Below are 533,215 nucleotides of genomic sequence, written 5' to 3'. Positions count from 1 at the left end.
CGTCGCTTGGATTGACGGCTCCCTCCTCCAACCGGCTGGCGGGGCGGGGCGTTGGAGGCGGGGCTTGGCCGAGCCCGCGCTCTTGACTCGAGGGCGCGGCGGGAACAGCGCCCCCTGGCGGCGTAGTGTCCTCTAAGGGCAGGTGAGGGCGTGGAGCCCCCTCGGAGATGCCCCGGGACCGCCCCGGGCTTGGGATCAGCCCTGCGGGAGCAGAGAACCCCGGCCATCCCTCCGGATCAGCCCTGCGGGAGCGCAGAGCCCCGGCCATCCCTTGGGATCAGCCCTGCGGGAGCGCAGAGCACGGCCATCCCTTGGGATCAGTCCTGCGGGAGCGCAGAGCCCCGGCCATCCCTTGGGATCAGCCCTGCGGGAGCGCAGAGCCCCGGCCATCCCTCGGGATCAGCCCTGCGGGAGTAGAGAGCCCGGCCATCCCTCGGGATCAGTCCTGCGGGAGTAGAGAACCCCGACCATTCCTTGGGATCAGTCCTGCGGGAGCGCAGAGCCCCGGCCATCCCTTGGGATCACCCTGCAGGAGCGCAGAGCCCCGGCCATCCCTTGGGATCACCCTGCAGGAGCGCAGAGCCCCGGCCATCCCTTGGGATCACCCTGCAGGAGCGCAGAGCCCCGGCCATCCCTTGGGATCACCCTGCAGGAGCGCAGAGCCCCGGCCATTCCTTGGGATCAGCCCTGTGGGAGCTCACAGCCCGGCCATCCCTTGGGATCACCCTACGGCAGCAGAGAACCCCGGCCATCCCTTGGGATCACCCTGCGGGAACACAGAGCCCGGCCATCCCTTGGGATGAACGCGGCCTATTCCCGCTGAGTCCCAGGTTAGGCACTGGGATGGGCGCACCACCCTCCCTCTGCAGACCGAGCGCTTCCAAGGCTGGAGGTGACCTTGTTCAATTATTGATACCAGCAGTATTTAGAAATAAAGATTATTCTGGTTTAGGTCTGTGATTCTGCTGAACTTTGAGTACATGAAAATGAGGTGTCAGCTCTAAGCAGCATAAATGGAAGTGCTAATCCTGAGGAATTAGGGGCTCTGTGCAGTGAGGAAGCAGGGAAATACCGTGTGACTAACAAACTAGATTTCCGTTTTCCAAATAATTTAACAAAAAGGCTAATTATGTCAAGATTATATCATGATTTTGAGAGCACAGATCGTCCAAAGAAATGTACAATGAGTGCACCCCTGGGAATACATGAAAGGAAAGTTTTGTGTTCAAAGTAGTATTTGGAACATGGTGTCCAGGAAGACAAAACATAAACCTAAATCCCCTCTGTCCCTCTGAATTTTTTCTACCAGGGGGATATACTTGAATCAAACTACTCTTAACCAAGTGTGTGTCTAACCCCAGTCTGCTATCCTCTGTCTGGTTGAAGGACTAATTGTGCTACCAAATGACCTATATTTTTTGAAATGTTCTAATTAGTTTTCCTTCCAAAGGAAATATTTTACTTGAATAATAAAATTGAATGCAATCTTCTCTTTCATTGCTTTAGTAAATTATTACTAATTCATTATGCTGTTTATAATTAATAACTTTTTAAAAGTAGTCCCAGAATATTGTTTGTCTGTCTGTGGATTTCATGGATAGGAGGCAAGATGTGATCCCTTCCCTTTAAAATTAGTGATATGTTATATGCAATATATAATACGTATGGCATAATTTTTTTCATGTACAAACAGCCACCATGTCCATTTAAATAGCTCTTTGTTGTTGTAATACTGAGGCTGGTGATGACAAAGCTGGGTCTTTTTCTGTATGTACTATAAATATCCAGTGGAAACATCAAGGTTAGTCCTTTATCCTTCACTCTATCCCATCTCCCTCCCATGAGCCGAGGCCCCTGGACATGAGTGTGGCTGCTGGAGTGTGGCTGAGGTTAGAGCCACGCTTTGTGAGGAAGGTTATTCAAACATCACCGTGCTCCTGTGGTGTAACACAGGCAGATCCAGTGTCCTGATCCCTGCAGTGCCTTGGGCCTGAGGCACTTCTGAGCTGTGTCACTGACCTCACGCAAATTCCACACAGAAAAAATGTTGGGATTGATAGCAGCTGCAGACATGAAGTTTCAACCTTCCTTTGTAGCCTTCCAGCAGGTCTACAATGCAATGGTGTCCTCATTTCACTACTCAAAACAATTCATTGCCTCTCAGCACAGCAGGCTGCTTGATTTCCCAACCCACCCTATCATAATTGAATGCTAGGCCTTTGATGTAATTTCCTGATAAAACATCGTGTTGTAATATCATCTGGGACACAATGGCAGCATATCATTACAAGGACTTGTTAGAGCACTATTCTATAATCATGGGACACTTAAGGTTTGCTGTGAATTAGTCACTGGTAGAAGCTAAATAACCAAATCTTCCAATCCTTTGTTCTACACATTAGTCACAGTTTACTCCCTATCTTCAAATACACCACAAACATTAAAAAAAAACCCAAAGATGCAAAGCCTCATCTCCTATCTCCATCTCAGGAATGTTAGATTCACCCATTTACAATTCCTGCAATTAAACATCTGTGGTAACTACAGAAGACTAATGGGATGAGCAACATAATAGTGAGTAATCCGAAAGGTACTTAAAGGGAAAATATATTTACTTAAACAAAACTCTTCCTATACACAAAATGGGATGTGTTACCACGTATCACAGCCTCATGTTTCTTGATTATGCACTGTTATCATGGCCAAATTACTGAAGCTGCTGTTCTGCGTGGGAGGTGTTAAAATCTTTTTATAGAGACAGATAATTGGATCAACTAAAGGACGCTGATAGATTTATTTTCAGTTGGTTTTCTTCAATATTTTTGATAACATTATTGGTGTGGAAGGTATTTTTGTCTAGCAGGCTGAGCAAGTGGCCAGAGGGGTATTAAAGGTCCTCAAGGTAACTGTGAATAAAACCCCCAAATATTCACAATTTATTTACTACAAAACAGCATCACTGAGCATCAGGAACCGAGCTGATCACAGGACCCAGCTCTTTATTCCACATCACTGTTTTAAGATTGGCTTCTCCATTTATACATGTTGAGACACACACTCTGCTCTCCCTCCCCCCAAGAGAATCACATCTCATGCTTTCAAATATAACCTTTCTTACTCTGTCAGTGCTGTCTTTCTGTATTTAACAAAGTGATTTGCTCCTCCACCTGACAGAGACGAAATAAATGTCACTGGTTTTAACCTCCACCTTCAGTCATCAGTGACCTAATAGTGTTTTTCTATAGCTGGAGGCTTCTTTCTCCATTCCAAAGTCCAGTATCCAGAATTTCACATTTCAAGGAAAACTGGCTGAAGAAAACTGCATTTAAAACAATCAGTAAAAGAAAATTTCTCATTTGTGTCAATTGTTTTCTCTTAGTATCTATCTGTAGCTCTAAAATGGGTTTAGGTCAGAACTCTCTTTTTTTTTCCCACAAATGATTAAGCTTGCACAGGAAGAAACAAACCTCTGGAATATATAGTGCTACTTATTTTCAGTTTCTGCTAGAAAATTCAGTTTGCATTAATTTTAAAATATGTTAAATAGAAATTAAACAGCTTTTCACCCAGTTATTGTAAATCATTAAGTAATTATATTATTCTTGGAAATATTTAATATTTGGTTTTGCATCTGCCAGTAACATCCTGCAAAATTTAGTGCAGGTTACATTTCTGTTGACTCAGGAATGCCTAGTGGATTTTGATGAGCCTGATTGGGAAGGTTCTGCTTACTTCAGCTTCAAACAGGTAGACTTTCAGTAAGTTTTACCATTAAGATAGGAAGATGGAATATAATTGTAAATGTATCTTATCCAATGAATTTAAATTTACTTTATTTACTTTATTAAATTAAATTCATTTCACTTTAGTCCACTGAACCATTCTATGGAATCAATGTAGTTTGTCAGAAGAATTAATTTTTGTGAAAGAGAACTTCAATACTCCCTCACAGAAGTATAAGTGCCAACATCAGTACAAATTTATTCTCAGCAGGATTCCATCCTGGTTTACAAAAAATAGAGTCACAAGTGGGTAAATTTCTTTCCCCACATGTTACTCTGATGATGTTGCCATCCAAATTGCCATTTCATGCCAATTTTGAAGCTGGATTTTGTACCACTGGCAACTATTTAATGCTGAAATAAAAGACACATCTGTGGTGATAAATCTGTACTTTAAAGCTTCCTATAGAACCTCCCACCAAAGTCATAAGAGAGAAAAGATATGTGACTATTCCCTCCACAGGTATAGGAGATTTAGTTGATTTCCATTAACACAAAAAGGAAATGCAAATTTATGATTTTTGTGTACAGAAGCTGTTGTAAAACTTTCTCAGCTACATTAGAAATTCCTTCCAGCCTCTCCTATTTATTTTTAGGAAACATTAAACTCTGTGGACTATTAAATTTTCCTCCAGATGCAGCAAAGCAGGACTGAATAGAGTGAGAAACCATTTAACCAAACGAATGTCTAATGCAGTCCTGATCTAAATATACATTGTATGTGTGTCAAGGGGAAAAAAAAAGCGAACCAGGAAGAATCTTCTCACAAACAGACCAAGTAAGAAGCAGGAGATCAAACAACGAGGTTGCAGTTCAGCATCTCCTCGTGCAGTGCTTTCATTGAGGCAGGAGTTGTGGAAGGTGCTCAGCAAGTCTCAAGAACTTGTCCTATCTGAGGCTGCCCAAAAAAGCAAATGTCACCACGTGAGGCTCCGGGGTTCTCACACTGGAGGTGTAGGTGACAACAGCAGCACTTCTGCAAAGGAACAGTTCAGCACCACTTCTGCCTCAGTGCAAGGGTGCAGTAAAACCACCTACGGGGCACAGAGCCAGGCAGTGCCTCTGAGAAAAAAACCATCTCCGGAGTGCAGGATGCTCCTGTAATTAGCCGTGTTTAACTACGGATTTGCTGATGTAAACTCTGCTTACACAATGCCAAAAAAACATCATCTGCTTCTAGACCACTTGAACAGCAGGAATCTCTTCATCACAAATCCTTTCAATAAAGGAAGGCAAACTTCTGAGCACAAAATAAAATATGATTTGCATGTCTCTCTAAATAGGAATTCTAATATTAAATTTTGATAAGAGTCATATGTCACCATTTGAATGTGTCACCTGTTGAAAGATAAAAATTGTTTGGAGTCCTACCAAACAGGAAAATCTTGATCAACCTGTCTATTAAGTCAGTCCTTTCCATTTCCATACCACTTTATACCTAACTTTATAGAAAACAATCAAGAAAATGTCTCATTCAAGCACTAGTTCTCATTAACATTGAGCAAGCTGAAACTCACAGATTAAAGGACCATTTTTATTCACCTTTCATTTTAAATATCCTTAATGACCCAGTACTATGCAACTACTCTAAACCATAAATTATTTTGACCACTTGCATTCCCTTTAAACAGTCTCCCACTGGCTTCCACACTAAGTTTCTGTGAAAGCATAAGCAAAGGCTTCAGGCTAAGGACCCCTCTGTGTGTGGGGGGAAGCTCATCCCGATTTGGAAATAATTTGTAATACTGACAAAAGGAATTTTTAAAAGAAGCAGTTGGATCTGGAGGGCAGATCCAGAACAGGATAAAAGAAAAGAGACAATTGGTGCCTTGATGCTTTCAGCTGAAGTGCACACTTGGAAGAAGAGCACAAAGATCTTAGATTTAGAGGAAGGTGCAGTTCATTGCAGGACTGCAAGGGAAGGATGTACCTTGAACTGAAAAGTTTATGCATTCTTATGTATTTTTCCTACATTAATGAATGTTGTCTTCCAGAGCACTGACATTTCAACATGAACAATTACACAGAGAATTGGGTGAATCAAGACAACTTAAGCACAATCAGGGAAAATCTTGTCAATTGAGGAAGGAGCACAAACCAATATATCCTGCACATGTAAACTGGAAAACAAAATTTTTGATATTTTCATTATTTTTAGTAATTATTGGTTCAAAAGATCACATTCAGAACAAGGACCATTTACAGAAGGTAACAATTGGTTATAAATTTCTGTACTAATTGGTAATCAGAAGAGAAAGAGGTATAAAATAATGTGAAAATTTATTACAGACAAAGCAATAAAAACTAATAAGCTCATGCCACAGACAAGGAACGACTCACTAAAAACAAATATCAGATGCATTTTAAAAAAACTTGGCCCTCTTAAGGGCAGCACCTCACTTTAAAAGTTTACTTATTAACTGGTTACTTACAAAAACAGATCTGAAATATGTAGCTTATTTTCCTTATCCTTGCAGTCTGAGAGTCCAAAGACCATCCAAGAATCAAAGCCCTTCTATCTTCCACAATTCCTTTATCTTTTTAATAAAGCTAATTCAACAGAAACAACTTTACAAAATTATTTACACTTTGTAGTCTTACATGTGAAGGTGTTTTGCTTGTAGGATTATAAAATACAGACATAAAAAGATAGTGAGAATTTAAGCAAGGCTCATACTCCCTGTAACTGGTTTTCCAATCCCAACATTAACCATTTACTGAGCTTAACTTGCCATGTGGGTTATTTTTTTCTGCCCTGTGTTACAAGTTTATAGGAGCAATGTATGTGCTTCATTCTGCACTATATTGTTTTGGCCCTTTCCTGCAAGTAGAGCTGCTTTTGTAATTGACATTGTTCATATGTGCCAGGATATGGAGAAATAAGTCTCATATTTTTACTGATGAACTTCAGGAAAATCCAGGGACTGAGCCCACCTTATGTAAGTATGAACTACCTGAGAATAAAAGACATTTTTCAAAATGCTCACCTCCTTGCTGCTTTTCAAAACTTTGGCCAAAGTAAAAAGGTCTAATCTCATTCATTAAAAGTCAATAGTTACAATTTTGCTCTCCAGTCCCAGAAAAGAAAAATTGGTCCAGATTAAAAGAAGTCTTTATCTTCATGGGGAACTGGTGTTTTCTTTTTCTTTTGATAAAAAAGCAATGTAGAAAACGACAAATATACATTAGTGAGATGTTTATAGTCTATCAGACAATACAGAACCTAAATGACTTCTGAAGAGTAGAAAGGGGGTTGATGACAATTTGCTGACTGTATATGAATCTCATGAATCAACCTCTACATACACTAAGTCATCAGGAATCAATGGTAGCTGGACAATGCATTTCATTCTTCACATTTTCAAATGTAAATTATTTGACCATGAAGGAAATTCAGTCTGAAGCTCCAAAGCTAATCAAAAGCCATGGGCTGTAGTATGTTCAGCAAGAGGATCTCTTTCATATCTGCACACAATACAAAAGGGATGTGGTGTTTCAGTGCTGTGAACTCCAGTGGGTACAGTGACTACCACTGCAAACTGAGAAAAAACATCCTAAGAGATTAAACTAGATGTAAAAACAGTTATCAGCACCTTTGCCAAAAGTTTAATTCCTCTGCAAGTGTGTGCTACCAGGGCTAAGTAATTTTGACCATCCAAATGTTTTTAGAACGTGGCAGGTGACATACCTGCTCCAAGACATTAGAAAATGCTAATGTCACATCTGCCTGGAACTTCCTTTAATGCCAAAGCAGACTAGGAATTTTAAAGATAACAAAACCCCCACAACTTTCTGTCATAATGTACTATATAAATATGAAGAATTATTTCCTCTTGGGTTATGGGCATGTGCCATCAGCACGCTGCTGGAAAACTGCCTAACAAGCTGACAGCTTCTGAATTACCCTTGTGTGAGCACAGCTCGGGTTGTCTATTTATAAAGTCATACCACAGGTGTTGCCTACACTGGGATATTACAATAAGCAGCAGTTAAAGAGCTTTTCTCATTTTGATGCGACCCAGGTGCTCAGTTTTGCCTTCTCATTCTTTCTAGTCAGTGCTCTCAATGAGAAATTTGGAGAGTTTGGCATCTGGCACAGGAAGACAACAGAAATGAGCATTACCATTTCCCAGAGGTCATGGATTAAACATGGCTTGCACCTGCTCTGCTTACTGCTGAGCTGGTAAAAGCAAGATTATCACTTTTACCCTTTCATTGGTTAAATTTTACAGTTTAACTATCCACCAAAGTATAGACCACTTTTTAATTTGACCCAAATATAATCATTCCAGACAAACCATTAGATATATTTATTTTTCTTAAAGACATGTCTCAAAATGCTGATTCTCTGAACGTAGGTACAGAAAATGTTATTTTTGTCAAGCAAACTAACACAAGTCACATTACATTTCTACACATTAAATACTCCTGTCATACAAGAAAATATTGCAATGCTGTTTGTGCATAAGAAATAACATCAGTGTGTGATATCTGATTTTTCCTCTGCCTAGATTTGCTTATAATTTTTGGAGATCAGGACAGTTGCAAGAGCTTTCCTCATCACTGGCTGGTCCCACCACTGGCAAAGGGCTTGGTCACACATCCCTGCTGCATTGTGCTTTTCTCCAGCTGGCAAACACGAGCCTGGCAGCCATCTGTTAACATTCTCCATGCTGATGTACATTCTCTGCCTGGGCACACCCACTGCAGAGGAAATACCCACTCTGAGGATTCCTGGCCTCATGTACCTGAGCCTTATCCTGTAGATGAGGTGCTAATGGGAGAGGAAGTGGAGAAGTGTGCTGGTTCGGCTGGGACAGAGTTAATTTTCCTCACAGTAGCTGGTATGGGGCTGTGTTTTGTATTTGTACTGGAAACAGTGTTGGTAACACGAGATGTTTTTGTTACTGCAGAGCAGAGCTTGGCAGGGCTGCTCCTCACCCCACACAGCAGCCAGGAGGATGGGGGTGCCCAAGGAGCTGGGACGGGACATGGCCAGGACGGCTGAGCCCCACTGACCCGAGGGATATCCCACACCACAGGGCTTCATCTCCATGTTTAAAGCTGGTGGAAGAAAAGAGGAGGGGGGACCTTCAGAGTGGTGTCATTTGCTTTCCTAAGTCACTGTTACATGTGATGGAGTTCTGCTTTCCTGGGATGGCTGAACCTGACTGCCCATAGGAAGTGGTGAATGAATTTCTTGTTTTGCTTTGCTTGTGTGTGTGGATTTTCTCAACTCATGAGTTTTCTCATTTTTACCCTTTCAGTTCTCTCCCCATCCCACCAGGCAGGCATGAGTGAGTGGCTGCATGGGGCTGAGTTTCCATCTTGGGTTAAACCACAAAAACAAAAAGGAAGGTCTCTAGAACATCAAGCTGACCACTGCAAGGCAGCAGATCCTGTATTTGCCCCACCATCACCTGCCAATGACTCCCACAGAGGTCTGGACAGCAGCAGTTCCAGCCTGAGCCCAGGCTCACCTCCGTGTGCTCTGGTGCTGTGACACTGATGCAGGTGGCTCAATTAAATCACACAGTTCTCCTCATGGAGCAAACTCTGAGTGAGACACACCAGCAGCTCTGCTGCAGATCGGTTTAATGTCCAAAGAGCTCACCAAGGGATATTGTTTCCCATATGTGCTCCAACTTTTCTTCTGCTCTGTCTTTCCTGTCCTTGCCTGGACTATATTTTGTCCACTACTGAGAAATTCAGTGCCTCTCCAGATGGCCCTGGCTATTTTCCTCCCTTAAGCAGAGTTTTGTGCTGCTGTATAGAACTGCGTGACATTACAGAATATGAGAGAACGTATGTTTAGTGCTGTACAATGAACACACAATGCTCAGCCCACTGTTAGAGGCAAAAATCTAAATCAGACAGACATGAAGGTCACCATTTGGAACACACCTTGTACATAATAACTTATGGACTTGCTGATCCTGTGATGAAGGAATCTTGCATTTAATGCTTTCTAGGTATGTATAGATCATTCACTCAGAGAAAGAATATTCATGGGTTCAGAGGACCAATAAATCAGTTGTACACTGAAAACAAATTGACAGCAAATACCAAATGGGTTGTTTTATTTTATTGCAACTGCACAACAAGCAATTAACATAAGCACTTGTGATAATTACAAATTAAAATATGCAATTGGTCATGCATTTTGTGTATGTAATTTTGAGTCTAATTCATCATCTGGCCTGGGAACAGCTATCATATATAGCCACATTTATCTACAGAAAGAGACTCTTACACTGCAACTGATTGTTTGTGCAGTGATTTCAGCATAAAGGAGACACAGTCAAAGAGATTTGAAGTAGAACAGTGATTCCCGTGTTCTCTGTCTACTGCATTATTATTGATATGGTTTTGCTTCATGGAATTATATTTGACAGAAGAGCTCAGGCTCCTGCCTGATCTTAAAAGAAATCAAAACTACTGAGGAAGGATGGAACAGAATTGCACAGATAGATTTGCATGATAGACATAACATGTGTAAGAATGCATACAAAATCCCAATGAAACAATGTCTACATTAGTGCTACAAATTCCGTAAGCCTTTAAGCTGCCAGAAGAATCCCTCATTGATTCTGCCCTTTGTTTAAATGCTGCAGACCTCAGCAGCAGTTCCGGCCATTCACAGGGGGAAGGGTCAGCCCCTGAGAGACTGATAAGATATTGCAGAGATTACTAGAAAGGAAGAAATACACCCACTTAAAAAGAACATGGAAGAAAAAAGTGGCTTTCCAATGGAACTACAAGAAGCAGAAATCAGAATCTCTGGCTATGTTTAGAAGCACAATATGATCCTATTTACGCAAGGGCCTCAACCCAAATAAGTTAAGGAAACTCCCATTCCTAAAATTAGGAAAAGAAAATGTAACTTGCATTCCCTTAAGACTCCTTTCAGACTTACTCATCTTTCATTATACAGTTTTGTAGATAATTTGTTCCTAACTGAGAAATTAAAGATGAAGCACACTAAGAGTGAAATAAACACAGTATGGGAATGAGATGAGAACCTAAGGAAAATTTCATATCACATTTCCTGAAAGTGAGCTTCTGTCAGAAAGATGATCATGACTGCATGAACAAGCCCCCTAGTTATTCCCAGCAACATGACTTTCAACAGCCTTTGATACACATAATGACAGCTTCACAGTATTGAAACTTAATTTGGGGTGAATAGAATTATTCCTTTATTTTTCTCTCTATAGACTCTGATGCAATTAATTCCCCTGACACTGGTGCTTATAAAACCAGGTAGGCCAAGTTAAAGCAGTTAAGAACAAATATGTGTGGACCACAAGGTTTCCCCCTCTGCCTGCAGTATCATGTGCATAATTTTACATAGAATCAATTGACTCTTGTTAAAAATACTACATGGTTCATGTAATAAGAGGTTGGAATTCTTGATTTCACATAAATATACATTAATAGCCTTAAGAAGAAAATTGCTGCAAGTCAGAACTTTATGTAGCTTTCAGAAATGGATCTAGGTCAAAACTGAAGCTTTAAATAAATACCATAAATAAATTGAAGTCTAGACTGTCTAGTTCTGTAAACAGGAAAGATTATTCTGTATTGTCAGTGACATATAGTTCACATTACAATACAGTTTGGAACAAAGAATTGTGTGATCACTCATAAAGCATTTTTCCTGAATGCTAATGAATCTATGGTGAACTAAAAAACAGGCAAAGATGCTGGGACCTTCCTTTCTGCTCAGCCCTCAAGCAATCATCTGCTGGAAACTCACATTGTGCATCTCCAGGTTACAGGATGAGATGTGAGGTACTGAATAAGGCTTCTCTACCCCACAAGCCAAATAAGTCTTTGCACTTTGATTCTGAAGTCAGAACTTCAACCCAGTGCTGACTCGTGCATCTTACAGGGTCACAGCCCTGATTTGGTAATACTGCCTGGCAGTCAGAAAAAGAGTTTCCATTGCAAAGTTCATTTTAGCAAAAAGCTAATGTGAATATAATGATTTGAAGAGAGCAGGACTGATGCTGCAGACTACAAAAAGCTGAACTAGTAATTGCCTTGACTGTAGAGGCAGCAAAACAACATGCTTTTCTAAACCAGTCAGTCACCCTGAGCTGGACCTGGGACATATATTGGCAGTTAGGTACTATTAAAATACTGCTGGTATTAATTACAGTATCATTAATACTGTTGTATCCTTGCCATCTCTATTAAGCTGTCACACATACTGCTGCATATGCAAAACTCCTCCTGAGCTAGAGCTGAAAGATGATGTTCAGAAACAGAGCACACATTTGCCCAATTTTCTTTATCAGTGTTTAATTATGGTACTATTTGCAGTGACACTCTGTCAAAGAGCAGAAATTGTGGACAAAATCCTATCTACCCAATGGGGCTTCCAGCCCCAGTAGCATTATACAGACTGCACGGAATTCCTGCATGGAATTACTGCTATGAATCACACAAGCTGCACTGTTTCAGCAGTTTTAGGTAAGACTCCTGTTCATTCTGCATCCTAAAACTGTAGACACAAGTTCAAGTGTTTATTTCAGCAGCCACTTCCCACATGTAATTCTTACCCAAGGTGAAACAACCTCCTCTCTCAGCCACCTTTCAGCACAGGCATGCAAAAAGAACTCTTAGAAATGCAGGTGCCTCGCCAAGATTACAAGAAATTTCAGAGTTTCCTGACGTTCTTCTGGTGGGAAGAAGGCCTGTACACTTTGTTACCAGTAGAACAAAAATTCTTTGCCAACCATTCTGTCTTTTTAGAAAGTAATGCACTGGTGGTATGACTTTAAACCATATTTTCCTTTCGCAGTAATCAATCTCCAAACTCCTCTAAGGATGTGCCTCTGACCAAATATCTCTTACAAAAATATTCTGAGCATCAAACAGCCCACAAAAATAGCAGTGGGGCATTTCAATACTGAAATTGCTGATCCTATCCTCTCTATTGAGAAATTACCTATTTCCCTCTGAGAAATACTAATTAAGACCTACTAAAGCATTTTGCAGATACAATATGCCAATCCTTTCTGTAACATGTTACAATGGAGAGGCATGAGAACAGCAATAAGGAAACATAGTCAAAAAATGTTACCAGATAACAGGAGAGCTATTGTATCTGAATTAATAATGTTGCAGTTAAAGAACTGTTTTTGCTACATGGAGAAATGCAGAGAAGTTCTGCCCAGAGCTGCTAAACTGTAAACATTGTGGAACTGCTGGCATTTTGACGAGAACTGGGCTACTTTTCATCTGATAGAATGGTTTGAAAATGAATCAGATACAGACTTATTACCCTTTCTCCAATTCACTGAACCTTTTGCTGCTGTCCTCCTGTCTAATTTTATCTCTGAAAAATTAAGCATGATGCATTGCAGCCAGTGGTAATGGGTGAAAGGGAGAGCATTCTTTGAGCTGCACAGCCTAAGTCTCACCCTCGTGTAGGAGACAAGAACTGCTCTTCAGACTTGCTGCTGTGCTTTGCCTTCAGGCTCCAGCCACAGAGCGTGCTGCCCTCAGCTATTATCTAATCTAGAAATGCACAATATTTACTTTCTGAAAACAGTTGCTCTTGAGCCTATCATGGCAATTCTTCATTGTGCAAACATTTGGAAAATGCTTTGCATCATCCAGCTCTGTGTTCCAGACACTCCCAGCCACAGCAGCTGGGTGTGTGCAGACACCAGTGACTGGGGCCAAAAGAACTCCAGTAATGTAGTTTCTCAACAAGTCCTTTATTTTTTGTTTGCTGTTGCAGCCAGTGCCAAGAAGCAAATCTCTGGTGGATTCAGAGGATCAGGTATGTAGGAGCAAATTTCTCCCTTGGCTCTGCTGAAATTTATAACCTCAGTGAATGGCTTTGCAATGTGTCTAAAATAATTTCCCTGAAGAAGTAAGACATGCAGATTAGCTCCAATAGATCTCTCCATAGGAAGTGCTCTGACTATTCTCATTGACTGTGAATGTCAGAAAAATACTGGAAATATGACATCCACAGAGGAACAAATCAATAAGCACAAAAATCAGTGTTTCTGTACTCTTTCTTCATATTAATACTTCTCTACAACAATCCTGAGAGGGTAGGCAGGGCCTGAGGACCTGTGGAGTCAGGGTGTTCACACAGGCAGGTAAGATATCAAATGTCTTTTTTCAGGCCATCTTTGATTGTGAAAAGTGTTTGGTTACCATCTGGGCATGGCAGGGCACTGCCTACCCCCAGGCCTCACACAGGACATGTCCTGTCTCCCTTGAAAGTTGTCTTGCACAGACAGAATGGCAATGTCAAAGGCAAGGTGAGATAGCAGAAGCTCATCAGCAACTCTGCTGGAGCATGGAGAGGTCCTCTGCACTTCTGCTGAGAACAGAATATTCCCACTAATGCAGTTTGTAGGGAGTTTGTTAGGGAATATAGAAAAGAGAGGAGAGAGAAGGTTTCACTGAATGTTGAGGAAATGGCTGAGTGCAAAGAAATCTGTGATCACACTGACCAAACAACTCCTGTTTGGGTGGAAACTGCTCAGACTAGAGGTGACAAAAACTGCTCCAGCAGGATAGTGCTAAAGGATCTTTTCCAGCCTCCTTCCTCTATTCAAACTTGAATATAAATGATAAGAGAAGTAAAGTAATAACTGCAATTCCTTGTTTAAGGAAGACTTTAACTTCCCAGACCTAAAGCAGAAAATTAATGCCACCAGTGATAGCAGAGTTCCATCAAAGACACTGGGATGGTATACAGTGGTTTTCTTTAATAATAAATCAGCTAACAAAGATGGTATTGCTTGAGAATAAGCAATGATCCTTCGCTTTGACATTAGGCTAATAACAGATGGGAATGACATATGAAGGAAGCAGTAGTATAACAGAAATTACAAGTCTTAGGAGAAACAGAGTATATTTCCTCATGCAAAAAGCTATTGAGGAATATATACAGTCTCCTCCCTAGCATACTGAAATAACTGGTACATGAATTTACAAGTAAAAGCAGCCAGTGTTTAATGAATTTCAATGAAAGCTTGCCTAGTACTTCAGCATAGCAAATACAATGTTTATATTCTGAAATGTATTTTTAGAAAGTATACATATTCTAAAATGTATTTTAAATATTCAATACAATGCCAAGTCTTAGAGAAAATTAACCGTGGGGAGGCAAACAGGATGTGAGAAAACATACATGGTTTACCAGAGCAGAGGATATTGAGAGGATATTACCAGAGCACAAAGCCATTGACTGAGCTGGTGTATCTTGAGTAAGATAATTGTCTCTCTGGAATGAAATAATGCAGTGAACTCAGTCTATTGAAGTTCAAACACATCATTTGATACAGTGCTCTGCAGAAAATCGTTACTGAAAGTGGAGGCAATAAGGATTAATATAAAAACAATGTGAAGAAGGAGCAACAGGTTATAATAAAAAAGGAGTTACAAGAATGGAGCAAATTACCCAACAGCGTTCCTCAGGGATCGCTCTTTGGAGCAATACCACATAATCCATTTCTCCATGAACTAGGAACAAAATCAGGCCCAGCCTCAGAAATTCTGCATATGATAAAAAGCTGGAGGGTATTGCCAGTCCTGAGGAGGACCAGATCACCACACTGGAATTAGATGACCTTCTTGCCTGCAGTGATAGAAATTTAATAATGTGAACTGCAAAGTCATGCTCTTGGGATTCATCAGCTGGAAGCAACAGAGAAGGAAAAAGATCTGAGTGTTCTGATAGACTGACAGTGTGCCAAATCTGCCAGTACAACACAGCTGTGGAAACAGATAATGTAGTGTTCAGATGGGTTAGGTGAGATTTTTAGCAGAGAAGGAAATATTGGCGCTTTTAGACAAGGCACTGCTAAGATTTTGTGTGAAATATTTATACAGTTCCTGTCAACAGTGTTGATAAAGATTAGCTTAAACTGGAATCAGTGCAGACTGGCTATTAGAGCAATTACAGAATTAGCAGTCTTAGGGAGAGATAAAAAGAACATGACTTCTTCAGTGTGACAGTGGAGGAACAATATGCAAGTCCTTTATAAATAGATCTATGCAAGTCCGTTATGAATAGATCTTATGCTAAATAGAGTGGGAAAAGAACTAAGTTAAAGGTTAATATAACTGTGAGATAAAATTTTTATAATCTCATCAACAGCATGTTTAGACTGAAAACTCTAGAAAACCCTTCTAGCTCTTGAAGGAGATGTCGTGCTTGCATGGTCTTTCAAAGGGAGCAGTAAGGGCAAAGAACCTAAACAGTCTCAATATGGAACTTGATATTCCCACAGAGGAGTTGCATAATGAAGAAAATGAGTCTGTGGGCAATCAGTGTTTGGGATATACCAACAGGGGCTTGAAACAAGACCAGATGTCTCTTGTTCTGTATTTCTTGTGTGTGGATCCCATGCTTCACAGAGTTTTCTGATTGCCAAAGTATTCCACCAGCAAGGGACCAGCAGGCTCCTCCCGCACATCCTCACTGCTGCAGAAGTTAGTTTCTGAGGTTCTTTCACATTTCTCTGAAACACTGAGCCTTTGCCAGTTATTCAATTTCACCTCCAGAAAAATTAAATCTGCCTGGGAAGAGCAGAGGATATTGGATGAGACATAGTCAAATGATGCATTTCTCCTCCCAGGAGCTGGGATTTGCACCTGGGTGCACTGATTGTAGAAGGATTTGTGTAGGTGTGGACCAGCTCCTGCTCTCCAGGCCCTTCTGCAGCACTGGAGCACCCAATAGTGCAGGGTGGCTCTCCCTTTTAGAACATAATGCACTCTGTTCCATTGCCCAAACTAATCATTGGATGACATTTTATTTTCTAAAATCTTATGGCTGAATTTTCATTTCTCAAGTGCTTCTTTTTTCCATTCTTGCTTATATTGGTATAAATCTGGAGGAACTGTCCTGTAGGCTGGCCCTTGCTAACTGAAATTAAACATGGGTTACAGATGACTGGAGAAACTTGTATTGCTTGTTATGTTCTTCTCAAATACCCTTTATCTCCTAAGACTTCTGTTCAGCATCAGCTGCTCAGTCCCCATTCTCTGAGTTATTGATTCTGCTCTTTTATCACGGTATGGAATGTGATAAGAACGCCTGCTGTGGTACTGTGGAAGTTCAAGGACTCCTTTTCTGCACCTGCCAAAGGTGATTCTCTGAAATACTGCAGGGTGGCTGAATGTCTGTATTATTCCTTTCTCTACAGTTACCATCTTCCCCACCCTATGTTATAAGGAAAGAAAGCCAGAGTAGTTACATAACATGTTCTCAACAGGAAGCCAAATAATTGCTAATGTTGTGTTTGTTTTATTTGTTTCCATGTCAAACTGGGGAAAAAAAGGCTCATATCCCACTGTGAACTACCTGGCCAAATGTAATTATCTCTTTTATGTCTGAGAAATACCTAAACAACTCAAACCTTTGTGGAAACAGTAACAGTAGCAACAACACATGTGCCATGGTTTGATCTCACTCTGTTATGTTGCTTTTCAGCCCTTTCCCAATGAAATCATCATCTGGGCTCTCACACAGCCTACTTGGGTTTTCCACCACATGAAATATTATCTTATTTTTCTGAAGTTTTGAACATGAAATTGGTCTGAATAATTCTGATTTAATCACAAAATCCCATGTAACTTGTAGCCTGTCAGGAAAACGTGATTTTTTTTTTTTGTCTTAGAATAAGCATAATTCCAATAGACTGTGCACTTAGACACTCCAGTGTCCCAGTGGATATGGCACTGCAGGATATTTCAAATCCCAAAGAAGTGCTTAGTTTGAAATTAGGCTCTTCATTCATTTGAGGATCCAGTGTTTGTCTACATAATAGAAGGCATAAGGTTTAGCACGGGTGATATGATTCAGGTAGTGATCCCAATGGGAGCTTTTCACAGATGAGAACCAAGACTATGGGGGAAATCTTTCTGGAGACGTGAACCTCCACTGCAGAGAAATGCACTAGGAAAGGTGGCAGTGGGATGAAGGATCACGTACAAAGCACCGTGGGGCAGGACGGAAGGGCTCTGGGTTATGTCAGAGCAGCTCTGTGCTCACCTGAGGGAGCCAGAGGAGTCACAGACAGAGGTGACACAAAGCAGCAGAGCAGCTGGAAGGGCAGCCCTGGAAGCTTCCTTGACCTTGCTGCTGATATTTTGAACCTCGATTTTTGCACTGCAGAGCAGAATTTAGTGTCCTATCAACAAATCCTCATATCCATTCTCCTGGCTAACTCAGCAGTGTAAGAGGGGCAGCTTTTTCCATAAAATACGATTTACAAACGGTTTTAGAGGCTCGATTTTTTTTCTTTTTACCTGCTTACGACCTCTGCTTGTCTGTGCCTCTCGCACGCAGAGCCCGGCGGCTGCCGAAGGCAGAGCTCCGCACCTGATCCCGCCGCCTGATCCTGCTGCTTCCCGGCCCCGAGGGACGCCCCAGCCACCCTCCCTTCCCGAAAACCCCGCGGCCGCGGCCCCGGCACGGCAGACACGAGGTGGCGCTCGGCAGCCTCCTGCGGGGGAGCGCGGCACCCCAACCGCGCCCTCCCGGGGCGGCACGGGGCTGCCATGTGGGGCTGGCATTGTGGGCATGGGGATGTGGGGCTGGCATTGCCGGCATGGGGATGTGGGGTTAGCATTGCCGGCTGGGGGATGTGGGGTTGGCACTGCCGGCACGGGGATGTGGGGCTGGCATTGCCGGCATCGGGATGTGGGGCTGGCATTGCCAGGATGAGGATGTGGGGCTGGCATTGTGGGCATGGGGATGTGGGGTTAGCATTGCCGGCTGGGGGATGTGGGGTTGGCACTGCCGGCACGGGGGTGTGGGGCTGGCATTGCCAGGATGAGGATGAGGGGCTGGGCATTCCCATCTGTGAGAACTGTGCGTTCCCAACGGCGAGATGCGGGGCTGGGCACTCCTAATGGCAGGATGCAGGCTGGGCATTCCCAGATCGGGATGTGGAACTGTACATTCCCAACGGCGGGATGTGGGGCTGGGCATTCCCAGATCGGGATGTGGAACTGTGCATTCCCAATGGCGGGATGTGGGGCTGGGCATTCCCAGATCGGGATGTGGAACAGAGGCCAGGAGCCGAGCTGGGCAAGGACTGCACACTCAGTCCTTGAACGTTTCCTACATCAATTCAAATCCTCCACGTCTAGAGGCTTTAGATTTTAAGAAGTATTATGAAGAGTAACAAACGTACTAAGGAAACATAGTCAGAGAAAGAAAATTGGGGAGCCAAGGGACATTTTAACACACTGATGTCAATCCTGCCAGTGATTGTGAGTCAGTGTTTGCAGGTTACCAGCCTTGTCCTGTTCTCCCTGGCAGGCTCAACAACAGCAGCTGAGAGGAGAAAGGTGAGATCACCTCCGACATGCAGCACAGAACAAGATCTTGTTCGCCTTTTCACTCTCATTATTTTTCTGTATTTTGGTTGTTCCCTGCTCCCTGCCTATTTATTTCTCTTCAGTCTCTATTCTCTGCTTTGGCTGTATTGTCTCTCAGCAAGCACAAAGGACGAGGACTCAACAAGCCAAGCCCTGACTGACAAGTCCAATACTTTCATCTCCCCATCTTTGCCACCATGACTGCAGCAGAGCCCCACTGCAGAGTACAATTCATAGACCACCCGTCCTTCCCTGCAGCCTGAAAACCAGCCTTTTTTTGAAGAAGAGCACTGATCATAGTGAAACGTTCTCCCAAAACAGTTCTTATGATCACTCTCTCTGTTACTTCTCTTTGTCTGTGTAGGTCAGGCCGTGTGTGCTTCAGTCACACAATCACGTCCACATGCATCACATGCAACGCGTGCTACCTGTGCTGGTACCAGCTGGGTGAGATGGGGGATCTGTATTTATTTATATTGTAATTCTTCTTGGAACAGGTGGTCTCCCTCATTTCTTGGCATCACCAGCATGCGTGAGGCCCATTCTTTCATGCACTGACGTTTATGGCTGCTAAAGATGTATGACTTATCCCTGGGTAATGCCAACTAAATCAAAATTATGTTTATGCATAAGAACTGCTTTATTTTTCAGGCATCCAGCTTTAGTGCAGGCAGTTCAAAAATGCTTTCCCATCTTTTCTCCTTAATACTTTGTCAAAATTTGATTAGTGCATTATCCTTTCTATTCTAGCAGGAACAGCCTTTAAGCAACAGAATTCACTCTTCCATCCTATTCTTATGACATTTCCTCTTAGGCAAATCCTGCCTGCTCCATGAAAAATAATCTAATCTGCAAGGACTGGCTGTCAAGTAGGTGCAGAATTCAGTGAGTTTGCACACAGTTAGCACAGATGACTTCCATGGTTGTTGACTCCTGCATACCAAGAATGTGTCAGGAGTGTAAGGTGCATATTTGGGATTAATAAAAATCCACTGCCACAGCTCTGCATCCCCCTCCAGGAGCATCACAGCAGCACCACAGTCTCAGATGGCACTGTGCCCTTCAGCCTTGGTCACAACTTTTAGCCACCACAGAATAGCTCAGCTGAGCTGGAGGAGGTGTTTATCCTTCTGCTTTGGTTTTAGAGCAATTTGCCCAGTTTGATCCCTCTACTGCTCCATCAATGACTCCCGACATACAGCACTCCTTGGACCATTGTAAGAGCAGAATATTCCACAGCTGCCTGCTCCAAGAACACAGTTTAAGAGTTTAAGTTACACCTCATCCAAAAGTGAAATACTGTATATCAAAAAAAAAAAAAAAAAAAAAAAAAAAAAGAAAAAAAAAGAAAAAAGAAAAAAGAAAAAAAAAAAAAGCAGGAAGACCTCTGTTCCCACCCTGCTGCTTCAGTCACTTGGGAACAAATCATGAACCTTATAACCATTCAGAGATCAGAGATGAACTCCCACATTCATGATGACTTACCATCTTTTGAGTTGTCCTTTTGTCAATCTAAACAATCCAAGTGATTAATAAATCCCAGCAGTTTCCCAAAGACCTGCTGAACACTCAGAGGTCAGTGCTGTCTCTCACAGTGGGGGAAGATGTGCTCGCTTTGCCATTGCTAGTTCAGCTTTGGGAGGTCTGTAAGCCAGCCATAAACACCTACTACTAATTACAGTTAGGCTCCAGATCTTCACCTACCAAAGAGAAATCTGCAATGTGTTTGTATGTTTGTGTCTTATTTAGAAGAGTCACAATGTGAAAAACCAAAATGCAGAGTTGCTGACTGGCTGATTAGCAACAGCCCAAATCTACATGATCTTTACCCACATTTTTACACTGGCTTAGTCTATAACATTAATTAAAACATTCCCCACTCGTGACACTAATCTGACTTATTTACATACTTATTCTTGCAATGTTTCAAATCCTACCACAAGATCTACCTCCCATAGATTGGATGTGGATTTGGAAAAAAACAATATAAAACCAGAATCAAATAGGAGATTCATTCTAGAATTGAACCTCCCCCTCCTTCTTTCACACCAGTACTATTATTCTATGCCATATAAAAGTAGCTTTCGGGGAGCTGTGTGAAAAACAGAAAGCTTTATATTTCTTACTTTTCTAAAACCAGGCAAAACAGAGAAATTATTCTTTGATTACACTCTATCTGATGCTTGAGGGTTGTTTTAAAGGTAATTTGTTTATTAAAAATATAATTTCCTTTAACCACCAAAGGCCTTTTTTTCATGAATCTTTCCTGGTACATAGTTCACCGAAAGTCACATATCAGGTTTTCCTGGTGAAATATTCTTAAAGAACAAAATCATTACCATAGGTGGGGATTTTTAAAATAATCCCCACCTATGTTGAGTCTGTAACAACTAATATATTTGATTGGCAGCAGAAATGAAATGACTGGTCTTTTCCTTAAAAAGGCAGAGCCTTGTCCCATCTCCTGGACAGAAGGTGGCTGACCAGGTTGGGTTTTGCAGCCAGGCCACCCCAGGCAGCCACACACTGAAGTTCCAGCAGTGAGCATCTGGCGTGCAGGGTGGTGACAAGAAGGTAGCAGAGTTCAGCCCTCACCCTGGCTCTAATCCTGGCTCCAGTATTTTGGATTTGTGAGGTGGAAGATTGGGCTTTAACCCCACCCAGTGAGCACCTTCCCCCCAGCCTTGCCCACAGTTCCTCTGTCGCCCTGCTGGGGTCACAGCAGTGCACAGGAGGGAGGATGGAGGGTTAATGAAGCCCAGTGTCAGCATGTCACTGCTGGGCCTCAGCGCCGGGATCTGGTGTCTGCGCTGAAGAATGAGTCATTTTAAAAGAATGTAGGTATCAAAATGCAGGCAGTTCTCCAGCTACATACAAGTTAGACTATCTGTTTCTTGCTGATACAAATTTTCACACACTAGGGGGGAAAAGTGCTGGTTTCATGCATCACTTTGCACTGGATTGTGTCCAGTTGCTTTACTTATCATTATGCAACTGAACCCAGGGCAATTCAACACCCAAGACAAAATTAGAAATACACAAATATATTTGCACTGTTTCTTTGCTCTCCATAACAATATTTGTTTCTCTCCCCAGGCCAAGATGAACTGCACAGAACAAAATGAAGGACAGAAAAAATCCCCATAATTTTATTTTTCTGAATTGAGTACTTTGCCATTTATTATTGGCTTGCATAGCAGATCAGATGGGACTATTTCAGTCTAAAATAAAATTACCATCTTGATAGCTGGGAAAATTCATACATGGACCAAATCTACCATAAGGCAGCCCTTAATCAGGCAAAAGCTGAAACTTTGTCAATGTAGGGATGAGCAAAAACTCATGACCAGTTAACTCATTCTGTTTTTACCAAACTGAGGAACTTACAGAAAAGCTTAAAGCTAAACCAAACCAAACCAAAACCACCCTGACAATAAAACTAACTGGCCTGTATTCCAGTACAATTTTTCATCTCCAGAAATCATTAATAGTGACTGTGGAGTTCATACAAACCTTTCAGCCATTAAAGAGATTAGCCAAGTTTTTTTTATGGGGAAACAGCATCTTAAGTGATATATAGGAGCCCTTTGTGATACATTTACACAGAGTAGGATCCAATTCCTAGAATCATCTGTCTTGCAATGAAGCAGTTTGTAGCACAAGAATCTGTTCAACATACACTGAGACAATAGCAACAATTTTCCCTTTTGGCTTTGACCTCTTTCTTTCACCCTTTTTTAAGGACAAAGCCTATCACTTAAATGCCCGTGGCAAACTGCACAGGGAGGTACTGGCACAGAGCACACAATAAATATCAACTGTCCAGGGCCACAGGGAGGCTCAACATCAACATAAGAATTACAATTCAGAGAGCCCATCTGGGGTTTTGCATTTCTCTCTCTGATAAGCATAAAGGATTTATATCCAAGGACAAGTGTTCCCTGGAGGCAGAACTACAGAGGTACAGGAGTGGGGTCCAGTCCTGGGCTTTCTCTTCATCCCCATCAGGGTAGGGCCTTACTCCTAAACTCTCTATTCAGCCAAATACCCGCTGCCATTCCTGGGCATCCTGCAACCATTGCTGCCTGAAGAGTGTCTGTGTCTGTTTCCTTCTTCTACTGACAATTGCCATCTTTCTCTGACCATGTGTTGAAATGTTTCTCTCTTGACTGGTAAGTAAATTTAAGAATAAGGCTGATAATAACCACATCACCTTAAGAGAAACTTCCATGTGTTTTGACAATGGTCACAAATTATACCAAGATGGCTTTAACCACAATGAGGTACAGGATGAAAAATTTACAGATCTTGGTAAAAACAAGGACACTACTTTATTTTCTATTAAAGTAATAGAGAAACAAAGAAATATTCAATTCATTCTAATGACTCACAGCTTCTGTAGCTATCAGATCCACCTTCTTAAGCAATTTCCAAATGTTAAATATAATATAATTTTAATGGGAAATGTGTCTTATTGTGGTCCAGACCATGTTGGCACTCAAGTCAATGGGAATTTTGCCATTGACTTCAATGAAACAGGAAGTAGGCATTTATAAGTTTCAGATATTTGTCCCTATAATTTATAAATGATGGTGCTGCTTGCAAGACTAGATCTTACTCCAGTCCCAGTAGAAATCCATGGATTTTCTTTCTTTTGGACCCAGGAACACTGTGTTGTCTTGTATTGTATTTATTTGTGTCAGGGAAAGCTAATTTCGTTCTGCAATCTGTTCTCCAAACAACAGAGGAATGACAGCAGCCTCTGAAGGAAATGTCCAGCCCCCATCAGCCACAGGGACTGTTACTGTGCTGTGTGGGGAGAAGGACACAGGGACATGGCTGGGCCCAGACAGACTATGGGGGTACCCAGGGTGAGATGTGCTGAGATTTCAACTTGATTCATTTGCCCAGAAAATCTCCTTCTGGTCAGAGGCACTCCTCAATGCAGAATCAAACCACCAGGGATATTCTCTGAGCATCCTCATCTTATAAAGCTATAAATACAAAAACTATAAAGTAAAGTCTGACATGCCACACACATACAGAGCCTGTCTTTCCATGCACAGGGAAAAATATTTTTCTTTGATTTTCATTCTTATGAAACCTTTGAGTCTCTCAGCGCTGGGATTGTGGCCTCTTAACTTTTCATTTGCATTTAAATCCTCCCAGCTGAAGAACTTACAGAGAAACAATCTTTTGTATTTGAAAGGTTCTATAAGAATGAAAAGCAAAGGAAAATAATATAAATAGGAGCACATAATAAATTTCAGTGTTATCATATTTAGTGGTGCAATAAAACCCCCTATTATATAGGCACTTTGCCCTAATCAAAACACATTGAGAGATTGAGTCCACAATCTGTATTCATTAAATTCCCACTCACTCTTTACCAGAGCTTTATTTAGAAATTTGCCAAGACTCCTGTTTCCTACAACTTCACAGCTGTAAAATTTACAATCCAATTCACCACTAAGCAAATGTTGCCCGCAGAAATGTCAGATAATACAAACTGTCTCAGAAAGATCTGGAAAGTGCTCCATGCTTCCCAGAACAGAAATAGCCATTACCACAAGGGAAAGATTCCTGTCACATATGATTCAAAGAAATGGACTTTATAATATTAATTGCAAATATTTAGAAGTTGATAAATACAGGCAGCACATTTGTTTGGGAAGGGAACCTCATTTTCAGTGTTAAGAAGAGTCACTTTGCCCAGGTTTTTCACTGTACCAGGAATTATACTATGATATTTACAGACAGATTTGTAAAATCCAGCATTTGGTGTGCTGCTCCTTCAAAAACCTAACTCTTGAAGTCTAATGTTATCAGCTGTGAGATAAAGGCAGAAATAGCTCTGTGCACAGATGTGCTCTAGGCAACATCAGAAAATATGTCCCTTCTACCGAGCTTGTCAAGACTGCACGTTTTTCCTTGCATGAAAAGGAAATCCGAGGCTGCATTTTTAGCAGTGCTATGGAGAAAAGACACTACGTCCTTGAGAGTTAAAAATTGGATGAATTTTAAAAACCTATCTTCCATGTATTTACCTCAAAAACATACCTCTTTCCCTAAACAGGCACAATCTGATAAAATTTGAAACCAGTGCATGGGATGTGATCAACAGGAGAAGCTAGAGAGAATTTGGATTCTGGTGACTCTTTTGGGAATGGAGGCTGAGTGTATTCCCCAAACACAGAACTCAGTGGTTTTTTTAAATATAGCCCTAAACTCTCACTGTGCTGAAAATATGTGTCAGCTTTATCTGCATTGACCAGTCTGTAATTTTACACCCTGTCAGGGATCTGGAAAAAACTGTCTTAACACAACTAGGCTGAGAGCCTGTGCTTTTAGAAAACCCTGGGGCTGGAGTAAAATTCGTGGTCCTTTTCAATTTTGTACTGTTGCTTTTGCACCAAGATCACATCACGAGGCTTGTGAGCAGCAGCACAAGCACAAGTTCTTGTTGCAGGATTATTCAGCTTAGCTCAGTTATGAGCACAGTGGGAGGAACATACATGAACTTTAGAGACTAGAATTTAGAAAAAAAGCATTTAAGGGTCATAGAAAGATATTTACTTCAAGATTTTGGTGGAGAGACTTTCCCACCAACAAGAAGGAACAATTAAGCTTCTTTTGTTTTCTACTGAATTGTTATTAATGAATTGTGCTACTAGCAGCAAAAATAAAGAATATTCGATACATCATCCTTTAATTCTGAGTTTTCTAGTACTGATGCCAATATCCTTTAAACTAAAAGCTCTGCCATATTCAGGTAAACAAGTCTGTTATTCACTAAGTCTGCATGGTTCTCTTAAGAATGGTGCTAAAACCATCATGGGGATTTTGGGTCAGCTGAGACACAGGATATCTGATCTAGCAGTTCCTTAGTTGGAATTTCCTTAGTAGCTGAAACAGTAGAGGACAAGCTGAATTATCAGATTCATCAGACAACTTAAAATGTTCTAAATTAAGTGGTGGTGTTAAACATTGATTTTCCTTTACTAGGCTGGAGTGAATGGAAACAAAGATCATTTTGAAAAGTATTTTTTGAGTCGAATTAATTTGATTGTAAATGGAGTTAACATTAGTTTTTGTATGTCAAGCCTTTTTCACCTAAACACCCTTCAAAATAATCAGGAATGAAACTACAGAGAAATCTCATGTTTGTTGCTTTAATCATAAACATTTCTCATCTATAATTCTATGGTTTTTTAATCTCTTCCATCTGCTCCGCATGTGTTCAGCATTCCCTGGACACAAACAGACAGTTTAGTAACTACGTTAGCTCAGTTCTCTGTTTCCTACATCAGACCCATGTCATGCCAAGCAGGCAGGTTGGGATACTCAGCCTGACTCCTGATGCTCATGGCAGGGTTGTAAACCTGTTGTAGGAACTGGCCCACAGGCACTGCTCGCACTCGGGGCAACATCAGCTCTCCTCAGGGGAGCAAATGGCTGCTCTGTTTCAGTGGGGCTTACCCAGATTATTTTAAATAAGCCAGAAAAATCTCAAGCTCTGCCCAGTCATGAGACAATGTCTCCAGACAGGTTTTGCTCTTTTGGGAAAGCTGAATTTCAGGCTGTTTTCCTCCCCAGAGGCACAGCTGGGCAGGCTGTGCAGCCCTGGCTCTGCACTGCCCAGGGACAGCTGAGACCTTCCTGAGCCATGGGCTTCAACTGGGCTTAATGGAGAACCCGAGATAACGAGCCAAAGCACCATGGCCTCATTCCCAAGTGTGCACTCCCAAATCCCACCTCTCTGGCAATATCCTTACACAGGTGATACCCCACAGACTGCAGCCTGCAGGAGGTTTATGGATGTTCCTTTTGTGGGAAGGTTGTTACAGCATTTACACCTCTAAAGATTGCACCTTTATTTTCCATTTTACTAATTATGTTTGTTTCTCTAAGAGCAGCCTTGCTATTTTTGCCATTGTTGTTGTTTATGCAGCTTTCCTTGGAAATCTCTAGGGGGCTGCTAAAGAACTGGCAGAATTAGGACACCAAGATGCAAGTGCTGCCTGATTATCAGATCGTGTTTTTCATACTTCTAGTTTGAAAACTGGGTGAAATCCAATTCCACTCACTCAAAGGAAATCCTCCTCTTGAAGATGACCTGGTGGCCATATCAGTAGAAGATAAGTTTCCATGTGTTCCTTTTATTAATAACACTGAGCTGTCCATATACTCAGGATCTAAATAGAAATGTATTCTGCAAAAAAAGGTGATTATAGAAGATGTCCAAGGAAATGTCCCAGAGCAGTGGCTCACACTGTGTAGTGAGCCCCTGTCCCTCAGACCCAGCAGTGACTGCCCTGAAACCTCCCACAACTGCCTCCATCAAAAGGGAACAAATTGATAAAGACCAGGCTGATGGTTTCAGTTGCTTGCATCCATAAAGGCACTGACATAACTGCTCAGAGATATTTTATTTTAAGAATGGTGGCCTTATGCATCAGTTTTCAAACCTTATTCAATTGATACTTCTCTATCTGTTTTGTAATACCTACACATTTAATAGAAAATTCTGTTTGTTAGCCAAATATTCATGAACGTTAAACCATGCCTAACTTTGTACTTTTCTCCAAAGCATGACTTGAATTCTTCGACTAGTTCTAATAATGCATACTCTTTAATTCCTATGCCAAAAAAATCCATCATTCACAACCAGAAGCATTCATAATTTAAGTGACTGTCTCTGCTGTTGATGGCACCATCAATTACAGGGTTAGGTGATGGGGAAGATCTGCCCTGATTAACATGCATTTTTCAACATCACTGTTCAGTAAGGTTTTATATAGCTGCAACTTTCAGAAAGTAACTGGGATCTGGTATTCTGAAATTACCTTGCCACGGTATTCTGAGATAACAGCTTTGGAGCATTTCTTAGTAAAGGCTTCACATTTCACTTAATAATCAAATTTCAGTAACATCATATTGGCCACAGAAGTAAATAACTTTCCAGCAAAAAATTCTACATGACAAATTTTGCCAGAACTACAGCTTGTACAGCCCAGCTCAGCATAGTGTAGGACATAGAATACACTTGCAAAGTGTTCTTACTTCTCAAAGTCAGCAAAGTACTTATGCATTCATTCTCCTTATCACCTGCTTTCATCTACCTCTACTCAGAAAGGGACAAGCCAATATGGAGAGCTGGGAATCAGCAAGACACCTTCTGCTCTCACCATCTGGATTTTCAAATCTGGATGTTGCTCTATGGTAGATCCAAATGCAGAAGTCAAATAAAATAATAAGTCAAATACTTCAAAAATTGTGAGATTGATGCAAGAATCTGAATTTTTTTGCACCTACTTGTTGTCTCTGTATTATAAAGTTACTCTGTGAGTTGTGTCAGAGAATCAAAAGTGCATCAAGCACCTTCCCATTTACTCCTGTGTGAGCAGGAGTTTGAGCTCAGTTCCTTTGCAGTTCAAGGGCATTTTCTGCTCTAACAATGAACCAGACACAGCCAGGTTGGAATTCCTGTTCCAAGGGAGACAGGCCTCCTGGAGATTCACCTAGCCTTTTTCTCCTTAAGCTTCCTGTTTAGTAAAATTCCTTTTTAAATGTATCCTTTTTAGCAAGGTGCAGTCACTGCTATAATTCAGCTCAGATGGAGGCCATTATAATTCAAGGAAAGACTGTTGAGTGAATTTATGACTTGAATACAATAAATTTAATTTTTCATCCAGAGCAACTGATTTGAAGTAAATGCCTGACTGCAGTAATTTGCCAATAAAATCCATAGTGAATATAATGTGGTTTGTCCATAAATGGAAAAGAAGAACTTGCATTTGCTGTCGGGGTTGTTCTATGTTATACAATAAAGCTTGAGATCACTGGACTATCTGGATACTGATATCACTCAGGAGCTACAGCACAAATGCAGCACTGTATAGGAAGAACAATGCCTGCTTCTGTCTTTTCATCCCACTGATCCTTCAAATATTTGAACAGTGGAATCACTTCATTGATGCACCGTTTGATTAAACCAGGCTTAGCTCTCAAATGCTCAATGGAGTCTTGTTTGTAAAGACTTCATGCTTTCATATCCAATGCTGTTATGTCTCTAGCACCAATTTCCATATTCATTCAGCTTACTTTTCTATAGTCCTCATTCTAATTATTGTCAGTGTTGTTGGCAACATCTAATGAGGGACGAAGGAATGCTTCTGAGTTCCTGGGTCCGGCTGCCGTGCCCTGGAGATGTGAACTCCACATTTGGACAATACCCAAACACACATCAGCCCCTTATTATGCCCTAGTTTGCATAGAAAAGAAGCTCTGCACACCAGGCTGGAAGGAGCTTGCACAAGTCCTGACCATTTCCCAATCTCAGCAATGGAGGAGAAGGGAATTGTCACACCTCATCGGGCACCTGTAAATCAGATTGGATCCAGGCTTTGTGCACAGAGCAAACGTCTCTCAGAGTCAGCACCTGGGATTTTCAAAATCTGTATATCCTTGGAACATATACACATATACCTCCTTGAAAAGCAACTCTGCCAGGAGAAGCAAAGGCCCTGCTTTATTCAGCACTATCAGTACTAGATCAGCATAAGCACAGATAATGACCCAGTTCTTACTTCGTGCTCCTGCAATTATACAACCCAAGGAGCTGCTTCTGTTTATAGTGGGACCCGCTGTTTACACTGGGATAAGGACTACACAAGAACACACAGACAGGCTGAAGAACATCTGAGTTCATTTCAAACACATCTATATGTGAAAGCTTGCTGCAACCGAGGATTATTTATAGTGTTTATAAACCACAGTCATGGAGCAGGACTGCACCAGGCTACGTAGTGTAAACACACAGACTAAAGTTACAATTCCTGTAACAAGGATCCCCTTGAGGGATTTTACACATGGGATTTGAAGAACAGAGTTCAAGAACAGGATATGGTAGATCAAATATTGAATAGAAGTTCTGTTTTCAGCGTGTGTCTTTGCTTCCAACTCAGCTAAGAAGATTGCCTTCAGAACTGATATTATTTTCTACTCAAAAACCATGATAATCCTACACATACCTTGTTATTGCCATTTTTATTGCCATTTTTATTTGGACTCTTTCAAAAACAGTAAGCTTTTTGTTTCAGAATTAAGGCAAGAAAATTGATTCTATAGGTTTTCTGATGCTTACTGCAAGTAATTTTAGACCTATGGAAGGAGTCATCTGGAGGTTCAAGTAACTTGTCTGTTTTTGAATGATTGTATCAGATCTAATAGACCCAAGAATCTACCATTTCAGAAATTAGTCTATGATAATTTCTTTCTTTTAAAAAAATCCTTTTTCTTTCTGCATCACTGGATGAACATTTTTAGAAAGAAACATAAATGTAAGTGAACTGGAAGGGTTAAATTCAGGAATAAAAGTTTTGAGCTACAGCTTCAGAAATCATATAGAATTTATGTTTGGCCCATATTCCTTTCAAATTTTGGAATCAGGATTGAAATTCCCATTTCAGATATGCAGGACCAGAAATTGTCTGATTTATGTAAACAATCTACTTGGCTTAAAAATTATGTTTTGGTCATGTAAAAAAAATATGACTGAAAAATTTTGTACATTAACATTTTACAGGGCACTAAGAACTGTAAAGCTGCATTGTAAATTTTTAGAATATCTGGAAACCTACCTCAGAGGTTGAACCCGTGTGACATTACAATGATAGTTGGTGAAAAATAAATTACTTTTGTGATTCATTCAAGTTTGCAAAAATAAACCAGATGTTATTTGGTGCGTTTTTCATGTACAGCCTCCTCCCCGCATAGCAACCATTCCAGCATTTTTCTTTATTCAGCATTTTACTGGGGGGTAGTTATGAGGTGTCTACAGATAGTAGATTAAGTAACATAAACCTAAAACCACTCACAAATATTCCCAGATCTCTCCAGGAGTTATATTCCTCAAATGACTGGAGCATGATGCATTAATACAATTACACTAAATTACATCTATACAATTTCTTTCATCCCATATATCCCCAAGGCAAATTACAAGTTGAATGAATATTCCACTCTCACTACTTACATGTCATTTAACAATAGATTAAACACATTTTGTCAGGTGATTCCTGTTCCCTGACTCATGACCATGGATACCCCTACCAGGACCATTCATCTCATTCATCTGAAAATGCTCTCAGGCATGTACGAGGCACTAAATCACACTTATTTAAATTAAAGCAGCCACTCACACAACTCTTCATTGCACTTTTGTTACTCTCTTGCACATGATTCACATCAGCACTCAAAGAAGAATGACAAGAATATATTATAGAACAACCACAGAACTTACGATGACCTGAAATACAGCTTTTCAACCTGGGGAGGTAGCTTCAGATGTTAAATGAATTAAGGCTAAAATGGGAAGAAAAAAACAACTCAATGCCTCCAGAAGGCAAACAGCCTTGACCACAGAGAAATACTCAAGCCCAAGGCTTTATAACTGCTTTTAGTGAGAACCTGACAGGCTGAAAGGGATATATTTTCCTTACTTTTTTCATACTTCCCCAGTTCTTCCCCTGCCAAGTTGGATGGCAGCTGCAAAGTTCCTAACAGTATTTGATTTAAGAAAGTAAAAGTGGGCAGACAGATGTTTATGCAATCTCTAACGTAGGGCTTGAAAAGAAAAGGGTTGTTGGAGGCTGGTTGTAAATAGTTACATGATCCCCGTGCATTTCATCAGTGTACATGTTCTGGATCTCTAATACCTCCAATCTTACTGCAAAAGTGACTCCAAAATTTGCTGGAGTCTGAATACAGCTGACCAGACCAGAGCCATAAATCATTTGACTGCGTGCTTTACCCTTAAAATCATGGGGCACAAAAGGAATTACCTTGTCAAAGCCTCTTAGAAAACAGAGTACACTTTTAAAGACTGCATCCTTATGTGCTTCACATAAAGTTCAAACTAATGGCAACAGCCCACAGGCATTAAGGGAAATAACAGCAATCAATGCTATTTTTAAAGGGAAGAGTGGGGGCGAGGGGTTAACATATGTGGAATTAGCTCTGGGCAAAATGAGAAGCCATTGCATCTAAAATCAAATGCATTCTCTGAAATAGACACCAGGGACCAAATTCCCATGCAGACTCCTGCAGTCCAAGAGTTTCAGCAGAATTTGGCCTTCCTCTTAACTTAGCTTCATTAGGTCATATCATGCCATCAGTTTTTATGTTGGACACCCTACGTCCTGCACATCAGTTGTTGGCACTATGTAGACAATTTTCCAAATTGGAGGGGGAGAATAGGGTGGTGTGTGTAAAAGAGAGAGGAATTTTTTCCCATTTAGAATAAAAGTCATTTCTCAGAAGAGTTTGAAGGGGGAAAGTGGCATTTGTACCCCTTCTACCAGATGTCACCAGTGACAACAAGAGCCGGTATTAAATATCTCTCCATCAAATTCTTCTTGAATTTTTTCAGCGTCAGCTGGTCACAAACTCATTCAGAAAATAGGGAAAGCTGAAATGTTCCAAAGCAATTCTTGATCGTCGGTTCTTCTCTGCAAAAGAATTATCTGTGTCTGAAACTGTTTCATGGAGGACAGACTTGCAGAATTTTTAATAAGAAAGAACTCGTAGAAATAATTTTTCTTATGTTTATATATTGCAAATGAAATAGCACCTCCTCCACAGAGAGAATCTTTTGCAATGGTCTTTTGTTTCCTTTCGATCAGCTGCTGTCAGTGCTGGATGCACAAAGGTCTCGTAGGTACCCTCCATTTGTCACTTTTCTGGCTGGCACCCTGATTTATTAGTGCCTGGCTTCAGTGACTGGCTAGGGCTGTCTTCCATCTTTGAGGGAAATGCTTTGGAAAAAAGATGTCTTGATACTCCCTCTGACATTAAAGCGGTCTCTGCACCGTCACCTCTTCCTGTGCCACCACCTCAAGCTGTGATGCCAATGCACTGTCATCCCTTGCCATCCCTTAATCCTGGCCATAATGATACCTTGTGCTGTCGTCCATATGACTTGTCTTTCACTGTTCTGCTACCCCAAGGCACAAGTGAGATCCAAGCTGACAGGCTCCTCACCCAGTTAGGCTACAACATTCGTGAAAGAAAATTGAGATGATCACATTATATCCATGAAAAAAGTGACTAGCACAAAGGAGCACAGGGAAACAGCACTGACCAAACATTCTAGAAAATAATCACTTCTCTGAAAGAGACTGAAGACAAGCTGAAAACTGAAAAGACTCTCTTCAGATATTGTTACGGTGATGATGTTGCTAATGAAATTGTTCTCTATTTTGAAAACAAAGATCCTTCATGTAGGGCTCAGGGACTTTAGTCTCAGAGACAGCTGGGCAGATCACAATCCCTTTGCTTCATACATACCCTACTAAACAGGTTGTCAGAATCTTGCAGAATTGTAAGATTTTCTCTGGATACAGAGCAGATGAAATGCCCTCCCCCAACCAACTGTTCTGATGGATCAACATAATATTATTTTACATCCTATAGCAACAAATTCCCTGTGTGGTATTTTTTTTCAAACAATAACAGATCAGGCATTCTGGAGATGACATGGCTATTATTTCTCCTGATTGGTTTGCTATGAAAACAATACCTGAACAGGATACTTTTAATTTTTTCTTTTTGTTTAGTGCTCCAATGATGAAATTCTATCACACAGAGTATCTGCAGATAAGTTATCACATTTAAACAGTCATTTAAGACACCTCTTCAGAAGTTATTGTGCTTCATTTCATCTGACTCTTCAGATCAAGCATATCAGATAGTGGGGGGTTTTGCCTTGCCCTACATCACACGGAGAAGCTGGTGTTTTCTGCTTAAATCAGAGGAAATTTGACATGACTCTGTTCTTGTTGCCTATCTGGCCACTTATCTTGTTTCGTTTGCAAATATCATATGTATTCTCTTGAGATAAAAATAGTGCAAGATGATTAGTTAGGCAAGTTCATCTGACACCATTCCCCCTTCGTGACGCTGAAATCTAAAATCTGTATATGGTATACAACTTAAAGTATATATATGCAAGTGCAGCTCTGCTGGAGACACACAGCAAGTACCTTCCTCCCAACCTGACTGCTTCTTTATCCAGTCAAGAAGACCACAAAGGTAAGCTGATTAGATCTTCTGCTTTCAAAGAAACACAAAAGCAAAATGCTCCCTAAACGGAAAGCAATTAAAGGATCTATTCTTATCTCAGCTTCCAGTATTTTACATCTTTACAAGTTAACATAGAACAGCATCAGCATTTGGATCATAGGATGGAACAAGACAGGGATGATACCCCTTGTAAAAAAATGCTGTAATTTGTAGGTTTTCCTGCAATTCTTTCCCTTTTTAATCCTGTCAGCAGTAAGAATTAGGTGAACGGCTAAGCTCAAAGTTATCTTGCCTAATGCTGAGAGGGAAAGTATTTTGCACAAGAACCCACTGGGACAAAGTATTTTCTAGTAAAAGAGAAGTAACCCAGCTGCCTGAGCCAAGGAAGGATCCATTGCCATCGGTGGGAATGTGTGCCATCACTTTCTTAACCATTTCTGAGACATTCAGAAAGGGACTAAAATGATTGACAATTTCTTCTGCTGCAAACCAACAGGTACAGAAGCAGCCATTTCATATTTTAGAGGAAATTTTAAACCTGTGTTTAGATCTCAAACCAGTGCATAGACTATAAATGGGTACCACCAGTTGATTCTTTCTCACTCTATGCTTAGACAGGAAGAATGATGTTGTTGAAGACCAGTTAGGGATTAATGAAAAGATATTTCTATTTTCTTGTGGCTTTCAAGAATAACTTTTCTATGCCTTTGTCCCCTTCTTTCACTAACATGAACTAAGAGTGATGTTTCAAGTTTTAAACTATATCCTCTCTGCCCTGGTGTGTGCAGTTGACCGAACTGTAAGTGCACCAAATGCACTAAAAATGAATTAGAAATTCAGGCATTATAGCATTTTGTTAAGTGATACACCTTGTACTGGCAAACTATTGCAGCTGTTGGAGGCTGAATGGGACAGAGTATTTTTCTCTGTGAAATGAAATGCTGCTGTGTCAGAAGAAAACACCTCCTCCACTCTGCTAAGAATGAATATTAAGTCATGATACTTCTGTTCTAAAGACAACAATCCACTGAAATGCCAAAATCTGGGCAAGAATATGGTTTATGATAACCTAGATGGAAGGCAAAAAGAAAATAACCTCAGAAAATACTGACAAAACCTTTTTTACAAAGCTCTCATGAAATGTAGTCTTTCAGTGATGCAGTAGCCCAGCAAGACACATTTATTGTTGCAACTAAACGGAGGAGGAACTTACCCTTCAAATTTACATGAGTAAAACTACTATTACTAATTCTACACTAATATTTTCATTCTTTGTTAAGTTCATTACATCTATTGATAATAATACTAGATTTTTCACATTCCAATTACACTTCAGATATAGTTCTAGGGGACATACCAGCCTCATCTCTTATGTGTGCTGTAAATACACCCTGGGTTTTACTGAGTAATAATCCACCTCCAGGAAAACCCACACAGCCTGTGGTGCTGGACACCTTGGATTCACTCTCCCAGCACAGCAGAGGCATCAGATCTTCCTGAAGCCCCACGCTCCCGCGTGCAGAATTCCTCCCTCATTCCCAGCTTTCAGTGGAAGCACCTGCTGCAGACATCTGTTACAGCGTGCTCCACTTGCCATCAGATGAATAATGTCTCCCCTATCACACACTGTCACTGCAGCAACTTCAAATAGAGCCATGAAAGTAGGAGAGAAGTCATTTTAATGACTAAGTAGCTCACATTTAATTTATTTTACAGTTCAACAATGGCCATCACTGACATCCTCTCTGCTAAAGATATTGAATCTGCTCTCTCCAGCTGCCAGGGTAAGGAATGGTCGCTCTGCAGACAGAAGATGCATATCATTTTTATGTCTTAAGATGACATGCCTATCATTTTCCCCTTAGATTCCTTCCCTGTGAGATCTCTTTCTAAGCTACATTACATTATAGCCCCTTAAATTCAGAAGGTCTCACAAGTGGTGAGCAGCAATTAAAGGCCCACAGTTTCAGTTAGGGCTGGCTTAACACTAAGCTGTCAGTGTCTAAATGTGTTAAAGACTTAAATTTAACTTTGTCCTTCAGAATTTCAGAAAAAACATCAGCTTGCAGAATGAGAGTGTTATTTGTGAAGTAATTATCAGTCTCAGTTCTCTTAAGAGCAGCTCAGTAAGATCAAGCCAATTTCCAAATACTCAAAGATCTAGTTTGTCTGTGAATTATTCTTCTATCAAATTCTTCACCTAAGTAAGGACTCCATGAAAATTAATTAATAATTACAAGAGTTGTTTGTAAATCACAGTAGCACCCTCTCAATATTTGTTATTAATTGCATGTGACACATTGCATAAATCCTGATTTAGCAGAATGTGCATTGTAGCAGAAAACTTCAAACTGGCTGAAAGGAAATATGACCACAGGCATAGAGTGTTTAAACAGGGAAATTATTATCCACTGTATCTGCTCCTTTGCTACACCAGGGAACAACACAAAGAGAAGCAGGCTGATGCTCAAGAAAAGACATACATATTCCCAAGGAATACACACAGTAGTAAAGACTTCAAGGGAGAATATTTAACAACTTCTGTTTCTTCCAGCTGATGATTCCTTCAACTACAAGTCTTTCTTCTCCATTGTTGGTTTATCCAGCAAAACTCCTGATCAGATAAAGAAAGTTTTTGGAATCCTTGATCAGGACAAGAGTGGTTTCATTGAAGAAGAGGAGCTGCAGTAAGTACTGTTCAGCTGCTCTATTGCTTTAAACAACAAAAACCTTTGAACTTGCTTCACAGCCTTGAAGAAACCCTTGATGTTATTTTAAAAATAAAACACAAATCCTTGTCTTCCCTTGAATCTGTGCGGATTCCCTCAGATAATAGGAGCAGACGTTACCTTACGGGACATTTCAGAGAGCAAAACTCAAGCACAGCACCCTGTTCTATTTCAGACTGTTCCTGAAGAATTTCTCTTCAAATGCCAGAGCCCTCACCTCGGCAGAGACCAAGGCTTTTCTGGCTGCAGGAGACACTGATGGTGATGGCAAAATCGGAGTGGAAGGTAAGACTTTGGAAAATTGATAACATTTGTGGTTTAAAGTGCACACATTTTGGGCTGCATTTAAACTGGGGCATGAAGGATACATACGAGCACTTTGGCCTGATACTTTCTGCCACAATTTTTATATGAGCAAACACTCCTTTATTTTCATAGCTTTATTCCCATTTGGTCTCTGTTGCAGCAACAGAAAATTTAGGCCCAGTGTAGAGTCTGGTCTTCCAATCAATGACAACAGCTTCAGTGTTAATTCTGCTGTGTGTCTCATTTATAGACTCAATGTGACAGATTCTTAAAACATTCAGAACACCTGAATTTCTCTGAATTTCCATTTTGGCAGCGGATGCTCTGCACTTCTAGCCATACAACACTTCAACTTTTCAACACATCTCTACCTAAAGAAACTTATTTCTTCATCTTCCACTATCAAACATTGACCATTATTACTGGGTGCCTTATTCACTAAAGTAAAATACAATAGTATTGTTTTTCAAGGCTAAAACTGCAGCAGTGCAGCACAGGATTTTGTGCTGGAAAATTATCTGATATGTGCGCATTTCACCATGCAGTCCTTTGAGAAACTCAATCAAATTCCTGAAGAAAACCTCCCAGGGATGATGTGAACTAGCCAGGAATTTCTTTTAGAAACTGCAGCACAGAAAAATAGGACATTATGCATCATGTATTAGAGATGAAGTCACTGAAAACAGGGCTGTCTCAGCTGAACTAGGACAGGTGGCAATAACTCCAACAGACACACGTGCTAATCTTAGCCAGATTTGGGAGCACAGAGAGATACACTGTTGGAGGAATTTGCTTTAGCAGCAGCTTTTGCAGCTTCTGTTTATGAGCCCCAAATAGGACATTATATTATGCAGATCTTGGCCCTTAACCATTGAATCTCCCACACTGGGATTACTTCACTACAGATATTTTTTATTTGGAATAACAAAAGTAAAAAAAAAATTCCTCTCACTGCGAGCTACAGGCTCTTCTTCCTTGGCTATTATCAGAGTCTGTAATGGGGTAAAGATAGTTTACCTTTAAGTCAGGATTTCCCACAAATACGAATTTACAGACACACTCCTCCTCTCTGCACTTACTCTTTTTAAGGAGTGAAAAATCTGTTACGCCCCCAGAATCTCAGTTTAGCAGTAGCTTGTGCAGTGTTATAATAACTTTGGGAGCCCTCCATGCATAGGAGTTTGAGTAATTTTTATCTGTCTTTTAAAAGATGTCAAAAAACTACTTTCAACAAGTTTTATTCCCTGCTTTTCTCACTTTCTTCCTTGACAGAATTCCAGTCTCTGGTGAAGGCTTAAACAGCATTAGACCAAAGACAACCTTGGACTGACTCTGCCAATTACCTCGTCCAGCAAGCACTTCGCACTCAGCATGTGTTTGTACATTTTTATATTGTTTCAGGCATTAACAGTTCCCTACACATAAAGTTCACACACCTGATTGCTGAGAAATCTTGCAATGTTTTGGTCACATGGCATTGTTACATTTCCACTGTAAAGAAGGCACTTTGTGACTTTCCACCACTGATAATGTTGAAATTGTGGCTGGGAGAGGGGAGAAAACAATTTAAAAATCAACCAAACAAAAAGACCCTTGGGGGAAAAAAGCTGCTTTTAAAAAATTCATTTTGGTTCTCCATCCTCATACTTGAGCATGCTGACTCACCAGACAGTTTTGATGATCTTAAACCATATGATACTTTCTCAGGCTTAATAGTACTGATTTAATTGAGGTTTATTTCTGATTAACTCTCTGATACTTGAGGAAAAGCAATGCTGAAAAGATAGCTAAAAATAATTCATATGAAGTCCCAACCCAGTGAATACGAGAAAAAGATTAAGACATTTAAGAGGAGTTCACACATAGCTCAAAGAACAGAATAAGTTTGTGGGTAATTTTACAAAATAAAGTAGTAGATTACAGAGTAATCGTATTGTCAGAAAGTGTTTATGGCTTAAAATGTGACTCTCCCTTAAGAAGATTTATCTTTCATGAAATCTAAGGCAGCTGTGAGATAGAGGAGAAGGGTCTAATCCTACTCTGACACTGTCACAAGTCATGGTCCCCCTGACAACCTGGGCCACAGGCCTGGAGGTTTTTCCATGAATCATGAGCCTGTTGCTTACTGTCTCATAACATGTATAAAACAATAATATTTGCCACATCTCTGAATTTCTTTGCCTTCTACAGATGAAACTACAGCCAGTCTTGCTGTTTGATTGCCCTAAAGCTCTTATATTGCTAAATAACGGCCATTACTCAATTCCTTCATTTATTATATGAATTATCTATATCTTCCATAGTATCAGCAGCTTTCTTCAGTCTGAAAACTAAGAACTAGTCTTTCCTTTGATAAGTGTCTTACAGGATTTAGAATTGGTTATAGAACTGTCTCCATTAATGGAAAAATAAATAATGTTCATGGCTAAATGCAGACATCAGCAGGCTGAGATGTTGTGCACCTCTGAGTGAGCGTGTCACAAATTTCCCCACCTGATTTAGATGTTTCCTTCCCTATGTCCCATGCTGTGGCTCCAGCTCACAAGCAGACTGTCACTTTAATACCCTTTGCTGAAACCAAATGATAATTCTGATTTGGCAGATGTTTTGAAGAAGAGCAGAAACAAAACCCTCTGGAACTTTTATGTAACCTCCAGTGTTGGCATCTCCATGAACTACAAGATGATTATGTGAGGCTAGCACAGCTCCCTCATTCCCAGGCAGGTAAGAGAGCCAGTCGACAGGTTTAGGATGGCTGAGGCAAAAGAGGAATTCTAGCAATCAGAATCACTGAAGCCTTGGCAAAATTATAAGGGATATAAATCCTAATTCTATCCGCACTGCCTTTGATGTTAAATCTGGGTTTAAATTATAACTTCTGTTAATTGCAGCATTGAACTATTTTGCATAATGATGAGACTCTCTTGGTTCCTTTTACCTTAATTATTTCCCTGCTGGAGAAAAAAACCTGGGGCAATCTGGATCTGCTGCAATATCCAGATGTAATATATACATTAGCACTTCACACTGCTGATCACTAAACTATCCTGTCACTGGCTCACAAGCAGATGGCACATACAGTCCCAGAAGTGACAGACCTGACACCGCATTCCTTGCACCTCCGAGAGTCTCATGTGGAATGCAAGAAATGCAAGACTGCACAGTGGCCCATCCTGTATTTCAGAGATGCTGAACAACTGCACATCACTGCCTTGTGCTGCCACAGGAGGAATAAGCACTCCCAAGAATCAGGAAATCCTTGTGTGTGCTGCAACTTCACCTATGCTTATAAGAAAATCCATTCTTCTTAAATAGTGGTAAGAAGATATGTTTTAAATCCTATTAAAATCATTCAGCCATTTTGTTCAAAAGAATTATAATAAAACTCCAAGAAGTCCCCAATTAAAAAAAGACGCCCATAGTCTTCAGCAAAAATACCACCTACTTCTGATAAGGTTTCTTTTGGCATTACAATCCACATTTCAGATCCACATTTTAACCAAACCGGAAAAGAGTATTTTTCAACTAAAGGAAAGAAATTCAAAAAATGTGACATTTTCTGGCAAGGTTTTTTTTTAAATTAACTTAAGCCAGTGGCAGCTTTCAGTTTTTTCAGTAATATCATGGAGGCTTCTCTGAACTTGACAATGCCATCATGCTAGAGAAAAACTTCAATTGCAGGATGTCTATGTGAATGCCAACTGCAATACCAAAGAGATACATGCTTGGTATCACAATTTTGCCATAATGAAAGTACAGAACCAGAGAGTAATTCCTGATGGAAAGGACCTCCTCTGGATGTCTCTGGTCCAATCACACCCTCAGAAGGGCACACTGCTCTAAAATGAGTTTGAGTATCTTCAAGGACAGAGATTCTATAATCTCCCTGGGCAGTCTGATAAGTAAGGATTAAATCATCTGCATCAAGCCGTTATGAATGAATTAAACAAATAAAACACTGCTGAGTACACAGTTAAAAACTAAAATTCTGTTAGAAATTGTTTATGCTACATCAAATAAGAAAGAATCTAACAACCCCTGGTATCTTCACACTGATCACCTACTCTCAGATTTAGAGTAAGCCATCCTACTCACTATCATACTCAGTGTAAGACTGCTTCATAATTCCCAGCATAAAGGAGATGTGGTTTGTGTGGTTTACCTTCACTTAAGATAATTAAAGAGCAACTCAAATTGTGAGTGGTAGGTCTCAGTTCCACTAGGCCTGAAGACTGTGAGTTCTCAGACACCTCAGTCCCTTCATCACCCTGTGTGAGGTGTTTAATTTCCAATCCTCCCTATATTTATGAAATAAAGACATTCTATGATACTTTTAAGCAGGAACAAAACACAAAGAAATCTATTATCCTACACAAGCTCCTAGAGAAAGGATACAGAGGGGCAGAGTCACAATCCCAAACACACCCTAGTGCTCTAGCCACTGAATTCACCATCTCTCTTAAACCAAAATTTTGTGTTGCCCCAAAACAGGAGCAGAACCATGCATGAGATAAAACCTCCTGGTATTTATTAGAAGCTGGCTGCCCCCTAACTTCATGTTCCTTTGGAAATCCCAATCCAAAAGCCATTTGTAAACCTGAGATTCAATTTCAGCTCTCCAACTGTTTGAAATCTCAGTCATCTTCTAACAAGTAGAGAGCACAGAAAGGGCAAGGGGATGTCAGAACATTCATTGCACACATAGACTGGTACAGTTTCTTCTTTGAGTTAGCAGCCAGCCCATGTGGAAAATCTTTGATGCAGCATCATCAGAGACGCCTGGAGCTCTTCACACAAACAGAGTGGGCAGAGGGGGCCAAGGCTGGATTAATTTCCTGGAATGGGTTACTGAAATAGATACATCTTGATTAAATCCCTGGACAGACATGTACCTAACATTTTCATGCTCAATTTTTCATGTATTTTAAAACATTTTAATAAGAGGATATGTGGAGCATGAACCAAAGTGTTCAGGTTTTACAAAACTTTTTAATGTGGAAATTTTCAATTTCCACATTAGTTTTGATTGTAAGCACAGAAAGATACCATTATATTGGTCTGGACTTTCTGGTACACCTTCTGCACCAAGGATTGTACAGCACAGCAGCAGCAGAGATATGGCTGTTCCAGAACTTTTGTTTCATTTGTCAGCATGTCCTACACTCTCGAGAACAAGAAAATCAGTTTTGTACATCAAGCTTCAGAAGAGAAAAACAGATCACCCCTCCAGTTACAATAGAAAAAGAAGGCACCCTTAGACAATGCCTTTTCCTGAAGTTACAAAGGTATTATTGACCCTAAATTCGAAGTGAAACTTCTGTCCAAGTACAATATGCAAATATTTGATTCAAAGGGAATCACATCAGTTCCATCACAATGACATATTGATCAGCTGTATTTTCTAGACTCTGAGTTCCTGCTTTAAGTCCCAGGCTCCCAGAAGAAATTGATTTTATATTTGCAATGATCTCTATAATAGACAGTAAAATGTAGCCAACATAAAAATAAACACAGTAAACCCTGTGTTTGTTAGGTAGATGAAGTAACCTGTTCTAAATCATTATGAAAGTCTAAGGAATTATCTCAGATTTTTAAGTTTACTCTGTTTATGTTCCTGTTCTTTCAAGTGCTAGATTTGCTAGGGTAGACTTTTTTCTTTTAAATACCTGTTCCTTCCTCTCTCCCTCTCTGACGAATGCCCTCCTGTTACCCTGTTCGCATCCTGGCCCTCAGTTTTCCCTCGCCCGTAGTCCCGCAGAGCTGTCACGGCTGGACTTGCCTGTCTTTGGTGCCACCTTCGGGTAAGTGGTGGTTTGCCACAGAAATACTCTAAAACTCCCCGCTAGAAATGCTTTGTAATTCCCGTGTGGGCTCCTCACAAGGATTACTTCTTGAATGCTCAGTAATTCTCATACAATTATCAGATTGTCTCTGATCCCAGGCCATACTCTTTGATTATTTCCTAGGTACCCTAGCCAAAGGCACAGCTAGATTCCCAATGGAAAAACTGCATAACTTAATTTAGATTTCCACCTGTTTGGGATAAAATGCCTTTAAAACTTGTTCATTTGATCTTATATTATCCAGAAAAGTTAGTTTTCACAATTTTCAATTTACCACACAGCATGGGTTTAGAATAACACGGTCAGTGCTTCTCTTCAAAATTCTTATCTGGAAGAAATCAAGGGGAACTGAAATAGATGAGGATTTGTCTGTATTTTCATATATGTAATTTTTAAAAGACAGCAGCTTTATGCTATAATGATTAGAGGATAGACTTTATTTTAAATGTTCTCATAATTCAAATGTTCTTTAAACCTAAGCAATACCCCATCCATGTTTACACATGTGTCAGTGTGACATATTCTCCCAATGGCTTTTTACACCACTGGCCAATTTCAACTATTCTCAAGTGCATTAAGTTCCAATTAAATTTCCTGAGATAAGTGACTGGGGGTTCCTACCAATAATCCAGTAAGAGAAAGCTGAAGTTTGATCTTAGCTGCTGTTTGAGACCTTACAGAAGTTTATTTTTTTCACAGCACAGCCAGGAAGAACCAAATATCACTGATTTCACTGCTCTGTTTCCCTCCTGGCCATAACTGATCCACTCTCCCGTGTCCTGCTGAGCAACTGCCAACCTTCATTCTGTAAATGGACACAATTACTAGGATGATTTTAAAATGTGCACCATGCAATTAATTACTGCTGAGCAAATGCTGTCAAGATTAGTTTTTATAGCTACCCAAAGCTTATATAACAACTTATTAAAAGTAATTTGGGCTGAAGAAGTTTTGTCTTTGAGCTTGTATAACAGATACATATATTACAAATGTATCAGTATGTTTGGAAGACTACTAGGGCAACTGCAGGAATAGCATTTCATGGGTAATTCATATCAGAATTGGGCTCTTAAAAGTCAAAGTCTACTATGAAGATGTCCATTTTTGTTATCATTAAGCAATTTAAAAAATATATATCTTTTCATTTATATATTTAAAAAATTCATTTCACTAAAACAGGTGCAAGCTGAGAGGATTTACTTCATATGGCACTAAACCTTACATATTGTCTAAAACACCATGCACATTCCTTTGGGATATAAATATCTATCTGATTAGCTAGCAGGTCTTGTCAGCCACAGTATCTTATCCCCTGGGGTATCTGAGCCATCACGTGCCTCCAGGACTTCTGTAAAAGGTCAAGAGGACTTAACTAAGGTCTATATAAGTCCTTCTCTATGTCATTTGAAAAAGAATTAGGTCAAGAGGACTCTGCAGATCTTTTACCTTACAATATTTTCTGGTTTTGTCTTGGGGAAAACTAAGTGGCCAGGTGAGTTCAGTATTTCCTCTGGAGCTTTAGAAGACATCACAATAATTCACAAAAAATGCATGGGAATAACCAAAGATGCCCAAATGCCGGGCAGTTCTATAAATACCTTTGGCTTTGTCCTCAGCTTGTACATCTGAAGACTTAACTGGAAATACCAGTGACTCAGATGCACGATGTGCATCTGAACTAAAGGATGGAGCACTTGGCTCCTGCAGGGCAGCTCTGTCCTGGGACCTGGGCTCACCTCGGGGCCACCTCCACAGCTGAGAGAGCAACAGCAGTGGCAAATCTACCCAGGAGTGTTTTTCATTTTGCAGTATTCTTGACATGGCTCTTTCCAGTATCCTGACAGAAGCTGAAATTGCTGCTGGTCTGCAGAGTTGTCAAGGTAATATTTACGTTTTAAATTTGGTTTTGCAGTTTATCTATCAAATTTCTTTGTCCTTGCTACCCCAAAGTCCTAATTCCAATGGAAACAGAAAATGCTCCCTTACTAAAAACAGAAGAAGGATACAAGGTAATGAAACAGATGCAAATTTTAATCTTGGCCAACCAAGCTACAGGTACCCACCATCATTTGTGCACTGAAGCAATTTTAAGGATGAAAAAATACAAAGGCTGAATCCTGCATCAGAAATCCCATTTTCTCAGAGAATAATAATAATAAAAGTATTTCAATACAAGCATAATATTTATCATCAAGTTCTACAAATATGTCTATTTAGTGTCTATTTACAAGGGTATATTCTTGCATGCTGAAGACCACAGTCATTATATTGTCACCTTCCTAGTTGTGAGACATCATTGATGGAAAAATCCCAATTATCTGATATAAACTCAGGAAAATCAAAAACTGTTACTTGGGATTTGTAATTACCCTCACTGTACTGTAGCATAGTGTGCTGCTTTTTGATCAAAAAGCTTTTTCTTGTGGGTGTTTTTTTTGTGGTTTGTTTTTGTTTTTGTTTTTGGTTTTTTTGTTTGTTTTTTTTTTTTTTTTTGTTTTTTGTTTTTTGTTTTTGTTTTTTGTTTTTTTTTGTTCCAGATTTTTGACTGCTTTTCTTCATCTCTCCTTGTTTCCATCTGCTTATTTCAGCTGCTGATTCATTTGATTACAAAACCTTTTTTGTCAAAGTGGGTCTCAACTCCAAGTCCAAAGACCAAGTTGCCAAAGTCTTTGGAATTCTTGACCAGGACAGGAGTGGCTTTATTGAGGAAGAGGAACTGAAGTAAGTAAATAAAAAAATACCAACAGGATTGTATTTTATCATCTAAAAATGCATGATAAGATTAAAAATATTCCCTTTCCTCCTGTCCCTCTGGATGAGATACAATCATGTATTTGTGCACCTGAGTGTGAGTGCTGGTGGTGGAGAAGCTGCAAGTCATATAACAAAGGCAAGGCTGGATCACAATGGGGAAATTCTCTGACAGCACTGAAAATACTCATTTCATGTAGCAATAACTGACAGACTGTGAAGATAAAAATAGCAGTTCTGCTATAGCTGCTTTTTATTATTGTAAGATTTTTTACCAGACTGAACTCAAAGGGCCATTTTTCTCTCATCTTTCTTTCTGTCACATGAATTCTACCTTCTAGAACACATTCATCTGGCTTTGAAGTTAAAAGAAAGGTTAGAGAAATTCTTGCTACTGAGACTCTGCACCTTAGGAGAAAGAAGGGAGATAACAAGGGAGGGAATATGAATCCTACCACTACAGAGTCAGCATTAACTTTGTCTTTTTAATCCAATTAAACCAAGATGTCATACAGAATTTTTGTAGGCTGTGAAGCAGCATCCTTTTACATCCTTACCCTCACTCTCAATGAAGTTAGAGGAAGCTTCACCATTGAAATAGTTCTCAAGAACTGAATCATGGTTGAAACTTTGCAGCTGTCACCAATCCAAACCCTGAACAGATTCAGTAACTATGTCTTGCTCATTTGTTCTCTCACCTTTACCAGACTTTTCCTGAAGAATTTCTCAGCCAGTGCCAGAGCTTTGACTGATGCCGAGACCAAGGCATTCCTGGCAGCAGGGGACAGCGATGGAGATGGTAAAATTGGAGTGGATGGTAAGACTGGGCTTTTTAAAATGATGATACCTGCCTTTGAGCCTTCCTAAAGGCAGCTCTAGGCAGCTGCCCTGCCCCGTGGATTGGAGGTTATGGACCTGATGATGAGGTGCTCAGATCTGCTGTATTATAGAGGGGCTCTAACATAGGAACAGGTCCCTATTCTGCCCCTGACTAAAGTGGTCAGACCCTTTCCTCATCTGTGGAGATTTTTTCAGGATTGGAACCTAAATTCAGTCGATAATTTTGCTGCTTTTTGCTAGTGAACTGTGATACAATGTGACACTTAAATGCGACACTTCCTTTGCCTTAAGTACCTATTGTTATGAATACACAATGTGCTGCCTTTAAGGAATGATTACCAGAGGAAGTAGCATTAGTTTCCCATTTTAACTCTTCAAATTAGGAGAGAAATTTTTGACTGTATGATTACAAACATTTTAATATTCTTCTTTTCTTCAGAGTTTCAGGCACTGGTCAAATCGTAACCAGCAGTCAAGATAAAGACCAAGATACATGTGCCATAAACAATCTTTCCTGTTGCAAACCTACCATTTATTTACACATTTTGTATCCTGAAAGGTCATGAACAATTGTTGACAAGTGGGTTCGTATTGCTGGAAAACATCTGAAATGGTACAAGCACTGCTTAAGCCACGCTTCCAGGTGTTTTAAGCAGAAGATCTGTGCCACTGAGGAACTGAAATGGAATCCACTCTTCACATCTGAATTTAGGGCATTAAAGACACAAACATAAACATTAAAAGGAGAAATTAAAGGCATCTCTGTGGGCCATTGATTTTTCAATATTTACATAAATAGCTAGCATATGTTGTAAAAAGAACAGAATTAATAAAATGTCCAGTTGTAAAACCTGTTTATGGTAACTGGTAGCAGTGGTATTTAATCAAGAGGTATTTTAATATTCCATATGTTTTCTGTCATTCTTCAGTGATTGTGTTTCAGCGACAAAGTATATTGCAGGGCCTTGCACTAATTAAGTCATCAATTTACGACAAACTGGATCCAGGATGAATTTAGATTACCAAAACAGCAATACATTCAGAATTCCCCAAGGAATCCCTCACCATCATGCCCACCCGATGGCACTATTGTTCCACTGCCAGGAAGCTGAAACAGTGTTCTGTGTGCCTGAATGAACTCCAGAACACTCCTCCTGTCCCACCTGCCACTTCTGCAAAAAGCACTTCAAACAAACAAGTCTCCAGTGCTCCATAAAAGCAAATGGGGGAATGTTTCCCAAATAATCAACATTCTGCTGCTTTTCTCCTCAGCACTTAGAATAACATAATGCCCACATCTCACAGGGTTGTAAAATGCATCAATGTTTGTGAGGAAAGAATAAAATGAAGAGAGCCATAAAAAATTGCTAAGAAATTAATCTTTTTTCTTTACAGACAGATTAAAATAGCAAGACAGACATAAGGAATGGGGAGAATGCAAAATTCTGAGTACTTGCACATTAATTCAAGTTCACTTTGTGCACTAGGTTAGAGTTCTGGTTGAAAAGCATGACTGTGATGATGACATCACAATTTTGTCATAGTATAAACACACAGAGCAATCAAACCGAGCTACATTTGCTAATAGTACCTAAAGAAATCACTGCAATGTATCAGGGTTTTGTCTTAGATATGTGACCAAAATAAACACCCAGCAAAACAGCCTTTTAAAAAATCTAGATGGCTTTAACCATCCCAAACATTATACTTCCAAAACTACAGTTGCTCCTATGCACTCTTTTTAAAAAAATCAAGCTCTTGAGAAGTGTGTTTTTGGACAATAATCTTGCAAAAACTGGTATGACTGGGTCATACTGCATTTTTTGGACCTATTTAAGAAGACATTTAAATATTTGCAAATCAAAAATCTTCATTTCAAAATTGCCTGCTGAGGTTGCCGTGTGCTGATGCACAACATATTTATGATGAGACATTATGGAGAAGGAAGGAAATATCAAAACAATGTTGTGGAATTCATCACATCACACAAAGTTATAGCAATCTACAAGACTTTAATGAATACTCAATAATGTGTTCATGCTCTATACATTAGCCAAAAATACATTTCCATTAACTCTAATGAATGAATCAGGTCCTAATATTGTAGAATTTTCTATAAGAGTGAAAAAAGAATTAACCATCAAGCAAATTGACATTCATTATTTCAATGTCATCTCAGGAGAGCAATTAAAAAGGAAATTTTGCAGAATTAATGACTGCAGCCTAACTGCAGGGCTAAAAGCTCTCATTATTATCAGAAAATGCTTTGTCTCTCAGCTGATATCATGTTTTATGTTTTCATCATGCAATATGGGTCACCCAGCCATTTCCAAGCATTGTAGCAACATTAATGGCTAAATAAGAGAGAAAGGCCCAGACAGCTCAGATAACTTGTGAGATAGCAGGCAGCTCCTTTATTTAACCACACTTACTTCCACCCTGATTAGCCTGCTAGGCCTACAAATCTAAGACAATTTCACCACTTACCATTCCATTAAGAACAGTAAAAAATTCATGACAAGGTAAGTCTGGTATCAGCTTCAGTGATCACTCCAGAAAGTTAAGAAGAGCTCGTGACTAGAGAGGTTTTCAGACCCTTCCTTCTTCCAGCATTACCACTGAGCAGATCAGAGGAGAAAATGCTGTTTTCCTTGCACAGGGATACACTCACTCACTTTCTTTTCTCTCTGCTTCTCACTCACACAGGATGTCAGGTACTGCAAAATTTCTGTAACTACTTACCATGTGATATAAGAAAGGTCTTCAAATATTGCCTCAGCTGGAAATATTGCTGCCTGATCACAAACATACATTCCCAAACAGCTCCCTCAGAGTGAACAACATTCTGCTGGAGTCAGACATTTGGAGGTCTGAGACCCTAAATATGGGATTGCCTCTTGTCAATGGAATTTTGTCACATGCTTGGTTCATGTGTTTTAACAGTTTGTCTGAATCTCCTTCCTTTAGGCCACTTCTATTAAACAAGAGACTTTTGATGATTATTTGTGATAAAGTTGACTCTAATTACAGAGTAATTTTACTTCAAACCTCACTAAGGGTTACACATCCTCCTACTGCTGAATTTAATGGCCAAAATCCCACTGAAATCAATGAGGACAGGCAGTGAATACAGAAGTAGTTGCCCTTCGGAGGTATTTGGTTTATTTTGCCATGGTTCCCTACACCATGGGGCACAGTGAAATGCAGCCATGTGCAAAGAGCCTTTGATAACAGTACAGTAGGACTGCACTTATCTTTTACATAGCACAATAGGCAGCATCCAGATTATTTCACAGCCTCCAACATCAGAGCACAGTTATTCCTAAAATAGACAGAAACCTTGAACAATGTAGATTTTTAAAGATTACTCCATCTGACACTCTCTGTAATGCTGACAGCAGACAGAAACATGTTAGACAATTACATTTAGGGTCAGAGACAGAAAATTGCATTACTGAGTCTCAGAAGAACTTGCAAGTGCTTTTAAGGACAAACACATATCAAATGCTATCAGAGATCTTCCAGGACAGCTTTTTAAGTGAAAAAATACCAGACTCTAAGAATTAGTGACACTATTACCCAGCTATGTTAGTCTATTCTGCTGTCATTTTCAAACAGAAATCAAATTCATTTCCACAGAATGGTAAGAACATAATTTGAACCGAGGAAAGTTCACACGGTATTACCCCTAACGTGAGAGAAGTACCTGTTTTCCTTTAGCTCCAGACCCACTGCTGCAGAATCTATCTTGTATCTTGGCTTCTCTAGTCCAGATCTCTGCTCAGTGCTCTGGGTAATATCCTCTAGGTGCTGCAGGGAAAGAAAGCTTTGTCACTGGGGCCTGGTTCTCCTCCTTCATCATAGCAAAAATGTCAAATACTACAGCATGTGCTCAGACTTCTCTGTTAAATATGCAAAATACTATGGCCCAAGTAACAATTCAAATTAAATGCTGTAATTATTTCTTTATTTCTATATGATTAAAGCATTTGCTGCAAGAGACAACTTGAAGTGTCAGGATATAATTCATTTCATTGTAAAGGTCCTTTTCAATGGTTATAGCTGCAAACACACTAAGATTCTCTGCTGTCAGCACTGAGACATCAACACTACTATCAGCCACAGAGGTTACTAAGTATCTATTTTAGTTACTTCCAAACTCATTACAAAGGCAGAATCTGTTATCCAGGATCATGATACAGTTGGCCCTGACACAAGCAGGGCTGAAAGATGGAGCTGTGTGGGTTTGAGAACAGCTGCTGCAGCATCTCTTTACACTGTTGTAGTTGGTCTCAGGTTAACACCTCTCCTCTGATCTCACCTGAGACAACTGCTGATGTTTCTTTTGCATCTGCTTGAAGTCATGGCTTTGGTTGATTGCCACTGCTAATTAACTCTGTACTTTATGCCAAACAGAACACAAAGGGTAAAAGACTAATCCACAACCTGTTGATGTTTCACCAAAACACAACTTTCTTCTGATACTTAACAAAGTAAATAGCACTTGATTTGAAGACAATTGTTTCATATATTTAGATTCCTAGCAAGAACTTATCAATATGAATATTCTGTATTTCTCAAAATCACACCTTCATGTTTAGTTCTAGAAGTCTGAACAAAAAACCCCCAAACTTTAATATTATTTAATAAAGACACCTCAGGTGAAAATGACACTAGCTACGTAAGTACATAAATATTCAGATGATCAACCCAATAGAACTTTCAGATCTCTCTCATAGAGCCAAAAATCCCAAAACCGAACAAACAAAAAACTAAATTTTTCTTGAATTTCATAGGAACGAGTGCTAAACATTCCTGGAAACTGTGCAATATTAAGATCCTGTGTCAGATTTTACACTGGTGTTATCTGCCCATTATTTAGCAGCCGTTGTTCTGGTTGAATTATTAGGGGGTTTCTCTATAGTGTTACATTGTTTGCACAGCATCTTTTAAAAACCCACTTTCAAAGATCTCAGTTTTTGAATGCATAAATTAATTACAACCACCTAAATTAACACATAACCAAGAAAGAAGGAAAACAGGCAGGTAATTCAGATGTAAAATAGATTATTTCATTAATATATCCCTTAATATACTAACCCCTGATTATTGCATTCTAATTGTAGTGGAGGGAAACCTGTACTTCAGATGAAGTGTCATTAATAAATAAATAAAACCCAGTAACCCTAGATTCCCACCTGTATCAATGTACAGTGACATCAACTTGATTCTGAAATTCAGCTCTTTTAGGCTTTTGTAAACCATCTTTCAGCCAGGATTAGCATCACTTTTGTTGTCAGCATTGAATTTCAAACACTAAAAGATCTCTTCAAAAGCAATCGTAACAACAATCTCACTTTTATTTGAGATTATATTCTAATATAATACTAGTTCTGGCTATTTTACAACTGCTGAATACACATAAAACTAGCTCAGCACTCTGTGCCATGGCAGAGTGCATGAGGTAACCAGATGTCATTCTTTGGTGCTTATATTTCAATGCCCAAATTAGTTGCAGACATATTTTGAACTTGGGCATTACATGCTTGCCTTGATCTTGTCTTTTCCTTCGTTTCAATTCCCTTGTTGTCATTAGCTGTCAATAACCAGTGTTGTATGGCAAGTCAAACACTTAAACAAAGACAGCAGTTCCACGAGTACCATGTAGGAGCCAGCAGAAACAAAGGAATTCTACAAAGGAACTTCTATGGCACTGTCACAGAGGACTGAAAAAAACCCTTTTCTCTGGAAACATCTTGTTCAAACTCGTATCAACTTGAGATGATCATAAAGGAGAAAATACAACAGAGTGTAAAAAGGTACCTAAGAGAATGAAAGTTATTTCAGGATGATGCTGGAGAAAGCTCAGAATGAACTTCATCCCCATGGCCTGACATCATAATACCATGGAAATCTCAGGCAGAAGGAACATGAATATATAGCACTGAATGAAGAAGATAAATGGAAAGAACACCGAAAGATCTGTGATCAGACCTTCAGCTTGTACAAATCAGCACTGTTTCGTTTGCTTTAATCACACAATACTAATTCACAACAGGTTTACAGTAAAGTGTTCTTCCAGGTCCCTATAACCAGCTTTCCTACTGGAAGCAATAGAAGGAGCATTTGCTTGTTCCTGGACAGCTGGTGTTTGGGACCAAAGGGAAGTTTGAATATTTGTGATTCATGACATGCTCCTTCACATACAAAATAGGTAGCAAGAAAGATAAAAGTACCATTAAATTTTATATCTGCTTTTTGTGTTATCTTGCATTTCTCTATCCAAATTCAAGTAGTCCTATGGAACATTTCCTATCACTGACACTTTTCTCACTGTTATTAAGCCAAGCAGGAGTAAATTCACTGTAGTCCATTAACTTACATCAAGGCTTAGATATATTAATTACTCTGCTCCACAGTATAATTTGTAACCATTGCTACAATAAAAAATTACCTCTTTCACATACCATGCTATTTCCATTTGTTTAAAAATAAAACAATGTTCATGGATCAAGAAAAAATCAGTTTAGATATCTTAATTGACTACTACACAATAAATACTAACCAAAATACATGTGAGTTTTATTCGTCTCCATCCTAGAATTTTGCCCATATAAACCCCCTTAAAAATGGAAACAGATTTTTGTCTGAGAAGTAAAACTTCTCATCTGCTGTTAAGAATTTTCTTAAGGTTTTTTGTTCCCAAAGTAATACTCCTGAAATATATAATAAACTCTTATTTATTTATACCTATAATTAAAATTTAGTTCTTAGTGAAATAAATTATAAAATGTATATAAAGCTATTTCCACCCTAACAAAGTCTGATTCCTACCGCTTATGGAACTTGCTACATCTAGCAAGCCTATTATTGATTTCCTGTAATTCAAAATATTCAAAATGGATTATTAAGTAGGCCAACTGATTATACATAATCTTCCATGGAATACTGATGACAAGATCAGTTTATACAGCTTTACTTGGTTTTCATAATTTTCTGCCACTGAGGTCACTGGTTTCTCTTTCTGTAATTCAGAAAATGGTCAGGAAATACAAAATATGCTTACTGCAGAAAGATCATCCAAATTAGAAAATGCTTTCCTCTAGCCTAGTGACAAGTTATCTTTGTCAGGACGACACATTGCCACCTCTGATCTGTCATCTCCAACATCCTTCATGCATTCCAAAGGATCAGCAGACCCAGGGAAAACAAATTCATTTCACAAGGATTTGACTGCTGGAGTTGTCTTCCAAGGAGTGACTTTCAGGTGCAGAGGTTACCTGTTAGCAGACTTGGAGGCTGAAAGGCTGTTCTGAAGGCAGAGTTGTACGTAATTAAGCATTAGTGGAGTTATTAAAAAAAAACCTGTTCTTTTTGTCCATATTATCTTAAGATATAAATAGAAAGAAAAGTTTAATTAGTTAAGGAAGAAATTTGAGCCAGGTCTCAATTCAAACATTCGATCCATGGAGGTGTAACCTAAGTAGTGGTTATTGTCACCTTTTGAATCCTTTATAAGACAGAGTGGCAAGCCAGAGCCAACATTACTATTTTGCCTGGTATCTCCTCAGCTATTTTTCCTTTACCTAGCTGAGAAAACTCTAAAGGTGAGCAGCTAACTTGGGATTAATTAAATAAAATTACTGTGCAGAGCTGCACCAGCAGTAAGTACAACAGCCATTGTTCTAAGGTTTTTAGTTTAATTGCTGGAATTACATATGGATGGACTTTACATATATAAGTATCAGTTTTCTTTTTATTCTTCAGAGCTGTTGGGGAAGATAATAGAAGTAAACTTTCTTACTTTTCCTCTTCCAACTGCATGTATTGTTACTTGTATTGCCAGATTCTATGCATTCCAGTAAGACTATTTATTAGATTAACAGTTACACAGAGTTTAAAAATGTGCTGTATTTGTATAGTTAGCAGGTAAATGATAGAATATTGATCATCAACTCACAATATGGTTAATGTAATCCATCTCATTAATAAGTATTATTTCTGCACTGCTACTTTTAAGGAAGTAATGTGCTATACCTTGTAATTTGTTAAGGAATAGCAGAGATGTTGCTTTGATCAATGAGATTCTTCTGCTTTTGTTGACCTTATAGTAATCTTCAAAACACAGAAAAGTCCAATTTGTTGTAAGATGTGCTTGCATTTCAAAACTCTGTTTGCAATATTCTATTTTGCACAGGTTTAAAATGAGCCTTACAGACATTCTAAGCCCTTCTGACATCGCTGCTGCTCTGCGGGACTGCCAAGGTGAGAAAACAACTAAAACTCTCCAAATCTCTTATTTTGTGTAACCTATGCCAAGTTTAACTCAGTCCCAAAGGGACACTGGACAAGTGCATACTTTTTAAACAGATTTCTGTAATCTCTTTACTCAGCGGTCACAGTTTGTTTGTTCATAACTGGTTTATATTGTCAATTTGGAGCTTATCCCCACATGATTTTGTTGGATGTTTAGGAGGGTATGGGGCAGTATTGTAAATTCATTCATTCCTTGACAGGCTTCACCTACTGATTATGTTTAGAACAATTAAATGTAACAAAGTATTATCCTCAGACCGTTTAGGAACACTGAACGCAGTGGTCTGGGGTTAATTTCTCTATTAATTTATTTTCAGCTCCAGATTCCTTTAGTCCCAAAAAATTCTTTCAGATCAGTGGGATGTCTAAAAAGAGTAGCAGCCAGCTCAAGGAGATCTTCCGGATTCTCGACAATGATCAAAGTGGCTTTATTGAGGAAGATGAACTCAAGTAAGGATTTTGTTAACTACTTGAAGAATATCAAAAAAATAAGCACATTTTTTCATTCCAGAACTTTCAGTAAATGTGATCACAGTTTATGCTAAATGTTGATAAAACCTGTAGCAGATTGTGAAAGATATATTTAAATAGATCGTCCTTACAGAGAAAAGCAAATTAGTAATACCTGCCTTTTATGATCAGTATGGAAAAAAAGAGCACCCTGGGGCTGGATTTTCGTTGTGGACAGAATCAATCAATCACTTATAAAGCGGAAATACATACAAATAAGATTTAGCTTGTGAAACAAAGCAGTGTTTTAAGGACTTGGCTTTTGTGGTAAATTATTTAGAGATACTTATCTCTAGTTTATAGAGATAACTAAACAGTTTACCACAATATGTTCTCGTTTATATCTAGTTTGATTATACAACAACCGTAAAGAGTACTATGGTGTGAAAATCTAAATCCAAGTTGTTTCCTCCCAAGGTATTTCCTTCAGAGGTTTGAGTGTGGAGCCAGAGTGTTAACCTCCTCAGAAACCAAGACCTTCTTGGCAGCTGCAGATCATGATGGGGATGGTAAAATCGGGGCTGAAGGTATTGACAATTTAAGTACAGAATGAGGCACCTCAGGGTGTTTGTAGCAATGTGGGATTCTCTGTTGTATTGATGGTACATTAATGTATCCCCAATGATTTTACTGAAACCCTTCAGTAGCAACCTGTTTAAGGCTGGAAATTGTCCCTGATCTTACAGGTTCATCTCTGCAACTCTTTTTGCATGAGCAAGTAAAAAACCCTAAGGAACTTTCCTGTTGCCACTCACTCCTGTATTTCAAGTTGTTCTGAAAGGAACTGCCGCTTATTTCTCCTCCCACTTACTCTAATGTAAGGCAGCACTGGCCTCAGCTGGAATATACAAATGTAAAATCGAGGACAAAAGAACCAGCTGTACACAGGACAACAAACAGCTCATACATCAGCTTGTTTCCAGCAGCTACAGCCCGACAGAAATTCCACTGGGCACTGAAACCTTTCTCAATATGCAGCATGCAGTTCTGTGCTTGTTTTGCATGGTAACAGAATGATCAAGAGTCACTACCCCAGTATGAGCTCCCACAACAGGATCTGTGCAGGGATGGCTGCTTTTTACCTTTAGGGGCAGGTTAAGGACCAGGTAGGAAGGGGCAGCTGTTTTAGGAAGCACATACTGCACTCACCACGTGGAAACACTGGTGTGATTTAATGGCTTCACGGTGCAGAAACCTCCTGATCTCCTAATTCCATATTTCTGTGCCCTGTTTTGGAGACAAAGCACACACACAAAAGGCCTGCAGCTACTGGCAACTCACCCCATGAGAGCAGTGAGCTGCCCAGACGAGCATGAAAGGGGCTTAGGGAATAGCATGCAGGGAATGTGCTGGCGTGCAGATTCCCCAGCTCGCTGCACTAGCAGGACAGAACTCCTCTGTTTCTTTCTTTGGAAGGAATTAAATCCAGTTCCTTAGGAACTGTGCCAGAATAAACACACATGATTTATGAAGCAATCTGTATATTAATACAGTCACTCGGGGATGGGACTGATCAGATACTCTAATTCATGGAAGCCAAACAATTTAAAGATCTTTAAAATAACAGGATCTTATTGCACAACTCAGCACCCCAGGATCATACCACATGGAACTGCACAGTGTTTTTAGCTTTAGACTGTGCTCTAAATCAACACTTCTCAATGTCTGAAGCATTACAAACAGTTAATAAAACACATGGACTCACTTTCATTTTTTTTTACTTGAGCTCTTAACTACTTCTTACTTCAATGCCATCTAAACCATTCCATTATTTTTGCCTAAGATCAGTATTATGCAGAGAGAAGGCCAAAAACTACCCTGAATATTTAATTATTCCCTGTAAGTCAGCAAAACACACTGCCTTTCCACGTGTTGTTTAGAAGAGGTTTAGATAAGGTTAGATGTTTAGGTGATGCCTCTCATCCACACGCTTCTTTGGTCATCTATCAGATGTTCATTCTGTTCATTCCTGTTCTAAATCTCTTGAAAAGCCACTAATCCTTTACTACTAATCCTTTCACGTTAATATTTCTTTCATGTAAATATTCTCTTATCTTTCACAGAATTCCAGGAAATGGTGCAGGCTTAGAGGTTCGAAAGGACTGAACAAGACAGAACTGGGATGAATCTGCACAAGACACTCCCAAACCTTGAAAATCAGGAGTCCCTTATTTATCTTGACAGTGTCTGTTACTTTTTCACTGCCTTAGCTACATAATGAAACACTGATTACTGATTTTTTCATTGTGTGGACTATTTACCATGTTTTAACCTCTACTTTAGCAGACACTACACTTAAAATATCCAATAAAAATTAATCATATACTGTAGCCTGTGTCTTTTTTTTTTGACTCCTATATTGAAACATGAGAATTCTTAAACTAAAAGCTTTAATCCATCCAAGATCTTGAACTTATCAGATCTTCATATATGGAACATGTTTTTAAATTAGTGAGGGTTCTGCTTACAATAGCCCTTCTGGATTAAGCTTAGGTTCACAGAACACTCAGATCTTCATCAAAGATTTAGGAGCTCAGTTGTGAGACAGGTGAGGGTAAAATCTCTCACTGAATTCCAAGTGAAAAGCAGTCATATATTTTTGCTTAAGAAGGGATTCTGCAGGAGGCTGCTGCAGTTTTAAACCACGCTTTTACATCAGTCAATTAATAGATGAGGAAAGAAAAAACCACATGCTTTCCTGCAGAGAGAATTTAAAGGAAAGCCTAGGAGGACTTGAAGTTTCAGATAATTGTGAGGTTTTAAGAAGCAGAGGAGAAGCAAGATATCTTCTTGGTGGTATTTTCTTGTTTTCTCAATAGGGAGGACTGGAAGTGTGCAGGAAGAATTTGTGCAAAGGCATGTTGAGAAAGCTCCAACTCTCCCTGGTGGGCTGGACAGATGCATTAAAAATGTCCCTCATAAATGCATCCATCTCTAGGAATGCTGAAGAAATCTCTTTTTATGAGCAAACATTTCATTGATTCGTTAGAAAAGGAGACATTCAGATGCTCTGATGGAACATTTATACCTTCACTTGCTTTCTAAACATTAGCATGTTGCAGGTAACACACATGCAGCTTGCAGAGGCACCACAACACAACAGAAGCCTTTGAGCAAAGTGAACAGTTCAGTCACTGCAGTTTCAGGGCATTTCTTCCTTTGCTGCAAACGACTACATTCAAAATAAACTGCATTTCTTCCTTATCAAAAGTCTCTATGAATACTGGTAATTGTGCACAAACCCCCCAAACCCAGAATGGAGCTGTTTATGAGATAACTAGCTGTTCCTGGGCAAGAGACTGAATCTAAATGGACTTGTGAACAGGACCGTGTATCTTCCAGAGCACCAGAGTCACAGAGTCCATCCAGTTAATGCTTTCTTCCATGAGCTGAGCCTGTGCTCTCTCCCAGCCTGCGTGTTGCAAACCTAACAAAAATTTCTGTTGGTTAAAACATCATCATCATCAAAGCAAAAGCAGTTCAATAAATTAAAATTCTCCTATTCTCATTGTGAAGAAAAGTTCATGCAGTGCTATCCTCCGAGACAGCTGAGACACTTTAACCCAAAACAAATTCCATAATGATTCCTCCCTGGTTCTTCCTCTGTGCTCTCTGCAGCTACCTACTCTTTTGGGAGCCAAGCAATGGCAAACCAGACAAGAAACGTCCATCGCCTTTAAAAAAAAATGTACATATTGAACCACAATTCTTAACACTTAACAATTGAAAACAGAATTTTTGTATCATTTTAAGATGTTTTCAAGCAGATTAATTTGACATACAAGTTGTTTATAAGCTGATAGACTCAATACATTTAATATGGTCATTATAATTTTTTTTATTGAACAAAAATAAGATAAATGATAAAAAATGAACATTGGATTCTGTTACACTACTTCTTAACATTATGAAATATGCTCTAGAATATAAATCTCTAGAGTATCAGTGACTTAAACAGAGCTGTTCAGATTTACACAAGCCGAGGAACTGACCCATGGCCATTCTCAGAACATTAGATGGATGTCACAGGGCAGTCACAAGAAATAAAGTGTGTTCCTGGCAAGGAAATCACTCTGATGACAGAAGGGTCTTGGAGTAGTTCACATGTAAGTAACAAACAAACTGCTCTCCATTTCACTGATAATTAAGTGTTCTGACCTTGACTAATCATGTTACATCAGGCAGGCAAATGCCTGTAAAATAAAGAATTTTCCAGGTGCTGCTGCACTCTGAACTCGAGTTCCTTCCAATGTCTCAGCCTTTGCACTGTGGACCTCGACAAAGAAACCCAGGGGCAAAGAATGAATTCTGCTATTCTCCACTGAGAGGCAACAGGATGCTAGAGAAGGTCACCAAACAGAAAAATACACTTGCACTACTCAAGATATTCTGAGATCTCTCAAATAGCCGAAGTATTGCAGTTAAGGAATCTTTCCATGCTTTCCATCAGGAAAAAAGTACCTTAAAAACCCCAGTACTGCAGCACCTACCCCAGCAGATTCAAGTAAGGGAAAACTTGTTGACTTGTAAGAAGAAATATTTAAAATTAAAACATCTTATCACTTCCCTGGGATCCTTGAAATATTAAATCATACTTTGAATGCTCTTGTAAAACATGTGATAGTGATAACTCAATCTGAATTTATTCACTGACAAAGATATTTGTCTGCTACCTAGCCTACAATAAAACACCACTGGTAAATCTCCTGGAGACATTGTATGTAGGATTCCCACTGCTTCAGGCAGGCCCCTGCAATTGGGAAAGCTCCTGGGCAGGGTTTTATTGACTGACAAGGAAGGAAAAACTAAGTATACTGACCATGTTTAACCCCCATTAAACATATTGATATGGGTGCTGACTCTAAGTATATATTTAATGAATAGGATGGAAATAATAAGTAATCTACTGCATTCAGCACAATTTGACATGAAAGGCAGCAGTCAGAAATCAGCCATCACTGGCAATTGTGTTTACAGATTGCAATAGGAGTTGCAGCTGGTTATCAGAATTGCCAATTGTACATTGCATACAATTATTCACTAGACACAACTATGAAAAACCTACATTTTTAGCAAACACCAGAATACTTATGAGTCCCTTAAAATACAGGTCTCAAGAGTGCTATTCCATGTTCACATAACGTACCCTGTAAAACCTTGTGCCAGTCTACTCTGTGAACAGTTAAAATAAGGATATAAAAAAACCCAGAGCTTTATTCAGCCTCTAAGCAGTCAAATGCCATTCCTTGAATGTGTCAAACTGTGACATAATTCTTAATGTAATTCTCACTTTTTGCTGTGCTCAGATTGGAAATAATTAACATATTAATTTAATCCATCTTCAGAGCTGAAATTCTTTTAACTGCCTAGCCCCTTCCTCATCTCTCTTCACAGCTTTTCTTCAGATGCAAGCTAGTAATATTAAACAAAAACATTTCAATATCTCAAGTTTTGCATGAAAGCAGTTTTTCAATTGCTACTCATTAACTTTGTAAGCTTAATCATAGCCCAAGCTAGTGTGAAGTTACTGCCTTCCTTTATGAAATCTCTGGTCCTGCAAAGGAAATGCATCCATTATTAAACCATTACTCACCACGACACCCCCAGTGCTGCTCACATTCCCTGACATCACACTCAGAAGGAGCCTGGGGGATGTGCAGGCTGTCTCACAGAGCCAGCTGCAGCTGCACTGTTGTGTTTTCCCACACAGCTCCACAGGCCTGCTGCACTGTTAACAAAGCATGCAGACCCGGGATACACAGGCATTGTCCTTTTTGCTGGATCACAGCATTATTTTGTAATTTATTGGCTAAACGAATCCCAGACTGCTGAGTCCACACATTTGTTAACACATTTAGACTGCATACTGTCAATGGAACAGCTATTTGAGCTGTCAGCTGTATTTATTTAAAGCTGTCAGCTCTAACACCCAGAGTGATTTATAGTACACCTTTTTGTGAAGTCTGCTACTACACAGCTGATGGAAGTGCTCAAAATAGTATCCAGAAATAGGTTCAACAAACCAAAACATATGTCTACACAATGCTATTTCTTACTTCTATGTATTTTTAAAAACAAATTGGAAAGCACTCATAAAGTTGTTAATTGGTTGTCCCTGGATGCAGGGGTTGTCCTGCAAATTCCCAATGTACTTATGCAGCAGTTTAATTTTACATAATCATGGGCTGGGAATCACATTTCAAACTCGGGGTGATCTGATGCCACTTTGCAAATGTCAAGGTGTGGTGTTACTGCACATACAATTAAGAAGATGGGATGAAATTGGAACCACAATCGAAGTTTCTTCATGCCCTGATAATGTGTACATTAGAAATGTAATAATTTAATTGAATCTGTTATCACTCTCATTGCAGATTCTCACAAATACTTGCACCAAAAGCAAAGTCAAGTTGCAGATGAGGTTACACAGAGCAGAATTATATGTTAGCAATCACCACACATACATTAATTCCCTTCCTAAGGAAAGCTGGACATGGAAACACCTTCCTCAGGAATCCCCCTTCACAGTGAGTACCCTGTGTCCCACTCTGTGTATCTCCACAATATATCCCTTGCACCAGAGTTTGTACTGCAGCAGTGAACAGGCACCCCAGTCACAGCCCAGATCTCCATATTGCAAGATCCTGAACAAACACACATCTAAACATTTCAACCAGCACAAGCAAAAATCTACAGTCACTGCTGGTTTTTAACTTCTTCTGGTAAGAAATTATTTGACTGTCAATACTACCAATATTAAGATTTTCCTTGTTTTGCTTTGAGTATTATAAGCAAGTTAACTTCCCCTCTGGCCCAAGAGCACAAGCAAGGAGGGGAATTTGCCTCCTTTTGTTTGATATATTCAATCCTGACTGGATGTTCCTAGAAACTGTCTCAAGTGTGCTGCACCCTTCAAATGGACAGACCACAATGAATGGGCCGTTCTGCACACACTGCTGAATTTTACTCAGAGCTGTAGGGTAGGAAACAAGAATTACTCTGTGTGGATATCTCATCCTGACACATTTGGCCTTGATCCTCCCTCAGAACCTGCTCAGGGAAACACTGGGGAGCCCAGCACAGCAAGGCCTTCCCTCATCCTGCCTTGCTGGCAAGGAAAAGGAGTCACCTTCTGCTGAGACCTCTCTGAAAACACCATGAAACGATAATGCAGATTCTCTCTGCAGCTTTGGAAACATTTCCTACAGCTGTCCAAGACCTGGCTGGACTATCTGGAAATGCTCTGTGTGTGGTGTGCCTCAGCCTGTCATGTCACTCCTGCCTGTCCAGGAGGAGCTGCTCACTCGAGTGGTTTGGGTTAAACGCCACCTGTGCTGGCAGGAAAGGTGACACCCAGCGTGGAGGTGATCTCTGCACCCACGGCAAGGAGCCTGCACACACCCACATGAACTCACATCTCCAAACTCCAAGCTGAGCCATGGCACAAAGAAGCAGGGATGGGATGGAGCTGACTCCAGCAGCCCAGGGGGAAGCAGTGGTCATCCCTCTCTGGCTTACACCTCTCATGTTTTGAGTGCACATATTAAATATTAAATTGCTGCAGTGTTAGAGCATCTCTATTCCACACAGTGCTCCTACTGCACTGGGCTGGATTCTCAAGGAATACACCAGCTGCTGAGGCTGGGAAGGACTACACAAATGATGCTACTGGTGATGAAAGTAAATATAAACTAAGAGTGATGATAGGAACTGAAATAATAACAAAAGGAAAAAAGTTAAAAACTCAAGAAATACTGTGTTTTTTCAGATTCAGTTTGGCACAGCTTTAAGAGAGTTTACCAGTACAGTCTTCTAAATAATTTGGTGGAATAAGATATTCAGTTATAACTTCTATACGCTACCCAGCTGTTTATTTAAACAATTATGTAACCTTAGTTTATTCAAATTCCTAAACTTCACACTCCTATGGAGAAGAAAATTATATATCTCATCATGTAGCCATTTTTACTTCTGGTTTAGCTCACACTGAATTTTATTATAAGGGCAATCGAAAAGTAATAGAAAAGCTTATTTTATTAGTTAAATGCCACTGTCTTAAATGTGCCAGACAGAAAATGGAAAAAGAATTGGAATAGGCTTATCTATTTATGGTGAAAGGATTACCTACATAAGTGATGCTGCATGCCAGTTCCTTCAATTTACTCAAACTTGATTTCATCTTTCAAATCTCGGGTTCTACCTGTAAAAATGAAGCGTTTCTTTTTACAGCTGCCAGGAAGCTCCGAACGAGCCTGGGGTGAGTGAACCGCTCGTGGTTTTGCGTTTCTAACAGGGATGCGATGGCCGGGGCACGGCGGTACCCCCGGGCCCACCGGCCGGAGCTCCCCGCCCGCGAGCGGCTGCGGGCAGGACCCGGCAGGAATCGCGGTCCTGACCTGGCACGGCCCCGGCTGAGGGAAAAATGGGCACAGGCTCCAGCTGAGGGAAAAATGGGCACAGGCTCCGGCCGAGGGAACGCCGGGCACAGGCTCCGGCTGAGGGAAAAATGGGCACAGTCTCCAGCTGAGGGAAAAATGGGCACAGGCTCCGGTTGAGGGAACGCCGGGCACAGGCTCCGGCCGAGGGAACACCGGGCACAGTCCCTGGCTGAGGGAACACCGGGCACAGTCCCTGGCTGAGGGGACGCCGGGCAGAGGCTCCGGCTGGGGGAACGCCAAGCATGGTCCCGGCTGAGGGAACGCCGGGCACAGGCTCCGGTTGAGGGAACTTCGGGCACAGGCTCCGGCTGAGGGAACGCCGGGCACAGGCTCGGGCCGAGGGAACGCCGGGCACAGGCTCCGGTTGAGGGAACGCCGGGCACAGTCCCTGGCTGAGGGCACGCCGGGCACAGTCCCTGCCTGAGGGCACGCCGGGCACAGTCCCTGCCTGAGGGAACGCCGGGCACAGTCCCTGGCTGAGGGCACGCCGGGCACAGTCCCTGGCTGAGGGCACGCCGGGCACAGTCCCTGCCTGAGGGAACGCCGGGCACAGTCCCTGGCTGAGGGGACGCCGGGCACAGTCCCTGGCTGAGGGCACGCCGGGCACAGGCTCCCCCTCCCGCCGTTCCCGCGCCCGCCGCTGGGGGCGCTGCGGGCGCCCGGGCCGGGAGCGCTTCCCGGCCGCTGCTGCGCTTCCGGGGCGCGGAGGCGGAACCGCGGCCGGGCCGGGGCCGCTGGAAACGCGGCGGGGCCGGTGCCGGTGCCGCGGCGGCCTCGGGCCGATCCCCGATGGTGTCTGGCGGCTGCCGGCCCCAGGCTCAGGATGGCGGCGGCGGGCGCGGCCGGCCAGGAGAAGCAGCTCGCTCCGACCCTCCTCAGTTTCTTCATATACAACCCGAAGCTGGGGCCCAAAGAGGGAGAGGTACCGGGGGTTGTCGCGCCCGGGGATGCGGGGAAGGAGACGCGGTTCCTCCGTGGCCGAGGCCGGCCCGCAGCGTGTGCGGCTCGGCGCTGTCCCTGCGGAGCGGCCCCGCACAAAGGCGGTGGCAGCTGCGGCTCTCCCGGCCCGCCGCATCCCCAGCTGGCATTTGGGTACCCGCGGGGCCGGGGGCGACTGCCGCCCCCACTGGGGTCTGTCACTGCTCACACGAAAAGAAACACTATCCGAGATGGTGTCAGCAGCGGGGCGTGTGGTGTAGATGGGGAGCTGGGCAGCCAGCAACTGTTTTACTGATGCTCTAACTTTGTCTTAAAATAACTTTCTCGACGTGGATACAATATGGTAGAAAGGTTACTGTTTAGCTTTGTTACAGTCAAGCTACTGCTAGTGTTTATTCGCCGTTGTGTCTCTTCGTAAGAAAAGTCAAGAAGCTCTGGTCACTAGCTTTAGGTAGCAGCGTGTTGTGTGGTTCATGCTCAGCTTTAATAGCTTTTGAACAGAGCAGTGTACTCACATATTTAGCGGCGACAGGATGAGGAGGTGGGTGACCCCAGGGCGGGGGAAGCTGTTGTTCTGCTGGTGCTGTTCGGAGGGACCCTCAGCGAGCTGGGGACTGAGCAGAAACCTCGGCAAAGCCCCGTGTGAGGGGTGGAATAATCCGGCTCACCCCGGCGGGTCGGGGGGACTGGTTGGGAGCAGCTCTGCAAAACAGGACCAGGGAGTCTGTGAACAACAGGTCCTACGTGAATCAGCAGCGAGCGCTTGTGGCTGCGGGAGGGAGGGAGGGCGGCTCAGCAGGTCCAGCCAAGCCAATGCTTCCCCTCTGCCCAGCGCATGTGAGGTGGTGGCAGGTGCTGTGTTCCTCCAGGGATCTCCAGAGTAGGAAAAATACTGGCAAACTGAAATAGCCTAGTGGAGAACCCCTGAGTCAGTCAGGGGGTGCAGTCCGTGGCGTACCAGAGGAGCTGCATTTTTGCAGCCTGGAGGAGAGACGATGTGGAAAAGGGGCAGAGGGCAGTCTCACCTGCCTGGAGGATGGTGGTGGATGATGCAGTCAGGTTCTTGAAGTGAAAGAATGAGGAGGGATGAAGGGCAATTCTGATGAGATAGAAAAAAAAATAATTCTTCACGGTGAAGTGATCTAACATCAGAGCAGGGCTGGAAGGTTGTGGGATTCCCATCTGTGGAGGTATTGAACACATGACTGGACAAGGCCTGGAGCAATCTGAGCTGCTTTTGAAGCTTGCCATGCTTTGAGCTGGCTTTGAAGCTCGCCTTGCTTCGAACAGGCTGAGGAGTGACTGTGATTTCAATAGCCTTCAATTTACAAACTACTTTGATATATCATGGGATGATTGACTGCTTAAGTGTGCTTAATATGCCTTTCATCTGTTATTACAGAAGCCCATTTTGATACAAAATAAAATTCTGACTAGGTTATTAAGGGATTAAAAAACAAGCAAACCATGAACTCAGTATTTGTTTGTTTTGTTAAAATGCATTTGTTTGGATTCTTTTTTCAAATTTTAGGAAGAAAAGAAGATTCTCTTCTATCACCCCAATGAAGTAGAAAAGAATGAAAAAATTAGAAATGTGGGGCTATGTGAAGCTATAGTGCAGTTCACGAGGTAGGAAGTCTGCATGGGTAACTGTTTTCGTACAAGCACTGTATTTTAAATATCTCAGTTATATGTCTTCTTGTTGTGAGTATGTATAAATATCTATATCTACATATATGTTTTCTTTCCAGGACATTTAGCCCAACAAAACCTGCAAAATCATTACATACACAGAAGAATAGACAGTTTTTCCATGAACCTGAAGAAAACTTCTGGATGGTCATGGTACTTATGCACGTGATATGCATATTCCTAAAACACCATCCTGCAGTGTTCTCAATGCATTCTGCATTGTCTAATACCAGCCTGTTCCACTTCCTAGGTTGTACGGAATCCCATAATAGAAAAACACAAAGATGGAAAGCCAGTCTATGAATACCAGGAAGAAGAATTGCTGGTAATAATAAACTTTCCTTTTTTTTTTTTTTTTTTAAATGAGTTATGTTGTACTTTTAAGAGTACTTCCAGAAATATCTTAGTTTAATTCTTCTTGAACTGCTGTTAAATTGGTTTTGTATATATCTATACCTATCTCCATAAATGGAGAAAGGGCAAAGTACTTTTCAGAAAAATTTAAAGAAGAGCACAAGATAGAGAATTATCCAAAGAACAGTTCAAGATCATTCAATGAACACTGGTGAAATATACAGCTGTGAGACTTTTAGCTTGGAGTAGGTGAATATTTCTTAGAATCTGTTTGTTTAATTAAGTTCTTGAATCTCTATATTTTTATTAGGTGCCAGTATACATGTTACTACTTTCTTAAGACTGATAGTAATATTTACTAATAATCTGGAAAACTAAAAAAGCTCATAACTATGACGGGATTTCTTGTCCAAGCTGCAGTATCGTTAGGTCTGTTCAATTGCATACAGGAAGATTATTTGGCAGCATGGAATTATAATTAAAAAGCTGGTTGGTTATCCTGCCTCTCTTCATTACAGTGTGCATTACTTTTGTTCCTCTTTGTGTCCTAAGAAAAGGGTTGGAGTCATGGGGACTCTATTTTGCCAGATAAAATAGCCTTTTTTTGCTCTGGGCTAAGATCTCAGCCCCATAAACCCTGTGGTAGTGTCCCACATTCTTCAGCCTTTGGTTTGGATGAGGAGAGAGCTGTCAGAAAGGTTCCACTGCCTCAGGGAAGGGCCCTGTTTGTAACTGGAATCCTTGGCATGAGTTCTTAAGGTGCTTTTGGTACTAAATGTGAGGGGGGAAGGGACTCCCTCTGTAGAAATCTTACTTTGTACGTATAGAGACATTTATAGATGCTGACTGAGAATGCCATTTAACTTTTCAGAGATTGATTTCTCTGATTTGTGTCTTTGCAAGCTCTTTAAAAACATGTTCTGTGTAGCTCAGCCAAAACACTTGTCATTCTGCCTCTGCTCCTACTGATGTGCTGCTCTCTTTCCTGCAGGACAAGGTTTATAGTTCAGTCCTCCAGCAGTGCTACAGCATGTACAAGGTAGGGTTAACTCTGGAGGCTCAAGGCCTTTTACAAAACCAGAGCATGAGATACTTCAGTGACACATAAATACTTGCTTCTACGGTCATATAAACCTGGACTCTGCAAATCTAAGTGTTTTTTCAATAAAGAAGGGATACATTTGGATTTTTGTGTGTTGATGAATGGGAGCTGTGTTGTAATCTAAATTCATAGCCAAGTTACAAGAAATTACTGTAAATGATTGCCCAACTGACTTTTTTCCCTTCAAACTGTTAGCTTTTCAATGGCACGTTCCTGAAAGCCATGGAAGATGGGGGTGTGAAAGTGCTGAAGGAGAGACTAGAGAAGTTCTTCCATCGGGTAAGATCTAACTTTTCAGGCATATAGATAAATGCACTGGAAATAAAACACAAAAAAAAAGAAAAAGTGTCAGCAATGTGACTCTAAAACACAGGCTGTGGAAAAGATGTAGAGTCAACACAAAGTGTGTGGTTACGCATTTTGTTAAATACTTCCTGCTTTTTCTGACAGAGTAGGTTCTTTAAATGGAGTTGAACCACAAGTGTGGTTATGGCTTGATGGAACATCTTAACTGTTGGATCTTTTTTCTGATGGAATTGTGTTCCTTCTTTCAAAGTTCTGCTTTAATGTTTGAATTGGTTACAGTGATAACAGTTTGTACAGACCTGTTTGAGTGACTCTTGAAGATTCATTGAGGCTAGAAGGAATCTGGGGAGGTCATCCAGTTCAGCCTCCTACTCAAAGCAGAGGAACACTGAATTTGAACTATCCTGCCCAGTGCTTTGGGTGATTGAGACTTTAAAACCTCCAGGGGTGAAGATTCCACAACCAGCTTAGTCCTGTAGTACTGTGAAGTAGTGAACAGATGAATTTTTTTAACTTCTCCCCCCTATTCCACCCCCATGTGGAATTAGTAGCCAGTCCTGAGAAGGCTTCAGGAAATATTCCATGCATTATGGTCTTCAGAATGTCATTTCATAGCTGGTGTTTTAGTGAAAGGATGAAAAGCAAAACCTGTTTTTCACATAAAGTAACTGAGTAGTCTCATCTGGCAGAATTTTGAGTTCCTACATGAAAAGTTGGATCACACTTGAAAAGTGCCTGCCTGGCCCCATTTTTCTTGTTTGCAAGCAAGGAAACAGGACTGCTGTCAGCAGTTTGTGCTTTTGTGGTCTTGAGATCTCTGATAATGATGGAGTGTAGACACTGTGTAATGGTGTTTAAAATTCTGCTCTTTTAACAGACTTTTAGAATGGTTGTGACTGTAAACAGAAGTACGAGCTTTGCTTGTGGATTTGGGGAGGGTCTGCTTGTTTTTTGTAAGACTTGTGGTAGACTCCAGAATAAACACAAGGAGTACCATGAGGAGCTGATGTGTGCTACTGTCCAGACTAAACTAAAAGTATACCTTTGCAAAAAAGAAAGTAATATTTTTTTATTGCTAAAACAGAGAGACTTACAAGCTGTGACAGATCTGTCACGCTGTTGGTCTGTGTTACTTGTGAGTATTCGGTAATGTGGAGTGACTGTAGAGGGAGCCATTGGGTAAAGCATCTTCCACAGACCACAGTGCGTTTGAAATCTCTTGCTAAAGGTTACAGCCTATCAAGAAAGTGAATAATGGAAATTACTTATTCCATTGCACATTGAAAGCAACTGTTCCTATTTCTGCATCTGAATGTCAAATTTAATATCAGTAAGATAGGCTTTGCTTGCTTATACTCTCAAAAGATCTTGAACTTTACTGAAAAGCTGTTTTCATAATGATTAAATAAAAGCAAAGTGACACCTGGAATCACATTTATGCACTCACACGTGGAATCACAGAATGGTTTGAGTAAGAAGGTACCTTTAAAGGTCATTTAGGCCAACCCCCTGCTATGAACAGAGACATTTTCAACTAGATCAGATTACTCAGAGTTTTGTCCAATCTGGCTGTGAATGTTTCCAGGATGGGGCATTCACCACCTCTCTGAAGAAGCTGTGCCATTGTGTGAGCACCCTCATTGGAAAAATCTTCTTTGTCATATCTAACCTAAATTGAGCATCCTTCAGTCTGAAACCCTTGTCCTGTCACTACAAACCTTTATAAAAAGTCTGTCCCCACATGAAGGAGTGTGTCAGACAAGCAGCACTGGAAGGACTTTTTTTCTTTGATTTTTAGTCCAGATTGTTTGGGATTAGACTCAAATTTGTCATTTACATCTACACCTGAATTCTAAAAGCCAGCTGTTGTTGTTCTCTCAGTACTTGCAGACACTGCACTTACAGTCTTGTGATCTGCTGGATGTGTTTTGTGGAATCAGCTTCTTTCCACTGGATAAAATGACTTACTTGAAAATTCAGTCATTTATCAATAGAATGGAAGAAAGCCTGAACATAGTCAAGTACACTGCATTTCTCTACAATGACCAGCTTATCTGGTAGGTACTTCAGTAATTCCTTTGTGTATCTTCAATTTTTAATCCTATGAGTAAGTGTCATGATAGAGAAGCTTTTAAATTAGTGACATAGTTGGATGAAAATGAGAAAACATGGCTCAGGCTACCATACAGTAAGAAAGGCATTGGTCTGAGCTAGATAGAGAGGAAAATGTGTGATCTGAACTGCAGCACAAACATAATTTATTTCTTTTTTATGACAATGTTCTAGGAGTGGACTGGAGCAAGATGACATGAGAATTTTGTACAAATATCTCACAACATCTCTGTTTCCAAGGCACATGGAGCCTGAGGTAGTTGGGCTGGGGGTTTGGAGGGAGAAGGTGCTTGGGTGTTTTTGGGTTTTTCTTCCTGCTTATTTAGTACTAAAAGCCAAAATGCCAAAGAGAAATCTCTCTGCACTCTGCCTCTAAGGTGGTTTTTCCTGTATGTTCTTTTTCCCCTCAGTTAGCAGGAAGAGATTCTCCAATACGTGCTGAAATGCCAGGAAATCTCCAGCACTATGGAAGGTAGGTCTGGTTTTCCTGTCACCATCTACTGCTTCTTCGCCCAGGGCAAAACTTTTGGGAGGAGTGTGTGTGTGTTTTGAGTACATATTCCACACAGTTCATTCCAGGGGGTCACACAATTGTTGGTGCAATGTAAAACTTGACCCTTGGAAAAAAGAGAAAATGCTTCATTAACATCACTGCATATTTATTTTTCTTCCCATTGTTCTTGATGGACTGTGTGACAAATTTGGGAATTGTTCCAGTCATTTCTTTTCAGTCAAGCATTCCAGACAAAGGTGTAGATTTTATCTAGGAGTTTTCTATTTGTTCTTCCTCTGTACTCAGCACATCAGTGAGGAATTCTGTACTTAAGCAAATGGGCAACATTATTTTGCATATTGGTGGGTTTGGACATCATTAATCACAAGAACTCCTAATTGCAAGTTTGGAGAGCATCTGTTAAATTCAAGAAACTGAAATACAAGGATTCATCACATCTGACCTGTTGAATTATTTTCTAGGTTTCTTACTGGACCTTTAAATCTTAATGATCCAGAAACAAAATGCCGTTTCCCCAAAATATTTGTTAACACTGATGACACTTACGAAGAGCTTCACTTAATAGTTTATAAGGTATTACAGTTTCCTCTGCAATTCCTGCACAGAATTAGGAATCTCTATGCAATGAGGGTGACAATGATGTGAAGTACTTAGGAATTGTATAGAAAGGTGCATGAATAAGGTTAAAGCAAAGAGACAGAAAACTGGCATTTCTAGCAACCAGCTTTAAAGCCCGAATTCTCTTTTCCCCTCTCCTGTATCCTGTCCAAAACAAACAATTGTTTTTATTGAAACAAAATGCCAGCCTTCAGTTGCTTTAAGTAATTTCATGCCTAGCTTTATATGGGGTTAATCAGTAAAACAAAAAATATTTTGTTCTTACATTAAATGGGAGTTTCTTGCAGATATCTTTATATAAAGTGCATTTTTACCAAGTTTTATCTTTGTCCTACAACTTAAACTTTTAACTGGGCTGAATTTTAAAATCATAGCTAACCTGTGTTGTACAGCACTGCAAAAAGATTATCCTATTGAAGTTTTACCTTGAAAAAATATTTTTACACCTCTTCTCACCTGTTTGTGACCTCACTGAAGCACTGTCATTTATTTGAGTTAGTTAAAGTAATCTGTTGTAAATGGTTTTTTTCTTTTGTTTTGTTCCAGGCCATGAGTGCAGCTGTCTGTTTTATGATTGATGGTAAGTACCTATTAGCATCAATTATTTGCCAAGACTTTTATATGTAAAATACTTTGAAATGCAGCTTGTTTTACTCTTGAAAAATACTCACCTTAATTTGTTGAGTCTCTTTTTTATGGGTGCTTTTTTCAGTCTTTTATATTTGTTCAGTGGCACAAGAAACTCATTTTACACAATAAAATGACTAAATACTGCTTCAGCTAGCCACATTCAAAATCACCCATGAGGTTTTAATTATGGGAGAAATTTGTCCTTGGACTCTTGCTGATGTTTAAAGAAAACAACTACAGAAACTGCACCTTCAGCTGTGGGGAGAATCTCACCTCTCCCTTTTCTCTGCCTGACACAGCTTCAATCCCACCCACGCTGGAGTTCTGCAGAAAACTGGACAGCATTGTTGGGCCGCAGCTCACAGTGTTGGCATCAGACATATGTGAACAATACAACATCAACAAGAGAATATCAGGGTTTGTACCACACTTCTTTTCCTGCTGAATTCCCTCATTAGTTGGTGAAAAGTTAGGTTAAATGAACTGCTTAAATAATGGTAACATAAGCCCAAATTTTAAAAGCGTTAATGGTGTACTTAAAACAATGCTTGTCTACTTTTCTGCATCTTAAGTGTTTATAAAGTGCATGTTATTGCATATTTGGGTTTCCCCGAAGTAACAATAAATGCTGCTAATTTAGGAACAAATCTTTGTCTGGCTGAAATGGGAATTTTAGTGAGTAAGTTGTGTGGTTACAATGAAAGCTTTACAGTTGAGAACTTTTCCAGAATTACTGCTTCTTGAAATGTTGCCGTGTATAGTAGGTGAGGAAAAAAAGATCTTTTATTTTTCTGTTTTGCAGGACTAAGGTAATTACTTAAGGGGCAAAAAACAGTCAAAAGAAAAAGGATGCTAATGCTTTGGAAAATACACTTCACTTAGAACTGCAGCTGACTTGCAATAAAATTGCATTTAGTTTTTGATAGATTTATTAGTTGGGGAAGCAGAACAGTATTCCATATGGCAAAGATATGGGCAATAAAAGGAATTCAACCCAAGATAGGTGTGTGAGTGAACTCAGTCAGTGGTACCATCCCAAATCAGCAAAATCGCACAGGATAGAATAGGATGTGCTTGAAATTGTGCCAATCTACTAAATCATTAAACTTGGGGTTTTTAAATGTCATCTGGGACTGGCTTTGGCAGCTTTAACTCTTTAAAAGTTTAATGCCACGGTGTCCTGAAAACATGATCCAGTTCCTTGACACTAATGCATGACAGAGAGCAGGGGTATCTGGTTGTGTGCTGAGGTGAGTGGTGTCATCACAGTATCTCTGCTTGTAAATAATGCATTGCCTCAAGTACCAGTTGCTGCAGCCAGGTTTTGGTCAGTCTCAATTTGTTGTGACTTCTACAAAAAATTACAGCTCTAGGTTTATATATTAACTTCACAAAAGAGGAAATAGAGGCAGGAGTTTGAAAATAGTCTCTTGTTTGGCCCATTCAAATGACTGGGGGGAAATCTAATTGCCTGGATCAAGGAAGAGTTTGTTCTCTTGGTTGTAACAAATAACAAAGACATGAATAGAAGATGACTTATTGCTCAAATTAAAGACCAAGGATCCATTCAAATCAGCTTTGACTGGCATAGGGGAGAGCAGCAGGAACAAAATGAGGCAGAGAAAAAGCAGCTCATTAGCAAAATGCAAATGAATTACTACTGTGGAGTGGGACAAGGCCTTCAGACTGCTCTGTGTGTGTTTACTGGCAGCCTGAGTGGCAGAAGGGGAAAACACTGCCTGGTTCTGCAGGCTCAGTTGTCTTTTGGTTTTTTTAAAGTGTGTTAAAATGAATTTCAATCCCACAAGTCTCTTCAACATGAAGGTAAGTCCAGGCTAAATTAGCTTTGCATTGGCTCACTACCCAGTCTCTGTGCTTACAGAGCATGTTGGTATTCACAGATCACTTTTTTTTTTCTTTTTAAATCTTCCTAGGGCTGAGAAGGAACCCCAGTTTAAGTTTATATATTTCAATCACATGAACCTGGCAGAGAAAAGTACCATTCACATGAGGAAAACACCCAGTGTATCACTTGCATCTGTTCACCCTGACCTCATGAAGATTCTCGGTGACATCAACAGTGACTTTTCCAGGTAATGGTTTACTATTAAATAGTCTGTAACTCTTACTGGCAAGCAGGTTTATTTTTGCAAAGGAGTGGCGCTTTCCAGTCTTTTTGTTGATGGCTGGCTGTTTATGTTTGGTATTTTGTGTTGGTCTAGAAGTAGCCCATTTAAAAAAAACACTTCCAGTGTTCTTTTAAACAAAAATTAAAAGAGGACCAGGGCCTCTATAAAGAAAATATCTCATCTGTTGGAGGCTCAGAGTAGTCTCAGCAAATGGGATGGGAACACGAGAGTCTGTCTAAGCTGGGAAAGTGTAAAGGACAGGGACACCAGTTCTGCCTGTGTCACACCTGTCCAACACAGCTGGTGGCTTCTAGGGGTGAGAGAATGGAGGAAATGCAAACCTTGCACTCACTGCAGTCCTGCTGATGGAGAAGATAAGTGGCTTCTTGCCAGTGGGTATCTTGCTGCAAGGTGGGAGAGACCCTCTGTCACTGGAAGAGCTAAAAAAGAACATGACAATGCTGATTAACTCTAATTAGCAACAAGCTGTTTTCCCACTCTGCCTAACGTCAAAAGGTTTCCCTTATTCTATAAATTAAAAAAGTGTGTTTCATCATACTATGGAAGTCCTGGGCTAGTGACAGCTTGATAGAATATGTCCAATTGTTGAGCATAGTTTAGGTCTAGGTTTAACAGATCTGTGAAAGCTCAGGATCACCAACCCCTCTCCAGCTTTCAGTATTTGGTCAATGTGTGCAAATCATCATTCTGTGAAGTGTGTCCCAACCAGAATGGAGCAGAGGTGTTTTCTTCAGTCTGGCTAATTAAAAAGTGACTGATTGAGACGTTTGGATATGTCCTAAGCAGCCCTTATGAATCCTTTGACCTGCACTGAATGATGGCCAAGTCAGAACTTGTATTTTCTTTGATTCTGCACAACCACAATTTATTGTGAAGAGGAACTTGCTGCCACCTTCTTTACTTTTTAAAACTTCTTTCAGAGTTGATGAAGATGAGGAAATTATTGTGAAGGCAATGAGTGATTACTGGGTAGTTGGGAAAAAGTCTGACCAGCGAGAACTGTATGTTATTTTGAATCAAAAAAATGTAAATCTGATTGAAGTTAATGGTAAGGATTGTTTCTTATTACCTTTAAATACAGTTACTCCTAAAATGTGTGTCCCTAGAGAAGTAATCAAACCCATCTCATGAGAAATCTAGAGAGGGACTGATCTTTGATAGAGCAGGTGAGTTTGCCTAAGGTTTTAGTCTGCCTACTACCAGCTGTGAAAGGACAGCATAAATATTCAGCAGGCATTTTTAATTATTAATCTGTCATTCTTCCTCCTTCAAATAATAGAGGAGAGCATTGTGAGCTTAGTTTAGGAGTCATTTAAAAGGTGTATTACAGGTGAGAGATGAATATATTTACATCTGAGGTTTTATTTATCAGTGATCCAGGGTTAGTTACTCACACATTGTGGCCTGTCTGATCCTCAGCCATTGCTGTCTTGTTTTTAATGTGGTTTTGACAATGACTTACTAAGAGTGAGAATTAACATTAAGATGCAATAAGTTTTTATATTGCTATTTCTCTAAAAATCTATTTGAATCCTGCAGCAGTTCTTAGGCTCTCCATTTTAACAGCAGGCAATGTGCTCGCTTACACAATGGGGAAGAATTAATACTTTGGCAGGACCAAAGCTTAGCAACCTGCATTTTAAAAAAAGAGGAATGAGTTGTGAATCTTGGCAATCTTTCTGTAACTGTCTTTCAGCATCAAACCTACCATACAGAAACAGTAAATGGGTGTTCCTGTGCCTGATAAACTTAGGCAAATAACACAAAGCAAAAGATTGCAGGCTTGATTTACTGTAACAAAACATCCTAATTCCTCCTTTCTCTGAAAAAGGAGTTATAATATACTTCCCTTAACTATATGTTAAGCCAAGTGACAATCCCCAGGGTTTTTCTTGAGGAAGTTTCTGTAAAATAAAATACTGATGTATCTTTCTTTTTCTTTTTTTAACAGAAGAAGTGAAGAAACTTTGTGCAACACAGTTTAATAATATTTTCTTCTTAGATTGATCTGCAAAGGGCTGATTAATTGAAGATGTCAATGTCAGGCACTTGTTCAACATGAGACTTTATTAGTCATATTATTGACTGGAATAATGACAATAGTAAAGCAATACTTGCTTTGTAAGAATGAAAATTTCTACTAAAATCTGTAAACTCTGACCATAAAATTTTTAAATTTTAAAAATGTTTATGTGCAAACTAACTAAACACCAGTCTGAATTCATCTGTACCATTACATTCTGATATGTATGTGAATATTTTGCTGAAAAATAAAACTAATAATTGTTACACTTTAGAAGCATCTGTGTTTATTAGCATCATGTAACTTCCTGCTAGTTTACCCCAAACCCTGGTGTAAAATTCTGTTCCCTCTGAAACCAGCAATTCTTGTGCATACAGGTGAACCATTCTTACAGCTTTCTACAAGGGTGGGGTGTTAGGAGTTGTTTTGCTTTGTTTTTGGTTTTTTTTTTTTCTTTATTTGAAGAGTACTTGCTTGAATCTTCAGCAGTTGCCAGCAGAGGATTTCTTTCTTTTTCTGTCAGCAGGTGCCTTGGTACCCGTGGGTGCTGCCTTCTCTGCCTCTTCCTCCTCAGGCTCTGCTGCCTTCTGGGCCTCTTTTCTTTGGTGAGGGTTCTCTGGGGGCCTCTTTCTTCAGCTAGAGGTTGAGCCGGGAGAGGAGCCTCGCCCAGGTTGGGTATTTCTTTGAGATCAGTCTCCTGGGCTTGGCTTTCCCCTCTAACGCTGCTGCTTCTCGCCTTTTTGCTGCTTCTACTTCTTTTTCAGCAATAAGTCTGCGTGAACAAAATGTGAATGTAAGGTACTGTAAAGAGGAGGGAGACAGATTTCTACTGGCTAAGCAGCTCCAGCTCTAGTCACAGTCTGAGCAGTATGAACTGGCACAGCGTAGAGAAGCAGAAAGTCTCTAATGACCCCCTCAAGTCCAAATATGTCTTAACTGCCTTTACACAGAGCAGCACCAAGCGCCAGGAAATACCAGAGCCAAGGGTTTGTAACCTGAAAGCAGCCTGCATTTGTTACTCCAGCCAGAGCAGAATGCAAATGAGTTACTTTCTGTGTGTTACTAGTGAAACCTGTATCAGTTTGTTTTCCAGGTACAGTATGCTATGCTACTTTCTTAAGCAGTCTTTTCATTTTCAGTAATTTTGTTAGCAGAAGATAAGGGATAACAGTACTGCCAGATGAGATTCAACACTCACCTTTGCAGCTCCTCAGCCTGGATCTTTCTCAGCCCAGCTAATTCAGCATCCTGCTTTTTGTTTTCTTTTATTTTATCTCTCAGCACTCTTTCATGCTCAAAAGCAGGGAAGAGCTTAGTTGTGAAAAAAATTTCCACCTTACACATCCAGAGGCTAAATAGCTTCTTTAGTTCATCTTCTTCACTTTCATCTGCAACATGTAAAATAACATGTTTATTTGTCAGAGTACTTCTATTTCAAATGTGGTTTGGACCACAGTATTTCAGCTCTGATACTCTGCAAAGGGAAAGCCTGGCTTCTGCATGGTACAGAGGATGAAAGGTGTGAGACTCTGAACTGAGAGGGAGTGAGGCTGCTGTGACTTGGCCCTGGAAGGGCACAGAAAGACACCAAACCCTTCCCTGAATCCTGTGCTAGGAGTCCTCTGCAGTAACCTGATGACAGCTCAGCACCTGTGACTCCTGTGCGCAGGGGAGGGACAAACAAACATGACCACTGAAAGGACAGAGCCGTGTGCCAGTGTCCCCTGTCACGTTGGGACACAGGCCAGGCCCAGGGGATGGGCCCTGAACAAGAGTTTTTCAGATGTGTCACTCTTCAGCCATCAGATTTCAGCAAAAGAGCTGATGCCTACATCAAGATCCTTGTCTACCTCTGTCCTTGGATTTGAGTCTGTAGCAGCAGAAAACATTTAACAAACACAAGAACCAATCCAGCTGAGATCTGCTAATCAGCTGGAAGGAAGATGGTACAAAGAACTACAACTCCAACCTACCAAAGTGCCCTTACTGACATCTCTTCTGCCTGAATGCTGGCCTGTCCTAACATAAGGCATCTATCCCAGCTAGTGGTGGCACACCACTAATAACAATTCTTATTTTAAGTAGAAGAAGCAGGACATGGCACTAAGATATTTTATCTGTCCAAGACACTCCACAGACAGGCTTGTAGCTTGAGCTTCTCATGAAGTAAATACAAATTACAGCTTACAGATGCCCTACAAATAAAACATAGCATTTTAAAATTGGGGAAACTATGTAAGTTGGTACTCAAATGTCTCATTTAATTATGAAATTTTATTTTCTTTTAAAAAATATTTTAAGTTTTAAAAATATCTTCATCCACAATTAATGCTCATTTACTGCCCTCTTGTGACAAGCTGAAATCCGCCTATACAAATAAAACTTCACAATTCAAGAGCTACAAGAGATTTGTGTGTGTGTGTTAAGTCCTAAAACAGTAGGACTGTTTTACCTGATAATTCCGTTTCTAGACAGGACTCTTGGTCTTCTTCTACATCCTTGTCGGACAATGACACATCATCTTTGTTTTCTCCACGAGTTACAGGAAATGAGAGAAGAGTTTCTGATATTGCAAAGAAAGAAAATTAAAATTACTCAGACTTTAACCCTCTGCATGAAATTCCAAGTTTGATCTTCAGCACAAACAAATATAGGTTGTCATCTGACCTGAAAGCCAGACCTTTGGTTAAAATACTTCTAAAATGGTGAAAAATTTGTTTCTAGTGAAGGCACAATGCAGAGTTCAAGCTCCTGCTTCCATGCCCACATGACTGGGACAGGAAGAATTAAGGTTAAAAAGCCTTTGAAGTTATTTTTAAGGAAAAAGTGATAACTTCAAATAAAAAAGCACAGAAAATTCAGAGATTCCAACTTGCCCAGCTATCTGTGTACAGCAGGTATGAAAAGCTGAACATAAACTTTGTCATATTGCCAAACTGAATGAAGTTGCCCTCTGTAACTGCAATACAGCACCTGTTTCCATGATCAGCTCCTGTTTAATTGTTCTGAAAGTTGCAGAAAAAGTGAATCTCCTCTAGCCACTTCATAGTTTTACAGCCACTTTATACAGTACTCACCCAGCAGAGAAGGCTGTCGAGCAAGCTTTGTGTCTTCACAGGGTCTCAGGAGCTGGCAAGAAGTTTTAAATTCAGTTACTAAATGTCTGGGCTTGTGTTCAAATCATAAAGTGCAATCCCAAGTCCCTTTGAGTCATGCAAATTCCCATCTCCAAAGCATTCTGTCAGCCAAATTCATCCTGCAATCTCAAAACATTTAAATTGCAGGAGTGTTTCACCTTTTTGACTATTACCAGCTAACGCTTTACCTTCAATACCAGCCAGGCAAGTAGGATTATCCTGTTTCAGAGCTAAGGAAAGACAGCACCACAGAAAATGAAAGCTCCTGTTCTTTGATCTTTTCATCTGTTCTTACATATTGCTCTACATTTGTTCATCTATTGTTCTTCTGCTCCTGAATGTACAGCTCAGTTGCCTTGGAAATGTCATCACTTATGTCTGTACCCATTATACTTCTGCTGTAGGTGCACTAATGAAATGTAACACAAAAAAAGTTTTACCCTCAGTACACTTAAACCAAGATTTTATTTTACTCTTTTTTTTTTTTTTTGACTATTTTAACAGGACCACTTCACTGTGCACTGTCACTGCTTGCAGTGATGCAAGGGAATGGGTGCATAGGGTGGGAATAACAGGCCAAAGGATGGGAAGTGGTGGTGGCAGTACTGGCTCTCAGAGGCTCTGAAATTGTGTTTGTGAATACTCTTTGCATTAATAAAATACTTTCATATTGTGCATAATTCCAAATAATAACAATTCTAATTCATGTCTCCAACTACTCTGTATACACAAATTGCACCAGTGTCACAGGCAGCGTCTCATACCCTACAAAATCCTTATTCAGAAGTTTAGCAAAAAGAAAAAGAGGACAGCTCAACTGCTGGCAAACAGCAAGGCTTGCTACATACAACTGCTGCTATGCCATTTTTACAGAACAATTTCAGACATTCAGTTTAATGCAGAATATCTTTCACTAGCCAACCAATCTGTCAGTTCCCCTTCAGAAGTACTCTATGTGTATTTATAGTTATCTAAGAAAATGTGCAAATGTGTTAAAACTGTCTATGCTGATGTTCTAATTTAAAGTACCAACAAACAGAAAAAGCAGAAGGACCCAATGAAATATTTGTTTATGCAAAAAGAGGAAATTGGTTTCCATGGTCAGGAAACAGAACATTTGCAGGGCCTGACTTTGCTCTCTAAGTGCACACATAATAATACTGGACAACAACAACAACAACAACAACAACAACATAATAATGGACAGGTCTGCACTGACTTTACCTGGGACAGAAAATATTCTGTGTGGGACACAGCCGAGGTTTCCTTGATTTCAAAGCTACTGATTTTCTGATCATCCCGAGCTTCTTTCTGCTGGATCATATCCTCAGTTACATACACCAAGGCACATTCAAGAAGAGCTTCAAAAAATTCCAGAAAAACCATCTAGAGTAAAACAAATGCAGTGGTAATTCAGTTCACTTTTACAAAATCTCTTCATTAACTGGCCTGCATACTGGAGCAAACAAAGAACTCAGAAGTGATAGTGAAGTCTCTGGCCTCATTTATCTAGTCCAACATCCGTTCTTCTGAAGAAAAATTGAAAACAGCCAAAGCTCAAAAAATTCAGGAGAGGATATAAGTGTTAAACTTCATACAAGTCATACTGAGCTAAAACACTGCACTGATTTTTGTTGTTTCTGGAGCTATGAGAAATTTCTTTACCAAGTAACTCACAACTACAGCTGTTACCTAAAACATTGTATTTTAATTGCATGGGATGCTGCTAGAAACCCCAAGAGTGGGTTTGTAATGGATTCCTTAGTAAGACTTCCACAGTGTGTTCAGTTTATCAGATCCTGTTTAAAACAAATTCAGTCACATCATTTACAAGAGACTGTTGCTAAGTAAGAGTTTCAAGAAGGGTGAAAATTCTCTGTACTAGGCCAGTTCTCAGGTAGCACAGGTTTTCTGCAGTCACTGCTTGACCTCACTGAGGTGGCAGCACCTCACATGTCACTAACCAGGTTTTTGGATTGCCAGATTTTCAGGATCAGTGGATTCACATCTTCATTACTGATGCACCTCCCCAGCCTCAGCAGCTGCGAGTGCAGTGATTGATCCCTGTGTGATCACTGCACATCCCCACTGCCAGGCAGTCCCCAGGGACAGAACCATCACCAGCAGCCCTCCACTGGAAATGGGACTTCCCTGCGTGGATTGTGACACTCCTAAGGACCTTTCTGAATGGCCAAGTGTGCTGAGGTAATTAAGAAAAACATAGAAGCACATGAGCTAAACTAAAAGATATAAGTGGAACAAAGGATAACAACAATAGAGGTTCGAGTTTGTACACTTTTTTTTTTAATAAATTCCTTTTCCTCCTGTTCCAGCAGGTAGGGCAGTGTTTGCAGCAGTTTTTAAAAGCAATTTTAACTGTTCCTGTAGCAATGGACTATGTTGTTTTTCCATACACACCTGCAGCTCCAGGTTGACACCATGGACGCCAGGTACAGAAGCACCAACTTTGACAAAAATTCCCACAACTCTTGGAGCAGTTAATTCTTCACTGAGAAGTTTAAAATCCTGGGTAAGAATAAAGGTTACATGTTAACAGCACTTAAGGTATTCCCCACTTGGACCTAATCTACCTCCCTTTCAAGCCTTTGCCAAAATTTCTAGTGGTTTCAAATGACACTTCCATGTATGTAATTAACAGCAGAGTGAAATTCCAGTCCTATTGAAGCCAATGGGAATTTTCCCCAGACTGCAAAAGCAGTGTTACAAAGGAACTTGTGAAAGCTCATAAACAAAAATATTAAAAAATCACAATTTTGCCATCTGACTTTTTCATCATGAAAAGATTGCTCAGATTTATAAAGTGAAGTACCCAAACCCCAGACATATCAGTGGGAATTGTTCTTTACAGTAATCTTGATCTGTCCTTGAATGACTGAATTTCAGTAAAGAATCTCATGCTTTTCTTGTAGTAAATACATTATTGGAATGATTTACGGTGTTATTTCAGTAGCTGTCAGTCTGAGTTCTAACAATAGGGTATGTTCATATATACATTTTATTACATTTACATTTTTATATACATTATAGATGGGGCAGAGGGAGGCACCATGGGGACCAGCAAAAATATTTATATTCCCTTAAACACATTTGTCTAAAATTTGATAAACATAAAAAATTAGAATTGAAATCCTGAAAAAGTGCCTAAATAACAGTAGATAACAGTAGATAACAGTAGATAATGTTCCTTTACTGCTCCTTGGACAGTTTGCACAAATAACCCCACTCCCACCTTTTCAACTGTGCAGAAGCCACGGGGACTATTTTAAAAGGCCCATATAAACTGAACAAAGAAAGCCCACCTAATCACACAAAACAAAACAAAACAAAACTAGATTATTACACTCAACATCCAGAGGAATTGCCTCAGCTTCACTGTCCATTCAAATGGAGGTCCAGGACTTGGTCTACAAAAATCTTCATATATTTCCCAGCATTTGTTAAAGTAGCTCATGGCAAAAGATGTGAATTCTACACCAGAATATAAGATACCTTTCAAAATGAATTGGGAAAAAATAACAGTTACAATAAAACTACAATGCATGTGATCCTAATTGATGAATTCTGCACAGAAGAAATAGCATTGCTTACCTTGGACACGACAGGCAAAGGGCAGAACATTCTTGGTCATCATTTCTAAGAAACAATTCCACAGACGAGGAACTTTGTCTCTACAGTTAAAAAAATACTCTTGTCTGGGAAGATTCAAACTGATTACACTGAAATAAAAGTCACTAAAAACTGAAACTTACTTGTACTTTTCATGATAGATATGAAATGCCAGCTGAACAAGGTTGGATACAAATGTGTTGAACAGTATTATGTCACATGGCAAATGGATTTTCTCAAGTGGATTATCACCTAAAAAATTTTTAAAAACCCAAATTTCTACTGTTCTTATGTACATTAAAAGCTTATAGGCATAGTGATTTGTCAGTCTTTGTTATCCTCTCCATCTGCACCTATCACAGTGTAACAACACTCCTGGAAGACTCAGATCAGACAATGCAGCACTTCCAAACAAAGGTCCAGGGAGAACTGTCCACCTGTAGCTGCATCTTGGAAAATTCTCTTTCTAGAAATGTATCCACTCAGCATATATAGAAATAAAAGGGAATTCAAAGTTGGAGTTAAACCCTTCCCACACTAAGGACACTGCAGGTCTAAAGGGAATTGATTGATTAATTTGCTCTATGGAAGAAAAAAAATACTACCTGCAAACCAAAGTTAAGAACACTGAAAAAAAATATTTATTTCTCCTACTCTCTCAAAACTCTCTCTCTTAAAAGGTAATGGCAAGACCAGGGGTGAATACATATTTTGAACCGATGGCTCTTCAGTGCAATTTTTTATGTTGTATTTTAATTTTGTATTTTCTCACCTAAGGACCAGAAGTGCCCAGAGAAGTGTAAATTGATCCACTGAGAACTCCCAGGCCCAGAGGTCCTGACTCAGGACCACTTAACTCCCAAGAGCTGAGCTGCCAGCAGAACCTGCCACTCCACCTCTCCATAGCTTACGATTAAAATTCCCCATCCTAGCCCCTGCCCACAGGAACACAAACCTCTCAGGAGCCGATCCATTTCAGCCAGAGTTCTGGAGGGGAAATGAAACCTGCAGTCCTTCAGAAACCTCCAAAACTGCAGCCTAGTCAGGGTGTAAGTGTTGTCAGGAGAAGGACTGCAGCCTAAGGTACTGTAGAAGTAGTAGGCTTTTCTCAGGCTTGAAATATGCTCCGCCACAGCCAATTCTATCTAAATAAAGCAGGATGTGTTTTCAGCATCATCTCAAAGCAAGCAGAGGTCAGTTTGTATTGATCCTGTAACTGGGCAGATAATTATTTGACCTTGTGACTTATAAAGGCATATCCCTGGCTAAGTGTTCACAAAAGCATTACTCAAAAGTAGTTTTAATACATGGGTTTTGGAGACTGATAAAAATAAATCAGCCTCTGCCTGAGGAAAACCTCAGAGTAGCTGAAGCTGGTTGCTCAATGCCCTTCCAGATATGTTAACCTGTTTTTAATTGGCCTTTTCTAGTGGAAGCTCAGAAGGGGCAATATTGTCTATTCATACTTTTTGCTTTTCTGTTTTCATGGCCTTCAGATTTTTGAATAATTGTTTGATAGAAAGAGTTACTTTAACACAAATAAACCAGAGACAAAATAGTATGAAACACAATACAGGGGAAAACTGAAAGTATCAAAGAGTAGACGCTTACTTTTTCAAGTTCTTTCTTTCTGTCTTGCCTTGGAAACGAGTCAAGCAGTGAAGATATCTTCAAATCAATATCTGATCCCAGATTAGAACGCTTTGGCAAGGCATTAATGTGTGTGGTCTTTTCTAACAGGCAAATAAAATAAGTTAGAACAAACTAAAACAAAGTTTAAGATATACCACACAGAAAAACAAAATGTGTATTATTCCTTCTTATATTACTGACTTGGAACAAGAGGTTCCTTCACACTAAGAAGTAGAGATTTCACAACCAACAGCATAACAACTGAAGAGCAATTTTGTCAAATCAGCCCCTAACCAAAAGGAAATGCAGACATTACAAAAGCTGTGGAACTTTCAGACAACAGTTCCATCCATTACAAACTGTGGTATGGATGTGCCTCTCCACTCCAAGTGTCACTCACAGGAAACAGCATGGAAGCAAAAGCCATGACTCCCATTTCTATCTAAGTTCTTTGAAGAAATATGTCTGCTCCTTGAGCATGTACAAATGGTTTCACATTACAGTAAGATGGAACAAAATGTGAACTGAGTAAAATTTGTTTTGTTAAGCTGCTCACTGGTACCAGAATGCCTGCTTCCTTTTTCGCTAGTGGCTTTCCGTTTTTTGGCTCTCACAGCAGCCTCCTGAAGAAAAGGACATTGCACTGGGCGGTCATTGACAAACTCTCCTTGAAAAAGGCGACCATTCGCAAAGACAAAAGTGCCCTGCAGACAGAGTAATTATAATATAAATAGAAAACAAAGACTAAAGAACCCCAAACCACTAATTCTCTCAGTCAAATTTCCTTTTCAGAATCTTGGTTAAAATGCAATATATGAAATAAAATACTACAAAATAATTTTTCCTACTCTCTTCTATAATGCATTTTGTTACCTATTAAACAGGTATATTGTTGGGATGAAGGACTGACTATATTTCTGTTTGATTTTGAAAAGTATTTTCCCCTCAGATAGAAAGACTTGTTTGCACTCCTTAGGTTGCATATGTGGCACTCTGAGTTTTTTCAAAAGTCTGTTTGATGAGAGGTTTTAAGAATCTCTCTGTGCAAGGACAGCTTGAATCCATCAGCTCGCAGTGGAAGTGTGAAATTCTGACCAGCCACTGCAAAACTCGAGATGCACGCACTGCACTGAAAATCTCCACAGTGAAATATATCTTCAGATACCCAAAACATATCTAACCACAGAGTCAGGCTGTGTACTTGGAAGGGCTCCTACTGCTTTCAGTGGACTCTCTGCCCTTTGTGTGGGCATCCACACTGCAAATTGAATGTAGTTTGCTGTACAGAAATCTAGAGCTCCACTATACAGAGCAGAACAGTTTGCTCTGCTGTTGTCTGTAGTTCTGGCAACACTCACCCTGCCATGCTTCTTATTATGCACCCATTCTCCACTGTAGATTTCTCCACTGGCATAAAAAAACAGCCCATGGCCATGGCGCTCCCCTTGTACAAAGTTACCCATATATTCATTCCGTAGACAATACTGAGACATTTCCATTCTCTGCAGAAACCATGTGTGGATGCCAAAACCTTGCTGAAAACAAAATGGTCTGTTTAAAAAATAGGTCCAGACTTTGGCGATTCTCTGAAATAAAAGCCCCAAGCCGATGGCTGCAGCACTTGAAAGCAGGGACAGACCTGCATTCTACAAAGGTGCGTGGGAGAAGCACCCAGAGGATGCACTGCATCAACAAATACTTGAGCAAGCTCTACCACAGGACTCCTAAAGATCCCCACCCTTCCTCCCTGAATCCTTCTCCTGTAGTGCTGAACAGCCAGGTGAGGAACACCATGCCCCAGAGCCACAAGCTGGACTCCTTGACAATTTTAAGCAGAGTGAAAAGACAGAGCAAGTAACTCACCTTCTTTTTGAAACAGAATAATAAATGGAAGGAACTGAAAATGGCACCAAATTGTCTTCCATCATAAAACTTCCAAGAGGGAACAGTGTGGTCTAGTACTTTACAGGTGACACAGAAATAAACTGCCACTTATACCTGCTGCTGAAGTCATAGCTCAAGCTAAGTCAAAAACGCTTCTTTTTTTTTGATTGAAAAATGTTTATATTTTCTACTAGAGAATGAAATTTTCATTTTATAAGACTAAAGCAAAATCCTTTAATAATTTGAATATTGCTAACATAAGATTTAATTTACAATAAAAAACTTGTTTCTGTTATCTCAACCAGCAAACTCAACTGGCAAAAATCGTACAAAGCTCCTTTGGTACTGCACAAAACTCCCTATTTAGCTTTCCTAGAGTACTGGACAGTGCTGAACTAAAGAAGGGTTTCTGGAGAAGAAATTAATACCTGCACACCACACTCCCACTGTCCTCTATACTCTTGATTATCTGTCAGCCATTTCATTTGTCCATATCCATGTCGTAGATTTTTCTTCCACTGACCTTCATAGGTATTTCCAGATCTGTAGCTGCAAAAAACCAATAGAAGTTAATTTATACTAAATTTTATGCTGATCTTATGATAGGTTTATGGGAAACCTCATTGCTAATGAATTTATAATTTATTAAGGCTAAATATAAGCATTAAATTGAAAATTGACTCACTATGACATGGACATGGAGGCTTTATTGTAGCCACTGTTTACCTCCTGTTTTTTAATTTAGAAATCACTAAAAATATTAACCAGCTCTTTTTCCCAGAAAGTCTTTGCCATAGCTATTAACAATATTTGTTTATATATAATTCTATAGATAAGTCATTTATTCATAAGGCAGCTTCATCTGCTCAAATCAGTCGAGTGTGTTTGTTTTTCAATACTGAATTGTGGTTTACCAAAGCTGATTTGGGATTTTATCGTTAGCTGTTCTTTTGTGTGAATGGTCAGTAGAAATACTGCACCTAAAAAGAAACTTCTAAAGGCCTGTTTTGTTATCATAAAGCACTTTGTACATTTTTTTATTCCACTGCAGAAGGTACTCACTACTATGGAATGACAGCATTTCTACCCACTTTAAACAACACAAGAAACTGCAACATAATACACAAAAATAAAAAATGGTGAGGGTAAGAATTAGTGTTATCATATTTACCGTCTTGATCCCCATCCTTCTCTGACATTATTTACCCAGTCACCTGAATACCAGGAGGTGCATTTTTGATCATAACAGATCATACCCTGAAACAAAGAGCACAGCCAGTTTAAATACCTAAATATTCATCTACATGAATAAAACACCACATACAAATGATATGATGTTTGCAAGCACATTTAATACTTAGGGTCACTTTGATTCACTGTACTGAAAGCAACTGAAGGGATACAATTAAATAAAGAAAGCAAGCTCTTGTGATTAATATGAAGTAAGACCTTAGAAAACATCAAGTGCTCAAAAGAAAAATCCTATTACATTACATCGAAGCCTACCAAGTTTTTCAACCCCCTTGAAAATACTTTAAGAGAGCTAACCTTGGCACGTTAATTACAGTACTCAGTCTGAGGTAGATCAGTTTTCTGACCCACTCAGACTTTTACTTCCAACAGGAAGTCTACAGTATTAACTGTATTCACAACCTCAGAAAAACTCCCTAGGAAAAACAAATCTCTACACAGCATAAGACCATGCAACAGAACAAAACACTTCTGCAAATCCTTTGCACAGTAACACTCGCTGTCCCTGAAAGCATCACCCAAGCCCATGCTGTCATTTAGCTCTTACTGACCTTGCCATGCCTTTTGCCATTGCACCAACAACCAGCGTAGGAAATGGGATGAGCACCACTCCTGAAAACTCCATATCCGTGCCTAAGCCCATCTTGGATTGACCCCTCATAAACACTGCCATCCTTCCAGGTGTAACGGCCACTGTGCGTCAGCACATTCTTGGTAAATCTTCCCTGAAAGATTAAATCATAACATTAAAATCTAAGACTCTTTGTTTCCCAGCCTTCTGGGACAAGTCAGGCTTGTAATTGAAATCACTGCCACAGCTCTGCACTGTCACCTGTACTGTACCAATCACTGCAACTTACAAACTTTCCTTCAATTTGCACATCTAGCTAGATGCAACTGTGTTCAGTTATAACTTAAATTGTTCAGAACTTTACCTCATACTTCACTCCATCAGCCCATGTGTAAGTTCCTTCTCCATGCATATATCCTTTAGAAAACAGACCCTTCAAAATGAAGAGAACAGCATCATATGCAGAGTTATTCTTACCTCAGCTGAAGCCTACAGTGTCTGTAAGATTTTTTTAAAATGACATGTTAATTCCCCTCCAACTACTAGTTTCAAATCAAAAGTTTTAATGCCAGAAACTAGAGAGAACTTTCAATGCTTCTCAGTGCTCTTGCAAGACAATTTAGTCCGCTACATTTTTTAATTTATACACTCACCTTGTATGTATTTCCTCCCTCAAAAATGATAAATCCTTCACCCTCATAGAATTCATCCACTTGTTCACCTTCATAGCTACAAAGAAAACAAACTAAAGATGAAGATTTCAAGTCGCTGCCAATAGATCTAAATCACATAAACGACCATATAATCACATAAACAATTATAAATGACCTTTGATCTACCATGGTCTACACACAGGTCAGCTGACGCATCTTGTGTAGAATAAAGAACAGAAAGAAAATTTCCAATTTTTTGAATCTTCCTTGTAATATTCCACATAACTGTTGTGTTGCCTCAGATCCATATTTCCTTCAGTTAAGGAAAATACCCACATTGGTAGCATTTTCTTACAGTCAGGCATGCTGTTATATGTAACATTATTTATAAACATCATATTGAAATACAAAAGGATTTTGTTAATATTGCCATTTACCTGCTTCCTCAGTTTAGGATATTTTGAGGACATATGAGTAGCCTTAAGCATTAAAAGGCAGCAACAACTAAAGATTACATGATGTTTTCTTCACCAGTTATCTGTATACTTTAACCAAACTTCACTGAAGGTGAACAAGCTACAAGAATGAGGGTTTTGGCAGAGAGCACCAGCAGCACTCTAGGATGCAAGAAGGCAGCAGAATTCCACATGTACATCTCCTAAGGTGCCACTGCTACTAGGTCTGAATAACCTGATTCTGTGCTTCAAAGCAAGAGTCAAATCTGTGTTTGTACAACACTGGCTACAGCAGAGATACTCAAATGAGAGTTCTTGACTCCCCTGCTGTATTTGTAACAAGTGTACCTTTTTATAATCACTTGAGCAAGAAGAGGCTCCTCGTGGATGGGGCGAAAAGGCTGGACTGGTGGTTTCTTCACCCCTGGCTCTTTATCTGCTGCCTCTGGAACTGACTGAGTGTCTTCACTCACTGGCTCACTCTGCAGATCTGACACTGCTGTTAAGCTACTCTCAGCTGGAGTACTTGGAGATTCTTTTGACTTCTTATCATCCTTCTTACCATCCTTCTTGGCATCTTTCTTCTTGCCATCTTTCTTCTTGCCTTTTATCATAGCTACTGAATTGTCTCAATGTGTACTTCCCTTCTGAAAAATGAAAATTTATTTCTGCCTTATGTATATATTTTTAACCTATAATCTAGTTAAAAAACCCAAAACACAGACAACTACCAAAAAAACCTAAAACACCAAACCAGTATCTCTGTGATTATTACATATGCATGTATTAAAGTAATCTCTGTAACTGCAATTCCTCAAGCCAGTGATGTCAGCTTGTGGCAGGCGGGCCACAAGATTAACAGGGAGCAGTGTCTGTGAATCACCTCCAAGTCTACCATCAAAACCGTGATGAAAAAAAACACTTCCAATGTTATGGAAGTGTTGTCAGTAGACTTACTTTTGCCATACAGAGATGTCCATCTTTACCCAATTTTTAGCTGTCTATTAGATTTAATTACGTGGAAAAGTTGAAAGCTATTTCTCAAAGATATGCATTCAGCAAATTCTGGGAAGTTACACCTGCACTACTACTATTGGTTTAACTTGCCTGCCAAGTTGAGTTGCAGACGGAACACAGCACAGTATAACCACCAAACTTTGTAGTTATTTTGCACTTGAGAGCTACCTGAAGTTTGCAGAACTGCCTGCACAGCTGCAATCCTCTCACAGCCGGGTATCACCGCTTGGCAGTGCAAGAACCCAACCCTCGAGTGCCGCAGCGGTGGAGGCTGGTAGGGACAGCCTCAACTGCCACCGGCACCGAGCGGGGGCGATGGGGAAGGGCCGGCGCTGAGCCCGGCCCGGGGAACGGCGGGGCCGAGCCGGTGCCCGGCCCGGGCTGAGGGGCGGCGGCACCGGGGCGGTGCCGAGCCCTTACAGAGCCCTTACCGAGCCTCGGCTGAGGGGCGACGGGGCCGTGCCGGTGCCGAACCGCGGCTGAGGGGCAGCGGGGCAAGGCCGGTGCCGAACCCTCACCGAGCTCTTAGTGAGCCCTGCGTGAGGGGCGGCGGGGCCAGGCCGGGCCGGTGCCAAACCCTCACCGAGCCCCGGCTGAGGCGCGGCGGGTCCGGGCCGGTGCCAAACCCTCACCGAGGCCCGGCTGAGGGGCAGCAGGGCCGGGCCTGTGCCAAACCCTCACCGAGGCCCGGCTGAGGGGCAGCAGGGCCGGGCCGGTGCCAAACCCTCACCGAGCCCCGGCTGAGGCGCGGCGGGGCCGGGCCCCTCTCCCCGCGCAGGCGCAGTGCGGCGGCGCTGCCGTAGCCAGGACAACACTGCCGCGGGCCGGGCCCGGCCGGGCCGGTGCCCACACCCGGGCCGGTGCCCACACCCGGGCCGGTGCCCACGCCCGCGCCGGTGCCCACGCCCGCGCCGGTGCCCACGCCCGGGCCGGTGCCCACGCCCGCAGAGCAGCGCTCGGAAATCGCGGCTCCGCACCAACACGGACAATGTGCTGAAGGTTCCTGGCCGCAGCCGTGCCGGGTGCCACGGGCACGCTCTGCCGCGCTGCTCGGAGAAGCGGCGCGGGCGGATTGGAGCACTGCAGGAGCAGCAGCAGCAGCACGGCCACAGCTCCATCAGCGGCAAATGGAGTGTGAAGGGAACATAACCCACAAAAACAGATTTCTTGGGTCAAATCTTGGTTCTACAGAACCAGAAGAGCATAGCTGTTTTAATGGTTTCTGATTCAAAAAGACCATTTTCTACCTCTTTTGATTGTACTGAGAAAGAATTTGGGCTGACTTGACTGGCAGTGCCTGGTGAGACAGCTTTTTTCCCCATCCATTAACAGAAAAAGAATCCCTGTTCTCAAAAAACAAGTTTGAAATTTGGAAGGGAGCAATGCTAATTAAAAGTAATGATGCCGGACTAATTATTCTATTCAAGCCTTAAACACAGATAACAGGAAACTTATCATTAAATGCAATATTAAAGCTCTAATGAAATCCAGCTTTGGTATAAGAAAAAAACATTTTAACTTGTGTATCATTTTCTTTAAAATTATTATATACATGATGTATAAACATTGAAAAGTAATACTTGTTTTATGGCATTGCCAGGGACTTTAATTCACATTCCACTTCATTTTAAGAATCAGTGTATTTACTATAAATGAGGTTCACCTACTCCTGATCTTCATATATAAACATATTTATTTTATAAAAGTTTTGCTGCTCAAGGAAGTACAACACACAGTAAAATGGAATTAGAGAGAAGTTATTTACAGGATGTTGACACTGATGACTCAATAGGAGTAACAAGGAAACCCTGCTGAATGCCTTCAAGTGCTCTTGTCTCCAACTTGAAGAACGCCTAAAATTTTTTTACTCGAAATAAGAGAGTCACAATAAAAGCTCAAAAATTGCCAGGAATTAAAATCAAAAATGTTAATAAACAGAGACTGACTTATTCTGGTGAAATCAAGTCTAAACTGACTAGGTGTCTCATAGTGGGCCTTCCATGGGGGCAGTTCCAGGGATGCTCAATCTCGCCCATATGGGTGATCAGTTTTCTCATTTCCTGCACATTCAGTGCAGTTCCAATCATTACCTGCAAGCAAAGGAAAAAAAAATCAATTCTTTCCTTTTTCCATTTGCCAGCTGACACAGATCAGAGCAGTACTTGAGCTACTACAGCAAATAAATGCTGTGCAAAGCATTAAAAGCAAAAAACACCCACCAGACAACCAGAAAACAAAACACAGCTAACATGGTGTTCATGAGCACATTAGTTTGGAACAAAATAAAAAACTAGCAGAAATATTTCCCAAGTTACACTAGACAAAAACACGAGGAACAGAAGGAAGTTGACACTCAGCAGAAATAAACTTGCCCTGCAATACACATACAGATATAGCCACCCGTACTACATCAGGAAATGTGGTAATTATTTATTTGAACACAACCATCAAGTGCAGTACTCACAGACTTCCTGCAAGCTCGAGAAGCAAACATCTGCCTGACCCTGGAGGGCCTGCACATCACTCCAGGGCAGTCACTCAGCATGAAGATCAGCTCATCTATGTCTTGTGGCCCAAAAGTCCAGTTTTTGCTCGTTGGCAGTGATACCAATTTAACTCTTTGAGTTACAGGAGCTGGAAGGTTTGCAATAATAATAAAGAAACAGAGAAATACAGGAAATTACTTTTTCTTGAGAGAAAAACTGAGAAACTACTTTAAAACTTTAATGTGATGTGATGTATGCATATACTAATGTTTAAATTTCATCTTTGGATGGATGTAATTAACTAACCAAAGTCGTAACTATGAGAGATGTCCTTTTAACATCAACCAAAAAGTTGTTTGCAAACTTAAAAGCAGGAAGATCTACTTTCTAACAAACTCTTGAATTCCAAAGAACAAATGGTTTATGAAACTTTTTTTAGTTTATGTGACTACAAAATCACTTAGGATTTACAATGCTAAGAGACTGATAATTAATAGCATTTTAATTAATATCCTGGAATATTCTGGAACAAAGAATATGGAAAAAACGTGGAGTGACTTCCCAAATAGCAAAGTGGTACCACACTGCATTTTCATTATCCACACTGTATAAGGGAAACAATAAGGAGCTTGCAGGTTACAGAATTTGCTCAAAAGAACAAAGCAAGTAATTTCTAAAGCCATAAGGAAAACCAAAGAAAATCAGTTACGAATGCTATTTATTTAAAATTACTAGATTTACCACTTGCCCACATTTATCCCTGCATGTGTGCTAATAAAATAAAAGGATTTTAATGTAACATATCCAGAAAATGCACATCCAGTCATGTAGCCAAAGAGTAACTCCAAACAGTCTTCAAAAACTACTTTAAAAAGCTGGTGAGATAAATAATTTACAATGCTCTGTTAAATCACACAGAGACCACAGAATCCTAAGTCTTAAAAAAAACATCCCATTTATAGTAATGCATCTTATTTCAAAGCTTCTGATAACACCCAAGGGAATTTTTGTATAATAAATAAGATTAAACCTCTGAACTCTTTTACTTCCAGCAATTCTGGTCCAAACTCACCATTTTCATTTATGACAAAATCAAAGCCATTTTTTCTGAATATTTCCAAGTTTTCAATCAATACAGCTTCATTTACTGCTGTTAAATTGAGATTTTGAGGCCTGAAAGAGAGAGAAAAAGATGGTATTGCACATGTACACAGTGTAGAGCACTTAAGACAGGTTTCAGAAACAACCTAGAAACACTTAACACAGGGCTCTGTAGTAAAACTTTTCACTCTGCTGTGTTAAAAAAAAAATCTCACAGCTGAACAGTTAGCTCCAAGTGTTACTCAGCAGAATGAAGTCAGTTGAGCAGCATTCCTTGTTGCAGGAACTGTCTCCAATATTTGACCAAACTGTGGGTTGTGTGAAAGCCCCCTGGGAAATCTGACCCCTGACTTGCTGCACAGCTACAGCTGCATCCATGGAATTTATGTTTTATGTGAGGATTGACTCTTTGAAACACAGAATATAAAAATCACTTTAGTCTCAAGTGTTCTGAATGTGTGAAATGTGACATAAATGTAAAACACAGACATCCTTCTAAACACTGAATTCAACTTTAAACAAGTTATTGTTAAAACACTGCAAATACTTACACTATCAGCTTCTGACCTTGGAGAACAGTGTGTTGTTGCAACATCTCAAAGTTGTATTTCTCATCAGTAGCATGCTGGTCAATTATGAAAAGATCAGAATTCAACTTTGCTATTATAAACCCTAAATTGAACTGGCCAATGATTTCCATTTTTGCAAACATTTCTTTACTGTATACAAAAAATATAAAGAGATTATAAATTACACCCTTATCAGTTATCATGTAAAACTTAAAACCTTCTTTTTCTTCCCTGCAGAACACACCTTGTGTTAAAAACAACAAAAAAAATCTCATTTAAGCAGGATATAAATGCTGAAAATCTGCCACTGACCAATGAGGCCATTTCTGGCACAACAAAATCCATCATTAAGACAGGATTCCCCCATTTATGATAATAAAATTAGAAGCAGGCAATATGGCAATAGCCCAAGTAAGTAACACTGAAGAAGGCATCATGATTTTGAAGGCAGCTGACATTTACCTTCTTTCCACAATTAGAAGACTTTCTTAACACATCTTTAAACCCAAATATTAACAAATCAGACTTTTACTGTCCACTGACCACCTTAATAAAACTTATTTTTCCAGGTATGTCTCACCAAATTTCATTCACACAAGGGAGGAATATGAGCTATGCAATCTTTTCAGGATCTTGTTTTCTGTCATGAAATTTGATGTTTGTCTGACTGAACTGCAATTTACAAGGCTGATCTAAGCCAAATCTATGATATTTGTGGCCTTTTTAGTGTCGTTTTCCACATTTTGTTTGCATTTAGTTCAAGTAGCTGCTCTGTCAGTAAAATAACTCATCAAATAGACTTTTGTGTGACATTAAAGAAAAAATAGACCCAAACCTAGCAGGTACATGTAAGACTTTTGCCCACCCTCAAGACAAATCTTATTTTTCCTTAACTAATTTTATCAACTGATGAACAAAATATATCAAGCAAGCGAAAGCAGAAATACCTGATCTCTTTTCTTAATTCATCTTCTGCTACTTTATTGTCCCCAGGACTAATTTTTGCTTTAAATCTTCTGTAATTTTCAGTTTCTGTATTTTTCTGTTGTTGCTGTATTAGCTTTTTTACCTTTTCTGCCAAAACCTTCATAGAGAATTCAAGAGGCACAATTTTCTTTTTAACTTCCACCAGGACATCAACACTTGTGTTCTTCACTTCAGGATATTTCCTTGCCTTGGAATCATCTGCTTCACTTTTAAAGTTTCTGCTTTTAAAACGTTTTACTTTTAGGGAACAACTATCAGCTTTCTGAGAGAACTTGTTTTGATCACTCCAGTCATTCACTTGATCTAGCTTGGGTTCAGTGCCCAAGACCTGAACATCACAGTCCAGTGACTTCTTACTACATCCAGCAGTTTTAAGACATTCCTTCTGCATCTGTTCTTCTGTACTACAAAATTCTTCTTCAGAATTAATTGCACTTTCACTATTGATGCAGCTTCCAGCTTCTGGTGTGCTACACCCAGCATCTGAGTCAGAAATGCTGCAGAATCCAGAATCTGCAGCATCTTCTAATTTTCTCAAGTCTCTCCTTGGAACTGACACCTTTGAGTCCAACTTAAGACAACTCTCAGCCTCCTTAGTCAAGACAGCCTTTTGAACTTTTACAGTACCCCCAGTGGTATGGAGTAACCTTTGTATAGGGGAACTGTGCTGCTGTTTTACCTTTTTAGAGCTTTGAAAATTACTTTCTGTTGCTTGATGGAGAGAGAATGACTCCCTTAATCTGGCAAGAGTCATTGTTCTTTTGCCTTCACCACTTGGATTTTCAGTCTCAGAGTCAGACAGCATTTCTGCCTGAGGCTTTTCTGTCTCTTCAGGATGTGTCTTCTTCAAGTTACCTAATGAAATCAGAATACAGAGTATTTCAAGATTCTAAGTTAGCTGGAAACGTGAATTAAATGATGTGCTTTAAGAAAGGGAATTAAAAGAGGTAGAAAAATAGCAAACTGCTCAAAGGAGCCCTGAAGCTTCAGACAATGAGTATGGGGCTAAAATGCATTAATATCAAACACAGAAACAGTTACATCTTGAAGACATTTAATGGCACTACTAAGAATGAATTTTTAGTCTCTTTATAAACTGGAACAGTAATCAGTCTAATCGGCACATTTATTTAGATTATCAAAAGAGTTTAATGACAGAGTGACAATGAAAAGTGAATTGCTCTTACACTTTAATGGTCACTATAAAATTCCACTGGCAAAGTGTTAAGGAGCTGACACAATGGGCACTTAGAGTATATGGGATTTGCAGGTCATTAGAGCATTTCAGCCTCATCAACTGCCAGTCCAACAAGGATTTGACTAAAGGTTAATTTAAAATAACAGTGAGAATCAGGCTACAACTGATTTTATAGGTCAGCAAAAAGGAAAATTAGAAGGGGCTCTGCTGAATGAAAGGAAGAGGATGAGATGATCTTAACTCAGGAAAGCGATCTTGAGAAACTACACAGTCACAAGAGAATCAATTTCTGTACATAACACAAAAGAATCAAAGTTTAAAATCCAATAAACTCATACTTAATTTTCATATTTTATTTATGATCCCCTAACCATTCTTTCTCAAAAACATATTCATTAAAAAAACCATAGATCCCTTTTAGTACCTTGGGAGAAATCTTTTACAAGTATTATCAATTAATTCTGTGTTAGATTTTTCCTCAAAAAGTTGCCTGTAAATTCTGTTGTGCTGGCTGTGTCATTTCCATAACAATCACTTAATAACTTAAGGTCCTTCTTTATTTTTGTCCTTTTTTTTTTTTTCATTTCTTCTTTGGGTTTTTAAAAGTGTTTATCCATCTTTAATTCTCTGCCGTATATCATACTCAAAACTTCCACCTTTTGTGTCCTACCTGCAATGTCCAGAAGTTTCTGATTGACATTCAGTTTGTTAACATCACTACCAAACATCTCCATCAGAGAAGTCTTTAGAATTGCTAATAAAAACTTTTCCTCCTGAAGTAAAATTTGCCTTTTGTCAGGAGTTACATTGATGTCAATGCACTCTGGAAAAAAAAAGGAAAAAATAACTCCTTTAGAAATAAAATGCAATGTTATTGCACAGAATTATTTCTAGTTTGTTTGCCATTTTGTCTGCAAATAGATCTGTCTCAACGTTCTAGCAAACAAAAACATGATACAAGTTTTCTTGTATTTAAGATGACCTCTTCCTCATCACTTAAGAAGTTATTTTTGAGTATAGAAAAGGTGGAAAGGAACGATAGTGAAACCATAGCTAGACTCTATTTCTCCCTCACCAACTGAGCATTAAAAAATCCTCAGAGTGCAGGAGGTTGTAAAGATGAAAATAGCAATATTCTCTAAATACAAACATCACTGAAGAACAAATTGTAATAGCCTTTACTGAAGTTACTAAAAATTATTCAGAACGTACCAGAATCTACCCCAATGTTAAGGACAACAAATGGATACTGGTGTTTATTGTGTAAGTGATAAACTTCGTTCACAATCTTTACAACCTGCAAAAAACGTGAAAAAACAAATTTAAAAAATATTATCTTCTATTTTGCACCAGTGTATATTAATTAATGTACTAAAACATATTGTATGATTGAGATCTTGTTCACCCAAATAGACACAACGAAAACAGAAACTTGAGACAGAGGAACTTCTACTACCAAAACCAAACATACACATGAGCTACTAACCCTGAGGTTTTCAGAGAATATTGGGTTCTTGGGCTGCTGATAGAAAAACAAACCCTCACCTTTGCTGGGTCACAGGGACGCTGGTTGATAAAGAAGAACTGCCTGTCTGTTGCACCCCTTCCAACTCCATGATCACAACGAGAAATGAAGCCTGTAATACTGTCGGATAAATAATGTAAGAGTCAGATGAAATGGATGAGAAAAGCATGTTTAAGGGAAAGTATTTATAAGGAGCTTAAGGAAATACTATTATAGAGCATCAGTGAATATGGTAATACACATTTCCTCTCCCAATTCCTTGTCTGACAAAGGCTACTACAAAACTGCATCCCAGTATCTGCTATGCTGTTCTTGGCTCTTTTCAATACTATAATCACACCTTTTTATTTCTTTTATTTTATAATTTTAAGTTTTGGTTTATGGTAAAGTGCCACAGGACACAGCAGTGGTTTGTACTTTCCTAATTACCTATAAAGATTGTGTGGCATGTCAGCAGGGTTGAGTCCATATTCTTCACAGACAGCCTCACTAGGAGGAAGCTGAACAAAAGGAATAAGGCTCTGCAACTGGAAAAAAAAAAGGAAGGAAGTGAAACATCAAACCTATATAGATTTTTCCCTTCTATTTTATTGTCATTTATTTGAGAAAATGGTAGGTTTTGGCTGACCAAGACAAACACTTAAAATATCCAAACCTACTAGAAGATAATAGCACTGTTCACTAAGCAACAGAAAAATGCCTTTAAGAAATGCCTGTTCTCACCCTTTCATATCACAACGTGTGCCTTATTTATTTCACAGACCCTTACATTAAATGCACACAGCCACAAGCCATAACCCCATCTCCTAAATCATTACTCTTCCATAAAACATCTCAGAGCAGATCCAGGACTCAGAGGAAGCCGTGGGGGCTGCGGTGTCTCTCCTCTGTCAGCCTGTAGGGTGTGCTGCAGGCCAACACTCCATCCTCTCACACCTTATTAAATATTAAAAATCCCTCTATATCGCTACATTCTCTCTCTTTCTAATAATAAAAGCAATACCTGTTTTTGCCCAAATATTGCTCCGATGTTCTCCTTCAAACTGGGACTTCCAGCAGTGGATATCACACAGCTTTTTTTCCCTTGGCCAACCTGATTAGTGCAGTTAATCCGCACTCCTTTGGAAACAATGCAGTAGGCCTGTAACAGCTGGACCATTTTTGCATATTCCTGTTAAAGGAAAAAGAAAGTTCATATTTATGTGAAATGTTCCTTATTAAAACACAAATATATAAACAAAGCATTCGATAGCTGCAGGTAACAAAGGGAGGTGTGTTTTATTCTTAAAATCTTTACAAACTAAATAAAAAAGAAAGAAAAATAATACTTTAAAAATAAACAGGATGTTCACAAGACTGATATTTAGCCACAATGCAGCAGTCCCTGGTTTTAAAATACAGATAAGTGATCACGATACGGGCTCTTTTCAAAATCTGAAAATCTGAGAATATACCTTTAAACCCAAATATTGCAAAGCAGAAGAGAAAAGCATACAAGAGAAGCTTTGTTATATAGGAATGAATGAGTCTGTAATCAATGTATTCTACAGAGAACTGAATTTCATTTAGCAGCGAATAAATTCTGGGGCACAACACTCCTTTGAACTGAGAATTTCTGACCTTACCTTTTTGATGTTTCTTTGGAACTCTTTATGCCTCACTGGTAAGGTGTAAAACAACTGCTGGATGCTGACAGTCGTTCCCTGCTGCCGTGGGAAAGGAGCCTTCTGAGTAATTTTGCCATGGTGATCAAACACCAGACGAGTCCCAACCTTTGCTGACTTGTGACAGGTGAAAATGGTAACATCACTAACAGGAAGAAAGAGGCAACAGAATTATTCACTGAGCACCATATTATCTTATCTATTCCTTATGACAAGCAGCATAGAAAGTACAGCAATACCATTAATTTAATTAAAACAGCTCTTCCCCATAAACAACTAAGAACATGCTCTTCAGAGCACTGTAACATTTTCCTAGTTACATGTTCTTATTTGTATCCCTTTCATTCCTCTCTTATAAAACTCAATGTTAAAATCTAGTTTTAGACATTCCTCATTTTAATAGCTACCAGCAGCACTGTGTACAAAAGCTGATTTAAAATGTATAGTTGGTCTGAAAGAAATTTAAGTACAGTCTTTATGAGTTACAGCCTAACAACCAGCACTTAAATATTACAGTGCTTTACATCAGAGGATCACATACTCATGCAAATACACCCTGTAAATATCTGCAAACTTAAGTAACACTAAATTTTGTACATAAAATGACCAATTAGGTGCTTAGAATCATAGAATAATTTTGGTTGGAAACAACTCAGGATGTCATGCAGCTTATTGCTCAAAACTGACCTAACAGTAAGGAACTGGAAGTTTCCAAAGCCTCATTTTATTAATAATGGTAAACTGAAAGGGTATAGTGTTTTTGTGAATATAGTAACTTTCTACTACTAATAAATAATATTAATTACCTTAATGCACACAGTGAACTCAAAGCTTCACCTCGAAACCCAAATGTTTCAACATGTATTAGATCAGAAAAATCTTGTATCTTTGATGTGTAATGTTTCAGAGCTGGAAAAAGATATTTCAAATACATACTTCACTTCAAAGTGACACTGGTCTATGCAAGTAGATTTTGTATGCACATCAAAAAGCAAAAACCCTTCTGTTTTCTATTATTCATTGCATTTTACATAACGATTAAAGACAAAATACTGCTTGCCTTCCCTTTGTCCTATAAACAAGATCTCTTTAAAATCCTTGGATGCACCTGTTGTTTCACACTTACATCACAGATTTCCTCAGCATTGTTGGTATGAGCACTGCCAGATGCCTCAGAGCAGGACACAGTCCCTGCCTCTGTCACAGATTTTGCCCTGCCAGCAAAGAGCTGCAGCCTGTGCTGTGCATGGGGGACAGAGGACAGGCAGAGGCTCAGTCCACCACAACAGCTGAGGAGGACTCAATCCACAGCACCAGGTAACAAACTGACCCAGCAGCAGCACCCCTGAACTTGCACTGTGCTGGCACAGCAGCAGATTGAGTTTCTGATGGACCAAAAACGTACAGTGAACACCAAAGTTACTGAGCAATAACTATGGGGAAAAGATTCCTAGTCGTTTTATCAAAAAAAAAGAAGAAATGCCAGTATTCCTGATGCAGTGGCTTGTTAGATTCATCAGTTTTGTTTCTGCTCCCATTTTTTGTGCAATTCAAATGAGAAAGTTTGACAGTCAGTGCAATGTCAGCTCCTTTCAGCAAATCCTCGAGTTTATAATTCACCTTCCCAAAGCAGCCACTTCCACACAGCTCAACTCCTTCAACAATGACCACTGATTAAACATTAATTAATTCACATGAACATTTATAAGATTTTTCTCCTCTGTGATTATTTGTATTGCTCGTGCCACTTAAATAAGCAAAGAAACCAATTGAGTTACAATAACTATAACCACAAGAGCACTACAGAAGATCAGTCTAGCGTTGCTCAAGTCTTGCAGGTAACACACACATTAAGTAAAAGCCAAGTGTCCATTAAATATGATTAAACTAAATGCCCACATCTAAATTATGAAAAAAATTCAACTTACTCAAGCCTTCAAAGTTTTCCTCTTCCACTCCATCTCCATTATCTGAAACTTCTATCAGTTCTGCCCCATGATCTTTAAGTTTTATATCTACAAAATTGAGTCATAAAGTATTTCAATTCTTTATGTTCACACATGGTGTTTGGTACCAATTTTACACTTGAAGTCAATTTTTCAAATAACAGCTTTCCATGTCAAAATTGAATAATAAAAGAAAAAAAAATCCTGATAGCTGTCAAAAGTTAGGTCAATCTAATGCAAACCAGTCTGTAGTTCCAAGTCATTCAGCTTCAGTGAACTTCACCACTCCTGCATAGGCCACACACGTTTTTATGGCCAAACGGGCCAGAAATAAAATAACACAATCTCACATGCTGCTAGGAATGCAACTGGAGCCTGGGAATCAGAATGTTTTATTAACCTGAGGTGTAAAATCACTGTAAACATGCTTGGCCCAAACAGAAAGTGTTTGCCCAGATTTGTTAACATGCACTCAGTTTTGAGGAAAAAGACGTGCTTTAGAAGCCTATGAGAAGTTATGAAATCCGCGGAAGAGTTACCGATGTTGGTAGCTCCGGCATCCAGGCTGTTTTCCACCAGCTCTTTCACGGCAGTGCCGAGGTTCAGCACGACCTGCCCCGAGCAGATGCGATGGACAGAGCCGCGCTCGATGGGCCGGATGGCCCCGGCGGGCTGCGAGCTGCGGAGAGAGGGGCAGCAAACCACGGCGGTGAGAGCGGGCAGCAAACCCCACTCGGGCTTCCCCACGCGAGCCGGGAGGGGAGGCGGGAACCGAGGGGAAGCCGGAACCGCGCTGGCGTCCGGGGTACGGCCCGTGCGAGGAGCGCTGAGGGGAGCGTGAGGGGAGCAAAGCGGCCTGGGCCGGGGCTGCGAAGGCAGGGACCAGGGCCGGTGCCGGGTGGGTCACACACTCACCAGGGCGCAGCCGCCTCCATCGGGGCCCCGGCGGGGCGGGGCGGGGCGGGACGCGCCGTGCCCTCCTCAGGCTCCCGCCCCGCTCGGTCAGCGCCGGGAGCGGCGGAGCGCGCCTGCCCCGCACCGCCGGCGCTCCCCGCCCTGTGGGGGATGCACTCAGCCAATGGCAGGAGGGCGGGCGGGCGAGCCCGTAGCCCATTGGGTGCCGCCCGTGTCAGTAACGCGCCGCTCCGCCAATGGGAGGGGGAGCGGGCGGGCCGGCGGCGGCGGAGCGGCGCGCGGCGCGGCGCGGCGGGGCCGCCATGCCCGCGATGTACAAGGTGCGGCCGCTGCACGGCGCGGGGGTGCTGGCGGAGCACCTGCCCACCTGCATGTACCCCCTGCCCAACCTGCACCGCGCCCCCGGCGCCGCCGCGCCGCAGGTAGGAGCGAGGGGTGTGCGGAAGGACGTGCTCAGGCTGCGGCCCGCGGTGCGCGCCCTGGCGAGGTCAGGCATGCGGCCGCTGGGCCGGTGTTCCCTCCGGTGAGAGCCCCAGCCCCTGGTAGGGACCGGGAGGAGCCTCCGCTGCCGGAGAGCTCCCGGGGCCGAGCCCCACCGCCTCAGCCCGCAGGAGGGGCCCTGGCTCCGCCTCACCGTACGCGGCGCGTCCGAGGGTTAAATAAAATCAACGTTTTCAGGAATTTCTCTGTAATGTTTTTAGAGCCTTCAGTAGTTCTCACTTTGACTTTTCTGGGCTGTCGCGTGTGTCCCTGTCGCGGTTTTTATGTTTGAATGGCCTTGCCGAGCTCCGTGGCAGCCCCGTGAGGGTGCCCAGCAGGCCTCGTGTCCTGCTGCATCATCGCTCTGCTGGCTCAGCTCGGGTTTGAGCCAGCTACGCACCCTCTGTTTCTAGTCTCAGTTTCTTTGCCTTAAATAAGACAAAAATGCCAAATACTGTGTTACATAGGTCTAGTTGAACAGCCTCTCTTCAGTGCCAGGAATGGCTGGAATTCTCACAGGCCGCTCATGGCCAATTTTAGCTCGATGCCATCGCGGATTTGCTGTGCCCTCACTCATACGATGGTGGAGATACTGAGTAGGAGTGACTTTGGGGCAGAACTTAACAGGAACGAAATGCCTTCCCATTGCGAAGTATAGAATTGTGTGCTAACTAAATAACTATCACTTAAGAGGTCTTCCCTTGTCTTTGAGAGTATTATTTTAAGTGGGTATAAAGATTTTACTTGGATACCTTGTTTATATCTTCATGCATGATAGTTTGGATTTTGTTAATCCTTATTAAGGATGCTTAGAAACAGGCTATTTTAAGATATTTCTTTAACCTTAATTTAAGCTTTTAGACTTACAACCTGCCACAGGAATATATTTTTCATCTTCTAAAAGAGATTGTAAGATGTGATACTTGTGAGGTAATTTGAGATAAAAAGCTGCATTGGTATTAACATGTAACAAAGCCCACAGTCTTTTTTTCCCACTATAATTTATATTCTCCGAAACAAAGACCGAATCCACACTATACCATCCATCTAAACCTGCAGGGCTTTTTACTTTTATTAGATACCTGATTTGTCAAAGTTTCCTTGTTTGGCTGCTGTACCACAAACCCATCTGCTCTTCTGGGCTGAAAAGAACTGACAAGCTTTGGTTTTTAGTCATCCTTCAGCACTTCACTGCCAGCTCTTGCCTGATTTTGACTGTGTTAAAGAGTTTCCTGTAACTAATGGTTAAAAAAAACTGTTAAGTGGGAATATTTCAGGAATTGATTAAATACACCATCTCACCACACTCATACAGACAAGAGACAACTGATAGGCATAAGCCCATGATATTCACAATGGCCTGACTATCTGAAGGGGTTTAGTCTTTAAAAAGTTAATATTCAGTGAGCTGTGGACTATTTTGACACTGAGCTGAGTGAATGTTTGCATGGCCTTGTTTTTTCCTCTCCTGTAGGAAGAGGTTGACCCATCACTTCAAGCACTTGAATCCCGCCAGGAGGAGATTCTGAGGCGCCTGTATGAATTGAAGAGTGCTGTGGATGGGCTCTCCAAGATGATCCAAACCCCGGATGCTGACTTTGATGTAACAAATATCATTCAAACTGATGAATTTTCTCCTTTGACAGCAAATGGAGCAGATTTAGATCTGATGCTTGGAAAGGTGAGTTTAGTTGTGCAGTTACATTAGTAGGCACTTTCTCAAGATTCAATTTTCAGCATTGGAAGGGGGGCATTAAAACCTGGGACACTCAGAACTCCATATATAACCTACAATTACCATTTCATTTTGGCCATCCAGATTATAGATACAAACATTTATAAATACTAGTTGTATATATGCTCATTTGGATATAATTTCAAGTGAGAATAGGTAATTTTGAAATTTCAACAGTTGGTTTCTTGTTTGTTACTAAACTGGAAACTTTAACATTGGCTTCATCTTGGAGTAGAATTTACCTCAGTCATGTCCTTGAATTACATGACGAGGAAGAAAGATGTTTAAAGGTCTACACAAGTTTTAAATGTCCAAGCTTGACTTTATTTACTTCAATATTGTTGGAATTTCAGATACACACATGCATGAATGTGTACAGTTTGGTGTCAAATGAAAGCAATAGTTATGAGTATGATCTGGAATGTGTCTTACCTGCTGAATGTTTTATTTTCCATTCAGGATTATGGTGCCCTGAAAGATGTTGTCATCAATGCAAATCCTTCTCTACCTCCACTGTCACTGTTAGTGATACACAGTCTGCTTTGTGAACGGTACAAAATATTGTCAGCTGTTCACACACATTCATCAGTGAAAAGTGTGCCAGAAAACCTCCTGAAATGCTTTGGAGAGCACACTAAGAAGAAGCCACGTCATGAGTATCAGTTGGGCTTTACTCTGATTTGGAAGGATGGTAAGAATGAAATTTGTACATCAATATTTTACAATAGGTGAGAAAATGAAACTTGTGCTACAAACCCTTGCACACAGATGCCTCAATGTCCCTGTGCTGACATATGGAGATGAAGAAGCAGGAAATATTTTTGTTCTCTTTTCACAGCTGTGAACCATGCTGGGCCAGAAGAGTTACTACTGTTAAAATACACATGGCATGGACAGGGTTGTTTGTACCCTCAGGATTTTTTAAAATAAAAATGTTTTTCAGTTTCTACAAATAAGATAGCTAGATGAGAAATTATGGGGGAGATTTGGCTGAATTTTTGAAAAAATTATTTCTTTATCCCACAAGACTGAAAACTTCATCAGGTTAATGATATTAACAGTGGTGCTGGAATCAAAAACATGGAATTACCATTCTAGGTAATTTCTTTACTATGTCGTATTTACTTTTGTTTTCTTCTGTTAATTTCAGTCCCCAAACCCCAGATGAAGTTCAGCATTCAGACCATGTGCCCTATAGAAGGAGAGGGCAACATCGCTCGATTCCTCTTTTCCCTGTTTGGGCAGAAGTACAATGCAGTTACCTCAACTCTGATCGACAGCTGGGTGGACACAGCCCTGTTCCAGCTGAAGGAGGGCAGCAGCAAGGAGAGAGGAGCAGTGCTGCGCTCCATGAACGCTGCCCTGGGCAGGAGCTCGTGGCTGGTGGGCAATGAACTGACGGTGGCAGACGTGGTGGCGTGGTGCGCGCTGCAGCAGACGGGCACCGCCAGCGCCGCCCCGGCCAACGTGCAGAAGTGGATGAAGTCCTGTGAGAATCTGGCACCTTTCAGCTCTGTGATGAAGCTGCTCAAGTGAGCCTGTGCCCTTCATCGTGCTGTTGTTTTAATCTTGCTCCACCTCATGCCTGCTGTAATGTTTGAGTCCTTTCTGAGATGTATTTTAGGAGTTACAGTTGGACAGAGTCCTAAAATAATAAAAGCATTACAGCTGCCTTTTGGGTGTGACCTTCCTTTTTTGTAACCCTTGCGTAACACGTTTGTTCAATGGCTAAGGTATGTAAATTAATCCTATGTAAATATAAGCTGTGCTCTTAATTTTCCACTGCAACAAGATTCCTTTCTCAGTAGCCCTTGGTCAAAGGAAAAGGATAAATGCCTTTTAAGAACAGACAGCCAAATAAAAATGCATTGAAATATTTTATGTAAAAAAAGGAACATTTTATATAACTTAGCACACAATTGAGGTTAGTTCTCCCTGTACTTAAACAGGAGAGCCTAGTCTTGTTTCTTCATCTTGCTCTTCAGAAAGCAGTCTTATTGTCTCCCTCAGCTTCTCTATTTCCTCTTCTTGCTGTCTCACCTTCTGTTGGAGGTTAGAAATAACCTGAAAATAAGAGTCAGTTTACTTCATTTACAGCTAAGCAAGGTAAAAGCCTCACTGACCTACTCGAATTGTGTTTGCAATCCACTACAGCCACAATGCAGCAGCACTCAGCTATTTTACATTCTTGATACTACAACTTAATCCACAAAGCAGTGGGGCGTGGAAAGGAAAAATGATTAGAAGAATCTGCAGATGTGATGAAAAGATTTGAAAGTTTTTCTGACTTATAAAAATACCTCTCAACTGTCAGTCTTCAGAGAAAAGTTGCCTAGAGTTAATGACCATTGCAAAGACACCAGAAATAATACAGTGGCCTAAATACTGTAATCAGAAGAAGAGTCTTAAGAAGAACATGCGATTAAATTCAAAGCCAAACAGATGTAATGCAGGCAGGGATACAAAGGACACTTTCTTTCTTTGTTCCTTCAGGCTGTCGGGGTTGGGGTTACCTGGTCTGTGGTGTGGAAGAGTTCACTGTCGCGCAGCTGCACCGCTGTCGGGCGCTCTGCGGCCCTGGGGCTGCTGAGGAGCTTCACGTACTTGGCCTGAGTGGGCCATTTCTTGTAGAAAGCCTGAGGAATCTGGCCAGTCCTTAAACGTGTAAGAACTTCTGTTCTTTCCATTTCTGTTCCAAATGGCTGGAAGAGTTCTAGCAGGATAACACCCAGGCTGTACATGTCTGACTGTTAATAGGATGAAGAGAAAGAACTGCTATTTTAACTTCTTTTTCTCATAAAGTCATTATAAAGTTTCATAACAATGAAGTTTCATGATGACATGAAGAGTATCACGACACAACTAAAAGAACACAAATTCAAACCTATATACATTCTCATATTAAAAAAATAAGTTTTGCTTTAATAGCAAACGAGAAGGCAAAGTTGAAATCTGTGTTTCAACAAAAACACTAGGAGTCACAGTAGGAGGAATATTTATGTATTTATCAAATATGTATTTGCCTGTTGAAAGGCTTGATTTATTTCTATTATCCATCACATTAATAGAGAAAAGAAGAAACAAAACAAAAGTTCTGTACCTTGAAATCATAGTGAGATCCCTGCAGTTGTTCTGGTGAGGCATAGAGGCAGGTCCCCACTCCTGAAGTATGTGCCAGTCCTTTGAAGGGCAATTGAGACTTATTAAATGATGTTACCCTTGCAAGTAACAGTTTAATGATTTTAATACCATAGAAACTTAAACACTGAAACCCATTACACTTTCTTTTCTTACCATTTATCCTTTCTGTCTGAAACCACTGGTCTGCATCATCCCAAAGAAGGTCTTTGCAGGCTAATCCAAAGTCACCTATTTTTACCTGGTGATCTGATCCATGTAGAAAGATATTTCTAGGCTGCAAATGAAGACAGAATATAATTTTAAAATATGTCTATATAAAGAATTACAGAATTTCAGCTATTTTGAAGTCCATAAAATCCAGTGTTTCACAGGTATAAGACAATTATTTAACATTTATTAGTAGTGGGACAGAAAAAACAGTCATTGGTGATACAAATCATGCGTTAGCAACACCATTTGGATCAAAAGACCACATACCTAGAAGGATCTAGGAAAAAAAGTAAGAAAAGCAGAACAGAAAAAAACCCTAGCTTTACTGAAAAGATGAAGGGTTTTTTCCCCAGCAAAAACCAGGAAATGTGCAGAACAGTAAACAGGAAAAGGCAAGAGTGAACAGTAAATTCGACCAACCGATGCAGCAGGAAGGATGACTACATATCATTGGGCCAGACATAATACAAACCAAAATCCATTTTTCTGTTTGATAAGCAGCTGCAATATGCTACTTGGTTCTGGGAAAAAAAGCCATATTATGACAGACTTTAGATCTCTGACTCAGAAAACTGGAACAGTTTTTATCCATATATTTTGGTTTTAAGACCACTAAGGACGAGAAATTCCAAGCATTATGTATCTAGAAACATCCCCCAACTTGCTCAGGTGGCACAAAGGAAATAGTTGGTCTTTTATTAGTGTATAAAGGAGATGTGAATAGTTTAACAAGAGATGAGCAATCTCCATTATTTTCCTTCATTCAAGACAGATCATATTTTAAAGATGCAGCAGTTGAACAAGTTGCTAGGCTTCTCATATCCACTGAAGTAAAAACATATCCAGGAGACCCACCCACTGGGCTTCTGTTCTCAGAAATTCATACACAGAAAGACTTCCTTAGAATATTATCCCAGAAATTACAGTCTCTGCTAGATATCTGCAAAATCACCATTAGAAGAATACATGGTGAAAACCGTAAAAACTGGCTCAAAACTAGCTTTGCAGTAACTGTATGGAATTCTAGAATTCTTTATATAATTACCAGACATTGGAAAATAAGGCCATGATGATTCTAAATGGGAAGGCAAACTGAAAAACTGTTCACCCTGAAACATTTGACAGAAAAATGAACATTGATCCACAGTGAAAACTGTGATTTCAAGTAGTTCCAAGCTTCCACATGTGAACTTTTAATAATCATGATTTCTTCATAGAGCTGCTGTATCAGATGCAGAAAACCTGAGCAGGAAGCAAAGTAGGAAAACACACTTTCACTTCCTTGCTATTCAGGTCTGTCAGTAAGCAAGCAACTAGAATATATTTTCAAAAGCTAACTGTATGCAGTTAGCAAACTGAAGCATAGTCAAGGGGCTTTGCTTATTTTTGTGATTACCTAAAATATATTTTTTTAGGTAGTTAAGTTTCTACCCTGGTTAAGGAAAGACTGAGACAAAAGAAGACCAATCTGACTATGCCTCTTTCTGACAGGAAAATGGCTTTAAAGGAGAAAAAACCTCCAGAGCTTAAAATCCATTTATAAGTCACTGAGTACTATGCTGATAGTAAAAAAAGTATGGCAATGCTATAGAGGAGATCATGTATTTTTTCATATGTAACAACTAAATTCTTAAGAGCCCAGGCCATCTCTATGAAGGCAATTATTCTCTCTATCCATTCTCCCACAATGTCAACTGTCTCTGTTTTCTTCAAGCTCAAGTACCAATGTGATGGACTCACTTTGATGTCTCGATGCATCACTCCCATGCTGTGGATGTAGCAAACTCCTTCTACAATCTCCTGGAAAATCTTCATTGTCCAGCGAGCATCCACGAGGTGGTATGGACCTTAAAACAATTTAAATTATTTCAGTTAGTTTCATTGAGTTATGTAAGATTATGGCGGTGTGTCTTGTTGAATTCTGTTTATTTATGTTGTGGAATAAATTTTTAACAGAATGAGCGTATTTTAAATATGGATTTTGCCATGCTTCTCTCAAAATACTATTTCTGAATCAGCAAAAAGTCACTAACATCAAAATTCCAAAAAGGAAAGTTCAGGAAACATGAACATGTGTCCTCCTGAAAAGGAGCTATCAGATAGCTATTTGATTATGAACTTAACAAACTCTTTACTTTCATGTAATTCTTGACCTAGGATGCAAAATACAGTTCCAGATAAAATCATACCAATTTATGTAGTGACAGGCTGTCTGTATTGCTTTACACTCTTCTTGTTTTGTTCCTAATCCTGCTGCTGCTATGCTACCCTCTGAAATTATTCAGTCTCCTCTGGCTGTATCTGTCCTCAATAAACTTAGCACCTCCTTGTTTTGACCATTTTTCATATTACTGTTTTATTAAACTACATTATCTCTGTGCTCTAATGACCCATATTTAATGTGCCTTTTTGAACACTCATCATTTACTCACATTTGGATTTCTATTTCTTCATGTCTAACCTATGATAACATTCACCTTTTACATGAAAATGTGTGAAAACAGCATTTTACAAGCTCAAATGCCATCTTAATTCTGTCATTTCCTGCCCAGGAACATCATCTTTTAGCTCATGAAAGCTGAAAGATTATGATTACAGGAGAAATTAGTGGAAGTCAGCTGAGTTTGCTGATAAACCTGTATCTATGAATGAAAAGAACAGATTTGCCTTAATAGTGATTAAAACCAAGATAAAACATTAATCACACATTTTGTTTTACAACCTGATGTGCATATGCTGCTTTTATACACCACCCCAGAGAATGGAACCTGCCTCTAGTGCTTTAAGAGCACTGGATTTGTTTTTCCATCTGTCAACAGTTACTGATGACTGCTTGGTAGGAGGGCATGAGAACCCCCTGGTCACTCAGAAAAAGTCAATGTTACATTCTTTAACCTATTACAAATTAACCTGTCTGGATCAAATGATATAATTGTATTTTCTCAGCACATAAATTAGCCTTTAACCAGCTCTCTGAGAAGCAGCAGATTCTGTCAATAAAAAACTCTGTTTCGAAGAAGGAGTATTGCCCAGACACTGATCTCCCCTGGTAACAACTATGCCTCAGGCATTCAGTCTTTCCTTTTTGAAGAGCTGTCTAAAACTCAGATTTTCAATTCTTTTACCACCATCTATCATGCAGAAATTCAATACAGGCTGCTATTTGATTAAGTGAATAAGGAATTTAATGAAGATCTGTATTATAAGCTGCTGAAGTAAAATAAAATTAGATAACTGCACTTCAAATTATCAAAAAAAAATTAGATTTAAAATGAATAAGACAGTGATGAATCTTACTAGGAGTGTCCTCTGATCTCTTGCTGTATCTTTTATTACGGTCAGCAATCCAATCCCACAAGGATATTTCACACAACTGCATTTGTATATGAAGCATCAAATGATACTCCACCTAACAAAAAAATAATGGATCATAATTTTGCCACTGTAACATGAACAGTATTTCCTTATTTTCTTGAAAGCAAATACACCCAAAATTTATTAAACAAAAAAGCTCTCCAAAAACAGGTTCCAAAAGGACATCAAGTATAATATCAGTAATCTATTGCACTAAAGTAGCAGATGCAACAATGCTATCTAGTTTGGGGGAGTTTTTTACTTGTTTCTCAAATTTTAGCAATTGTTATATGATAAATGCTAACAAAACTGCCAGATACATCTTTAATATTCAAATTAGAGTCTGAAACCTTCTAGAATTACTAAACAGAGGTTTATTCCAGCTTAATCGATATCAAATAGCAGGAAAAAAAATCAACTTCTTGATAAGGAATTTTATGGAACCACGGTACTGTTTAGGTTGGAAAAGACGTTTGAGTCCAACTGTTTGATTTATTACCATGAATATGTAACTCAGTTTCTAGTAATGTATCAGTTCATCTGATAACCTGGACAACTCAAGCAGACACCTTTAAAACTGGGTTCTTGCAAGAGGGAACTGCAAGTGAAAGCAAAAGCATGAAGCATTCCAGAGCTGGCAGTGTTATACAAAACAGATCAGTGGTATGGTAGAAATGACAACAAGGTTTTAGAAGCACAAATGCTTCCCTGCCCAAATCTGCTTTTATCTCTTTCCCACATACTCCTAACACTGCATGGGCACCCCGTGACATACCAGGACACTTTCATCAGTGACAGCTGCTTTAGCTTTCATTAGCGAAAGCTAAAGATTTTCCATTTTGATGGGGACGTTTAATGCACTTTTTCTTCATGCAAGTACTTTGAAAGGACACAAGATGCCTAACACATGGAAAGTTCCTCAGAGATGCTGAGCTTTGCCAGCTTCTCTGGTCAGCTTCCTTGTATAGATGTTATCTGCTTAAATAAAAATTGTCTGAACTTTTGGCTCTACTTGCAGTCATTCCATTCTTTTAAATTTATTGTTATAAATCATTCACTTCCACTGTCTACTGAACTACTTTAAAAACATCACAAAATGAGAGAGCAGATAAGTATTTACCTCAAACTCTCCACAGAGTGCTACCTCATTTTTGGAGCACCCTTCAGAGCAGGACTTGCTTTCAGAGCAGGACTCGCCTTCAGTGCTAGCATCTGGATCCAGACTGGAATGAGGTCCCCGTGTTGAATGATTGTCCACATCAGTTGATAAACTGTAAACATTATTTTCTTGTAGTTCTACGGATAATTCACATTTATTTGGTTTCACAGACTCTTTGCTATCACTGTTTGAGAAGTCATTCCTTACATCCATGTTCTGCACTGATTCTCTACGCACATTTTTAAGACTGGTGCTGTCACAGGAGTTCTTTTCTTGTGAGGTAAGGTCAGCAAAGATAATTGAACTATCACTTTCCACACTCTGGATTTGGCAGTGATCACTGAAAATAACCAAGGGAGAGAAATCCAAATAAGTACACATTTTCATACCATCTATTTGTGAATCACCATACTGAATTTTTTCCCCAGTTGCAAACAGCAATCCCAAGTAAGAGTTCAGCTGCTTCCCCACATAAAACTCCAGGATTACATAACTCAGTGCAGGCTCCAGCTGATTTAATACCTTCTAGCAGCAGGGATTTTGGACAGCTGTCCCAGACAGCAATGTCTCAGACACACAGCTGAAGTTTAAGTTTAGTATATTTTACCTCTGAGATTAGTAATACTCACTTGCTACTCTCTTGCTTCAAAAATAATGGTTGCAACTCCATTGTTGTTTTACCTGTTGGATATAAAGATAAATATGGTATTTCACAAAACAAAGAATGTATCCGTGATTTTACTAAAAATTACCACTTAAGCTAGAGCATCTCATTGAATTTAACTTTATTATGTGGGGATAGCTTTGGATTACCTCTATTTCTGCTGCTGCAAAAGGGGCTTGTTAAGTCTACTAAGAAGCTACCCTAGTATGCATTTCATTTATCTTTAAATAGAAAATATATGTTGTACAAAGTTATTAAAAGGGTTGTATTGGACTTTCTTGGATATTTACTTAGACTTCATCTTTCAGAAGTCAGCCTGTTCAAAGTCAGGGTTTACAACGTACAGAATAACACACAGTTAAAGAAGCAGCTCCACAAGGCATCACCCTTCACATCACACTGCTGCTGTTTGCTGTTTGAAGACATGTGATTTCTTAGAAATAATTGTCATTAAAATTGCATTTTTATATGAAAAAGCTGTTTTAGCACACAGAAGCAAATATAAAACATCAGTCTTGTAAGACAACGGAAACAATTAAGTACCACAGAAGCTACCTACAGATTTCATTATGCACTTCCATTACCACCATTAAATACTTATGAAGCACCCCTAGCATTAAACAGTTGCTTCCCTTGAGATTCTCTGGATCATTGGTTAAAAAGTTTTGCCTGTTTTACTCTACTGTCAACTTCCTATGCATTTCTGCATTTTCTTTTGTGCTTATGGCTGGCTGGGCATCAAGTCAGTGATTTGGAAAGCAATAAAGTTATACAGAGCATAACCAAACTTCCCACTAAGAGAGGATCAAAAGATTTAATTGCTAAAGGCATTCCAGGAAAGGACTAGAAAGGGACCAGTGGATTAGGGTTACAAAGGGACCAAAGGAGAGAGTGTGCAAAGAGCTGAGAACAAAGAACCTGAAGAGAAAAACAGAGAAGAAGGTGTAAAATGAACACAAAAGTAGATAAATTCTCAATAGTTACAGACTGTAGCTGCTACACAAAAAAATCCAATCGCTCTGTCAGTGCAGGACTACGAAACACAATTTAAAAAGTCTAACTTGGAGAGGTTTTGGTGGGGGGATTTTATCATTCAAAGCATATATTTCCAGGTTCTTCCAGTTTTTCTTAAATCTTTTCCAGATCCAAAGAGAAGCACACTAGGAGGCTTATTCTAGTGTTGCTACATCTCTGAGACTTCAAAACATGGTTGCAAATTTGTGGGGGTTTTGTCCTATTCATCACTTCCCCCCCAATATCTGAGGTGGCTCACTCCCCAGCATTCTCTCTTCTCCCCATCAACTCACTATTTCTTGCATTTAAAGGTTTTTCAATACATTTCACTGATCATCACACAACTTTAAAATCCTCCTCATTCCTTACCACAAGTAAAGCTAATATTTCCACAGTTCCAAATTAATCATTAAGTAACAGATAAATTATTTGGTACAGAGTATTTGGTACAGACAAATAATTTGGTACTATTGAGTGCATAGAAGGACCTGGTGATCACCTGTAATCTCCTTTTCTTTTAGTTCTTTAAGGAAGGGAAAAAATAGTCATTTTATCAGAGAAGTAATACTCTCCTGAAAATAACAGTGCAGAGGTTGTAAGATACAAGCAAGAATTACACAAGGAGCTGTACTTTCCTTTTGGATGTACTGTTTGAACTTGTTCCATCCAAGCAGTGTGATAGCCAACAATATTGGCATGCTGCAGCCCAGCCAGCACTTTGACTTCTCGGAGCACCTAAAAAGACCAAAAACCACAGTGTGACACTCCTTTATTCTGAGTGCTTAGTAAACGTGAAAGGTAACAAAAAGTAAGTTTCTTAGAGAAAAAAAAAAAAAAAAGAGATGAAATTGTTACAGTAACAGAAAAAAATTGAAAGCTTTAAAACAAATTGATTTTCACCATTGCAGAGATGATAAATTCAAATAATTAATATAGTTCTTTTAATGGACTTTAATGCATCTCATTTACTTATTTCCTACTACGTTTTGATAGGCTAAAACTCTTAGAAATTCAGAATGCATAAAAAATTATATTAGCTACCTTAATAAATTAGAACAGAATGAACTACAGAGGAGTTAAAACAGGACAAAATACAGGAAGAAAAATACCTTCACGCAATCTCTTCTTGTAGCCTTCTTAATTTTAATTTTTTTAATAGCATAGAACTGACCATCTAACTTGTTTCTGACCTGAAAACAATTACAATAAGAGAAAATTAGATGTTAATGTGCTTGGATTAATTAAATCTTTTTGAACTCACTATTTTCTAGAATTTTATTTTTGCACCCCATTCTTAGGGAGTATCACCTGAATCAGGGAATGAAACTGGGATTAGGCCCCTGCTGTAGGGATAGGAGAGGTCCTCATAACTGCTTAACAGGTCCTCAATAAATATGTGAGACCACTTTTGTCACTTCCATATGGCAAATACCTCATGGGGAACCTTAGGCTGGCCATGCACTACAAGTGCTGAACGTTGGCTTGGACAGTTTATGTTCACACTGAGGCTCATTTTTTAAAAGCAGCCACAACTAAAGCATTGGGGCGTGCAGAGCAATCAGTTCCAAAGCTGCTTAGAGTCAATGTATCGTGTTACTTCACATGTCAAATAAGGAGTTTTCATTCCCTTAAAATGGTCAAAATACACAAAGCAAAATTTCTGATGTATCCTGTTTCTGACAAACAAAACTAATTACAACTGAGCAGCTTTTGAAATGAAACACCAACTTTCTTCTAAGGTACAGATTTGCACCTCTTCTATTCAAAAACATTTGGCAGTACAGCTGAAACAGTAACTCCAGTTCAATTAACACCTAGATATAAACAGAGTCATTTTATATGAGAGGTAAAGAATACCTTGTATACTTTGCCATATCCTCCTCTTCCTAGCCTTGCAACCTCTTCAAATTCATTCAAGTATCGTGAAGTCTGTGCTTCAAAGAGAACTTCTTTTTCCCTAATGGAGAAAAGTTAGGCTGCATTAAACTAAATGACAACTTACAAGTAAGATACAGCTGTACACATTCTAAAAATATTATTCATGTTATGAAAAGAAGGAAGTACTTTGACATCACCATACTTTACCAGCCTGAGGTTCAGTGAGTACTGAAAACCAGCAGACTGCAAGAGCATGCATATGTGCTACAAATCCATACTCTGTTTTAACAGAGGTGTCCAGATCATTTATTTTACATTGATGCCTGATAAATCTTGTTCTCCTGAAAAGTGGCCCTGACTGCGAGAGTTGTACTGAAGAACAAATTATCACATCATTTTGAGGATTTGGAGAAACCTTTACATTGTTTTCTATGTTTCAGAGCCAAAATATGAAATGCAGTATTAATTAAATTGAGAGTGGAGCACAGAACTTTAGGGAAGGAGTTAATTTAGTATTTCTACATGCTTTGAATACATACCCAATTGCAAGAGATTCTCCATTATCAAGTTCCTATGAAACAAGAAAATCCAATATAAAAACGTGACATATAAAAGGAACAACATGTCTGCTGTGCCAGTGACACAGACAGCTTCATCAAAACAGAAACTGCAACCTCCTTCTTGGAAGAAAATGAGGTTCACATGCTGCAGAGAGCTTCAGCAAATTAAAGTATTATTATCCCACTGGTAATCTGTTAACATCTCTCTGCTGGAGAGATTACTGCCCTTTTAGAGTTCCAGTTCTGGCAAACAGGATAAAATGAGGGCTCTAAAATGTGTTTAAAACAAAATTAATTAGCTTAGTTCAAGCAACAAGATAAGGAAACAGGTCTGATTCAGCCTGAAATACAAGTACACAAACCACACCCTCCACTAATATAAATATGAGAGTGTTAACATAACCAACAACTTAAAGCTGAAAATGGATGGCTGTCAAAAAAAAGATGTAGCCATACTTAAACCTTGCAATAAACATCTTGCCTTTGTTTATTAACATTTAACTTGTTTTATTATTACTACTTAATAAGGTACAAAATATTGATGGCTTCAAAAACAGGTTTGCACCTATAGAACCAGAGCATGCCATCTCAAACAGCTGAGGAGTTATTGTGTATAATTATTAGAAAGACCCAATCCAATATTAAAATAACCCCTAAACAAAAGCTCCTTACTGCAGAGGTTGCCAAAGACCTGTAATAAAGCTTACCCCGTTAAGTATTTGTTGATTAGCAGCTTTCATCAGTTCAGTAACAGCTCTGTTGTGCTGCAGTCTTACAGTACTGAATTCATCACAAAAGACAAAAGGGGAGAGCAGCCCTGTTCTTGTGAAAGTCTGCTGAAGAACTGCACAAAGGAACAGAGAAAGGTCAGAAAAATATTAAATAAACCCAGCCAATAAGACCACATAAAGGTCAGAAAAACTGAACACTCCGTCCTACTCTAATGCTGTTCTCATACTCTTAGCAATTAAAATAATTCAATCCAAACTAGAGCTGCTCTATAGGAATCCCTTCACATAACACAATTAATTTCCATGCCTTCCAGCATTACAACTGCATCTCCTCTTCTTCCTCACCTCAGCAGATGAGTTACACAAACATCCACCCATTCACTTACGTTTGACTTTTGGACTAATTTTGGTCAGTGGAAAGAAAAATTCAAAGCAAGTTCACAATTATGAGGATGGATTTATAATGAAAAGTGGTAGTGTCAAGATTTTCTAATTCCCATCCAAACCCACACACTTGTGCACATACTCAGAGAATGAAGTCTCTCCCTTCCACCATCCCATTTTTCTCATTTGGAGTAAAACAACTATGGCAAACAAAAGCTCATAAATGCTGGCAATGGGTGCAACTGTGATGTTACAAATAGCATAAATTTTAGCTATGAAAAACACGTTAGATTTTATTGTCTACAGTCATGTAAAATAAGGACAAAATCCATGGATATGCTTTCTTAAATGCACAAAGTACATGCCTAAATGAACAAAATACTCATGATAAGTCATACACTAAGATTACTTTTAAAGTAACGCTTCACACTTAAAACTGCAAATTCCCTAAATGATATCAAGGGACTTTATGGCAAAATAAAGAACTTGTAAAGGTATTTTCACATATTTTCACAGAATATAATTCTGAAATATTTAGTGAAGACTCGACTGCAACTATTTCTTGATAAATATTTTATTAAATTCCTCTTCTACCAGCATTTTTAGATCACATTTAACAGTAATATAATTTACCCTGCTGCCCTTCTCACGATGCAACTCACATAATCTAGCTGGAACAGAGCTGTCTGATCCTTACATCTACAGCAATATTCTGTTACTGTTTTCAAAAATAAGACAAGTTGTCATCGCCAATTTAGTTGATTCAAGGCATTCATCCTCTTCACAGAATCATTCCTGTCCCAGCGGGATGAAACCTACAGCTTTGTATTGATATTAAACTGTAACTCTGCACAGAAGGGTCTGGTACATATTGCAGCAAGACAGTTTGAGAGACAGGAATGAACTCCTCTTACTAACTTCGGAACAAACCCCTGGAGTGAACCGGGTTGTGTGTGTACATATGGCAGAGATGTTCCAGCAGCGACACAAGCAGAAGCTGGTTCTGGATGGTCGAAGTGAACTTCACAAATTTTTGCGACCCATTTGCAACTCGCAGCTCCGCCGGCACATCGGACTCTGGAAGAGGACAGATGAATGAACTTAGGTCTCAGTACACACCTATGTACCAAAACACCAAAACAACGTACAGCCAGCCACACAGCTTCAACACCACCCCGCCTCACACGGGCAGCACCCGAGCTGCCACTGAGCCAGTAGCTTAAGAGGCTAATTAGGAACCTAATTAATTTTTTTAAGTGCACACGGAAAGCAGCTACCCGGGGAGGCCGAGGCGCCCCGTGCCCGAGGCAGGGGGAGCTGGCACGGCGGCCCCGGGGAAGGGCGCTGCTGAGGGCCTGCCCGCGCTTGCATCAGCCCCGCCGCTGCCTCGGAGCGCTGGGGAAGGACGGGAAGAGGAAGGCGGCGGTTCTGCCCTGCTGCCCTCGCTGCCAGCAGCGGCAAAGGGGCGATTTCCCCGCTCGCCCGCAGGGCTGTCCCCGGCCCCGCTTACCGTCAAAGCGCGGCTCCGGGCTCTCCTCGGGGAACTCGATGGCGGGCAGCGGCGCCCGGAGGGCCGTGGCCCTCCCGCCCCTCACATGCCGGCTGCCGGGGTCCCCTCCGCTGCGGCCGGCGGGGCCCACCCAGCCCCCCGCGGGCGGCTCCGGGGACCGGGCCAGCGTTTATGGCCGCTCTGTGGGCGCGGAGCGATAAAACATGAACTGGATGGATGAACCCGAGAGGAGAACCTTCGGCCCGGGAGGCGGGGACAGGCGGGCAGGAGCTCGCACCGAAGATCTGCGGCGGAGAGCGGAGCGTCCCCTCCCCTCCGCACGGGGACCGGCGCCGCCCGCAGCCCGCGTGAGCCCCGCGCCCGGACCGGGGGTCGCCGAGCCCCCTCTAGCGGCTCCCGGCCGCGGCACAGGGGCGGTGCCGGTCCCCGTGTGACCCGGAGGCGCTCGCTGTTCCCCCCGCCGCCGCCGCCGCCTCCTCTCCTCCCCCCGCCCGCCCGCCTGCCCGGCCGGCGCCGGGCCCCGGATGCAAGAGGCCGGCGGAGGGACGTCATTGTTCCCCGACGGACTGTAACAGTAGGCGGAGCGGGCCGGGCTGAGGCGGGGGCTGCGGCGAGGGGGACCCGGCAGCGCCGAGTCAAGCGGGGCCGAGCCAGGTAATGGGGCTGGGGGGCAGCGCCGGGCCCGCGGCGGCCCCGGCACAGCCCGGCGGCACCGCGTGCGCCTCCCGCCTGGAAATCAATGGGCCGGGGGGAGGGGCCGGCCCGGGAAAGGGAAGGGAAAGCGACCGGCGGGAGCAGCCGGCTCAGCCCAGCCCACCGCGCCGGGGCGCGGGCCGGGTGCTCGGCCGCTGCCCTCCTGGCTGGCGGGCAGCCGGAGGGGGTGGGACCCCCGGGCGGGGCGGGGCGCCGTCCCCAGCACGCGGCGGAGGGACCCAGCCCCGCCGCCGCCGCCGCCACCCCCTGGGCCGGCGGGACCGGCCCCCTCCCGGCGCGGCGGTGCCTCCGCGCCCGCCCTCTCCGCTACGCGCCGAGGTCCCGCCGGCGCCCGCATCTCCTTCCTCCTACTCCTGCTGCCGTCGGCGTGGGGGACTCGGCGAGGCTCCCCCGCGTCCCGGCGCAGGCAGGAGGGCGGCCGGGACGCCTCGGTCCCGCGGCGGGAGCGGCGCCGTGCCCCGCCTGGCCCCGCGTTGTTCCCGCCCGGCGCGGCGGTGGCGGCTCCCGCGGCCCCTCCGCCCCGTGCCCGGGGGGCTCCGCGCTCGCTTCGCCGCCCGCCCCCCCGCGTTGCCATGGGCACGGAGCCGCCGTTGGGCGCCGCCGCCGCGGTCCTGCCCCCGGGCCGAGATGGGACGCGGGCCCCGACAGGTCAGCACGGGGCCGGGCGGCGGAGGCGGCATGGCACCGGCGGGGAGCCGCGGGGCTGGGGGGCCGGGCGGTGTGCGGGTTAAAGGAAGAAGGGCGAGGCGGGAGCTCCTTCAGGGCCGGTTCCCGGCCCCCTCCTCGCCTTCGTGTCGGGGTGGGTTTTGTTTTGTGTGTGTTTGGGTTCTTGCCGCGCCGAGCGCGGACATGTTGCGTGCGATGCCCGTCCCTGCTCCTGCCAGCGGCCTTTCCCTGCCGGCATCAGAACATTTTCGGGACGCGGGACCCTTCGGAAAGGCAGAGCGAGGGAAAGCGGGTGGGTGCTGCGGGCTTGGCGCTGGCGGTACCGGGGCGGGCGGTTTGGTTGTGAGCGGGGTCCCGGCTCGGGGCCGCCCGGAGCGAGGCGCTCGCGGCCGGGGCTCGGTCCCGCCACAAGCAACGGCCCCGGCACACGGAGCTCGGAGCCGCCCCGCACCGAGCGCTGCCCGCCGCCTGCTCAGCCAGGGTAAGCTCCCGAATTGCTTTCACCTCTGCCGCCTTTCATTTTGTACCGAAAGTAAAAGCAGCGCGGGGTGTGTGTCTGTGCTCCGCGCTGCCCCGGGTTGTGTTCGCTCCCGGCGTGTGCGGTGCGGTCGGTGATGCAGCGAGGTGACTCTGCCGGGGCTTCCCCTCCAGTAGTTTCCTCCTGCTCCTTGTTTCTGGCTCGTGTGCTGCTCTTGTTTTTACACTCACTGCTGGAAATGTTTGGTTTGTAGTGAGATAAAGGCGCGTACTCCCTGGCTGAACGCGGTGCTGTGAACGGGATCTTGTATAAAACCCTCCTGAGTTGTGATTTATTGTATGCAAAGCGGAGACCAAACATAAATATTTAGATCCAAGTATTAACTGAGGCGTGTTGTGATGAGACGGAGAAAAAGGAATCTAAACAACGCTGATGCAACTCTCCAAATGGGAGGAAAGCAAGTGTTTGTTCTGTTTTGCCCGTCAGTATCAGACTGGGAGAAGTCTCTTATGGGAAAAGCACTCAGTACACATGGCAATGTGAATTTATGTTCAGCAGTGGTACAGAAACAGAACCTCTGTTCACAGTGAACAGTGGGAGAGCAAAAATACCTGTGTGATGTTGGTGCTACTTCGTCAAAGAAATTTTATATCCCAATTAATTATATTGATAGATTTTGAAAAAGTGGTGGATCTGAGTTATTCTTGACATCTGTTGATATTCGCAGGTGTTTAGCGTTTGATATCTGGTAATTAGTTATCAAAACTAAATTAGCAGCACTAATCAGTGCTACTCAGCTGTCAAAAATAAATTTAAAAGTACGTGGGGCTCCCTTCATTGGTCAGTATAAGGCCAAAGCTTTTTTGTGATAATATTCATGTGTTTGCGTTTCACTGCAGTCTTGATTCTGGTTTTTGTCCTGCAAATAAGTTCTAAGTATGTTGTTGAAACCCCTTCCCTTTCCATCAGGAAAGGCAGACGTCACTGGTATCTGCAATTTGGAGTCTGAATCTTACTTGAAAATCACTAAGGCCAAGAACTGTCATCTTAGTCTGAAATGGACAAGGATATCCTCATTTTTCAGTAAAATGAGTGAATTGTCAATTTTTTGTGTATTACCATCTCTACAATGGAAAATGTGTACAGAGTAGATTTTAAATTGAAGATTTGGAGGAGAAAAAAATCTAATTAAAGGTTCCACACATAATTTGTCCTTTGTGGGACTAGAAGTTCTGCAATTTACTGTGCTTTGTTTAATCTACCTGAAGTTTTATCATTAGCAATCAAGTTGTGCCATGAATCTGAAACTGCTTCATGCTTTGTTCTCTCAGTTATTTTAGTATTACAAAGCAGGTTATACTTTAAACCCTCAGTTAAGTTTATGGTTTCCCTAAACTTAAAAAGGCCCTGCATGATATAGTACGAACGACAGTAGTAAAAATTTACATATAGGGGTTGATAATTGATCATGTAATTGTTCAGCAGCTTGCTGTGCACACAAAATTACACATATTTAAGGAGGCACCATCTTGAAACATAATCAGTATTTTAGGACTTAGTATCATTTATTGCCTTTACTCTTGAGGGCTGAAGATTTTTTTTGCTTTCTTTTGCAGTCATTGTTTCTTTTTATAGTTTACATTCCTCTTTTGTTTTTCCCTGGCAAAACAACTTTACATAAGTAGAACTGAAAAAGATGCTTTTCAATTCAACTTCTTGGTTTATAAGTAAGCATTGTAAATGATGGGTGCAAAATACCACAAGGAGTGCTGCCAAAATTGTACCCAAACAAATACTTCTTGGAAAGGCAGTAGAAACCCAGGTGGAAATAAAATTGCAAGTGTTTTCTTGCTCTTCTTTCCCAAGATTTCTCAGAGCTGTATCCCATCCTCTGTGTCTTCAGGGGTGTGTGGTTCCCAGGAGTGGGAAGATGTTGGCCAGGCAATTCCTCCTGGATCTCAACAGGCCAGCACCTGATTGTAGCTTCTTTTAAGAAAAAGATCTTGGTGACTATAGTGGTTTAAAATCCCACGAAAGTGTAAGAAATGCCATCAGCCATTAGCTCAGCAGACGTTAAAAACAATATTGATACCGTATTTTTTTTTGATGGAAAAAATCTACTTAATATACTTTGTGTATTTAGTTGTGCATTGGGCGGGTTGTTTTTTTTTTTATAATTTTTTTGTTTTGTTTTGAGTTTTGGAGGTTTTTCTCCTTGTTTGTAATCCTTCTTAGCTGTTTAGTTCTTCAAGTTCTTTGAGGCTAAGTGACAGGATTTCTCTTAGTCTTTCCTTTCTGGAATGCTTTGGACGTTCTTATGCCAAACAGATTTTTTGCCTTGTTACAGATATGAACAATGACCATAGTTAACAAGCCAAAATCTTCAAAGTCTAAAAAATCTTCCTCAAGACGCTCTGACAAATCTATGAAACCCCGTACTAAAAAAATGACTTCACGCACTGCAAGTTTGGGCCGGGTACCTCCTACCGAAGATCCCAACAAAGTCTCTGTGGACAAGGGTCCTGGGGGGCATATTTATTGTAGATCATCTCAAAAATCAAAGCCTTTTGCCCAAAGAGATCTAGGTAAGTGTCTTCTGTCCTCTCTCCTTTTTGTTAAAAACAAAACCAATGTAGAAGCAGATTTTAGTTGTTGCATTGCTAATAAATGGGACTACGGCAAATCAGGAGTTCAGCCACAGACTTCAATTTTGTGCATCCCCTAAGGCAGCTGCAGGGATAAGTGTTGCAGAACTTGGGTTTATCTATTTAAGATTGATTTGTAAAGTATTTTTTATTTATGTAAAATCAAATAAGGGGAGCTTTTCATAATGCTGAGATGTACCTAGGTCTCTTCTGTTCTGGAGGGAAAAGTACATTTTACCATGTCTGTTCATGGTTTCCATTATTCACAAGTCTTTGAATAATAACACTGCCCAGGAAGAGATCTGATATCTGTGGGGTTCCTTTCTGTGCTGTTTACTTGTTTGTCTGAGTTCTTCTTACTGCATAACCACAAGTGTAAGTTTGTGGTTTAAGTTACAGTAAAGAAAAAATAATTTAATTAAAGGATTAAAGGATATAGAGATAAAGAAATCGGGTACTAAAATCAGAGTGGTAGTTTGTGTCTTCTATTTGAAGAATTAAAAAAGATGAATAAACTATTGTCCAAAAGAGAGTGTTGACCAGCAAATTCACATGGCATTGTTAAAGCTGTGCATCGTGTGTTGCTGTTTTTTGGAGCAGAGCTAGTTCTTCAGGCTGCTCCTGCAGAATCCTACTTTTTAAATACCCTCTTTAAAACAAAACCAGTACAACTCTATTTAAAACACCAATTTCTTGCAGTTGTTAATGATGGGATTGCTCCGCCACAAAGAATTCTTTTTCCGCCTGAGAAAATCTGTATGGATTGGCAACAAACACAAAGTGTTGGAGTTGGGCTGCAGAACCTCGGCAACACATGTTTCCTTAATTCTACTCTCCAGTGTTTGACCTACACGCCTCCTCTTGCCAATTACATGCTTTCACTCGAGCACACCAAGTCGTGTGAGTATTTTCTAAGACTATAAATCTGTTGGACAGCTCCAAAGGTAGAAGGAAAAACAGGGATTCTGTGAAGAAAATTCTTAGTTGTCCTATTTTGCCTGTAGAAGCAGGTTTTGAATGAGATCTTAAAGGTCTTTTCCAGCCTAAATGGTTCTATGATTCTGCTAACAGGAGGCTCAGAATTATAGGAGACAATATAAAGTGAATTTGTTAATTTAATGTGCCGCGGTAAAACTTAAAGAAAAGATCATCTCTTGCTTCATGTGAGTAATGAAGTACATTGTAAAGTTAGGCATTTGATGAACATTTGGCATTTGGGTTTCCTGCTGGTAGAAAGGTAATAAAATTTAGGATGTTGGCATTGAAGATTCTTAGTCTTCACAGCTGAGATACTGCAGTGCACTAATACTGTGATAAATTATATGTTCAGTGTTGACCCATTAAAACCCCCAAACATTCTAGAAAGCACTACAGACTAATCTCTTATGAACTCAAATAGAAATCTGGGGAGGGACTGTATTAAAATTTAGGCTGATTTTATTCTGAATAAGTAAGTTTGTATTTTTTAAATCCTGGAATTCGTCTTCTTTGAGTTTTGTTTTTATACTTGACTTTATTCAAGCCTAGGGGAGCTTCTTTTTATATCAATAAATGTGGGTTTTTTTCCTAAGGCAGCTGTATGCTTTCTAGTCTGGTATCCTAATATGTATTCCTAGAAGTCTGACTGTGTTTTATTCGCACATATAAAAATTATTTCAGTTAAGAATCATGGAATCATTGGAAGGAACCTTCAAAATTATGTAGTTCCAATCCTCTGGCATGGGTAAGGACACCTTCCAGTGGGAGCAGCCTGGTCTGTGATTTAATGAGATTAATTCTGTAGTTCTGCCCAATAAATGCTACAAAACTGTTGGGCTATGGACACCTTATGAGAAGAGAATGTACTACAGGGAGTGGACGTTGCACCCACAACTTAGATTATTATTATTTTGGGGTTTTGTTTTTATTTTTTTAGCAGTGTGTTTTTAACTAGAATGGGATGCTTTCTTCTTTCACTAGGTCATGTAGAAGGATTCTGTATGATGTGCACAATGGAAAGTCACATCAACCAGGTCCTGTGTTGTTCTAATAATGCCATCAAACCTACGTCTGTTATCAATGGCCTTAAAAGTAAGTAGTTTGATATGGGTTTATTATATTTTTTTTAATTTTACAGTGAGTTATTTGATGCATATCAATAATTTTGATACTTTAACGAAGAAGTATTTTAGAAATGTATGTTTTCTTTCATTCTATAAGAAATAAATATATTATAACCTTCTTATTTATTAGGAATAGGAAAACATTTCCATTTTGGCAGTCAAGAGGATGCACATGAATTCTTATGCTTCACTGTTGATGCTTTACAGAAAGCTTGCTTGAATGGAAGCACCAAGTAAGCATAAAATAATTAAATTTAAAATTTTCCCAGCCCCTCTTACTACTTTATTTACTATCATGAATTAAAATCTATGTCCTTGGTTTTCATAAAACCAAAAATTGATTGAGAAATTAACTCTGTGCTTTCAGTCTCCTGAGGTCTACCTCTAATTTATTTCCAGATTAGACAGATCTTCTCAAGCCACCACACTTATTTACCAAATATTTGGAGGATATCTACGATCTCGAGGTACTTTTTCAAAAAGTTTACTGTCTTTTGAACTGATCTGTGTCTTTTTGTCTGTCTGTAGGAAAGGAGTTTGTAGTTTGACTAAAGTGATGTGTATTAATAATTTAAGTGAGTGCAGTTAGTCTCATTCCCATGGTGTTAAGCATTTGTGTTCTGATTCCAGTAAAGTGCTTGAACTGCAAAGCCGTGTCGGATACGTACGAGCCATTTCTCGATGTCACTTTGGATATAAAGGTGAGATGAGCATGGGCTGAGGTGTGCAAGGGCTTGTAGAGCTTTGTAAAATAAAGTCATTTTGCTTAGGAACTTACCTTGTTGAAGGAAAACAGCTTGGTGGTTGTTGGTAGTGGATTGGACTTTGTTGTTCTGTGGAAGCCATGGAAATGGTCTGCGTGTTTGGATTGGATTTACGCTGGAAAAATAATAATTATGGCTACACAAACAATGATAGAATCATACTTCTCAATTATTCTACTTCAATATACATCTATTGTTAGACTGATGGGTTTGATTGTTCTCATTATTGATGCCAAGGCATACCACAGATACGGTCTGGCACTGCAAAATTTATTTATTTTGAAGTGGGATCATTTTAAGTGACGTAAATACTCAATGAACTCCGTTTCTGTCTCCTCTTTCATGGTGTTTGCTGGTTCATAGGAGGCCACTTAAGTATAAACTAGCAAGGGATTCTTGTAAAGTGCTTGTAAGTGCTTGAAATTTTGCATTTCTTGTGACTTAGTGTTCTACTTTCTCACTCATCCAGGCAGTTACATCCGTCACCAGAGCTCTAGAACAATTTGTGAAACCAGAACAGCTGGATGGTGAAAACAGCTATAAGTGTAGCAAGTAAGATTATTATTAATTACACCTTAATGCAAGATACATGTTCAATGCAGTGCATGACTTGGAGGATAAATTATCTCTTGACCTTGTTTAGCAGTAAGGCAGACATGGCTTGCTGTTTCATTTAGTTTTGTGTACATAACTAATATCCTGAAATCATTCAAAGCTTGGAAAATAATCCACTTGTTTTTAAATGAGTAATTTTTATATTTCTGTTGACTATTTAGAAATACATTATAAGAATTGTATTGCTCACATTAGATTTTTATTCCTAATACTGTCTGTGCTGGAGCTTGTCAACCTTCCTGTGCACACTAAAAAATACTCATGGCCAGAAGTTAAAGGCATGTTTGATAAGAAGTGGTGAGCTGGACCACAGGGACATGGACAAGGATTTTGGGGTGGGAGGCAGCACCAGCTTAGTCACACACAAACCCTGAAGTTTAGTCTTTTTTCCTGTTCTGAGTGGCTCTCTTATTTTGTTCATTGGCTTTCTCAATCAGTTTGAATTCTATGCCTTGTATTTTGACATCAGTTTGAAAAGAGGCTATTGAATTCTTTCTGTTTGTTAGCTCTCAGCAGTATTTTTCTTGACAATGTAAAGTGACATGTTTCAGTCTTTGTGCTGATGGTTGCATTTCAGGACTTAGTCTGGACTTCCTTTGAGTGTGCAGTGAAACAAACAAAATTAACTATTTTGTTTCGAAGGACTGCAGAGGGTTTCTGTCTTTCCAGGCAACCTCAGTACAAGAAAACTCAATCTTGTCCAATGTCTGCCTCTTGCAGAATGGCTCTTTCCTTCCAGTGACTTTTTTACATTTTTTACTGCCTTACCTTTTTGACATAAGAAAGATACATGTTCAGGCATTTATTTGGCTATCAAGAGATAATGTCCTAAATCCTTTATTCTTTGTTCTGTAGAGCTGTCTCTAATAGCCTGCTATTCTCTCTATTACCAAACTGAAATGCATTTTATGGATTTAAGAAAAGATCTAACATATTATACCAGCAAAATATCATTCAAACAGTATAAGCATGTATGAGAGATGAAAACTTGTTTGACTTCTGGGTGAGAAAAGAATATACAGTTAAAAATATGTCTGTGTTTGTTTTTAAGGTGTAAAAAGATGGTTCCAGCATCAAAGAGATACACGATACATCGCTCTTCCAATGTTCTCACAATATCACTGAAAAGATTTGCAAATTTTACAGGTGGAAAGATCAACAAGGTACGTTTGCAGCTGCAATGCTGCTTTATCTTCTCAGAATGGACATTTCCCAAAGATGAATACTCATTTTAAAGTTGTTCATATTTCAGGCAGTAACTACTGGGTAAGAGAATTTGATATAACAACTTAGCAGCTGTGGCTGTTACTTTCTTTTTTAATACTGAAAAAGTTCCTGTGTGACCATAAGAACATACCTTACCCTTAAAGAGCTAATTCTCTAGAAAACAGCTCCCTGCAGCTTAAGTTATTAAATGTTGTTTCTGAGGATAGGCATTTTTAATTGAATTGAAAAATATGTTTATATAGTCCTAGTCTTTGTCTTTTTCAGGCTGTTCCATGAAGTATTTCAGGATAACTTTTGAATCTTCTTTGTCTTTGTTTAGGATGTAAAATACCCTGAATATTTGGATCTTCGAGCATATATGTCCCAATCTATTGGAGAACCCCTCATCTATGCTTTATATGCAGTTCTTGTACATAGTGGCTTCAACTGTAATGCTGGACACTATCTCTGCTTCATAAAGGTAGAGATCAGCTCAACCTCTAACGGGATAAATTCTGTGCTGGCAAAGAAATGAAAATGTTACTGGTAACCACTGGTTTTAGGGGAAAACATTGCATCATAGGGGGAAACGTGTGCTTTGTTTGCTTTGTTTTGGTATGCTTTGTTCTGCAGTGCTCTATCTGTGATGTCCTTTGGAACACAGGCAATTCATCTGAAGATATTCTGTCTTTGTTTGCAGGCTGGTAATGGACTTTGGTACCGAATGAATGATGCCTCAGTAGAGCTTTCTGATATCAAAACAGTTCTCAATCAGCAAGCTTATGTACTTTTTTATATCAGGTAATAACACCAGATGTGCTCAGAACATTTTTTACTATCAAGTTGCTGATACTTTTCTTCTGTTCAAGTCTTTCTCTTTTCACCCTAGGAAAAGATTACTATTTGTATGTTTCTGTCTAGTGGAAATTCCTTCCCTATGTCATTTATTACCTTTCATTGCTTGACCTTAAACTTCTGCACTTGGGTACGCTGCTTTCTATCTGCTCTCTGTAGCTGGCCAGCTCAGAAAAGAGGAGAAAGCGTGGCCATAGATGGTGTGAGGCTGAATCATTGCTCTGGCAAGGACGTTGTAGGGAGACCATTATCTAATCCTCAGTTCCTAGTCTTGCCTGAACCTTCCGGACGCATCTTTGGTGTCTTGGACACTGTTGCTCTGAGATCATGGGATGGGTTTAACCCAGGACTAGGCTGAAGGAGCCCTGTGAGCTGAGTGTCCCCTCTCTCCCCAGGCGCTACGACCTGACGCTGGGGGAGCGCGCCTTCTACCTGCCCGCGCCCTCCTACCCGCGGCCCTTCCTGGGCCAGCGCGGCGCCGGCGGCAAGCAGCCCGCCTTCATGGGCCCACGCCTGCCCCCACACATGATCAAGGTAACTCCAGGCGGGCAGGGGATGGCACCGCGTGATGGTGGGGGTTTGCTGGGGTTTTCTGAGATTTATTTTCCCGTCCACGCTGCAGGTTTCTTCACAGCCCTCATGGTAGAGCCAGAGTTATTCAAAGAGTGGCTAATCCTGTGCAGCCATGCCACTTTGTTGCTTTATCCTTCCAGCTCGGCTTTCTAAAGCCTGAGAGCTGTGTACTCAGTTTAAGTAGTCTATTAATGTCTAAATAATTCAAATTTAAAAAGTAGTCTATTAATGTCAAAGTAATTTAAATTTAAGTAGTAAATATCCGACCTGTCCCTATCAGTGTCACTTTATTTGAAACAGTGATAGAATACAAATTGTCTTTTTCCTGAGTACTAGCAGAATTATTCCAGTGTTTTCAGGAAGTATTTAAAAAGGAAAATAAATACTTTTTTGAATAGCTTTAGTCAATCTTAAGTTGTTCGGGTGGGTGTCAAACTGATTTTGATTTGATATCAAAGGATTTATACACACGTGTTGGACATGGATTTATATTGGAAGGGTTTTCGAAGGGTTTTTTATCTTCTTAGGTGTTGAGGCAATCTCTAGAACTATTTAGTGTGAGAATTTAATGTTGTAAAACTTCCAATGCTGTATCTTTGACCATATCCATCTTACAATCTCTTCAAATCCAGAGTTCAAGTCGTTTGAATGGAAATGGACCCTTAAAAGAGGATCCCAGTGCTGTCGGCGTTGCTGTAAAAAGGCCATCCTCAGCTCCACCAACAGCTTGTGTTCAAAACTGGGCCATTTCCAGGCCTTCCATGGCAGACCCTTCCAAAACGCAGAAGATCACGATCAGTATTCACAACAAGCTGCCCCCGCGGCCGGCGGTGCCGCAGGCCGAGTGTCCGAGCGGCGCTGCGGAGGACGAGGAGCTGAAGCCGCTTCCTTCAGCCACCATTACCAACTCCTCCCCAGCAGAGCCTACCTCAAACCTCTCCACAGTGTCAGTCGCTACTAATGCCCCCAAGCAGGAGGTTCCTGACGAGAGCTTTGTGGAGCCAGCAGTGAATGGAAACCCCAAGCTCTGTCCTGATCCCGCGGTCCCTTATGGGGCAGAACCTTCCGGACGGTCCGAGGAGTCCAAGGGCTTGTTCAAAAGGAATTGCAACGTCGTGTCCTCCAATGGGATTCTGATTGGGAAGGTGGTCCGCACGTTGCATAATTCCCACTCATCCTGTCAGAATGCTGAAGAAAGATCCCAGCATGAGCTGCCAAAAATTGATTCCCTAAATGGTGCTATTAGTTTAGATAATGAATATAAAGAAAATGGACTGAAACTTGACGATTCCGCTTGCCAAGTCCAACCCGTTAAACCTTCTGAGATTTTCTTCTCTAAAGCAAATGGAGTGCTTGAAACGGTGAGTTACATTTTCTCACCTGTGATATATTCAGTATTCATGAGCACTACAATGTGGAATACCAAGAGAACAGCAGAGATTTCATTCTAACCCTTTGTGCCATTATCCCACTGAATTTGCAGAGCTAAGCTGACATATGCCAATGGAAGAGAAGTTCAGGGAGATAATACTTTTAAATTTTTTATACGTTTCATAAAATACATTTTTGGGAGGAGGGGGATGATGTGTAAAGTGGGAATAGTGCCGGTAACTCAGTGTGATCTTGTTTAACATCTAGTGTTGGAAGTTTGTTAGCAGTAGTTTTCTACAAAAATAGCTTTTTCTTTCTGTTTGTTAACTTGTGTGTTTTAATTGTAGATGCCTAAAGCTTTGTCACCAGATCCTCAAGGTATCTTAGAGTCTCTTACGTACAGCCAGTTGAACAGCTTGTCAGAGGAAAAAAGGTAAAATGACTACACTCTGATTAAAACAAGATTTCATACAAGATTGTTACTATTTTACCCATCTACTAATACTGCTTAAGAGATTTACATCAATACAGAGAATTCCACACTGTACATCTGGTATTGCAAACATCAGCACTGGGCACGCATTATTCTGATACTAAGTACAGGCAGATGCCTCCTGTAAAACTTTCACAGGATGTTTTTATGTTGTTCTTTCACTGTCTGGAATACTTTTTCTATTCTTCTTTCCCTTTTTTGCATCCTAGGATGAGTGAATGTAAATTCCCACTATCTGCTGTCCCACTTGGGAGAGTGGGAAATCTGTGTGTTTACCTTTTTTCTAATTGGGGGAAAGCAAATCTAGTTGTTCTGGCTGTTGATGAAATTCAGAGCTGCAAGTGGAAGGAGCTGGATGTGTTGGGAATGGGTTTTTTAAGGCAAGACCTGCAGAACTGAGAGAAGAAAAACTTTCCATGGGAGCTGGGGGAGGTGTAAGAATGGTTTTCCAAAGACAATGTCTTTCAAAGTTTAGCATTTGCCACTTTTTTACTTTTGGAGATTTTACTCCTAACATCTTTTAGATGGACTTTTTCAAGTTAAAAATGTTTTTATTTTTGTGCAGTGTCTCTGGACCTCAGAAATCTTCTGACAATGATGGAGTTATGGAAACTGTAGTGATGGAAGCACTGTTTGCCTATGAAGAATCCAGGAAGGTTCCTTCCAACTTTAGCTGTGAGGTTGAGAAACTTTTTACTCAATCAGATTCTGAAACCATTTTTACCAAAGAAGAAGTTGCTGAAAGTATTATAACAAAAGCTGATAATGCACATCTCAATATCAATGGTCAGCACAAGGTTAGGAAAAAATCCTTGGATACTGAAGGTGAATTCCTTGGGCAGTGCGAGTCTGAAGACATCAGAGATAAAGACAAACTAAGAAGATCAAAAGAACCTGAACTCATTTCAAAAGAAAATCCTTTGTACATCAAAGGGTCTCCTGAGAGCAAAGAGAAATTAGGGCAAACTTCCTCTATAAAGCCTGACATTGAATGTAGTTCTAAAAAACTTGCATCTCTAGACATTACAGATAAATGCCAAGATACAAAGGACATTTCTAATAACTATGTAGAAGTACCACCCGTTAATGACTCTTCTATCACAAAGCTGGATAAAGTATTGGAAAGTCAATTTTCTAGAGCAGATGATGGACTGAGTAATAAAATATGTGAAGATGATGATAAACATATGAAAAAAAATAAGAAAAAAATCCATGACTCCAAAAGAACTGACAAAGAGCACTACAGGAGGAAGAGAGAAAACTCAGACACTGAGGAGAAGGAGAGGCAAACCAGAAACAAAGCAGATGATCATTCCCACAGGAGGAGGAGCTCTCACAGCGTGGAAACAAACAAGCAAAGCCGTCACAAGCAGGAGTACTGCAGTGAGAGCAAGTACAGATCCTCCCACAACGAAAGAAACAGTCCCAGCAATGGCAGGAGCTCAGGAAAATATTCCCGTTACAGATCCCGAAGCAGAGAAAGGACAGATCCAGACAGGAGTAGGTATTATTATTCCAAAGGAGACAGACCTTGGATTAGAGAAAGATACTATCAAGATGAACCACGGAGATGGGAAAAATGCAGATACTACAATGATTATTATTCCTCCCATGGAACAAGGGATGGCAGGGAGAGGAAGTCCTCTCACTGTGATAAAGACTATGACAAATTGAGCCAAGCTTACAGCAGGTCACACAAGGATTATCATTGCAAAAGCAGATGGGCTCACAGCACACTCTCCCGAGAGGAGGATGTGCATCACTTCAGCAGCCACAGAGCAAACTTCCACCACTGTTCAGTACCTCAGCAGCACTCGGAAAAATACTCCCGGGAGAGGCATGCACCTCCACCAGTGCCAGCTCACTCAAATTTTGAGGACTTTTCCCGGGAAAACGAAAAAGAAAAACTAAGAAATGGCAAAAGAAAATACTCCCACCAAGAAGAAAGTGGAAGTGATGTGGAAAAGAAATGCCGAAAGACAGATGACCAAAGAATCAAAAAGTATAAGAAGGTCAAGAAGAAAAAGAAGTCCAAAGATAAACATCGAGAGAAGGATTACAAGTAAGCAAGGATTCCAGCATAATCAGCAATTTTTTCCTAATTATTTTCTGGGTATTTCTCATGTCTGCCTTTTTTTCATTGTTTCTAAGTAACTTATCTATCATAATGTGACGGGATCGTGTTATTAGGTTGGCCAAGAGAAGATAGGGAAGATGTTGCTGAATTGTGTTAGAACACTAGAGCTGGACAATGTAGTCAGAATAACATCTGCACACCGGTCTTGATTAGGTTATAATTTTTTTTTTTTAATTCCCCATATGCCTGTTAAGGATTTGTGTACAAACCAGGACCTCTTGTCCTTCATTCTGAGGCCTTAAGGTTGCTGCATCTAAATTAAGTTAGATGTGCAGAAAGTACCACAAAGTAGCAGGCACTCTGCAAGTCATCACCTGTGGTAAATAAATAACATTTCATATATGCTTCAAGTGCCACATCTGTTTTTCTATTTTTAACTTGCATGTTTCCTTCAGACTTAATGATTTGGATTGCTCTGTGCTCCACTTTGACAATGACAATCGCAAACATAAGAAAAAGAAGAAAAAGAAGAAGCATGACAGGAAAGACTTGTTGGAATATTTAGATCCTCGTTTCCAGAAGAAAACATGGGAGAAGAAGGAAGAATCCCGTCCTCCAGATGACCATTTATGTGAGCAATACAGAAACCAGGGCAGTAAACAACCCTACAAGGAAGAGAAGCCTTCTGGTGCAGGTGACAGCAAGAAATACAGCTCCATGGCATCCACTGAGTATGTCAGAGGTAAGGGGCCCTGGGATGCTGGCAGGACTCCTGGTTATTCCTAACAATCTTTAAATGCTTGTGTGGTGAAATCCCTGGGTTTTATCACAGCTTCCAAACACTACCGTGGCAGGGGGTTGGAAATAGATGATCTTTAAGATCCCTTCCAACCCAAACCATTCTGTAATTTAAATAAAATACTGCATTCTGTTCATAGCATAGAAACAGTGCTGGTTGTTCACTCAGAGCACCAGGAGTTGATGGTAACACTGAAATATTGTTGGTCCAGGTGTAGCTCTGCCTTCTCCTAAGCACAGCTGTCAAACCTCCAGGGGACACTTCACAATTTAACACCTGGAGAGTGTTAAATTCCTGCTATTGTTTTGTTCAGTTGTGGGGGTTTTCTGTTTGTATAGACTTAAAAATACATAGAAGTGGGCTGAGGAAACAGCTCCTTCCCCAGGTTTTAGTATTTGAGAAAGTCTGTTTGGTGCTTCTTACAAAAAACCCAAATATGAATTTGTGTGCCTGACTAAATTTACACTGAGCTCTCAGCTGTTGTTTGTCATAATCTCAACTTGGGCTCACAGTAGATAAATTAATTAGTTTAAATTAATTAGCTGTAGAATTATGCAATCAAGATGATTGCACACTGCAACAAATCCAACATCTAAAATCAAACTTGACAACATTTCCCAAGAAATTTTTGCTGAACAGAAGTGTTTATTATAGAAATAAAACCTTATTAAATGCCTATTATCTGATATAAACCAGTTCCAGTTACTCATCTATTTTAATAGAAAACCAAAACAATCCCCTAACTATTTTATTCCAAGATAAGTGAAGTAATCCCTGAAGAAGACAGCTCACTATCCAAAAGCAAGTTTCATTGTTAAATTTTCTACATTTTATACCTACCCATGGTTTAAGAATTGGGTTAATGGTCAGTGACAGTCATGTTCATTTCTAGTCGTGTTGAAAATGACATTATAGCACAGAAAACAAAATAATTGGAGAAGTTTAACGTCGAAATTCTGGAAAATTAAAATCTCTTTCGTGGGGTTTCCACACTTAGGCAAATTGCCAGAGTCAGTGCATCGAATTCTTGCACTGAAAAGTTTGCTCAAAGGCAAAGGGGAAGTGCATTTTTGGAAAACTGATTGTATTTTAATACAGAGATTACCAGAAGTTCTATTCTAAAAATACAGAGTGGAGGGAAAGCTGATTGTTCACCCATTATTCTTTAATGAGAAAAATGTAAGAACTGAATTGAGGTCTTTCAAATCCTAATGTTGTAAAAGGACACTTCTTTTATGATACTCATCCAAAATAACCCTTATTGCACTAAAAGGGTCTGTTCTGACAAATCAGGAACTAAACAGAATTAAATGCTTGTGCTCAATTAGTGGTTTGGCCTTAGTGATTCTCTGGCCAGCAGATGGCAAACTCGGGTTTTCCCAAAGCAGTCAGGTGTAGTGAGGTATTTATGAAATGTTCTGCATCTCCTTGCTCAGGGCAGGGCACTGCTGGGCTGGGCAAGGAGAGGGAGCTGTTTGTTCACTGCTGAACAGGCTGCCCACAGCACAAAGGCTGGCAAAAACAGTTTAAGTTGTGAGAATTTTATTATTTGCTCAAGTCCATGAATGTTAATGAGCTGCATCTTCTGGAAAATCAGTCTTTTTTGTTTTTTAATGGGTCTCAAGTAGGATTCGGTGAAGGATGGAAGCTGCTTTCACAAGAGGCCACTTTGGCTGTGTTCTTAGAGTACTGTAACATCTCAAGGGACAGGCAAAGGACCACTGAGGAATTGGGAGGTTGTGCCTTTTCACCCAACTCCTGTTATTTTGAATAAACAAGGATGAAAACAGCTAATGATAAGCCGTGGTTTTAGAAAAATTTATACAGGAGTGGGGAAGGAGCAGCTTTGAAATAGTTCTTTCCTGCATTCCTACATGCTCTCTCCAGCAAGTTTCTGAAGGCTCTGCCTTTGTGGTTACAATTTGGTCAGCCTGACCACAAGATTGTTACTTGAACAGCAATGCTTTCCAGGCAAAACTTCAATTAAATGTCATTCAGCCAAGGGCCAGCAGTTGCTGTTAAAGCAGGTGGCTCTGTCCTGAGGCTCTGTGGTGTGGGCAGGCTGGATCCTGGCCTGAGGAGCTGGGGCAGCTTTGAGCCTTGTCTTTCAGAAATGTGAGCCAGTGCAATGTTTAATGTCACAGCACGACTGACCTTGGTTCCTTTTGCCTTTCAGATGTGGAGCTGACTGATGAAAGCCTTCAATACTCAGACTGAACCCACCACCAACCCCAAGGACTTCTGACCACCAACCTCAACAACCCTTCACCTTCAAAACCAACAACTTCCCATCATCAAAACCAACAACTTCGTACCGTCAGCGACTCACCTTCAAACCTGACATTACCAATAGTGACCATCAAAACTTAAAATTTATTATCAATTACCATCAAGACAAAATCCAGTCATAAGTGGTGCTTAACATTTCTGTACAGAATTTTACCATATAAGAACTTTTTTTTAGTTTTTAACTTGAGACTTTCTTTTTTAAAATATACTTCTAATCCAAAAGGGTGAAAACTTTTTACAACTGCTGAACATTGTAAATTACCACATAAATATCTCACTGAGCTGAGATAATGCCCTGGAATAGACCATCTCAAATGCTGCTTAATTACAGACTCAGGTTGACTTTATGTTATTCATGTAATGTTACTCCAAGTTAAGACATCTGGTGCAAGAGCGACCAGGAATTATGAAAGTTGCAACTGACAGTCTGTATATTTAATTTAAAGACTTATTTAAAACTTCACAAGTTTTGCAAGAGCTTCATTGTTTTTTTTTTTCTGTGGTCTGACACTAGAAACTAATTTACTTCACATTTGAGTTATATTCAAGATCTGAAGAAAATCTTCTGGTTTTCAACATTGTGAAACAACGAATATGCAGTTCTGAATGTATCTCTCAAGACTATTTGTATATTGTTCCATATGTTTTTATTACATTTTCTTAATATACTGTCATTTGTCTTAAGTCTCAGTTGTCTGTTTTGTCTCTCTAAAGTGTCTAGTTACAGACAAATTCATACTGTGATTTTTATTTTTATTATTAAATGCTATCAAACTGTGATGCACTTATTATTCACTGGTCCTGCATCAGGAGATGAGTGGGGAACCTGTATTAAATACAGTTCATCTGAATAATCTGTCTGGTTTATACAAGCTGTGTTGTTCAGAGATGTCTAAAGTTTGATCTTTGTTTTTTTAAAGATAAAAAGCACTTGCCCCACTGTAAATATATAGCATGTAAAATTTATATAGTATATAAATACAGCAAAGTTAAAATGGATTTTCACTTGAGTTTTACTTGAGTTATTTAACGTGCACTGTGTCATGGGAGCTGACAGCTGTCAGAGTGTGCTTGACACTCAAGAAGTCACATCTTCCTCTCCGTGTGGGGGAGAGGATGCTGTTGGTGTGAGCCAGAGAAGATCACTAACCTGGGACTGCAGCTGCCTGACAAGGATGCAGAAGGCTTCTCCTTGGAACTTAAAGCTTCCACAGCCAGGCACCAGGCTGGGAGCTCAGCAGGAGCTGGGTATTGTGTGTGCCAAAAAAAAAAAGGAAAATTAACAAAAAAAAGAAAAAAAAATAGCAAGGTTAATGTTTCACTAAATACTAAAAGTACTATTTTGGTACATGGAGAACACCATAAAGCCAAACCATAATGTACCTGCATAATGTTCCTATGGCAACAGTGATGTGACTTTACATAAAGTAACACGGCAACGTAACCAACATTCCTGTCCTGTATCTGGCTTCTTTTTTCCTCTTTTGTCCTCTGGCTCCAAGATTTGCTGTCTTGTCCTTTGTCTGATGGGGAACTCCAGCACAGCTTCCTGAAAGGAGTTTGTGTTGTGCTGTGCCTCCCTCAGAGCCCCACAGGAGGAGATGCCCCCAGGCTCTGGAGCAGGGAGGGCACTGGGGGTCACTGCCCCAGAGCTGTGGAGCAGCAGCACCTGCTCCTAATTGCTAATTGAGGAAACTAATTAATTACTCCAGGAGCACAGATCCGCTTCCCCCCTCACATCTGACTGAAACTCCTGGCAGGGAACTGACAAAATACCTCAATTTAGGGTGGCTCTCAAGGGAAACCAGCTTTTACTGCAGTCACACTCAGGTGGTAACACACTTTACTGAAACATTTTGCAGCTGAAGTTGAAATTAAACCTGATAATTTAAATTACTGTGCCTAAGGGTAGAGAAAAGAGGCCTTTTACTTACAAAAGTAGTTGTAAAATTAAACCTTTGACTCTTAAGAGCCAGCAATTGCCTCCCATGTATTCATGATAAATGAGACAGTACAGTTTCACACTTTATTTTTGAGAAAATTGACAGATTTAAGCAACAGGTCTTAATGATAAATGAAAACATGAATATTGCAGTGGCTTTACATAAGAACATCACCGTTATAACAATGATTGATACAGAATATTTGTCATGCAAATCACTTGTATACACCAAGTAATACTCAATACATACCTGTACAGTATTTACATTTTATATTTAAACTCTAGCTAGAAACATTTTCCAAGAAAATATAGAAATGAAACTGGTAAGCCACAAGTCTTAATTTGTAGTATCTGGTCTACAACAGACCCAGCTTTTCCAGCAAGCATATCTACATAGATATGTAATAAATCTTAAAAATATGCAGTTCTTTTCTATATGAAGCATTATAAATGCTGCTCACTTTATAAAGGTTTCGTTTTGTACCAGTTTAAAATGGTTCAAAATGCTAAGTGACGCAGAGCTTATTTTGTCAGAATATTGTAAAATTTAAGTCAGTCCAGCTGAGCTTAAGTTTTGTGTACAGTTCCCTCCCAGCTGCACTGGCCCTGCAGCTCTCACTGCCCCTGCAGCTGTAGAGGGCAGGGTCCAAAGCAAAGAGCTCGAGAATTTCTCAGGTTTCAGTGCCACAGGAAGGGAGAATCTGTTGTCCCCAGAGGACTTTTCCTCAGCATGGCCAAACTGTAACAGATCCTGCTTTAGGCCACCAAGCAGCCACTTTCAGTAGCCACCCCTGGACTTGAAGCCCAATAAAAAAGGGAAAGGTTGAGAGATTTTTCTTCACCCTCGTGGATAGTACCTGATACGGCCAAAATTTTCACAGGCCACTTTGTTTTACTGGCCTCGTGGCCAGTGGAAATTTTGGGCCAGTTTCACTCCCTGTTAATACTGTTACAAAGAACATTTGAAATCAAATATTAACACACACAAAAACGCTATTCCATTAGCTTTGGTAAATTAAATAGATACATTGAGCACCACAAGTAGCTGTTTAAGATGTTGCATTTCAATGCTAAGAAATAATATATTTCCTGCTATAATATCCTCAGTTACATGTTACTCTAAATAATTATTTCTGCTGGATATAAGAACTTCAAACTAAATACAGCAAATGAATTCTCAAGGCATCTCCTTCATGCTTACAGGCACACATCCTCACCTGATTAAATAGATTTCCTCAAAGGTGGTATTTCAGAAGGTAAGAATTGATACAAAAGTGCTTCATGGCTTATTAATGCTTCTGTAATCTCACATTTCTCCAGAAATACTGTATTTGCTGCCTTTCACCTTTATGCTCACTAGTACCACTGATTTGGCTTGTCACTTATTTGCATTACAAATCTGCTTGTCCAAAGCTAAGACTGATGTAGGCAGTGCTTGGAAACAAAATGTCACTGCAGAACAGAAGACTCAAAACAAGTGCTGGCAGCAGCTCCCTCATTGTGCTGCTTTGCAAACACAGGACATGAACTTAATTCATTTCTATAAAGAGTTTAAATGTGTTCCATTAGGAAAAGATATCCCCACGCTGACATTTATTCAAGGATTCTACCTCCTCTGGCTGAGTTTTACTCATTTGGAAGCACTAAGATTTAAACATTCACCCAAGCAATTCCACACATCCTGGAGAAAATCTAAAATGTAGGAGAGGTTTCTTTGTTCTTTTCCTCTCAGCTTCTTTTGCAAACATGCAATAAAGCAAAACACTCACAAGGCTGACACCCCATGCAAAACAAGGCAAATCAGTAAGACAGAACAGTGAAAGAGAATCTCCCTTACAGTTCAAAGGAGATTTCAAACAGATCAACTTGCTAAGTCTGTGGGTTTGCCAGTGCAGCACATCTCCTTACAACCGACTCAGAGATGCTCCTGTAGCCAACAAGCAAAGCTGCTTTAACATTTTGGGTCTCCAACTGGCACAGCAGGCACGACTCAGGTGCAACAAGTTTGGGAAAAAGTGAGTAGTAACAGAAGCAGTAGAGTTAAAACCTCCCACTTTTTGCCCTCATTGTGGAACTGGGGCTTTACCTTAAGAACAAGATGTGTTCTATCAACAGAAAAGCACTGGAGTAAAATCTGCTGCAGCAGTTGTGTGTTCCTGAAAGATCCAGCAGTAGGACCACAGAGATCTTCACAGGTTTCAAAAACAGACACATGCCTGTGGGGAAGTCTAGCTGCACCAGATAATCAATACTTTGTTTTTTTAGTAAAAATGCCTATTGTTTTCAATTTCAACTGCTGTATAACAAATCTGAAAATTGCCCTTAAGAATGCAATAAAAATACTGAACTTGTATGAACTCTGTATGTCCAAAGTTTATTATCAAGCAAAGGAATGACTCCTGCTTGCTTAACTCTCTAGGGCTGCACCTTACAGAGATAGTTCACCTTCTTGGCTTTTCCCTTCAAAAACATTGCATTTATGTGAAATTACTTGGGGGTGTTTTCACATGCCAGGCCTAAAATCACACAAGCCCTGTCATCTCTCTCCTTCAGTAGTAACTTAGTGTTAATCAAACTACAGCATCTCAAACGTAAGAAGGACATTACTATATAAAAAGCAGATTAAACCAGTCATTAAAGCTTGACGTGTTTGTCATGAGCAGACAGGAATGAGTTTTAGCCCGCTGGCAAACACCAGACCACATCTGGTACTTCATGTCATGGCCACTGTCTCAAACCTCTGCTGCTGGGCCCTGCCTGTATTTCAGTGCACACCTACAAACCCCCTGGCACCACGAGGTGCCCACTGAGCTGCCAGTCACTGTGTTTCTGAAGAAAATCTATTTCCATAAAGGTAGGAGAGGAATCCTGAATGAAAGCTGCCCTCAGCTGTCACTGTGAAACACACTCAGCTGAAAACTGATATTGGGATTGTGAGGTTTCTGCTCACAGGAAAATGCAGTGCCAGATCATGCCGTGCTCCACTGTTGCTGCTGCACTTTAGTGAGAACTCAGAGTCTTATAATCACTCTTTCTTTTATGGGAAATGTGCTCAGGTAACAGGTAGAGGACATTTTAGTGTTAGCCCTGCACTCCTTCTCTCCCAACCCAAGTAAACTGGAGCTGTCACTAATGTAAGTGAAAACAAGGCTTCCATGTGTTCAGCTGAATAAAGTTCCAATATAATCATTCTCTGGGATTCAAAGCTTACTTCAAATTATATACCAGTAACTATTTACCCTGAAAAGTTTTGCCAAGTTTTTATGTCATAGTAAAATGTGTATATATATATATGTATATATATATAAAATTTACAGTTGTCTTCATTTAGTTTGTCCAATTCCTTCTATCACTGCACAGTATGCTCAGTTATAGGCTGATGCAAGTCTACAAGTTGCTGATCATGTTCTATTTCTTATTTGCAATTCTTCTTTTCCTTGTTGCCAGCATATCATAAAAGGGATCCCTGCTGATACTTGCTCTGGAAGAGAAAAAAGGAATCATAAGTTTGGTTAACAAATACCTGGTTTTGAAAATTAAAACTTTTGTTCTCTCATCCTCCTGGATGACTCCACACTCTTGAGATGGATGGCTGACTTCTCAGCACCACAAATACTTCTTCAGCACAAGGTGCTATTGCACTGTGATTTGTTTAAAGTTCACACCTTCACATCTTGTCTATTATTTATTTCTTTAAGTGTGAGTCTGCTTAGAACTAACCTTCCAACATAAAGTCAAGCTGTGGAAGTTTAAAGCTGCTTGTGAATATGCTTAAGATACACATCACTAAAGTTAATTATTGTGTGAAGTAAGAATCCAATAGAATTAGGTTTAAAGACAATTCACACAAGGTTTTACATGTGCATAGAACAATAAATCCACAGTCTCCTGAGTTAGCAGCAGTATTTCCTTAGGACCACACAGTGACAGATTTGTATCTTGATCCACCAACCCCACAGAGCTCACTGTTAGTCCTCCCCAACATTGCCACATCACAGTTCTTCAAACAAGTTAAAACAAATTCTAAGTACCATACTCTGAGAAGAGCTTACACTTCATTTCTGAAAGACATTTAAGACTTCAAACTCACTTGATAGATTTAATCCACTCTTCCTTTTCTTCTGGGGTGGGAGCAGATATCCTGTACACGACATGGTTGCCTTCCACCACTCTACCGTCAGCTTCAGTTTTACACGCTTTAATTACTTGACCTTTATGGCTGGGGTTGTAGAGCTCAAAGCAGTTCTGGAGGGTAGAAATGAAGTAATAAATTTAAAAGAACAAAACAAAAGTGACAAATAAATTCGTTTAACAGCACAATTAAGTTCCATATGGTTTGCTCATCTTCATTTAACAAATGAATGTGAAACTGCCTTACTGGTTTTCTAGGGTCTTCGACTTCTCTTATGCTAAGATTTTCTAATGGAATAATTCCTCTAGGTTCTTTGTCCTAAAAAAATAGAAAAACATCACATTAACAGCTACTTATAAATCTTGATTACAAAGAAAATTCACCATGATATATACTCACTGTTGTGTATTCAAAGTAATACAGGCAATTATCAGTCAGAATAAACCATCTCCGTTTCCATGTTTTTACTCTTCCCCCTACAAACAAAAGGTATTCCAGAATTAAACATGTACTGCTGTCAGGGCTTCAGCAACAGGCAAGGAAATAATTAAGTTCTGCTTATTTTCCAAAGTATGGTTTAATTGCTTAATGGTAAATGGATCAGGCACAGATGAGTGAGGTTAAAGGAACATGTTACTGCAGCTTGTCCTGAGGCAGTATCAACTATGGAGGTGCCACCAGCCAAGAGAGCCACGGGCAACAGTGAGTGGCCAGACCTGCTCCCTCTGTCCAGGCCCTCACATGTGTTCACTGCACCAAAAATACCAAAAATATCCCCCTGCACAGAGCTGGGCACAGCCAGTGCTGCCAGGGGGAGAGAGGCCAGCCCTGGGCTGTTCTGACCCACAGCTGCTCACACCAGCACCGCCTGCAGAACAGCAACTGGAGGAGCCTCCTCCACAGCTTGTCTTGGGCAAGGAAAGGGTCCCAGCAATAAAATTAAAGGTGTTTTATCACCTTCCTGTCACTCCACTCATGAGCAAACATGTGATTAAGAACCTGTTTTTATTTTCAGATTTAATGTCAAGTGTGTAAGGTGCTCATAAACATTAACAGAACAAATACGATGTGTTATTAATGAGGAGCTAATCTTATGCAAAAATATACCGTATTTACTAATCTGTCATCTTTCAGTATTTTAAAAACAACTTCTCTTCATGGGTTAATATATCATTGAGTACACATGACAGAAGAAAGAGCTACTGCTCCAAAAATGCCAATTTTCCTTCATTAACAGTTTATACAACAGCAACCACAGAGCTCCTCTTCCTTCCAGCTGCTAATGTCAGCCTCTAAGGAGCAGCTCCTTTTTAGAAACAGCAGTATTGTTTTGGCCCTTTCAGTTCTTTTTCTGCCATTGGCTGCTTCAGAACACACCTGGCTTCCCCATTACATTATTTCAAAACTCATTTCCAAGAAAGATAATTGTAGATCAAGCATGCAGATGTTATTAGTTTACAGGTTTAGATCCACCATAGTTATCTGACTTCAGGATTATGTCACCACCTGTGCATCATCCATTCAGCAGTGATTTAATTTCATTAAGCCAACATTTCAAAAGAGTTGATCTCACTATTGAACACCTGTGCATAAAAGAGCACCATTAATACACACAAGACACCCAGTTTAATCCAAGTCATATAATCAAATTTAACACAAGCGTAATTTTTTCATTTTTTGTTCTGCTCAAGATAGCTGGGTTTTTATCTAATACAGAAATCCAAATCATATTAAACTAAAGAACAATTCTAGGGATATCAATGACATTTCTTGATACCAATCTACTGCATATTTGCTTTGCAGACCAAGTAATGTTGCATGTTGTACCTTCCTTTTGCTGGGTTTCACAACCTGCACAATAACCCAGTGCTAACACATTGCAACATTCAATGTACTCAAACTTTGTTTTCACCAGATGCACTCGTATCTTAAGAAAAATTTAATCTGCAAGCAGGAGTGGTGAAATAAGTGAAGGCAAAATAGTGCAAGATGCAGAAGCCGTGACACAATGAATGGTTGAGTGAACTGGAGACAGTGAGGGAAAAACCGGTGGCATTTTAGTACAACCACTGTGACAGATCCTTAAATAAAACATTGCAGAGATGTTCAAACTGGCACGTAAGTCACTAGAAAAACTCCCCATCACCCTGACCGAGAGCTGGCTCAAGTATCAGGAAGTATCTGGGCTTGGAATGATGAACTCAAGCTTGACTCACTTCCAGACCAATGGAGAAGCAGCCGCCGAGTCACGGTGACTGCCAGGGCACTCCCTGCCATCACCACAACGTGACTTGTGCTCACACAACCCACGATCAACTGCTCCAAGGTTAGCAGATTAACATCAATTAACATTTTTATGGCCCTAAAACAACACCATGTTTTCCTGGCTAACAAGTAACATCAGCTATCAGAGGTCATGGCTTGCCCAGTTCTAGTAGAAAATCATTCAGGAGGAGAGAGAATGAATCGAACAGGGAAGAGGTTATTATCACAGAGCAGATTAAACTGAACAAAGGTGTTTCTCATTAACTATGATATCACGTCAAACACAATAAAAAATCAGTAATAACCATATATTTAAAAGAAGACCTGCTTATAATTTAAGAAAGAAACGACAGACCTACAACACACTCCCAGAACAATCTGAATTCCAAAGAAGTAAACAGCAGTTGAGTTTGCTGAATGTTTTCCTGACAACACCCGCTCTCTCTGGAAAAGCCAGATTTCTCAAACCTGAAACCTTTTGTCATCATGCTGCAGTTTTGAGGAAGTTCTTGTCATGAAACATATCCCAGCTCCAGGAAAACCACAAAGAAGATTAAGTATTTCCAACAACATCCCCCTTACTGCTCCCTTCTCCCTAAAACAGCCAGTAGCTCACCGGCTTACAGCACTCATGGGAGTCATAGAAATAGACCTTAAATCCCTGCTCCACCAAGCTATCAGTTACTCTTCCAAAGGAAAAAAAAGTAAAGAGAAAAAGAAAGCAGTTAGGCAGGATTTTTTGGTGGGATAAGGAACTACTCTCACAGAAGTCTCTGTCTCCCCATCCCATAACTGAGTTTCAGCTGTCAACAGCACAGAAACTCTAATAAAGCTCAAAATCCAATCTGCACTAATCACATTTGCAGGGGTCACCACATCACACGTGTTTAATATGCCTTTACAATGGGCTGCAGCCTGAGCAGTTGGCTGATAAGGCACCGTGGTCTGTAAACTGCACATGAGATTAATAGGTAAAAACACGTAATAACAAAACATTCTTGTCCTTGGCTGAGATTGCTGTAGGCTCACAAAACAACAGAGGGTTTAGTACCATACTTCATCTCTTATTCCAGCTCCCAGCCTTTTAAAGATTAAGACTGGAAGGAATTAAGTTAGCAGAAGAACAAGAAAACCAGAGTATGAATCCATAAACATTTACAGAAATAGAGAGATAAGTGGCATACTTCTGAAAGATCAAGCTGATTACAAAAATGCACAGACAGCACAAACAATGAAATATAGAAGCACTGTATCTTCCACAGTAGGTGGAAATGTAAGTAAACAGCAAGAAAAGGCTACAAGGCAAAATGTACAGAAATAGGAACAGAAACCCTCTTCACCTTTGTAATGCAACATAGGATTATTTTTTTTTTAAACTCTGGGCAAAGTACAAACTAGGCAACAAGGTAAAAGAAATCATAAAGGGAAGAACAACGGGCAATGACTTAGGAAACATAAATCTCCAAAGTAAAAAGGCCTTAAAGCTAAAGGCAGCAAGGTATCTAAAGCTAGAACGTTTTACTCAAATCTTCAGCTCATTATATACAAGTTTTAGAGCTGAAGGAGAGGGATGCAAAACCAAGAATATTTTTTTTTCTCCTGAGTTCATTTAGATAGCACCAGGCAGAGCAGACTCAACTACACAGCTGATCAAAGTCTGGCTTTCTTTTAGAAAGCATTTGACAACACTGAGTGCCTCAAGCTGGAGGAGCCTCAGTCCCTGCAGGAGCCAAGCAGGTACGGAAGGCTCTGGTTTCCTGACCAGCCACACTTCCCTCACCCCAGCTTGGGAAGAGGAACAGCATCCTCCCAAGGACAGATGTGCTGGAAGGAGCACCGCTGGCGGATGTGAAGCTCTTGGACCATCTCCAAGCACTCTGCAACTGCCCGACGGGCAGAAAAAATTAACACACTCATGTGGCTGCCTGGAATAATTTCCTCCCCAGCTTAGGGGAGTAATGTCATAGTTTCCCTCTAAGGAGAAGAAAATATTACACAAACCAAGCAATTTTCCAAGAGAAGCTGTTTAGGGCAAGGAAACACGTTCCTGGCAAAACAGTTCTAACTTGGGCATTAGCAAAGAGATCACAGGCAACAATTTCAAAATACCTTAGAGTGGATGGCAGAAAATTTCATGGTGTCAATGCCACTCATTATGCAGAAAAATCTGAAGGCTTATAATGTGTCAAGCTCCAAGGAGGACTCACTAGCACTCAGCAGCTCTCAGTTTTTAACTTGCTGCATTCATTTTCATTACACCATGCTTCAAACGATGCAGAACTGAATGATAATTTAGGCCCACCAAGATAAAGATGTCTATTTAAAGGCACTGGCTATGTCTAGATAGATAAAACCAGAATTGCTGTCTGGCTGCCAAGTTTGGCACTGGGACTTAACACAGTCACCTCTGAACAATTCAGAGCAGCAAACTCTCCAAAAACCTTCTGCAACCTTCCAGCCTTCTAAAACCCAGACTCGTCTTCTGGACAGATGGATTTTACAATATATGAAAGTTTCATAATATCCATCTTCTGTCCAGAGAAAAATCAATATAGTGAGGAATGGAATACTAAAAAAGGGGCACAACTACATAAATGGGAAGAGCTGACTATGAGAAACACCAGATACAAAATACTGTCTTGATATACTCAGAGTCTGCAAGTAGTCTTAGTCATATTTATAGTTTTATATAAAAACTTTCTATTCCAACTTCTATGTTTTATCAAAAATGTGCAGTTAAACCCTCATGCAGGAGTTTGTCTCCTCAGCATTTCAACAATACACAAATTTTTAATGTTAGAACCTTCTAGAACAGAAGGAAACCCTATCCATTTCAGAAGAAGTTCTTCCCAAGAGAAAGGACTGCAAAAATGCCAACGATGTGGATTGAGACAGCACTCTCAACATACACTTTAAGACTCCTAGCAAACAGAAAACTTGAAGGAGAGGAAAGAAATAAAAGGGGGAAAAAAAAAGAAAAGAAAAAAAAAAAAAAAAAAAAAAACAAAAAACAAAAAAACACAACTCTCAGGTTTATTTCTGGTCATTGCATCTAAACTAGCAGTGCATTACTCAGTACCAGTCTGTGTCTGTGGAAAAAATGCAGTCTTCCACAGAAGCACAGCTTCAGGCATTCCCAGGCTGATTCACCAGAGGCTTCTGGACACGTTTCATGTCTTTATTCAAATAACCCTCATACCGTGGGAGTGTTACGTGTAACACCCTTCTGCTTCACACACCCTTTTACTACTGGGTTTTCTCTGCACTGTGCCTCATCTGCATCCTACACACTGAAGACTCAGAGTTTTCAGTTCTGCCTGTGGTTTATTGACTTTGCACCACAGCCAGAGACAGACTGTGCAGAAGTTCCTGGCAGCTCTCACTTACTTTCAGTCCTCTCTTCCTCAATTTCTTTGTTCCTGTATTTTTTATTAGATCTCTTTTATGAGCAGTTTCTTCCACAGAGGATGTTGTCACTCCTCTACACACTCACATTGCCTGCCCTCTCATTATTTGTGTGAGTCCATGAGGGAGCACTGGCAACAGCAACAGGCACAGCGTGGTCTTACCCTCAACCTCTCCTCCAAGAAGCACATTCCACATTCCACCTACACCAACTTGCAAGGCTTTTCTGTTAGCCATCATCTCATGCTACCAAATGGAGAAAAGCTGCCAAGTCATGTTTGAAATTGTGCCAGCTGAGCCAACACAGGACAAAAAGCAAGAGCTTTGCTTCTTTGTCGTTAGGAAAGGAGCTCCACAGCTTCTGGAGCACAGAGGTCAGAATTTGACACTGGGAGCACATGAATGAATTCCAAATGCTTCCTTTTCACATCCATTTCCTTCCAGCACAAGCATGACCACCAAATTCCAGGTGCAATCAGCAGGTTGGGCCCATGGCTCCATCCAGGCTCTGCTTTCACCACCCTCCCCACGTGCACCCCAGCACAAACCCCTTTCCACACTCCAGTCACCATTCTCCAAGTGCCAAGTTCCTACCACTTTAATATATTAAAGTGGCCAACAACTGGCTCTAGTGAAGTGTGTGCTGGTGCTTAAACTTAAAAAAATTTATTGGTTTGAAAACAGCTCTTAAAACAAAGTGTCAGTCTCCTTTATATAGAAGAAAGCCAAGCAAAAAAGTGAATCCCATCAACTTTACAAGAGTCTGTAAAAACAAAGGCATCTTGCAGTGCCAGGAGACTGAACTACCTGAGGTTTCTGCAACCCTAAATTTGAAGCTCTCTCAAGACTCTGTTAAATAAGCTAAATGTATTATTTAAAAAGGAAAACAAGCAGAAAAAAGAACAGCTTTTACATATATGTAATTCAAATGTAATCAATCTTTCAATATTATCATTGATTAACAAGTAATAAAACCACTCAAACTTCAGACAGAGTAAGACATGTTGCTTGCTCTCAGCAGAGATTATTCTTTCCTTGTTATGTTCTTCCACGAATGAGAAAAGTGTGCTGAAGTCATCCTCATTTTTCTGCTTTGCATGTAAACGCTTTCTTATTTTGCAGAACACACCTGCATGTGAGTTAGACACTGACATGCCAGTCCCTCAGAGCACCACTGATGACACTGTTAGTGACACTGAGTGAGAAAGCAAAATGCTACAAAGAATCTGATTCAAAAAAGAAAAAAAAAAAAGAAAAAGGAAAAAAACAGGAGGAAGGAGGTAGAAAATAAAAGAATGAGCAACTGAAGAAGAGGGGTCTGGAGAGCAATCAGATACGTACCTCCTAATGCAGAATAAGCAGAGACAGCCAGTCACAGAACAGAAAGGTGATAGGTCATAGGCCATAAGGAAAACAAGAAGGCACATTTAAACCACTCATTAAAAAATCATAGCCAAACCAAACCAAGAGAAACTCACAAATAATATGGAAAAATAAAGACATACAAAAATAACAATTTGAAGAGAAATCCTTTTTTTGTACACAGAAAACTGTGTTGAAATATCACACAGTTTTCTGAAATGACCTTATGGAGACTTAGTTGTTATTTATCAGTCACAGCATGTGGTAAATACCATGTGGTGTTTCCTTTTTGTCGCCGAGTTTTTATTTCTCAGATCTCAGAAATAAAACTCCGAAGTTTGAAACAAGATTGCTAATTTGGGTATGCAAAATAAGAAGCAACAGCCTTCAGACGTAAAGGAGCTACTTATTTTGGTTCATACATTTTTAAGTACAAAGTTAAACCTGTTACCTTCACAAAAAAGCAAGAAGACAGGGAGCAGCAAACATGCTAACAATGAACAAACACAGCAGCAGAACTGCCCTTGGGACTAACCTAATTTCAGCAGCCAGCCTTCTCTATCTGGATTAAAAAATGTATGCGTTAGATCATTCCCATCATCCTCTGGAATTTTAAATGGCTCATTCTTAATACTTTCATATAAATTCTAGAAGAATAAAAAAAAAAAGAGGAAAAAGACTTCATTAATAAATGTCTTAACAGAAAATGCAACCATGATATCTTACTGCTTCTCAGTAAGAAGAGTATAAAAAGCACAGGAAATATTGTCCATAAAAATCTGGACCACCCTCTGTCAATCTTCATTTCTGACTTTGATCAAGTTTGATTTTAAACTACTTAATATGTAAGCAAGTCTCTCTTCCGTACAAATTTCTTAGGCACTCCTAGCAATGACAATTCTATTTTAACTTCAGCATTTACTATTTCAAAGGTTTCAAGATCAGTTTCATTTAGTACAAGTTTTGCCAAATGAATCTGAGTTTTCAGAAAATGGTGTAGCCTATAACACTGTCTTACAGCAGTTATTTTTACCTATTTCTCAAAGAGGGAGCTCCACAAGACACATGGGAAAAACGAGAGGCAATTAAAAAAAAATTTTTTTTACTATTTTTTCTGATAGAATACTACTTTTTTTCACAGGAAGCCAATTCCACAAGAATTTTGCCATAAGAAAACTACTGACAGAGAGTGTTTTCTCTGAAACAGCCTGTTCTCAACAAAAAGTTGGATATAGGGAGAACTATCTCAAAGTAGCTGTGAATAACAAAAAAAGTTTCCTTCAGCTACTCAAACACACGCTAGAAAATGTTCTTTTGCCTTCCCTTGACAAATCTGCCTGAGAAGTGTTGTACATATTTTTAAGTCTGCTATTAAAAAGACAAAGCCAGGCTTTGTCTTACCTAGCCCAACTTACCCTTAGCAACTCCTCTGGAAGGTCTCCACCTTCATTAATTCCACGATTCATGGAGATAAACCTCTCCACCGTGGGTTTATCTCGCACATTGTGGTTGTGCAGGCTGGTATTCAACATGATGATGGCAAATGAGAGCACGTAACATGTATCTGAAATCAGATTTGGAAAAGGGTTTTATCTTCCCATATGTTGTGTGTACAAACCTGTAAAATTAGTACAGAGCTCATCCTAACTGATAAAGAAAAGGAACAGTCAAAAAATCCCAAACATTACACATAAGTCTAAAATCCTTAAGCTGTTTAAGTAAGCCCAAGAAGAAAAAAATGTTACAATTCAAATAAAAAACAAGAAAAACTGTATGAGAATCCAAAAAAAATTTAAACTCTTATGAAATCATTGCTATCACCCTAAATTAACATTTCACTTGAAACGCTGAAGTGTTGGGCAAAATGTTCTCTGCACAGATTTTGCCTAAATCATAGTGGTGGATGCTATAATAAACCTGGTCCATCAGCCTCCTCCTACTCAAAGTACTTCCAAAGCTCTCTCCAAAGAGAAAGAATGGTCTCTTCAAAATAATATTTTGACTGCATTTAAAAAGACTGAAAATGACATTGACTCAATTCCTTGGCATACAGGAGGTAGCTAGCACTACTGGACAATATCAGAAGATGACAAAGAAATCTTATCATGCCTCTTGACATGGTTAAGATTATAGCAAATTCTTCCAGAATTCAAGTACAAGATTCTGTGTAAGAAAAAGCAGGATGAAAACCTGCTACAGAGAGGAAAAAAATGTGCCTGCAGTTTGTTTTCAGTAGCTATTTTCCTCTCTAGCTGTTACAGACCTGCTTTACACCAACCTTTTTCCATCCTATCTGCTCCTTCAATTAAGTGATCAAGAGCAATCTATTGGGGTATACAACCAAACAGAACAACAATGCCAGGGCACTCTGTGCAGCTCTGTGATGTTTGATAAATGAAAATGCATTCTGACTGTCAGCTTGCACCTCCTGGATTAGACAGTCCTGTTTTCTCACTTCTCAGGTATTTCTCATTTCACACATTATTTTATCCCTGACTTCCAACTGGCCATTATCTCCTTGCAGCAGATGCAGAAGAACATACACAGACACACACACACATATAAAAAATGATGTTTGGATCATGTAAGTACTTCAGAACTCCTGTGGTTTCCTGTGACTGACCTGTAGACTGGAAGACTCCTGGGTTACAAAGGCAATAGCGTGAAGCAAAAGCTTCCATCATACGGTCAATTTTTTGAGCCTCTCCTGGGAGTCTGAAGCTCCACAGAAACTGCCTACAGAAGGGAAGAACAGTTGTTAGACTCCTTCCAGTATTTATATATTAAGTATTTATTACGAACAATCCGAAACAAATGGAAAAAGAAAAGAATCAGCTATATAGAATGTCCTAGAAATATGTTCTCAATCTCTCAACACACAAGTCAGGAGCTATTATAAAGCAACATGCACAGATGGCTAGCCCAGTAACTCAGCCAGCAACACTGCATGCTATCAGGCAAGATAATACGGCAGTTCATATTCTGAGGCTCTCTCTTTTTTCCAGACTAGTAAACAATTTTCTGTATGCATCCCACTTTTGCCATGAGAATGCTATGGGGGGAAAAAATGAGTTCAATCCTCCCTGGGTTTCCTGGCTACAAAAAGCAATGAACAGTCAGCTAGACTTTATTCACAATGTAAAAAGACATTATACAAAATATTTCTGGAGTAAGGACAGAGAAACAAGGAATGCAGGAAGACTTAATGTATTTATTTAAATTCATACAAAACCTTTTAAAAATGGTAACAACAAGAAGAAAACTCCACTCCTTAGAGAGATGATGCCTGTTTACTGTAAACTCACCCTACAAAAATCAGACCTAGGCCTTAAAAAGAACAACTCATGTCATCATTTCAGAAATTTTGTAATATATGCAGCAGATCTTGCTGCTGCTTAGCAGCATAAACTGAAATACAGAATTCACTTTTGTAACTCATTATTTCTACACAGATGTACACTGGAATGCATACAGGACAGAAGTCTTTACAGATTTATTTTGGCACACTGTGGCATTATAATATTCCAATGAATTTCATCATTTATTCTTTTATCTCTTAGCAAAAGAATTATCAGAATTAAACCAGGATCTAAACCAGCAAAGTTACATGCTCTGCCATGCAAAACAAGTTCTCACTATTCCCTGTACATTGGATGCCAATATAACAACCATTTATTCCTGTCTTCATCAGTTTTCATTTTAGGACACTATATTCAAGAGTCACAGGCCATCTTTAGTTTGTCAGCTCTATGTACTGTCTTTTACTCACCTCGTGCAAGGTTCCAACCCAGATCACGAATTTTGTAAGCTACCAAAATACAAACATTTAATAGTAGCAGCTGCTAAGGAAGAATAAAGTCAAACCTAACATTAAATTGGGTAAAAGAGACAGGAATATGAAGCTTTCCAGACAAGCTTCAGCAGCCACAGAAAAGGCTTCTTTGGCCCAAGCCTCAGGCAGCTCAAGTTATCATCACCACATCACTCAACCATAGCAAAGCTGTTCTGACTCCACATCACAAGGCACTGCACCAGAAACAAAAGATCACAGGGACATTTCCATTTATCTGGTGTCAGGAGGGAGTCACTTGAGGCAAAAAAACAGGCAGAACTGTCTAAGTCAACTTAATTTGATCAATCTGTTACAGATTTTCACCAAGATGAGAGGGGATCTCACAAGGTCACTGTATGCAAGCATCCCAGATAAACCAAGGGAACTGTTCATGTAGCAAGGGAAAAAAATAAACGAAGATATCACACTTTCTTTCACATGACAAGCAGGAAACTGAGGCGAGCAGAAGGAAATCACTTGTTTCAAAGTTTACCTCTCTGTGACTGAACACACTCAGTGACTATGGTCAGTGATTTCTCCCCCTCCCTGCCCAGAAGGACAAGTTGTGGTGGAATAAAAGGAGGAAGAATATTGCTTATTTAAATAAAGAGTTTATTTCTTTTTTAACCGATCTCTGTGCTAAGATAGAAAAAAGGTCTTCAAATGTCCACATATGGCAGGCACACCAAGGAGTGACAGATGTTTTAGTTGTTTGCATTTGTCTGAACTAACCAGGAATTATCACCCTTAAAGGCAGCACATACACAAACCATCAGAAGGGTTAACCAGAGCTGTCTCTGCTCACTTGCACAGTAATTTGTACAGTTATGCTGAGCTGTAGAGCAGCTTTCTGACAAATAAATCAACACAGTGACTCATATAAGCATGCAATTTGATAGAGGAAGCTCAGGTCAAAAACCAGAAAGAATTTACTCACCTTAAGGCTTGTACAAGATTGAGATCAGCGAACTCATGGAGTTCAACAAAAGCCTGAAGAACTTTAATATTAAATTCATCTCTGTGAAAGACAAAAATGGAAATAGACAATTACAATTCTGACCTTTAAGGACTTGTTAGTTATCTCGATTTGCTTCTGAAAATAAGAAAATAAACAATTATACTGATCAAATAAAGCCATCAGAAATAATCTACACATTTATTTGAGAGGAATTTTCATATTTAACCCTAGTACTTTGCCCATTTTTGCTGGTAGATTAGCAGGAGCCAGTACATTTGAACTTATTTTAGAACTGTTTAGATGAGCTAAAAATAGCCATGCCTTCTTTGTTCACATTTATTATTACTGTACTTGCCTTGACATAGGAGGATACCTGAGAAATTTATTCAGTAAAAAGCCTTTTGCAGAAACTAATCATGAATTCTTAAAACAATGGTTAGTGTAAGGTTAATTTTAGCCATACAACAAACTATCTTTTTTCCACTCTAAGAACAGAAAATATTAAAGCAGTATCTGAATTTATGTACAAAGACAAGAAACAAAAATGTTTCTATTGTTTGTATCCAAGAAAAAGATCAGCTTTTGCAAAGAGCTACTTAGCATGTACAGAACTCTTACTCCATTCTCAAGAATTGGTACAACAAAGTTAACTAAAATCAGAAGAGGTTTTGAATGGGCTTCCTCTCACCCATCTCTTATATTGGGATGCAAACCATAAGCCAAATATTATGCTTTGTTTGATATAAGGGTGTTTAAATTCAGAAGTAGCATTTAAATATTAATGAACACAAAACTAAGTGGATGGACAGAACTCAGCCTCCACCATCACCGAGTTCCTGTGCCAGAAGAATCAAGGTTTGTAATCCTCAGGGTGTGCTTTAAATACCTCACCAGGACAGAATGTTGCGTATCAGCCTCCACCCGAAAATAGAAAGGTGTGCACCCCCCAGGAATTCTCTGCTGCTTTGCTGACTAACTGCAGAGTCAGACTAACCTGCAACACTCAGGAGTGAATACCTTTAAACCAACTGCTCATTCATTATTAGCATGTTCCCTTATTGTTTTCAGGAAAACACACCAGTTCTGTCAGCAAATCCAAGCAATTCTCATCAAATTTAGCAATGCACAATTCAACTGGGCAACTGCTTTCCAATGAAGTGGCATGAGTGTAATAAAAGAGAGCATTCCAGAGGGGTATGTTTCTACTTCAAACAAATTATTTATTTTGTTTATAGGCGTGCAGTGCTTGTGCTGAGTACACCTCCAAAGACGTAAGACAAGTAACACAAATGCTCCAGGAAGCCACTTAAAGGAAGTAAAGACTTACCCACATAGAAAGAAACCATAACTTTTTTTTTAGAATGTAATTCATTCCTTATTTATTATAATTTTTGCTATACTTTTAAGTATTTTCTTATTCCATTTCACCATTCACTTTCTCCAGTTTGCTGAATGCTGTTAAGACTATAAAAGTCACTAATATAGAACCTCTCTCTTTATGGTAGAATGTTATATAAATATTTCAGTCTGTTGACTAACATGGTCTTCAGCTATATTTAGCTAGAATACAGAAGGAATTTATGATGGGCCCCTGAGAGGGGGTGGCAAAGCACAAGAGAATGTCCTCAGACATAATTCTGTTGTATAAAAACTGTTGACATGTCTACATATTCTGCATAGAGACTTCATACCAAAGATTTATTTTCAAAATGCTCATATTACAGTGAAAACTTTCACTGAACCTATGAAAGCCAAGAGGAAACTGCTGAGCAAAAGCCACAGTGCTGCTGCTGGAATCAGACTGAAGAGTGTCTCCAAAGGGACCTACCACAACCCATCACCACAGGAGCACATCCTCAATGAGCCACCTTTGAGAGCTCCCGTGGTGGCACTGGAACGTGTGCCAGACATCCATATATACACTCCAACCCCCTGCTGCCTTGCTCAGATGCCTTTTTAAAATCAATTCTTGGGTTCCACAGCAATGGAAGTCATTTGCATTCTGTGTTTTGCAACAGGGTGCATAAATATGCACACTGCATGTTTATTGTACCAGGGCTGATAAGGACAGGGTGCAGCTGCCCTTGGAGACACCTGCTCAGCAATGGGACCTGTGTGTGTGTGCAGGGAGGTGACAACACCAAAACCTGCTTGAAACTACTGTCCCAGGAAGCACCTGCTTTATTAAGTCATTTCTTTACTGTCCAATTATTACTGGCTGTAAATCACTCCTACTGTGGACTACTAGGAGTTACCAGTAGTGTTGCAACACAACTCTCAGACATTCCAAAAGCTCATGGTACAGAATTCTGTACTACAGATAAATATTCTGGATTAGTCAAAACACTAAATTAGAGTTAATTAAATATCATTCCACAATGTATCCATTTAAAAATAACAACCTAACAGGAAGAAAACCTATCACGTTACTGTAGCAGTTTTACATCCCCACTGTAGCTTTTATGGATCTCAGAGTACTCAAGCAGCTCTCTCCTGCAGCCTGTGAAGGGAAAAGGAATTACCCAAAACCTCTAAAAGTGCTTTGTAAGCTCAAGAGCAAAGTTCCAATGGTTTTACTTTACCTTTCACCGAGGTAATCTCCAATTACCGTTTTATTTAATCCTTCTCCTTTATAAAGGAACTGTGCAATGTCTTCTGCTGTGTTATGCAGGAGGTCATTTTCTATCAGAAACTGTATTCCCTAGGAAGAGCAATTCCAGAGGAAAAGGAATGTTATGTCTTCTTCTACAAGCATTTAAGTAAATATCACTCATAACATTTGGTATTAATATACTGACACAGACATATACACAGCATATTAAGAGTTACATTACCTACTGATTTTTATTTCTTTTAATAAAATGGTAAACAAATGTTTTTCAGTTAGATGAGCAATATTTAGTACCGGTTTTAAGATGAAAATGAGAACACATTTTAAAGGCAAGAAGTACTAGGTGGCAGTTTGAATCCCTCAGCCTCAATATTTGATTTGAAAGATCAAATATTAATTGAATAACGATTGCATGTTGCTCTTTGGAGCTAATGTGTGAGCTGGCCTGTTCCCAACATTGCATCAATGTTTGCAGAGCCGTAATCTGCAAAATCACATAATGAAGAGATACATAGAAACAACTTAATTACCACCATGACACAAAATAAAGCATCTGCTATAATCTACAAACTGCAACCCAATACATCAAGCCACTACTTGCAGTAGGAAGTCACAGCTGAAGATACTGAAACTGGTTTAGAAGAGTTTATGCTGACACTGGGATTATCAGTGAATTCTGGTTGTGCTGGAACTAAACTACTCACAAAGGTCTGGAGCTACACTACTCACAGAGGGCTGCTCAGTCACTGCCACCAAAGGCAGGGGGAGACTCTTACCCTGTCCCTCAGAAGGAATTTGATCAAGCCCCAGGTCTGCTATTCCTCCATAAATTACTGCCCTACAACTGGCACACGCTAGGGAAGCCCAGAGACTTCTCTGGAAAGCGGCAAAGAAAGGAGACAGAGTTATACAGAGATTATGGGAGGATGGGAGGGATGTTGTTCTGACACTGAGCAGGTCATGCAGAGAGAACCATCCTCTGTACAGCCCACAGACCCCAACAGATGCTGCCACTCCTGCTGAGTTCTTCAAATCCTAACAACATGCTGGTGAAAAGTGGAAATGGAAACTTTAAGCAGCCTTAATGTCTTGGATTCCAAATATTCCAAAAGAGGTTAATAAAGCATTACTGATATCCTCTACTAGACTGTTCTAGAATTTCAAGAATACTAGGTTTTCAATTTCTGCTAGTGGAGTATGATTTATTTCATTACAATTGAAAAAATCCCATTTTTTCATAGCATAGATAGTCCTCTAGTAACATTCAAAAAAGTTATTATCCTTCTGTTTGATTAATTCTAGTTTTTAATAATGAAATGGTTACCTGCTTGACAAAAAAAGGTCAGTTCTCTGACCTGATTTAACAGGGAAAGTAAACTGTGATGTTATAAAGCTTGAAGCTTTCTTTAGAAAGTCTGGAATGCAATTCTCTCAGAACAATTCCATCATCATCTGAAAACTTTCAATGCCAGGATGGTGCTCTGATAACTTAATATTTTGATAAGTCATTTCACAACAGACATGATTTCTTTGCAAAGAATATAACCATTATATCCTGAATCAGAAATTGCTCAGCTTTCCTCAAAACTGATCCCTTCAAAGCTTATTTGTACAATATTTGACAACAAAACACAGCACTTTTTTGCATCCCAAGTGATTCAAAAAGCTCTCATCTCTGACAATCAAAAGAGAATCTTTCCTCTGATATCAGAAATAGCAGATTCCTTTGGTTCAACACCTGGACCGTATTATTCATGCTTAGCATAAACAGACTGATCTGAATAGGTTTTTTGAAGTTGTACAAGTTACTGATATGGAACATGATTTAAAGTATGGAAAACAAATTTCTCTGCACAGAAGCAAACACTTTAGCATACTGCAAAAAAATCAATTTAGTTTTCCTTTTCCTGGATTTTTTAAAATTATTCCTAAGATGGTAAGGAACCAGAAGTCAAACAGACAGGAAAAGTAATTTGTCTGGGACAACAACTTCAGCGTCTGGAATAAATGACAAAATAGGCCAAGCAAACCCCCATCACTTCCTACACTATCTTTTGTCTTGATGCAAATTTTCTTTTTGTAGACTGACAGGAGACAGATGACAGCTGTACTAGTTTAACTTACCCACACAAAACTCATGGCTGCAGACATTTTCAATATTCACTACAAATACTGCATGGATTTATTTTTTTTTTACGTCATTGCAACAAAATCTGCTTTGAATTTCATTGCTTTTACAGTAACTCAATTATAAATTCTGCAGTTGTTTAAACCCTGCCTTTGCAGAGAGAATTCATTTTCTGGGCCCAACACAGGCAGTACCAACTTCGGCATGGCAAATTTCCAGCACAACTTTGTACCTGCACAGGGATTCTTCAAGTGTTTTACAAATTTTACCATTACAGCCCTTCCCACACGAGCTCACCAAACCCAAACTCCCAGGTACATCATCATGGAAGTACATAAAATACACCTATTTTCAGAGAGGGCAAGGGAGAATTGCTCTACACAGACATGAATGTGTAATGGTCCTCAAATAAAAGTGATAAAAGAAAATTACCTCCCTGTGTTCCTGCTAATATGAAAACATGAGACCTCTGTTACCTGGTTTTAAAGGACGGAACTTGGTGGGTTCTACCCAAGTATTATTATCCCAGTTCTCTGGCATTCCTAAATCCAGAGACCATCTTCCCTCGTGTTTCTGAATGAAAAACATCCATTTCCAATGAACCCCAGGTAGCTTTTCCCAGCACCAGGGGGATGCACAATTCAGCTGTCTGTAACTTAACACAGCAGCTGCAAACAACCCCATGACCCAGCTTCAGAGCAGACAGCTACTGCAGCCACCACTGATCACAGGCATTACTAAGAAATTACTACTCTAAGCCTGTTCACCACATTTAAATTATGTTACAGTAGCAATGTGGCCACAGCATCTATTTATAGAAATAATTTCATCCAGCAAGAACCATAACAAAAAATAGTTAATGCTGGAATGAAAACAGCTGACATCATCCTGTGACTCTGCCACTTCTAGGACTTGAAAGAGCTGGAGGACCACAGGAAACTACCAGGGTATTTGGAGGTATTCTGCCCTCAACAGAACAGAAGTTAAGCAGTTACCAAAATGGAAAATAAAAATAAAAGACATGGCCAGCAGTTTAGAAAGGGTTATTGTACTTGAGACTTTCTGGCAAACTGGAAACAGTCTGAAGAACAGAAGCCGACACTGTATTTGGAACATTTCAGAAAAGCCACAAAAAAGTAACTGAATTCAATACAATTGGAAGGAAAACATGTCAAGAACATAGAAAAACAAATGCTAAATGACTTCCAAGAAAACCTTAAAGAATACTCTCCACAAATTCAAAATGGAATCTCAATTGCAAACACTAGAAGACAATAAAACAAAGCAAGGAAGATGAAATATGAAAAGCAAAGGCTAAAGGTTGAATATGTCAAAGAAACTTTTAAATATTGTAGGAGAGGTCTGTAAGAGAATGTGCAGATCCCCAAATTTTCCAGCAAATTAAAAACTATTTAAGAAACAGAGAGGCACTCCAGGAAGAACTGCATTACTTCTTGGCTACACGCAGAGCAGATCTCTTGAAACTGGTAACCAAGCTTGAGCAAGTCAGAGAGGTACACATCTATATGTATATACAGAAATACAGATGGTCACACATGCCTTTTTCAGAAACAAGTTTAGATATCCAAATAAAAAAGTCTGCATGAGAACAAATTAAAAAATATGGCAAAGGTATTTTGAAAGATAAAAATAGGAGAGCAATAAAGAAAAAGGAGTATGGGATCACTAACAACCACACATCAAAAAAACTTTTTAATTTTATTTGACATATCAACATAGAACACCTCTATCAGGTACAAAGCAAGCCAGGTCAATCAATACCTAGCATATTTGGTTGTTGATAAGTAACCTTCATTATCAAGGGTTTGTTTAAGTGAAAGAAGCACACAGCTGGCACCTGATCTGATGGCTGCTTCCAGTTTAACCCTCTGCTCAGTGTGTTACAGGACAGGCAAGTAAGGCCTATGAACTTACATTGTCAGAAATATTTCTTGAAAAAAAAAAATTGAAGTATTTGTCGTAGATTGTACTACAAGCAGAAACTTGATTTCTGATAAACCAACAAAAAAAAGTTCTCTACCTTCTTAGGGTCCATGTTGAATTTCTTCCTTCCCATTGCTATTTGCTTATTCCTTTGTGTAGTTTTGCTACATAAAGAGACAAAAAAGAAACAACAAGCACTTACCAGTCACTCTTTTACAAAAAGACTTCTAGACCAAGTTTTAATTTGTGTTTGGCTACTCTGTATTTTCTACTACAAAATCAAGACATACATGTTTTACAATGGAGAAAATTATGACACTATTTTCAACTCCTTCAAGCAACTGCAGCTTCAGAGACCCGTATCCTTACCAACCGTGCAGTAAAGCATTACACTCTATACAACATATTCTCTATCCAAACAAGTGACACACCTGCATGGGATAAAGTCAGGCTTTATAACAGACTAAATAAAGGTAATCTATCGTTTGTTTAGCATGGGAAAGGTATTTTTACTTGCTGTTCCTGGAAGACCTGTTCCAAGCTCTTACTGAATCATGTCCATATGTTGGCATTACTTACCTTTCTTCTACGCTAGTCAGATTATCAATTTCAGTCATAACCTCAGCAATTTCAAATTTTAATCTCTGTCAAAAGAAGGAAGGACAACACATTAACCTACATTAGACCATTTTTTGAAATCATCTATCATATAATAATGTGATCGATTAGGTTTTATTTTCTTATACTTATTATTCACCTAAAGAAAAGTGAACAATCATAGAGCTTCCTTAGATATATAAGGATTTTATCACAACTGAATGACTGTTAAACACATGAATCTGCACTCTCAGTGTTTGCTCATGCCAGAGCACCAAGACCAAGCTGCCATTATCAATTAATAAGATTTCTTTACCCACATTTCTCACTCACTCCTATATCCAGGATCCAAATCTGCTGTTTAATGAGTTTCTGATTACACAAATCAAATGTGGAAATCTGCACATATTGCATTACATAAATTCAGAAGTTAATATTTTTAAAAGCACACATATGATGCATAAATCCTGTTCACTATTTAAATACCAGGAGTATTTCGTTTAAGTTGTTCATATGCTTTTAAAACTATTAGCTGAAATTCATATTTAGGTCTGCAGCTTAGGTCTGTAACTTAATCTACTGAAGGAATCTTCTAAGGATCTTTACAGTAAATCAATTACCTCAATATCATCAATCAGTTCTTTTTTCCTGCGACGAATATTTAAAAGCTCTTCTCTTTCTTCCATAGACAGGTCATCAGGCACTGGAATGGAGCAAAATGTACAATTTTTTAGCATTTGCAAATATACCCCAGCATCATAGAAAACTTAATAAACTTATTAGGAAAAATAAGCTTATAGGAAACATCAGGACATTTTTTCAGGAAAAAACCCAAAACAAATCAAAACAACACAAATGAAACCTAAATCTAATATATTTGTAATCTGCTTTATAAAAATCACAAGTAAGGTAATTGAATGAACGTCTATGGACAGAATCTATCTTTCAAAAGAAAAACAGACAATCAAAGGAATCTTGTTATCATATGATGTGGCAAGATTTGGTTCTACAGCTTAATTGCCAAATTCAAGTTGGATATAATTCTATTGTATCAGTAACATACCAAAATTCTTCATGTAAATTAATTATTAATTATGATTCAGAAGATATTACTACCTTGCAGAGAAAAAAAGCCAAAGAATAGCCACTGCTATACATAATATGTGTATCCTGGTGCTGGCTTCAGACATCCCCTAATGCCAGCAGTGCCCCTTCATTTGGCTGCTTTGGAGAGAGAGATGCAGGCAGGAACAACCCAACACCACTAACACCAAATACAGCAGCAGAATCAGTTCTCTAAAACAACCATGGACTTTGCATAACATCATTTAGGTGAGTCTGTAGGATTTAAGTCAATTTTAGGTCTCTCCTTAGCCATGCTCAATCAAATATATGACCCTGCTGATAAAAATCAGTTGCTACTGAGGATGTAAATGTGTGTCTGTCACTCATCCTACCCTCACCCTGTGTCTCAGCCTGAGAACCAGCAAACACCAAACATCATCAGCATAAAACCACTGCTTTTCTTGAACAATCAGATGTTCCCCAGCAAGAAACTTCTTTGGACAGAGATTACTTCTGCTCATTTGTACAGCACTAGACACCAAATACAAATATTCACTTCCTGTGTAACGATCCTATAGTAACAGTTCTAATACTACCCACTTTCTTGGAAACAGCTCCTTAATTATAAAACAGCTTTTCCTTCCAGTAAAATGGAACAACAAAAATAATTAATAAGGTATGCAAGAGCAACACACAACAAATGTAGTTATTTGGGATGGTCAGGGCCACTGCTTTATGTCCCAAGCACACATTACAGACTGTAGCAACAGGATTACAAAAATAAGTTCAGTTTGAGAGGACAGAGCTTCTGTTAGAATCCTAATAATGAAATATTGATTATTTCAACATCCAATGGCTAAGCTCCTTTCCTTTTAGGATCTGAATCATAACAAAATCCAAATGGCGACAGACCTTGTTAGACATGAAGTAATTATGGCAAATGATTTCATTTAACTACTCCAGATACAAACATGATTAAATTACTTTCAGTTTAGGAAATGACAGTCTTCTGTTGAACAAATACCAGACTTCAATATGTTTACCTGCTTATTCTCTTCATCTTATCAGAAAGCCACCACCCCTAAAAATTTCTTGCATGCAAATAGTGGTAGGGTTCTTTTCACATCAAACCTTATAAATACATGTCCCTACATCACATCTTTGTCTTACATGTTTAATCCAAGATCCTAAACCACAGGGAATTAATGACTATACACACACTGTGTACATAAACACACCACAAATATTCCAACTACTTAACTGAGCACTGACAAAAAAATTAATACTGCTACCCAATGTTGATTAGAAAAAAGGGAAACCATATATAATAACTCTCTTAGTTAGGAAGCACATTCTGATAGCCTTAAAGCATTTCTGCAGTATTGTAGATGAATTTACACTGCAGCTTTACAGTAGAAGTATTAGTAAGAGATGCTAAATTTTTAACTCTGCTGCAGCAAGACATTTTGGTAATTCTCACCTTCACTGGCAACTGGAAATACTAATAAAACCTCAAACAGAAAATCATCTTGATGCAATAAATATTCAGAATTCATAGATGGTGTTGCTTTTTCTTCATGGTGAGTTACAAAACCTCTGGATTAGCCACTACCACAAACCCTTCCCAGTTCTGCACACCAGTGAGTGGTACTGCAGTTTCTTCCCCCTTACTCTGCTGTGCAGTGAAGGCTCCTTGGGACAGGTTTGGAGTATCTGGAACGAGTGAAATTGCTTTTTTGGAATCAACACAAATTGTAACAGTTTTCTATGCTCAAGCAAGCCACAAAAAAAGAGAAATCAAACACCTCAGTGTTTTCCTACAGCACCCAAATACTGTCTGCTGTGTTTTCCCCTCCTCTGATCACAGCCAGAGTAGAGACAAGGCTCACAGTATAATTAATGATGCTGTTAGACAGAAAGGAAAAAAGCTAAATGGAGTCAGACTACATTTTGCATTAGGAAATAAAATCAAGTATTTATCTGCCAGATACACGACAAGCTGTCTGCTGGAAAAGAAGATTCTGCATTTGGAGAGCACTTAGATAAACCGGACATTAATGCATCTTTAAATAACGATATTTAAATATCAAAGCCAAAATATTTCAGTTATCTTTTGACAAGAATAGAATATATTCAGGATGTTACTGAGTGGGAGTTACAGTACTGCTCAACCTCTAGAAACTCTTGTATAGACAGTATTTTCCTTCCCCTCACACTCCCAGCACAGGGGAGGGATGACTGACTCGCCAGGATCACTCCCAAGGGTGCTGTCCTGTAGTCACATGAATTGGCCTCTGTGTGATATTGAACATGTTTGCCTCATTATCATCCTTCTACTGATTGTCTATCACTGCTTCCCTTCTCCAGTGCTGCTTTTTATGCTGTAGAAAATGTATCAGTGGGAGAATCAATGCACCAAAAAAAGGCTTCTGAAGAGACTTCATGAGGAATTACAGCCTGGAAGGTGTCTGCTCCAGGAGGCTGCGTGACTTTAAGGCTACTTTCCCTGCTGTTTCAACTCTGTGTCTTAAAGGCTAACAGTAGTTCTCTATTTCAATTAAGGCTTTTGAAATATTAACATAGGAGGGCAACACACAATGGTGGATTAAAACATCTTTACAGTCCTAAGCAAACATTGCAGGTCCATGGTCAGAGATCATCTGCTCTGCAAGACCCCTCCCAAGGCCATCATCCTTTTGCCTCCAGCAAACATTTCTTTTTCAACCATGTGTTCACATAATCCTCCACACAGAACAACTCATGGAGCACATATCATGCATGTATTTGTTCTGTAAAACAAATTTTCTAGCTGTCCTCTCTGAGTCACTTGTGGGGAGCGTTTTTCTTTCACCAATCTAAACACAAAGTAGACAGGACGGGAGGAGTTAGCATAAACATTTAAATACTAAAAAAGAACAAAAGCATTTCAGTACAGTGAACAAGCTACAGCATTCTTTCATGCTATCTTCTAATCTCTAAATAAAGCCAATGTTCTAATGTAAGTCATTTTTGTGAAATCTTTTAGCTTACAGGGAGAGCATTTCCTTTTTCTATAAATTCAGAGCTTCAGTTACTACCAAACAGAAAGTCAATATACTACTGATATTTTATTTATGAGGAACACGGTTGTTGAAAATACAAATTATATTCTTGGCCAAACAGAACGAAACACACAACACCATATATGTTGCAATACTACTATTACCAACAGAAAAAAGAAAAATATTTAGTATATTCCAACTTGGCCTATAGAATTCAATTCCTATAACCGAACTATATGTATTTAAATGAATATCTTGTAATGCAACACTTAATGGAACACACTTTTAATACAGTTCTGTTTACTATACCGAGTTAGGGAAAACAAACTGCATCTGACCACAGAAATCAGTGTATTGTGCATCAGTTGTGACGTCGCTTGGTTAAATAATTCTCCACTATGGACAGCCCAAGTACAATACCCAAAGAACAGCATTATCCCACAGCTCTCAATATGAAGCTCTCATTTTTGAGCTAGCAAGTACCAAAAAACCCAAAAACTAAATTTAGAGACTTGGAAAGAACTGCAACAGATCAACTTGCAAAGGAAGTTCCCACAGGTTAGAGAAAAGTAGGAGCAAATCCCATAATAGAAAACAGAAGCCTAGCACTTTCCAAGTCCATAATCATGATACCTTCACCTTTTTCGGTAGTAAAACCTAAATATTTTCCAGCTCTCCAATGGTACTATAAGAAGCAAAATTCCTGTGTTTAACTTCACTCGTTAGCCTTTGGTTGCCAGTCACCAGTCAAAGTCTAAAGCAATCTCACTTGACCCCTTCAACTGACTTCAGAGTTCAATCTCTCAAGAGGGCACAGTAAGATATCCACAACCAGCAAAAAGCAAACATTTAACAATACCCAACAACACCTAACACAGACAAATCACTAATTCTGTAACCCCACTTACGAAGCAATACAACACCCTGACTCTGATTGCTCAGCTAACTTCTTGGTTTCATAAAGACAAACATTTTCCTTCTTCTGTGTCAGTCCCAAATTAGTGGTCTTCAGTATTTGCATTCCAAGCAAAGAACAATTAGATGGAATGTAATTTTGCTGCAGCTGAAACATCTTGCAAGTGTAAAGATATTTACACAACTTAAGGCTTAAAACTAAACAAACCCTTCCTCATTCATACACAAAATGGATAGACATGTTTCTTCTGGCCTTTAAAATAATATACATTCATCTCTGAGAACAAATCTGACTCTCTCAGAACATTTGCCTCAACGGATATTCTCAGGCTTTTCGCTCTTCCTTTCCCCCTACATGTTCCCTTTTTTTAAAACTTGATTACAGGAACATTTTCCAGCTTTCAGCCAAGATGTATAAACAATGCTCCAACCACTTGTGGCTATTAAAAATTCCATAGAAGTTTTTGTAGGAGGACATTCTTCTGAATAGATTCACTTCACAGTGCAGAAACAAACTGTATCTGCATTAAATTCCACCAGTAAAACCAGCTGGATTTGGCTCCTTCCTGAACTACCTTACTATGAGAATCTGCTATTTAGTCACTGCTGAGCACGTTCCAGCATAGGAGCATCAACACTTCCATTAAGGGGGGAAATAATCCTGTACACAATATCCTTTCACACACAAAAAAATCACCAGTTGATGGTATGAGGAATCTAGGACAGAATCCATGGGTTGCAGAGTTATTTTGAGTTTTCAATCACAAGGGACTCTGTGGCCAGAAATCACATTAGTGGCCAAACCCAGAAGAGAACCTCCAACGCACATCCATCATTCCCATTGTTTAACTGCTGGAAATCACACCATTACAAGATGTTCCTGAAAACATTTTTTTTCTCTAGGATAATGACATACTTTGCAGGAAAATTACAGTAAAGATATTATCATTTTATGCTTCTAATAATAGAAGGGGGGAACCCTAAAAATATTAATACTATTGCAACATGAAAAATACACTTTCAGGAATTTAGAGGAAATAGTTTCCTTCTGACCTGCTACATCTTCGAGATTTTTCCCTTTTACTTCTGCTACAAAGCAGGTTTATTATATCAGTGGTATACATTCGTGTAGGTTTCTTAAAAACAGACAAAAGTATAAAAAATTGGAAATTATTAAATATATTTTTGTTCTATACAGAAAGGGTCCAGCAGGGTGACAGTACCATCAAGTGTGAAATCATGTCTTGTAAAAAACAAAGTCTTTCTTATAATCCATAAGAATTACTTCAAATATGGCAAGATAATGTTTTTGTTCTGCCCAGAAACAGCCCTACATAACTTGTTAATGTGTTAGTCTCTCCAGCCAAGCAGAAAGCAGGCAGTTGCAAAATTGTGCAAAATCAGGCTCCAGATAACACTGATTTGGAGAGAAGGGAAATTTTACCTGCCTCCCAAAACTCATCTTATTTCAGATATCACAACGGACATGCCCTGCCGTGTCACCTGCAAATGTTTCTGCCTATGGAGTACAAAAGGAAGAGGAGCCAGCAGCAACAGCAGCTGTGTCTGTACAAACTGCACAGAGCCCAACAGCTGTGCAGGGAGCAGGGAGTGCAGAGCTCTCGCATGAGCTGCTAATCCTGCCTGCGAGCCATGAGCTGCCCTTCTTAACGGCACCAAACACAAAGAGGTGCTTCAGAGCAGCTTCCACATCCTCACCTTCCTATACAGAGACACCCACAGAAACTGGAGAGGCACCTCCCTTGCTTTTCAGCTTCTAATTAGGCCTCTGACACAGATACTGGCCATTAGAAATCAGGGTGTGTTTAAGTTAATGAGTGTTTCTTTTTTTTACTGTCCGTGCTCTTTATTTTCATTAGCAAGCATTACTGAAGGTTATGATTATATTATAATTACCTCCTTAAATTCAATAGTGTCTTATTCCAACGTTTTTATGTATTTCCATTAGGAAACCAAGTGTTTTGCAGCAACGAAATAAAAGAACCACTTTCAATCACATAAAGGAGCATCACTCGGGGAGCAAAGAAGAAAAAACACAAGGGAGGGACAAGGTCTGAGCAAGATTTCACAGGTAATAAGTTGCTCCTCTATGTTCCTGCACTACTTTGCCATTTGATGCCCAGAGCCTGTTTTTTTCTGAGTTGCTTTTTTCCCCCCAATTTAGCAAGACAAATGGTTTCACCAAGGGACCACAGAATTGCCCCAAAAAACAGGCACAGCAGAAACCCCTGGCAGCACAAAGGTACAGAGGACAGCAACCCCCGTGAGGTCAGCCAGCCCTAAAACCAGCTTAGTTCAGCCCCAAAACCCCACCCTCACAGGCTGTATTCTCTAAATACTGAAAGTAGTTCAACCTGATATTAATAATAGATAAGCATGGATTTCCTTTCAGAGGCATTTTTCTTTTGAAGTCACTCTACTCTTGCTTCAAGATCAGAAGATGCTTCTAGGCCAACTTTTCTTTCTAAAATATGTAAATACAAATTACTGAATATGAAAAGAAAGCTGAGTTTAACTTAGCATTCTAAGTCTCTTACCCAAATACATTAATACTTGCATTAATAATATAAAGTGTTAAAATATGCATATCCATGCATATTTTAAAAGTGCAGAAAAATTTTATGCCAGCTAATGTGGAAATTAAAAAGGGAGATGTTGGCCACACTGTAGTAGTGTGTGTTTCAGACAGGGCTATGAACAGATTAGCACAGATACAGGAAATACTATCCAACATAACACGTGCCTTCACCACCATCAGTTACCAACTACTATTCAGGAATTCTGGTGAATCACCACTCTGATTTCAGTGCTACAGCTACACATTGTCACACTATCACTCCTTAACATCACAGTCCTCTTCCAACACGAAAACAGGAACACCGAAGTAATGTGGGACAAATGTAATGCTGCACAGTGCCAAGCCCCGGGAGTAAAAATGCACAGTCCTGTACTGTCCTGCTGGCCCAGGGACAGTGGGGCATTTATACTGCCTTAAAAACTTCTTACTCTGCTTTCAGCTTTTTCACAAAATGATTGCATCTGATTTCTTTTCTGCACAGCAAATAATGAGGAAGGGTGATCAGAATTAGCTTGGTGTAGTAATATCACCATTATAAATACAGATATTACTCTTCTAAAAGGAAGTAGCCTCAAGCCTTTTCTTTACACTGCATCAAACCAACAAAATACCGTCAAACAGAAACAAATTATTTTTCCCCTCCTTCTCATGTATGCTGCAAGGCAGAATCTCACAGATAAATAATTTTGGGAAAGCTCAGTAACAATTTTCTCTCTGTGAAGCATTTGTATGTGCAAAACTGGAGAAACAAATGGGGAACTTATGTAGTGCCACAGCTGAAATCAAACAAGTTTTCTCTGATGTTTGCATTTGAAAGCCTTTGCTTAGAGTACATTATATTTATAGTATGCATTAACACAAATTTAGTCTTTACACAATGGAAGTGTGCAAATTATGAATTTCTCTTGTACGCTTTCATGGCAAGAATCAGGTCACAAAAAACTTTAGCACCCCCTGAGGAAGAGAATGATGCGGCAATAACACATGGGGAGACCACAGCTGATAGCACATTATGTATCCACTTGCAATGCAGAACAACAGCCACTTCTCAAGTGGGAGTCTTGGGAAGGAAATCAGGGCTCCCCCTCAACACTGTCTAGGAGGTGAAAGGAGCAGATCACCATGCCAACTATGCACAGCATTGCTAAGTGGCACATTAGAGATATGTCTTTAGCTGAAACCCTTCATTCAGTATAGCGCAAAGAAAGGGCAGCAAAAGAGCAGTGGATTTTGCTTGCCTGCAGCAAAAAGAGAAAATTCTGAAATTAAAATGTGTAGATGCAATTGCTTCCCACAAGTAAGATCTTTAAAGCCACACAATAGAAGCAGGATGTACCTTTTAACTTGGGGCATTTATGGTTTTGCCCAATACAACTGCAGCATATCACTAGACAGAATTATACAAAGAATTGTATGGGAAAGGACTGGATGGGCCCATGACTGATTTCTATGACAGCACAGCTCACTTCCGATTGAGCCAAGCATAAAAACAACACTGACAGAAATTAAAAAACATTTTATCTTTCAGCAACTCTTCAAATGACCAGCATGGGAGAGAGACCTGCTCAGACTGCTGATGGAAAATGGGTGGAACAAGTAGGAGCCCAGTTTGGGAAGTGGATTTCCTGAAGTACTGCAGCCACTGCTCGGGGTTTGGTTCTGTGGTCACTTTGGTGTGTTTGAGATGACTCCCAGCAGCTCTGTAGAGTGTGAGGCAAAGCTTAAACTACTGACAGGAGAACAGCAAATAGTCCTCTGTCAACTTCTTTTCCTTGTCAATCAGGACAGGACTTTTTCTCGCAACCATCCCAAAGAGTATGTGTGGATGAAAAGGAAAGCTGGGACGCTTCATCTCCCACTGGTACACAGCTCCCAGCAGTCCCTGTGAACAACTGGATTAATCACACACGTCCTGCTGCCAGTCCAGACTTCATTCAGCTCCAGGATCCAAGCAACTCAAACCAAGGATGGGGAAACTCCTCCTGAAAACAGAGATCATTTCACCGCACTCTGCATGAGGAAGAGGCAAACAAAAACACTGATTCCTTCAGCTTTTGAAACAGTATGAGAAGGAAAAAAGAGTAAGACAGCAGCATTGTTTCAGCTTTACCCTTATAGAAGGGCTGTGTTTCTCCAGTCACCTCGAGTTACTGGGAAGAGGAAGTGGCTGGCTGGCAGGTATCTACATTTTTTCCTAGGATAGATCTTGGAAAATAGACGTGAAACGCAAACACAGCAGAGTAGCAGCAGACACTCCTGTCAGATCCATTTCGAGTAGCAGCACTGAAAATTGACAGGAATGTCACTGAGCAGCTGCAGGGGGGTCCTGGAGCACAGACCCTGTGGTCAGCCGCCAGCAATGCCCCCAAATCCTGCTCAATACTCAGGCACAGCTCATCAGACCTCCCGTGTTCCCAGCAAAACAGCTGGGGTTCAGACAGGCTTTCTGTCACAAATTTCCAGTAACATCCACTCTTGGCAATGAGGATCTACTCACAGCACTGCACTCATTAGTGAGGAGCATTAGCTGTTACTTAGGATTGCCGGCTGTTTCTAAAGCACACAATGCAATTTTCAGAAAAAGAGAGGCAAAGTTGATTTTTCACCTTCCCCCATTCTGACACAGTTCTGGAGTTAGATTTCAGAACAGTATTTATTGCAGAAGTATTTACTGCCTTCTATTTATTCATTTTCCAAGATCAGTTGCACACTGAGGAGGTGGAGCAACTTCAGATTTGAAAGCAATCTTCCTTCCCTGAGGAATATTTCCAAAGGCAGCTATGGAGTGCCACACAGGACTGCTCATCTATCCAGTAACTGCTTGTGCAGCATTTATATTCACCCAGAACAAGACAGATTCCAGCATGCACAACTCTGTGCACAATGTGATGTCTGACGTTGTGTAAGTCTTGGAAATTCCTGCAGTCTCCTCCAAAAAAGGTAACTGTGGTACCTGCTACAGAAAACACTGAGCTGCATTACTTGGAGAGAAATGCACTACAGCCAATACAGTATTTTGCTGCTTGGCTATCTTAGACTTGAATTGCTCCAGTTTCTGACTATTACATCAACAGGCCTATTGGTCACATTGCCTGAAGCCTGAGAAGGCAGGGAGAGTTAGGAATTTGCACATAAATTTGTTGGTGAAGGAATAGCAAAGCTCCATTTAAGACTGTGAAGCATTTTCAGATTCCTCAGAAAAGATTATACACAGCTTTTGTGAATTGTTGGTTGCCATCACACCATGAAACAATTAGCTTGACAGGTCCCTAATTCAGATATAAAAGAGCTTTTTATCTGGCCCACTGATAACAAGTCTGTTGGAGGGATCCACTTACTGTAAGGTCAAACCCCTGGTCTCTCATTCTTTGCTTGGCAAAAGACCATCAGCAGTCATACCAAATCTGCTTCACCATACTTCCAAAATAGAGCACATTCAATATCTGCTGAAATTCTTCTAAGTACAGACGTAAGTCATATGTTACAAAAAGAAAGATCTTTCATACTCCAGGCAGACCTCCTGGCACTCTGATCAAAAACTCATTTGAATAAATACATTCTTGCTATTTAAACTTTCCCCAACTGTTTCAACTAAATCTGCTGAAATATTACATTGCCCTTTCTAAGCTGTTTTCTCTGCCCCTTACTGGCAAAATCACTGCATTCCTTCCAGAGATCAGTGAAAAATAATCTGAACACATAATCTTTTGTACTTTATTTTCAAATAACTTACTCATTTTTCTCAGCTAAGTACCTAACAAGAAAAATCATATCCACACAACTTCAAAGATCTAAGCAATTTAGTTTTATTACTCTCAATGTCTCTGAGATTCTGCATTTTCTCTGACAATGTAAGCAAATAACTGTGATTCAACCCTTAAATCTCATTTTTAAGTCCACTAACTGCCACTGCTCCTATCAACATTTTTTAAAGATTTCCACTTCATCCTGTCATGCTCAAATAGAAAACATTTTTGTTGACTAGGAAACAATTAAGTAGGACTACATGCTTTAGTTCTGCTACCCCTCAACATGGCACGAAAGGTAACAATAAAAGATATCACTTCCTAAATGCATAAAACCTATAGCAAATCCTGATTTTTTTCATCTGCACACAACAGTTCCATTGACAGTATGGTCAGATGTAGCTTCTGCTAAACACCTTTCCAAAGAGGCAGTGCCTTCACAGCAGTGCTGTACCTGGCACAAGCTTTCATTACACAAAGACAAACTTTGTGTAAGACTGAAAAAAGCTGACTTGTGTTAACATACTTGCAATTATCCTAGAATTGCCTTAGGGCAGCCAGAAATACCAAGTTATAACTTCTGTTAAGCAGTCTGTAGCAACAGTGACTGCAGCTCCACCAACACAGCTCACATAGTGAACAGTGAGAAAACTTATTAGTGCAGTTCAGAAATTCTGTGTATCACAGACATGGACAGCAGCAGTGAGTACAAAACACAGAGAAAACCATTCACAGGTAAACTCTTCATTGTTTTAATGATTTCTTGAACACTAAAAGAAGTGGCTGGTAATAAAAAAGCCGTGGCACTATTAAGCCTAGACTTCTGTCCCCAATAATTCTGACATATATCTGTACAGGCAGCAGTCTACAGTCCACTTGAAAATCATACAAAAGCCATTTCTACAAGATTCTTCAACCACAGGATCTATTCTACCTTTTAAAAATGTCTTAATAAGGTAGACCTTGAAACTTTGTAGAAGCATTTGAAGCTCAACCAGAACACCCAAGTGCCATACTCAACTGACTGCAGATGTTTAACCAGGATCTCCAAACATCCAGAAGCTGTTTCTGAAAGATTACATTGTGCTCCTTTAAAGAAAAAAGGTCAATAAAACTAAATAATAACAGTTTTTAATCAGGCTATTAGAGTCCACGAGATCTGACTTCAAGTATTCTGTCATGAAGTTCACAACTGATAAGACAATTGAAAGCATCTATTTTTTTAATTCTTCCACATTCTTTGTGCCTCAAAGCAATGTCTTAACATACACTAAAGAACCCCACAGCATAATTAATTACAAACTAACAATGAATGTCTAGCCATTCTGTATTATCCTAGTTAAGAACTCATGAAAATAAAACCTTATCATAAATTTTCCATTTTAAATGCCAAATTGGTTGCTAATGAAATACAGAAATATTTTATACTGATTTAATGATGATGTACATGCTTTCACTAAACCCTGGAGCACGCAACTTTGCACGGCACACATAATACGCTCCTACTAAATAGATGACATATTTTCCATTAGAAATAGCAGCAATGGAAAATGACAGCTTATACAGACCCACAGAATATAATCACAACATTGTTCACTAATGCCTGCCACCACTGTTAACTCTATCCCAGAAAGTCTCCAGAGGAAGCTAGATATAGTAGCAGAAGCCGATGAACTTCCAGCTGTAAGGGGGTGGGAGCGAAAGGAAGCAGACTGATTAGTTGAATAGATTTATTGTATGCACATATTCTATGCTAAAACCCTGTATCTACTTCAACATACATTTTTTGAGTCATTTGACTGTTCACAATTCAAATACAGGAAAATGCTATCAGACTAACATGTGTTTGTTCAGCAGGAAACCCTTTCTTCAAAATGCAAAATGAGGTAGTGAAAAGCCAAAACTTCACTAGAATTGTACTGTTATTTCTCCAATGTGAGAAGGACCCTTTGATGTTAACTCCCATCACATTAGAAAATCATCTCCTAAGCTCATATGAGCTCCAGAGAAAAACAATATAGTAATAGTTGCAGTGCAGTGTTCTCTCCCTCTCCAAGATGCAAGACATTATCATACTACTTTTTTCAACTTAGCTGGCAGATTTTATTCTCAAGCCACAAATATTTTCTTAATTTTCCTTAGAAAGTGTCATGAATACAGCCAAAACATCCTAAAGCAAATCTGTAAGCCAAGTTTCTCATTCTAGTTGCTGTATTTTAATGGTCTTTGACACTGGCAGAGTCTACATAAAACCAATTTTGCAAAATGCACTGGAAGTTGACCTGCACTTCAAGAAAACAACTGAAAGAAATTCCTTTAGGCTCTTCACAATTCACATAAAGATCATAGCCTTTAAAAATTGGAAGAAAAGAACTCTGGCTACCACTCTTACTAAACAAGAATAAAATGTAGTACTGGTTATTTAATCCCTGCAAATGTTCAAAAAAAGTAAAGCACATTATTTGCATGGTATTCATTTAAAATACTGTATGTAAAAGAAGGACATCACAGATGTATCTGCATTGCAATTGGTGAGTGTTAGAAGTGTTCTGCCTTCAAAGCACAGTGTTTGTCCACATTTCACTTCTACTCTGAAGTGAGATATCAGCTCCTGCTTGCTCAGGAAGGAAAATACGCTGCTGCTGTTCTGTTCTAGTACTGAGGGGCAAAGAGCCAGGCTATTCCACAGCCAACAGACCCACCATAAATCTTCATCCTTTCTTATTTCTTTTTCTTCCAAACAAATTAATATCAACAGCCAACTAAGGCACATGGAAAGAAATGCAGAATCCAGGTTATGTTTGAGACCGTAATGATGTTTTAAATTCATGTCACTGTCAGTATTGATGGATATAACTTACGGTATTTGAAGTACATTTCAGTCAATTGTATAATTTGTATACTATTGTTATTAAACTTCTTAAATTAGACTAGTGTAATTACAAACTGATTGAGTAATGACATTCAAAATTAAAGGCTTGGAGTAACAGTAAAAGAACTCTAAAATTCAGGCAGCTATTTGATGGACTCCCTTGTCAAGTTAAGTTCAGAATGAAGATTTGGAAAGGAAGTAGATATCTGAAAGACAGAGTTGGAAGCACCAACTATACCACAGATAAAGCAAATTCTATAGAAAAATATTAGGCTTCTCCCCTTCTTACATCCTTAGGCTGAGTTATACAAAGAGTAGCAAAACACAGTATAGGTGAAATTAGTAAAGCCAAATCTGTTGATCTACTCCATGCTGTAGGACTACCAATACTGCTAAGAGAGTAAAGAGACCAAAACCTTGTATTGTGAATGAAAAAAACAGCATCTTCTTCCATTAAGTAATCTGAAAGAACAGGCACCTTCCCATTCCAGCCAGTTAACTTCATTTCTGTTTAAAAAATTAACCAAAAACTCTTAGATGACTTAAAGTCTACAGCAAAATCTGAAGGCGTTTAAGTATTTCAGGATGGGATTTATGGCAGAGTTCTGAAATGGATACTCCTAGTTCCTGTTGCTTTTACTGGAATACTTTCATGGAGAGTCACTTTTTTCCCACCCTACCCTTTTCCTTTACTGAATTTCCACACAATAACTTAGATCTGACCATCACCGGACATCTGAACAACAATAAAAAAGTTACAGCTGGATCCTGTATTAGTTCCAGCTGCGCAGGATCTTTGGCTGCCCTCAGAAAACAAGACAGCCAATATGAAAACAGTAGGAGAATTTATTTTAGCAGCTTACCTTCAAATAATTTGTTTTTTCATATGCTACTACAACAAACTATTTTACTACTCAATGCGAAAGGTGTTATTCTTCCTATTTTTCACCTCATTTCTAAAAAAAAAATTGAAAAAATTAAAACTTCCTTACTCAAAAACTTTTACTACAAAATGCCAGAAAATAATCATCTCCATATGCTCTTTCAAGTCTAACATACCACAACCAATTGATCTGCCAAGTCCACCCACCCACAGGCTCTATAAACTTGAGAGTATTATTTGTATTTAATTTGGATTACCAATTTCACCCAACCTTTCCCCTTCATAACACATGTTACTTTTCTAGGCTTACTACTCAGGTAGAAGATAGAAAAGGAAAATAAGTAAGTTTTCAGCAGACTAAGAACAATAACATAATGCATACATTCTTTACTTTGAATATCACTGAATTCACAGTGGAAGGACTTAAACCAGTCTTTTTTTTATGTTTGCTCCTATAAAATATCACCTAATCTTTTAAAACATTCATGTGATACTATGTCATTTATTGGTACAAGACCAAGACTAAATATTGCAGTCTTTCCAGCTTACATTGCACAAAATGAGAGTGAAGAAAGTTACATGTATTCTTATTAAAAAAAATCTCTGGGAGTGGGGAAGCTTCCGCTCAGATATTTAAAAAAAGAAAGTTACTATATTTAATGCACAAAAATCCACTTCCTATAGCCAAAAAAATAATCACCTCCATATGCTCCATTCATCTATCCTGGCTAAAACATGTACAGCAAACTGAAATGTCAGCTGCCTAGAAAGGCTGATCACACATAATACAAGCTTAAGACTCAGCCTGAGATTCCCAGAATTCTGAGATTACAGAATTAATCAGCAACATCTACACAAAGAATAAACTACTCACACATACCTGAAACTTCTTAATCTTTCCCTTCCATGACTGCAAATGTTTTCCTAGACACAATTCCCTAAACTTTGACTAGACTTGGCTATCAGTTTCAACTTCCACTTACAAAATGGTTAATTTGCCAACTGCAAATCAGGGATAGCAGCACAACTGAGAAGAGATGGCAACACAAGCACAGATACTCTCTCTGTCCCCAGATGAATGTTGGATGCTGCTTTAAAATGCTGCTACTACATTATATGATAATTTTAATGACTAAAAGCGTATGGTAGGTCAAAACTGAATAGCAGAAGAGGAAGTTAAATGAAAGGTCTATAAAGTAACACAATTACTTTTGAGGTTATGAATATATATTTCCATAATAAGGACAACTCATTTATGCATTTACATGACAGATACCAAATGTAAAGTGAGTTCTCCCTAGTTAGTATACACCAGGTTTACAAAATACAAGACTATAGCAAGGATTATTTCAGCCTGATAAAAACTCTTGAAGGCAAACATTAAGCACTTTTTTTGGGGTGGGTACCAAGCAGAACCCTCTCAGTTAAAAGAAAAAACCATTTTAAAAAATTGAACCAAAAATACAAAAAATGTAAAGGGAGAACCACAAAGCAGTAGAGAGAGGCCCATTCACCTACCCCACGCCGTGAAGTCCAGAGATCTATCCACAAATCTGCTACAGTGGATCATCAGCAGGCAGGGTTTGCACACAGCAGCTCCTGCCTGGCTCAGAGCCAGAGGAGCCCTGCACATGTACAAGAGAGGGGTCAGGTCCTTCTGGTCTCCCAGTAAAGGCTGAGAATGCTCCTGTGCGGGACCCAGCCCCTGTCCTGTACACATCAGGAGTTTCACAGTCAGAGAACATGTTTAACTTACAAAAGTTCTTCCCTGGGAATGGAGTTTCTCCCGAACAGAGCCACCATCTCTTCTGACGGCCACTGTGGTTTAACCTCAACTTCCTAGAAAAAAAACTTTCCTCCACATCCCCTGGCTGGGCAGCTACAACAGAGGAACAAAAATATGCAGCAGCTTTACAAATTCAAGAATTTCATTTGCAAGTGGTCAAAGTTGTATTCAGAGTACATGGTCTGGTGGGAAAATTCCTTCTCGGTGCAACAGAATGACTGGGCAGGAAGTTCATTAGGACAAACTTACGTGAGTAAGAAAGACAAAAAAGAAAAAAAACTTACTTGGAATCCAGCTGCTGAATGTAAGAAACACTGCCTCAAGCAACCATAATGCCTTATTTTATAGCAACCAATGCAACTACAAATACCCCTTTTGAGAATTCCCCCTCTCTTGTAAGTAAGGCAATGGGATCTGTTTATGTCAGAATTTGACTCCACAGACAACACTGATTGTGAACTAAACAAGGACCTTATTAAGGAACATGATATCTACAGTACATGAAAGCAAAAATGTAACAGCAAACAGACTCTTGAATATTTGGAATTCAACAAGAAAACATCAGTGGTATTCTGCAATATGAATCTGATATTAAAACAAAACAAATTTAAATCTGCATTCTAGAAGTTACACTAATGAGGCAGTTGTGTAAAAACCTTAGAGGTGACTCATGAACAGATTACATCTCACAGTTCCTCTCAGAGAAAACAGTATGAGGCAGTTCCCTTACTTGCATATGCTAATTTTTTCAGCCTTTTTTTGTACATGCATGTGTGTGAGAACAAGGGTGAGCACAGGAGACATTGGCCACATTTTTCTTCCTGCCCATCAGCTCCTTCTGCCAAAGTACACCTTGCCCAGCATTCAATTTCCATCTCATTTGACTGTGCAGAAGATGTTCCTACAAGCTGTGTGAGAACTAGCAGCTGGATAGAAGAGCCACCAAAATGAATTCCCACAGTTACTGTCAGCCTCTTCCATATCCTGAGATCAGCAGACTCACAGTTCCTCATTTTCACACACTCAACATTTTTCATCTAAAAAAATCAACACTAGTTTATCCTTTTTAAATTAAGAACTTACATCAAAAAATCCAACCAACCAACCCCTTGGGCACGACAGCAAAAACTAGATCTGAATTCGGATTCAATTTTCACAAATTGAAATTTTGTTGAAAAATTTTCTTATGGAATTCAGAAGAATTGTTAGTACAATCAATAAAATCTACTCTTATTGGGACAATTTCCATTATGGTGCTAAATAACAGAATCAGCTTCAATTCTTCCATATACCTGGGATGAGATACTTATTTCTTTTTATAATAAACACCTGAAAATGATGCTAATCATTAAAACTACACTAAAAAGGCCAAGCTGTTGAAAAATTAGATCAAAACATCTTCAAATCCTAGCTGAGATTCTGATTTAGATTTCCCAAGGTTCCAGCATGCAACATTTCCTGTTAACTCCATGAGATTCTACTGAATTTGTCAAACACATTTTTTTCTAGGAAATAGCAGATAACACTCGTGTTTGCCTTTCAACATGTCAACTTTGACTGGAAAACCTATCCACTTAGATCATTCCTATTTAAAAGCAGACATCAGAAATTCAATGAAATTGTGGAAGCAGCTATGTATCACTTTACTTTCCTCAAATAAAACTTCATATTAGCAAATAATGTGCTTAAAGAACCTCGGAAAGTAATGAAATAAATGTGACACAGATGTTCACCAAAAAAAAAAGAAAGAGAGAACAAGAATGTTTTTACTTCATAGCAACCAAATAGGTCAAGCCATTTCCTTCTTCAGGCAAATCTCAGAGGACCACAAAACACATGGCTTTCTAGCAGATTTTGTATGTCTACCCCACTAAGAGGAAACACTGCTGTCCAAAAAAATTTGCAATACTAAGTTTTCCCATGAAATCGTTGAAATTAAAAGGAAGTCATATGCAATTAAAAACCATTTGCTAGATGGTAAAATTATACAAATGACATGAATAAATAGACTTTTACTACCTCGTTCATACACCTTTCCTGTACCATATATTGCCCTAAAAGAATATACAGTGAAGAAGTCAGAAATGCCAACAGCAGATCTGTTCACACAACTTCTCTTTTGCTTTTATAAAACAAAGTAAAACACCACGTGTTCCTCACTTCCCTGGGATCCCTGCCTCACAGTTCTATACATTGACAGGTTTTCTTAACAATCCAGCTGCTAAGGATTTATTTTTATCCTGTGTGAATAAAGCATACAGTCATCAGGTCCAAGCTCCTCACTAAAATTAGTGCTATCCTTTCCTACATGCTTAAGTACTTGTGAACTGCAGGGAGACAAAGTGAAGAAACCATTAACTATTACATTACTTTAAAAAGAAGGAAAAAATCCAATCACTTTCACTCAATCGGCACAAAACACTAACTTGTGTGCTGGCTGGTCCCATGCAGAAGTCTACAGAAAATGTGATCCCATAAACAGATTAAATCTATTTGTGCACTCAAACAGGAAAATGAACATTGCATAGGAGAACATAACTAATTTCATAAGTATGTCAATACTCTTGCATTGCCCTTTCACTGCCATTTTTATTACAACTTCTCTACAGACTATTTTTTAAGAAGCAATAAATTACAACATCTCACTATTTACTTGTCAATAACCACTCGGGATGCCAGCGTGTATCCAAAGACATCAAAGAGAGGAAGTGGGTGGAAACAACATTAAGAGCTCTGTTTCAGACTCATTAAGCTTAAGATGACAATTACGCAATCTTAAGATGTCAAACAAGCCAACATTTTAGCTGGGACAGATGGATCCAGAGCACATAGAGTAGATGCTGTGAGTCATCAGTTTAAATACGATAGTTCCACTCTTATTCGTAAATTTGGTTATCCAGAAACAAGATGCAGAGAACAAGAGCAAGCACAGGATCCTGCAAATCTTCACCGAAAAAGCTGGAAGCAGAAAGATCATCTTTCAAATGAAAAAGCAAGACAGGAGGAGAGAACCATCAAAGAGAGAAAAAAAAAAAAAAGGCAAGATTTCAAAAAGAAAAATATAGTAAACAGTACTAGAGACAGCTGGCAGTACAAAGATGAGGAAGAGAATGTACTGAGTACAAGGGGTCAGGACAAGTGTAGAAAGGACCTAGGATAAACCTCGAGGAGGTACTCTGAATTCAGTGAGTGACTGCAAACAGCTTGTTCAATGACTTCCAACAGGGAAAAGAGTGGTAATTCAAATGTTGGCCTTGGAGTCAAAGATGGGGTGCATAAAGAACCAGACTAAATCATTTTTGCATTGGGAGGGAAAAGCATGGGGCAAAAGATAGCAGCAGGTAGGATGGAGCTACAGTTTAAGTGAAACATTTTAAAGCTTTCAAACTTTTATTGGCCTAGGAAAAGAGAGACTTATAGGACAAAAAGATGGCAAGAAGAATCATGGAATGGTTTGGGTTGCAAGGGACCTCAAAGCTCTTTCCATTCTACTCCCCTTCCACCATGCCAGGCTGCTCCAAGCCCTGTCCAGCCTGGCCTTGGACACCGCCAGGGATGGGACAGCCACAGCTTCTCCAGGAAATCTGTGCCAGGGTCTCACCTCACTCCTAACGAAGAATCTCTGTCTAAAATCTAACCTCTTTCAGTTTAAAGCCATTATCCCTTGCCCTATCATCACACACCCTTGTAAAAGGAATAAAATGGAGGAAAGCAATTTTTTTCATGTTCCCTTGAAAACGCATTCAAAATCCTAAAAACAAAGAAGAAGCAACAAATACGATGGGATTGAAAAATCTGATGTGAACTGCAAAATATATCTTGAAAATCACTGTGTTGTCTCACCTTCTGCAGCCCTTCAGTTGGTGAAAGCTCTTAGAACTCCAGTGATATCAAAAGATTACAATATCCATTTGGTAACAGTGGCCCATGGGGAGCCAACTTTCATGTAGCTATGACGGTGATTCCCAGTTGTTGTTCTGCAAAATACACTCTGTTCCTGCCTGTAAATCCTACAGCTTTCTTTCCCATGTGCAACAGTACAGACAGATGCTGTTACAGGCACACGGCTCCCCTAAATCCATGGTGTGCTTACATTGCTGAGCACGTCACCAAATACCATTATATAATGATACATCAAGTTTGGCAACCAACCACCCCTGGAAACTATCAGCAAAAATTTCATGTTTTCTTCCAAGTCACAGCTAAAAATATCAAACATTAGTCTAAGAAAAACTTAACAAGTTACTGCAATTAACAAGCACATCTTCTGGTACCACCAAAAATAACTAATACTTACAACATTATTGATAATACTTTATTATTACATTTTTTACTGCAGTGATAACAGATTAAATGGCTTTGGCTAAAAATTAAGATCCTACTGAGCTGACAGGTAATCCAAAGAAATATGAGATTAGTTTAGCCTGAAGAAATATCTATTTAGCAAAAAAAAAGAGACTTGCAGCTCTGCTGGCTGGCAAAAGAACACAAAAAACTAAATTACATATATGGACTATCTCTGCATCTACTCACTTTCACTCCCTAGAACCAACCTGAGTGGTCAGTCCAACACTCAGGTGCATTTTTATATTCGTGGGATTTCCCCAAAGTGGTATTTAAAACTAGAAGCCCTCCTCTGAAGGACTTTTGGGACAACTTTTATTTAAAACTACTGGTACAAGTTATTCACTTTGATGAGTAGGGAGTGAAGCATATTTAAAGTTCTTCTGCACTAAAACACATTTGTTTATAATAAAAGAAACTCATAAAATAAGAAAACATGGAGAATGAGTCTTAAATGCAAAGCAAATGTCTATAACCATGAAGAGGCCTCATGGCCTCTGATATCTTCAAGGTTTACCTTTTAAAGATATTACAACATGGAAAGAAGAGATGAGGCTGCTCATGTCTAAAATACGAATATTTATTTTTAATAAATTTTAAGACTTTTTTCTAAGAAAAATCTGGGTCCTTTGTTACATTTAACAGCTTTTACCTATAAGTAGGTAACTGTTTTGCCCTGCAGAAGAACAGAAGTCATCCTGCTAAGCCTCATTTGGCAGCAAATCCACTCTCCTGAGTCCTCTGTGCGACGATCTGGTGTCTTGGTGTCTCTCCTGATGAAGGGCTGCCTACATTCTGTCCCCATCACAGACCCATCGTGCTGCCTGGCACCATCGCTGGCAGGTACAGCCAGCAGCTAACAGAGCTTGGCAACACAACCCTCCATCCCAGAAGAGTTTCAACATCCAGAAACAAAGCAAAGAGTTTGGGGAACAGCAGGGAAACCTCAATGCCATAATTAGTGCTATAATTTGGTCTATTTGTCGAGTAGAAGCAGGACTTTAACCTTCTGGCATGCCTGTTTAGAGCCCTTTGTAGAGACAGCGTAAAATAAACATACAGAAGCTCTAAGTACCCAATCTCACAGTCATTTCTAGAGGAATGGCACAGAATTGAACTGGGGGGACTGAAAAGCTGCTTGATGACTAGAGTCAAACTCAGAAAACAAACAGGAGCTCTATCCTGTGCCTGAGCACTGACTGTTTATACATTTTGACCTTTCACAGAGGATCACTCACTCACTGTGTGACCACACCACGAGCACTATTGAACACAAGGGTCCTGGCCACTGGCACCACCACCACCCAACTGTGAGTCAGTGACAAAAGCCACTCAAATCACACAAGATGCAGTTTTAAACCAAGTGGGGAGAGGGAGGAGGAGAAATGTTTTGGACTAAGCAAACCACAGAGATATTTTAATCACGACACAAAAGGAAGTTGAGCCAAACACCAACTGACTCGGATCATATCGCATCAATAATCCATGCACAGAGCCTCTGCTGAAATCAATGGGAGGCTTGTGTGGAAGTGGATTGTATAACATAAATGCACGGCCCTGTTTAGGGCTTCACACACAAAGGAAAAGGAGGTACTGAGAACAATTCCCTTAATTAGCATTTCCCTTCCATCAACTGCTTCTAAGATAATAAATTCTGACTTTACACAGCTCTGTTTTCATTCACAGTTTTTATCAGAGGTGGTAAAACAACTGACCCCATTTGACAAGTAAGAGAACTGAAGCATAGGATGCAAATCAAACTGAAGAACAGCGCAGCAGGCAGAGCTGAACTGGGAATAGCAGCTTACCTTCTGAATCACACTTTAATGTCCTAGATATTTACATGCTTATCTAGTTCAAGTCTCTAATTAGGGTGACTCTGTGCAGCCCTTAAATAATTTTGCATACTTCCTCAAGTACCTGTGCACAGTGATAAACTTAGTTGTAAGAGATTCCCACTCAATAATGGCAATTCTGTGAGGATTTACAATGTCCTGCAGAAGTTCAAAACACTGGCCTGCCCTAGTCAGGCTCCAAAGGGAGTCTCATTGCTCAGGTATCACAACTCTCATAACTCAACAGCAATAAAACAGGCTGTCAAATCCACGCGTTTCCTATCATTAAAGAAAAAAAGGGGGAAAAAAACCCCAAACAAAATAACAACTTGCCAATTCATTAGCTAGAAATGACCTAACTAATCCTGGTGTTCCAAATTGACAGCATCCCTAAGAAAAAGCGAAACTGGGTCTCTATCCAAGAATAAAGTGCAATACTTACAAGAAGTCAGAGTAAAATGTCATATACACCAATTGCCAAACAAAATTCCACTCTTGTCTGCGACTGTTTTACAATTAAGCCAAACATACACCACACTATAGTTTGCCCCAAAAACGCAATGTGTTTATCAAAGTGATATTAGTTTCACTTGCATACTAGAGGTACAAATCTGGCTTCACATATAGAATCAGCATTCTGCTAAATACAGACTGTGCTGTCCCCAGGTCCTGAGTACTTGTCCTCCCATGAATATCCAACTTTGAAGTTCTTAACACCTTATGAAAGATTAATTCAGCAGTATGTCCACTTTATAGTTTACATTTTGCACGTTATTAAGCACTATATTACAGGGGGTTAGTACAAGTAACAAGCATGTTCATTTCCCTTAACTACAGATGCAAGCCCATAATACCGTGAAAATAACATATTTTGAGTTAAATGAGCTTTCTGCTCTTTACAATTACAGTGTTCAACTGCTTTGAATAATAACTTTTCAGGACTGGCTTGCTTTGTCTTTCACTTTCCTTTTTCAGATTTTTTTTTTTTTTAAGAGTTAAGTCTATCACTGTCAAAACAAGCAGAAATGCCCGCTGAGAAATGGTCACATTTCCAACCCACTGCTTGAAGAATTGCTTTTCTGATTCATCACAGCATTATTTTTTCAAGTTGTCAAAACAAAAACCACACCCTCTCGATTTCCGAGTTCTGGGTAATTATATTTGGAATTAGCAAGTACCGCGCAACTATTAATCATACAATGCTTAGCCCTTACTTTACCTATTTAGAGATCAGCCAATGCATTCACAGGCCGCCTGTTTAGCATCTGGTTTAAGATAAACCCTCATCGCTCCATGCCGCACCACCACGGCACAGACGCTCACAGACACACTGAATACAGGGCAGGCCATGCAGGCGATCCCTCTGCCTCAGGGCAGGATCAGCTCCTGCTCAGCCACCATTATTGCTGATGATACACAAGAACTGGTTATTTCAGGCAGCAGCTTTACACACGCACTCACAAAACACATTGTAAATTAAAGGAGGGAAGCGTGTGGCACATCTGCAGTGCCTCAAACTGGGGCAGCGCGCAAGCCGGTCTCCGAAAGACACAAAAATACAAATAAAAGCTTCCCCAACATGCGAGTCCGGATTTTCTAAAAGTAGTATCTGGCAAGGTTAACGCCGCTGCCTTTGGAAACAGTTCACCTTGTTTAAACTGGCTGAACCACCCCGTGATTATCACCGAGCCTCCATTAAGATGACACACACAAAAAGAGCCCTCGCAGAGCTTAATTACTCTTTTCTCCGCTCCTACACCGCCAGACGCGTACTTTTTTATGTGCTGCCCCTTCCCCTCTCGCAGCGGAGGAGCAGCTGCAGCAGCCAGCGCGGGGCTGTCACGGCGGCGGGGCCGGGACCCGCCTGTCCTGCCCTGCCGCCCCCGGGAGCGCCCGGACCCGCCGCGCCCCCGCCAGACCCTGCCCGAGCGCGGGACAGAGCCCCCATTGTGGCCCGCCCGCCCGGGCACTGCTCGGTAGCGCCGACACAGCGGCTCGGCTCGGCCCGGGGCAGGACAGGGCAGCACCGGCGGCAGGGGCCGCGGCCGCAGCTGCTCTCAGGGGCTCCTGCCGTCCGCAGCGCCGGCTGAGGGGCCGCGCTCCTCCCGCACGAGCCCCGCACTCACCGCCGCCACCTCCACCACCCTCTTCGTCCATGTTGGGACCGCGGGCAGAGCGCTCCGCAGCGGCCGCGGCTCTGGGAGGCCCGGGGCTCGTTCCACTCGCTCGGCGCCTCGCGGCCACTCCTGCTCCTTCTCCTGCCTTCTCTTCTTCTTCCTTCTCCTTCTCCGCTACTACCGCCGCGGCTCTCTGCTGCTGCACTCCGGCGCCCCGTCGCTCCCCGCCCAACCCAGCCTCAGCCCGGCAGCCGCCACCGCCTCGGCCCAGCCGCCCGCCCCTCTCATGTGACCTGCGGGGGGCGGAGGGGAGGCGGCCCCGCCCGACCCCTCCGCCGCCACCCCCGCGCCGCGGGGTCGCGGCCAGCGCCGTCCGTCCCCTCAGCGCCCCGGCCAGCCCTGCTGCGAGTGCAGTGTCTGTTCCTCCCGCCTGCCCTTTGCGGTGTTCCCTCCCCGGCACGTCCCGCGCCGAGCCCCTAAAGCGACTTGCCCGGGGACTGTCGGGGGTCGGCCGGGGGGTCGGGAGCGAGAGGAGCCCGGGCCGAGTCACCTGCACTCGTGCCTGCTCGGGTCATGTTTTGTAGTCTGAAAGAGCCAGAAAATGTCTGCAGAGCCCCTGATTCTTCTGTGGAGGTCTAAAGACTCCTTGGGGGGTTATGCAGGGAAGCGGGGCAGAGCGGGAGGAGGCTGGAAGGTGAGGCCTGAGCTGGCCTGAAGCAGCCTAGTGGAGGGGGACGAGGTGAGTTGAAGTCTCTGGAAAAGAGCCCGACACATCGATGTTTCCGCATGTTTTCTGCTGATTCTTGCTTGCTCCTTGTTCTTGGGTCCGGTGCTGGGTGCTCCCCTTGCCACAGGGGCCATGGAGAGCCTGGTGTAGAAATGGTTCTGTGCCGCACGGGCGGTGCAGGGGTTTGTGTTGGTGAGCATGGTCTGTGTGGAGAACAGCAAGGACTCTTACTGCCCTAGGAGCCAGAAATCTGTGGGATTTCTTTAGTCTTCAGTAAAGATCTTCAGTGAGTTACCTACTGTAGGAGTCGGGATATCAGCAGCCTCCAAAGTCTGGAAAGGTAAGCAAAAACCTACTGGCGCACATCACTCTTCCTTCCTTCCTTCCTTCCTTGGCACCACCTCTTATTATTTTTTTAAAAACCGTTCGTGTCAAAATTCTATTCAGAAAGGAAGCTGTGGGAGGAAAGGGTCAGCCAACAGGAAAATATCGGGTTTTTCATTTTCTTTTTGTAGGCTGGCATGGGACGGAGCACTGTCTGGGAAGCTGTGTCAGGAGCACTCACCTCTTGACTCTGCTGCTCATAGGTGGTTATTACATCCCGTTTTGCTGAGAGCTGAGATTTGGCTCTGACAGCTGCTCTGGTGATAAAGTGTTTTACCTCATCAAAAAATCATAAACCTTTAAAATACTCCTCTTTGTCATTCGTATTTTAAATTAAATATTGTTACAAGTTTAGCAAGTTAGTTATAAAAAGAATGTGATTACATAAAACAGAAGCATCACCTTGGTAAGAGATTTATTTTGAAATTGTGTCTATAAAGTGCCATTACAGGATGTTTTAAAATAAGTCTTAATGCAGATGAACTGACAGTGGGCTCTGAATATTTTTGCACTGAGCAAACTGTTCATTTACATTAGTGGGGAATCTGCTTCATGAGAAGAATTCTAATTTTATAATCAATCACAGATTGTTTGCTTTCATGTCATTTATGTTGTTTTACACCTTTATATAAAGTATATGCTTTTATGTTCTTGTTTCTGTTCTTCCTTCCTTCCTTCCTTCCTTCCCTCCCTCCTTCCCTCCTTCCCTCCTTCCCTCCTTCCCTCCTTCCCTCCTTCCCTCCTTCCCTCCTTCCCTCCTTCCTTCCCTCCTTCCTTCCCTCCTTCCTTCCCTCCTTCCTTCCCTCCTTCCTTCCCTGCTTCCTTCCTTCCTTCCCACCCACCCATGCAGTGTAAAATTCCTGTTGACTTCATGGAAGCAATACTGGTTTTAAAACTCTCCAAATTAATAGCAAAGAGAAAAATAATTTTGTGATGCAAGGAAGATACGAGAAATGTCTGTCCTAGTTACAAGTGACCGGTTGCAATATTTTATAGAAACTTCTTGGTGAAATCCAATTCCAAACTCATGAAATATGGAAAATATTCTTTATTATACCTTCATTATTAACTAGAACAGGGAAATTTTCAGTATTTTGCTGAATATATATCTTACTGTGTTGGAACTCTGAAATACATGTCATTTAATACCATCTGAAGAAGAATTAGTTATTTCCAGTCCTGCTTTAGTAGGATGACTTATTAATGATACATAGCACAAAAAAGTACTGAAATTATAGTGTTCTCTCTAAGGCCATGTGTCTTTGAAAGGATGGCAGATATTCCTTAAAACATTTTCATTCATGCTGTCTGTATCATAAACAGCCTTACTTTTGCACAGGCCTGATCCTACAAGTGTTCTAAGCATAAAACTGTTAATTCTGTGTACAAGGTGCTTTAGTGGACAAAGCTGTTCAATCTGTAGCTGAGAGGTGTCATAGAAACTTCTAAGATCAAATCTTTCACTCTGTTGCCTCATTTTCCTGGGTATAAAGTAAAGCTCATGTCTGGCTGTAAACCTAACTAGGTCAGGAGTAGATTTGTTGAAAATGTGTAAAATCAAGTAAAGAATTACAGTCACAGTTCTACATCGTAGCTGTAGCAGTTCTACCATAGCAGAACTCCTCCCTGGTTTTTGGCAATTTAACAGTGACAGCACTGCTGTCATTAAATACAGAGTAATTCCTTACCAACAAAGTTGCCAGAAGCAATACATGTTATAATCATAGCAAATTCCAAGACAACTCCAATAAATGATTTCTCGCTGATGTGAATAATTTTGTAGCATCTACTTCATTTTCTGGAATTTTGGTCATTCTTCTGTTTTGAAGTACATATGAATTTTAATTTTTTCTTCATATTATTGAGACTTTCAATCAACAGTTTTCTCAGGACTGTTTGATTTTTTTTTTTCCTTCTTGCAGTGTCTTCCATAGTCTTAGGTCTATTTTTACCAGCAGTGTGTTTTGCCAGTTTCATATCCACAAGTCTAACCTTCTGTGTTGGAAGAACTTTCTAGTCTGTCATTCATGTAAATAATAGTCTAATACTAGGTCTGTTGAAATTATTTTTAGTAGAAAATTGGGCTTTCTCCAGTCTGCTGTTGGCAGGGTTGATTCCTCAATGATAAATGTGGTTACTTGCTGAATTTTCAGGTAATATACGTTGTCTTTTTTTTTTTTTTTTTGTCCCTCTTTGAATAGTTCACTAACTGTTCTGATTCAGTTTCCACTAAGATGTAATTTATCATGTCATTTTTCATTTTAAGTGTTGAGCACATCTGTTATGGCATTTGTCCCTATACAGAGAGTCAGTGAAGACAGCTGAAACCCTTACATCACATTTTTGTGGTCTATAAAGCTCATGAAATATTAAGCCATTTCTGTGGGTTTCAGTTTGAACCAGATTCCAAGAGCAGTGAATGAAAATAAAAATTTTACTATTACAGATTTCATAAAGTTTTTATTTCCAATCAAAAGCATGAGCTCTGAGGATGTTCATGCATGGATAATAGCATTGTATTCAAGTATAAGAAATAAAATTCTGGATTTTCTCAATGCAGAAAGAAATAAACTAACTGTTGAGGCATCAGTACCAGCCACAGGGAGATGGAATAATGCTCCTTACTTTTGGAAGGAAGACTCTTGGAAATCTTACTTAAGGAGGAAGTCACCTCCATGCACATATTCCCATTTCTTGTGTAAGCAAGACATCACTAATTTGCAAGTGTGGCTTAGTGTGATTTCTGTTAGATTTGGTAAGATGGATAGTTACCCTGAAGGAAAACAGTTAATCTTAGAGACATGAACATTTATACAGTCTTAATAATACAGTCTTAGAGAATAGAGGTCTATCCCAAAAATATAGTTACATCTTAAACAATACAGATGTTGTGCAGTATTTTATAATCTAGAATTGATTGGTTGATTTTACAACTTGCTCACATAGATGCTCTCCCATTTTTAGAAAAATGCTGCAAGCATTGCATTTCCTAAAACAATCTTATTGATAGAATCACTGTCACTGATACCCAGCCATTGTATTAAAGAACACTTTAGTTTCAAATCTCAACGATCAAACAGGTTTTATTTTTTAAGAAGCCCTGCTTAATAGTCTCCATGCAGGAAAGTCTTAGTCCATCAGCTTTTTTTTTTAATTTATCAGTACTTGAATAATCTGATATTCCTAAACCCCTCGGGCAAACTCTTTCGACTTCCTCTGCCTGGCAGATGGGTTTTAGCCATGTATTGTTTCTTAAAATGTTTATGTTGTCAGACTTATCATATTTTTCTCAGCTGGAATAACATTTTTGTAGAAAATCCTGTTTGCTGGTTGTCTCAAAGGTTTCAATAGTGCTTGTACCTTTCATTTAGGCAAAAAAAAATTCACATGCAGGTATTTTATATTGCTTTGGGGAACATCAAAGCTAAAACTTAGCAAGTCAAACATCTTTCATGAATGGTGCTTTTTGTATGGATAGGAAGCTAGTTCCATTAAACTAGTCAAAATCCCCAAGAATAAATATACCTCTCTTCTAAGAATTTTGCAGGGGTTTCTCTCAGATTAACTTTGAAATCATATCCTGAATTCTATTTGCAGCTTCTTTTAAATTCCTATTCTTGACACATTTGAGGGTTTGTGGTTTTTTAAATTTCTAAATGAGCTTTATCTACTCCTTGCATCAAATATTACTCAAATTACATCAAATATTTGGAAGGCAGTGCTTGTTTCCATTGTGTAACACTGATAGGGCCACTTGTGAGTCACTGAGGAAAAAACACCAGAATGTCCCAGTTTTGAGGAAAACAAAATGCATCAAAAATCGCTAAGATCCACCACCTCTGTAATGCTTCTAATCTGAAATACATTTTGCATTAGAACTTGTTATACCTGTATTAATTATGCACAGCACTAGACACAAGCAGGATGCTTTCTAGCATGAAAGCTGGGCCTGAAATAACAGAAAAAGAAGACCTGGATTCAAAGGAGATGGGCTGAAACAGATCATGAATGGAATTTTGCATGAAGCTTGAGAGGTTTTTCTATCTCAGGAAAGGGAAAGAACTTGATTTAAATTAACTCTCAAAGGAGAGTGTGCTGATTAAGGCCAGACTGTTCCCACCCTGAGAAGTAGCCACAGTCTGAATTTCCCTCTGCTGGCCAACTCAGCTTGGCACGGTTAGCTGTGTTCTCACATACCACGCTCCAGTCTCACCAAGCACTGGGAATTTCAAATCCCTGATCCATCCTGCAGTGAGAGCTGCAGCTGGGCTGCAAACCATGCATGAGTCCTGCTCTGGCTGCATGCACGTGGCTGCAGCTGATGGATGGGAGCCCCCACGAGTCCTCTCCCTGCCTGAAGGAGCCTCCTGGCATCCCCTGGCACAGGTGGCAGCCAAGTGACAAGCTGAACTTGCTCGTGACACACGGTGTTAGAAGGGTCACACCAGGTGCTCCTGTTGGTTCACCAGTGAGTGAAATGCAATGGCATATCTCCACATGAGCTGGCTTAAACCTTGCTGCTGGCTAGTCAGCAGTGCACAAATCTGGGTTTAATAAATATGGAACCATAAATTCAGACAGGAGCAGGAACTGGCAACTAATGACTTCGACTTATTGTGGCCTCTGAGCTGTTTGTGCAGTTGTTCGTGAAGCCATGTTGTAAATCAAGTCACTCAATCCAGATTTTTTAAAGTTCTGTCTAATCTAATCATTTTTAACCAGAATTGCTCCATTAATTAAATTCATGCTCTGGACCCACAAACAGTTGCATTGGCACAATTGCAGCAGTGGTAAACTGTGACACACAGATGGTGTGGAAAGAAGGAAGGGAAGCTGCTGGATTGTAAGTTTGTCTGTGGGGACAATATCCCTGCATAATTATAACCTTATTCTGAACCACAGACTCTCCATCAATTTCCCTTTCTGATCCCTCATGCTCAGCCCTTCTCAAGCTGAGCCTATACTCAGGCTTACATGCTTGTTACGCTGCATCTGTGCAATCCTAGATCATCTAATGGTAATAAATTGATCAAGATTAAATATGAACATGTAATTTCATTTCTCTCAATGTTAGCAAGCTATGAATTACAGCGTTTATACCAAACTTTATCCTGGCTTTTTACTGGCAGCAGAAGGACAGATGATATCAACTCTAATGTAAAACCATCAGCAGGAAAACCATTCACCACTCCTTGTTTTTGAGGATTTGGGGTTTTAAATAACTTTAAATAACTGCCAGGTTGAATTTGTACAAAGAATTTCATGCCATATTGCCATCCAAAAATTGAATTTATTGCATCATGAAATTGCAGTTATGTACTGCTGAGAGTAGGCTTTCAGCTTCTGTCATAGGCTATTTTTTAATATACCTGTTGAGTCTAGAGGAAAGGGGATGATTCTTCGTTAAAAGGTGATGTGTAATATTTTAAATTCTTATGGTCTCTAGCCAAGAAGGGTCCCTGTTTATTACAGCTGTTGCAGCTAAAATAAACACATGAGTCTTAGGCAGAAAAACATTACTTAAATCCTTACCCTCTCATGGTTATTATGTACCATTTTATACCTTTCATATCCTCACAGATGTAAGAATAATCCCATACCCATCTATACCAAATAAAAAGGTTTGGGCATTTCCTTACCATAATTAAAGTGTACTTTCAATTTAAAAAGCAGATCCTCACCTTAATTGTCTTTCCCCTGCTGTATTTCTCTTGATAGTCTTAAAGAAAGAAAAACTCTCTAGGTACAAGAAGATGTTAAACAAGGGAGAGTTGAAGTTAAAACTTGGCAAGAGCTAAAACAAAGAATTTTTCCAAGGAAATGGAGGAGACAGGTCAAATTAATTCCTTATGTAACTCCATTTACCTCAGTACAGTTACAGGAAGGATGAATTTGGTACCTTATACCTCTGTGGTCAGAAAAAGATTTCTGTGATCTCAATCAGCACAGTAAAAAATAATAATTCCTAAGAAACAGAATAGTAATTTAAGTCTGGTAGAACTGCCCTTGTTATTTTTAGTCTATTAATATGATTGTAAAAGAACAGTAGGTCTGCAGAACAACAAAAAAAGGTCTTCATAAAAATATTAGTACATGATGATTTGTAGCTTACATCCTTGGTAACATTTTTTTGTGGGAAGGAGGAATTCAGAACAGACTGCAAGAACAGGCAGGGACAGCTTCTCTTTCTTGTAAGTTCCAGAAGCTTTTCTCCAGTTTGCTGCATTGCAACTTCAACTTTTTCCCTCTGGTCTCATCCTTCTCCTGTGACCACCCCTAATTCAAATTCTCCTTTCCCTGAAGATTGTTTGGGTTCCACTGTGTGTGCAGGGGTCTGTTTGGCTTCTCTTTACTGATGAGTTTTTTTAGATTTTTTCTCCTCAGACAGAAATATTCAGCCCTTTGGGACAAATAAAGGAGAGATATTTGGCCTCTACCCTAATTTCTTTTTAGATTTCAAATTTCAGTATGTTTAAATTTGAGGTGCTTTAAAATAATGCAAATTCACTGTGAGAGCCTAGCCTTCATGTGCCAATCTGTAGTACTAAAGTGTACCCAGAGATTATTTCCATTTTAAAACCTTATTATGAAACATCATCCTTGCCTCTCCACCCCACTGCCAAATTCAGGAAATACTTTTAATATCAGTGTTAAGATCTTTTAATACTGTAACATTAAAGCATTCATATAGTGTACTAGTGCAATGAAATTTAAGTCAACAGTCTGTCTTTTTTATCCTTACCAACTTGCAACTATCAGTTTTAATACAGAGGAAAGTGTCTGTGTATACAAGCATATAAAAGATGTGAAAATACAAAGGCATTTATTGAAAACAGACAAAACCAGGAAGATGATAAAATAGCAGAAGGAAGTGGCCTCACATATAAAAACTTTTGCTTTGTATAGCAGAATTTATCACTAAAAGCTCTGGCTGGCAGATTGCCATGATTTGGATGAAACAAGGAATGAAACATTAAAAAAAAATTACTTAGTGTACAAAACACAATAGAAACAACGTCTTACAAAGTAATTAAATTAAACATTTTTTGTTTCCTTTTAATGCAGATCTTTAAAAGTTTAATTATATTTTCAAATAGCAGAAATCTCATTTGCACAGCTCTTCTCTTAAGGATGACTGCATCTATCAGGTGTGCCATGCAGCTGGATATGTGAAATTCCCAAATATCCAAAATTAAACAATGATGGTGGAGCTATATTTTGAAAGCAATTCATTTTATTTCAAAATAGTGGAACCATTAAAGCATATTTTATAAAAATTTATTCACTTTACTGCAGTTTTAATGCACAAAACTGCTGAAGTAAATGTGGACTGCTCAGTGTTTCCACACTGGATAAAGAATACATTTTTTAAATAGACTGTGTGCTCCATTTCTTTTTATGTTTGTGGGGAAAAAATTGAAAGCATTAGGGAATAACAGTACAGTTAAGCCTGAATGACTTCCACATAGCAGTCTTTGAAATCTGCTGTTGATGGAGAACACTTCAAAAGCATAAAAATCTGGGATATTTAGTTCAGTTATTGCACCAGCTGAGAACAAATGAATTATTTTCTGCAAGGATGTTCTTCCCCTGGCATTCTGGTATTCCTGCTGGAAGTGGTAGCCAGTAGAACATGGATAATGAGCACAGCCAAATTCTCATGACTAACAAGATCCTGCCCTTGCTCTCTACTCTGAAAGGCTTTTCCAGAGCTCGGCAGTTAAGAAAGACTCCAAACCTGAAAAACAAGATGGCAGATAACTACAATTAAAACAAACAGATCATTTTTTCAACATCTTAATCACATTTGCAAGATAAATACACTGCCAAGTACTAGTTATGTTCTTAAATATTGTCTCATTCACAGTTAAAACCTTTTCATCTTGTTGACAAGAGTGGTTATCTCCTCCATACATTAAACCATTCCATGAAGTATTTTTATGTGTTTCTTATATTTGAATCTCCAGTGTCCTGATTGCTTCTGAGAGATTTCCATATTTACTCTCTAGAAAGTACAGTTGCCTGGGAGTTCTTTTTCTAGCTGCTGCTTTCTCCTGAAATGGTTTGGACTTCCTGCATAATTTGTACAAAGCTTTCCCTTCTATAAATGTCATTTTAATTTTGTTTTAGTAAAGCTGGGATATTCTGATATGAGTTAAGAAGAGATAAATTCTTCACATTCTTCAGCTAAAATAATGAAATGCTGTCTTGAACCTATTAGAAATGAGATAATAATATTTTTATTAGGTTATGAAACTGCAAGTAATGAGAGATAACTGCAGATAAATCAGTATTCTTAGAAATCTAAACTGCTAATCAATAAAAGATGTTACTCCAGAATGCTGACCATAGCCATGAGTAAAGCAATATCTTTATCACAGTGGGATTTTGGAAGGTCTGTATTAATTCCAGAATAACACAACAGCAAAGAAAGGTGTGCTTTTACCATGCTTAATGCAGCACCTATGGCTACACACTTGAGGTGTGTTTCCGTTCTTTCTACTGCACTTTTAATCATTTATGGAAAGCACTCAAGCAGAAATTTATCCTTGACAAGCAGATATTAATGCATGTGTATGTTTATGTATGTGTTTATTAATTTATAACTTTTTATTAATTAATTTTGGTGTGACTTTATTAAGTCACCATTTCAAGAATATACTCCAGTATATTTTCTTGATCAATAGTAGTAGATAAAAATATTAAAATTATGTTTAACTGCAGCACCAACATCAAGCAAAGTAACACAAGACCCAGAATATAAGAAATGAACAATGTGTAGCGGAGAAAGGAAAAAATTAGAATTTAGTACTCCAGGAAATAAAAAAGTTACACTTCCTTTTCATAAAAAGCTTTAATAACCTTGTTAACAATTACTTTGAGCAGTTCATGTGAGAATGTCTAAGATTAAAAAGCAGAAGTGAGCTTAAAGCTATGTAAAAAGTCTTACCCAAAGCTGTTATCAATTTAATCATTCAAACAAAGTAGGAAATTTTACCATTTTATAAACTGGAATTCCGAGGAGATTTCTCTTAGAAAACCATCCATATGCTCTAATTTTAGACATGATGTATTTTTGATGGTAAACTCTGTCTCTTTTTTTCAAGATAATATACTTAAAGATGGCTGTTCTTTAAAGAGTACAATATTTGGAATGTATGCAGTGAATTTCAAGGCCCTTCAGGAACATGATATTGTCTGAATTTGAATGGCTGGGAAGATTCACATTGACTCTGCTGTGCATAGGGCTGCACTTTTAACCCTAAATTTAATGTTATTCCCATAAATCACCAAGTCCAGGCATTGTGGCTCAGCTCACACAGGCAGATCCTCACTCCAGAGCTCTGATTAAGTCAACAGGGCTAGACATCAGCACTGATCTTGTGTGATTGGATTACAGGATTGGAGCTGTGATTTGTCTGACTGAACCACTCTAAGGTACTTAAACAGATAAATCCTACTATCAGATTTCTTTTCTTATTGATTACACTTTCTGAAATGCAAAAAAACCAAAACAACAACAAAATAAACCCCAACCTTGCGTTCTCCAGGTAGCATTGTAAGGTGCATGTAGGGCTGGAAGGACAACAGAAATACCTCAGGGGGAATAATAGTAACAGTGTGATTTTCCTTTTCCACAACAAGGTTGTAAAATATTTGTGCTTTTTTGTTTCCTCTGAGCCCATTTCCAGTCCTTAGTTAACCCCACCTTCCCCTTGTGATCTGAACTACTTGACAGTTTCTGTTATAAAGGAAAATCATATCTAGGTTGATTCCTGTCTCAAGTTTTAATTCATAGCTTCTAATCCATGCTTCTGGCAAAATAACCTATCAAATTAAACCAAGAATATGTTTAAAACACTTTGTTTTAATTGTTTGGTCTTTGTGTTTTTTCTCCATGAGTTTATTCTTTGCCTCTTAGGTTTGTATGTTGGGTTGAGAGGAGTCATCTTGTGTATCACATTATCTTACCACAGCTGGAATATCTGCTAGGAGGCAGAAGAGCCCTCCCAGGCAGATCACCTGCTGAATTTAATAAGCACATGTGAATAACAAAGATTGACCAGAAATATTTTCACTCATATAAGCATTCTTTCATACTAACTATAGTAACAATAGCCGTGTACAAAGTGGAATCAAACCTTTGGACAGTGCTGTTTCAATAGGGGCCTTCAGAAAAACCACTTCCAATGTGATGAAAGAGAAACTGCTCAAAAATGCATTCAGGAATACCTACAACTCCGTATGGATACCTAATGAAAATATATTAGAATTAACTGCAAATTGAGCAAGTAGCAAAAAAAAGCTTGATGAACTGACTGTAACAAAATATCCAGTGATGAAAAGCTCTGCAGACTTCTGCTTGCCAGCACTGGCAAGAAAGTAGTTTAGCTAAATAGAAGGAAAGCAGAAGATACAGCTATCAACTGCAAACGAATGATTATAAACCAGCAAGAAAATGTGAGGAAGAGCTCTGAAAATGATGATTGACAGTGACAACACAGACCAGACAGCTTTTATTTTAAGCAACAGATTGTTGGGAACATACACCATATATCAAAGTGAAGGACTTGAAACCTGCTGTAGTCTGTACAGATGTTCTCACTCAGAAAGCAGCTAGAGGGAACAGAAGATAAAAGAAAGCTGTCCAACTTCAAAAAGGTTTGAATTTTCATTCTGTTTTGACAAGTTTTTGTGCTAGTCTCTGATTTTCAGCGTGATAGAAAATTCAGCATCTACAAACCTGACCTAAAGTGAGAAACACCTGAAGGGGTACAAGCAAACCCTTAGGAAGGTGCTCTAAAACATCATGAAATATTTTTTGTTGTTTTAATCTTAAATGCTTTTATATTGAAGGAGGCAGAAATTGGAAATGGTGTAACTGTTGTAGCTCTGGAGCAGGTCATACGTGCGTGCAGTACCTGGAATGGAAGGCTGAGATCTGAGAGGCAATTTAGGAATCCCTGCTGCAGGAGAGAGTTTTTTATGATACAAAGCAAGACAGGATTACTGAGCTCAGAAGGGTTATTTGTGAATAACTTCCAGCTAAAGTGATTAAGGGCTTCAGCCACTAGCCCCAGAAAAACAATAAAGAGCATCAAAAACATCCTGCTTGTCATTGCTGCTGGCTTTTTGTTCAGTGAGCAAGAGGTCTGTGTTGGTTTTGGTCCTTTGCCCATGGGGACACTTTTAACAAAACATAGTACTTGAAAGAATTCCAGAATGTGTTTGTTGTTTTTTTCTTTTCTTTGAACTTCGAGGTTAAAGATAAATAAAGGAGTATTTTGATATATCTAAAAAATACTTGTGGTACCAAATAGACAAAGCACTTCCTAACCTTCAAGACTTACAGGCGCACTTTACAAACATGCCACAGTTCTTGGTAATAAAAACTCCATCCAATACTTTTTTTAAAATGTAAGGTAAAGAATTCCATCCTCTTTTAAAAAATTATCTAAGAAATGTGAATATCTTCAGCAGACTCTTTGGTACTTGTGTTTGGTTTAAGGTTTTCGGGTTTTTAAATTTTAAGTTGCTATAATATCTGCCAGAAAAAATCAAGGGCCAAGAAACGTACTGAACAGATAAAGTGTTGTGATGAGGGTAAATTGGTAAGAGGTTCCTCTGGCTATCTCAGATTTGCACAGAGGAAATTTGGGCTCTGTACAGATGAGTTGCTCTTACGGAATTTTACAGTATGAGATAAACAAAGAGACTACCACAAAGTTATAGGCCACCAACTTAAATCTGACTTCAAAGCATTTCATGTCCGAATAGGAAGGGATTTGGATATGCACAGTAGCATGTCTGTTTCTGAGTTTATTTGCAAAATATTCAGAGTTCCTTAACATTCCCCATTGCAGGTATCATGCCCAATTATATAAATGTATGTAAAACTACTGATAAACCATCTGAAAGTGATGACAACATGAGAAATTAAGGTTGTATCACAACACTGTCACAGTGGGTGGCTGGAACATCATGGACAGACAAACATTACAATTTACTACTCCAGGATCTGCCATACAAAGTCCAAAAGCCATGAGGAACCTACAGTGATGTGCAGGAAGCACTGATAGCACTCAGCCATGGAGGTCTAACCACATGCCAAAATTTATGGAACTTTATTAGATTTATTATATTCGGTTTTTTCCTCTCTCCTTTTTTCTGTTTAAATGCTTGTTTTGAGGGACAGTATGATCTCAGTCACTCAGTGTCTGACTCTTCAAGTACATCTGTACAACTTATACAGTGAAAAATTGGATTGAGAAGCACCAAAACTAACCCATCCTTTAAAAAAGATTTTTATTTGTTTTTAAATAGCTTGACAAAACCCATCCATTGGTACTCTGAGTTCAGTTGTAAACAGTTACAATACATTACGGCTGTGTATTGATTTTGTACATTAACCTATTTGCAGTGACAATCCATAAGACAAGGCAAACTGAAATGCACTGTACTAAGATGTACTAACAATGCCATAACTGAAAATACTCCAAAGGCTGATATGTAACTCCCTCCTGTGGTGTGAGTGAGCAGCTTTGCAGTCAACAGCTTCTGGCAGCTTGGGGAGCACTGCTGATATTCCAAAGTCTCTAGTCAGGTTTCAAGTCTACTATGGAAACTTCTCTCCCAAGTTAAAAGTGTCACAATACATTTTTAAAATACATACAAAGCTGTAAACATATTTCTCTGGAACAAAATAAAAAAAAATGGTTTGTGCCAGCCTCCACCTCCCACATTACAATAAAAAATAGTAAGAATAAAAAAAAAAATAGGACCAAAGGCCATAGACTAATTTTTTTCTGCAGGGATGATATCACAGTTTACAGGAAGTATTGAGTATCAGCATTGAAAATTAGTCACCATCAGGTAGCAGAACCCATTTTCAAGAAATGGTTTCACTCAACTTCAAGTGATGAATCAGGCACTAAATATTCAATTTCCCTAATTTAAGAATAAAAGCTTAAATTACATTTAGGTATTATGTTTGATAATAGCTAAAATTGACTACAAAGAGAAAATTAAACACTGATACTTGTGCAAGTTTGGGGTTTGACCACTTTTGCTATCAGGTTTATACTGATCTTCCACAAAGAAGGAAAGAATTTGCAAAACAGACTATACATATATAGAGATCACACAAATAAAATGAATCTTTTCAAAGCAGATTTTCTTTGTGGAATTACCTCTGGTCATTTTCAAAAATGTTTTAGCTTTAAAATCTATTTCATCATTAACAATGAAATAACCATCTTATATCACTAATTCCAAAAAGACTAAGATAATTCAGATTTTGGGATGCAGTAGAGGATTAATTTCAAAATAGGATTTGCTTTTACCAGTGCAGGCTGATAAAGGACAGCATTATTCTAGGACTTCTGTATTTATTACTCTTGTTTTCACACTGTCATGAGATTGATACCTGTGACCTTGTAATTAAAGTATGACAGTTGATCATAAAAATCAGTATTCTCATAGACAGCATTTGGTTTATTTTAAAATTCTATCAAGTGCAGCTCTTCCTTGAAGATTAGAGGCTCTGCAGTCAAAAAAGAGTTCTCCCCCTGCCCCAGTTACTGCCTCTGCATCACAGAAACAAGTGGCAGAACACATTTTATTCTGTGCACTCTTAGGGCAAAAAAAAAAAGGTTTCAAAATATTCATGTGAATATCTTTAATTTTTTGAAAAGTTCCACTAAGTTGTAATCTTAATGTATTTTGTAAACTCCAAATTCTAGCTCCAACTCTCAGCTGTCAGAGGTATCACATACTCAAATTAAATATTGGATTTCAATTCAAGCAGCTGTTTTGAAGAGAAAAAAAGCAGAAATGTGTCACATTGACTACATACTGCTCTGTCAGTTATACCACCTGTCATTCACCCTAATGAGAGACTATGGACTCTTACATCTCTACATGCTTTCTGTCAGTTTGTTGTGCATAATTAATTACAGGACAATGTTTCTGAGGTGGAACAAAATATCAGCATATGCTTATGCTGAGAAATTATAGGGAGAGAAATATATGCTTGACCAGGCCATAAAACCAAAAGGAGCAACCTGACAATAAGATTATATATTAGGAGAGTACATGCAGGCTTGCTTCTTCCAAAATTGAAATGTGTATACCTGTAAGGGGCAAAAGTGGAGAGAAGGAGAAAGGAAGCAAACTTTGGCAAAGTTTAAGAAAGTGCTGTCTTTACAGTCCTAATAATAACTTGAACAAAAGAGGGAAATAAACCACAAACAAACAAACAACCACCAAGCCTCAAACAACAGCAAAACCAAACCCAACACTGAAAAAGCAAAAGGCTAAAAGGTGTTTACAGCTACAACTGTTTTTCCCCTGTGCAGGATGATGCAGACACACGATTGCTGAGATTGCACTGGCTAAAACCACAAGGAGAAGTAACACCACCATCTCTACTGCATTTTGCACTGCAACATCAGAAAGTAAATAAGCATTGGCATAAGCATCTCCCAACATCATACTGTGGTAAAACACTTTTTATCTACATGCAGAGCTCTGCGCACACACATTTTAAAGTATATTTTCTTTTCAAAGCAGTACACCAATTTACCATATAGTAAATTTTCACTCAAGTGTAACTACTAGGAAATTCTCTAAATATTGAGTATTTTTATATTTTTTTTCTAATGGCAGAAATAAAACTTTGCTATGTAGTGCAGGAAGGATCTGGACACTGAACAATGAAATTTCAGATAGCACAAGTTGTTTAGTAGAACCCTGACATTTTGCTTAGAAATAACCTCTTCCTAGAGAAGGATGAGAGACAAAAATACAGAAATATGAAGGCAACTCCTGGTTGAGTATAAACGTCCCTTACCCCTTCTAAGAATGCTGTTTTTCTGTACTATAATCATCATCTGAGACAGCCCTAACAGCACATTAACTCAGGCAAGTTTTCCACATTGGAAACTCCACACAAACTGGTTCTTGGCCAAGACACCTTCCATCTTTTGAGATGAGTTAATATCAAAACATCTGTAGGAAGAGAACAGTGGCCTTAAACCATATAGTGTTAGATTTATGTATAATTGCAAAGGATGGATGCCATCCTTCAGGTTCCCTATTCTCCCTCCAAACAGGAAAAGCCATTTAAACATTGTCTCAGTCAGGGCAGGCAGTTCTATCAGTGCAAGAACAGCGCTTTCAATCCATGGCCTCCCCAGGCTTAAAGTGCAGTATATTACATGAGATTTTAACATATCAAACTATGCTTTATTTGAATTTCAGAAGGAATGTTCAAGTTAAAATTACCTTTTAGGTTGTAAGCAATAAAATTCAAGGCAAGGTACATAAACTATCTTAAAATGGATTAAATCCACTTATTTAAGTATTCTTTGTATCTTATGTTCAATATACATATAATACACAACAAACATCCATCATTTCACTTAGCTGTATTGTATTTAAGGTGATTCTGTAATAAGTGATGAAAGGCCACGCACTCAAACAAGACTTTGCTTAAAACAGGACTGTATTAGCTGGACTGTGATACGTAACACAATTCAATATTCCAAAATCTCCTCCTCCAGAGGCTTGTCATCAATAAGGAGAAAACCCTTGGCACTCTGCTGTACACACATTTAAGTTCTAGTTTATTGGTGGTGTCTCTCATATTTCATTTCCCCCCTCTTTGAAATCAGCATGAAAAAAAGGTGCATTAAAAACCCGATTGATGTTTTTATGCTTTTACTCTTGCCTATTAACCTGCCAATCTCACCTACAAGTTCTTGTATAGAACTGTGGTTCCCTAAACATGCAGTCCCCAAATGACATACAGAGAGAATGTTCCAGGCCAAACCAGTCAGCTGCATGAACAGGGTCTCAAGTAACAACTGCAGGCACGGCTGTGCCAGTTGATCCTTTGTACAGGAAGTCCAAGCACCCAAGTTTTGGGTGCAGGACTGTGTTCATGCACATCTGAAGGTAAGGCTGACCATGCAGGGAGGATATGGCTGTACCTGTGGAGCTGCTTAGAGATTAATATGGACTTGCATAACATTGTCTTTAGCAATCAGGCCAGCTCAAACAGGCTCCAGCCCCTCCCTGCCTTCATTCCTCTGCCCTCAGCTCTGCTAAGTGTTTTTTTGGGTCAAGATACAGGCAGACAGCAGCTTAACACCACAACTCCAAGCCACACACATCAGGAGAAGTGTCTTTGCTTCTGGTGTTCTGGGATGTCAGACCCACATCACTTCAGGAATCTCAAATGGCCACTCACTACACAGCTGATAATTTCCAGCAGTGGAGATGAGAATGAATGGCTTGACTAAGAGGGACCTGTGAGAATTACTTACAATACATAATCCAGAATTATTCTGGGGCTTTCGGTCACTTCGTGACAGGTAATTGCATGGTCAAAAGTCTACAAGTTAATCATTTAAATGCACACCAGGGAAAAGTTATTTTCTAAATTAAAGTAAGTGACCTTTTGTCTCTTAGCATCCAAAAGAAACAATCAGGCAACGGGGATCATGAAAACACAACATAAAATTTAACATAAAAAGTAATGTATCTTATTTTCAGCACTCAAACAAGATTTAAAAATTTCAACACTTCTCTCCCTAAGACTGATAACCAGCATCTCATCTTCATGATCAAGGATTTCTCTACACATGTGTGCCAACAGTCCAGTACCTACCACACTGGAAACTCTACTGGCTTTCCAGGTAAGTTTAGTATATGCAACTAAATGCAACATCACTTCCTCTCCTTCCAAGATGAAGCAAGACCAGCTGGCAAAAAGGATACCAAGTGTGTGAAACCTGCCATGGCTTTGCTTCACATTACATCCTTACTTTTAAGTCACAGTCAAGGGGAAGCTGAAAATGCATCCTAACCCACACACCAATACCTCCCTCTTTATGTGAACCCTCAGAGCACATCTACAGCAATGCCCCTGCTGAGAATTTTGGACACTGAGTTCAAAGTCTGACCTACTGCACAGTGAGTTCCTCCACTGAAGTGCCAACAGGAGCCTATTCTTCAAAATTCTATTCACCAGCAGCTTTATGGGTTCCAGCATTCCTGCCCTGTTCTTGGGCAAACCTCATTGTCAGAAGCCTGTCCCAAAGCCAAAGTCAACAGGCCCAGAAGTTATTACTGTACTTCAGCAGTAACAATCACTTTTTCAAGGAAAAAAAAAGTTTTAGAAAATTGTTTACAGTGTCTATTGTAGCAGAATAAAGCTCACAAGACCTTGTTAAATTAGAGCAGTACCTTCCTTGGAAAGGAACACTGCTGAGAATTATGCTGTATTGAAGACCACCCTCCCAACAGCTTTCCAGTTCAAAGTGTTCTAAGGACTGATACATTAGCTGCTGTTGGATTCAGAGCAGGAATTCAATTCTACAAGAAACAAGTTTCATTGGAAATGGGTATAAATAGTAGTAGGCAGAACACTCCACTAATACAAACTCTATAGAAAACAAAGGATCTGTGCTAATCAAATTGGGTTCTAGTTTAGTGTTAACAGCAGACCTGCAGAAGTCCCAGAGTCTGAAGATTCTGAAGTTCTTTACACTCAGATGCAGTGGTTCCTTACAAAAAAAAAAGTCCCTATTCTTCCAACAGCCAGTTTAACTAGCAATTATACACCTATAGTTTTTACTTCAGCTAATTCTCACTAAAACCTGAACTGTAACCTTGTCTCTTTTGTTTTCCGCTAATATTAAAAATAGTAATTAAAATCTCAGTACTTTTTTACCTTCACTACTGAATACCAGAGACTTGCTAGTGCAAAAGCTACCACAGAGATTACTAGCTGTATGATGTGAGAATTACTAGTCACATATTGTATATTCAAAAGCATTTGCTCGTATCCAAGTGTTTGCTCTGATGATACAAGGTTTAAATGACAAAGAAAAAAACGTGGTTTCTGCTTGTTTGAGAGTCCCATAGCAGAGTTGTTCACAGAGGCAATTGGATTAGAACAGGGATCAGGAAGTCCACCAAGCTGCAATGCTTTAAAAAATACAAACTGCAAATCATTCTCTTTGCTACTGCTCATTTCTAATTCCAGAAAGCACAGGTTTTTATTGTACTGCAAATTTCCCAGCCAGAATTGTGCAAAATATACAAAGTTGTCTCCTGGGCAGCATGAGCTGAAGTCTCCAGAAATGCTACAAGCTTCTTCCAGCCAGCCTGTTACTGAAATGCCACCAGTGCAGTGAGAAACCCTATCGAGACTGTCTTTCCCAGAAGGAAAATGCAGATGAAATGAATCCTTCCAAGGAGCAGCTGCACTTGAGTTCATCCCTGCTGATTCACTGAAACTCAGAGGCATTTCCTTGCCAACAGAAGACGGAGGTATAGTATTAAAAACAGAACAATTCCTGGTGTTATATAATTCTTGTAAACTGCTGCTGTGATTTTGAGAACTGTCCAACATGGAATGCACATGTGTCAGGTGAGCTGCTGGCTTGTGATGATCTGGGCCATTGTCACATACTCGTTTCTGGATAAAATCTTCTTTCCTCATAGTCCTAGAGCACACGAGCACAGCTTTGCTGCTTCACAACAGGCTGGACTTGAAGAAGAGTGTGACTTGCAGCATACAGCAGAAGCAGCACACCAAGTCACAAGTCAATGGATCTCAATATGGACCTAAAGAGAAAGAATGCAGGAAGTTATTACATTGATAACCCAGTTTCCTGGTTCCCAGTGTATTGAACCAAAAATAATTAAAAATATTCCACAAAAAGAATAACCCAGCTGCAGAAAAGAACAGTTGTCCCAACAAGTCTCCCTGCAGGCTGCTTGAGCACATCCAGAGGGGCAGGAAGCATGCCCAAATACCAGCTGCCCTTCTGTAGTTTCAGTTTAATCTGCTACAAGCTCTCTTTTGGTGACAGGCATGAAAGTGAGTCAGCAAACGAGCAGCCAGAGAGATTTCGCTGTGTAACAGCAGCATTTCCCTTAACCAATAGAAACACAGGCTGGGACTGATTAGAGGCTTACCATGAAAGGTTAATATTAAAGTAATCCTCCTGTAAACACAAGTGCAAGCTGAAATCAGACGCACAGGAAATCAGCAATGTACCAAGAACAGCTTCCCAGAGGGAACTGGTCAGACTGGCTGCCCCAGCACAGTTGGTGGGTATCAGCTGTAGCTCAAAGGACAAGCTGGGGGTGTTCCAGGAGAACCATTCTGTACCAACACTGATAACAAGGCTTTTTCAGCTACCAAGGTTACTAAGCCACGTGGACAACTCCTGGCCATCTGGCTTATTTTCAAGCTTCAGAATTGTGGGGCAAATTCCAAAAACAAAAATTGAGACACCTATTTCAAATTATCTTTTGCAAGTAACAAACTCCAACCAAACTTGTTTTTCAATCCTTGGCCACTGGCCAAATGTCAAAACTTTCATTACAGCTATGTTTACGAGGAGAAAGAATGTCCAATCCTTGGCTAGAAGAGATGTTTGTAGTGACAGTGCGCAGACTGTTTCTGTTGCCAGTTAAGTTAAAAGTAAATCTTTCATTTCGTCACAAAAACAATGAAACATCAACCCTATAACAGGTCAAAGCTGTGTTAGAGTTCCACGTTTTGTAGAAACAGGCTCAAAACAGGAGAGATACAAATTCAATCTGAACCATCGTTTTCATGCAATAACATTGGTATTGAAAACTGTCTGCATTTTCCATGCCTCAACTGTTCTTGATTTCAAAAAATCCCAATAAACTGAAGGAAACTGTTCACTCTTTAGAATGTGTCAGGACCGTGCTATCAAAGTGCACATATTCACAATTTATTCCCAGTATTTAAGTCAACTACGGCTTAGGGAAGCGTACAGGGAGGCGGAACGCTTGCTGCCAACAGGCAGAGCGAGCAGCACAGGGGGCACTCGCAGCCGGCCACGGGCAAGGGCAAAGCTCCGGGGCCGCACCCGTGCACACGGCAAGCGACACTACCCTGGCGACACGGGGCAGGGCACGGCCCCCACCCGCGCAGGGACGGGCACTGCTCCGGGCACGCTCCGCCGTTATTCGGGGAGCGGCCGCGAACCGCGCCGGGCCCGGCCGGTGCCTCCGGGACACGAGCCCGCCCCGGCCCCGCCGCCCCCGCCCACCTGCAGCCGCACGTTGAGCATCATAGAGGCGACGATGTAGAGGTAGGGGAAGTTGATGCGGAGCTTCCAGGCCAGGTCGAAGAAGATGAGGAGAGTCCTGGTGAGCCCCTTGCAGAAGACGCCGTAGGACCTGGCCGCGGCCGACTGGGAGAGCCTGGCAGCCAGCGCGGACAGGGCCGCCGCCATAAACCCGCCCCCGCTCCCGCGGCCGCGCCGCGCCCGGGCGCCGCCGCCGCCTCCCCGCGCTGCGCGTGCCCGCCGGGCGGGGCGCGCGGCCGCGCGTCTGCACCGCGCGTGCGCCGGGCGGGCCGGGCCGGGCTGCCGCAGCGCGCGGCTCTGCTCGCTGCGCATGCGCAAGAGGCGGGCGGGGCCCGGGGCCGTTGGCCTGAGAGCGGCCACGCCCCCTCAGGCCCCGCCCTCAGGCGCCGCCGCCCCGCCCCTCGGCAGGGCCCGGCCCTCGCGTGTGGGTGTGGAGCTGGGAGCGCACGGAGAGATCACGGCGCTCCCACGGGATCATCCAGTGCAGCTGCTGGCCCTGCACAGGACACTCCCCAGGAATCCCGCTGGGTGCCTGAGAGCGGTGTCCGGACACTTCTTGAACTCTTGTCAGGTTTGGTGCTGTGACCGCTTCCCTGGGGAGTCCGTTCCAGCCACACCACCCTCTTGGGGAAGAGCCTTCTACTGATACCCAACTTTAATCGCCCCTGGGTTATCGTGATTCAACCCATTTTCTGAGGGCCTGACCCAGGTGTGCTCTCCGGCCTGCTCAGTGATACTGCCCGGGCCATGGATGTCACAGAATCATGGAATGGTTTGGATTGGAAGGACATTTTAGCCCACCCAGATCCACCCCTGTCACAGGCAGGGGCACCTTCCACCATCCCAGGCTGCTGCAAGCCCCGTCCAGCCTGGCCTTGGGCACTTCCAGGGATCCAGGGGCAGCCACAGCTTCTCTGCGCACCTGTACCAGGGCCTCGCCTCCCTCACATGGGGGAAATCTTCTCCTAACATCTAAACCCAGTCTTGTTCAATGTGAAATGTCAGTAATGATCTCTGGGTTTGGGTGCGGTTCTTTGTCATTTTGTTATTTACACAGCCATGTGATGAATTCAGTGAGCCAGCTACTGTCGCAAGGAAATCCTTGTTTTGCCTTTCAAACCAATACTTGAGTTACATAATGAATTAAAAATACACTGTTCATGTCTGGGTTACACACAAGATTTTAAAAACATTTGGCAAATATTTCCTAGGAAGGTCTTCGAGATCAATTACCATCATGACACTTTTCAAGAAGGCAAAAATGTCCCAAAAGATGAACAGTTGGCCAATATAATTTTTGGACATGGCCCCATTTTTTTCCCCTAGAACTCTTCTTTACAGCTTCCATTCAATCAACTTTCAATAACTGAAATGAAACAGAAAAATCAATACATTGATCTAAACTTCTTATAAAAGACTATTTTATTGACACAGAATCAAGCTGATGTATAGAGGAAGAGGAATTCCAGAACAGGACATTTAGCAGCTTTCCATTATTAATTGGAAAACAATGTGGGATACACAAAGGTTAAATCAGGAAGCTGATTAACTTTATATTTACCAGTAGATGTCTGCCAGTCTCATTAGTTCTGGATCATGTTGCACATTGCAACAGACATGACACAGTATCAATTTTTAAATCTTGATTAAGAATAAATTACTTTCTACTCTAAAATAGGCCATACAATTACTAAATTAGGTCATAATAACAAGTTAGCATCAGTATTTATTTGGATCTAATTATTTCATTAAATAGTGAGATTGATAAAACAGTCTTTAGCTTTTCAGCAAAGAAATTAGCAGATAATACAATTGAATAACAATTGAAGAGATTACCAGATTTTGTCACATGAAGATTTAGAAATTAGCTAATTATTCTGATAGTGAAACTAAACCTCAAAGGCAGCCCGCACTTCCTCTTTTGATTTCAGCTCTGTCATGGTGGTAAAATCATTTTCAGTTTAGCTAAAACACTGATTGCTTTAGTATGCAGAAGTCCAGAACTGTTGACATGCAATTTGCAGCTGATGCCTGCAGAGATCATTTTTCATCACTTTAATGCCATCATCTCACTTTTTTTACTCAACCCTGACTTGTGTTTTTCTGTTGCGTCAGAGAATATCTTTATCTTTTCTAAACTGTTCGTGTTTTATTTCATTTTACCTAAAATTTCTTCTCAGGTATTCTGATATTCCTCTATTCAAAGAAAAAATGTTGTGAGTCAACGTTACTGAGTTGTTACATTTTCAAAATGCCCCCTTAAGCTTTCTCAATGTATATCCATAATGTTTAGTAGTTCCTCAAGGGTTTATGAAAAAATTCCTTTTCTTGGCTCTGCAGTGTGACACAGAACAATCCCTGATCAGGTCTCCAGGCCTCTATCCAGGAACGAATAATGACACAGATAAACCGTGAACAGTGAGTGTGCAAATGAGACAGTTTAGGGTTATTTATGCCTACCAGAAAGTTCTTTCGTTGTGGTGCCTTTTATACCCACTGCTATGTAGAAAAAAATCACATTAACTGATTGCAAAAGACCGAGTCCAAACAGGCACTTGGAAGAGGGGAAAAGTCAAATATTTTAGATTGAATAGGATGAAAGTTCAGTTAAAAAAAAAAAAACAACAGATAGTTCCAACAAACCCTCTCTTGTGAGTGGGGTTTGGGGTTTTTAGGAGTGAAGGGAAGCTTGTCATCGGCTGTGGTGGCCTGTCTGCTGCCACCGTGCCTTCCTTCCCCAGCAGTGACCTGCCAGGACACTCCAGAATCCCGGGCACCCCTCGGAGAGTTTACTGTCCCTGGTGACAGCAGCTCTGAGTTTGTGATGACATCGAGCTGAGAGCCCTCCCTCTCCAAAACCTCCTAGAAAATGACCAGCACAACCCTGGATTCACAAACTCGTGTGCAAGTTACAGTCACACACACGGGGGCCACTAAGGATAGGGGCTGCTGGGTTATAACAGTGTTGCACACAAACAGAGAGACATTAAAAAGGCACAACATGGGGATTTTAAATCAGTTTATTAAAGGCTGAGTCTCATAATAATTCAAAATACCCAAGTGCCAGCAATAAGCAGGAATACACAAAAATACCCAGCTGCATCTCTTCGTAAAATAGAAAGAAGGTGGCTGATATACATCACTGTTAGCCAGGAGTGTTTTACAAACAGAACAATTTGGTACTTTTTATCTTTAGGAAGTGGGGAATAAATCAAAAATCTTATCTTGAGAATTTTTCCCCTTCACCAAAATTAGCAGCTTATTAGTACAAAATAAGTACAAAATAACTTAGCAGCTTATTAGTACAAAATCACTGGGGAAAAAAAGCACTGTAAGTTTGCATACAATTTGTATGTTCCATTTATGATAAAATAAGCTATTTTATATTTATTTATTATATCTATTACTCTTAAAAGGTCTTCATAATTTCCACAAATGGTCCCAGTGAGTAATAGATTCCAGAATATATAATCACTTTTTGACAATTGTCTTATTTCTGTAATAAATGGGCATTTCTGTTTCAAATGTTGACATGCTGAACCCCTGATTTTAATTTCTGGCTTTGATCTAATGTGTTATTTGAAGCTGTCTGGTTTTTTTCTTGCTTTGCACTCCAAGAGAAGCTGTTCAGTTGGGATGTGAGTCACAGCTGTGCAGCATTACAGGGGAAGTAGGCTCCTTCCCATTCCATCTGTTCTCAGACAAACCCACCACAGAAGGTTTGGTCCTTTTTTAGGTCCTAGCTCTGCTGAAGTCCATAAGTTTGTCTGCAAGTCTGGAGCAAAACAAACACTAAATCTTTCTAAGGAAATCAGGGGCCAGATCACAGCTTGTAGCTTTTGGTTTTATTCATGTGAAAAATGACTGGACAATGGAAGGCAGCAAAACTAGTAATACCAAAGGGGCTAATGTCGTGGTTAAACCTTTATATCCTTTTTCTTGACATTTGAAGGCTCATTTCTGTGAAATGCTTGATGTCAAGACAGGTGGAAGTTGAGGAGCACTTGCAGCTTACACGTCTGTGGGTTTCAGCAATGCCTCACCACAGGGCATGATGTGATGCCTATGAAAGGCTTATTCCAATATTTCTACTGAGGGAGTTCCAGTGATAAAGAACTGAAGAGACACAGAGAGAAGTCTCAGGTCCTTGTTTATAAATATATAATGATGCCTCTATTCCAAAAAGCTCACAGCCATGTACAGGGATTACTGTGTGTAGTCCCATGGCCTTCAAGAACAGTTGAAGCACTGTCTGTTACTGCTTGCTAAACCTGAGGGCAGACATCAGTGAATGCAAAGCCTTATGTGGTTTTTGTAACTGAAATGCCTGACAGAAGAGAGATTTATCAGAAACTACCTAAAGAAAATACAGGACTTGTTTCTGTTTTATACATATACCAGAGAAATCATCTATGCTAGAATCACATGAACAGGATGCATTTATTTTACAATGCTTTATTAATAATGTAAAGATTTACAGAGTAACATTTTATTTTCATGCTCTTTAATCTGTTCTCTCTGATGCAGCAAATGCTGACATTTAAAAGATGTGATTCCTTTTTTTTGCTGGCTTTGGTTCCTCTAGAGCAGACTGACTGCTATATTTGAACAGTGTACATATCACATGCAAGTACAGGGTTTTTTCAACACTCAGGAAACTAATCATGCCAAAACTGTTTGCCTGGAATATCTATCCGTTACTTGTGGATTAGAATATTTTCTAACATTAATTTTATGTCATAGTACCTGCCCAAGTTCAGTGAAGATACTCTGAATTTCCTCCACAGCAATAGTGTCACTTTCCCCAGTTAAAAATCTGTGGTCCATTAGCTTGAAAAAGATCTATCAACTAAAAAATTCAAACATCATTAAGCAAAAAACTTGGGATTTCAGGCAACTGTTATGTAAGAAGCTTTAAGTGGTAGCTACTGTTCAAACAGCTGGATTAAGTACTACTGTGTGGATTTCAAAACAGGAATATAAAGGGGCTCAGAGAGTGACAGGCCAGAAAAGTGGATAACACCACAGGTGGAACTGGAGTCCAGGAGGGAATTTTGGATGCCTACAGCTGTCTGACATTGACTTCTTTCTTCTACCAGTTACTGTGTACCTAATAATACATCATTAATTACCTGACTTTTGCCAACAACTCAAATTAGGGTCAAGCCTTAATTACAATTCTTAAAGACAATTATGTCAGCTATTTTAAGATGAAAAAGCATCTGGGAACCCTGTTTTCTCCTGTAAGTAAGTCCCTCTGTTTTGTATGAGGTTTTTTGCTTCTGATTTTAATAGAAATTATATGAAGAGAGACGAGTACAATGTGCTGAAAGCCTTATTCCACCTCTGACTCTTCAATCCATTGCTTCACGTAAAATTGGCTTTTACACTTCAGTCCAAGCCCTGGTTTCCAGTGATTGTGAATTCCAATTACAGCTCTTCACCTTAAACCAGTTTTCCATTGCTGTTGAGGACAGAAGGTTACTTTTGACTCAGTATTGTACACGCTGTGTCCCGGAGGCAGCTGAGCAGAGCCGCCGTCAGCAGGAGGCGTCATCTCGAGTAAGGGAGCGCGGCTATGAATCACTGCCAGGTGTTGTGCTTGTTTCCCTGTACAAAGTGTGTTCTGCTCCTTCTCTGCTCCTCTGCGGCTCCATTAATGAGCTGTCAGTTACCGAACACAGTAATAGTTGGGGATGAGAGATACTACAAAAGTGCAAATAATTGTTGTCTCTGTGGTGTTGATAGTGTGTGTCATGGGGAGTAGAACTTCCTAGTATTGCATCAGCGTGATTACCCTGCCACTCCCCATCCACAAAGGAGAATAATCCTCCCCCAGTGCCAGCACACACACAATACACACATTCAGGCAGTAGCCCAAACAATCTTAAACAACAATTTCTTCTTGATGTCTAAAAAAAGGCTTTCAACAGCAATTGTAATGGTGAGAGAAGACAAGATGATAAGAGCACTGAATAATATTAAGACTGATCTAGGCCTCAGCTGTATGATTCATGATTTTATCAGAGGGATGGAAAGATTTATAATAGGTTGTTGTCACTGCCATTCGTTATTTTCTTCTGTCCTATTCCTCTGCAAGGTGCATTTGTAACTATTCTGTATACAACTCAGCACTGCAGTCATATGTGTCAAACTGAGAATTCTTCTAATAAGTTATCTGTTATTAACATCTCACTTCTTTTCCCTATGTTTCATCCTATAAGTTTCTTTTGTTAAACTAATGTTTAAAAATATTCCATGTTGCTCTCTCTTCTAATTCTCAGGGGAAAATTCATACCTGCAAAGTGCTGGTGCAAATCTTTTTCTCTTTAAAAATAAACACACTGCATACTAGGTAAACCAAAAAAGAATAAAACAAAATGTACCTGAAATATAGTAATGCTTCACAATAGAATAATTATCACATCATGTGATATTAAAATACACGTCATGTATTTTAAGGAGCATACACACAATTGTCTGCCAGGGCAAATAAAGCTACTGTAAGAGAAATATCAGATACAATTTCAAATGCAAAATCTTTCAAAATTCCAAATGACCTTTTTATAACATTTGAGGAAATAAATATTTACAAATGTGTGGAGGAAAATTGTCTAAATATGTTACCATTATCGTCATCTACCCAAACTGTAATACTGTTTTTAACTACTAACAGTAAGTATTTCTCCAGGTATTTTCTAATATTATCAATTAAATACCAAATTCATTATGAAATTGTCCATTTAAAACCTATTCAAACCATGCCCTGTGTTTTAACTTAAGAATTTTTTGACAGTGCAAAACAATTGATCCCAAATCAATAAGGGTGGATGAGCACTGAAAAGAACAGACGTAAAAAGATAATGTTTGTTTCATGACAGGATCATAAAACAATTTGTGCTAAACTGTTTTGTCTGTTACAGCTTTCATCCTTGTCTTCTTGTGCTATTTGGTAATTATATTGTAAATGCTGTTGTACCTCTTTTTTATAGAAAAAGTTCTAATCATCCTCTGTTATACACTGGATAAAAGAAGATCCAGTGAAGGAAGAGCTAGGTGGTGGAAAATCAGCAGCAGTTTTCCATGTCCCTCGAATCCTGCCATATCCTGGGTGTGACATGAGTGAGGCGCTGGTGGTGCTGCCCTGTTCCTGTGCGGGATCTCCGAGGCCCCGGAGGCTGCAGGAGCAGCCGGAGCGCGGTGAGCCTGCCCACACCTCCCCTCCGCAGCTCCCTCCTGCGGGGCACACACCCAGTGCCAGGGCAGAGGCAGCGGCAGAGGCCTGGCTTTAAAGACATCTAGCGTAAGTGACAACTCATTTCATGTTCCATCTGTGTGAGGGAACACAGATATACAAAAATAGCCTTTTGGTTCACAGTGTGATAGGATTTCCTCTCTGATGCGAAATATCTGAGAATTATCTCTGCTCAGCAAAAGAAAAATGAGAGTAACTGTCTTGGAATTCTCTGTCCTCTGATGAAGTTGCATTGTGTGGTATCAAAATAATTTAGAAATGTTCTGAAATTAAGGGGAAATCAAATCACTGGAAACCACCCCCGCTGGTGGTTTCATTCATCCTCACTTAGCAGGAGCAGTGTGTGCATGGGTCCTCACCCCACACTTCCTTCCAGGAGCAGATGGCAGTGCAAACAAAGGCAGCAGTGCTGCTGTGCATCAGCCCAACCAGGACAGGCTCCAGCAAGGACAACTGTGGCAACAACTAATTGTAGAAATTAAGACTTGGGATCATCAGACCTGCTCTGCTCGACTTGTGCTTCACTATTTCGTGGAAATGACTGGTTTGGTCGAGGGGAAAAAGAAACCCAAAGCTCTGTGAGGCCTGACGATCCCTGGGTTGTCCCATCTTGAGAAACTGGACATGCACTGATCTGATCTAAAACTTGCCAACCCAATTAACATCGCACACAGCATATCAAGAGGAGGGAGGATGGTGTGAAGATGCATGGATGAAGGGAAACAATCTGGCTCTGCAGTGGTGGCTCAGTGAGAGAGATGGTCCCATGGAAGCTGCCTGGCTGGGGAAAGTGGGCACCTGCCCACAGCAGCAGAGGGAGAACCTCGTGGTGACCTGAGTTACACCTGTTCAGTACGTCTGTGGGATAAACACAACATTAACGAGCTTCAAGAGATGCCAAGAATGAGGTTGCTGCATGATGGACGTGATAGACGGGATACACGGTGGTGTCAAAGGCAGCTCTGTGTTCGAGAGCGACTTGTTAGACACGACCGGGCTACAGTGGGACGATGCCCAGCCTTCTGTCCCTGACCGGACTGCGGGCTTGTGCCAGCAGTGCCAGCGCTGACATCCGCGCTCAGAACAGCTCCCCCTGAATACACCACAGCCGGATCAAGGGCCGGGCCCCGCTCCGGGACTGGGTCAGTAGCACAGCCCCGGTCCTCCCCCCGGCCCGCTCCCGCCCCGAGTGGAGGCGCCGCCCGCGAGGCGGCCCCGGCGCGCCCGGCCGGATGTGAGCGCGGCGCCGCTTCCTGCGCCCGCAGTCCGCCCTCTCCTCCCCGCCTTGGGTGGTGCCGCTGCCTCGTCCCCGCTCCAGGCTCAGGGCGGAGGCGGCTGCCGCTCCCTGCTCTGCTCAGCAGCAGCCCCGATGCAGGCCATCAAGTGTGTGGTGGTGGGCGACGGGTAAGTCCGAGGGAGCCCCGGCGGGGCCCGGCCCTGAGCCGCTGGGCCGGCCCGGGGGTTGTCGGGCCGCGGGGCGGGAGCGGCCCCGGGGCGGGAGCGGCCCCGGGCCCCGGCGCGGGGTGTGGGCGATCGCGGTGCGGGGCGCGGGCGCGGCCCGGCCGTCCTGAGGGAGTGGGGCTGGCCGGGGTCGGGGCCGGGCCGTGGCGGGCGCCGGGGGTGGGTGGGTGGCGTCCGCGGCTTCCTGCTGCTGCTGCCGGGCGGGGAGGGAAGCGCGGGCACGGCGGGGCCGGGAGCGGGGCGTGCAGGGGTCGCAGGCCGTGCGCGTCCGCGGGCCCCGGCGTGCGCCGGGCCGGGGCCGTGGTGGGGACCGAGGGCTCGCCCTGTGCGGGCAGAAGCGGCCGCTGTGAATGAACAGGCTGTGCTGGGCTGTCCGGGCAGGCCGGGCCGCGGCTCTGGACTGCCACTGCTTGCTGGTGTTCTTTCGTCACCGAACTAGTCCAACTGTATTAAAATATTTGCTCTGTTTTTAATTATATGAGAAACTTAATCTGGTTTGAAGTACTTTCTGTGAAAGTAACAAACTTATTACCTTTTAAGATCTTGATTTTTGACACCTGACTTTTGCAGTAAAACTGAGTGAAATGGGCTGAACTCTGTGCAGATCGTAAATGCGTTTGGACAGAAATCGTTTCTTTGCCTGCAGACATCTGGGCTTATAAGGCTCCTGTCTGAAGGAGACTGATAGGCCCTTGAAATACAAATAGTTAATAATATACTTGTCTGTAAAGAGCTGTTACACCTACAGGATCTTAATATGGTGCTACTTGCATGTGAAACAAGTTGGGGATGCTTTTTAGAATTAACTCGTAAGTTTAGCAGCTGGATTTCAGTGTGAGGAGTGCTGGAATTGAGAAAAGAGTACATGTGCTGGGTATTTTTGAATATTCTCCGCGATACTGTTCCCCTCAGCTCAGAGGGATTCTCTCTCTTGCTGGATGTCAGAGCTCAGGGGAACATCACAGGGCAGCTGGAAAACAAGACTTGTCTTATGCAGTTTGAGTTGGTTTTTTTTCCCTTTAGGAGAAACAAAAATCCCAGTGTAGACTAAGCATAATTGGTATCACAGCAAACTTCTGTAGATGACAGAGGAGTGAAGTGTAGCTAAATGGACTCACTACAGTGGTTTGTAATTTCATGGTGCCTTAATTTTCAAGTTATTGGGGGGGGGGGGGGGTGTTGTTGGTTTGTTTTTAACGATGTAGAATCCCTAAAAAGACAGCTAAGTATGGCTGAAAGATAAACTTTACAGTGTGCCAAATTTGTTTTGACTTGCTATGTAAGATTTGGAGCCATATGAACATGAAAGTGGTATTTCAATAAATCATTGTCACAGTAGTGTAATTCTTTGATGCCAGATAGGATAACTGTGGACTGCTCTTATATTGAATTTAAACCTGACAAAGGTGCTTTCTTACTATATATACACATATATATATATTTAATTCATCCAACCTCTGTATTTACAATGTTGTGAATAAATGTGATGCATCATGTTTGGGTGGGGAAAAGGTTCAGTCTACTTCCTCCTCTAGAAGTGAGAATTCAGCACAAACCAGCAGTATAATGTTCAATAATTAATTCAACAGAACAATTCTTTGGGTCATTTGCCTTGTAAACCATCCCTGTTCCTAGCATTTTGGTTTTTCTTTGTCTTGGAAATGTAGGTGGTGTAGTTCTAACTGACTTTTGTACATATGTGCGAACAAAATAGAACAGTTTAATTTATTTTCCTTCCTCTTTAGTTAGAAACAAATCTTTCTTAAGGTTGTTTTTGCTCATTTTTGGTAGCTCTGTATCATTCTCTGTTCACTGTTTTAAAAATACATTTAACTATTTGTGTTTCTTTGTGCTGTTGCTTCAAGAGCTCCAGCGTTGCAGGTATTCTAGGAAAAGTCTTGTTTGGCTTAGATAAGGCCAAAATGTTAGTGTTCCTGTAAAACAATGCAGGTTAAAGATTTGCTTATGCAATATAAAACTTGGGTATTGTTTTATGTACCCTTCACAAAGATCTGCTAGGGACAAAAATAAACAAAGCTTTAGAAGTACCTGTGGTTACTTTTTAATTTGTTAATGAGTAGGCTGTTTCTCATATGTAACTCACATTTTGTTCTTAGAGTTTTGACTAGTGTATGTTTGGACAACTAACTCGACTAGAGGAATGTGGCATGTGTGCCCATTTGGGCTATCGTATTTTCCCTTGGTATCTTTATTTTGCTTTGGGGATTGTTTGGGGTAAAATAAATGACAGCTGTTGCTTTGAGCTGTCATGATAGAGAGCAGGAGGAATGTGCAGGACAGATGAAGAGCAGCCGCTGAGTGACTGCAGAAATTGCTGTTGATTGACACTTGAGAAAAAGCATTGGTAGAAGTTATTTTTAGCAGCTTTTGTTTTCACTCCAAAAAGGCAGCTGTTGAGTGGTACAAAATCTCCAGTGATGTTGTGTAATGTTAGGAGAAGTTCTGTGTTTTGGAGAAACTACTAATTACTGGATACCACAGAAGTTATCGCACTTTGTGCTCTTTTGTAGGCATTTTTTAATTGTGGAAATACTTTAAGAGCAGACGTTTTTTAATTGTGGAAGTACTCTAAGAGCAGTAATTTAGGAGTCCTTGTTTGGAATTCTGCTTGATCTGAGGCCTTGTCTGCTAAAGCTGTGCTTTTTTGTGTGTGTCTGTGCTTTGATGGCTGGGGAGCAGGGGAGAGCCTGTGCAGGGTAATTGGCTTTTTCCTGAGTGCAGTGTTAGTGTGAGACACTGAACACCTCAGGTCCCTCCAGTGCCATCTGGAGAAAGTGCAGTGACTGAAATTTGGTAACTTGTGTCACTGAAAAAGTTCTTTAAAAAGTAATTGTTTTGTAAGTACTGAAGAGCATATTTGGGAGAGGGTGTGGCACGGTGAGTAATGCAGCTTATCTGAGAGCCGTCTGTAGCTAAACCTCCTATAGCAGCAGTACTGAACTCTTGATCTGAGGGTGGTACTAGGGAAATCTCAGCTACTCTTTAATGTCTGAGCAAAGACCTGGGCTGTTGTGCATCGTGTCTGCCAGAGAGGCAGGTCGTGTGCATCAGAGAAAGAAAGAAATGGCACAAGCAAAGCCTTTTATTAAGGTTGCCACCTGTTTGCAGGTAAAACGTGGCTCCAAGGAGCTCTACTACAGTGGGGAAATTTCATAAAACTTGTTAGCATAAATAAAGAGAAGATATGTTTTGTTTTTAGGAATAAATACATATGTGGTTATATAAATACATTGATTCCTGGGTGCTACTCAGAGTCAAAAAGGGACTCAGTGCTGCCTTTTGTTAAGGTAGTTTTGTTAAGCATTTAAAGCTGGATTTCTGTAGGCCATGTTTTTAATGACAGTCAAATGTTGCTAGTTTCATTTATGTAATAGTGGGTGGACAGAGCTGTGATTAAGTAGTTGCTAGAAATCTTATGACTAATCTTGGTGTTATTTTAGATTCTTAGTCTCAGCCTTTATGTACAAGGATTTAAACTTTGCCAAACAGTTGGAATTCTCTTTAGGGAGGTTGCTTTATTACAGAAATTAGTAGTCTAAAAAAGTTGATCAAGCACTTAGAGGATGTACTTTATAAAGGTAGGCATTAGTGTTTATTTTTAAGACTGGTGACCATAATGATCTGATTCGTGTGGCAGTGAGCCAAAAGGCAAGGAAAGCAGGAAACCTAGATGGAGAAAGTCAGAAATGGGGTTTTTGAACGTGTGTTTTCTTGTTTAAATGACTCTGGCTGATTGGTGCTGCAGAAACACACTACAGGCACTTCTGAACTTGGAATGAAATCTCTCACCACCTTCCTGTGCTGTTTTGGTCAGCCAGAGCAGACTCGGGAGTTTCAGTGCAAGGTGGGCAAAGGAGCCTGGATGCACAGAACAGTTCTCGATCTGCTGCTGAAAATACTGAGTTCAACATTAATGTGTTGGAAGCTCAAATTACCTGTAATGACCTCACTGGAAGCTGAAGCGTCAGCCCAGACAGGTTCCAGAAGCGTGAGAATGTCGTCTGCGCCTCCAGAGATTTCCCAGAGCATTTGGCTGTTCTTCACTCGGGATCCCGAAGGTTTTCCCGCCTGTCCTTTGTGAGCTGGCCCAGCACAGCCGGCTGTGAGGTGTTGTGAGAGCGACTCAGCAGCACATCCAAACTGAGCTAACTCATCAGCAGGCAACTAAAATAGCAAGTTGTCCTTATGGGGGAGGAATAACTTTCCTTAACTCCTTGTTCTGGCTTGTTGGAGGGTTAGTTCAGGAGCTAAGATGGGATCTCTTCTTTTCACAGCTGTTCAGCAGGTATCTGCGTGGTGAACTGCTCTTTGGTTGTTTCCCACACAAGTTTTTTTAAGGGTAAATCCATCTACTTTTGAGCACGAGTATATCTCAGACCTTTTGCAACAAGGGAATGCTCAGAGATTGTACTTAACGAGAGCAGAATTAAATGCCTTTCATGATGCTATTATAGCTTGGTAAAGAGAGTGTGTGCTGAAAGGAAAAAACCTCAGATTGTGTGAGGAGCTGTTGTCATAGAAGCAGGTGTGAAAAGCAGGGTGGAAAACTGCATGTTATGATCAGAGGTGCAGCAGATAGGGTGTTATGCCAGGTATTGGCTCAGAAATGTAAAGCAAATTACAATTGAAAATGTGTGTGTGGGACAAAATCCCAGATCATTTTGAACGCTGAAGCGTCTCTTCCATAGCTCAGGCATTTCAGATGTCAGAAGCTATAAAATACCTTCTTGGGCTAATGCAGTGAGGAACTGCTTAAAATTGAATGGAGAGACTTTATTTAGAGATTGAGCTGTGATTTATGGATATGACAAAGCTGAAATTCACTTGTGAAAGATTTAGTTCAGGAGGCCTATGAGTCAAACCTGGTACTAATGGCATGATCATACGTGTAGGTGCAGCAGGGTTTCAAAGTAACTGCTGACTGGCTTTGAGCAAATCGCTGCAGTGATAAAACATCTGCAAGACAAGGCAGTTTTCCCCGCCCAGGAGCAGGAAGGGATCGGGTGGGCTGTGAGGCTGCCTGGCAGCATCGCCTTGGGGAAATGAGCTTACCCCCGGAATCTCTCACACCGTCAAAGGATTGTGCACTGCAACGGAACCAGCCTGCAGTGTCACAAACACTCTTTGCAGGCACTATTTTAGAAAAGAAATAAGGCCCAATTTCAAATTTTCCAACACTTAATTGAAACTGTAACAAAAATTAAATGCCGTCGTTAATCAAATGTTTGACTCCAGATAAGATGTGGGGAGGGGAGTGGAGAGGGAACGAGCTGGCTGCCAGAGTTTGGAAGGAATCCTGGAACAGAGCCTTGTCCTGCCCCCATCTGAGGCTCTTGTGAATTAGATCAGTAGGAAGAGGTTTGGTGTTGCAAGTTTTCCAATACTGGAATGTAGTTTATCTATAAATCAGTTAATGAAATGTTTGAGTAGTGGGTGAATACATGTGGGGAGTCGCTTTGCAATAGCAGTAAATAATGTGAGAGTTATCAATTGTATTCATTCCTTAAATACTCAAAAGTAATGAAGTGTTGAGAAATTATACTTCTCAAGCTTTCTGTAACTGCAATTGTGTGGAAGTATACCATTTTCTGGAAAAGATAACAGTTTTGGAATTGGGTAGGGGTATCTGGAAGTACTTCTCAGGTTTTTTTAATTTCAGAGAGTTGGAAGAAGGTGATCTTTCTGAGTATTCAGTCAGGTGACTAGGAGATGTTAGTAGTCTAATTAATACATGTGGGTTTGTTGGGGTTTTTTTGTGACTAAAAGTTAACAAAATTTGGTAATTTATCACTTCACAAAATGGATGTTTATACTAGTGTGTTTTCATTGCAAGTAATTTTAAAGCTGCAGTCTGTCAGCTGTTTTCCTGCACAGTAGTGACTGGAGATGTTCAGTTGTCCGTAGGTGTCTGGACGTAATTAGGTTTTTTTTCCCAAAAGGAATATTATTTCTTGTTATTCAAGATGAATGTATTTGACATGTGAACTTTCTCTTTTTGCAGTGCTGTAGGTAAAACATGCCTACTCATCAGTTACACAACCAATGCATTTCCTGGAGAGTATATACCCACGGTGTAAGTACTTAAAAATCCAAAGAGCTCATTTCTGTCAGCTTCTCGGTGCCTGCTGCCATTCCAGATTCTTTACCCGAATTGTTTGAATTGGCTGCAAGCACCCCTCGGGTGTGTGTAAGGAACCCTTTGAGGTTTTACTGTAGCACAGTGACACCAGTGCCTGCTGATGGTCCCTCAGTTTTGGCTCTCTCTGTGCCCTCTGGGCCTGGCTCATTAGAGATTAACATTTACTAACATTTTACCAGATGTTGTTCTCTTCCAAAATAGTGTATTTCTGTCCCTAATGTCATTCATAATAAGCTGTCCCAAGGCTGAACAGCTTGTAAAACACTATATCATAGTCAGAAATAGTTGTCTTGCATGGCTGGTGATTTTCTGTTTATTTGTTCCTGCCACTTTTTGTGCTACTGCCAATCCTGCGCTAAGCCAGCCACGGCTCTTCAGCTCCTCAGGCGAGACTGTGGAGACTCATTTATTCTGGTGCTTCCCTTTTTCTTTCACAGAGGGATTTGTCAGTATCAGTATTAGTGCAGTTCTCTTTTCCAGGGCCTGTTGGGGGTGTTTAATACACGTGCAACTTCTTTCCATTTTCAGATGTCTCTGTATTTTCATCTGGCTGTGCTGCTCTCTGAAGTATTGATGAGTTTTTCAGACAACAAAATACATTTTAATAGGTTTACAGATGACCTTTGTCACCCGTCCAAGGCCTCGTTGCCTTAGTTACTGCTGTTTCTTTTTTTTTGGTCTTAAATTCGAGTTTTTTTCATTGCAGTGTCCTGTGTTCCCAGTGACCTTGATTTAGCCTTAACGAGTTGTTAAAACCTTTGCACCCTCAGCAGTGATGGGATAAAAACAATGCCTCCACTGGCCCCTGGTTATGAGCTTTGATATTTCATTGGAGGGGGGTTTGATTAGTAGGATTAATTAGCTTTTTTCTTACCTACTGTTGTCATTAAGGATTCCTTGGTTGTTACTCCTGTATCTTCTGTTTTAAATCTCACACCATGAGACAGATTAACTTGCTGAATGTCCCACTGAGTCTGGAAAGTGCTTGCTAAGTACCTCACTGCTTTCCTGTACTCGCTGGGATTAACACTTCCTTTGGAAGAGCCAGGACAGAGACTTCTGCTCAGACTCGACCAAGTCTGTTGTGTATAATTTTTTATTCCATTACCCACTATCATGCTTGTTATTTAAAGAACAATTTTACTGTCTCTGGGGACCCAACAGATGCAATGAAAATGTTCCTCAGTTTTCCCAGTTTCTCCCTCTGTAAGGCAAAAATCCGTGGGTGCCTTATTTTACTGCAAGCTAATGCAGCTCTCTCTTTATTTTTAGTTTTGACAACTACTCTGCCAATGTAATGGTTGATGGAAAACCGGTGAACCTGGGTTTGTGGGACACAGCTGGTCAAGAGGACTACGACAGGCTACGCCCGCTCTCCTACCCGCAAACAGTAAGAGCTGCAGGGTGAAACCAGGAGCACTCTGCACAGCTTTGTCTAACATTTTTCTTTTTGAACATAAGGCCAACACTGTCACACCTGGAGTTGTATTTATTAAAAGTAACAGTGACCCTCATTCATTTCATGTGCTGTAGCTGTAATTTATAATCTGTGGGGTATGTGCAGCTGTAAAAAAGTTAAAATTTGCATGCCCTGTGTATTTGTGTGCACTGGTGCTTGCTGGGTTTTGTGTAGTTGCAGCCTCAGAATTGTCTAGAATGCTTGATTTAAAATAAAAAAAAACACCCCGAAACGAACTCAAATAATCGCGGTGAATAGTCCCATCAGCCAGTCCATTGATTTTAAGGTTAGCATGCCTGCCAAAAGCAGGGTTTGTTTTTGGTTATGGGCCACGTTTGGCTGTAACCTGACACTGTCACTGCTAAGCACTTGATATTGTTTAGTCTGTGCGAAGATGTTCTACATGTGAAAGAGGCAGCAGTGAATGAAGAGATTACTGGTATTGACAGAGGCTGCGGTGTCCCGGCTTTCCAATGCACTTAAGCCCGTGGTTGTTTTATTGCTCGCTGTAGTTTGTGCTGTGACATCGGTACAAATGTGCTGCTGTCTTCCCTGTCTGCAACTGGTGAAGTCCTGCCTGCATCCTGCATCTTTCCATGTTCAAGGAAAACACTGGGCTGATCTGCTCTCTTCTTTCCAGTGTGACTTCAGCTACAGTTAATCTCTGTAGAGGTGGTTTGTAGTCTGTTCAGAGCAGTGGCTTTTACCTGATGGAACTGTGCTATAAGTAAAGAAGGGGTCATTTGCAGGGTTGTTTTGGCACTGATTACTCTTGCTGTTGACTGTCAAATATATGTTAAATGCTAATAATGTAAAATGCAAAATTGTTTCACTCTACAGCATAACTGCTCTCTTGAATTATGTGAATCTCATTTAAGGAACTCTGGTGCTATTTTCAGTAATCTCTCCTTAATTCACAATTTTTCTTAATTCACTGCTCACTAACTTACAGTCATTAGGCTTCCCCATCAGTTATGATACACAAGATGTGTATGAATTTGTGAATTTGTCAGTTGTGGCCAACTAGAGTTGAAATGCCAGAAATACCTGTCTATTTTAGAAGGAGAGACAATTGAAACCTGGTTTTCTCTAATACTTAGATATTTGTAAGATACTCAAAACTTGAGTTTTGCTTAAGATCATAAAAATAATTTCAAAAAAGTAGAAGAAGCTATGATGAAAGATCTTTAGTAGGGACAGACTGCATGTACATGTCTTCAGCCTGCTGCAGTAACTGTGGCTTTCTGGTAGACTGCAAAAGAATTTCGTGCCTGAGCATCTTAGGGAAGAAGTTGTCTGTGGAAGGATGTATAACAGTTCAGTACAGGCTTGGAGGACTTTCAGTTATTTAGACTGGGGTTTTTTGCAGCAGTAAATGAAACAGTGGTAAGTCTTACAGTTCTTGTGAAGAAGTTTTCAGATTTCAGACTTGTGCAGTATCAAAGATTCATCACCCCACAAACTAACAAAAAGCACAGAGGAAGAGAACAGTGATGCTGATGAAACCTGATCTTTTTTAAGATCTGTGTTCAGCCTCCCTTTTCCTTCACTGTGCTATTGAAAGCTCAACCCTTGCATGTTCTTGTGGCCCTCCTTTCTCAATTTGTGCCCCTGAAGGATGCTTTGGGCAAGGTGAAAGCAGCAGGTGTTGGTTACTTGGGCAGTGTGGGCAGGGATCAGCAGTTAACAGCTGGTAACCTCACAGTGAGGGCTGGCCATTAATTTGTATCTTTTTCTCCTTATTCATATTTTTATTTTATTCCTTAAAAAATACAGGAATTTAATATCTTCTCCTTAATGCATTTGAAATCTACTACTATTTCCAAATATTTGGGGAAGGAAAAAGTTGGGACAGAAAAGGTGGCCATGTCTGTTTTCTCAGGAGACCAAATGAAAGAGAAGTTGTTAGTTGGGTGCTTTTCAGGAGAGGTTTGATGTTGCAGGTTTCCCCTGAGTGCAGAACTGGTTTCTGGGGAAGGCTGCTGTCTGCTCTGGGTGCAGTTGGTTGTGCTGAATTACAGGGCAGCGTCTCTCTTAAGAAGAAAATCCTCCTTGAGAATATCTGTGAGCAGAAACTGCTGACTGAAAACATTTTCCCTTAAACCCATTTGAGGAGTAACTTTATCTCCTACTGTTATTAGGTTGGAGGAACCAATGGTAAGAATATATCTTCCAGTCTGACAGATCAACCTATTGCCGTATGTAAAACTTTAAATAAACTTCAGTTCCAAGTTCTATCATCTTGTCTTGCCTATGATAGTGATAAATTGGCCCCTATTTTTTGAACAAATACTTTCCTTGGAACTATCAAATTGCTAGATCTGAGAACTCTGTTATCAAAATTTATATGAGTTGCTAAGATTAAATATTTTCTTGAAAAACAAATAGCTTTTCCTACTAGTGTGCAAGACACCTGAGATCTTCCAGTAATTCTTTGTGGTTACACCAAATCTTTTGATCTCTGCAGCTAGTGGAGGAGAGAATCTCCTCAAGTGCAGCCCTCGAGTCCCCACAAACCTGCAGAATTGGAAAACAGAAGTAGTGGCCATAGTATCACATTATTTGATGTTGTTTCTTTCTTCTTCTGGGATGCTGCTACGGAAACTTGTTGGGGTGATGCATGAACAACTGGGTTGCAAGTGCTTAGCAGTGAGATGTCAGCTGCTGACCTAACAAAATGCCTTGAAATGCAGCACAATCAACTAACACTCTGCAATGCCTGATTCTGTAGCACGTTTGGAATAAGTACGGATGCAGAGGTAGGTTGGGGAAAGTTGGGTTTGTGTGGGAGATACCTTCCAAGTTTGGGGTCATACAGCAAGTTCACATCAACACAGAGAGGAAATGTGTTATTCTGAATGCTTGCAGACCTGCAGCATGTCATCTGTGAAAACTGAATTGGATCCTGTGGTTACTATAAACGTGTGCTCTGAAATGTTTTTACCTGCTCAGAATCTTTTGCCTTCAGTTGAAAAGCAAGATGTGCAAGATCCCTAAAAATTCCCATTTTTTTCTGCTTTTCCATTATTTAGAAAGGAAAGGGAGGAGCTTTGAGATTTTTTAATGCCCTTTTCAATCCTAATTTGGTTATAGAGAAGTTCTAAAAACTTATCTAACTGGCATCCAGTAGAAGTGAAGTTCTATAAGAAGTTCAACAAGCTGCTTCTTATTTGGGTATAGAAGCAATAATCGTAGAAATTCTTGGGTGAATTTTTTTTTTAATTTCTTACCGTTGAAATTGGCCTTTGCAATTTAAGACTACTTTGGAGTTGTATATTAATAGTTAACACTTTGCAACATCCTGTGCTGATGAGGTCTGTGAAGAAGAAATGACATTTAGAGAAAAAACCCCTTTAAAGGCAGTGGTGTTAGTGTCCTAGTTGCTGGCTACTGCAATAGCTGATTATAAATTTGACTGCAATCTATTTGTTATTTGTTTCCCCCTTTCTCTCTGGCTGCTTGTAGCTGCCTGGGAATGGATTTCCCACTGGAAAAGCTGCCTGTGATTGTCATGTGCAACTGTACTGCTGACCTTGCCCTTTGCAAGTGTGGTAGAGCTGGTAGTGATGGAGGTACTGGTGATATTGGCCTGTTCATGGCACTCTGCAGTGATTTCTCTGTCAGCCTGACCTCTGTCAACTTCTTTTGTAGGATGTCTTCTTAATCTGCTTTTCCCTCGTGAGCCCAGCTTCCTTTGAAAATGTCCGTGCTAAGGTAAGGACGAGCTGGTACCATTTCATTTCTGAATGTTCATCACACTGTTTACTTCACAGCACAGCTTGGAAAATATTAGGTGCTTTTTTTTAATTGTTTTTCCCACAGGGCCCATGAAATGCAGTTTGAAAAAGCAGAAATCCATTTGCCTAACTTGTGAGTCATGGAAGCTCAGGGCACATGACACACTTCAGTACGAATTGTTCCTTGATGCATTGATAACAGTAATTTAAGTGTTCAGCCAGCAAGGTGCTGAAATCACAAACAGGAGCTTTCCTTTTAGTGAAAGGAAAAGTTTGGGAAAAAAAGAGTTTTAAAACAAATGCATGTAAATATTTGGTTGCTAGCACTTGTTCCTTGCATCAGCCATCCTTCTGCACATGCCCTGTGACTGTGGGAGTGTTCCATGTCCTCAGACACTCAGCTGCACAAGGAGGTGCCTGCACGGGCAAGGGAGGTCAGGGCTCTTCTGGTGTGTGAGGAAAAGACAGCCTTGAACGGGCTGCATTTTTAAAGTGTATGGAAACAGCTGTTGGCTTCCTGAACAGCGATGTGCCCTTTTCTGCCCCTGCCCTGGTGGGATCTGGGTGCTCCCTCTGCTCCGACCGGGCGCTTTCAGGTGTGGTGCTGCAGGCCCCCGGGAGCTCTGCCCCACCCAGGAGACACCGTTTGTCATTTGTCCTTTTCAGTGGTATCCCGAGGTGCGGCACCACTGTCCCAACACCCCCATCATCCTCGTGGGCACCAAGCTCGATCTGCGGGATGACAAGGACACGATTGAAAAGCTGAAGGAGAAGAAGCTGACTCCCATCACCTACCCCCAGGGCCTTGCCATGGCAAAAGAGATCGGTATGGCAGCGGCGGGGTGGCTGTTGGATCTGGGCTGTGTTTGTGGGAGACCTTGTACCTTAATTAAACGGAATGCCTGGCTTTTGTTGTGGAGCCGGCTGGGAGCAGTGCAGAGCTGCTCTGTAACCCTGTCCCTGCCTCCCCCAGGCGCAGTGAAATATCTCGAATGCTCAGCACTTACGCAGCGAGGCCTCAAGACAGTGTTTGATGAAGCCATCCGAGCAGTGCTGTGCCCCCCTCCTGTAAAGAAGAGGAAGAGAAAATGTCTGCTGCTGTAAACGTCACCCTCCCCCACCCCATCAACCCTGTGCTTTGCTCAAACAATGGAGCATTCACATGCCAATTTTTTCTGTTATGAGTTAGTTCTCTTCCATCAACTCTTGAACCAATTGACAATTTAATGGTTTCGTTTCTAAAAGTATGATCCTTACCTTGCATCCTTCTAAGAGCAAACTCCTGAAAAGACACACCTGTGTAAAGCCTTATTTTTAAAATCCTCTTCTTGCTCAATTAAATGTTGCCAAACTATCTGCTGAACTAAGTCGCATTGTTGTGCTACAAACACTAAGCACTAAACTGTTTTTTAAAGATTCTTCTTGAAAATGACTCTAATTTCTGGTAGGAAATGCAAAATCTCTTTATAGTTTTTCACAGTAAGTAACAGTACCAGGGAATTAGCAGAACACTGCGCTCTGATGTTTTATCCTGAACTGTTTTCCCGGCTCAGCCGTTGCCTCGGGTGCATCCAGCACCAAGCTCTGGCAATGACTGACACCCCTGAGTCACAGTGTAAATGCTTTACCATGGGTAAGGGCTTGGTTGCAATCTAGTTCTTGCTGCTGTGATTGAAAGAAATAACTATTCTTACTGAAGTGTATCTAGTCCTTTTGACAGCGTTGTATTGTGATGAATAAATGGAATATTGGGTTGGATCAGGAGATAGTGCCAGACAGTATTTTGACACTGTACAGCTGACTTACACTACACTGCCAGAGTAGCTCAGCAACCATTTTCCCAGAGGTGCAGTAGTGGAGAGAGTTGGTGTTCATGGGTAAATTCCTTTGAATTTCAAGTAGGGCATTCATGTAGGTACAATTCTGAATCAGTCATTCCCACTTTTATGTAGTAAATGCTTTTCTTGTAGAATTTCTTCTTACTGAGCAATATAACTTGTATTTTAAAACCTTCAGATTGATAGAAGTTTTCTTTTTTTTTTCTTTTTTTTTAGACTAGAATGTTCAAGCATATCTTCATTTTCCTGTTATTTCTGACCCAGTAAGTTATGCTTTCTGAGGAGCTTTTAGTCTGATAACTAGGTGTAAAAATCATGTGAAGCAGCTTTACACATTTTAGTAATTTTTATATTTTAAACCTCTGTAACTGACAAACCTTTCAGGCATCTCTCTTTGCGAGGTCCCCCACTGTAACATGACTAATGCAGCCAAGTGTTCTCTGTCACTCCATGTGCAGCATCGATTGCGTAACGGTAACTCGGGTCTGTGAGGTTCTGTAATTAGTGCTAATGTTCTGTACCTTCCAAACTGGCAGGAATATGATGTTGAACTACACCCTTTCAACCACTAAAGCAAAATTTAAAAATAAAAGTTGCGAAATTGTGAAGTTTTTACATTGATCTTTTGCTAATGCAATTGGCAGTATGTTTTGCATGTATGACTTAATAAATCCTTGAATCACAAGTGTGCTGATGTTTGAGTTTCTGAGGCAGCGTCTCATTCTTGTGCCACTCTGAGCACACTCCTGGTCCATGCCAGCAGCCCCGGGACAGTGAGCAAAGCCCAGGCTGGCAGTGGTGCTGAGAACCCAAACTGAACACAGCCCTGGCAGCAGCTCTGCAGAGGCCTTGCCCTCTCACTGCAGTCGTTACAGCTCCTGCTGCTGCTTGTGCAATGGCTCAGAGCTGCTGGCAGCGGGGGCAGCTTCTCTGTTCCGCTCCACTCCCTGCAAACAGAAATGCCTTCTCTCTGAACCGGTCACAGTTTGTGCTTAAGTGCCCCAGATTCCAGCTTTTATTCAAAGCCCTGCTCTCGGTGTTGCTCCCCTCCTCCAGAGCGGCTGCACCAAGGCTGACGCCCTGGCACCCCACAGGCCCCAAAGGCAGCACAGTCCCTGCTGGTGCTGCCTGCCCTCCCTGCTCTGCCAGCCAGCACTGGTACCTGTCACTGCACAGGAGCCAAGGCTTTATTCTGCATTTAATTTTGTCTCCATATCGAGTATCACAGCAGGAACATCCACACAGTTAATTCTCAACCACATCATAGTTTACTTACATCAATTTCTTTTAAATAAATGCTGCTGAGCCTTAGGAAAAAAATTAAAATAGTTACACACTAGAAACAAGGAATCCACGTTTTGAAACTCATTACAACTGCTTACAAGTTCTTGGCAGAATCAGAGTCGTGCTCAGTAGCTGGAGCTAGAGCTGGTGACCAACATGATGCCAGGGCCTGAATGATAATTTTTTTTCCTTCTCATTAAGTCGTTTTAGTTTAAAATCAATAAAAGCAGTGATGTAGATCAACACATATAAAAGACAGGTAGATTAAAGAATATTGCACATGTATGTCCAAGCAGCATTTAACCACAAGCCCTCCCCTGCAACCCCGGGATCCCAGCACAATCTGTAAGAAAAAATAGTGCAATCACTGAGCCTGAGGCAGCCCCGGCCGAGCCGGGCTCGCCCTGCAGCCCTGAGCCCCTTCCCTGCAGCCCTCGCTCTGCCTCGGCCCCGGCTGCAGGGGAGGGCCGTGGAAGCACAAGCGGAGCTGCAGGAGGCGGTGAGGGAGGTGTGGCCTCACGCTTCTCACATTCACTTTGGTCAGGCCTTGGGCGGCTGCGCCAGCGCTCGCAGGCTCGGCTGGAGCTCCTCACCCCGCCGGGCTGCGGGAAAGCCCAGCCTGAGCACAGAGACACCGTCTGTGCTCTCACAGCACAACAGGCCCCAGGTCGCCGCAGAGGGCACGCAGACCCTTGATCACTTAACGCAATGTGAGAAAAGTACTGAAATCCACTTAGCATGAAAGTGGAATGTGTCCTGAATACCTGAAACCTGCAAAAAACCCCTCAGGCCGTCCTGGAGCTGTGCTTACACTGCACCGGGGTTGTATTCCCGTGTTTGACAAGACAGACACGATCCGTGTTCCTGAGACAAACTGTTCAGAGCTTTGAGCACAACATCTGGCATGTGGTCTGTGATCATCTTCGGACTTATCAGAATGCTGCTGAAGACGGTTTCATTTGACCATCTTGCTGTGTATTTAATGTCTGAAGAACACAACCTAGGGAAAAAACACACCACAAATACAATGGCTGTGTCAGAACTGGAACAGGCAACCTGGAGCCCCTGGACACAGCTCAGGGAGGAACTGGAACCCTCTCACAGCAGCAGGGGCTCCTAGAGAGCTGCAGGTCTCCCTTCAGCAAACAGCTGGAACTGCTGCCACAGTGTCCCCGAGGGCAGAACTGCACCAAATGACACTGTGCTTTAACAGGGAAAGAAGCCATCAATGACTCAAATAATCCTGCTCCCAAAAACACAGAACACAGCCTGAGCAAGGAGAGGGAGGGCATTAAACACTGCACATCCACGTGCTTAATGTCAAATCTAGGGAGTAAGTCACTGTGTTACCAATAGGAACCAGGCAATACATTTAATGCTGCACATAGGATGCACCATTCTGTAAAATTAAATCCCAAACACATGATGGGGGCTCCTGTGTGCTTGGCCCACTTAAAAAAACCTCCCATTATTAACTGCTGTGCTGAGGAGTAAAAGACAGAAAAGAAATCAACTCAATAAAGTAGAAGAGCAGCCATTGGGAAAACCTGCCCAGGTCAGAGGTGTTGAAGTATCTAACTTGTAAAACCAGTATTAAAATTGTTAGAAATTAAAGATATGAAGCTTAAACAAAATACTGATCTACTGAACAGGCCGTTTCAGGTTGCTTTGTCTCAAAAACCCCAACATCAACAAAAAAACCACACAAAAAAACCCTGAACACAACACTGCCCCAACACAGCCACAATCCTCACTCTTCCAGCAGTTTCAGCTTTCTGGTGGCTTTGTCTCAGCCTCCTGCATGCACTGAAAAAGCAAGTGACAGGAAAAACCACAGGCTGTGTGGGCACACCCTGGGTACTGGGGCAGCTGCAGCTCTCCAGCCTGGCTGGGTCAGCATCACAGGCAGAACTGCACCTCTCTCTAATCACCAACATCCATGGGACTGCTCAGGGTATTTTGTTACCACTCCACCACTACCAGGACACACCACAGATCTGCAGCCTTGGGCAGAAACTGCAGCCTGGCAGTCTCAGTGTTTAAAGTCCTCTTCAGCAGCTGCAATAAATGGGCAGGATAAGGCACAAAGAGAGCAGTGTCCAGGGCTTGAAGTGAAACAGAGAGAAGCTGGGAGGCACAGAATAGAAACTGAAAACTGGGTAAAGTGCAATAACCAAAGCTGGGTACTGGACATGCAGGTGTGCCACAGAGCTGAAACATGTACTTTGAAAGGGACAAGGAGCTGTAAGCAGACTTCAGGTAGACAGGAGAGTGGAATCCATCATTCCCCTTACCTCCTAGAGCTGCACTCTTCGACAATGTGGATAATCCTTCCAGGCAGGTACAGGTGAGGATACTGAGGGGGCGAGTTCAAGTGCGACTCATCGTCGAGGGCGTTGTACGAGGGCGAGCGATGAACCATCAAACTCTCCTCGGCCAGGAGGGGCTGGGTCAGGGCATCCTGGCTCCTTCCGTCCAGCTCTGTGGGGAAGTCATCAGGATCTCCTCCAAACACCTCGTACCAACAGCCCCGCAGCAAAATCTGGTACTGGAATCACAGAAATGAACAGCCCAGTTGAAGTTTGGCATCTCTTAAGTAACTTACTCTAGTGGTGTGCACACACTTCCTCTGAAAATGTAACTAAAACATTGAAAATTACCCTATGCACATACTCAAAGCTGTAACTCTCAGCTTTAAGATCAAAAATACACCAGCAGTCACTGCACTAGGGTTTAACCCAAGTAACAATTCCACAATTTTAACCAGGAACTGCATTTGGTTACCTTGGGTCTGTTGCAGTTTGCCACAATCCTCACTATTCTTCTCTTTAAATCCTCCATGTTGGGCATACTTAGCCTGTTTAAACACACAGAACAAAGTAAAGCAAAGCCTCCCATTGTCTGCTATCAAACACATCTCCAAATATCAATTTGAAAGTATTTTCATCTCACCTTGCAACAAGGTCTTTTCCAACAATGACTGAAACAATGAAGTGCTTAGAGTAATCTGCAAGTGATTTGCTTAAAAAAAAAAAAAAAGAAAAAGAAAAAGGCAGTTTAGATGCACTAAGGAGGGAAGCATACTTTAGTTTTAGGATGGTAATTCCATAAGCATACTTTAGTTTTAGGATGGTAATTCGGTAAAATTACAAGCACATGGCAGCACCATTTGCAGTCAGTGCTTCAGTGGGTGTTCAGATCTTGCTGAAAGTAATTTCAGTACTGACCCTAAGGGTGTTTGGATGTCCAACAGGCCAAGGCAGACAAGTCAGGTGAGTATTTTTTCTGGAACATTTACTTTAAACTTTAATTACACTTCCTGACAGAGCTCCCCAGATGTGTTTCATGCTGTAACTCAAGTGTAACTCCAGATGGAGCAAATTAATTTGAGTGGGGAGTGGAGAACACACAGACTCTGCCCACAGCCAGCCCACAGCTACCAGCTAACACAGCTGGCAGCTGCCCTGGCTTTTACAGCTCAAACACAGAACCAAGCAACAGGAGTCTCTCACCTCAAGAGCCCTCCTGGGGGAGAGAAGGCGTAACACCTCAGCGTGGGGAAGGAGTTCCTGAGCATGATGGCCAAGATAGACGCTGTCCCACCACCCAAACTGTGACCAACTATCACAAGTTTGTATTCCTGCAGACAGAAAGACAAACTTAGATAAACACAGAAAAAGCTGTGGGTGATTTTTCTGACAAATCAAGTTATTTGGAAGGTAACTTACTGGGGCAATTGTGAAAGCCTGGTTTAAAATTCCATCATTTATTAGTTTTCGATAGATGTAATTTGCAGCTTGAGTTATTCCCTACAAGAAAACAGTTCAGGTTAGAAGGGTGTATCCAATCTCAGGTGTGACACACATACAGTTTAAACACAACACCATCACAGAACAACTTCTTTTTGCAGAGCTGGTCTCCTCTTTGACATCCCCCTGACAGAGGTCTGGTTATAACCAAGAGTATGCATTGTATGTATGGGTCAAAAAGGTTTGGGGATATTTCATAAGGACATTAAGTCTGACAAGAGGATTAGAAATTCTACCTTGCAGTGCCCGAGGCAGTATTTGATGCATCAAACACTGAAACAATTTGTGCAATCCATCTGACAAGGATGAATATTCTGTTTAAGGATCCCAGGTGTTTATAGCTTGCTACTGCAGAGCTGATCTACAAAAGCCACAGGCTGCACACACCTTATGCACAAAGCCGTTCTCCAGAACCTCCTCCAGGGTCAGGTCTTCACAGTCTGCTGACAGGTCCGTGAGGATGTCCTGTGAACAAAGCCTTGGTCAGAGCTCCCTGCAGGGCTCACCCCTGCCACAGGGACATCCCCAGCTGCTGCAGGGTGTGTGAGCAGCCCAGCCCAGCCCAGCCCAGCCCAGCCCAGCCCAGCCCAGCCCAGCCCAGCCCAGCCCAGCAAACACACAGCAACCACAGCCCCACCCCGGCAACTGTTTCCAGCTGCAGACACCCCACTGTGGGTGCACCTCCACTCACAGGGACTTGGAATTACCCCTGCCTGTCCTCCACTCCCTCTTCACAGGGAATATTACCCCTCCAAGGGGGCTTACAACTTAAACCTGGAAGACTCATAGCTGTGAGTGAGTTATTTTACCATGTGCCAGTGTAATGCAATTTCCTCCAGGTACCGGGAGTTCACTCATTTCTATAAAGCAAATTACTGATATCACATGGATGATACCTCAAAAGACAAGGTTCCTCTCACTGCGACCACAATAGCTTCTTTTTTGTGATCCAAAGCAACAAAAAATGGAATCTCATAGATCTGGAGGAGAAAAATGTAATCAGTAAAGACACCAAGGTTTTTTAAGGGCAAGCACTTGTTCTCACCTTCTGGAAGCTCTTATTGAGCTCCACACTGTACTGTGGAAAGAAGCTGAATTGGTCTCTTATTTGGTTAGTCTAAGTGCCTTTTTTTCAATACTGAGACAGATTTATATTGATGGTTTTGTGGCTGTTCTGTTAGATTAGAAAAGAAATCCAAACTGATTGTCTTCATTTGGCTTTGCATCTTACACTTGATAAATGCTGAAAGCAAACTAGACCCTTCACCCATTGCTCTCCCTAAATTAATCACTACAGCTTGCTGAATGCCTGTCCAGATTGTTTACCTTGTTATGAAAACTGATATGAATGAAGTCTCTGTACTGCAGTCCTGTTATTTTTAGGATGGATCCAAAGTGGAAGTTATGACGATCACTGCCCGTTATATCAGAATCTGTTGGTCTAGTTCTGCAACTAACAAACACAGAAGAGAAAAACTTTCATGTTCCAATTTTTTAGGTTTCCTTTCAAGGAATCAAACTCAGTTCAATTTGCAGATGGCCTACTGCCAGGAATCAAAAGTGCTTTCTTTTTGCAATAGCACCAGTAAACATTCTGATGCAAGATGTTACCTCTGCCTTGTTACAGAACCATTGGCAGAGCAAACAGTGCAGTAAGAAAGAATTCTTAAGGTTACAAGCCACTGAGAGAAAACACAAACAAGGAAAAAGGAAATTCAAACAAAAATCTGCACAGCAATCTTATCTTTTATCCCCAATATTATGTGATAATTTTTTTCTCCAAGTGATTTATATTTCAGTGGATTATACAGATATTTCTTATTAGCAATTACAAAAATCACTTCCAGTCACAAATATCAGCAGGTCACATACAGTAATCCTACCTAGCAATATGCAAGATGACATACTGACCATAAACATTTTTGAGTGAAGGGGTCAAAAGAACAAAAAAGGAGGCTGGAGGGACAGGGAACCTCTACTAATTCCTTAGGACAGAGAAAACTATTGATAGAATTTTATTTCTATATATAAATCTGTGCCCAGAAGGCACCTCTAAAAATCCTCATTTTAAAATATGTTTCATTTAATTCAAATTCTTCCTTTGTCACCTTGCTAAAATGATTCTTTTTTATCTCAATCACAAACTTTTCCCATGAAAAAAAAGCTCATCTGTTTGAGGGTGGAAAGACACTGGAATTTTGTTTCTCCGAATTTCTGAAAGATAACTCTAGCAGTCATCCCAAAAGTGATATAATTTAATGCAACAAAAATACAGCTATTGGAACTATTTTATTTCTGCTCAGACTAGTTAAATACAAGGCAGCTACGTGGTTTTGAGTTCTTGTGTCAAACCTACCAGTCACCATTGAGCTTACAGAGTGCAGTATATGGGTTGGTGTACACGTAGTAGGGCCAGCCATAGGCAGCTGCAGCAAACAGCATGTAGTGAGCAGCATTCTCCAGCTCAACGTCCAAATCCTCACTCTGGAAGCACACAGGGAAAGAAAAGGAAGCAGGAAAAGGGAGGAAGTTGTGTTAGGCAGCCTCAGAATAAAACTGAACACAGGCTAGTGAAAATCAAGGCATGATGAAATACACACAACCCAAAAGGAAAACCTCAAAGTCTAAGAGGAACTAAAACCAGCCACTTGTATTTCAGGAAAAAGTCTGTCTTCATTTACTTAGCTACACAGCTCAAGGATCTTGAGAAGCTCTCACTGAATCAGTTTCTTCCAATGCTGATACACTGATAAGCTCAGTGCTGAAAACAACATTCCCTCCCAATGTTACCTAAGGATGTCCAGGGAAGGCTAAAGAGTCTCTCTGGTACAGACTTTCAAAGCACAACCCCATCACACCAGCTGGATTCCAAAGGAAGCTGACAGAGATGCACTGATTGAAGTAAAACTACACACATCTACGAAACACAGGCTAAAGGGAGGGGAAAAAATTTACAAAGGCACTTTGTCACTGAGGACAAGCAAAAATCAGTTAGCAAACTAACCCACCACCTGCAAGCACTTACAAGATGCTATTTTTGCTTCTTACCTTGTCTGGGTATTTGCAGCAGATAAAAAGCTCACAATACATACTAGAAGATTACCTTCTCAGTTCTATGCAAACTGTACCAAATTTTCACTCTCCTTTTGTTCCCTTTCTCTCTCAACTGTTCAACAATTATCAAATGTCCTAAATGGTTCCTTTTTTGCACATAATTCCCCATTCAAAGTTTTACTCATGCAAAAGCAGAAGAACGTTTTTGACTACAAACTTACTGTCTTCACTGCATTTATTAACAATGTACATTGTTATGAATTTTTATTGCAGTGGTTAATTTTATTAAAAGAATAAACAAAACAACAAAAAACCCCTCTGCAGAAAGAAGTGCATTTCAATTTGATCTGGCACCATTTCCTAGAATAATTACACCAAAGGCTGCAGCAACTCTCTCTTACCATGAGAGACGATGGAGAATGACACAGGACCTCCTCAGGCTCTTTGGGGCAATTTTCCCTTTTGTCTTGCTCTTGATGGAGCAGAATCAAACCAGCAGCGATGTCACTTGGCACCAGGTCAGTATCCTGTGCGAAGACACGGAAGACTCTGTAAAACCCTCCCACACCTGCAGGCGGCAGAACTCGAACAGAGGGAGGCTCTGCCCTTACTGAGAAGTAGTTGCGGAAGAGCTCGGCGATGCTGGTGAAGGCCACCCGGTGGTCGTCGTCCTGCACGATGCAGCAGCACAGCAGCCTGATCCTCTTCTCCCACACCCTGGTGGCAGAGCTCTTCACGTTGTACAGCAGCTGCCCCGACTGGCTGCTCTCCAGGTTGCGGCTCACGCCGTCCGGCAGGTAGAACGTCTTCTTCCCCCCGAGGGGGTCAAAGACAATGACAACTCCGAGGATGGTGAAGACGATGATAATCCAGCTGTCAGACGGGAGGGAGAGGGATAACAGACTGAAACCACACACCTCTGACAAGTGTGCAAGAAATCCCAGCTACGGATCTCGGCAGGCTGAAACCAAAGCTGGGTGTGGGATTCTGTAGGGAAAGCTTTGCTGCTGTCCTGAGGCTGCAGCTCTCTGCACCGTGCTTGCAATACTCTGGCCACCAGAACAAGGCTGTTGGCTCAGCTCACCAAACCTGCAACCACAGCCCACAGCTTTGGAAGCAGCAGCACAGAGGAGTGGCATTTCCCTTTTTCACTACTAGCTAAGTGATCAGGTCACTACACTCCACAGATTTATCCAGTTTTCTACACTCTCATTGCCCCTCTTACCTTTCTGACCTTCACCCCCTTTCCCTCACTGCAGGAAGGATACCAATTCATCTCTCTCCCAAGGCAGGCTTTTTGAGGGAAGGATACCAACTCATATTCCTTTTCCTACACACTGTCAGGATCAGATTTGTGGGGAGGCACCTTTACCTGGCAATGACTGTCCCAATGACGCCATTTATCACAGTCCTCTCACACTGCACGCTGTTGTCTGACACCCACACAGCTCCTACAACAGCCCACACGAATTCAGGGAAATAGAGAAGCAGGCGAGTATAAAGTATTTTGGGAAGTGATTTCCTTGGGCCTGGATTAGAAATTGTTCCTGAAATTAGAGAGAGAATTTAAAACAAGAACTGGTCACGAATGTACCTCAAGTATATAAAATTTTCTATCAGGAAATATGAACTTTCTTGGCTTTACAGAAAGTAAGAAACATAAGTGAAACTATCAAGTTCTTTCATACTAATGGAAAGCTATCATTGAAGCTAAATGGATTTATAGCTCTGTTTCCTAGAATCTCCTCTACTAAAACCCAAAATAACTCCAGCCAGAGACAGTTCTGCACTGAACTTGAGGCAGCAGTGTTGTGCCCACATAAGCCAAAGCTGCATCCAGGAGCACTGGCTCACCTACAGTTCCTCATGACTCTTGGGGCCTGCTTTTATTATTCTGTTTAGCTTTTAGCTCATTAATATTTAATTTTCAGATGCTTGTTTGCTGGGCTACAATGAAGTTTTTTTCTAATGGAGTTACTAAATAAGAATAGGAGAACAAAAGTAGGACCATTACCAGGACAAATACTTCTCAGGCTATTTTCTGTATTGTTAATTTACTAATAATTTCTTCGTTTTAGCACTCTAAGGCAATAAAAAAGGGAGTAACTTTTGGCCAGCTCATCTCCTTAAACCAGGCTGCTGATCCCAGCGTAATGAGGTAGTGGGGTGTGTGTGCTCAGGTGAAGACAAGAAATTTGTAAAGGCCACAGAACAAAACCTTTGGGAACTGTTTTCCAATTACAAAGCTGTGGTTCACACCCAGTGATAAAGGCATTTCAAACGCAGAGGTTGCTCTTCCCCATTCCCAGGTTGCAGCCTGTCCTGCAGCCCCGTGGCTGCTTACACAGACACAATCAGATGGAGCTGTGCTTTCTCTGAACAACTTTTCCTTTCTCAGCACCACCCCCGGGTGTGAGGGCTCCAGGCAGGCTCCCCGCTGGCACCAATGGCCAGGACAGCACAAGGGCTGGGGCAGGACAAGCACACCCAAACCCACGCACTCAGCCACAGCCCGACACACCCCACCCTCTGCTTTCCTGGAAATACAACTCACAATTCCTCAAGATCTCAGTTACAATGGCCTCCTAGCTGCACTTTCATACCAAACAAGGTGCTTTTATCACTGCTATTTACAGTTACATCTCTCACCTCTGCCCCTGTGGTCAGAGCCTGGTGCTAACACCAAGGGCATGGGTTTGACCCCTGTATGGCCCATTCACTAAAGAGCTGCACTCGATGATGCTTTTGGGTCCCTTCCAACCCAGAATATCCCATGAAACTTTGATATAAATATCACAGTCTGGCTGATCTTACTTCCCCCTCCTCTGGAAACTCTAGGAAAACCAGCGGTCAGACTCAGGGCCAGGATTATCATCCACACCTCTGCTCTGTCATAGTTTCTCTTCATGCAATTTTAAAATTGCTTAAATGGAAGAAAGTATAAACACTTATTTACAGAAGCATAAACACCTATTTTCAGTGTGTCATGAGAACCAATATATGAGAAGCTGTGGAATCTCATCTGTTACTCCAGAGACCACACACATATTTAAAATTAATCTTCTTAACATTACTGCGATGATCACGTTCTTCACCAGAGTAAAGCTTTCCTAGCAATTTTAACCCAAAATGAACCATTTCTACAAATAATGAGAAGTTGCACTGGGGTCCTTACTTCTGTTCAGCCATTCATTTGAAGCTGTGGGCCCTGCTCTGTTTAATAGTGCTCACTGTCAGTTTTATTATGACATTTACACAATTAACTTTTCTCTGTGTGTTTTTCCCCAAGCAGTCCACTGCAGCTAAGGGACTTTCACCAGACATGACCAAACCTGCCCGTGGCAAAGCAGAACTAACAGGATACTTCAGATGATTCTGGATACACTTCCCTAAATTCCTGTCAGAGAGGTGGGGCAGTGTTACAGGAGATCACACAGAGAGTTCTCAGGATGCTCTGATGGCAATGAACCATTAGCTGCACTAAGCAGTTGTGTTTATTTATTATGTTAGATTCCAGACCAACAAAAGTAATACTGTTAAAGCAAATATGCTGATTGAGTTTTTCAAGTCTGACTACCATGAAAACAATTTTTGGTAGCTTTTAATGTCAGCTCTGGATTAAGAACACACATTTATTACAATCCTACTAGATAAACACAAAACACAAAACACAAAACATTATTGACTCTTTACCTTGCATACTGATGTATACAAGAGCAGATAATGTACATATTATGGAAGCCAGAAGAATGATGAGGCCGAGCAGGTAGCTGTGCAGCAATCCTCCACCGGGACAGTTAAACTGCCCCTTGTGAACCGTGTAAAGGACAAGAATCCCAATCCACCTGCCAGGAAGGGAGATAACAACAATTACGGCAGGAAGGGACAAGTGCCTGCTGCGAAGCGATCACCTGATCGATAGTGGTCGTCCTAATGAAAGCACTGCACAAAGATTAACAGCAAAGGACCTGTTACATAAGGAAAGCGTCAGGACCAAACCACTCCACGAACACTCAGCAGGAATTACAGTTCAGCTGAGTGCGCACCGTGCCACACGCTCCCTGCCCGGTGCCACTCACTGCCTTCCTCAGAGCCCGGGGCACCGCGGCTAGCGGGCACAAAGCAGTCACCGTATTAATTACGAAACCACACGAGCGCTGCTCGGAGATTAAGCCCAGCGGGTGAGGGCGGCCCGGAGCGCAGCGGCAGCGCGGGCACCGCACCGTGCGGGCTGTGCCAGGGACCGACGGCGCCCGGGCCGCGGGCACGGCTCATCCTGCCGGGAAGCGGCCGGGCCGGCGGGCAGCGGCCCCGGGGCGCGCCTTACCACACCAGCCTGACGAACAGCTCGAAGGCGCCCGGGAGCACGAAGTCATCGCTGCCGATGGCCCAGCGCCGGCCGAACAACACGAGCCCCGGCATGCTGCGGGTCCCGCCGCCGCCGCTCCCTCAGGGCCGCCCGAGTCCCGCGCACCTCCCTCCCCCTCAGGCCTCACCGCCCGCCGGGGCGGGCACGACGTCACGCTGCCGTGACGTCACGCGAGCGCGCCCCGCCCCGCGGGCTCGCCCCGCCCCGCCCCGGCCGCGCCGCGCACGCGCCTGGCGGGAGCCCCGCCCCGTCCCGGGCCGCGCGCGCGGGGCGGCGGGAAGGGCGGTGGCACCCAAGGCGCGTGCGCGGTGCTGCCCCAGAGGGCGGGGCGGAGTGGTGACGTCACTGCAGCGTGACGTCACGCCACAGCGGAACAAGGTGGGTCCAACAGGGCCGGTGGATGACGTCACAGAGCGAGGAGCGGGTCTGGGCGGGCTCCGCTCCCCAGCACAGGAGCGGCTGAGACAGGGACGGCAGCACCGCAGCTGCACATGGACACGGCCCAGAACAGCACTCACCATGCAGAGAATGATGCCAAATTAAAGATAAAACAAAACACGTGCAAGCACCGAACCCTCCTCAGGCTGAGGACATGAGCTCTTACTAAACAAGCAGAACTCAGCCCTCATTGCTTCCATCAGTGACAATGCCCCTCAGAGCCTTAAAAACTTTTTATTTCAATACAGAGATGACATTAAGCAACTCATCCTCACCACAGCTTTTCATCCAGTCCCAGGCAAACAGAAAACTTTCATGTTCCAGAAGGAAAAAAAGAAAAAAACCCTGATATGTTTTCACCATTTCATAAAGTGTTTATTGAGGATGGTAACACAGGATAAATCATGCAACAGCTCAGTAAAAAAAGGGAATCATTTAAAGGATGAAGAATGGTAACTGGTGCTGCTGATTCTGAAAAGTTTATAAAAAAAATATTAATTGTCCAAAAGTGACATCGAAAACCACTTGAAGCTGAACATGGAAGTTGCTTATAAAGCATTCATTAATAAGAAAATGTAGATATTATTTAAAATGATCACCCACAGATTTCTGTAATCAACAACTTACAAGCCTCCCATTCCTACACCTGTAATGGTGGAGCAGGGCTGGACATCCGAGATATTTAACCTTCTCTTCCTGAACAAACAACACAGTCACAAACATTTGCCAGTAATTAACACAATCACATCTCTCACCCCGCACAACCTGGGCTGCCAAGTGCTTTCATTATCGGGATTACCCTCCCAGACATCATGGCAGAACAGGAAAGAGCCCGTCCTTGTGGTCCAAGTGATTTCCTCACTGCCCTCTTGCCATCCGTCTGTTTTAGAAAGGGAACAACTACATAATGTGACTGTTCCCCTTCTAGCACCAACATATATTTTGAATAAGGAACTCCATGTCAGCAGATGGCACAAAGACTGGGCACCAGCACATCACATCAAACATTGGTGGTTTCAGATTTAGAGTTGACATATATTTGCCTTTTGGAAAAAAAAATAAATATAGTGGAATGAAAACTGAATCAAAGGGAAAGAACAGATGACTACCATCCATCAAGGATGCACATATTTGTGCAATGAAAAAAAAAACAAAAGAAAAAAAAATCAGTCATTTCAAAGAAAATCTTGAAAATTAAAAAAAAAAAGTTTGCACTTGTTCCTGGTCATAAACAATCTCACAAAAATCTCACTTTTGGAACTATTCCAATTGAAACCATACACTGAATTTATTAATACAGTATAAGTTTCTTTATGTAAAAAATCTTTATACATAGTAATAAAAAAGATAAAGGCAAGATGCATCAAACAGAAATCTGCTGGTTGTTTTTCCTCCGTTCTTACAGAGCCGCTGATGACTACCTGCACTATAAAGAGCTGTGTTTCTGACTTTCTGTCTCAAGCATCTTCACCTTTGCTTGTGATAAGGATTGTTCTGTCCAAGCATCCAAAAGGACAGATGCTGGTGATGTTTTGGCACTTACGCTGGCAAACTGAGCTTCTTTCCCTTGAGAACTGCAAGGAAAAGTGGGAAAGAAAACAGTCAGCAAAACAAAGCTGGGATGCAGGAGAAGCACACACTGTTAAAATGTCAAAGGGATCAAAACCTTCCACACCAAATGGGTTCACTACTGACACTCCTCCCAGGCTGCCTCTCTCTCTTCAATACACACTGGTAAAACTAGAATTAACAATTCTAACCTTGCCCTCGTGTGGCACTCTGGAGTTCCCCCTTTTCATCCTCATAGGAGATGCCAGCCCCTCACCACAGCCTCTTAAGAATTATGACTAAAATAACACAGCCCCACGCAGCTTTGTGGTTACATGATAGAGGCTGAAGTTTGAGTAAGGGCAGAATTATTAATGCCCCCAGCAGAATGTCTGCTTCTTATCTCAGTATAAACAGAAACATCCAAAACACCTTCCAACTTTTACAGTATTTAAACCACTGAGAAAGGTGTCTGTAAGCATTTCTGCAAGAGGGGAAGCAGGAGGATCATGCTTATCCATGGAAGGCAACAGCAATATATATTCAGCCATACTTAAGTTTTTCCAGAAGTTCATCAGACCATTTACCCATACCCCAAAACAAATCCTCAGAAATGCCCCACACTAGCAGAAAGTGTACTCGATAAATGAAGGATATTTCAGAACTAATTAGCACACAGAATTAACGAGCTCGTAATGCTGTTGTACCAGATATGAGCCTGTTAACTGCTGCATTCCACAACCTGAAGCTGGAAGTTTCTGCATTACTCACCTTTTGTAACATACAAATAGAAGAAGTCACAGTACAGAACGGTCTGGACCACACCAGCAACAACAGCTATGAGGTCAAAAAATCCCTCAAAGTAGTAGCGCCAAATCCAGTTGACTAAGTACAAGGCACGGTACAGACCCAGGAAGAAAAGATAGTGAGTAGTGATGGTCTCTGCTTCCCCAGTTTTGCTGATCATAAAAAGTTGAGGGAGAATAGCAACTGATTCAAGATAGATGGAGAAGGTCCAAAGTATCTAAAAGGGAAAAAAAAATACAGGTATATTCAACTGTCTTACTGATAACAGCAGGACAGAAAATATTTTACTTGGCTTGACTTTTTACTCTCTAGCAATGTTATGGATGAATACCTATTCATACAGGTACAGTGTCTTGGCAAACTTTCCCTGGTACAGGAAAAACTAAGTGAAAGCTTCATCATCAACCAGAGGATGGGAGAAGGGAACTCTCCTGGCAGACAGCAGACTCCAAACCAGCTCTCTGCTGATCTGGCACACACAGGTTTAATTGTGAGGGAATTGTGTGCATGCAGTTCACATTATCATGAAATGCAGCTTACAGAGTCCATGATGTGAAAGCTGAAGGGAAGATGAGGTTCTATTTCCCCCGTAATGTTCGTCCATTTTTTATCTATTTGTTTAAAGAGGGAGTTAACACACAAAAAAATGTCTTGAAGTGTTGCAATTCAAATTCCCTTACTCTGTAATAATAATCTCAATATAACAATGTAGCTCAGTCCCTCTAACACAACCATCTAAAGTTACTCTCTATTTTGCAGGAAAAATTACCTGTTTGAACTCTCTATATTTTTAATATAATTTTTCTGCAATTAAACACATAGCTGCATTTTAAATATAATACAATTATTTTTAATAATCTAGACTATTCACAATTCTATAAAATTTAAGTAGTAGTATAATTCCTTTTGTTTTCACCAGGTGGCACTAACCATTCACAAACTGCATTCCTGGGGATTTTTTTTTAACAAATAGAACAAAAGAAATTCTGAATTAATACAGCCATCAAAGTGTACTGGGAAAAACACAGTGTTCTGCTTAGTAAAACAATCTGATAACAATGCTGGCCTCCTGAGGTGCCTTAAATTTGCACAGGCATCTACACCACACAGATTAATTGAGGAAAGGATTAGCCTGAACCTACTAAAATGGACACCCATCAACAATTCACTGGTCAGGCTAAAAACGCTAATCCTCACACTCTAAATACTTCAGTGAAAAAAACCCATCATCTCCTGCCCACAATCAACTCACCTCCAGTGGAGAGAAGTCATGATTGACAAGGAAAGAGAGCCCACCCACAGGAACTATCAGAAACTCCACTCGGAAGGTGTCGTGGTTTCCATCGTAGGTGGCCTTGAACTTCATGTAGATCAGGTACACGGTGGCGTACGAGCAGGCGATGTAGATGAGCTGAGGGCAAGCAAAGAAACAACCCCAAAACAATCCACAGAGGTTCCAGGATTAAATCACACTCCCTGAGTAAGCACCAAGAGGAGTAAGAGTGGTCTTTTTTCATTCTTTGCATTGTTTGTGTGGTTTTGCAGGCTGTTGGTGGTGCTTAACTTTTGTCCACAGAGTGGTAATTCAAAATGAGTGGTTCTGGGCTCTGCTGGTTTTGTGCTTTAAAGGCATCACATGCCCATGGTTGAAGACCCAAAGGTGAAGACCCTTTCCAGAACTAAGGCAATGACTGAAGAAGGAACACATGTTCTGCAACTGCAGGGGAAACACTGGTCCCCAACATTTAGGTTAAAAATGTGCAGATGCATGCACACAATAAGAATGGAAGGGGCCTTCCTACATTCAAAAAGCCCAGGGTGGTGCGGCTCATGTGGCAATTAAAAAAATACCCAATAAGCCCCATCTGGACAACCATTTAGCGTATCACAGGTTAGCTGAATTGCTTTGGACCTTGAAACATCTCTAAAATCTGAAGAGTGGCAAGTGGACACTGTTCTTCACCAACCAACAGGCCACAAGACCTGCACGACTGAGAGAAGCAATGAACTAGAATTCAATCTGAGCTCATGTTTAACCACTTTGAATGGTTACAGCACAGCAGACCTTTTTTGCTTCCCTGTAGAATAAGCAAAAAGCTTCATTTTACAGGTGGGAAAACAGAACTAGAGAGAATCTACGACTTTCTAAAGGTCAATCTGCCATCATCAGGACAGAGCTCATTGTCCTGGAGTCAACACAGTACAGCAGACTAGACAAATATTTTAGCTTCTGCCAGTTTCAGCACAAAGATTAAACGTTCCAAACCATTTATTACATTAAAAAACTGAAGAACTAACAGATTAAAAATCTCACTATTTGGAGATGCTATTAATCATTAAATGCTCTGCTCACAAATAAAAAATCCTACAAATACTGGATTAAGGAGCTCAGAATCCAAAGGCTCTGCTACATGAGCACCCTGGCTGAGTGTAGATAAAGAACCACAGGACAGGATACAGAGAATCTTTATTAAGGGTGTAAACTAATCACAGCAGGTATGGTCATAGAAGACACTAAGAAAGTGTGAATAAATCCAAATTTCTTATATTACAGATTTCTTCATCTCAAGAATCCCAGCTCTCGAATTCTCAACTCAAGTTCTCTCAAGTTCTCACAATTGTGTAACATTATATACTCCTACACATATATAAATATTACACAAAATTGTGTTGGGACACTCAAGCAGCTTCATCTTGACACCACAATAAAGGGCTGAAAAGAATTCTATCTAACAACCTTTCTAAGCAGTAACCTTTGAAACTGAAATAGAGACTACCATTTTGAAAGTCAGTATTTCCACACATTTCTTTTCTGGTTAGGAGGGCTGCAGAGCAAAGATGTGGTGGTCATGGCCCTGAATCACAACCAATAAATAAATAAATGGCAAAATTCCCCTACCTGCTCCTTTAGTGTACCTAATGGTACCTTCCAATCAGAAATTACATTTGGAAAAAGCTTCTGTTTCAAGAATATTTTATTTAACCCACAGCTCTTCATCTATACTGTTAATATTAAAACTTGAGCATACCTATTTCACTTGTTGGAAAGCAAGTGTGAGTATAAGACACAAAATTTTATTTTGTAGTATTATTTCCCTAATTCATCCATATATTTTGCAATATTGATTATTTTAGTCTTTCCTCTTGGCAAAGTTGTACTACCCTCTAAACTAAAGCTGAAAAGCATCAAGAAAATCCAAGAATAATGGAATTGGATTAAAAGAACACAAACACACTGCCCTCTCCCAGACTACTGCTTTATTTTCTTGTATTCAGCACCAGAAATTGCAGGAATGAGTAAGTAACAAACTTAAATTTAGGCTCACTGACATTCAGTGGGCAAGTGACAGGGGTGTAACTCACAGAAACTACATTTCTTAGAGCTTACTCTGGTGAACTTTTGATCAGTCTCTGACCAGACAGTAGCTGCAATTCTGGCAGTGCATTCTGAATACTAATTTACCTTGTAGTGAATAAAAGGAGATTTACTTGAGCTTTAATGTCTCAGTTGAGAAATACAGTTTATTTGAACCATTTTCCAAAAGCTTGTCTTTTCAATAACCAAAATGCCATGTGTTCCAAATGTCACGGTGCCGATATAAACATTTTTTTTTAATTGCATGTAGAGTGCAAAAAAAAAAAAAAAAAAAAAAAAAAGAAGGCAGGATTTTGAGTCCATCTTCAACCACCTTAATCCAAAGTCCATCTAGAACTTTGGTGCAGTGGGTCATTAAAAATGGCTTCTGATAAAGAAATTATGCACTCTGCATGCAACCTCACTAGCTTTTCTAACTTTTCAGTATACTCTACCTTCATAGATGTGTTATACAATGAAATGAATGAAGTGAAGAGGTCCAGGTAACGGGTAGTGAAGACCAGTGCAAACAGAAGCTGGCTTTTCCCAGAAATACCTAAAGCAATAAAGGAAATAATTAATCATTCAGAAAGTGATGAGGTGCTTTGAAACATTTGATGACCAGGATGAGAAAGGATATATCCTTTATTTTTAAAGTTGATCACAAAATTAGGACAAAATCTAAGTTCCCACACTGTACAAGCAGAATTCTAAGCCCACACAGCTCAGCAGTGTGAACATTACCCTGTACTGGAAGAGGTGCTGGCACTACACAAGGTTTAGAAGTTACTCACAGCAGGTAGTGTCATCCCCAAAAATATCACCTGCAAGCTATCTGCTCTGTATTATCACTGGGCAAGGCTGCATTAGCTTTCAGTTCTCAGAGTGCTCTCACATGCCTCAGAACAATCTTTAGATGCTGAATAGCTGGAAAGGTACAAGGGCAACAGACAGAACAGACCCAATGACAAGCAGGTGGTCTGCAGGCACCAATAATGGGATTTTAGAGGAATACACAGATTTTAAAACATAAGGCAATTCAATTCATAGACTCAATTGGCCACATGGTGAGAAAAACATCAAACAATCAAACCCACTTTGTTATTATGTACTAAAACAAAATTTTAAACAGAGAGAGAAGTGAGATGAAATGTCAGACATCTACACTGCATCTTCAAAGCAACTTTCGATTCTAGGTCAAAGCCCCAATGTCAAAATGTTTGTTTGTACTTCAGGCACTAGAGCACACTTAGAAACATAAAAGCTTTGCACAATCAGTCACTAAAAGCTTCTGAAAACTGAGGTGAAGCATCCCTCCATAATACTGATGTGGTGGTGTGTCACAGCAGGGGGACAAAACAACCTACTCTGTGCCTCTATCTTGTTATTCCAATTATTCTTGTTTTCAGTCATCCAGGGCGAAAATAATTGAATCTGTTCAGCTAAGCATGCAAGTCTTGTTCAAAAAACAAGAGGGAAAAATACTCTGTAGGAGAGGGTTATGATGCAAGGCTGAAAATCCTTGTCCCTTTACACAAAGATATTTCTAGAAAGGCTTTTATTAACAGTGCCATAAAGCAATTAGGAGAAGGCAATCTGCTATGGCTATTGAAGTCCTTTTTCACTCCAGCTTAAGGAACATGGAATAAACTGCTGCAGATGAAGGAATTTCACTTATTAAGTACAAGAATGGCTGAAACAGTAACAATTAGAAAGGGGTGTGTTTGCAACTTTTATATGTGAAATGTCTGCAAGGCGAGCCTGATGTGCCACCTACAGAATGGCCCAAGTACAGTACAGGGAACATAAACCATCTCAAAACCTGCAGGTTGGGTTGTAAACTATAAAACACAAGCTGCAAGTATTACAAACAACACCCCCTCAAACAAAAAAAACCCAACAAACAACAAAAAATGACAAAACACACGAACAAACCACCTCCCAAAGTTTAGAAAAAAAATACATTTCATATCTCTTGAACTACAACCACATTGCACAGCCAGCTGAAGCAGCACTCTGGGCTCATCCCCAGGTGTGCTTGTTTGCTTGTTGGCATCACAACTTGCCAATAAAACCTCTCAGCAAGCAAAGCTGTCCTAAGGTCAGAATCCACAAGACAAAGAAATCCACCCGGGCAGATTACAGAACAGCATCATACCCCAGAATATAATTAAGCTAAATTATTTATATGCTATTTTCTTTTAGCAAATAACCGGGAACAGCAAAAAAAAAAAAAAAAAAAGAAGCAGCATATAAGAGATATTAATTATTGATAACAGCTATAAATTTGGATCTGGATATACTGTCATAAATATATATAATATCCTTTACAAATTCTTCTAAGCCATTGCCAGTCTCACCTCCCAAAGATGTAATTTTTATTAAGCCATTAATATTCTCACTGATTTTTCAATCTTTAAAATAGTTGTGAAATTGTGAAAACCCACCCTAGATCCAAGATTAAACTGATTTTCAAGTAAAGTAGACTAGACTAGGCAAGGTTTAAATTGTAGAACAAAGGCCTACAAAGGGACAGCCAAACCAGGAGAAACGTCTAAACCACAAGCACAAACAGGGCCAGGGAACAGGTAAACACAAAGCTGTATGACTTTGGTGCATTTCAAAACTTTAGAGAATGTATCAATGTCTGTGTCACAGCACTGACCCTGGCTCAGGGCTGGCAACTGCAACACACTGAGGCTACAATGGTATTATTCTCATCTTTCTACCTTTCCTTTTACTCCCAAAAATATTACTTAGTTCTTGAACTAAATAAAAATGTTTTTATGCCTTCTTCCAAAGCTCTGGGCTCAAATTTGGAGGAGCCAAACCTCTCCATTTTGTTTTATCCTCACATGTGGAAAAACTCCTTCAACTTCTGTGCTCCAGCTTGGCTGAAAGCCATAGCATGAAACTTTAATTCGGGTGATTTTCACAGCCAGGCAGGAGAGCAGAGCTGAAATTGCAGTACTTTCTTATCAACTTCATTTTGCTGTGTTGAGTCAGGTAAGAATAACAGGCAAGAGCAGGGGCACTGAGCTGTGGAGTGTGTACAGCACTTACCAACTATGAACTGCACATCACAGCCATAAAACCTACAAACAGAAGTTCTTCTAAGGAAGCTCAATCCATACTTTGCCATGGAAACTTCACAGACTTTTTAAAATAAAGTAATTTAGTTTAGTACCAAGTCCGCATCAGCCACAGAACCATGACTTCTTTGGTTCTGCTAACAAGTACCAGCATTAAAACTCCTGTGCTTCCAATTTAAAAACCCAATCTAATTTTAAAGACAAATGTTCCAACTGAGAAAGAGAATACTTTTCTTCAAAGAGAGAGAAAAAAATTCAAAGCTACCTAAAGCAGCAGTTTTTGAGAAAATACTGACAAATTAGCAGCAGCCAATGGCAAAGTACTGTCAGAAGTCTTCATCTTAGCATATTATCTGGCCCACAGTAGAGACATAAAATTGAGATACAGCTACATTACCTACCAAAAGTACTACACATTTACTATCGACACTACTTTTTTAGAGTATACAGCATATAATTTGACAGCACTGCAACTGCAGCTCACCTTTAACACTTGATAAATGACACAGAGAAATGTGAATCAATTTTCAGGCAGTAATTTGCACTGCAAACAATGTAATTTGACTTGAAATGGGTAAGAAAATACAGTCGGAACAGGACAATATTTGAAAGCACAAGATTCCTCAAGTCTCATGAATTTCCCAATTATGACATGATGTCAATAATGGAGTTATCTACTACATTCTCCACGGCTCTTCCTAATGATTTTTGAATGGTTATTTTGAGTGGCAAACATTTTTCCAATTTCTAAATTTGGAAACTCAAATAACCAGACATGCAAAAAATTGTTTCCCTGTCAGCTCTAAAATTCTGAAGTCACGATTTGATTTGCTTTCCCCTTGTTCTCTTTTCAACCTACTGAATAAATAAAAAAATAATTAAGTTTCTCCAACACAGAAAACATGGACTGCTTCCAAGCACAGACGAGCCTGGCCTCTCCTATCTTCTTCAATTAGAGGAGTCACCTCTTAAGAAAGAAAATGGGGACTATGAGTCTTCAAAAACCAGCAGGTTGCAGCAGAGGTGCACAGGCTGTCTCCCTCATTTCCAGCTGCTTTTACAGGGCTCCGAGTTCTCCTGGAACAAAGGCCTCAGACACGCACAGATGCAACCAGAAGAGAGGAGTCGGCACCATGTGGTTTGCCAGCTCTTCATGGATCACAGCCTGCAGTTCAGCCAGCAGTTAGAAGCCCTTATTTATTTTCAAAGCCTCTACTGCTTCAAAAGTGCCCAGTAAAGTAGCAGCTGGTTTGCCCGCGTTTCCTCGGTCACCAATAACCACGAGGTATAAGTTTATTTAATTTAGAAATGGCTCTAATAACCATACAATGTAAAGAAGTGGCAGAAAGGCCTCTAATAAGAGGCTCTTTGCAGCTACTCAACATTAACTGGTAACTACTTACATTGTCATGTATGACTTTACAAACATATGCAAATGTATATTTACAAAGGTTTCATCAACAGAAACCTCAACTGACAACAATGCACCACTAGGACAAACCCAGTAGAGCCCCCAAAACAAAATTATTTGTTCATATTTCTTCGAGGTACTCATGGTCTTCTCATTCTAGACAAACCTGTCAGGCCCCAGACACCAATCTCACAGCAGCAACACCAATGTGGATTTACTCCTGAGGACTCAGGCAGAACTAGAAGATACCAAAGAAACAACCCCTGACAAACTCATCCCTGCTTCTTATGTTTGTTTTTTTTTCCTCAGGAAAATGAATTAAGCAACTATTTTCTACTGAAAGAGCTCATGCACGTGTGTTTGTGTCCAGGGACACTGGCTAATTTGAGAAAGAGGAGAGCTGTATCACCTATGTATGTGATACAGACCTGTTTACTTTTCTGTCCTGGAGAAGGCTGTACCAATGATTGGTGTGAGGTTGCTTTCTTATGAATAAACCCCCAGTAGCAGAGATTCTCAATCACAACTGGCTTAAGAAAAGCAACATCAGGTCACTTTTTAAGTAGAAAGATGGGACCAGGTCACATTGTACTATACTGAGTAAATTAACCTCACATCCAAAGGTCACTTAAGAATCTCTTGGCTCAAACCCTATCTGAATTTCAGCCTTGCAACAGAATTTCTCATTTTCTTTCTTCAGACAGTAAATGATATTCAGCTTTTAGATCATTAACCCACCTGGTGCTTTTAATCTCAACTGCATTTCTCAAACACAGGACAAAACTCTACACAAGAGCTGGAGGAGGCAAGGCCGTCTCCTGCCAGATCCAGGCAGGATTCCTGGGATGCACTACAGCCTGAGCCAGGTAAGTTCACCAGGAAGGTGCTCTTGTGCTCCACAACCTCAGGAACAATAGCTCTGCACTACTGCTGAGTGTGGGACATGGAGTCACTTGCTTGACCTCTTTTGTAAAGTTGGGAACAGTTTCTATTTTAAGTCTGTTTCAAACCAAAGCTATTAGTTTACTTTTTAAAAAACAAAACTATTCATTCACTTTCTTTTGTGCTACCAAGTGATTAGGCAGTGATTTGACAGGACAACACACAGAACCTGTACTTCCTCCTACCTGCAGTGTAAATCTCTTTCATTTCCCCATTCTCAGTTATTTCAGGTTACAACTTATATTTAATTCTTCATGCTTTTAACCGAAAACTTTACAGATACATCTGTTTTCTGATTTCAAGAACAATGGCCCTCACTAAAGAAGGAGGAGTTCAGTGGAGAGAAGGCAAAGTCAAGCGCACAGTCGAAGTCCCGTGCACAGCCCAGGTATTCGCGGGGCGCGGGAGATCCGCTCAGCATTACAGTGCACGGAAATGCCCATTTTGAATGACAACTCCCAGTTTTCTGAAAGAAATCAGCTCTGCTGCAGTTATGGGAACTGCCTGCAATTCCCTCCAACCACCACAGCGTACAGCCGACGGGGGAAAGCGAGTCCCGGCTCACGGAACTGGAGCACGCCCGTTCGAGCGGGGGGGACGCGGCGGCGGCGGGGGGCAGCGGAGCGGGGCTCCCGGCCGGACCGGCGCGGCTGCCGCTGCCACGTCACACAGGCCCGCGGTCCGCCGGCATCTCCCTGCTGCCGCTTCCTACTGCCAGCCGGCCCGGCCGACAGCGAACCCTGCACCGCCCGAACGGCGGCACGGAACACAGTTCAATTCCTGCACAAAAGCCACGGAGAGGGGGAGCGTGAGGGCGCCGCGGAGAGAAGGGGAGAGCGGGGAAACTTCAGAGGCTGCGAACCGCGACTCAGCGGCGGCCGGCGCTGCACCAAACCCGCGGACACCGGCGGCCCAGGGGCCGGGCGCGGCCACGGCGAGCGAGGGAAGGGATGGAGGGACAGAGGGATGAAGGGAGGGCGGCTGCCCGCCCCGCGGGGGACGAATTCCTGCCCCCACCCGCTCCAAACCGGCCTCCCCATTCATTCTCCTGCCGCCGGGCAGTTACGTAAGGAAGGAGCGACCCTCCTGGACACAGCCAGAGCGCCGGTGCACAGGGATTAAAGTACAAATAATGGCAACCACTACCTACACCTTTCAGGGAATGGCAGCTCCCGCCGGCGCACCCCCACCCGGAGCGGGGATGCGCCTCCTCCTTCCCCCTCTCCCGGCTGCCCACCCGCTTCCAGCGCTTCATTTGGAGGGGGCCGAGTCGCAGGGAGGTCAGGAGGAGGGCAGAGCCCCCTCCCCTGCACGGACGGGAACGACCGTCCCTTTTCACCGGGCCGAGTGTGCCCGCCCGCCCCGGGGGCGCTCCAGCGGGGTCAGTCCCGTCCCCGCCTTTCCCCGCTACACCAGGGCCGCCTCCCGGGCCAGCGAGACAGGCGGGACCCCCCCCCCTGCCCCGGCTCGCCGCGCTCTCCCCGGGGCGCGGTCCTTGCGGGGCCATCGCAGCGCCCCGAGGCCGCGGCGAGCTCGGGGCGATGCCGCCCGGCCCCGAGAGGCTCCCGCGGGGCTCCGCGGCCCGGAGCCGCCCGGCCCGTCCCGCCCCGCGGCCTCCGCACGCACCCGCGCAGGAGCGGCTCTTCCAGATCTTGAGCAGCAGGATGATGATGGCCGCCAGGTGGGACAGGTCCCCGGTGAGGCGGAAGATGTTCATGGCGGCGGCAGAGGCGGCGGCGCAGCCGGAGCCGGGGAGCGAAGATGGCGCAAGCTCAGCGGGCACCGAGCGACGTGGCCCGGGGACGTGGCCAGGCAGCCCCGCGCCGGTGCACGCCGGGAAGCGGGGGGAGCGCCCGCCCCGCCCCGCCCCGCGCCGCCCTCACGGCGGGGCCGCCCCGGCAGCCGCGGCCCGGGCGGGCCGAGGGCAGCGGCAGGACGCAGCTCTTGGGGCGGCCGAGCCGCTGATCTGTGTGTATACATATATATATAAAATAGCGAATATGATATATATTATATGTATATTTTGTTTTGTTTTGTAGGCCAACAGTGTGAAAATCTACAGCAGCTATTAGAGAGGGTCCAGCGGAGGCCATAAAGGTGATGAGGGGTCTGGAGCGTCTCTCTTGGGAGAGACTGTGAGGGCTGGGCACTGTAAGGCTGGAGAAAAGACTGAGGGGGGACCTCATTAATACGTGTAAATATCTCAAAGGTGGTGCCAAAGGGGTCACAGAATCATGGAATCACAGAATGCTTTGGCAGGGAAGGGTCCTTAGGGATCTCGTTCTGCCCCTTGCGGGGCAGGGATGCCACTCACAGGACCAGGGTACTCGGGACCCCGTCCAGCCTGGCCCGGAACACTTCAGGGATGGAGCAGCAACAGCTCCTGTGGGCAGCCTGTGCCAGGATGGGGCCGGACTCTTCCGTGGTGCCCAGTGACAGGACCAGGAGCAATGGCCATAAACCAAAACAAATTTCACCTCAACACACGGAAGAACGTTTTTACATTGTGTGTTGCAGAACACTGGGACAGGCTCTTCTGGGCGATCAGGGATTCTCCCTCCCTGGAGACATTCCAACCTCACCTGGACATGTTCCTGTGTCATAGCTCCAGGTGACCCTGCCTTGGCAGGAGGGTTGGACTGGGTGATCTCCAGCTGTCCCTTCCAACACTAACAATTCTGTCATTCTGTGTAAACTTCCAAGAAAAAAAAAAAAAGAAAAGCAATTATTTCCTCAATAATCATGCCTTCAGAGTCAGCATGCTACCTCTTCAGCATCCTTAATCCCTAAAACAGGACATGACCAGCAAAATTCAGTGGACAGTTCAAAAGAGGCATCTCCTCTTAATAACTCTCCAATGTTCTCTGTAAAAAAAAAAAAACAACAATCAAAAAATAGCAAAGAAAAATAGGAATAGCTGCCCCAGAACAAGATTTCTTCTGGTTATAGAAAATGGGTAATAGCTTATTCCAGGTAAACAGTGGTGCTTTGTTGGGTAGCTCATTTCTTTAAAATCTCTTAGTTTACATTGTTTCACACCCTGTTTGAGGAAATAGTGTAAGGACTTTACTGTTACAGAATGATACTGGAAAGTTCCCGTAGCAGAAGGTTATGGATTGCTTGAAATCTATGGAAAGGATCCTGACTACAGTCTTTTAATTTTTCTGTTTAAAATGTGCACAAACACTGAAATCTTTAAAGAGTTTACATAATCCTGAGAAGAGAGAAATGATTAGTACCTGCTACTGAGTTTTTTTAGTAAGTACCCACAGTGTGACAAAACCAAATTTACTTATTTTCAGAGATGAGGAATCAAAGCCTGTCCTCTTATAACACTGTGTTTACAAGTACAGCAGTACAACTCCTTGACAAGATCCATAGTATCTCTTACCACTTCCTAATAGAGGAGAGGTTGTATGTTGCATTTGAAGTTTTATAGATCTGAACTCCAACAGAATAACAATTTTAAACAGATATTGAATAATGTTTGGCATCAAATGATGTTTGATGTAACCACCAGTGAGCTGCCTACTTGACGAAACATGTTAAAAACCCAAATATAGGACTTGGAGAATTTGTACTGAACACGACGGCATTTGGCAGAACTCTCCAAATCTGTGGTTCCAACTGCAACAGGAGGGGAGAAAGTAAAAAATCATAACTATAACATCAGCAGCTGCAGTGCTGAGGCACTTCTATCACTGCACACGTGTGAGGTCTGAAAACATAAATATGGCTCAGAGCAGTGGCTGGACCAGCCTGTTTGACACGGGCTTGATTGAAATGTGTACATTTCATATATCAGATCTCAACAATTCTGAAAGGGTGAATACTGAAATAAAAGTAGCTAACAAAACCACTGGCAGATGCATATTGGGAATCTATTTAATAGATATATTAAAGGCAGAGAGCTGACATCCATTCTCTCAACCCCCTCCTCAGTTCATGCAGTACATATTCAGAACTTGTTTGTGATCTAGGTTGTTTTCTGACATCTGATTAAATGTTGAAACATGTCAGGCCCCAGTTAAAGATGACCTAGGGCAGTTTCAGCTTGTGCATCAAACCAATGGGATTTTAACTCTAGCAATGGCTATTCTTTGATAAATCAATACAGTTCACTTCCATATACAATGGTTAAAAATTATTGAGGGAAGCAGGACCAGAAAATATTCCCCTCCTGTATCTGTGACAGATTAGCATTTTCCACTGTTTTCATAGTTCTCCTACAGGAATTTTCTTTTGGCTTCTCTCTTTTTGTCTTTGTCCCTCAAAGAGAAGTTTACAAATATTAAGATGTTATTAAATATTTGTAAGGCTAATTATACCAGCTAAAACATTAGAAGATAAATGTTATACTGTTGCCAGCAAAGCAAGAAATCCATCAATCACAATTCCTCTAGTTAATATTTCAACGTTCAGTCACTTGGACTGTGAGCTCTGAACATGCCTGTGTTCCTGCATCATGAGGGCAAGAAAATCCTCTCATTAATCCGGATTGGGAAACCAGACTGATGCTGAACAGAAAGCAACAGAAGAGACAGATGGACATGGGTTGCTTTCTACTCATTGCCGAAAAAATGCGATACATTTTGTGGCTATCTATTTTTGGGTACAAATAAAGAACCAGATGTGAATTTTGATAAAAATATCCTATGGTGCAAAACTCCTACATGTCCTGATGCCAGGCAAGGTCCAGTGAGGTCTTTAAGGTAGTCTAAGGACTGAGTAGATAGATGGTGTGATAATGGATCACAGTCTTAACTAAAATATGAAATTATGGGTACCTGGATAGCTCACAGGTCTGTTTTGTGCTTTGACAGGTTTGTTATTTATCTGCACTTTCCAAGAGCATGCTGTGTAACAACACACAAAATACTCTTTCAGGGGAGCAATTCCAAATGTTCTGGGGTAAAATAAAAGAAATTTAACTTACAGTGGAGTTTTTGTTTATTCTTTGCACCTGTCTTTTCTATCCAGTTTCCCTCCTGCCTTACTGGAAAAGGAATTCAGATCCCCCCCTCCAACAGCACTGGAGTAAACAGTCCCCAAGGCTGTCTCACATCATATGGCATGGATGAGAATATTTTACTAATCAGGACTATAAGGTTCTTAGCTCTCCTTATCCCATGCCTACAGATCTTTCTTTAAAACAAACAAACAAACAAACCCAAAATAAAAACACCAACCCAAAACACATGCACCAAAAAACCCCAAAAACTTATCAAAAACATGTAAACATTTTCACTGAAATAGAGAGACCCCATTGCTTAAAGCTGTATATCAGCCTGAAATATCAACCTTTTTAGAGAAAAGAAGGAAAAAAAAAGAAGAAGAGATTATTTGAAATTTGATTTTTACTTCTAAGGAGAACAGGGGAATGAGGTGCTGCAGTTTGATGGCTGTTCCTTGACTGCCATGGGGAAATTGGCAGTGTCCCACTGGGAAGCAGTGTGTGGTATCCATAACCACAATGCAGCAGGAGCCAAAATATCCACGGTGCACTGTGGTACCTGCTCGAGTGACACATTCCGGGTGGCTGCTGATTCCTTGCTCCTTGCTGAGTGCCATTTCAGTGAGTCAGGCCTCTCCCTGAGCCCCGGGTGCACTGGGCAGGCTGGCACACCTTGAGCAATGTCTCACATCGGCTCCAAGGGGCAGCCAGTGGCACTCGGACAAGGTCCCAGCCTAACAGGATGGGGTTGCAATTTGTGTTACTGGAAAGTGAATGAGGGAGTGATGAGCCCTAGGCTCAGCAGTGAAGTGATTAGCTAAATCTGCCATCATGCAGTACATAATTGCCTCTGGAATATTTGAGCAGATTATACAGAGGTATAAAGGGCTTCTTAAAATTAAGGAGGAATGCCTTTTTTTTTCTTTTTTTAACAGCATCTTTAGAGCTTTCACACTGAGGAGCTGGTTAGCTCTGATGTGACAGATTGAGATCACTGGGAGTCAAACATTCCATGCACTGTACAAAACCTGTCAGCAGCCACAACGCCAGCTTTAACAGGGACACTTTTCAGACACTGTGGATGGGTGGTTGTTTTCTTCCTTTCAGGGCTTTAGAGATACCACAGATGTGGCATTCACCTCAGTATCAGGTCATAGGGATATTTTTTCTCCTGCTGATCCAGAACCAGTAGCTCTTTCTAAACACATTTCTGAACATAAAGGTATCAGGCAGTGAAATAATAATCCAACAAAACATTTCTTCCCTTCTGTTAAATCCTGAAGAATCCTACATTTATTCACACTAATGACATTAAATTCCTCCTCTCACATACTGCTGGACAGGGTCACCTGTCACAGGGCTCAGAGCACTCAGAGGAGCCAGACCTACCCCAGAGCTGTGACTGCCAGCGGTTGGATGGTTGGATGTACATCCCACAGGATGTATGGCACTGTCCAACAACCATCAGAGGAGTCACAAGTGGAAAGGAGAGCTGCAGTTCTCACCATAAGCAGATAAAACTATCATGACATATATTCAAGAGCAGATTTATGCACAATTTTTTTTTCTTTCTCAAAGATCTAAAAGAACTAAAAAGAATGTAGGAGAAATTAAGCTTAATTTTCCAGCCATTTCTTTTCTGATTTGTTCAAAGACTGATGGAGCTGTGCAACCTCTTGTGTTTTCATTTATTTCCTCTTATATCTGCTCCCAAGCAACCTCACTTGACCTTATATTTGACCTTTGATTATAGTTGGTTTAAACAAATGTTACCCACATCTACAAACAGCAACATTTTTTTAAGAATCAAATCTTTATACCACATTTCTCTGTAGCATATTCTTCCCCAAGATCCTGATAATGCAAAAAGAGAGGGACTGTGAGACATTTTTCCCATGAATGCATTCCAGTGCAGGTGATCACGTGCATGTTGTATGCAATACACATCTGCAGAGGGTTCTGTGGTTTGTTTCATGGAAGTAAAGTGTGCATGTTTCAGTTTCCTCTGGCAGTGTGCAGGGCTGTGAATGGACAGCAGGTCACACACAGATTACATACCACGCATACTTTTGCTCTCCATGCCTTTCTCCCCTTTCCATCTATTCTTCCCACAGAAATTCAGTTTCAACAGTTTTGATGGAGGTGTCTCATGAATCCCAGATTCTGTAGAATGGGCTTTTCCACCAGTGACCTTTACAAGAGGTACATTGGCAGGAGTAAAACTGCTTTTCTACAATACTTGCCATCCAGGATGCTCACACCATCTCATGAATCAAACAGGATTTGCAATCTACCATGAAATAAGTACAACATTATATCAGTGCTCCATGTTTACCCCTCCCACATTACTCTTGTAAGAAATAGTTAAGTCCTTGACCAAATGTAAATTCAATGCCAAAGTTCTTAACATAATTATTTAATTAATAAAATATATAAATAATCAAGCAGTTCAGCTATTTAAAAGCACTTATGCCTGAAAGAAATTACAGCACAGATGGCAGAAAACAAAGAGCTCACTCCTGCTCCAATTAAAAGCTAAACTGTGACTCACATAATTGCAAATGGAATCACTCCCAGGTATATTGACAGAAGAAGATCACTTTCAACTCATATAGATTTTTGAAGGGCTTGGTAGAGCTAAGTCACGTATCTGACCTAAGCAGCTGAACTGGAAATGCTGACTGTCTTCTTGACATGAAAAGACTCTCCTGCATCTTCAGAAGTGCACACAGAATTCAAGTCAGGCAATTTCTAGAAATCAAAAAACCTTTTAGTACTTTCACATCTGAGTGAGGCAGAACTTTCTAATGTGAAAACACAGATAAAGCTTTATAATGCATTTGATTCACTGAAGCAGTTCTTGGTTTTAGTGGACATTTGCATGTGTTTGCTGGGATTAATAAAACAAACTTCTTTCTATTTAAATATATGTCTCAATCTCCTGTTCACATGCAGAAGAGGAAACACAGCTGGAGAAGCGGGAAACTTACCGTGAGGATTAGAGGAAAAAAATGCCAGGCAGTTTGCAGCAATCATAATTCTCTGCTTACAAAATGCAGAACTAAAGCATGGAGTATTATCTATAACATCACGTCACACTTGCCAGGGTTAGTTATAGGCAAAGGTAATTCCCAAAGCAGCAGACTGCTGAAGGGGGAGAGGAAAGGAGGGGGTGAGAAATGGCTCTCACTGCCCACTTTGCCAATAACAAAGCCCTGAGAATCAAGTTAGCCCCTGCTGCTGCAGGAATTACAGAATATATGGGACTGTGGTGGGAACTGTTACTCCCAACTGCAGCAAGAGCTCACATTCACCTTGCCCCAGCAGCAGCTGGGTTCTTCCCTCCTGCTCTCCCTCCCTCCCACTCCTGTTGCTTCCCACCTGAGAAAAAATTCAATTCTACTTTCAGGGCTGAGAAGCTAGATGTAATGTTTGCCATAAAGAAATACAAATGACAGTTTGGAGGGCACTTACTACAGTACAGCCCTGAATGAAAAAGCTAAACTTTTCAGTCCATGCATTGCCTTTTTTAGTCTAGAAAAAAAATAAGACTTTTGCAATGGCAAAATGGAAAACTATGCCACATGTTCGTGGTCTAAAATCATGTTGAACATCAAAATATACATTCACATGCAGAGGGGTTTTAATATGACTTTTTTCCCCCATTGTTTAAAATATTGAGCTGTGGCATGAGAAGCTAGTACTAGACACTTAAGTCACATGCTGATAAAACACAGGAAAATATCTATGGTTTATAATTATGAGAAATTCCTTATTCTAGGTCTTGTGGAAAATACTGGATTGGCAGTCCTAGTAGCATGCAGGCCCAGTGAACAGTTTTCCCTTAGTATTCCCAGGTGTACACTTCAACCCCACCTGGAGTGAAAGAACTGTCTCTTGATGAATATAAGCAGGTTTCCACGCTGCATTTTGTCACATGAAATACTCACAGTATTGCCAATGCCCTCAGTGTCAACAGTTCTGTATTGAATACAAACAGCCATGGGGAAACGACGTTTTGTAGAGGTGCTTAAATTCTAAGAGCCTGTTATCACTTCTTGTCTGAGCAGGATTTAAACCAGCAGCCCTGAGATGAAGCTATTTTATTGCAACAGCTGTAACTTTTAGTGCAGTTTCCACGACACCACACAGAAAGATAGCCCCTCTCCAGGGAATGTACACTTGAAGAAAACCCAACAAAAGGACACAACAGTCTGACCAAATTAGCCCATGTAAAAAGCACTGGTATCAGACATCAGCCTCCAAATAACAGTCCCCTGCTACCTGTCCCACCTATAATTCAAGTTCCTACCTAACACACAATCCTATATTTCAGTGATTTCTCATGAGACAGATATGCCATTTCCAGTTTTTAAACTCAAAGTACTTGCAGGGATACTGTGTCACTTGCTAATGGTAAAGCTATGGAAAGGAGATAGTTCTCATCCTGATGGTAGATGAGGGTCTTGCTGGTAAGAATTTAACCACTCTGCACTCAGAAATCTCACAGCATCTTGATTCTACTGTTCATGCTGAGTTGACACTCTTTTATCTCTAGCATCTCTGTTGTAAGCTCCAGGACACTGAAAATCAAAGCAAAGAAAAATATTAAGTCTTTTGACATGCCTTGCTTTACAATCTTAAATACTAAGTAGAATACTTAAGCATTTAGTTTGCCTAATTGGAATCTAAACTTCAAGCCCACCAGTGTTCTTCTTAAATACTAGCCTGCTAAAATGTTAAGATCCAATGAAAGTTAATGGCAATACTATACTAAATAGAAGTGTTTGTAGAATAAAATCTTATAAATAGCCCGGAATGGGCAAAACAGAGTGAAACCAAGAACATGTTCCAAATAACAATACAGTAATTGACTGGTGTTACATGGATATTTAAATACACCTTTGTTATGTTTGGCTTTACAATAAAGATAAGATAAAGTGTTTTCCCCTTGATTAGATTCAGAGATAGTCTAACCAAGGTACAAGACACCTTTGTAACACAGGAAAATTATTCAAGAATTGTTATCTTTGTATTCAAAGCAGGAAGAGGGCCATAGAGTCATTCTTCTCTGTTACAGGTGATTAGTGCTCATGCTATAAAGTTACCCCTAACTGAAAATATAACTTACCTCAAGCTCAGCCCTGGAGGGTTCAGAAAGGCAGGTGCAGTGTAAACACAGCACACAGCCAGATGCCAAAGCCAGTCAAACAAGGAGCACCTGGAAAGCAGAAGGTTTTATTTCCCAGTGTCACGCTACAGCTCAGGCCCAGAAGTCTCATCTACACCACCCCAAAGGGGTGCAGCAAATTCCAACAGCTGAACCCCAGTTACACCTCAGGTCACTTCCAGTTTAACATACCCAGCTCCAAAGAGAAGCATTTCATAGGGAGACAGGAAGAATGGACAAGAAGCTCAAGAGCTCAGGTGATCTTTACCCAGAAAACTCCTCCCTTTGGCAGACCTCCAGAGGGAACAGGTCATACATGAGAGGGAGTTGGGCTAGGAGCACTTCCCAGGTGCCTCTGGGAAGGCCTGCTCTAATTCCAGCAAGGGCATCATAGCAAGTTAGTTCCCCTTACTCCTATTTCAGCATTTTAGCTTCCCTGTCTCTTACATCTCACTGGTGTCACTGGAAGCAACAATATTTGCTGTCTGATAGGCATAAGTTCTCAACATTGTCTTGACTATGTGCAAACTCTCACTGTTACACATCCATTGACATTGCCAGTGTGACTTGCCCAGTATAAACTAAAATATGAATAAGTAAAAGGTTAAACCACTGAAGTATAGGTACTAATAGGCTTTAGTTCCAAATAGGGTGGGAATGACAGGGAAAAACTATTCAATGATCCTACAGTCTGGGTAAAGATGCTGATCCACCCCAGTACTACCTCCTTTCCAACTTGCAGCTCAACAAACAACATTCTGCTGCTCATAAAGGTTCTGACCTGAAGGTCCAGAGATGGAGACCGCTGCCTTAAATTTAGGCAAAGAATATGGGAAAGAAGGAGAGGGAAAAGCTCACTGTTTCAGACTAGCTTTTACACAAGCTAGTGCTTAGCACAGTGTAATGCTACTGGACAGCTGCTAATGCCATCTGACAGTCTTCCTCCATTACCTTTTGCTGTGGGTAAATCCCACATCCTTGGTCAGGCATGTGATTTGAGGCACAACTGTTGAATTTGGGTAGTAAACTCACTGTAACCCCCCTCAGAAGAGAGGCCTGACCCTGTTGCACACTGTGAGACCTCACACCCCACTGCTGTGTGCCCTTCCCCAGGCAGCAGCAGGACTCCCCTCACCGCTGGGAGCCGGGGTTTGCCCCTCGTGGGGAGATCCTGCAGTGCTCTGTGTCCCTGGGCTGCTGCTCCGGGCTCCATCCAGTGCCAGCCCCAGGCTCTGGAGCTGGGATGAGTCCAGATGCTCCCGCTGCAGTCCCGTAACCATGGCGGCGTTCTCAGGGCCCAGGTTTGCTATTTGCTCTGGGGACAAAGCCTGGGAGGAACAAAAGACACAAAAATTGGTTTAGGCTGTCAATTATAGAAGGCAGGTAAGGAATCAGAAGTCAGCACTGCCTTGCATTTAGAATAAAGGACAGTAGCCTTCAACATTGTGTTGCTATAAAAGAGCTCAATAGAGCTTAAAAGAATCTCTGTATTCATTTACTTCCCTGACCACTCATCTCTCTGTCACCTTTCTCTTTGATGCTGGGAGCTGACAGCTTGAGAAGCTTTCTATGCCAGCACTGTATTGTACACTTCTTCAATATATTGTTAGAGTTTAATTTTCCAGCCATTTCTTTTCTGATTTGTTCAAAGACTGATGGTGTTGTGCAACCTCTTGTATTTTCATTTATTTCCTCTTATATCTGCTCCCAAGGAACCTCACTTGAACTTATATTTGACCTTTGATTATAGTTAGCAGTAGAGCAATGAGATGAAAAGACCCCATGCTTTAATCGCATTATTCAATTTTCTCTTTTAGATTGAAAATCTTCCCAGTTTGCTCGTATTAAGTTTAAAAATTAAACATGGCACTCATAATCTTACTGTAATTATCTTATATCACATAGCAATTAACCGGTTTGTAAAGCCTGCATTATTGGGCAGGCTGGATTGCTTTAGTTCTAGTTAATATTCTGCAGTCACAAGCACTTTAACCCTCCTACACAACAAGCTTTTTTTTCTTGCAACAATTCTGCATCCAGGTTCTACTTTGGAAAGACAAAATTCCCTTTGCAAGTAGGTCAGATGATGGAACAAACCCTTGCCCATTTTTCATTGTCTACCAAATGGTATCCTGGTTTAAAATGAGCAAACTCATGGAAATACCTCCAGGTTCAGACATTTTGAATTGAGCATCTTCTTAACTCACTTGAAGTCCATAATACAATGTAATTTTTCATAAATCAAAATCTGAATAATTTATACAGCTGCAAAATGAGACCATAAAAAATCTGTGTAAAACCAAAATCTTTGAATTTTTCAAATACAGAAAGCTCTTCCAAAGAGGTACCCTGCTTTTTGTTAATCACTCCTCGTAGCATCATTACTACACTTACTAACAAAAATGTTGTTTGATAGAAATTCTACAAGATGATATAGAGCTGCTTTGCAAAGAAATAGTTTCTGTAAGGACATTCTAGTCTTATCTGAACTGTCAGTGGTATCGTGCACAGTTAGTGCTCAAGGAGTTTTTCTTTTCTATGGGAGCTGACAAAGTTAACTCTCTGTTTAGCTCATCTGTCCATAAGTACATTGCTTGCCTGAGCTTCTGAAAGAGACCAGCCCAGGCAGAGTATTAATCTTGTCACTAAGTCAAAGAAAGTCAGGGGCAATGATCTCAGGATCCCTGTTCTAATTTCTGGTCCACATTCAGTACTGCTGTAATTAGATGTAATTCCTTTCTGATCTGTATCTGCCTGCACAATCTGTTTTTCAGAGCTAATTCAGGAGAATGGTGCCAGATTTTAGGTTAATAAAACAGCTAAAACAGCTCTTGCACAGTCAGCAGAGAAATCTGTAGCTATTACAGCATACTTACAAACGTTAATAAACAGGGACAAAAATTCAGATCAGAATAAAATGTTGGAAGCTACAGTGTCTATTCCCTGTTTTGTGATACTTGCTTTTTCTTTGGGATGAGTTCTGAGGGATGAATAAAGCTTGTCTAACATATTTCATGGACATCACTAACACAGATGATACAGCTAAAGTTAATGTTCCAGATCCTTGATGGTCTCTCACTTTACAGACCATAGAATTTTTTTTGCCAAAACCCAAAACCTATAAATCAGTGCTGCAGTTTACTTACACTAGAGTAAAAACAGTAGAAATTTAATAACTTCTTCAGTAATCAAGCTCTTACTTGGAAAATTTCAGGAGGTATATGTCTTATTGCTGATGGCTGGAAATATGGCATCAAGCTTTTATCAAAAGCTTTTAATTCATCCTCATTCAAACCACCTAAAAAACCCACACAATAGAAACAAAACTCAGTTAGTGTTCTTTTTATTATATTTATTTTTAAGATAATATAAAATTTAAGGATTTATTTTAAAACCCTGGATTTCTCGATGCAATGCTTAAATGGTGGGATATAAATGGCAGAGGAGAACAATCCACCTGGAGCCACAGTGTTGTTACCTGCTATAGAACCAATTTCCTGTAAAACAGAGCCATTCCAGCTGGGAGCAGCACCAAACACGGATTCTGTCATCTTCTTAAACTGCCTCAGAACAGGGGTGCTACAGAACAACAGGCCAATTCTTGCAATTGCAGCACTGCAAAAGGCAACAAGGTCATCATTACAAGCTGCAATTACATGCAGTACTAAAAAGGCCTGGAATATACTTAGCCTGCTGTAAGAAGATTGTAAAATCAATTTTCAATTTAAAATATACATACACAAATTGCATACACATATTTCAGGTTTTGAGTAAAAACCTGGATTTCTCAATGCAATGCTTAAATGGTGAGATATAAATGGCAGAGGAAAATGATAAAAGAATATGTTTTAACAACTGCTGCATACCTTCTGCTTTTCTAAAAGCATTTAAAATGTAAGAAGTTGTCCTTTAGGCTCTGAAAATCTTGATGGAACAAAAATGGCACAATACATTTTATCAATAGAGTGACTAATAAATATTTCATTAGCTATAAAATGCAGTACCTGAATTCAGCAGTCCTTATGGATGTGATTTCTGTGGAGTTCAAAGCACAGAGAACTGCTCCTAATCCAACTAAATCAAAACTTTTTAGTGTGCTGATGGTCTGGCCAGAGTCGTCTAGAAAACCTTGCAAAATAGCTCTTGCCTACAAAAGCAGGAAGATATTATGCATGAACACGTAAATATAATTGAAGGGTTTGTTACTAGATGCTTAAAATCTTACCAGAAGCTATGGAGCATAAATATACATCCTGAGCCTCCCCAGTGTATGGCCACGGCCTTCAGGAGGAGCACTGTCACCACCTACATGTGACACTAAAACAGGGCACTGCCACCCAATCACCAGCTAAATGCAAATGGTGTGAAAACACTCTGTACTTCTTCTGCCAGGTCACAAGGAAAGCCTTCACCAGAGGAAATGGTGCTGGATTGCCTCACAGAATCAGTTAAATTGCTACAAGAAAACATAAATTACCTAAGGGGATCAATATGTAATTTTTATTATTTTTAATACCCAGGGTGACTTATCTTGTTTAAGTGCCATATATGAGTGATGATCTGTGTTTAGGATTAATTTTCAGATATGAATGGGATATTAGTACCAAAGTGCCTTTGCAAGCCAAAGTAATTTAGTATGGTGTTCATTTTAAATTAAAAACTGAGTCCATCTCAGGCATGTCACCAAGGCATCCTCCAAAGCCTATGAAAGAAACAAGCATCTTCCAAGATTTCCTAATCTATCCACAATGCTGTGTTTCAAATAACTAGCTTAACTAGCTGCCTACGTTTTAGACAACTGAAGTTCAGCAGGATAAATCTCTTTTAACTAACTACTCTTACTGACAGCAGGACACCTCAAAAGCAAACTGGTTTTGTATAAATTCATCCCAAGTGCTCCCTTAAGAACATGAATTTGTTAAACAGATTTGTGATATTCTGCCAGAACTGCCACCATGCCAGCATCTGTGCAGCCAGAGCTCTGATGGTATGGGCCACAAAGTCAGAAATATGCTGCCAATTGCATATATAAATACAGGTTTTTAACTCTTATTATGAAAGTCCCATTGACATAACTAGAAGTTATTCAAGGAAAGGAACATGAGAGGAGTGTATTTGATAATAAAGGGCTTCTAGGGCAATGGATGCTGGAGCTGGGGCACACTACCTATTCTGTGATTGTCCTCAGGAAGGACTAGTGCTCCCAGCAGCAGTGTCTGTTCCACGGACAGTGTGAGAGGAGCTGCTGACCTCTTTCCACTCCTTAGTGGGCAAGTGCTAAAGAACACACTCATCCCACCCCAATTAACAATGATTGATGCTGTCCTGGCCATCTCCCCAGGGAAGCCCCAGCCAGGCAGACACCGGTGCTGACCAACCTGGCCACTTTCACTGGGGTCACAGAAAAGCAGCAGGGAGTAGTGTGGATCTCTGGATCTGTTTTGTAGGCAATTCCAGGACTTGAGTCCCAAAGGGTGTGAATCCAGATCCAGCAGCACATTCAGTCACTCACTCACTCACCTGGGGAAGAGTCCACTCTGTTTGCTGGCTCAGAACAGACACGGTGTCGATGGAGCGCAGGTCCAGCTCTGCGATCTCCTGTTCACTGAGTGCCAGAGCAATGCGGCCCAGGGAGATGATCTGGTAACTCCTCCACTCTGGCAGTGACCCCCAAACCTTTAGATGAGAGTCATTAATATCTGTTAGATCATTATGACTCTTCCTCTATATACACCATTCTCAAACCCCTTGGTTTAAAAGGCCTAAACCCTGATTATTCCTCTTTGCACACAAAAGGCAGAGCTTAGGATTGTGAAGATTTTTGAGGTTCTACACCAATAATGATTAGTTCATCTAAAAATGTTGCAATTTTTACAGCTTGGACTCTTGATGAGTCAGAATAGGAACTGCTGGAAGCGTGGCTGTAGGAGCAAAACCACTAAGAACAACAAAAATAGGAATCTGTGCCTAGATCCACACTGTTATACTGCCAAGAAAGCAGGACCTGCACTACCCAGGCTTCGACCCAGCTGCAGTCACTCCAGGGAACCAACTTTAATTTGCTTTTGTGACCAGTCACCCTGGCTAAGTCACTGACAAGGAAAGACAAAGTAGAGAATCAAGCAATACAGGCAAAGAACCAGTTCCTAAAGTTCTGATTTCTAGATTGTGTTCATACAATGTTAAAATAAAAAAACCCCTCATTTAAAAGTGTTTGTATAGATACAGTTAAATTTGTAAAGCTCTGTAAAAAGCCCAATGAAATAAGCAGGGGCTTTTCTAAACCAGTACCAATTTATTTAATCTGACAGTTTCTCCTGCTTTTAACTTTGTGATAAAGTTACAGTGATTGAAAAGCTGTCACCGAGCAGCCCAAAGGAAATTTTAGTATCAGGAAAAGTTCTGCCTGAGTAAAGAATAATAAAAGTCCATCAAGAGCTGAATTTTCAGAGGCCAGAACTGTCAATTACGTTTAGTTGACAATGGTAGAAGACTATAGACTGTATTCAGTATCTCCCTAGATGTGGCCAATTGCTTTTACAGAAAAAGACATTGGGTTTTGGCTGGAGGAAGTGACTTGAACAAGACAGGCACATGAAAAAATGTGAAAGCTCTCATGTACATCAGCAGCTCTGCTTTGTGTCAGTGAATACATGGCAGGTTTCTAGTATAACATGGTGCTGCTAACTCCACCTAGAAAATTAAAACTAAAAGCTCAGGGCTGGTGTACCCCCTCAGCAAAAAAAAAATTTACTCCATTTTCAGGATAGCTATAGTTTAAGTTTTGTTCAAAAAGTTAGAAAGCACAAAGCTAGTGGGGGCTTGCTGAAGAACATCTCTGCAGCTGCCTACTAAATAGTGTTTGCACCATCAGATAGATGTGGAGCTGTACAATCTCCAGAAAAGATAAAAGCAGAGCTCAGGAATCCGGATCTCTGAAATGAAATACTCCTTACACAGAGCTGCAGGCTCTCTGCTGCCCATACCAACGTGCACATCCCGCACAGAGCAGCCTCAGAGCTGCCAGGGTGCTTTTCCCAGCTATGACCCTTGGGTTAAGGATTTGTTTAAGAGATGCATTGCTGGACTTGTACCTCCCAACTGAGTTTCCACCAGACCTTTTATGTTGGTTTTACAATGTCATAAAGAGTCTAAGTCTGCGAAACTTCAATCTTTTCCAAAGAAAATAGATACTAAAAAGCATTAGCCCAATTTTAAAGCTTTTAGTTCTCTAGCTTAAGAGATACATGAAACACACGCAGGTAAAAATGTCAGATGTCTGTTTCCTGATCTAGGCCATAAACTACAGGATTTGAAGTACTTCATAAATAGTATTACCTGACAGTGCTGGGTGAAATCTCTGGCAGAATGATATAAATAACACAACACATGAAACTGAAACACTCCTTTGTCCTCATTCACCTAGAGACTACAGATCCATACAGCTGTCCCTGCTGCAGAGCTGGGAGACCTTCCACTTACAAGTGAGCTAAGCTTCTTACTTTCATTAAGACACAATCTGATAACCAGACTTTTTGAATTAGTCTGGAACAATGAGTAGTTCAGGCTTAATGAAACCTTAAATTGAAGATGTTAATAACATAACAGCATCTATGCACATAATTTCAAGGAGCTTTGCATGTCCTGTCTCATTTCTCATGCTTCATGCTCAGTGTAACACCACATTGCATTTTGAAATTAATATATAGGAAGTCTGTCTTGTGTAGCAGAAATCTGTTCAAACATACACAGGCAGAATATAGTGCTATTCAGTGCACTATAGATCTGTGTGTCTTTGATTACAGCCAGAAATGTGAGTGTATCAACCTTGTTGGCAATTTCCCTACAACTGATATCACTCTATAAGTACACCAATATGTTGGACTGCTGTAAAGAATAGTAGTTTCCACTATATCAGGAGAGCACTGTTTATATTTTCTTCTAGGATTACATTTTCCCCTTTTCCTACCCACCTGTGTCCCTGCTGACAGAGGGAAGCTGACTTGGGAAGAATACATTTGCTGCAGTCGTCCTCCTGCAACAAGGCAGCAGAGACACAACTGCAGGGAGTCACCATCTGCTGTCTGAAATCTGGGCAGTGCCACTTCTCTTCAAGCACCTGCAGTTCCACTGTTTTAAAAGCTGAGCTTCACTGCTAAAAATTGCACAGTTTGCCTTATTTACCCAGAATCCCAGGTCAGCTCCACCCCTGGCTGCAGCTGCTGGTTTAAGGAGATGCTGCCCAGGCCCACATTGTCCCCTGCTCTGCTGTCCTCCAGAGGTCCCAGCCCTCAGGTCTCCAAGCCTCTTGCACTCAGCACTGCTTGCAGCCTACTGCAACTTGTAGATGCTTCCCAACCTCATTCTGTCAGAATGATCTGATGGAACCAAAAAAGGACTTTTACACGTGGGATCATTTTGACAGAAGGGGATTACAGAGTAGCCATGCAGAGATGGAAGCAGAGAACACATAACCTCCAGCAGATGCTGCTGACAGGAAGCTGAAGCCAAGCTGGGGCCTGTACCCTCTTCACCTCTGAGTTTTCTGCAACCAAAACAATTTGTCTTACTGCACCCTAAGGCTTTTTTCTTGCTGAACCAAAAGTATGTTTGTGAATTTGCCTGTTCCCTGGCAGTGCAGGCAACCACAAAGCAGCAAGAAGAGGTCACCCCGAGGGAGAAGTGCAATGGCAACAACAGGGATGGAGCAAAGTCTGACTTCTCTGCCAGCCCAACTGGCTGAGGCAGGGCTGCTCAGAGCTCTGTTTGTGCCCCAGACCCAGCCAGGGTGCTGAGCTGCCCCCAGCACAGCCCTCTGTCCAACTGTGCTGCTGGTAAAGACAAAATGCAGATGGGTTTTTTCCTCCCTAAAATTTCCCACTGACGGGTCTGTCCCTGCCTGTGAGAAGAAGGTGGAAGGAGCTTTATTCAGCCAATACCTGCCTTTCAGTCAGCTTGGGTTTACCCCACTGGAAGCTGTATTTAGCATCCATGTACACAGTTTAACGTGCCAAGCTTAAATCCCAGCAGGGCAATCAACAGCCCCTAGTACTGCTTGCTGATTTTTCATTTATGAAAGGAAAGTGAGAAGCAAGCAGAAAAGCAATTCAAAAGTAAAAATACTTCACTTTTCCAGCTGCCAATAGCTCAGAACTACTTGCCTGTTGACTCTAAAGCAAAGGCAATAGTCTTCTATCACCCCCTCACATTATTTTTCCAATAAACCACAGAAACTCTTGTGGCAGACATTGACATAGCACAGTTATTTTAGAACTGCATAGTTCAATAACACCAAATCAAATTACAGATTTTATTTTCCTTCACAGACAGGAGAGTTACCTGCTTGGCTTTTTCCTTCAAGGCAATCAGCTGGGAGCTGTTAAAACCTGAGACAACCCCAAGAAGTTCCACATTTTTGTCAAAAGTCCCTGGGTCCATGCATTTCAGTTCCTGAACAGACCAAAAGACATTTGCTTCTCCTAATTTAATTATTTCATTTGAAGAAGGAGCTCTGGTTCTCAGACAATCTGAAAAAGGTCAAATAGCAAGAGTTTTCATCAAAGAGATGACAAAATAAATCAAAGCAATATTGATATTTAAGAGAGTAACAGACTCTAAAAATTAACTGCTGCTGATGTGATATTGGTAAATTAATTATTTTGTAATTGAAGAATTAAAAAAAAATTATATTAATGTTCTGGATATAAAACTGGAATCTGCCTAATTTGCAAGACATTGATTATATCCTTTGTACTCCAAAGGCAGCACATGCTGGACAAGAGCAGACATACATTTCAGAACACCTATAATGCAGGATGCCACAATCAAACTAAAATATGGATGTGTGCAATAAGAACTATCAGTATCTTACAACTTTCTTTCAAGTCTAATTCTCTAAAGGCATCAAAACCCAGGCAAGGGCTTGTTCTGAGGTAAAGCCATCATTTGCTGGGTTCCTTGATTCAATAGGAGTGAAATGCAAATGTTTGGGATAACCCTGGTGGATGTTCACCAAAAAGAGCTTCAGCTGAATAAACACCACATTCAAACAGTGAATCCAACTGAACAGGAATGTAACAGACAGGAGAGGTCCTTGCACTCTGAAATGCCTGATGGAGATATCTATCTTGTAAGACTTGCCTGACATTTAAACAAGATGAAGACAGAAGCTGGATGTGTCAGAGAAGCTCGGTGCTTGGTCATTATGTCAAGGCTGCTGTTAAAATGTCAGGATCTAGAGAGGGCTGTTCACTTACCACAGCACTGTTTGGACAGACAAACTGCCTTTAAAAATCTTATTTACAATCAGGTTTTGGGCCTATGCATTATCAAACCAGACAGTTTCCACTGTGTGTTTTAACAAATCCTAGTCTTTGCTGGCATAATCTACCTCTAATGTTGATGGAAAGCAGAAATAAGAATCCTAATGTGGTTGTTTACTTCTCCCTCTCCTGTCACTAATTTAGGAAAACCTTATTAAATAATTACCTAAACCAAATAATCCCTACATGTCTTTGGATACAGTCATTACCAGTAAAAAGCATGAATTTCACAGATGCTGTGCCTCAGCTAAGCTCCCCCAGATAAACAAATGAAAGCGAGGATGTACAAAGTAGATTTGTACTTTGAAAGGAGGCAGAGGAGGGATTTATTTGCATCAAAGGAAGCTGCAGTAGTGGGTAGAACACTGAAAAGATTGAATCTGTGGAGCAAATGAAAATGCTGTTCAGCTTCCACTGTACCAGCTGATCTTCTGCTCTCCCTTTACCTCTCTCTTGTGAAGCTGCATTGTTTCCCTTTCCCCTGCTGTAGAAGGTCAGCTTTTCTCATGTAAATACTGCCCATCCAGACAGTGCAGCTCCCTTCCTCAAGTCATGAAAACCTAGGACTTCGTGTCCTTGAAAAAAAATTGATTTTATAATTGTTAACACACCAGATACACTGATGTGATTAAAGAGGGAAATATTAATTAGATTTTTGACCTGATGCCACTTAGCTCTTCCTTTTGCTATACATTTAGTTTGATGAAAAACATATATACATTATAACATTTCAATGCTTGTGGTGAGAAACCTGAATTCTTTCTCCAGCACTGCCACTGCTCTCTGGTAGCATCTCAGACACACAGTTCCCAAGTTTTGCTTTTCATTTTCCATCTAGCCTTAAGCACCTTAAAATCTTTGTTTTTAATATTGATATAGACATAGATGCAAGAACTCTGTAACTGGTAATTGCTACTGTTATTAACATCAGCTCACAACTGGTCTGTGAGAAATGCAAAATAGCATTGGTGGCATGAAAAGCATCAATGTTATTCTGGAGTAATTTTCATACTACCAAATTTTTTAGTGATTTGGAAATCAGTAGTTCAACTTCATTCCTGTGAACTCACTGTGTGAGTTGTATGGAGCTGATGAGGTTATGTTTGGTAACAGAAGTTCAATACCATGTTTGGGCTGTAGAAGCATTTCCTGGAGTAGCACAAACAATCCTTCAACTTCTCATCTCCCAGACTCCCCCCAGCTGAGCTCGTGCACCTCCATAGCCTTGGAGCCGAGTTCTACTTTAACAAAGACCATCAGCTTCACTGGCAGGTTTGCATTGGTATTGCAATGCAGATGAGAGCTCTGCAACTGCACTGGACATGAGCTGGGCTGATTAGAGAAGTGTTTGGGATTCATGGAGATCCAGAGGCTTAAAAAAGAACACATAAGGGCACAGGCAGACTGAAATATCTGCTGCTGAATCTTTAGTCTGTGGCCCGTGTGTAAAGAAATATGGCTTATGATCTGCTGATTTACCTGTTGAAGGAAGAGTGAATTTCATGCATACAGGTGAACTAACACTGCTATTTCAACAGCCCAGCCCTGCTTTTTTTAGAGCCTGATTATTATGTAATGACTTCTCTGATCAACTGAGGTCATGTTTCAGGCTATGAAAAAACCACAACTCTTAGAACTCCCTCCACCTCTCTCTGCCTATGAATACAGCAGTGTAAGAGGCAAGTTCATTCCCAGAGATACACAGTCATCATTCAGAGTTCCTGCTATACAAGCAGATGGATTTCCGTGGTGGCCCAGGGCTTGCTGAGAGCTTGAACCTCAATTCTGCTAGGCAGAGAACCAAGGGGGAGATTTTCAAAGACAAAGGCAGACCATATCAAACTCCTTGAATATGTTTGGGTCTGAATTCCCATTGGTGCTTTTCAACAGCTTCCCCCACAGCAGGATTGTTTTCCGTGGCATAGGATGGCACAGCTTACAAATTCTGCCTGGGCGAATTTCAGGTAAGAGAAAGAATAACTTATTATAACTTATTATAATAATACAATATAGTGAGAATACCTACTATAAAGAAAATGATCCATTTGTCACCAGAGATCCTAGTGGATCAGTTTGGTTGCTAATTAAAATACCTTTTAGAAGATTACACACTTTGTCCATTTGGACAGAAAAAACACAGTGCCACCACTGTCAGATTTAAGAACAGATCAGTCACCATATGCTGATGTCTGGCAAAGGATTAACTTTGTGCAATCTTTTGGCACAACAATAACTTGTCACCTTCACAGGTTTTTATTTCAAGGGGTTTCAATTAGATTACAAAGTAGAAATTAAAAAACAAACAAACAAACAAATCCCTCTAATTCAAATCATTCATCTTTTTCCTTTGTGCACTCAGAAAGATGCCAGGAAATGCTTAATTATGCAATCCTGCAATGCAAGTATTTCAGCTATTAGTGCATTATACAACTCTGAGGAGCAGCAGAACGAAGACTCTCACTGTTTTTCTGCTAAAAGTCTGTAAGTTACTCAATACTTTACTTTTATTGTTCAGCTTCTCAGAATGTATTCAATGACAAAGTGAGGCAAAGTCTGTTTGAATTGGTAACAGAACCATCTCAGCCCCAAAGGGCAGCACTTTGCAGAGGCCCCTGTGCAATACTGACCAGCTCTGCTGAGGGACACACGGACGCTGCCAGTGCCATTGGAGACGGACTCAAACACAGCTGACAGAAGCTCTTCACCTGAAGAAACTGCTCCAATTGTCTTTGCTATTTGTAAAATGGTATCTGGGAACTTCAAAAGGAAAGAAAGGATAAATAAGGCTTCTCTCCCTTTTATAACAAATTGATTTGTGGAGAAAGGCTTGTGCACACTTTAGCAAAGCAGGGTTAGTAACAGTTCAGTCTCATCCCATTGTGCAGATGTTTCAGAAATGAGTCATTGGCTGCTACTGAAAGGTCATCAGCACACATTTGACAGGGAAAAAATTAGGAACAAAGCAAATTCTGAGTGATTCTCCCTCCTGTGTGCCCCCTTAGTTTCTGGCAACACCTGAGCACTGCCTGATTGGCATCTGTCTCCAGCCCCTCCTAGAGCAATGAGTTCCATCATTTTATTTTGGGCTTCAGTTCACTTGTCTTAAATTTGCTAGATAAGTATATGAATTGAGGATAGGGACCCAATTAAATTGTGGGAAATAACTTTGACCTGTTTGCCTTCTTTAGGCTTTTCTGACCTCTCTCCTCCACCCTGCTAGACACCTTCCTTTCCTTTGAAGAGTCCTATTCTATCTGGTCAATTATAAGCATTATCTCCAGTGGAAAAGCTGCTGACTGTGTTCACATATTTCTGCTGAAGAATGAATCCCTCATTCCAGTATAGTTTACTCCTATGCATAAAAAATGTAAGGTTCTATGAATTAAAGAAGGCAAGGAAACTACTAAGTGCAATGCTGAGGCCATCAGATATTGTTACTTGTGCTACACTGGCCCCAGGGCAAAGGGCCACATGAGTAAATGCTAATTTGGTCAGTATGATCCCATTAATAACAGGATAAGAAACACAACTTTTATGGTTGGAAGGCAGGAGGATGGAGTAAAGAGCAGTGCAAGGTATAAAGTACTAAAAATGAGTCTGCATCACTAGAAATGCCCCTTTTTTTTCTTCATTGTACACATGCAAGTAATTGTTTATAATAGTATTACTCTCAAGAAGAAATCCCTTTGATGGAGTGAAGAATATGTGAAACATTAATACAGGGTTCCTTGACTAAAAATTATTTACCTAGTTCAGTATTCAGGTTACATAATTTAGACTGCATTATGACATTCACAAATCCAAGTTCTAAAATATCTGTTACAAATTTTAAATTTTTAATAAAAGCATACCTTTTCAGCAAGGATATTTAATTCCTCTTTTGACAGCAGAGATATGAATGGTCCAACATCTAATGTTGTTTCCGCTGTCCAGTTGTTTGAGGAGCTGAAAAAATATTTTGAAAAATTATATTAATAAAGAATGTTACAATAAATTTAATATTAAAACTTCAGGGGTTTTATGGAACTTTATCATACAGGAAACACAGACAGTTCTATGCCAATGTGATGATTCATTGTTATAAGCATCAGATTGTATTTTCTAATCTCTCTGGGCACAGGGCATTAGTGGAACTCACAATATAATCAGAAAAACCTTTCAAGTATGGTGGTGATGGAGCTCTCCCTCAATAGTCAAATGTTCTTAGCACTGCAGAGTTTGAACGAGGAGAAATAATTCTTTCTTTGAAAGAAAATTTACCATTTTCTGTCAGTTCATATTGTAATAGTAGTCTGCAAATTGGTCATCAAAAGAGAAGTAGACACATCATCCAAATTTGACAAATGTTAGTCAACCCATTTGGTGAGTGACTTAATAAAGCACTTAGATAAGTTATTTTCAGCCTGACAAAGCCTATAGAAGAGGGAAGTAACAAATATGTTACTAGCTCATGTTCCCACAAACAACTTTATTTGCTTCACCATAAGGATGTTTAAATATCTTCAAAATTAAATGATATAAAGGAAAGCAAAATCTTATTCAGCACAGTGCAGCACGATTCAATAGAACTGATTTGTATCAAGACCAATGCAGTGATGGAATGTGCTGGAAACTACAGCTATCCTGTCACAGAAAATGCTGACTAGCAGGAAGCTGAACAAGCTGGATCAAGTGACCAGCTTTGGGGTGAAGGAGTGGTTAGAAACTGAGCATCCAGTCTCCCTTTTCAGATGCAAGATACTTCCAAGGGACCATGAAAGAGAGAAACAGTATACTCCTGCTAGATCGAGGATGGCTTTGCTCTTTGCGTGACTGATACCAGTGAGGTTCCGTTCGCCCTCCTCATCCGAGTCCTTCGTGACACCCAACACATCACCCACTCTGCTGCTTCAAATGCCCAAACTCTATACCCCTCTTTATATCCCTCTGCTTCTTCTCTACTCTCTCCTATTGCTTGCAGTCTTTACTTGTCTTCTCACACCAGCACACCAAGTATCCCACCTCCATTTTCCCATTCCTTGTGTTGCTGCACCATTCTCTCCTTGTAACCCCTTTCTCTTGCCAGGCCAGTGAGTCTATTTGCCTGACCCCTTCAAACATGACACTTTCTCTCCTTTTCCTCTGGGACTTAAGTCATGCAGGGTGTCCCTGGGGTTGTGTTTTGTTCCACAGTTATCAAGTTACACACAAGAACAGAAATGTCATTCTAGTGGACAAGACTCTGAGCTTGGGCAGCGACAGAAGCTGCTTTGTGCTGTTTTCACTGCAGTTCATCTGGGCAAAGCAAATGCTTGGTGTTTGCATGGCCTAACCACCAGCATGACCAAAGTGGTGTATCCAATACCTTACCCATATAACTGAAGGAGCTGGTATTTAATTTCAGTCATCTGCTCATGGCTGAGCTGTTGGCAAAGTTTGAATTGATGTAGGGCTGCTGCCATTGCCTTCAGGGACATTCTGCCGTGTAGAAAGGCTGGAGGTAAGTGGCAGATTAGATTTCCAAGGAGGTCAACATCATATTCATCAGCAATAGAGTTGTTCTGAAACAAGAAGCATTTGCCCTGTTGGCAGAGCTAACTTTAGCTCTTGCCCTGTACCACTCAGATGCATCACAATTCATTTAAGCTGTAAGGAACAAAGACACAACAGTTTGCACGAGCAACTTAATCTACAATTTTTGCTGAGACTGCCTTACATTTTTTGTTTCACCACTCCAACTGGTGATATTTCATAATCACTCCTCAGAGCTTTCAGTGTTCTGTATTCCATACTGAATCACACATAAAGAATGTGACCACCCATCACCTGCAGAGCTGCTGCAGCTCTGTCTGGCAGCACAGCCCCCAGCCAGCCCCTGGCAGCAGAGGGGCCCCAGCTGGTGCTGTTAGAAAGCTGAGCTCTGAGGGGTTTCTCAAGCAGCTGCCACAACACTGGGGATTATACAGCTGGTACTGTGTAAGGACAGGAATAGCCACAGCTACAACAAAGAATTCATTTCCCCTAAAAACTGGTGAGGGCTGCAGCTTCCAGAGAGCAGGAGTCAAAAAGTCCCCCTGGTACCACCACCTCTCCCATGGAGCTCCCTGTGCCACAACAGCTCTGCTTGGACTGGCGCTGCTTGGAGCCAGGGGAACAGCTCCAGGCTGTCCTGCCAGCAATGACACTTCATGAGAACACTTTGTGACACACATGGAGTCAAGGAAAATTGCTAAGCAAGCTGTAAAAAGGTTTCCTTCAGGAGCAAACAAAATTGAAACAGTACATAAACCCCCCAAAAGAATACAGATGGATGGGCGAAGAACTCATGCAGGTTGCTCTCTCCTCCTCCATGGTGTCTCCTTCTCTGCTGACCCCTCTCAGCCATACCCACCAAGCACTCCTGCACTTTTTGCAGGACAGCATCCCTTTTGTGATGGCTTGGGTTGAGAAGGTCCATTCCAGTCTTCCCCACACGTTCAAGGAAAGGGACACACAAAGGGCCTGTAACATACTCCAGGTACTCAGAACTGCAGAAAGAATTCAAAAGGTCTCAGAATGCAAACCTGACATTCATACACCCACAACCATACCCATGAAATCTGTGATGACACAAATATTTACAGTCAAGGCTGGACTTGAAAAATCATAAACCAGACAGGCCAAAAAAAAATTGCAATTAATCCTCACCTTACTTCAACATCTGTCTTCTTCTAGTCCATCAGGACATAAACTGAACTTTAAAAAATGGCTAAAAATTATGAATAGCTACAAGTGGATGAAAGCGCTCTGAGATGCTTTAACATCATATGAAACATGACTGTCTACCAACAGAAGCTTTTCCCCTTTCTCTGTTTTATTAGGAATAATTCTCTGATGAATGAAGATGTGGTGGGTGCCCTAAGGACCACAAGTCGGTTTAGGGTAGGTTTCCTTTTTATCAAAATCTCCAAATCCTGCCCAATTAAACAAAATGGTGCTCTTCTCCACACAGAGGGGCAGACAACCTTTGAAAATAAATCCATAGCCCACATCTGCAGTGGCCCAGCCTTGGCACGGTCTGTAGGCAACAGCACCAGTAACTTCTGATGGCCCTGAACAACCAACATGCAATTATTGCCAAATAACTGAGTGCTGCAGTTTGTAGGAAGCCTTGTATTAAAGTCTTTCTATTCTTGTTTTATAGTTGTTAAATAGAGGAGAGCCTTTTCAAACTGAATACTTTTCTTAATTTTTTCAATTAAGAAATATTCCACAAAAAGAAGAGTTCTCAGTCCCTTTTATCCCCTTAGACACATAGAAGGAGAGAAAGGGCATAAGAGACAGAAAGTGAAAGTGAGAAAGAGACAAAGAAAGAAGAGAAGGAATAAACAAGTTTTACAATTCAGGAGTTCTCATCAATACACAAGGGTTTTTTCCTAAGGAAAAAGCTGTCACTAAGTTTTGCTAACTTACACAAATGTCTCGAAGCACTGGAATGTTTCTAACTATACAGAGCAATCTACTTCAGCAGTACCCAGTGGTTTTATCTTATATATCCACTCTCAAAAAGACCCCTAAACAAATAAGCAAACCTAAATCAAATAAACCTATCTAGGGGGAAAAAAAATCCACAATTGTGATAAAAATGTGCTGTACTAAAAGACACAAAGTATGACTAACTTTCACTTGACACGGATTTTGCCTACAGTCAGTGGCCACTTTTGATAAATTACCATTTATTTGAATCACCAGTTTTCTTAGGACTGAAGAGATTATTTGAAAAGTTAAGATGGATTAAGATGTAACTCACGGAAGTGCCAGTAAGAGGAAGGGAGGAATGGATGCATTGGAGACTTTCCAAAATTTCCAAGCCAAACAATTAACCTAAAAGCAACAAAAATTTAGGATCTTAAACCTCTAGCAATTTTGAAGAAGAATAAAAAATATGGCTTGTTTATTGCAGCATATATATAAATTAGCATATATAAAACTCATTATCTTCAGAGAGCATTTTTATCTGTCTTTTTTTAGTTTTCTTTTTGTAGACATCAGAGATGAAACATTCTATATTTGGTAACATGAGAACATTTGTATGTTTCTGAAACTTCTACGTATTTCCAAACTGATTACTCATGAATTAACAAGTCAGAAGGGCTGTAGGAATTTCTTGCAATTTGTAAGCGGCAAATGAAATTGTCAAATTGAAGTATGATAACAGACGATTTCACACATAAAAGATTTAAATAAAATATGCTAACAGACAAGTTGAGACATACAGGATTCTGAAAAAAGCCCCCCAAAACCCAAAGACAAACTAGAATGAACCAAATTCTAATCTTCCTAATTTAGATATTGGGTAGCACATTTATGTATGTAAAGTATTTTCTTTTTTGTTTTACCTGATATGGAGAAAGCAGATGAAGATTCATTTCAAAGAATTTAAAATTGTCTAAAAATACATCTGTGTCCATACTTTCAAAGAGTTGACAAGTTACTCCTTTCACAAGCTGTCCTGTGCTGATAGGAAAGGCGAATTTCAGTCTCATGAATATTTAAGCAGGATCTAGTCCTTACTCCCCATGATCCCATCCTAAGACACGGTTTCTTCACCTCTCCCATTTCTTGTAATTAAAAGGCTCTTGAAAGTAAAAATGCAAACAAATTGAAAAATATCAAGTAAGCCTTAAAACACCCAAACCTCTACAATGCTTTGATGCTGATTTTGGTTTTGAAGACCGTTTTTAATAAGGAAGGTGAATTATCCTGTGGTATCCAGGAATGAATAAACATAAGGTAATACATAATAACCACATATTGTTTACCTCAAAGTTGAGCTCATCAAAAAACTAGTCTTAAATACCATCTCAAAAAAGATATAGTCCATACCTTAGAAGGTCAACAGGATGGTTTTCCTTGGACAGTAATTCATACAGATATAAAGCCTGGAAACAAACCCACCATAATTAAAGGTAACTTTAGTTAATCGAGTTGTAAGAGACAGTAACTACTGCAAGGTTTTTGTACTCTGAGCTCTCTTATGTACTCTAAAGGTCCTTCTGTGGTCCAGCTTGAGCAACCAAAAGGTCTGGCATCCAGTTTGGCTGAACTTTTTCTTCACAAGACAAGCCATCACTGACTGGCATTATGGGATAGTGTTAAACCTGCACACAGCCCACAGCCACTGAAAAACTCAGGACTGAAGTGAGCTCTGGAGATCATCTGATCTAACCTTTCATGTCTCTGGACAGAATCAAAGACTTTACATGCAAATGTCTAATACACAATACTGGAAAGAGAAAATTTACATGGCAGAAACCTGGGGGCTTCAACTCAGCATATTAATGCTTCCTTTTCCCCAGCAATGTCTCATAGTGCTGCCTGGGCTGCAAATGCCCTTCGGTGTTTACAGTGAGATATAACTGGGGCACTTCCTTCTTTTGACCTTTGTTCCTTGAACACAAATATATTACACTCTTTTCCAATTCTCCCATCACAGTAAATTGCTGTGGAATAGGAACTGCATAACAATTTTTACCTGGCTGCTTCTTAGTTCTTTTTCTTTCAGCATTGAAGAATTAAATCCAGTTTGCTTCCATAAACCAGAAAGAGAGACTTCTTTAAAGAAAGCTCCTTGTATGTCTTTGACTGATGAAGAAAAAGCTTCTGATGCAGCTATCTAAAAAGAGGAACACAGAAATACATGGCATTTCTGAACTGATGCTTAGATTTACAGGATTTGCCCTTCTTCCTATTCTGTGTAATATTTCTCTTAAGAGGATAAAGGAAAAACATAACAGTATTAAAAACACAGCAGAAATAAGCAAGAGAGAGCCTGAAAAATACACTTGGTGTGCAGAAAAAAAGCAGTAGAACCATTAACCATTGAGCTAAAGGACACAGTTAAATGATCACCTTCCTGAGGATGCCCTGTTGCTGTGCAGGAGATAAGTCAGACAAGTACTGGGACGTTGTGCCTCGAATGATCTGAGCCAGCTCCCTGGGGCTCATGCTGTGGAGTGAGCGGGTGCCAATCCCGGCCACCAAGGCGCCCATTTGGCTCACGTTATAAAATGATAAAACCTGCAGGGAGAAGAGCACAAGCAAACAGGAAGCTCTCTCGAGAACAGGAGATATATTTAAAAGCTAAAGTCAATAAAGAAAAACTATTCTTGTTAAATACTTAGTACATTTCTTGCCTGGCAATGCATTTTCTGTGTCTGTCCATGAAATGCCTGAAGTTTCTCAGAAGTTCCTTTTTCTGAAACTTCAACCAGGACCTGATTCCTCACATTACAGTATATTTAAATATACAGCCTGGGATCTCTGATCATGCAAATTCTGCTTAGGGCAGTGACACAGACAAAGTAATACATACAACTGCCAAATCCAAATATTCATTTTCTCTGTTACTGGAGAATTATTTTGAGATGTACAATCTTGGATGCTTTTATTTGATTTAAACACATTTTTCAGACCACTAACTAAATAGAATTCTTGTACTAAACTTTTCAAAATCTACAGTTACTGTTGAGAAGAAGCCATTTCACTTTTAAAAACAGAAGGTAAGAAAGCTATCAGAGGTACCTTTTCATAAGAGAGATATTTGCTGGATAAAATCATAACTTGGCTCTTTGCCCACCCAGGGACTTGGTTTAATGTTGCAACAGCATTATGCACTGCTTCAGGTGACAGAGATTCCAGCTGACTTGAAGTTAGTCCAACCACAGCATCTGACAGAGATCCAAGGGTTTCATTCAATGTCTGGTTTTGCATGGCAATGTTCAGGAGTTGAGATTTGAGCTAAATCAAACAAAAAGAGCAGATTGGAAATACAAATCTGAAAAGAACCAATTTCCATTACCACCCAAAACATTAACTGGAATCTCTGGAATAGGCATTGGCAAACTTTCACACACTTCATAGAATTTCAAAAATAGAACCACAGTTGTGAAAGGAATATGGAACAGGAATATGAAACGGAATGAGAAAAGAATGAGCACCCCAAAATGGGTTTCTATTCTTGCATTCCCAAGAACTACTTTCCCTTATTTCCTCAGTCCCAATAATTTTTCACTCATTTCTTTCCTTGTTTAAGAAGAATATCCCTCCTCCTGTGTTCACAGGATTGTGTTAGGCAAGAAGAACAAGTGTTGTACACACCTCATGAACCTTGGCCTGGAAACCTCTCAGTTGATTGCATTTGATCATTTGATGAAGTAGAGCTCGGGCCACAGCAGCATCCATCTGTTCCAGGTCATCATAAAAGCAAACCAACAAACCCAGCCTACAGAGCAGAAATACATTAACTCCCTCCTGCCATAAAAGGTGGCACTGTTGGGAAACGCAAACACAGCTTGGTACCCTCGCCTTGTGATCACAGCTTGAGCCATTTTTGTTTGTCATGAGTGCCTCAACCTGCAGTCTTTAAAGTTTAGCCTGTAACAGGGATATGAGAACGTGCACTGGGCCTTTGTATTCAGCTGAATTCTGCCTGGATTGCTTGTGCTTGAGATTTTACCTGTCCTGGTTCCATTTGTCCATGGATGGATTGTCCCAGTTAATGACTCCACTTCCCTCGACAGGATAATCTGAGGGCTATTACTAAGTCTCTAGAAATGGCTTGCTGAATTCTTACCTGCTTTGACTGGAAGTTTTGAACTCTAAGCCTTGCTTGGATTTCACATGCAACAAAACCCATTTGTGTATCACAGCAGCAGCTGGGGCACAACATGGCTTCTTTATCATTTCAGGATTAAACAAAGCCTGCTGTATTTCACATCAAACACAGGACTGGCTGATGGATGAGACCTGTCAGTTCACCACTGGTTAGGAAAAAGCACACTGAGGCTCACTGCCCAGTTGTGCCAGCACAGCAGTCTGCAAGGCAGGGTTTTGAACTGAGCTCATTTCCCTTCACAGTTCCCACGCTGTAATATTTAAGTCAGCATTTCCATTAACCTCTTTAAAGTGTAACCACAGCCACAGTTTTTGGAGAGGAGGAGTCACACCACCATGGGGAAGTGCCTTCTGGTGTCTTTCTGGCTTAGACCTTGTGCTTATTTACTGCCTTTACCTGCAGCCCTGCAAAGAAAGAGCTCTGAATTGTGCACCACTATGTCTGGACTATGAACTTTACAGTGATGGGGATGAACTGGTTTGTAGGAAGCCTGAATCAATTCCTTGTCCCTGTAAACTCTCAGCCTTTGCTTGTATAATTTACACAGAACAAGAACCTCGAAGATATGGCCAATGCCCAGCTTTCCTGCTACAGTCTCCGTTTTTTCACCATTCAGTGAGACAGGCACAGGCAGAGTCTGGGCTGTAATGTCCAGATGTGAAGCAAATCATCAGTGGACAATGCTGCAGCACTACCACAAACTCAGTCAAATCCTGCAGCACAGAAAGGCTTTTGGTTCCTCCAGTCCCTCAACAACAAGCTGCCAGCGATATAACAAAACACTGCTTCAGCAGCACATCTGAATTCATGGGAGATCATCAAACCAACATACAAATCAAAGAAATATCTATAAGAGCATTTTTATAACAAATAATTACATTCTGATGCATTATTGCATAGCCATGAAAAGCTCTTCATCTCCTTTGGGATTAGCAGAAATGAATAACACTACTTCTTAAAAGTAAAAGTGCATTTAAATCAACAGTATGGTTAAAATGAGTAACATAAACTAAGTGTGTTGTAAAAATGGAATATATTAAGGATTATGGAGCATGGCATTTCTCTCATCTATGAGAATGTGGCAGCTCTTGTGAGTGACAAAATCATTTTTAAGATTTCTGACACTGAAATTTAGAGCGTGGGCATAACTCTTCTCTCGCTTACTCCTCCGACAATGAGCAATGCTTCATGGAAGTCAGCGAGCTGCACTGCAGTAATGACAGGAGCTCTGAAGCCATAAAGCATATTCTCCATTAGTTTAAAGCTCCAAGGTATCCCCCAAGGAGACTACAAATAATTTCAGACAGCATTGTCTGGCGACTAAATACATCCATTGATATGACAGTGTAAATGCAAATGCGGAGTGCAGAGCTTTCTCGCACTCGCTGCAGTTTATTTTGGTTTTTTTATTATTGTTAAAGTTAGTTCAGTGCAGATTTGACAGCCCTGAAAATTCAGTTTCCTGCTTACATACCTAATATTCAAACATATTTAAGCATGTCTCATCTCCACCCTGCAGGACAAAGAGGACAGCAGGACAAGTTTTACACCTCTTCACTTTGTAGCTTATCTGGTGACACCCATATCAATTTAAACCCACTTGCAGTCCTGGCTGGCAGGAGTTGAGATTTCCTCCTCCAGTCCTAACTGTAACATGATTTCCACCAAACACCTCCATGTTCTGTGATTCAAGCAGCCAAGACAGCTCATGTCCTGCTGTCCCAGCTTATTTTATTGCTGTACAATGTGGTGGAGCTCTGCCTATGTACCCCAGACACTGCTGCAGGCTTCCTATGAATGCTGCAGGCATCTTCTCACTGTGGAGCAGGAGACAAAGCATTAGCTAATTAGGCACACCTCCAAAAATTCACAATGTAGCAATTCTTCACTGCTGCTAAACAGGGCTGGATTTCAGCCTAGATTTTTCTGCTGGAATGAAAAAGCTGTGCCACGCTATCAATTTCCATTTTCTCCTTGCTCAGTTGTTCCATCCACACACAGCCATAAAAGACAAAGCAAAGCAGCCTTGCCTGTAGATAGTTGAAGTGTTCCTCATATCAAATCCTGAGGAGTTTATCCTCTCCAGGAGGGCCTGTGCAAGCTCCGGTGTGATATCAAACACCGTGTCCAACTGCTTCGTTGCGTTGTCGTAGCTAATGAACAGTCTGATCTGAGCAGCACAAACAAAACCACACATCAGCACTGTGAGACAATGAATGCTATAAAGTGTCTGTCTGACACTCCAAATTAATTGAGCCTGTTCATGTTATAGAGAAAGGAAGACTTGGATAAACCAGTATTTCTGAAGGCAAAGCTGAGTGAGTGATTTGAGTAATTCTCTGCCAAAATGTCATATAATTTGAGGGTCTTCTACCATTGGTTCCCTTCAGTAGAAGTCACAGAAGTCTGATACAGATAAATAATTACATATTAACAACACACACTTTAATATTAAAAATACTATATGTATAGTATATATTAATAATATTAATAATATTAATAATATTAATAATATTATAATTAATATTACAATATTAATAATAATATATGTAAAGAATATATTTATACTTTCCCTCTATATTTTCTCTTTATATTTAATTAATTAAAATATAGGAAGTTATTTTTTGTGTTTAGGTTTGCATTTGTGTTCATATTGTTTGTAGCTGACATCTCTTGGCAATAATATATCCAACCACACTTTGTTACTTACTTCACTGAGACTAATTTTCAGAATTTCTTCTAAGGGGAGATGGACCATGTATCTTCCCAAAATCCATAAGCTTTCTGCACTGACCCAAGAAGTTGATTCATTGAACTCTGTTTTGTACAAATAAATACTCACTACAATGTTAAGAAAGTAATTACTTTTCAAATACATTTTACCCAGCATATTGTTATTGGTAAATAATTAAAAATCTAAAATCAGAAAAATCCTTAGCAGAGAGAGTCAGATTCCCTCCATTTGCTACATTTTAGCATCACACATTTATGAGTTCATAGATTTTTTTAATGAAAATTAAATAGTGTTTCAAGTGCCTCAAATTTTCTCATATAAAAACAATTAATGTTTTATGTTGTCAAAATAGAGAACGGATAAAGTGTGAGACAGGAAAAATTCACACAAAAGTATTAAATATGGAGCAGTGTTTTTAAAATTCACTTTTCCTTATCAATTGCATTATTTAAGAACGTCAGAAGGCATGATACTTATATATCTTATATATTACTATTGATGATGCCACTTCTTTCAGCAATAATGGAGAAAATGAAAAACTGTTTAAATACAGACATGGCAATGGGCTGACAAAAACACAAAACACTATGTAACAGTTAAAAAATGGCATTCATTTAGTAACATTCTCCCAAGGCTTGAAAATGAAATCAAGATCCAAATATTCCTGAGAAAAAACATATTTATGGACTCCATGGGTACCCTGAGCCACAAAGACTTTTCTCCAGAGTGTTGTCATTTGGATGGCTCAGTGTGTGACACCTCTGAACACATTCCCTGGCAGTGCTGATACTCAGAACTCTGTTAAAATAAAATCATCAGTGCACTTTGAAGAGTTTCCAGTGCTGGGAAAAAAACAGCTTGCATCTATCAGAAGCTGAAGGACTCCATTAAGTGATTTTTTTGAAAACACAGATCTAAGCTCCTTAACTGAGACAAGATGATGATCCCAGCAGACCTGTCAGGTCTGCATTTTTTAAAGTGATATTACCCCCCATTACCCAGAATATTACAAGAGCTGAAAGACATGACAAGAGAGCTAAAGACAAACCAGCACTATTTAAGGGTGTTGACTGTGGCCTTTAGCAACCACCAGCCATGGCAGCAGTGATCCCCAAAAGCTGCTGCCTGTCCCAGGTGGTCTCAGCGCTACCCACACGTAAAGTGAATAAATCCCCTCCTGCAGGAGAGCTCCTGCATTCTGCTGTGGCCTGGGGAGGGCAGATAAACATGAGGGAGCTTTAGACTTCCAGTCTGAGTGTGCCTGCCCAGGGCTGATGGTTCACACTGCCACAACAGGCTGGGAATCAGCCCACACTTGATGCCCTGGGGGTGGATTCACCACATCTGTGCTGCTTTTGGCACATGAAGCACCAGCCAGGGAGGAAAAAGAACCACAGAAACTCCCAGTCCCTCCAAAATTGGGTGATCTTCCACAAATTGAGAGTTCGCCAATGCTTCAGACACAACCCAAGATGATGCTGAGGGATTTCCCCGGGACTGCTGAGTAACACCAGGCAAATTCTGCATCTCTGCATCCCCAGCAGTGCACTGGCACTAACATCACCTCACAGCAGAAGCACGAACCTCCTCTCCCACAACTGACTGGTTTACTCTGATATTTTGAAATGGCGGGAGACCCAGGAGGCAAATTTAGCTCCACTGAAGCAAGTGGGCATTTAACCTTTGATTTCTAGGGAGAGAGGAAGAACACACACATCTGTAAGGTCTAAATGCTCCTAGGACAGCTGTGCTGGGATGCTCAGTGAAACCCAGGCACCTGCTCAGATGGTTCAGTGCCCTGCACAGCCCCCTTGTGGAGCCCATCCTGCCTGTCCCAGCTGTTTCAGGCACATTAACCAGGCAAACAGATGTGAGAAAATGCATCAGGATTAATTACCTTTGGTTTTATCTTGTCCCTTTGCTGATTGAGCTGGTGCCATGTGCTTGCACAACATCCTGCACATCTTTTGTGTTTTTAAACAGTGCAGTGGATAATGTATCCTGAGGCAGAGCTGTTTTTCTTGTCTGAACAGGAGTTCAGAAGAGAACAACAGCCTTGGCAGAACACCTGGTCACTGTATCCTATTTCAGACTTAGAAACAGTACAGAGAAAAAAGACTGGAGTACTAGAAAAAGACTTTGTGTATGGCTCTGTGCAGAACAGAGGAAGAGTCCACTGGTTGGATTTGATGATCCTGGAGGTCTTTTCCAGCCTTAACAATAGCATGATTCTACTCTATAAGTTCAAGCATCTTTGGAAAACTATTTGTCATGAGTAACAAACACATTATACTCACTGTGTTCTGCAGAAAAGGTATTCCAGATCTCTTACACAGACCTGGGTTAACTTGGGAAACAACTCAATACAAGGCACAGGCCTTTTGCTGAGTGCTTTTCTCTTATGATAAGCAAGAAGAAAACACTTTGTAACATACCACTCATGTTGTAGGATTTCTGTAGAATCTGCTTCATCCAGCCATAGAGAGCTTTCTGAGTGCTTGCTGAGGTTCTGTCATAGAGGTCCTTGAATAATGATGACCTAAGTGATACATGGGCATGTTAGTTCACTAATGAGTTAACGATTCATTTTTTTTAATGATGCATGGACAAATGATTTTAGAAACAGCATTCCTTACACATAAGCAGAAAGCTGTATCTGGAAAACAGACTGAGACCAAATAGCAACCTCTTTTCAAACAGTCAGTAAATCCAACGTAGTATTAATTGTGACTGAAAAATAAATGGCTCACAAGTTTCTAAAAGCATCCTCCAGCAGAAGGTTTGGGAGACTCCCGATGACATCAGGTTGGAGATAGTTCACTGCTGACACACGCAGAACCTGGCTCAGGATATCCACACAGTCCAGGGCACTCAGAGCCAGGAAGCATTTATCCAGTGTTACAAGGAACAAGGTCCTGTTTACTCCTGGGCTTTGAAAAATTCTCTCTCTAGTCTTGCCCCAGTCAAGAATAATATTTCCCATTTCCTGCAAGCAACAAAGTGTTAAATTAATGTCTCTGATTAATTCAATATATTGCTCATTTTGAGGTCTAACAGAAAGCACTCTACAAAGAATATGATGCTGTTCTCGTGAAGAACAGCTGCAAACTACTGGTTATTTGCATTACTTCAGATAATTCCTTTCTGGCACTGGGTCGAGACCAGCTTGAATTTTTTATAAAACTGAAATGAAACCCAGAAAGATATTTCAAATGGCTGATTAACAAAATTACTAGTTTCACCTTCTTTAGCCATCTTGGCTCTCTTTACAGACACCAACAAGAAGACACTCCTTGAGAGTAACTAACTACCTTAGGTGTTACTGTAGGAGGTTTGAGTTTCTCTCTACTGATTACAGTGAAAATCCAAATTACCAACCTGGACTTGCAGAAACTTTTAGACAATAAGAGTTAAATGAAGTAAGTCTAACCTAAGAGGACAGGGAGTCCTGGAATCCAATCCAAGCCAGGTAAGCAACTGCAGGGCCTGCACTGTGAGCCCCCCAGGCTGTCCCTTTCCATTTATCTCAACCACTGACAGCAGCTTTTCCTTTTCACAAGTGGAAACTCACTTACAAGGTGCTCCTTCTTGCTGTTGAAGAGGTACTTCATTGCAGTTTGGAACTGCTGCTGATCAAGCTGTTGTAACTCAGACAGTAGCTGCCTGGGCTGGTATAAAAGGTTCTTCAGGTAACTTTTTATGGACATCTAAGTATAGAAAAATATGTGTAATGCACATAAAACTCACACCATTATACTTTTACTCCTTGAAAATCTGTGCTCAAGGAGAACTAAGTGCTTAACTCTGTATTGTCTGTGCTGCCAGTGATCAAAATTACTATTTTCCACACAAACTGAAAACAAAAATAATCCAAATGCATTCTGAAAGACAGTAATTTTCAAATTCTATTCTTAGCTTCATGAACAAGTCCTCTCAAGGGAGCTTTTTAACAAAGATGCCTCAGTTTCTCACTTTGTAAAACAAGAGTAATAAAGCTTTTCTGCTTCACACACCAGAGCTGTGAAAATGAAACTTTTAAAGAGCTAAAAAAAAAGCCTAAAAAACATCAGGTACCAAGTGCATATTACTTTAAAAAGGGAAGGAAATGTGCAATTAGATGGGAGGAAAAGTCTCTACCAGGTCATAAGCCAAAAATATTCTCTCTCACATCAAGCTGCATTACCAGTTAACAATCTCATGCTTGTTTTGAAAAACTGAAGTGGAATCATAACATTGGAACAGAAATAAATGTAAGGCTCATTAGCAGCAGACTGGAGTAAAATCCCTTCTATTTCCTGACAGAATTATTTCAGAATTGGTTTGGAATTTGAGTTGCAATTGTCCTTTGCTGCCTTTGCTTAACCTGCATTGCCACCACCAACTATTAACACAGCTCCTTTATGCCTCGGGGTTCAGCCTACCGAGAGCCTCAGGCTGCCAATAAACCTGACAAAGGGAAGGGGCAGAGGCAGGAAAACGCAGGTGAGGATGAGCTGTGACAGCGACACGGAGGGTGGGACAGGGTTCAAGCACTGTGGCGCTTCTGGGGATGCCTGAGGCTCAGGGATGGCACGGCTGACATGTCCCCGTTCAGTGTGTGCAGGGACGAGGGAGGGCTCGGGTTTGATTAGCTGGGGACAGCTCCACTTAAAGCAGCTCGTCACTAATCCTCAGCAGCAGCAGGAGCAACAGCAACTCCTTCCCGCATCACTTCCACATGGATAATTTACAGAAACAGCACTGAGAGGAGCTTTAAAAGGTGGAGGCATTTTGTAGGATGCTCTGGAGCCTCTCAGTTCATAATGAGCAGTGTGAACTGCAGACAGACAAAATCTGGGAAACCCATCATTAAACAGCACTTATATACACTCAACTCAGAAACAATGAGCATGAAAAATCCTAAGTCCTGCTTTCCATCGGAGAAAAAGCAAAAAAGATTGTTATTATTATTTCTGCTTTGCATACTCCTGCAATCTTTGGGGAAAAAGACAACCCATTCCTATTTCCTATTTAGCTGCTACACTGTAAGTGTGTTAATTACCTCTGTCATTGGCCATCTATCTTTGGCTACAGTGATAGATTGAGATTTTAAAATTCCTTTTCAAATAAAACTTTTCATGTATCTTAAATGTCACAAACCTGGAGGCTGCTAAGAGTAAACATAACTTCCTGGGCATGAAAATATGCCATGACTTTTGTAAGCAGATCTGCTGTCCAGACATTAGAGCTATAACAGAAAACAGGATAAAAAATGCCAGTAAAATAATATAACAAGTTAAATAGCAGATCACAAGAGTAAAAAAGAAAAAGGGAAACAGAGTCATGCTAATACCATAATGACAAAAGTATTCAGTTTTTTGCCTAGCCAGAGTAATAGCTGATCTATTTAATGCAATGAAAATACATAGTTCAACGGGGAATGGAATTAATTAGGTTTTTTCCATCTAATTCCACAACACCCACAATAAACTCAATTTTCCAAGTTGTTGCCATCAGTAGCATGTCCAAGGCATGTGCTCTCTGGCACCCCATCATGCCTGTTCTGATCTGACTGCAGAAAGCACAGGGAGTAACTGCTGCCTTTCCTTCAGCAGAGTCATTAATTTCACTGTCTTGCTTACACAGCCACTGATTTTCTCTAAATATGTAGGAGTGGAATGCCCTTTGAGACTTATGCTGCTCTTTCAGATTTGGACAAAATTAGCAAGTCATTCAAAAGCCATCAGGAGCTGGAGGATGGGGGATGTAGTGAGGCTGAAAGGAGGAGGTGGACAGAAAGCTGGAACTGCACCTCATTTCCTTAAGAAGCCATTTGGACCCATGTGAGCAAAGTTAATTATCAAAACTTCTGAAAACTGCAGCAAGGGTTTATTTCCAGCCTCATTCTATATATTTTTTTCCTTTTTCATGACAAACAGGTTTTTCCCTGTTAATAGGAAATACTCCTCCCAGGAGACCTAAATCAAGTAATCATACGTGCCAATTTCATTCCATCCATAATGTTCCAGTTTCTGTGGAAATGAAACAGATCATATCTGAAGTGCAATACAGTATTGAAAAATCAAGATGGGGAGAGTAATACATTACCTTTGAAAATAAAGTATATCTAGGAGGGCTGCACATGAAAAATGGAACACAAAAAGTTATGGTGAGATACTGAGTTTTAATTCATTTCAGAAGTGTAAGTGGGAACAACTGTGTACATTACCATTCAGATATTTCCCAGCTATTACTTCCTCCTAAGGAAAAATTACAAATATATGTAATAAATTCTTTTTAGACTATAATATAAAATGTTAGTAGAGAGATCAAATAAAAATACTAACCACAGCTTTGAGCAACAACGGAGGCAAATCTGTAAAAGATTATCCTGTTATTAGAAGTTAATTTAATATATTATCAATCGTGTTACACAAAAATACATTTATTGTATGCAGTGATTATATATACATATACAATTTATTTGCAAACATTTAATGCAGTTTTGATTAAGTTTCTTTACAGGAAAACAGTGGGGGGAAAAAAAGGCTATTTAATAATAATTAGTCTTAGTGAAATTCTTTGCTGGCATAGCTCCATGAAGCCAAGAGATCAGAGACCATGGTCCCAGCTAGTAAACAGCACTAAATCTAATTCACACACAGCCTTTTCCATGCCACAAAAGACACCCCTCAGACAGGAGCTCTGGTCTTACCTTCAGAGTTCTGACTGTGAGTAATCTCAGCATGATTCATTGATATCAACAAGAAACACATCTTCAAAAGTCCGGACATTTCTTCTGGTGTTTTTTAGAATAAAAAAGATACTTGGATTGAAAAGGAAAATAGGAAAAACAGAGTCAAAAGGCAATATTCACCCCAAACTTTCATAGCCATAAATCAGAGACAGCCTACACTATGGAGTACAGATAGAGATCAGAACAATCCAAAGCTGCTTGCTCCCAAGTTCTTAATTTAGATCTTTTTCTAGGATAGAGATACACTTTATGCAAACACAAGTCCACCAAGAGTGTGTGTGCAGCCAGATTTATCTCCCTATAGCAAGTGGCTCATTTAATTTTCTTCCTTGTAGCACCATTTATTTACCAAGTTACACTGCACCTAAATACGACTTCAATGCAGTTTTGTTAAAACAGACAAACAAATCCTTTCAAAATCAGATAAAAAAGAAGCGAAATTGAATGAAAAAGGAAATTATAAAGAAGCTTCAAACAAGCCCTAAGCTTTTCCTGGCAGGTTAAGCTGCCTGCAGTATCACTGCAGACTCGGTCTGGGACCCTCCACGTGCAAATCTCTGAGCTCAGGGGTGGGACAGCCTGGCCCTGGCCCCACGGCCCTGCAGGGTGCTCCAGGCAGGGGAGAAGCAGCAATCCCCTTCCCTGCTGCCACATTTGGCAAAAAGAGAGAAAACATCCTTATGCTCTTCTGCAGCAGAGGGAAATTCATGCATTTGGGAAACACACCACGTCACCCCACTGGATGGATCACAGCCGTGGTCTTTGTACTCACAAGAAGTGTCCCACCAATGTTTCACCACCACCTCAAACACAGTTTGTGTGGAAAGAGAAGTTTTGGTAGCTCTTGCTATCCCTGCTGCCCTGTGCTACGCAGCATAAAGATCACAGAAAGATAAACTGTCTGGAAGGGCCATCATGGGATACCCAGAGCTTGTTACTGGGTTGTCACTGAGTGCCACCAGAAAAAAACTGAGACTCACAGCTATCCAAAACAAAATGTGTTACTTTTGGTCTAGTTCTTGAAGGACAAGGATACACACAGAAGTAATGCAACGGGGTGGAAAGGAAGCAAAGATTGGGCATGTTTCATTCACACATGAGTTCCTGCAGCCACATCTCCCCACAGCTCTGAGGACCATCAGCTGCTTCAATCCACACTGCAGAGAGGATTTTCTGCCTCTGCACCCTCAGCCTGGCCCTCAGCTCAGCCTGAGTCACCACCCTCACAGGTAAAACAGCTAATTAATCTGAGATATTAGATGATGCCTTGATCCACAGATTGCAGCTTTTTACACTGGGATTAGTCCTTGATTTAACAAATGACACAGAGGGTCCCACTGGCCAACTTGGCCCTGACCATAAAGAGACTTCGTTAGGTATTGTCTTTCTTTCCCTCATTTCAAAGGTTTATTTGCAAGACACTGAATTTCTGCATTTCTTTTTGTTGCTGAATTCTCTGCTCACTCTCTCTTTTTTTCCCCCCAAAGTTCTCTGCCACGGCTCAAGTTACAGATCTGAATATTTGATAAATGACACTGTTTTTAGACTGTTTAATCTCATGTACCAAGGTACTCTTATATGAAAATATCTGTCAACAAGCCTCCAGCAATACTTCAATCTATTGCAAATACTTAACTCCAGTCTTGTAACACAAGTGACTCAAACTGACAGACGATGAAAAATTTAAACATTAGACTTTAAGAAGCTATCACCTCTGTCCTGTTCTTACACACACTGAAACCCCTTTCAGCTACTCTTTTTGGAGCAACACAGTAAATGTCTCTCATTCAGATGTATCTGGTTTCCTAGACAATGAGCTTACTTGTGTTTGTTTCTCCCTGTGCCCTAATAATTTTGCAGTAGAGTTTGATTACTCTGCATAGGTTAAATCATGCTTCCAATACTACCCCCGATTTGTTTATTCCAATTCATTCACTTTGATCAGGCAGTGTAATTTAATTAAAGCATGCTAAGTTTATATATAAGGAAATTAAATCCTACGGAAAGTGCTTTTTCATCCTGACTAACTGGAGTGGACAGTCAGCAGGTGCACAAAAAGCTCTGCTGTGAAACAGCTCTGCTTGGCAAGACAATCTGTGGGATGAAGTAGTTCATTTTTTGAGTGAAACAGGTCGGTTTGCAGTTCACAGCAACTCCCAGACAGTCCCAAATCACGCTGTGGGGATCTCCTGCAGATCCCATCCAGCATTTCCCCGGAGATCATTCCTTGCATGTGATGAAATCTCTGACAAGTCACCCTCGCAGGACTCCCCGCTTATGGGAAGCTCCCAGATTGCCTTCTCCCCTCACTGCCAGAACAGCCACCCCTCCACGTACAGAAATCCTAGACATTTTATCACTCACTCCATGCAGTCGCTGCCTTATCTGAAGCTCGATAACCAGAAAGCTGACCTCACAATCACAAACATTGCCGATAAGCCCTTACACTCCCGGTGCCCACCTTCCCCCTCGCACCCGGGCTTTGAGAAAAAGCCCCACACGCAGTGAGGGGAAGGCGCAGGGGGCGCGGGCTGGAAAGGGAGAGCGGGCAGGAGAAGAGAAGGGGAGCCAGGAGCCCAGAGCGCTTTACCTGCCTGTGCCGTGTGCGCCTCCTCCCCGGCACTGCAGGAGCGGGGCGGCTCCGGCCGGGGACCCTGCGAGCGGGGCCGGCCCAGCACCGCCCCGCAGCCTCAGGCCCAGCCCGGCGGCACCGGCCCTCAGGGCGGGCGGGAAAGGCTCCTCCGCCGGGGCTCGGCCCTCCCAGGGCGGGCAGGAGGGGACACCTCTGTCCCCAGACCAAGAGAGCCCAACAAGCTGTGCAGGGCAAACACAGGGCTGGTGCTGCCCTGCTGCCCCATTTCCCCAGCCCAAGTAGGGGCAGGTGGCCCTGGGTTCCTCAGAGTAAGGTCTGACCGTACCTGAGATCACCCGGCAAAAGGGAGCTGAGGTTTTGAGGGATTAAACTGTTCCAACTTTGCTTTGGAAGTTTCTGGCTAAATCGTGCCCTTGCACAGCATCGTTTCCGTGCAGTGCAACACAGCCAGCCCCCCCTGACAGAACAGAAGGGTTTAGTCACTCTCCAGGGCAAAATGCTGCACATTAGTGAGAGCACCAAAGTGCAGCTTGGGTGGACACTGTCACCCACAGCAGGTCAGGGACAGCAGAAGCACAAGGAAGGATTCCCAAACCCAGGAGTAATGAATTTGAACATTGGACTTGCAACACTTGTTCCCTCAGATGGCATTTTAGAGTATTTGGGGCAATATAATGAACTACTCAAGAGTTTTTTTATGTGGGCTCTGAGCAGCATTGACTGCACACAAATGCCCCTCAGGGCCTGCAGGGTGAATAAATCCCTTCCCTTCCAAGGAACTCTGGCTTTAGAAATACAGGTGTAGGTACAGTCCTAAGGGTTATTCTGTCCATTCAACAGGACTATGCAGGTGTTTGACCCTGCTGAATTTAGGCTTTGTAGAAATATTTTCTTCATTGTTGGTCATGTTTTAATTCCTCATGTCAAGTGTAAGAATACGTGGTTAAATAGAGTGAACAAAGTAGAAAATCTTAAGAAAGGAAAAAACACTCCTATTATTTACATTGCAGTTTCTGTTCCCAAACCTCTCAAAGCCATTACAAACTGAAATCCTCAGTGATAGGACTAAAAGACGAGAGACATAAAATGCAGTTTCTTGTGTGATTTTTAACATGTGGGATTAAAACACCTCAGTACCTTTGAAGAAGTTTGACTTACTAAATATTTGTAACCTTAACCTAAATTCATGACACGTTAAAAAACATTTTCCCACTACTAGATGAGTACAAAATGAAGGTAGCAGAAGACAAATTAATGGATTCACTCCAGAGCATATATAGCTCATTTTCCCAACAGACAAATCTGATTGCACTATGTGCCAAAATGTAACAGCACGTCCTGAAATGAGAATAACACTGAGCCTAAATTACTGTTGAAAAGTAATTTGAAATTTCAGCAGTCAAATCCCTTGCCCCATACTACAGAATACTATTCCACAAAGATGACTGACAACAAAAAGCTAATAAATTGGCATTAACCATCAGGCAAAGTGAGTTTGAGGTAAACCTAAAATGACATATTAAGCATCCTAGGTGGCAAAAAATCACCAATAATTATAAAAACCACAAAAACCCCCACAACAGACAACTTTTTTAGACTTCAAAAGCAACAGAAGTCAGTTCTTACTTTACTTACCTGAGCTTTCTCTGCTCTCTCACACTTGCAACACAAGCACTGCATGACATACACCTGCCAGGTCTGTGCTACTTACGGTGTCTCTTGTTGTTTTAAAGGGAAGTTGTATCCCAACTGCCAGAAATTGTCCACTTAAACAGTTTTTAAAAAAGACATGTTAAAATAAATAGCATTTATTTAGTGCTCCTGAAGAAAGGAAAATGTCTCAAGCTAGCTAAACTCTCGAGCCCCTACAGCCTGATCCTCACAGGCAGTTTAACTCAGAGAATTTGCAAGAAACCACCTGTAACTTTTTAAAGCTGAGAACATTTGGCAACAACTTACTTAGCAGGTTTGTTTTTAGAGCCATCAGTTTAAAGTGCAGTTTTGACAAGCTCTACCGTAACCCCTTTAGCTGGAAAATGGCAAATGCAAAAGCAATGAGGATTTATGAGGCCTTGACAGGGAAGAACATGAAGGAAACCCAACCAAAAGCAATACATTTTTGGTGCACTGTTATCCCGTTAAACAAGAATTAAATCCTGTTTAAATAAATAGAAGGTTGTGTTGCTACTGAAAGCTTGATCCTTAACGCAAAGAGCAGTTGCTGCAGACAAGCATGGCTAAGGTTACAAAAATGAACACAAAACTTAATGCAAAAGTCATCTCAAAAAAGTTTATTAGCATGATTAAAAACGTGAAGAATGACAGTAAGAGAGAAAGTAACTTAGCATGGAAGATTATCCATTTCAACAGTTTTATTCAACAAAGCTTGAACTGAATGGATAACTTTATTGCCAGATTTTGCATGATTTCTTTCACAACAGTTCACACTGTATCAGTTTCACCGTTATAAAGACTATTGCTTTCATTTGGATATGATCCCTGTTGCAGGTAAGTATAAAAAAATATCCCCCATTGCTGCTGGATTGCAGAATGCAATGTTGGTTTAAGAGCAGGTAAAAAAGAAATTCTCAGCTGAGGAGTCCATTTAAAAAACAACCTTTTTTCCCTCCCCCCAATCACACTACAAAGAAATACATTAGTATTTTGGCCTTTAAATTTCTTACATGATATTTATTTAGCATGGCAATCCCGAAATTCCCTCCCTTTAGGTAACCATAAATCAAAACCCTCTTTCAGAGGCTGCTTCTTGGGTTAGATTGTGGAGCTTTACTTCACACAGGCTTGAGGACGAAGACAGCATCATCCAGCACGTAGTAGTCATTGTACATGTCACCTTCACAGAGGTAGGGCAGTCTGGTGAAAGCCTCTATGGCAAAACCAGCTTTACTGAAAACTTCTGGCAGGCTGTTCACCTGTTCTTCCCAAGTCTGCCCTTTGATTTCCAAAACTTCTGAGGGCTTTTCCCACTTGCCACCTACTGAGAAAATAGAACAGCTTTGTTTCAGTTATAAAGAATACTTTATTGTGTGCTGTATTTTCTTACAGAAAGCACAATTACACTAATTATGTTCCATACCACTCCACACAGGAGGTTGCCACACCACTTGCAGACCTGTTGCAAGATCAGTTCCAGTTTATCCCTGCTGTTCAAAAGCAGCTTCTTTAGGGTTATCTTTTGTTACATTTTTAACTAGAAGTGCCAGGAGTGTAGCTAAAAGGTAACTGCCATTAGTGAGCCTGGTGTCCAGCAGACAGGCACAGAGCTAATTACAGTAATTAGAGTCAGCAAGTCGAAAATTACAAATTGCTCTGAAGCTTTCACCAACAGATCACCACATTACAAGGGATGGCTACTTTGTGCCTTCAGAGGCCACCTACCAGCTGATCTGCTAAAGGCTGCTTAGGGTCATGTAAAATTAAGAAGCTGATTAGGTAGCATGTTAGAAAATGTCTTGTTATTTGTTATATCCAATGAAATAATCTGAAGGATTATAGGCACAACTCTCAGGAGTTAAAAATTCCAAGTTCTTCACTCATTTTCCAAGTAATGTCATCCACAACAAACAAAAGCTTTCTGGTTTGGTCTGTACCTTTAACCAGTTTGCTAAATGCAATAGTAAACACCCTTCTAAACAGGAAGTTCTACATCTTGTGATTAAGACAGTTCTGCAAATCCAAACATTTCCTAAGTTCCTCTTCCTTCAAGAAGATTCATTTCCACAGAGACACAAGAAATGGCAACTTTCAACAAATTAAAAAATGTGCTAATGCTGGCGTTTGACTGGATCCTGTATGGTGCTGGTAAGACCTTTAAAACTTTTCTTACATTTTCTCATTTAATAGCAGTTAAACAGGACTGAGAACTTTGTGGTTACAATTTGCAACACAGATACAAAATAAAAGCAGGGAAGTTTTGCTAAAAATCAAGTTAATTTCTGCTATGATCATATGACTTCCAAAATACACAACTGCTAGTAAATGCTTTTTTCTTCCAAAAGTCTGAAACGCTGCTGTAACCTGTAATTTCTGTGTCAAATCCTGCTGCACTTCCCTGCCTGGAACACTCCAGCAGCAGCCTGGTTTGAGAGCAACTGTGTTTGTTTGGGAGGAGGCTTTGGAAGTTCAGCAGGGAGCACCTGTATGACCTGAGGCCATGGAGATGCCACAGCATCTACAGATTGCTGTAGCTGCTGTGGCATGGCTCTGATATGGACCTGACACAGAATCAGTTTCATTTTATTGCTGTAAAAGTCACAGACACTGAATCTGGATTTAGTGAGAAAAATGGTGAAGGGACGGTGCTAATTGTTCACCATGGACAGGTTTACAAACTGTGTATCAGCAGTACACTAAGAGATTTCAGTTTATTTATCTTCTAGTTTGTTGTTTTCTGGCAAGCAGAAAAGGATGTTATTTAGATAGTACCCTTTATTCTCAGTGCCATAGTTTAAATAACTACACTATTTATTTGAATAAATTTAAATATACTAAAACAGAATTCACATAGATTTCAATAAGGACTTAAAATAAATCTTCCAGACTAGTCGTATTAAACCACACATTTTAGTTCCTTAATTAGAATGCTCTTCTCTGATTAACCTTCCTGTTTTCTCTGCACACATTTTCAAATGTCAGGACTAACAAGCACTATTATTCTTAGAAATCCAGAGTCAATATATGTGATAAAGTGGAAGAATATCTAGGAACTATTGTGAATTCTAATCAATGTTATGAAGTTGCTAAATTATAAATGTCTTGATTTATGACATTTCCATTGCCTGCCTTCAGCTTATCTGGCTTGAGTGAGATCAAGAAGAGTGGAGGAGAGAGAAAGCCCTGCAGAACTGCTCCACTGAGCCACTGCACTTATGTCACACAACCCCCACCCCCACTGGCCAGCACCCCCACAAACACGCAGGACTAAATCTCAGGCTAGGAACTGCACAAATTATCCTTTTGGTCTTCTCCAGTGCCAGAGGAAACATTCACATTGCTTCAGATCTATCGATCTTCTGTATTTTGTCAAAAAAATAGAAAGCCAAGTACATTTACCTGTAGATAAAAGTGTTAAATGAGCACCTGTGCAAGCTGTAGGAACTATCTAAAAACAAATTACCTGAAAACAGCCTTAATAATTTCAAGTTGAAAACAGAGCTGGTTTCTTCCTTTCCTCCTACCTTTCCTTGAACGAACCAAAAGTAGTTGTTTTTTCTTTTTAGACTGTACCTTGCTTTTTAGCTGTCCCTCACATCAGCAACTGTTCCTTCCCAGCAGGTGCTGCGGATCACTGCCGAGTCACTGTCACACAGCCCAGGTTCCAGCAGGCTGACTCCTCCATGAACAATGTGTCCCTAACCTGCACCTTCTCTGCCTCTGGATGCTCCTCGACCCCACCTGAAGTTCTGTGGTTTCGCTTTTTAACTAACACACATCAGGATTTGTGTACTCCTGGATGCACAGAGCATCAGAAGTACAAAGTGCATGTATCAGAAAATAACGTCGTACTTGAGATAAAAGATCTGACTGTGGATGACAGCGCTGTTTATATCTGTGGAATAGCATTTTCAGACTCAGCTTCACCCCACTCTAAACAAACAGGAGATGGAACAGTACTAACAGTAACAGGTCAGTTGTTCATTCCTTCTTAATGAAGCATCTTAGAAGAAATAAATTATCTTGTCTAAATACTCTCATTATTTATACTTTCAAGAGTGACATTTAAGGTGGAAATACCAACAAACCCATTAGGAGTAGTATGGCTACATTAACATGTTATTAGTAAAACCAGAGGGATTCCACAAATAAGCATCTCAACCTCATTTGCTAATTAGGTTGTTCTGTCATGATGAAGATGGCTCTAGAATTCTACAAAAGAAAGAAGTTTTATACTTGTGCTGTCTACCACACTCTACATCCTCTTACATAAAGACTTCAGTGGCTGTCAGAAAGGAAGTATCAACAAAAAAAGGGAAGCAGAGAAACCAACATTTAGTAGAAGTATGTGCAAGAGAGTGCAGGGCCTCAGACCTGGGGTTCACTCTGCCAGCTTGAAAAAAACGTTCCAAACCTTTGTCTCACTTGCCTTCTAGTTAAGAAAGTGATGAAACTTCAGTAACTACTTTTCAGTTTTACATGTCTAAAACAGAAGAAGAAAAAAACCCCCAGAAACACTCAGCTGGATTATTACTTTCTTTATAGTCCTTCCTTCCTCTACTTCCATTTCTGAACAGAAGTCTATGAGCTTTATTCAGATATACCTTTACAGGAGCAGAAAACTGGATTCCATTCTCTCTCTACCCCTAAAGGAAAGGTTTGTAATCAAAACTAACAGGTCTTCACTGCCCTTGCAAACATGAGCGAACAAAAGGAAAATTATCTCACTAAGGAATTTAAACTGAAAATTAACCAGAAAGAAATACCATGGTATATTGTTTTTTAATTCCTCAGAGAAAGGGAGTTGCAATGCAGTCTTAAAAAAATTATGTGAACCAGAATTGCCCTTTATTCTAACACTCATTTTTAACGAAGGCTCAGAGAAGCAGCACAGCAATGGAAAACTCATCTCCATGATCATCATCTCATCCTTACTGTTCCTGTACAGCTCTGCTGTGCTCACTTCCTTTGCGGTCTACAAGGTAGGCTCAAAGTGATTTTTCTGGTTTTGTTCATTTTGTAAATCAATACAATTTTAACGTCTCCATAAGGGGAATAAAAACACATTTCTAGAGTTTATAACTATTATGGTTAAGTTTTAAGGATGGGGTTGGTTGAAGTCCATGGGCCATCTCTGAACTCCTGTGTGGCACATACCTGAACTCTCAACAGCAACCACACTTCCTTTTTTCAGTAAAGTGTTTAAAATAAAAGGTATTCTGAAGTTAAAATTATCCTGAGAGTATAAATTTCCAGTAAAAGTGAAATAATTTAAATTCACATCAAAGTATTTATGAGCTGCAGTAAAATTACTGCAGACTGACTTTGCTTGTCTACTGATTCTCTTTATACATGTACAGAAGAGACACCTTGGTAAAATATAAAAATATCAGAGACTTGGAAGAAGTTCTATACTTACAGAAACAAATCCATTAAAATGCACATGGTTTTGTTTTCCTTTAGAAGTGAAGGTAGAGAGTGAAGAGTACAGTGGGAAAAATTAAACAAACCTTCTTCAGGGGAAAAACTGGATCTGTGATGCCACTGGTTTATTTTTGAGAATTAAGTAGTGTTTCAAGCAGGTCCCACTGTGCTCAAAGCAAAAACACTTGCACTATCTACTACCAGAGCTGAAAAAGGCTTCACACATGTGAAAACCTCTCTGATTTTTCAGTGGTGTAAGCTGATCTAGTGAAACGCTTATCTGAAAACTGACACTGCAGAAGGGCAATAATTTTAACTAATCTGCTGATTTCTCATATTTTAATTGCTTTTTCATTTATTTTCTCTCCCTCTAGTTAAAACCAAAGTGGCTAAAGAAAAGTGGGAAAGGCCAAACAACAAAGAACTATGTATGTTACCATGTTATTGTCTATGTTCAGAGCTTCTGTATATTACCATGCCTTGTCTGTGATTCACAGCTTCCTCTTCATGTCCTTTAAAAGTATATTTAGCATCAAATTTGTAATTAATTGATGATTCCATTAAAGAGACATTCTGAGCTGCTAAGGCTTCATTTTAGATTGGTACAAAACTAGTTCTCAATTTATATTTAAGTAATTTTAACAAATCAGGTAATTCATTTTTAACACACTGGATGCACAGTAAAGTTAATCTCTGTAAAGGCCATCTCTAACACTGTTTCCTTTAGGTTTTAAGTAAATTTTGTTCAAACTTCTGACAATAACAGGTTTTGCTATTAATTAGCAACAACCTCCACCACTACATATCCTTGTATAAAAATCAGAAGCCATGCATTTAAAGATCCATTAAAGAAGGTGTATATGTTAAGTAGTGCAATAATAATGTAATTTAAAACGCTTCTGCTTGCCAGACTGCAGGTTTTTAAAATACCACTCAGTAACATTCCCAAAGACATACCCAGGTAAAAAAATCTAAATTAGAAAAGGTAGAAAAATATGTTTCCTCCAATTCAAACTGTTGCACTGAACCAAAATATTTTAAATAATTTGCAGAAAATAAATAGTGGCCGAAAAGTTTTTCAAGCAATTGCTGAAGAACTTCAAAAGCAGAGATTTGCTCAACACTGCCAACAGCCTGTGAGTATCACTTACCAATACCTAAATTTATGGGGAAAAAGAGAAACCGAAAGGTTTTAGGAGTTTACTGTATCTATTTCCTTTAAAGATGACAGAGATGTAAAAGAAGTATTCTGAATGACAGTCAAAGACATTATAAAGCATTCTAAATGGCCATATGCATACAATTACATATATTTATTAACACATGTGTGTGTATATACACACACACACACACTTTTTAAATATATGCACATACATTTAAAATTACAACTGCCACAAATTTGTATTTTGCCAAGGAGAGGTCTGGTTCTGTACTGTTTGGTAAAATGCCTGGAGCTGTTAAAGAGGTTATATTTGAAAAGTATAACTGCTTTTTCAGTTCTTCTTGCTCCATTAACCCACAGTATGGGACAGAAACATAATGAAAATATTATAAAAGCTCTGTAATATATTTAAAGTATTTCCCTCCTCCAGCACACAGAGCCTAAACTAAGTATTCAGTATCATTGAGTAAAGCCACACAACTTATTTCATTATTCCAAATTTATGCCATTAAGTATTATATGATAGTAATCTTACATGTGCCATGTAAATTATTAAAAACCAAAACCAAATAAAACCAAACCACACAGATTTAGAAATCACACACATTTGCAAGCATAGAAAATGGCTTCAAAACCTTGCTTCCAAAATCTTGCCTTTCTTGAAAAACAATGTTAATTCTTTCCTATTCTGAGCACAGAGAGCACCAGAGATGCAAGGAGGAACCAAATGACACATAGACCAAAGTAAAGCACTACTCTTATATACATTTCACTTCATTTATTTCCATGCAGCTCCAATAATTTTCCTCTGTAATTACCCCTTTAAAGGCCTCAAGTCTCTGCTGACATGACCTGGTCCTTGGTTTGACCATCAGATATGAAAATATGGGCTATGTTTTACTGCCCCTGTGCTCCCTGGAGATTAGGAAAAGCCAACAGGGTAAGAAACGTGTTCTAAAGCCTGCAGATACCACATAGACAAAAACAACAGAATAAGAGGGGAGAAAGGATTTTACTGAAACACTAAAGGGATAGAGTTTGCCTAAAAAAAGAAATTCTGCCTTCATTTAAAAAAAAAATATCACCTCAGTAACGAAACACTTCTTTCCCTAGGATGATTTGGAAGATGACACTGTTTATCAGAACAGATGAGCACGTGCAGCACTTCAGATTTGTTCAACAGCTCTCCTGCAAGCAAAGGAGCAGGTGAGGAAGTTCAGCTTCCTCACAGACTTCCTTTGCTTTAAAGAGAGAGGAGAAAACCTTGCAGGGCAGTGTTCTTCAGGAGTATTTTCTAAACAGATCACCAGAACCAGGTGCATTGTATCTTACATCTGTGTTACATACTCTATTTTCCATTTCCAAGAACCCTGGGAAAAGACTTAATCTTTTCAAGATAACTGCTGACGCTTCATAAAAGTTTCCTTTTGTAGTTTTGATTTAATTCTTTTTTTTTTCTCTTTACATAAACTTTTATGTATTCATTGTACACAAACAGAGCAATTGTGAAAGATGTTTGATAATTGACAGCAACAGAAAATAAACTCGTTTCATAGGTGGAATTCTGGATTTGCTCATGTTAATGGGACAGTTATTGATGTAACATTTACAGACCAATAGTTAATGAGCCTTAGAACAGTTTAAACAGAGCAAAACCTGTGTATTAGACAGGCAAGCAGAAAAAATTGACAATATAAACACATGCACTATCCTGTCAAAGCTCATTTGGGAGGGGAGCATCTTCCAAACCTATTTAGGAATGTAATTGTCATTGTGGAAACATTGCTCCTCCAATACTGAAATTCATCTGCTAGGCTGACAACCCCATCTCCCAGTCCCACCATGCCAAGTCAGGAATACCTGGAGCACCAGGTTTTGCCTTTACAAGCCTGTTCAACGTGGATACAAGCACAAAAAAGAACTACACTGTCCAGTAAAAGGTATTTTAAATACCTATTTCAGCAGTTACTTCCTAGCCAATCTGCAAAATCAGCACTTTTACAAGGGATCTGTTGGTATCAGGCATTTTCCCTTCTAAGGAACAGCTGCATCTTTTATCATAATTCAAATAAAGTAAGGCTTTGTTTAACAAATGAAGTGGCATCTCTCACTTCTGCAAGATGAGAACTGACAATTGAGACAAAGCAAGGGTCCATCTTACACACTACTGTGTCTCCAGCTCAATTAATAGTATTTCAGGAAGACAGAATACACACCTTTGCCTTCTTATCCCTGTCAATTAATCACAAAGATATTAACATGTTCAACAAGAAAATTTCACACTCTTAGGCTCCCAGTGTTCACTACATCTCACGTATGGTATGACATTTTTATTTTAGAGAAACTTACACCAGTCCAGTCATGTATTATCCAATAATGACTTTTTCTGTCTGTATTAGAAAATACAAAGGATTCTTATATGGCTCTATGAGACACCTATTAAAAATAAAGTTGTGGTAAAACTTGTTCTTAGTGACTGCTCTAATACCTGATGATTCATCAGGCTCTCTTGCCAAATTCAGACACCTGCAGTAACTGCATTCCTCGTTGTTCTGCATATTGAAATAAAACTGAAAAGCCCAAGAGAATCTATGATTGAGCTCCTCTGGACTCTAGGTGTCACTGTCATTCCACAAACACTGAGCCCAGATCTATATTTTAATTCCTCCTCCACCTTGCTTTGTTCTCTTAGAGCAGGTTCTATGTTATTCACATAGACAGCTTCTACCATTACCATCCCATTATATTGCATGTAGTAACCCAAATACCTAATTTTGATTCATATAATTTCTCCACTTCTATCTATGGATCTATCACTGGATCAAACACCTTACCTGCTCCAACACTTTTCCATTTGCTCTCCTCTACAAAATTAAAAAGTTTCACTACATGGATCCAAGCTGGTTTTAATGAGCTGCTACAAGAAGTTATTTGAGCCTCCTTGAATGTTCCAAGTACAATTTTGTTATATATAAAACATATGTACATATCTATTTTTAAAATGCATCATCATGTAGAACAGCTGAATGAAAACACTGACATTCTAAAATGGTTTTTGCATCATAAAGAGTCTGGCAGTTAATTGTCTGTTTCTTTAGCCCATGGTTAAACTGACCTTTAGTGGGAAAGCTGTAACTTTTGTGTGTGCTAACCTGTACTGTTAGTAGTTGATATGAGTCCACAACAGTGGCAAATAGACAAACTGAGCATGTTTCCAAGCTTCAAATGTATTAAGGGAACAGAAATGCCCTCAGCAAAGTGACTCACCTGCCAAGTCACATCACGAATAGAATTATGACATTGGTTTACAAATCATTTTACAACAGCACTTCAACTTTCTACAAGTAGGAGTGACTGTGTCCAACAATCTCAGAACAGGTTTCCAGTCCCTTGGGATTTATAAATTTAATTCCCTATTCTCCTCCCAGCATAAGGTAGGAGATTGATGATGAAGGATATAAGCAGGCTTCGAATAGTTTGCTCCTTAACTTGTCCCCTCCTGTTGAGCCAGGGAGTTGTACATGGTCTGTTATTGGCTAACCAAAAAAATGCAGGAAAGCAGATGTGGGTGCAATAGTGATTGCCAAACACAATGGCACAGTTTTGAAGGCACACAAAAAAGAATTTCTCATTTTTTGGTTCTAGTATGCCCGTGAAAGACTAGAAAGACACTGCTGGTATTTGGAATTTTAAAGGATTCCTACAAGGGGAAGCCATACTGTTCCACATTACAGGAATAAGCTGTAACCAAATACGCTTGAAATGCTTTACAGATGCCTAAGTCAAACACCAAATCTAATTAAAGACATGCTACTTTTCAAACTAGTTACAAAATTACAAGCTCAAATACTGTATTTTAAGTAATTCTTAATCTGATGGCATTATTTCTTATACTTATTTTTTCCCTTCTCCCATCAAAATACCACTAGCATGTAAAAAGAGAAAAACAGATTGAATTTGATGCATTTGTGATTGCCAGAATAGGATTAGTTCTGTATTTTCTGGGCATCCATGCTTTTCCACAGACAAGTCTTAACACTCCAGGAGAACCAGAACAGTGACTGATGAACATCAGCCTCCTGGAATTCAAACCACCTTCAGGGTGCTTCAACCTGAATCCACCATCACAGGCATGTAAAAAGGTTTCTAGTTTCTTTAGAAGTTTAGTCATAAGGATGGATTCATCTGAAAATCTCTCATATATTTCTTTAAAATCCAAGTAGGGTTAATAACTGAGTTTTGGCACCACATTTCACTTTTTTATTCCTATTACTAGTACAATGTAAATGAATACAATATTAATAGTGGTTGATACTTCATATTGGTAGGGGTCCATATTTTTTACTTTGAGACTTCATGTTGGAAAATGAAAGTTATATTTCTATGAATTTTTACTTGGGATTCATCTGGAACATTGGAACAGCTTGACCTGAACAGCTCTATTCAGCATTAGACAGTTCTGATGGCTTTGCTCAACTGGTCACTAGAGACAGCTGGGGTCACCTCTAGGTACAAGGCCCTGATTAGTGCCCCATTTTCCCAAGCTGCTCCAACACAGCTGAAATGTGGTAACTTGCAACATAGCATCTGTGACTTCAATATTTCAGGTTTTTGTTAGTGCCAACAATGTATTCTCTTAAAAATAACTCATATTTGAACTCTCAATAACAAATATGTGGAGTTAAAAAAAAGCAGCTTACATCATGTGGCCTACTTACCTATGATTTCATACTTCTGAACATGCCCTCCACTAGTTACTTGTAAAAAATCAAATACAAACATATAATTCGTGAAACATTTAATTTGGGATCCTAGATCCTACATATGGTTTCTTTACCTGCCTAAACAGCTGTTAATCTGTGCACTTACCATTTTCCACATAGGGGTGAAATGGCAGGACCAGTGCTAGGATGACTCTGCCTCTGGTTGGCTCCAGGACACTTCTGATATCCTTTAATACAGTCAGGGGTTGATCACAGCGATCCAGCAAATTCAAACAGCTGATAACATCATACTGAAATCCTGTGTTCTGCCATTCATTTACACCAAGCACCCTGTGAAAGGAAAGAGATACAGTCTGTTGAATAAAAACAAGCTGATTTCACACAGAGCTACCGAAGGCAAAAATTCCCTGTGGATGTGTTCATAGTGCAGGTAAGGTCACCCATTTAGAGAAGAGACAGACACGATTCCTTCTGGTCTTGTGGAACAGAAAACTAAATCAATGATCAGCATGGCTGCATGCCCAGCCCTATGAGCCATTATACTGCCTGATAAACATCAGGTAATAAAGGAGACAAAAAACAACACTGGTAAGAGGGATCATGACATGTGTTTGTTTTTCTGCTTTTGTACAGGCTAACCTTTTCCATAACAATCAAACAATAAAAGAATTGAGTGAAAATATTGAACAGTCATTAAATTACAAGTAGATTACTTTGCTGTAATGTCTGGATGTAGGAATTATTCAGTCAGTACCTGTATTTCTTCTTCTGAAGCTGCCATATCATAGTTTCAGACAATTCAGTGGCATAGATTTCTTCAAAGTGAGGACTCATAACTTTAGTGACTTCTCCATCTCCAGCCCCTAAATCGAGAAGTCTGTGGGATTTCCATTCAGGATTTATTTTAAGCAGTCTTTGAAATTGTTCTGGGGAAAACACAAACATTGAGCCCCTTCCCAGCAGCCTAAAATGTAAAAAGAAGACATGAACAATTTTGTACAAACTTTAACAGGACAGGTAGTGAAGAAATTTAGAATGTGCTTTGGCAGGAACCAGTTACACGTAATAGTAGACAAGATCACTGCTCAGATAAATTTTAAATCGAGTTCAACTTGCCTTGCACTTGTAAGACATCAAACACAGAACCACATGCAGCTACAGTGGTTAAGATTCCAGAAGGAATTTGATTAGGTAAGGAAGAGCTCATGGAGTGCAGCTCGAGAAAATGATTGCATTAAAAAAAAAGAAGGGGAAGAGAAAGAGTAGGAAAGATAAAGACTGAACCTTATCTGTCACATCTGCAGATCTGAATCTCTGCCACCTACCTTAAAAAAAAACCCCAAGATGAAATAACAGAGGAAATAAAATGGCAGCAGACAGAAATATGCACAATGAATGAGGAATAGGACGTGGAACGAGGAGGGAAGACAGGGAACAGATTTAAAGAAAGCATGGGGGTAACACTGCTGGAGGGGCAAAAGAGATTTTTTAAATTCTGTGATACAATGGCTTTTGCTGCTATCTGCAGATCCTGCCTTCAACATGAGAAGATGTGGAATAGAAAATAGACAACTCATTAAGGAATTGGGTAGAGGTGACAGTTGGATTCCTTATGGATCAAGTCAATGCCATACCCGCCCACAACTGTTTGAAGACTACACAGTGACACGTTTCAGCTGTCACAGCAGAATTCAATGATGAAACAGCCAGAAGAACAGGCAGAGGAAGAAGAACTGGTCAGTAATAGACTGCAGCTAGATAAATACTATTCTTTCAACTCCTGGTGGATAGAAGGTTAAACTTAAAGACAATGAACAGGAAAAAAAAACCAAACAGGAAAAAAGGTAAACAGAGACAAAAAGACTCAAAGAATAAAAAAATGTGAAAAGGAGGTGGCCTAGGAAAGACTGACTACTAAAACCCAAAGAAACAAAAAGGACAGAATATACAAAGTCATAGAGAGGAAACTAAGCAGGATATCAAATGTATAAAAATAAACAGACTACATCCAATTTAAGCAGAGCCCCTTTGCAGCACACATGTGTCAGTCCACACTGTGTAATTGGCTCATAGCTATTATTCCTAACAGCATTATGAGGTGTTATTCAAAGCCCTGAAGAGCCTTTGAAAAAAAAAGGAAGAGAAAGGAAGAAGAGACCAAAGGAACCTTTTTATAAAGCTACACATAACTAAGAACACCACAGGGAAGCTCATAAAGTCATCTGGGTAGAAAATAAGGAAAAGACTATTTTTCTAGCCCCAGTAGACAGCTGCTATCTTGTATCAGACTCTGCAGAAGTATGTAGCAGGTGCAGAGGTGGGGATACTGGAGAAATTGGCTAAATGTAACAAAATGATTTTTTCATAAGGTCCAAGCTGATAAGCTGTGAAACCTCTCTGAATGGTTGGTAAGGTGAGCAAAAAAAGCACTGCCTTGTTTGAAAAAAATACCAAAGCACCCATGAACAGCCAAACTCCCCTGCAACTGATGCAATAAAAAGGATGATGTTTTATCCACTTATGTTTTCCTGATTTGCTAATGGTTCATCAGTCAAACATGCTCCAACAGAAGTCATCTGTTCCAGTGCAGCTTACACACAAATAGAGGTAGAATTGTTTTAGAGAATAAGAGAAAGCTCAATATTCCACATTAGTGTTACCAGACACAACATTTGGCCAGCTTTGCACTGTTTAGAAATGTGCCATGATTTGCCATGGCAGGCAAACACTCTCCAGAAGGGAGAGTTTTACAATACAGGAGTGTCTGGATCCAGCCACCAACCAGGACAATCACAACAGTAACTGAGGAAAATGTGGCAGTAGGGAAAGGGCAAGGTGGGAGGGCAGAAGAAAGCTGAGGGAAGAGACACAAAGAGAACACTCTCTTACAAGAAAATTAATACAAGTAGTTGTTACAAAATGCAACTAGAATCCTCTGACTGTCTTTTATTAATTGCAATTACCTCCTCTGTCCCCCCATACTGGAAATGGTGTTCACCAGTTAAGAGGGCTGGGCATGATGAACACAGGAGGGCATTTCACATCTGACAGAGCAGCAAAGGTAAATTACACATTTTGAAAAGCTGGCGGATCAAGGGGTAGGGCTGAACACTTGAAAACTCTAAATCCAAACCGTATTTGGCTTACCCAAGATCGATGTTTCACTTACCCATTGATAGATGTTCTAGACATAAAAAGGCTAAAAATAGAGGACACAAAAGAGTGATAGAGCTGGATAAACAGCCAGCCTGACTTCTCAATGCTGTTGTTTAAGAAGATCTGTGTTCCTTGGTCCAGGTAACTCTGGACAAAAATGGGCTGAAGGGATTCAGACAACTGTTCAGTGTTGCAGACATACCACTAGAGAAAGAGATAAAGGATAATTTTAAAAGTTCAGCAATGTAAACCCAGAAGTAGTCAAAATAATACATACAAAATTATTACCAATTTCCATAAATACAAAAAGTTAGCTTTTCCTACAGTCTTTCCAACAAACTTCAGAGTTAAATTAACTTAAAATTGTAACAAAGTGAGGACTGATTACTTGCTAAGAAATAGTGCTTTTAATTTTTGCCTTAATTATTACCCTGTACTTGGAAGATATCTACAAGATAAATTCCCTAGAAAGCCAACACAGGTCCTCTATGCGTTAAGTTATATTGAAAAAAATTAGTATTCTTTCTAATGAAGAATATCACTATTATTTTTCACTCTCCTACACTTACATGGAGTTAGTTAGTGCCAGCCCTTCTCATAAAATGCCACTCTGTTTTCTACCATCAAGAATTATTCTCTACAGCCAACACCCTCTTATCTCCCCCTTAAATCTTGCAATAATGTTGCTTAATCTGACTGCATGTGTTCATTGTGCAGAGAGGGAGGTTTAAGTATCCTAAAGTGAGATGTAGAGTTTTAGCAGAACCTTGTAAAAAATGCATGTGGAAGGACACAAACTGCCAGCTGGGGTAACTCCCTAAAGATTTAACACACACATGCTCAGATCCTGATCCCATCCCATTTGTTGCCTTGCTGGGAAAGGAACACTCACTGGAGGGAGGTTTACACAGTGTTCAGCACAGTGGAAGTTCCAGTCCTCACTGTAATGGGACAGGATCCTTCCTGCAGCGTGTGCAGCCTCCCAGCAGCAGTGCTAGCAGGCAGAGGGGAGCACTCGCTGCACCAGAGCCCCTGTGCCAGATTCATGAGCAGGGCCCCATCAAACACCGGCCAAAGCAGCGAGGAACACTCTGCAGCTGAGCAGCAAACGTGCCTGCTTAGGTTTGAAACCAGCTGCACAGCGAGTGCATTTCTGGCAGAATCGGGCTCTCGACTGCACTTTCAAACACACTTGTGGGTAGAACAAGTGAGTGATCCTTTCCTCTGGAACACAGATTCTGAGCCTGGCACAGGGATACCCCAGACTGCTGATTCATCAGTTCAAGTTTCTTCTCACTGCAGCTCAGCACTTGTTACATAAATCAGTATAGGCCAGTGACTCCCAAAAGGAATCCTTAGTGGCTCCTGAAAAACCACTAAAGCAGCAACTTGTGTACTTTGTCCATTCATTCAGAAGCCAATTCCAAGAGCAGAAACAAATGATCCCAAGGAGCTGAGGAGCAGGCTGGGATGTGTCAGGCTCACTCACAAGGCTGCTGCCTCACTCCACTGAACAGGTTTGGAGTGGCTCAGATGATTTGCCTTTTGCAATGTGTTGCCAGTCTCAATCCAGAAGAAAAACATTTTCAAAGCCTTGGGAAACAGAGGCTTTGTTCCATAAGCAGCATGACTACACCTGAGCTCATACACCTTGGGGTTCTGCACTGAACTCTCACCTGCAGTTCCACTGAAAAACAACAGTCCTACAATTCCTGTATTTAGGACTTCTAAATATTGATGTAACCACTGGTAGAAGGATGATGGTGACAACTAACAGAAGCTTGCTTCCAAACACTGAGTGTTGTTCACAGATCTCCAATTTCTTCTTCTCAATATGGTTTAGTGGGTATGGTGGTATTCGGTCAAAGATTGGACTTGATGATCTTGGAGCTCTTTTTCAACCTTAATGATTCAATGATTCTATGATCTCTCATGGTTACTCTTGCCAATAAGGTTATTAACAACTACCTATATAACACTGGTGAATAACAGAAATTCTAACACATTATAAGAGAAAAAAAAACCCCCAAACAAACAGAACCCAAAAAAACCCAATCTAAATTTCAAATTTAAAAATGGTGGAAAAAGCTTAATTTCAGAACTACTTCCTCAAAACAGAAATTGCTTTTGTTTTCCTCCATGTACAACATATGAAAGGCCACTAGTTACATGCCAGTATGTCAATCTATTATATATTTTCAGATTGTTGTGCTAAGATCTTTATTATAACAAAAATTATAAACATTGCAACTCTTGCCTAATATTAGTAAAAGGATGCAAAACTTCTTTTAGATAATTTACATAAAACTGGTTAAGTCAGTATAAAACTGCAGAGTCAAAGTACCAGAGGTCTGAACATGCAACCCTTGCTTACCCCACAGACTCAGTAACCATAAATCTTACTAAATGTACTAAATAATCAATACCTTTATCAATAATTTAAAATCCAGATCCAATAAAATAGAGATGGAGATTATCCACTGCAGACCATCTACCTTTGAATGACACAGGCACCTCCACAACACATTTCCCTGACTTGTCTTTCTACTACAGCTCTTAACAACACAAAAGACTTCCAGATTTTCTTTGTTCACCAGAAGGAAGTTCTTCCTGTAAACCTGAATTCTGCTTCTCTTTCTACTTATGTCCTGAATGATCCCAACAGCAGACCACAAGCATTAAATTCTAGGGATACATCCACCCACCAAGATTCTGGATGTCAGCGCCCACCCAGAGCACTAAGAAGGCTGCAGGAGTGGATCAGCAGGAAGAATTATGGTCTTCCTTTGTACGGCAGTTCTCGAGTGTTTATACTACATCTTCTTCGTTAGCTCGGTTCTGCATATTTAACCTAGATTAAACTGCCAGCTTCCTTCTGCACTATGAGTTTTTTATTAGCCCTTCTAACTCCTGTCAGATTTTCAGCAGCATTTCGGTAGAACATAGCGCGGAGCTGAACGCATTCCAAATGAAATCTATCACGCAACCATTGCATGGCAAGGGCATGGCCCCTAACTTCTCCTCACGGTACCGACCCATGTGGCCGCACTGCCCAAACATAGCAGCAGCCTTTTATCGCAGTCGGATCACATTGCAACAACTCACTCCTAGTCTGCCACCTCCTACTGCTCCAGGGCCTCTGTGGGAGTCTCAGTTTCCCACTTTTTTTGTTTTCCTCTAGATGCACCGGTACTAATTACAAACATCTCTGTGATTACAAACCCACCCCCGTCACCACCACCTGCAAACTTCACTGGAGCGCTCTCATAGGGCTCGTACGGGGGGTGTGCATTGAAAAAACCGGGGTGCACATCCAGAGCCCGGGGTGCACATCCAGAGCCCGGGGTGCACATCCAGAGCCCGGGGTGCACATCCAGAACACGGCGTGCACATCCAGAGCCCGGGGTGCACATGCACAGCCCGGGGTGCAGATCCAGAGCTCGGGGTGCACATCCACAGCCCGGGGTGCACATCCAGAGCCCGGGGTGCACAACCATAGCCCGGAGTGCACATGCACAGCCCGGGGTGCACATCCAGAGCGCGGGGTGCACATGCACAGCCCGGGTGCACATCCAGAGCGCGGGGTGCACCTCTCCCGGGAGCAGCTCTGGCCCCGACCCGCCCCGCTCCGGGTGCCGAGACAGGCGCTGCTCCGCCCGCCGGTACCGCCGGGCTCGCCCCGATGCCCCCGCGGCGCCCCGGAGCCCGCAGCGCCGGCAGCGCCCCGCGTTCCGCACGGCAACTTTCTCACCGCAGGACAGAGCAGTTCCCTCTCTTTGTCTGCGCTGCCCGGCCCGCTGCTCCCTCAGCCCGCACCGCGGTCCCCGCTCTCCCGCCGCTCCCCTCAGCGGACCCCCCGCCCCTGCCCGGCGGAGCTCCCCGGGGGCGGGGGGTCCCTGTGCCGCCCCCGCCGCCCAGCCCGGCACGACGAGGGAAGGGAAGGGAGGGGCGGGCAGCGCGGCCGCCGCCGGGGCTGTACCTGGTGGTTCTCCCTGGCGCCCGGGGCTGGCTGGCGGTGGCTGCCCATCATATTCACGTAGAGGGACCTGGATAAAGGGCTCCGCAGGTACCGGGCCGGGCCAGCCCACATCGTCCTCCTCAGCACCCACAGGAGCAGGGTGTAGCAGCCCAGCCAGCACAGCCACAGTCTCATGGGGAAGGGGCGCGATCAGCCCCGCGCGCCGCCGCCGCCCCCCCGCTCCATGGCAGCGGCGGCTCCGCTCGGGGCCCGCGCACACGCTCCGGGCGGAACGCGCCGCCGCGCCAGCGGGGCCCGCCCGGACGCCTTGGCTGCGACACGCCGGGGCCTGGCGCGCACCTCGCCTCCCTCTCCTCGCCGGGGGCCGGGCGGGGCCGCGTTCGGACCGGAGCGGGGCCGGGCAGGGCGGGCTGGCGGCTCGGCCGGGCCCCTCGGCCGGCTCCTCCTTCGTCCCCGCCCCGGGCTCCGCCGGCAGCGGCGGGCGGGCGGCGGCCGCCTCAGCGGGGCTCGGGCGCGGGCTCGGCGCCGCCTTGTCACCCGCGCGGGGCTGAGGGCCGGGAGCCGCGGCTCCAACAATTGTTAATAAAGAGCCGTCAGCGAGCGCGGCCTTTCCCTCTGAGCAGATCTGACGGCTGGGTGCAGCCCCTTCCTTTCCTGGTGAGGGTGGCCCTGGCAGCCAGACCCCTCTGCGATCCTGGCTTTTACCTGGAACCTCCTCTGACCGAGCACTGATCGCATCCAACCCTGCTCATCCTGGGAAATCAGCAAAACCAGAGCAACAACAGAATATTGCCAGAGGATTTTTGTGTTCAGTTCGTTCTCACTGATGTTTAACCCCCTTGAGGAAAGTTTTTGACTTGAGAGCTTTAGACAGTTTTCCACTGAAGATTGCTCCCCCCCCCGCCCTTTTTTTTTTTCTTTTTCCTCTCCAATAGCTAGACGGGCTAGAATGCCTTTTTGGTCTATTTTTATTTGGCTTGGGTTTAAGACTCTCCTTTCCATGCCTGTTTTTATTTGTAAAGACAGACTAGTTTATTTTTTCTCTCCAGGAATAAAATAACTTTGTAATCAAAATCAAAAATGACAAAAGATAAATCTGCTGCTTTTTAAACAGACATCTGCTCACAGTGTTATAAAGCAGTAAATAAAATTGCTTCAGATAGTTACATATTGTTCACAGGGAAACATGTCTTGGTTTTATCACATTAAAAAATACAGATAACTGATTGCATACCAAATAAATTAAGAAATTTGCTAGCTTTTGTCTTTGCATCCTTAGCAGTACAACTTGGGTGTGTTTCAATGGAATTTTTCAAAATTCCTACCCAGTGTTACATTTGTCATTAATATTCTGATGCAGTAGTTATATACTCAGCATATTTTTCACTTGACAAGCCATAAAGAACTCACTATTCATGCATATTTAGGTAATAATTTTGATGTATAGTCATTTGCATATAAGCTGGTGGAGTTGTAACCAACTGCTGGACAATCTCAGCAAATCATTTGTGGTCTAAGTAGGCTTTGTCATTCAATTAATGTGCTGGCAACGATTTCCAGAAATAGTGGAAATCACCTTTTTTCCTGCTTTCTGCTCCACTGTTTGGAGAGCATTTTTATTTTGTCTTGATGGAAAATTTCTATGATCAGTTGAATCCCTGGAGCCCAAAAGGTCCCAAACACACCCAAAGGTTTAACACAGCCGTGGCTTCTGCAGCAGGCTCCATGTCAGGCTGGCTGCACAGCCTCGGGTAGTCACAATGTAAATCCTCAATTTTCCCAATAAAATGCAGTGATAAAACAACTTTCCCTTCCATTATTTAAACATTAGCAAGAAAGGGATTACCAGACAGAGGTCTTTAAGGTAAACACAGATATGTAAAATCCTCTGCCCCAAAGGTAACCCAGGAAGCCCAGCTGTGGGTCTGTCCAGACCTCCAGGACAATTCCCCCAGTCTCAGCTCTGTGTTCCTTTACCAAACCAGCTGGAATTCTTTTGTCTGCATGTACTGAGCCTTTTCCCCGACCTGGCTTAATTATGCAAGGAAGTGCCTAGAAGTGCTTGTGGAGATGGGGCTTATCTGAAGTTTTCCTTCCCCTTCCTGCTTGTCTTTCCTGGCAGCACGCATTAGTCTGCAGAACTGTATTCAAATGTAAACATTCCTACCAGCCATGTCAACACAGGACACTCAGGAATTACTGAGCACTTCCAAAATCAGGGCAGCAGCAGACTGGGATGATCATTTTGTACAAGACCAGAGCAGATGTGGGCCTGTAAGCTCCATAAAACATCATTTTTCCTCACTTAAAATTAAATATGGTTTGTTATCATTTCTTCGATATTTTCATTCTATCATTGACCATATATTATATTACTACTATATTAGACTAACATTCTTTAGTGTCTATTGGGCAACATCCTTTTAAGTCTAGCAGACACTTCTGCTTATTGATTTTCAATAAATAAAATTCATTCAGTGTATTAAGTTCCATATTCTCAGAATTTATAGAGAAACTCTACGAATGGGATTCAAGCATCACCGTTCTCCTCCTGTGAGCTTACCACAGCATTTCATATTTTATACTATACACACACTTATAGCCTCTTTATCAGTTGTGAGACTCTTTCAGACACTCTTAAATTATCAAGATTAAATGGAGGCATTTTTCCAGCAGTGGGAGTTCAAGCTCAGATACTGCTGGCTAATAAGGAGAGAAAGCAGAGAAACCAGCTGTTGCAAGACACTGAACTTTTGCCTTTGAACATCCTTTACTTGATTCACAGCCAAAACCAATCATGTAGGTTTAGCAGAAGATAACAAAGTTTAGTGGGTGACAGAGAAATGGAGAATAAGCAATGTCAGTCACAGAACAGGAGCCCTCTATTCTTGTAGAAAGACCACCACCCAAATTTAAAGCACTCTTCCCGTCCTCTTTGGGATTGACTATTGATGCTCTAAAAGAAATTTCTCCTGCCCTTACAACAAGAGAAATAGGACAGACAAATGGGAGAATAGTGCATAATAAATTTGGAAAATTATGAATATTTTACATAATAAATAATATGAATTTTATTTCTCAGATTTTTTTTCCTAAACCAGTCTATTCTACAGTTAATGTCTCCTACCTTCAGGCTGTCTTGCTTAGAAATCTCTCATCATGTACTTTTCCTGCAGGAATTTTAGAGATGCAGCAGATTGTAGAGCCTATTCAAACAGTAGATTGAGTCATATCACTCCTTACTCCTTTTTTATTTCAGCAATTTAATGGTAACTTTACCAGATATTTTCCAGAAAAAATAAATCTGATGATTTCAAAGAATTCTTCATGTAATTTTGACTCTTAAAACCACTTACTAGATTTCCTGTTTTATAGCACAGTACTCTTCAGTTGTACACTATATTCTAATGACTTAATATTAGAAATAGCTAACACAGTCACCTAACAAACTCTATTTGTGATATAATAACATTATTTTATTGTATATGTTAAAATATATATTCTATGAGGATAGGATGAACATGGGAAATTTAGGAAATACAGAAACAGTAAAAATAAAAGACTATTTTATGTTATTACCATTTTAAAGGAACTGTCAGGGAGACGACTTTCATATAATGAAACAAAGATTGTATTAACTTAAATTCCTTCAACTTCCGTTCCTGCCTTTCAGACATGAAATAAATACAGACAATGCAGGAGATCTTTTCTAATTCAAAACTTAAACACACAGGCTGTGTGTTTAAGCCTGTGTATTTAAGTTTTGGTATTTGTATTTACCTGTCCACAGGGTATTTACACAAGTGCTGCTGTATGTGCACATAATGCTGTCAGCATGCACAGTGCAAGTGGGCAATGGTGTCTCTGACAAGGCAGATAAAAACCAGATAAGGCAGCTTCAAACTCCACCACAGTCCTGGCTTCTTACATTTTAACATAAATCTTCATATTCCTATCAAAGGATTCATTTGGATTTCTAAATATTTAATGATGATCTCCCACTTTTTCATTCATTGCCTTGAAAGCAGTTCACACTTCAAAAAAGGCAAGGAAATGATGTTAGTTCTACTCTGCAAATGTAAAAGCTGAGGCACAAATGAATGTTTTTTTCAACTATGGTATTTCAGGTCTCAAACTTCTTAATTAAATTATGCTGGTGTCCACCAAAATGCAGAGCCATTTCTTACATTCCCTTCTTTTCCAAGTTACCTGTGACATCAAGTGTAGAGCCTTGAAAATCAGCTGGCTCAGTCTTTCAAAACTGGGATCCACACAATGCTCTTGTACTTTAAGTGGGACTCCCTAAGAAAGGTGCCCAGGCAAAACAAAATACAAAAATGCAGTGATTGTATTATGCTAAAGGTATTTATCACTGCACAATTACACCGTGGATATACTGGGGGAAGAATAATATTGATTAAAAGAGTACTGTAAACACGCTAATGTGTCTTATCATTACAATGTGAAATGAAGAGAGGACTCAATGTTTCTGAAATTTTGTCAAAACCCATTTATTTTATAAAAATCACAGGATTCATTTAAAATCCTAACCGATAAGAATTAATCAGAAATTAACTAACTTCAACTTGATGATTCAGAAATTTACTTAAATTGTCACACACCAAATGAGTTTGCCAACATAACACCACTGAACAGGGAGAGCTTGGTTGAATAACTGTGTGTACTTCCATATGTCCAGGAGCTGAACCCTCCAACCACAGACTAAAGCTGTGCTTGCCACAATGACATTCTGCATGAAGCACTAACTAGAGGATACCTTCAAAATTATTTTCCCATTTAAAGCTAGAAAACTGCACTGACCTTCCACCAAACCAGAGATTTGTAAAGCCAGTGAGGACTTCTGGAGCTTCTTCCATACTGAGCAACACTGAGCAGCATCTGAATCCTTTTCTCCTTTAGCCTTACACAGACTTTCACAGGGTGGGTAATTACTCTTGGCTCTTCCTGTGGTAGCTGTCAGATTTGTGTTGATACTGGCCAGGTAGACACCATCTGAAGTTTTCTCTTCATCTCCCTGCCACCTACGAGGGATGTCCACTGGGATCTTCCAGATTAACTTCAGGGATCTGCCATTTTATCAGTATGGCAAAATTAATCCACCAGTAAGCTTCAGAAAATACAGTTCCCTTGAATTCCAGGTGCTGGGTTGGGATCTCTTTCCCTGATCTGCCATATCCTTTTTTTCAAATGAGTTAACAGGAATCATTATACACTAGAAATTACTTTAAATAAAGTAATTAAGGATAAAACCCCTTAACAGAAAGCAACTGAACTAGAAAACACTTGTGTAGGCTCAGCATTAAGGCTGAATGGGATTCACAGTCTATAAAGACTGAAAATGCAGCTTTACTGAAACAACTCAAACAGTGTTTCATCTTGCAATTTTGCTTTCTCACATGAAAAACTTACTGAACTCTCTGGTGGTTCAGCAGGAGATGCACTGGCCACTGGTTCCATATTTACTGTGGAGCTGCCAGGTGGCTGTTCTGGATGGAAAAGGGAGTCCAGGTCAGGATCTGAAGGACTGCAATGCAGAGGGGAACCAGGCAGACCAGGTAGAACATGGCATCATGCAGATCTAAAAACGACCTGCTGAAACAAAGGAGAACAAAGCTTTCAATATGAAAATTAACTGCCGTGGTCACTAACGTTATTTTTAAAGCATTTCCGTTGTAAACACATAGACATGCTACTGTACAGTCAATTCTAAGTAAAAGAAATAGAAATATCTTGTGTATTTTCTAATTCTACACGCAGATATGTATTATACATTGTTTTCTCTAGCTGGGAGGAATTCAGACAATACACAAATAATTAATTTTAATACAACCTAAGAAATCCTGTTCACTACTTTCCCGATTATGTAATATAGAAATCAATTTAAGCAAATTTCATCCAATTATAGAACAGAGCATCAAAAAAGCTTTAGTAAGACTGAAAAATTTGGAAGAGAAAGGAAAGTAGAATATGGAAGCAAACATTTGAACATGAAATTAATTTATTTGAGCTGGAATCTGTGCTACTAACTATCCACATAGTGTGTTGTTTTAGTTGCTGAGTGCTAGACAGAAGTAATGATAATTGCACAAAATTCAGGTGTGGTTTCAAGGGCTGTTTGAAATATCAGGCCTTATTTCATTTGGTTTTAAAATAAATGATTACAAGATAATATAAGCCATAGAAGGAATACATGTGAAATTAACACTAGTTGTCATTTTTTCTAATGAATGCATGGCATTTCCTCATCTAAATCTTCTCTAATGAAAAATAAATAAAAGCATCAGCAAATATGAATGAAGAAAGAAAATACAGGAATTAAATGAGCTCCATTTTATGAGCAGTATGGTTTCTGACAGCTCAAAACATGCATTTTGGCATTCATCTAGTAGCTGGAATCATTATCTACTTGCATTCTGTTAATTATGGGATTCTAATTACTTAAATATCAGGAAAGTCAACTCAAGCTGAGAAACAGCCCCTAAGTGAACTTTCTCTCCATGAGGCAGTTTATGTTCCTTTCTAATTTTTTCCTTTAGTATTCAGGGATGAGATAAGAGACTCAGACAGCTATGGACATAGTCCAAACCCCCTGAAATCTGTGAAAAATACCCCAAACTTTGAGCAGATTTTTGAACAAAACCTAAGAGCTCCTCTGAATCAAGAAAGAATCAACTCATGTCTCACTCAGTTTAACAGAAAAAATATTTGCAACCTCCAACAAAACCCAGATTCTGTCCTTAGTACAGACATAGGCTCATAAATGAGCACAGTTCATCTCAAGTCATGTACAAGCTAATGCTACATAAGAAAACAAAAGCCCCCAGGCTCAGAAGTGAATCACTTAATCACTTGGGCAATTGCACTTATGACTGGAAGTGTTCACTAGCAGGCCACTGGTCCATAGCCAGCGTTTCTTGGCAGTGACAATAATTCAGCATTTGGGGTTGTTTACTGGCCTGTATCCAACTGCATTTCCAGTGCACCCACAGGGGAGGGAGCCCACAGCGTGCACAGCACACAGGGGCTGCATGAGCAGCAGGGAGGCCACAGACACATTATTGAACCACCTAAGCATGAGAACGGGGCTCAGACACAGTTAACAGGATGCTGGGACTGGCACTGGGCCTGTTCTGCACACTGAAGAGGATTGCAGTTTTCAGGACTAACATTATTCCATCTTTACACAAAGAACATCTGCAAAATCACTCACACTGTGCAGTCCTGATTTGGTTTCACTGGAATGATGCTGATTTAAGAAAATAATATTACCTGTTGTACTGTAAACCCTTAAGTTATAGCAGGAATTATGAAAAAATATCTGTAATACACAAAAGAAGGAATGGGAAAATATTTCTTTCAGGGACTGGGATAAATCAAGAGCAGAGCTTGGATTTCATCACAATTACAGCTGAACAGGTAACTTCAGAAATTTCCACAGCTACCCTCTTTTTTTTTGCACACGCAAGAATGAAACATACAATGTTTCCCTAAACAGCCTTAAAATCACTCTGAACAGAATGTCAGGTAGTTCAGTAATTCAATATGAAAGCATTGACAGTTTAAAGTGCCTTCAATAAATAATGAAAAGTTGCTGCCAAATAACTTTATTCTGAAGAACAAATTTGAAAAGCACTCTCAAGAGAAGCTGGTGGTAGTTGCAGTGGCTCTCCAGAAGAGGGAGGTTTTAAACTAGGCATCTTTTCCATAGCAAAGAAAAAAAAAATCAAGTCAAACTAAAAAAAAAACCAAAACCAAACCAAAACACACCAAAAAACTCACAAACCCAAACAAGAACAAAAAACATCTCAAGGGCATGTACTGCTTTGCTATGATGATAGGAGAAAGGAAAAATCAGGACACTCCATTCAACAAAGTATTGCTCAAATTTTAAGGGTATTAAAAACCCCTTTCCAGGCAAGTCATTGAACTGTAGGAGTTTATCAAGTTGGTCAAGCATCACCTCCCTTTGATGGAGCCATGCTGGCTATTACTGATGATTTTATTGTCCTTACTGTGCCTGGAGGTTTCCAGGATTAGCTGCTCCATCATTGTTGCTACAGTTTAACTCTCAGGTCAAGAAAAAGGGATAATTATTAGTAAAATAAATGATTAAAAATAATTCAGAATGCAGCAAATAGTGTATAGACCTCATATTCTGCCTTGTCCCAGTAACCAATATTGCTGGAAACTCTTCAGACATATTTATTCAGGGCCAAAACATTTTATTAATGCAGAATAAGGGTCCTCTGTACTATCTTCACAATTCACTGCCACTACACCTAATAAAGCAAATGCTTTCCAAAATACTTAATAGATATTGCCAGCTTTGGAGAAGGAGGAAGGATAGAGCTGAGATCGTATTGGCATGGGTCATAATACTTCATTTTATGTAATTCACATGTGTAAAATGCCTTTTTCCCCCCAAACAGTTTAAGCATATTTTAAACAATCTCTTGTATTTAGTTTCTGTTTGTCGTCAAACAGCTTTGTCTTGGGGCAAGTGTATTTTAGCTGTCTGCCTATTGCTGAAATATGAGATTAGCCAATAGGTTTTTAATATATGTAAGTAATTTTAGCTCAGTCAATGGTCTGAGTACATTGCCAAGGGCAAACTGACTCCCTAGAAACAACTTTTGAGTTTTCTGGTCTTTATGGGTTGTGTCTCAACCCTGTACTCCATTTGCAAGCAAAGGAAAACCCATTCATACTCTACACATACAGGAAACACAGGCAAACGGCTTCATATTTAAGAAATTATTTTGGAAAGGATGTGCAAGAGAACTACATAATATATTTCAGGTGCTCTGATTCACTAGTCTCAGCTTTGTCTATTTTATGCTGTTCCTGGCCCAAGTGAAATAAATAAAATTTCAGCATGACTCAAATGAAAATACAGGTTTTATAGACTGAGCATTCCAAGTATTTCAACTCTCTATAAAATAAATTTATTGTTGCTGGAGTCCAGGGGATATTTACCAGGCAAAAAAGATTTATGACTACTGTGATTTAAAATCCATCCACAAAGGGATCATTTCTCTGATTGAAAGGGATCAGAACTGCAGTTTTTATGTTTCAAATCTGAATTTCTCTGAATCATCAAGATGAATATATTCAGCCCTCTCATATCCACATCCAGTTCAACTTACCAGTCTTCTGCAAAAATCACTCATCATATTTGACATTATAATGAGGTTCATGTCCTCTTCACATCATCTCACTGGCTATCTACAGATTCCATTAAAATAAGCTGTTCTCACACATAGCCTCAAACTTAAGCTGCCCTTGCTTCTGTCTGGATGCATTTCTGAGGACCACCTGTTGTTCTTTTATGTCATGCTTGTCCTCATACATTTTTTTTAGAGAATTCCTCAAATACAGAATGTTCTCCTAACCTTAGGTGACACATAACCAGACCTCTCTCCACAAAAGTTCATATAAAATTGTGTTCATCTGTCTCTTTAGGTTTTTACTAGAAGTTTAGGAGAGCTGTGTAGCTCTCAGGACATTCATGTTGTTTCCTTAAGTAAATCCTAATCAGGACTGATTTTTCCATTTAGCCCTGACTTCAGTTATTCCTTATGTTGCCACTTCCTCCTGATGCTCATAAACACAGCCTGTGACCCTTTCAGTGTGGTTATTCCCTGTCCATTTATTTTTATAAAAGCTCACACATGTCCAACTAACCAGCAACCACAGCTTTATGCTGTATTAAGCTCTCCAGGGACTGCAATGAAATCATTAGCATTAGAATGGTAAGGAGTATTGGAGCTAAAATTATACAATATTACTCAAGGCAAATTTCCTCCCTCCAGTGATTACACTGCTTTCTCTCAAACAAGAGATCCATCTGATTAACATTATATATTATAAATTTAAGGAAGTAGGTTCACGAGGTAAACAAAATGCAGAAGTCAGGACAACATGTGTCTTAGTAAGAGCTATTTGGTGATCTCAAACATTTTTTTCTTTTTTTTTTGCAAAAAAACAGGGCATGAAAAGTATCCTTTGCTTTTCAAAATTAGGTAGATATTCTGATGTATATTGTTTAATAAATGATTTACTCTCTAAAAAACATTTGTACTGCTACACAGACAAAAACAACTGATAAACGTTTTTAAAGTGTTTATGTTTTTCAAGTGCAGTTGATGCAAACTAATTGCTGATCAATTTGCTTTTTAGATTACAGGAGTATTTCATGTTATTTTCAAAGATTTAAAGTATCTCTTTTGAACTCACCTTATATCAGGACCACCAGGTACATTATTCAGGTTATAATATCCATAATGATTTAGTATTTTAACCACAACCATTGGAGCCAAAGATTGGGCAGGCTTGGTAAATAAAGCGTTGGTACCAAAAACCATAGAGGAAAGTGGTAATCTAAAATATTTGGGGAAAAACAATATTAATGCACAACACAAACTTATCAGTGTATTAATTACAATCATGACTTTAAAAAGCTTGAAATCCTGTTAATATGCAAATGGTAAATGTAATGATCCTTGCATTTATCTATTTCACACATTATAGCAAACAGATTTACTGTCATAAGGAAATTTCAATTTATTTGGAAATTAAAGGTTACAAACCTCTGTGTGGTGTGTGTATGTGTATATACATAAATATATATATACACATAAATACACAGACACAGCTGGGCCCCAATTCCAAAGTGACTCATACTTAAATTCAACTTTGTGCACTTTGAGTAATTATTGAAGTTAAATTAGACTGAACAGTGCATGGAGAATTAATTACAACTGAAGATTTTGCATGCATAGGCCAGAAAAATGAGGCATTTTTTTCCTCATGAAAGCAACAGATCTTGTCTTTAAGGGGCAAGGTCTTTAACAGGATTGAATCTACACTTACATAACAATTGATGGAACCAACGGGAAGTTATGTGCACTTTGATAAAAATCCAAAAGATCAATGAGTTGCAATATGCTATTCTGCAGCAGTTTTTATTACTTTTATTTCAGGGAGATAAAGGAACAAGTTAGACTTTGAAATCTGCACTTTACCTAGCATAGGTAAAGCTTTCTTAACACCTTCTTCATCTTGAAAAGGCCTTATTCAGAAAATTCCACACATGATTATAGATGTATCTGGTTACAATGTAATTCAACTGAAGCTAACAAAAATAAAGCCACAAAAATTGGATGAACTTGGCTTATACTATAGTATAAGAAAAAAGAGAAATTACCTAATAATCTGTTTAAAGGACTCTGCTGAAGTAAATGCAGGAAACTTTACTCAAGTTCTGATCTTCACTTATGCTAAGTGAAGTTACTCTCACAAAAAGTACTTCTGTATCAGGGATCCCAGATCATTTACTGTCTTTACTTTGACATAATTTATTACCAAAGAGTAACAAGGCAAACAGCATGTTTAAGAAAATGTAATGACTGACCTCCTCTTGTGCTTTATGAAATCTGCGTCAACAATATCTGCCAAAGGCAAATTGAACAAGCTAAATGAAGCCTGCACAATTACCCTACAGAAAAACAAAACATTGAAGATGTTCATAGTTCTTATATTCACTTCATAATGAAATTGTAACTGACATTCTAGCACAAACACACCAACACTGACATTTGGCAAGCACACAGAGCTGAGATGTTCTTTAAAATGTGGTGATCTATCTGAAAGCATCACCAGATCTGTGCTTAGCTGAGAATTAGAAATCAATATGCAAACCTAAAAGTGGGGGGGTTCTTTTTTTTTTTTTTCTTTTTTTGCGGGATATTGGTGTAAAAGGTCGTGAATACTTTGACAATAAATTTACATTATCAGTAAATGTCAGTTAAAACGATCAGGAGAAAAGAAACACCTCATAAAAAGGGGAAACTGAAAATTTGCCCTTGAAATCTGGAAAAGACATGACCACATGGAAGATAAACTTCAAGGTGGAAGAATTAGACTAGAAAGAATATTTTGCATGCATCCCTATACCTGTATTTATAGTGTATATAGATGTATATAGATATACATTTAAACACACACATACAAAGCTGATTCTTAATAAATAGCCAAACAAAACAAGAAACTCAAATATTGCAATTTCTGTGTGTTATTAAATTTTGGGTGTGATGAGCTTTTACTAACAAGGTACTTTGAACAACTAGCACTTTAAACATACAGTCTTTAGGTACCTCAGAATTTTGTCTTGGAGAAATCAAAACACATCTTCATCATTTAAAACATGCAGATAACGAAATTCAATTTACTGTTCACACAATTCAATGTTAGAGTAGCCCATGACTTCAATACTGAAAATAAGAATGAAAACAGGGTGGGGAGGGAAAGATGAAGAAAAGGAGGGCAGGAAGGAACATGAAGAAAGACAACAATCAAAGAGAACGTGAAGAAATAAAAACAAAATGCTGTAACAATGTTCTGATACAAACAGCTCTTCATCTTGAAGTAAGGTTTTCCATGTATCATGATATACTTATGTGAAAATGCTACTGCTTGGCATCTTTACACTGAGCACCAGTGGAAATGGGACCCAGTGCTGCTCACCCAACAGACACCTGAGTTACCCATATTTGCCACCAGTGCAGCACACCAGAGTTCCTGCAACACTGGGTGCGGTCTGAACCTTCCTAGTAAACTCTCCCTGGGGAGTTCCTCTGCTCAGTCTATGGAAAACAGGAGATTCTCCTTCCCTTGCATCTCAGGTTAAAGTAACTGGAGGCATGTGCCTGCAAACCGTAATTGCTGTTTGCATTTTAGGCTTTTTTTTAATTTCAAGAAGAAGTTAAAAGCTGAAACAGAATAAAATTAAAGTTGGGAAAAAAAAAAAGCTGTAACTGGAGTTTCAACTTTTCTGATAAGTGAAATAGAATGAAAACCATGAAAACAGGCAGAATCTTCATGGTAATAAAAGCAAGTGTCTGCTCTGTTAGAAGTATTACAGCTGTGTCTATGAACAGGGGAGTGGTTTACTTACATGTTTGTTGTGACATAAAATGCCAGCAGAGAATAGTGTTCTTGCCCTAGAAGACACATGACAGCAGCAGCTACTCCTTCATAGTAAAAGGAAAACAAGATGATTCTGTAATAACCAAACTTCTTCAACAAAGTATGACTGAGAAGAACAAGGCACTGAAAAGATAATATATACATATATAGGATGAAAAGATACAGTGCAGTGTCTCAGCATTAGAAGAGCTATAAAACACATACCTAATGTAATTAACACCCTTAAAAAAAACCCCAAACAACAACCCTAAGAAGTTCCACAAAACAAAAAAATAGAAATTGAACAAAGACAACCCTCTATGGTTCAGTCTATGCTACCTGTACAAGGTACACTCTCCTTTCACTCAAAAACTAGCCACTGAGAACTGCTATATCCTGAGGGAAACACTTGTTTCCCACAATGCCTAACTATAATTTAATACCCATGATCTTTACTTTAGATATTCATTTAAAGTATTAGCTTTGCAGTATAACTGTAAATCAAGCATCTTGCCATTTAACTGCTGACAAGATGTATTTTCAGTAATTGCTTTTTCATTAATATTACTGTTTTCATTTACATTTATAGAAATCAAGCATGATTTTCAAGTTGGCAAAGCAAGCTCACCAGGACAGCTTTAACTAAGCAAGTTAGAGGCTTTACCAGCAAGCAGAGGAAGGCAGAGGCCAGTGCTTGTGCATGGCCGAGTTTTAATTTTGCCAATCTTAGCAAGGGGTAGATTCTGAGAATCTAGTGAATGATATTAAGTGCTGATTATAGTATGAACAAAATTTAAGTTCTTCACATTGTTCCTCACTTTCCACTTTCAATAGGACATTCTGTAATGAATTATGTTCTTTTTATTATATGGGCCTTTGTCACCATCTACATGTACATGGTCCTCATCTCTGTCACAAATATGCAAACTCTATAAAGATCCAAATTTTCTCCTTTCTTCTGTGCTACAGAGATGAACTGTGTAATATTCAGATGAAGAACAGGAAAGAATTTTCCTTGGACAACTGTTCTCACACTGAACTGCTTTAACATAACAAATAAAACCAGGATGCTATGGTCAGACAAAGATTACCATGGCAAATGCTATTGTAGGAAAGCTCAAGATTTCTATTTGATCAGGGAGGTAAAACAAATCTGGAAAGCTGGTATAAGAAAAACATCTTGTTATAAGAAATTCACAATATACTCCTCCCCCTGGCTGTTTTCAGGGATTTTGCTGAAAAGTGCCTCCACTAGAAATACTAAAGGATCATGTAATGCCTGCTATTGTAAACACCATGTTCCTGTCTCCCTGTAATTGCAAAATAACCCTGTCTCAGGAAGTACTTATGACTTAGAAAATTCCTCACTACTTGCACATCTCTACGACTGTGTGTTTGAAAGAAAAATACTAACAATGATGCAAATTCAAAGCTGTTTGTCTGTGTTACAGCAATGCTTTCCTTGTGGGCAGATTGTATTCCTCATATCCACTACTAGAAGGAAGCTACGTCAGAAGCTGAATTCCAGTTTCGTACAGGCCACTGAAGCAGAGTTCATAAAAAGGAGGTTTATTTTACAAGGGTAGGGTGTTTTTCCAGTAAGTGAAGTTCAGGACATCGCCATCAGAGAATTCTCTTATTGTATCTTGAGCTCAAAGGGACAAAACCTGAGAAAAATAAGGTCACAGCAAACCCTCTACGGTTCAGTGACCTTCCAGACAAAGAGTCTCTGGGGAGCAGAGAGAGACGCATTTTCTGAAAGATTGCTCTTTTCACACTGTCACACTGATTATATCAATAAAACTGATTGCTATATATTAAGTGTAAAATTATTTAAGCTCTCCTAACTTCTGTAGCTTCTGATTTATTTCCAAAGTTCATTATCTAATTGTCTGAGGTACAGGAGAAAACCTCAAAACTATTAAACCTGTGATAAGGACAGAAGTTGAAATTGTAGATAGTAAGGAGTTATGGAACAGAAGGTGTGTTCAGGATCTGTATGTTTTATATGCAAATGCAAAAATGGGAACTGAAATTGAGCTGGTAATTCCAGTTGCACTTTCATTTATCTTCTTATAAATATTACTTATCAAAACCTATTACAATTTAATGAATATAACAGCCTGATTTTGAAAATCCTGAATACCATCAGCACCTATGAAGAATGTCAGGATACTCATATTTTGAGTATCCTAACTTTCAACATCCAACAAGTAAACACAGAGAAAGGTTTTAAAGATCTAGAGAAAAAGGTTGGAAGGCAGTGAACAGAGAAATTTTTTATTTACTGCAGACAAGCATGGTCACATTCTGTGGGATATACTTTTGATACTTTTCTTGTTCTCACACATTACTCTTCTGGGTTGTCTTTCTCTTTTCAGTTCATTACTCCTCTCCTTCTCCCTGCCTGGGCTCTCTTCCCCATAAATACTGCTGACCAAGACACCAAACAGCAATAAATGTGAATGTATTATTCTCCAAAATATTCTCCAAAAGCAGCTATTTAAGAGTTTTGTTTGGTTTCCATGACTGACATACCACATACTTTAACAATGTTTTTCATACTTTATATTTTTTTCTGGTATTTTGCTCGGTTTATTTCAGAAACTTCCTGAAGAAGAGCTTAGTCTTTCATTTGTAATACACAGTATTAGAAAACAGAACAAAAAAGAACTCAGAATTCTGTAAATTTGGCTTTTAGTAACGTTTGATCTTGGCCGTGTTTTTCATTCCTTTATGCTTAGGTATTATAAGAACTGGAGGACACAAAACATTCATTCCTTGCCTACTCATTTCTCACATAGTTTTAAACAGATATTCTACCAGTCTATCTGCTCTCTCTACCTCTCACAGCCTGCACAGAGGTACTTTCTTCTTGCAGAGTACTGGGGTGTGAGATTTAGTACTCATTTTGGCCAATGCCTTATGCCAAATACAGCAGTTTTTCACCTGTTAAATGGATACTGTGAACTACTAAAACACCAAGTGTTCATATTTAGAAGTACAAAAGTATGACTGCCTACCTGAGGACAAATAAAACCTGCTCCATACATGATACTTCTTACTGAGGAAGACAGGACATCCTTAGGAATAAGATTATCCGCAAAGATCATCATGAAATTGTTGTAGAAGGCTAGGTGGAAGACTTGGAAGAAGTTCATTGTTACAAAACATAGAAAGTTCTTCTCCGTCATGATCTGTTTCGTCAATGAAACTACTGAGGCCAAGGAGAAAGCTCCATTGCTGCTTTCCCGACTAGCATCCTCTGCATGAACTTCTCTCTGCTCATACTGACTTGTGCTGTATTTACCCGTGCAGCACATACAAGCCGTCGCCAGCACCGCGATCAGAACGGTGAAAGCCTGGAAATAAGCGAAGTTCTCCATATTATCCGACACGAGCCCGCAGAAGAGAACGCTGGTGGAGCCGAGCAGCGTCGCCACCTGGTTGTACTTGATGAGGCGGAGGCGGCTGTCGTGGCGGGGGGAGCCCTCGGCGAAGAGCGCGCACTGCGCCAGCAGCACGAAGGTGAGCAGGCCGTCGAAGGCGCACAGCGCCACGGCCAGGTGCAGCCCGCTGAGCCAGTCGCCGTCCTGGTAGCGCCGCCAGGGGAACCAGGGCAGCAGGAAGGCCAGGCCGTACAGCGGGGCCCCGTACAGGATGGAGAACTGGCGCCTGGCGCAGCACCGCAGCCTCGAGGTGTCCTGGATGTAGCCGAAGAGGGGATCGTTGATGGCGTTCCAGACCATGAACACAACCTGCCACACACAAGGGAATCTGTCACCACTGTCATTCTTCTGCACAGGTTACACAAACGCAACGTATTTATTTAAAATAAACCTCTACTTGGAAATAAATATAGAGAAAAGCTACACAGGGAAAGCTACAGAGGAATAAATACATTAAAAAGTTACTCAGGTCAAAACAGACTCTAAAACGAATCCTTATCGGTATTCATAGAAATTTTGAAAAAATAAGATGAATAAGTAGGTAGGTGGCCAACTACACGTGAAATAAACTCTCAGACTCCACTCTTCAAAACCTGATATATCTGGGCTTTCATCCAGCAAAGCTCAGATATTATTCTCATAGCAAGTTAATTCAAAACATGAGCTGGCCCATTACTTTCAGGAGACCATTTACAACAAGAGTTACTCACGTGGATAATGACTTGCAGGATAAATGCAGTATTTAAGTACTTAAACAGTTCATAGAAAAGCACTAATGTCAAACTTATCCACGGAGCTGAGGTGCAAGATCAGTTTAGAAAATTACCTCAAGCTATCAAACGTAAAAATCTTTTCAGCAATTAAGTCTGGAGATTTTTACTGTATAGACTGTAAACAATGTGCTTTATGTGAAATTTCTGTTGCTTATGGATTAACTAAAGTCAAATAATATTTATTGTTAATTAATTGCAAGGATTCCAAAATTAATCTGTCATTAAAAGAATCACTTTGTTGTAATAACACTGACACATAGCACAACATGGTAATCAAAATATTCCATTGTACAGTACCTGTGCTGTGTGAAATGCAGATTCTGAAATTTTGTATCGGTTTAGGAAAAGCTTAACGTAGTAGAAATTAAAAATGCTGTTCATCATTCCAGCACCTAAGGTAGTCATGGAATATGCCAGCGCATTAGCATGAATTCCCCAAAGAATCTTCATCTTCCAGGAGTACAGCTCTCTTCTTCCTCAAGTTACAAAAGAGAATTACAACAATTAGTAGAATAATTTTCCAAATTAAAATAACATGGGGGATTTGCTTGTTTCAGAGGTGCAGAAATGAATTACTGGAGGAAAATTTTCCCATTCTTCCTTTTTTTCTTTAATCAGAAACACATTTTACTAAGTTATGACACTGAGCACAAAAGAATAAGTTATTAGGTGACATTTCTAAATATTATCAGTACTTAAAAGTCAATGGAACAAGTAGACAAAAATTTGAAAGAAACCCTTCCTAACTGATGTATAGGCTCCACTTAAAAACCTGCTCCTGCAAACATTCACCTTGGTGCAAAGTTCAAAGTAATTGCATACATTTTAAATCTTTCTTGCTAGCTATATATTCTTAAAATTATGGACTGTGTTGGAATGAAGTGACTCAACTCCTTATGTATTCCAATGCTATGAATGTCAAACACAGCATGCACATAGGGGAATATTTCTTTCAAAACAAATACCAAGTTTTGCCCTTCTGTTTTAAAATACTGATTGTTAAGAAGCCATGAAAGCAGTATTTTCACCTAATAAACCATAGAACAATTAAAACACCTTTAAATTAACATTTTCACAGTATGAAGACTGCATGTACATAAAATGTAGGACGCAGCATACACAGCATTTTATGTATGCCCAAAAAAGAGATGCAGCCCAAGAATACAGATTTCTTTACCAATCAGATATTCAGGTAATTTTTAAGATGCTGATCTTTCCCATCAATTACCTTGGCATGTTTTGTGTAAACTATGCCATGAAAAGAGCCAGCTCCAGGGAACCTCTACCTTTTAAAGCTGTTTAATAGCTACCTAAAAGTAGCCCTTGCCTCCATAAGCTTGATTCCATAAGCCAAACACATAAGTACTCCTAGGTATCTGTTTTTAACTGAGGCTTTATTCATTTTTACATCTGTTGAAGGAACCTATTAATTTTGATACCTCAAGTTCAAATTTCAGCCTCACTATGCAGAGCGTTACAACCTGCTTTATGTCAATAGTTCACACTTTGCTCCTCTGCATATTAACAATTTTTCCCTAAATGCAATTTTCACATATCCATCAAAATACCTAGTTTGAATATCTGCTTGATCAGCAGCTCTACAAGCAGCTCCCTGAACTCATAAAAATAACCATGGAAGGAACAGGAAATGAAAGCCAAGGCTGTTTCCAGCCTTCCTGTGGTTTACAAGGCGGCTGAAGAGAGGCGGCTGTGCAGGAAGGGAGGAACTTCAGAATCACCAGGCAAGGACCACACAAAAGCCACAAATCAGGTAGGGCCTGAGGAAGATGGAACAGGCAGCTTTTCCATCGCCCAAACATGGAAAATGAACTCTTGAGGAGCAAATAAAGTGTGGATGCACTTTTGCATATATATGTAAGATGCTGTGATATGAAACATGATGCAGAGAGTAGGTAACTTCATTCCATAGCTAAGAAAAAAAATCAAGCTGACAAACAGCCAGAACCCTTGAATTCGTTTCATTAAAGCCAAATTATTTCTAAGAATATGACTGATTTTTAAAATATTTAAGACTGACCATGATGTATATCTTCAAACTTATTTTTCTACATTTACAAAGACAATACCATTTTCAGGAGATGAAATTTCTGTAGCAAGTTTGGTTTCACAATCTTTTACTGAGAAAACTAAAATGAAGAAAAAGACTATTGAAAAGATGTATAATTGAAATGTTTCTTTTTAAAAATAAGTTTGATATTAATATGAAAGTCATTACAATGTCATAAGCAAGTGTCACCTTTGCTTCTTCAAGCCTTCACAAATATACTTACTGAAATTATTTATATAGTGGGTATTAGGGCTTTTGGAAAGGTGGACATTTCACCTCTATTGCTACTTGGAGCATCCTGCACAGGTCTTCAAAATGAAGAACTGGAAGACTTTCTTTCAAATTCCACAAGCACCAAGAATAAAAGTGCTTCACACTAACATTACCAGCAGTCATTTCTTAATTGTTTGACTCGATTCCTTCCGACACAAACAAAAATAGTCCCCTCAGTTTCAGAAAATTTGAAAGATATTTGAAATTTCTTCAACAAAAATCTTCTAACAATGCAGAAACTAGTCTCTAGTAGCATGACTAATTGTAATATGCAGGATCTGACACAACTCTACCCTAATTGGTACATCTGGTCCCGCACCTTGTTTATGAAATAGGTTCAATTAGAAGTTGAGGTACCACACTTCCTTCTCCAGATGTTCCCTTTAATAGCACTACAATGAAATCATGCATGAGCATCCCCTCCCTCTTCTTAATAGCCAGCCTTTATATTGAGAAGGTTAAAGCACAGGTGCACATTTTGTGACTCACAGAAGGCAAATCGGTTTCAGAAATTTCCAGTGGTTACAACTGCGTTAATACTCAGAGGCCGAAAGAACAGGCTGTTCGGGCCAGTGAGATGCAGTGTGACATTACCTGCGTTTCTCCCAGAGCAGGGTAACAATTGCTAAAAGAAATTAGAGCAGGAGACTAAAGAAGAAAAGTGAATTCCGAGAGATAATAGCAAACGTTGCCTGAGGCGCGCTGGCTGACATCCTGCTCTGCCGTTCTGGGTCCCAAACCGCTGTGCAATGCTCACAGCCCTGACAGACTGGTTGGACACTCTAGGATCTTCCTCATCCTTCTAACGTGACTGGCACCACATTAACACGGAAGCCAGAATAAACGTGCTGCTAGTCCCGAGGGGTAGCACTAAGGGGAAATGCTCAGCGGGTGCTCACAGAGGCCGGTGCCCGCTCCGGGAGCGCTGTGGGGCTGCGCTCCTGGGGGCGCGGGCAGCTCGCAGGACTGCCCTTTGAAAGGGCTCGTCTGTAAGAATGGGCAAGTTCCGCTCGTTTTCCTCAGCAGGTCCCCGGACAGGAAACACGGCTCCCTCCGCTTTGTGCGGAAAAGAGGCGAGGGCGAGCGGCGGCCGCTCGAGCGAGGTGCGGGGATGGAGCCAGCCCTTTTGGTACTGCGGACTCCCCGCTCCGCCCTCCCCTCCCGCACTCGGGCGGAGGGGCGGCCCGCACCTGGACGCCACGCCGGATCCCTCCTCACGCTCTTCCCTCAGCGCTCCCAACGCGGGGCAACTACGAGCCCCGGCTTTCCCTACGCCAAGTCGCACTGTCCCACTCCGGGCTGTACCAGCCCTGCTCCGCCGCAAGCCGCAGCCGATATCCCTCAGCAGCCGCTCCCCGCCATCGACACCCCCGAGCGCCGGCGACCACCGCCCCTTCCAGAGGCACCGACCCACCTCTTCTGACGGGAGGCTGCGCACCGCGGGGCGGGGCAGCCGCCCCGGGCCCGCCCTCTCTTCGCTCTCATTGGCCGTCTGATGTGAATTCGCCTTGTGATTGGTGCGTCCTCCTTTCGATCTGTGAGACGGGCGGCTCCTCATTGGCGGCCGGCCGGCGAGGCGAGGCGAGGGTGCCGTGTTTGAATCGCGGGAGGCGGGGGGCGGGCGGTGGCAGCAGCTGCCACGTTGCCGCCGGCGCAGCCCGGCCAGAAGGGGGAGAGGTTCGGCAAAGTCCGGAACCGCTCGGCAATGGCCGGAGGCGGCTGCTGAGGCGGGGAGCGGCTGCGGGCTCGCTGTGCCCCGCTCGGCGCCAGGGGGATCGCGGGGTGCGCGCCGCCGCCTCAGCCGCCCGTGAGCGGAGGGGGCGCGATGCTGGCCGACAGCCTGGTGGAGGAGTTCGAAATCCGCGAGGATGAGCCGTGGTACGACCAGCAGGACCTGCAGCAAGGTGAGCCGGGGCGGTGGCGGGGGGCGTGTGAGGCACAGTGTGTAGCGAGCCGGGTGTGTGATGGAAGGCACCGCGGGGGTGCGGGCAGGGGCCGCGTTGAGCGGGGGGCGTGTGAGGCAAGGGGCTGTGGGGAACCGCCGGGCGCGGGGTGTGTGAGGGCAGGGGCTGCGGCGAAGAACGCGTGTGAGGGAAGGGAAGGGGCCCCGGCGGGCGGCGAGGAGGCGACGGCACCTCGGCCGTGCGGGGCGCCGGGCGGGCGGCGGGAAGGCGCCCGGGGGCCGGGGGTGCCGGGCGCGCCGGTGGTGCCGGGCTCGGAGCTCGGGATCCCCGCGCGGCCGCGCTTCCCGCCGCCGCGGAATCGCTGTCATCGGAACGACCGCCGCCGTCTTTGTCTGAGGGAAGGAGGTGCGGCGGCCCAGCTGGATGGTGCCGGTGTCCCTCTCCGCCCGGAGAGAGGGAAGCAGCTCTCCGAAAACTTGCACCTTGCACAGAGGGTGAAGCTGCCCGGTTCGGGGCAGGCGCTGGAAGAGCCGGGGTAGGATGCGCTATTGCGCCCTGTTGAGCTCTTTGTAAGGGCTTCCAGTCGATGAAGTTGTAGTCGTAGCAGTCAGTGCTCGATTAGCTGCAGGTTCCTTATTCAAAACTCTTTAGGTTTTCTTATTAAAATATCGAATAACTCCACTACGCCCTAGCAATATACATGTATAGCTTCTGTATGTAATTACATCAGTAGGTCTTAAAACACATGTAAGAGGTAAATGCTGTTCGTTTCACAAATGAGAAAGGAGCCACAGGAATACAAGTGTAATTGCACTAAAAAATCTTTTAACAGGCATGATACGGAAAGAATGTGTAATTTCCTTAGGAGCTTAGTGGCGTTTATGACTGGTATTTACTTAAGTTACTTAGTTCTACTTTTTGTTCTTAATCCTGAATTTGTTTTGAAAGGCCAGCTCAAAGCTGTGGCTTCCTGCAAACCTGCTCCAGTCTTACACGTTTTGTTTTTATATTGAAATACATTAATTCTTGGGATTGGTGGGTGCTGCTGTACTGTAAACCTTAGAGAAAGCTAAGCAGTATTCACACTGAGATCAGGCATCTGACGGCAGAAACTCTTCCTGAGACAGGACCAGGTCTCTCTAATTGTATGCTATATAAAGTAACTGTTTGAAAGCTGTATTTAGGTACTCTTCACCCAAAATTGATGTTTTCCTGGCTCTAGGGTACAAACAAATCAGTTGAAATAAGATCCTGAAACAACAGTTTACTGTCCAAGGGAAGAGAGTGAAAGATTTGAAGACATGATTCAGTAATGTTTTTATTATGTCAGCGTTTATGGAATAGAAGACCCATAAAGAGACTTCACAATGTGTAACAACTGACTTCTTGCCTTCTTGATGTTTCTCTACTTCTATCTTCTCATTAAAATGAGTGAAATAATCACCACTTGACTCTGCTGTCAGCTTTTAAGAAACAGTATTCTATCCTAGAGGTTAGTGCAATTTGGGGGTTTGGTTAATGTACTCTGAACATGTGGACAATCTTTTTTTTTCTGGCGATTCTCTCTTTTCAAGCCTAAAGGGAAGCCACAAATAGCCTTGCCAGAAGGAAAAGGAGGAAAATAAAGTGATGGGCAAGTTGAAATGCAAAGAAGGAATGTTTCTTAAATGCTGTACTTTATTTCTGGACTTTGAAGGATACTGCTCCTCCTGCTGCTAAGGCTGAGACACACGAGTGTGTGTAAACAGGGTAGTAAGAGTGCTTATCGAGGGCTCGTGCAACTCCTCACAACCCAAACAATCAGTGCATGTTTAAAGACTCAGGAGTATGATTATGAGAACCTAGGTTGTAAAACGTTAGAAAGCACCCTGAAACAAGCTTGAAGTCCTTCTCAGTCGGTCTTTGAAACATAAAATTAGGGTAAGGGTTTTGGAATAATGTGACAGTCTTCAAAGACGTGCCAAAGATTTTTGCCTTGACAGTGGAGATGGGTTTTTCTGGCATACTGCTCATGGATAAAGTGCTCATGGAATTCTTGTAAGGATGGGAACAGCCATCCTTCTGCAGTGTTTTGCTGAAGTATGCTGACCTTTGAAAAAGAATTTTTTTATATGGACTGCTCTTTTTGCATCTTGCTGTTACTCACTTTTACAGAACAGAGGGTGTTCTGAATACAGAATAGGAAATTGGAAACTAAGTAGAAAAAAACCTCATTTTACAGTTAAGTAAACTTACACGAGGCTTTCTTATACATCTTGCACAATTAGTGCCTTTTGCTGTATAAAAGAATAGCCTTAATTTTAGATTGAAAATTTTCTGAATAATTTTGTTAGGTAGGTTATGAAAAAGTAGAAGAGAAGGATTTTGGTATTGTTTTTATCCTTTTTTCAATGATGGTAATGCAGTGAGAAGAGATTGTGAAGCACTAGTAAGTGAAGGCTGTTCAACATCAGAAGACATCCTTGAAGTCTTATTTTGGAGATTTCTGATGGAGCTGTTAAACACCAGTACAACTAATCAGATTTACTAAAGCGAAGATCTTTAGATCTGCACATATGCATTTTGCATTATTAAAACCCTCTCTGCTTCCATCTTTGTGGTGAAAAGGAAAAAGGCACGTCTGTCAGAATTTAGCTGTTGCTTTACATAAATTTACAACAGAAAATGCAGTTTTGCTTCTAGTGTTCTACCATAACCTTCTCCAGAGAAATGTAAATTAATACTTTCCATTTTGTATCTGGAAAACATACATGACACATCTCTCTTGTAAAATTTGCTCTTTATAGGGCTTCCAGGTGCTTGACAATGTAGGAAAAGAGATGCAAAAAAATTCTGAGTTTTAAAAGAGGTGAAATTATTTCAGTACTTGCTTTCTCTACAGTTAAGGTTTTATTGTATGTTTCTGAGCACTCCCACTTGTATTCTCCCCCTCAGAAACAAATTGCCTTAATTATAAAAGTGTTTCTCCCATAGTAACCCATTTGTGCTTCTGCCAGTCTAACAAACAGAATGAATGTGAAGTATGACATGAATTCTATTATTCACCTTGTATTCCAAGTACTGTATGGTATGTGTTATTTGATTAGTAGATGAGAGGGCATTTAAGAATGAAGCTATAAACTCCTAAATGTACTTAAACATGAAAACAAACTTTCACTTTGGGAAGGGAAATGGTAGTAATTCCATTATGCATTATGTCTTTAACATAATCCTAAATCCTCTCTAAAGCTCTTATTCTACTCGAATAAAATAAAAGAATAGACTATTTAGTCTTTGCCTTGAATTATGCTGGTATTGTTTTAAAGGTGGTGGCTCCTAGTAAAGATCTGTGCAGTACAAGAACTTGTGGAGCAGGACTCCATTTTCTATAGGATAATGAATTCACTGAATTTGAAGACTACAGTATTCTGTAATGAGATAGAACAAACAGCTTGGTGTTTGACTGGGAGTTATTCTGTCCATGGGTAAACAATGTGCAATCTGTTTACCAAATGGGGAAAATTTAAGCAGGATGCCTTAAGGTTTCCTTATCCAAATACTTTAAATCCTGCTTCGTAATGAGCAGTGCTACAGTGAAAAAGTGATGTGAGGATAAACTCCCAAGTATAGACCAAGATGCCTTGTGCCTTCTAATTGTACATCTTTTGAAACTGAAGAACTCCCATGCAGTGGGATTTCTTTTAAATAACTTTTATGGCATTTGTGCTAAGAATCTGACATTAAGGTAGGAAACAATGGATTGTGGCTCTAAAGAATGTGTAAAGAACAGCACAGCTGTTGTTTTGCCAGAATTGGACATCTACAGCTTCATAGACAAATGTTTGTACTGACTTGTCCTTGTAAGTCTGGATTTTGTCTTTGGCTTATGTGTGGAGATGGAGTAATCATTTTGGACAGGCTGCCAAACTGGAGGTTAGCACAAAACAATCTTGGAGCAGTATTGTGTGTATTACAGTTCCTAGCTGATAAGATAACTGAGAGCAGGCAGGAAAGAGGTAGCATACCATGTTAAAAAAAGGGCATCACAATCAAATGAAAATGGAATTAATATGTTTGCTTCTCTGGCTGTAACTCCTGATGATGCAATACATGTCTCCTGTTCATTAATTTAAGGCTTCTCAATGGGACTCAAAAGTTTTTCTTGACTTTTCTTCTCTTTCCAATTAATGATATGAGTTCTGTGTGAGAACTAAGTGGGTGGTATTGAATGCATGCAGGTCCTGTGATGGGAAGGAGGTAGAAAATAAGATATTTAGAAATCTGTTGGATCCTTGACACGTAGTACCCTCCACAGAGTAACTACAATTTTAGCATTAATACCAAGATTTATTACTTTGTCACATTATGTTAGCTTTTAAATTACACTTGTCTTTCAACATGATAATACAGAATATCTAGCACTTCTGATGCTGTTGAGCAAATATCAAGATTCCCTCTAGAATGGAGCTCAGTGTTCAGATGACTTATTTCTTAATTTGCAACAACTACACTCGCTGCACCCTGGAGGTGATTGAAGATGACTGAAGTGAAACTGAGATTAAGTGCCTGAGAACAAATGACATTTAAAGTGATGTTTTGGAGCACATGAAACAGTTCTTGTCACCTGGCTTTATGAGCTTGAAAAGCGGAATAGCTGCAAGTCTCCATCAGTTTTATGTGTTTTGATATTATTGTTTCACCGTAAAAAGCATCTGAAACATTCATTTAACACTTTGATTCCTGAGTGACCTGAACTCCGGTAGAGGGGTAATGGGGAGGAACAGTCAAGTCAATAAAGAGTTCATCAGCTTTGGCCTGAGTCTGGACTGATGCACATTTACAGGGTCTGCTATGCTGCTTCTTCTGAGTGCTGTAAAGAGGGTGAAGCCTGAGAGACCTCGGGTAGAGCTGGTGCAGACTGGGCACAGTGTGGGAGGTGAACATGGCTGGGTGTGTCTGAAGGGCCAGGGAGGAACTGAGGAAGCTTCAGAGAGTGTCTCTGGGTCTCAGGGCTGACTTAGACCTGCATTAGAGATGATAAATGAATGTTCTACTTGGGTATAAGCTGACTTCCATGTTGGGAACTGGAGATAACTTGGAGCAGTTATAACAGCAGTAAGGAAATATCTCAAGTATTTGATAACAAGCTTTAGAATTGGATTACATTGTTGTTTCTCTCACTTACATGCAAACATGATTCCTTTGTTTAGATCTTCACCTTGCTGCTGAGCTTGGGAAGACGCTACTGGACCGTAACACTGAACTAGAAGAATCCTTACAGCAAATGTATGCAACAAATCAAGAGCAATTGCAGGAGATAGAGGTAAACTACCTAAAGGATCCCTGTGTGAAAGCATCTAGACCTCCAATGTACAGTGTATAAGTTAAGATCTGAATTTCTTGAGATCTAATGGAAAATACTGAACAATCATTCACCACTTCTGCTGTTTTGAGAATTTGAGAACCAGTATAGGTGGCTCATACTTAGAACTATTTCTCTGATTACCAGAAGCTTTGTGCTACTAAATGTTGGATTTGGTTTGTTTAATGACAAATGACTGGGTTTTTTTTTAGTTTTGTACAGAGAAGATACTTCAGTTATTTTTATGGCTAAACTTTGCTGATCTTGCCAGGTAAAATAACATTAAATTATATGATGATAAATACATTAATAATATATAATATTACATGAGAATTTTAATGAAGGCAGCACTGAAATTTAAATGCTACTACGTACAGATGTGAGATTTAAGAAAATCTGAGGATATGTACTTCCAGTAAACTGAGCTGTGATAAAGGGAGCTAAAGTCTATTTCAATGTAAAAGAAACCATGCAAGGACAAAAAACCCCAACAAACAAACAACAAAAAACAGAAAAAAACCCCTCACTTAAGTAGGATCTAAATATAGGATATAGTGGATATATTGTTCTATACTTTCCAGGGAAAAACCCCAAAACTTAACCATCCCTTTTAAAACCACTTATCTTCAGATAATAGAGTGGAAAGCTTGGCTATTTTTGGTAATTTCTTTTTTTTTTAATATTGCCTGTGTTCTTGCAGACCTAGCATTTGTCAGCATAATGAGATTTTTTCAGCTATTAGAGGGCAATGCATGGTCTCTAATAATTAAATTATTAAATATTAAGGACCTTTCTGACTGACAACATATTGAAAACGTAGTCAGCATTTCAGTTTGGTTCTGCTGTGAATCACAGGGAACAGGCTGTGACTGGTATGTACCAGATTTTACAATATCTGAGTTCCTTTGTGCTAGCAGTACTGCAATTAGAGATGTGCATTTTGTACAGCTGCAACTTCAGACTGAAAATGCTCACTATTGTAGTGGCAACAGGTAACTGAAAGAATCCTAACATTAATAATTACAGAATTATAGGTGTCTTTAAAGCAGTCAGTACAAATGCAGAATTTTTAGTAAGTGATGAGGAATTTCTGAGTTCAGGTTTGATTTGTGGGCGTGTTTTTAGAAGTTACTTTTGTGTTGTACCTCATCTCTTGGCTCTTTCTTCTATTATGTGCTAACCTTTGTTATCCTGTTTATTCTGAGATACAATGGTTGGAATGGCTGATATTTATATTACTGCCACAGCGTTAGAAGATGTATTTACTTATGCAGAGACTGAAAATACCTCATTGCCACAAATGGTCTTTGTAAAAAGATAAATTCTTAGGGTGTAGAGAGGACAAACACTTCCAAGGTGCTATATAAATACTGTACACAAGGTACTTGTATCAACAACCATATTTAAGAAAGTGTTTAGCATGGTTACAACACACCTTCTAAAATAACACAACAGAACTTTGTGATAGGCAACTAACCTGGCTGATGGAGTGTAGCTACTTAATAAGCAGCTGTATTTTAACACTGTCCAGAAATGTGGAAAATACATTATTGTTAAGCTACATTGATTTACAGAAATAGTCCAGTGCTGTTAAGAATGCAATATCCTATTGGTTTAAGCCAGTTTATTTGCTTAAGCTGTTCAGGTGGTTCAGTGTTTATAGATGACATAGAGAGCTCCAGGAAGTGTCACAAACGTCCTTCCAGCAGTGATCTATAGTTGGTGTGTTGTAGGGTCAAGTACATGTGTGGTCAGACAACTCAGTCATGACAGATGAATTTTTTCTCTCAGTGTCTTGCTCTACCAAGGTTTCAGCAATACTGCTTTTTGAAGGCTTTGTCTGATACCTCTTCAATCTCCTTCCTCCTCTCCCTCAAGGAGGGTAGGAGATGTGTACTATTAGCTCCCTCCAAGAGGAGAGGGAGAGAGAGGGAGAACAGTTTTTGTGGTGCTTCTGACAATAAATAGTGCCTGCACCTTTTCTTTGCCCAGTCTGTTGAGCCAAAGGCTGTATTTGTATCTGCATCTGCTGTCTTCTCAGTCCTGTCTTCTTTCTCAATCTTTTCTCTTTGCCCAGTGCCATTTAAAAGTGTAAGAGCAACACAAAATTTTTCTTCCTCCAAAGAAGTTTGTCTTGCATCTGGATTTCTGGCAGAAAAGGGAAAATGAACCCCTTGTTCAAATACCCAGAGAAACCCTGCAGTTGAGAAACTGAATATATTAGCTTACTGGCACGAGGAATTGTTACAGGAATTCACTGAAACAAATGGGAATAAAATTTGCATATGCAAGGTGTAAAGCACTTCAGTCTAGTATTTCCATATCAGGATTTCTGTCTCTTGGGGGATCACAGGATACCCTGTTGCACAGGATACATGTGCAAATGGCATATTCAGTCTCTATGCTTGATTTTTCCTAATTTTCAAGTGCTTGTCTCTGTAACCTACATATGATCTTTCAGCTCTTCCTGTAGCTACTCTGCTGAATTTCTGTACTAACTTTTCAGTGCAGTATATCCATGTAAAGTTTTGGGACTTTCTTCCTAATAATTTGTATCTTATGGGTAGCAAAGTCTAGAACTGGCTGAGAAATCATTCTGAAATATGGCTCTGCCTTGTCTGCACTGGAAGGGAAGGGTCAAAGGCTGTGGTGTGCTTAAGATTACATCTCATATATTAAGTACTAACGCATTAAGCATTTTACAGCTTTGGATCATTATATCTGACCTTTGTGCTGACACGTGTGCCACTAACTAATCACTGTAGATGTAAGAAAGGCTGCAGGAAAACAGCAACTTTATTCTTGCCTGAATCTGTTCTCAGCACTCAGACATTGGAAATCCCAACACCATCCAATCTTCATGTGCTAGAATGCAAGGTGCTGCTTCATGTTAGGTGCTCTGAAGGGGACTTTGATTAAATGTGAACTTCTAAAGTATTTATTGCATCATCTTTGGTGGTCTGGTTCTACCAGACTGGACACCAGCCCTGAAGATGGTGGAGGAAGTGGTGCTTCACCCCTTCCCTTCATCTCGAATATCTGCAAAAGCCCACTGTAATAACTGAATCTCTTCAGGCACCAAAGCCTTGGCTCCTGTGCTTAGCCACACTTGTATTGCTGAAGAAAGTCTGAGGATCTCCAGCTCCTTCCTTCAGCTATAACCAATAGGGAAAGTTAATCTGAAATGGGTCACACTGAGATTCTACTGCTAATCTATGTTCTATTTTTGTGTAAATCCTCTGTCATGTGTGCACAGGCCACAAAAGGATCTAGCCAACAGCTATCATGTTGATCTTCTAGAAGTCTGTATGGAGCAGTTACTAGTCCTAGATTAACTTATTATCTGTTCTTAAATTGCCTAAAATGTAAACCCACCAATCTTCTAATGAGGTAAAAGGTTAAGTAGAATATTAGAAGTTTTGAGTATGTAACAGGCCTATGTAAAGAGAAGTAATTCTGCCGGGGAGTTTGCTAGATGTTCCTACTTGAAACTTAGTTGTAAGAAAGTAACGTAGCAATACAGAATGTATTGTAAAATACAAATTCTATATAAGAACAACATCTTTCAGATTTAGGGGATTAGACTCAGAAAAGAACTGTCTCATGTAAATACTCATGTCGTTGGTGGGAGAATATAAGACACTTTTTAAAGAGCTGTAGGTGATTGTGAACTGCTTAGACTAAGAATTCCAAGCTTTCTGACATCATTCAGGAAACTAAATAGTCTATGTAGTTAATTGTAAAATCCAAGAGGATTAAATTGAGAATACTTCACGTGAAGCTTTATTTTTTATAAAAGGCCAGGAGACCTTTGTTTGTGATTACAGTGACTGGAATAGTTCCCTGTGAGTAATTTTTAAGATTTGAATTCAATAACTTGATTATACTTCCTGATGCATATTAGCCCACATACTGTTAAGAGTGACCACAGCCTAAATTCTGCTGTGCTGAACCTAATGCTGCTCCAGACTGGAAGAACTTAGGTCAGCTCCAAATACATTTAATTACGGATGGTGCCACCCAGTATTTCAGTTTTAATGCTGAGAAGGTTGTTGGGTCAAAACAGTTCAGAAATTTCTGCTGGAGCACACTGCAATCTTTAGGACAGAGCAGACAGGTAGGGGCTGTAGGGTAAGGTTGGAGCCTGGAGGCTCTATCAGTGCTGACTGCAGCACAGCCCCATGCAGAAGGCGTGGGCACACATAAAGACAGCTGGCACCATCAAACCTGGGCTGCTCCATCTGCCCAGGGTGACCTCTGTGACAAAGGCAAGCAGCCTAGAGACTTACTGATAGTGCCTCTTCAGCTTTCCAAAGCAAACACGGGAATTTACATTTGGAAACTCAGGAGTTTCTCTCTGAATGTGAACAGAAATGCAGAGTAGGAGCTGTAGCTGGTGTTTCAGGAGTAAACCAGTAACAGCAGAACTGTCTTGCAGTACCTCACCAAGCAAGTGGAGCTCCTGCGGCAGATGAATGACCAGCATGCAAAAGTCTATGAGCAGCTGGATGTGACAGCAAGAGAACTGGAAGACACTAATCAAAAACTGGTTGCAGAGAGTAGAGCTTCACAACAAAAGATAATAAGGTAACAAACTTCTACAGATTCCCTCCTCCCAGCTGTTAGTGTCAATAAGAGCGGTCCAGGTGTATTTGTGTAGTTACTGGGTGTCCTGTCCCTGTCTACTGATGTTCTACAGTAGTGGCAAATTGAAAGGTTAGTTTTATTTAAAGATCTTTTCACCTTTCAGCTTGACAGAGACCATTGAAAGTCTACAAACACACATAGATGACCTGCAGCGACAAGTGGAAGAACTGAAGAAGCCTGGACGAGGCCGGATGAGCCAGGAGAGATCTGAGCAGCCAAGATCAATGCACAGTTTCTCATGTTTGAAGGAGCTGTATGACCTCCGCCAGTAAGACTTTTTACCTTACACAGTGAAGAACATTGAAACTATTTAAAGCAAACTTTAAAACCTATGACATGAGCACAGGTGCCAGACAAACTGGAAAAAAAATTACCTGATGTTCACAATTAGCAAAGTATCTCTGCTGTGTGGTACTGTCATTTCTCCTGGCCTGCTTCTAGACCACACCAGTTATGGTACTCCTCTTTCTCCCCACAGCCACCCATATCAAATGGTAGCCTAGAAAGTTACAGCAATTTGCACCCCAGTGTTTTCAGTCAGATAGGGCAAACACACGGATAATCTGAAAAACAAACTTACTAAATGCAAAATATTTCCTGTAGCTTACTCTTTCCTTGGATATCCATGAGTATTTCCTTAGCTTTTTCGAACTTAAGCTGGTTACAATGACACCTAAGCTGGTAAAATGGTGCCTGGGGCGCTGGGCTGCCTTTTAAATGTAGAGCCATTTGCCCTAGCTGAACTGCATTAGTGGGGCCATCGGGACAGTCACCTGGTAAAAGCTCAGACTAACTGCAAGCCTAGAGGGCAATTTTGTAAATGAAGCAGAACAGGCTGTTGTGTCTACATGGAGGTAATACTCTAGAATAAATCATTTCTTGACAATTCAAAAGACAAGTGGATCTTCAAGCTGCCAAAGGCTTGTGAAAATACCAGCCTCCAGCATTGCTTTGTCAATTGTGAAGCTTGCAAAGCAAAAGTTACAGGAGTGGAGTGCTGTAGGAAAAAAAATAGTGTCAGAAAGTACTGCATGGTACAGGGAGGCAATGTTTAAATAATTTAAATTTATATTAATCATCTTGTCTGTAACATGAAACTGTTAACAAGCTGCCATTCTGCCTAAGCTGTGAGCTTGGTTCCATGGCATGCATGTCCTTACAAACTCTGTTCTGATTACCAAATGGACTGATTGGTTAGTGCAATGGCCCCTGGTAGTGCTCTGAAGTGTGTTAGCACACAGTTTAAATATGTCATTAGTTACCCAGGACAAGAAAGCTTTAGGTGTGGTCAGCTGTACTTCCTATGTTTGATAATCCTTGTTTTGTTTCTGCAGGTATTTTGTTTACGATCACGTCTTTGCAGAGAAGATTACTTCGATGGATAGTCAGCTAAGTCCTCTAGAAGAAGAAAATGAGAAGTTGAAGAAGGCAGTGACAGTTCTGCAAGCCCAGCTGAACCTAGAGAAAGAGAAGAGGGTGACCATGGAGGAGGAGTACAGCCTTATGGTGAAAGAAAACTGCGAGCTGGAGCGGAGGCTGCTCGATACCGACCTGTATCGGGCTCGTGCGGAGGAGCTGGAGGCAGAAGTAGCTGAAATGCGACAGATACTTCAGTCTGAAAACACGCTCCACAATGCAGAGAAATTGGTGCCAGAATCCTTCTTCATTTCATTCAAGGAATCTCTAGACAGGGAGCTTGGTCAGAGCCTGGCAGATGATGGACTTCTGACGGTGTCGGAGCTGGAGAAGAAGGCGCTGAAGCGGAGCAGCAGTGAAAGCCTCCTGAGCAGTGCTGCTGGGGCAGACATCCTCAGGGGCCATGAAGAAACCTGCATTAGGAGAGCTGAAGCTGTGAAGCAGCGAGGAATCTCTGTACTCAATGAAGTTGATGCTCAGTACAATGCTCTGAAAGTGAAGTATGAGGAACTTTTGAAGAAGTGTCAAATGGATGAAGATTCTTTGAAACACAAGGCTGTACAAACACTGAAGCAGTATTCCAAAGACCTAAATGTGGGGAGCACCCAGTATGATCTTTCAGCTTGCAATCAAGAATTCACAATGGCTGAGCTAAGTGACTCTTCCACAAATGCTCCCCCTGAATATAAAGCACTATTCAAGGAGATTTTTAGCTGTATCAGAAAAACAAAAGAAGAAATAGATGAACACAGAGCAAAATACAAGACTCTCTCCTCTCAGCCGTAACCTTACCTGTTAGTCAAGAACACACTTCATATGAATGTCAGAAGACCCCTTAAACAGAAGTGTTTCTTGAGCACTCAAAATGAATGTTTTGGATTGGCTGGTAGCCCTGTAGTTAACAAGCTAGTTAGTTATCAGCTAGATTCCCTGTTCCTGTGTAGCAGTAGATTAATGTTTAGCACTGTCACACAAACTAGTGGTTGTAAAGCAAACAAACATCATAGCTTAATGCTACACTACTACTTCATATTACACTTCATCTCTGGCCAGAGCAGTGACTGACACTTGTTTCCTTTATCCACTTCAGAAATAGCAGAGCTAAGAGCTCTGAATCTCTCACAAGAACCAGAAAAAGGCTTTCCTTTGGTTCACAGGGATGATCCAGCCCTGTGACAACACTGATGTAGAAAATTAACAGAAGCAAAGCCCTGACCAGTCCAGGGGCAGCATCTCCTCAGCTCCAGTTCAGCTGGTCTTGCTTTGGCACAGGGGTGGAAAGCTGTGCTTGCTTTAAGCCGGTACCATGTCTTCACAATCACTAAGCTCTCCCACAGATTAGTATAAATGTCTTCCTGCTAAGAAAGGATTTGATGTAAAGTTTGTGTGGCTTTGTAGATACGGTTTCCTTTGTAGGGCACTTTGTCTTAAGGCAAGATACTGTGAATTGACTCTATGTGTTATTTGGGACCTACGGTTCTCTGGTGGAATGTCTGCAAAGTACATTTTTATGTGTATTTGGTAAGTTAGAGAGTTGTTGTTTAGCTATTTAACTTTAGAAGTAGCATTAACATAGTGGAGTAGCTTTTAATGTTGCATACCACAAACTTCAAGTGCTTGAGGAGACAAGCCAGGTAAAACTTCATTGTTTTGTCTGTTGCTTCCAGTGTCAGCCTCTGGACCTGTTCCATGCTGGCTGGGGAGGGGTGGGAGGATGAACACACTGCCAGCACATATCCTGCTGAAAATGGGACCACACTATTGTTCTCCCTCTCCTTTTCCACTCCCTAATAGTAATTCATACAATATTTAATTCCTGAAAAACAAAGAATGTGGAGATGGTTGTTCTTTGGAACACCTGGAAATTAAAAGAAAAAAAGGCACTGTGAAAGGTGACATTTTTCTCCTTGTAAGGGTCTCATAGCTTAATGTGGCTTGCAGTTCTTGGGAAGCAGCTTCCTGCTGAGTTGCTGTGAGGTACCAAACCCATGACCCAGAATGTTGGCAGTGTCTCAGCTTTAGTCCAGCTGCTGCTGCTGCAGCTCTGCTGCCTTATGCTGTTCTCTGTTCAGCTTGTCCTTCACGTGCAGTAATAAGATTTCATGTTGTGGGATTTTCTCTAAAACATGTATTGCAGTCTGAAAATTATTTAAAAACGGGAATCTGAATCTTCTGAATATTTTTCTAAGCAAATAAATAATCCAGTCAAGCTACATGTGTAAGTAGTAATTATATCCATCTGTGCTAATCAGGAAACTGAACTTGGTGCAGATGGCAGCTGCATTATCTAGTCTTGCCATCTTTCCTACAGACCTCAGATGGAGTTCCACTGAAACTTGTATTTTAGAAAAGTTATGCTACATGGAAGAGAACAGGCCTATCTAGGACAGAAACCCAGATAGAAGTAAGTAGCTTTTCCTCATTGTTGTGGGTTTTGTTAGTGCTGTTCAAAGAAGAGGCAAGGGCAGGGAAAGCAGAGAAGCTGCTCTTCCATGAGGTGACGGCCCTGTCACTGTGTCCCTGGCACCTGCACCTGTCTCGCCCCAGTTCAGAGACTGGAAACCTGAGAAAGGCACCAAGTGCTTCACTGCCAGTGTTCCTTACCATGTTAGGGACAGAGGCAAACCACACCTGCTGGGCAGAAGACGTGTAAAAGCAGTTCCAGATTTTTGGTTAAGTAAGTGATCTTCAGTGGTTTATGACTTTTGGCTTATTTAGAGCTCTTGATAGAAACAATTTCTGTGCTTTAAAAATACCAAAAATATTTCCTCAGCACTTCTTGATTATTCTGTACTGTGCTTTACCCTTGGCTCTGTGTGCCATTGCTGAGCTCTGGCTGTCCTGCAGCCCTTACCTGTGCAGGCTGTGCATAAATCCCTCCAGGCTGGGCTCTTCTCAGAGCTTCTCCTGGAGCGTGGCTTTCCCAGAGAGCTTTCCAGCCACAGCCACTGGGTCAGTGCCAGCCAGGGCTGCCTGAATATAAAACATATCCCAGTTTTATTGAGGCAGTTAATAAACTACATTAACCTATTAAATAAGGTAGTTTTAGCAGTTCAAAAATAGCCATTTTCCACCAAAATGTGAAATGCCATAAGTATGGTAACAATATTCTTAGCCAATCTTATCTGGATTAACTACCTTAATCTTCTTATTTTGGTCAACAACTCAACTCAGCCTTTTCTGAGCATAAGTAGATGAAATCAATAGAATCCCCTTGAGCTCCTCATGTGATGGCAGCTGCAGCAGAGAACAGGAGCAGCAGTGCCCGTGCTGTGCAGTGCCCACAGCATTCTCCTGCTGGCACTGCAGGTAAGGCCAGTTCAGGATGAGCCACCAGGGCTGGGTCCTGTCCCTGCTGCTGCACAGCCCCAGGGCGCTCAGGGCCTGCCCTGCACGGAGCTCTCTGCTGTGGTATCCTGCTCAGTTGGTTTATCCCTCCTTCCTCCCCAGGCCTTCAGGATGTAAAAGGGGCAGGCACAGCTTCTGCTTCTTCTAGGACAAATACAAGGCGGGGTAGAATTGACCTTTGAGATAAAATTTTATTTAAAAATTACACAAAATAGAGGTTTTACATGGTTGCCGTGTGGTAACTACAGCTGGATGCCTTCCAGAGGGTGCCCTCGGTTACTTACCCCACACCAGCAGAAGAAATCCAGTAGTTGTTCCCCATGTTTCAGATGTTGGTACTTCTCCAAATAACTCATTTCACAGACAACAGGTGAGAACAATGGTTATGTAGTACAGAGTTCACAGACAGTGATTTTGTTCCCCCCTCCCAGGCCTGACATTCCCATGAACATGACCACCTGCTCTCTATGAAGAGGGCTGCAAGGGCTATGACAATGCTCACACTGAAGTATGAGCATCCAGGGATTTAACAAAAACTGGGATGTTTGTAAACAAATTTAATTTATTGGCATTACTTACAAAATAAAGTTTTAGACCATGATTTTCCATCGTGTCTGTGTCACTATACGGGTTTTATTATTTCATAACGAAACAGAAGGAGAGTTGCAATACATTAGAAATCCCAGATTAATCAAGCTGCAGACAGGGTCCCACGGTGCCCTCCGGCCGCTCCGGAGGCCACGCAAGCTCTGGGTGCTGGTGCAGCCCGCAGTGCCCGTGGCAGAGCAGCGCAGGCTCTGCGGGGCCACGGCGCTGCTCCGGCTGCGCCCGCTGCGGCTCCTCTCGCGTCCCCGATCGGCTGCACCGCCGCTGTCAGGACTGCACCGTGCCCTTAAGATACCACATCCCGCCGTAGCTCACGCAGCAGTCCTGCAGAGAGGGGAGAAGCTCTGTGAGGCTGCCCAGGGCCGGGGGCAGGCTCCATCCCTAGAGGCACTGAAGGGGTGATGGATCTGGGGCTGGGTGATGTTTCGTGGTTACAGTGGTTCTGCTGCGCTGATGGTTGGACTGGATGATCTCAAAGGTCTCTTCCAACCTTGACTATTCTATGATTCTAAAGTCCATGGAGTCTGGGGAACAACTGGCTGGCTCTGGGACAATAAACATGATCAGTAACAAGCCCTTCTCCGGAGCACAGGAGAGGGCATGAACCCAGGGCAGGGGTATCCCCACCCTGAAGGACAGATGGCTGCAATGGAGGGACACAGGACGGGGGGAAGCTGAGCCACACAGGGACAAATGGCACCAAGGCAGTGAGGAACAGCAGCGGCTCCTGGGCAAGAACCTGGGGATTGAGGCAGCTGAGGGAGGGGAGGGTGTGTGAGGGCTAAAGAGGGGCTCAGAGAAGGAGGCTGAGGGGAGCAGTGGGACAGAACAGGAGAGTGAGGGCAGTCACTGGATCTGAAGCCTTTTAAGAAGCCCTTTCTATGATAATGAGGTGTCAAACCTCAGAGCCCTGCTGTGACTACACGTGTGCTATGCTTAGGGCATGAGAGCACCTCAGCAAAGGAGCACAGGAATTGCATTGTCTTGGGGCTCATTTCCTTGTTTCTATTAGGTGAGCACAAAGTCTCTGGAGTTCTGAGCTAACGGATTCCCTTTCTTTTACTCCAACCTCCCTCTTAGGTAATTCAACAGAGGCTCAAGCAGGACTGCAGAACTGAGGCTGTGAAGCTTAAATGTATCTTTGCTTCTGAAGTCTTGGGGCTCGTCCATCACAAAAACAAACCCAGAGGTTAGAAAGAAGGTTTGCAGACTGATCTGCAAATGCAAAAATACAAACCCTGTCACTCTGCTCCTCTGTGTATCAAAATGAGCACAGGCAGATGGGGAAATAGGAGTCAACAAATCCAATTTCACTCGAAGTGGAATCCAATCTCATGTGGCTTAAAGAAGCCAGAGAATCTTCCCATTTCATTAAATCATACTTATAATTTTATTTCAGAAACAAAGGTAATTTCCCCTACTCCTATGACAAATGTATTCAAGGCAATAAAGCCTGCCACAACACAAGGCTGGTCACCCACTGACTTAGTGACTTCCATAAAAACAGTGCCGGATGACTTAGGGGCAAGTATTTATTCTAGAAATAGGTTATCTGTTAAACAGCAACAGCATCATGAAAAACTAATGCCAGTGCATTGTCTATGTGTTCAGGAGAGCTGATACTTGAGCTCATGTAGTCGCTGACAAATCCCCCAGCACAGGGAGCCAAAGGAAATACTGTCTAGCAGGCAGAATGTCTGAGCTTATTTTACTGCTAAGACGACTGCGTTCATTCAAGCAAGACCAGTTTGCTTATTATCAAAGCAACACATCTGTACTCCTTCAAAGATGCCATTATTCATTTGCAGATCACAATGTAATAAAGCACTTAAGCACTTGTCTTATTGAAGTGGGTGACAGTGAGCAAAGGCCCAGCCACAATGACTGAAGTATTACATGAGTTGGCAACTTTCTGCTTGGCCATCCTGCATCTCTTTTAAAGTCATGGCCTGTGTGGTCTGTACTTTATACCCTAAACTTCTTGAGCAAGTAAATGGTGCATCTTCAAAGAGAGATTAAAGGATTCCAACATTTGCAATGAGATGTGTTAACTACCACTCTGCCTGCTGGTTTTGGCCAGGGTTTTGCTCTGTGCAAAGCTGCACATCCTGCTAGAGGATAAAATGCACTTCCTTCTGAACATGTGGCACTTGTGCTCTTCAGCACTAACCAGCAGCAGTCAGTTCATAACTGGGCAGAGGCCCTCCACTTCCTTAATGTTTAATTCTGCGTTATTTAAAAATAACTCAAGTATCACATTTACTACACTCAGTTCTCTGCTGCTCCAAGATGACAGAGAGATTTGTTGCAATAATACAAAATCATGTGTGAGCCATTGCTCCTTGGAGGGAAAGAAGACAGAATGAGACAAGTGCATTTTTAAGAAAACAAGTTGAAACACAGGCTTTGTCCATATTCCAACAAAAACTCTTCTATCACCCTTATCATTTGTCAGTTCCAGGTAAAATATAATCCTTTGCTCAAATCAAGCATTAAAACTCATGTATTAATTGGATCAAGCCCAAGGTGAACAGAAGCTTACCTTTAACACTCTATCCACCTCCTGCTTGTTTAGATCCTCCCCACACTCCTGGCTCAGCTGGTTCTGGATGACGTTCCTGCGCACTCGGTAGTTTTTCGAAAAGATTTCAAGCAAAACTTGGCGATGCTTTAAAAGAAAATGTATCATAAGTGCACAGAGAACAACTATTGCTATCTTTCTATAAAAATTGCATGTGCACATCTGTACAAAACATTCCCTGAACTGCATTAGAGGATTCTTGCTTCATAATCCTGAAACCATCCCATATATTCCTGCTCTCCAGCAGTGCCTTATCCTCCAAGGGCTCTACAGGGGTCCCTCCAGACCCTGTGGCCACACCTGCACCTGTCCTGTGACCTGGGGCACCCCAAAGGTACAAAAACACACTGAGGGAGGCCTTGTACTGTACTCCTTTCAAATGCTTCCATGGGAGTTCACATCACTCCAGGCAAGAGTTGGCTTCTGCTTGTCTCTTTCCTTTAAAAATATATTCAGTTCATGGAGGAACTGCACAGGAATTGCACTGCCCATCCACAGGTCATCAGGCACCTTCCCTTTCACCTCATTTACTCTGACAGCAGTTAGAACTCAGCAGATCACATATGCTGTAATCATTTCCTACTCTCAAGTATAAACAGATACACCTGGTAATCTCTGGTTAATGCTGCATTACCATCAAAAGGAAAAAAAAAACCCTTGGATTGGATCCTGGTCTGAGGCCTGCACTGGAGAATCCTTTCTTCTCACAGGTTCAGAAATAGCCACTGGGATTGTTACTGACCTGATTACCAACATGTCATGAGCTTCTTTTCAGGTTGGTGTTAAAAACACCAATCGAGAAAGAGGAAAACCATCTACTGTACGAGTTCCAGAAACACGGATGCAAACAATGCCAAATGCTCAATAAAAATATAGTGGGGAATGTCACTTTATTTTATCCTTACCTGATCATAAGTGTCACCAGCTTCCCAAAGTGCATAGACCTTTAGTTCATCTGGTGAGGCAGCAGTCTGTGGAGGAAACTGAGAACAAGAGGCTGTTAAAAATAACCAGCTATTTAATGAGTTCTGCTTAATGATTCCATGATACTGTATCCCTGGACACCCATTACTGACTGGAAACCCTGGCTGCCATGGAATAATAACTGCGGAAACAACCCTCCTGCTGTCCCACTCCAGCCTGGCAGGGGTGCCTTGGCTCTGGCAGCCCTGTGCCTGCTCAGACTCAGGGACTGGGGTGAGCCCCAGGACACCCTGAGGTGCTCTCAACATGCCCAGGTTGGACTGATGGCTCTGGTCAGGGTGGGATGGCCTGCACAGGGCACTGGTGCCACATCTGTCACACACCAGCCACAGCTGGGCTTTCAAGGGAGCTGCTGGACATCCTGGAATCCCATGAACTCTGCATGGGGACAGTTTCCCACTGGTGGAGAGTCGACCACCACGTAAGAGAACAATCCCAGGCCTTGGACCCTGATGCTGTCCCATGGCCAGTATCTGTAGATTTTTCCTGTAAGCAGTGTTTGCTTCCAGACCATCCAGAACAATACTCAGCTGAGAGCACCAAGTGCATTGCAAGGTCCTTCTGGAGGTTTTTACTTTTACAGTGGCAGGTTTTACTGATTCAGACTCCATCCTGCACTTCCTGCTTTACTAACCCCAAGCCAGCACTGCTGACAGGAGGTGCTCCTGCTGTATTGCCATCTCTGCTCTGGGGCAGACCATGGGGCTCCAGAAGAATGAACACTGACAGACAGTGAAGCAGATATTTGCTCATTTCAGGCTCCACAAGTGACAGTGGTTTTGCATGTTTTGTTTTTCCCCCATGTGCCAAGCTAGAGAAACACATCGATTTTTTCTGAGGCAGAAGCCTCACACCCCTGCAGACAGGGAGGAGCACAACTGCCTCCTCCCCCTAAAAAAATAAAATACCATCCATTTGCCTGAACATTTCCCCTTGGAGCAGTGACTAATGAGCACTGCTGGAATATGCCTTCACTCCTGACATGTCTCTTCCTGTCTGTCACTAACGATTTATTCCTTGCTAACTGCCCAGACGACCTGAATCAATCATCTATGAAAAGCTAACAAGCCAGTCCCAATTGTTCCAGCATCCCTCAATCCTGGCTTCTGGTACAAACCAAGCCTTTCTTCCCAGCCTCCCTCACAGCAGCCGAAAGACTTGTGCATCACAGAGTGAAAAGATCAGCATTTCCTTTCATGTTCTACCTCTGATCTTATTGCAAAGGGGAAGGGTTTTGTCCAGTGGGAGCTGCCTAGTGGGATTAGCAGCTTTGACTTTCAGGTTAGTCCAAATGGCTGGAATATAACAAGGTTTTACACTTGGTTTAGAGCCAGGATTCAGGCTGACTAGACTCACAGCACCTGACATAATTCTCCTCCCATAAGGACACTTGCTTTTGAGGAATAATCTCTCTTGTAGGTTTTCAGCAGAGATAAAATCAGATACTCCAACTTCTCTCCACACAGCAGCTGCAGCAGGAATAGCAAAGTGCAGCAGGGCACTGGGAGCACCCAGGCACAACCTGCTGGGCTCGACAAAGTGAGCCAGCACAGCCCTGGAGTGCAAACTGCTCCTGCCTCAGCCACGGGGCTGAAACACAGCTGTGTTTATCCAGCCTTTCTTGAGGAAACGGCTTCCAAACAAACACAACACTTAGTTGGGACGAAAAACACACAGAATCTCCTCCTCCCAGCCAGCCTTCCTCTGCAAACTGCTGCTGACAGCTCCCTGCTTGCTTGCTCCTGTCACACAGCCTGGCCACGGGAGGGGGAAATGCCATCAGGGATTCTTCAGAGACATGCAGCCCAAACAGCTCCACTGCCTTGCCATCTGCTGTCCCTTTGCTGGTTTATGCCACCTTCATCTCACCAGCCTCACCTTGATACAGCTCTCTGCAACCTTAAAATCCTTTTTAAAATATCTGCCCTTTGCCCCTTCCTGCTCTAAGCCCCTGGAGCAAGTGCAGGGCTCTTGGGAGACGAACTCCCTGCAGCCCCAGCTCCCAGGGCTGCCACGTTCCAATGGAAGCTGTCAGGGAGGAGCCCTTGGCTCTGGAAGTGCCTCACTCAAGCACTGAGCCACTGCCAGGCAGCCTCACGTTATAGCTAAAGCAGATGGAAGGGGCTGAGTGTGCCAGAAAAAAACTTATCAGCTGGAGCAATCCTAAAGCTAAACTGTTGATCTCACCTCTCAGGGAGCCTGGCACTGGTACCAGCCTGCAGGGCTCCCTGTGAGTGCAGGGCTGCACTCCCCTGCTGTCAGCCCAGCCAGGCAGGGCGCACACAACACTTACATCATTTCGGGGGCCTCAAAAATATCCTCCAGTTTTGGGCAGAACCTTGCCACGCCACGGGCCATGGGAAGGAGCCTGGCAGGAGCCAGGCACCCCAGTCTGCAGGAAATGGGTGTAGATCCTCAGGAGCCAGAGTCCTGCACAGCCACGTCCCGCGGGAGAGCGGCTCAGCCTGCGCGGCTCCGGGCACAGGCACCCAGTCCTGCCTGCCCAGGGCTCCTCTCCTCTGTCTGTCCCCTCTCCTCACCCTGTCCCATGGCAGCACCAGCCCAGGATCTGCTCTTTCCTGCCCTGTGCTTTTCCCTCCTGCTTGATGAAGCTCTGAAGCACAGCAAGCACAGCGCCCTGCAGGCATCCCCACAGCCTCAGCTGGAGTGGCCTCTCCTGGCTCCCCACAAACCCTGCTCATACCCAGGGGCTCTTGGTCAGCTCTGTAACAGGTCCTGCATTCCCTGGTAAGGTTTCAATTGCCATTTTCAGCACATGTTTCCTATAATAGGTAAGCACTCAAGCCAAGAGTGTCTTCACCCCCCACAGAACATCATTTTAATTACCTCAGATCATTGATTTTTATCACCAAAGCACTTCCAATTACAGAAAACTAATGAGTAACTATGAAATCCCATGCTGAACAACCCTCCAGGCTTTCCCTGAGCTAAGGCGCCCTTGTTGGGTTCTGACAAAATTGTCCAGGGGAACAATCAAGAAACACCAAAGTGTCTGAGCCCATGCAGAGAGTAAACCCAACCCCAGCACCTTTGCATTCTGCACAGAGCATCAGGGGACGCTCAGGGGCAATGATTTACATTGCTGACAGAAGTACAGGCACAAGAGCTTAAGTATTACAGTAAATTCTGAGTCAGCAGAACTAAAACTTGCAACAGTCTCCTCAAGAGACATTCCAGGGAGTACTTCTGCACCTCTGCAGGTCTCCTGTGACGGGGTTTTCTACACAGAAGGAAGTTCCTGGCCACCTCTCTTCAGCAGGATTTTATTTTGCTTTTTGAAAAGAGAAACGATTTCATTTTCACTTCTTGTGTGGATTTCCAAAATCCCCAAATTTCCAAAGCAAGCAAGCCCCAGTCCCAAGTACCAGAGCAGGAATGAGCTCAGCTGTTTCCCATGGCATGGCAGAGGCACACCTTACACCAGGTGCAGGGAGAGCCTGGCCAGCACTGACACAGTTCCAGGCAAGCATCACTCCAGGACTTGAAAACTGCCAGGAGAGGAAGCAGAAAGCACCACAATTGGTGCTCTCCCTAGTGATATTTCCAGGCTGTTACTCAGCTCCCAGGTGCCACAACATGTACTTTGCACACGACTGAACACGTTCCTGCTGCCCCCCAGCAGCTCCCATGCTCCAGGCTCTTCCCAGCCCTCCTGCTTCCTGCTCTTTTGAGCAGTTCACACGTTCCTTCTCCTCTCTCCCCAAAGGCAGCTGCTCCCAAGCTCCTTCTGGTTGTAACCCAGTCAGTAGTGCCAGATGTCTTGTAAAATTAATTTCCTTTTAGGCTCTTTCCCATGATGCCAGATTCCCTTTGCTCTCCTAAGCAATGCACAGTCTCACAGCCCTGCTCTGTCTCACGCAATCACACACATCATTTCCATACACACAAAGAAACAGACACCTCTGCACAGCCTAGGAGGAAACAGAGTGGCCAAGGAAACCTGCTGCAGATGGGCTTTGTAGCTTCCCAGAGACTCTGCTGGGTGTGCCCTGCTGCTCCCAGGCAGTCAATGTCACCTTTCCTCTCCCAGCTGGGTCCCCATTCCCGAGGGAAGGAGCTTGAGCAATTCCAGGAGAGCTGACGGCAACCTGGGACTGCCTTAATGTTAACAGGAGCAAGCTGGGACAGCAAATCACTGAGCCCAATACCCTGGATGTGCAGACAGAGCCCCAAGGACAACAGGGCAGAGAGGGCAGAGTGCAAGAGCCTGCCAGCAGCAGGACCGCTGACACAATTCCAGCAGCTTCAACAATATTGGACAGTTACTCTGAGCACACCTGTCCTTCAGGTCCACCAGCACAGGACACAAATATTTCACATCTCAGATGTTTAACTGCTCCCCACCCCACATCCCTCCACCAAAGCACGCCAAGGGAAAACCATACTTACAGGCACCAAAATCTGTTTGCAGCCAGTGTCCAACACCATGTCCTGTAACATTTTGTCTGAAATGCCACTGAACAAGGTATGTCCTGGAGGCAGACTGGCTAAGTGAAGGTTAAATAACCGTTTAAGCTCACTCAGGGTGAGCACAAATTGTTTCTTAAATGTCGACGACACAAAGGCCTTCAGTTCCTGGGCGACCCTGTCGATGCAGCCCCCGGGCAGGTGGCCATTCACAGGGTCCAAGGAGCCCTGGGCTGTGTGCAGGCCATTGACCAGGCCATTGTTCAGGCCCTCGTGGGCTGAGGTATCCATGGGCTCCTCCACGCTCACAGGCTCCTCTTTAATGCAGATATTGGGAACATCTGTCTTGGCCGAGGCGTCGTTTGATTTCATCTCTGCCTTCTGCTTCTGGAGCTCCTTCTCCAGCTGCCCATAGTTCTGCTTCACTTTTGCTTTAGCCATGTTGACCCTTTGCTCCCCAGAAACCAGCAACGGATGAGCTGTAAGAAACAAAAGGTACCATAAATCTCAGCAGGGCTCACAGTGAAATAAACCCAGGAAACATCATCTGCTCATGAAATCTCAGGCATAAACCCAGTCTGTTGATTAGATTTTACATTAGTCTGGGGGAGGTTTTGCTGGTTTTTTGAGGGCAGTCTGTGTTTGTTTTTCTAAAGCCAAATGCTTGGGGAAGGGTGTTCCAGTCAAGGAATCCGAAGCAAAGTGTGTTTGTTCACTCACCAGGGCCTTTTCCACAATTCAGCAAACCAGGATACAGACTGCTTACACATCTCAGCTTGTGACCCAAATACTTCTTTGTCCAACAACTCTTCTTTTTGTCTTTTAGGGTCTCTAGTGGCTGGGGGGCCCTGGTGCAGCCCCTGCCAGAGGCAGCACCAGGATGCCCCCAGGTACAGGGAGGAGTGTGGAAGGGTTAGCAGTGAACCTGAACACCCCCTGCAACACGAGGTGCCCTGCACAAGAGGCTGAGACCTTCTGCTTAGATTCATTACCCAGCCACAGGGAGAAAGGGACAGGGTTCTTTCCCATGGAATCCTGCACTGCTTCCCTTCTCCACACCCAGCCATCCAAAGGTGAAAGGAAGGGGTGTGTTGGCAGCAGAGGAATCCAATCCTTGCCAAAGCAAGAAGTGGAGTGTTTGAGAAAAGGCTTGCCCAGCACACATGCTCTTATCTTCTCTGCTGTTAGGCTCACTAGCCCTCTCCAAATAACCCAATGCCTAATCCTGCCTAGCAGATCAGACACAGGGTATTGAAATGGATTCATATGTTCCTTTGTCAGTTCTGCTTACACTCCTCAATTGTTCCAGTGTCTGGCACTGAGCCAAATGTCCAGTTAAAACTCTGGAACTTTGAGTTTTCACAATCTTGTAGGATTTTGGAGTAGCTACTTTAATACTCTCACTGGCACCCATAGTGGAGAAGGATGTCAAAAAGAGACCTTCACACCTCCTTACAGCCTCCTGCCATTACATTTTCCAGTAACTGCCTGACCCTCAACCACACCAGAGAGCCCAGTGCAAATCAGGGACGTAGAAAATCACCTCATTCACATTAAGTTGCATTAACATTAAATTGAGAGGTGAGAATTATTTGTGCACTGGCCCTGTCTGTCCTCCCTTCAGGAGCTGGTTATACCCCACAAGCTGCCTTAAATGAGCAAGTGGGTAAGAGAAGCAACTGATTTTACAGCATCAGTGAGTTCCCAGGGCCACAGACTCTTCCTGGCTCTGCTACAAGGATGCCACAGTAGTTGGTGTCACCCCAGCTTCAGTGACATTAGTACAGACCAAGATCTGTCTTAAATATTCCAGAGGAAATAGTAAGAAAAAAAAGACATTAAACAAGACCAGTCTCCACCACACTCAAAACCAGAGAGAAACTCCAGAACATCACTCAGGAATATAGATGGGCAATACTTGAATACAAGCAAGTGCTTCAACATGATCCAAGCACAATTCCACTTACCTGATTGTGCCTCTTGTTTCTTTGGTGTCAAGTGCTCCTTTAGGAGATTATACACCTTTTCTAATCTGCAAGACAAAGACACAATATTCCAGGACAGTTTCAGTTGTTATGTCTGCATGCAGCCTTAGCCAGTAGCTAGAATATTCCAATATTCCAATATTCTAGCCATTAGCTAGAACATTCCAATTCCCCAGGGAGCCAAGCAGCAGGAATGACTGAGGGATGCCCCCCACCACAGCACTGCCTGGGACTGTGAGGGAGAAACTTGGAGGCAATACAGATCAGAATATCTATCAGTGCCTACAGAACCTTTGTACTTCTTTGCTTTTAGCTTATTCCCCAAAATACAGTAAACTATTTACTTGGCCTGAATGCCCATCCACAGCATCTGCTGCCTCTGAACTATATCTGGATGCTTCTTAACAAAATCTTCATCGTAAGGGAGCATGAACTCCCAACCTTTGTTTATTCTCGCCACAGACATGTGCTCTAGGAAGTCTTTCACATCTTCTGGGCAAAGCTAAAAGAAAAAGAAAAAGCATAAATAACATGGAAGTCAATTTAGCCAGGACAGATGCAGCAATGAGCATTGTGCATGGGGCAGGAGAGCTGGGCTGATTTGGTGTGTATGGAGCACCTCCATGGGCACACACCCAGAGAGTCAGAGATACTCATCCTGCTCTGCAGCACCAACACTTTCACACACTGTTAAAAGGCCAGGACTTCAGAGAGCAGTGGTGATTAATCACCCCAGAGTCAAATAGCTCATGGCATGTTTTGCAAAGAAAAGGGAGTTTCCAAACTGAGATGAAAAGGCTCTATGGGGAAGAGAAGCATATTCTACAATGTTAATCTTATTTTAGAGCTGCAGGCCAGACATGCTGCACCTACACATGCCCAGCTTTTATGCAGCACTGGTTCTTACATTCCAAAAATAGATGGTCTGTGCATAAACTGACTCATGTTTCATCATTTTAGTGTATTTTAAAGAATTTGGGTTTTGTCCTTTTGACTTAATGTTTCTCATTTGTTTGCCACTTTTAACAGAATGTTCAGGTGCATGAGTTGCTTTCAAGTTGTAACTGGCAAATGCCAACAGAAGAGTTGCTCTTATGACACCCTTAAAGCTCTGCTCTTAAAGCAGAGCAGCTGCTGTGGGCTGTGTAAGCACTTTCAGCCAGTTCAACTCAAACTGTGCCCAGCTTTCCACTGAAACACAAGAGAGGACAAGATGCATTTCAGTGGCTCAGCTACAAGGCCAGCCTTGAGCTGTGGAAACTTGTGGGAGCTGCTCAGAATGTTTTTCTCCAGGAACAGTGTTATCTATACCTTCCAAATGGAGAGCAAAGCAGGCTCTGTGAGGGGAAAGGCTGGCAGCAGCATCCACTATCTACACCCACACAATGCCCAGCAGCATCTGGCCAACTTATCACCACCTTTGGGTTTAGGAAGAAAAGGAATCCACTCACTTTGGTAACTGCTGCCACTTCCTTTCTCACAACCCAGCGATCCTGTGTGAACTTCCACATCTAGGAAGGGAACAGAAGAGGAAATCCTAATAACTGCATGTAGCAGTGGTTTTACTGAAGTCATTGAAATGACCCTGCTCAACAATGTTACCACAAAAACAGAACCCCCATTCCTTTTAAGAATGTAGAAGTAAGTGATTCTCAGCCAGCTAGAGGAAAAATATCTTCTGGCTCTTTCTGTCCTCAAGCAGCCATGAACACAGGACCAAAAGCTATGAGAGTCCATGGTGTGCCTTGGCAAACCTATCACTACAAAAGCTATGATGAATCTCTTGAACTCAAATTCCATTTAATTTCAAAACAAAGCAAAAAAAACCCAACAAAACCACTGTAGTGATGCTGGGACCACAGAAGCCACAGCTGAGGCTCAGCTTCTCACACACCTCATCATCAGCCTAGAGACTCTCCATGCTCTCTTACATAGGGGCCTGTGGAGGCTGGTGACTGCTGCCCTTCAGCAGCCCCTACAGAGTACCTGTCCCCTTCTTCCACCCCCATCAGTCACTCACAGTCATGCCAAGATGTCCTGCCACTCCCACACTTGTCCCCAGGTAGGGACAGCCGGGTGCTCTGCACAGCAACTCCTGAGGTCCAAGTCCCAAGAGGCAGCTGCTGAGGGCAGGCTGACAGGGCTCCAGAACACTGCCTGAACACAACCTTGCATCTCTTCCTGTCTCCATTTAAATAAGCTACAGCCTCTTTAGTCTGTGTGTATTAATAACGTTGTTAAGAATCCAAAATCTCATTACTGACAATTTCTTCCTGCCCTACAACGTCATCCATGCCTCCTCTCCCATTCAGCTTCTCTCTGCCCACAAACAAACCCAATCCACTCACTTTAGGCGCACAGGGAATTTCTGGTTTAAAGCACAAGAAGTCCACAAATGTTTTTTGAACTTATTAATTACTTTACACAAATACATCCAGGGAAATAACGTTCACTTTTTAAGCCAGAACATATTCTCTCCACAGATGCAATACAGCATTACATACTATTTCTGAGTCTTAAAACCAGACATTTCACTTTGTCTGAAAGTCAGAAATATTGATCCTTTCTATTTTTTAACATTTTAACTTTTTCCTTCTTGTAGTATTAATCAGCAAATTATTTGCCTTTAAGATCAACACAGATCCATTTTTCATGGAAGGTATATTTGATGTAATTCAAATTAAAATAATGTATGTTTCATCCTAAACATGAAAACAGTATCCCTTACTTTGCTGAGCATAATAATTCTGGTCCCTGAACTTTACACATGACGTTTCACCTAATCTGCTGTGTCCTAAACACTTATGTCACTGGGTCACACCTGAATCCAGGTCTCCATCTGGGCAGTGTCTTGGGCAGACATCAAGAGACAAGGCAGAGTCGGTTTCAATCACCATCAGTTTGATCTTACAGCAGTACTGTAATACCCTTAAGTCCCTTGCACAGCATTCTCCTGTTCAGAGCTACACCTCATGAACAAACTCTGCAAAAACAGTCAGGGCTAACTGAAACAAATGAGAGCTGTGCACTCATCAGATTTGCTCTGGTGGGGTGGAAGCCATAAACTCATTATGAACTTAGAAACCACTTAGGAAGTTAATTCTTTCCATGGTTAGTGAAAATAAACACAATGCAGAGGTTGTTCCTTTTTGCTGTGGTTATGTGTGTGTTTACAAGACCCGTATTCATTTCAACTTCCATGTACAGCTACTGCTCACAAAAGGTGCCTGGGAACAAAGTCCTTTCACTGATTAGCAGCCCTAGGGAATAAAGTTCTTTTTAAAGATCAACAGTGCATGCTCAGGGAGCACAAGGCTTACCCACACTGCCCTCCTGAGCCCTCAGTCCTGAGCCCACGGAAACAGAGCTGGAGAAACAAGCACTCCATTATCCAGTCCTGGCTGCTCTGCAAGCCCCATGTTGTGGGGGCAATGTGATAGTGCTCTAGAGCATGTGTCAGAAAGGGATGAATGCTGCTAATGACAGGTGATCTGAACCTGCCAGCCACACACAATGTGAGCCCACACCAACACTCCCATGGCAGACTTGTAACAACACCTTCAGGATTAAAGCACAAACAGCTTCCTTGGAGGAAACACCTGACTGCACTAGAGAAGAAGAGTTTTGCAATGCTGTGGCCTCCCAGGCAAGATTCACCTTGCTTTCCTTCACCATGTTTTTCTTTAAAAGCAACAAACACTTTTATACTTACAACAAAATCTCTCCCTCTACAGAGCACTTCTGCAGGAACTCCACTATGGGGACTAGAAGTATCTTTCGGGTAGAGAACATCACTGTTAATTAAAAAGGAAGAGAAATTAGTTACTAGGTACTCCAGAAAAATGGCTTTAGTGAAGATTAACATAAGAAACATGCCCTCCCTGTTCTGCAGTTAAATTATACCTTTATCCAAAGAGTAGTTTTCATTAAAGGCATTAATATTGGTGTAATTACACCACTGCAATTACACTAGTGCAGAAAGGCTTAGACCAGCAAAGCCCAGCCTTGTGGCAAGCAGGTGTGTGCAACACAGCTACAAGCTCTGCTTTGTTCTTGCAAAGCCTACCCTCCCTTGGATCCATGTAAACAAGACCAGAATGATCCTCAGAAGTGCTCAGGCTAACCACCAGGATAGCCTTGAAGGCAACATTTAGCCAAAATGCTGATGTATGGGCAAGAGAGTTTCTTATTTCCTTCCCAGCAATCAAGGGTTTAACAGAACAATATTACAAAATGCCATACTTGAACCAACAGCCCCAAGACCAGCATTACTCTGTGTCCCTGTCTGCTTGCAGGGCCAGCTGATGACATGTGTGTTACCAGGCTCTCCAAAGCCCCACAGCAACTCAGGTTCATGATCTTGATCCTACCCAGGCCAAAGAAATGGGTCCCCCTTCTGTTCAAAGCTCTGATGTGTGCTGCTCTGTGCCCAAACACCCCATCCACTACAGATCCACACACCCTCCTCAGACTAGTAACAAAGAATCACTTATAATCTAAGACCAATCTTAAAGCTAATACACTGTGTTTTAACTTGCTCCCAGCTTCCTCCTGTAACAGCTGGAGGGACAGCAGGGTTGCTGTAAAAGCTGGTCACACTGCTAACACAGGCCTGTATCACAATAGCTGAAACATCCTGCTGGTACACTTGGCCTGGCAGCTAATGCCATTCATCTTGACACAGCTATTCCAGAGATTGTAAGTCTCTGCATGCAGGGCTCCAACCAGGGAAAAAAAATCATACTGCATTTGAGACTTCAATTCCCAATAGGATGCTCTATCCTAATAAACAGGAAGATGATAGAGACTCCAATTCATGTGGTACGCTCAGTACCCCCACGCTTGATTTTTTGAGTAATGCCTTCTAAAGGGCAGTTTTCAGCTGAAAAGAGCAGCATCCACTGATGAACAGCAGTGGGACTGCACAGAGAGCCTTACAGGACTGAATTTTGCTAAGAAATACTATAGCTGATATGGGTTTAATTTTCTGTGTTTCTATTTGATGCCAATCCCTGGAAGAATCCAGAACAGCTCTCTCACGAAAGAACAGAGCGAGTGCAGACATCAAAAAACCTGTCGTAACTCAGATTACATCACTGCTCAGCCACAATCCCACCTGGGACCGGTACTGAGGCATTATCCTTTCACAGGAACCCTTTGGATGAGGAACAGCTGCCCTGGGACAGCACGAAGAGAGAGGCGTGAGGGGCACACGGAGCCCACGGAGGCCGCGGCGTGAGGGGCACACGCAGCACACACGGAGCCCGCGGCGTGAGGGGCACACGGAGCCCGCAGAGCCCACGGCGTGAGGGGCACGGAGCCCACGGCGTGAGGGGCACGGAGCCCGCGGCGTGAGGGGCACGGAGCCCGCGGCGTGAGGGGCACACACAGCACACGGAGCCCGCGGCGTGAGGGGCACACACAGCACACGGAGCCCGCGGCGTGAGGGGCACACACAGCACACGGAGCCCGCGGCGTGAGGGGCACACGGAGCCCGCGGCGTGAGGGGCACACACAGCACAGGGAGCCCGCAGCGTGAGGGGCGCACACAGCACACGGAGCCCGCGGCGTGAGGGGCACACACTGAGGGGCACACGCAGCCCGCGGCGTGAGGGGCACACACAGCACACGGAGCCCGTGGCGTGAGGGGCACACACAGCACAGGGAGCCCGCGGCGTGAGGGGCACACGCAGCACACGGAGCCCGCGGCGTGAGGGGCACACACTGAGGGGCACACGGAGCCCGCGTTGCGGGCACACGGACAAAGGCGGGCCGTACCTCTTCACCACCCAGTTCCCCTGCACCAGCAGCGCCACCTGCTGCACGCAGCGCAGCACGGCCGTGGCGTCTGCGCCCGGGCCCAGCAGACTCAGCAGGTTGGCGAACGGCATCACCTTCACTGCAAGGCAAACACAGCGGCATTCAGGGCGTGCGAGGGCAAAGATTTGTCTCGGGGAAAGAAATAAGGTCTTGGTTTTACTCAGTTTTAACCCCCCCGTGCTGTAGGCGTCATCTGTTCTGAAAGTATCTGTTAGTGTTGTAGCGGAGTTGAGTGGCTGAACTGGTCGCAAATTAATGTATTAATAAAATAATAATTAAAAAACCCAACAACCTGTGTCTTTGGCAATATCTGTAAGCAGAGATACCTGACAAGGTAGGATACTCTTGAGGCAAAATCCTCAGGATTTGCTCTCATCAGAGAGTAATCCTGAAGAGACAAAATAAAATTCCAAGGTGACACTCATGAAGTAAGTGTGTACTGTTAAAAACTTCCCAGAAAATGCCAAAGTACAGGCTGTTGATGCTCAGACCCCACATTCCAGAAGATACTTGGTGAAATGAGTGTATAGAAAACTATCATCAATTTAGAAATTTTTCCAAGAGTAAACTGATGGCAAGTGTATCACAGGTGAGCTGTCACTGCTCTTTTGGGATTTAGATTCTTCTGAGAACCAGAGAGACAGACAGACTGTCTGATGGGGTGACTGAACTGGTAATACTGGGGAAGGCACCTTATCTGAGGCAACTAGAAGTCACAAAGTGAAGGGCAAATGTATTACAAAAGCTACAAACCATTCTTCATCAGGATCTTGATCTGATCAGCAAGGGGTAAAGTTCTCAGCTGGGCCATAGAAAGCACATTGCTTGGAGCCATTGGTTTCTCACTGCAGATAAAAAGATTTGCAGCCCATGAAAAAGAGAATCCAGCCAATGTGGACTTTGAACATTATGCACAAACACTTACTTCTCTTCCTCTACGCTTGGAGGCATCAGCATCATTAAATATTCACTAGAAGAAAAGGAAACACATTCTTTAAAATGCTTGTCTTGGGACTTGCCAGGTTTAAGCACAGTAATTTCTCACGGTAAACCTGCTTGTGTGAATCTACAAAACAAACATCAGCCTGAAAAGAGCTCTCCCTTCCACTCCCATCTCCTCTGAACTAGTAAACTCATCTGCCCAAAGAGAGAGTATGAAGTAAATGTGAGCCAGAATCCCAGCTTTTGTACAGCAGAGGTGTCCAAACAGAGGATCTGCACAAGGAAATACATGAAACACAGCTGCTCTGACAGCCATCAGCAGGGTCATGCAAAACCCCACAGAGAGAATCAACCAGTAACAAGCAAAATTTCTGTCCCACTCATGCAACTATCTGTGCCTGTGAGAAAGAATCAGATCCAAAAGACTCTTCAGAACACCTATCACTGATTTACTGACATTAAATGTCAAGACAAACATGCCATTAACCAGAGCCTGACTCTGCCACTTCACTCTTACTTGAGCCACGGCTGTCCCAGATGACAGGGAAGCACTGACTGCACTATGGAAGGCTCCTGTAGAGCTGCAGTCACCAAGAAATAAACACCTTTCAAGCAGTTTCAGTTGAACCCACAAATCACAAAGAGAACTTTTATATGATTTGCTACCAGTGGAAGTTATTGGCTTCAGAGTATTAATTTGTATTAACCAGAAGAAGCTTTTGTTTTAATTTTTCTTTGCAGTATTCACAGTCCAAACAATGTAGGGTTGTGATAACGTACAAGAAGCTACAATCCTGAGTAAAAACAAGAGGTTTTAATCTCAAGGTTACAGAGAAACAAAGAAAGCAACCTCAGTAAGATGAGAGCTAGTTTGTTTCTGTATTTTTTTAAACAATTCAGCTTTTATAATGAATATGATTTTCAAAGAGCAAATTTTTAAAGAATATACCTGCTTATCACTCTGAAAACAATGCCTACTAATTAATGCCATTTCTGTAGGAAACCATCAAACCATTACCTGGGAGATTTAATTAATTCTGTATTTTCCGCAAGGCCATGACCTTGGCTAAATAAATACTGGCGCTCGTGTTCAGAACGGCTATCCTGGAGACAGGGAAAAACAAGAGTCATTATCACCTACTGAAAATATACAAAATGCCAGAGAGCTGGATTTCTCATTCCAAACTATGACCCCCTGTCATCATTACACCACTCAAGTGTCCCACCTCGCTAACTGATGTTCTGCTTTCACTGCCTTGAGTGATGCTCATGTGATGTGGGAACATTTCCCTTGCTATGCCTTTGAAACCTCCCGACAGACACGCACAAGTCAACCTAAAAGGACTTCTCACTCCTGACTGAACGGGTTTCCCAAGTCTTTCACAAAGTCCAGTTCATAATCCAAGACCCAAGTGAATCTTACACTCAGACCCCCCCTTTACATTTGTCCAGCTCTCAGTTTTGAAGTGTGGAGACCCCAAAGCATTATCCAGCAGAGGAAATACAGAACACTGCAGGGTCTGTTCCTACAGACCTCCTCTTCATTATCTTTGGATGATTCCCTGATTCCCACAGGCCCAGATTTAAAAACAGGACTTGGCTGAGCCTTCAGGCCCAGGCAGCCTCCTCAGGAGCCAGCACATTCCTACCTTCAAGCCATAATAATGCAGGTGAACCCAGTGCTCTTCTGCTTGTCTCTTCTGCAGGAACTCATAGGACTGAACACGTCGCTGCCGAGCTTGTTCGGTCTCAGGGCGGGAGAATCGGACCTGGAAGATTTGGCCATCATTCAATACAGCCCTAAAACCCTTGGAAAAAACCCATCTGCATCATTGATTTGGTGTGTCAGTAACAAGCACGGGGCCCTAGCTCCAATGAATCACCTCTTGCTCTCAGTGCCATCTTTATGCCTGTGCAACAAGGGCGAGTCCACCTGGCCTCCCCCACCCCAGCCCAGGTCAGCAGGACTAGCTGAGATTTGCTGTCCTTTCATTTCACTCTGAACTGTCAAGCTTTCTTGTGAACTGTTGCCTGAACCAGCATAAAAAGGAAAATGTGGACATACAGTAATTTGCTTAACATCATCTTCAGCTTCATCCTGGGATGAATCACCACCTGCCAGAAAGCACAAAAATAAACACACCACTGCAGTGAAGGAGCCAAAGCCTTTCTGGGGGCCATGCAGGAAGAAAGCACCCTGAGATCTCCACATGCAGGGGTGCAATCCCAGCAATCCATATGTGCCAAGCTATGCCATGGATGACAGCACCACACTGCTCCTGGGATAGGACACCCTGTGGCCATGACCTTTCCAGTGGCAGTGGTGACACAGTCCACACCACTACCCTTTGTCACTGCCCAGCACCTCCCATCCCTTTGCCAATCCCCCACACTGTGCCCATAAAAGCATTTAGGTAAAAAAAACGAAAATCATTGAAACAATCTGAGAAATGGCCTAATAATGACTGTATAGTTGGAATAAACACCTTCAGAACAGAATGACTCTTATCAGTCACACTATAGAGAGAACTTGTATCTCACCTCCCCTAAGAAAACACAATTGTGGAGAATTTACCTTCATTAGCAGCTTCTCTTTCTCGGTGTTTTGCATCAGCCTTGTCCAAGTAGGTGAAGCTTGGCCTCAGCTGAAGTATTCCATGTAGTGGAGTCAAGTGAAGTTCACCTGAAACAGAGAACTAATGTTGGTAAAATTGATTTTTTCCACTGCACAGAGACACAACTTTTCATTATCTTCCTGTCTCTGTAAAGCCACAGCTTCAATTGAGCATAAATATTTAATACAGCAAAACGTAAAAAGGGATTGAAGTGAAAAATTCACCCAGTGCTTAGGATTTCAAGGGAATATGAAAGACCAGGACCTGTTTCTGTTATTGTGCCTTTTGTGTTGAAACCAGATCTTGCAGAGAGCCACATTCTGGCACAGACCTGACCCACAGTCCAGAAGACCCCTAGTAAAATAGTAATCACTGAAAACAATCTACATATTGTCACCTCAAATGACCAATGCCTGGGCAGTCAAGAGAAGGACAAAAAGTGCTGAACAGGAAAATAAGACAGACAAAATTGGATTAAGAAAGCAATATAAATAATAACAATAAGTTCATGCTACCAGTGTGTATTATTTCAGTCCACCCTGAACTTTAAAGATTCTGGAGGCATCTACAAACCCAGAGTGTTCTTACATGATATTTACAATTTTGCTAGACCTATTCAAGGACTCCTGGGACATTGATAGGGGAAAAGTTTCCTTTCTTTAAAGACCCATCAGTCAATTAAAACCCATGCCAAAAAAAAAGATCAAATATGTCTTACCTTAACACTGAAACAAGCATGTTTCACTGATGTGAGGATTAAGCAAAAGAAACTTACCTTTTTTGTAAACAGCAGCTGCATAGCGGGAAACATTACTGGCAGCTTGGGAAGAGCAGAAAGTTTGCTTGTCCATCAGCTTCCTGCAGACAGAGGAGGGCAGTGAGATGGCATTCCACAGGCAATGTGGCATGCAGGTGCAAAAGTCTGAAAGCACTAATTCTCAAAATGGACTCTCAACAACTGCACCAGACAGATATCCAGCATTTCTGTCTGCAAATCTGAATTCACAATGTACCCTCAAAAATGTAGGTTACACTCAAGAATACTTGTTACAGAACAGCAGCCCCTGTAACTGTACAGCCACTGGTGGACACACAGATATCTGTGTTCACCCCAAAAAGGAAAGGAGGGCTAAGAGGACACCTACGAGGAATAGGTGCTTGTTTCATCCGTACATGTGCCATCCACGTTGAGAGCAATCTGCTCTCCCTTGCTGCGACAGTAGTTAGGATTCAAAGTATCAATGGCCATTTCGAGTTCAACCTAAAGAATGTGAGGGAAAGACAGTTAATCACCATGGCACAACCCCAAACATATCAGTTAAAAACCAACCCCACCCTTTCAAACATTTCCACAGGTTTACAGCAAATTTAAGTACATGAGCAGCATCATTCAAATACACAGGGTAAATCTCACACAGAGTTGAACAGCACATGGATGGGTTTGGTACAGTGAGGTCATTTAAACAAGCTGGAAATACATAAACTCCCACATACATGAATGGGATCAGAAAAAGCAGAGTTCTTTAGGCAGCCCTGAAACACACATTCACTTTGCTGGATTCCTTCCATGACACTATCAGTCTAAATTCCTTATCAGAACAGATCAGGTGCACAAGACATCCTTCAAGCCTCCTCATCACAAAGGAATCATTCAGAATCTCTCATAAAATGAATTTCCTTCTAGTTCAGCTACCAAGAATACAAAGTAACTCTGTCTTCTTCAGAGGCAAAGGCCTTGATTCTGCTAATTGGAGACTGCAGTACTTAGCACTGACTTCAGTTACTCCTGACTTTCACCTGTCAGAGCACTGTAACAAGCTCCAAATCTTTAGTTATAAGAACTCCCTCCCACTTCATATATTCCCCCCCACTTCAACTTTAAATTTCAGACAAATGTCCAAAAATAAGCATTCTCCTGCATAATGTTTCTATTTATATCCTATGACAATACAGCAAATATTCTTCTTCAGGGTGTGTCAAAGCCCTTATAAATTTGTGTATCACAGCTTTCTCTTTATGTTATTCATAAAGTGAACTAGTTTCAAGTCCCTGCATGAGACAGCATATTTACAAAGGTTTGCATAGGGCTTACAATGCAAATGTTTGCTGAATTTAATAAAAGACTTCATGAACACAACATGCATTCTGATTCCAAAGTTCACCGAAGCACTTCCCTTAACCATTTCCCAGAAGCAAATTCTAGCAACACAGACATCTACAGCTGCAGTTTTTAAATAAGACATTGTAAAATAATATCCAGAGTTCTGGGATACGTTTGCAAGCAAGTCTAATGCCTCTGGCTTTGGCTGTACTTTACCTGTACTGCCCCAGTGATTTCAAAAGGACTCCTGATGATTCACTGCCAGGCAAGGGAGAAATCAAGACTTGCACTGACACTGAAAGACAGAGGATGGCTCCAAGGCTCAATCCTTCTTCAGCCCTTCTCTGAATATTGTAAAGACTTATCATTCAAGCTCTTTCCACACAACCATCCACAGACTGATTTAGCATTAGTAACTTCATTTCCCCGAGTGATTCTGTTTTCTATTGAAATAGTGGTTTCCCATCATGATTTATAAACTACTTTTATTCTAACCTCTACCTTGCAGACATAAGAAAAGTGTCTTCATTCCTTCAAGCACAGAGATCTGGTCCTGCAAGTAGCTGCATGGTTAGAACAGCTGAACAGCATAGTATGTTTTTCTTAGGTACATTCTGCACATTATAAAAAAAACTTTTACAGACTGGACTCAAACAATGACCAACCTTTTGCTGCTTTGGTTTTATCTTCGCTGATAAATGTGTAACATCATCGTAGGTCATGGAAGCTGGGCGAATGGGATACTGGAAAACAGATCATTTCATACACCCCTCTTCTTTTAAAGATCAAAGAATTTCACAGAAATTAAATCAATTTCCCCTGTCTCCTCACATGCAGATCCACTTGACAGATCTCAGAGATAAGACACCAAAAAAGACATTAATTGACTGACTCATGAGTCATCAGAGGATTTGGGAGCATGACCTAGAAAGTTTCTTGTTTTCCTCCCAACCCTCTGCTTTTGTCACTTCACAACCCCCTTCCTGCCCCTCACACACCATAATAACCTGTAACACAGGAAAATAGTCCCACACATTAGTCCAGCAGGAAAAGAAAACCTTATCCCTCAGCATTAACTCTTTGTAGAGTTATTAGAAGTAAAATATCTGTGGCTTTATACAAGTAAATGTTAGCTTAGAAAGTACAGGCCACATGTTGCTGATGAGAAGAGCAGAGCCAGGTTTAGGCACACAGGTCTCTCTTCTGAGCCCTCTGGGGATGCTGAGGACAGTGTGGTATCCCAGGGAAATCTCCCAGCTCCAGCAGCATCCTGCTGAAGCTGCCAGGTCTCCAGCACACCCACAGACCCCATCATCAACCACCCCAAACTGAGACCCAAACAGGTTCTCTCTATCCAAGACCTTGGCAGACTGAAGCATTAAGTTATGCTCTTTGCATTTATTTTAAACAAATTATCACTGCATAAAAGTTAACTGAAATACCTGAAACAGATAGAGCTTCTCCAGTAGACTTCTGGCCAGGAACACGTCAATCTAAAAAGCAGAACAAGTAACTTTCATCAGATGCCAACTGTAATAAAAGTATAACCCTTAGAGCTCAAATATTGACATTAGCTTTTCATTATGAACTCTAATATAAAACAGATTCGTGACTCTCCTGTCAAAAGTTTCCTCTCTGATGACTTTGACATGAAATTCTGCAGCTAGCCTTTTTAAAAATCAAATCTAAAAATCCCACTACAAAGAGGCAGCAGACGGTGGCTCTAGCTGTGTTTTTCCTCTCTAAGGAAACTTGGCAAACAAATGTGAAAGAGGAATTTTTTCCTCCAAGGATCTGAAGCAAATCTGTTATCACAATTATAGAAAGAGGAGGAAGTTCTCAGTTTGGCAGCACGACTGAAAGGTAAGTTAGTTATTGGTATTTTGGCATAAAATCTTTCTAAATTAGTCAAGAAACACCCACGTCCTCAAGCTGGTTCAATACTTGCCATCAGAACTACAAATACACAGATGTTTCATGAATAAGACGTGGAAGCTGCCATTTCAGATACACTCCTGACAACTCACTCCTTTTCTCATGGCTTTTCACCTTTTATGGACCTGTCCTTCCTTGTACTTTTGGTGTGTAAACTCAGATATCAAGTGACAAGACACTGTGGCTACTTCTTGGGACACAGCAGTCCTTTAAAGAAGTCCAGACTCAGAACACAACTCCTTACTTCAGCAGAAGGCATGAACACTGCAGATTCATCTTTAACAGATATTAACTCATCAAAGTTATTCCAAATTTTTCAGCTCCCATAGACATTCAATGGAATTCACTGGAAGCACACAATGGTAAAAACAAATTCCCCACCTTGTCTTCTGCCAAGGACAGATGACAAAGGGTGAAAAACCTGAGCTGCACCTGCCAACATGGACAAGACTGTTCTGACAAACCAGATACCATGGGCAATATAATTGGCCCACATAACATAATTCTTTGTACAGTGCCAGCCATTGGTTGTAAGACAACCCCTGATGCTGATGACACATTGTTTCAGCAATGTAGGAAGACTGGGAATTGTAGTAATAAAAATAATAAAAAAATTCATATACAATCACTGTTGCCACAATGCATTTTTACCTCTTGTATAATTGGATCATCTTCTTCATTTGCCATGCTAGGATAAAACAAAACTTTTTCTTGGCTTATTCCTTGGCACAACCTGAAAGGAAACAGGAATGTCATATGAATCATTTCATCTGTGTCACATACCACATGCAGCCTCGAGTATTGTTCAAGTTAACCTGGTTCATTTCAGTGATAATCTGTTTAGTCTGTATTTTGAAGGAATATATGTGTTTGCCTGAACAGGCCCCTGATACTCAACAATCTTGACCAAAGGACACAAAATTATAGACAAGCAAATGTCTCAAAAATAGGTAAACTGCTTTAACTCCTGTGGAGGCTGCAGTCATTAGGAAAGCCCTGAACCAGAGCCCTAGGGAGGTGAGAACAGCCTTTTGCACTAGCATAAAGAGTATCTTTTTTACACTGTGTAACAGTGTCACACAGGTAGCAGCTGTCTTCCAGCCCAACTGGCCCTACAGGGTCACTCTCGTGGATATTCCAGTCTGGGAATACCCTGACTTTGATTTCATCTCCCTTACAAGCTGCAGACTTGTCTCCTGACCTGCCACTCTTCAGACTGTACTGCTAAACGAGAGCTCCAGAACCACTGCTCAGCCTTTCCTGGACTCCTCTGAAACCAGCAGAACAGCAGATTTCCTCTTCATAACTACACCAACTCCAGTGAAAATAAGACTCTGATATTAACTGAGGACTGGATACCCCGGAACAAAAGTTCATTATATTCAATCCAGTGCTGGAGTCAGTGTCGTGCCTGGTTCAGACCTCTGAATAAAAAATGATCTCTCAGCTAAAGCAACAATAGTTTTTCCCTGCTGAAGTCAAACAAAAGGATTTACAAATTATTTGGGATGCCACTGCAACACTGTTAAGACACTATTAATCAGCCAATGCTGGTCAAGATACACATAAAAAAATAAGACCTTGCACAAACTGACCAAGGAAAGCTTTAGCAACAAAGATGATCAGGCAAAGAAACAAGATCTGTGTTCAGGAACTCTCTCTCATTGTCCTTACTCCTTGAGGACAGCTTGCTCCTTTGCTGGACCTCCTATGGAGGAAGAGAAACAGCAGCATCCAGGATCAGCTGGGAACCAAGCAGTTGGGAAAGAAGGAACCCAGCATCCATGCTAGATCTAGAACAGTGGCATTTTTTTCAATACTCAAGCCACCACACAATTTAGGCAGGATAGCATATTTCAGCTGACATACAGGCTTCTCAAATATCACATTAATGTACACACATTTATCTAAGAAACCTTTCAGAGGTGCTAGACATTCTGGATACAAGTGTTATTAACATCCATTCAGTGTTTCTGCCATTCCACCTAGAAATATAATTCCATATTTTTCACTTATGGACTCTCTGCTACCAAAAAAGTGCCCCTCCCAGTACTGAGCTGGCATTTTCCATTTCTTTGTGCACCAGCATATCCCAGGGTCATTGTACCATACATATGTATTTGAAAATTTATTACTTAGTATTTCAGATTCCCATCTGAAATAATTTTGTAGAAATGCAGAACACCTTCACAGCAAGAAGCCACTACCTTAACCACAGGCTGGGCTGTGAGCAAAACCCTGAGTATGCGATATCTGACTGATATCAGTGTTTTCTGTGATCAGGCACCCAGTTCTTCCCAAAAATACACATGAATGTTTTACAGAAATGAGGTTTATCAGTTCCATTTCTGCTTTCCCTGCTCACATCCCGGGGTGGCCAACACCTCACAGCTCTGCAGACATGGAACAACTGTGGTTTGCACTCAGAGCTGATGGTGGGAGGATGCCCAGGATGTGTGAGGACAGGTAGGAACACCCAAAAGGTGGGACACTGGTGTCCAAACCCTCCCTCTCACACCCCTGAGAGAACAGGGAACATCCCTTCCTGCCAGCCCGCATGCCAAATATCTGCTAGGCTTATTCTCTCTCTTCTGAGGCAGTTATTTCACTTTTGAGAGGAGAAATTAAGATTCTCTGGGCTAAGGAAGGATACAGACAGTCTGAAGGACATGGTCTCTGGTCCCTCACTGAACACTGCTTATGCAATTATACACAAAATCTCGTTGTGAATCCACCTGTCACTACCCAGGGGAAATGCCGTATTACAGAAACGACATTTTCTTCTCAGTCCTGTGAAGACAAAGCATGACTACAGATCCTTTTACTGGAAAGTGAGACTGACACATCTATAAATAGGAAACAGTGTGTCCCAGCAGAACTTGTAATACTCATGCAACTGGAAGAAATCCTCTGAATCAGAATGAAGGCATGCAGGCACAATCCTATGTCTGATACACATACATATATAGGGTGGTGTTAATTTCCACATTTCTCATATACATATATTTATGATACCACAAGAGCTACAGAATGGAATTAAACATTAGGAGGCAGCAAACATGGTCATCAGGTTCAAAATTCTTTTGACAGAAGTGTTTTCTTTTAAGATGGACTTTCCTTTAAGATGCAAATCAAAGTATAATGTGAGTTATTATTTTGAGTTATTAGCTCGCAGGAGGGCAAGAGATATAAATCTTCTTATTTCTCCTGCAAAGCGACCAATGCAAGGAGCAATCCATGAAACTGCTCATTAGCTGCCCATAACACCATCGATGGAGAACCAATGAAGAAAAACTGTGCTTAAAGGACTGTAAAAATCAGTGATGGTGCAAGTGAATCCTGCATCTCACTCTGAGCCTAAAAGGGCATTTGAGTATTAGAAACTGAATTTTATTTTACTACCAAAGACTTAAATGTAGCTCTAAGAAGGTAAATTGCAAACCTGCACACCATTTGACACACAGACCTTTAGTCAAGCCTGCAAGAAATGCCCCAGTATTTCATTTTACCTAAATTTGTCAGTAATAACACACACCCAAAGTGCTAACACTGAAACCTGAAATATTCTTCATATAATCATGCAGTGCCAAGGAAAGGCCAAGAATTCCTGCTGGATCAGTGCCTGAAAGTTTAAATGCTGAAACAGCACCATGGGAAAAGTGCCATCTCCTGAATCAGTACCACAACTCTGGCACCTGGGCTCCTCTAGCAGGGGCTCTGAGCAACCCTCTCGCTCAGGGTGGCCCATGGCACACAGTAAAATGGGAGCTGCAAAAAGAAGCTGAAGCACCTTCCATACATTTATGATAATTATAATTTTGACCCAATTACTTGCTTCATTTCCTCCTCGTCTGCAAGCAGCTTTGCACAGTCATCTTCTGGCAGTGAACCCAAGAGGGCTCCTCTGCACCAGGACCTCTCTCTGGAGGTGATGTCACCGAAGCAAACCTTTGGGGTTTAATAGACTGTACACCAAGCATAAACCTTTCCTCACCACCTGGACACGTGTGCAGGGCAGGACGTGCCCGGCCCGTGCTGCCAGGGCAGGGGTCACTCCCGCCGCCGTGCGACACCGCCGGGGCAGGTCGCGGTGCCCGTCCCTGCTCCCCGCGGGCAGCGCTCCCCGCCGGCCGCGGCTCCTGGCGCCCGCGCTCTCCTGGCACAGCAGCCCGGCAGCGCAGGGGTGCGGGCAAAGGGGGCCCCGCGGAGAGGCCACAGCGAGCGGCTCAACCCGCCCTGACGGCGGGGACGAAGCGAATCCCCCCGGGCGGGACCGCTGGGCTGGGCTGCAGCCCCGCAGAGCCGGTGCCAGGCAGCGGCAGCCGCCGCACTTCGGGGCGGGAGCGCTGAGTCCTTCCCGGGCGGGAGGCGCGGAGCTGCGGGCCCCGGTAGCACCGGCGGGGCCGCCGCTCTCAGCCCCGGTAGGACCGGCCGGGGCCGCCGCTCTCAGCCCCCGGAGGACCGGCCGGCACCCCCCGGTGCTGCTGCGGGAGCCGAGGGGCCGCGGCCGCACCCCGCCCGGCCTCCAAGCGCCCCGGGCCGTGCCGGGTCCTGTCAGGGCACTGCGGCCCCGCTGCCCCCGCGGTGCCGAGTCCTCGCAGTCTCAGCTCCGCCGTCCTCCCCGGACAGGCAGAGCCCACCCCAGCCCAGGCCCCGCTCCTCCCCCGCCACCGCCCGCAGGGTCCCCGGCGCAGGGGCGGCCCCGGGAGGCGCAAAAGCAGCGCGGCCCCGCGTACCTGTGTGCGGCCGGGCGGGCGGCGGCGGCGGCGCTCCCCCGCTCCCCGTGTCGGTGGCGGCGGGGCAGCGGTCAGGCAGCCGCCATGTTGGTGGCCCCCGGGCCGGCACGTGGGGACGCGGCGCCTCCTCCTACCCACAATGCTCTCCCGGCCGCCGCCGCCGCCAGGGGGCGATGGCGCCGGCCCGAGGCGCAATAAAAAAACACTGCTGGCAGCGGTGGGATTCGAACCCACGCCCCCGAAGAGACTGGAGCCTTAATCCAGCGCCTTAGACCGCTCGGCCACGCTACCGCCGTGGCAACTGCCGTCTTCGGTTACACTTTTAGCCCAAACTAGGTTTTTCCCCTCTTTCCCACACCTCTTCATCCCCAGCAACCGCTCTGCCCTCACACCCCTTCTACGCGAAAAATAAAATACGGGAGGTCTTTTCCAAGCCCGTTTCCAAGCAGCGGCACTTGCAGCTGCACGATGCACCCCGGGACGGACGGGCGGGAGCAGCTGTGCCTGAGCCCTCCGCGCCGCGCCCGCTGCCACGTGGATGCCACGGAGCTGCACAGCCGCCTGCGCGCTACGTGTGGCATCGCCCGGGCACCCCTCTAAAAGCCTAAAATAAATGTGCTAAAATTTTAATTTTACGTTGCAAAGCCACAAGTCACTGAATTTGCAAAGTCACAAGTCAGCAGTTTATGGGTGGGGTGTTGTTCTTTTGTTTAAAGCAGAGGGACCAGTGCAGCAGTACTCAGTACACTCGTGCAAAGGTGTGGTAGCACACCTCAGCTGCTGGTGCTCCGTGAACGTGCCCCTGGGAGTCTCTGGCCTGCAAGTCTGATAAGTTTTCTTAAAGAATTAATATTATTTTCACCACTTAATTACAACTGAAGGGTTGTATTTCGAGAAAAATTCCAGCTTCTCTAGAGTAAGGCCACAAAGCCTTAATACAGTTTGATTTAATTCTGTCCTTGTGGCAGTTCACTTAAATAGGATAGAGAAAATAAACCTGCTGGAGCCCTGCTGACAGCCTCATTCAGCCCTTTCCCTTGGCACCTCCCACAGCAGCCGGTGGTGTCAGCTCTCTTTCCAGGGAGCTGCTGAATGTGGAATCAAGCAATGAGTTTGGTTGGGGTTGGAAGTTTCTAAAAAATATCTGATTGTCCAACTCCCTGCAGTGAGCAGCATGGACATCTTCAACCAAATCAGGTAGCTCAGAGCCCTGTCTAAGTTGGCCTTGAATGTTTATAGGGATAAGGCATCCACCACCTCTCAGGGCAACCTGTGCCAGCCTTTCGCCACCCCCATTGTGAGAGGCTGCAGCAGTGCAGTCTTCCTAAAAATTTCATCCAATGCCTACAAGTACTGAGGAATAACGGCACACACGTGTAAACATGAATAAATCCCTCCAGTGCTGCTGCAGTTTCACACCCTCAGTTCAGTGCCTTTTCAGGATATGGGTTTTTTTAAGAACAGAGGGAGCTGACTGCAAAGCAGCAGGAGAAGTTCAGGGAAGAGAGAAGGTAGACAGACCTGAATTGGCTTCACACAGGAAATCACCTGTAACCTGCTCAGGCAGAAAATTTAGGCAAAGAGCCACAAAGAGACAGTTTTGGCAGTCTCCCAGCATGTGTGTGTGTGTGCAGGAGCCTGCACAGAACTCACTACAAACTGTTCATTACTGTGTAGGCTGCTCAGTCCCACAGGTCCTTTTTCCCAGGCAGTGAAAAGTACCAACACCCTCCTGAAAAGTGCTTTTCTGTCCTGTCAAAGCTGAGCTCAGCCTCTGTCCCTGCAATGCTTCTGTGCCTGGCCACAGAGACACTTCTCCTGAGCACCAAAGGAAGCCTGTACACCCAAGGCTTGTGTGACACAGGGGTAAGAGCGCAGGCTGTCCCTCAGAGGTGGCAGTTGGGTCACCCCTTATTTTTGCTTCACCTGTGCAACATCAGTTATGGCAGGACTTCTCCAAATTAAAAAAGAATTAGCGTAGAGGAGAACTCAAACTATAACACAAGCCACCAGCCTCATTACATTGTTTTCCTGGCACAGGATAGCCAGGGAATAGCAGGGACCCAATACTTGTATCAAACACCCCCAGACTAAGGGCCAGGCCCAGTGGTTACAAATCCCTGAGCTGACCCCACACAGGAGTCAGATCCACCAGCACGAGCAACTGAGATATCCCTGAACTTAAACCTGAAAATACCTGAAAATACCCTGACTCACCCCTGGCAGCACTGCCCTGCATCCATCCTGAGAGCTTCAAATGAAATTCTGCCTGTCCAAATTCAGATGAGAAGTCCTAATTTGATCCATCGTAACTAAACCTGGCTCTGTCAGCACTCATTCTGCTCTGAGTGAAATTATATCTGTGGGGAAGAGAGTGAGATTCAAATCAGTCCCACAGACCATTAATTAAGAAATAGACTTATTTACACTTCATAAGCTATAAGAGTTTGCTGTCTCCATGGTTTCTGAATGCTATTCTTACTTTGTTACACTTTCCAAACACTCTGTCTCTGTGACAGCAGCTACATCTAAAAACTACAGAGGCTATAAAGCTACAGCAATGCCAAATTTCACCATTTTTCATCTTAGTGATTCTACAGTGCAGAGGCCCAGGTGGTGCTTTTTTGTTAGGAAATTCTGCTATTTCACAGTGCCTTTGCTAGAGGATAATTTAACATTGCTTAAACTACACAGGTATAAGAAGTTCCACCTGTCTGAATAGAGCAATAAAAAAGCAACATCAAGAGCTCCCCTTTTAACAGTTTGCAAGGGCTTGTATCAAACATATTATTCTGGCACAAAAAGGGAAATAAATCACAGCAAGATGACAGTGCATCATTAGATGTTGTATCCCACTTCAAATCACAAAGCCCAGAAATTTCCAGCCCATTCTCAGGACTAAACAAAAGCTCAAGGCATAGGGAGGCCTCTGTAGCACCCCACAAATGAGCCCTCCTGTCCTTCTATTTTATCCTCCACTGATTACAGACACTACATGTGTAATCAAATGCAAATCAGACAGCACATCAACCATTTTGTTCTCTGGAGGAAAACAGATTTTGTTGCTACACATCTAATAATTTCCTCCCAGTTAGTTACTTCTGACTGTTGAAAGGGAATGAAATCGGGAATGGAATAATACAAACAACAGAGAGGATTTCTGGAAGCTTGCAATAGCAGGATTGAATTTTGGCAATTCATAAAGAAAAAAACCACAATCAAACACCCAGATGCAATAAGTAAAACTCTATTGAGAAAAGTGACAAAAAGAGCAATTTTATTGACCAGCCAGAATGAACCCAGACAAAGTGAATGAGAGGACCAAGTCATGCAGGCAAGCAGTATTTGCTTGTTTGACATACAAACAAAGGCTTCCATCTCACTGTCCTTACCCCAGCAATATTCCCACTGACATCTGGAAACACTGAACTGAGGTAAGTTCTGGCAGGCTGAGCCTCAGATTTTTCACATTTTTAAAAAATACAGATTTTTATTTATTCATTGTGAATAGATTAAAAATACAGCATAAAGCAATATCATTGCAGAAGTCTTTAAAATATACAGTTTTTCCCTTCAAAAGAATGTCACAGATTAAGTTGTGAATATTAAGTTGTAAACAATTTTCATTTTCATATTATTGACAGTCCCGTTTATTGTATGGCTAAATCATCTGATACACCTTAGGGCAGAAGGTAGTCTTCATCACCAAAAAGTAGTATTTGCAAACAAAGAATTTACCATAATAATTTTTGCACTGAGTTGTGTGCACATTTACATACCAGATCTACATAGAGCTGTCAGCAACTACTGAATTTAGCAAATTAAACTACACCAAAAAGTGTCAATAATTACACTCTACACCCTTTGCATGCACATTTTGGACAGGCACTTTTAATCTCCTCCCTACATGGTTAATGGTGTTGTCACACATGCTTCCTTCTCAAGGAAAATCTCAAAGATTTGGCACCAACACCTTATGAGGGAAACAAATCCTTTTGTCTGATTTTGCTATTGTCCCTACACTGTATAGGATCTTCACAAAACAGACAATTCAACTGTCTTCAGAGGTGAGTGGCTTCACCTTTCATTGACAGCTGATGCTTTAATGCTGTGAACTTAAATAGCAAAAAAGGCCACATCCTAGAGAGGCTTTAGGCATCTAAAGCAGAACTTTGGATAGGCACTGAAAACTTTCATCTGAATTGCAGTCCTCTGGTTCTATTTCAGCATGTTAGGTACAAAAAATATTAGCTCCAAAAATCTGCTCATTTTAGTACCTCTCTACCTCAGACCAACTGAGATCTAGAAATGAGACATTCCTCCATTATAGGGTGAAGAGCTTCACCCTCACTCTCAAAACAAAAAAGGCAGCAGCCATGGGCACCACTTTCCCACAACCTCTGCAATCTACAGCAAAAAGATGTTGCCGTTTGTTGCAAGGCTGCTCACAGCTACAACTGCCTGAGGGTTATAGCACCAGCCAGAAACACAACATCCAAGGGGAACTTTCCCTTCCCTCCTAGAAAGGATTTTCAAATCCTCCCTTAACCACCAGTTCACCTCTTTCAGACAAGTGGCAGTTGTTATTGACATCACCCTTGGATACTGTCTAAACAGTAATTCAAGATCCACTTGCCATAAAAAAGAGAAAATGGGAGCACAATTTGATTCCAGTGACAAGCACTCGCACAGGAAAGAAAGAGCTGATTTCTGTTCCCTGAACAGTTTCTGCATTTTACAAGAAATTAATATTCCTTGGCTTTGCATGCCAGAAATCCTAATCAATCCTGCACCATCTCACAGCCTGCTTAGCTCTACACCTGCTTTTAAGAGCTTGGCTGAAGTGAAGAGCATTACAGGTCACACAGCACTTGACAGGGGCTGCCCCTTGTGCACATCAATTTATACCTCAGCAGACTGCAAGGCCAAGGAGGCAGAAGTTTCCATCTTAAATCTGCAAAATGATTTTTGTTGGTTGTTAACTACGACCAAGGAACAGGAACAGCTTCTGTACCATCCACAGAGATGGCACAGCAGCTTTGGAATAAAAGACTGGATTTGAAGAAACCTATCTCTAGGCAGTGATAATTCAACCACCACCAGGTGTTTGTCCTCCCCTCACTGGTTAGGATTAGGCAAAGAGGACACAAAATCAAGTGTTTGGGGGTAATACTGTTTTCCCTTTCTAACCAGAAACTCTCCTCTAAATGCCACTTGCAGATAAAATACCATTTTAAAATATACTTAAACCATATAAATTGTTTTCTGTACATAGAAATAGGTGAATCGACATCTCCTAACCTTTTCAAACATCCATCTGGAAATAGTGGAAAATGTCTTCTCATTTTAAGTGAGATGATCTAGCTTCACTGAGATTTGAGACGTCACTGTAAAACTAACTTCAAATTAACCATATATTACAAATCTTGCTACTGTACATGATTGGAAAAAATTAGGATCAGTAGAATTTTATACAACTAAACTTTTATATGGTGCAAAATATGAAAATGAGAGAGGTAGCTGGATGCTTAACCTCATCAGGAACATGAAGGATTTTCTAACAGTATAATATGCAATGCTGGTAATGAATAAAACATTCCACCCTGAATATCCTCACTGCCAATCTGAATCATCTTCCCTACCCCTCCCCAAACTAAGGATTCCAACTAAAATTCATTCGAGTGTCCAACAATGTCAGCAAAATAGAATGGAACTACTTATTAACATCCATAAACTGAAAATTTACATTCATGTGCAAATTTGGTGAGATACACCAAAAATGATGAAGAAATGCAGAGAATTTAGGAAAATGTTTTTCTGTATATGGAGGAGAAGAAAAATGTAAACACACTGATCATTTGCTGTGTAAAAAAAGGACATGTAAAACCTAAACAATAAGGCCTCATTTTCCTTTGTCAAAGAAAAAACTAGGCCCCTCAGTTCTAACAGTAAAAAAGTACAAAAGGTCCAAGTGTCTGTGTGTTACAGCTTTAAAACACAAATAGAAGTATGCTATGGCATCCACATTACTACTTACATTTAGATTTCTACCCTCAAAAAATTATAAAACTAAAATACAAAAAGAACCCAACCTAGCAACATCACATAAAAATACATATTTTTAGCTGCAAATGCAGCAAGTCTATAAAAAATGTATATACAAGAACTGCTTAATTTCAGTGTCATTCCTCCATCATTGCCCAAGCCTCTTCTGCTTTTTGGTAGTACTGGTTTGCCAGTCTGCCCTTCATGGCTTCCATGGCTGCTTCTGCTGCTTCTGTGTAAAGCTCACCTAGAGAGGAAACAGCACCAGTTATGTTGACAGAGTAAAGAAAGAATATGGCTTTAGCCTGGAGCAAATAAAGGACAAAGGGAGAAATTGAGGTCAAACTGCAGGGCCGGATGCATGGGTGTGTTTTAACAGTGTCAGAGTTACATCAGCTGGGAATCTGGCCTCTGCTCTTCAAGCTGAAAGTTAAACAATTGCCTGCTGGTGGCTCCCCAATGCATTTGGAAGGACTGGAAAAAGGAGCAGCCTGCAGGAGCCCCCCAAGACAGACATCAGCATGTAGGTTACACAGCAACTAAGAGAATGTTGTGTAGGGCCTGGGAGTCATAGGTGTAACTCAAACTGCAAGCAGCAACCTGCAGCTCAGGGGAGTGACCCAGAAGAGCAACCTCAGAGGGAGTTGAAGGTTGCCTGGCAGTGACTCAGTGTGCCACAGATTGGACCTGGCACCACCCACTACCCTGTCCCTGCCAAGAGCTCTTCTGTCACTGTTACCAGCCTTGTTACATCCAGCATTATTAAATCTGAAGGTATTGACCCTCTCTATGTTTTGTAACAGCTGAAGCAGGAAACCTATTTTTGGGGTACATGCTGGGGGAGAAGGGAAGGAAAAGCAAAATTATAGATAACAGAAACAAAACAAGGCCTCACCTGATCTCTGTGGATCCTTATCCAGGTGGAACCCTCCTGTCATTAACATCTCTGCCTCCCTGGCCAGGAGCAGATACCGGGGCTCGTGTTGAGTGTCATCATATTCACCTCCCTCATCACACTCGGTCATGTTCAGTGCCGTGTTGTACCAGTGCAGAGCCTCCTTCCAATCCTGGCCTCTGAAGTGAAAAATAATTTTTGAAGATGGTTCCCTTAGGAAACAAATGTACTTTGCATTGGAGATTCAGCATCCCATTTTGTACTGGCTTCTCAGAGCCTTTCTCTCCAAGATAGCAAATGTTCTCATGGAGCCCCACTAACTGCACCGTGACATTAGATCACTACAGCAAAATGAGGCTGGGGTCACTTTATGCAGGAATTACAGCACGAAGTATCAGACTGAAGTGTTTTGCTCAACTGCAGAGTCTGAGCTTCACTACCAGCTGTATGGTTTTGGTCTGGCATTTGTATTTGTGAGAGTAACCAATTTAGAAAAAACCACTGAAGTTGCAGAGTGTTTCATAAATACTTTAAAATCAGTTATTTTGCACACTGAGTATGGTCACTGAACTTCAATCAAAACTTTAATGTTATTTGACAGTGGGAAATTTAAAGACTATCACTGTTCTGCAGAACAGAAAACTCATGTAAATAACAAAGACATGCTAAAATACCAAAGCAGAAAAACCACAGCCCCAGCCTTGCCTCAGTGAAGTACCACCAAGTTAACTCAGCCATGCACAGTACCTGTCTGCACCAAGATTTACACCTGTATCATATGCTCTTGCTACCAGAATCATGGAAGGCCGGTCTCCAGCTTCTGCTGCTCTCAGCAAATAATTAAATCCTTTATTTCTGTTCTCCTTTGTATCCTAGTAAAGGAAAGAAAACCTTTAAAATGCATGTTTCTAAAATCTTCCCTTCATCCCTCTACCATTAAATGCAGTTTCTCAAAGTCAACAGGGATTTAGTATGTCTGAGAAATTGGCACAGCCACAAGAAACAAAGCAGCTGAACCGTAAAGGTGGCTTCAAAAGTTTCCCAAAGGCATGCAATAATTTGCTGACAAAACCAGAAAGAGGCATCATTTTTTACTCTTTTGTCCAAATCCTTAATTACAAGTAATCTATTTTCTCTGAAGAGCCTACAGAACACCTAACTACGGTTTTTGCTTCATCTCCATTTCCTGCTACTCTTATGTTATTTTTACAACGGACCACAATGCTGCTTTTCTGGCATTTTCCATACCTCGAGAGTGACCTCTGACAGAATGTGATGTGGCAGCTGAGAGCACATGAGGCCTAACCCAACGATGGCTTCCAGCTCCCCACAGTCTGCAGCATGCTCCAGGTGGAACAGGGCTGACTCCTGGTCCCACTCCTCGTCCTTCCCACAGAAGCGCCCGGCTTCATGGTAGCGAACCATGGCCAGGTGAACCTGGACACAAAAGCACAGGACACACACAGGATGATGCAGGGATATGATCTTTCAAAACCCCTCTGCTCATGCTTTACCAGGTCTTAGAGGCATGTCCTGGTGTAAGAGGAGGCTCAGGGGAAGCCTTAGCACTCTCTACATTTATCTGAAAGAATGTTCTAGCAAGATGGGGGTCAGCATCTTCTGCCAAACAGCTGGTGACAGGATGAGAGGACAGCCTCAAGCTGCACCAGGGGACTTTCAGTTTGGACATCAGGAACAATTTCTTCACAGGAAGGCTTGTTAAACATTGGAATGGACTGCCCAGGGAAGTGGTGGAACCGCTGTTCCTGAAGATGTTCAAGCAACAAATGGACATGGCACTGAGTGCTATGGTCTGGTTGACAAGGCGGTGATTGCTCAGAGGTTGGACTCGATGATCTAAGAGGTCTTTTCCAACCTAAATGGTTCTGTGAAAAATAGGTTTCCTTCCACACCAAAAGGTTTGAGAACACCTAAGGCTCCCAGGATGTTCAGAAAGATTTATACCATGTTACAGGAGTGGACTTAAGGCCATACATAACCCCAAACTTAATTCACATTTGCATTATCTGGAATAGTCTGGAGTAAAAAGAGTCAGTCCATGCTACCAGATTTCAGGAGCTCAGCATTCCCCATGTGCAAGGTATGTGGGTCAGGCACATCACACCCATCCCACTGTATCTTCCCTGTGTGATACCTCTGGAAAGGCAGATTATTACCAGCAGAGTTCTTCCCAAAGGAGCTCGGATGTTGCAAGGCTAAAAGCAGATGGAATTCATGGGTTCCTGAATTCAGATGTCCCTTATAGAACATGGGTAGGTGACAGAAAGGTATAGATGTGTTATTTTCAACTGCACAAATAAATGCAAGCAGGGCAACACCTCTGTGTAAGTAATAAATACAAGATGCTTCTTGTTGGATATAACAGTATCAGCAAACCCATCCTACCTTTCCAAGGACTGACTTCCCAATTTTCTTTTCAAGTTCTAGTGCATTGAGCCTCTGAATTTCTTGGGCAACACAGGACGGTCTGTGGATGTGGACTCTGGAAGAGTTGTAAAGATTCCATTTCTCCACACTGATCTGAAATATGAAATATACTATTATTTATATTCAAAATTTACATTCCCATTCATATAGATCACCATCCAGGAATCAAAGACTCTATTAATATTGTTACTTAGTAGTAAATACTGTATTTTAAAATACAGCTTTCAAAAGTCATGATGGTAGCTGAATAAATGGTTATTATTCTTCAGTAATGGAATGGAGCAAACCCTTCTATTTCTAATCTGAACATCATCAGTTTGAAGAATCATGAAAGTTCTGAATCAGAAAAAGTGAGTTTCAAAAATAAGCAACTGAACAGTCACACTGCAAGCACTGAAGTTCTCTGTACACAAAAAAATGAAGCCCATACTTTTCTGTCCAGAATTTCAGTTCACAACACTTTAAATGCAGCTTGCATTCTAGAACTCCAGAAAAAGGCCATGTAAGAATGCAGAAGATTACAGGCAGATACATGCATTAGCATTTCTCAGGAGGAGCAACACCAATGAAGAAATTTTTGAACATAATGGATCAGTGGGAAATGGTAGCTGAAAACAATCTTGTCATCATTAAGGCCTTTGCAGGTACACAGGGAAAACACAACAGGAAAGGTTACTGGCACAGAATTTCAATCTGTTAAAGCTGTTTCAATTTTCTGAAACAGGAATATAGAATAATCAAAAGGAAATTCTGAAAATTGTATCTAGACAAATTATTAATTGTTGTCAAAGCTCTGTTTTTTCTTTCCTTTCACGGTAGTTATTTGTTTAAGTTTATACCCAAGACCAATTCTCACAGAAGTTATATTTTGTAAAAGCATACAAAGTCTGGTTTTTCCTAACTCAGTTAGATGACAGTAGTTCTCTTCACTGTGTATCTGTTTCAAACACTTCATGTTTTTAAGAAATCATACAACCACATACAGGATGCAATTCCAAAAATGAGGTGCAGAAAGGAAATATAATTCAGCTAGGCAGAAAAAAATCCAGAGCTGTTATTTTTCTTTCAAGTGAGAAACCCATGCACAATCACTAACTCATGACAGAGGTCAGCTACAGAGGTGACAATTTGTTTCACAGTACTTTAATGAGAAATAAAGACAAAACATAAAAGGAAATAATAGAGTGGTAAGTTCATATTAATAAACATTTTCTGTAGCTGAAAAGGATGAGAAACCAACATGTGGTTTAGTGACATGGTTAGGTGGCAGATGAGTGGAACAAAGGACAAGCAGAGCAGCAAACTCAAGTCTGTGAACATTTCTGCTTTATTTACCCTTGCAGAGCTTCCCAAACTGTCTTCATCAGACTCCTGCCTCCGGTTGTTGTTTGAATGGCCCTAATGTAAAGATTTATTGTTTATGTAAAGATTTGCATCATTCAATTTGCAGCAACTGATGTGTGCCAGTTATGCCTCTAGACTATTCCTACCCTGCAGAGGTAATAGTGACAATGACAAAACTGTTTCCACTGCATACTTTTCTTTCAGTGATATCACAATATATTAAGAAACATAACAAAAATGATAAAGAACTTGGCTCATATGGGCTTTAACCCTGTAAGCTGGAGATGGCATGACAAATACTTTACCACAAGGAGCTGAAAAAAGTTGTATCTCTGGAAGGAGTATTCTCTTTCCTGTCTTCTAATTAAATATCTTGTTAAGATCACCAGGTCAAAAAGCATTTCTTTAAAAATTTGTATTTTAGAGGAGTAACCAACTAACCCCCAGGAATTCTAAAGTTCTGTATTATTACCTGACAACAATGTTAAGTTCTGTAATGTTTCAAGCCATACAAAGTAGAGAGGGTAAATGAGTCTGAAAGCAGATCATATTCATGGATTCCACATGACAAGAAGATGGCTACACCTTCTAAATGCAATATGAAATACTTAAAAAACCCCATACAACAACATCTACTCAAATAAGATATTGGAAATTAAGCTGCTCATTAAAAATCATCTTTTTCCTGCAAGAGTGTCATTCTCAATATGAATAAGTAATTTTGCAACATGGGGGAATTTCATTGTTTCCTCTGTTTTCAAAGTCTAGATCAGGATCAGATCTAGATCAGGAAAGATAAAAAACCAGATTTTTCTACGAAACAGTTTAAGTATGAACAGGCCCAACTCTGCTGTACCAGTCAGGTTCATACCCTCTCTCTATGATCCAGATCTTCTGTCTCACTTCTCTTTTCACTGGGATATCCACTGTCTCCACCATTTTCAAAATCCTACAGAAGTCAAGAACAGAACAGCATTAGCATTACACTTTGTAAGGACCACAGCTTGACATTTCTCACAGAGCAAACCTTTTGCTGCTTCAACGAAAAATACTGGATGCTTATACTGGATGAAAATGATTGTGCTATCTCCGTCAGAAGGAGCAAGGACTTGATGATACATAAAGTAGTCTAAGACTGTCTTCTCCCTTACACACATTAAAACAAATCAAGGACTTGCATATTTTATCCAATCAAGAATCCACTAAATATAGTTTTCAGCTTCAGTGATAAACCAGTAACTGATAGCCCCTAGCACTAAGGCCCAGCACTAGAAAATGCCCATTGCAAACTTCTTGCATCCCCTCAGGCAAGGTTCTCTAACATCCCATGGCACCAGTATATGCAGAGACCTAATCCACAGGGATTCTTTAGCTTTCACACTACAGCAGTTGGCACAAGTGCCCAAGACACAACATGCACGCAGGGGAACAGGCATGTGCTTTAAGCATCTGTTAAAATACACCAGATGCAAATAAATTTCTAGTGGCAAAATAATTAATACTAAAATATTAAGATAAAATGTTCTTCCTTTACTAGCAACAGCAAATGCACAGAGGTAACAAGATCTGCAACAACAGAAATAGGCAGAGCACCTTTATGTGCTTTTACTGAACAAAACCTTTGGGAAGTCCTATAAAGACACATTTCATTAGGCAACTGCAACCTCATTTTCTGTTGGAAAGACACTCACCCTTTTGTTGTCAAGCTGATCCGAGTTATCTACTTCACTGAACACAGGCCAATCTAGGAGCAAAAAAATATTTGCTGTTATTATAAGGATAACATGCTTGAGGAAAAAGCTCCAGGTATCATTTTACTGCTGTTTTTTTTCACAGAAGCATCTGTGCATTAATTATCTACATAGAAGTACTTTGAGTTTTATTTCTGCTCGAAGAGGAGCACTAGAAACAACTTTTCTGGACTAAATCAATGCTGCTGTGCTTAGAAACAAAGTAAGACAAGACTAAAGTAAGACAACTCGGATGTTGAGGACCCCCCAGTGGTGATGTATGAGGTTCACTCACTAAGCACGTCCACCCTGTGGCTGTGAGGGGTTGCAGAGGAGGGCGAGCAGGGCAGGGAGTCGAATGCCACGTCACTCATGCTTTCATCGCCGGAGTTCTCAGACAGGCGGGAGAGCAGCGGGGGCCGGCTCCCGGACACCGTCCTCACGCGGCTGCTGCCGCACTTCTCCTCTGTGCCACGGAGAATTGTCTGAGCAGATTCCTTGGCAAATCAACGAGAAAGTCCTGTCAATAATGCTGCTCTATATTCTACACATGCTATACAAGACAGTGTAAATGTTTATTAGGAGTCCTCTATAAATATACACATGTATACAGAAGTATTTGCTTTGAAAACTTCTACACTGCAACAAAAGATCAAGCCCTGTCAGAGAGAGTTTTGTTTAGGACTGAGTTTCTTTCCAAGTGTTACATCAAGTCCCATTCCCAGCAAAATCAGCTGAAACGGAGAACAATTTGCAACAAGCATCAAATCAGGTTTGTGAGATCCAAAACTTACAAATGATTTCAGCATTCAAAGATCTATGTGGTCCCAAATGTACACTGTGTTACAAGGTTCTCTGTTAATTAAAGCTACAGCTTAATTACACTTTTTCATCAAACACTTACAAGCAATTTTTTATTATAATCCAAGGCATCTTTCTCTTTGGATGAAAGATCAAATGGTGCAAGCCCCATGCTTTTGCAGATGTTGTTGCAGAAGTGAGAATGAAAGAACAAGGCCATACCTCGAACACCTAAGGCATTAAAAAAAAGTTAAGAAAGGGTTTACTCAAATTTTATATTACAATTTACTTATTAAAAGCTGAAAGTCCCAAAGCTTTTCCTAAAAAGTCAAGAGAGAGAAAATGCTTTGTAGCACACAGCCTAACCCACTCCCATTAGGTGTTGACCTGTAAGAGCTTTTCACTCTCTCTCCATGAGAGAGTGAAAGAAGTGTGAAAAAACTTGGAGAGCTATGTATGAACAAGATATAATAAAAACCTAATCCAACTCCATCACTGAGAATGTGCCTAAATTTGATCCTGCTTAAAAAACTTGCAGTGTCCTATGAACAACTTCATAAATAGACACTTGGAACTTCAAAAACACTTGGTGCCTATCTCTGCATTCAGCTGTATCCATTCCTGCAGCGTGGCAAGGAAATCAAAGGCCATGATTATTGTTCTCACATTGTAGAAACTACTTAACTACATAACTTGTTTAGGAGTAGGCCAGGAGACATGAGCCAAGATCAGCTCTCATTTAAAGACTGCGTTTATATGACAGTACAGGACTCCTTACAACAGGACTTCCCCAGCTCTTTGCATGACCCTCAGAAATGTGTCAGCTCACCCAGTGCAGTGGCTGCTCAGCAGAGCTGCGAAGAGAAACACCCCTTAGTGAAACAGAATCATTGGTTTTACCTAGGTTGCCATCACCAAAATCTGTACCACTCTCTGTGTGGATCTGAGGGTCTGTGTAAAGATCTCCAACTCCCTGGATATCAACAACAATGAGCTGGTGTCCTGAGCGCTCAAAGGTGAAGTGACTGAAGGCCTGGAAAGAATCACAGAAGATGTCTGAGAACACTCTCCCTTCACCTACTGAAAGCAGCAACATATTCCCATTATAAATCGGAAAAGAAGTCTGATAACCCTATCAGTGAAATATAACTGGTATAAACATCATGATGAAAGCAGCAAGAGAGACTAAAAGCATGTGGTATCCTGTCTCTCCAACCTGCCCTAACTCACAGAGAGGCTTAAAAAGGCAGGGTGAAAATCAGCAGTAGGTGCAGCTAGGGGAAAGGAGATTGCTTAACTCCTCGTTTTTGTACTAGAAATTGTTTTCCACTACATTCTTCACCTTAGGTAGGGGGGAACTGGCTGGCAGAGAGAACAACAGTGGGCTCTGAAGCCAGTGCAGAATAACTTCTGGATAAACATTCTGGCTGTGCCTGCAAATCTGCAAGCTCTGCATTTCTGGGACACTGCTTCCTTCTGCCAACAAGCATTAGCTCTGCTCAGCTTGGAAAAAAAACCTCATAAATATATGTGAGCATCCTCACAAATTCTTCTTCTCCTTTGAGTGATCCCTCTGAGCAACTGCTCTGTGTCTACATTTGTGTATCAGATACTGAAATGTACATTTGTGCTCTCGAAAAAACAGATTCCAAGAATCAGGTATAAAAAAGCCCTTCTCTTTAGAATAAAGCTGAGATATTAGGAATCTTCTGGGAAGGCCTCCAAAAAAGTGTTGCCAGGCCTGGGGGAGGTGACTGGTGGTGATAGACAAACATTTTAACTGCAGCAAATACCAGGGAACATTTTGTTCCCAACCTGTGAAAGCACAGCACTGATTCAGTGCACAAATGACAGGCCAGAACATAAATTCTCTGCTTACATTAAGCCTCATGACAAATACCCTAAAAATAGTGGAAAAAAATGTAAAGAACATTTTGGTTTTTTACAGGGCCTCTCAAGGCCCAGTAAAATACCTCTTTGCTACATTGACCACTTTGCATTTTTCAATAGTATTTTAAATTTATTTAGCAAGATTCAAGAATCACTTGAAATCTGTACTTGTATTTCTATATGCAATCTCAGATTCAGCTATTCAGAGGCTGCAGCTGGAAAAACCTGCATTTTTATATGCAAATGGACTAGGTTTATTTACATGAACTGGATACCAGTCACCTCTTGTGTATTACGTGAGGCACCAAAAGACGATTCAGTACACAGCACATGAGAGATCTCTCTCACTGCCTCAATTTGAAGAAAGTTTGAAATATTTTGATGCCTGCAGTTATAATTAGAGTCAAAGGACTTTAGGTTTCCAAAGAGCATTAATCCTGTTCAACTCAACTGTAATCAACTGAAATCCACAAAAGAAGCACTCAGTGCTTGAAAGAGCAGGCCCCAAGTAAGAGGAAGACAAACTGCAAATAGAGAAATTAATCTGGCATTGTACTGCAGAGCCTGCAGTTTCCTTTCTTGGCAGTAATGCAAGACCTCTGGAGAGAGCCCAGAAATTCCCTGCAGCAGACTCTATGGAAAGCATGAAACAAAGCCTCACTTGTGGAGTTAGACGAATGTTGTCGTCTCGCACAAACCCAGAATTTGAGTTGTATTTGATGTATTTGCCCTCAATGTAATGTTCCAGATGAAAGAGAGGCTTTCCAGGCCTGTTCTTCATTTCAATAATACAGGTCTGCACTATATCCACCTGGGGAGGGAAAGAAGATAAACAATGACTAACAGAAGGATACTGTCTTCAGATCAAAGTGTGTGTGAATCCTCCAGCTGTGAAAACTTTCCCAATGCAAGAATCTGAACAATTGCAAAGATCCCTCTGTGTAACGAGGGGGTGGGGGAAGAGTCATGTGCTTCTTGAGTCATTGGAGGAATTCCATAAATTAAAAGCAGTCACTCCAAAGCAGCTCACTTCTGCAACAAATCCCTCTGGAAAGGTTCTTAGCAAGTGCTGGCTTTCTATTTTATCTTGTGGGTCTCTTGAAAATACTCTGCAACGAGTCTGCACCCAGAGAGCAAAACATACCTGAACAGTAGTTACCCTCAGCCCTTCTCTGAAAACACATTTCTTTGTGTGTGTATCTCTCTATCCTGCCTCACTTTCTCCCTCTGTCCCATACACATTCCTAAAGCAGAAACCATCACAATTCTCACTCTACTTATATATTTTCTCCAACATGGCATTTAAGACTTCTAGATTTGTAGATTTCTCTCCGTGTGCTTCACTGTAGACCTCACCTTGCCAGGTAGTTATTAACTAACCCTCATATGGGAGGCAGTGCAAATATTCCACATATCAAACCCACTCATTTTAGCCATTAAAATTGTTAAGGCTTCCAGCAGGTTTCCAGCTCTTCTCAAAAATCAATGCCAGTCTTTGATGTTTGGATGGCTGTGCAAGATTTAAGCATCTACCTTCCTGGAGCACTAACAGTCAAGTGCTTGCTGAGACTACTGCTGGCAATAAATTCTGTGACATCTCTGGTCATCACAAAAGCAGTTGGGCACACATCAAAGAGAGCAATACAAACATCATTTTATTTTGGTTTTCAGTCAACAGCTGAGGACAGTCAGACACACAGCCCCCAGTCCTGGAAATATAAAGCAATTTTTGTATTTACTCCCCTCAAAATCAGCTATCATTTAACAGAAAACACACACGGGCAAAATAATCTATCCAAGCATTTAAATGTGATGGAATGTGAACAAGTAATTCCCTCTAAATTATGTCTGAAAACTAACCCAATAGAAGAACAATATTGCATTTTTGCTTAGTAAGATCTTTGAATGCACCTGTTTTGGTGGCTTGTGCCGGTTGTACTCTTCTCCCCAGAGTTTTGCTTCCATCTGCAGTCGAACATCCTCAAAATAAACATCCCTGCTCACACTCTCTATGTATTGCTTGGCAACATAATTATAGGCACCTTTCCAGTTCTGAGTGTGTAAGAAGTTGGACAGCTTTTTTCTGAAAGACAAATCAATTGTTGGTGAAAGGAAACCCAAGGATTTTAATTCAATCTTTCCCATTTCCTTGCCTGCATGGACAGAGCCAGGCTCCAAGATGAGCATTACCCTCAGTCATTTACCAGGTATTCTACCTGAAATGTGAAGCACAGGAAGGGGACAAGGGAAAATGAAACATCCCATGGGAATGGCTGGGATGTTTGGTTTGGCTGCAGCTACCTGTGCTCTGAACTTTCTCCTGTTCTCAATTCCTTTCCCTTCCTGTTCCTCTCAAACCTGGAGCATGAAGGGTTGGTGCCTTGTCAACAACCTGTTCTAATGTCAACAATTATTTTCTGCAGAAATTAACAGGGAGTGGCCTTTCAAACATGAACTCAGAAACCTCTTCTGGGATAAAAGCAATCTGCTGCTTCTCAATACACAGCAGTGACTGCTCAGTAACCCACATACTCCCAGCAGGAAAACTGCACCTGACAGTTCTCAGGATGCAGCTCTTCCCTTTTGTTGATGAGCAAATCTTTAATCCAAAGATCCCTCCAAAGCAGGGGGGCTGGGGCAGGGGGATGGTAGTGTGCAGCACATGAAAACTTTGATTAGAAAGGATCTGCTGGCTGCCAACAAATGCATTAAGCAGGTGCTTTAATTAGCAGCAGCACTCTCAATCCTTCTTTTTCCCCTCCCTGCCAAGACCTTGGTGCAGAGGTCTTGGTACAGGGGACACTCTACAGGCAAAGCAACTTCATGCTGCCTGTCCTGCAGGGATGGGCACACAGGCACTGCAACAGAGGCCTTGGAAAGAATGAAATGAGGTAAGAATTTCAGCCAGTTCAAACCTTCACAGTTCTTCAAGGAACACACTCCTCTGCATAAAACAAGCCAGCTCATGTTTTTCTAAAGTCAGTATCCTCACATTGATTCACTGGGCCATGGGCAGCTAATGCTGTCACTGCCTTAACTAAACACTTACAGAGTTACAAAAATCTAGGAGAGAGCTCCAGGTGGGAAATATCACTGTACCACTGACACATATGGCAAACCCAGCAGTAGGAAGCTGACATTCAAAGATGTTTTTTTAGTATCAGAAGTTAAGGCAAAACTGCTAATAAATTTCTGTTCATGGCATGACTCAAAATATTGTGTAACAGGGAGTTTGGGAAGTAAGAAGAACTCAAAGCAATGTCAGCAGGCTGAGATTTGTTACTTCCTAGGCTTCTTTCACTACTGTCTCCAGCTGGCTTCACAGGAACAGAGCTGCCAGCATGAACTGATACTGAAACAATCCTACACTGGAGCACTGAGGGGTTATTTTTCTTTGTTTTTGTTCAAGTCAAAACATCATATTTCCAACTTTCAGGAGTGTCTATCTTTCCAGAGCTGAAACCACACATGAAGTGCAATTTCTCTGGATTCCACATATGGGAAGAAGGGGGAATGCTTTTAAATATACACACATACATTTTCCAGGAAATATTTGTTTCCAGAGCATGGAAGGGGTGGGGTAACCTCTTAGCACACACCAATTTATAGCTGGATACTGATCCTCATAATAACATTTGATAACACTCTCCAAGGAAGGAAAAGCTCCTCCTCTGTCTTCCCCCACTTTATCCTTCTGGGAAGCACAACTGTTAGTGTTCAAGCTCTGCCTTACTCAGAACATTATTCTGGTATATGTGATCCAAAGTAAACTCCAGGAGGATGACCTTCTTCACCAGTGGAGGCTTTTCCAGTTGAGACTGCACCATCCAAATATTCTTTCTTTCTTTCTCTTTTCTCTGCTTAACTCTGCCTCCAGCTGGTCTCCAGGCTGCACACACCTATGACCTCATATCAAATTTTAAGATATTTCAGCACACAAGGAACACAGAAATTAAGTGGCTGTTACTATACTTCCATGAATATTTTGTCTCCCAGAGATGGTTGAAGTAAAACATTCAGAGAACATTCTCCTTTCTAAATTCTCCACTCCCTGAAGTCATACAAACAGGGATAAATCCCTTTTCAAAGCCTTTTAGAAAGGAGTCAAGCTTTAGAAAATTTCCACTACATCTAAGTGAGATGCGAGTCACTACAGAAAAAAATACTGCAAGGAGGCCAATAAAGATGAAGTGGGCAGATACTCACGTTCTGAAACACTCTCGCATTGCTCCACGGCCGAAAGGCTGGGGAGGAGAAGGAAACAAAGACCATCATTGCCATTTGCACAAAGTCGATTTCTAACCAATAAGAGACAATCATGACTTCCCCTTCATACCATGCAGAAAGCAGTTTTCAAATAGACTCTATAAAATATTTCCTCAAGGAAAAGTGCAAATCCACTGGTAGTGTAAGCAGGTATCTGGGGAAAAGGCATTTGGATAAACTCCCCCCACCAATATCCCATGGAGAAGAAATGGTATGTGTTTTAAACAAGCTATTTAAATTTTCTCCACAGCTGGGAGTCAGCTCTGTGTGACTGCCTAAAGAAGCTTCACAGACTTCATGCTCTCTGTATTTAGGCCTCCATACAGGATGTGCCAAAGAGAGCATCATCTCCCCAGACACCAGATACTCAGCCAGCAGCACAGAGCAAGGCAACCCCAGGACTTAACTGAGAAATGACAGGGCCTTCTACCCTCACATACAGAAAATTCAGTTGGTTTTCATTGTGAGAACAGAAATTATTTGGGAGAACATAAAATAGTAGGACTACTGCCAGAAGGAAATGGGAGGGGTGACATTGGAAGGGAAATCACTGAGAATGGAACAAATGCCTCATGTTGCTGACAGGGAAGGTCTGACTCCATTTTCTACTCTATTCTGGAGAGAAGGATGCAAAGAAAAAGAGATAGGAGAAAAGAATTACACTGAGACTTCAAAATTTCTATGAGGAAAAAACATCTTGCTGCCACTATTCAGGAACAGAAAGGAAATTACAAACTTGCTGTTAGTAAACATGAAGGACAGTGTGATCTTACTTGAGAAGCCATCTTGATAAGGACTTCATCTTCAACCCAGTTCCCAGTAACTGCATTGTACCTGCAAAATCAGGAGATACATCTCAGAAAAATGCAGAGGGAACCCAAATCCTCCCATTTCCAGCACCTATCCCTCCTCATCTGTAACTGACTCTGGAAAGTGCTGCTGCCACTCTCTTCCAGTCATCCTGCTACACTCCAGCCCTCCTCATTTTAGGCAGGCAAGCAGAAACACATTTAGCTCTTTGAAGAGACACTGAACCCTCCTGTTAATGAGCAGATTCCAAAGCAGAATCTCAACTTCTGTAAGACTGCAAATCAGGCTTTATCTGCTTGGAAGTTAAACCTCCTCTGTGATGCCTAGGCAGCACACTGGGGGCAGAAAGGACCTCACCAAGCTCTACACATTGGACAGGTTGCCTCCCCCAACCCTGAGCTTGCATAAGCCTAGTTCTGGCTGGGTATTTGCCTTGGGGCTGTGGAGAATATGAGCAGCACCAGCTGTGGGAAGCAGTGGGGCCAGGAACTGGCCAGCACTGCACTGAGGGAGGAGCAAGTCCCTGCACAACCCTGTGATAATACAAAGAGCACAACTGTGTTTTCTTCCCACCCCTGTAACTCCCAACACAGTGAAAACCAAATTGAGAACCACAGCAGCTGAGTCATCAACACATGATTGTTTCCAGCCTGGTTCCCCCAACCTGCACAGAGTAATTCAAGCATGCAGACACCCCATATTCTCCCTTATGTATTATGTATTACCCAGTTTACAGCAGATAAAGAGGTAAAAATAGGAGTATCAGAGCCATTTCTTTTTTAGCAGGATACTGAGCAGCCCTAAACGAAAATTATCACCTATTTGTATTTTAAAATATGCAAACTATTTCAGGACTGTGTGGCTGACCAGGGACAGATACAGTCTGTGGGGAAGAGCAGCACTGCATGACTGGTATGGGATTAGAAGGGAGGCCTCCCCAAACACTGATGCTAAGTGGTGATTAACCTCCAACCCCTAACCTTTCCTCCCAGAAACCTGTGTCAGTAGAGTAAATATTTTGGCAAAGCTCGTGTTAAAGCACTGCAACCAGTTTCAGGGCCAAACTCCCTTTTAGCATGTAGACTACACTGAGCTATTCTGGACTTTATAAGTATTTAAATTCCAGCCACATGCAACAATACTGCATGGACTAGCAACACTGAAACTGCTATTTTGGGAAAGTCATGGAGGGTTACGTTACTTTCTTTCCCAAACTATTTAAACTAAGTATGCTGCCTCTTCATTGGGATTAATTTCCTTATTAGGTTACATTTATGGCATTAATAAATCAACCACAAAATACTTCTCAGCCTTGCTTCCTGCCTACACAGTGAAAGTCCTAGATACTGCTTAGGTGGGGAGAAAGTGTGACAATGGTTTGCTGAAAGGTTTGTTTTGATGATGTGCAGTATTTAGGTATTCCTGAGAGACTGAGTTAAGACCCACTAAACTTGGGCATTATAAAAGTTCTTCAGGCAGATATTCTGCACTACACAAACTCAGCCCTTGCCCAAGCCAGCAGTCCCATTTGACAGCAGCATCCAAGGCAGGAAGGCCCACAGACCTGTACCGAGTGGCGTGCTCCGTCTCAACGTCCTCCAGATGGAATTCTGCCCAGGGGTCAGGCATGTGCTTGGCCTTCTCAATAGCATGTTTCCAGGTTTCCTGAAGAAGTGACAGACTGGCACTTTATTTATAATTAGCAGCAGCTCACAAAAACAGCAGTTTCTAGAGCACATCAGCATTCCAATGCTATGGAGATGTGCAACTACACAAGCCCCAAAGCATTACTCAGAGCAGGGACCAGGTAGTACCAAAGACCACTCTGACCTTTTTATAGTTTCAGTTATAATGAAACCCAGCTCAGATATATAAAGCACAAATTTCAGTTCAATTTGTACCTGTAAAGTTACTGAGAACAGAACCTGACACAGTATATATCAGATACAATTTACAAAACCTGTGGTAATTTGCAGATATCTGTAATATGCTCTGTAAATGGCAATAAGGCACACCCAGATGATATTAATTCACTTTTTCTGTTTTGATTTTTAGCTTTTCATACCTAGCACCATATGCTGAGTTTGCATGCATAAGTATAAAAAAAGTCCATTAAAGATATAATTAATATGGATAAAATAAGAAGTTCTGTGAACCCCGGGCTCCCAGACTGTGCTCAGCATGAGAAAGAAGAAATCAGAATGTTGTAAAAATTGATTATTAAAACAATTCCAGACAAGCAGCTATTTCAGTGTTCACCAAGTCAAGAGTAAAATACCAAAGCAGTTTTCTGGAGTACAGTGTCTCTCTACCAGCCAATTTGGATGCTTTACTCCTAACATTTTGTTCTCTCTCTCTTACATTGTTTATTTCCAAGAAAACTGGAGATAGGGACCTGTGATATGCCAAATGCCTTCTGCAAAGTGAACAGGAGAAAAAGGACTCTGCACCCTGCCAATAAAGAAGTATTGAGCTCTGAGATATCACTACTGCCTCTCTCACTGAACCCCAAGTGTGCAGAAACAGTAACTTTTAAAATTTGGGGATTATTTTGGGTTTTTCAGGAATTAAAATCAGTCTTTTCTTATTAAAAAATACACTGTAAATTTGAGTAAGCAATAGCATCAAGGAAGTCTTTGAGCCAGCTAAGATTTAAATGTTCAGCTTTATTTTGAATTTAGCTTTAACTATGCATACCTTGCAAACAAGTTAAATGCTCCCCTTTCTGACAACAGTAACACAAAATGAAAACAGTACTACATTAAAGAAAACGAGTTTAAAGGACATGTTGAGAAAGATTTCCTACATGTTTCATAGGAAAATGAAGTTGCCTCAGGTCATGCAATGACAGCTCATAGGGACCTGAGAATTTCCATACTTAAATACCTATGACAGAAATAAGGAGAGACTGCTTGGTCGATCAGCTGTATCAAATTGTTCTTGAGAAGATTCCCTCTCCAAAAGGTGATCTGTGCTCATGCTAGATGATAATTTAAATAAGTTCATTACTTGTGCTTGATTTCTTGAGGTGCTTTGTACAAAGCTGTATCCTAATCTTCACACAAACATTGGTTGGATTTCATGGACATGGTGCTAACAGTGCAATTTTTCTCCTGCTGGAGGCATATGGCTGCCATACAGTGAAATTTCAGGGTAGAGAACACAGGATGGGTATTATTCCATTTAATAGGTACCTCTTTTAGTTTTGACTTGATGACTCTTATGGGTTGAGGCAATCAGTCCTTGCAAACAATAAAATAATGAACAAAAACAAATCCATAAATGGAAAAAAAATCAAAACTAAGCTAAAAAAATCATAATGCATCTATTAGATATGGTGTTGACATTTTCTTTTTAACCTACCCGACCATGGTCAACCACAGAGCCATGCTTAGAACGATGTTGTGTGTCATTCTAAAGGATCCATGAGAGACATGAAAGTAGGAAAATACATGTGATAAGACAAATGATTGTCAAAGAGCCTTGGTTCTCTTTGTTAGTAAAAAAAACCTAAAAAACCTTCCAGTTAAAAGCAACTCTTCAATTTATATTCCCTGAAGGAACACCAGTGAACAAATCTGTTGAGGTCAGCTGGCAATTTTTTTATTGGAAAGTATTTATTAAAAGGATCTTGCCTATTAACTAGCTCATTATACATTGCTGAGGCCTGTTTAAAGCAGAGAGTTAAGAGCAACTTCTCCATCTGGCTCTGCCTTTCATTATCAGTGGCTCACACTGCCTCTCTTTAGCTTTGAGGTCTGACAGGCAGACTCTGACAGGCCAGGCTGGGGGTTTAGGATGCCAGCCCTGGCTGTCAGCTTCACTGTGCTGGAAATCACCATTCCTGCAGCTTAAACAGGAGATGGAGGCTGGCTCACTCCACATCTCAAAGCAATTTATCTGTGACAGGAGCTACAGTTCCAAACTAGACATTGTGGAGACCAAAACATAAGTACAAACATTTTGCAGAAGCAAAATAACAGCTTAGGAAGGAGGAAATAATTGCAATTGCTGAAGTTCTTATCAGTTTTATCTCAGACCATATGACTCAGAAATTGCACTGCAGACGCAGAGGTCAGTGTTTAGTACATGTTAAAATGTACACACAAATGAAAACTAAGCTCCCTGTCAGGTCTTAACTTGCTTGATTTAGCATACACCAACATCTGTCCCATTTCTATACTAAGCTTTTGCTCCTCACCTTCCTTAGGCATATGTACCTTTTAATGTTTCTATTAACTAGCTTTGGTAAAAATCTTCCTGCAGACAAGCCAGCTTCATTTTCAGTGTGTTACTCACTGCTATCTGACTGAAATAACCCCCAATATTTTTTCACAATTAAAGCATGCATTAGGCATAACCGAGATTTTAGAGTATCTATTAAATAAATGTTAATATTTATAATAAGAAATGTGTTAATAAAACACATTAAATATAGGAAAATCTAAGAGACATGCCAGTTTAGCACAAACTGTTTATTTAGAATATCTAAGCTACAAGAGAGGATGTTAACTGAGGCTTCATTGCCTGGCCTGATCTTTGTGAAGGGAGCTGAGTGAAAGAGGACACACTGCCAAGGAAGCACCAGCTACAGCCCCTGTGACCTTCCTGCAATGCTGTAGCTGCTGTTCATCCCAAAAAGGTCAGATACTGCTTGTGTACACTGCCAGGAACTACTGCCAGTGCGACACTTCATGCCCAAGTCAAAAACTTAGTTACAATTTCATAACTTACAATTTATTTGTCCAACTAAAAATATCACAGACTAGCAATATTTATAATAAATTATCTTCTGACAGGCCCAAATTTTTCTTACACCAGTTGTATTATTTTTTGAATCTCCCAATCAACATACTGCATTGTAAATGACTTGATCCTAATGGCAGTGAGTTGTTCTCTTGGATGAGTGGAGGAAGATCCCCCACTGAACTGAAAGGGACAGTAACTAATTCCATGGCAGTGTCAGACTATTGGCTTAATGGAATTAACTGCAGGTCTGGAAAAAAGAGATGAGTATCTTCATTGAAAAGTGTTAGTTACAAGAGGTGAAGTAGTTAGAAAATGTCTCATGCCAATTAAGTAAAACCAAAACCTTAATGAAGACTGGAGCCAATACTTACCTTAAAGCTAAAGCTTCTGGGAGAAGAGCTTGAACTGTACTGCTCAGTTTTTGCTAAGTTGCTGTAATAATTGTCTACTTTGGTACTGGCAGACTTGTTAGAAACTGGATCATCAGTTATTGGACAGATAAAATAATTGTCTTCATCATCACTATCAGCTTCAAGATAATTCCCAGAGTCTGCTGAAGTCGTTCTGGCATTATCAATCCCTTCCATACGAAAAATAAGGTCCTCGTCTGCCATGGTTGCAGGAGGTTGGGTTAACTCCTGCAAGGACTGCAACACCCTCTACTCCAATGCACATGCAAACAGGGGAAGAAGCTGGGTGAGACAGGAAAAAAGGAGAAGGTTGTTATTAAAATAAAAAATAATGCACGACACTGATGTCAGCACACTGGCAGAAAAGAAATATATTTGCATCTGGCTTTGTAAAAGTAATCCTCAGGTACCTACATGTAGTTTTGAACACTTCTGCTAGAGCTGCTGAAAAGAAGCATTCTGGTTTTAAACTGCTACAGGACTGAGAAGATAGGAACTTAGTATTATTCTGTCCCTGGTTATTTCCTCCTCCAAATGTTTTTATTCTTCCTTATATGAAATGCTGAGTTTCACAACACTAGTGGTAGAAACCTGAGAGGGTTTTACCTCAAACCCCCCAGTCAAATTTTCAGGACAAGTCTTCTCAAGGATATTGTGTACAAATTATCAGTCAACTGAATTAGAGTATTATTATAAGAACAACACAGAAAAAATTTTCACCATTCACAAGACTGAAGTTGGCTTTTAGCTCACATACAGCCAATAGCCCACAGAATGCTGAAAGTATAGCACACTGCAGAAAAAAGAGGTGGAGGAATGATTAAAGCCCTTGGGAGAGTTTACACACATTCTCTGGAAATACTGGCATGTACAAAATAGAGGATTAGTGAGAATATTCAAAAATTGGCCCTGATGCTGGGGAGCAACAGGATGTAATTTGAAACAGACACTTCTAAGTGTCACATTGTTTAGTTCTTCACCCAATCAGCAAAATCAGGAATTTTCATACAGCTAGTCTAATAAAACGACCACAAACTAAGGTTTTCAGTTTTGCTTTACAGTTATTCCTCAGCCCTTTGCATTTTCAGTCTTCTTTCTGCATGAAAGAGGAAGATGAATACACTCTTACAGAAGTATTCATAGCTGTAGACCTCACTCCCCAATTAGTGAGAGACTGGTCACCACAGGAACAGTGCCTTAAAATGTGGCAGCTTTCACCAGCAACATTATCTTGTTGGTTACTGCTCTCCTGGCAGGGGCAGCATTCCCACACTTCAGCCAGCAGCACAGGTAACTCCAGCACTCCCTCGGGCAGCAGCTGCTCTGGAAAACCACTGCTGGAGGAGGTCTCAGCCAGGTCACCTCCCTTTGCACTGGAGCAGCTCTGGAGTGCTCACCTGCTCCTCCAGCAAGGAGCACGGTGTGAGCTGTCTATTCTGGAGAGAGGCAGCAGCACACACCCGGCAGGGGAAGGTGTCCCCAGCTGCCCTGCCGTTTTTACTGTGATCATCTTACCAGTGTGCATTCAGTGCTGGAGAACCCCTGCCGCCAGTCCCACACAGCCAGCAGTGTCAAATGGTGCCTCAAGGACGTGACTAACCCAGGACACACCGCAGCACTGGACAGCCCCGTTACACCCCCGTGTTGTCCTGCACTCCCTTCTGTCACACTCATCAGCAGATCCATGGGCTGCAGGACAGCCTGAGAAGCAGCAGCAATGCAGGAATGCGGGGCTGGGCAGCAGTGACTGCAAACGTTCTGATTTTTGTGACTTGTCTAAATGAAATATCACCACACAAATCAGTTTCTATTTAAAGCTAATGGTGTTTATAAAAGTCTCTTGACTTTTCTTGGAACCATATTTCTTGTAAAGTACTTGTAATGTTTACCATAGAAGTGTATGTACCAAGAACCATACTCACATAAAATGCTCTTTAAAACAGAATTCAATAACCACACTTTGAACTAGACAAACACTGCTCTAAACCTCACAGTCTGCTTGACAAAAAGCCTTAGAAAAAAGCCTGAGTTTCATCCCTTATATTCTTATATAGGCTTATATTCCGTGCTTTTGCATTATAGCACAGAACTTGTACTATATAGAAATTTCTGTTACTACTGCTGTTGTGTTTTAATCATTTAATCTTTAATATCCATTACAGAAGCATTCCTAAGGCTAAGCAACAAGGAGAGTGAGACTGCACTGAACCAAGCCTGCCAGCCTGCATTATCACACACAACCTGTAATTTTAACTACCTACTCCAACCCACTTTGAAAATTTATTCCATTTTTTTATCTGCCTTGTACTATGTGATTCAAAACGCAGATAATTTAAAATACAGTTCTTAATCTGCTCTAGTTTGCATTAATTTTTGTTTTTCCAATGCCTGTTTCAAGTATTTTTCCTTCTCTTGCTTTTATATCCAAGAGCCACACAGCCAGGAGGGGCAGATGAGCCACAAGGACAACATGCAAATATGTGAACACAGATAAACAGCAGGGAAAATTCACATCACAGGGCTGTTAAAGCATGACTTGTTTCTTGTAGGTGTCTATTGCTACAAAGCACTGTTGGGTTTAGTGAGACTCTTGACCAAGGTTCGACAGTGGCCTGAGCATCTAAATCTGCCTTGATTCATCCCAAAGAGCTGAGTGATAGGAATGCTCCAGTCAGCAAAAGAAGGGACAACTGGAGCATCTCCAGTTGCTTTTAATTTACTGTTTTAGCTCAGACCCCTGCAACTCTTTAACAAGGGCAGGGGGCAGGAACTGCCCTGTAACAGAAGTCCCCTCTTGTCCTGTGGAGAAGCATTAAAGCAAGCACAATCCAGCTCTCTCTAGTATAATACTAAATCCCTTTTCATTTAATACCACATCAGCTAAAGCCATTTAACAGGGTACCTGTAAGAGTAACAAACAGTTTTTTCTTAAGAGAGGTCATCTTTCAGATTAACATTCTTTTAAAGCACAGATTCAAAATTTAACCTAAGAAACTATATAGACTATGCACCTTAAAAAGTATTATCACCCTTATGAGCGACAGACCCAAAGCTACATAAACTTGTCTAGAACAACCCCATTAGCTATGTTTATGTTCTGTAGCATATTACAGGACTACTGTGCTTTCCAAACACCCAACTGACCTCTACAAAGCAAATGTCTATTCTTATCTGCACCACACACTGCAGGAAAACAGGTTCAGCGAATCTAGGTAAGAGCTGTGATAAAAAACAAGATAAAAAAACCCAGCGATATCTCAACTCACTGTCTACCTTTGAAAACCTTGTCTCACCAAAGACAGACTTCTAACGAGAAGCCTTTAACACAGGTTCTTTCCAGTGTACCACTACTGCAAAACACCATGGCACAAACCCCATTCAGTTTGCCTGCAAGCACAGCTGACATAATCATTGTATTAGTCTGAGTGTTAGACAGCAACAATGCAAAATTCATGAAGCAAAGGGGTGAGTTCAGCTGCACCAGCTCAGAGTAAGAAAACCCTGTGCAAGGAGACACAGCATGGTTTCAAATACACAAATAGCTTTTAGAGCTGCAGGCAGTGAGGCACAAGAACAGCCCTTCCAAGTCCACCCTGCTGCCAAACACGCAAATAAACACTACGGTAAGAGTGTCCAAAACACAGGGGTTGAAAAGGACAAAAAAGGAACTTCCAAGATAACTTTAAAACATCCTTCCATTGCCATTAATAGACCTGTTATTTCAACTGGCTTAAAATAGTCTGCACAATTACCTATCGCAGACTCTTTCTAAGCATTAGCTCAGTACCCCACGTTGTTAATTAACTCCATGCTTTATGCGCGTTGAGGTATTTGCAGAATTCTCCAAACACGAACCGTCCTGGAGCAGTCCCAAGCTGTCAGGGCGGACTCAGTCGCGGTCAGCCCCGCACACAGCAGCTGTTCCACGGTCACAGACAGCACCTGGCACGTTTAAACAGCGTGGGCACCAAATTATGCACACTGTGGTGGACGCACAAATGGACAAAATGCCAACCTTCAGGTACTAGCGCAGCACTGCTGGCCAATACCACAGATCAGGTTATTTTTGGGCCCGCGCAGAAGCTTGCCCGCCGGCCTTTCGCAGCCTCTGACCACCCCACTGATCATCATTTTCCGCAATTAGAACCGCCCTTCCCGCCGCAGGCGGCGCTGAGGCAGCTCCCCACTGCCGCCGGGTCGGGCCCCGCACTGCGACGGCACCTACCGGGTTAGGAGAGCGCAGATCCGCCGCGCAGCCCGGTACACAGCGGCCCCACGAACACCGTACCCGGTAGCAGCTGCCGCCCCGCTGAGGGAAGGCAGGCGGAGGGAGGAGAAGCCGCTCCGCTGAGGGGAGGCGGGCGGAGGGAGGAGAAGCCGCTCCGCTGAGGGGAGGCGGGAGGCGGGAGGCGGGCAGCGGGGCCGCCCCTCACCGCCCGCGGGCCTGGCCAGGCGCCGCCTCCCGCTCCCTCAGCGGCCTCGTGGGCGCTCGCAGCACCGCCTCACAGCAGAGCGGCGCCAGGAGCTTGCCAGATACTTCATTCCAGTGAGAAAACCGATAAAAATCTGAGCAGTAGCTGTTAGCGATGAGGGAATCCCGGGGCGAGTGGGGACAGGAAGGACAGCGGGTGTGCGGGTCTCCAGAGCGCTGCTCAGAGGACAGCCACTCAAATTTGCTTTCATTTCTGTTGCAGTTGGGTGTGGAGCTGAAAGGAGGGGGTGTCCTGGGGCAGGTGCTCCCATGGGAAGCACCCACTGCACGGCAGCCCCCCGAAGATCCCTGCCCCGAGGGAAGGCACAGGGGGCAGACGTGGGCAGCGACCATAGGGCCATCAGGTTGGTCTTTTCAAGCTAAATTAAATTGCACTATTGCACATTTCCCCATAAGAAATGGCAGTATTATGCACCAGATTTCACGTTCTAAAGACCACGTTTCCTCAAAGCACCCACATTTACATTTTTCCTAAAATACTAGCTTTCTGGGTTGAAAATGCCCATGTTTAAGCTTTTCCTCAAGCTAGAATTTGTGGAAAATATAAACAAAACTCCTTATCCTTTCATAAGTTACATGGAAATTAATGTAAATAGGTTCTGGCTTAATTGTATTACTTGGCAGCCTTCAAAGAGTCTGCCTTTTTTCTGCTGCTCAATCCCTTATTCATGTAAATAATCCTCATTAGTGCTTTTTACCATGAGTAGGGGTTGCAGAACCGAGACTGGAAGATGTGAGTACGTCCTTCATGACAGATGGATGGTCTCTTCCAGCTCTGCAGACAGAAAAATGCACAACCCCTGTGCTCTCTGAAGAGAGCAGAAAAACGCTGCTGCTGAGATAATCTTCAGGAGGAAGATTACCAATATTTAATTAAAAACACACAGAGCAGATGCTCTGACTCTCTGCCAGGAAAACCCGCCATGACTTACATAAATTAAACTGTGCCTCAGCGTGGGGACTGGAGGGAGCAGCACACTTGTGCAGGAACACCACCTGCAATTTGAGGGTACCTGTAATTTTGTCACCAATTTCCAGCACCATGCTGAGGCTGCAGCCCTGGATTGAGAATGTCAAGCAGACACTTCACTGAGCCCACGTTTAATGCTGCTTCTTAAGGGCATGTTTTTTTCTCAAATTCATGCAGAGTTTAAATGGAAAAACATTTGCAACACTAGTGGTTCTGCAGAAAAACTCTTGAGGTCCTATTCATCTCCCAGCTGCAAATCACTGTGGTAAATATTAGCAGTTATCAATAACTGAGCACTTTTTGCCCATGAGCACCAGAACCTGCATCTCCTCATTTCTCAGTCTGCTGTCAGCCCAGCTGAGCACCCTGAGGAGAGCAGCATCCAGCAGGGCTGATGTTGGGATGCTTCATGGCAGGGCCTGGGAAGAGCACAGACTCATCAAATGAATTCTGAAGGCCTAGCAGAAGCCAGATGTCTGGTTCCCACTGTGTGAAAATGTGTTGATAATGATGAAAAAATCACCACCTGCCATGGCAGGCTACTGATAATGGTGGAATACTGTAACTGGTGTGATACACGAGCACAACTGAACACATCATGAGAGCAGCTCGTTTTAAACTCAGGCAAATCACGGGATCATTAAGGTTGCAAAAGACCTCTGAGGTCAAGACCAACCTTTTACTGAATCCTGCCATACCCACTAGACCGTATCACAAAGTGCCACGTCTGCTTGTTTTTCGAACACTTCCAGGGATGGTGACTCCACCACTTCCCTAGGCAGCTTGTTCCAATGCTTAACCCACCCTTTCAGTGAAGAAATTTTTCCTAATATCCAACCTGAGCCTCCCCCCAATGCACCTTGGGGCCATTTCCTTTAGTCTTGTTACCTGGGAGGAGAGGTTGGTCCCCATGTTGCCACAACGTTCTTTCAGGGAATTGCAGAGAGCTTCCTTTTCTCGAGGCTGAACACCCCCAGCTCTCTCAGCTGCCCCTCACAGGATTTATCCTCTAGACCCTTCACCAGCTCTGCTGCCCTTCTCTGGACACAAAATACTTGGCATCATTTTGGACTAAAAGGAACCCCAGGGCTGCCTTCTGCCATAAATCCTCACGGAGAACATTCTGCTCTATCAGGAACATAGGTTATGCCTTCTCAAGCTACACATTTCTCATGCTTTTACATAAGCCAGCTCTGCTACCCTGGTGCAAGGGCGTACTCATTCCCAGGTTTAAGCCTGGAGCTTCTGTTCTCTGTAACATTTTCTTAAAAGAACAATCAGTGATGATGAAAAACTAAAGACATGTTGAAATCAGGCATTGGCCCAGACATACTGGATCTTCTAGTTTTAGTTTTCTATTTATACATTATGTGATTTATCCTTTACACCCAAAGAGTTTGATTCACTTTGTTTGTTGTTTGAAAATATTAAAAATTAAATTTGAAATGGCAACCTAAGAAATCAGTGACCAGCAAGTCTAGTGTGTTATTCTTCCATTGAGTGTGTTCAGCACTGCGTGTATTTTTTTCCAAGAGCACTATAGCTTGTAAAGTTTCAGTATGCTCATTTTAAATAAGGCTCCATTTAGAAATCATTGTTCTAGGGAACTGTGTTTTTTGAAAGGAAAAAGAAAAGGACACCCCATATGATATTAACTTTCAGAGCAATTTTATTCTGCATTCATTTAAATTTGCAGATTTAAAATTTGCCTTTAAATCAGTTGATTTCCTGACGATTTGTGCCCTCACACTCCTCCGACAATCTGGTCTTACAAGGTGAATCAAGTTGGCCATAATCTCACTCCAGTCATATGCGAGGTGCACGTATCACACCTAAAACTTCCTGGAGCACCAATGCATGACTTTCTATGCAATGGTGGACGTAATTTCTCCGTACTGTTTTAATTGCATTGCATTTGGTCTTGATATTTTTAGGTCTGTCCACAAAGTAATTATACAAATTTCTCCTGCAGGCCTCCCAGAACATTGAGAATTCTTCTTTCTACTCACCAGTGACCGAATCTGGCTCTGGTTGCCAAGGCCAGCTCTCTCATTGAGGTGGACAGGGAAGGCACCTGCTCACACCGTGCCCGAGCTCAGCAGCAGGTAAGCGAGGTACCGACGTGGCAGGACAACAGTGTGAGTACAGGCAGCCCCAAACATCAGCTGCCAGCGAGATAAAGGCGGCGGGGGCCTCCCGTGCTGGGTGGGAATGGTTCAGCTGAGGACACACTGCGATGCCAAGTGAGCAGCTGCCCGGGAAGGTCGCTGCCCTCGCAGCACGCTGGCAGCTTTGGGGCAGCACGTGTGCCCTGGTGGGCCGGAGGCGACTGCAGCGGGCAGGGAAGGCAGTGGGTGCCTGATATGGGGCAGCACGGACCCTCTTCCTGGCCAGGAGCTGGTGTGCACACCTGCTATCGCGGCTGCGAAGGCACCAGCCAAGGGCTGCCCTCGACCCTGCGTGACCACGGCACGGCCGTTGCTGGGGTTGCGGATCCGCGCAGCCGGGCAAAGCCCTCTCGAGCACCTGGAGCTCAAAAACCGCGGCCGCTGTGGGGCACAGACCGCACGGCAGCGCCTTGCCGAGGTGTCGGCCTGGGCCTGCCGCGGACAAAGGACGGCCGGGCCCCTGGGGAAGAAGGGGCCGAGGCTTAAGGTCCGGCCGAGCCCGGGAGAGGGAAGCGGAACCCGGCTGCGAGCCCGGCCGGAGCCACGTGCGCGGGCTGCGCCGGGCGCGGGGCAGCGGCGCCACCTGCCGGCCGGGGGCGGGGACGGCGCTGGGCCGGGCCCGGCGGCGCCGCCGCAGCAGCGGGCACGGAGTGCGCGGGGCCCGGGCCGGCAGCAGCAGCGGCGTTCGTGGGGCGCGGCGGGCGCCGCAGGCGTTGTGGTACCACGGACACGGACGGGTAATGTACACAGGTAGACGAAAAGAGCAGCAGGGGTGCCCCTGTCAAAGAGGCCTGGCGGGCGCCTGAGCAGCCGGGCGGTAGCGTGGCCGAGTGGTCTAAGGCGCTGGATTTAGGCTCCAGTCATTTCGATGGCGTGGGTTCGAATCCCACCGCTGCCAAGCTGTTTTGTCTCCTTTTGGCCACCCACGAGCGGGAGCGCGGGAGCCGCGCGGTGCGAGCGGCGCTGCCCGGGCCGGGCCCGCCGCGGGCCGTGGGCGCTGGGGGATGTCGGTGAGAGCCCTTAAAATCAATATTAGAGAGTTGTGATCTGAACTAGGGAAAAGGGATTAATCTCCGTGTGAGTCTCTGGCTTTAAGAATAAAACGAGAAACACTGGAATGTTCAGGGGTTCTGCCTTTCCGCGCAGCTTTTGGGTTACAGCACCCCCAGCCGCGGGCCTGGCACCTGGGCTTTGCGGCCTGCCCTGGACCGAGGGGAGGTGCCAGTGCTCGCACCCTTTTCACAGTTCTCAAATGATTACTCCCCACCAGCCCATGATTGCTCAAGCTCTCATCCCTAGTCCTTTCCCGAGGTCTCTACTGTTCGCATCTTGCTCTTGGTTGTGCCCTCTCCATGTTACAGGTTGGAAAGGTGCAGATGGGAAGGAGATTTCTCTGATAAATGCCCACCGTGAGCGGAGGATGGGAAGGAGCTGGAGCCTCCCGGACCGTGCTTTAGGTCCATTTTAGCTGAACAGTAATGTGAAAAGCACATTGTTCCCTTTAGCTGCTGCAGGGATTTGCTCAGTACAACTGCTGTACTTCAGAAATTTGGTGCCAGAAGAGACTTATGTTTTAAGTTCAGCTGAGAAGCAACTGAACTGTGTTAGTTGTTGCCCTTAACTACAGGAGGTGAAGGAAGCTGTGCAAACCATAGCAGCAGATTCTTTTATTATTAATACAATTAACTAATGTAATTTACTTAATAACGTCCAATTTAACTAAAATACCCAGTTTTGACCCGTGAAAAGCCCTACCAGCAAGTACCCCCAGCTCTGCACTAGGGGCAGGGCAGGGAGGAGTTCTGGGACGTTGTGCAGAGGCACAGCACAGACTTCAGCAATGTTTCAAGTACGCTTTTATTTTCCCTCAGATGCGGTGCTAGAGCTAATTCAGGAAATCACACAGTGTGAAGTCTCTGTAGGCTTGGTGTGTGTTGTTTGTAGTAATGTGTTCTGTCTGTGCCTTTGCTTGTTCCTCTGTTCCCCAAGGCAGTGAGCCATGGCAGAAGCTGTGGTGAGTCTTTCTCCTTATTTCAGTCATTTTTCTTCGCTGGTGAAGCACTGCAAGCTGTCTGCAGCTCTTGTTCTTTCTGCAGGTTCTCATTTACTTCAGCAATCAATTTGGAAAGTTGTTGTTTTGGTTTGGAGTAGAGGCAACAATTTTGACTCTTCTTGTGTTTCGGTGAATTGGCAATTATTGTTTACTCTATTTTAATTTCTCAGGTCCAGCCACTCGTCTGTTATAATTTTGTTCGTAAATTTAAAAGTAGCTGCCTGTTTGTTGCACTGTGCCAGTAACTATTGTGGAGGTTAGAATGATCTGGGTAACGATACCGTGACCGTGCAGTTTATGCAGGTCAGTGTTGCCTTTCTTTAAAAAAATGCAAAACTGAAAGGCTATAAAGTTTTAAACAAAGAAAAATCAAACTTATAGTAGCAATTAAAATACGCAAAATATTGAGGAAGAATTGGTAATTCAAGGATTGTGGTCTGGATTTGATGTAGTGGTCCACAGAGTCAGCAAAGTCAAACTTCCGTGGGCGGTACCCCAGCTGAGCTCGTGCCTTGTCTATCCGAAATGTGTGAGTTACAGAAATATTCTGTACCTACAGGGCAAAAGAGTCAACATACAAAGGTGTGACTGCACAGGCAACTGGAACAAACTGTAAATGATGGCAAAGACACAGTCAAGGGAAATGTAAAATACACCCCCCCTCAACACTCTATCAATGTCCTGTGAGTATTGTGTGCATTATTTTTAAAATTATCCACTCAAAAGGAGATTCTTGACAGCACAAAGAGACATTAAAAGATGCAAAGTAGAATCTGTAAACGTCCACAAAAAATGTTCCACAATTGTTCTCTTGCTTAGGTACCCAAAGAGGCAGGTCAAAGCCATCTTGTGGTGCCTAAAGGCCCAGCCAAGCCATACAGGATACTGACCCTTGGAAGAGAGGAGCTGAAGAAGCCTCTTCCAGATTGCAAGCATAAACTCTTTCCAAAAATCTTGGCAACCAAGCACAATATATTGCCTAAATTGTACACAATGCATGAATTTGCCCTGGAAACTGGAGACTGAAGTAGCATGGGGTGCAATTTACTTTCTACTGACTTAAAGTCTCCCTCATAATTAACACGTATGGATCCCATGGGAATTAAGGGAAGTTTAGAAACAAAGACTTTACCTCATTTCGGGTCAGCAGTGGGGGCAGGTCAACAACTGGTCTCAGCATTGCATGAAGTTGTTCCATGAATGTGGCTGCATAACAAAAGATTTCCACTTGAGGTGAGAACAGTAATTTACCATTGTGATTGTGAGATATCTCACACTGTAAATGCTCATGAAGGATAATCACAGACCTGAGAGCTCAGGGCACCATCACTAACACCATCAGCACTACTTGCTCACAAGGGGCTGGACTTAATTATTGTGCATGTGGGAAAAAGATTTGGGAAAGGGAAAAGGTTGGGCACAGATCTAGTGAAAAGGTCATGAAGCTTCATAAAGAATATGGCAACAGAGAACTCAGTGGGATTCTGTCCGAGCTGCACTGGGGACTTGAGTCTGGAGAGGGCAAGACAAATACCTGTGCAGCAAAGCAGATACTCTGCAGCATATTTCATAAAGTCCTGGAGTTTTACATTTAACTTTTTGTATCATTAACTTTACAAAGTTATACATCTGTTAAGTCCTACATAAAACCTGTTTTAGTTGAACTCGAATAAGAGATCATTCTTGTTTCAGTATGCTGCACAGAGGTGAATTTTACACTGCTGAACACTAGGTGAGCACACAGCATATTATTTTTATACATGAAAATGAAAATTGTGGGCAAATAAAACAATATTATATTAGTTAGGAATGAGTCTAGCATGAACAGGAAAGAGAAACATTGATAAAATATTTTACCTGATGCATAGACTAAGCAAGTAGGAATACGTATCCATGGCTTACTGCAACCTAATCTTTCAAACTGAAAAAGATTTAAAAACAATGAAAAACCCCAGAAACTTCAAACAAGCTGTAAAGTTTCAATGTAGAAGATATTTATGGAACTATTTACTGTTAAAACAGAAAAACTAATCAAAAAATAGTATTTACTATTTTTCATTTTTAAGGAGATTAAGTTAAATGTCATCCACAGACACTGTGTCATTTTCATATCTTAAAAGAAGGAAGGAAATGACAATAATTAGTCAAAATATTATGGTATGTTGAAACCTAATTTAACATCATGACGTGTATGGTTTTGAGCCTATCATTAACAGCAACATGGTATTTTGAAAAGAGTGAACAGATGAATACTTAAGACTTATATTTTTTTGCCCACCCTAAATGCCCATTGTTCCTATTTGCATGCCCCCAAAATGAAGACAGTAACAGCTCAGGACAGGGTGCTGGTGTAGATGCTCTATTGGTCTCAGGGGGGACAATTGCTTTAATGTTGTATTTTGGGTGGGCTTTGTTACACTGAAATTCAAGCAGGAATTAAACCCACATTCAGAGAATTCCATGTGGAACTCTCACACGCAAAGCAAACATACAAAATGTGGCATGCCCACAAAAGCTGGAGTTGCATACAGTTAAAGAAATCAATGTACTTGGAGATCAGTATTGTACGTACAAGTGGAGTTAACCATTCAAAAAGGTTGGATTTTTCACCATCATGAATGAAATACACCTGGCCACTCTGTTAAAGAAGCAGAGAAGAGACAAGTCAGTAAAAATAATACTGAATATATATTGACTCCTTTTTCTTTATCTCACCCCTTATGAATAGCTTAAAAATAATACAACAATATCAAATATGGGTGGATGCACATGCAAGTCACAAACTCTCTGCTTGTATTTCACTCAGTTGCACTCTTGTGTGCAACAGAATTGGTGAAGAGGTGTTTTGTGTGATTAACATGCCTTGGAATAAATGGTTTATTACTGATGTGCCTGTCCAGGGCGGCTGTACTGACTGCAGGGACAGCACTGGAGCTGGTGCTGGATCTCACTGGTGCTGCTGGCACGTCCCACCAGAGGTGGGACACCCTCTGCTCTGGGTCTGGTTAAGGCTCACTGGAATCCAGAAGACTCCTGTGTAGCCAAGGTCTGTGTTCCTGCTTTCCTTTTGCTTTCAAGATCTTAGAAAAAGTAGTTTCATCTGCTTTGGACCTCTTTCTAATATACTCTCAGGGCAATGCTTCTAGGTGATCAAAAACCTGTATTTACAAGGAGGAAAACAGTTGTAACTGTTTTTGAAAGCAATGAACCCACATTAAATTGGTGTTGGCACATGGTATGGGAAGAACTGACAGTCACTGTTCAGAACATTAAATCTGGAACTGTACAGGGGAGCAGGATGAATATGCCTAACCTTCCAGTTTCATTTCCATCAGAACAAACATTCTTTGCTCATCTTCCAGAAATGGCAAATATTGCATTTTAAAAATGCCAAGGTGGAGATGCTCTTACAGAACTGAATATTCCATCTCTTAACCAACAACAACAGCCAACACTGTGTCCCATGCCCCATTGTCATAGCACATTTATCAGCTGAAAACACAAACACCATAAGCTGAAGCGCAATAACTCTAATTATCACAGTGGTTACTCTAGCACAGGATACAGTGGCAGGAGCCTCTGTCAAATGGGATCTGTGGTGGTTTTACTGTGTACTTACAGCTATGTAGTTCTTTTCAGGGGTGAGAGCTTCAGCAGCCAGAATATGAGCTTGTACAAAATTGTCTACGTGTATCCAGTTCATTTTCACAGTAGGGTCCCCAAACTTGAAGCTAAGTAGCCTTCTCTCAATAATCTTCTGTAGATATAAACATGAAACCATAACAAAATTAGTATTAGAATGAGGTAAAGTATACTTTCTTGTCCAGCTAAATGTAGGTTTAGCTCTACATTTAAAAAAATGAAATACATGAATCAGTTAAAAGTATTCAAGGGAATTGCTCATGAGAAAATGTCAAAAGATGTATTGCAATATGTCCTGAATTTACAAAAGATACAAGTCTGTTCTAGGGATAAGTAAAATATTGTATGGAAAGGTAAGACACAGTTTTAAGTGCATGCAAAATATATACTAAATTGGATCAAATTTATCAAATATCTTTGTCTAGGATCAATTGGAAGATACACTTTGGCTGGAAGAAAAGCGTCCCAGTTTCCATTGTATAGGTAAATTTTAGAAACTGCAAAACATGACATTTGCATGATGCCTTAAAATTGGCTCAAAACAAATAAGTTCAAAATCAAATAGAAATTTTAAAATATTTTATTTTTAAAGGGGCTAAAAAAACCATCTCAGATTTAACTAAAATGACATTTCCCATTCTTAAAATTATTTACAGGGTGATAAAGTATATTTTGGCTGACTCCAATATAATTTCCTACCTCAGCCACAAACCAAAAACATCCATTATGTGGTCAACTTGAATCTATTATTTCCTGAAAGCTGTGTATAACTTTATATTACACTATAAAATAAAATAATATTAAAAATAAGATTATTTTTAAAATAATCTTTTAAAATAACTGGCTCACAGAATTCTACAGGGACCATGTTCTAAACGTCATCTGTTGGCCCTGCAGTTTAAAAGAGAGTGAAGAAGTAATCTGTGAACACCTCAGCTGCTGCCCTTCAGTAACCTGGTGTACCAGAGGGTGCTTCCAGCCCTGGAACCTGCTTCATTGGGCAGTGAAAGCTTTTAATAGTTGAGACTGGAAATAAGATATTTTGCTGTATCTCTTTTCATTAATATTTAAAACCATTTGGGGTAAGTTGCATGTAAACAGATATTTGAAATATCGTGGATATGCCTGAATCTTACAGTAATCATTGAATTATAAAGCTGGATTTTCATGTGTTTGTATTTTTCTTAAGGCTTTTTAAATCTACACTTTACAGATATAATACTTCTTAAAAAAATTATAATATCCTCAGCAGACGATTGGATTGTTGAATTGCTACCCAATAAGATCAGTCAATTTAAAATACAAGTAAGTGATGTTCCTTTCAGCTTTTTACCCATATCACAGAAAACTCTGCTGGTTAAAAAATTCAAATGACATACTGCAAGCCTTGGCAAGTGTCTCTGCTCTTCTGGTCCATAGATTCCTGGTGGGCGAAGGACACACGTGTGGAGTATTCCACCTCCTAGAAAATGGGATGAGAGAATTCCTAAGAGCCCTTCACATTGTATCTGTCTTTGTATGAATCAGGCTGTAGCAGCAGAACTTACTCTAAGGAAGTAAATTAATTGAAATACATTAAAAAACAATTAACACCAAAAGGTGCTGCGTTAGTAGTTGGATATTAAGATGGGAGAGTCAGAGCATGCAGAAGAGCAAGATAAGATTCAAAGAAGTCCTGCAAGTATAATTGTGTTCCTAGAAAATAGCAGATATTTAAAAATCTCTTTCTAATCAGCCCCTTGTCCCTGTGCCAGAGCAGTGAATGAATGTGTTGGCTGTGGTGATGAGTTTGCTGAAGTGTGCAGGTTGTTTGAAAATATTGGATAGTGGAATGAAACCAACTAATCCCACACAAAATTATTGCTGGGGAGCAGTGACCTGCCAGCAGTACAAGGCGGAGCTGTAAGGTTCCCTCAACAGCAGGGGCAGCTCCCACTAGAGTGAGGTAGAAGCTCTGACAATTTCAGTGGGATCAAGAAAATCAAATCTGCCCAGGTACATCAGTTGGCTGTTTCATCATCTGCCAATAACTGTTCTTAGTAGGACTTGTAAACATATAAAATATTCAGTCCTGCCGTGGCACAGGATCAAAATGGGATGTTTGGAGCACTGACTGGTTCTATTTCATTGGGAAATGCAGAACTGTGTATTGGTCCTGAAATTAGAAGGGGCTTTAATGTGAAGAGCTGCTAAAGAAATAAAGAGGGGAAAAACCCCTTTTCTTATTTTAAACAAAATAATTTTGTTGGGATGGAGATCCCATCTTGGACTTTTTATCTGTTTTAGCCCTCTGCAAGTATCAAGTGAAGAGTCTTTTCTGTAAGTTGTCCACAGCTAAATTTAGCTCAGTATCACTTGGTCACATAGAATCATGTTGCACTTTACATTAATTTGTTTTGCACTGGCAGTTATAGTATCTCACAGGTGAGCTTAAGTATTCAAGTGTATAACTGCCTTCCTCAACATGGAAAACTTTGGGAAGCACTAATAAATAATGCCAGGCTCTAGGCTCAGGTAGCTACTTCAGATTTTAATATATAACTTGAGGGGGTGTGTGGTATGTAACAATTCAATCAGCATTCGTGTTTTAGTTATGTTGCATTAGACAGTGACATAAAATACTTGTTTTTGTTTAATTTATAGTTGTCTTATTATCTTTCATTAACATATTGAACTTACTGCTACCACGCTAAAACCTTTTACAGACATTGTGGGAACTTAAAAAAAAAGAAAAGTAATTTTTAAATGAAAATACTTTAATTTGTTAGAGGGAATTGGTAACTTAATTTCATAACTGCTGGGCAATCTTGTCTACTAAGGATTGATACAGGACACAGGATTTTGTGGAGGAACAAGAAGAGGAGGAGTAAATTCTAGTATGAATTCATGCTCAGAGAAAAGTACCTGCTAGTGGAGATTCATTAGCTGCTAGTACCATTTGTTCTGCAATTGATTTGGTTCTGGAATAATGGTCAACGAGCTACAGAGAAAAAGCAAATACATTTTTATCTGTTCCTGAAATGACAGGTCAGAAAGACATCTCTTCTTCACTAGTTTTCACTTAGCAGATGGCAACAAATATCTCAAAATACAGAAGTTGTAGGGTATTAGGTTCAGGGTAAAACACATGAATATTTCTAGGGTAAGGAAACATTTTTGTATATGCAAATCTGGTTAATTAATTTCAGCACATTTGAGAAGCAATAAATATATGTATGCTTTGAATGCTGCCAGGAATGTAATTGATCACTACTTTGTAATCTGGATTTCTTCTTCGGGTAATGGAAAAGTCAAAAGCCAAGTTTTGAAGTCATTACATTTGGTCTGAAGCATCCTGCTCAGTTCCATGTGGCATTGTCCCAGAGAAAATGTTATTTGAAGTGTTATTTTAAATATTCATATTTTATCTCCATCCCTACTTCTCGAAAGACGGTGAAGTACTTGATGGAGAGAGGAGGGACACAAAAAACAATTGTGCATGCAAAGCAGACAGAAGTACTTTCTCTTTGTTAATTAAATGCCATAAAAGCATATAAAAATAGGTTGCTTTTCTAGATCCACTCTACCTTGAATATAGTCATCCTCTAAGGGAAAACCAGAAAAATCATGCAAATAACAAATAGCTAAAGAGGCACCAAGCCATATAACAGAATCCTCATGTCCAGTTGGAATATCTGTGATGTTAATGTGGCACTGTGGGAGTTACTTTCAAAAATCAAGGCCTTAACAGGAAACCAAAGAAGTTTAAACTTCAACGTACATAAAACTGATGTTTTATGGTTGTGAATAGCATCTTCAAAGAGTGTAAAGAATTTTCTTTTTTGTTTCATAGAATCACAGAATGGTTTGGGTGGAAGGGGCCTTCAGTGACCATCTTGTTCCAAGCCCCTGTTCATGGGCAGGGACAGCTCCCACTAGAGCAGGTTGCCCCAGTTCTCATCCCACCTGCCTTTCTTGTGCCTGGATGCTTGCATCAGGCAAAACACCACCATAAAAACCTCCAGGCTTTTGCAGAAACATGGAAGTAAACAGAGGAATTTGAAAACAGAATACAACAAAATACCTTGTCAATTGGGAAATAGGGCAAAGATTCCTCATCCCCGTCTTCAATGGGAAGCCCTCCAAACACCACATTCACCGAGCTGGTGTAGACCAGCCGAGGGATGCTTTGTTCTTTGCAGGCTGCAGCAAGGTAGAAAGTCAATTACTTTAGTGGGAAAATATATAGGAAATAACTTTGTGTGACATTTTTTCCAAGAAAAGTGTCAAATCTTAAAAGAGAAAATCCTTCCATTCTGTGACTGGGTACATTGAAATGCAGAGCATATTTAAAGGGAAGACATGGGTGCAGAAGGAAGTCTTTAGTCCCTGTCACATCCTAAGCTGGGTGCCAGCACTGTGCCTCAGGAGAGCTCCTCCAGCCTGCTGCCCATCAGCACAGAAATCCTCCTGCTTCACGGGCTGCCCACTGCCTGTGCACGAGCTGTTAGCAAGCAGGTTAACTGCTGCAAAATGCACAGGGAATTGGTTAACTCCTTACATGGATACAGATTCTGACTTCAGTCAAACAAGGTCTTGAAAAGCTGAAGTAGTTGAACTAGTCCTGGCTCTCATATCACACCTCGTAGCAGAATTGAGCATAAACCCCCCTGTGACATTTCCTCATCTCTGCCAGCAGTGTAAAGTACTTGGTCACAAATAGAGTGTGCCAAAAAGGCCAACTGGCTTTCTCAGCATGGGATATGATGTTTGATATGCTGTACTAACACCCAGTGGCACAGTTAAATACCCACCATTAAGGATGAATCTTGTTCCATCAATGTTTACACTTTCAATCTCTTTTTTATGCAACTAGGAAAAGAAAAAAAATTGTGCATTTTTTAGTAATAATACATATTCAATTCAATAGGGGGATGTATAAATGTCCCCAAATAAACATAATTTAGTGCTTTGATTATGAAAAGTGTCATTTAGACTGCTGTTTCAGACTTAAAGGAGTCTAATCATTATTTTTAAACTATACCTGTATTTTTCTTGTATTTTTACAGACTAGTCTGCTTGAAGCAAAGAAAATTGTAGTGCTTCTAAAAATACGTGTCAAGTTATTATGTCTTGCAGCAGTATGTTAAATATCTGTGTTTCAGTAGCACTTTAGTGACCAGTTGCCTCTAACCAGAGCAATTCCAATTATGCATTGCTCAGTGGCAAACAACTTTGAGTGAGCTGTTCTATCCAGACAGGGTAATTACTGAAGTTCCTCTTATTAAATAAAGTAAGAAAGGGGTGTGTTTATGTGTGTGTGCTTGTAACTCTAATTATAAAATTGTGACTCAGAGTCCTACATCAAGTACATCCATACAGCTTTTTGCCCAATGGCAAACAATTAAAGACTTAAAATAATGTTCTTGTTATAATTCAGATACATGAAATAATTTATAATTTAGTTAAGGTTTTAATCCTCCAAGTGACCTTACACATAGGAGATCATGTGAAGGTTTAGGGAAGAATCAGGGTTTTGGAGGGAACCAGCCTCCCTTGTCCTTCCTTTTGTCTTTGCAATATTTCAGAACTGTTCAATGCCATTTCCATCTCAAAGACCTTCCCAGGGTGCTGCTGGAACCTCTGATGGAGAGGAAACCCCTCTGCCAGCAGTGTGCCTGCAGCTGGCACTCCAGTTTGCACAGAGCAATTTGCCAAAGGACCAGGGCAGTATGAAGAGATGAAATCTGTCATGCAGTGTTACAGCATCAAAGTCTCTCACCCTCAGTGTGGGCAGTCACACAGAAAAAACCAAAACTATGTGGACTCACCTGCTCTGTTCCTGACATTCCATATGAAGCTACGTGAAACACACAGTCAGCCCCTTCACAGGCTTCCAGTATGGCACTGTAATCCCTGATGTCTGTCTGTAATGCATAAGAAAAGGTATTTGGACATGAAATCAAAGCTGCAGGTGAGCATTTGTCATACAGAGGGTTAACACAGAGGTAATCCATATATATAATGCATATATAGAACTGTACTTGCTGTACAAGCATCCTGGGACTCAAAACTGGGCACACCTCACTACTTGCTGGTAATTATGCTTTTCTTCCATAGAACCCAAAGAACTTTAAAGACCCTAATTAAGGGTCACAATAGTCCTGTGCTTGTTCTGGAGGTGGTTAAACTAAGGCCTAGATGAAGGCAGGATCCTGAGGAGCCAGAAGTGAAACTGCTCTGTGCATTACAGGTTTCCTCCTTTCAGATAGCCATTCACCAAAACCCATGTGGGATGTTCACACAGTTAAAAAGGTTACTGAAATTTGAAATAATTGGCAATCAAGTATTTGGATTCTGTGGAAACTAGTAAGACATTATAGAAAAGGCAAATGAACTAACTGTGACTGTTGGGAAAATATTATTTATCATACCTGGATCCACACCACTCCATTGGGAATCGCCCACAAAGGCTGGTGTATGTCACACAGAACAACAGAAGCTCCTATTTTGGCAAGAGCACATCCCAGCTTGTATCCACAATAGCCACCACCTCCTGTCACCACAGCTCTCATATTGATTTTGCTGAGTGATCTAGCACGTCTTCTCCGTCTGCAGTCAGAGAGTCGGCGGAGGGATGTTGCTGATTCGCTCATTTTAGGTTTTGTGTCAATGAAATACTGCCTGGCACTACCAGACACACATTACCAATTCCTTCTACATGGTGGAAATTGCTCCATAGCACTCCTGGATGTAGACAATTTCAGGGAATTTCATGCTGACAAGATCTATTCACAGCAGCAAAGTCTGACTTTAATGCAGCCTGTTTAAGAGAGATAAAGACAAAAGCAAACCAAAATTTACAGTCCCCAGTTTGCTGCCAAGACAGACATTTGAGAGAAGTGGTATTTCCAGCTTCTTTCTAAGTACCAAGAGCTAAGGTAAATTAAGGATACACTGAATTGTTATCACTGGCAGTGCTGGAGCTGAGATAGATGAGGATTTCAGGAGGGAAGAGGGATGCCTGATCCGTACGTTATAACTTTAGAAGGTGTATCAGAGAACAAGGCTATCAAATCCCTTGCTTTCAAGGGGAACTCGAATGAAATAGCTGCTAGACTAGAGAAAGGGTCAATAACTGCATTAAGAAAAAGTAGTAGTGAATCACTTATTTCGGAAACGTTGGGGTCCTTGCCCTTCCAGGGCTTTCTCACCGACACTCATGACATTTTAGAGGCTGTGGCTACCGACTCCCTCCGACACCCCCACCCCTGCCCCGGCCGCAATTAAACATTCAAAGCCACCCGAGCCCCGGCGGGGCTGTCTGCATCTCACTTGCAAATGGGCCGGGCGGCAGCACAGGATTCATGCTCGGCCCGGGCCCCCGCCCGTCCCCGGCCTCGGGCGCTCCCGCGGGCGGCGCCGTTGGGGGCGTTGGGGCCGCGGGCCCGGCCCCGCCAACAGCCCCGGCGGCTGCCCGGGCCCGCAGCGTCTCTGGCATCCCAGCGCATCCCCAGGCTCCCCCCGCATCCCCAGGCTCCCCCCGCACCCGTGCGCCCCACTCATCTGGCAGCAGCTTTGGGATTGCAGAGCTTTCCTGGGGTTCTGCTCACACACAGCCTCCTGGGGATCCCACAGCATGTCACGGTGTCCCTGGGTTGTCAGAGCATCCTATGGTGGTTCTTACCTGCGAGCGTCTTCACACAGCTGTGACTGCTGCACAGAAGCATCCTGTCAGTAGTGAGGGCTCCGGCCACACCGAGGTACCTGTTGAACAGGTTGTTCGGGAAAAAACACCACCTCCTGCCTACTGGTTGGACAGTCGGTGGCGGGACATGGCTCATAGAGATGCGGAACTCGTGAGACACCTGCAAAACAGCTGGAGTGCCCAAAGAGGCACAAATAAACAAACAGCCACTAAGGTCCCTTTCCACCTGAGCCTGCCTGTGGTCATTTGAGCCTGCGAGGGTGTGAAAAGGGTCAGGAGCTGCAGAATTTCAGTTACCCACTCCAGGCAAAAGTTAAACTTTGAACACGTTTACCTCTTTTGTTACAGCTGTGCTATGTCTGAACGTTCATATTAATTTTTAATCACTTAAAGACACACCGCAGTTATGTTAGAGTAGGAGTAACTCAAATGAGAGGCAGCTTCAACTGAGACTCGGTAAAGACCTACAGAAACAAGAGAGCTGGCTATTTCCAACTGGTACTGAGGGTTGTTTTAAAATCCCAAATACTGCATCTGTTAAAATGATAAATCAATGCACTGAAGCCACTTATTGTTAATCAGTGCTGTTATAACAGTGATGTAAAAAGCATCCTACCCAAAATAACAAACCACAGGTTTGGTGTTACAGGACTGAAATGATGAGACTCCACAGGGACTTACAGCACAAAGCCAGTGAATTCCTGGGTTAGTTCTTACTGAGGAGCATCTAAACGAGGCCAGAGCCTGCACTCTCGTGAAAAGTGTTGGTGTAATCCAGGATGCATCCTGAGCTATTAGTCCAATAAAAGCAATATTAAAGATTTATAAATCACTAATTTAGAACCAAATTGAATGTTCGCATGCGGCTAAAATGCTCTCGCTGAGAAATAACTTTACACTTGTTTTTTTTATTCTGCATTCCTAGGCAGTAAAGGCTTACATGGCAAGCCTGCAGCACTTGCTGGCTCAGCTGCATCTCTGTACTGATAAATTGTGAATTTAACTGGTTTTAATCAAACCTGGATAAAGGTCTCATATATACAGAGCTTCTTCAAGCTTCCTGTCAATTGCCAGGAATAGGAGAAAGGGCTGAGCAGCGCCCCTGCTAAAGGAAGAGGTACATTGGGAGTTCACTTTGTATGGACAAGGGCAATCTCCAAATGCAAATCCATAATCAAGCAGACTCTACTGCTTGCACTGCACACAGAACTATTTGTTTAGTGAAGAGAAAAAAAAACGGAGTGAAACAAATCTTTGCTTACACAAGCTGCAGTGGTAATTATGGTTGGTTACACATTTTCCTGTCACTGTGTATTGTCTTTTACCTGTAAGCTTTATTCTTCTAGGGGTGCTGTTGGCTCTCCTGCATATAGATTTAGAGTGAGAGAATCTCTAAAAACTTACTGGTCTCAAAAATCCTGTAAAATACTAAGAAAAGGCAAAATGAATACAGAGTGAAGATAATCAGATGCCAGAGCTGTTCCATCGTTGTCTTCCATGACTCACAATGGCAAATCCAACTCTCCTGATTCACGTGGGGTGCAAGAGAGGGAGCAGCTGCTCCCTGATCAGAGCAAAGCTGGTTGCTAAGAAAAAACTCATAACACCTTTAAAGGTTTGTCTGGGCTACACCTGGTGTGTATGTGTAGCATAGGAGGCTCACAGAGTGCAATCCATCCAGAAACAGCTGATGTGAGACTGAAGAAAGGGAAAGAGAGAGGTTGGATTCTCACTCCTCTGTGCTTGACTTCTCTGCTCACCCCAAAATGCAATTCCCTGAACACGCAGTGTGTGCCAGCACTGCTGCAGGGTTGTGGAGAATGTGACTCCAGGGAGCAGTAACAGCTGGCTGAATTCCACCCTCCCAAAAGCTTCTTAAAAACAGTATTTGGTTCAGCTATTATTTATTATTGCATTGAAAGGATATTATTTGATTTACAAACACACAATGATATTTATTACATTTTTACAAAGCTTTAGAACAATACAACTTTTACATAAATATGATTTTCATTCCTCTATTCACCTATTATTTATAAATATTTACTTTCCATATTTTTTGCACTGTTTCCCAGGTCTCTGTAATTCCTCAGGCTAGCTGACAGTAGGTGTAGCTGTGGCTTCATCAGAAGAGTTGTTTAGTCACCCTTTTCTTCATTGGAGCTACTGGACTTGTTGCACCACTGTTGTCCTGTGACAGTTCCTCTTCTTCCACCTTCTCACCCTCCTGAATTATCATTTTTAGTAAATGCTTCCCAGCAGGAAACAATTACTTAATGAAGATCCATTAAAAGTGTTCCTGCACCCATTTGTGGTGAACTCCTTTGCTGTAACACTGTGTTTCTCTTGAGGAATATTTCCTGATATGTCCTGTGTTTTCACTTTTCTAGGGTTTTTTTGTTTGGGTTTTCTTTCTTTCTTAATGAGGTCAGAGAGGTGTCATCATAGTAATATGAATAACAAAGTCCCGAGTGGCTGAGGAATGTATTATGACCAGATAATTAATACTCAGAAACAAAATGAGGTTTTCTGGAACAGGTGAGTGGTTATTTGATTTTAGAAGAAAGAAAGAATGATCAAACTTAACAAAATGACAAAAACAAACACCATTTTAAGGAACGTGTGATCTTCTTGGCAGGTAGGTCTTGTTTTTAGATAATGATCCACAGAATCAGCGAATGAGAATTTCTTGGGTTTGTAACCGAGTTGATTTCGTGCCTTGTCAATTCGGAAAGTGTGAGTTACAGTGACATTCCACACCTAAAAGCCAAAGGGACAGTTATGGTAGTGACTTTAATATCTAATTTTCTAGAACTTGAATGAAAATATATCAACAATGATACTACATTGGAAACAGAACAGAAAACAGAGCTGCAATACAGACAATCCACAGAGTGTATCATGTCCTTAATGAGAATTTGAGTCAGAAATACATAAACATTATCATTTTTTATATATTTACCTCATTCCTTGTCAAGACAGGTGTAAAGCTAAAAACTGGCTTTAGTATCAGGTGCAGATATTCCATCACAGTGGCTGTGAAACAGAAATTACTTAATGAGACATCTGGATAGCAATAAACTGAGACAATGCTGACATTGTACATCCTGTAATTCCTGCTGGTGGAAGGCACTGTGTAATTTATAAGGTACATGATGAGTTTATGCATAGCCTTTAAACTTTATCTGGTATAATTAATACTATACTGCACAAGTGATTATTCTCAATTAAAATAATGTTAAGTTAAGTAATCCCTGCAATTCTGGCCCCTGCATTTTATAAAACCACTATGTAGCTTCATAGGAATAAAAAAAATCAAGCAACCCAGAATAATTAAGAATGTATTTTTTTTACCTGCTATATGAGCCAGGAGAACAGGAATGTGTATCCAAGGTTTCCTGTAGCCTAATTTTTCAAACTGAAAATGGTATAAAAAGAAAGAATAACAGAACTTATACCAAATTGAGGGTGTCAATGAGGCACGAAAATGGAAAAAAAATGAAAAAATGTTAATAGAACTTGTATCTAAACTTCTTTTTCCAGCTAGTCTTCCTGTCAATACAGGTAGTAAGAAATGCAGTTGAAGCCCACTACTCATTTTTGGTGCCCACCTCCTGTTGCTATGACCTCCCACCCTTCATCTGTAATTATACAGTAAAGGGGAATAAAAGGCCATTTCCAAGGGGGAAGTGACCCAGACTGGAATACTGAATTACAGTTAAATCCAGGCCAAATTTTCTGCTGCAGCCATTTTCTGTGATGCAATTGCAGGATGAAAACTTTGGCATGCTCCTAGAATCCCAGCCTGATATTTCTAAAAATATAATCTTGTCTCTTTTTAGCTTCTGGGATAAGATTCTGACTGAGCTTCCCCTCTGTGCTGCAGTTGATGCCAGGACAAAGGGACAGGCAATGGCTCTGAGAGTCCTGCCAGGTGCCAGTGGCAGAGCCTGCCATGCACTGTGGGTGTGCTCCATGAAATGCCCTGTCCTGCAGCAGGTTCTGCCCCTCCCAGCTCAATCCTCTCAAAGCAACAAAGACAAACTGCACAGTTACACGTATCCAAAACTTCCCTAAACCTGTGGAACTGTGGGATATGCAGGGAAAACAGGACTGAGTTTAATGTTAAGCAATTCAGTACTTTATGTGCACTGAACTCCATTTGGTTGCTCTGGTGTGGCAGTCAGTGACAGGACCTGTGCCCATGCGGTGCTGGGAGCTGCAGGGCTGTGCAGTACGTACCAAAGGCACAATCCACTCAGAGAAGATGACATTTTCACCATCGTGGATGTAATAAGCCTGACCACTCTGGTAAAAAAGCAGAGAAAAACAGTGACAAACTGAGCACAGGATGGCATTTTCTGTCTCTCTCATCCCTACCTACCTGTCATCATTTTGTGAGAAACACACCAGCATGCACAAGGTGAATGTACACAGAGGAAGCTGCCTTCCCTGGGCTTCCCTGTGCTGGCCCCACAGTGGTGGTACAGCTCATGATGATTAACCATGGTGAATTCAGATCAGAGCTCAGTTTCCCCGTGTAGTAGCCCAGCTCTTGGAGCTTTGTGTTCTTCATGATGTGCTGGGCACAGAATTTGTGAGCCCAAGGGGCAGCACTGATGGCATTTAACAAACAGCTCTGAGGCTGAGTTCCTGCTGTGCTCTGGATGAGGAATCTGAGTAGCAGAACACCTGAGCACCCAAGCAAACCTGGGGCTCTGGGAATGGCATCAGCCTAAAACAGCTGCATGGCTTCCAGCACTGAACTGAGAACACACAGAGAGGTGTTCACCTGTGTCAGTGCCTGTTGTCTGCATGTTCCTACCAATCTCAATGAATTTGGGACCTTTGGGAACTGTGAATGCAATGTTGTCAGTTCTGTAAAGCTTCACAGTCCTCAGACTGGTGTTGCAATTATGACCAGTAGAAAAAACCACAACCTTTTAAAATTGTCCATTAATTTTGTACATCTCTTTTTGGAATTTTCAGCTCTGAAAATTCAACTGGAATGCCTCAGAATGGTTGCTCTAAATTTTATGCATCTAGGATCAGAACCTATTTTCAAGAGAATAGCAGGATATATAGATTTGTGTAATGGTGACTACATTAAGCTAGTTAAAAACACAGTTTCCTCCAGTAACACAGGAAATTATTATTTAAAACCAAACAAAAACATCATCAAAACATGAGTGAAATGTATTTGCATTTGCAACGTCTGTGCACTTGTGGAGCTACACAATATTTTAGAAATTAGCATATGACTTTTTGGACACTCTTTGATCTCAAAACATCAAAAATTAAACCTGTTTGAGAACGCAAGCTACTCAAGCTACAAAATGATTCTACTGTTTACTTACAGCCACATAGCCCTTCTCAGAGGTGAGAGCCTCAGCAGCCAGTAAATGAGCTTGCACTAGATTTCCTATGTGAACCCAGTTCATCTGAACTTTGTGATTCCCAAACTTGAAGTTAAAAAGTCTCCGCTGGATATTTATCTGTAGAAACAGAAAACATGAGATAACTACATTATTAATTTATTATGCACTATAATATTGATTTTGGCTCAGCCCAAATACTTGTAATTTGCTGTATTTGTGTACAATTACAGCACAAGAAATGTGTCACAAGAAAAAACCCAACCAGTGGATGGTTTTGGAAATCAAAGATGTTTGCACTGATAGGCAGTGGCAAAATTTAGTGACATTACATTTTTTGGCAGAAACTAAAGTGCATATTTGAAAGACAATACTTCCATTAAATGATAGGGATGGAAATCTAGTTCTTTTACCATGGCATTTCAGCCTTCCACTCTTCACTGAGAAGCCCAGCTTGATCCTGGCCCGCAGCGCTGGTTCCCTGCTATTTTTTACCCTGCACCACATCACCTGTCCCCAGGCTTTCACCCCATTCCTGCAGGAATGGTTAAGAACTGCAATCAAGGTACTACCACTTGCATTATGCCCTTACAACTACTTGTGGTGTCCTCCAGAGCTGACTACAAAACACATACGGCTACTCGAGGCAGGTGCCGCTGCTCTTCTGGTCCGTAGATGCCGGGCGGGCGAAGCACACACGTGTGGAGCTTGTCCCCTCCTTGGAGAGAGAGCAACAGGTGACTGTCACACTGTGATGGCAACTTATGGTTGACACATATTTTGTCTGAATTTTGCACTGTCAAAATTAAGGCTCATTTCGACCATTCTGTGTGATTCGGCTGCCTGGGAACTTGATTTCATTTCTGTGTGAAATTGAGTTTAGCAGCAGTGACAGACCTGAGCTTAGCAGCCTGAAAAACCTTCTTGGGATTACAAGAAGCACCCATTGGACAGTGCTTACAGATTGGTGTTATCACAACAGCTAATTATCCACTGAAGAAAGGATTAGAAACTAAACCCTTACTTCAGTTAGAGTATACTATTGATAAATGAACAACCAGAGAAAGGAATGCCCATTGGCACTCCTAATGATAGAAAAGCCCCAAATGCTTTCTTTGTACCTTTGAGTAAAGTTCCATTAGCAGCAAGGACCATTTGGTCTGCAATTGCCTTGGTTCTGGAATAATGATTAAATTGCTATAAGGAAGCAGAATAAGATAATTATTGAATCTGTAAAGGCAAACGCATTTGTCAAGGCAAATTTATTGTTTATGCTGACAACATTTCAATCTAGCCAGGTCACAGATATCAGCTGAGCAAAACAAACTAGAAATAGTAAGATTTAGTAAATATATAGTTTATGACAAAAAAGCAGACTCACACTTTAGTGGCACAAATATAGTTTCAGAGTAAATTTAAGTCCGTTCATATTTACTTAACCCACTTTTTGTGCCGAATGTACTGAGAACACCGACAGTAAAACAGCTTCTGCTCTCAGAACAGCCTTCACACAATCCCCCCCTTGGAGCACAGTAAATGCCACACCATCCCATGGATAAAGTACCTTTTCCAGTGGAAAATATGGTACAGTTTCTTCATCTCCTTCTTCAATAGGATTCCCTCCAAACACCACATTCACTGTACTGGTATAGATCAGTCTAGGGATATTTCTTTGTTTGCAGACTATGGTGATACACAAAATAAATTATTTTAAAACAAAAATCAAGAGGGAGAAAACTGAACTGGCATATTTTCTTTTTGAAAACAAACATTACAATTATAGAAAAAAGGGTAATATTTTACTTTTAATGTTACCTTATCATTTAATATAATATTATCATCTATTCAGCTGGAATTTTTCATCCCAAATATGCAAATCTTAAACATTGTGGTCACCAAATGTTTCCCAATGAGGTACTTGTAACTATCATATCACTGGATTGCAGTCATCAACTGGGTAGAGGAATTATCTCGGTGGAGGAAAAATTCCTCCTTGAGAAACCTTTCTTAAAACATGTTCATTTTACAAATTAAATACAAAGCAGATGAGTGAGAACATTTGTTGTGGTAGAGCCCTTGGGGCCGTGCTGTGGGCAGCAGCCACCCCAAGTTCCTGGGTTCCCCTGAGTTCCTCAGTGCCTCTTGCACCCCACTTTGGTGGAGTCACCCAGAGCAGGGCCAGCTCTGCCCACAAGCCACAGAGCTGCCTTTGTCTCAGTCTGTTCACAGGGGACAAAGGATGTGTTAACAGGAAAACACACCCTGCCATATAATCAGCCATGCTTTAAATACAAAGGAAATTAATGTTATTTGCAAAACCATGACTTAATTATGGATTCCAGCCTTGTGGTAGCTAAGACATTGTAGCTAAATTATGCTGCATATCTGTCATTGCAAACTTGAATAATGTAAATTTCCTTTTCATGTAACAATATTCCTAAAGTTGAAGTGAATTGAAATGCAAACTCAGGAATTTTTAGGATCTGCAGAGCAGTCTGTCCTGCTGATTCATTGGCTCATTTTGAAAATAAAAAATGTTAATTGTTGTAAATATTTGGGAAAAAAACACCATAATGTGTATTATTAAAATGTAGATGAGCAGGTTTTGCTCCTCCCAGCGTCATGGTTTGCTGGGAGCCTATGGAAATTTGACATGACGTATTTCTGTGGGTTTGGAGGTTGGGGAAGGAAGAAGGGAACATGTGGCAATTCTTCCTTCTAACTTGTTTAGAGTTTTACTTGCCTACTATTTCATTCCTGCATTTTTTCAGCATTAACACACAGGCAGCATGAAAATTAGTTTACATAAAAACTGATTCTGCCATTTTTCTGCCTTTTTGTTCCCCATTTGGTTTTTGAGGGAAAAACAAAGAGAAGGTGGCTTTGGTATTTACAGTACACTTGGAAAACATTCGTTCTGGAATTGAATATACTGAAAGAGATCTGCTGGCATCTTCTAGAGACAGTAGTTAAAACTCAGTGTATAATAAGAAGGGATCACCGTAAACAAAAAGGATGGAGGGTTTTCTGTATTAATGTGATAAAATAATAGCTAAATATACTTACACATCTATGGGGTCTGCTACCTAATGTTTATGACACAACAAACAGTACAACAGCTCTCATGTTATTTCTCTGAGGAAAGAGGATAACACTTCTCCATTACAGAGAATAAAGGGAAAAAATAACCAGTACATGGAGGAGAGCTTTAGTTGGACTGTCAAGGAATGAAATCCAGGTTGAAAATCTATTCCCAGTTCAAACCAGTGGCAAATCTACCAGCTTTAATGGGACCTGCACACTCAGGTTTATATTGTGCTCTGACAGGAGGGAGAGAAGAGCCTCATTTTACTGCCTGATCTCCACAGGAAACATCCAGCTAGAAAGTTTTGTTAATTCATGATTTGGATCAGATGCAGAGAAAGAAAATCTAGGTACCTACCATCAATTATTATTTTTGTGCCACCAACATTTATGGATTCAATCTGATCTTTCTTTTGAAGCTAGAAATAGAGTTTGCACAAGATTTAATTAATCACACAAGTCACATTCACAATATGATGGTTACAGTTGCCAGATCTAGAATAGCTGAGGTCATTTTGTGATACGTGGTACAGTTCTGTCTGACATACAGTGATTTCTGGCAGTTCTCATTTTTATTGTCTTCTTCAGTGTATGAGCAAAGAAAGTTGAAAAATGAAAGATAAAATGCATCTAAAAAGGAAATAATAATAATCCAATATTTTGTCACACACCAGATAATCCATGATAAAGAAACAAGAATTATGGGCAGGGGTTATGCTCCCTGAAAGCTTTCACAAGTTCTTGTTCCAGTGGCAATCTGTCCTGTTTCTAGGAATAAATCAGTAGGTTCATGACTTTTTTGATAAAACCTTCTGTGACTATCACTGTTGTTCAGCACAACATATGGATTGTGGTCAGTTTTCTCAGTTTCCAGTTTTCACAAGAAGAAAATGCATCAGTATTAGTTTGAGAGCAGTGCTGTGACTCTTCTTCAGATCAGAGAAAAAGGCTATAACTTCTTATCCAAGATCTTAAAACTATGATCTCATTTTTCTAGAATATTTTGTAGCACATTACTTTCACACTTTGACTTTATTATTTAAAGAATACCTCCCTTATTTCTGGTATGGATGACCTGGCCTCTATAACAACTTCTGTCTGATATAAATATTGTAAAATTGCATTCTTTGTTACGTGCAAACAATTTTTTTCTTTTTCAAAAATAACCAAAGAAAACTTTAGGAGAACGGTACTTGCTTGTTCCAATCCCGACATTCCACATGCAGCTACATGGAACACACAGTCAACCCCTTCACATGCTTCAAACACTGCTTCATAATCCCTCACATCACCCTGTAAAATGAAAAAAGAATGGATTCTGGACAGGTAGAGCTCCTTATGTTCTCTAGAGAACTGTATTAACTATGGCTAGTGAGGAAAATCTAAAGGTATTCTGGTCTGTTTTTCACAGTACTTAACAACAATTAAATAAAATATTATGAACAGGCAGAAAAAGCAATGACTAAGAATTTTGCCAGTATTTTGTTGCAAAACAAAGATGACTCTTGTTGGCTGCAATTATAATGCGTATTTTCACACTTAGTCCTGCAGCCTTCAGGCTGGCAAAACTTGTTTGACTTGAATGGGAGCAGCAAGTGCTGGAGGGCTGGAGAATCCAGCCCCAGGGACAAGAAATCACAGCAGGAAGGGTTCAGCTCTTTGCCTTGGAATCACCAAATAAGAAAACCCCGTTTCTGTTAGCACCTTGAGATGTGATCTGTGCTGTCTTCACAAATGCCTTTTTATCCATCTAAGGCTTGTTTGCACTGTAACTTTAATTACAGTTTTGTACAGGAGTAAAAAACCCAGTACAATCTATAGGTATTTAATACTTTATATAGTGTACAGTGGTGTACTATAATCACATTTATGAAATTCCCTATTTCACTGAGCACACCTATATCTAGTGTTAAATCCTACGATAGGTTACAATACTATATTGCATTTTTTTTATACCAGGCAGTTCTACATTAACAGTGCTCCGCATACATCCAGATAACAATAAAAATACAGTACCTTTGTTTTTAGAATTCAGGTATTTCAAAATATTAAATATTATATTATTTTCTGTAATTAAATTGATATAATAACCCCAAAAGAAACAACTGAGGGTAATATTAAGAGCTAATCTAATCAGTCTTTAACATTTAACTGTCAACTCTTTTCTCCTGAGGTTGCCAAAGTATTTCTCAAATACAGCTGAATTACACTTCCCACCCTCAGTGCAATGCTACAGGAGCTAGCCAGGATAAACAATATTAGTCATCTCCAAATCACTGCTCAAGGCTCAAACCTCTGAAGTCACTTATGGATTCATTTACTAGGACTCTAGAGTTCAATTTTCCAGGTAACTCTCCTACACTTTGCAATATTTATTCTTTTTAAATTGATATATAAAAAAAACACTGTAAATGAAACTATGTGGACTTGTAGCATTAACATGTCAAGCTTATAGTGTTTGAATGGTTCCTCAATAATACTTCATCCCTCGTCCATATTCTGTAAAAGTTGTTTATGAAATTGAACTTAAAATCAGACAAGATCTGCTTGGCCTGGTATTCTGCTCTCCCCAGAATCACCCACCCCCCTCTGCCTCCCTTCCAGCTGCCCAGAGGTGACAAAGCCAAAGGAGAGAGCCTGGCATCACAATGACAGCCCTCAGGACCAAGGTGCTGTGAGCCCTTGCAGCTTTGCCATCAGCTTCCCAGTTCTAGCAGGGGTGGCAAATGCTCTTGCAGTAAATGCACAGAAAAGACCAGCTGAGCAATGCCCCGGGCTCAGCCAGAGCTTGTGTGACATGACAGGAGCAGCCAGGAAGTGTCCCCAGAGCCCAAACCCGAGCACCTGCAGCAGCTTGAGAGGCACTGGGGAATGTGTCCTTCACACATGGCAGTGAGCTGTCAAATACTGGAGACCTCTTGTGTTCCCCCTCTTTTCAGACACAGTAATTCCTTGAATTGTCCAAAATCAAAAGAATCAATGCTCATAAATGGGTGCTGCAGGAAGAGATGAACAGGGCACACAAATGATGCTTTCCCCCAGAATGCTCTTCTGGTCTTGAATCATTTTCATTCAGAAGATTTCTTGAGCCTGTTTTAATTTATCTGTTCAGCAGTTTCCAGTGGAGGCAATTTTTTCTTGAGGCTTTGTACATGCCTTTTACCCACTGCACGAAAAGCCACATCGTTTTGTTTGTACTGAACTGACTCCTCATTCCTGATGGCCCTTCCTTGTACTGGAAGGACAGTGCACAGTGCCACTCACAGCTTGTGCAGCTCTCTGCTCCAGGCTCTTTCCCAGCCTGGAAATCCCACTTTCCTTCTCTGCATGGCAGTCGTTCTGCATTTGTGATCCCTTTTCTTGCCCTGTCTTGGCTCTCACCTTTTTACCTGAAATAACTCCCCTGAGCAGGAACCTCTGTCCCTTCAGTGTTCCCCCTTTTCCCTGGGTGCTGAACGGCACCTCCCAACAGAGCATCACTGGGGACAGACACTGGGAGCCTGATTGCCATCCTTTAATCAGGTACTTATGCATGCAAGGACCTTTTACCACGGCTTTTTCTTGTCCTGAAAGGCTTTTCCATAAATGTTTTAATCAAAGGCCCTTAAGAGGCAGCCTCGATAATGAGCATTAGACCTGTAACTCCAACATACCTTGAAAAAATCCGCTCCGCTTGGAATTTCCCATTTAGGCTTCCGAACATCAAAGAGCACAACAGCGATTCCCGAGCTGGCGAGGGCACAGCCCAGGTTGTAGCCCAGGTAGCCGCCGCCCCCTGTCACCATGGTCCTGCTGCGGCGGGGAGCCCGCAGCCCGGCGGGCTCCGTCCCCGGGCTCTCACAGGGCTGCCCGCCGGGGAGCTCCTCCCTGCATCCCTCTGGCATCGCGACTGCAACACAGGAGATCTGTGAAAATTCCTGCACGGTGCTCTGAGGTCTGGGTCGTTTCAGTTACTTTCACATTACAGTGCTCCCATACTAGTTTTATTAGCTTAATAGGTTTAAAATGTGTGAATTCATAATTTTGGCAATGGGCTTTCTGTGTATAATGTTTAATGAGTCCGAATACTTTATCTTCCAAGATTTAGTCTTTTCCTCATATCCCCTAATTTCATATTATATAGAAATGAAGAGAAATTACAGGATTTTAGAACCATTATAATTACCTAACCTTAACAGTTATGATAGTATTTTTTAATACTTATAATACTTACAATACTTTTAATACTTACTTTGGTTAAACCAAACATTAATACTTAATGTTTGGTTTAACCAAACATTTTATCTTTGCAAAATTCATTATCTTCTGATATATTCATGCCAAATTGATATTATCCTACTAGTCAGGAAAATAAACCAAGACATTAGACAAGGAATATAAGAAAGGATTCATTCTACTTTTAAAATCAACTTTCTTTCACATTTGGGTCTTCAGCAATGATAAAAACTTGTTACCATTTTAAGCTTTTCTGGTTATACATTAAATATATTTTGTTTTCTGTCCAGTTCTCACTAACTTTTGACCATATTATTCTCAGTAGGGCATTCATAGATATCTAAACCAACAAGGGGCAGAAGAGATAAGCCATCTGCCCTGTGGGTTCATCTAGTTGGGAAAACTGATTAGAATATCATTCTAGGACAACAGCTCCATGGGAGTTACTATCTGTACACCTTGTTCTGTATTGCGAATTAGTTTATTCTACATTAATCACTTGTACAAGAAATTTAATTTTCCCACACGGAGAGCCCCTGTTGTCCTGATACCATGCTTGGCCTCTGCACATTGGGATCTAGGCTCTTGTACCCCCAAACAAAAATCCAGAAGAAATCTGCAATCAGTCATGTCACCATAAAGTGGGAACCAAATTGAGTGCCTGCAGTCTTTGCAGGAATATGGACCCAATCTCTGCAGATTATTTTGGTTTTCTCATAGTTGGAGAGCTCCTCATGTGAGAGGAGCCTCACAGTTCAGTTTGCTCTCAGCCATTTCCACCAGGTCTCAGCAGAGCTCAGGCAGAAACAGGGCACAGCTGGCATTTGGCAGCTCTTCCAGGGTGACAAAAAAATCCAGAAAAGTAACACAAAATGCAGCCACAGCACACAAAATTATGGACTATTTCAGCCATGGCTTACTTCATATTTTATAGTTTTGTTTGTGATAGTCTTAGTTTACATGTTGGGTTTTAGATTTCAGACACAGGAAAGGACCATATTCTCCAAGCTGTTACATGGTTTTAACACCAATGTCAGTTCACTCAGTTGAGTAAACTGAGTGGCATAACTGTAAAACACAAACTCCTTATGTTGAAAAACATCCTGACATTTCAAAAATGAAAAATAATCCATGTTTCCAAACAAAATTTAAATTACAACTAATGCAATACAACTAAAACAAACATGCTGTTCTGTTCAAGCAAGGAAACATAAATTTGTATCTTTAGACTATGGTATGCAGGAATCTTAAGCCATATAAAATTCTTTTGACTTTCTTCTGAGAAAAAGCATTGTTCTATACACTGTAAGGAGAAGTAAAGTCAAGTTTATCACATATATTACAAAGACATTTGAGAAATGGTATATATTTGAATACTTGTCATTAATATCTCCTTACAGTTTAAGTAAGCTGGAGGTTACATTAAAAAGTTTAAAGTTTTCTAGAAAAATCTTTCTTAAAAAGCACTAATAGCATTAGTATATTAATCTGCTTCATGATTTAAAAATTTGTTTTCGGTTTTGAACATAATCAACTTTCTTTTGGAAAATGCTTCTTTTCAGAATCAGTAACTTTCTTTTTTCTCTGAATTTTTAGGAGCTATTCTGATTTATTAATATATTCTGCATGGTGAGCATAGTCACATCTAATGCAGCACATGTAGTGTGAGTTGCTCTTAGCTTCTCTACTGTCATTTCAAATATCAGTTCTAATGACTTCCCATAAGAAGTTAAAGTCAAACATAGGAGGTTTTTAAAAACAGCTAAAGAAGAAGTAAGTACCCTTGGTAGAGTCCTGCAGTCAGCGCTCTCCCAGGCCTTCCTGTGCAGGGAAGAGGGTGAGAAGTCTGTGCTGGACAATTCGTGACTCAAGGGCATCAGGCAGACACAGAAGTTCAGGTGTGCTCAGGCCTTTTGCTGTTCCTGCTCCTTTGTAGCTGGTGGTTGGCTGGGAGCCAGAAAAGGGCAGGGCTTAATTTGTACATAATTTACGTTCCTTTTCAGGAAAAAAACAATAAAAAAATTGCCCACATCAGACCATCCTTAACAGGATGGGACCTCTCACTCACCAGGTAAATGTATAAGACACTACACAGCACAAATATCCCGTTGGTACCATTGCTCTGGAGAAAAACTACCAGACAAGAAACAAAATTCCTGTTTGGCAGTGCTACTCAGCACTTTCATCCTGACTTTTCTATCTCCATCCCCAACCCAGTTTTGGATTTGCAGAGGCTTGACTGTAGGCACAAGGGTTGTTCTCTGGCTTCCAAGATGAACAAAGGTAATAAACTACCATGTACACAACAGAACAGGAAAAGGTGATGGACGGTTAAATAATGCATTTAAAATGAATGATGAATTAATGAAATGATTAATAGTAATAAATGTGCTCTGTTCCAAGATTTTAAAGCACTTTTAAAACACATATGCTTTTGCAAATTAAAAAATGAGAAATCAAAGCCAACATTTTTAAATGGGTGTGTCTAAAATTAAGTCTCAAAACAGTAGTTAAGATGCTAAAGAAACACTCCCACATCTAAATATAAATTACTACAATTGTCAATGTTTACATGTTAGAAATATCTCAAGTTCATAGGTAACCAATGGCAATTTAAATGTAATTTAATGTTCATGTGCTGACAAGAACTCAAATGGCCACCTAGGCAAATACATTTTTGCATAACATTCATGTTCTGAAGTCCCTATCACTGGCATTAGAACCAGAACATTGAACCTGTCAATCTGCATTTCTTGGATTGCTGAGTGAGTGACAAACTCAGCTCACAGTAGAATCCCCAGGAACACCAAACTGTTTTGAGCTGTCCACACCACTGACAGCTTTTACTATTTACTGCAAGAAATAAAGTGCCCATTCTATCCCTGAACTACTCCAGAACCCCTTCCCAAGCCAAAGCAGCTTGTCAGTTATTCAAAGGATACCAATCCCTCACTCTTCAGTGAAATTTAACAAGAGCATTTTAACTTGGCTTTGGTTTCCACCTTGGCAAGAAGGGGACACCTCAGAGGAGTTTTCAGAACTGTTATTTTGTACCTCCCCTGTTATGCTTATTCTCTTACCTTTAGTAAAGAGGGATGGTCATATTTTATTCAATGCATCCTGCCAAATGTTTCTGAAAGAAACGAAAGCTAAAGTTACAAGGAGAAAAGCTGCTGCATTGAGACTGAAGCTTGCTTTTGGTCTTGAATCACAACTCTATACTGCCTTTTTCTACTTTTTCTCTTATGACCATTCATAGTTCATGTGGGCTCATAGAAATAAAACACCCAGTACTTGTAGCAGATGATTACCAAATACAACAGGAAGGTGTCAGGGAGTTTGTCCATTTATTTACATGGAGGAGGTCCACATTTCTGAAATGCTGTGTTTGCTTATCAAAATGTTACTCACATCCAGACTGTAAAGCAATGTTGAAATGTAATTGCACTGTTTCATAGAGGAACCCAGTACGCTTGCACAAGTTCATTCCAAATCATGCTGCTAGAGCCAAGCCTGATTGAGTAAGGAGGATTTGGCATAAGACAGACCAGACAATCTCTGTCCCCAGCACACACAGCCTGGTCCCTGTGCTGGTTCTGAACACTGCTGGAGCCCAGAGGGGTTTCAAGCCATGGCCCAGAGGGCAGATGTGAAACCAGGTCTATGTCCCTCAGCAGGTCCTGAGAACTTCACAGCTCTGCACTCCCGGCCCTCAGAACAGGAGCTGTGCTCCAGCTCTGGGGCACCTGAAGAGCAGTTTCCAAGTGTGGAAGGTGCTGTGCAGAAAGGAGCCTTTAGCAGAGGAACCAGAGCATGAAGAGCTGACAGAGGCGTGAGTTAAGATGACAGCCAGGTATTTGGTGTGAGTCACAGGCAGGATGGGATGTTCTGGAGTGCCCAAGGGCAGAGGAACAGCAGAAGATTAGAAGAGACTAAGCTCTCTCTTACACATACTGAAGGCCAGGATTTTGCTGAAATACCTGCCATACAAAAAATACCCTCTCTTCATTTGACTGAAAAATTTCTGAATCTAAGCCCTACATCAGTAGAGTTGTCCAAGCTTGCCTTGTGTTTGAGCACCTGCTCGTGCACTTGTTCACGTGCAGATGCCCATCAGAGGTACTGACAGCCTGTGAACTCAGAGTGGTGGGACTCCTCTGGACAGGGTACAGAGTGCTGATCCCCTCTGCAGCCCCACAGAAGTCTGCGCTCTTGTAGGGTGTAAGAACTTTTGACTAAGAGAATTTAATCTCTTTGTGACTACAAAAACAACCACCATTGCATCAAAGAACATCTAAAACAACAGAGAGCAGAGAGAATTGACAACAGTAAGATAGTCTCCCTTTATGTGAGAGAAGACAGAAAATGTTAAAAAGTATTTAAATAAGGTTTGCAGTGTTAATGGAAGAGAAAAAAAAATAGAGCTCTCCTCTAATTATATCTAGCTGGGCTTAGAATTTTAGTCAAAAAGGTAAATCATGGAATTTGGGAAAGGAAACTTCAGAATAGCTTTCATATAACCAAATGCTAAACATTGGTACATATCAAACATTTCTAAGGCATGAAGTCATCCTTAAAAAAGTTTACCAACACAATATTGATACAACAACAAATGCAATGTAAGACCCAAATGGTTATGACAACACAGCATTCTTCACATTCCTTGCTAAGTTAGAGGAGTAAGGTACAGAGGCAAAGCAACTTACCCATGTCGTGCTCTAAGTCCAGGCCAGAAGGGAAAAGAAGATGCAGATCCTTATTCCTTGCTGCAAAGCTGAGAGATCAGGTTCTTCTTAAATCCCCCCATTCTTCATTAACATACATAAATATTCTCACTCTATCCTTCCTTTTTCCCGTTTCTCTGTGTATTTGTGTTACAGTTCTGCATATTGCACTGTTTCCTCGTGGAAGGAATAAAGCACACATAAATACAGCCTTGGAATGTGCTCCATAAAATGCTTTTCCAATGACTTTGTTCTCATTTCCTTTGCATTCGTGGTTACTTTGCATGTTACACAGATTGATTTACAGGTCAAATGAAATGATAACTCTGAGCCTGCATTGCCAAGTCAGGATGGAATTACAGGAACAAACAAAGCAACTTCTCACAGCAGCAACAAACATCCCTGTACCAGCCCTTGGGTCTTGTTAAAGAAGAGAACAGTTTATGCAATATATGAAGGGAAGGAATACAAATACATCGTAAATAAAAATACTGTGTTACACTACTGAATAAAGGCACGTTTCTCTACAATTAGCAGGGATCACAGCTTGGCTTGCTACACATGGGAATCACAGAGACAAAAAAAGAGTCGAACAAACTATACAGATGCAGGTTTGAAAGAAATTATAACACCAGTTCCAGCAGGTTTGTTATTTACTAGTTTTTACTCTGTTTAGAAAAGCCTTGGTACCACATTCGGAGTGGCCATGGTGACAGAGGCAGCCCATGTCACTGAAAGTACAAAAACTTGTGGCTTACAAGGGCTGCCTAAGCTACTTAATGAATTCTGGGTAGAATTTAAGATTCTAACTGCTGAAGTCTCATGTGATATGAGTCAGACATTATCAGCCTCCTTATAAACTACTTTTGCCATTCACTACCTCAAACCTAAATTATCATTATTGTAACAGAGACAGGGAAGGAAAAGGGTGTTTTCTGACACTGGTAATTCTCTGGAATTGCATTTTCCCCTCTTCCTCTCTCTTCCTATTACATATTTATTTATTTAAACTAATCAGCAAGCAAACATCTCATACGCATCTGTTTGAGATGGTTTCACAAAGGACCAAAGTTCAATGGAATAAAATATACATCTGATATACATCTGATTTAGATGTATTAAAGTGATTCCATGAAAATTCCAGTGACTTGGTTGTATTAACACATTTGGGTGCCTAAAGTTTTGGAAGTTTTTGGTTACAAATCTAGATACATGCTAACAGTAGCAACATGCTCATAAGGCACAGAGACACTCTTACTGAACAGAATTCTAAAGGACACAAAACACACACTGCCATGACCTTCCCTTAACTGCTGGGGGTGACTCAAATTCAGGCATACTTGATGGAGGAATTTGTCCCTACGCCAAGCTGTCACCATTCTCCTGGAAGCTGTCCCCTAAAGCAGCTGTGGCTGAACTGTGCACAAAGGAGTTCCCAAACTGGCAGTCCTTGCTTAGGGTTAGGAACATCTGCACCAGTTAAACCTGGCTGAGGAGCTGGAAACTGGAAATTAGGGCAGCACATGAGCTGCTCCACACAAGTTCCCAACTCCTGCTGTGAAAGCAGCGCTCTCCTGAAGGGGGTTGTAGACACACGTGGATGTAGCAACTGGTGGAGCCACGTCTTTAATTCATTATACACAAATCAGCATATTCAGTGAGTCACAGCAATGACATGACTTACAAACAAGCTGGCAGAAAAATATGCCTTTGGTCAGTTATAAAACTCCTCTTTTATTATGTCTAATACAGGGGGTTGCATTCCAGCAAGCACAAACCAGGAAAGCAAATGACACAGAGCTGACAGATGGACACTGAAGTCACTGACTGAGCATGACTCAGGTCATCCCCACTGAGGCATCTCCTGCAAATGCCTCCATCAGGCTGAGGGCTGCTCACCTCATCTTCCTGGGTGAGCAGCCCTCAGCCTGATGGGAGCAGGCAGGATGGGAGTTTCCAGGCAGGCAGTAAGGAGATGGAATCTGTATTTTAAGGAAGGAGCTGGTCTGAGGAGCTAGCAGGGCTTGGGCAGCCTGTGAGACCACGAGGCTTTGGGTGCACAGGCTAAACACTGCAAAAGAAGAGAACTTGGATGGGTGTAATGGCTCAATGCTGTAATACCTGACTACTTCACAGCTTCTGTGCTTACTGATTCTAACATCAACATTTGCTCCTTACTTTTCATTGCATTTTCTTGAACGGGAGGCTTGGGAGCCCTTAGCTCACACCACCAGCAAAGAGAAGGCTCCCGAGTTCCCAGCACCTGCCTGGAGAGTGAGCTCATGCTCAGGAGAAGCAGACAGACACGCTGTGCCTGCCCACAGAACAAACGCCCCGTCCAAGCCAAGACAAACAGCTCAGGGGGGAGTATTAATGTAGGCTGCCCCAAATTTGGGGTTACAGATCCACTGACAACCAGCCAGTGGAGACACTGGGTAAACACAATTGTTTTGATAGAGTAACACCTCTGAACACCAAATATTGTACAGGGGGGAAGGCTCTAAGTGAGAGCTTTGACACAGCAGACTGAAACATTCTGATGCTTATCCACATTTGCAAAATACAACATGTTCATTCTGATCTTACTTCACAAAAGGCCTCTGATACCATTTAACACACCTGCATAATTGTGTTTCCTTTAAACTTCTTCTGAAGTACTTTCATAGGAATGTAAGAATCTATGCTACAGCACTGTGACATTTCTTAAATCCTCCAAGGAACAAATAAGAAACCCTTTTTGGCAATACAGAAAGCTCATCCTTTCTACCTGGATTTACTGTTTTAACATTTCTGTTAGACTAAATCCTCATTTTATCAGTGATCATCATCTATATCCCAAACAGAAACGTAACCAATCCTATTAATTTACAATTAACATTTTCATATCAAATCATCTCAGCAGTTACACACATCCACCTATAAAATCACAGAAAGTAATACACAGCACAAAGCACCACTTTAACTGCAGTATTCTAGTAAAGGCTGGCAATAATGTGGAAGGCAGGAGGCACCAGGTTTAGAACATACAACACTAAATAGATACATTTATGCTAGAAGTAATTTTTAATTCTATGTAGAGACAAAAGAGATAAAAGTACAGAAAAGACACAATCTCCCATATCACAGCATATCCAGTGGCAAACAGGAGATGCAAATGGCTCCTGAATAAATGCAGACTCAATATATTAATTTTGAAGTATGAATCCATTTTTATTATATTACATATATTAAACACCTGAAATGAATTTCTAATCCCCTAAAAGGTAACAGTGAACTTCTACAAAATACTAGCGAGGGATCACTACAGAAATCAGTAAAAACCAAATCAACTGATACTGGCAAACATTTTTAATCTTTCTAGACAGGAAATATGTAAGAACAGGATTGCTCAGAAGACAGGCAGTGTCTGGTCATACAAACACAACTAGGCTACATCAGCAACAGGGTATTACTTTCTTGCATGTCTGATCATTTCTGAATCATCAGCTCTAAATCTTTCTTCACTGCCAACATGAAAAGCAGAGTCAAAATAATTATTAGCAAAACTTCTCTTTGTTTTCTGCACTGAGGTTATTTCTTGGACTTTCTATGCAAAACTGGCATAAAGAATTCTCTTCCTAACATCACAGCCATCTGCCCATCTGTTAGGCATAATAAGCACCAGTAAAGAATTCTCAAACCATCAGACAAAAAAGGCAATTTAGACATACCAGCAACTAATTGTAGAAATTATTAATACAATGCAGTAAAAGAGAAACAAAAGTTGTGACCCTGTATAACTACTGATACATACACTTTAAAAATTTGTATTAACTATATTGAAAACTATCCTCTACTTATGTTTAAAATTCATGGAGTTCAGGACTTGATTTACTTTGAATCCTGCAAAATCTGCAAGTGGGGTCAGTGCAGCACTTATCACCTGCAACTTCTTGTCTTGCCAGCAGTCGTGACAACAAAGAAAAAAGTCTTTCTTTCTGCTTGAAGCTGGAAGGTGTGAGAGCACTTTGAAAAGAAGCAGGTTAATGGTGTGATTCCAAACCTCTTCAGCATCTTTTCTTCATCTAAAATTTAATCCTACAAGTGAAGCACATGAATACTTTTTAAATTACAACCCAAAATATATAAAATCCTTACATGTTTAATGGGGCTACAGTGGCACTTCCTGGACAGTTTTAACAGGAATGCCTTCCTACACACTTCACCAGCAACAGAGTTCTCCTTGGAATGATGAGATACAGAGACAGTTGTGGAACACCAGCCTTTATCTCTGCATGCCTTTAACTCCCTTGCCCCTGTAGGATGGTTTTGTATCTGCTGTCTCTCCAAGCCTCTCTCATGAGTGATCAGCCCTTAAATGCTGAATTCTGCAGACTCAGACCCACTCTGACACACTGATACACTCACACACTCTTGCACACCAGGCTCCAGGTTCCACTCTCCATGAACCAGGCATCCTTAACCAGCAGGTCGGGCTGGATTTTTTTATTCCTATCTGAATGACTGGGCAATGTTTTTGAACCAAAACAAATACTACAGCTATAGAAACAAGGATTTAAAAACCCCTTCTTGCTCTGTATCTGCTGTACCCAATTCCTTGATGAATATCTTGCCAGGCTAACTCTGTCTTGTCTGTGTGTCCACTGTTTTTCCTCAAACAGCTCTGTAACAAATGCCTCTGTCTTGTTTAACCCTGAGAAAGTACTGTCACCCAGCAGTTTCTATTTTCTTGTGGTTTTTACTTTGCCAGTTTAAAGCAGCAGGTTGGCTCTGTGAGAGGATTAGTTTGCCCAGCTGCCTCTCCCACCACTCTGTAATGATAATCCCATGTTTGCTGAGGGTGTCTTTGCTGTTAGTGGGGTCTTTTTTCAGCCTGCCATGTTCATTTAACAGAAAAATCCTGCAGCCCATGCAGCAATTGTTATTACAGCCATTACATCTGGCTCTAACCATCTAATGTGCTTAACTGCTTGCTAGAGCATTAATAACTACAAATACACATCTGCCTTGCTCTCTCACACCCAACAGTTCCCTTTGAGCTGTTATATGGGGTTTTCCCTTCTTCAGTCATATGGGGTTTTACTGTGGACTATCTCAGCTAAGAACTAAAATCACTACAAATGTTTCCAACTTTGGAAAAAGTCACTGCTAGAAATGAATACATTTAATAAAGTATTACCCTTCTACTAAAATACATGAACTATACATAAATTATGATGTAAATGTGGTGACTGTTTACCTGAACACTTTTTTGAAAGCCAGATTTGTCTTTTTGGTTCGTGTTCCATTTTTCAAGCAATAATCTGTTTGAAAGAAAAGCAAACCCCGAAGAATTACAGCAGTTTTTCACAGAGGCATAGAATACTTTGGAGTCCTTGGGTGACTTTTCACTGAGGAGGTATAATGCGTTTTAAGGCTCTTTACAGGCACTTTTATCTGCTATTCCCATTGAACTGCTGTTTTCTGGTTCTGGATTGGCAGTTAGGAAGCGAAACAATGAAGAAACATAAGGATCAATACAATTTACTTGTCCTTCACTCCTACTCTAGACAATTCTCTAGGTCTATTTTCTTATCTAGCAGACATTGGGAGTCAGATATTCTTGTCATCATTCCATGAAATAATAGAAACAAAGATTCTTGATAAATACTCACCTCCAAGATTTTGCCTGCTTTAAGAAACTTCTAGCTTTTGCCACTTCTTGAGTAAGTTTCTTTAAATCATCTCCTTCAAAGTAGGGGAAAACTGGATTCTGAAAGCATAGTTAAAATGTTACAACTTATACCTGTTTATTATTTTCTGTTTCACCACCTTAACTAACTGATGCTAAGCTCTGAATCTCCCTGCTTGCAGAGGAGGTCTCAGGCTTGCAAGGGGGAGCAGAGTAAGCCTGGGCTGAACCTGGTTCTGCTCAGTAACGTTGTTCTGCTGTGGCAATGCCTCTGGGCTCATTAACGGGAGAATTACTGTGCTAAGCACCCTATAAAGATTTTACAATTAAATGAAACACAAGATGGCAAGGATAAGAAGACGGTAAAAGCTGAAGTTAGCTTAAAAATCCCCCAGGCACGTGAAATATTTTTTACTCCTCTTTCAAAACCTATATTGCACTGAGTATTCCTTCCATGGGCATGGGCACCTCAACAAGGCAGTTGGCAGGAAGGCAACAACAGACACTAAGATTTCTCTTTTTGGTTTCAATGTGAAATATCTTAGAAATTTTGTATTCTTTTTTCTCATTGTTTTTCTTTTTTAAATGAATTTTTCTACTGATGAAGAACTAAGTTGCAATGAAACAAACCAAACTGATTTATCTAACATACATCTTCATCATCCAGCCCTTCTGTCAATATTCTGTGTGCTGCTAATTGTCCATCTTCACCTCCAGCACTGCAGTGGAAGCGCCCTCCTGTTTGGGAAGCAAGCTTCTTCAGGAATTCAACAGCTCCTCTGTTAGCACAAAGCAGAAAGCTACTCGTGAAAATTATTTCTGAAAGCAAAAGAATTTCCAAGAACTCCTCAAAAATATAACATCAAAATAAACAGCTTGGAGGACATGATAATAAATTCCTGTATGAAATGTAGGCCATGTGGCAATTACCTCTGTAACAACCTTCCCCATTACCATCTTGGTAGCACAGACTTCTGACAATAAATAAAACAGTCAATTTAAGAGATTTTTTTTTGTTCTTGCAAAGTATCATATACCTGTCTGCACAGCTAAAACAAATGGTGTGGATTTTAGTATCTTGTTTCTTTATCAAACTTTCAATTTCTTTCAAAATCAGACTGCAACTGGTGCCTGGTTTTCCATCAGTCAATAGATACAGTGCCTCTACACCTTGGAAACTGAGAGCTTTCTGAAAAGCAGAAAATAAACTTAAATCATTTGTACATTGATATGAGAAGTTATACTTCAGAATAAAAACACCATTCCAATGATTTAAGATAGTTTTATATTTGCCACATCATTAACCAACTTAGTTTTGTCATTTCATTTTCACTCACTGGGGAAGGAGATCAAGGGTATAAATTTGAAAATTTAGTAGATAATTCGTAGCATAAGACAACATATTTCTAAGCAGGGAGCTGCCAAAAATTGACTCATTGAAATAATAAAATTAACTGGTTTTGGAGAACTACTGACAAAAGATTTTTACATCATATTTTATGGGAGTTAAAGATGTTTAATGTCTGAAAATCAGGCTCGCTAGGACCTGAATGAGTATTATGAAAATTTGCTGCAGTAATTGACTCAGTGGATTTCTTTGTAATAGACACATGCCTTGCAGCTCTACTGGATTTCATTCATGATGAATGCCACAACATTTCTGTAGGGATTGTGGAAGGATGTCTGGAAGAAGAATCATTCATTAAAGGCAACATTTCTTTCTTAATTCTCATTTTAAATCTTGTGAAATTGCAAGTTCAGATTTAAGTTATTATTACTGGTTGTTTTCTACACTGAGAATTTTTATAGGAGAAAAGTTTCTTCCTCTATTACTGAAGTTCAAGAATTGTACTCAAAACCCATGAGATTCCAACAAACAAAAACCCATGAGATTCCAACAAACACTGCTTGTTTAAAATCCTGTTTGGGTCAGAGGAACATATCACAGCCACAGTTGGAAATAAACATCAGTTTGAGCAACTGCCTATTTTGCCTCTCCAGTATTCTTTGAACATAAATATTAATGAAACTATTGATATCTGACTTTTAAAAAAAACTTAGTATGAGCAATTAATTTGAGTATCTATGAGTCCTGGGCCAGAAACAGTGACTTGATTTCTAAGCTGCTCAGTGATTTGCATATAAAGTACACTTTGACACAATGATTTTCCCAGAATGTCAGCAGTCAGGTGGGAGTGTTTTACCACCAGCAGCAGGATGTGTTCTCTGAGCTGTGGCACACCAACCTGTAAAGCTGCAAGGATGCAGGAGTTCCCATGGGCACGGCACGTGGAAGCCCACTGCACAGCATCATGGCAGCTTTCATCAGTTGCTTCCACAAGAGACTCTCTCCAACTCTCTGTATTATCTGCAAATCTCAGCAGGTTAAACCTGAGGAGAAGGATGACCCACAACATTTAACCCTAACCCAGACAAGTCACTTTGGATAAAAGACAGTTTTGAAATAAGTAAATAAATAAAATTTTTAAAAATCAAACACAAACCCAACAGTAATAAAACCAAACCCAACCAAACTCCCTGTCAAAGAGCCTAGTGTTGGATTAAATTCTTTAGCCTTGGAAGAGTCAAAAATCATATCTTTCTGATTTGAAAGATGAACATGAACATGAGCATGAACAGAAAATCAACAGGAATGCTGAGCTTTAAAGGGTAAACATCACCAGCCTACAGCAGAGACTCAGATCTTACAGAATTTAGACCTTAAAACTGGTAAAAGCAACAGAAAAAGAAGATCTTGTCACATGCACATTATACTTTAACATACAATAATTACTAGAATTGTGTTTCAGTGCTGTATTACTGTAATTATTAAGCAATCTGATTGCATGATAATGAGTGCAGATTTCAGTCTTTATCAATAATTCACCATACCTGACTTTATTTTTTCTCAGCTGTTCCCAGATGAGCGAGGTAAGTTCTTTTGTGACAGGTGGCAAATATGGGCCCATGGAACCAGAGGTATCAATCAAAACACAGACATTTGCTTCTAAAATGGTCCCAAACAATCTTCGGCTTCCTGGGCCAGAATATTAAAACTAATTAAGAGTTATTACATAGCCTTATTTTATTGAGCATAATGTAAATCTTCAGTCTTTAGGGGTAATTCTAGGCACATTTCTGCATAATTAAGTCTAATCTATGTGGCAATTAGGTAGTTAAAAGGTTAACATTAGAAAAGTCTTTGGCCATTTCAAAACCAGCACTATCAAGCAATAATTACTATCTAATTGAAGCAACTTGCATTAAATAATTTGTAGCTCCTTTACAATGCAGCAAAAAAATAAACTGTTTCCCACAAAGATCTTTATGAGTAACAGAGAGATCAAAATAGTCTTCACCAGTAGTGATGCTAAACTTCTAAGCAGGGCAATTCCTAGCACAACATGCAGAAAAGCTAATTTTGCTTGTATATGTTACTGTATATATTCTGTTGATAGAAAGCTTCTGCTCTGTATTGACAAACACACAAAGACCAAAAACTAATTAATTAGTCAGCAAGCAAGACATTTCTCTGCTGCACAGATGCTGAATTCTCTTGTATTCACAAAAGTAAGTTTTAAACTTTCAATGACATGCAAGACAGAGAACCTTTATTCACACTGGAGGTTCAGATTTACATTCAGATCTATTCTACCAGAAATAGCAGACAAGAACATTATATATATATATATATATATATATATATATATATATATATATATATACAATATATATATTTGTATATATTTAAGTTGTGCCTAACAGAAAACCAGAGGCACACCAGTACCTGAGAGAAGCCACTGCACTCTCTGGATGTAGCGCTGCAGCGCCTTCTCCAGCTGTTCTGTGTAGGTTTCCAGCTCTTTAGGGTGAAACTGCAGATGTTTCACAACCCCCTGGAAAAATTCAGTTTGTGCAAGAGCATCTTACTTGAGGAAATCTGAGCTCAGCTGCTATACATGCAATGTTGGCATTGGACATCAGGGAGATTTTTGTATTTACATCTATGAAATATGGTAAGAAAAATTCTGTGACTCTGTTGCTTGCACTTAACTCTCTGTGCTTCTCTCCAGTCATTACACAGACTGAAACAACCAAGATCCAACATTTTCCCAATTTTAACTCACACATGATTTGGAAAAGTTTTACTTAAATTTTAAAAATTATTTTTCATATTGTATGAGCACAGGAGATGCTACACTTTCTAAAGAACATGCAGTTTGGACTTCAAACATGCTAAATGCTTTTTGTGGTGAATAAAAGACCTTCTCCAGCTTGCTAGTGGAAGTATGATTTAGAAAGAGCAGGGAAGAGTGGAGAGAACATCACACTAGAAAGCCAGAAACATCAATCAACATTCACTAAACAAATACAAAGCCTTTCAATAATGTAGGTACCTGACATCTGCACAAACCTACATTGATTTCTGCACTGGGGAAGATAGAACAGTATTTTGCTGATACTTCCTTGTGCAGAGACTCCACAGTTTTCTTCTGGTGGATACAGCCTGGGCCAAACATCAGCCTGGGCAACTCCAGTTTAAGCTTTTTAATACTGTACTTGGTCAGCCACTTGTAAGACAAACAAATAGAGCAACAGGTTGTTGGCAAATATTAGAACAGTTTAAGTAAAACCACATTGTACAGAATCATAATTAATGTTTACATTAATTCAGATGGATAGCTCCAAAATGGCAATTTATTAGTAAGGAGAAAAATACCTCTTTGCTTGAACAGATTTCCTCTTCCTCTGGCAATATGACAGAGCAAACAGATTTTCTTACACACATTGCCTTTGGATACTTCTGATATATTGTACCTATTTAAGAAATGAACAAAGTACCTAAAAAATCATTTATTTTAAAAAACTGTCACCTTCAAAAAATTCTGAACCAAATCTTCTGTAATCAACCAAACCACATTCACAGGGCTTTCCCTTGGAGCACCTTTGACCAAAAGATCCCAAGGGACTTTACAAAAGAAAAACCCAATTAAAAAAACAAACAGGCAAAAAGTGCCACCCACCTGCACCCAAACTAAAAATCTTAACCACTGTTTGGTAAGTGAAACTCTCCCACTCACTGTTCAAATTACTGATAACACTGGTTATCAGTGTCTTACCATCCTGTCAGTTTTACAATAGGAGTGCTGATAAGAAAAGGGCTTGACACATACCCACATTTCTTCCTTCTCCCGTGTAAAATACGGACACAGAAAGCTCTGGCTGCTTCCTGGGTTTGTGCTTTCTCTTATTCTCAGTCTCAGGCCATTCTTTTACTGTTTGTGCTACAAAAATAATACATTAAACCCCCCATTAATTTAGCTCAGCTGGATAAAACTCTTACATGAGAAGAACTCAACCCTATTCTTCTCCTCATGTGTTCCTACTACCCCAATTATAAATGCTTCATTTTCTTTGATACTGATTAAAAAAATCATATTACAGCACTACTTTAGAGGCTTTTATAGGAATGAAACCTTTACAAATATAGAAATTACCTTCAGGAAGAATGCCACAAGATTTAGTTGGAAAAAAATGAGGGGTTTGAACAAGTATAATACCTGTTGGAGAAACCAGTTAGCTTTGTACAGAGCACCTCAGATGCACATATAAATCCAGATTTGTAAACATTGCTACATATCAACATCAATAGATTTGAAGCCTCAAATTTAATGTAAAGAAAAATGAATTGCAAATGTTAGCAATGATACAAAGAAAAAACACAGGAAATTTAAAAAATGGAGGAGAAATGAATTGGGCTTTAAGGGGCCAGCAGTAACTGGAATCAGTTTAAGAGCTTTTCATATACCAGGAGCAGGTGGAAGAGTCAACACTTCAGACAACCTGACATTGGTGTTGTGCTTTCCCTTCATTACTAGATCATTAAAAAATCAAGAGCAGCATATTAATTAAAATGGGATCTAACAGATTTAGTGGCAAAGTATACATTGAACTAATAAATGTCTGAACTGCTGAGCCTTATGGCTTCAGGTATGGAACACAGTGGGGTTCTACTTTCCATCAGACACATTTGCCATTTCCTGATAAAGGTATTCAGTCCTAGGACCTGGAAATCATCTCACAGCTGTGCACAGTTCCATCCTTGCACAGCGAGACACACAGAGATAAATTACAGCTAAAACTCATCCCAAAGGAATTCCAAAACAAGCATGATGGCTCCTATAAATCTGATTAAAGATTACAATTCCAGTTGTTTCTAAAATCTTAATTTAAATCTCTAATTTAAATACTGTTTTTTAAGTAAAACCCAAAGAAAACTGAAGACAAAACCCCCCTAATCCATACAGACCTGGAGGAATTCCTGCTTTGGCACTGGGAGGACGCCATGCCTGTACTCTTACAGGAGTATTTCTCTCTCCACCGTGGTTGTCTTTAACATCCTTAAGCACCTTAAGTAACAAAAAATGAATGTAGAAAGTGTTTCAGCTGGACTGTAACTGCATTTTTATAACCTAGAACTATGCTTCTTTATTCTTTAATTCCTGCTTTACTCTGGCTTTGACAAATCCACAGACTGCCATAACAACACAATAATTTGCAGTTTCTTGCTGAGTTAAGTAACTCTAATTGCTCTGTTTTAATTATCTTTCCAATATCATCTGCTACCATAAACCTGAAGACCAACATCTACAGGGAGAGGAGTTTGGAGCATTTTGCTACCTGGAGGAGCAGTCTAGTATGGTAATAGCCTTGCTTTATAGAAAACAGTATTTAGTGTCTTCCTCAGCATTTTATTGACTACTGAAAATGTAATGCTGACACCAGTAATTTCTCCTTGGGGTTTGGCTTATCCCTCTAGGGGTTGAGCAGTCTGCTAAACAACTCAAGCACTCCTTTAACCCTACTGTAGGATAAGACTTGCTGTGACACTGAGCCTTCAAGCAACTGACTTCTAATTTAACATACAGCTCTACTATAAATACCACCAAACATGTACAGGCAACCCTGTACCCATTTTCTACAAGTTTAATTCCAGCAAAACTATGCTCTATTATCATCTCTGAGTAATTAGTTTCTCCTGCATTTGTGAAGAGGTGTTGAGAATATGTCACTTTTGATAAAGCAGCCTGGAAGATCTATGAAGCCTTTGCAACATTCCCACACCTACATTCCCATTTCCTACATTCCCACACCTACAAGGCCATTCCCATTTCAAAGATGAGACCTGAACGTTCCAGTAAGCACTGGCCCTTTATGAATATCACAGATGTCACACCCACTCAAAACAAACGTGTGCACAGTTAAAATGAACAAACACTAGCAGAATCCCAAGGGATTCAGCAGTGCAGCTCCATGGAAATAAGCACAGCAGGCAGGAAAAAAATCCTGAATCCTGTTCTTGTTTTATGCTGTGAGGGCAAAGACATGCTGCTGAGCTGCAGCTGTCTCATCTGTAAATGAGCAGAACATCACAATATTCAGTACCTTCTAGAAGGTCTTGCAAAATAGATGTAATTTGGTAAAGCACATTTCTGCTTTGCCTTTGTTTCAATTAAAAATTATTTTTTAAGGTCAGAGGAAGGATTATTTAGACACCTTTTGATATTACAGTGTGGTTCCATTATAATTAATTACTTAGTATGATGCATGTTTTGGCATATGTAGCATTTTGAATGCAAACATAAATTCTAAGTACTATCACAGTGCTGCTCTTATTTCTTCAAATTTTTAGCTGAGCACTTCTCTCACCAAGCTAGGCAGGATGTTTAATTAACACAGAGCATATGAAAAATGGGACCATTTCAAGCCATTCTGGCCAGACTCACAGCTGTGGGTTTAGGAGATGGCACCTTCTGTGGTTTTCTTATCTTGTTCCTCATGGGCACATTTGAGTCTCCTTCTGGTGTGAGGGGTTTCACAGACTGATTTACTGAGCGTTGCTTTAAGGACTCCACTAGGAATGCACACTGAAATGGAAACCCACATTGCTTAGTAATTCATACACATGGAACTTAAGGATATGACACGTCAAAGACAGGTATTTTGTATTTTCTACTATAATAATAAATGAAATTCCTATCTGATAATGCTTAACACCTCTAACTGAACAGAAACCCCTTTGTGCTGTGCTTGCTCAGCCACACTGTAGGGAAACCCTTCCTGCTCTGTGCAAACAGACTAAACCAAAAGGCAGCAGTGTACATAGACCAAGGCTAGAACAAAGTGGAAGATGGTGAACCAAGTATACACAACTATTAAATAATAAGGTATTTTAAGGTGTCATTGAATAGCCACCAGCTCTTCTTTTAAAAAAGTCCAACTTTTGTGGCTCACTTGTATCCAACAGGGTACTCAGCCCTCTGGATCTCACTGCAGATCTCTTTCTATTCACTTTTATAAGAAACAGCCACCACACTGCCAGGCTGGCTGTACTGCCTCAGTTATTCTGTTGCATATCTTTGGAAAAAAGTCATGTGCATGGAATATGGTGAGATACAGCCTAGTTCTACACCCTCAGTACACTTGAGAAAACAACTGTTACAGAACTGACAAAGCCATTGTGCTTAATGACAAGCCCGCTGTACACTGGGACTTACAAGAATGTAGAATTATTTATTTGCATATAACATACATAACTTTATTATAATATAAAATTAATTCACTTGAAAAGGATTCATCACAGGATTGGCAACAAAAGGAGAATCACTTGAACTGTAAACTTGCATTTGGTATGGAATCATGACTACTCCAACACCAGTCACTGCAGTGCTATTGTGCAACTGCTTTCTAGTCTGTATTTACTCTGTGGTTACTATTCTCACACTCTAGAACATTCCTGCTCTTCATAAAAGGGTTTTGTCCAATCTCCTGAATTGTCAGCTGAACAAACACTGTTGAACTTTTTTAGGAAGAAACACGTAATTTAAGAAATTCTGTGTAATTCATACCTTTTGGGAATAGTTCTTTGCTTTTTCCATTTCAGATATAATACAGGTAATATCATCACTTTCAAAAATACCTGATAATCAAATAGATGCTAATTAGCATGGGTTTCTGAAAGTGTACAAAATAAGTATTTTTTAAATGTACAACAGTTTGTACAATACACTAAATACCAGTGCAGAGAATCAAAACCCCTTTGTTTCCTGCAGGCCTGATCATCTGGACCTACCATATCAGTAACTATATTTTAAAGCATCTTTAAAAAGGCTAACAGAAAACAGTGAATTCAAATAGAAAAAAAAAAACCCAAATTCCTTCATTAAGGCTGCATTACAATATTCTGCAATGTAAATGAAAGTCTCAATAAAACTATGACCTGTGTTTATATCTCAGTGCTAGTACAGCATCAGCATATATTAAAAGCAGTAAACTACTTGATTTGGGAGTAAAAAAGCATTAATGAATATTAGTTCATTAGTGAAAAAGAAGTATGTGCTGCCTTTGCTTTGCTCATACCTGCTTCTCCAAACCAGTGGAACCTCCCCTTGGCTGCCTGTACAATCTCTCTAAAAGCACTGGCAGCTTCCCTTGGGCTGGCGTAGCGCGCTGGGACAATCCCACTGGAGCCAGTGCCCGCTGTGACACTGAACAGACACACATGGAGCTGCAAATCAAAACCTCCACAAGCCTCAGCCACATAGGCACTGATTGTGTGCTGTAAGACAGGGAAAAGAAACGTCTCATCATGGTGAGCCTCTGCCCCAGAGAAGCTTCCAGGCACTGCACTGCTTCCTGACTGATGCACAACGCTCCCAGTTGGAGCAGTTCAGCACAGGAACCCAGCCAGAGTAGCCCAAAGCCTCCTCAGTCCATGCAGGTACACAACAAGTGTCACTAGTGCTGGCTACTGTGGCAACAGCCCTACTGCAGGCAAGAGGTGAGCTGGGGTAGAGATTGTGGACATCAATTTAGCTGTGCCCTGGAGCAAAGTAGGGATGAAACTGTCCATTTGTCCTTCATTTTCTTATCAACCATATGGGCTTTAATGATTTCTCAGGTCTGCCCAGAATTTCCAGAGGTTTGATAACAAAAGCAGGAGACACCTCACTGCACACATGTAGAAACTCAAGGCTGAGCATGTGGCTTAACAGCCACAGAACACATTCACTACAAACATGGATCCAAGCAAGGGATTACTGGGACAAAAACAGGAGCTGTCTCTACATAGTGTGCTATGGAGCTCCACCTGAAAATTAGTTGTGTCTTTGTTCCCATGAGTTGTACAGAAATGCTAAAGTACAAAGGATCAGCTTGCTCAGACTCAGAAATCTGAAGTGAAATGATGTCCAGAGCTGAAGTGGGAAAGGAATCCTAAAAGCACGTCTTGAATTTTCTATAATTCACACATAATTAATAATTGCTACATCTAACACACGACTAACAATTGCAGAAATGGAAGTTTGGGATCCTGACAGTTGTAGGTATGTAAAGGAGGAATATCCTGCCAATGTACTGTGATGACTGGCCATAACGGGAAAAAAGAGATGGGGAACAAAAAAGAAAAATAAAGTTGGCATTAGTTTTGATAGGAACTTAGAGAAAAGTTGCCTATGATGACACTCACTGTTTCCTGATCAGGTATTCCAGTAGTCAGCAGGTAGAGTCCTTGTGATTTCTGTTTATCTTTGTCTTTGAAGTCAACTTCCACAGCTCTCCTGAGCGCACTCATGAAATTTCTACTGCCCTTGCACTCCAAGCTCAACACCCACCTAAACCAAGATGTTTACAGTTCAAAGAATGACGAAACAAAAGCTCTTGTTTCTGCTTGAAGCACTAAAGAGAACTAAGTATCTTAAATAACACTGCACTGGAGTCTAAAACTTTTGAAAATGACAGAAAGCAAAACCAAATTATATAACAAATTATTTGTTCTGGTTTCTGTATTGCCAGCATGGCAAACTAGTTTTGAAAGTTAGATACAAAGCATAAAGAGAAAAGAATTCTCTCCTAATTTTATGAGGAAAATGTTAATATAGTAGAACTTACAGAAACAGGCATGAAACCAGAGGTATAATGAGAACACTTGTGTGACTTTGCAAACAGAAACCTGGGATTTTTTCCAAAGCCTGTGGGAAAACCTCCATTGTTTAGCTCTCACACTCCGGTTGTACTTGAAGCAGTTTTACATTCATCATGTAACCTCTTCATTCCTCACACAGACACTTCTGTATCTGTGTACATATATATTATATACACATATGAAATACAAAGTCACCAAGCTTACTAACTCTTACAGCTGTTTTCACAAGAAACCACTATGAACAATCAGTGTGGAACATGGCAGGCTATTTTTGTGACATGATAAATTTACACAATTTTTTAGCTGTTTGTAATTTTTCTCTGTGAAATTCACATACATGGGATAATTATTTGATCCTACCTCCAAGCCTTTTCTAAGTTTTCTGGTTGGGAAGGACACAGTTCCTGCTGCCAAGGCACAACCTCACTCCCAAATCTTTCACAGAAAGATAACAGCAATTAATTTTCAGACTGTGGTTTATAACAAGCAAAAAAACTGAAGCAGAAAAATCTCATTTGGGGTATTACAGACATAAAACTGCCTGATGTCAACTATTTTCTATTTCAAACCATTTAATTATCCACATTTATCCATCACCCAGGGTTGGCTTGATTTTCTTTTCTTAATAGGCTCCTACATGGGCTGGGAAAAGCTCAGTGGAAGAACTGTGAAAAAGGAACTCCAGCCCTCAGCTCAGCTGCTGCCTGTGCCTCTCTTGTGGCATAAAGGCTCTGTTCTCACACCATTTTAGGAAATCCCTGAGCTGCTGGCTCTTACTTTTACCTGCCAGACACTGCCCAGCAGCTGCTCAGCAGTTGTGCCACATTTCTGCCTGCCAGTCCTGAGCACAGAATTTTAACACTATAATATATTAAACAGTATTGGAGTTACTGTAAAATTTAAGGGGTGCTTTCAGTTATGGTACATGAGACATCAAAATCCTCTTCTGCTAAGTTTCTGACAGGTGAATTATTAGTGTTATGAACAATACAGCAGGATGAGTATTTGTTACAGGTATGATGTAATCAGTTCCTCACCCAAAACAGTGATTTTTAATTACTAATTTGGGCTCCATACATCTGATTCATGCCCTCACCCAATAAGGACCAATCAGCGCTAGACTTGCAAATACCTCCCTAAAAACATTAAATACTAAAATAGGTCTATTAGTAACTACACTCTCTCAGCATACTTCTTTCATTGCAATGCATTACAGTTATTTTTATTATTATTTTTATTATTTATTATTACAGAAGATTCTTAAATAGTTACTTACGCTATAATATTGAAGAAATCCTTATTTGACATTTGTTCCTCAAGTAAAAGTCGCAAGGAATGTTGGATATGAGAGATGTAGGTAGAGTTTGTCACTGATATATCAACAAGTACAACCACCCTATATAAAAAAAAAGCTATTCATTTTTAAAAAGTCTTGTTTAATTGTGTATTCTTCAGTGCACTCTAACTTGTCAGGGAAAGTATCTTCTATCTATGTATCAAAATGTACAAACACTGAATCTCTGTTTTTAAAAAATTCTGCAGAATATTAGGTGACATTTAAAAAATAAAAATAGGAACAGTAATGGAAACTTCTGTCTTTCCTAAACTGTGGAATAATCAGGGTACTGGGTACTTGCAGTGCCATAAGGGCTGCTGAACCCCAAACAGCTCCTCCTCCTTCTCTGCACCTCAAACACATTAAGACTTCAAACCTCACAAAAAACCCCCAAAATCAAATACAATACCTTCTTTCACAAACACTTCCCCATATTCTTCTGCTAGCAACAGATAGCCAGTCAATTCGTTTCTCATAGATCCTTACCATTTTAGCAAGAAGTTTCTATGCATAAATAAAGAAAATTTATGTTAAAAATAAAAAGTTCAAGTCTTTTATTGCCAAATGCTTAATACAGAAATAACATAACAGCATAGTAATGAAAAAATAAAAAATATTTTCATTCATTTAGACAGCAACATTTCATTCTTCATACATATATGAGAACATAATCCATGAAAAAAAATACAGTGATAAAAAAGCAACAGAGAATCTAAAGGTTTGTATCTCCACTTCACTTTTCCTCTTTCCACCATATTCCAAAACAGTGTTCAGGCATATCGAGAAAAGAAAAAGAAGAGCTTTAAAAACACATTTTTGCAAGCTTACCCTTTCTTCAATAGCATTTTTAGGCAGAGTTCATAACAAAACACAACATAAATACAATATTCTCAAACACATGTAATTCTTTAACAGTATCAATTTGATATTAAGGTAATTTGTCCAAACTCTACACACAATGACCTTTCCAAGTATGTATAGGTTTTATATGAGGGCATATCAAGCTAGAAAAGGGCACTGAACTCAGAAACAGAACTATAATTTATCATGGTTTTGGAGCACAAACCCAAGCATCCACCAGTGAGCAAGGAGCCACAGAAGCTGCTTTTCATTTCAGCCACTTCACACTCTCCTTCTGGTCTGGCTGTGGAGTTCCACAGACCTCACACTGCTCCCTCTTTAATGAATTATTTGCCCTGCCTGGAAACATTCCCATAGCCCTTTGTCAGGACTGGCAGTGAAGTGGGAAAGAAAAAGGACTGACAGACCACTATATAGCAAACCCTGGTTGCAAACAGCCCCAGACAGCTTCTCTTTTATTACACTTGTTCCACTCTCTGATGATTAATTATCATTCTGATCTAGGAGGAAATCCTCACGAATCACTGCTGCCTGTAAGGATTCCAGTGCTGCAGACTTACATGGACAGCTGTCTGCACATGAATCCCTGCAGTACTTATCCAACGAGGCAATTAATGAGGAATAATTAGATCGTAGTCGAGCCCTGACAAGGCCACATTATGATAGACAACTCACCTGATAGTTGTACAATACTGGCAGGTCAACATGGATATTTTTTACAGTTCCATCATGCCACTCAAACTGTATCATCAGTTTCTAGAAGGATAAATAGAGTTAACTGTTTACAGAACCCAAAATAAGATAGACTAACATGGAATTTCTTCCTGAAGCATCCTTCAGAATGACATTAAGTATTTGAGTTGAATCTATGACTCAAATTTCAGCCTGTAGGATTTCAGCTAACTTATAAAGTACTGATTTAAATTAGAAAAATGTAGCAATAGAAAGAAAAAAAACCCCTCAAACACAGGGAAAAAGTTCCTCATCACTTGCCTCATGTAGAGTTGATGATACTGTTTTTTTAAGAATAGGTACAAAATCTTCCACAGGAGAGAAAGCATTGGGAGCCAGAACTTGATAAAGGTCTAACTTTTTAGCTATAGGAAGAAAAAAACCCCATTAAATAAAACACATACTCTGTCTTTAATTCATGTTTCATACCTGCTAAGCTTTTCTTTCTGTGTTACCTTTTAATCCATATGTCTTTAACCAGTCTGCTGAGGTTTTGGCCAGGATGCCTGGTGTTTGAATAACTAATGGTGCTTTGTGCTCTGGAGGCTTCAGGAAGAAGCTGGAAGGTGCTGTATTTGCAAATTCTGTGCAAACCTAAAATGGGTTTCAAGAAAAGCTCTTGCAAGTTTAAACATAATTGATTTTTACCCTCAATTCAAGATATCCAGCATGGAATCGTGGTGAACACAATTAAAACTGAAGTGCTGGGATTCCAACAAGCAAAATGCTTTGAAAATAGCTATCATTGGTCCTCCTACAAATGGGCGTTTACTGGGGATATAGAATCTTCTAAGTAATTTCAGAGTGACTTCTGCTCCATATGTAGTCTACACAGTCCTTAGTAACTATGAGGTTGGAAGAGAGAGAGAGAAAAAAAATGTACAGCATAGGAAAGATGAGGGGAAAAAATAATTAGACATTTTATTCACAAATGACTACTTTGCCTTCTGTCTGGAATGTCTCAGATGACCAGGTAAACAAGGATACCCAGTTTGAGCTTCCAGCCTCCCTTTCAGATCAGACTTGCCCACAGTACACAAGTACCTACAGTGGTTGTGACAGAGAATAGATTATTTTGCTAACAAAAAAAATCCTCCCAGACTTGTACAACAACACTACCAAGACAAGCCCTTATAAGTTTGCAATGCATTTAAATGTCCAACTAAATCACACAGCACTAAAGTATCTCTTAACCCATTTAAAGGGCTGTTGGAACTTCATTTATATACCTGATCAATCATACAAATTTTTTTCATATTGTGGACACTTAAAATTTCTAGCCTTAATTATTCAAAGTGCATCTGAAAATAAAAAGAAACATACCTCTGCTCTTTTACTACCAAGCAAGCCACCAACTCTTCCTTGAAAAGTCTGTTTGATGCTCTTGAGTAGGTCCTTAGCCTTCTGGGATTCCTGAAGTAGCAGATGAAAATCACTGCTATCAAAATTCTGCAATTATAAAAACAAAAGGGGAAAAATAAGTTAACTACTGTTGAAACACCAACTGAAAGCAGCTTTCTTACTTTACTGTGCAAACATCAATGCAAGACTGCCTGGCTTAGCAGAATTGAGTGTAAATGTATCTAATGCTCTGCATATAAATTAGTAAGCATTTATAAACAAGATATTATTTTATTACTTTGAATCACTCTACACTGATTTTATCAGCCATAAGTCAGTAAACAATAACTGCAAAATTTATTGCACTTTAAGGAAATGTTTTCAATTACAGAAAGAATTAACCACAGGTTTATTGAGCACATCCTCAGCATTTCTATGACAGAGACTTTCAGCATCAGTTCTTGCTATCAACTTTTACTCAGGTGATAATTATTTTACCTTCTCAAAGAGAAGAGTCATCAAAAAGGGAAAAATGCTTTGCCTCTCTCCCTGTCACCTACCTCACCCTTGGAAGAGTAGCAATGGTAACGGCCTCTTACAGCTTCTGCAAGGTTCTTTAGAACTGCCTAACATAAAAATAGGAAGAGAAACAGTTACTTTGATTTGATAGTCTCTTTTGATAATGTGGGTTGTTGGTATTCAGTTCTCAGTAGAGACAGAGAAAGAATATTTGAGATATATGTAGTGAGAAAGCCAAAATAATTATGTTTCCATCATCTGCTTACCAGTCTTATTTAATATGGCTGAAAAGCTCAGTAAAGCAAGTTACAAGATGATGCTCCAAACAATTTTTTCACGTGTGCAAATCTGCTCTGAAGAGAATACCACACTAATTCAAGAACTCTTGTGAGTAGATTAGCTTCCCCACAAGTTTATGAGAGAAGGCATTACAGCTGAATAGGAAAAAAAATGACAGGGCACTTCAGGAAGTTAAGTATTAACACAATTACTTACAAGAGAAGCAGGGTTGCTGCAATCATATGTAACAGTGTGAATCTGCACTTTTCTCCCCAGCATACACTGCTGAGCATAATCACATAATATTTCAAAAGACTGATCAGGGCTGATTGAAAAAAGTAAAGAAAAAAGATATTAACAATGGCAGTAATCAAATGGGAAAAAAGGCCATTCTGATGAAGACATGGAAGACAACCTGATAGAAATAATAAATCATGGGAATCATTTAGGTCTTTAGCATTATCATGCTTTTGGAAGGACCTTCTCTCCCTCTTTCAACCACTACTGAGATGTCACTACTGGAGTGAAAATCTGAATGATAACAAACCCACTAGGACTCTATTCCCATTCATAAAGCTTGTGAATGAAATGTTCTGAAGGAATCTCTGCTAGCCCTGAAAGCTCAAAATCAGGAGTTGTGGCTTCAGGCACTGTGAAAAAAACCTTTTCAATTCTGGCACGTAAGGACGTCCTCTGTTTCCAAAGGCACCAAAAAAAGGAAAACTTTGCTTTATGTTTAGAACTTAGTGTCCCACACAGTTTTCATTTCCTGAGCTCTGATGGCTAGTAAAAACCTTTCCTTCCAGCTACACTTCTGCCAGGGACAGAAATTAAGGAATTTTTCATATAATATAATCTGTTTTCTGTTCAGAGCTGATCTAAGCAAAACTTGGAACCTTGTAATCAACAGAAAGGTACCTGAAATTTAAGTTCAGTTACTCTAAGTATCAATCTTGCCAAGCTCACACCATCCCATTTTGCACAGTTAAAATAAAATATAATTAATAAACTAAGAGTAAGGTAACACTCCTAAAATCCTTATTGTAGCCTTTTCCTTGTAATCCCAACTCCAATATTGCAATTTTCAAATTATTACAGTAGAATTGCAGAATTTAAGTCCATAATTTATATAATCTCATCTGGTTTTCTTTGTTTAATCAGACATTTTAAATTCTCCATCAGTACTACTGAGATCACAGAGAGAAGAATCTTTGAATGCTTAATGCTATTTTATAGCAAAATCTATCTTATCCTCTTATCTTCCCAGAGATGTGGATTCTCTCAGTGTCTTTAATGTCACTTAATTGATGTAAAATTAGAGCTAGCAGGCTCTCAATAGATTGCTGTGATAAGTGATCTGCAAAGGAAAAACATAGCTTCATATCAGAAAAGAGAAGATTTATCAATAGCAAAAAAGGGAAGAACTAAAGGAATTCAAAGGTATAAACTAAAAATATGTAATACACAGATCTTAAATTTTCTATTTATTTTTGTATCAAGTTGTTTCTTGTACCAATCCTGTATCCAAGTTAAATCTGGTTGTTAAGACAGATAATGAACTTACCAGCTTCCTACAATAAGAACCAGGGAATTCAGTTCTTTCATTGGAAGGACATGCCTTAAGGCTTTCAGCAAATTGCAGCCTCGACCAGGCTCCAGCTCTTGTATCCACTGTCTTACTTCATGCAGCCTAGGAGAGGGAAAAAAGAAAAAGATTATTTAGGTGCTAAATAAAATAGATCATAAAGATTACTACAAACCACAGGAGCAGCTAAGGTATTTTATACATGAAAACCATCTTGAAACCACTGACACAGGTCAAATTCATTGCTTTTCTCCCCTCTTAAAATACTACAGGCACAAGAAATAAACCACTATTACCATTATTATTACAAGAGATTGCTCAAATTAAATGGACACCTGGTTTGGAACACCTTGATTTTTCAGAGAAATTACCTCACTTACACATGAATGTTGATGGTTTTTGGACTCTCCCACAGCGGTGAAATTTCTGTACTGAATGAGAGGCAGTACAATTGCTCCTTATAACAAAGCTGCTCATCTATTAGGCACTAATAAATAAAAAATTATGAATGCATTACTATCCATGCTGCTTCTGGTAGGGTTATTATGTAAAAGACTAAAAATAGTAACAGCAATATTTTCATCTACCACTAAAAAAGGCTTCCAAGAAAAACTCATAGACATTCAAATATTTGGTAAGGATAGGGACAAAGCCTGCAAACTTATGGCATTCCAACTAATTTGTTAATGGGGCAGGATGCAGAAATATTTGTTGTACTGGTACAAATTTTTCTCTTCAGCTGATGACCACATGAAACAGCAGTGATCTAGAATGCACATACCCACCCACCAAGCAATTTCTAAAAAATGGTTAGCATGTAATCATGGCTAGGGCTAAACAATAGTTCAGATATTCAGGCTAAACAAATCAGACTATGGGGAAATTGAGTTTTCTTGGAAGAGTTTTATTTGAAACACACAAATGAAACTACAGCTGCTTTTGTTAGACAAGTTTATTCCATAAAGAATGTTGACAGAACTGAGAAACGTTAACGATAACGCATCCTTTAATAATATTTTGAAGTATATACTGGATTTGTTTTTATATGGACATTAACAAATACTACACTTTTAATAACATTCAGAGCATCTTTTTCTACAACAGAAAATTTCTATTTTATCATATATTAAGATTTTAAACAGATTTTTTTCTATTTGGTTCCTGGCTTCTAGTGCCACAAAAGCTTGATTAGTATGTTAAAACTGGCAAAATTTGCTTTATTATTACTTACCAAAAGGTTCTTCTGAAAATCCAGTAGTCTAGGTCCATAACTCAAATGAGACACATCAACCAAAAGTCCAACTTTAGTTCCTTTTATAACACCGAACACCTTAGAAAAGTCACTGTAAATATTAGCTTATCTACAGTTTGATAATTTTACTGTTTATTCTGTACAACACCATTTTGTAAATCAAGTATTAGGTATTTATTTTAATTTAAAACTTTTTAAGCATAAAGCTGACACAGTGACACAGTCAAGGAGGAAAAGAAGCAAAAAGGAGAGTCCTACTGGCTGACAGTTAATCCTTATCAGTGAATCATATTGCCTTCTTCCCAAGACAGCTTATTCATTACTTGAGTGGATAAATAAAAAATAACTTTGTCCCCTTCAGGCTAAATCGGGCAACTTTGTGGAAACCAGATTTTGGACTGCTGCTCCTTTCCCTATTCCCCTCAAGAGGGAGTTATATCCTGAGCATTAGCACTGCCAGGCACAGTGTGATGGAGCAGCTCTGCAAGAGTGGGCACAGTGAACTACAGGACAGCTCCACTCCAGGGACAGGTGAAGCTCAGCTCTGACTGCTCCCATTCAAATTGTGCTGAGAGGACCTGATTACTAAGACTGCAAAAAGAAAGGAAAAGACTAAATCTAGAAAGCAGAAAACTGCATACCAATGAAAAACAATCCACTGTCAGCATCACTGAAATTTGCAGTAAATAACAAAAATACAAAGGCTTTCTGGAAGCCACTTTTCACTAAAATTCAAAAGTTAATTTAGTATTTAATGCCATAGAGAGTTCCATTCTAAAAACACACTGCAAAGTTCAAGTTACCTTTCTGCTGTCCTGCAACAGCCACTCGATTCGGTGCTGGTAGAGTTCAATCACACTGAGGAAAGGCAGAGAATACATTTAGCTACAGCATTCTCTCTCACAGGGCTTCAATGTAACAATCAACCACCTGTCTTCATCCCATCCCTTTTCTCACAGGTGCAAAATCTGTGAGAAACAGGTATTTTAAAATATATTAAATATGCAATGTAACAATCAACCACCTGTCTTCATCCCATCCCTTTTCTCACAGGTGCAAAATCTGTGAGAAACAGGTATTTTAAAATATATTAAATATGCCCTTACACAACTGGTGGTTGCAGGGTTTAGCACTTAAATACGTCTTTCCCTAAAGCAGAACAAATTCCAACAGTTAATTATCAAAATAGATATAACCTGAGGTAAAATAAAATGCTTCCTGCCCTCTAAAATAGTTTTAACCAATGATTTTTAATTCCATGCACATAGTGTCCACAAGCTGTCAAACAAAAAGTTTAAGCCAACATTTTAAAGGGGAAAATCCATTTTGCTTTTTCTGTACAGAAAAGCTGCTTCTGTTTTATAAAAGCCTGACACTGTGAGGTATGAAATGGCAGCACTCTTATCAATTGTGAAGATTATTCTATAGCTTATCTAACCTATAAACTATTTAAGTTTCCTTGATTTTATACATTTAAAACTCATTTAGAATACTTTCAACTTCCACATCATGACTGCATCTATGACTTGAAGCTAATCCAGCACTGGCTGCCTTTCTAACATGAGCAAACTGCTCCACATCAACTCCTGGCTGATCAGCATCTTCCTTAAAAAGCCCCAAACCTCAGCTGTAGTGACTTACAATTATCCCTTACTCTAAATTCAGCAGAAAGGATTTAATGATGAGATACTCTGAGGTGCCCAGAGATATCAAATTAAGATTTAAGGCAGTGCCGGCAGTAATGGAGATACAGAATCAGTTACACATCAAAACAGTAAAGAAGATGGATACTTACTCAGAAAGTCTGGATTCAAAATCATTAACAGTCTCCTCTGTAAACTCCATCTCTTCACTGTTTCCTGAATTCCTGGAGCACTATGCATGGTTAACATCAGAGATGCACACAAGTTAAGATTGACCAGAGAAAAGGCAGCGTTGTACTTACAAAATAATATTGCCTTCACTTACCAGATGCTCTAATGTTAATTGCAAGGATTCCAAACTGTAGTGTCTTATCCATTCTTCTGTTGTTTGCACCTTCTGAGACTGTGTTTTCTTAATTTGTTCTCTCTACAGATCAAGTGAGAAAAAATTACATGCAGTAAGAGAAATTAAATGTGCTGTTTAAATGTGAGAAAAATGTAAGTCCTAATGAGAGTTGCTGCTAGGCAGTGCACATCCAAGAACATAATTTCATGTACTGGAATACTCTTTTGAATGTGGAATACAAAGGAAAAGAATCTTTTACAATATCTCCAGACTGTGAGCTAAAGGAAGGGGAAAGAGAACTTAGTTTAGAGCAGACAGGAATGAAGACAAGAAATAAGAGAGTTCAATTTAAAAATTAAAATAAATACCCCGGTGATTTACCAGAGAGGAATAAAAATAAGCATCTCCAAAACACAACAACAAAGTTTGAACTGATATATATTGGCTACTGCCTTTTGGAGGAAAAATGCAGTATCAACAGTTGATCTCATTTATTCTTTTGCTCAATTTCTTCTCAGATTCATCTCTGCAGAGAAACTACATACAGTTTCATGACATGAGTGATCATATCTATCAAACTGTCTGTGTATATATCCAAATGTATGAAAGGAAGCACATTAGTTGTCTATCAGTTTATTTATTCCCTACTGTGACTTCAGAGTGGGTATGCACTACTGTACTAATTGCTCCATTTTACCAGCACATCTTGTGTCTGGCTGCTATGTGTTCCCAGCAATCCGTGATCTGGTCCTGGCTGGGGCACAGCAAAATCTTGCCATGGTGGATGGTCACCCTGTAGATGCAACTTTGTCAACCTAGGAGACAATAATTTTATGAGAGTTTTACCCATTACCCATAATACTCCTGTATTGCCATAAAGTAATTTCAAGTTTTTTCTGCAGGAACTGTTCTATATTTTGACAGTTGTTTAAGCATTAATTTAGTATATGATATTTTGAAGGGATCTAATTATAATTTATTTTCTGTCTACATATGAAGCATCAACTAGATTTTGTAAGTTTCCTCACCCAATTTTTTCCAAAGATTGATCATTGTCCAACAACCACGCCATTTTCCTGATGTATGTTTCCATCACATGAATAGGCTTAGCCTTGTTAAAAATAAAAGTAAAAAGACAGCATTAGAGCAAGAAAGTTAAAATCCTCAGGAATAAACACTATTAGAAAGGTATTAATATTGTCAGCCAATTAAATTATAATTTATACTGTATGTGGGACAACAGCAAACTAAAAAATAAAGAGAAGTTACAATTATCCATTTTTAGAAAACACATTGAGGAACAATTCTGCAGGTGCTGCTTGTTAAGGGATTTGATACAGTTAATTATATGTGTGCACAGCTGCTGGGAGACTGGCTACGGAGCTCAACCAGAAAAAGAGATTAACCACAGCAAACCCCAGAGCGGCGGCGGGAGCTGAGCCAGCCGGGCTGGCAGCAGGTGGGCGCGCTGCCCTCGGGTTTAGGCGCGGTACGAGCCAAGCAAAAATCATTAAATCCCGTTTTTCCCTTGGCTGGGCTCCACCGCCTCCCCCCGGCCCGGGCCCTTCGGCTCACAGCGGGTGTCACGCAGCCCTTCCCGTCCCGGGACCTTCCTCACCTCACGGGGGAACAGCCCTGCGCTCCCGACCCTGCCCTGCCCCTGCCCGAGACTCGCCTCACCCCACCGGGGAGAGCGCCCTCGGCTCCTCCGGCCCCGCGCCGCCCGCTCCCGAGACTCACCTGACGGGGGAAAGGCTCCCGGTGCCCCGCTCTCCCTCCCTGGGCACCGCGCCAGTGTCAGCGACTCCCCAGACCCCCTCAGCACCTCCCGGCACTGCCCCGACCCTTCCCCCGTGCGGCACCGGGAGCGGAGGGGCCCAGCCCCAGCCCCATCCCCGCCCGCTGTTGCGGCGTTGCCGCTGGAGACGGGGCCGGCCCCGGCGCGCCGCTTCCCGCCGCCTGAGGGCGCCGGTGGGCGGGAGGCGAGGGGACCCCGGGCGTGAGGGGACACCTGGGGGGACACACCTGAGGGAGCATGGCTGGGGGACACACCTGAGGGGGCACACCTGAGGGGAAACACCTGAGGGGACACACACTTGAGGGAGCACACCTGAGGGACACACCTGAGGGAGCACACCTGAGGGAGCACGGCTGGGGGACACACCTGAGGGGACACCTCTGAGGGGACACACCTGAGGGGACACACCTGAGGGGACACACCTGAGGGGACACCTCTGAGGGGACACACCTGAGGGGGGATACCTGAGTGCGGGGCGGGGTCGTTTCCAGTCAGTGCAGCCGGAGGCAGTCGCTTTAGTAGACAATTTATTTTGATAAACTTGCTCAATAACAAAAATACAAGTGAAGAAAATTATGTTCATTTTATACAGTTTGTATTAACATTTGTTCGGAAATCATTAATTGAAAAAATGCTCTAACCAATAGAAAACAACCCTCAGTAAAGGCCGGGGGGCGCAGGCGGCGGGCCCGGCCGCGAGCCCAGGCAGGACAGCCCGCCTGCAGACACCATTTCCTTCATTACGTTCATCCTTCACAAAGGTTTTAAAGGACAGCTTTCATTTTCCCGTGTGTCGGGGCAAAGAGGAACCCACGGGTGTGTCCTGGAGTGGTTAAACAGCGCCTCGGAAACGCAGGGACGGCGGCAGGGCCCGGCTCCGGCGGCATCCCCTCAGCAGGGGCCGGGGCTCGACACCGCCCGCGCCTCGGGGACAGCGGCACCGGGAAAACCACGGGAAAGGGCGAGGCTGGCGTGTCCTGGGAAGCACACCCTCCCCAGGTCTGAGCCAAACTGATTCCAGGCGATTATTTTAGCTGAACTCAGTGATAAGATTTATACAGACAGATTTACTAGTTTTTCCTTCTGAAAGTGTTGTCAATTTCCAATCTTACATTTTGTCACCCACATAAATGACAAAACGTGCACAAATTACGTTATGATGGGGCATCAAACCTTCGGGAGGATTTAGAAGCAAAAGAATAAATGAAATTCTCTAGTGATGTATGAAATGAGCTGTCCTTCAAAAAGTAAAAAAATAATGGCTGGCAGAATCAGAAAAGTTTATGTAAACACTCAACACAAATATGGGATTACCTTTGGAGAAGATTCAAATGGAAACATTTGCTTTTCTTGAACTGAAAGGTCTGCAGATGTTTAGGCATGTTCAATACGAACTTCCTGTAGTTCAAAACAAAACCTTGTGCAAATAAAACCCATAAATAGTTTTCAGCAGATTTTACAGTGATGCTCTTAGGTATGAAAAGAATGCACACAACTTTAAAACAAAAGTAACAGACATAAGTTTGACAAATGATTGCACCATAAAACAGTGTTTTATATACAGTTTACAAGATATGATTTTCTGCTATAAATTAATACTGTACTATATAGTACTTAGTGACCTTATTAAAAGCAACTGTTGTCAGCTGTCTCTTCAGTTACTGGATTGGGTTTTTTAAAATGCATTTGGCTGCATCTATTTCTGGACTCGAAATGCTCAAATATTTAATAAATCTATTTGTTAAACCTTTGCTAACATTCAATTATTCATAGCAATAGCACTGGCAGATCAGATCAATTTCCAGTCAGCCAACCACAGTCTGGGTATGCTCCAAGATAAGTGTTTTTGTTTGTTTGGTTTTTTAAATTATTATTATGATCCATTTAATCAAAGCCTAAATCCACATGATATTACAATAACTGAAATAAGTAAGCTGGGGGGGTGGGAAGGGAAAGAAATCTTAGCAGCTGAGAAAATCTCCCCACCCCCCAGCTGTGTTCCAGTTATAAAAATCTCAAAATATTTACAAGTGTAACATTCCTGAAAATGTAATTTATAATCCATGTTTTAATGAATACTTTATTTTAGGACACAGTAGTGATAACACCAAAATTTTGACACATATCAAGCAGCTGAAGCCTGACTTTTACCCCCACCAATATCACTAGGAGCCTCAGACTGCCCATGCAGATGAAGGCTTAAATTAGGAATTATATTTAAACCATGACTTCCAGGTAAGTGCTTGGCTGTATTTACAGATTAGTATACTTTAGAAAAATTCTGTGATCCATAAACACTCCATTCTACCTGTGAATGAGCTGACTGGAAAAAAAAAATACTTAGAAACCATTCCAGTGGCAAGTTTGGTCAAAAATTTCAAAAGAAAATATACATCAACAAATAACCTTTCTGTATTAAAATACCTCAGGAGGGGGAGAGGGAAGAGATGGAGAAAGGCAGGGACCCACTATGGTCTGAATGGCACAGAGTTTGAAATAATTGTGCAAACTGTGTTATTTTTAAACACTCCAGCTTATCTGATAAGTGATAATTTTGGAAACTGCTGATTTTATTTTAATAGAAATCTCATCCTAAAATGACTGTCTGTTCCTTAATGCAGTTCCTCTATAAGCTGAATGAAACAGTGCTCAAAACAGAAATCTTTTTTGTTTTCAGAATGAATCTTAGGTAAACTATATATTAACTGGAAAACAAACAGTGATAGTGCAGGCAGCTTCCCTGGAACACCAACCTAGTAGTGAATTAAGATGTCTGTGGATTCAATGGTTTATCCTTGTGTTGAAAAATAAAACTATTTCTAGTGAGGAATACTTACTCCAAATTTGTGTGGCCATTAAATCTACATTTAAAATAACAACTTTAGTAAACAAGGCATACATTTTTAACAATTATATTGCTCATTTTTTTTTGGCAAAGATGACATAATACTCAGCTGAAAATAAGTTCATCCATCTTTGCAGTGGAATAGTGTTTGCATTACTTTAATCATTGCATTTGATATGTGCTAGAGAAATGATTACCTATGGTAAAATGCTGTGCTTGAACATGTATGAATGCTAATGTAATAATGCAGTAGAAAAAGAGATTTTCTGTACAACAGTTGCTAATAATTTAAATAGTGTCAGTTTCCCAAAATTAGGACTTTAAGGTATGACATGATCTCACCTTCTACCCTCATATACAAATAAATTACCATAAAAAGAATTTTAGCTTAACTTAAAATTGCACCTAGAAAGGCATGGGATTGTTTGTACCTATTACAAAAAACTGTTAAAATCAAGGGCTGCTACAAAGAATGAGGTAAACTGAAGACTCTCAGCTATGTGGCCTTCAGAAAAATGGCTTTTCTCTATTTGAGTTCTAGTTTTGCACACCACAGTGTTTTGCTAGCAAAGCATTCTGAGTTCTTTTCCAGGAACCATTTGTGTGTATATACATATATATACATATGTGTATATACACACACACACACATACACACACACTGTATACTGCATCAGCAAAATATATATATATTTATATATATATTTATATAAATATAAGGACGAAATCCCCCTCTAAAACGTTCCTTAGTGTTTCCTAGAGCTTATGGGGGAGCAGGGCATGTATGTCTTTTTGCTGTTACATACATTGAGAGAACATGTTTTGATCTATTGGCTTCTTGGTGCAGTAATGCAAGATTGATCCACATGGGTGCCAAAGGCTTTGCTCATCAGAAGGAAGATGTAAAACACTAATCTCCTAAACAGCGAGGCCAGCCTCACTTGAATTCCTCTGCAACCCTCTGGTCCACCACAGAGTTCATAAATACTTTGACTTCCAAATGGTTAGACATTAAAAACAGGAACAGTCCAGCGACACGGGGCGTTTTGCTTCTCAGTGTAAAGCATTCTTCACTAGTTCCTATCACAGTGCAGACCTGACTGCATTGAAGTATGCTCAGGAGATTAGTCCTCGTGGTCTGTATTTGGTTATGGGAAAGGCTCTCCTTTTTTTCATCCAAAGTGCATAGTGAGAACAAGTCAAAGCATTCTTCTTTTCAGTCAGTGTTTGATAGTCTGATTTAGGCATCCTCCTGAGAATGCAATTCTGATGTCTTGCTCTTTTCCAAAATAAAGTCCTGCAGTCCAGACATTCATCAGCCAGGTAAACAAACTTTGCCAGCAAATAGAAGTCCCACTATTGTAAAGAAAATGGATAAGACAAACAGTACATACGAGGACCCAACCACTGTGTTATTGGGTAATTTGTATGGTTGACCTCCAACTTCATTGATGTAAAATCCTATTGGAAATATTAGGGCTGCCATACAGAATAGAATCACTGCAAAGAAAAGAAAAGAAAAAAACAGTCACTGCTGTGTTAAAGTGAAAATATTTACCTGATCACAGAGTGCTCCAGAAAAACAAGCAAAATATCCTGGCTGAACTGAAGAGCTGAGATCAGAGCTACTGAGCTGATAACTTGCTTGAAATGACAGAGTAGGCTTTGTGACACTTTTAAAACATTCCAAAAAAGACTCTAAGTCCCCAGTTTTGACTGTAATTTCAGTTCTGCTCACTAGATCATGAATTCTCTTTACAGAATAAGAAATTGGTAGATATACTTCTATCACCATCTCAAAATTCAGTCATTTCTTCTCCAGTTATTTTAGAGTAGTTTTGCCCAGTCAAGATAAAGTAACATTCAACACTGAAGAAACTTTTTCTATTATCAGTTGTCTTTTTCCATCTGTAGTTGCCTTCTCCCATTTGTCACACATTCTTTTCTGTAAAAGCTTTGCTAAAAATAAAAACCACTCAGATTGTCATTACAGTTTCTTTTAACATTAAAAGATACCAGTTTCCTAATGTTATATGAATGTTTCCTTAGATAATGAAATATCCTTAGAATTTCCCGCTGTAATACAATGAATTTGATTGCATATGCAAAAATATGCAATTGGGTTATTTAAATTGGAATATTAGAATAATAGGATATTAGGATAAAACAGAATTTTATCTGATTCTACCAGTTCAGTCAAGTATTAGCACTTTACTCTTATTTGACTTCTTTGTATTTCAGTGTTGTTTCAGACATCATTTACTGTGAGTGGAACACAGCACCACTATACCTATTATTCAACCAAATCCACTTAGATCTGGGGGGAGAAAGGAGCTGAACCTGCTGTTCTCTCACCAACTCCACAAATCCACATACCAATATCTTCTAAGATGAAGCACAGCTCACACCGAGGCCTTTCCTAGTCCTCAAACTCTGCCTATAACGTGGCCACACACAAAAAAGAAAATTCAAGCCAAGTTACAATGCTCCTACCTGAACAAAGTGCATCATATGCTGATTTTTTTCAGCTTTCTCTAGTTAACACAGGCTGCTGTTTTAGTTTGTTAGTAAAGGACACAGGTGCTATCCTTGTCTCCTCTTTCTCTTCTACACCACTGCAAGACAGAGGAAACCCTGGAGATGCTGTTACCTACTTGAGTCTCCTTTAAAAGTTAAACAAGCAACATGAAAAATCACTGGCAATAGTAATAGCCATCACCTTAATCACCAGCTTCCCTGCAAGAAGTGTTGCAGCTGCTTTTCTTTTCAAAGGTATGTGAAATAAAATCAGGAGCTTGCCTGTCCCCTTTGGCCTCACCTGAACAAAGTTTCTGGTCTTTACAAATGAGGAAACAATTGGCTGGAGCAGCACCAATATTTTTTAATGTAGCTTCACTACTGCTCTTCCCCACTAAATACAGATGCTGCAGTTTACCCAGCTACATTTTTAATGGACTCCATGTATATCCAAGACGAACAGTTTACCACATATTTTATATTTTACTGATTATGATTTACATAGCACAGATCTCAGCTTTGACAAAAACTCTCATATTCTAGAAGATACTGGGCATGATGAATCTGAATTCAGAGTATCCAAGTTGGAGCTGGGCATAAACAAAGGAGGACGCTTTCTTAAACCATGATCACATCAGAACATCGGCTGCTCCTTGCCTCCCAAAACACATAAAGCAGCTTTCACAACACCTTGAGCCAAGAGCAGCCAGCACCAGGCTCATTCCCTCGGCTGCCAGTGCCGAGCAGAAAACGCAGATGTTCCACTGGAGGGGGCTCGTGTCCCGTTCGCATTGCCCGCAGCGCCGGCTCATTCCTCACAAGGGAAGAGCACAACCAGAAAACATCTGGCAACTGCACAGCTGCCACATTCCTGCTCAGTGCCACCTCGTTAGGCCATCCATTAGAACACAACCAAAGACCCAGACACCAGACATTAAACATTAAACAATGAAGAAAGTTTTAATCTACATGATTATTGGTCCATATAATTCCACATTACGCAACCTAGTCCTTAAAAAATGTTTTCATTTGTTAATTGTATCTCAAACATCTGAGTCCATCTGAGGAAAGCATGGGTATGTGTTTCTTGAGAAGATTTATGTAAGCATAGAGAGCTTTCTAGTCTGCATCTGAATGCTGTCAAAAAACCCAATTAGTTCTTGTAATTCTTTAGCTTGAAATTGTTTTGATAATCTAATGACAATTCAAAAGAAATCTGGTCTTAAAAAAAGGTTTAGTCTTCAGAGAGCTCACTCTAATATCTGCTCGCCTCTGTAGAGACACGTAACAATGAAAGCAGCACCTGGTACAAATCTTTAATAACTCAAGAATCACTTTATTCACTGGGGAACACTAGAGACAGACATTCACTGGATAGCTACTGTTAGTTAAAGATGTGATTATCCTGCTCCATTTTTACTTGCATTCCAAAAAGCAGTCCATTATTGCTCATGAACTTTTAAATCCTGAGGGAAAAAAACCCAAACCAAATGCAGACTCTCTGGTAAGTGCTGGAAAAAAGGTAGAAATACGATTTTTCTGTCTAACATCTACTCTCTCGATACATCTCAGAGAAGCACCTCATTCAGTAGTAGCAGCCCCAGAATTCATTCCCTTTCTAGCTGCAGCAGATAGTAAGAGACCCAAAACTGCAGGATATAAACCAATCTTGAGGGAGATCTGTGAATTCCTGCAATAGCCAAAATTGCAACAACATACATGAGATCACCCATGTGGCCTCCACAGGCAATAAGCCCTGGACATTGGTTCTAATTATGGAACTTAACAGTATCTGTCTGAAGGACCATGCAAATGGCAACATTTGAGATTTCCACACCTTCACCACGTCCTATCTTATCCACCAGAAGATGGAAAACAAGCAGTCTGAAAAGGCAAGAGATTTACATGAATCTGAAGCAGAGGTAGCAGAATAGGAGCAGTGTCAGAGACATGGAAAAATACCAAAGCCAGGTCACTTTTTGGCTACCAACTTGTGTCCCTATGTCCCAGGGCATAATTAGTGATGAGATGGTGCAGAAGCTGGGATGGCAAAAGGCAGTTCTGGTATAGAAGCAAAGGAACAGCTGACCAGAGCTTTGCCTGCTACCAAGACACGATGCACAGCTATGGGTTTGTAACACCCTGTTCATTGAGGAATCACACAAAACCTGGGCAAAGCACAGAAGAACACCAACAAGGAACCCACTCTCCATTACACTGTATGAATGTGGTACTGCTGAAACACCAGTGGTAGTTTGATGGTATCTATGCCCAGAGAGACAATACCTATCACATCAGTAGGAATACTGATTCCTGCAAGACTTTTCTCTACAAAGGATGAAGGAAAACCTTCACATTTACCTGTACAAGACTTTTGTCACTCATGCCATATGACTTGGAGGACAGCAATATCTTTCCTCTCCACAAAGCTGTTTGCAGAGACATCAGAAGGATAAATTTCTGTGCAGTAAACCCCCCAACAATTGGGGAATGAGGCAAATGCTGTGCTTGTAAATACCCTCTGAGGTGTATCCCTTCAGAAGTGTATAGAAGAAAGAGAATTGACAGATTAAACTTCTGTCTTCTTCATGTCTCTTAGCTAAACAAGATAAACAAGATGACTCTCAGCAACAATTCGTATTTATACATATGCAGATGAAAAAGTTTGGCTATAGGTATGTACTTGAAAACACCATGAGTCATTCAAGATGACAAGATTACAAGCAAAAATTCCATGAAAAATATAAGTTATACAACTATAAATTCCAGCATGAACTGGGCAAAAGTGACCTCTTACCCAGCTTTCCTTGCTGCTCTCAGAGTTGTAAGGAAAAGGCTGAGCAAAAGGATTCCTTTTTCTCAGATATTTAATCCAGACCCCCTTGCATTTGAAGGAATGGAGCTGCCAGTCCCAGAGCTTCCCTTGGAAACCCCAGCAGACTTCCCTGCCTGCCCAGGGTAGCCTGTCCTGCCTTGTGTTCAGAAAGTTCTGTGAGAAGAATATCTGCTAGCAGCCTGCACGAGGCCACTGAGACCTGAAATCACTTGCAGATGAGATGTAACACAAATACAAAGTCTTCCCTGCCCCCTTCTAATGAGTTACACGTTTTCATCTACACAGCACTGGCACTTCACAGGAAGGATCCGCTTTGGGTATTCCAAGTTGATTCCACATGGCTACATATTTCCTAATACTAACCTACAAATAGGTTACTAATTTATGTTGCATCCAATACACCACAGAAGTCACTCTCAACAAGTCTTTGAAAAACCTAGAATTCTTCCTTCCATTCACTTTTATTTTTCAAAATTAATTTTCCTAACAAGTGAGTTCAGAGATAAAATTCCCCATCATCTTTGTTAACAGGAATGCAAAGGTCACAGAGTTGTATGTACTGGAGATGAATACCAAAGACATTGAATTTTATCATTTCAGCAACACAGAGATCATATCTTAATAGAATTATGAATAATTCTGACCTGCAGAAGAACAAATTAGTGTGTTTCATTATTAAACATCTCATACTGAGAAGACAAGTGCTGAAATAAAAATGTCCTTCTATACTGAGACATCTAATAATGAACCTGTTGCAAGCCTGAAGAAATCTCTAGAGAAAAAACCCAAAACAAAAAAGCTTTAGGAGACCACATTTTTTGTCTGAACTAATCATCACAGCTGTAGAAAACTAAAGCTGCAGGGATGTGATGATTTGAGATATTAAAGAAAAACATTGATATCCAAATCTCAAATTCCCTTCTTTACCCAAGAGCTTCAACTCCAACTGACTGTAAGCATTTCAACTTTATACAGCATTTTGACTTTAATCCCTCCCATATATATTAGATATATATGAAATATGTATAGGCAAACAGATGAACTGGAAAAGTTGGGATGGAATATTCAGTAATACTCAGGTCTGCTATTTTAATCATTCACCAGAAAATAAATGAAAGTCAATCACAATGGATACAGCATTTCAATAGCTCCATTGTCTGCCAGAGCTGCACCATTAATTTAATATGCTGTGTAGCAACGTTGTCAGAAAAATGGCTTTGATTGTACGAGTGCCTCAGTGAAGTACCTTTGTTGAAGCTGAGCACTTTTTAATATTATTCCCTTCCCAAAAACAAGGTTAAATCTAACTCATATTAGGTATCAGTAGATGTCACAGAGTTCCATTAAACCTTATTTATGCACGTGTAAACCACAAACTTGCGTTTTCTAGTTAGTGTTCACACTACCTTTAGTGGTTTGTCATAATTCAAGTCAATTTAAAAGCCCTCAGGTTTTGAGTTTTTTCCTGCTGTCATTCCCACCATTAAGGCACCATTTCACAGTTGGGCTAAGCCTGTAACACACACCAAGAAAAGGAAGTTTGAAAGTTATTCCTCTTGCTCATTATAACTGGTTGTTTGGGTTTTCTTTGCACTGAAGTAGCCATAGGATGTTTCCCTGTGTGCAAACCCAGGGCTGCTGGAGCAGGCTCAGCTGTGAGGAGTTACACTGGTGCTCACGCAGAGCACAACGAAGGGAGGCAGAAAAGCACTGCTACTCCTCCCTCTGGCTAAAGCACGGCTGCAGGTCACTTCTGGAAGCAGAAATCTCAGTGCTGTGAAGCACAGCAGATGCTCTGCAGTGGGCAATCCTCCTGCATAGCCAATTAGGATGCAGACATTCTGAATGAAGCAGCTGCTGTGAGCATGAAGCACAACTGAACCAGCCTCAACCCTGAACGAGGTATTCATGAGACACCTGAGTGAGGGACAGGTTACCTCAGATGTACCACCTGCCACCTCTGCCTCACAGAGGGAATTTTCAGTAATTGCAAGCTCTAGGAGTAAGTCCTGGATATATGGGAGTGGGGAAGTATGAAATACTACAGCCACCCAAGTCAGGACTGACCTCTTCTATCCCTGCTTATTTTCTTAGGTCAATTAATGGCACTGCCCAAGGAAGGTAAAGGGGTCAGGCCTTCCTTTCTTTCACACCATTATTCCCTCTCAATTACAGTCACTTAAGATACCAACCCCTTTATTTCTGCAGACTTATTTTTCTCTCAGATGTGGTATCAAAGAGAGGAATGTTTTGCATAGCAGGAGCCCTGAGCACTTGCTTCTCTCCAACACTGTGGTGTTATTTCAGACTCCACCAGTTTATCCTGCATACAGGTCAACTGTGCAGTTGAGGTCACTTACTTCCAGTGAAAGCTATCCAGCGGGCATATTTAGTAGCTTCTCTTCGCCAGTGGGAAGCCACCAGCAAACCACATGTGACAGTTAGTGAAATGATTCCCATTATGATGAAAAATAACGTAGTGACCCACTCGGGAGGCAGCCGTGGAGGAATACAGGTCCTGTCACGTCCATGGATGGTTTGACACTGTCGCACAAGGCCAACTGTGAGAGCACCTGAAAATACATAGCAGAGAGGCAAGTAAACTTTCAAAATCCTCTCTGAGGGGCGCTCAATTGCAAACCACAGCTCAGAATTGCCCCAAAGTAAGGGATTCTTCGATGAACCTTAGGAAGTCTTTGAAACACGGAGGATGGGGGCATGCTATAAACATCTGCCTTCATGTTCCCTCATCACACGCTTGCACAAGCTGAAGTGAGATGGCTGCAAGCTGTATCTGGTTCCTGAGTGGCAATCAAGGTCTAATCAAAAGGATAAAGCACTTGTAATAAAGCCTGCCAATGCCTGCTAACGTGGTAGCTGACTTGCATAGAGGATCACTCCCTCATCTGTGCAAGATGAAGTACTTTTATAGCCTAACAAAATGAGTTGTAGCCCCCTAAAACGCCTTTAATTGTCTAATAGCTTTTTCCCTCATCTGTAAATATAGCTTTAAGCCTCTGACTCTTGCAGCAGAAACTGCATTTCATTAATGTATGATTTTAAAAACATTAAAAACCCCCAGTTCTTGACAGTAACTCATTAAAAAGAGTCCCTCCATGCAAGACTGATCAATCCTTTTGTTTGCTAACAAGAGTTACTACACACAGAAACTGGGATATCTACACAAAAGATCTATCAAAAAGATCTTAGAAAACAGGTAAGATTGGTACAGCAACCATAAAGATTTAACCAAGATAATGTATTTTCTGTTGAATAATCATCATCATCTTCTTCTTCTTCTTTTTAATCCAAATCAGTGCTTTTGAGACCCATAAAGAAGGTTTAGTGAGCTTTAATAATGAAGTTATCTTTCTAACCCCAACTGAACATGCAAGATTTAAGATCCATTTCTTCCAGTGTCTCTTAAACATTAAGTTCTAGATTTCTCAATTCGATCCTTTCCTCTGAACAGTTGTCCTAAATAATCACAATTATCCTTTATCTACATTAGGAGCAAAATCTAACAGTGGACAGCATTAGAGTCAACATCTTTCTCCACAAATTACTTCAAGTAAGTATCAGTTGACCCATTTCAAATAAAAAGAGGATAACTCAGACACAATTACAGTAAGACTGGCAAGCTTGGGTTTAGCATGTCCCTTGAAAGGAAAAACATCTGTCATAGTTTCTAGCCTCTTCTTGGGGAAAATGAAACAAAGGAGAAAGCCAATAGTCAAAAGAGTAACCAGTCCTAGCATGCACCTCCTGGCACCCTGGAGCCAATTTCTACAGATCCTCTCTGCTCACACCTCAGCAATGAGTACCAGCAGAATCAGCTTCTGAGCTTAGAATTGTTGGGTTGGGAGGCAGCATATCATGTTTTATTAGAAGTTTAGAGTTTTATTTAATGTACTGCTTCATATCCCATGGGATGAGAAGAATCAAAAGCGAAACCATTACACAATCAGTTCTGTTGAAGTATTCTTGCAACATTTGTTTAGACTACAAAAAATTTCATTCTTATTCAAATATATCCTTTTAATTACACATCCATTGATGGAAAGATTCAGGGATGCATCTTCAGGTAAAAATGGAACAATTACAGAGCCAATAAAGTTGGCATTTCCTACTCCAGATACACACCATCACACCATTGCTGTGCACCAGGATCACACAAACCTGAGCCAGGGTTACACAAGCAGTCCTGCCCAGCTCCATGCCTGCACAGTGCAGTTCTACATGAACTGCTGCTCTTCCATAGCTTGCAATGTTTTCATTGCACATCAGCTGCTGGGGCAGAAGGGAGATGTGCCTGTGTCCTTAAAAGTCAAGCTCCCTGTAACACACACACTGCAGAATCTCACAGAAAACACTGAGCAGTGTCCTGCAGTTTGGGGATAAAGAGGCTATTCACTGCAGCGTCATACAACAGGAAATTAATCCCAATCACTCTGCAAGACCAGGATTTAACAACAATTTTACTACCCTTACAGCAGAAGTCAGTTTTTTCTAAACTGCAATTCTAATCAAGGAATGACTTCATAAAAATGACATCACACACTCAATAGATGTTTTCTGAATTCAAAGACCTATCCTGACTTCAGTGGCATAATTTAGCTCATTCTTAACTTTGGAAAAAGCAGCAGTGATAAGAGTCACTCGCTGAACTTGGTTCCATTTTGTGTCTTAATTGAAACTGAAAAACAGTTGCTGTAGATGAGCATGTATTAGCAAGAGACAACTATTCTGTAGATGCAATTTGCAGTTTATATTGAAGATATTTTTCAATTAACAAGAGCACTTTCAACATGTCAGATTCAGAGAGAACCAAAGCTAAGCCCAGAGAAAACAGAAGAGAACTCCATCTCGAACTATTATTTTAATACAGTTTCTCTTACTATCAACATCTACTACTCCAAAAGGTGATTAAAAAAAAAAAAAATCTAAGCCAAAACCGCCAGAACTGAAAATGAAGAAAAGGAGAAAAAAAAAAATCTCTGAATTGTGAGTATCGCAGCAGCATTCCTTCTTAATACACAAGGATAGTTGTGAGAAATTATTCAGAGGATGCCTTCCTAAACATCACTTCTGTGTATTGTTTCACACTGCTGGGGCTTTTTTTGTTTTATTTATTTGTTAGTTTTAAAACAGAGGTTTAAAGTGTCAGCAATTAAATTTCAGAATTTGACATTTTGGAGGAAATATACTGAGCTTTATGGTTAAGATCTTGCTAGCACATACACAGTTATTTTTTCTTAACTCTGCTTTATGGATTACAAATCTGAAGTAGAGGTACTCCATGTTTAAGGTTTTGAACCTTGAGTGTGCAGCCTCCAGGGAGCCAAATAGAGGGCAAGAGGTCTCTGAACCATTTCTGAAGGTTTCACAAAGGTAACTGGAAAATCAACCTCATTATGTGCTCATAAATTCAATTCAAGTTCAAGCTGACTACACATCAATACCTCACTTGTGTGCATAAACTGGGCACAAGGAAATGAAACCTCAGGGCTCATCCCATAGTGACAAATCTGGTGAATTCAGACTTCAAAAGAAGTCTCTGGTGTGGAAAAAAGTATTAATTTGCCATGAAATTCAAAAGAAGTGCGTGTTTATATGGTATTTTATTCTCTTGGACCCATTCTGAAGCAATCAAGCAAACAGTTGCCAGGGAGCTGTAAACAAACTTGTTACAGAAAATCTTGTTTCCGTTTATCTAGCATATCATTGAAAAGAGGGACAGAGATATGAAACTGCACAGAGTCCTGCCTGTAGCTGGAGAACAGCTCAACAGCCCATCTCAAACCCGTCACCAGTTTCCAATGAGATCCATAAGTAAAAGGTTTTTAAGTCCCTCTCTCAGAACTACTTCAGCATAATTGCTGAAAATCTAAGCACCTAACACAGGTATGGAACAAACAGCACAGCTAATGCCAGCTAATGCAGGCAGCTGAAAGAGGGATCCAGCCCTAAATATTTGCAGTGGAGTAAACCCACTGCCCACCCATCTCCCCTTGCCTGCACAGCTCAGGGTGCAGCAGCAACCACCCCGAGGTGCAGGGGCTGCTCCCCTGCTCTCACCTGCCTCTCTCCCCAGAGCTTCCAAGACGGGCATTATTTAGGCCAGTACAGCTAGATCAGGAGGTGATTAGGATAGATATGCTAATTGCTAAAAATGAAATTCGACCTTTATCAAATCAGAGAATGCTGCACTGAGTAAATGTTACCAAAGTGGTCCTTAGTCTTTTCCAGTAAATCTATTCCCTGAAGTGCCAAAGCATTTCTAACACATTAAAAAACCTCTCAGTAGTGACAGTCTGTGTATAACCAGGGCTCCAGTTAATTTCAGAGAAAGATTTTGTGATCATCAACTCCTCCAAACCACCAGTAATGCTCATTTTTCAACACTGCATATTTTTACCAGAATCAATGATAAAAAGGCTCTCCAACAAATACACCAATGCAGAGGAGCATCACCTATTAACAATTACATTTCACAAAACCATTGGGGAAAAGAGGGGAAAAGGCACCAAACCAAGGCAAGGCAAGCCCTCATTTTCCCCCCAGTGCAGATGTGCAGCTGCCAGGGCGCCGACCCCCAGGTCCCACTCCAGCCCTGCGGTGCTCTGCCATCCCTCTCCTGTTTCCCTGGTAACTACAGAGCCACCAAGGAGGAATCACACTCTACAGAGAGAAACAAAGATTGCTGCAGCCCTTTAACTCCCCCTCCTCTACATCACCTCTGAATTATTAAAAGTGGCACAGCGATAGCACGGCTGTAAAGCAGCAGCATAATAATAATGGCCACTCAGATGTTCCCTGTTCATCTGTTATCCGAGTGCCAGGACACGGGGGATCAGCTGTGCCAGATGGACACAGAGGTGCCACTGCCACGAGGAGCTTAGCACAGCACAAGAAACAACTAACATGGTAAAAGCAAGATGCAGTAAATGAGGTGGGGCTCAAATGTTAGAAGGTCGCAGAGCTCAGCAGCTATGCTGGCACAGGAACATCCAAGGCACAAACACTTAGAGCTGCTCTTGCTCAGCCTGGGGTACCTGCTGCTCCTCTGCACTCCCCTACTGTCCCAAGTTGAAAATGAGTTTAGTCTTTACCATCACTTAAGACAAAATGCTGTTCTTTGGGTTTAAATGCATCTGCAACCCCTTGTATTCCTTGACAACAGCTTCCTAACTTCTACCTCCCATACATCAACCATACCCTTAGCAAAATGGTCAATACTGACATTAAGTAAGTATTATGGGCCAATATGCCTTGTCAGGGGGTTAAAACATGGAACTGCCCCCAGAGAGCCACCTCCTCTCCCTCCCTCCCTCCTTGTCCTTCTGGAAAGGCCAATTGTGACTGGCACTTTCTGCTCAAAGGAGGTACCTTCCTTTACTGTGCTGTGGACTTGTTAAACCATTTTTGCTAAGTGAAAAGCACAGTTTAGAGGTTTCTTAATGAGGTGCTGGTGATATAAATCTTAGAGCAGTGCCAGTGTGGCCAGGACACTGCTAAGTTTTATGTTTTAGTAATGAGCACAGTACATGGAGCTGTGTTATTTGGGCACACTGAAACATTCATTGCTGCTGGTTAGGTAACAGTCACATGCCAGGGAATGACATATGTGAAGTTAAGAGGAGCTCAGTTAAGCCATTCCCTGTAACTCTCACTGAGCCACAGACAAGGACAGCTTGGTTTTGGAAAATTTCTAAGTTCTATTCAGCTGACAAACTTGAACGGGAAAAGGTGTAGGTCCACCTAAGAGGAACAGGCTCCAGCAACGAGCAGAGCTGTAGCTGGTTGCCAATCCAAGTGGAAACTTGAAAAGTCTAAAGAAAACACAGTGATTTGGTCATGGCAGACTAATTCTATGCACCAGTGTTAAGGATAACCATCAAGTTGGTACTGACCAGCTTGCCTTTAACATGTTTGCTTCTCCTTGCCTGCAACTAAGCTCTCTGACAAGACTGCTCTCAAAGTGAGCAAAGCGTAGCTGAGGCATTTCTGACAGGAACAAATAACACAGCACAGAAAGAATAGTTCCAAAGCACCTACCCCTACAGGAAACAAGGAGGAGGGACTTCCAAGAAGAAAATTTTCAAAGTCATCAAAGGAATTTAGCAGTTGAAGTGGCATGTTTTCCATTCTTACATATGGAATTTATTTTCCTGCAACAGGCACTTGAAGTGATGTTGCTATACAAAGGGGGAAGAGAGAATCACTTCTTTAGGTGTATTTATATGTATTTTGTTTTGGGCAAAATTTCTATGAGTTCTATAGTTTAGGTAGTAGTTCCTTGGAAACAGAGGGCTCTCCCTTCTGCCTTTCCCAAAATCCAGGGAACTCACAATACTGATCATTCCCTACCACAGTCTTGGGGATACTCCATACACTTAATTCTGCTTATTTCAGTGCAAAACTCCACTGTAAATCAGGCCCTGTACCCTCTTAGGAGATCAACCACACTCAGAATAAACAATGCAGAAGGTTAGGGGAAAAGTTATACCTTTGTAGGATAAGCAGCACCTTCACCCGGTGTGAAGGGGAAAAAGACAACAGTATCCTGCTGTTTTGTAAAACCGAGGAGGAAAAAAGAATTAACAATGCTGGGGAAGACTACCAGATCTTGTATGGCAAGGCCCATGTTGTAAGAGTCAAACAGAATCATGGGGTCCCTGGATGTCTGGTCCCACTGAATGAGGACCACAGACACAGCTCACAGAGCTGCTCTGTATCTGCAACTGTTCACAGTTACAGCCTTGTAAATTATAGTCCTCACCTCAATTTTCAACCTTGACCCACCAAAACAATTTTTAAAAGTTTACAGCCTCAAACACCATCATATCAGAGCATTTTTAAAAACAGCACATATACATAATGAAATGCAACTAAGTAACTCTAAGCAAGTTGAACACATTGTCTTCCACATTTGTGCTTCAGTCACTGTAGGACACCACAGTAACTGAGCTATACCTAGACAGGTATAAAGGGTATATAAAAGAATCAGAATATAAGATAAGATCAACTGCCAGTCTCTAATCAAGTATGAGAATACAATGTCTGGTACAATTCTTATAAAAATAATTACTTCTTTTGTGAGGAATGGAGGTAGCTTGAGTAGATGCTCCTTAGCACTTACACTGCTAAATTAACTTTGAGGTTACCATGCAAGTACAGTATTCAGGATGTAGCAGAACAGATTGATTCTTTCACTGCAGATGCTCCAGTACATTGTTCAGGTAGTAGATTAACAGGAAACCAAGACCCACTGAAATAAGATTTATGCATGTTAAAGGATGATCTACAGGAAGACTGAAAAGAGTAACACAGGATCAGCTGCAAAGGCACAGAACATAGAATAGCTCAAAATAAACAGATTATAAATTATCTTTCCAGCCTTTTGTATGCCAAATCTTATCCTTTTGGCCTTCACTCCCATTTGTCTCTCAAATCATCTAATAGGTATCATAACCCTGGGAAAAAAACTTGGGAGTTTCTCACTTTGAAGACGACCAGATACAAGATCAATTCATACACCTACTGGATTTCTATTGGTATAAAGCAAATAGCTAAAAAACATTTATACAATGTTAAAAAGTCAGTTTTTAATAAAGACCTAGATTTACTTGTCAAGTCTCTTGTATATCTAGAGGGCCTCTTTTAAGAACCTTGTTGTAAGAGCCCTTGTTGTAAGAGTCCTTGTTGTAAGATTATGTTATACAGTCTGTTATTTCTCTTCTACTCCATTTATCCCCTTCTCTCAAATCTGATGCTCTCTTCCTTCCAAACCAACTTTGAAATGCACCATCCCTCTTGCTCTAGAGATGTAAAGGATGTTTACTTGCTTCAGGAACAAAGTATTCTGAAAAATAATCCTACACGTGAGGTAACATCCCTGGCTTCAAACATAGCTTATGTTAGGAACCTACCAATTTAATTATATTTAACAATCTACTTTCCAGAGAACTGAACTTATTAGGTACCATTTTTGGCACTCCTTAGGAATTTTACTGACTTTTAAAGAGAAAAATTCCAAATTTTAAAGTCTAAAGCCAGTGTCAAAAGAGTTGTGGTCTATTAGCAGAAAAGCCTGTCTTGCTGCTGAAGAACATCTCGTGCCAAGTTGCTTCAAAATTTTTCAGTTCTGTGTTCGTATCGTGCCTAATGCAAACCAAATCTCCCCTCCACAGAACCCACAGTCTTCTCCCTCCCTCTTCCCTTCCCAAAGAGAAAAAAATCAAGGGCTATCTATTGAGACAGACTTACACATGTTAAAAAAGTTTATTACTACAGCTGACAATCATTATAATACATTAGTACTAAGAGATGCCAAAATTGCAGACATTTGGACCAATAAAAAGTGAGTTTATTTCTGAATTCTAGTAACTTTCAGTGCCCTGCTGCTCGTCTACTGAGTTTACCTAATGTTTTTTAATTTTGCAAACACTCTTTTTTTACATTTTTTTTTGAGATGGACCACCAGACTCTTTAAGAGCTACCCTCAGGCACTAATGCAGAAAGAACTCTCCTGACACAACAAAGGCTGTGTGTTCTCACATATCTGAGCCAAGAAATCTGCCTGAGCTGAAGGTATTCTTTCCTTCAGAAGAAGGTATTCATTCCTACTTCAGAAGACAGCATTAATTTAAATGTTGGTTAAAAAGATCTCTAATAAGCTGCATCCTTCTGGTTGTTTATTTTCTAACATTATAAGCATATTCACAATGGAACAGTTTTGTCAGTGACTTGAATCTTTACAGTTTCTGAAGTGGCAAGGGCCTGGGAAAAAAGACAGAACTTTTCTAAAATAAGAAAGCAATGTTTTATTTAGTTTAAAACACAAACAAAGAATCCAGTTATTTCCATTTTTCCTCCAACCAAAGTAGAGCTACTCAAAATTGACAAAATTCACTGCCTAAAAAAAGAAAGATCAAAGGCAGTGTCAATATTTAAAAGTGATTTTGGTAGTCAGGACACCATTTTAAGCCATATGTTCAGCTGAAAGCCACAAGCTATGACACCCACAGCTGTTCTGCCATTTAACATCTGATGAGCTTGTGTTCTTTTTAACAGTTAGTTACATTTGGCTTCAGCCAGAGCTGTAAAATGACGTCTCTTTATCCAATACCCCCCATGACCCTACTCCAGCCTGCTCAGCAGTGTCTGCTCAGCACCTACACGGGTGATGTGCAGGTCCCTGAGGCTGCATCCCCAGCAGGAGCCAGGGCCATGAGGGGCCAGGCTGGGGCAGTGAGGGCAGCACCAGGGTTTGCCACGTGCTACAAACACAACACAACCAGAACAACACAGAAATTCTGGATCTCACAGTACAGCAGATCACCTTGCACACAGGTGTCTTACAAGATGGTCTGTTCACAGGCTGGCAATAACTGGGCTTCAGAGCCACCCATTTTTAACTCCTGCATATCCAAAAGCATAACTGCACCAAGTTAGCTGTGTTACAAACTTATCAGATACGTTCAAGCAGATCAGGAGCTATAAACCAAAACTCCCAAACCACACCAACTATTGTTCTCCCTCTTTTTATTCCTGGAGAGAAAATAAGTATCCACCTTCCTGGTTACAGCCTCAAGCAATTTCTCTAAGGTAATGACAAAGGCATTCAGCATAAGGGGAAAATTCAGATCCTGGCTCTGACTTCAAGATTGCTCATGCATTTTAACAAATTAAATTCATGAGGAATAAGGATCATCTTCCTCTGTCAGACATAACTGTTGTGCTTTGCACTGATCTCAGCTTGCATCAGACATGCTCCAAGGACACCCACTGATCTGGCTCCTCCATAGCCTCTTGAATCACCCAGTGGTGAAGGTGAAAAGAGAAGTGTTGAAATGCATTTTGGCATTTATATGGTTAGAAACACATTTGCGAAGTTTCAGCATCTGTTCTTCAAACACTCAGCCTAAATACACTTTATGTGCTTCAATGTTTGCCTACACCTGAGCATGACTTTCTCTTGGTCCACTACTGACAGAATATTTTAGGCCCAGATTACCTGAAAGTACAACAGACTACTCTAAATAAAGAACAAAGTATTCAAATCCCAAATATACCAACAATTGTGGCAGTTTCTTTACATCACATAACTGATGGCAGGATTGTATTTATAGCAATAAGGACATGAGAAGGGAGGTTTGCAGATAGAAGTAATTCTTCATTAAAACCACTAGAAAAATTGGAAAGATTAAGCACATTTCTGATCTTGCAACTCCTTCCTTGGACACACAGGTTACTACCACTGTACTTGCTGGGGATATACAAGATCCTGTTTTTGTCTACTAGACTTGCTTTTTCCATAAGTCACTTTCATCAACTGAAGACCAGCACCTACTGGCCCAAAGAATGCATTTCATTGCAACTAGAATAATATTTCAAGTAAAATAAAACTCAACCTTAGTTTTTATTCCTAATTATTTCGATTCTTCCTTTTTAACTGTTGCCAAATCTGTGTATGACATGCTTGTAACAACTGGGAATACAGGTTAAACTGCACTTCAGACAGGGATTAGGTACAGGGCCAAGATTTTATTATCTACAAGAAGTACTTCATGTGCTGAAAGACAGGCTGAGATACAGCTTAACTACATACAAGTTGTCCTTCAGGACTGCTGGCAAACAGTTTCCTGGCTAATTAACACTTTAAGCCCCCATCAATATAAAAGACAAACTGGAAAATAAACCAAACCAAACCTCAACCTTCTTCTGCAATAATAATTCTTAAATTAGGGCATTTACTTGCTGTTCACATCACAACAAAAACATTAAAAACAAAGAAGAATAGGAATGCAGCAAGCATATTCAGGATTTATCCTGAAGTACATATTTTCTTATTGCTTTTTGCTAGGAGAAGTCGTTGTTTTAGAAGCTTGCATAATTTAAGCCTGAATTATTTACGCAATTAACCGGTACTGTCTGTGTGGTGATAACACTTTCTCCCTTATCACAAATTGGCATCTACAAAAATAGACTGCTAGAGTCTGGAGAGTTCTCTTTTATTTTTTTTTTTTACTAGTATAAGAGAAGACAGACCATTCCTGACCAGCTAAATTTGCACTTCACTGAAGTAAAATACAATTTTCTTGAAACAGCAAGGCTCAGTCCTTTCTGAGCAAGTAGGACTGTTCTTAAAAAGCAACCAAATGTTATATAGTGCTCCAAAGAATGTATCTGTTAACAGATGTTTATACAGTTGTTCTATTGACATTCTGAAACAGATACGCTCTAATTTTAGATTTTATATAAACAACCAAGAGATCCTCTGTTCTCATCACCAACTTCATCTTACTGAACATCTACTTACAGAGAACATTTACTTCAGATTACATTGGGCATAAGTCAACAGACTTCTGTTTGTGAAACAGCAGCTGCTACTTCTGGCCTTTATTCTCTTTATTTCACCATTTTTCATGTATTGAGCTTCAGGGTGCTTCTTGAAATTGCTGAGTGACCCAGTAATACTCCACTGAAGGAATTTATGGGACCACTTTAGAAATTCCTGGCCTTTCAATCTTTCTGGGTTTCCTGTACAATCTTGTTGCATAGTTTTTAAACTGAATTAAGTGTGGGTTTAAAAAACAAAGCGAAACATGCTTCTTCCCACAAGTTTCTACGATGGAGAGCACATCATTAACACATGAATTTAGGTGCACAATTCGTTTCAAAATGCAATTCAACCTAAGGAAAATAAGAACAGTTCTTGTTTCACCCTTGTGACTTCTCTTCCCCCACAGCATGAAACGCCCACAATGCTCCTCACATCAACAGACACAGAGGAAGCAGCAGAGCCTTTTCTCTACAAGAAAGGAAATCAGATTCTTCCACTGTTACAGTTCTGGAGCTGACACTTCCACTGACCGTGGGAATACTGCTGTATTGCTGTTTATGACTGAGAAAAGATATCTCTTAATGCTCAATTTGGAGTATTTCTATTTTGTATAGAGAAGACTGAATATATTGAAGCAAATTTTCAAGTCAAACAAGTCACCCACTATACAAAAGTCATATTTCAGGAAACTTGAAGCCCATGACAACCCTTTATGAGCTTTCTTCACTTTACTTTGGTATAAAGACATTACAATTAGAGATTGTTAATGTTTGATATATTAAGCTCACACTGATGAAGTTACAGACGAAACCATTCCCCCTTGTACATTTGCTGTGCTTACCAACGAAGTCAGGATCCCTCCCTCTCATCCCTCATAAAATCATAAAGATTTTATTGCAGAAATTAATATATATGCCTCCAATTTGAGAAAAATACAGAGAATCTAGGTTCAAAGCAGCCCTTCTGAAGTATTCACAGCAAAGCAGCCCTTCAGTACACTGAATGATCAGTTGTCCTGTTCTGATCTCACACCTATTCCTTAAAATACAACTAAATTATGTTGCTGCCAATAGCAGAAAGTAATCACAGCAAGAGAAGTGGAAACCACACAAAAACAACCTGGGCAAAAGAAAGGAAAGCCCAGAAATAAGAACTGCAAGAATACAAACTGGGGAGCTGACTCCATGATAAACACAACAGAAATAACCTACCTGACTTTACTGTCTCTGAACACTGTCATTTGATTATTAAATTCTTGGATGTACCAAGCTCAGAGACAGCCCAGGCCTCCTAATGCAGTGTGCAAACAATGGCACAAAGAATTGCTCACCATCAAGTAAGTTCAAGGCCTAATGTGAACTGTCTTCAACTGGACAAGTATTTAAACATCCAAGTGGGGTATTAATCACTACACCTTAGAGGCTGTCATCCTTAATGATCCCAAAGTGCTTTGTAATTTATGGCACAGAACTGCAGCTACCATGAGGTTTTTGGGTAGCAGCCAAGTGTTGCCTATTGCACTGTGTTGTGCTGGCTTTGAATACTGCAGTGAATCACTGGGAGGCTTTGGATGCCCTCACAAGGGAGCATTTTAGATCCTCCCAAGGACCCAAATGTAACAGACTGAGTATGTTTTGCTAAAGACAGGAATCAGGCTCTACACACTCTGTGAATTTTGAACCTCAAACTCTTAGCAGCAACTATTTCCTACTGGATTAGCCCATCCCACAGACAAACCATCACACTCAGATGTTTCCTAGGGTACCCAAAAGAGATCAAACTCCTGTCATCAACTCTACTTACAACATTGAAAATATGTATACAAGACAATACATCAGACAGGAAATAAAATATGATATCATAAGAAGAACCCAAAAGCTTCCCACTGAGAAGGGATATAACCTATGACCATTGATTCCATATAGATCCCTACAGAATCAGGCCAATAGGAGTGCTTTGCCAGTCTAGCTTGTTTGCCTTCTCCTTAAAATAGACACATACCCTGCACAGATCCTCTTCTTGGCCATATCCCCAGTTTTTCAGATCTGTGTATATCTCCATCAGTCAGAGGCTTGGGGAAGAAAAGTGAAATTGAGCAAAGCAGCTGGAGTATACATAAGAGGATTGCTGCAAAATTATCAAAGAACCTTTTCTTGCATATAACCCTCACTAATAAAAACCTCTGTTAATTACTAAATTTGTAGGCACTTGGAATTACAACAATAACTTACAACTAGGTAATAAGAAAATTATTTTAAAATTTAAAATTGTATGAACTAAAATTTTTAAATAATTTTATAGTTTTTCCAAATTACTTTGTAGAAGAATAAAATAGCCTCCATATTGTACTTGTTCCACCATACCACAGACATCATTTTGTATCTAGCACAGATAGCAACATTTATTCTCTGTGAAGTTCAATATACTTCCTCATCCATGAGTCACTCCAGTTACATTCTTCTGAAATACAAAGGTCTCAACCACTGCTAGAAAAGAGTTCAAGAATGAGGTGAAGAACTCCTGCCTAAGATAAAAATCCTACACACTGCACTGCACTGCATGAAAACAAATGGGAAAAAGTTGAGCTGTTGTGAAGTACCTATAAAAAAAAAAAGTAGGTCAAGCTTAAAAGTTTGACCCACTGATCTTCTTTGCTTTGGCAAAAGTACAAATAGAGTTTACATAATGCTGCTCACATGTAAGTACTGGCTGGAAACAAAACAATACAAATGTTTTTAATAAGCCCCAACCATTGAAAGGATTCTTTTTTTAAACAAAAATATTTCAGACAATTTAAAATCTTTGTTTTGCAGTACACACTATTGAATCCTTACTTTTAAGACTCATACATTTAAGTTTCTCTTGTGTTGATTTCAGTGTACGTTTGTGGCAAAACAAATACACACATCTCAAATCAGGTCTAAGTTGATTTAAATAAACAGAGGAACTCTGGTAACTTCCTGAAGCCTCAAAGCTGAAGTTTCAACAAGGCACCTTTCCCACCACCTGTGTATAAAGCACCTTGAAAGTCATACTTCTTGAGTAAAGCACAGCAAGAACAGAAAACAAATCTGTATCTGCACATACTGAATAGAATTTAGTTCTCTAGAAAATGTGCACACTGCTGGTAAGTAAATAAAAAGGTTATTCCAAATATCTGAAACTCAAGTACCTTATCCAAAGCACCTACTATTAGAAAAGACAAATGAAATGCCTGTTATTCTGTGGTTTTTCCCCTCAGTTTAATAAAGAAAAACTGTGATAGGAAACAAAAATTAAAAACAAAATTAAATTAAAGCTTTGCTGCTAATGCTAACAGAAGTTACTGTGATAAACACACAACCTCTGTTTTACAGAGGAAGAAATTGGGGTACTTCCACAATAACCTGCCAACATTCAAATCAGCCATGCCAGATGCTTGACTATGAAGTTACTGGCTCCGAGATCTGTGCTCTATAATCAGGTATTTCTTACCTAACTCTAATTAGAGTGTGAGGAACTCAACAGGATTTGGTGGAAGGCAAACAGTTTTGTACCTTCACATGCTAAAGAGAAAACAAAATGTGCACCTCACAGGAGCAGCATTAGTTTGTATTTGTTAAAAAGCAGATGTAAAACATCAGTTCCTCAATGGACAAAAACAATTGGCTCTCTCATGTCTTCTCTGGCAGGCTCAAATAACCAGGCTGACACTGCTCTCTTTCACGAGATTCTTCCTACACATAAAATAGTTCCATATGTTTAAATGCTGAGTGGTTGAGTAAGCACAAAATTAATTCATGACAACAATGCCTTTCTATTGATTTTTCTTGTGCCTTAAGGCCTGGTCAATTACAGAACCCAAGCACAATTCAAACACTCTGCTTTGTCACATTTTTACATCCACTTGAAAGACATCTACAGACACAAAGTGGAATGGAAATGTTCCTTTTAAAGATGACACTGACCCTCCCAGTCCAGGCAGACCCATTAACAGGCCACTCTCATTCAGATTATATGGAGTTCAGAATCTTGTTCTTGTTTGGGTTTGGTATTGTTGTTTTTAAGGCACTGGCAGCATCTCTGAAATGCAAGTGCTGCTGGTAGGGCCTGCATCTTAGGAGCAGGAGGTCCTCATGCCTCTCTGTGGGGATCAGCAACACAACACAGCCCACCTCCACCTTTCCCTCCTTCCTCACACACCTGGGAGCATCCATCAAAGAAATGTGTTTTCCTGAAAATTATGCCCTAGAATCTAATTTTAACACTCTGATGTTCAGATGGCTTTGGAGATTGCTTTTCAGCACTCACCTCTAGGACCTGATGGTACATAAATCTTCATTCTCTGTATCATCATCCTCTTTTTTTGTATTCTCAGCATGCAATCCAAACAGGTTCATGAAAGGGCAAATAACTCCTCCTGTCACAGTCACTACGTGATAGCACAAAAAACATTAGGAAAAAGTAATTTTGTAGAATTGCTTCCTATCATGTCCCATCACTTTCTACTGAGAAGAGCTGGGAGATACATACTGTGTTTCTTGAGTATATTGCAAGGTGCTTAACCAAAGGACCACCAGAACCCTTTTACAGACAGTTTTTGAAAAGCCAACTGTCCACACATCACAGAAGCAACACTATCTCTTCAGAGGAAGCACAATGGCTGCTCTGTGCCATGACTTGTCCCCAGGGGAGCACTGAACATGAACAGTTTCTTAGCACTAAAGGGCAGAAGTCACTGGTAATATGCCATACTGACTTTTACATAGCACTACTTTTTGAGCAGATAACTTCATTTAGAATGATAATGCCAGTTGGAACTTAAGTTTACACCCTCCTTAAGTTGTGGATACTTTATTTACTTTTTCTGTTTTATTCTGTTTAGAAGTACTGTTTCATTTGAGCACCTTCATGTGGTCTTGGGTTTATTCCATGTATAGTCACTGCTCCAATTAGAGAGAAATATTTCAGTGGTCTCAAGCTCAGCAGACGCCAGGAATCACTGCTTGGTTGTACCACCTGTGATAGTTCATTAAGCTGAGCCCAGCAAAGCTACAGGAACCGTGAAACAAAATTCCTCAGGAAGAGCTATGACATGCAGAGGAATAACACTGAACATCAGTAATTTTCCACTAAGTACTAGACAACTTATTCCACAGGAGCAGGGAGTTAACTGCCTCAGGAGGAATGGCCTGCTGCACAGAGCCTGCTCTTCTGTAAGACCACTGCATCTGAAATAATCCTTCATAAATAAAAATACAATTGAGTATGTAAAGCCCAAAAACTACATATAATACTTTAGAAGATACATAGAAAAGCAGCACTGATAAACAAAAAATTTTAAATAAATGTCACATTTTAGATTTACAATTCCTTCTCACACTTACTGCGCAGCAAGATACAGAAGGCAGTTTAAATGAAAAGTATAATTCCTAACACAAGTGACCTTGACACTTTTGTCATAGATGCAAAATGAAATTGGAACCTCTGCTGAACACAAATATGGCCCAGGTCAGCTCTGCTGGGCATTTGCTGAGAGGGCTGGCCATGACATTCTAGTGTGTGTTCTCTGATGACCTATGGATCAGCACAGGAGGATGTGATACATCCTTGCTTCAGGAGTTACCCATCACTTAAGCACCCCTAAATCCTGACACCCATGTTAACTTAATGCCTGCTACAAAAAGGGTACACGTTGTTCTGTAAATTGGAATCAAATGAACAATCATGCTACATAGGAAGAGATGACTAAGCCATGTAAACAAACTGATAGCTTAGCTTTCTAAGGGAGATTTTACTTGATTAAATTATTCCCTTAAATTACTTGACCTATCCTAAACCCCATAAAAGCACTTCAAATTGTCAAACCCCCCACATGCACAGCTTTTAACATCTCTAATTTCAACTGTGCATACTATTCATACCCTTTTTCCTATAAAAGAGTTGAGAGCTGAAGCTAGAGCTGCTTCTATCCCCCTTCCTCCCCTACTGAAGACAAAATATCAAAATCATTAAAGACCCTCCCACACAAAAAAAAAGGAACATATGGAGACAAAATGAAGAGCTTATAAAGTTCTTCGCAGAAGTGTAGAGATACAGGAGCAAAATTCCTTCCTACTGAAATCAGTGGCACTTTGGGCATTGGCTTAAATTAAAGCCAACTCTGTCCTTATTTCTCACACAGAGTGTCAGTTTGATAAGAAAAGGCAGTCAGTGCAAGAATACTGAGCAGCCACTGGTTTCCAGATTGGAGTTATCAGTGTTCTGTACTTGCACAGCATGAATAACAAAACCTCACCGAGAACTCACTGTAAGAAAAACCCATTTAGTTTTCACCTTTCCTTTACCATCTTAAAGAGCATGAAATATCTGAAACCAAGTTAATGAACGATTCTTACAAAAGTACATAAAGAAAAAGTGCCCAACAGAGACTTGGACCCATGTTCACAAAGGTGCAGTTCCTCTGGCCTAAAGACAGATAAGCATCTGAGACCTTCAATAATCTCAGTTGCAACCCTTTGCTGATAATTGCTGAGGAGAAATTTTTATAGCCAACGTTTTTCAAATGACTATAAAACTTATCTTTAAGAGTAAGATTTAGGAGACTAATCAGCCCTTCTATATTGATTTAAAAAAATATTGAAAACTATCTAGATTTTTCAGAGAAGCATTAAAGCCAGTGATTTATTTTGCTATCCAATTTAGCTGAAACTCATCACTATCTCTGGAGTAAGAGGTACATACTGTTTAGCATCCAAATCAGAAGAGATTTTTTTTCTTGCTGAAACACAAGCCCAGGTTCCCAACCTTAGTGGCTGTAAACAGCTCTGAATGAGCCAATGCAGTGCTGCCTTCCCAGGTTTGCCAAGACCTCTGCTCTCTGCCATCCTCAAACAGCTGCAGTACTGAGGAGCCCAGGCTGTTGCATGCTGCCTTTCAGAATCCCCAGGACAGCAGCCAAGCACAGAAACATTATTACTCCCCTTCCTCCTCGGTACTAGGCTGACCTGTGGTAGCAGAATCTAGAATAATTCCCACAGGAGGTGAACCTAACAACACAGAGATAAAGCAAAGAAATGTTTTCTTTTACCAAATAGGTCCTTTCACCAGCTAAGCACAGGATGCTCCAAAAAAAACACCTGCTTCTCAGTGGCACATATGGAAGCTGGATGCCTTGGACGTGCTCCAAGCACAGTAGTCTGCTCAGAGTCCCTGCATGTCACCAGCAGCTGGGACAGGTTTTACCATCAGGGCTGTGCCCTCCTGTGCCATCTCCCCCCAGCAGTCTCTGGGTAATGAACGGCACTGATAAAAGCATTCACCTCATAATTCAATACTACAGGAAGTCCTTGGTTCAATGGGCATCTCCACACTTCCTTTCTTTACAGTTTGGGCAAATAGCTCATTTTAGAAGGTCTAAGCACCAGAAATACACATTTGTATTGCTTTTAAGCACAACTCTTATAATAATGCATTGACTCCTGTATCAATAAAAATCTGCAAAAGAGTCATTAAGGGTGGCAGCTAGCTCTCCTTTATGGTTTTATCAAGATAATAATTTATTTGGCTTCAAAATAGAGCAAAGAAAAAAAAAGGCTTGAGTCTGTCAAAACATTCCTTGACTGGTGAAGTCCTTCAGAAAAACCCATACAGATTTCATGTTTGCCAGCCTAATTAAAACTGTTAGTTGCACCTCAGAAATGGCAGATGATTCTTAAGTAATCATCCACTAAGTAACTAAGAAATAATGACTGCTCCTTCAAATATTTTAAAAAACAATTTTTGTATCATAAAGAGATATAAAACATTTTTCTTCACAAAAGAACATAATGGATTGTGCTTAGTTCCCAAAGGACTGTTTTTTCCACAAGCACTATTTTTCAGAATAGTTTTGTTATCTCATTTCTATATATACAGAGAGAATCCAACATCTTACACATTGCACAAGATCTGCTAATGTGAAGCAGGACTTCAGGAAGACACAGTTAAATATTTGAAATTAATACTATTTTATTTGACTCTAAGCCCCTGAAGAAAAGGGCTCATTACCACGGCACCACTGTTAGGTGGAATTAGAAGAGGAAAGAACCAACTATTTTATCTAGCCATAGGCAGGAAAATCATCACAATTAGCTACAGGAGGAATGGTGAAGTCGCCCAGGGAGTCCTGAAGGCTGCACTTTGGGAAGGGACTCATTCCTTTCCCCTGAACCATGTAGGAAAGTCCAGGTTCTAGGACTAATCATCTAGTAATTAGAAGCAAATGAAATAAGCCATAAATACAGTCTGGTCAGAGCACAGTCACCAATCCCAAATAGTTTTTAATACTCTACTTCATTAGAATAAAGGAAATATACAATTTGAACCAGTTCAACTGTTCATATGCATTGAATATTAAGCATGGAAGATGCAAGCCAGATGAAGAAAAGTTTTCAAACCCTCTGCCAGAATTTATGACAAAAGTCTTTACAGCCAGAACAGTTTTCTCTGTACTAACCTGCAGTTTGCTTGGAAATTATAAGTTTAGGAAAAGTCACAGAATGACAGAATCTGCTGAGCTGAAAGGGACCTAGAGGGATCATCAAGTCCAAGTCCTGGTTCTACACAGGACAGCCCCAAAAATCACACCATGTGCCTGAGAGCATTGTCCAAACACTTCTTGAACACACAGGCTTAATGCTGTGACCACTACCCTGGGGAGCCTGGTCAGTGCCTTGATCACGCCCCGACACCCAACCTAAACCTCCCCTGACACAGCTTCATGCTGTTCCCTCGGGTCCTGTGACTTGTCAAAGTGGTTGAGTTAGTTTAATCTGTTTGCAGTAAGGATGGCTTCCTTTCCTGGCAGGGAGCTTTGGGTTCCTCTGGGATATGAGATCAAAGAGCTGCCCTCCTCCTCCTCTTCTCTCTCCCTGCTCCACTGATCAGAACATGCAGGTCTTTATCAACAGACTGAAATAAATTGTTCATCGACAATTACATCATTAGGAAAAAGACAGATGCCTAAATCCTTGTTCTTTTAAAGAAAACAATGTCACACTCTAAAATAAAAACCACATGGATCTCGACTTAAAAGCTGATAAAAATCAGCACGCAGGAAATATTCTGGGGGAAAAAAAAAGATGAAGGGAAGCAAGAACTTCCCCACAACAAAGGAAACGTCAGCGTAGCACGAAAGATTCCAAACCTGCCGCAAACTAAGCAGAGACAGATCTCAATTCCCTGTCCAAGGTGACAGCACCTGGCAGGCACAGGCAGGGATCCTGCCCCAGCCCTCAGCTGCCCAGAGTCAGAGCGGGCTCGGGGCTTCGCAGGACCCCTCGGGAGACCGAGCTCCGCCGAGGCGACCGGGAGGCAGCGCCGGGGGCTCTGCCCGGGGCTGGGGTCCCAGCAGCTCCCCCCGGCCGCTTCACTCGCGGCCGCCCCGGGGAGAGCAGCCCCGGGAGCCCCCGGGAGCCGGCCCAGCCGCTCGTGGGCCCCAGGGCCAGCAGCCCCCCATGCCGGCCTCCCCTCGGCGCCTCACGCCGGCCCCGCCGCCGCCCCGGGCTGCGCACCCCGCCCGCCCCGAGCCCCCGGGCGCTGCCGGAGCCCTCTCCCGGCCGCCCGCCGCACGCCGCCGGCGGGTCCCGCCGTCGGCCGCCCTCACCCGCGGACTCGCCGGTGTTGATCCAGTCCGGGTTCGCCAGGCTGGCGATGGCGAAGATGTCGGCAGCCAGGAAGAGGCATCCTGAGATGATGGTCAGTTTGTCCATCTCCTCCGGCTCCGGCGGCACCCGGCTCCGGCCTCCGCCCGGCTCCCGCAGCGGGCCCGGGCCGGGGGCGCCTCACGGCCGCGGCTCCATGGGCCCCGCGCCGCGCTCGGCGGCGGCGGCAGGAACGGACCCCGGACGGCGCCGGAAGCGAACCCGGCGGGCGGGGGGGCGGCGGCCGCTCCGGAAGGGGAACCCGCGGTCCCCGGCGCCGGGCGGGGCGGGGCTCCCGCGGGGGGCGGGGCCGGCGCCGGGCGGGGCGGGGCAGCTCCTGGGCCCGGCGGCTGTCTCGGGGCGCTGCTGGTGGGCGGGGCGATCGGGGGCGGTGAGAAGGGCGGGGCTTGTGTCGATGGGCGGGGTTTGCGCTGGTGGGCGGAGTTAGAGGCGGGGCTGCCCAGAAGGCGCGGAGAGCGCGGGGCGGGGCCGAGCCTCGCTGGTGGGCGGGGCCTGGCGAGGGGGCGGGGCCGTGGCGAGGGTGGGGCGGGCGGTGCCCCAGGGCGGGTCCGTCGTGAGGGGCGGGCGGGGCCCGCGGACCCCGCCGCGCTTGGTCCCCCGTCCAGCTCCGGCCCGGGAACCCGCAACACTTGCCGTGCTCCTGGTCCTTCTCGGCCCTCATGCATCGCCAGCCCCAGAGGTGCTTTGGAACCGAGAATGAACCTCTTGGTCAGTACCAAGGGCTGAGGAACGATCACAGGTCTGTGACACCACAAAAAACTGCCTTCTGTTTCTCGATCCCTGCTCTTTATCCCTTTACAAGGCTGGGCATGAGCTGAAATTCCAGAGCTGCTTCTGTAGCACTGATGAGAACAGGACATAGGACTGAGGTCTGGCGGCTATGGAGAAGGGCTACACAGCGTTGTGTCTGTACCCTGTCTTTGGAAGGAAATCTAATTAATTGTGACTGGAAATCTCACCCAAATACAGCCATTTTTGATGGCATGCTTTTCCATGAATTCAGCTATACAGAACTGTGGGGAATCTGTAGCCAGAAAATGAACAAAGCACCAAATGTGGGAAACCAGCCTGGTTTTGGCCACAATAGCTCTGTGCCTTCAATATTGTCATTCTGTTATGGGAATGTTGAAGTAAATGGACCAAACAGCCCCCACATCTACAGGTACTTGGAAAATATCTAATTGTTTGCATTTTTTTCCTTCCAACAGCGAACACCCACCTGTTTTCTCCAGAGCAGCACAACTGGTCTATATGGAACATACTGGGAAGCCAAGTGGGTGATTGCCTTTGCTGTTTATTTTTATGTAAGTATTTTACGTAGATGGCAGACTGTACAAACAAAATGGAGATATCAGTAATCCTGAAGTGTTCAACAGCAATCAGTAGGATTTGTTATTTGCAGGACAAGCCCTGTACTTACCTCCCACTGAAATCACCTATACTTGACAAATTTTCTTAAGGGTGGAGAAAATGGTAAGGCTTTTGATGAAAAAGAGCTGAAATTATTCCCTTTAAACCAGAAAAAATTGGTGCATGGAAGAAATAGTGATTTGAAAAATCCATTTGCTATAGGCATGCAGTATTTTCTTGAAGTCCTTAATAGCTGGAAACTCCTGTTATTTTGTGCCCTGTTCCCACCTTCCCTGAATATACTGCTGCTAGTAATGAATACTTAAGTAACAACACTGTCACTCCTTCTCTTGGTCAAATGTGTGACTTTTTAAGAAGTAAATTTCTAAGTAAAAACTACTTTCAGTGTATTTATTTGCAGAAAGCAAGTTTATAGAGTCTTTTGGCAACAACTCAGCACACAATGCCAGTCTAAAGACATAACTAAGGATGAGAGGCTTGACTGTTTGGATACTTAAGAATGGAGACAGCACCCTCTCAAAAGTCTCCTTAAACCTTTTATTGAAGAATGATACCACACTTTCAGCTAGTGAAGTTTTCCTCTCACTTTTCAAAGGGCAGTTGAGAGCACTGGAAAACTCTCAGCACACACAGATTGCAGCATTGATGGCAGAGACTGGGATGGATGAACAAGGATTAGCCCCCACAATGGTTCAGCATGGGCCATATCTCCAGATAACAAGCCTTGCTGAAAAAAGCCCTGCAGCTAATAATGGAAAGCTGAAACCAGGTAAAAAGAACCACTAGTGATATTAAAATTTAATTGCATTGAAAACATCCTTGTTCTGCATTTATACGTTGAGCCTGTCTCCGATTTATTTACACTTACATAGATCAAAAGAAACTCAGTTTAAAATTAGAGAGAAAAGAAACTAGCACAAACTGTATAAAGCTCAGTGCCAGCATTCCACTGTGATGAAATACCTGTGATCTTAAAATAGCTGATATGGTGACTGTTCCATAATCAGATCAAGATTTAAGTCTATACATTGTTCTCCAGCAAAACCAGATTTTCTATTCACCAGCAGATTTTTTTCCAGAAAATATTTTGACTATTACCTTTATATAGCAATTAGACTTGAATAATACCATTCTTTATTCTGTGCATTATTGTTCAAGTAATTTCATTCTACAAGTAACACAAATCTTCACAAGGCTTGAAATTAATTTGCCTTATTGTTTGCTTTTTATTTCTCTTTATTACACAGTTACCAAGTGGCAATAGACTAATCTCTGTGTTTTAACAATCCACACAGGTGCTCATTTGCTAAATGTTTTAAACCTGAAATGAACCGTATCAGAACTAGCAGACTATTACCACTTATTAAAGGTTTTTTGTGGAACATCTGACACCTGTATTAAACTTGAAATTGAAAGCTCTGTAAATGTGAGTGCTTCACATGGGTCCCCAGCCCAATTACATTAAACTCGTGAACTACAGTTCAGGGATGATTCTGTGCTATGGTAATTCCCAGCATGAAATTGTCTCTTAACATTGAAATCTATGAAGCAAAGACTGGAGCGTAATGAAGTAATTTAGAAATTTACTGGCTGTGCAGTGAAAATGCATATCTTTAAATTAGAACAATTTTCCTAGCAGGGCCTTTATAGTTTGGGCAGTCTTCAGAATTGGAAGCACTAGGAAGAAATATCTACTTGCTTGATCAAATGAAAACCATCAAGTGGAGTTCTTAACCTTTTCTTAGGAAAAATGCTTTGCACTTTTTATCTGAGTATCAGTGGAAAAATCTGGAGCATAAATTTGAATTTTTTTTTTCTTTAGCTGATTAAGATGAGTATAATCTGTAAAGTTTCAAACTGGAACCCAAAAGAACAATTTCATTACTGCTTGTAGCGTGAAGAAGCTGGTGCCATTCGACTTTAGGAGGTAGAATGTAACAGTTAGTGGGAGGTACTAATGTTTTAAAATCCTACAATTTCTCACCAAATTGTCATGGAGCCATGCATGTCCTAATTCTCCACGCCAGCAAGAAGAAATAGTGTTGCACATTATGTGTATCTCCTCAAAATACCTTTAATGGTGCAAGAAGTTATATCCATAAAAATCTTCAGTGGCTGCTTTCTGCTGGAATGCCTCTCCTGACCATGTCTGGTAGAGTGCACAGGGTTGTTTTGACATTCCCCTTCCTGCCTCCTCTGTGAGCACAAATTCTGGCTGACAATAAAAAACCTGAACTCAGAGGCCACATCAGTTTGTAATGGCCACACATCAAGACAATTCCAAGCAGCTGACGATACCAAGCTGGAGCTCTTACTACAATCCTGTAAAAAGCTTATTTGTTTCTTAATGATTGAAGATTAGGACTTTTAAAATAAAACAGGAAAAAAAGCACTCTTCTTGAGAGCCATAGCATACAGCTTTTAAGAGTATATTGCTCTCAGTGCTAAGGGTGGTCCAATACAGTCAGGAGAATGAATCTAGATGAGCTACAAGGCAGTTCCAAATTTTCCCGAGGCACAGAGTTTTAAGAGAAATAAACCTCAGAGGTAGGGGAAGGAACAGAAGTATTAAAATGAGATAATTAGGCTAGAACAGAAGAAAGGAAGCTCACACAGCAAGGGGCTTTCCAAGACATTAAACCTGTATGTTTAAATAAATCATTACCTCCAGTGTAGAGAGCCAGATTAACCAGCCTTTTATATACCATTTTCCATGAAAAACACTTCTACACAAAATATATGAACTCAGCACTTTATTTGATGAGTGCAAGCCCACAATTACTCCAGATTGAGTTTCTGAAAGAACTGAATTCATAAATAACAAGTTAGTAGTAATTCATTTAGAACATGGTTGACTTAGAGCTCAGGTCCATCTTGAATCAAATCCATCCCAGATTTGTTTTTACAACTCATCAAGAAAAGGAGTATTTCCCAAATCTCCAGCAGCTGCCATTGATTTCTTCCCACTGACGAACTTCTTTGCAGCCTGAAAATAAATCAGGAAAGTGGTTATGAGGAAATATTTACTACAACAGTGTTAATGCTTTTCAGAGCATCAGCTTCAAGTTACTAAAACAAAGAACAAATCCTGCACTATAATATACCATGTAAACAATTCTCCTTTTGCTGGAGAAATCTAATTGCTTCTAATGCAGCTGCTCATTACTTTATAATCTAAACAGAAATGGCAGATATAGACAGTTGGATATAAAAGGCATGAACTCTAAAATAATTGTTCTTAGAATAATTATTACACCATAAAATGCAGTGTATCTCATTACTACTAAAGCTATTGCTAGTTGTTAAATACAAATAAGCAATGACTGTGAAAAAATCAAATTTTGTATCTCGGAATTTCTCTTTATGATGGATTTTTAGAAATTTGCTTCACATATAAGCAACAAGGTAATGTGCACTAGCAATGAAGTTACATCGGTTTATCATTGAAATCTTAATTGTTTTATTAAACACATCTATTATTCTAGACTCAGGAATCCTAAAAACCTTGACACAGGATCACCTGCACTGGAACTAATATGAAATTTACCATGACTATTAGTTGGCAATTTTAGTAAATTTAAGTGAAGACAATGAGTATTTTACATAATTCCCAGCTACACTAGTTTTGCAGTATATTAGAGTCTTCTGTTAATAAAGTAATTGAAGACATCAAAAGATACCCAGCTGGGATTTGTAAATGAGCTGCCTTTTCTATTTTTAAAGACAGTGTATGTGTGTGTTTATAAACACACAGAAATGAGCATCAGTCTTCCATCAAACCCCTGCCACAGTGCTTAAGGAACACCTGTAGATGCTGACACATACTTACATTCACAACATCAGCAGTGGTTACAGAGTCGATTTTCTGAGCAGCAGCAGATGGGGCTGTGTGTGTGCCAGAAACCAGCGACTCAGAGCCAATTTCGTTCAGCAACCCTTTTGAGGTCTCCACTGACATCAAATAATTGGCTTTCAGCTGATTTCTGCCATCAAACAAAGCATCAAGAATGAGCAAGCTTGTAAGTCCTGCTGTTACCTTCCCTATCACCCCATAAATACAAAGAGGTTTTGGTCCTTTTAAACTTCTCAAGATTCCATTTTGAAAGGTTTCCATTTTTTAATAGGGAAGGATTCTGTGGTTAGGAAAGAGGCACCATGAACAGTCCAAGCATGAAAATGACAGGTACTTGAACACCTCCAGTCTCCCCACACAGTCAGAAGATCTCTAGCTCAGAATTGTTTCTGTCTGAGGTAATTAATGCAGTTAGACAAACTATCAAGTTTAAACCTAATTTTCTCATCAAGAACAGACGCATGCGAGCAATTTTGTTCAAAGTGACAAAGAAGCAGTCAGTGTAAATGATCAGGCTCCTCCTGTAACAGTTCCCTGTTTTGTTAAGAGTTTGTTTTTTATGTTTCATGCAGAATCACTGCTACATACAAAATCCTTATTTTTGTAAGCCAGTCCTTCTATTCTGAAAACGAAAAGATAGAAAACAATTTATTCCAATAGCTCATTATTAAGTAACTTGGTATTTCTGATTGAATTGCAGAATCTGCAAATAGAACTGACTGGGTTTCGATTTGGGGTTTTTTTTTCCCAATAAAGGAAAAAGAGAAATATAGGAAATGTATGATGCCATTCCAGAAAGAAAATGCCCGAAAAAAACCCAGAAAACTAGCCACAGCAGCACTGTATGTAACTCCCTAATGCTAGGCAGCTTTGCTGAAAAAAAAAAAAAAGCAAACAAAAAACCACAAACCCCACAACACACAAAACAAATAATGCCCAGTAAAAGTCCAAAATCCACCATTTAGCTATTTGTGCCTAAGGCAGAACCAATCATGTCTAGGCTATTGTATTTTGTGTAACTACGCTTTATATGGAGCCTTGTATTTATACATTTTAATTTTAATTTTACTACTCAAGTCTGGACTATATTGTTGTTTTGCACAACTGCAGCTTTCAAAGCTCAATGCAGTTTAACCCTACCTGGAGACCCCCTGCTCCAAACATTCCTAGGGGCATGTATTTCCAGCACTTGGTGAAACATCACTGATTTACTTTACACTTGCACTGTACTCTTTTTCTTTGAAGATGGCACAGATTGCTTATTATAATTATTTTGGGAATTGCTCAATGTAACTGTAAAGGGAATTACCTAAATAATGCAATTTAGGATTCTAATTCAAATACATCTTAATACTACAGAGTATGATTAAAACAACAGCATCTGCTGACACTTGTTAATTTCTTACATTGAAACAGTCTTCAGAAAATGTTAACACTTTTCTATCACGTTTTTATTATGAAATAACACTACTGGAGAATCAGTACAGCTTTTAAAAATATTGACAGAGGCTCAGTTTTAATGCAGGACCGTGAGTAGTTCCCCACAGAAATAATCACAGGATAAGCTCTGCTGTACAGAATAGTCTGCATGTTTGCCAAGTAGCTGCATGTTAAGAAAGTTCTCTTTACAGCACACGAGAATTCTTTACACACTTACTTTGCCACTGTGACATCAGCATCGGTGACACCACCTTGAGCAACTGCCTTTACCTGGTTCAAAGCAGCTTTAATGACCTGAAGAAAATTAAATAATTTAAGATTTCTTCACACATCAAATTTCAACATGTTATTTCTATTATCTGATATCTTGGAATCTTCAAGGGAAAAGCAACTGACAATGTGAGGATTGTCTGCCTGAACATGATACTGAGCAGTTTTATAACAAAACTAAAAACACTGTATTGAATGCCCAAAAGTGCACTAAAACCAGTGTGGACTTTAACTGCACCACAGCATTAATTTATTAATTTATATGTTCTCTCTGTTTTTCATCAGAGAGCTCAGTTCTGGCAGCTTCAAGAGACAGCAGGTTCTTCAAGATATACTTAAGTTTACAAATGTATATCAGTAATTACAGTCAGCAATTCAAAGCATTTTACTAACTTCAGTTCATATTATGTATCTGTCCTTCCACAAAGCAAGTCCCATTCTCAGCTTACAGAACTAAGTCATAACTGAACGTGCAGCATTCTTATACAGGAAATCAGATGAATTTCCTATTTTTTTTTAGATGAATCAGTCACTATCTCAAATCCAGACACTACTTTGAAGGTTATGTTGTTAATGCTTAAATTCAAACAGCAACTCACCTCCCCAGCATTTGGAGCTTGGGATATGGTATAAACCCCAAAGAGCCCAGAATCAGAGTAATTAACATTAAATGCAGAAACCTGCAAAACAAACATTATCATCAACTGTTTTAACAGTTTAATCAGAGTAATGCAGCATGAAGCATTGGAAAATAATTAATATTAGGATCTAAAAGACTGTAATTCAAGAAGCCGAACTCCACCTGTGCTGGGGAAAGATCAGACTAGAAGCCCTTCCATTACACACTGTAATGTTTGCAAGAAGGAACCAAGTAAGATTCTAGCTGAAGGCAGTAACCTGTCAAAGGTAATACATGTTTTACTTAAAAATCAGAGTACAGTCATCCTTGGAACTTACATCAAATGGCTTATTGGTTACTTTGGCAACACTCTGGATCAGTTTGCTGGTAACATGGCCTCCCCTCTTGACAAGGGGCCCAGCACCTAAAACATACTGAAGGACACTGAAGGCATCTGCTTCTTTGCTCCCAGTGACAGCTCCTTCTGCTACAACAGCAGCATGGACAAGGCTATCACCCGTCTGCTTCCTGATTTCTCCTAGAAATACAACAGAATAAAAGGTAATACAGTGTTGAATTTGAAACTGCTGTACATGCAGATGCATGGAAAAGAAACATTTCCCTTTAACAAGAGAAGAGCCAGGGCCTGAAGTTACTGCATGTCCTCAGGAAGGCAGCATGAGGATGAAGGTAATTTTAAAAAGTCCTTTACATTCAAAATTTTTCTTGCTAGCACAAAACCCAGTACCTTACTATGGCCTATTGAGTCTCCATGTAACAAATACCCAGGAAATAGTGTACCTTCTGTTCATAATATTTATGCTGCCTTACAGAAACTGAAGTTATTCCAGTCAAATATTAAATGCTGGAAACTTCTTCTCCTTCATGTCTTTACAGAGACATCTGATACTCAAACTAAACAACAGCTGTTGGTAATGGTACAAGACACTGTCTGAAAGAGCTAAGCCTTGTTTTGACTTACAACATTTAACACATCTTCCCTAAATAGAAATCCTACCTCCACTTCCTGACAGCCCTTAACCTACTCTTACAGGAATCTTACCAAAACTGCCAAGAGAAAACATATGGCAGCTTGTTTTTCATTTTACAGAAAAAATGATGCCCCAGGTAAAACTCTGTTGAAGAGCTGGGTTCAGTTTTATCCCAGAACTTTCCATGGTGGAATCTTCTGCTTATTTAATGGGATATGCATCTGAAATATCACTTCCCATGCCCAGCATTTAGTGCAACTGTGTAGTTTTCAGTTGTAACTTTGAATATTACTACATTTATAAACAGAAAATCAATCACTCAGAATACAAGAAACATCCTTACCCCCCCTATAAACAGCCTTTGAACCAGGAGCACCAGCTCCACTCCGGATATTTAGGAATTGCTCTGCAACTTGCTTTAAGGTAGAGTGCTTTATACCTGCAATACAAGAGTTACTCCAAGTAATGCAATGACATTGAAAAGCTACAGCAGTTAAATGAAAGTGAAGACTATGGTAAGTTTACTTCTACAGAGAACTCAAATTTCTCCAGCAGTTTTCCCATATGCCCTGCAGTGTTCATTCAGGAACATACATACCTATTCCTACGAGAGCCATTCTTGAACTTGTGAAATTGTTCTCTATGAAATGGTGAAGCTGCAACAGTAAATTCACATTTTAGGGTATTTTATTTACAGAACAAAAATCGTGTGTGTTTTTGACATAGCCCCTTATACATCTTAAAGCAAATGCCAAAGCTTCCAAAAGGAACTGTCTATAGAATGTAACTTTAATGCAGTCCCCAGTGACAACTACAAAACCTTTTTATACAAGAACACCTGCATTTAATTGACAGCTTTACTGTCAAGAGTACCACTGACATTAACCATCTTTTAAAATGTGAATATGAGTTCTGTAACCCAGTATTAAAAGCTGCATGAAAATAAATTATTTCAACACCAGATCAATGAGGTAGTAAATACCGACTGTATATATACAAAAATAATTTTCTCTCATAAGTGTCACCACCTATTCCTGACAAAAAAATGGAAATAGATCTTTAATGCAATACAAAGAACCCTACCTGCTCAGAAGTAATTTTTCCAATTCTGTAGTCTGGACAATACAAGGGGTTTGCCAGAGCATTTTTATAAGCTGCAGCATGCAAGTTTTCCAGCACTCCTGAGAGGAAGAAAGTTTCAGATAATTAACTTAAGAGCCACATGTAATGAAGATTACAAATGACACTAAATGAAGGTGAACTGTGGTCCACTTTAAGGACCCTAAGATTTGGAAAAGCAGGTTATCATGAGAGTTAATAACAAAAGATATACTGGAATAGGCTCGATCTGACTGAGGCTTGGTGTTGTGTTTCCTCTTTGTTTTCCCTTAAACACAGGAATCTAAATTTACAATCCTAAAGTTGGAACCCATTTTCAGTGTGATGAAAATACATATTGTTTTTATACCAAAATAACCACACAAATTCAAGAAGTCTTCTGTAGGATGCTGTTTTCACACCAATGAGTAATACCTAAATATGGTTTTCAGAACATAAGCTTCAGTAAATATGTTGTAAACAACAGTCATGACTTGCACATTCTTTGGTTGTACTCGAAATGAATTAAAAATGTAAAAAGGAAGCTGTAAAGGAGAATGGTGTGAGATGTCCTCAGCATGTTACTTGCTAAATGTTATCACAGGCTGGAAAAACCTGTATATTAAGAAAAGTTCTGTAACACCAGAAAGATCATACCTATCAATAAGCTGAAAAAGTCAGTGTTCATGTGACAGAGCAACAGGGAAACTGTTCTTTCCACTTTTCTTTTTTTTTATTTTGAAAGAACTCCTGCAGAGCCAATACAGCAGATCAGAAAATACACTCACCAACTTGAGGATTCTGAAGTGCAATTGTTTTATCAACTTTTAATTGTGGCTGAAGATCAGCTACTTCCCATGGTCTGAACTCTGGTGCTGTGGTAACATTCAGGAGATACTCCATTACTGTATCACTAGATTAAAAAAAAAATTACAATGGCATTAAAACATATAACATGCACTTTACAAGTTGAAAGCAATCTAAGTTAATCTGTAAGCAACACATTAACAACCAAATGCATGACTCAGGCCATAGCAATTATTAGCACTGCTGACAAAGTAGGATAATTCAATTCTGTAGCATTTATATGCTCAGTAACATGACACAAAGTTGAATATTAATATAGTAATTTACTGATTGATTTGAAAAGCACGAGAACAGATATTCCTCCCACCCTGTAAAATGACAGGTCTTCACTATCAGGCAGTTTCAAAGAAGGCAGTAATTCCCTTTATAGCCCATCAAGATACCTACACGTGGTCTCGCAGACACTGAACAGAGTAAGCCATTTGCTCTCTTGTTGCGTGCACACTACATGAGAAAAAACCAAAATCCATTTCAGCAAAGAACACAGAAGTGAATTTTCACACAAATTCCCCATTGATCAAATTCATCAACAAGGTACAGACTGGAATAACTACTTAAATTAAATCTGCCTGGGATGATTGTTTAAACACATACACAGCAGAAACAGACATAATTAAAACTCATATCTTCAGCATTCAAGTAATAATATTCAAATTATAACAAGTGTCTTGTGACCATCAGAATTTAAGATACCACAATAATTCAAGGTAAAACAGCAAATAAGGTTGAATAGCAAAACATGAAAAAAATCTGTATTAAACAAAGCAATTTAGAAATTACTCTTTGGGCAGAAAACATAGTTGATCCTGTCCTTTTTCTTCAACATATTTGTTAGCGACAGGACTAGAAAACAGCAGAGCCATAAAATGCTATTTTTAACCAAATTTTAGATAAAAAGATCTTACAGGATGATTTCAAGATACACTGAAAGAAAGCAGGTACAGTGAGATCCCTCTTTTATTTCTCTTAGTCTTGTTTTCTAGGCTTAAAACCCTCAAATCACAAAAGCTAACTACTTGTCTGTACTGTTCCCAAGGTTGCAATCTATTCACAAAAGATGGAGGAAGAAAAAAGACCTACTGCCTTCAGAAGTTTATTCTCAAAGTCTGCAAAGGCAGAAAGAAAATTAACCTTCTAGACAAATTATATTTCTTCCATGTGCACAATATTTTTATTTTGTTTATTGAAAGGTGTTTTTAAAATACAAATCATGAGTGCACCCTTGAAACTTAACAGAACAAAAAGTACAAGATCTTATTTGACAACTATTCAAGTACCACTTGCACCTACACATTGTTGTGTATTTTCCTGTGTTTCCTTTAGTCCTAGAGCTCATTTGCCTCTCTCCAACACAGATTATCTTTTTATGTGGCTACAAACCTCAGGCTGCCCCCAACAGCTTCAATGCCACGAGTGATCCGGAAGGAGGACGCTCCTTTAGTGGTCTATTAAAACAAACAAACAAAAAGGTACAATTCTAGCTATTTAAAAAACAGATACTGAGTTGATGGCAGCAGTAAGACAAACTACTCAGAAATATTCCACACATGCAGAAAATTGAGTTGGTATCAGCCACCTGGACTGATTTTTACTCCAGCTTAAATAAAATTAGTTATATTATATATAACTAATATTATATATAATATAGTATATTATATTATAGATATACTATATATATCTAGTTTAAGACACCAGAGGAAAGCATAATTATAAATGAGTATTACTTCCCATCTTCCAGGAAGCAGTATCATTTCTCCTGCACTGAACCACATAACCAAGTACCACTGTACATTGTTCTCCACTTCATAAGATCTCTTACGTTAAATTTTACCATACTATTTATTTTTGCAATAATAAACCTTTGATTATTTCACCAACTGTCAGCGTAACAACAAAGGCAATAAACACCTACCAAATTGGATGCAAGACGAAGCAGATGAGTAGCTCCCAGGTTACTGGTGGTTTCGTATCTGCTCCCTGTTTTAATAAACACACCAATTCTTGAAGCCGGAGAAAAGTTTTCCAAGGATGCAACAACTAAGCCATTTGGTAATTTTGTGATCTGTATTAAAAAGAAAAAAAAACCAAACTTTTATTTTCATTCATTGGAAGTACAATCACAGCTCTGCTTTGACCTAGTTTTAAAAAACAAATTTAAAAGAGAGGAGAAAAAAAACCAACCTGTATTTTTATACTGACCTCAAGAGCCTGAGACTCTGGAGATAATTTCACTTTTGCTGCAGTTGCTGAGGGTGAACTTTTAGGAGCTACTTTAAGTGAGTAAAATCTCTTCTGGAGGAGAAAGCATAAGAGAATGGATTTCCTTAATTAGTTCATCACATTTCCTTACATACTGAAAAACCCGCTGATTTTAAAGTAGAAATACAATGAAGGACTTCAAACACTGGAGTAAAAACAGTGATTCCCTTGTAATTCCTCTGATTATTTTTTACAGCAGTCAGAACCTGTGCTATGACATACAGGAACTCTGGAGTTTCAAGAAATGGCACTGTAAGAATCTTTCCTCCCCTCCTCTCTTTGCAGCTGTGCAGTGGGCAGCCCTCTCAATGTCACACAGTCTGTAGGACACCTGCAGAGCCATTAACTGAACCAAGAGCCACAACAATCCACATATGCAGCACAACACCTTGGAGGGAACTTTGAATTCCTTAGGTGTAGGCAGAGCTGGGGAAGTCCAGCCTGGAGAAGAGAAGGCTCCAGGGAGACCTCACTCCAGCCTTGCACTACCTTAAAAGAGATAGAGAGGGACTACTTACACAGGCAGATAGTGACAGGACAAGGGGAAATAATTTGAAACTGTCAGACAGTTACATTAGATTTTAGGAAGAAATTCTTCCCTGTAAGGTGGTGAGGCACTGGAACACATTGTGCAGAGAATTTCTGGATGCCTCAGCCCTTGAAGCCTTCAAGGCCAGGTTGGACAGGACCTGGAACAATCTGGTCAAGTGTAAGACATCCCCACCCATGGCAGGGGGCTGGAATGACATGATCTCTAATGTCCCTTCCAACTCAAACCATTCCAGGATTCTAGGATATTAATAACCTGAAGCAGTCCTTCACATGAAAGAGGTGAATATCACAAGAGCCCTGCCTTCAGCAGCCGGCAACAGAAATTACAAGACTATTGATTTTAAATCTGAAATGCTATTACTTTCCACCCACTTTAGAAGTTGCTTATACTAGTAAATTTACATATTATTCTTGTTTTCACATTAAAAGATAACTTAATTCCCATGCATCCCAAGGTGAAAACCGAGTGACAGAAGCACCACTGCACTCGGCTGTACGGATGCCAGTGATGTCATTCCCATCGCTTTATCAGAGACTGTTCATTGTATGAATCTGGGGAAAACTCCTCCCTCACCAAGGGTTTGGTAAGATACCTAGTTTTAAACTCTGTGTCTACTTATTTATGAATTACTATTGCATATTTAAAACTGACTCACAAACACGCTGTCACTCCGAGGTCATTCTCCATCCCGCTCGAGCACATTTCCAGCAGACATCCGACACAGGTTCTACCCAGCTGTCCGCCAGCTCCGAGAGCCTTTGGGCAGGACAAGCCCTCTGCCCCCTCCCCGCCTCTAGGACACCAAGCGCCAATGCCAAGGGCACCACCTTGTCTCAAGAGCTGAAGCTTTTCCAGCGCGGCGGGATCCGCTCCCCTCCCTTCTCTCCGTGCCTCTTTGGCCGCTGCCGCGGCGGCTCTGGCAAAGCCGGGGGGGCTGCGGGGCGCTCCGGGCCCGGCCCGCGGCCTGTCTGACCTTCAGCCGCCGATCCCGCTGCGCCACCCGCCGGCCCGGCCCGGCCCGGCCCCGGTCCCGGCGCCCACCCCGACCCCGCGGGCAGCCCGGCAGCCCCGCTGCCCCGGCCGCCGCCCGCCGCCCCCTGCCCGGCTCACCGCCCCGGGCTGGCCGGGGTCAGGCCCGCCCGCAGCTCCCGGGCCCAGACAGCGGCTGTCACCGCCAGCAGCGCCTCTCCCGCACCGCGCACGACGCGTCCGGCTCCGCTCACCGAGAGGGACCGCGCGGCCACCGGGAAGCCCTTCATCGTCCCGCGCCCCTCGGCTCGGCCCCGGCCAGGACAAGATGGCTGTCCGGAGGGAGACGCCGCCTTCCCGGCACGCCCCGCGCCGCGCTGACCTTCCAGCGAGCGCGCCCCGAACTCGACTGCTCCGGCGGGCGGCAACCGCGCCACCGCGCGGGCACCGCGGGCCGTGCGCCTCCGCGGCGTGTCGCCCCCTCCCGGGCACCGGGGGCCGTGACACCCCGCGGCGCGCCGGGTCCCGGAGGCGACGCTCCCTCGGGAATGTGCCCCGGGAATGGCTCTCCGGGACGGCCTCTGGGCGCGGGGTCCCGCTGGCGGCTGTCCCTCGGGACGCGGGGTCCCGGGGTGTCTGTGCCCAGCCTGTGTCAGGGTCGTTCCGTGGAGTTCGCAGCCGCTTTCCCCCCGAGCGCTGCCTGGGTGAGGCGGGAGCGCGGCGGTGCCTGCGGGTACGGCAACGCCCGGCGCGCCGGGGCCGCCCCCGAGCAGGATGGTAGTGCGGACATCGCGGGGTGTCCGCCGCGCCCGTGAGGGGCGTGGGGCGCGGAGGCGGAGCCGGGACCGGCGGGGCGGTTCCGCGGGGCCGCCCCGCCGAGTTCTTAGCAGCGGCGCGGGCGGCGCGCCGTGTCGCACTCTCGGAGTCCGGTCATCCCGTCCCGTTCCATCCTAGCCTGTGCCGTCCGCCCGGCTGTCGCCATGGGCTCGACGCCGCCCGTGTTCATCGGCGCCGAGGAGGTGGAGAAGCACCTGCACCGCGCCAGCCTCCTGCTGCCGGCGCTGGAGACCGCCCTGGCCGACTTCTCGGCGGGCGCGGCGGGCGGGGTGGTGCAGCCGGTGCGCACCGTGCTGCCCGTGCCCCGGCACGGCGGGTGAGCGCACGGCGGGGCCACCGCGGCGTGCGGGGCATCCAGCGGGGACAGCGGCAACGGGGGCCGCACTCGCGGCGGGGAAGGGACCGGGTGGGCGCATCTGGAGCTCCAGAAAACGCCCTTGGTACCGGGTTACGGATTAACCGGCCGGTAGTGGCGTGACGGTCGCAGTCCGCTGGTACGAGCTCCCGTGATAACGCAGGTAATTCTCCCCCGAGGTACCTTGGAGTCATGCCCGCGTACAGTGCTGCAGACGATGCGCTGACGACCAAGTTGGTGACTTTTTACGAGCACCTGAAGGACTCCTCTGTGCCTTCTCACCAAGCGACTGTGCTGCTGTTTGAGCCCAGCAATGGTACTTTGAAAGCTGTAAGTGTCGTGTGTGCTGCGTTCGTCTCTGCTCGTGCTATCAGTTCTCGCTTTTGCTTCTTGGAAGCTGGAGCTGGTGTCAATTGGCATGAGTTTGCCAACAGGATTTGGCCTAAAGCTGCCTATTTTCGCTTCTGTTAAACTATACGTGCTGTGCTATTTACTGATAGCTCAGAGGGTAACTGGAAGAGAAAAATTATTAGAAGTTTATCTTGCATTTGAAAGTAAAAATATCCCCCAGCTTGCTAGGTAGGGAATGGATCTGGAACCATCATAAGTCTCAAGCTGAAAGAGATTCAGAATTTGCATTGCAGGGAGTAGTATTCAGTCTGATTACTTTTTCTTTATTTAAAGAATTAAAGGAATTTTTAAAAGAATAGTGATGATTTGCATTGCACATTATTGCTAATGATTTATTAACGGGACAAAACTGGCCAAGAAAACTATCTCGGGTTCTTCTACCAAACCTCTTGGGTTTTTTGCCTCATAATTAATATGTATGCAGTAGTTATTGGACATTGAGGCAAGAGTGTCCCATGTGTGATACACATTTGAGGAATTCCATGGTTCCCTGTCACACCCTGCACCCAGGACAGTGCAGACTGGAGAACCACTGCCAGCTTGCACTGGGCCCTGGTCTTCCTGGGGTGCAGAATATTGGAGTCATATCCATGTGTTCCCTGTGCTGGAGAGCAAGGGAAGTGCAGTGCAGCAGGAGCTGGGTGAATGAGAGGTGGCTCTTCTCTGACCATTTTTGCTCCTTTTGTGCTGATGGAGTGATATGGAACAACTGGAATAAACAGGGAATCTGCCCAGTTTAAACATGGCTTTGTATGGTTTGTGGTTGCTGTAATAATAGTTGCCAATTTCTACATGTGCATATCTTTTCTATCTGTAATATCACATCATTCACAGATTGTATGAAATTGTTTGATATTCATTAATTTTCATTGTTCACTTCAGTCTGTTTGAATTTTTTTAAAGGTCCTGGATGGCAGTGTCATTACAGCAAAACGAACAGCTGCAGTTTCTGCCATTGCTACCAAGGTGTGTCTTCTGTTCTCTAAGTGGGGCTTGGAGCTATAAAATAACTAGAAGGAATGATGCAAATGGCTTTTCATCCAATATAGCTGTAAATGAAATTTATTGTAACGTATGCACTTTCAGGGAAAACTTAAACTCACTGTTTCGAGTCAGTCATGTCTGGCTTTAACAGTGTGTGATTGAAGAAGAAACCTGAGCTATATTTTTGTGGCTTCTATTGCACCCTCTTCTAGGAATTTACTGAGCTGTCTTTTGCTGTATTTTCTTTCTTTTGTGTGTGTGCTAACATGTCCCTTTATAGCTTTGGACGATGTAGCTGTGGTGATATATTGAATTTTATTTAGATAGATGCCTTCTGCTGTCAGGACAGGTGGGCTGCACTGGACATGTAAAAAGAGGGGAAAAAGCATATTTTCATTTCTCTAAAGATAGATGATGCCCAGTATAGATGGATAACTTGTCCAAAAGTGTCTGTCAGTGTCTCTGTTGTCACTGGAAGGTGTCCAGATGACTGTCCCTAACCATGGCCATGAACTTCAGTGTCTAAAGACAGGTGAGGTGTATCTGGCTGTGTGTTGCTTCATATCAGTTCAATTTCAGTTGGAAATTGTTTTGTGATTCTTTTTTAAAAGCTGTTTTTGGTTGGGCTGCTAACAGAAGGAAGAGAGCAAGTGACCATGCATTGCACAGCAGGTTTTTATCCCTCACCTCAAAGGCTGAGGCAATAAGAAGAGGGCCAGAGCTGAAAAATACTGTTGTTTGTCCCTCCTCAGCTTTGCATCAGAATGAAGGCTGATCTCAGCATTTTGTTAGGGGCAGTCTTCATGCCAGGGTGACTCTATCCATGGCAAGGGAGCTACACTGGCATAAAATTGGGTGAAGGACCTGTCCCCAAGAGCTCGTCCTGAACCAAAGGACAGAGTGATTTACAATGAGCTCCTTGGACAGGGGGTTACCTCATTCATTTTGGCCATTCTGTGTTTGGTCAGCTCTGGTGGGTTTTATGCAGTCCCTGCTGGCTTCAAAGGAGCTTGGCTGCTGAAGGTACTTCAAGATCAGATCCTTCATTGTCATCTGTTGTTTTGGAAATTTTCAGGAGTGTTTGAGTTTAGCTTGTGTTTGTCATTTTGTCTTCTTTATGGCATTTGTTTTTCAAAGATCCATGCTCCCATGCAAAGGGCCTTTGAAATCAGTGCTTCACAGTCTTTAAAAGGCACATTGAAACAAATTCTTATTACTGAAAAATGGGCTCAATGAGATTGTTTTCTGTTTGTTTGCAGCAGAATAAACCTTGAGAGCCTAGACAGTTCTAAAGTTTTTCAGGCAGGAGTGAGTGGCCACAGCAAATGCACAAGCAAGCCACAAGGATAGATTAGGGCTGGACTCCAGCAGCTCTGTCTTCCCCTTTGCCAAGTGAATCACAGAAAAGAACAAAACCAGAAAGCCAGAATTGAGTTTTATTATTTGTTCCTCAGAACCATCCCTGCTTTTACAATGTTTGTGTATTACGGATCTTGCAATGCCAAGATATGCTTGTGGTGTGATTTATGGCTTCATAAAAGAGATGGAAAAAGAATTCAAAGAGGTGGATTAGTGTGGAGCTGCCAGGACCAGTTTGCCTGTGCAGCTGCCACTCTCAGCACTGATGGTTTTTGGGATTCTGAGCCCTGTTTTCAGCTAGTGCAGAACATCAGCACTGTAGTTATACACTTAATCAGCCACAAAGGTGTGTTAATATTGGAGTGTGATGAGGCCCCAGAACTTGTTGTTCATGCTGTTGCATCTTAAATGTGAATCTCGAGTCAGACAATTCAGCACTGGAATTAAGCCAAGATGTGCTTTGGTGCTACTGATGCTTGCTTTTGCATTTAAAAAAAAGACCAATATATATATAGTGATTATTGAATATTTGCTTATATACTTTTTTGTTATTTAAAAGGACTAATAATACTGCTTTCTTTCGAAGTATTTTGATATATATGTAATAGCTGTTAATATATTGTCCTTACATATTTTCTTTTGGTTTTTTATTTCTGATACTCTTCAGTTGTTAATGCCAGCTTTTTCAGAAGTGCTGTGCATTTTGGGAGCTGGTGTTCAAGCATACAGCCATTATGATATCTTCACAGAACTGTTCACATTTAAAGAGGTAACAGACACATCTTAAGAGGATACATTTATTTTTTTTTCTCTGTTATGTTGCAGGATTCATTATTAAAAAAGTACAGCCAGTGAAGCTGTATCAGGTCAGGCTGGGAGGGAGTTCCTGTTCCCCAGAGCAGCCCTCACAGTGCTGTGCACTGGCAGCTCAAGGGTTCTGATATCACCTCAGTGTTTTGGCTACTTCTGAGCAGTGCCCACACAGCATCAAGGCTGTCTCTCCAACATTTGTTTCTGCTCTGTTAAACTGCCTTTATCTTGACCCACATATTTTTCCACCTTATATTCTCTTCCCTGTGCTGCTGGGGAGGGGATCGATGAAAGTTTTGTGAGTACCTGGTATCCAGCCATGGTTAATCCACCATAAAAGTTAAGGTTAATCATATTTTGGTTCTGTTTCCCCAGAACCCAAGAGTAGTTGGAGAAGCAAGAATTTCTTGCTCAAATGTTGGTATTTAAAAAGAAAAAAAAAAGGTTAGAATCGAAGTTGTTTCAGATAGCTTTTTGTCTGAGAAGATCCTACTGTATATGCCATACTTGGATAAGCTTTTTGTGACTTTCCCTTAAATGTATTTTCCAGAAATATTTGCATTTTATAAGAACAGCTCTACAAGGAGATGTTATTCTGGCCTCACAAAACGGACATTCAAATGCAGCTGAACACTCATGAAATTTACTCGCTTGTATACCAACATTAAAGTGGAAAAAAACCCCAACCTTTAGGAAACGTTTAACTGTGTACTGACAAATGAAGAGTTCTGTTTGAGCAAGGAGAAGTTCTCCAGGTTAATCCGTCCTTGTTTTCCTGCTGCAGGTGAGGGTGTGGAACCGCACGCGGGAGCGGGCGGAGCGGTTCGCGGGCGCCGTGCGCGGCCCCGTGCGCGTCTGCGCCTCCGCGCAGGAGGCCGTGACCGGCGCCGATGTCATCGTGACAGTCACCATGGCCACGGCTCCCATCCTGTTTGGGGACTGGGTGAAGCCAGGTGCCCACATCAACGGTGTGTTCTCTTGCCATTGTGTCACCGTGACATTCTCCTGGTTTGCTGAGCCTTCATACTAAAGTAGAAGTGTGCACCTTCTCGCGCTCGTTCATGTAGACAAGAAGATCATGTTTTGTAAATATTGCCATTGTTTGGAATTCCTTCTCCAAGAGAAGGGGAGGTTGTGTAACAGCCCCTTTGACCAATGTGGTTGAGAGGTGGGAATACCACTCTCCAATCCATGGTCACCTTGCTAAAAGTATATAATAAGAAGTAATGAACAAAGTGAGAGATTCTCCCTGCTGCTTCTGCTCTCCCAAACTTTTGGCTCCGTTTGTCTTTTCAAGCGAGGCTCACAGAGACAGCCATTGTGTACAGCAGGTGTTTGTTAGCACTGTTTGGCATCACCAGCTGCTGAAGAGCAGTTCTCCTGCTGGAATGAATGTTCTTTATGTTTAGACTTCTCCTCTTTAGTGAGGACCACTTTTCCCAGCCCTGTCCTCCTGGAGCCAGAATGCCTGCATAATCCAGCAGGGGATTCTTGCTAGAGCGTGGGATTTGTTCTTTTCCCGTATGCTCTTTTCTCTTAATGGTGCATCATCTTTGCCCTCATGTTGTCATTGTTCTCACCTTGCTCCTCATTTAAATAACTTACACAAATGTTTTTACTTCTAGGTAGTTGCTGCTCATTGTTACATTGCCCTGGTGGTGTCATCTTTTCTTCCACCAATTTTGTAGTTTCCTGTATTTGTTTCTTTTGGGCATGATCACACTAATTCACTTTTTTTACTTGAGTTATGAAGATGCAATAACTGAGTTAAGAACATCATAATTTAACCTCTAATTATAGTGAGGTTTGGAGGGGTGCTCTTTTTTGTTGCCTGCCTTGTAATGATGTTGCCACACTATTGTTTGGAGTCTCTGGATGTGCCTCTGTTTGTTTATTTTTATTAACTGTGGGCCTTGTTCAGATGACCTTTTGCACTTCCTAGATAGCATGGTAGTAAGACAAAAGCAAGTTCTCAAAGGGAACAATTTAAAGAAAGGTCCCACATTCCAGCAGCATCCTACCAATTTTTCAAACTCGATTTAGTCCTTTGTCATTGAAAGTTGTTGTCTGTGTTGTGTGATGGCATGGAAGCCAGAAATACAGCAAAATCAATTAAGGTCCACAGTCACTGAGGCGACACAGACACAAAGACCTCTCTCCTTTCCTTGCCTTTTTTTACCCATCATTGAGGCATTTCTACTGTTTGATGAGGCATTTGAGCAACAAATGCAAATTTAACAAATGCAAATTTATTTTTCCTTAACAGTTGGACACGTAAAAATAATCTGAATACAGTATAAGTGGGTAGTCCTTTTAGTTTTTGTTGGGTTTCTTGTTTGCTTGTTTTTTAAGCCCATAACAAATTGATAATGATCTTGGTGCTGTATATAAAAAATTAAGCTCCGTGATTTGTTTTCAGTTTCTCTGGGTAAGTGATAATCTAATAAAGGTGTGTAAAATTAATTTGGTAATGATCTGAGAAAACAAGGGTATAAGAGATAACAGACAAAGGGAGAAGACTTTCTTTTGCCTCAGCTACTCAGACTCTTCTGACAAGGATATTTTTATGACATACCAAATCTTGAATGTTTGTTGTACTATCAATCACTATTTCTCCGAGGTTAACACTGGAATTTTTGTATATTATATTTCCATAATAGTGTTGATATTTACTTCACATGTGTCTTTTGATCAAAATGTGGTTTGAATTTGTTTTAAACATTGCTCCTGAGTTAATCAGTTTTGTTGCTTTAGCTGTTGGAGCAAGCAGACCAGACTGGAGAGAACTGGATGATGAGCTGATGAAGAATTCTGTTCTGTTTGTGGATTCCAGAGAAGCTGCTCTTACAGAATCAGGAGATGTTATTTTATCAGGGGTAAGGCTTTCTGAAATGATGGGCTTTATTTTTGTTGGGCTGTTGGCTTGCATTTGAAATGAGTTGGTATTGATGATGTCCTGTACTGAAACCTTTAGGGCATCAAATGTAATTGTTAGCACTTTCTAGGCAGGGGGTGAAAGATAAACTGGTTTCAAGTTGTAACTGCTCTGTCTGTGACCAAACCATGCAGCCTCTGTATCTACCATTATGACACCACATTTCAGTAGCATGTTTTCAGCATTGCCTTTTGATGAGAACAATGTATTGCTGTTGAAAGACCTACATTTCCTGCAGTGTTTGGTTATCACAAATATTCTTCAAATCTATTTATTAAAACCTGTGACTTTCTTCCCATGAGATTTCAGTGTGATTGACACTGAATGGACCAGCCCAAAGAATGGACCACACAAGCCAAGCAGACAATGATCTGCACAGATTTGCCAGCAGGGACTCTTTGAGGTTCAATGGGGTTTTCTTTTTCTCTTTTAATGTGTCTACACAATAAATATGATTTACACTTTTGAGGTTTAACATAAGAGCTCCAGATATGGTAATGTGTGTGGAATCCCATGTGTTTTGTTGGACAAGTAACAAGCTAGCCACTGTAAAAAAACTGTGGTGGCTGAGGAAAGTCTGCCAGCTGTTTTTCTTTGAAAACCATTCTGCTCCTCTGATTTCTGTCCAGTTTCTATATAATTTGTCTGAATGTTGATCTGCTTCACCATGGAAAGTAATCAGTTTTGGGATGCAGCACTGGAGGAGTTCTTTCTTTTGAAGTCACTCAGAAGAAAAGGCTTTCTTTTCCTCCTAATGTATGTATGAGTATGATGTTTTTGTATAAATATGTATTTCTTTCACAGGCGGAGATTTTTGCTGAGCTGGGGGAGGTATTGAAGGGTACAAAGCCAGCCCTGCCTGAGAAAACAACAGTGTTTAAATCATTGGGTAAGAACAGCCCCTCCTGTGTCCAAGTCTGACAGAAAACAATGCCTTGTTCTTTATTAGGTCCCCCATGCGTGGGAAAGCTGCTGATCATCTTCAGAACCGCTGTGGCAGCGCACTGTCCACAAGAAAGTACACTGTGATTTGCATTTCCCCTTTTTATTTCCCTTCTTATTTATCTAGCAGGACTGATGTAATGAAAAGTGATAGGAAAGCAGGCAAACAATGGAAGTCCATTTTCCATTTCACAGTTGTTCAAGACATGAGTGCAGCATTTATGAGCAGAGCTGCAGCCCGACTGCCCTGCTGTTCCTCCCGTGGGGTCTGTCTGACCTGGGACAATGTGACAGTGTCCTGTGGGGCTGGGCTCTGGGAAAGGGTGGCACTGGGGATGAATTGTCCTGCTCTGAGCTACATGACATCTCCAGAAGGGCCCAGTTGTGATATGAACACTGAAAATTAGATTCCTACTGTGACATTAGCTTCTTACAGCACACCCATCACCACGTGGTGGCTGTGGGCTTTGAATGTAACACTGCAGGTGTTCGGGATGGGAAATAATTCCTGTTCCTGTCCAGTTAGATAATCTCCTGAGTCTTCCTGTTCCCTTCTGAAGCAAAATTATTTGTACAGCTGAATAACTGTTTGAGAATAACTTCAATTCTTTTTCAGGGATGGCAGTTGAAGACACAGTAGCAGCAAAATTTGTTTATGATGCGTGGTCAGCTGGTAACTAAAGAGAGAAGTCTGCAATGCCAATGAGGCCAAGAAAATTGTTTGCACTTAGTTTCCTCTAATCCAGTGTTAACAAGAAAGGCACCGATCCTATTTGAATATGGCCCTTCTAGAACATTCAAGAAGGAAAAGTAAAATTTCAGCAAGAAACTAATTTCAAAAGTCTTCTAATTCCAAGTATTAGATACTTGCAGTATTGCTAATAAATGTCTCTCTTTTGTAACAGCAAGTATTAGATGTTTGTAGTGATGCTAATAAGGGTATTTTTACATATTTTGGTATCATTCTGGAATCAATGCCTTTCCTCCCTAATTATTTATGTAGCAGAAGCCTGTGTGTAGATGTAATGTTTTTTTTAGAGGGATAATTCATTGTGGTGTAAAATAAATCAGTTTGAAGAATGGACTCTGGCATAATATTTACCTGTGATGGTATTTAAAATGCAAATGTGAGTTTCAGTGCTCCAGTGACAGTGACCTTGTCTTCAGCCTCCTAGGTGCACAGCCCACCTCTTAATTCCTGGACACACCTTCCCTTCCAGCTCACACTGAAATCACCATTTTCTTTTCACCCCTTGCAATCCACCTTGCTTTGCCCGGAGACTCAGAGGCTTTTTATTGAAGAGCACAGTTCTGAGTGGGTGTTATGTAAATAACCAGACCTCTGTGGTTGGATTTCTGCTCAGTACCTCCCTCAGTACCTGCCTTGCTGGGATATTCCCATTTTCATATTGCAAGGAGTCACACAGAATGTGAGAACTAATAGGTGTTTGGATTGAACTTTTATCTGTATTCTGTAGGGAGATTTTGCTATTAATCTATGGTGCCTCTAAGTTGTTTTTCTGAGTTCCTTGAAGCCTGGAACCACACAAACTGATTTCAAGTGTCCAGGCAAATAGTTTCAGTTTGGCTGTACCATGCTTCAGTTGCCAGTTGTTCTATTATCAGAGATATTAGCTGGGGCAGGAATTTTCATGATCCTTTCCTGGCAGAAGAGCCCACTGACATAAGGAAAAGTTGCAGTTTTGTGCTGTTATGCAACTGCCTTGCAAAAGAGTGAGTATCTGCTGAAAAACAGCTATTGCCCTGGAAACAAATTCGTGTCTCAGGCTCACAAGTTGTGCCTTGTGAAATTTTATTTCCATTTTCGTATTATTTCATGCTGGCTATTAAGTGTTTCTTCATGCTGTGGAAGAGTTGGATGACAGGGCATTTTACAGAATAGAGCAGAGCAACAGGAAGGGGGGTCAGGAGCAGCTGGCATTAAAGCCCTGGAGGGTGCATAGGTAAGTGTAGAAGAGGTTCATGAGTACAGTGCAGGTGTGGTGTAAATACTACTCCCAGTTTTAAGCCTGGTGTAAGCGAGTTGGAAAATGTACTAAGTGGCAGAGGTAGCACAGAAAGGTGCCAGAGCACTGATATGGTGAAGGATGTTTCATGTGGATCCAAACTGAATTCCACTGCTCCTGTTTATCCCATCAGAAGGAGCAACAGAAATTTCTCTATGAGCTTTTGTGTTTCAATTATAGCAAAATTGCTCTTCTGTTTTTTACATGCCTTGTTTCTTCTCTGTCATTTCTGAAATGTTGAGAAGTTTGTGTGTTGACCTAGTTTGTAACTTCAGTCATGCAGAACTACACTAACCTGAGGTAAACATGAAAGCAAACGATGCTCCATTATTCAAGAACTCCACGGAAACTTGAACTAATAATTATGACAGTATTATCCCAGTTCTGTGCCAGTGTTATACCAGATTTGTAGTTTGAGGCGTAGTGTTTGGGAAGAAGACTAGTCTGGTTTATTTTCACATGTACTCCCCTACAGACTCCACTTTAAAAAATAAGTGGAGCCAGTCCAAAGGCCTGGTTCTAAACCCCCACATTGTTCTCAGCTTC

The 533,215-nt window shown here is 41.1% G+C and overlaps 28 protein-coding genes, 1 long non-coding RNA gene and 2 other non-coding genes across 57 annotated transcripts; 13 read left to right on the top strand and 18 right to left on the bottom strand.

Annotated features, from left to right (window-relative positions):
* The first annotated feature begins 34,132 nt into the window (after window positions 1–34,132).
* Window positions 34,133–38,568, top strand: LOC134559561 (parvalbumin, thymic-like). Its single transcript, XM_063414434.1, is given in 7 exon segments — window positions 34,133–34,164; window positions 34,166–34,208; window positions 34,210–34,244; window positions 35,952–36,019; window positions 36,790–36,922; window positions 37,140–37,249; window positions 38,543–38,568. Coding segments are annotated over 7 exon segments (447 nt in total).
* Window positions 38,569–44,899: 6,331 nt separating this feature from the next.
* LOC134559481 (parvalbumin beta-like) lies at window positions 44,900–46,824 on the top strand. Its single transcript, XM_063414291.1, has 3 exons — window positions 44,900–44,993; window positions 45,702–45,834; window positions 46,572–46,824. The coding sequence occupies exons 1-3, from the start codon at window positions 44,933–44,935 to the stop codon at window positions 46,729–46,731; spliced, it is 354 nt and encodes a 117-aa protein (XP_063270361.1). The 5' UTR covers window positions 44,900–44,932; the 3' UTR covers window positions 46,732–46,824.
* An 8,084-nt stretch (window positions 46,825–54,908) lies between these two features.
* LOC134559563 (parvalbumin, thymic CPV3) lies at window positions 54,909–57,619 on the top strand. The gene is made up of 4 exons (XM_063414435.1): window positions 54,909–54,969; window positions 55,338–55,470; window positions 55,948–56,057; window positions 57,594–57,619. The coding sequence occupies exons 1-4, from the start codon at window positions 54,909–54,911 to the stop codon at window positions 57,617–57,619; spliced, it is 330 nt and encodes a 109-aa protein (XP_063270505.1).
* A 7,017-nt stretch (window positions 57,620–64,636) lies between these two features.
* CCZ1 (CCZ1 homolog, vacuolar protein trafficking and biogenesis associated) lies at window positions 64,637–76,684 on the top strand. The gene is made up of 15 exons (XM_063414079.1): window positions 64,637–64,890; window positions 66,439–66,536; window positions 66,659–66,752; window positions 66,850–66,924; window positions 67,945–67,992; window positions 68,251–68,334; window positions 70,243–70,418; window positions 70,648–70,729; window positions 70,884–70,945; window positions 71,449–71,560; window positions 72,152–72,185; window positions 72,535–72,652; window positions 74,170–74,328; window positions 75,306–75,433; window positions 76,337–76,684. The coding sequence occupies exons 1-15, from the start codon at window positions 64,792–64,794 to the stop codon at window positions 76,390–76,392; spliced, it is 1,425 nt and encodes a 474-aa protein (XP_063270149.1). The 5' UTR covers window positions 64,637–64,791; the 3' UTR covers window positions 76,393–76,684.
* A 154-nt stretch (window positions 76,685–76,838) lies between these two features.
* Window positions 76,839–91,347, bottom strand: LOC134559375 (radial spoke head 10 homolog B-like). Of its 4 annotated transcripts, none has more exons than XM_063414072.1 (20): window positions 90,726–91,347; window positions 89,967–90,265; window positions 89,164–89,239; window positions 88,875–88,943; window positions 88,491–88,664; window positions 87,860–87,945; window positions 87,117–87,237; window positions 86,163–86,339; window positions 85,361–85,508; window positions 84,784–84,905; window positions 84,128–84,317; window positions 83,316–83,424; window positions 83,155–83,234; window positions 82,907–83,055; window positions 81,964–82,071; window positions 80,770–80,931; window positions 79,486–79,537; window positions 78,861–78,971; window positions 77,607–77,796; window positions 76,839–77,180 (listed from the first exon to the last, which is right to left on the bottom strand). In XM_063414072.1, exons 2-20 carry the CDS (start codon window positions 90,230–90,232, stop codon window positions 77,045–77,047), a joined length of 2,526 nt encoding a protein of 841 aa, XP_063270142.1. In that variant the 5' UTR covers window positions 90,233–90,265; window positions 90,726–91,347; the 3' UTR covers window positions 76,839–77,044. The 4 variants fall into 4 exon arrangements, with proteins under 4 accessions (XP_063270142.1, XP_063270148.1, XP_063270144.1 ...); XM_063414078.1 differs by having other exon boundaries at window positions 85,367–85,508; XM_063414074.1 differs by having other exon boundaries at window positions 90,804–91,347.
* A 963-nt stretch (window positions 91,348–92,310) lies between these two features.
* PMS2 (PMS1 homolog 2, mismatch repair system component) lies at window positions 92,311–103,184 on the bottom strand. The gene is made up of 15 exons (XM_063414346.1): window positions 103,027–103,184; window positions 102,651–102,790; window positions 102,094–102,180; window positions 100,972–101,074; window positions 100,127–100,310; window positions 99,505–99,672; window positions 98,931–99,028; window positions 98,522–98,621; window positions 98,189–98,273; window positions 97,647–97,799; window positions 95,739–96,633; window positions 94,774–94,941; window positions 94,194–94,294; window positions 93,100–93,269; window positions 92,311–92,725 (listed from the first exon to the last, which is right to left on the bottom strand). The coding sequence occupies exons 1-15, from the start codon at window positions 103,044–103,046 to the stop codon at window positions 92,582–92,584; spliced, it is 2,616 nt and encodes an 871-aa protein (XP_063270416.1). The 5' UTR covers window positions 103,047–103,184; the 3' UTR covers window positions 92,311–92,581.
* Window positions 103,185–103,262: 78 nt separating this feature from the next.
* AIMP2 (aminoacyl tRNA synthetase complex interacting multifunctional protein 2) lies at window positions 103,263–106,913 on the top strand. The gene is made up of 4 exons (XM_063414349.1): window positions 103,263–103,448; window positions 104,981–105,187; window positions 105,701–105,932; window positions 106,392–106,913. The coding sequence occupies exons 1-4, from the start codon at window positions 103,263–103,265 to the stop codon at window positions 106,775–106,777; spliced, it is 1,011 nt and encodes a 336-aa protein (XP_063270419.1). The 3' UTR covers window positions 106,778–106,913.
* A 186-nt stretch (window positions 106,914–107,099) lies between these two features.
* EIF2AK1 (eukaryotic translation initiation factor 2 alpha kinase 1) lies at window positions 107,100–120,479 on the bottom strand. The gene is given in 16 exon segments (XM_063414350.1): window positions 107,100–107,305; window positions 107,755–107,988; window positions 108,342–108,421; window positions 108,536–108,656; window positions 110,333–110,439; window positions 111,890–112,001; window positions 113,067–113,445; window positions 113,735–113,789; window positions 115,419–115,518; window positions 115,893–115,973; window positions 116,641–116,740; window positions 117,201–117,232; window positions 117,929–118,065; window positions 119,255–119,413; window positions 119,847–119,930; window positions 119,933–120,479. Coding segments are annotated over 16 exon segments (2,370 nt in total). The 5' UTR covers window positions 120,399–120,479; the 3' UTR covers window positions 107,100–107,182.
* Window positions 120,366–138,492, top strand: USP42 (ubiquitin specific peptidase 42). Of its 2 annotated transcripts, none has more exons than XM_063414345.1 (17): window positions 120,366–120,500; window positions 124,052–124,289; window positions 125,049–125,249; window positions 126,309–126,419; window positions 126,582–126,684; window positions 126,851–126,918; window positions 127,082–127,152; window positions 127,685–127,767; window positions 128,882–128,993; window positions 129,377–129,517; window positions 129,737–129,837; window positions 130,287–130,425; window positions 131,097–131,825; window positions 132,183–132,268; window positions 132,894–134,390; window positions 134,861–135,147; window positions 137,381–138,492. In XM_063414345.1, the coding sequence occupies exons 2-17, from the start codon at window positions 124,061–124,063 to the stop codon at window positions 137,419–137,421; spliced, it is 3,999 nt and encodes a 1,332-aa protein (XP_063270415.1). In that variant the 5' UTR covers window positions 120,366–120,500; window positions 124,052–124,060; the 3' UTR covers window positions 137,422–138,492. The 2 variants fall into 2 exon arrangements, with proteins under 2 accessions (XP_063270415.1, XP_063270414.1); XM_063414344.1 differs by lacking the exon at window positions 120,366–120,500 and adding an exon at window positions 121,073–121,208.
* Window positions 138,493–139,505: 1,013 nt separating this feature from the next.
* Window positions 139,506–188,384, bottom strand: CYTH3 (cytohesin 3). 2 transcript variants are annotated; one of them, XM_063414348.1, is made up of 13 exons: window positions 187,882–188,384; window positions 163,290–163,372; window positions 162,652–162,716; window positions 162,170–162,236; window positions 157,972–158,090; window positions 155,369–155,449; window positions 153,223–153,335; window positions 152,015–152,163; window positions 151,135–151,246; window positions 143,967–144,043; window positions 143,814–143,885; window positions 143,526–143,680; window positions 139,506–142,916 (listed from the first exon to the last, which is right to left on the bottom strand). In XM_063414348.1, the coding sequence occupies exons 1-13, from the start codon at window positions 187,910–187,912 to the stop codon at window positions 142,844–142,846; spliced, it is 1,197 nt and encodes a 398-aa protein (XP_063270418.1). In that variant the 5' UTR covers window positions 187,913–188,384; the 3' UTR covers window positions 139,506–142,843. The 2 variants fall into 2 exon arrangements, with proteins under 2 accessions (XP_063270418.1, XP_063270417.1); XM_063414347.1 differs by lacking the exon at window positions 187,882–188,384 and having other exon boundaries at window positions 163,290–163,406.
* On the top strand, window positions 188,384–200,276 carry LOC134559524 (uncharacterized). Its single transcript, XR_010082526.1, has 2 exons — window positions 188,384–188,939; window positions 198,906–200,276. It is a non-coding gene; the product is annotated as an uncharacterized LOC134559524 (long non-coding RNA).
* A 996-nt stretch (window positions 200,277–201,272) lies between these two features.
* LOC134559391 (small integral membrane protein 10-like protein 2A) lies at window positions 201,273–209,377 on the bottom strand. The gene is made up of 2 exons (XM_063414099.1): window positions 209,086–209,377; window positions 201,273–207,619 (listed from the first exon to the last, which is right to left on the bottom strand). Exons 1-2 carry the CDS (start codon window positions 209,269–209,271, stop codon window positions 207,599–207,601), a joined length of 207 nt encoding a protein of 68 aa, XP_063270169.1. The 5' UTR covers window positions 209,272–209,377; the 3' UTR covers window positions 201,273–207,598.
* Window positions 209,378–217,618: 8,241 nt separating this feature from the next.
* On the top strand, window positions 217,619–231,719 carry RAC1 (Rac family small GTPase 1). 2 transcript variants are annotated; one of them, XM_063414456.1, is made up of 7 exons: window positions 217,619–217,783; window positions 223,863–223,934; window positions 225,273–225,390; window positions 227,601–227,657; window positions 229,111–229,173; window positions 229,863–230,022; window positions 230,170–231,719. In XM_063414456.1, the coding sequence occupies exons 1-7, from the start codon at window positions 217,749–217,751 to the stop codon at window positions 230,298–230,300; spliced, it is 636 nt and encodes a 211-aa protein (XP_063270526.1). In that variant the 5' UTR covers window positions 217,619–217,748; the 3' UTR covers window positions 230,301–231,719. The 2 variants fall into 2 exon arrangements, with proteins under 2 accessions (XP_063270526.1, XP_063270525.1); XM_063414455.1 differs by lacking the exon at window positions 227,601–227,657 and having other exon boundaries at window positions 217,625–217,783.
* Window positions 231,224–243,706, bottom strand: DAGLB (diacylglycerol lipase beta). The gene is made up of 15 exons (XM_063414453.1): window positions 243,509–243,706; window positions 242,875–243,026; window positions 240,554–240,728; window positions 239,793–240,054; window positions 239,583–239,708; window positions 238,484–238,611; window positions 237,454–237,580; window positions 237,024–237,107; window positions 236,515–236,592; window positions 236,047–236,127; window positions 235,831–235,958; window positions 235,271–235,339; window positions 235,103–235,175; window positions 234,613–234,866; window positions 231,224–233,318 (listed from the first exon to the last, which is right to left on the bottom strand). Exons 1-15 carry the CDS (start codon window positions 243,601–243,603, stop codon window positions 233,126–233,128), a joined length of 2,025 nt encoding a protein of 674 aa, XP_063270523.1. The 5' UTR covers window positions 243,604–243,706; the 3' UTR covers window positions 231,224–233,125.
* Window positions 243,707–244,339: 633 nt separating this feature from the next.
* Window positions 244,340–256,989, bottom strand: KDELR2 (KDEL endoplasmic reticulum protein retention receptor 2). The gene is made up of 5 exons (XM_063414454.1): window positions 256,770–256,989; window positions 250,154–250,254; window positions 247,596–247,754; window positions 246,308–246,560; window positions 244,340–245,562 (listed from the first exon to the last, which is right to left on the bottom strand). The coding sequence occupies exons 1-5, from the start codon at window positions 256,858–256,860 to the stop codon at window positions 245,528–245,530; spliced, it is 639 nt and encodes a 212-aa protein (XP_063270524.1). The 5' UTR covers window positions 256,861–256,989; the 3' UTR covers window positions 244,340–245,527.
* A 1,527-nt stretch (window positions 256,990–258,516) lies between these two features.
* Window positions 258,517–299,400, bottom strand: OTOA (otoancorin). Of its 4 annotated transcripts, none has more exons than XM_063414392.1 (30): window positions 299,285–299,400; window positions 296,653–296,763; window positions 296,285–296,313; window positions 296,167–296,197; window positions 296,046–296,073; window positions 295,098–295,185; window positions 293,534–293,665; window positions 292,709–292,944; window positions 292,394–292,497; window positions 289,935–290,041; window positions 289,255–289,394; window positions 286,708–286,831; window positions 286,132–286,347; window positions 285,460–285,627; window positions 285,083–285,223; window positions 284,434–284,489; window positions 283,947–284,064; window positions 283,358–283,431; window positions 281,960–282,095; window positions 280,939–281,150; window positions 279,441–279,534; window positions 278,217–278,346; window positions 274,607–274,794; window positions 270,788–270,943; window positions 269,272–269,414; window positions 268,746–268,882; window positions 268,468–268,565; window positions 266,403–266,595; window positions 265,229–265,318; window positions 258,517–264,680 (listed from the first exon to the last, which is right to left on the bottom strand). In XM_063414392.1, the coding sequence occupies exons 2-29, from the start codon at window positions 296,729–296,731 to the stop codon at window positions 265,251–265,253; spliced, it is 3,426 nt and encodes a 1,141-aa protein (XP_063270462.1). In that variant the 5' UTR covers window positions 296,732–296,763; window positions 299,285–299,400; the 3' UTR covers window positions 258,517–264,680; window positions 265,229–265,250. The 4 variants fall into 4 exon arrangements, with proteins under 4 accessions (XP_063270462.1, XP_063270463.1, XP_063270464.1 ...); XM_063414393.1 differs by having other exon boundaries at window positions 296,653–296,736; window positions 299,285–299,312; XM_063414394.1 differs by having other exon boundaries at window positions 258,518–264,680; window positions 280,939–281,129.
* A 2,163-nt stretch (window positions 299,401–301,563) lies between these two features.
* On the bottom strand, window positions 301,564–320,309 carry METTL9 (methyltransferase 9, His-X-His N1(pi)-histidine). 2 transcript variants are annotated; one of them, XM_063414604.1, is made up of 5 exons: window positions 319,407–320,309; window positions 315,441–315,631; window positions 313,026–313,235; window positions 312,417–312,601; window positions 301,564–302,282 (listed from the first exon to the last, which is right to left on the bottom strand). In XM_063414604.1, exons 1-5 carry the CDS (start codon window positions 319,578–319,580, stop codon window positions 302,080–302,082), a joined length of 963 nt encoding a protein of 320 aa, XP_063270674.1. In that variant the 5' UTR covers window positions 319,581–320,309; the 3' UTR covers window positions 301,564–302,079. The 2 variants fall into 2 exon arrangements, with proteins under 2 accessions (XP_063270674.1, XP_063270673.1); XM_063414603.1 differs by having other exon boundaries at window positions 301,564–302,285; window positions 319,407–320,307.
* IGSF6 (immunoglobulin superfamily member 6) lies at window positions 302,305–309,109 on the top strand. 3 transcript variants are annotated; one of them, XM_063414607.1, is made up of 6 exons: window positions 302,305–303,109; window positions 304,580–304,933; window positions 305,843–305,943; window positions 306,760–306,813; window positions 307,438–307,521; window positions 308,661–309,109. In XM_063414607.1, the coding sequence occupies exons 1-6, from the start codon at window positions 303,043–303,045 to the stop codon at window positions 308,697–308,699; spliced, it is 699 nt and encodes a 232-aa protein (XP_063270677.1). In that variant the 5' UTR covers window positions 302,305–303,042; the 3' UTR covers window positions 308,700–309,109. The 3 variants fall into 3 exon arrangements, with proteins under 3 accessions (XP_063270677.1, XP_063270676.1, XP_063270675.1); XM_063414606.1 differs by having other exon boundaries at window positions 302,307–303,109; window positions 304,583–304,933; window positions 305,837–305,943; XM_063414605.1 differs by having other exon boundaries at window positions 302,312–303,109; window positions 305,837–305,943.
* A 3,581-nt stretch (window positions 320,310–323,890) lies between the features above and the next one.
* LOC134559641 (transmembrane protein 180-like) lies at window positions 323,891–340,563 on the bottom strand. 7 transcript variants are annotated; one of them, XR_010082562.1, is made up of 8 exons: window positions 340,371–340,563; window positions 336,913–337,087; window positions 335,417–336,151; window positions 332,383–332,537; window positions 330,841–330,924; window positions 329,664–329,807; window positions 324,837–325,019; window positions 323,891–324,493 (listed from the first exon to the last, which is right to left on the bottom strand). XR_010082562.1 is itself a non-coding variant. In XM_063414595.1 (7 exons), exons 1-7 carry the CDS (start codon window positions 340,439–340,441, stop codon window positions 324,887–324,889), a joined length of 1,497 nt encoding a protein of 498 aa, XP_063270665.1. In that variant the 5' UTR covers window positions 340,442–340,563; the 3' UTR covers window positions 323,891–324,886. The 7 variants fall into 7 exon arrangements, 6 of the variants coding, with proteins under 6 accessions (XP_063270665.1, XP_063270666.1, XP_063270669.1 ...); XM_063414595.1 differs by having other exon boundaries at window positions 323,891–325,019; XM_063414596.1 differs by having other exon boundaries at window positions 323,891–325,016.
* Window positions 340,564–340,617: 54 nt separating this feature from the next.
* On the top strand, window positions 340,618–356,218 carry CDR2 (cerebellar degeneration related protein 2). The gene is made up of 5 exons (XM_063414602.1): window positions 340,618–340,860; window positions 346,050–346,162; window positions 350,640–350,788; window positions 350,952–351,116; window positions 352,183–356,218. Exons 1-5 carry the CDS (start codon window positions 340,782–340,784, stop codon window positions 353,048–353,050), a joined length of 1,374 nt encoding a protein of 457 aa, XP_063270672.1. The 5' UTR covers window positions 340,618–340,781; the 3' UTR covers window positions 353,051–356,218.
* On the bottom strand, window positions 356,155–384,480 carry POLR3E (RNA polymerase III subunit E). Its single transcript, XM_063414594.1, has 21 exons — window positions 384,346–384,480; window positions 380,261–380,342; window positions 379,117–379,167; window positions 378,340–378,417; window positions 376,719–376,834; window positions 376,349–376,431; window positions 375,534–375,641; window positions 375,024–375,073; window positions 374,608–374,727; window positions 373,977–374,062; window positions 372,942–372,986; window positions 372,770–372,861; window positions 371,975–372,095; window positions 369,909–369,990; window positions 367,648–367,707; window positions 366,541–366,698; window positions 366,179–366,243; window positions 364,194–364,690; window positions 359,705–359,782; window positions 358,761–358,886; window positions 356,155–356,542 (listed from the first exon to the last, which is right to left on the bottom strand). The coding sequence occupies exons 2-21, from the start codon at window positions 380,294–380,296 to the stop codon at window positions 356,486–356,488; spliced, it is 2,109 nt and encodes a 702-aa protein (XP_063270664.1). The 5' UTR covers window positions 380,297–380,342; window positions 384,346–384,480; the 3' UTR covers window positions 356,155–356,485.
* Window positions 384,481–384,554: 74 nt separating this feature from the next.
* TRNAL-AAG (transfer RNA leucine (anticodon AAG)) lies at window positions 384,555–384,636 on the bottom strand. Its single transcript has one exon. It is a non-coding gene; the product is annotated as a tRNA-Leu (tRNA).
* Window positions 384,637–387,601: 2,965 nt separating this feature from the next.
* On the bottom strand, window positions 387,602–414,137 carry EEF2K (eukaryotic elongation factor 2 kinase). 5 transcript variants are annotated; one of them, XM_063414157.1, is made up of 19 exons: window positions 413,959–414,137; window positions 409,695–410,015; window positions 407,938–407,988; window positions 406,139–406,239; window positions 404,538–404,598; window positions 403,705–403,742; window positions 401,410–401,581; window positions 400,160–400,309; window positions 398,509–398,641; window positions 397,712–397,839; window positions 397,103–397,304; window positions 396,769–396,821; window positions 395,949–396,026; window positions 395,069–395,131; window positions 393,692–393,826; window positions 392,534–392,722; window positions 392,033–392,157; window positions 391,286–391,464; window positions 387,602–390,637 (listed from the first exon to the last, which is right to left on the bottom strand). In XM_063414157.1, the coding sequence occupies exons 2-19, from the start codon at window positions 409,935–409,937 to the stop codon at window positions 390,528–390,530; spliced, it is 2,211 nt and encodes a 736-aa protein (XP_063270227.1). In that variant the 5' UTR covers window positions 409,938–410,015; window positions 413,959–414,137; the 3' UTR covers window positions 387,602–390,527. The 5 variants fall into 5 exon arrangements, with proteins under 5 accessions (XP_063270227.1, XP_063270229.1, XP_063270228.1 ...); XM_063414159.1 differs by lacking the exon at window positions 413,959–414,137 and adding an exon at window positions 413,589–413,829; XM_063414158.1 differs by lacking the exon at window positions 413,959–414,137 and adding an exon at window positions 413,486–413,622.
* A 4,042-nt stretch (window positions 414,138–418,179) lies between these two features.
* TRNAL-UAG (transfer RNA leucine (anticodon UAG)) lies at window positions 418,180–418,261 on the top strand. The gene has a single exon. It is a non-coding gene; the product is annotated as a tRNA-Leu (tRNA).
* A 960-nt stretch (window positions 418,262–419,221) lies between these two features.
* On the bottom strand, window positions 419,222–429,757 carry LOC134559358 (putative short-chain dehydrogenase/reductase family 42E member 2). The gene is given in 12 exon segments (XM_063414041.1): window positions 419,222–419,969; window positions 420,549–420,622; window positions 421,274–421,337; window positions 421,989–422,054; window positions 423,036–423,173; window positions 424,438–424,520; window positions 425,963–426,038; window positions 427,122–427,240; window positions 427,852–427,909; window positions 428,869–428,964; window positions 429,472–429,738; window positions 429,740–429,757. Coding segments are annotated over 12 exon segments (1,293 nt in total). The 5' UTR covers window positions 429,743–429,757; the 3' UTR covers window positions 419,222–419,720.
* A 2,881-nt stretch (window positions 429,758–432,638) lies between these two features.
* LOC134559357 (putative short-chain dehydrogenase/reductase family 42E member 2) lies at window positions 432,639–450,055 on the bottom strand. Its single transcript, XM_063414040.1, has 14 exons — window positions 448,126–450,055; window positions 446,500–446,552; window positions 445,201–445,366; window positions 442,858–443,093; window positions 440,402–440,497; window positions 439,563–439,623; window positions 437,685–437,803; window positions 437,242–437,317; window positions 436,756–436,838; window positions 436,103–436,240; window positions 434,988–435,053; window positions 434,100–434,163; window positions 433,708–433,781; window positions 432,639–433,505 (listed from the first exon to the last, which is right to left on the bottom strand). Exons 4-14 carry the CDS (start codon window positions 443,086–443,088, stop codon window positions 433,302–433,304), a joined length of 1,212 nt encoding a protein of 403 aa, XP_063270110.1. The 5' UTR covers window positions 443,089–443,093; window positions 445,201–445,366; window positions 446,500–446,552; window positions 448,126–450,055; the 3' UTR covers window positions 432,639–433,301.
* Window positions 450,056–451,187: 1,132 nt separating this feature from the next.
* Window positions 451,188–476,596, bottom strand: VWA3A (von Willebrand factor A domain containing 3A). 3 transcript variants are annotated; one of them, XM_063414038.1, is made up of 34 exons: window positions 476,433–476,595; window positions 475,721–475,803; window positions 475,390–475,507; window positions 474,672–474,773; window positions 474,499–474,578; window positions 473,507–473,561; window positions 472,683–472,781; window positions 471,832–471,938; window positions 471,431–471,556; window positions 470,083–470,191; window positions 469,629–469,694; window positions 469,051–469,176; window positions 468,183–468,321; window positions 467,989–468,092; window positions 467,671–467,751; window positions 466,544–466,638; window positions 466,075–466,194; window positions 465,159–465,233; window positions 464,343–464,487; window positions 463,235–463,433; window positions 462,724–462,794; window positions 461,602–461,742; window positions 460,125–460,224; window positions 458,989–459,099; window positions 458,535–458,632; window positions 458,233–458,385; window positions 457,602–457,710; window positions 456,707–456,851; window positions 456,061–456,205; window positions 454,852–455,003; window positions 454,467–454,593; window positions 453,798–453,895; window positions 453,383–453,446; window positions 451,188–452,220 (listed from the first exon to the last, which is right to left on the bottom strand). In XM_063414038.1, exons 2-34 carry the CDS (start codon window positions 475,783–475,785, stop codon window positions 452,215–452,217), a joined length of 3,531 nt encoding a protein of 1,176 aa, XP_063270108.1. In that variant the 5' UTR covers window positions 475,786–475,803; window positions 476,433–476,595; the 3' UTR covers window positions 451,188–452,214. The 3 variants fall into 3 exon arrangements, 2 of the variants coding, with proteins under 2 accessions (XP_063270108.1, XP_063270109.1); XM_063414039.1 differs by lacking the exon at window positions 458,989–459,099 and having other exon boundaries at window positions 476,433–476,596; XR_010082506.1 differs by lacking the exons at window positions 451,188–452,220; window positions 453,383–453,446; window positions 454,852–455,003 and having other exon boundaries at window positions 476,433–476,596.
* Window positions 476,597–477,003: 407 nt separating this feature from the next.
* Window positions 477,004–507,991, bottom strand: MOSMO (modulator of smoothened). Of its 2 annotated transcripts, none has more exons than XM_063414389.1 (3): window positions 507,661–507,991; window positions 487,048–487,260; window positions 477,004–480,834 (listed from the first exon to the last, which is right to left on the bottom strand). In XM_063414389.1, the coding sequence occupies exons 1-3, from the start codon at window positions 507,764–507,766 to the stop codon at window positions 480,650–480,652; spliced, it is 504 nt and encodes a 167-aa protein (XP_063270459.1). In that variant the 5' UTR covers window positions 507,767–507,991; the 3' UTR covers window positions 477,004–480,649. The 2 variants fall into 2 exon arrangements, with proteins under 2 accessions (XP_063270459.1, XP_063270460.1); XM_063414390.1 differs by lacking the exon at window positions 477,004–480,834 and adding an exon at window positions 486,169–486,200.
* Window positions 507,992–508,249: 258 nt separating this feature from the next.
* PDZD9 (PDZ domain containing 9) lies at window positions 508,250–511,636 on the top strand. Of its 2 annotated transcripts, XM_063414137.1 has the most exons (4): window positions 508,250–508,426; window positions 508,927–509,022; window positions 509,685–509,858; window positions 510,385–511,636. In XM_063414137.1, exons 1-4 carry the CDS (start codon window positions 508,378–508,380, stop codon window positions 510,417–510,419), a joined length of 354 nt encoding a protein of 117 aa, XP_063270207.1. In that variant the 5' UTR covers window positions 508,250–508,377; the 3' UTR covers window positions 510,420–511,636. The 2 variants fall into 2 exon arrangements, 1 of the variants encoding a protein (XP_063270207.1); XR_010082509.1 differs by lacking the exon at window positions 510,385–511,636 and having other exon boundaries at window positions 508,250–508,457; window positions 509,685–509,875.
* Window positions 511,637–511,825: 189 nt separating this feature from the next.
* Window positions 511,826–522,441, bottom strand: LOC134559411 (cytochrome b-c1 complex subunit 2, mitochondrial). The gene is made up of 14 exons (XM_063414135.1): window positions 522,264–522,441; window positions 520,428–520,520; window positions 520,141–520,290; window positions 519,609–519,673; window positions 518,616–518,672; window positions 518,150–518,274; window positions 517,347–517,444; window positions 516,862–516,919; window positions 516,607–516,702; window positions 515,610–515,809; window positions 515,252–515,332; window positions 514,600–514,676; window positions 512,919–513,072; window positions 511,826–512,075 (listed from the first exon to the last, which is right to left on the bottom strand). Exons 1-14 carry the CDS (start codon window positions 522,297–522,299, stop codon window positions 511,992–511,994), a joined length of 1,374 nt encoding a protein of 457 aa, XP_063270205.1. The 5' UTR covers window positions 522,300–522,441; the 3' UTR covers window positions 511,826–511,991.
* Window positions 522,442–522,982: 541 nt separating this feature from the next.
* Window positions 522,983–531,726, top strand: CRYM (crystallin mu). The gene is made up of 8 exons (XM_063414136.1): window positions 522,983–523,162; window positions 523,381–523,531; window positions 524,516–524,578; window positions 526,623–526,724; window positions 527,550–527,733; window positions 529,520–529,641; window positions 530,505–530,589; window positions 531,259–531,726. Exons 1-8 carry the CDS (start codon window positions 522,990–522,992, stop codon window positions 531,321–531,323), a joined length of 945 nt encoding a protein of 314 aa, XP_063270206.1. The 5' UTR covers window positions 522,983–522,989; the 3' UTR covers window positions 531,324–531,726.
* Window positions 531,727–533,215: the final 1,489 nt, after the last annotated feature.

This window comes from Prinia subflava, chromosome 17 (assembly GCF_021018805.1).
Source record: "Prinia subflava isolate CZ2003 ecotype Zambia chromosome 17, Cam_Psub_1.2, whole genome shotgun sequence".
NCBI classification, from domain to species: Eukaryota; Metazoa; Chordata; class Aves; order Passeriformes; family Cisticolidae; genus Prinia; species Prinia subflava.
The sequence above is the reverse complement of the archived record's forward strand: the minus strand, read 5'-3'. Positions and strand labels throughout refer to the sequence as shown.

Excerpts from the sequence above, each read along its gene's own strand:
- LOC134559375 (XM_063414072.1), bottom strand. The coding sequence starts at position 90,232 with ATGATAAAAGGCAAGAAGAAAGATGGCAAGAAGAAAGATGCCAAGAAG. Across the intron at positions 85,509-86,162 it reads ATAATAAGAAGCATGGCAGG|GGCACTTTTGTCTTTGCGAA; the intron begins GTGAGTGTTGCC and ends CTCTGTCTGCAG. Across the intron at positions 77,797-78,860 it reads TCTAGAAACGGAATTATCAG|ATGAAAGTGAAGAAGATGAA; the intron begins GTAAAACAGTCC and ends TACATGTTGCAG.
- PMS2 (XM_063414346.1), bottom strand. The coding sequence starts at position 103,046 with ATGGAGGCGGCTGCGCCCTG. Across the intron at positions 94,942-95,738 it reads GAATTAAGAAAAGAGATCAG|TAAAGAAATGTTTGCAAAAA; the intron begins GTATTTCTGCTT and ends TTTTGTATACAG. Across the intron at positions 92,726-93,099 it reads CTCGAGCTTGCAGGAAGTCT|GTAATGATTGGAACTGCACT; the intron begins GTGAGTACTGCA and ends CTTTGCTTGCAG.
- KDELR2 (XM_063414454.1), bottom strand. The coding sequence starts at position 256,860 with ATGAACATCTTCCGCCTCACCGGGGACCTGTCCCACCTGGCGGCCATC. Across the intron at positions 247,755-250,153 it reads TGTATAACACATCTATGAAG|CTCATCTACATCGCCTGCTC; the intron begins GTAGAGTATACT and ends GCTTGCCCTCAG. Across the intron at positions 246,561-247,595 it reads ATGACTTCTCTCCACTGGAG|ATACTTTGGACCTTCTCCAT; the intron begins GTGAGTTGATTG and ends TTTCCCTTTTAG.
- DAGLB (XM_063414453.1), bottom strand. The coding sequence starts at position 243,603 with ATGCCGGGGCTCGTGTTGTTCGGCCGGCGCTGGGCCATCGGCAGCGAT. Across the intron at positions 239,709-239,792 it reads TCTTCCGCAACTACTTCTCA|GATACTGACCTGGTGCCAAG; the intron begins GTAAGGGCAGAG and ends GTCTTCGCACAG. Across the intron at positions 237,581-238,483 it reads TGTAAGCTCAATGGTGACTG|TTGCAGAACTAGACCAACAG; the intron begins GTAGGTTTGACA and ends TGTGTTTGTTAG.
- RAC1 (XM_063414456.1), top strand. The coding sequence starts at position 217,749 with ATGCAGGCCATCAAGTGTGTGGTGGTGGGCGACGG. Across the intron at positions 225,391-227,600 it reads CGCTCTCCTACCCGCAAACA|GTTGGAGGAACCAATGGTAA; the intron begins GTAAGAGCTGCA and ends TACTGTTATTAG. Across the intron at positions 227,658-229,110 it reads TGACAGATCAACCTATTGCC|GATGTCTTCTTAATCTGCTT; the intron begins GTATGTAAAACT and ends CTTCTTTTGTAG.
- USP42 (XM_063414345.1), top strand. The coding sequence starts at position 124,061 with ATGACCATAGTTAACAAGCCAAAATCTTCAAAGTCTAAAAAATCTTCC. Across the intron at positions 129,838-130,286 it reads TATGTACTTTTTTATATCAG|GCGCTACGACCTGACGCTGG; the intron begins GTAATAACACCA and ends CTCTCTCCCCAG. Across the intron at positions 135,148-137,380 it reads ATCCACTGAGTATGTCAGAG|ATGTGGAGCTGACTGATGAA; the intron begins GTAAGGGGCCCT and ends TTTGCCTTTCAG.
- OTOA (XM_063414392.1), bottom strand. The coding sequence starts at position 296,731 with ATGTCCGGACTTTTGAAGATGTGTTTCTTGTTGATATCAATGAATCAT. Across the intron at positions 296,198-296,284 it reads CGTTGTTGCTCAAAGCTGTG|GAGGAAGTAATAGCTGGGAA; the intron begins GTTAGTATTTTT and ends ATTTTTCCTTAG. Across the intron at positions 295,186-296,045 it reads GATATACTTTATTTTCAAAG|CTCTAATGTCTGGACAGCAG; the intron begins GTAATGTATTAC and ends TTTCTGTTATAG.
- LOC134559391 (XM_063414099.1), bottom strand. The coding sequence starts at position 209,271 with ATGGCGGCGGCCCTGTCCGCGCTGGCTGCCAGGCTCTCCCAGTCGGCC. Across the intron at positions 207,620-209,085 it reads TGCTCAACGTGCGGCTGCAG|GTCCATATTGAGATCCATTG; the intron begins GTGGGCGGGGGC and ends CTTTCTCTTTAG.
- CRYM (XM_063414136.1), top strand. The coding sequence starts at position 522,990 with ATGGGCTCGACGCCGCCCGTGTTCATCGGCGCCGAGGAGGTGGAGAAG. Across the intron at positions 527,734-529,519 it reads GCCAGGTGCCCACATCAACG|CTGTTGGAGCAAGCAGACCA; the intron begins GTGTGTTCTCTT and ends TTGTTGCTTTAG. Across the intron at positions 530,590-531,258 it reads AACAGTGTTTAAATCATTGG|GGATGGCAGTTGAAGACACA; the intron begins GTAAGAACAGCC and ends ATTCTTTTTCAG.
- CDR2 (XM_063414602.1), top strand. The coding sequence starts at position 340,782 with ATGCTGGCCGACAGCCTGGTGGAGGAGTTCGAAATCCGCGAGGATGAG. Across the intron at positions 350,789-350,951 it reads TCACAACAAAAGATAATAAG|CTTGACAGAGACCATTGAAA; the intron begins GTAACAAACTTC and ends TTCACCTTTCAG. Across the intron at positions 351,117-352,182 it reads GAGCTGTATGACCTCCGCCA|GTATTTTGTTTACGATCACG; the intron begins GTAAGACTTTTT and ends TTGTTTCTGCAG.
- PDZD9 (XM_063414137.1), top strand. The coding sequence starts at position 508,378 with ATGCATCGCCAGCCCCAGAGGTGCTTTGGAACCGAGAATGAACCTCTT. Across the intron at positions 508,427-508,926 it reads AACCGAGAATGAACCTCTTG|CGAACACCCACCTGTTTTCT; the intron begins GTCAGTACCAAG and ends TCCTTCCAACAG. Across the intron at positions 509,023-509,684 it reads CCTTTGCTGTTTATTTTTAT|GGCAGTTGAGAGCACTGGAA; the intron begins GTAAGTATTTTA and ends CACTTTTCAAAG.
- LOC134559411 (XM_063414135.1), bottom strand. The coding sequence starts at position 522,299 with ATGAAGGGCTTCCCGGTGGCCGCGCGGTCCCTCTCG. Across the intron at positions 520,291-520,427 it reads CAGAGTCTCAGGCTCTTGAG|ATCACAAAATTACCAAATGG; the intron begins GTCAGTATAAAA and ends TTTTTAATACAG. Across the intron at positions 513,073-514,599 it reads GCTGATGTCACAGTGGCAAA|AAATCAGCTGAAAGCCAATT; the intron begins GTAAGTGTGTAA and ends GTTTGATGGCAG.
- LOC134559357 (XM_063414040.1), bottom strand. The coding sequence starts at position 443,088 with ATGCCAGAGGGATGCAGGGAGGAGCTCCCCGGCGGGCAGCCCTGTGAG. Across the intron at positions 440,498-442,857 it reads GCGGAGCGGATTTTTTCAAG|GGTGATGTGAGGGATTATGA; the intron begins GTATGTTGGAGT and ends TTCATTTTACAG. Across the intron at positions 436,241-436,755 it reads GGCACCTGCCTCGAGTAGCC|ATAAATATCCAGCGGAGACT; the intron begins GTATGTGTTTTG and ends CTGTTTCTACAG.
- AIMP2 (XM_063414349.1), top strand. The coding sequence starts at position 103,263 with ATGGGAGGGGGAGCGGGCGGGCCGGCGGCGGCGGAGCGGCGCGCGGCG. Across the intron at positions 103,449-104,980 it reads CCGGCGCCGCCGCGCCGCAG|GAAGAGGTTGACCCATCACT; the intron begins GTAGGAGCGAGG and ends CCTCTCCTGTAG. Across the intron at positions 105,933-106,391 it reads TACTCTGATTTGGAAGGATG|TCCCCAAACCCCAGATGAAG; the intron begins GTAAGAATGAAA and ends TGTTAATTTCAG.
- LOC134559641 (XM_063414595.1), bottom strand. The coding sequence starts at position 340,441 with ATGAGAGCGAAGAGAGGGCGGGCCCGGGGCGGCTGCCCCGCCCCGCGG. Across the intron at positions 336,152-336,912 it reads CTGCATTTCACACAGCACAG|GTTGTGTTCATGGTCTGGAA; the intron begins GTACTGTACAAT and ends TGTGTGTGGCAG. Across the intron at positions 329,808-330,840 it reads TTCATAAAGCACAAGAGGAG|ATTACCACTTTCCTCTATGG; the intron begins GTCAGTCATTAC and ends CAAATATTTTAG.
- IGSF6 (XM_063414605.1), top strand. The coding sequence starts at position 303,043 with ATGGCAACTTTCAACAAATTAAAAAATGTGCTAATGCTGGCGTTTGAC. Across the intron at positions 304,934-305,836 it reads AACAGTACTAACAGTAACAG|GCTCAGAGAAGCAGCACAGC; the intron begins GTCAGTTGTTCA and ends TTTTTAACGAAG. Across the intron at positions 306,814-307,437 it reads GCCAAACAACAAAGAACTAT|AAAATAAATAGTGGCCGAAA; the intron begins GTATGTTACCAT and ends AATAATTTGCAG.
- POLR3E (XM_063414594.1), bottom strand. The coding sequence starts at position 380,296 with ATGGCAAATGAAGAAGATGATCCAATTATACAAGAG. Across the intron at positions 369,991-371,974 it reads GGGAACTGGGTGGTGAAGAG|TGATGTTCTCTACCCGAAAG; the intron begins GTACGGCCCGCC and ends TTTAATTAACAG. Across the intron at positions 356,543-358,760 it reads AGGTGGATAGAGTGTTAAAG|GACTGCTGCGTGAGCTACGG; the intron begins GTAAGCTTCTGT and ends CCCTCTCTGCAG.
- CCZ1 (XM_063414079.1), top strand. The coding sequence starts at position 64,792 with ATGGCGGCGGCGGGCGCGGCCGGCCAGGAGAAGCAGCTCGCTCCGACC. Across the intron at positions 66,753-66,849 it reads AAAACTTCTGGATGGTCATG|GTTGTACGGAATCCCATAAT; the intron begins GTACTTATGCAC and ends TCCACTTCCTAG. Across the intron at positions 74,329-75,305 it reads ATCAACAGTGACTTTTCCAG|AGTTGATGAAGATGAGGAAA; the intron begins GTAATGGTTTAC and ends AACTTCTTTCAG.
- VWA3A (XM_063414038.1), bottom strand. The coding sequence starts at position 475,785 with ATGGAAACATACATCAGGAAAATGGCGTGGTTGTTGGACAATGATCAA. Across the intron at positions 469,177-469,628 it reads GCTACTCTTCCAAGGGTGAG|AATTTTGATAGCAGTGATTT; the intron begins GTAGGTGACAGG and ends TTATAATTGCAG. Across the intron at positions 468,093-468,182 it reads AAAGACATATGGATTAAAAG|CTAAAAAGTTAGACCTTTAT; the intron begins GTAACACAGAAA and ends TTCTTCCTATAG.
- LOC134559563 (XM_063414435.1), top strand. The coding sequence starts at position 54,909 with ATGAGCCTTACAGACATTCTAAGCCCTTCTGACATCGCTGCTGCTCTG. Across the intron at positions 54,970-55,337 it reads TGCTCTGCGGGACTGCCAAG|CTCCAGATTCCTTTAGTCCC; the intron begins GTGAGAAAACAA and ends ATTTATTTTCAG. Across the intron at positions 55,471-55,947 it reads ATTGAGGAAGATGAACTCAA|GTATTTCCTTCAGAGGTTTG; the intron begins GTAAGGATTTTG and ends TTTCCTCCCAAG.
- METTL9 (XM_063414603.1), bottom strand. The coding sequence starts at position 319,580 with ATGAGACTGTGGCTGTGCTGGCTGGGCTGCTACACCCTGCTCCTGTGG. Across the intron at positions 312,602-313,025 it reads CTTCAGAAGAAGAAATACAG|GGTGCTTGGTGTAAATGAAT; the intron begins GTACTGACTGAA and ends TTCCTTTCACAG. Across the intron at positions 302,286-312,416 it reads TCACCCCTATGTGGAAAATG|TAGGTGGCAAGTGGGAAAAG; the intron begins GTAAGTGCACAG and ends CTATTTTCTCAG.
- EEF2K (XM_063414157.1), bottom strand. The coding sequence starts at position 409,937 with ATGGCAGACGAGGACCTTATTTTTCGTATGGAAGGGATTGATAATGCC. Across the intron at positions 396,027-396,768 it reads ATCAGCTTGACAACAAAAGG|GATTTTGAAAATGGTGGAGA; the intron begins GTGAGTGTCTTT and ends TGACTTCTGTAG. Across the intron at positions 391,465-392,032 it reads GTAAATCTTGGTGCAGACAG|AGGCCAGGATTGGAAGGAGG; the intron begins GTACTGTGCATG and ends TTTTCACTTCAG.
- CYTH3 (XM_063414347.1), bottom strand. The coding sequence starts at position 163,406 with ATGCTAAAAAATTGTACATTTTGCTCCATTCCAGTGCCTGATGACCTG. Across the intron at positions 158,091-162,169 it reads TCAACATGGACCCTAAGAAG|GGAATACAGTTTCTGATAGA; the intron begins GTAGAGAACTTT and ends TGCTCTTCCTAG. Across the intron at positions 144,044-151,134 it reads AGGCTGGCTGCTGAAATTAG|GGGGAAGAGTAAAAACATGG; the intron begins GTTAGTCCCAAG and ends TTTTGTTTGTAG.
- LOC134559481 (XM_063414291.1), top strand. The coding sequence starts at position 44,933 with ATGGCTCTTTCCAGTATCCTGACAGAAGCTGAAATTGCTGCTGGTCTG. Across the intron at positions 44,994-45,701 it reads TGGTCTGCAGAGTTGTCAAG|CTGCTGATTCATTTGATTAC; the intron begins GTAATATTTACG and ends TGCTTATTTCAG. Across the intron at positions 45,835-46,571 it reads ATTGAGGAAGAGGAACTGAA|ACTTTTCCTGAAGAATTTCT; the intron begins GTAAGTAAATAA and ends CACCTTTACCAG.
- MOSMO (XM_063414389.1), bottom strand. The coding sequence starts at position 507,766 with ATGGACAAACTGACCATCATCTCAGGATGCCTCTTCCTGGCTGCCGAC. Across the intron at positions 487,261-507,660 it reads CAACACCGGCGAGTCCGCGG|GTGCTCTCACAGTTGGCCTT; the intron begins GTGAGGGCGGCC and ends ATGTATTTTCAG. Across the intron at positions 480,835-487,047 it reads CTGGATAGCTTTCACTGGAA|TGATTCTATTCTGTATGGCA; the intron begins GTAAGTGACCTC and ends TTTTCTTTGCAG.